General features: G+C 43.4%; 2 protein-coding genes across 3 annotated transcripts; both read left to right on the forward strand.

The window, feature by feature from the left end:
- The first annotated feature begins 36,532 nt into the window (after positions 1-36,532).
- On the forward strand, positions 36,533-253,848 carry PLCXD3 (phosphatidylinositol specific phospholipase C X domain containing 3). The gene is made up of 3 exons (XM_077462807.1): positions 36,533-36,818; positions 157,729-158,437; positions 236,638-253,848. The coding sequence occupies exons 1-3, from the start codon at positions 36,716-36,718 to the stop codon at positions 236,789-236,791; spliced, it is 966 nt and encodes a 321-aa protein (XP_077318933.1). The 5' UTR covers positions 36,533-36,715; the 3' UTR covers positions 236,792-253,848.
- On the forward strand, positions 253,394-467,933 carry C6 (complement C6). 2 transcript variants are annotated; one of them, XM_077462806.1, is made up of 18 exons: positions 253,394-253,530; positions 269,515-269,669; positions 273,508-273,664; positions 293,036-293,180; positions 328,355-328,487; positions 335,619-335,766; positions 340,767-340,967; positions 353,052-353,292; positions 380,729-380,851; positions 384,750-384,916; positions 390,121-390,346; positions 391,826-391,997; positions 425,451-425,562; positions 433,708-433,840; positions 436,794-436,985; positions 438,566-438,656; positions 459,409-459,647; positions 467,076-467,933. In XM_077462806.1, the coding sequence occupies exons 2-18, from the start codon at positions 269,527-269,529 to the stop codon at positions 467,249-467,251; spliced, it is 2,799 nt and encodes a 932-aa protein (XP_077318932.1). In that variant the 5' UTR covers positions 253,394-253,530; positions 269,515-269,526; the 3' UTR covers positions 467,252-467,933. The 2 variants fall into 2 exon arrangements, with proteins under 2 accessions (XP_077318932.1, XP_077318930.1); XM_077462804.1 differs by lacking the exon at positions 253,394-253,530 and adding an exon at positions 266,263-266,374.
- The last annotated feature ends 6,464 nt before the right edge of the window (positions 467,934-474,397 follow it).

A 474,397-nucleotide genomic window follows, 5' to 3' on the forward strand; every position in this document is an offset into this window, starting at 1 on the left:
GGGGCATCCTCAAATGGAATGTGGAGGAGCACAAGGTCTCTAACATCCACCAGCTCTGTGAAGTCGTCATGGAGGAGTGGAAGAGGACTCCAGTGGCAACCTGTGAAGCTCTGGTGAACTCCATGCCCAAGAGGGTTTAGGCAGTGCTGGAAAATAATGGTGGCCACACAAAATATTGACATTTGGGCCCAATTTGGACATTTTCACTTAAGGGTGTACTCATGTTTGTTGCCAGAGGTTTAGACATTAATGGCTGTGTTGAAATATTTTGAGGGGGCCGTGAATTTGCACTGTTATGCAAGCTGTACACTCACTACTTTACATTGTAGCAAGGTGTAATTTCTTCAGTGTTGTCACATGAAAAGATATAATAAAATATTTACAAAAATGTGAGTGGTGTACTCACTTTTGTGAGCTACTGTGTATATCTATATATCTATATATATATATAGTAGTTATATCGGTAAACACTTAAACACAAAGGGATGGTATGTCGACAAATGCTCTGAGTTGACATGCAACAGCTGAAGACTTGTCTACCTATGGACAACAGCAGTATGTTTGGATTGAGTTAATGAGTAGGGATGGGCGAATGAACTTATGCTCAGGCCGAACTTTCACTGTTCGGACTTTCCACAAACAGCCCCCCCCCGGACAAACCACAATGCAGTGCGGCCCTGAACAGTGAATTGCAAGCCCTGATTGGCTGAAGCAGTGAAAGTTGCAGCCAATCAGGGCACAGAGTACTGTCAGAGTCATGATTGGACACTGTCATCATGACTTTATCCTATCATGGCTCATTCCCGCCCCAATGTATAAAAGTATTCTTTCAATGGCAGCTATTTTCAGTGTGATTTCGGCATAGAGAGAGATAGAACAGGGTTCTGTTCAGTGCTATTAGTTAGTGTGCTATACTGTGCTATTTTGCTTCAATTGTCAGTGTAGAATATTAGTTCAGTGCCAGTTTAATGCCATTTACTTCTGTGTGCGTTACTGCCAGTTTAACACCATATAGTTTTGTGTGGGTTACTGCCAGTTTAACACCATATAGTTCTGTGTGCGTTACTCTCAGTTTAACTCCATAGAGTTTTGTGTGCACGTTACTGCCAGTTTAACGCCATATAGTTCTGTGTGTGTTACTGACAGTTTAACGCCATATAGTTTTGTGTGTTACTGACAGTTTAACGCCATATAGTTCTGTGTGCGTTACTGCCAGTTTAACGCCATATAGTTTTGTGCATTACTGACAGTTTAACGCCATATAGTTCTGTGTGCGTTACTGCCAGTTTAACGCCATATAGTTGCGTGTGTTACTGCCAGTTTAATGTCATATGGTTCTGTGCATCACTGTACGTTTGGCGCATTATATTGCAGTATATTATAGTGTATCCATGGAGTGTGTCTGTGTAGTGTGAGTATTCAAATTAAAGTGCACCAAACACCTCTTTATATTGAAAGTGCATCTACGTACAGATTTCAACTTCTTTTTTATATTGCTTATGAGCAAAACCCCCTCCCTCCCAATAATGTCTGGGAGGACAACAAGGAAAGGCAGACGTTCCCTTGGCACTGTAAGGCCGCGTACACACGCGGGGACTGTTCGCCCAACTTTGTCCGCTGAACAGTGTTTCGGCGGACAGTCCGCCCGTGTGTGGGCTTTCAGCGGACAGTTTCAGCGAACAGTTTGCTGAACAAGGTTTTTCGGAATTTCCGAAAAACTGTCCGCTGAAACTTGGTTTCAGCGAACAGTCCCCTCGTGTGTAGGCTTGTTCGTCAAACTAAGTTCCGCGCATGCTCAGAAAGGATTTACACACCGAAAGTTGTAATGCAGTGTATAGGACGTTGTATTTTCCGTCCCGTCGTACGTGCCGTTCACGTCATCGCGCACGGTTTCAGCAAACTGTTCGTTCGTCGTGTGTGGGCAAGTCCGTCCATGCTAATTTTGAGCGGACTGTTTGCTGAAACTGTTTGATGGACAAAGTTGAGCGAACAGTCCCCGCGTGTGTACGCGGCCTAAGGGGGCCAGCAACAAATGTGTCCACAGACAAAGGTGGACGTGGTGGTCAGTCCTCAGGCAGGGCATCATTTCCAGCCACAGCATGCAGAAGAGGGGGTAGACTGGCTTACTAAACCTTCCTCATCCTCCTCATCCTCCGTCATGCAAGCAGAGACAAGTGTGCAGTCCCTTGCAGTAGCCAGAGTGGATAAATCTGCTTCTGGGCACTTTTGCCCAGAGGCAAAAACCTGCCTCTGGGCACTTTAGATTTTTGACATTCGGGTCCCATTGACTTTAATGGGGTTCATTTTTCGGGTCTGAACTTTTGCTGTGTTCAGAAGTTCTGGTGTGAACCAAACGGGATCTGTTCGGCCCAACCCTATTAATGAGTAGACTACATGTCAGTCTGCTTGCAGTAAGTCAATTAATATTAGCAGTAATGTTTTGCAGTAACACTGGAGTGACTGCTGCAGTGCCAGTATAAAATGACTCACATGATGATCCATCATGACTGGAGTTACTGTCTAATTAACTGCAAAGAAAAAGAATATGGAGGGAAACCCCCAATAAGTGTAACACTGGAAACCTTTGCCACATCTCCCAATTTCAGAAGTAATTGCAAAGAGAGGTGCCCCAAGGATTGTAGGGGCAATGGACATAACATTGTGTAAAAAAGTACAACATTTATTGGGTAAAAATGATAATAAGGTTGATACACAGGTATGAACACCTAAAAACAATTAAATCAGACGTGAAGGACAATGCCAAGACCGTAGCGGCAATTGATGGGGTACACTGGCGTCAATTGATGGGGCACACTGGCAGAAATTGATGGAGCATACTGGCAGCATTTGATGGGGCACACTGGCAACAATTGATTGGGCATAGTGGTGGCAATTGATGGGCACAATGGTGGCAATTGATGGGCACAGTGGCGGCAATTGATGGGCACACTGGCAGCAATTAATGGGTACAGTAGCTGTATTTTATGGCACAGTGGTGGCAATTTATGGGTACAGTGGCTGTGTTTGAGTTACACTTGAAGGGGGGGGTTTCCGTTTGTTTGCGCCCCAAAAAAAATTTGAGCACCAGCTGCCACTGAATCACAATAATCCCAGCATGTTTCAGAATATAGGTGTAAATACTTAATTCCTTCTTCAGGGTCTGAATTGAAGCAAGCTGTTTTTTCTAATACCAATGTAGCACTGACCCCAGAAGGAGCTGCAGGTTTTAACGGGCTTACCGTTACCTTCTCTCGCTCGTTCCTTGAGACACTCCCACTGGGCTGGCTCCGAGAGAAAGTAACCTTAAAGCACCCAACCAGACTGTGTTACCATGCCTGCCAGAAGAGACAGCACCCCCTATGGTCAGGCTGAACACCCTATAGTCCAGTCAGGAGTCGGCGCTACACCAACAAAAACATAAAGAACAAAAATAATACATGATACACTGGTGAGTATATACGTATAAAAACACAGTAGTTGAAATAGCATGGCATATGATGACAGGCAATGGAATTAAATGGTACTCACAAAGTTTGTGTCTTTTCTAAAGTATAGTACACATAAGGGTTCACATGTAGGGGGGGCTTTCATCCCTGAACCTTCTCAATCGCACAATATGGGAGCTCTGGGGTCCACATGTGGGGCTATGTAGGAGAGCCTCACAACACTGATAGTGCATGGATCCTCATGACAGAGCAATCGAAGTACAATATGTGTATGGTTGAAGCATGCAATCTCAGGATCGACCAAACAAATTGGGAGACAGATCTGGCACAAAGAAATAATACAAAATTGGTAAGATGTAAAACTATGTGCATGAATCAACGTGTCATTCCGTAGCAGACATGTGGGTTCATCACTGAGGGCATAATACACATTGATACTTTAAAGTATCTAGTGCAAAAACATGCAGCAGAGCAATACCATAGTCACAGGAATAGTAAAGACAAGGGGGTGTGGGGTCCAAGGAGTTCTCACTTGAATTAAAATTTTTGTGTGGATCATTGGTATGGAGCACAATGTGGTCCTGGCTTTGCAACAGCCCAATGATAAGCTTACCAAGCTTATAAGTACAAACAGGGAGGAGAGAATCGTAAAGTAGCCGCCCATCAATCTGGGCTAGTGTCCAGTAGGTGGGACTGGTAGGTGTCAGGTGATCGGAGAGTCCATCAAGATTATAAGCCCAACTGATCACCTGTACACCAAGTGTGCCTAAAGAAGTGTCTCCCTGGCGATCCCCCGGCATACGCAACATCTGGTGTGACCGTATCAACCAGCATCAGATGTTGACAAGGCCGCCGAAAAAACAAAAACAAATGGGCGGCGTATGCAGGTCAGATGGAGAGAGACCAACTACACATGTGCAAATCGGCATATACGCCAACTTGCGATAATGCACATGTACTGCATCCCAAAAAAGGTTGGTCTTGAGATGCAAAAAGTACCAGGGGGCCCCCCGTGTCCCAGGGAGCTTCGATGTATCAGAGGCAAAGGAGATGCTGCAAAGGGGCCCTAATTGTAGGAGACTTGTGAAGAATGTACCTGTACATCTGGGAAAGGTTGACATAAAACAAAAGAAAGACAAAAAAATAATAAGGGTTAGAATGTTAACAATATATAACCTAAAAGGGACACTCCAGCATATCATTTGAAACATAGGCAATTGGAGCAAGTGCCCATGACTACTCCCTGCCCCTGGAGGAAATATTGTCCGTCAAATGAAAAATCATTGTGTTTAAGTATGTATTCAAGAAATATAAACGTATTGAAAGATTCCTCGTGATGACTGGTCTGGGATAACACTCTATGGATGCATGCAAGTCCCCTAGAGTGTGGAATCGAGCTATATCACAGTCACAGGCTGTGTCATGCCCCTCCAGCCTGTGTCTTAGAATAAAAGAATAAGAGGGAAGTGAAGCCTCCATCTATCCACATGTAATCTTCCAATTGTGTTTAGCTGGTTAGTGGGCATGGAGGAGGGTGGAGGGAGTTGGTTGTCATTTACCACTCTTTATACGCCCACATGTGTGACTCTATAGTCACATGGGCTGCTCAGATGTAATAGGGAGGAAATGCTCAGCATAGAAACTCACAGAAAATTGAGCACGTGCAGAGCTGCCAACACTGCTTTGATAAATCCCTAGCTGAATTGGGGACTTAGACAGAAGGGGGAGGTAAAGAGCAGAAGGATCAACCAGGTTTTTTGCAGAATACAGAAAACAAATCTCAAAATGCCTGCTCGAGTAGCATGTAAAGCACCATTTATTGATCGTTTTTTTTATCATGTTACTTTAGTGACACTTTAATATAGAGGGTTTTCTTCTTCACCTGTGGATGTATCTATTTCCCTAAGCACCCTGGTCTATAAAAATAAACAAAGACCAATCTCTTTTTCCAAAAATACAAATTTCTGATCAGCCTTTTTGCACAAAAATGGCTGGGTATGACTAAAATATTTTGCACATTGCTTCTGTGATTATATCATTTTCCTTGTCTCACTTATTTATGATTTTTTTCTATATTTCTGTACTTTTATGCATAATGTAAATCATGTAGTATTTTATATTGAGCTACATGCACATTAATTGTAGTATTGTATAATCATTTTGAATTGCCTTTTACAGTCCAACAAATTAGGAGAATCTATAAAATAACACGAGTATAGTACATTCATCTGATCCATGCAGTAATACCTTTTTAGCAAATGAAAAAGTACATTTTAATTGTAATTAAGGCACAGTGATGAAAATACCACATATATGATGATTTTCTTTGAAAAAAAATAAATACATTATATATATATATATATATATATATATATATATATATATATTCTTTATTTTTCCTTTTCCTCTTTTATACAAAAATTTAATACACTTTTTTGAGAGGGGTCTTCTTTCCCCACTTTTTACACATTACATTCCACTTAAGCAACCCTCTCATATCCTCCACCCTGGGGCAAAAAAAAAAAATTATATATATATATATATATATATATATATATATATATATATATATATATATATATATATATATATATTAGTTATATCTGTAAACACTTAAACACAAAGGGACAGTATGTCGATAAATGCTCTGCGTTGTCATGGAATAGCCTAAGACTTGTCTACCTATGGACAACAGCAGCATGTTTGGATTGAGTTAATGAGTAGACTACATGTCAGTCTGCTTGCAGTAAGTCAATTAATATTAGCGGTAATGTTTTGCAGTAACACTGAAGTGACTGCTGCGGTGCCAGTATTTATTAAAATGACTCACATGATGATCCGTCATGACTAGAGTTACTGTATAATTAACTGCAAAGAAGACAACACAAATAAAAATAAAAGCATATAATACTAGCCACAAAATATCAAATGTGTATCTTTTTTTTGTTTTATTCTACTTTTCAATCATATTTACAGATTGATTCTTTTATTGATTTAATTGTGTCACTTTAATCAAAATCAAGATTTATTTATTTTTATTAAACTTACTGTATGTAAACTCAATCACTAAAATATACACAGAAAACAACAAAGAAAGAAAAAAGATGAAAACAAGTATTTCTTTATTTCTTTTTTTATATTGTTTTTACATCTACTTGAAAGTGTAACTTCCCTCTAAAGGGGAGGTTCCACTTTTAATAATCCTCTCCCCCTCCTCTAACAGTATTGGAGGTTTAATTGTTTGGGGGGGGGGGTGTACCTATGTTTGAAAAATTCCCCGCTCCTACCTAGAAGATTCTACTGGAAGTCGACCCCGTCCACTTCCCCGCCAACAACCTCTTGGAACAAGTCACAGGTCCTAAAAGGCTGAGGACCATTCACAAAGCACAGAGAAAATCATGCGTGTGCGGTAGGAAGCCAATTTTGAAGCTGGAAAGGAGTCACAGCTAGCGTCCTACATAGACATGCTGGTACCGGGGACCTGAAGACTGGTGGAGAACCAGCTCAGGTGAAGACAGCGCTAGACCCCTGGACAGGTGAGAGTCCTTATACTAAAAATCTGCAGCCACAGTATTTGTAGCTGCTGACTTTTAATTTTTGTTTTCTATATATACTGAAGAACCACCTTAAAGTGTTACAAAACTCACAACTGTAAAATCAGTCTGTATATGCTTTAAGTATGCAGTGAATCATACTGGTTTAACTCAATGTGGAAAATAAGGTGTTTAAATCTCTGCATTGTGTAAAAATGGCCATGTCTTCTCTGATCCTCCCCTTCTTCCACTGTCCCTAATCCATATGCCGATAGGGCAGAGCCTTGGAGGCACTCTGCACATGTTCAGTTTGGTGTGTATTGCTAGAGAGTTTTTTTTTCTTTTATTGGGGAGAGTGCATGTGATCAGCACTGTCCAGACAGACAGTCGGGAGTCATGCAGCCTCATAGGACAGGCAGAGGAGAATGAAAACTTCTCCTACAAGCTTTAACCAGATAGTTACAGAAGTCACAAGACTGCTATATACTGTTGATGAGAAAAGGTATTTAGCAGGTTATATTTACTAAAATAATTGCATTTCCATGTTTTGTGTACGGCAGGAGACCAGATATAGTGAATGCAGGGTCCGGAGTTTAGTAACACTTTAACCACTTGCCGCCCGCCCTATAGGCAATTGACGGCGGCAAAGTGGTTTCATAATTCTGATCGGACGTCATATGACGTGATCAGGATTATGAGCCGCTGCGCGCCCACGGGGGCGCGCATAGCAGCGATCGTTGTTGCGGGGTGTCAGTCTGACACCCGGCGACTACGATCTCGGTAAAGAGTCTCCGACGGAGACTCTTTACCATGTGATCAGCCGTGTCCAATCACGGCTGATCACAGTGTAAATGGGAAGAGCCGGTGATCGGCTTTTCCTCACTCGCGTCTGTCAGACGCGAGTAGAGGAGAATCGATCGGCTGCTCCTCTGACAGGGGGGGTCTGTGCTGATTGATTATCAGCACAGCCCCCCCGAGGATGCCCACACTGGACCACCAGGGACGCCACCAGACCACCAGGGAAAAGGTAATCCTCCCTAGACCACCAGGGATGCCAGTCAGCACAATGGATGCCAATCAGTGCCCATAATGGATGCCAATCATTGCCCACAATGGGCATCACTGTTTGGCATGCATTATTGTTTGGCACTGATTGGCATCCATTAGTACAGTATAACACCAATGCCGCCTATGAGTGCCCATCTGTGCCGCCTATGAGTGGCCACCTGTGCCACCTATGAGTGCCCACCTGTGCCGCCTATCAGTGCCCACCCATGCCCATCTGTGCCGCCTATCCATGCCCATCTGTGCCACCTATCCATGCCCATCTGTGCCGCCCATCCATGCCAATCCGTGCCAGCTATCAGTGCCAATTTGTGCCACCTATCAGTGTCCATCCATGTCACCCATCCGTGTCGCCCATCCGTGTCACCCATCCGTGCCGCCCATCCGTGCCACATATCAGTGTCCATCAATGCCACCTCATCAGTGCCACATCATTGGTGCCCATCAGTGCCGCCTTATCAGTGCCCATCAGTGTAGCCCCATCAGTGCCCATCAGTGAAGGAGAAAACGTACTTATTTACAAAGTTTTGAAACTGAAACAAAAAAAAACATTTTTTTTTTCAACATTTTCGGTATTTTTTTATTTGTAGCGTAGAGGTGATCAAATACCACCAAAAGAAAGCTCTATTTGTGGGAAAAAAATGATAAAAATTTCATTTGGGTACAGTGTAGCATGACCGCGCAATTGTCATTCAAAGTGCGACAGCGCTGAAAGCTCAAAATTGGTCTGGGCAGGAAGGTGTTTAAGTGCCCAGTATTGAAGTGGTTAAAGTGTTTTATTAGATCAGATTTGCATTTTGCCTAAAAAAAAAAAAAAATGGATAAAAAAACTTTTTAAATATACCACATACATTATATCCATTTAAAAAAAAAAGAAAGAAAATTTTTGTCTGATCATTTGTTATTTGGTTTTTAAGGAAAAGTGCTTGTCAATATTCCCACATGTGCTTCCATTTATCCTAGACATGATTAGATTATTAAAGTAATTCATTATTAAACAATACATAAATTAATAAAACATAAGGGGGCACCTTACTTAACACAAACTACAAAGGCTAGAAATGTGCTTTCTTACTTTAGAGTCCTACAACACTATACTTGTAGCATTCCCTTACATCAGGTTGTTAGGCCAGTTCCTGCACCATGGCCTCATTCATTATTTCCAGCGACGAATCATCTGGACACAAACCTCAGTTTACACGCCATGTACAATTTCACTTTCTTATGAGGAGCCCCTCGGATTCCAGTGGTGACAATTGTTTATCTCATCCCATGTAACTGATACACCTGGAAGAGAGCTTGTTGTTTTTGAAAAACAACAGGCCTACTGGCTGGATCACCGGGTAAATAATAGAAAACCGAAAGCCTAAAAAAAGAAAAACACTGCAACCATCACATCTAAGATTTGGTAAGCTGCAATATAATAAATGTTTTCTTTTAGGTTTAATACTGCTTTAATATGTACAGTGGGGATGTAGTTTGCCTTCGTCCCTTCCTGCCAAAAAGGTGCACTGCAGAATGCACACGCCAACATTTTTATGAAAAAGTGAAAAATAAAACATTTATGACTGACTTGTTAAGCAAGACCTGCAGCATTGCAGGTCCCAATGAGCACAGAGGCCTCCATCATTCGGAAATGGTGAAACCATAAGGACTCTTCCTAGAGCAGACCGCCCAGCCAAACTGAGCGATTGGTGGAGAAGGACCTTAGGGAGGTGACCAAGAACCTGATGGTCACTCAGCCAAGAGTGGAAAGAGCTCCAGGGTTTCTCTGTGGTGAGAGGAGAACCAAAAGACACCTGAAGGACTCTCAGACCATGAGCAACTAAATTCTCTGGTTTGAACAAAGATTGAACTCTTTGGCCTGAATGGCAAGCATCATGTCTGGAGGAAACCAAGCACCGCTCATCACCTGGCCAATACCATCCCTACAGTGACGCATGGTGGTGGCAGTATTATGCTGTGGGAATGTTTTCCAGCGGCAGGAACTGGGAGACTAGTTAGGATCGAGGGAAAGAGGGAAAGATAAATGCAGCAATGTACAGAGACACCCTTGAGGAAACCCTGCTGCAGAACGCTCTGGACATCAGACTGGGTTCATCTTCCAACAGGACAACCACCCTAAGCACACAGCCAAGAAAAAAAGGAGTGGCTACAGGACAACTCTGTGAATGTCCTTGGGTGGCCCAGTCATAGCCCAGACTTCAACCCAATTGAACATCTCTGGAGAGATCTGAAAATTACACTCCCCATCCAACCTGGAGGTTCTGCAAAGAAGAATGGGAGAAACTGCTCAAAAATAGGTGTGCCACGCTTGTAGCATCATACTCAAAAAGACTTGAAACTGTTATTGGTGCCAAAGGTGCGACAAGAGCATTGAGCAAAGGCTGTGAAAACTTATGTACATGTGATTTTTTTTATTTTTAATTAATTTGCAGATTTCAAACAAACTTCTTTCACATTGTCATTATGGGGTATTGTTTGTAGTTTACGAAAATAAATAATTACAAATTTAATCAATTTTGGAATAAGGCTGTAATATAACAAAATGTGGAAAAAGTGAAGCGCTGCGAATACTTTCTGGATTCAAGCAGCATCTTGAGAAAAAAGCCGTATAACATGCTGTTGCAGCAAAAACATCAGTGCATATACAAATATTTATCACTGGAATCTGTATTACAATCTGTATTACAATCACCAGCTTGTTCGCGAACTTTTGTTCATGCACACAAATATCCACGCCTTCACAGTACAATACCCCTCCACATATGTTCACTAGGGCTATTTACAAGCTAAGGTTTTTACAGTCTCCACTGTGTGCTGTGTGCACATGTGATTTCATTATATTATGCACAGCTATAGTTATCTCCTTCAAGTCTCCCGACATTATTTTTTAGAAATCCGGTTATACATACCTTTTTTTCCTGCGGTCTTCAGGGCAGTCCGGTAACATCAAGGGTTCTTTCTCTTTCCCTCCAGCAGTGCTTACTCCTGGATAGAGTGCTATTTAATGACATGTCTATCCAGGAATCCTGTGAGCCATGCCTGGCAAGATGATGGCCTGGTAAAGTCGTTTGGATGGTGCTGGACATGCATTATTTAACCTAGAAGAGGGCTGGCATTGGTTCAAAATAGAGTTGAGCCTTCGGGGGTTAGCAATAGAGAGGAGATGTGAGGAGATGAGTAGTGCCGTGGGAGCGCTTTTTTTTATTTTGTAAGCCCCTTGACCACTGATTTTTCAAAAAAGGAAAGTCAAGTATTATCCCTTTTTTTTATATACATACATCAAAAAGAGAGCTTTATGAAACCAAAGGTATGACTGTGAGTTCTTTCTTTATTTATTTTTGTAATTTTTTTCAAAAAAGGAAAGTCAAGTATTATCCTTTTTTTTATATATACATCAAAAAGAGAGCTTTATGTAATCAACGGTATCACTGTGTGTTCTTTATTTATTTATTTATTTTGTAATTGTTTTTGTGTACAGTATGTATATTCTTATGGGGACAGTCGTGTTTGATGTTTACTTGCTTCTTTTACAGGACAGCACTATGGTTGTGCTTGCTGCTTCTTCTCAAAATGCAATTCAGTGGGGTTGATTTAGTAAAAAAATATGGAAGGGTCACTTTGCAAAAGAAATCATTTGCAGCTGTATTCACTTCAGTTAACCAATCATGTGCAAGCAAAAATCTTTAAAGGAAAAAAAAAATTCCCTGGCACATGATTTGGTATTCAAAGTGTACGCTGTATTCACTGAGCAAAGTGAACATTCTCTATTCCGCTACTAAATCAAACCCAGTAAGTTGGCGTACTCATTAATTAAAATGGTAATAAACTTAATAGCAAACATTTAAAATATTGCAGCTTGTCATATCTTAGATGTGATGGTTGCAGTCATTTTCTATTTTTTTAAGCTTTCTTTCCTTTATTGTCACCTGTTGATCCAGCCAGAATGTCTGTTGTTTTTTTAACCACTTAGAGACCGTCGCACGCTGATATACGTCCTATGTTTGAAGAGGAATATTAAACCTATTTTGCCATTTGTCTGCTCACTCCTTTATTTTATTCAGGTCATTCTGCAAAACTTCCATGTCCTGGTGAGAGTATCTTTGTGTTTGTGTCATCCCCAAATATTGAGACTGAACTATTCATCCCATCCTCTATGTCGTTTATGAATATGTTGAATAGAATTGGTCCCAAGACAGAACCTTGGGGTACCCCACTCACTACTCCAGACCACTACATGTTATTTATCACTACCCTTTGGACCCATCCATGTAACCAGTTTTTTACCCAAGCACAATCCCTATGGTCTAAGCCTGCAGACCTTAGCTTATAAATTAAGCATTTATGGGGGGCTGTATCAAATGATTTTGCAAAGTCTAGATACAGCAGAAGTGTTATGCATTGTTATATACAAGTATCAGGTGGAGTTTCTCTTCATTTGTTTCCATTTCCTGCTTATCACCTCTCATAAAAATTATTCGGAGCTGAAGTTTATAGGCAAGCGTCCTCCATCGAGCTCCATGCAAACCAGCCTTTCTCAAACTGTGTTCTGTGGAGCCCTAGGGTTCCTCCAGAGGTCTCTAGTTGTTCCTTGAACAATAAGCAATGAGTGTCTGACTTCCAGATACATTCCCACTGATATCAATTATATTGTTTTAGCTAACTGTAAGAAGGGGATTCTTCCCACTGAACATCATACCAATGTGCTGTGCCCTGTAGATCTGCAGGCATTGGATGGTGCCTAGAATTCAAGAAAAATCTTAATTTAAAGTGACATTAACCACTTGCCGACAGCTGCACTTCGATATACATCGGCACAATGGCAGCAGTGGGTAAATGGGTGTACTTGTACGTCCCCTTTAATAGCTGAGGATAGCAGGCGGGCCGCATACAGCGTGACCATGCCCACAGGACCGGCGGGCGTGTCATGGAGCCTCAGAATGGGGAAGTGCCTATGTAAACAAGGAACTTCCCAGTTCTGCCTAGTGTCATGACAGAGATCACCGCTCTCTGTCATCGGGAGTGGTGATCGCTGTGATGTGACTTGAAGCCCACCCCCTCACAGTTAGAATCTCTCCCTAGGACACACTTAACCCCTTGATGGATCCCTATTGTTTAACCCCTTCCTTGCCAGTGTCATTTACACAGTAATCAATGCATTTTTATAGCACTGATCACTTTGTGAATGACAATGGTCCCAAAATAGTGTCAAAATTGTCCGATGTGTTCACCATAATGTCGCAGTCTCGATAAAAATCACCGCCATTACTACAAGAAAAAAAAAATGCCATAAAACTATCCCCTATTTTGTAGACATGACAACGTTTGCTCAAACCAATCAATATATTCTTATTGTGATTTTTTTTACCAAAAATATGTAGAAGAATACATATCGGCCTAAACTGGGAAAAAAAAAATATTTTATATATATTTTTGGGGAATTTTTATTACAGCAAAAAGTTAAAAATAATGCTTTTAAAAAAAAAAAGAGAAGTGATTAAATACCACCAAAAGAAAGCTCTATTTGTGGGAAAAAGGGGACGTTAATTTTGTTTGTGTGCAATGTCGCACGACCGTGCAATTGTCAGTTAAAGCGACGCAGTGCCGAATCGCAAAAAGTGCTCCTGCCAGGAAGGGGGTTCAGTTAAAAAACAAAAAAAGCAAAAAAAAAAAAAAGTCATACTAAGCAGCTTGATCCTCCTCTTTTCAGGTCCCCTGCCAGTGCTCATGGCTCCTCCTCTTCAGCCAGCGCCCCCCAGTAGAAAGCTGTTTGCTTTGGGGGCATTGGTGCATGCTCACTCCCGAGCCCTGCTCGATGCGTCCATAAGACACGCAGCCGTGACTAGGCCCAGCCCCCAACTCTCTCCTCATTGGCTCACTGGGTGTGATTGACAGTAGCAGGACCCAGGAGAGGTTCAGCTCTCATGCACATTGATGGATTAATGGGGGGGCTGGGAGGGTGCTACACACAGAAGGTTTTTTACTTTCATGCATAAAATGCATGAAGGTAAAGGACCTTGAGCCTTTAAAACCACTTTAATGGCCTATGTGAACAGGCTTAGCGCGTGTATTGATGTCATCAGTTTGACTTCAGTTTAGGATGCATTGAGATGCATCTGAAATTATTCTGAATTCACTCACAGGTGCATTTGATTTGATCTTTAGTTGATCTCTTTCTAACCTGCACCAAATGGGACTTGCATTCCCATAGACTTATTTGAAGTAAACAAAATGCCATGAGCGAGCGCCCCCCCCCCCCTTTCCTGACTGGCCAGGCTGCCTGCTCAGATAAGGGTCTGCTATGGACTTTGGGGGGACTCCCACTCCGTTTTTTCGGCGTAGGGCTTCCCCTTTAAATCCATACCAGGTGACAGGCTAGCGAGGTGTCAATCTCGACGATGGAGGCGTTGACATTCACTTCCCTCGCTAGTTCTGTCTACCTGGAGTCACGTTCAAAATGAACAGACTTTTCTCCGTGTGAGGGTAAGTCCGTTCATTTCAAAAGTGAGTCAAAACTTCTTTCTAAGTCCGCCAAACTTTTGGGAAGAAAAAGTCCGCCGGAGCCCACACACGGGTGGATTGTCCGATCGCGTGTACGTGGCATTTCAGAAAGAGCTGCTTTTTATGTTTTAAGTAATGCTGGGCAGTGCATTAAAAATAAAAACAAGTTTTGGAGTTCAACGTTATCCTATTCTTGGTCAGAACAGGTACACTTTAAGATATGATTTTCTAATTAGATTCCTGCAGTCCCTTACCTGCTCATTAAAACATTTTCCAAGGTACTGTGAAAGCACTTTGATCACTTTATAAGAAAGAGTAGCAAAGTATTCCAGTCCATTGATTCTGTGCCATTTGTTAAAAAGTTTAAACAGTGTTGAGCTGAGATCTCTAAAGACTAGACGTAAACCATCTGGTCCATGTGCTTTACTCACATTGAGATTGTCTGTTCTTTTTTTCAGAACATATCGATATAAGCCGCTGTGGTTTGTTTGTATCTGTTTCCATATCATGATTCTAATTTTGTTTTCACCTTGCCATAGCTGCCACTTTTCTTATTTCCAGATGGACAGTTTGTGTTGGACAGTTCCAAGTACACAAGATGTGCCAGTGTCAATGTTGGTACGTGAAAAAGTCCTTGGTGTTCAGAACCAAGCAACTGCTCAAATCCCTTTTATCTACAGATTAAAATCAAGTCCATTTCCATTTTCTAAAATTTGAATGCAATATTTAAAGTATGCATGCAATATTTATAATATTTAAAAAAAGGCAAAGAATGCATTGATGTTTCAGGTTACCACTTGACCTCCAGAAGATTTACCCCCCTTCATGACCAGGCCATTTTTTTGCGATATGGCACTGCGTTACTTTAACTGACAATTGTGCTTTCATGCGACGCTGTACCTAAGTAAAATGTATGCCCTTTTTTTCCCCACAAATAGAGCTTTCTTTTGGTGGTATTTGATCACTTCTGTGTTTTTTATTTTTTTGAGCTATAAACAAACAACAAAAAAACACAATTTAAAAAAAAATATTTTTTTTTTACTTTCTGCTATAAAACCCATCTAATAATAAAATTGAAAATATAAATTCTGCTACATATTGTTGGTAAAAACTCAATACGCATATACTGTATTGATTGGTCTGCTCAGAATTTATAGCATCTACAAACTGTGGGATATTTTTATTTATTTATTTACTAGTAATGGCAGGGATCAGTGACTTATAATGGGACTACGATATTCCGTCTGACATTCTGACACGTTTGACAGTTTTTGGGGACCAGTGCCACTAATTCAGTGATCAGTGCTACAAATATTCACTGTCACTGTACTAATGACACAGGCTGGGGTAGGGATAACATCAGGGGCGATCAAAGGGTTAACTGTGTGCCTAACCAATGTTTAAATGTACTGTGGGAGGTGATTTTACTAGAGGAAGACAAGGATCCTAGTCCCTGCTTCACAGAGACACAGGATCCGTGCCTTCCCTCCTGTCATAACAGCGATCTGCCTTGTTTACAGACCACCGTTCTGCCTCTCTGCTGGAAGATCGGCAGGTGCCAGCGGACATGAAGTCAGCGGTACCCGCCGCTGGGTTTCCACTGTGAGGGATCACAGCAGGAGCGAGCAGCCGACAGGGCGCATTCGGGGGCCCTACCCCGAAGAACTGGATCACGTATACATACATATATATATGTGTGTGTGTGTGATCCAGCACAGAGGTGCCACCCTGTAGCAATAAAACTGCTGTAGGACAGACCTTAAGTCACATGGCACAACTGGGTGTATATAGCTTAGTGGCTTTCTGAAGAACGAAAAGTGTATATGGAAATCATATTTAACAGCCATTCCATCTAAAATTGATATTGCAGTTGTATGTGTAGGCTAAATCACACAAGCAATTTCAATCTCTTGTGACTGATAGGTGTGCACTGTGGTTCTAATCACCGCAATCATCATGTCTTTTGTGGCAAATTAACAAAAGCCACACAAACTGGTATACAGAATTAAGAGTTGTGTCTGTATACCAGTTTGTGTGGCTTTTGTTAATTTGCCACAAAAGACATGATGATTGCAGATTAGATGGTTGAGCAGGTGCAGAAGATTCAGCACATACCTCTGGCAAGAAGGAGGGATGAAACCCATAATTGGCAAAGAAGGGTGATTGTTTGGTTGCTGAATGAATGCAGTTATTATACGAGAATTCTGCAAATGGAAGAAGTGACAGCCAATCGTCTTGTGCGAAGGAAGAAAAGCACCATCAAGCTGATTTACCAGCTGACAAGCTGTCTTTTGTTCAGCTGAGCAACTTGAATCCCTTCCTGGTGAATCACGCTGGATTGCAGTGGCGATTGGTGAGTCAGTCTGTCCAACATTCAGCGCACCGCCCACCGCCGTTCATGTCCCCTCGTTCATTTCCGGATTCTGTCAGTGGAGTTTGTGCCTTCAGAAGCTCCAAGTGTCCCCGCAGAGGACTGTGTCTGCTTGCCCAGTTGACTCTGTTCATACGGGGGTCCAACCGATCCGGTAAGGACCCTCGGATACTACTATTGAAAGGATTTGTTTCCTGCTGATTACCGCTGCTGGGGGTTCACCTGCATATCTCTCCCATCTGCAGTGTTTCTATCAAGGACATTATAATCAATATTTTTTTGGGCTTATTGCACGTTAATCAGAAAGGACAATTTAACTGATGGGTTTATTTTGATTTTCTTTATTGTTATTTTTTTTTTTCACTGTGACTTTCATTTACACATTTAGTAGCGCAATTTTATTTTTATATTATTACACTACCAATTGTGGAAGGGAGTTCCACATCCTTACAGCCCTAACAGTAAAGAACGCCTTACACAGTTTAACATTAAACCATTTCTCATCCAACTTCATTGTGTGGCCACATTTTTTCTTTAGAGACCTAAGATTAAAAAGTGTCCTCATAATACTAGAGTCATCATTCAAAAATACCATTAAAAAATGTATATATCGCTCTCATATCCCCTCTTATGCAACTCTTCGTCAGGGAGAATAAGTTTAATGTTTGAAGTTGTTCCTCATATGTGAAGTTCTCCAACCCCTTTATTAGCTTTATTGTCATTCTCTGGACTCTGTCCAGTTCAGAACACATCCTTCCTGAGGTATGGGGACCAGAACTGGACAGCATGTTCAAGATGCAGCCGGACCAGAGTTTTGTAAAGTGGTAGAATAATCATTTTATATCTTGAGTAAATACCCTTTTGAATGCATGCTAGCAGTCTGCTGACCTTGCTTGCTGCAACTTGGCATTGCATGCTATCATCTGCTAGGCCAAGTAGATCCTTTCCCATCCTCCAATCCCCCACAGAATCTCCCCTTAGCATGTAACTTGCATTCATATTTTTAGCTTCCAAGCGCAGTACTTTACATTTTCCTTTATTGAACCTCATTTGCCATATAGCTGCCCACCCCTCTATTTTAAATAGGTCTTTTTGTACAGTTGATATTTCCCTGTTGTGAAATTATTGCCCTGCTTAGCTTTGTATCATCAGCAAACACAGAGATTGAACAATTTATTTCAACTTGTATATCACTTATAAACAAGTTAAACAGAATTGGTCAGAATTGCCTTTAACCACTTCAGTCCCGGACCAATTAACAGCCTAAGGACCAGAGGTCTTTTTACAATTTCGCACTGCACTTCTTTAACTGGTAATTGCACGGTCATGCAATGTTGTACCCAAACTAAATTTGCGTAATTTTCTTCCCACAAATAGAGCTTTCTTTTGGTGGTATTTGATTGCCTCTGCGATTTTTATTTTTTGCGATATAAATGGAAAAAGACCGAAAATTTTGAGAAAAAAATATATTTTCTACTTTTTGTTATAAGAAAAATCAAATAAACTAAATTTTAGTCATACATTTAGGGCAAAATGTATTCAGCCACATGTCTTTAGTAAAAAAAATGTCAATAAGCATATATTTTTTGGTTTGCGCAAAAGTTATAGCGTCTACAAACTAGAGTACATTTTCTGGAATTTACACAGCTTTTAATTTATGACTGCCTATCTCATTTCTTGAGGTGCTAAAATGGCAAGGCAGTACAACCCCCCCCCCAAATGACCCCATTTTGGAAAGTAGACACCCCAAGGAAATTTCTGAGAGGCATGTTGAGCCCATTGAATATTCTTTTTTGTCCCAAGTGATTAAATAATGACACAAAAAAAAAAAAAAGTATACAAAAAGTTGTCACTAAATGATATATTGCTCACACATGCCATAGTTATATGTGAAATTGCACCCCAAAATATATTCTGCTGCTTCTCCTGAGTACGGGGATACCACATATGTGGGACTTTTTGGGAGTCTAGCCGTGTACGGCACCCCGAAAACCAATCACTGCCTTCAGGATTTCTAAGGGTGCAAATTTTTGATTTCACTCCTCACTACCTATCACAGTTTCGAAGGCCATAAAATGCCAAAATAACACAAAACCCCCCCAAATGACCCCATTTCGGAAAGTAGACACCCCAAGCTATTTACTGAGAGGCATGTTGAGTCCATGAAATATTTTATATTTTGCCACAAGTTGCAGGAATATTAAAATTTATTTTTTTTTTGCACAAAGCTGTCACTAAATGATATATTGCTCACACATGCTATGGGCATAAGTCAAATTACACCCCAAAATAAATTCTGCTGCTTCTCCCGAGTACGGGGATACCACATGTGGGGGACTTTTTGGGAGCCTAGCCATGTACGGGACCCCGAAAACCAAGCACTGCCTTCCGGATTTAAATATAAAACGCTACCAAAAAAAACTATTAGAGATCGCAGGGATCAGGCCTGACTCTGCGATCGCTGTAGTTATGTGTTTAGTGTTTTGTAAGTGACAGTGATCGATCAATACTGCACTTGAGTGGGCTGGGCGGAGGGGCAAAACGCAGGTGCTAGCAGGTATCTGATCCCGCTAACAATGCGTTTTTTTGGAACCCTAAACTGCTGGGGACGCTAGTATAGATCTGACCAGATCAGATATTGATCTGTTCAGATTCTATACCACTACGGGAGGTTTATGCTTTGCACGTGGGTGTTAGCGGTACTGGCACTAACCTAGCGCTGCCTGGGACGATGCAGACCCTGACCCTAAAACCTAATTGATATCACCGCCGGGTGATCAGGGAGTTAAACCTTTATTGGGTAATAAATGGTGGGTGCCTTGATGCTATAAAAAGCAAACTAACCAGAGTCACCCGTAACACTTATACGGTGATCACTGGTGAAAGGGTTAACTAGGGGCAATCAGGGGGTTCAAATTTTTATTAGGTAGTATATGGGGGTCCCTGGCGCTATATAAAAACCTGACGGGGAACCTAAATAACTAACTGGCTAACCAGCGTCACCAGTGACACTTATACTGTGATCGCTGGTGAAAGGGTTAACTGGGGCAATCAGGGGGTTAAAACCATTATTGGGTAGTATATCGGGGTACCTAGCACTATAAAAACCTGGTGGTGAACCTAAAAAAATAACTAGCTACCTAGCGACACTAGCGACACTAATGCAGGAAAGGATCTTCCTAAATCCATGTTGGTTACTACTAATGATACTATTCTCATCGGCAAATGCCTAGATATTGTCCCTTATGATTCCTTCAAATAGTTTACATACTGATTTTGAATCAGTACATATTGATGTTAGGGTGACTGATCTGTAGTGACCAGGTATATATTTTGGTTAGTTCTGCTAACCATTCACTTTACTGCAGTGCATAACTACGGCCATAACAGCTCATGAAGATGCAATAGGACCCAGAGGCAGGAGGAGGACACTGTGTCTACGGTCCTCAATGCTGCCCCTTTCTTCAAAAGAGCTTGTACAGCACATCCCGAAACCAGTCTGCTTTGAAATCTTTTCTAGTGAGAGATCTTGATGATGCAATATAATACCTTGGGTCTTGTCGCTGTGCTGTCTTGCCATGGTGTATGACCTGTGATATGAAACTGTCTTCCACAACCTCACCCTAGTAGCAGAGTTTGGTTGTTCCTTACCCAGTTTTAAGCCTTCTACACAGCTGTTTCAGTTAATGACTGTGTTTCAACTCACATATGAAATTGATGATCATTTGTACCTGTTTGGCATAATTAGTTAATCAAACACCTAACTCTAATCCTACAAAATCCCTGACTTTGTGCAAGTGTACAAAGTGTAAGAATTTATGCTGGTTTGAAGCCAAGGGCCCAGAGAAGTCACACCAAACATTGATTTAATTTAGATCTTTCTTCTGTTCGTTCACGTTGTTTTTTTTTTAATTGAAAAAAATAAACAATATATATATAATCTATACACACACACACACACATTTTTTTAAGCATTTACAGCTTTTACACTTCCAGCATTTCTTTACACCTGCTTAAAACTTTTGCACAGTACTGTATTTTCCCCAGATATATTAAAAGGTTTGTAACCTTACATTTTGATTCTCTGTCAGTCCCCTTTTTTTTAGCTTCCATCCTGTGCTGTATAAGTGTTTATTAGAGACAAAGCCTCTAAATACCTTTTTCTGATGTATCTTTAGGCCGCAGCTCTGAAAGTCCGATCCAGGGCTACAGGAGAAGGAGCCAAGCTCTTCCTCTGAAGTAAGCTGGGAGTCACATGACCGCCGAGCTGCCTACTCGGCTCCTCCTACTGTAACCCTGGCTCGGAGGGCTCTGAGTATCAGAGAGTCCCATGACCATCCTGAAGATACATCAGAAAAAGGTATATAGAGGCTGTGTTTCTAATAAACACTTATACAGTGCAGGATGGAAGCTTAAAAGAGAGGGGCTGGCAGCGAAATTTTTGTATTTTACTAACAGCAGCAGGTGGGGGGGAGGGGTGAAGACAGATACACAGACTCCCAAGCTGACAGGCAGGGAGGGGAGGGGGGGGAGCACAGAGGAGCACAGAGCAGACACAGCGGGATGACGGAGGCATGTAATTTGACCATGTGTCAGAGCTCAGCAGCCATGATAAACCATTGCCAGTTTACAGAGGGGAGGGGAGAAACTAGCAGGATCAGCTAGGTTTTTTACAGCTTCCAGAGGGGCAGGTTAGACAGCACAAGCACTGTGCTGTTTAACCTGATAAAATGAAACAGGATCCTCACTTTTTTTTAAAGGTAACAACCACTTTAATATGTTAATGAAATTTTGTAAGCCATATTCAAAAAATTTACCTTTTTTTAGCTTTCATTAAAATGATACCTGGTGATCCTGCCATGAAAGTTCTTGTTTGGGCTCTTCCTTCCAGAGTGACAACACTCTGTGCCTGTCTTCCAATTTTGCTTCTGTGTTGTCACCTTGTCACACAAGCTTCCAGTGGAGTAGCAATTTTGCTACACATTAAACAGGCAAGATCCACCATTGTCACTATCAGGAAACCTACTGAGAGAAATGTCATACAGCCATTACTACAGTATATGTAGACAGGACTTGGTTGTAAGACATCAGCAATACTAAAGCTGGCTGTAGTAAATCTCCACAGATTTAGCAAGGAACTCAGAATATGTCCATGGTGGTATTGCAGTTGATCTATCGATCAAGTTCAGCACAACTAGCCTGTCAGATTTTTTTCATGTGATCACTGCTGACAGGTAACTCCTCCAGGAGTGATCATCTGAAGAACACAATAGTGAAGCAGAAGGGATCCCGCCATCAACACTGACCTATGGTGGAATGAAAGAAAATGACATAATCCACTGGCTGCTGAAGATAAAAAAAAAGGTGAAAACCATTATTCAATTGATTATAATACACAGTGCTTTAGCAGGCTAAATGCCATTTACTTAGGGTTTACATTTACTTTGTAGAACAATTAACTTTTTTTTTGTCCTGCACAAGCAGTAAATAGTTGGAAACACCCGTAACAGGTTGGCAGAGCTGGGAATTTCAGGGTACAGAAATCCTTCCCCCAATATCTGTACACAGCTGATATATAAATTGATGTCTATGAGGAAATAATATGTGTATTTACACCCGATAAGCTAAAAAATGGCAATCAGTAGCTTCTTACTGTTACAAGAACACTAGCTAAGTCTTCTCTGCTAACATTCACTTCCCGACAAATTAGTCAGCAATTCACTGCCTACTGTGCAAGTCATTGGAAGGGTTACAGAGAGTGTAATCCAGCTCCGGGCAATGGATTCACATTTAATTAATTCTACAGCCATATATCGTCCACTCGGCCTCGCACAAACACTTTCACTAGTGTGCTATGAAAACCAAGGCTTCTGTGTAGTCTATTTTTATATTATGCACCATGTGTTTTTTTTAGAACCAATGCTATTTGAAATCAATACCCCATGCCAAGGCTGGATTGATGTCTATTTACTGATCTGATGACTGACCTAGTACACAAACCCAAAGGCTATTTTTATTATCATTATTTGCAAGATGCCCCTTTCCTGAATAGCACGGTGCTGTATGAAACTTCAATTTACCAGCAGACTCGAGAAGAATGTTAATGATTCAGAGACAGTCTAAATGTGAAGGAAAAAAAAAACCTTACTAAAGAATACAAGAGCTTTAGAATGATTTATATCCTTTTCAGGATGCATGAAACTAACATCATAGCATTGGTTTGTATATTTTACCATGCTATAATGACATTCTTTACATTTAGTCTGCAAGGACACTTTAACGGAAAGGTCAACATTAACATTACCCAAAATCCAAAATTCCCATGAAAAGAGTTAACGTGACATCTAAGTGAACACAATTGCTAATTTATACCCAGCTACTGTGTGTAGATAGATAGATAGATAGATAGATAGATAGATAGATAGATAGATAGATAGATAGATAGATAGATAGATAGATAGATAGATAGATAGATAGATAGAGATGGATAGATATATAGATGGGTGATGGATAGATGGATAAATAGATAAATGGATAAATGGATAGATAGATAGATAGATAGATAGATAGATAGATAGATAGATAGATAGATAGATAGATAGATAGATAGATAGATAGAAAAAAAAGAAAGAGAGAGGGAGAAATAGCTTTTCATTTTGTTATAAATATTAAACCAATATTATAAAATTTTCATGACTGATTTATAAAATGAACTCCTCAAATCCTGTATGCACCTTGTTTTTTGGATGCATAAATTATACTACTTGTGTATATAGGGATGACTTCTACATATATGATAAATACACCATATTGCCAAAAGTATTTGCACGCCTGCCTTTACACAAACATGAACTTTAATGGCAGTCTTAGTCCGTAGGGTTCAATATTGAGTTGGCCCACTCATTGCAGCTATAACAGCTTCAACTTTTCTGGGAAGGCTGTCCACAAGATCTAGGAGGGTGTCTATGAGAATGTTTGACCATTCTTTCAGAAGCGCATTTGTGTGGTCAGGTACTGATGGCGACGAGAAAGCCTGGCTTGCAGTCTCCGCTCTAATTCATCCCAAAGGTGTTTTATTGGTTGAGGTCAGGACTCTGTGAAGGCCAGTCAAGTTCCTTCACCCCAAACTCGCTCATCCATGTCTTTATGGCCCTTTCTTTGTGCACTGGTGTGTAGTGATGTTGGAACAGGAAGGAGCCATCCCCAAACTGTTCCCACAAAGTTGGGAGCAAGAAATTGTCCAAAATGTCTTGGTATGCTGACGCCTTGAGAGTTCCCTTCACTGGAACTAAGGGGACAAGCCCAACCCCTCAAAAAATATCCCCTCACCATAATCGCCCCATCACCAAATCATTTGGACCTTTGCACAATGTAAAACCCATAAAGACATGGATAAATGAGTCTGGGGTGGAGAAACTTGACTGGCTGCACAGAGTCATGACCTCAACCTGATAGAACACCTTTGGGATGAATTTAAGCGGAGACTGCGAGCCAGGTGTTCACATCCAACATTAGTGCCTGACCTCACAAATGCAATTCTGGAAGAATGGTCAAACATTCCTATAGACACACTCCTAAACCTTGTGGACAGCCTTCCCAGAAGAGTTGAAGCTGTTATAGCTGCAAAGGGTGGGCCAACTCAATAAGGAACTCTACGGACTAAGACTGGGATGCCATTAAAGTTCGTGTGTGTGTAAAGGCCAGTGCCCCAATACTTTTGACAATATAGTGTGTGTATATATATATATATATAATATATATGAGAAAAAGGACAGAATAAACTGTCCTACGTCAGTCTCTCACACCAAGTAGAGTTGGGACTAGAGAAAGGATACTCAGACTCTGAAATTAAGGAGGCAGTAATTCAGGCTATCAGTCCCGGGTCTAGCGTCAGAGCTATGTTGGAAAGGAAAGCTGGATTGGCCCTGAATCAGTTGATGAGGGTTCTAAAGAGCTACTACGAGGAGGAAGATACTCCCGAGTTGTATTATAAACTGATGAACATTATGCAAGGTGATAACGGGACCTCTCAAAACTTTCTATTCCGAGCTATTGAACTCAAGGATCACCTGTTGGCAGCCACACAAGAGGAGGGACTCGGAGATCACTTTGGGGCTGAACTCATAAAACGTAAATTCCGGAGATCAGTGACCACTGGGTTAAAGAGTGACCATGTCAAGGTAGCTCTGAGACAGTACTTGGAGAACCCCTCCACTCCAGATGAAGTCCTTATAGAGAAGGTGAACGAAGCAGAGAAAGTAGAGCTTGAGAGAGACCAGAAACAGAGGAAACTCCATCCCCCTAGCCCTTCCTGTGTTGAGGTACGGCAAGTGGATGCTACCTCGGATGTACTGACAGCAAAGGCTGAACAAGGATCATGGCTCTGGCCCAATCATCACCTTTCAGCAAGTCAGACCGGACGGGAGAAGTTGCTCCAGACCCAGAGAGAGATTCTGGAAATGATGAAAATACTGATGACTCAACTGGAAAGTCCTCATTTGGAGAAAGTACTATTGAAAGAAACCCCAGAGACCTTTGACCATTTTAAATGTGGAGGGATAGGACATTTCAGGCGAATGTGCCCGGTCCCAGAGGCAGAAACTAAGTCCAAACAGCCGGAGGAAAACTTCAGAGGGCCCCAGTGAAGGAGTCAACTGGGTGTTCAGGCTATTGGAAAACCTCTCAGACCGACTCCAAAACTCTCCTCCTCTAAAAGACCCCCAAAGCCAAAGGCGAAGATACGGGCCACCAAACTGGCCAAAGGAACTACATTCAGTGGTATCCCTCCCAATCTAGTGGGACCCTCGCCAATTGTCCTCATCCAAGTCGAAGGGATCTACACAAAGGCATTGCTGGATACTGGAGCCCAGGTGACCCTATTATACCGGGACTTCTAGGACCGACATCTCAAGCACTTACCGCTACAGGAATTAGAGGAGCTGGAAATATGGGGGTTAGGTACTCAGAACTTCCCATACAATGGTTACCTACCGGTCAGACTCACGTTTGACCCCAGCACAGCAGGAAAGGCTGAGACGTTTGACACCTTAGTCGTGGTGTGCCCTTGCCCTCAGGGAGCTGATAAGAATTCCCTGATTATCGGGATGAACACCGACCTGGTGAGAAGGCTCCTGACTCCTTTGGTAACCCATCTGGGCCTTCCCCCACAAAAATACACAGATGCTGGTACAAACATACAGGAAACTCAAGCAAGAAGAAGAGACTCCTGAGGGGGCAGTGGGAAGGGTCTGGTTTGTGAGCAGAAGAGAGAAGTGTGTCCCAACTGGAGGAGTAGTCTGCCTAAAGGCCCTCGTCAAGCTGAGATAGAAAACACCGGGGCCTTTCATTCTCCTTGAATATGCAAATCAAGATAGACAGGAGGGGTTAGAACTCATGCCAGAGGTGCTGCCTACCAGAACACTGAAGAGAACTCATGGGAAGATTCCCGTCAGTATCCGCAACACGGGAATTACCCCAGTGAAGCTGCCACCCAGATTGTTGCTGGGACAGGTTAGCTCAGTCACCCCAGTCTTGGCGACTGATCAAGAGGAAGAAAGCTGGACAGAGATTCCGCCTTCATTACCCCAGTGGGGTTCTTCGAGTCTAACCGAATGCCTCAAGGGTTGTCTGGTGCTCCAGCAACTTTCAAAATGGAAAAGACAGTGGGCGACATGAACTTGATAGAAGTGCTGGTCTACCTACATGACATAATAGTCTTCGGGAGAACGCTGGAAGAGCATGAGGCACCTCTGGACAAGGTTCTGAAGAAACTCCACGAAGAGGGCTTGAAGCTTTCCATGGAAAAGTGCCAATTCTATCAACCCTCAGTGACTTACTTGGGACATGTTGTGTCCAAAGAGGGGGTAGCAACTGACCTGAAGAAGCTAGAGGCTGTCACTTCTTGGCCCAGGCCCTCCAACATGACTGGGGTTCTGCTCATAGCTCATACTACAGAAGGTTTGTGGAAGGGTTTGCAAAAATAGCCCGTCCTCTCACTGAGCTCTTGAAGAACCAGGAATAAGCTGGTGAAGACTCAGAATGGTCTGTGAAGCCGAAAGAGGGACCCAGGAAGAAGAGAGAGTCCATCCAGAGTCAGTGGACCTCAGAGTGTGAAGAGGCCTTTAGACGACTGAAGTGGAGCCTCACCACTGCTCCGGTGTTGGCGTATGCAGACCCTACCAGGCCCTACGAGCTCCATGTGGACGCCAATCGATACGGACTGGGGGGGGGGGTACTCTACCAAGAACATGAAGGGTCTTTGAGTCGAAGCCTGATTCCTGCAGAAAAGAACTATCCGACTCATAAGCTGGAGTTCCTGGCCCTGAAGTGGGCAGTGGTAGACAAGCTAAAAGACTACCTGTAGGGGCTGAGTTTGTGTTGAAGATGGACAACAACCCCCTCACCTATTTGCTCACTACTGCCAAGCTGGATGCCACTGGCCACAGGTGGCTCGTAGCCCTTTCAACTTTTACCTTAAGCCTGAAATACAGACCAGGAGTTGGTAACCGTGATGCGGATGCTCTATCCAGAAGGCCTTATGACCCCTGAGTCCCCCAGAAGACTGGACTCAACTCACTCCCGAATGAGTTAGGGCCCTATGTGAGGGGACAAGTCACTATGGAAAAGGTGGGGCCAGAGCCGAAGATGTAGGAGTATCTGCAGCAGGAGTCCCCAGATGTTACTGTGATGTCTCCCAAGTGGTGCAAGAAGGCCTCCCCAAGCTGTCCAGGAAGGATCTGAGGAAGGATCAGGAAAAAGACCCCTTTGTGCGGACTGGTGAAGAAGGCATTGGAATGCCAACAACCTAATGTGCTCCAGAAGAGTCCTTGTAAGGAAGCCAGGCTGTTGCTGAAAGTATGGAATCGGTTGCAGCTGCAACAGGGAGTGGTCTACCGAAGAGGCCCTTCCGACGAAAAGTGGCAGTTGCTTCTGCTGGAGAAGCACAGGGAGAGGGTACTCTACATGACCACCATGGTCACCTGGGAGCCGAAAGGACTTTACAGTTAGTAAAAGACAGATTTTACTGGCTCCACGTGATGAAAGAAGTGGAGAGTTACTGTCATTCCTGTCAGGCACAGAGGGCTGCCTCAATTGGCCATCTAGAAAGCCAGGGCCCAATGGACCTGGTCTGCATAGATTTTCTCTGTCTGGAAAACGACTTGAGTGGAGTAGGGGACATCTTAGTGGTGACTAGGGATGAGCCGAACACCCCCCGGTTCGGTTCGCACCAGAACTTGCGAACGACCCCCGCGTTCGGTACGAACGTTAGAACCCCATTGAAGTCTATGGGACTCGAACGTTCGAATTGGAAAGTGCTAATTTTAACGGCTAATATGCAAGATAGTGTGCTAAAAAGGGTTTGGCGACCTGCCTCCTGCCTCAGGGGACATGGGTCACTGCAAAAAAAAGTTTTAAAAACTACCGTTTTGGTGGGAGCAGTGATTTTAATGACGATTAAAGTGAAAAAAAAAAGTGAAATATTCCTTTAAATATGGTGCCTGGGGGGTGTCTATAGTATGCCTGTGAAGTGCCACGTGTTTCCCGTGTTTAGAACAGTCCCTGCACAAAATGACATTAAACGGAAATAACACCATTTAAAACTGCTTGCGGTTTTAATGTTATATCTGGTTCCTGCAATATGGTTGAAAATCATTCAGAAAAATGGCATGGGTAGCCCTCCCTGCCCATTACCAGCCTATTTGGGTCTTGTACACATATTAAGGGGAACCCCGTACCCATATTAAAAAAAGGAAATGCGTGTGGCCCCCAGGCCCTATATACTCAGAACAGCAGTATACAGGCGGTGCAAACAAGACAGGGACTGTGTAGGTTTGTTGTGTTAAGTTGAATCTGTTTGTCATTTTCAACCGGTACATTTTTAAAGTGTAGCTCCAGTCAAAAAAAATATCTTTAAGCTTTTTGGAAAACATAGGGAAGGGTTATCACCCCTGTATAATTTTGTTTTGTCGTCCATCTTTTTTCATCTCACTTGCTGCTGTCTCCTTGCGTTTGCAAGTAGGAGATGTTTGTAAGTTGGATGTTTGAAAGTAGGGGCCTGCCCTATATTATAGCGGTATGTACTGGGTACAGAGCACGCAGACAGCACGCACTTCTCCTAACACTACTGACTGCAAGCTCTATTATTAACCACTTGTTAGCCCAATGTTTGCATAAAGTGAAAGATGAAGTTATGCTGAGTAAAAAGATATCAAACATGTCACTCTTCAAAATTGCACATGCCCGTGGAATGGCGCCAAACGTCGCTACTTAAAAAATCCCCATAGGCGACGCTTTAAATATTTTTTTACTGGTTACATGTTTTGAGTTGCAGAGGAGGTCTAGGACTAGAATTATTGCTCTCGCTCTAACATTCTCGGCGATACCTCACATGTGTGGCACATGCGAGCACATGGGGACATGGGCGCTTTAATTTTTATTTTATTTTTTTATTGTTCATTTTACTTTATTTTAGTTTGACATTTTTTTTCCCAAAAATATATTTTTGATCACTTTTATTCCTATTACAAGAAATGTAAACATCCCTTGTAATAGGAATATGGGATGACAGGTCCTCTTTACAGTGAAATCTGGGGGGTCAATATGACCCCACATCTCACCTCTAGGCTGGGAAGCCTGAAATAAAAAATAAAAAAAAAGATTCTGGCTTTGATCGTACTGGCGAGTTGGTAGAAGCACCAGAGGGCGGTGAGGGGTGGGGGGCGTCTATGGCTGGGTACTTCAGGGTATCACCGAGTATGGCTGGGTATCTCTGAGTATGGCTGGGTATGGCAATTTATGGCAGGGTATTACAGAGTATTGGCGGGGTATTGGCGGGGTACTACAGAGTAATAGCAGGGTACTGCAGAGTATTGGGGGTACTGCAGAGTAATGGCGGGTACTGCAGAGTATTGGGGGGTACTGCAGAGTAATGGGGGTTACTGCAGAGTAATGGGGGGTACTGAAGAGTAATGGCAGGGTACTGCAGAGTAATGGCAGGGTACTGCACTGCAGAGTAATGGCAGGGTACTGCACTGCAGAGTAATGGCAGGGTACTGCACTGCAGAGTAATGGCGGGGTACTGCACTGCAGAGTAATGGCGGGGTACTGCACTGCAGAGTAATGGCGGGGTACTGCAGAGTAATGGCGGGGTACTGCAGAGTAATGGCAGGGTACTGCACTGCAGAGTAATGGCGGGGTACTGCACTGCAGAGTAATGGCGGGGTACTGCAGAGTAATGGCGGGGTACTGCAGAGTAATGGCAGGGTACTGCACTGCAGAGTAATGGCGGGGTACTGCACTGCAGAGTAATGGCGGGGTACTGCAGAGTAATGGCGGGGTACTGCAGAGTAATGGCAGGGTACTGCAGAGTATGCACTGGTATTGCAGAGTATTGGCAGGGAATTGAGGGGTTAAATTCGGTGAGCAGCGATGTGGGCACTGCAGATGCAGCCCACATCGCTGCTGACACCGATCTCTTTCCCCTCTGCTGTACCGATCGGTACAGAAAGGGGAGGGAGGAACAGGCGTCATAACATGACGCCGGTTTGTTTCCAAGTGATCACTCCGTCATTTGACGGAGCAATCACGTGGTAAACGGCCGCTATGAGCGGCCGTTTACCGTGATGCGCCGGGTCCTATGGACCCGGCGGTCACGGATGCTCTCGAGTGCGCACACCTCGGGGCACGCGAGAGCAGAATTCTGGGAGGCCGTTAATTAACGGCCTCTCTGAGTTAAACAACCGCCCTGAAGCCGTTAATCGGCAATGGGCAGTTGTTAAGTGGTTAAAGCTAGATCACTAGCTATATAGGTGAGGTGAATATAGTGGTGTATACTGCAGTCAGGGCACAGACAACAACCACTACACAGCAGCAAGATAGGAAATCAGCCAAAAACGATTGGTGTGTACTGTGTTGAAGGTACACAGAACACCCACTGCTTCAGATGCAAAGTAACACACTACAGGAGGCCGCCTTAAAGGCGGCCTTATATAGTGTGGGGCATGCACTACACAGTCTGAGCTATGATTGGCCACAGGCAGGATGCCTGTGGCCAATCATGGCTCTCCTCGCTGCCGGCGCTGCGATTGGCCAAGCATGCGGGGTCACAGTGCATGCTTGGCCAATCATCGGACAGCAATGCACTGCGCCAACGCAGTGCATTGTGGTCCGCGCGCGCGTCACTCGAATTTTGACGCGAACGACCAAAACGTTCGGAATTCGCCGAACGCACGAACAGCCAATGTTCGAGTCGAACGTACGTTCGACTCGAACACGAAGCTCATCCCTAGTGGTGACAGACCACTTCACCCGGTATGCCCAGGCTTTCCCCACTAGAGATCAGCAAGCAATCACGGTGGCAAAGACTCTTATCGAGAAGTTCTTTGTCCATTACGGATTACCCCAAGGGATACACTCAGACCAGGGAAGAGACTTTGAAAGTAGACTAATAAAAGAACTACTGGAGTTACTGGGCATACAGAAGTCGAGGACCACACAATATCACCCACAAGGAGATCCTCAGCCAGAAAGGTTCAACCGGACCCCCCTGAATATGCTGGGCACGTTGACCGCAGAACAGAAGCCCCACTGGAGTAGACACATCGCTGCATTGGTCCATGCCTATAATAGCACCAAATGTGATGCCATGGGTTATTCACCATATCGGTTAATGTACGGTCGAGAAGCCCGGCTACCAGTGGATCTGGCTTTTGGAACCTCTCTGGACCACACTTCAGAGCCTTCCCACAAAGGATACGTGAACAGACTGAGAAAGAACTTGCAGATTGCCTACGAGCAGGCCCAAGCCACCTCAAGGTCCAGGGAGAGCAGAAACAAAAAGAACTTTGATCTGAGAGTGAAGATTCAAGATCTTCAAATAGGCGACCGGGTACTGCTGAGAAACTTAGGCATCCCAGGGAAACATAAGCTGGCTGATCGCTGGAAGTCGCAGCCTTATGTTGTGTGTGGAAAACTTCCAGGTATCCCCGTATATGAAATCAAATGAGAAGGGAGCACTGGACCAGTGAAAACCTGGCACTGGAACCACCTGTTGCCCCTCACAGATTCAGCTAAGACAAGAGCTGAGAAGGAATTCCCATCCACATCCAGTGAAGTCAGTAGGTCGACAACCAGATCTCAGTTAAAGTCCTTGGAGGAAGAAGATGAAGAATTAGGGATGAGTTGGCTGTGGCCCACGGAAGCTACAGAAATTGATATGGAGGTCCTCCCTGAAGTAGAGGACGATCATACTGAAACTCTCAGAGCAGAGGCCCCAGAGTTTGTATCAGCAGTTGACTCTATTGAAGAACTGGATGCTCCTAGTTACTTTCCACCGGTTGAGACTGAAAAAGGGGTTGAAGATACCTGCAAGTTGGAAATGGAAACCCCAAGAGTTCCTAGAGAAAAGAGAGACATTCGCCCACCTCGCAGACTGACTTATGACACATTAGGCAAATGTTCTGAGTCATCACAGTACGTTAACAAAAGAAACTCTGAACTGCCTGGTCTCCCTACTACTGATTCAGTAGGGGACAACCACACCTCACCCCCTTGGCATATCTGTACCAAACATGGTAATATCAGCTGTGAGTGCACAGGACAGCTCTCCACCATGTGACTGGTGGGAGGCTCCTCTGTCCATTTTATATAGCCACATAGATGCTAAAGTGCAAAGCCTCTTTGGGGACCAAATAGATCAAGTAGGGTGAGTGTGTAGCGGGGACATAATTGTGTATTAATGTAGTTATGTTTATATCAATGTTAAATCTGTGGACATTGCGATGGCTCAGTGTTTGGAGCCATCTACTGACACATTCTGGTAATGCACAGATAGGATGATTTTAAAACACAAAAGACTTTCAAAGGAAGTGATGTTTGTTTTGATAAGAGGTTTGACCTTTGTTACCTAGGAGTCTGTGTGACCTACCCATGAACACTCTGATATGCAGTGCATGCTGGGTAGGGAATAAAAGGAGCTGTAGCGGCCATATTTGGCCTCTTGGGACCACGCTACCTGCCTGTGCGGAAATCTGTAGAAGGTTCTCGGACACATTGGCGGACAGTCACTGCGGAGTGCAAACCGGACCGTTTGTGAGGTGACTTGACGGAGCTTGAGAGCTGGTGATCAGTTTGACGAGGTTCGGAGATGCTTGTTGGAGTAGTGGAGGACTGGATCCAGTCAGCGGAGTGACACAGAGCATCTGGCCCAGCCTAAGCGGGAGCAAGCTGCAGTTATCGGACCAAGGTCATCACCCCGAACTCTGATCCAGTTGGTGAGCGGGTTAATACTATTGCACACAGTTAGACTTACTCACAGGCCTCGCTGGAACCTGTTGTTCCACGGAAGTGAAACTGAGCAACTGACATTTAGTAGGCTTGAGGCCCGGTTCACTTTAGCGCCCAAGTGTGATTACAAGTTCTTGGAGTTATACCTGGAATATTCTGAGTTAACCTTCTCCACTTACCCCTTTGGATTACAATTACTTGAGGAACCATTTAAGCTAGCGAAGAAGGAAGATAAAGGAGGAAATACTTTAAGTGGGGCCTCACATAGACTTTAAGTAAGGGGAGCTCCCAGGTCTAGATAATAACCTACTTGCATATTGTTTATTGTATCTGACTGTTGATTCATGCTGTACTGACGTTCTATGTTGGGACAACAGTGCAATATCTGTAATCACTTATTGTTATACTTTCAGTAAAATTATTTCTGGTTAAGAGTACAAGTGTGTGGTCTACTGTCTTTCCCCACCAGGTGGAGCCAGAGGATCCTGAGGGATCGATACAGGTACCTTATACTGTTTATATTGTACTGTACATCATCCAATATACCTGTACATGTCCATGGAGCAAAGTATCACCACCAAACAGGTAAGTACAACTGATCTTCTCTAACAAGTTGCTGTAGGTCAGCTTTTATTTTTTATAGTGACTTGGGTTTCTTTCACTCTCAGATAGCTACTAAAGACCAGAATATTTGTTCAAACTCTTTAAATCGCATCTAGGGTCAACATTTAAAATCATATATTCATTTCCACTTTTTATTTCAATTCCTTCTAGCCTACTACTAATACTCCTCTACTCTACACAAATTCACTATGTGAAGTAGCACTGCTGAGTCACCCATTTCACACAGCCTGCCTTCTGAACTACAGAGGTGCTGAGAGGAGGATTTTCAGGAGGTGGAGTCAGTACAGCAATCACTGTTTGCAGACAGCAATGTACCATGGGATATGTAGTCCTTAGAAATTTCAAGCAAAAAATAGAGGAAAAGCTGCAAAGCATTCAGGGAATCCAGGAAGTTGTGAAATGAGATGGTCAGCAGACAGGCAAAACTCACAACATAAAAAGGAGATTTTCAAATATACTTATTGTTTGTATTGCTATTACAATGCTGATATTATAAAATAAACATGTATGCTGTGACCACAGAAGTCCTTTAAACTTTTATCAGAAATGTCCTGTAATTTAAACTAAGCATTGCTGCATAAAGGTTGAATGCTTCTCTTAAAAATCCTTAAGGCAAATGACAAAAAATCTCTAAAGCATACATTGGTGTGTGCAGCCTATTGCATTAGGGTGTGCACCCCAGAGCACAAACACATATGCATGTATATCAGCAGATCAGTGAACGGTGTCAGTAGAGCAAAGATTGGTGTCAGCAGGGCAGTGGAAGGTGTCAGTTGTTTTTATTATTTTTATTATTTTTTACAATATTATTTTTTATTCATTTTTAAAAAAATGCTATGAGCCCCGTTATGGGGCTTTGATGAAGAGGGTCTAAACAGACCCCTTATATTTCATTTTTGAGACAGAGGAAGAAACTGAGGACAGAGTTTCCCCAGTTCCTTGTTCTGCAGCCTGCAGTAAACATAGTTTACTATGCTTCAGTTAAGAATGAAGACAGGAGAGAGTTGGTTAATGAATTATTTACCAGCTCCTTCTCCGCTTCTGAGAGGAGAAGAGGGAAGCTGACAGCACTACAGGGGGAAGACGGGAAGCAGGGGTAATCGGCAATGCACAGGGTGATTAGGGTGTGCCCAGGCACACCCGACACACCCTGTGTGCACACCCTTTGCAGCTTACCTTTCCTTTAGATGTGGTGGCCGAATTTGTTTTCTTTTTTTTTCCGAGATGTTTTTCTTCTATATCATTATTGGCTAATCCTGCCAATAACGCACTACCTGTCTTAGCCCTTGTACACACGGTCGGAAATTCAGACGGAAAATGTCCGATCGGACCGTGTTGTCTGATAATCCGACCGTGTGTGGGCTCCATCTGACTTTTTCTGTCGGAATGTCCGACCAACAAAGTTTGAGAGCTGGATATAAAATTTTCCGACAACATGATCCGATCGGACTTTGTCCGATCGTTTGTAGAGACAAAGTGCCACGCATGCTCAGATCAAATTACGAGACCAACGCTATTGGCTACTAGCCTGAACGTAGTCCAGTCAAAACATATGAACTTCATCACGTTCTTAACGATCGGATTTTCCGACAACTTTGTCTGATCGTGTGTATGCAACACCAGTTTCGGACAAAATCCGTCTGAGAAAATCAGACGGATTTTGTTGTCAGAATGTCCGACCGTGTGTACAAGGGCTTAGGGTGACAACCATACAGTATCTAGGAGGAGCTGCATTATCACCCTAGGAAGGGGGGGGGGGTGTAATTAAGGACTATATAACACCTCCCCCTCTATATAATTTTTGGAGAGCATTTACACAGTTATGGAAAATATTATTAACTGATAAGGAAGAGAACACTGGAAGTTATTAGCTTACAAATTTCTGTCTGGACGACAGCTATTTTTTTATTTTGCCTGTGTCGAAAAGATATAATGAAATGCTTTCAATGTTATATTTAAAGTGGAGTTCCACCCAAAAGTGGAACTTCTTTTTGTTGTACTCCTCCCCCCTCTGGTGCCACATTTGGCACCTTTCGGGGGAGAAGGGAAGACAGGATACCTTTCACAGGTATCCTGTCCCCACTTCCGGGAGCCTCAGTCGCCGGTATTTGCGTCGTCGCTGGGGCTTCCTCCTCCTTCCCGGGCCGCCGGGCCAGTAGGAGAGAGAAGCAGAGCCTTGTGCATGCGCAGTAGGGTTCCCGGTGTGAAGCCGTGAGGCTACACTGCCGGGTTCCCCTACTCGCAATGAAGGCATCCACCCGACAGCTGATGGAAACATCGGCTGCGGTGCCAACATCGCTGGACTCCAGGACAGGTAAGTGTACAGTTATTAAAAGTCAGCAGCTACAGTATGGACAGCTGCTGGCTTTTCATTTTTTGCAGCGGTGGGCGGACCTGCGCTTTAACAGACCAAAATGCAGCAAATAAGAGACATCTTTTGTTGGAATTTACATACATTTTAAGCTTTATGAGTAACCCAACCCATTAGCATTTAATATGAAATATATAATGTTTAGGTTTCTACAAGTTAAAATGAATATGAATGTTTCTGTTACGTGCAATGGGTAAGAGAATATAGAGACGGAAGGGTGCAAAGCTGATGTGAAATCACAAGCCCAGTGTAGGCTCTCTTGCAATAATCAGTGCTGTATTCCTGGCACACTGTATACTAGAGGAGCTCGCAAACACAGAGCGTCTCCTTCCAGCTACACAGCAGCCAGCTCCATTGAGGGAATAAAAGCTCCTGACTAATGATGGGGAATTAGCATGTGTCTGCGCCATCCTGTGGGTGTGGTGTACATTCATGTACTCTCTCCACCAGCACTGGAGCCCAGCACTGCAAGCAGAAGAGCCAGGCAGGCAGAGGAGGCAGGCAGCAGGCAAGCACAATGGCTGCATCTCAAGGGAAGAGTGATGTACAGTTTGCTGACTGGATGGCAACTCTACCACAAAGGATCCACAAAGTCCCTCTCACCAGTTTAGCTATCCCAGGTAGGTCCTTTTCCACTTCCCACCTTGACTGTGGAACTTTATTGTCAAGACAATGCATGTGTCTAATGCACTTTGAGGCTTAGCACATATAGGTCTTGTTTTTCTCACGTGTGCGGTGTGCTCATGCATGTTATGTCACGTGTTAATGTGTGTTGCATTAAGGCAGTCTATTAAAATCAATAGGCAAAAAAAAAATCATTGTCACAAATATTTTGCAGATGTGCATTACCTTGAACCGGGGTACTATTCTAAATAAATGGCATGCATTGCATTAAGGCATATGTTCCCGCAATGCATATTTGCAAATTGGCCTTTAATGTTAACACTCCCAGTCTCCTTAATACGGCAGTATACCAGCACTATCTTGTCCAAATATAAGACACGTGGCTATAGTATTCACTCTGATCTATGCTGAGATACTTGGATACTTTATCAGCAGCATGTGGGTTTACATTCGCTCCCACAGTCTTCTGCTTCCAAAAAAAAACTGAATCTGTGGTTATTGGCTCATTGTTCTCACATTGAAGGGCTTTGTACATTTACGTGATATATGATGAATAAAGTGCATGTGCAGGATGCAGTAACCCATTGCAATACTGACCAGTCTTGAGGTACCAAAATCATTGCTGCTTGTTACTGTGGGTTTGCTCTTTACCATATAAAATAAGACCGATACGTTGGTTCGAAGAATGTTACCAATGACAATTAATCCACATTCATCTTTTCTTAATCGTATTACTGCAAATGTGGTTGCCTTAGTGAAAAAAAATCCTTGTGGTTTGTATTGGCTGGCTAAATGTGTTTAGTAAAAATTGACTTTAGAGGGGATTTGTAAGAGGCTCAATGGTTTCTAAAACCTAAGAGAAAGAGATGTGCAGGTATTGACCATAGACACCATGCTTTGTGTATATATATATTTTTGTCTAAGATAAAGAATGATACCTCTATGGTCCCTCTACCTTATTGTCTGCTATGGGGAACAACCTTTTCATAAATCATTCCCATAATTGACTAATATTTATAACAGTGAATAGCTATTTATCAATATCTGTGTATGAATAGCTAAGTCATTAAATGTATATTCATTTAACTTTATAAATCTATTAGCCTAAAAAGATGGGTTTTAATATAGCTGTGTAGAAAATGGTAACAGTCGTAGATGGCAAGCAACATTTTTTTAGATCATAGAAAGTTAAGATCTGGGGTAATATTCATTTTGACCTTCCTGTCAAAATGTCCTTGCGAACTGAATATACAAAATGGAATATTGCAGTGTAGAATTTATATAGTAGTAGCTATGATGCTAGCTTTATACACCCTGCAAAAGGAAACAAATCATTTCCATTTTGTATTACATACTAAAGCCCTCGTATCCTGTAATGATTTTTTATTTTTTTTGCTTCACATTCAGACTGTCTCTGAATCATTAATATTCTTCTCGAGTCTCCTGGTAAATTGAAGTTTCATACAGCACCGTGCTATTCAGGAAAGGGGTGTCTTGCAAATAATGATAATAAAAAAAACCTTTGGGTTTGTGCACTAGGTCAGTCATCAGATCAATAGATAGACATGAATGTAGCTCCAGCATGGGATATTGATTTCAAATAGTATTGGCTTTAAAAAAAAACACATGGTGTACAATAAAAAATAGACTGTACACAGAAGCCGTGGTTTTCGTAGCATGCTAGTGAAAGTGTTTGTGTGAGGTTGGTTGGACGATGTATGGATGTAGAATTAATTAAATGTGAATCCATTGCCGTAGCTGGAGTACACTTTCTGTAACCCTTCCAATGACTTACACATTAGGCAGTGAATTGCTGACTAATTTGTTGGGAAGTGAAGGTTACTGAAGAAGACTTTGGGATTAGATAGTATTCTTTTAGAAGGATAGCTGGTAATAAGCTTGTTTTTTTATTTTTTTTGGTATTTTGAGAATATATTCTCACTCTCAGATGCAGACTGGTTGACTCATCTAGTGGTTTCAGGTCTGGAGAGATTTGTGCCCCTGAGTTCCCAGTTCCACCCATCTGCCACTGGTTTAATACCAAGAGATCTAACTCCCATTTCTTGTAGGGAGATAAAATAGGGAGCTTCACCACCAATTCCTTAAAAGGAAACCTCACACATGGTATTTTTTCACAGATATGGTACTTGTGGTTTCACAGATCAGGAGCTCAGTTTGAGGTTCAAGGATCGGTTTGAGGAACTACACATCTGTTTCAAGGATTGGTTCAAGGAACTACAAATCGGCACTACAGATAAAGCTCTTTTGTCCCTTTTAGTTATTTAAACATATGGGCTGGTCTAATCTCCTTGCTGCATAAGACTGGAAGCTCTAGATATCGCCACATCTTACCTGCTGTATTCAATCTACTGTTACATTTTCCCCATTTGATGCCTAAACAACAGGTTGTGTTCTTAGCTGCAGGCCCCTGGTTTAGTGCTCCGAGTGACCCTGAATTTAAGAGTCCTCGAGCATTCCTGTGACCCTAGCAACTCCAGCTATCCCTGTACCTTGGTGTCTCCAGTGACAATATTATTCCCTTACTACCAAATTCTCAGCACCCTAGTGCTGCAAGAGGTCTTTATCCATGGTTGCCTGCTAAACTAGCATCTTAGTGCTCCCTTAGAGTTCCCATGTTCCCGTCTCTTGGGTAATCGACCTTGGCCATCTATCTAACCATATTTGTATACTAATACTATAGCACTCCAAGCCTGTAGTATCAGCCTCCCAAGTTTACACTGGGACTGTATTCAGTAGCTGAAAGAGATAGAGCGCATCTCGCTCCAAAATATAATATGGCATGCAGGTACCACCACACACTATATTCCACTCCAGTGTAAGGTAAATGAAAGACAGGCTTTGGCTCAGATCCCAGCCCATCGTTTACACCCTTCTGACATTAAATTGGAGTTGAATACAGTGTACCTGCATGCTACATTTGTACACTGCCTTTGGCCTGTCCCCATTTCCAAGATTGCTCATCACTTTGGTACTTTGTTCTGGTTCTTTCCTGGATCAGCTGCTGTCTGCATGAGTATGTCCATGTGCTGCAACCTGGGAGCTGCTCTATAGCAAAGCCATAGTACGGGGTGCACTAGTGGCTAGTAGATGGCTCCTTAGACTCCATGCATTGTTCCATTTCAGGACTCACACCCTCACCCCATATTCAGTTGACCCAGAGGGTACACAATCCCATTAGCTTGTAACAGTACTTAAAAGTGCTGTGTCTGGGGCTAACTGGCTTCCTCATCCTGGTTTCTCTACCTAATGAGTCACAGTGTATGATGCCAGTGACTCATTAGCTCATGAAGCAAGGATCAGGATGACAGCTTCACAGCCTACATTAAAAAACGTAGTTAGTCTCAGGCTCCATTCACAAACGAGTGTAGAGTAGCGACAGCTGCGGAAACTCGTTTTTTAATAGCTTTTTTGTGGAGTATTTAAATGGGCTTCCCTCCACTCCAAAAAACGTTTCAAGAAGTCCAAATCTTGGCACAGAGCCAGGAGCATTTGGGCATTGCGATTTGTGCTGTGATTTTAGTGCGTTTTGTCGCTCGACAATCCCAGAAAATAAAGCACCACATCTGGGGTGCCATTAGGAAACAATGATATTGCAAACGGATCCTGCATTTTGCTGCAATTCTGGAATCACGGGCAGAATCGCAGTGAATCCACCTGCGAGTCAAATTGCCTAGGTGCTAATGGAGCCTTCAAGTGAACCTGTGCTTTGGCATTGCAGGGTAAAACACCAGATTCAATTTATTCCACTCCATCAAAACACACCCACCTTTCCTTACTTACATTCTCTTTGCTCTCCTTCCATTCTATTCAGCTAAGCGGAAAAGCACAGGATTTCTTTAAGGCCTAAGACCAGGCAATCAGAGCATAGACCATGATGCCTCTGCTACACCAAGGTTCCCTTCAGTCATAGAGTAATGAAGTATTGAATCAGAGAGAGGTGGTAATGTCAGCCCAGCTCTCTTCATCATCTGAGGACTGCACTGGGCCAGCAGATAGGCAAAGACGATGAAGACCCAAAACATCAAGTGACTGTAACAAAAATAACCCTCCCCCCAAGTGGCACATCCGGCACTTACCCGACAGCATGTAGCGGCTTGACTCGGCTCTGAGTCTACTCCTCCATGGCAGCAGGTGGCAGGCAGCATGTAGCAGCTTGGCTCAGTTCTGAGTCCTGTCCTCCATGGCTGCTTCCAGCTCCTCCCCTCCTCCTCCTAGGCATCCAATTTGATCCCCTGTCCTTTTGGCTCCTGATTGGCCGGTAGGAGGATCAATGTTACAACAGCAAATTTTCATTCGCTGTTGTAACACACCTGGGTGGGCTCAGAGCACACTCTCTGTGACCCAAGCCCACCCTATATTGAAGCCTATTAGAGCCTCTGGCTCTGATTGGTACTTCAAAAAAACTATCCGTCCGCACTGGAATCCATACACCGGTGTCCTGAAAGGGGTCCCCTATGCATGGATTGGGGATGTAGCGGATGGATGGGGGGGGGGAGTGAAACCCATGCGCACTTAATGGACAGGCCACCCCTGGTAAATTTCCTTCAGGTTTAGCAACAACTGTGTTGTGTGGGCACCTACCTGAGTAGATGTAAATTCATTGCTTAGGTAGGCCCTTGCATACATACACTATATTTTCAGTATTGGGACACCTGCCTTTACACACACATGAACTTTATGGCATCCCAGTCTTAGTCCGTAGGATTCAATATTGAGTTTCAACTCTTCCGGGAAGGTTGTCCACAATGTTTAGGAATGTGTCTATGGCAGGGGTCTCAAACTGGAGGCCCTCCAGCTGTTGTGAAACTACAAGTGCCATCATGCCTCTGCCTTTGGGAGTCATGCTTGTAACTGTCAGCCTTGCAATATCTCATGGGGCTTGTATTTTGCAACACCTGGAGGGCCGCCAGTTAGTTGAACTAGTCCTACTAATAGGAGTAAACCCTAAAAATGAACTTCTTTTATTTTCTCCATTTTGGTCTGTTCAGTATGCCATTGAAAGTGCTTTTTTATACTGTATCTATTTAACAAGTGCAAAAATACCTGTTCTTTTTGTCATAAAGCATGTGAACTGATAATTTCCTGTACTGTATGTCTGTGAACATAGTAAGATTATGGAGATAAGGGGGGGGGGGGAGATAAGAGGTCTGTGTTCTTTGTAATGTATCAGAAATAAAGTTGGCAGGGCTGACACCATGGAGTTGATTTACTAAAACTGTAAACTGTAAAATATGGTGCATGGTAGCCAGTCAGCTTCTAGCTTCAGCTTGTGCAATTAAGCTTTGACAAAAAAAAAACCTGGAAGCTGATTGGGTTTTATGCAGAGCTGCACCAGATTTTGCACTCTCCAGAATTAGTAAATCAACCCCCATGTGTTTTGGAATTCAGAACTGTGTTGTCATGTCAAAGAAGAAGGTAGGAGCACACTAAATTTCTGTTATCAACAGTCATTTTTCTATATTTGGGATAAAACATTAGGAAATGTATTCCCAAGAGGTACTAAGTATAGTTTTCTTTTTTTTGTTAATTTTGCTATGACGAATGAAATAAGTTTTCTTGATCATACATCACGGGACACAGGAGCTTCATTACATAGTGGGTTATATTGGACACTGGTTAACCCCCAATTAAGGAGAATTCCCCCCCTATATAACCCCTCCCATATGGGAGGCACCTCAGTTTTTTATCCAGTGTCTAAGGTGGTTGGTCACGTAAAAACATGTGCTATGAAGAAAGCTCTATGCAGGTCCCTGCAGGGGTCTAAGGGCTATGCTAACCGGATCCATATCTCGGGCCGATATTTTGACTCCCAAGATGATATGGTACCCGGGCCTCGTCTACCGAAGAAACTAGGTTTTGCCTGTAAGTCCTCTCCTTTGGAAGACTGGGCTCTGGGAAAACCAGATTTTGTGTACTATTTAAACAGTGGCACAAAAGTTTCTGGCAGAGTCTTTTACAAGGTCCAGGCAAGAGGTTCCTCTGAGAAGGAACCCAAAAAATCCTGAAGGTTGGCACAACTCTGCCCGCCGTGATGGGTGAAGGTTGAAATCTGTCCGTTTCAGCAGTTCCTGCGGCTGCCACAGGTAAGAGAAGTTAATCCTATATAAATCATATATTATGGATTTATTCATGTGAGTAGTTGGATGTCTTACCTGGTTCCCACCACTAGAGGGAGTAAAGAGCAGCCTGATGCATACTTACATGCCCTTTCAGGATACACACTCAAGGAAGCCAGTCGCCGGATGGCTCACATCCTCCGCTGCAGGCTCTGCCACAATAAAAGGGGTCCCACGTAGTCTGGGGGTCCCGCGCAGCTCAGCAGGTGGTCCTCTTCCTCCCCCTTGGACGCCAGCAGCCCTCGTGCGCAAGCACTGGGCATGCTCCTATAGTAAAATGAAGAGGGGGTGTGGTTGCGAGGCCGTGCACGCTGGCGTGCATGGCGCTTCACTGCGCAGGCGTCAAAGCAGCAATTTTAAAAAGCCCAGAATGCCAGGGATCTGTAAGCGGATGACACAGAGCTGTGGGCAGTAAGCATCCTAAGGGGTCGGATCCAGGCAAACCTAAGACACCTACTCAGCATCAGGTTGTGCAGTTTAAGCATATATGTTTATTGTGAAACTTGTAGCACAACAGTGATTGCACTTTTGTACTAGTACCTCTGCTTTGTAGCTTAGGACTATGTCTCCTCGTAAGAGGGTCTCAGGGGGAGGTAACAAGGGCACTGGTAAATCACCGCCTAGGTCTAGGGGTTCTAAAGATGCCTGTAGGTTACCACCCCCCCCTGCAAGACTGGAGCCAGCCTCATTGGATGAGTCAGTGCCCCTGTCAGGTTTTGCAGCCTCTCCTAATGTTTCAGCCCCAGCGTATGTCACTGAAGACTCCCTTAAGGCTACATTGGAGGGTTTTGAAGGGAGAATTATGAATTTTATTTCAGCTTCCCTGAAAAATAGCACAAAAAGGGGTAGACCCCCTCCCTCTGCTGAAATTCCTCTTTCAGATGACACCTCTGACAATGAGGAGAGATCCCTATCATGGGATAGGGATCAAGAGCAGTCGGATGAATCAGAGGAAGAGGAAAGAGTCCCCTCCTCCCAGGCACTCAGAAAGCAGGTTCAATATTACACTGAATTGGTGCGTACCACTTTCAGAATGCCCATTGCTGAGGCCACTACATCCTCTGTTTCTTCCCTGGGGGTCAGGAGAATTCCACAGACTGCCTTTCCTTTCCAAGGAAGAGGAAGATTAGGATTATGTGCCTAGCAACAGGCACTTCTGGTAAGTAAAAAAAAAATTGTAATTTTTTATATTTTTTTTTTTTCAGGGTGGCCCTCCACTTTAATGGATAACTTGTTGTATGAGGATTGGGGACATCCCGATAAACTGTTTTCTCCTCCTAAAAGGTTTTCGATGCTTTATCCTCTGGAGGAAAGTTTCACCAAGAAATGGGGGGGGGGGGGGGGTCCCATCTGTTGATGCGGCTGTTTCTTGTGTGAATAAAAACCTGACATGTCCTTTGGATAATGCTCAGGTATTTAAGGATCCAACTGATAAGAAAATGGAAATTTTATTGAAAGCCTCCTTTTCCATGGCTGGCGCTGTAGTGCAGCCTACAGTCGCAACTGTGGGGTTGTGTCAGTTCCTCAAGGAACAGGTTAAGCAGATGCTTGGCCTTCTTCCCAGCGAGGAAGTGGAGAATTATGCAGAAATTCCTCAAATGCTGTGTTTCATGATTGATGCGATTTTGGATTCTGTCCAACAAGTATCTTGTTTGTCTCTCTTGTTGGTACACATGCAAAGGGCCTTGTGGCTAAAAAATTGGGCAGCTGAGCTGTTGTGTAAAAAATATTTGACTGGGTTCCCGTTTAAAGGGGAACGCTTAATTGGCGAGGACTTGGATAAATTTGTCCAAAAGATTACAGGGGGTAAATCTACTCTCCTACCAATCAAAAAGAATTAACGTCCATCATTTAGGCGTTCTCTTTCTCCCAGAGCATCAAGCTCTAAGCAGTGGCGATGGCCTTCCCAACCTCCCTCTAAAGGAAAGGCCCAAGGTCACGCCCAGGGGCAGAAAAAGACTTGGGACGAAAGCCTGCCAAGCAGAGCCCAAAAGCTTCCTTGTAAAGGGGCGCCCCCACTCAGCCAAGTGGGGGGGAGGCTTCTGCAGTTTGCAGAAGCCTGGCGAGAAGAGATTCGGGATAAATGGGTAACCTTCTCAATATCTCTGGGCTACAAACTAGAGTTCCAGGAGATTCCACCATCTCGCTTCCTAAGGTCAAGGATCCAGTAAAGCAAAGACCGCTACTTCTGGCTTTAGATCACTTACTATCCCCGGGGGTGATAGTGGAAGTGGACCCAAAAGAACAGGGTTCAGGGTTTTACTCAAATCTCTTCACTGTTCCAAAGCCAAATGGAGATGTCAGATCTATCCTGGATCTAAAGGATTTGAACCGGTTTCTGCACATTCGGTCTTTCCGAATGCAGTCAATACGCTCTGTGGTATCTTCGCTACAAGGAGGAGAGTTTATGACATCAATAGATATCAAGGATGCATATCTTCATGTGCCAATATTTCCCGCACACCAAAAATATCTAAGGTTCACGGTAGATAGCGCCATTTTCAATTTGTGGCTCTGCCTTTTGGTCCTGCTACAGCTTCTTGAGTCTTCACAAAGATTCTAAACGTTCTCTTAGCAAACCTAAGAGCTCAGGGTATAGCCGGCATGGCTTATCTAGATGATTTGCTACTCATAGAGCAGACAGTAGCGCTCTTGAACCACAGTGTTATCAAAACATTAGAACACCTGAAAAGCCTAGGTTGGATTATAAACCTAGAAAAGTCGTCCCTGCAGCCTGCTACCAGGTTGGAGTATCTGGGCATGATTTTAGACACCACTCAGGGCAGGGTGTTTCTACCAAGGCCAAAGGCCATGGCTATAGGGGTTCTGGTTCGCCTAATACTGACCAGAAGGATTTCCCCCATTTGGCTGTGTATGAGACTGTTAAGGAAAATGGTCGCCTCCTTCGAGGCTGTTCCATTCGCCCAGTTTCACTCAAGGCCTTTGCAGAGATGCATCCTTGCGGCTTGGAACAAGAAGCCCCAGGCCTTGGATCTTCCTATGTGTTTATCCCCAGGGATACACAAAAGTCTCATTTGGTGGTTACAGACCAAGAATCTGCTGAAAGGCAAAACTTTTCTTCCCCTTCCATGGAATATTGTAACTACAGATGCCAGCCTGACAGGCTGGGGAGCAGTGTTGGAAGAGGTATGCACGCAGGGGAAATGGTCTGCGACCGAAAAGCTGCTGCCCATAAATATTCTGGAAATTCGTCAGTTTATATGGCCCTCATGGACTGGTCCTACAGACTACAGGGTCACCCTGTTCGAATACAGTCCAACAATGCCACAGATGTGGCTTATATCAATCACCAGGGTGGCACCAAGAGTCTGGATGCACAAAGAGAGGTGAATCGCATACTTGCTTGGGCGGAGAGGCATGTTCCATGCCTTTCTGCAGTCTTCAATCCAGGAGTGGAAAATTGTCCAGTGGACTTTTTAAGCCACCAACAGTTATGCCCAGGAGAATGGGCTCTACACCCTGACATATTTCAGACCATATGTCACAAATGGGGCACTCCAGACGTAGACCTGTTTGCATCCAGATTCAACAGGAGGCTGGACAAGTTTGTGTCAAGAACAAGAGACGTACTTGCTCAGGGGTCAGATGCTCTGACAATTCCCTGGGATCGGTACAATCTAATCTATGCCTTCCCGCCATACCCGCTTCTGTCACGGTTTCTGGGAAGAGTCAAGAGGGAAACAAAGTCGGTTCTATTGGTAGCCCTGGCTTGGCCCAGCGACCTTGGTACGCAGAGATCATTAAAATGGCAAGCCTTGGATCCTTCCTCTCTGGACAGATCTGCTCTGCTCTCGCAAAGTCCAATTTACCATCCAGACTGTGTAAAGCAGAATTTAACGGTTTGGCTGCTGAGACCCACATTCTGAAAGACCGTGGACTCTCGGAGTCAGTCCTTTCTACTCTGGTCAATGCCAGAAAGCCGGCCTCCAGGCTTATTTAGTACAAAATCTGGAAGGCATATGTTCTTGGTGTGAATCCAGGGGATGGCATCCTAGAAAGTATGCCATTAGCAGGATCTTGGCTTTCCTCCAGTCAGGCCTAGAAATGAATTTGGCTGTAAGCACTATCAAGGTTCAGATTTCAGCCTTGTCAGTGTTTTTCCAGAAGCCACTTGCATCACATTCTCTTGTCCGGGCTTTCATTCAGGGGGCCATGCGGTTAAGGCCGCCAGTCAAACCTCTGATGTGCCCATGGGATCTGAATTTGGTTCTCTCTGCATTGCAGGGACAACCATTTGAACCATTGCATCAGGCTTCGTTAGTTCTTTTGACTAAGAAATTAGTCTTCTTGATAGCCATATCCTCGGCTAGAAGAGTGTCAGAGCTGGCAGCTCTTTCAAGTAAGGAACCTTATCTAATTATTCATAAGGACCGAGTAGTGATGTGTCCTAATAGGTCCTTTCTACCTAAGGTGGTTTCGGGATTCCATTTGAATCAAGATGTAATCCTACCATCCTTTTTTCCAGATCCACAGTCCGTAGAAGAAGAGTCTTTGCACACTCTAGATGTGGTAAGGGCAATCAGTATCTATCTCCAGGCAACTGCTCAGATAAGAAAGACTGATTGTTTATTTATTTTGCCAGAAGGCCCTAAAAAGGGCCAGGCGGCATCAATAAATTCACTCTCTCAAGATGGATTAGACAAGTTATTCTTCAGGCCTATAGTGTAAAGGGGAAGAGTCCTCCTTTTCAAGTGAACTCAACTAGGGCTGTAAGTGCTTCTTGGGCAGTGCATCACCAGGCCTCTCTGGCACAGATCTGTAAGGCTGCGACATGGTCATCAGTGCATACATTCACCAGATGTTATCAGGTGGATGTCAGAGGGCAAGAGGATACCGCCTTTGGGCGCAGTGTACTGCAGGCTGCAGTTTAGTTCCTCTGGTCCATGGCGGTCCATAATTCTGATCTGTGTCTCCCTCCCCTCAAACTGAGCATTGCTTTGGGACATCCCACTATGTAATGAAGCTCCTGTGTCCCGTGATGTATGATCAAGAAAATAGGATTTTTATATACAGCTTACCTGTAAAATCCTTCTCTTGAGAGTACATCACGGGACAGCTCCCGCCCTTCTTGGGTTTTACGTGGTTTCTTATTGCTTTACTACAAAACTGAGGTGCCTCCCATATGGGAGGGGTTATATAGGGGAGGAATTCTCCTTAATTGGGGTTAGCCAGTGTCCAATCATCGAAGGTGCCTATATAACCCCCTATGTAATAAAGCTCCTGTGTCCTGTGATGTACTCTCGAGAAAAGGATTTTACAGGTAAGCTGTATATAAAAATCCTATTTTCATACCGCTTTTTAACAACATATGTGAAAGGAACAGTCAAGAATCTACTATGATGGAAAATACCCTAGTAAATTGAACGTTTGTTTTTTTAGCTGGTTCCTCATTCTTGTTAAATATGAGTGTCAAGTATTTTTGATGTATTTATATTCTTGAGAAAGCATCCAGCCGAAGGAATAAGGGAAGGAAGACCTATGAACAATAAATATGCTCTCTGTATTATTTTAGAGCAAAAAAAAAAAATCAACTCCCAATGCAACGGTCAATGCAGCTGCCATGGAATCAAGTTTCCATAGAAATGTGAGTGCTGGAGACCATCTTGGCACATGACCCCCCCCCCCCCCCCCCATCTACCTCATAGGATACAATTGATTCCCGTTGACCTGCAGATGAATAGAGAGAGAGACAGGAATGCGCTGAGTTGAAAAGGTGATCTCTGTCACTTGTGATTATTATTTATAGATAATTCTACATTTATTCTTTTTAGGGCAAATATTTGGAATGATTCTTTTATATGCACTTACATTTTTATTTTTACTTTACTAATGTATCATGTTGTTACAGGGATGCTTACAAATAATTACACTGGGGGGGTTATTTACTAAAGGAAAATCCACTTTGCACTGAAAGTGCACTTGGAAGTAAAGTCTCTGTAGATCCGAGGGGGACATGCAAGGAAAATAAAAAACAGAATTTTAGCTTCCACATCATTGGATTATAAAATCAGCAGAGCTTCCATTCATTTCAGATCTACCCCTTAGATTTAGAGCGACTGCACTTCCAAATGCACTTTTTTCTGCACTTTCAAGCGCGCTTGCAGCGCAAAGTGGATTTGCCTTTAGTAAATAACCTCCAGTGTCATTCGTTTATTTCTATAGAATACTTACAACATTTAACTTTCCTCAAACATTTTGTCCCTAATGTTCAACCTATGACATTTTTTTAGCATGACCTTTTGGTTGGTCTTTATACACATTCAGCAAGGAAGGAAACGGATTTTAAGGGGAAGTGGACAAAACTATGTAGGACAGTGAGGTTGGTGGGGGGGGGGGGGGGGGGTGAGCCCCCCTCTTCCCAAGCAGTGGGAGTAGCAATAATGTATTAAAAGATAGACAAGTAAAAATGCAACCTAGGGTATTGGTGGTTGACAAAGGTGCACACCTTTGCAAAAATATCTGTCTCTTCAGGACCTCTAGAGCTAAGAAGCCATGCAGTGTTTTATGGTCATATAAGATAACCTTTTAAAATCTCACCGATTTTTTGGAGAATATAAAAGTTGAAGGTTTTATAATATGGGTTATAGGAGTTTATGAACATTTATAGAGTATTGTAGCCTGGTTAACACTGGACTCTAAAATTGGTTGGTAGACTTTCATTAGGAGATTGTTATCTGCCTGACCGTCTTGTGACTCTAAACTTACAATGCTGTCTTGTATCATCCAGGCTTTGAACAAACCAGACACATTTGTTCCCAAGGAACACTGTATATCTCTATCTGGATCTCTGCCTGTAAGAATCAGAATCTGGCATAAATATCAATGAAACCACGCAAGTCAAGATTCTATTTCCTACAAGTAGAATCTAAGAAAGGATATGCCAAATGGAACATGAAAATGTTTTAATAGTCTTTAAAGCGTAAAAAAATACACTGTTAAGAAATTAATAATAGAGGTTGGAACATTATGACATTGCATAATTATATTGTATATTTTACATAATTAATACGTATAACAGTGGCTAACTACCAGGAGTTGCACTTGCGACCGGGCCCTGGCATTCTACCACTGCGGGGGGCCCCAGCGGGGTTGCTAGTCCCACAGCTCTGAGCAGAAAGCGGATCTCTCATACAGCTCAGAGCCGACAGTTCTCCCTGCCCCCTCCTCCATTCTCCCCCCCCTAATTCCTCTCTTGCACAGGATGATGCAGCCGATCTGCTCCTTCCCCCCCTCCCCTCTCCTGTGCGTGCTTTGTGGGAAGTCAAGTGTGAATCTAACAAGGTCACCCCCCCGCGGTACACATACGGGAGAGTGGTGAGGGGAGAAGGAGCAGATCTGCTGCATCATCCCGTGAGGGAGAGAGGACAGAGGGGGGAGCAGGGAGAACTGTTGGCTCTGAGCTGTATGAGAGACTCTCTCCGCTCACAGCCATGCTGAGGAGGCAGGCAGCATTCATGAGGACTGATCAGTTGCACTGAAAGGATGCATTGATGGGGACTGATAGGTGGCATTGATGAGCAATGATCTGTGGCACGGATAGGCGGCGTGACACTGATGGGCATTGATGAGCACTGATAGGCAGCATTGATGAGCACTGATAAGCAGCACTGATGGGTGGCATTGATGAGCAATGGCCTGTGGCACGCATAAGCGCTCAGCACTGATGGGCATTGATGAGCACTGATAGGCAGCATTGATGATGATGAATACTGATAGGCAGCATTGATGAGCAATGATAGGTGTCACTATAGGCAGCACTGATGGGCATTAATGAGCACTGATAGGCAGCACTCATAGGCTGCACTGATGGGCACTGATAGGCAGCATTGATGACCACTGATAGGCGGCACTGATGGGCACTGATAGGCGGCATTGATAAGCTCTGATAGGTGGCACTTATAGGCATCATTGATGAGCACTGATAGGCGGCACTGATAGGTGAAATTGATGGGCACTGATAGGCGGCACTGATAGGCATTGAGCACTGATAAACAGCACTGATAGGTGGCACTGATGGGCGCTGATAGGTGGCATTGATGGACACTGATAGGTGGCACTGAGCACTGGTAGGTAGCATTGATGGGCACTGATAGACAGTATTGATGGGCTGATAGGTGGTATTGATAGGCAGCATTGAAATGCATCACTGCGTTGGCACTGACAGGCAGCATTGATGGACATTAATAGGTGGCACTGATAGGCAGCATTGATTATCAGTGTAAACAATTTACTGACATTCTTGTCAGTTAACGCCTCTCCTTTCCTTACACAGACACAGCGTAGAAGGAAAGGGCTGCTGATACCCAGCAAGTCTGTTTACATGTGATCAGCTATGGTAGGGCCGCTGTGATTGCCCTGGATGCACATGTCAAGGGGGCATACGGGAGGCAGAGTTCTGGGAAGATATTCATGGACACCCTCCCAAAATTGGAAGCCCTGGGGGTCAGATGGAAGGGAGGGATCAGGGGGGCCAATCATGGTTTCTTGTCCCTGATTATAATAATAGTGCATGCTATAGGAAGGGTGGATATGTGAAACGTGCAACATGCACGGCACAATCCAAACCTACTTGACCATATAACCTTGTGCAATCATTTCTACCACGGCTGATGCAAAGTCACTCCAAAGCTCAACAAGCCTCTAGTTTGATGAGGCAGCTTATAGAAAAGGGGCAGGGGGATGTGAAAAAGGCACACCAGTTAGGGGTGTACTAAGGATACAGAATGCTCTTCCAGGATGAAAATCCTGTACGTGACTAACCATTATTAATTGACTACAAGTAAGTAGCAGGAGTACTCAGACACATATGCTTAAGCTTTACAATGACATGGTATCTGCTACAGTCTACTTATGTCTGCATAGAGAAGAGTTTGGCTGGGAGTTGTTCAAATTTTTGACAAAAATTTAAGCTGGCCACTTGCTAAGTCCTATAAATGCTCGTTATTGGCTATATCATATAAAACAGGTCAATACTAATGTGTTTCGGCTATTGCAGCCTTCCTCAATGCTATGAGGAAGGCTGCAATCGCTAAAATACTTTAGCATGTTTATAGGAGTGGCCAGCTTCACTTTTTGCCTTGAATTTATACCAGGAGAAGTGGACACCCCAGCCTGAGCACCAGATCTCAGCAAGCATTCTACTATTTTGGCGGCTGAGCTTGAGTATTTCTTTGCTTGTGCATGTTTACATTTTTGCCCCTGAAGCTGTATTCCATTGTTTCTTATACCTAGTTAATCCATTCAGCCTATAAGTGAACCTGACCCAGCATAACAGGTGCTGAAGTTCAGCTACCTTGTGGCACCAGCATTGGCCTCCAAAACAATCCCTCTTGGCACCCCAGATATTTTGGAACTACATTTCCCATGATGCCCAACTGCTCTGAGAAATGTAGTTCCAAAACATCTGGGGTGCCAAGGTTCGCCATCACTGATCTAGGATATACTTGGGGGCCTTGACTTTTGCTGAACTCTAGATTAAGCCTCGCCTCTTCTGGTGCTGAGCTCCTCCCTCCACCATTGAGTGCTTTGACTGTGCTTGGATACATCATTGGATCACCAGCAATGTGGAAAATGTAGAGCTAGCTAAACGCATTACAGTTATTCTTAGGAACGATTTTGAAGACCCGTCTCCCAGTGTCCCCATGCACAGAGTGTATGTTTATTGTCAATTAAATGTTATATTTTATGCAGCTGTATGCAGCATTGTACCCACCTTGATTGATGTATCATTAAGGCCAGTTTAACACCTTGTGTTCTGTAAAGCACAGTACACCCTGTGCAAATGTTAATTATTATTATTATACAGGATTTATATAGCGCCGACAGTTTACGCAGCGCTTTACAACATTAGGGTAGACATTACAATACAATACAATTCAAGACAGGGGGAATCAGAGGGACCATGTTAATGGTTTTCCATGCGGTGAGTTCCCAAAAAAAGGGTCATAGGTTGTTTCTTGTGGCTTAGGATACATTAGCAGCTCATTCAAAATGAAGGTAACTAAGGTAATGGCAGCTGCCTTCTTTTGGAAAGAACTTTTAGTTTTTACATAATAACAAGGCTCACAGGTCCCATTTAAGTGTTTACTGCAAAAGCTAAGGGGCATTTTTTTTTTTTTTTTAGGGTATTTTGTAGCACAAACGTAAAATAACTTTAAAGGATCTATATTTTTTTTTATATAAAGCTCCATGATATAGTGAACCTCCCCAAAAATGATCTTTCATATACTGTATAGGTATACTTTAGGCAGACTGGTCAATAAAGGTTTTTTTCTTTTTTTTTAATAATTCCTAACTCTGATACTGTGCGCCTCAAAGCCTTGGTCCTATTGATACATAGGTGTTCTTACACCTACAGCTGTATCCTCTATAATAAAAAAATACATATAAAATCCAACAGGAAGAGTAGGACTTCACTTTATTTGTTGATGCAGGCATGAAGGCTAAAGCCTCGTACACATGATTGGATTTTCTGATGGGAAATGTGTGATGACAGGCTGTTGGTGGAAAATCCAACCGTTTGTACGCTCCATTGGACAATTTATGTCAGATTTTCCACGGACAAATGTTGGCTAGCAGGTTTTAAAATTTTCCGCGGACAAATGTCTGTTGTCGTATTTTCTGAGCGTGTGTACACAAGCCTGTTGGACAAGAGTAAAAAGTACAAACACACATGCTCGGAAGCAAGGAGGAGCCAGAAGTGGTGGGTCTTGTAAATTAGCGTTCATAATGGAGAATTAACATTCATGATGTGGCAAATTATAAAATCTGGAAATGCAGCGCACATTCTCTTCTTCTTTAATGGGATAATAATGAATCTGCTTTGCTGGTGATACTGATGAAGTTATTGCAAACAAATTTTCAAAGGCTTTTTTTTTTCTAGTGATAGCAAGAATAATATTATTATGCTTTTTTTTTTTTATTTGGGCAAGTTACGACAACACCATTATCCCGTAGTTTTTAAGATCAAAGATAAAGCTATGTTGGTGTCTCTTGTCAATTTTACATTGTATTTTTTTAAATGTAACTGCCTACTTCCAAAATGTAATTTGAAGTAAAACACATAGCCAAGTATTGTACTGTGCATTAAAAAAAGTAAACAAATATAATAGACATACTATCTGCCAATAGAACTTAACCAAAAAGTGCATTCTATGCATCCAAAAATATAGAAAATATACCAAATCAAATCATTATTCAAACAAAAAAATAATGTCAAAGCAATAACTCCAAGGCCAATAATAAATAACATGTTATCTCCTCAAATTCCGCAACATGTCTGGTTGGCGAATGGCCATTCAGAAACGAGCTGAAAAGCACAAAATGAAAAGCGCAAACTGAAAATCGCTAAATGAAAAGCGTGAAAAGTGTAAATCAACACTCACCAAACTTTTACTAACACAAAATTAGCAGAAGGGGTCCAAATGGTGGCGCCAAAGAGCTGAAAAAACATGTAGTACGTCATTGCAGTCATGATCGTTGGCCAACAATTGTGTGACGTGTGTATGCAAAACAAGTTTGGGCCAACGCCCTTCGGACAAAAGTCCACGGTTTTGTTGGCTAACAATCCGATCACATGTATGAGGCTTAAGACATGAAACCCATAGATATTCTTACCAACAGAGTACCTAAACCAACTATTATCTGATTTTAGGTACACCTGTCATGTTAGAAATACAAACACTAACATTGAAGGCAGGCATACCCTGCCAATTAGTATTTTTCAGGAAATCAGCAATGGCAGCCTAAGTATTTTTTTTCATAACAAATTAGCTTTACCTTCTAATTGTAGAAAAAGAAACAAACACTCTTAAAATACTTTTCTTACACAAAAACAAAAAAGTTATATAAAACAGCCTACTGGTACTTAGCTGTAGTGGCTGCACTAGTTTCCACTTTTCAGGCTTTATTTTCTTTAGTTTCACCTGGTGATCCTGCCAGTAACACACTCTGTTATAGGGCAACAACACTCAATCATACTGCATCTATGAAGAAGCAGAGTTGCCACTCCCAATCTGCTTTCTTGACTTGGAACATAAACATCTCTCCCTCTCCTTATTGCCATTACAGAGGGGTAGCTGTTTTGTAGTTTGAAGATCATATCTGATAAGGCTGATAACATTGTAGCACACCCTGACCCCTGGAGGCATATGAGGGACCCCAGTGGAAGGTTGGCCTGACATTTACCCCACAGCTGAGTTCATGGCTAAAAATGTGGAATAATTTGGTTTAAGTCACTTTAATTGTCTTTTAGAGATTTCATTGCTCAACACACAAAGTGAGAGGGAAAGGGCTGCAGATACCCTGCAAATACCCTGTGCAACATTTACAGACTCCAGATCCATATCCAGCTTGTACAGTGTAAAGAACCTTTAAGCTGACAGTGGAAACACTAGAAATTACACCACCAGCTGGCTAGCAGACTCCCCCGTGTACTTTTTCCCATGCCTCTGTGCTTTCTTCAGGACCTCCATGCATCCTCCCAAGATAGTCACCAGGCCCCTGTGAGAAAACCAGCCTCTCCCTTGCTCCTTCCTTTAACAGGGTCCTCTTCATGTAGGAAAAAACAGGGAAGATTCCCAAAAGATATTCTTCAAAGAGGATAAACCGGCTTGAAAACGAGATTTCTTTATTGAATACATTTTAGAAAAAATATAATAATATACCCCCACCTCCAACACAGATAATTAAAATTAAGACAAAGAAAGTCTTAATGAGACACCAGTGGCCACCACAACCAGCCATACACAACTGTCATCCATCCCATACATATGAGTCTACTCAAAATGTTCTTATAGTGTAAACTTCATTTGATCAGAAAAATACTTGTTCAAAAAAGAGGAAAATTAATATACTAAATAATTCATATGTATTGAGAGTTCGTTGATTCCGTTTTGAAAAAAGTGCATATGCTTTATATAGTGTTGATGATTTCCACTTTAGCTTTGAAATAACCAGAGGATAAAAAAGTTAATTCCTTGAAAGCTTTGCAAGGATACATTGATTAGATGATTATCATGCAGGTGAATCTTGGATAACAGACTGATAAATATAAAGGTAACAGTAATCAAGGAAACAAACCGGTTTTAGTTCTGAATAAACATCCCCTTCATTTTAGGGGCAGATACAGCTCACCGTTTGACGTCTTGTTCTGTTTCCTTTATTTCTTTTATTTCAAGTCCATATGTGTATGCCCCAATCGTCTCAATGGTGAAGCATGGGAATAAATCATTGATATGGTTTCAGCAAGATTTCTGTTTCACAAAGCGCACATTGTGTTCCTCCGGATCAATTACCTTGTAGCAATGTTTCAAAGGTATCCACACACTATACAAGCAATACAGCACTGTCCAATCCAAAATTTCCCAAACTGGGTCCTCTTCATGTATCTCAATCTTGGTTCAACTTCCTCCTCGACCAGGCAGGACAGCTTCCAGGGGCCAGCTCTGGCCTAACTCCATCGCCCAGAGCACATGCAAGGCCCCACGTAAGTTATAGGCCTGGCAGATTAGACAATTCAGCAGCACCTCCTCAGCAGCCTGGGAGGCAGAGAGAGCTTGCAAAGTCCATCCCAAATATTTATGCTCTACCCTATCAAACACCAATGGAAACCTTCTACTGGTTGTTCAGGGGAGGTTGAGGCTCACTACTATTGTCAGATTTTCAATGAAAATATCTCTGCGTGATGGAATTTAGATATGTTGTATACCCTTGATTTATTGGATTGCAATATTTTACTATATGTCATAGCTTTTTATCTATATGAAATAAAGAAGATGGCTTCCTGATGATGTCATCTGACGAAAAACGTACGTCGAAGCATAATTTCTGGTCACATCACTTCTGAGTCCTGATCTTCTGGGTTCAAGCAATCGGCAAGTAGAACGCACACCGACTCCAGGGCTTGAGTGGAGCGGCGGTAATCCTTTTATTACAACCGGTGGACAATTCTAGTGCCGAGGCGGGCACTTTATTATGTAAGCAGCTTGTATATGTTTTTAAACATTTTTTAATAAACGGTAATACACTATTCAGTTATTTTTCTGATTTATGGTGGCATGGCGAACTGGAGGAGTGCTACTATGAATCTATGACAGGTGTGGGTTACATGTGAAGAGCTACAGTATAAGGAAACTCGGCATCTAAGCAATTTTTGACCTTCTTTTTAGTTTCAGTAGAGCACATTGGGTGAAAATGAAATTGGTGGTGATGGTTTATTGACACTTCACGCTGAAGAATCAAGAAGCTTTGTTTAAGAAGAGCACAAATTAACTTTATTTGAAGCACTATATATTTTTTGCACTTTATAAATTGTATGCACTTTTATTAGGAGCATATTGTATCTGTTTGTTTTAATATTATTATATTGTATATTTTTATTTACTATTGCAATATTTACTTGAGTATAGTGCCCCCTCACTTTATTCTTATTTTAATCTTTTACTATATGTCATAGCTCTTTCCCTATATTAACTAAAGAAAACAAGACACTTGGAGCGCTCTGTTTGAGAGCTGGGATTTTTTTAGGTGCCAACAACTTAAGTCATAATCACAAGTTTAAATTCAATCATTTATATGTATATTTCATTTTGAAAAGTATGGAAATACATTTTTATAGACACATTAAAAACATGGAAATAATTCCTGTTTGATATCCACATATTGGGTTCATTACAGTTGCTTGTCATGGTGTAGCAATCCCGGCATGTTTTGCCATTTGATAAGCTTCCTCAGGAGATATATGTACTACCACACGTGGACAAGTATATTGATTACAAAAACATATAAGTATATATACATAAAAATTGTACATCCAAATTACCAAATAGTGGTACATAACACTATAGGTATTCAATTTCTTTCCTTACTTTTTATATGAAATATACAAATAAAATGATTGAATTGAACTTGCGATTATGACTTAAGTTATTGGCAACTAAAAAATCCAAGTTCTCAAATAGAGCACTCCAAGTGTTTTGTTTTCATAATTTTGGGATACGGTGCCTATAAGATCTCCTCTGACCAATTTATCGTGTCCACAAAAAGACCAACATAACGGACTATTGCAGTACCAGTGAGGAGTTCATACATAATTCCATTTTAACAAATTTATTGCCAAAAATATATACATATAAACATTTTAAAATCATGAAAAAGTGTTCTCATCAGATTATAACAATTATGGTTACACTATATGCCAAGAACAGAGTGGTTAACGCGTTTCGCAGATAGCTTCACAGATAGCTTCTTCAGAACCACAGGTCTATTGACTTTAATCTGGAGAACCTTTAATTAAAAACGAGAGAAAGAAATGTCATTAGGCATATGCCCCATGCAGATATACAGATGTATACAGATTCCTCTATAATCGTAATAACAACAATTTTTTTGACTCACTGCATTTGTAGACCAATTACGGTCCTTCAATATACACTTACATGCTACCAGTTCCCAAACATCAGGAAAGGAGGTAGAACCCAGAGATCCAAAGTGATGTAGCTCCCACAAACACAGAATTTATTGTGTCCTATATTAAATAAATTATTATTTTTATTAAATTCTTATTGTTCTGGGTGCCTATACAAAGTCCCATTCCATGTTACTGTACATAATATTTCATTAGACATAAGGTACCTAGATATGTAATATGGTCAGATGAAAGAAATAAGATTATGTTAAGGGGGGAACATAAATATTCATAGCTTAGGACCACTGTGGTATCCCGCTGTATTGCCAGAGGTGCCAGCACCATCTACTGGCAGCAGAGAGGAACAACAGCACCACTGAGCTTAGGGGAAAACCAAATGAACAAACAGACTATAAATCAGCCTGGCTGACTACCACCAAACAAGACTAAGTTTAAATAGTCAACCTTGTCTAGGGCAGGGGGTTCAACAACATTGTTTGAGATTCCTTTTCACTTTACAAGGTCACTGAAGATCATCATGTAATTTTGTGTACTAGCAGAAAATGTACTTAGCTTGAAAAAAGAAAACAAATGCAGTCACCACTTATGCAAGGACTGGTAAGATTTATTTTTGCTCCTGGCTTTACATATGTTAAAAGCTACGCTACCATCAAGTATTGTTTCTGTGTAATTCAAATTTTAAATTATTATGTGGTATTTAGGTGTGTTGAAAATCTCAGCTAAAGGCGGCAGATGTGTTTGATAGGATACAACCAAGGCTGATAAGAACCATAATCTGTTCTTCTATCACCGTAGAAGGATAATTGCAGTTTAATAAATATATGGTAATAAGCTTGATAAGAGCGATGCCCTAAAATTACTGCATGCAGCTGGAAGGTGCAGCTGTTGATTTTGCGTTTGTAGACGAAGATGCTGATTTTTTTCTCTGCATTCACTGGAGATTAGGTTTAATTAAATAATTGTTTTAAAAATATTTACTCTTTCTTGGCATCTGCATGTGCCAGAGATTTTCTATAATATTTAGGATAAAATTTAGTATTAAGAATACTGAATTGGACTCAGCATCAGATACATTTTTTCCAGCTTAAGTGATATTAAACCCCCAGTTTTTAAACATATTCAGCTGCTGATTCAATTATTTACTGAGTATGCATTTCTTTAACCTTTTAGGCCCTTTCACACGGGCTGTCCAATCAGGTCTGCCTGTCAGTTTTTCCAGCAGACCTGATTGGACATTGCAGCCTCCCCTATGGAGCAGCAGATGTCAGCGGACACATGTCTGCTGACATCCGTTGCTATCCGATCCGGATGGATGGTGGTCCTATTTTTCATCCATTTTCATACATGCTGTCTGTTTCCATGGGATTTTCCCATAACGGAGAAAATTGAGTACTGTCCGTGATACTTTTTTTATTTGCACTAACATACAATTTTCAGGACAAGCTTTCGGGGTATGTCCCCTTCTTCAAGGTCCAAGCAGTACCCATAGCGGACATATGAAGCTTAAAGGCATCCCAATATTAGTCCATACGATTCAATATTGACTTGGCCCACCCTTTGTGGCTATAACAGCTCCAACTCAACTGGGAAGGCTGTCCACAAGATTTAGTAGTGTGTCTATGGAAATGTTTGACCATTCTTCCAGAGTGCATTTGTGAGGTCAGGCACTGATGGTAGATCAGAAGGCCTGGTTTGCAGTCTCTGCTCTAATTCATCCCAAAGGTGTTATATCAGGTTGAGGTCAGGACTCTGTGCAGGCCAGTCAAGTTCCTCCACCCTCAAACTCGCTCATTCATGTCTTTATGGACCTTGATTTCTGGAAGACCTGAAATTAGCAGGTACAATTTCAAAGAAAACAATAATCAATGCACTCAACTGCCATGGCCTTTATGCATGCTCACCACGCAAGTCTCCACTGCTGAAGAAAAAGCATGTTGAAGCTCATTTACAGTTTGCTGCTCAACATTTAGACAAGCCTGTGAAATACTGGGAGAATATAGTCTGGTCAGATGAGACCAAAATTGAGCTCTTTGGATGCCATAATACACACCATGTTTGGAGATCAAATGGCACTGCACATCACCCCAAAAACACCCCCATACCAACAGTGAGGTTTGGAGGTGGGAACATCATGGTGTGGGGCTGTTTTTCAGCATACGGCACTGGCAAACTTCATATTATTGAAGGAACTATGAGTGGAAAAATGTACCAAGACATTTTTGATAAAAATCTGCTGCCATCTACCAGGATGATGACGATGAAATGAGGGTGGACATTTCAGCAAGACAATGATCGCAAACACAAAGACAGTTGCTTTCAAAGAAAGAAAATAAAGCTGCTAGAATGGCCCAGCTAATTACTTGACTTGAATCCAATAGAAAATCTATGGAAAGAACTAAAGATCAGAGTTCATAGAGGAGGCCCACAGAACCTTCAAGATTTGAAGACTGTGTGGAAGAATGGGCCAAAGTCACACCTGAGCAATGCATGTGACTAGTTTCTCCATACAGGAGGCATCTTGAAGCCATCATTACCAACAAAGGATTTTGTACCAAGTATTAAACATATTTCAGTTGGTGTGTTCAATACTTTTTCCCTGTGTCATTCCATTTTATTTCACATAACTTAATTTATGATCTTATTTATTTTGTTTTCTTTGTATGTATGGAATGCATGGGCTGTTACCAACATGTGGTTAAAATGTCATGTCAAAAGCACCTTTAGAAGTACATTTACCCAAAAAAATGGTGATGTGTTCAGTACTTATTTTACCTGCTGTGTATATATTGTAACCTGGGGGACAGGTAGGCGGTACAAAGCTCCCTGGGATGAGCAGTCTTTTAGGCACAGATACCAAATCCAGTGAGATATTGACAAACAGTGCGGGGTCTATTGGTGATATATGCAAGTCTGTATATAGGTGCTGTACAGTGTTTCAGAAAAACAAACAGAACAAAAAAATAGCCAAACAAAAACCTAGCCGTGTCTCGCCACTATATGTGTATACAATATATACAGGCCCTAACTACTGGGCTGAGCAAGCCTACAGCTTGTCAGCTTCCACAGATACAGCTTTTTACCAACCTTTGGCTCTCACAGACCAGTGTAGTCTGTGTTTCCCAGGCAGAGAGCGAAGGCTGGAAAAATAGAGAAGAAACTGTGCTACGGTATACAAATATGCTCACACTGCAAATACAGCTAAGGGAAAAATAATTGATCCCTATGTAAACCTATTGGAAGCTGCAACCTTACTATAAAACATAATTATAGTGCAAAGATTAGAAAAAGAATAAAAAAGTTGCACTACACCAATAACACACCAATGTCCCAAATGTGTGTGTGATATTATCATTAGTCAGAAACACGCTGCCTGACTCAAAAGGAGCAGTGCGCATCTGATTGTATAAACCCAATGTGCTAATAATAAATTATCAAACATAAATAATATACCATGTATATACTAGTGATAGTATTAACATTAGATAAAATAAGAGTCTCCACAAAATTGATAGTATAGGACAAATTAATAAATAGCAAAATACCTAAAAATTTTAACCTAAAAATAAATACAAATACGTGAATAAAAACATAAAGCCTACATCCGTGCAAACTGTACACAATAAATTATATATCAAAGTCCATCAGTGAAGAAAAACAAATCCAATCTTGCAACTGTGAGACGTGTTCAATCCACCACCGATATGTGAAGATTCACTTCTTACTGGAACTGTAAACCCCCCGTTACAGAGTGTCACAGAAGGCATGTACCGATATATATCTCCTGGGCCCTCAAATGCTCCCACTGGCCTCCTTAATGAATGCCTCCCAAGCCTTAGATGGTATACACAGCACTCCTCATATAATCCCATATGGACCAAAACTCGTTGGCATTATAATTGGCATAAAAAAAGATAAATGCTCCAATAGTGTAAAAACCTCCAATTTATTCCACAAATAAAAGCAGCAATTGCACTTACAAAATTGAAGATGTTCGAAGCCCAAAGTCCAGTGCGCTGGCCGGCACACACTCGGACAACCCGCACTTCCTGGATTTCCAACCACATACACGAGGTGACGTCAGCGCGTCGCTCAGCCCTACGTGTTTCATAATAGAGTTACGTCGTCCAGGGGCAGCGAAGAGAGCGAAGGCTGTCTGTCACAGGTGAATTTAAATTGGCCTAGGGGAGAGGACCAAGATCTGAACAGGATCGTGGATCAAAGATCCCTGAATATGTATGAGAGGAGCCTGGGAGATGTATAAACCTCAAACAGGACCTTTCCCGTCTCTCTATGGGATGCTCTGCTACAATATATATATATATATATATATAAATGTAGGCAGCTGTTGTACAGGGCAGCCTAGCTGGCTGCAAGAGGAAGTAGGTTAGCAAGTATATATACTTACTTTTCAGCCGATTTGATATGTTTATGTGTACATATGTTCAGAGCTGTTTGGCCTCTATAATTGTCTCTCTACTGCTTAAATCAGAAGTGACTGTGCTGTGTATCTGTGCCTCCATGCTTGGAGTGAAACTACGTGCCTTACTGCTGTAAATACTCTTTCTACTACCGTCTCTCCGGTAATAAACGTTGCCTGGTTTATAAAGTCAGTATATATATATATATAAATACATACATACATATATATATATATATATATATATATATATATATACATATATATATATATATATATATATATATATATATATATATACACTTACTTGCCATATTTCCACCCTTTGTAACACAAAGACACACCATGATATATACATACTATACAGACATCCTTTGGTTTTCCATATGCTTATATAATTTTTCTTAAACCAGTTTTATTTTGTATTAGAAAAGCTACAGTGCACAGTGCGTTATTTGGATTTATTTTTTTTTTTTTGTCATAACTCTTAAATTCGGTGACATTTAAAAAAAATACCAGGAGACAAATCTGCATGCATCACTTAATTGCCATTCCCATGCTTGATTGGTTAAACATTATATATTCCTATGTGTAAGAAGATTACGGATGAGCTACAGACTGCCCCAGTGCTGATTGATGGCATGTTTCACCTTGTAGAATGTTATGTAGAATGCAGAGGGGAAAATCACCCAGCCTTGCAGCTCAAGGCTCTTTCACTCGGATGTTTTCAAAGCTGCGCATTTGTTTTCATTCCCTAGTGGATCCAAAAAGGAAGGAAGTGTTCTGCCTGTCAGACACCTAATGGTTAATCTGATGTTCACCAAAAATGCAGGTAAATCTTGCTGGTGCATGGATTTTAAATGACAACACTGCTGTTTTATAAACACCCCCTTAGTTTAAATCAAAACTCTAGACAAAAACAGCTTCACTAAATACAAAACTATACTATGTACTCAATCTTATGCTTTACTTGTGAAAGGATTTGTAATTGGGGGTTATTTATGAAAAGGCAAATCCACTTTGCACTGAAAGTGCACTTGGAAGTGCAGTCGCTCTAAATCTAAGGCCGCGCACACACGGGCGGATTGTCTGCCCAACTAAGTTCGTCAGACAATCCGACAGACAGTCCGTCCAACTTTTAAATGAACGGACTTGACCACACACGACGAACAGACAGTCCGCTGAAAGCTTGCGCGATGACGTGAACGGCACGTACGACGGGACTAGAAATACGACGTCCAATACACTGCAATGCAACCTTCGGCCGTGTAAATCCTTTCTGAGCATGCGCCATACTTAGTCCGTCCAACTTGCCTACTCACGAGCGGACTGTCCGTTGAAACCAAGTTTGGACGGACAAAATTACGGAAATTCCGAAAGACTTAGTCCGCCAGACTGTCCGCTGAAAAAGTCCGCTGAAGCCCACACACGAGCGGATTGTCTGCTGAAACACGTTTCAGCGGACTAAGTTGGGCAGACAATCCGCCCGTGTGTACGCGGCCTAAGGGATATATCTGAAATGAGGGGAAGCTCTGCTGATATTATCATCCAATCATGTGCAAGCTAAAAGGCTGTTTTTTATTTTCCTTGCATGTCTTTCTCGGATCTACAGCGACTTCACTTCCAAGTGCACTTTCAGTGCAAAATGGATTTTCCTTTAGTAAATAACCCCCAATGTGTTACATTTATTTAAATTATTTGAAAAAAAGGTGTGTATTAGTCACTAACTTATCGTCTTTATCATGTTGATGAAATTTCAAAAAATGTTTTCAGTATTTGCACATTTGTCAGTGTCAGTAAAAGCACCTGCCTCCACTTTAACCTCCCTGGCGGTATGATTATTTCGGATTTTAGGTGCTAAAAAAAGCGGTACAATTATTTTGCATTAAAATTTGGTGTTTTATATTGTAGTCCTGTAATTCTTAGCAATAACTCACTTAAATCTGTCCAAACCAGAGTCTAGCAGACATCCCGGGTATGATAAAGTTTGAAAAATGAAATTATAAATTATAATATAATAAATAATTATAAATAATTGTACCAAATAATAATATAACAATAATAAAAATGATTCAATAATGTAATCAAATCAAAAACACTGAGATTTCTCAGTTGCAGAATTGTCACTGTCATTACTTTTCAATATTTGATGACGGATCTCCCCACAAATCGCTATCCCTCAATTCTGCGAGTGATTATAATTTATTATCGCTGTTTTCTAGCTGTTTTAAAATAATTTTTGATGTAAAGGGACAGTTTTGGTTGCTATGGACAATCTCCAGTTTCCAGGCATAAAGAACAGTTTTTATAATATAAAACTGTATGCAGGACACTGGACAGACCACTAGGGACAAAGGGGATGTGGAATTATTATATACAGCAATGTAATCTGTAAGATCACATTATACTGTATGTAATGTGTGTGTTTCACTTTTTGAATTTGGCGCCGATCTCCGTCCCCGTGCCTTGCCACGCTCGCAGGGAACGGAGATCGACTCTGTGATGAATCAAGTGAAGGATGAGCCGCTCGTACAGCGTGGGGACATCGCTGGATCCAGGGGACAAGGTAAGTAAGCGTTCTCCTGCATTCAGCGATGCCGTCCCGAGTTTGGCTCGGGGTTACCGCTTTTGGTATAAAAATTCCACCCCGAGCCAGACTCGGGAATACCGTCAGGGGGGTTAAAGTGGAAGTCCATGCAAAAACAAAAATCCCTGCATCTATAGACAACATGGATCTAACACTAACCTCTCTATCCCTGTAAAGAAAAAAATAGTATGCATACCTTTTTGTCAATCTGACCCGCTCGAACCTAATATCGAGCGGCAGAATCTCTGCAGAGGACGTGGGAAGTGACGTCACCCATAGAGTTACTATGGGACTTCCGCTGTCATCTGTCTCCTCTGTATCAGCCTCCACAGAGAAGCTGTGGCTGACGGCTCAGCAACGGATTCGGTCGGAGCGGGTCAGATCGGCTTCCAAAAAGGTATGCTCATTTTTTCTTTATATGGATTGAGATGTTAGTGTTAGATCCATGGTGTCTATAGATGCAGGGATTTTAGTTTTTGCATGGAGTTCCACTTTAACCACTTCAGCCCCGGAAGATTTGGCCGCTCAATGACCAGAGCACTTTTTGCAGTAAGCAATGCGTCGCTTTAACAATTGCGCAGTCGTTGTGTACCCAGACAAAATTGACAACCTTTTTTCTCACAAATAGAACTTTCTTTTGGTGGTATTTGATCACCTCTGCGGTTTTTATTTTTTGCACTATAAACAAAAAAAGAGCGACAATTTTGAAAAAAAAAGACAATAATTTTTACATCTTGCTATAATAAATATCCCAATTTTTTTTTTTAAAAAAAGCTAATTTTTTTTCTCAGTTTAGGCTGATATGTATTCTTCTACATATTTTTGGTAATAAAAATCACAATAAGTGTATATTGATTGTTTTGCGCAAAAGTTATAGCATCTACAAAATAAGGGACAGATTTATGGCATTTTTATTATTATTATTTTTATTTTACTAGTAATGGCAGCGATCTGCGATTTTTATCATGACCGCGACATTATGGCGGACACATCAAACACTTTTGACACATTTTTGGGGCGAATGACAATTATACAGTGATCATTGAAATACAAATCCACTGATTACTGTATAAATATCACTGGCAGGGAAGCAGGGAAGGGATAAACACTAGAGGGCTGTCAAGGGGTTAACTGTGTTCCCTGACTGTGTTTTCTAACTGTAGGGGGAGGGGACTGACTATAGGAGATGATAGAGCTTGGTTCCTAGCTATTAGGAACTCACGATCTGCATCTCCTCTCAGAACAGAACAGGGATTTGTGTGTTTACATACACACGTCCCTGTTCTGTCTCTCATGCCCATGATCGCTCATGGTTGAGCATCGGCACCCCCGCAGTGCAGTGGGTGCATGTGCATGCCTGCTATCCTGCTTATGGGAGCCAACGTATAGTAATAAGTTATAGTTATAAGTTATAGTTATAAGTAAAAGCACCCTGTCCCCATTCTAAGTAAAAGCACCCTGTCCCCACTTTATGTAAAAGCACCCTGTCCCTTCTTTATGTAAAAGCACGTTGTTCCTAAGGTGGCAAAGCACTTTGCCTCATGTTAACGAGGATAAGGGCCTCTTCCCCACAACCCTGGCCTGGTGCATGTGGGGGGTTATCAGAATCTGGTTAACAATAAAGTGACCTTAAGATACTGCTCCCCTATGAAAAATATAAACAGGTAAAAAAAAAACACACAATTTTTTACAAAAAGAAAAAGCAAAGCCCCCAAAAAAAGCATCCATCGTCAATCACATTGTCCAGCAATGTACATCCACATCAATCTTGATGCTCGATGCCCGCCCAAAATAAAAAAAAAAGAGGCACCGCCTGCCAACACATCACCCACCATATTTGGTCAATGACATCGTTGGATGATATCATTAAAGTGGTTCTGCACCTAAAAAAAAAAATATTAAAAGCCAGCAGCTACTAATATTGCAGCTGCTGACTTTTAATAAAATCACACTTACCTGTCCCAGGGTCCAGCGATGTCGGCGGCAGATGACGAGCGATCGCTCGTCTCGCTGCTGCCCCCGCTGCCATCTTCTGTCAGGGAATCGGGAAGTGAAGCATTACAGCTTCACTGCCCGGTTCCCTACTGCGCATGCGCGAGTCGCGCTGCGAGTCTCTTGTGTGTTTCCCAGAACACAACAGGGGGGGGGGGCGTCTGTGGGGGTCTGCGGCGGTCTGCCCGGAAGTGGGTGCAGATATCTGGATTATCCAGGTAACTGCACCCCCCCCCCCCCCCTGAAAGGTGCCGATTGTGGCACCGGAGGGGGGGAGGGTTCAGATTAGCGGAACTTTCCCCTTTAGGGTGAAGAACCGCTTTAATAATGGATGTACATCGTGAGACTTAGTAAAGTACTTGTTCAAAATTGTGTGTGTTTTTTTACTGTTTGCATTTTTTTGTGAATGAATAGGAGTACCTCTACTCCTTCACATGGGAGGCGGTACCTGGGGGCCCCCTTATTATTAAAGAAAAAATCCAGATTCTGATTAGCTCCCCAACCTGTGGACACCCCCAACCACCAGGCCAGGGGTGTTGGAAGGAGTCTCTCATCCTCATCAACATGGGCCACACTATGTTGAGGGCATGTGGCCTGATATGGTTAAAGAGGGGGTATCACATTTGTCCCTCTTTCTGGGCAGCCAGGCTGCCTGCTCAGATAGAGATCTGCCATGGGTTTTGTTTGGGGTGGGGGCACCCTTTTTTTTGTATTTGCATGGGGTTCCCCCAAATCCATATCAGCAATGAACGGTCTGGTATTGAATTTGTGGGGACCCCACAATGCTTTTTTTGGGCATGCAGTCCCCCTAAAATTCATACTAGACCCGGGGAATCACTGTGCTGCTATTTTTGGGTGTGAGTCTCCCCCATTAACATCTATAGCAGATCCACATCTAGAAAAGGGGTCTGGTATAGATGAATGGAATCCTTAGCTGCTTACAAACAGAACAAAGCAGCCAGGAGCTGTCATTTTTCTGTAAATGTAATGTATTTATTCTTTATAAATGTCAGTGTTACTGTAGTAGTTTGTATGTCACACAGATGTCCCACTTAACAGGGTCAGGGCATCCCCCAGGCATGGTGTTCAGTTGAATTTGACATATTTAATGTTTTACTTTAGGCATTAAAATCATTGTTTTCCTTTGGGCCATGTCCACCAGAGCAGTGCCCAGCCCCCCGTGCCATTTGTTTGACAACCCCTTGTCTATTAGTCTGAAACAGGGTCTCCAAACTTTATAAACAAAGGGCTACTTTACTGACGTTCAGATTTTAGGGGGGCCGGACTATGGACACTGGGAGTGGACAATGCCTAAGCCTTGGTGGTCTGTGGGAGTAAAAAAATGACATGGCAGCACTGTGGTTAGGAGGGGAAGGAATAGTGTCCAATCACTGGTATTAGCGGAAAGAATAGTGCTCCATTGCTGGTGTCTGTGGATGGAATAGTGCCCCGTTGTTGATGGCAGTGGGAGAAATAGTGCTCTATCTTTGGTGTCTGTGGGAGAAATAGTGTCCCATCGTCGGTGTCAGTGGGAGAAAGGGTGCCTATCTTTGGTGTCAGTGGAAGGAATAGTGCCCCATCTTTAGTGTCAGTAGCAGAAATAGTGCCCCATTGTTGGTGTCAGTGGGAGGAATAGTGCCCTGTTGTTGATGGCAGTGGGAGAAATAATGCTCTATCTTTGGTGTCAGTGGGGGAAATAGTGCTCTATCTTTGGTGTCAGTGGGAGAAAGGTTGCCTATCTTTGGTGTCAGTGGAAGGAATAGTGCCCCATTGTTGGTGTCAGTGGGAGGAATAGTGTCTCATTATTGGTGTCAGTGGGAGGAATAGTGCCCCATTGTTGGTGTCAGCAGGAAGAATAGTGTCAGGGTGTTGTCCGTGGGAAAAATAATGCTCTATCTTTGCTGTCAGTGGGAGAAATAGTGCCCCATCATTGGCATCGGTGGGACGAATGAATGCTCCATCATTGGTGTTAGTGGGAGGAATAATACTCAATTTTTTGACAGAGGGAGGAATAGTGTCTCAACGGGCTGGATAAAAGCAAGCAAAAGGCCACTTCTGGCCCAAGGGCCATGGTTTGGAGATGACTGGTCTAGAAAATGGCCAGATAATGTTTTTTAACATTCAGTTAACATTCAGCTCTGATTTATTTCAATAGTGTTTGGACTTGGCACTTGAACTTTACCCATGTTTGTTTGCCAAACCTGCTTCGAACTGAATCCAGGTGTGTTTGGCTCATAACTTCTGCACTGGTAATATTTTTCGGTTTTGTTCTTAGGTTTGCATACGCTTTAATATTGATGGTCTGTGTGGGCCTTTTCTAACCTTAGAAGGGATTATGCTGATGGATAGAGTAGAATGATTGAAAGATAAAGATAATTATAACAAATAGGTTACTAGTTATTCATTGTAAATGTCTTGCCAGCTAGATTTTCCATACAACATATACACACCAGAAAAAATGTATAAATTTGAACTTTCTCCATACATAGATAGAGCTTTGACTTCCATAGACACAGCTGTGCTAACAGTGCCCCAGTGGGAGGACGCAACACTTGTCATCTCCCAAAGAAGCAATGGCTCTGTGCAAACTTCTCATATGGTGAAGAAATTTCTCTCTTAATATAAACCCTCATTTCTATTCATTGCTATTTTGTATGCATAGATTAATAGTGTCTCGGTGGGGAGCGGATGTTTTGTGATGGCTGCAATAACAATCTAATTTTCATTAAAAACCATTGTTATGCTTATTTTTATTCATTAGTATATTTATCGCAACATTTGCATTTGAAATGGCTTTTTCTCTCATTACAAACCCTGCAAGGATTCGCTCCGTAACTCAGACAATCAATAATTCATCTTGAAATAAACAAATATAACACAATGTTATACAATGTTTTGATTTCATTTTAGGCTAAGAATAGACCATCAATAAATTGTTCTGTGCGCACGTGTTCCTGGCATAGTCGGAGCTCTCCTTGGATGTATATTTTGGAGATGTATTGATCTGTACACACAAGTGATCTGTAAATTGTTTGCTATGCATGACAATAAGGGTTATTTACTAAAGGCAAATCCACTTTTCACTACAAGTGCACGTGGAAGTAAAGTCAATGTAGATCCGAGGGGGACATGCAAGGAAAATAAAATAACAGCATTTTAGTTTGTACATGATTGGATGATAAAATCAGCAGAGCTTCCCCTCATTTCAGATCTTCCCCTCGGATCTACAGAGACTGTACTTCCAAGTGCACTTGCAGTGCACTTGCAGTGCAAATTGGATTTTCCTTTAGTAGATCAACCCCAATGCACACAGTCTGCAGTTTTTTTGCTGCCATGTATTTATTGTTCTGTAGTGTCACGTCCTGCACTCATGGGCATAGCCTCACATGTAATAGATAGCGGTCTTAAAGTGGTTGTAAACCCTTACAAACCACTTTGACCTACAGGTAAGCCTAGATTAAGGCTTACCTGTAGGTCCAAGCAATATCTCCTAAACCTATATGGTTTAGGAGATATTTGCCCGAAAACGGGCACCACTGTCTACGGCGCATGCACCGTAGACAGCGGTGTGCAGGCGCACTGAGCGCGGCATTCTCAGTGACGGAGCTGCCGCGCGTGTCGGCTCCCGTGCGCATTGCGCGGGAGTGATGTCATCGCGGCTTCGCTGAATGACAGCGGCGGAGCTGCGAGACCCCACCAACAAGATGGATGCGTCGGACTACAGGGGACAGCGGCGACTTCGCTGGCTCCTGTGTCAGGTAAGTGACACATAATGGACTACTATGCGATGCATAGTAGTCCATTATGCTTTGCCTTTGCAGGGAATGAAAGAGGAAGTAAACTCATCAGGGTTTACTTCCTCTTTAAGCCATGAGGAGCAATAATATCATTTTTAAAAGGGAACCCCACTCACATTTAATAAGACAGACTCAGGCATTGATTGATTGGACAAACTACTCCCTGCAAAATATACCAGTCCCCAAAAGTCCCTCACAAGGTGGGAATGTCCCTCCGTTCCTCTTTCCTCTTCCATTATATAGACCAGTGATTCTCAACCAGGTTTCCGTGTAACCATAGGGTTCCTCCAGAGGTTGCTAGGGGTTCCTTCAGCAAAGGGAAATTTCTGCCTATCAGATAAGTTCCCACTGACACCATTGATCTTTTTAGCTATCTGTAAGGAGGTAATTTTTCCCAATGACCACAAGTGTGAGGACCCTTCTTCCCACTGACCATCACACTAATGTATCATGAGTTGTAGATTTCTAATTTTTAGCAGGGGGTTCACTGAGACCGGAGAACTATTTCAAGTGTTCCTCTGTGTTGAAAAGGTTGAGAAAGGCTGGTATAGACCCTAAAATAAGAAAAAAAAAAGAAAAAAAAACATTTTACCTACACAAACTTTTATGAACAAACAAGCAGGCCACACTCCAATGACATTAGTCTTTCCAAAGCTTTATTGCTCCAGAACAAAATCCTAAAAGACGACGATTATCCCCATTTTTTGGGGGTGAAACGTGTCTGAATGAGGCTTGGTCTCCTTGGTATTCTTCTCCCAGAACAATAAAGTTGTGTGTGGCTGGCTTGTTTTTTCATGTCATGTTTGAATGTAGCTGGAACACTTACATGAAAGGGGTTCCAGCTACATTAAAACTTTTTTATTATAAACTGAATTACGCTATGTGGCCCTTTCTGTTCTCCTCTCATTAAATTACCCTCCCCACATCTATGGATATCTGACTACCATCCCTCACGAAACAATCTTGCAAGGATATCCCCATCCTGTGGATAGTCAGGTAATTCAAAGTGTCCATCCATACCAGTTGACCATACAACACAAGCCCGTTTGACCCATAGAATTCTTTTGGGTTCAAACGCTTTGGTAAGCCTTCTATTTATCGGCGGTGGTTCACTCCAGCCATACATTTATGTTCACCGTTTGGATGTCAGGATGAAGTCTTTGAACTTTTAGTTTATTTTCTTTTGAAACAGTGTCATTCTGTTTTTGGCACTCTATGGGCATTTCATTGCCTGTATGCAGGGACCGTCACATTTGTTTATGGTTTTATTATTATTTTAGTATTAAAAGTATTTGATATTTGGGCTCACTACCCATATTTACTTGCATCACGTTAAAACGATTCACTTAGTCTTAATTTTTCACACTATTTGTTTCTTTATTATTTTTGCTATTATCTAATTGCTGTGTTAGCTGCTACTCCTAAGGGCAGCGTAGAATTATTTTTTACACTATTTTATTGCATCAATAAAGAACCTATACAGCAGCCTAAATGAGCAGGGCTGCACTACGTAACTGTGACGCCCTATTCCCACTGACCATTACTTTAATGTACAGTGAGCTGTAGACATAGTCATTTTTAGCAGGAGTTCTCGGAGACCGGAAAGCTATTTCAAGAGTTCCTCCACTATTTACAGTACTTGTAAACAGTACAGTACAGTACCTGAATAATAATAATAATAATAATAATAATAATAATACACTTTAATCATAATTCTGATCTAATTCACCAAACAAATACTACATGTTAAAAAAGAACGTAATGAAACAGAACATAACAAATTACCCTCTAACCTACCTTTCTGACATTATTGCAGTCAAGAACCTGACCCTATTAAAAATGTTTTGCTATTGATTGCTCCAGGGGCGGACTGACAACTCATGGGGCCCCCAGGCAATAGGAGATTATGGGGCCCCCAGGCAATCACAGATTATGGGGCCACACAGTAGACACAAACACACACACACAGTATACAATCACACAGTGTACACAGACATGTTTCTATTGGCTGAGAAGGTACTGGAGAGGTGGGGCAGCTATAATCTCGGGATTTTTAGACCAAAAGGATGTCTGTAAGGGACATTTCAGAGACAGATGTAAAAAAAAACACTAATTTTTACATACTGTCCCTGTTTTTACGGAGGCTGGCAACCCTGATGGGGCCCCCTAGTGGTATGGGGCCCTCGGGCAGTGCCTGAGTGGCCCAATGGTCAGTCCGCCCCTGGATTGCTCCATCTTATTCAGTTTAGAGTGGAGCACCGAGCATACAGAGGAAATATACAATTGAATATGCAAAAGATTTTTACTTTTAGCCAGCTTTCATTATGATACTACATACTGTACACACCTCTGCTACTTCTTGGTTCAGCTTTTACTAAGTCCGTTGTCAGCTCCCTGCTAATTGGACAAAGGTGATGACTCGGATTCAGTGTTCATTGAGAGGTCTGGAGACAGAAGTGATCTTTTCCATTTTAATTCTAGAATTTTACTTAAAGCACCCTTACAACTAATAATGCAGGCTATTGGTATAATGGGCCCAGCAGACATCTCTGACCTGCTGTGCATCTTGCTGTTGTTAAAACAGGGACTACTGAGCACCTAATAGCACAACCATTCTATGTTAATAGCTTATATTGATTTTTTTTTTTAGAAACGGCTGGCAATTTTGTGTTTTGTTTACCGTTTTGTTTGCCGTATCTGCTAAAACTTACGACTATTATCCAGAGAGTGAGTCATTACAGATTCAGCTGGTGTTCTAGGATTTTAAGCAAGGTCTCCTACTAATGGGCTTTTTACCATTTACAGGTTTCAGATAATATGTTCCCGATTATAGTCACTAAGATTATGAATATTTTAAAAGAGCGCCGGAACTGTACTTTTCACTTCAATTTATTTTTTATTTCACAGTCTGGGCTACTAGGGGAAGGATATGTGTGTGTATGTGTGTGTGTATATATATATATATATATATATATATATATATATATATATATATATATATATATATAATATATATATATATATACACACACTATATTGTCAAAAGTATTGGGATGCCTGCCTTTACACGAATTGAATTGGGTTGGCACACCCTTTGCAGCTATAACAGCTTCAACTCTTCTGGGAAGGCCGTCCCCAAGGTTGAAGTGAGTGTCTATGGGAATGTTTGACCATTTTTCCAGAAGCGCATTTGTAAGGTCAGGCACTGATGTTGCATGAGAAGTCCTGGTTCGCAGTCTCCACTCCAATTCATCCCAAAGGTGTTCTATCGGGTTGAGGTCAGGACTCTGTGCAGGCCAATCAACTTCCTCCACCCCCAAACTCGCTCATCCATGTCTTTATGGCCCTTGCTTTGGGCACTGGTGTGCAGTCATGTTGGAACAGGAAGGGACCATCCCCAAACTGTTCCCACAAAGTTGGGAGCATGAAAATGTCTAAAATGTCTTGGTATGCTAATGCCTTAATAGTTCCCTTCACTGAAACTAAGGAGCCAAGCCCAACCTCTGAAAAACAGCCCCACACCATGATCCCCCCTACACCAAGTGATTTGGACCAGTGCACAAAGCAAGGTCCATAAAGACATGGATGAGCGAGTTTGGGGTAGAGGCACTTGACTGGTCTGCACAGTCCGGACCTCAACCTGATAGAACACCTTTGGGATGAATTAGTGCAGAGACTTCTCATCTACAGTAACATCAGTGCCTGACCTCACAAATGCGCTTCTTGAATAATGGTCAAACATTCCCATAGACACACTCCTAAACCTTGTGGACAGCCTTCCCAGAAGAGTTGAAGTTGTCATAGCTGCAAAGGGTGGGCCAACTCAATACTAAACCCTACGGACTAAGACTGAGATGACAATAAAGTTCATGTGTGTGTAAAGGCAGGCATCCCAATACTTTTGGTAATATATATACATGTATATATATATATATATATATATATATATATATATATATATATATATATATATATATATATATATATATATATATATAACTTATTTATATGGTATTGCATATCTCTTTACATATTTATGTATATATTGTATTTCATATTGTATTTCATATTCAGAATAAAAAATTCCCCTACCAGTCATCTTTATCCAGTTGAATGTCATTAACATCCTTGTTTGAACTATATCTAAACCCAAGATCAAAAATGTAATACATTGAAGCTTAATAATCTTTAGATGAGGTCGCTGCCTTAATAACTATACTACCTGTCCTAGGGTGACATCACTCGCTCATCGTTCTTTATCTATGGAGGTATGGAGGTGCATAGATACTCTCTCTAACACAGGCTTAAAGGTGTTCTTTAGTTCACAGACAGAACTTGAACAATGTAACTGATAACAGCAGAGGCAGAAAGCACAGGAAGTTATTGGCTCCCAAGATTTATGGCAGGATCAGCAGGCATTTTGTTGCACTTATCAAACAGATATAACAAAACATTTCCAATGATACATTTAAAAAGAGCAAAATGGAGTAAATAATGTCATTTTATTGTAAGGCCGCGTACACACGGGCGGACTGTATGGCCTACTTAGTCCGTCGAAACACATTTCAGCGGACAGTCCGCTCGTGTGTGGGCTTCAGCGGACTTTTTCAGCGTGCAGTCTGGCGGACTAAGTATTTCGGAATTTCCGTAATATTGTCCGTCATACTTTGGTTTCAGCGGACAATCCGCTCGTGAGTAGGCTAGTTCGACGGACTAAGAATGGCGCATGCCCAGAAAGGATTTACACGGCGGAAGGGTGCTTTGCTGTGTCTTGGACTTCCTATTTCTAGTCCCGTCGTACGTGCTGTACACGTCATCGTGCAAGCTTTCGACGGACTGTTTGTGCATCCGTGTGTGGTCAAGTCCGTTCATTCGAAAGTAGGACGGACTGTCCGTCGGATTGTATGACGGACTAAGTAGGCCATACAATCCGCCCGTGTGTACGCGGCTTAAGGCCTCTTTTAAGCTTGTGTTTGAGGGACAGGAAATATGCAACGCTGAGCTATGTTTTTTAAACTCGGGGTTATAGAGACTGTTTTAAAGTGGTTGTAAACCCTTACAGACCACTTTGACCTACAGGTAAGCCTAGATTAAGGCTTACCTGTAGGTGCAAGAAATATCTCCGTAACCTACACGATTAAGGACATATTTGCAAGAAAGACGGCACAGATATCTATGGCGCATGACAATGACGCAGGCGCACTGAGCGTGCCGTTTAATGAATGGGATCGTGTTGTAACTGACGGCTCCTGCGCGCATGTGTGGGAGTGACGTCATCGTGGCTCCGGCCAGTCACAGTGCTGGAGTCACGATACACGAAAGTCACTCCGGGTATCATGGTGGCGATGGAGGAGATGACCGAGGACCGCTGCCGGGGCTTCAATCTCAGGTAAGTAATTCATAATGAACTAGTATGCTATGCATACTAGCTCATTATGCCTTGCAGGGTGTTTTTTTTTTTTTTTTTTTTAGAGAGGGTTTACTTCCTCTTTAAGTTGGAGGCGGAGCAAACAGACTTAGACACATTTTAGAATAGTAATGGATAGTTATATAGTGAAATGTAATGAATGCAATATACAATATTATTGTGCAAGCTTTACAAGAACAGTAAGTGAGGGAAAATGGTCTATATGTGATATAATAATTTTTCAAAAAATACACAAATGAAAGAAAATAAAGAACAGTAATTGTTGTGACCACCCTAGTACAGCTTACAAATAGGCAGTACAGTACAGTCTGAAAATCATAGCTGCAGAAGTCTAATCATCAGTCACCATGCTGTATAAATACAAACACAGATAAGAAGCAGTGTGAGAAGATGGAGGGATTGTCTAATCTACACACAGGACAGGAGAACACACCAATTATTAGACTCCTGCACTACCAGTGAGTGTGTGACATGATCACACCGTCTTCATTCTCAGGTATGTCGGATCCTCTGCATCCCGTCCTGCTCTGGTCACTAGCATCTGCTGATCAAATGTGGCGGGCTTGGCAATCTGATTGGCTAAGGGTTTGGTGGGAGGCGGAGCAACTTAGCAGTCACTCCCTCCTACTCAGTAGATCAGCGCTATTGGCTGCCTGACACACTGGTCTGTCCCTCTCTCTCCAGCATGTGAAAGCCGTGGGAGGGAGAAGGGGAAGCTACATGCTCTGCAATTATTAACACCCGCCCGACGCACTGGGCTCCTTGCTGTCCGGGGCCCTTCTATCAACGGCCCTGCCGGGAGCCTGGGGAACCACAAAGAGGAGGAAGAGGCGAGGCAAGGGTCAGCAGCGCCCCTAAGTGGCAGTGCGCCCTAGGCAGCTGCCTAATCCACCTAGTGGTAGCAGCGCCCTGTGTATGAGGAGGGTGACACCACTTTTTCTGCTAGAGTTAACAAAGAATATAATGTCACCTTTCTAGGTGATTAAAGTGTCATTAAACCTAAATCACTATACACTCACCGGCCGCTATATTAGGTACACCTGTTCAATTGCTTGGTAACACAAATTGGTCATCAGCAAATCACATGGCAGCAATAACATTTTGTAAATAAGAACGTTTTCTCCTTCACTGATGGCCACTGATGAGGCTGCATTTAGGTATCTGGATGTGGTGAAGACGATTTTCTGAAGTTCAAACTGAGCATTAGAATGGGGAAGAAAGGGGATTTAACACCTTAAATATCAGACACTTTCCCCCTCTTCCTGCCCAGGCCAATTTTCAGCTTTCAGCACTGTCACAATTTGAATGATAGTTGTGCAGTCATGCTACACTGTATCCAAACAAATTTTTTAGCATTTTGTTTACACAAATAGAGCTTTCTTTTGGTGGTATTTGATCACTGCTGTGGAATAAATAAAAAAAAAGACCGAAAAGTTTGGAAAAAATCGTTTTTTCTTTGTTTCTGTTATAAAATTTTGTACACAAGTAAGTTTTCTCCTTCACTGATGGGCACTGATGAGGCTACACTGACGGGCACTGATAAGGTGGCACTGATGGGCACTGATGAGGTGGCACCAATGAGGTTGCACTGATGAGGTGGCACTGATGGGCACTGATAATGGGCACTAATATGCAGCACTGATGGGCACTGATAGGCGGCACTGATGAGCATTGATAGGTGGCACTGATAAGCAGCATGATGGGCACTGAAAGGCTGCACTGATGGGAACCTATGGTTGGCACTGATAGGTGACACTGATGGGCACTGATAGGTGGGCAGTTATGGGCATGGATGGGCACTGATGGGTGGCACTGATGGACACTGATAGATGGCAATGATGGGCATCACTGATAAGGAGGCACTGGCAGGCATGAGTGACATTGATTTTGGGCACAGATTGGCATCCCTGGTGGCCATGGGTGGCATACCTGGTGGTCATCAGTGGTGACAATCCCTGGTGACATCCCTGGCATCCCTGGTGGTCTGAAGTGGGCATCATTGGAGGGGCTGTGCTGATAAACATTCAGCGCAGACCCCCCCCGACAGGTGAGCAGCCGATCGTCTCTCCTCTACTCGCGTCTGACAGATAAAAGACAGGATTTCAAGTCTTTTTCCAGTGTGCGGCTAGCCAAAATTTTGTTCTGTCTACCTGCCCACAGTGTGTGTAACAGCCAGCACCTGGGGCTCATCAATAGGAAGAAGAGCTTTTGCCCTGGAGGGCTACTTCATAATCATAATCTCTGGATTTGTCCATCAGCTCACTGTCCCTACTGGAGTTGGGATTACAGCTATAAATCGGTATCTCCTAAATTTTTTGACTTTGGAGCCAAAGACGTCCTTTTTACAGGATCATGGATCACACCACCTCTATAATATCCACAGCAGAGGGTGGGTACAGCAGACCCCCTACGTCATTATGCCATAATCCTTTAAGGCAGTCTTCACAAATACACACAATACAATCACCGGATGAAGATGGGATTGTACTCATACGTTTATTCAGGAAACTAGAACATTTGATGGCATGATGGCAAGAGAAATCAGAGCCTATTGGGACATTCATTTTTTATCTGAGTATATATCTCTGACACATATACCGCGGGTTTTACGAATCAAGAAAGCTATAAGTAAGCACTGATTCCAGTGCGAAACGTGTCAGTATTTTTGTACCCTGTTATCTTTTTGCTGTGGATTATTTGATTTGATGTGACCTACAATGTTTCAATAAAAGACAGGATTTCAAGTATTTTTCCAGTGTGCGGCTATCCAGAGTTTTGTTTACTGTCTACCTGCCCACAGTGTGTATAACAGCCAGTACCTGGGGCTCATCAATAGGAGGAAGAGCTTTTGCCCTGGAGGGCTACTTTGGAGCGGTGGTTTTTCTTCTCTATCAAAAGGGGGTCCAACTCAGTACTAGCAAGGTGTACCTAATAAAGTGTAAATTCTCCATACATGCTATATTACATTGTGTTCATGCTCACTTTGCCACTAAAGCATTCATTTTCTGTAGAATGCTAAAAAGCTAGTTGACCCTGCTGTTCACTGTCGCTCCCTCCTTGTCTGTGTCCCCACTGCAGCCTGAGATTGTGTAGACCAGCCATGGTTACATCTACTGAGCTTGCTACAGTTTGGGTTACATTCATAACAGTTGTGATTACTAGTGATCTGTGATAGGTTACCAGTAATCTGGTGGTACAGGGTGCTGTGATTGTCCAGGGTACCATGTGATAGCTGTGGGCCAATCACAGCGTCACTGTATAGGAAGCAAAGCTGTTATGAATGTACATTTTTACTGAGGTTTGCGTAGCAGCTAAGATGTGGACCTGTTAATGAAGGCTTTATCCTATCCACAGATCTATAAAACCTCCAAGCTCCATGACCCAGAAAATAACTTTTTAAGATTTTGGAAAACTAAACTTTGTCATATCTTGGAGCTCCTCACCATGTGTATGTGAGATACCTAGGTGAGGCATACACAGCTTCCACAGTCCTGCCAGCCAATGGATCAAAACCAAAGAAGTACAATCTGGCAGAATATTGTCATCAGTCTGTCTCCCCTCCCCCAGTCATTACTCATTTTGTAACAAGTATGAAAGCTAGAGCAGAGGGATAAACTTGTTGAGACATCCGGGAACTAAATGCTGACCTAAGTGCTTTCTGGAGCAGAGGAAGAAAATATTGTCGGCAGAAATTTCTCTGATGCCTGCAAGTGTTACACATTGCAGGTGCATCTCAAAATAATGGAATATCATCAATAAGTTATTTTATTTTAGTAATTCATTAAAAAAGTGAAACTCATATATTATTATATAGATTCATTACACGCAGAGTGATATATTCCAAGCATTTATTTCTTCTATTTTTGGTGATTATGGCTTACAGCTAGTGAAAACCCAAAATTCTATATCTTAGAAAACTAGAACATTGTGTAAAAGTTCAATATTGTACATTCTTAGTGTCATACTCTAATCAGCTAATTAAATCAAAACAACTGTAAATGTTTCCTGAGCCTTTAGATGGTCTCTCAGCCTGGTTCAGTAGTTTACACAATCATGGGAAGACTGCTGACTTTACAGTTTTCCAGAAGACAGTCATTGACACCCTCCACAAGGAGGGTAAGTCACAAAAGGCCATTGCTAAAGAAGCTGGCTTATCACAGAGTGCTGTATCCAAGCATATTAATGGAAAGTTGAGTGGAAGGAAAAAGTGTGGTAGAAAAACATGCACAAGCAACAGTGATAACCGCAGCCTTGGGAGGATTGTAAAGCAAAGGCCATTTAAGAATTTGGAGGAGATTCACAGAGTGGACTATGGCTGGTGTCAGTGCTTCAAGAGCCACCAAACACAGACGTATCTAGGACATGGACGACAACAGTCGCATTCCGTGTGTCAAGCCACTCCTAAACTAGAGAAAACATCAGAAGCATCTTACCTGGGCTAAGGAGTAAAGGACTGGACTATTGCTCAGTGGTCCAAAGTCCTCTTCTCGTATGAAAGTAATTTTTTCATTTCATTTGAAAATCAAGGTCCCAGAGTCTGGAGGAAGTGTAGAGAGGCACAGAATCCAAGTTTCATGAGGTCCAGTGTGTAGTTTCCATAGTGAGTAATGATTTGGGGAGCCATGTCATCTTCTGGTGTTATCCACTATGTTTTATCAAGTCCAAAGTCAGCGCAGCCCTCTACCAGGAAATTCTAGAGCACTTAATTCTTTCCTCTGCTGACTAGTTTTATGGAGATGCTGATTTCATTTTCCAGCGGGACTTGGCACCTGCCCACACTGTCAAAAGTTCCAATACCCGGTTTAATGATCATGATATCATTGTGCATGATTGGTTAACAAACTTGTCTGACCTAAACGCCATAGAGAATCTGTGGGGTATTGCCAAGACTAAGATGAGAGACACCAGACCCAACAATGTAGATGAGCTGAAGACCACTACGAAAGCAACCTGGGCTTCTATAACTATAACACCTTGGCAGTGTCACAGGCTGATCGCCTCTATGCCACGCCGCATTGATACAATAATTCATGCAAAAGGAGCCTCAACCAAGTATTGAGTGCATGCTATACTGTAAATGGACATACTTTTCATTCAGTAAGCCAACATTTCTGTATTATTATTTTTTTTATTGGTCTTATGTAATATTCTAATTTGCTGAGATACTGAATTTTGGGTCTTCACTAGTTGAAAACCTTAGTTGTCTAAATTACAAGAAAGAAGCTACGCCTAGCCCTTTCCACCCTTCAACTGCCCCTATACAGGGTGAGTTATCCTTACCGAAATTCCATGAATAGTTTTGGACAGCTATTTTGGTTACAGTAAGGTGGTGGTTCTCTCAACCTTATGACAAACTTGCAGTTACACTCGAGGATGCCATTGTGTGTTTCTATTCCATACTTGGTAATCTAGTGTTCTGAGGGGTGAGATTGTATACTGGGATTACTATTTTGATGTGTACTACCATCCTGGTATGGCATAGGGCCAAGGCTTGTTATCTCTCCATATCCCCCTATGGGGTAATCCAGCTCTTCGGCATTTGAGAACCATTCCGGATCCTCAGGTCTGGCCAGAAAGGTAATGGAATTAAAACATTATTTCAGATGGCAAGTTATGTCCTGTTTCTGATCTTAAAGCTGCTTTTAATTTACCAAATTGGATATTATTCTGATATTTACAACTACATTATGCTTTCGGGCAACAATTCCCTGCTCCTCTCAGCTTCGATTCTGATCCTGTGGAATTATCATTCCATATATTTCTGTCTGTTCATAGTATCCACCGCTAAACTAGCTAGAACCCTTACCAAGTGGCAGGAAGATCTTCCTGACCTGACAGAAGAGGAGTGGGCAGATTGCTTATACTCATATGTGACCACAATGATCTCTACCAGAGACCGTTTCCTCCAACCTAAATTTTTACACAGGGCTTATTTCACTCTGAAGAGATTGAGGGCTATCTTCCTCTCTAATCCAGTGCCCTAGATTATTATTATTATTATTATTATTATACAGGATTTATATAGCATCAACAGTTTGCACAGCACTTAATAAAATGAAGGCAGACATTACAGGCACATTACAATTTGGTACAAGAAGAACCAGAGCTCCCTGCTCATCATCGTGTAAAGATGGCTAGATTAGAGGACAGATGTAAAGATTGGGGTAGGGAGTTTCAAAGGAAGGGAGAAGCTCAGGAGAAATCATGTAGGCAAGCATGGGAAGAGGTGACAAGGGAGCTACAGAGCAGGAGGTCTTGGGAGGACCCAAGAGAGCGGCTTTGTTAGTATTTTGAGACTAGGTTAGTGATGTTAAAAAAAAGGTATGAATACGACAGCGCAGAGAGCCTGAATAAATATAATAAAGTGCAACTGTAGAACTGTAGTTCAAAATTATTCCAACAATACAAAAAATAAATCAAGCATGTAGCCAGCCAAAACTTAAAAAACATGTGCAAATAAGCATAAACTTCTAGTTGGAAAGTTCCTTTCATAGGTGCCTTTCACGGGTGCTGCTGTGCTATAAAAAAATGTAGGTTAGTGATGTAGCTAGGAGCAGAGTTATGGATGGCTTTGTAAATTATTGCTAGAACTAATTATTGTTAGTACTTTGAATTGTATTCGTTGGGTGAATGGAAACCAGTGGAGGGATTGGCAGAGAGGGGTGGAGGACACTGAACGGTTGGTAAGGTGGATGAGTCTGGCAACAGCATGCATTATGGATTGAAGGGGGATAGTCAATGTAAAGGTAATCCAATGAAGAGGGAGTTGCAGTAGTCAAGGCAAGAGATAACCAGGGAGTGAATTAGAAGCTTGGTGGTGTCATTGGTTAAAAAGGGGCGTATTCTAGAAATGTTGCAGAGGTTGAGGAGGCATGATTTGGACAGGGATTGGATGTGGGCCTGAAAGGACAGTTCAGAGTCTAGGGTTACCCCTAGCACCCTGGCATGTGGGGACAGACTGATAGTTGTGCCATTGATCTTGACAAAGAAGTCAGGGGTAGGGGCAGATGTGATCTGCCTGGGTCATCCCTTCCACATATGGTCTGGTTCTGTCCATCCCTCCTCTCCTTTTGGGCGGCAGCGCTCGCTGATATTAATCAGGTTGCTAACTTAACCCGAGGAACCCAAACTGCTGCTGTTAAATGTCTTTGCTGCCCAGACTATGTGCCGTTACACCAAATTGTTTGCTATGCCACAGTTAATGCACAACAGGAAATATTTCTCCATTGGAAGACTACTACCCCACCGTTGGTCTCCACCTGCCGCACAGTGTTGAATTCTGTTCTTTCACTATATAAGCTCATAGATGGGATAATGAGCCATGAATTAATTTTTCTTGTTGACTGTGCTCTTTATAGCCAACTTTCTGGGCTTTGTTGAGTTTCTCCTCCTTCTTCCTTGCCCTTGCTATCTCCTCCGCTTGCTTACCCCCCCCCCACCCCCCCACCCCTTTCCTCCCTTCTTGCCCTTTCCCTTGCCTTCCTTATCCCCTGGCACCCCCCCCCCCCCCCCGCTCCCCCTTTGCCCTCTCTTCCTTATTTTCCTTTCCTTTCAATAAGAACAGTGTGTTTCATTTAGTTATATATCCAGTCTATAATTTGTTGAGCTGAGTAATCATCAGACTTCTTGGCGTGTTTTGTACTGTGTTATTAACCTATATTTTTCATTGTATGAATCTAAAGTCTTTGTGTTATGCACACTGCTTGACCTTTTCTATTCTGAATAAACTCTTCATGTTAAAAAGAGAAAAAGGCTTGAAATATATCACTCTTTGTGTAATGAATCTATATAATATATGAGTTTCACTTTTTGAATTGAATTACTGAAATAAATTAACTTTTTGATGATATTCAATTTTATTAAGATGCACCTTTTATGTAGTATGCATTCATTAAAAAAATATATCAGAGCTTCCAGACAGGTGTGCCAACCTACTAGACTGTAATTTACTTACACAAACCCCAGAATTTACTGGCACAGCCAAGTCTTTTCTGGCATTTCCTAAAGTTACAAAATTACAGTTTTAAGTGCAAACTTCAGTATTTAGTCTGGTCCCCCGCATGCTCCTCTGGTCCCCCGTATGCTGCTCTGGTCCCCCGCATGCTCCTCTGGTCCCCCGCATGCTGCTCTGGTCCCCCACATGCTCCTCTGGTCGCCCCCATGCTCCTCTGGTCCCCTGCATGCTCTTCTGGTCCCCCCCATGCTGCTCTGATCCCCCCCATGCTGCTCTGATCCCCCCATGCTCCTCTGGTCCTCCCATGCTCCTCTGGTCCTCCATGTGCTCCGCGTGCTCCTCTATCCCCCCCATGCTGCTCTGGTCCCCCATGTGCTCATCCCCCCCCCCCCCCCAAGCTGCTCTAGTCCCCCATATGCTCCCCTCTTTCCTACCCCCCCATGCTGCTCTAGTCCCCCATATGCTCATATCCCCCCCATACTGTTCTGGTTCCCAATATGCTCCTCTCTCTCCTACCCCCCCATGCTGCTCTGATCCCACATATGCTCCTCTTTCCTACCCCCTCCTCATGCTACTATGGTCCCCCATGTGCTCCGCTGGCCCCGCATGCTCCTCTGGTTCCCCACATGGTCCTCTCCCCCTCCTTATGCTGCTCTGGTCCCCCATATGCTCATCTCCCCACCATGCTGCTCTAGTCCCCCATATGCTCCCCTCTTTCCTACCCCCCCATGCTGCTCTAGTCACCCATATGCTCATCTCCCCCCCCCCCCCATGCTGCTCTGGTCCCCAATATGCTCCTCTCTCTCCTACCCTCCATGCTGCTCTGGTCTCCCATATGCTCCTCTTTCCTACCCCCCCTGTTCATGCTGCTCTGGTCCCCCATATGCTCTTCTCTTTTCTACCTCTCCCCCATGCTGCTCTGGTCCCCCATATGCTCCTCTCTTTAATACCCCCCTCCTCATGCTGCTCTGATCCCCCATTTGCTCCCCCCATGCTGCTCTGGTCTTCCATATGCTCCTCTTGTCCACCCCCCCCCACAGAGTTCACCTCCCCTCTCTGGCTAGTTATGAAGCATGCCTGAATACAGACATCGTGCTCAGGAGTCGACACTGAGAAGCTCGTCATATGATCCGGAATGAGGGTGGCCACACACAGCGCTCATTTCCCTGCTCTTTCCTTCCTCTGCTCTCCATCCTGTTTGTGGAGAATCTAGATGGAAAGTGGGGGAAGAAAAGAGCAGGAGAACGATCGCTGAGGAAGGGTATGTTACAGCTGAGTGTGGCCGCCCTCCTTCCGGATCGTATGATGAGCTTCTCAGTGTCCACTCCATCCTGATCGTCATGTCTGTATTTAGGCGCGTTGCATAACTAGCCAGGGAGGGAAGGTGAGAACACTGAGCCATCGGCCCACCGGGAAACTCCAATGGCCAGTACATGCCTGCTTGAGAGGCAGCATTGACACACATGAGGCTCCAGCCACTCTGCTCAGCTCCCTTGCACCATGACATCACACGACATGGTCAGGCACCTCCTCCACCACCTCCCAAACACACTGTAGCAGGCATTCGGATGGTCGAGGGCAACACAGCCATATTTTTTACTGGCAACCTTTTACTGTTACTGGCATTTACTGAAAAATGCCCATTGGCTGCCAGCAAAAATACTAAGGGTTCCAGGGCTTTGCTTCCTTCAGCTCCACTAGCCCAAGTTGCCTTAACATGATGATTCCCTTGGCACTTTCACCTGGAACTTGTATCATTACTGGCTGCCCAGTGACTGAAGAAGGGTAACTCTGGGTAAATTGATTGAGAGCATAGAAATGGCATGCTCGAAGAGAACAATGTATACTTGCGCAAGTCTTTCTGCGGCCACCGCCCTCACATCTTTTATAAGCTATTCCAAACCAGGGTTGCCACCGCTTTTGCTGGATATCTTGGTTGGCAGGTAAATGTAAAGACAATTATAGTGGAAGGTTTGATTAGGACAAAAAGTAACATTATTTACTAAATCCTAGCACAACACTGTATATAGAAGTTGATTTCCTAAAACTGGAGAGTGCAAAATCTGGTGCAGCTGTGCACAGTAGCCAATCAGCTTATAACTTCAACTTGTTCAATTAAGTGTTGACAATAAAACCTGGAAGCTGATTGGTTCCTCTGAAGAGCTGCACCTGATTTTGTACTCTCCAGTTTTAGTAAATCAACCTCATAGTCTCTTCATATTAGCTGTGTACAAATCTTTTGCAGTAGTCGTCCTATAATATTGCACGGAATTGTCCTTACAAAGGAGAATTGACAGCCAGCTTTCTGTTGCGACTTTCTTGGTAAATGAATAGTCAGCTGATAACGTTAAAATTAAATGAATCAGGTATTAGAAGTCTGTAGATAGTCACAGTGCTGCTCGGTATGTAATTAGTTTTCTTTATCATTTTTGAAAGAGAAAAGTAGAGTAAAAAAAATTCAGTTAGAAGTTTAAATAGACACTGATTGATTAAAATAAATAGCATTTTATGTGTTTCAAACTGGTAAATTGTTCAATTTTATTTTCTTCATTTTTAACTACTGACAGTTTTCAGTTCTTTAAAGAGAACACTGAATCATTCACCTTGTCCGCTGCCATCAAACAAAATCACAATTTTATTTTACTACAACAGACATACTACGACCAATTTTAGTAAAAGAGGGGCGTGCAGGGCTGTGGGCGAGCCAGTGCTGAGATTTTGGTGATGTAGGTTCTTGGTGCAGGGATTCAGCATGGGCACATACCGTGTGAGTATTCTGATTACTTATAATTATAATATAGACATTACTATATACGGTGCCAACAGTTTGCACAGCATTTTACAATATAAAGGGGGGCAATACAATTCAATACAAAATGGTTAGGGAGGTCCTACTCATGAGGGCTTAAAGTGGAAGTAAACCCATTGATTTAAACAGTTTTAAAAAAAGGGATGCCGGGAATGCTTACTGCACATTGGCTGTGCTCTCAGCCACACTATTAAACCATCCAATGGCTGGTGTCATAACGAATCACATGTGCAGCACCATAGCAGTTGAAGATTAAACAGAGGCAAAGATGGCAGCTTCCTTGGCTGAAAACGATAGGGGAGTTTACTTCCACTTTAAAATCTAATAAAGAAGTGGCACAAAGGATATTGACTGTAACAGGTGAGCTGATGGAGTAATTCAAATTTCAGTTTTTAGGTAGAAGTTGGATAGGCTTTGCTGAGGAGATGAGTTTTCAGGGTTCAGCTAAAGGTGGGAGATATAGATGGTTAAGGGGGTTAGGTTTATAATAGGTTAAGCTTACAAAGGCTCATGGATACATTGTTAATTCAAGTCACAACTGTCCATCTTTCTTTTAGTTTTGGATGGTGTTGGCATGAATAACATCTGCCAAGTTTTCATGGTGGTCTGTGACTCCATTTAACAAACTTCGGGTCCCTTCCTGTCCCTTGGGACTAGAAATGAGGGGAGCGGTTGTCAGAGGGACACAAGAATCCAGCCATCAATGATAAGGCAGGATAATGCAGAAGGATTGGTAAAACCAGCAAAAAGTCTGATAAAGCCCGAACATAGCATCAAACATCATTGAAGACTATGGTTGCAGAATCTTTAATCAATTTAGTTTTCTGGCCCTTTTCAAGGCAAATTAGCTGGGCATTACAATGGGGGGCAAGTATCAATGCAAAAAAAAAGTTCATTGGGGAGAGGGTCTTTTAATGCAGCTTAAAGGGCTACATTAAAAATACACAAATCCTTTAACCACTTGCTGACCGACTCATGCCGATATACTTCCACAAAGTGGTTCGTTCCTGCAAATCGCCATATGGGTACGGCAGGGAACCCGATGCGTGTGGCCGGTGGGCGCGATCCCTGCTGGCCACGCACGATTGCATGCATGAGAGCAGGAACGGGGATTTGTGTGTGTAAACACACAAATCCCTGTTCTGTCAGGAGAGAAGAGACATATCGTGTGTTCCTACTAAATAATAAAAACGAGATGTCTCTTTCTCTAGTCAGTTCTATCCCCTCAGAGTTAGAACACACCCAGAGAACACACATTTAACCCTTTGATCGCCCCCTAATGTTAACCCTTTCCCTGCCAGTGACATTTACACAGTAATCAGTGCATTTTTATAGCCCTGATCTCTGTATAAATGTCAATGGTCACAAAAATGTGTCAAAAGGGTCCGATCTGTCCTCTGCAATGTCGCAGTGCCGCTAAAAATCGCAGATCACCGCCATTACTAGTAAAAAAATAAAATAATAAAAATGCCATAAATCTTTCCCATAGTTTGTAGACACTATAACTTTTGCGCAAACCAATCATTGGGTTTTTTACCAAAAATATGTAGAAGAATATATATTGGCCTAAACTGTGGAAGAAATTTGTTTTTTAAAAACATTTTTGGGGATATTTATTATAGCAAAAAGTAAAAAAAATATTTTTTTTTTCAAATTTTTTTTGTTTATAGCTCAAAAAATAAAAACCACAGAGATGATCAAATGTGGGAAAAAAGGACATCAATTTTGTTTGGGTAAAGCATCGCATGACCGTGCAATTGTCAGTTAAATTGGCTCAACGGCCTATTGAAAAAAATTGGCCCTGTCATTAAGCAGCCAAATCTTCCAGTCTGTAAGTGGTTAAATTACATGTTTTTGGGGATGTCTTAAACCTGCACGTGAAGTTGCTGCTGCACAGTGTGATGTAATCCTTTCAGGATTATATTATTTATTCCTTTCACTGAATATGTTCAACATAAGTGTGTGTCTGTCAGCAATATTATTGTTACTTTATGCCCATTTGAATATTATTAAAACCTCTTCTGGATTAAAAAAGAGGAGCAACAGCACACAACTGTGTAGCACTGCAAGGTAAGAGGGAGACCTGGAGTATATAGCGAGAAAATATGGGTCCCTCTTTGCACATATATAAATATAAAGAATACATAATGACAAGTTTATTGAAAGATTAATGGTACTTTATAAGCTTCACAAAAAATGGCACCCAGTGCATGATTACAGTAATGTGCAATATACCAGTGTATTTAAAAAAATAGTCATTAATGTCTTTTGGGCCGTTTCTGTGCATTGGCGTCTACTGCATCAGTGTGTTTCTATTTTTTATTTTATTTTTATATTATCTCAATGCTTATCACATATAATATGCCAAAGCAGAGCATACACAAGTCATAAGTCATAGAGCCAATGATAAAGTTGCAGTAAGCCATCATTTCCAGTATAGCGGAAAAAAATGATTAGAAGAACTCTGCAAAACCAAAAGTGCGAGGCGCTCAATTTAAAATAGGCTTGTCGGAATTCTAGTAGTTACCATAACCTGAAAACATGAAAGAGACCAAGTTTGTCCCAGAGTAAGCATACATAATCCAAAGGGAATATAAATGAAAATAAACTTCAGCTGCAGAGAGAAAATTTGTATTTTGTTGCACTGACAGTACCCAATTATTAGAAATTTAACATTGAACTTGAAATACCTTTAAGAAAGTGTTAGCCATATTTAATATTGGAATACCTCAAGAGAGTGGGATTTTAAAGGCAATGTTATTGGAAGTTATATAAAACAATATATTTATTGATACAAAACAAACCATTTTTTCAAAATACATACAAAAATTATACATAAATATTTAACACAATACACCATACATTATGTACAAAAATAGAGCAACAAAGAGAGGCTTTTTCCAACGTGTTTCGATTGACACAAAAAATAATCTTCTTCAGGGAAGCCACTCTCTGGAAATAAAAAATATCCAATCAAAAAAATATCATTAATTTAAATTAATTAATTAAAAAACCTTTCAAAAGGACTTTATTGGTGTCAGCGTCCAAAGCTGTTGGGTACCAACCCTGGGAACCCCTAGATGTGGAAGAACAAGCCAAGTGTAGGTAACCAGTAAGCCCAAAAAGTTAAGGCCGCCCTGCCAAGGGTTATGGCCGCTACAAGTGTAATGTCACAATAATAATGAAATATGTATGTGTAGTGCCCATCAACATTAGGTGGGTCCTAACAGGTTAGAGTCAGGACAAATTTCCAGTGCCTTACTGTTTTTTGTTTAGACCTGGTGGGTTTGATCTGGGTTTAGGAGGAGCAGTAGAATAGAGGGGGGTGTAACCACCTGTTCTTCAACCTGGAAGACCTCCCTTGCTTCTCCAGGGTGATGTTCTGGAAAGAAGACCGGGCAGGGGATGAAGAACAGGCCGTGTATGTGGCCCTGGCACAATTACTAATTTGTATGGGAAAGGGGCGGGACAGACATATATATGGAGGTCCTATGCTTCCTGGGAGAGATGGGAAGAGACGAGGTCTAGAGAGGCTGCACAATGTGACCATCAGGAGCAGGCTCAAAGGCCTGGAGTGTCAGAGGCCCCAGGCTGGAGAGCAGGAACTCAACTGGAAGGCCTGAGGGTTCAGAGACTTCAGAGCTGGATGGTACAATTCTACTGGCTGGGATGGATCACAGGAACCAGGAAGTAGCTGCCAAGTGGACAGAGTAGACCTGGGGTGTCTGGACTTTCTTGAACTGACCTGGGGAGGACTCGCAGGAGGCGAGAGAGGCAGATGAGGCCTGGGAATTCCAGCATTCCTATACACCAAGATGTCTTTCAGAGGGGCATTGGCCAGTTCGCCGAGGGAAAGGGTTCTAACTACTCACATGGAACAAGAAGAAGAGGCAGCTCATACTTCCTTGCATCACCAATATACAACATGCTGCAGCAAACTAAATAAATGCTCCTTGTTCAACTGTTGAACTGTGTCTGTTGTTACTCGAGTGTGGTGGAAGAAACGGGGGTTAAACCAGCAGTACTGTAATGAACTATACCAGCAGCTCCCAAGGGAGTAGTGCGCTACATGGAGGTCCCACCGAGATATTTTATGGTACTGCTGACCCGTTATCCCTAAAAACAGCAAAAAGACTGTCTTGCTTAACAGATGGAAATGCGCTGGGAGTTACACAAGTCGCTGTAGTCCATAGTCCAAGGGAGGTGCGGCCGGGAACCAGGGAGCTGTTGTTTTCTTACAGTGAGGCATTGCAAAGTGACATTTTCAAATGTGTTTTTCAGTGACTGCTGCTTAACGTGTAATTCCACAGTGCTTGCCACCAGGGGTCGCTGGCCGCATTGTTGAAATGTACTGTTACAGTTCCTCACATGCCGAACCAGGGGTGGGACCGTGCCTAGGAGGAAAGGCTTCACTCCAGCATCAAGCATGCCATGTGCTGCTTACACAGAGGAGGAAGATGGCAGGGAGTGTTCAGAGCACACCCTGCTGGCTGATGATTGGCCAAGCATGCACTATGACCCGCATGCTTGGCCAATCGCAGCGCCGTCAGCGAAGAGAGCCATAATAGGCCACAGGCAGGATGCCTGTGGGCAATTATGGCTCAGGGGGTTTAGTACACGCCCCACACTATATAAGACCGCCTGTGTGGCGGCCTTGCGTAGTGTGTTGCGTCGGCTAAGAGAGAGAGAGATAAACGAAGAGACAGTGTCTGAATTTCCTTTGAAGCTGTTTCAATTAGTCAGTGTATTGTGCCACCTGCACAGTGTACACCTAAGGCTAACCCAATTGCTGGTGTTCTTCTGATCCTATACCACAGGCAGCTGCTGCATCAATTACAGTGGGTGTATTGTGCCACCTGCACAGTGTACACCTAAAGCTACCGTAATTGCTGGTGTTCTTCTGGTCCTATACCACTTTGCAGCAGGGTGCATTCCTGCACTCCAACTAGTGTATCTGTGAGGGGTTACAGTGTCGTGACACCAGCACCAGTGCCTAAGGCCCAATTTTTCAGCCCCTGTTTAACAGGGGTGTGTAATTACAATTTTTGATGCAATACTTTGCAACAGGGCTCATTGCTGCTCTCCAATTAGAGTTTCTGTGAGGGGTTGCAGTGTTGTGGCTCCAGTGCCTAAGGCCAAATTTTTCTGCTCCTGTTCAAAAGGTGCATGTAATTACAATTCTTGATATAATAGTTCACAGCAGGGCATTCCAGCGCCCACCAAGAGTCACTTTGAGGGCTTACAGTGTTGTGGCAACAACAACACCTTAGGCCCAAATTTCTGCAGAGCATATAGGGCAGACCCCTACTTTCAAACATCCAACTTACAAACGTCTCCTACTTGTAAACGGAAGGAGACAACAGGAAGTGAGATGAAATCTACCCCTAGAAAGGGAAATATACTTATATTACTAAAAACCCCAAATTTTCAAAAAACATTTGCCATTGAGACAGAACATGAGGTGAAATCTTCTGAAGAGGTGCACAGACGGGAAAAAAAATGTTACAGGGGTGATAACCCTTCCCTATATTTTCCAAAAAACTTAAAAATAGATTTTTTGACTGGAGCTATACTTTAAAAATTTACCAGTTCAAAATTACAAACAGATTCTACTTAACAACAAACCTACACAGTCCCTGTCTTGTTTGCACCGCCTGTATACTGCTGTTCTCAGTATATAGGGCCTGGGGCCCCCACACCTTTCCTTTTTTTAATTTGGGTACGGGGTTCTCCTTAATATCCATACAAGAGCCAAAGGGGCATTTTTCTCAATGATTTTCTTCCATATTGCCGGGACCAGACATTACATTAAAACCGCAAGCAGTTTTAAATGACTTTTTTTCCATGAGAAATGTCATTTTGTGCAGGGACTGTTCTAAACACGGGAAACACGTGCCACTTCACAGGTATACTATAGACACTCCCCAGGCACGATATTTAAAGGAATATTTCACCTTTTTTTTTACTTTAACCACTTAAACCCCGGACCAATTTTCAGCCAAAAGACCAGGCCCCTTTTTGCGATTCGGCACTGCGTCACTTTAACTAACAATTGCGCGGTCGTGCGACATGGCTCCCAAACAAAATTGGCGTCCTTTTTTCCCACAAATAGAGCTTTCTTTTGGTGGTATTTGATCACCTCTGCGGTTTTTATTTTTTGCGCTATAAACAAAAATAGAACTAAAATAAATATCCCCAAAAAATATATTAAAACATTTTTTTCCCTCAGTTTAGGCCGATGCGTATTCTTTTACATATTTTTGGTAAAAAAAATTGCAATTAGTGATTATTGATTGGTTTGCACAAAAGTTATAGCATTTACAAAATAGGGGATAGTTTTATATTAAATTTTTTTACTAGTAATGGCGGCAATCAGTGATTTTTATTGTGACTGCAACATTATGGTGGACACATTGGACATTTTTGGAACAATTGTTTCATAGTTAGTAAGGTTGAATAAAGATACCAGTCCATCCTGAGTGAGTATCTACAATTGTCCCTATCCCTGTACATTGCACACTCACATTGGTCCCCACCCTCATGGAGCCCACAATCCAAGGTCCCCATTTATATACTAGGGTCAATTTTGGACAGAAACCAATTAACCTACCTGCATGTCTTTGGATTGTGGGAGGAAACCCACGCAGGCACAGGGAGAACATGCAAACTCCAGGTAGGTGGTGTCGTGGTTGGGATTCGAACCAGCGACCCTTCTTACTGCTAGGTGAGTGTGCTAACCACTACACCACTGTGCTGCTATTTAAATGCACTGATTCCTGTGAAAATAACACTGGCAGTGAAGGAGTTAACCACAAGGGGGTGAAGGGGGGGGGGGGGGGGGTTATGTGTGACGTTGTGTGTTTTTTTTTACTGTAGGGGGAGTGGCTCGTGGCTTGGCATGTGACATCACTGATCGTCTTTTCCTATAACAGGGAACAGACGATCGGTGACAGCCACAGTAGGAAGCACGGGGAGAGGTTTGTTTACACAGACCTCTCCTCGTTCTTCAGCTCTGTGACCCGATCACAGGACACCAGTGGCGTTCGGGTCCGCGGGTCCCGCTGCCACGGTCACGGAGCTCAGGACCGGGTCGTGAGTGCGCCGCCGGCGGTGTGCGAGCGACCCACGGTTGGGCACTTAAAGAGCAACATACCGGTACATGCTTGTGCCCAGCCATGCCATTCTGCCGACATAAATGTGCAGGAGGCGGTCCTTAAGCGGTTAAGCATCATTAAAATCAGTGCTCCTGAAAAAATGTCAGTTTCTAAAACTTTTTTTTACATTGACCCATGTCCCCTGGGGCAGGAGCCGGGTCCCCAAACCCTTTTTAGGACAATAACTTGCATATTAGCCTTTAAAATGAGCACTTTTGATTTTGAACGTTCGAGTCCCATAGACTTTAATGGGCTTCTAAAGTTTGCATGAATTTTCGGTCCGTTCACAGGTTCTTGGGCGAACGGACCGGGGGGTGTTCGGCTCATCCCTACTACAGGTAAGCCTATAATAAAGTTTACCTGTAGCTACCCTGGATATCTCCTAAACCTGAACGGTTTAAGAGATATCCCCTGTATTTGCATGTGTCGACGTCATCGGCACAAGCGCACTGAAGCATACTGCAGCAACGGCACGTACTTCAGTTAGACTGTGCTGTTACCAGTGGCACCTGCGTGCATGCATTGGAGTGACGTCATTGCGGCTCTGGCCAATCACAGCACCAGAGCCCATGATAGCTGGAAGTATGTTTTTTTTTTTTTGGGGGGGGGGGTGGGGTTTACAACCACTTTAAAGAAAATTTTTACTATCAGAATGTTCCTGTTGCAGACACTCCCAACATGACCATCTCCATATGGAACTAAATATTGTCCACTATACCTTTGCAATTACAGAGATTATTTTAACAAGCTTAAAGTGCCAAAAAAATTCCTCCTATAGAAAGTAAATACTTACCTTCCCTGTCACCCACACTGACCAACGGCACTCATTTAAAGAAGACTTCCCTGCTGAAATTTCTTCTTTTTTTTATTTTTTTCAATTCTTTATTTATTTTTTTCTTATGAGAAGGGTATATAAAAAAAAAATACATTCAGTCACAAACTTAATCTTTTCTTAATATCTTTTACAACCAAACATACTTAACCTTTCATATCCCTCCTCCAACCCCCCCCCCCCCCCTTCCTTGCAGTAGGTCCAGAATTGTATCCACCCTTGCTAACAATATGTATGTCTTTCCCAACTTTATTTTACAATTTCCTCTATATATCTCCATGAGTTTTTAAATTCTATCCATGATACCCATTTGCCCATATACCCCTCTCCGGTTACAAATTCTTCCTCCTCTTCCTCAGGACACTCCATGTTCTGTATTTCATTTACCCAGAATTTCCAGTCCCGTATTTTGGGGCTATCCGGCTCCCTCCATTTTTTTGGAATTAGACTTTTAGCGGCACTGAGCAGTATGGGAATTATAGAAGACTTATATTGCCTCACAGGACCTTCGGTCCCGTGAAACAAAATGGTCCAAGGATCCTCTACTATGTGTTTATTTGTTACAACCTTTATTAAATCCAAAACCTCCTTCCAATATTTTTTTAAAATTGGGCAATCCCACCAGATGTGAGCCATTGTTCCTATTGTCTTACACCCCCGCCAACACTCTGGGGATTGCGCGATTACAAATCTACCCACTTTGTCTGGGGTCGCATACCACCTTGCGAGGCACTTATAATTCAACTCTATCATCTTATTGTCTACCATCGCACTATGAGTTAATTTCATTATTTTCTCCATAGTCTGTGTGCTACATTGAATCCCCAGCTCCCTTTCCCATTTTTTAATATAGGGCGGGCCCTCCAGTCCTTCCCCCTCTGATAGAATTTTATAGATTCGAGCTATATTATTTTTTGATTTATCTCTTAGACAAAGCCGCTCAAAAGGCCTATAATCTTCGTCACTTCAAATTGGATGGGGCAATTTTGTAATAAAGTGACTTAACTGAAGGTACCGCCAGGCATCAATCCTCATAAGTTCCGTGTCCATCCTCAGTACTTGAAACATGCTTATTTTACCTCTATAAATAATATCTTTTACTTGTGCATTACTTTTTATTATCCAATTACCCCCCACCTCCTGTTTCCCAGGTGTAAAATAGTCGTTGTCTTTTAAAAAAATCAAAGGTGAATTATAACTCCATTTATTATGTGCGTGTATTCGATCCCATAATTTAAGTGCGTTACGTGTTATTTCATGCGTGTTTAAGCCTACAGACCTATACTGAGGGGGGTTCCAAATTATTCGTCCTAACTGTGCTTGCATTTTCCACGCTTACCCACCTTTTATTATTTGCCTCTTTCCCCCATTCCACCACTCGTGTAAGTACCACCGCATTGTGATATTTTTTTAAATCTGGGACTGCAAGGCCCCCCTTTTTTTTCCCTGCTCAGTACCGCATAAGCAATTCTTGTTTTTTTATATTGCCAGATAAACCTTGAGATTAGCCCTTTTAGTGTCTTGAAGAAAACTAGGGGGAGAGAAATAGGCAACATTTGGAACTTATATAGAATCTTTGGGGCCAAAACCATTTTGACCGCATTGATCCGCCCTAACCAGGAGAGGTGGCATATTGAGATTTTTTTTATTTCTCTCTTAATTTCATCTAATAATGGAATATAGTTGTTAACATAAATTTTCTTAATAGTATCGGAGAGGCAGACTCCTAGATATTTGATCTCCTTTCGCCAAGGGAACCAAAATTCCTCGAGGAGTCTTACCTTTTCCTGTCCCTTGATATTAATATTTAAGACTTCGGACATATTGAGGTTTATTTTTAAATTCGAGATTTCACCATATTTTTCCAACAACCTCAGCAAGTTCGGAATCGTGATCCTTGGGTTGGTGATGTAGAACAACACATCATCCGCATATGCTGCGAGTTTGTGCTCTTCTTCTCCCACCTTAATCCCTTCTATGTCTGGGTTATCTCGGATGGAGGCCAGTAACTGTTCCAGGGACAATACAAACAGAAGGGGTGACAAAGGGCCCCTCTGTCTGGTTCCATTCTCCATTTGAAATTGGGAGGAAGACATCCCGTTCACTTTTACCGACGCCTTGAGTCCAAGGCCCAGCACTTCCAGTGTTTCAAACATGAGTCCCCAGTCTACCCTGTCAAATGCTTTCTCCACATCTATCGACAGGAATAGTCCTGGCGATCCATTCGTTTTTAAGGCCTGTAGCAGGAGCAACGAACGCATGCTGAAATTTCTTCTTAAACTGACACTACCAGGAGTGTCAATCTCCTAGTTTCCTCTTACACTCAATGGTTTCTCTCTCCAATCACATCTACATCACTTCTGAACATAGTAGTGACATGGTGGTCAGTGAAAGGAGGTTTCACTTAGAACTTCAGGAGACCATGTTTGTTTGTGTTTTGCCATGCATTACCATTTACCACTCTTAGTAATGCACAACATTTTGTGCGTTGCGTTTTGGTGCCATTCACACAAGTTTAGTTTTTCATACATTGCCATGCGCTGCCTGCCTATTTAAAATGAATAGTCTCCTTTAACTTATTGCACATTTACATGCAACATGTGTTACTGTGTGTGAGCAGTAAAGCACTGAAATGGACGGGAGTGCTGTAAAGTCATCCTTAAAGCCTAATGTTCGTGTTTGAGTATCATTCCTGCAGCTCGAATAACTAGCCTTATAATCTATGCAATCAGACTAAATGTTCCACTCGTTATATTAGAAGAGATTCCATTATTTTTGCGGCTGTGAGTATAACAAAGAATTGTAACTTGGAATTTGATCTATCACAGGCATTTATGTGTGCCTACATACTAATTATCCATTTGTGCTCATACATGGAAATTCTAGTAGTATATATTTATTAGACACAGCTAGAGTAGCTATGGCCCCTGTAATATAAACCCCTGCCTGTCAGTTTCTTTTTATGTCCTGTATGAGGCCCCAGTAGGGTGGAGGCATCATAGGAGTTAAATCCAACCATCTTTTCATGTTCGGAATTGTGTGTTTCCCTAGCAAGAACAAAGGATCAAGGCAAGAGGCTTCTTCCTATGATAGCGCAGAGCATTCTCTATTCACAGATAGACCCCGGGAAAGAATGCAAATATATAATAAGTTTTAGGTTGCTGTGGAAACAGTCAAATCTCAAATAAAAGTAACAAATGGCTGGTAAAGCAAGCATATGTGTGTGTGCGTAATGCGGTCAGGTCCTAAGCTAAAATGTTCCAGTTAGGTTATTTACCATAATTTTTTGCACATTTTTCGTTGGCTTTCATATTATTTCTTTTTACAGGTTTGTTTAAACTTTAGTTAAAAAGAAGGGATATCAGTAAGGGATGTAGTGCATCGATTACCCATAAATCCAGCAAATTTGTGTCTTAAATTTTAGTTAAAGAGAACCTATGGTAATGTTTATGGATGGCAAGGTGGCTTCTTTTCTGGGTAACAAGCAATGCTTGAATGCATTTTGAACTTATTTGAAATAAGCAAGGATCCTAAAGACAAATCTAGGTAAAAAAAAGAAAATAATGGTACCCTACCCTAGCAACCTGTAAAACAAAAAACAAATCTGTCTGCAGTACTCACCTCCTCTTTGGCACTGTCCTTTGCAGTAATTCTTTTCAGCCACTAGATGTCCTCAGTCTTGTGGGTTGAATAAGGCAGAATAAAGAAGACTGAGGACATGCGGTGGGTGCAGGACATCATGGATCTGCCCACTGTGGTGTGTCCTCATGGCACCCTAAACTCACAGTAACCCACAATAAATGCTTAGGGGCCCCTGTACAGACTGGCAGAGTCCAATGAGTTGGATGCCACTGACTAATGAGGGTGTAGGCTGAGGAAAGGTCCATTGAGACCCAAAGTATACTGCACAAATAGGAAGAGATACCCCGGCCCTCGCACAACTTAACAGGCCTGTGTGGTTATAAGGTAAAAGCAGCCTCAGCTTGATTCATCCAGACCACAAATCCAATATGTTTTCCCCCGGCTACGGGGCTTAATCACCTAAACTCGCAGTGTAATAATGCTTAGAGCTGTGCTAACATGATGCATTGTTGATTACTGCAAACTGCCAGAAAAGATCCAGAGAAAATGGACCTTGCAGGTCCTGTGACCAGCCTCTAAATATCGTAAAAAAATAACTATATAAAATAAAGCATAAACTACAGCTAGGAGAACCTCCATGTGTGGTGGTAAGGTGAGTACTGAGGGCCAGGAGGAGGCTCAGTGTTTAGGATATAAAGGCTAATATATACCCATATTTTGCATTAGTTTGTGCACCTTAGACTGGCCATACATGGTCGAATTTCGAAAGAATTTTCTTTTGAAAATCCCAAATATTGTGCATTTTGTGATCCCATAGTGCCACCATTGATTTTGAAATTCACCCAACCAAGCCTTCAATTTCACCTCCTGTTGCTACAGAAAAGAACTTGTGTGGCTGGGAATCTTCTTTTCTTTTGGGGAATTTTCTTTTCTTGCACATACACATTTTTTTTTTTCGATTACATTTCTCGCAAGATTCTCCCATCATTGATTAGAAAATCGTATGTTTTTCAATAAATTTCCAACATGTCCGATTACTCAAATTCTATGGCCACACAAAAAAATTGTCTGTTGCTGCAGTCCACTAAAAAGTGGAAAATTTGAATGAAAATTCTTAGATAAGATTTTCAAAAGAAAATTCTTTTGAAATTTGGCCCATGCATGGACTGCCTTAAGGAAAAATTCCCTTCACTTCCTGTCCAAGAGAAGCAACAAGAAGTTACCCAAAGCATGGGTATGCTCCATCGGACATTTGCTGTCAGAATTTCCGACAACAAATGTTTGAGAGCTGGTTCTCAAATTTTCTGAAAAACAAAACTTGTTGACGGAAGTTCCGAGTGTGTGTACACAATTCTGACACACAAAAGTCCATGCATGCTCCGAATCAAGCAGAAGAGCCACACTGGCTATTGAACTTCATTTTTCTCATTTGTGTGACCGTATGTATGCGGAAAAAATCCACGGTTTTGTTGTCGGAATGTCTGATCGTCTGTACGCGGCATTCGTTTTTGGGATTTCTCAGTAACAATGGTCATCAGGACAAACAGAGGGGTGCATCAACCCAGTGGGGACATAGATAACAGTAAAATGTACCAAAGAGCCTAAGGCCGCGTACACACGGGCGGATTGTCTGCCCAACTTAGTCCGCTGAACCGTGTTTCAGCGGACAATCCGCTCGTGTGTGGGCTTCAGCGGACTTTTTCAGCGGACAGTCTGACGGACTAAGTCTTTCGGAATTTCCGTAATTTTGTCCGTCCAAACTTGGTTTCAGCGGACAGTCCGCTCGTGTGTAGGCAAGTTGGACGGACTAAGTATGGCGCATGCTCAGAAAGGATTTACACGCCGAAGGTTGCATTGCAGTGTATTGGACGTCGTATTTCTAGTCCCGTCGTACGTGCTGTACACGTCATCGCGCAAGCTTTCAGAGGACTGTCTGTTCATCGTGTGTGGTCAAGTCCGTTCATTCAAAAGTTGAACGGACTGTCTGTCGGATTGTCTGACGAACTTAGTTGGGCAGACAATCCGCCCGTGTGTACGCGGCCTAACTCTTCCTTATTCCATCCAAAACTGGAATAAAAAAGTTTTGTCTTCAGATACATTGTAATAATTAATGCCAGATGAAACTTGTGCTCTCCTGGCCTCCTGGCTTTAGTTTTATTTATTTTCAGGCATTTTTATTATATTTTGCAGAAGAAAATGTTAACTTTTAGAAAAAATAGAACCTGACATTTCACATTTTATACTTGCTTTAACTCGGTGTGATCTTTTCTAAGGCCGCGTACACACGGGCGGACTGTTTGCCCAACTTTGTTCGTCAAACAATCCGACAAACAGTCCGCTCAAAATTTGCATGAACGGACTTGACCACACACGATGAACGAACAGTCCGCTGAAAGCGTGCGCTATGACGTGAACGGCACGTATGACGGGACTAGAAAAACGACGTCCTATACACTGCAATGCAACCTTCGGCCGTGTAAACCCTTTCTGAGTATGCGCGATACTTAGTCCGTCCAACTTGCCTACACACGAGCGGACTGTCCGCTGAAACCAAGTTTGGACGGACAAAACCAAGTTTCAGCGGACTGTCTTACGGAAATTCCGAAAAACTTTGTTCGTCAGACTGTCCGCTGAAGCCCACACACGAGCGGACTGTCCGCTGAAACACTGTTCAGCGGACAAAGTTGGGCGAACAGTCCGCCCGTGTGTACGTGGCCTTAGTGTTAGATCTCCTAGTTATCATCTTAAATGGCAGGCAAACGGTGATGCAGAAATGAACACTTAATATGAAACCTATAAAATATGACATACCAAAATGTCTAGGAGCCCTCGATGGCAATTTTTCTCCAAGAAGCTAAAAGGATATCAGTAATGTGGGTCCAGTGCCTGGGTTACTAGCTACATTAAAGACATCACAGACAGGATAAAAATAGAGATATTTACTGCTTTTGCTTTGTCATGTAAACTCTATGTGCAGGGCCACCATTAGAAATTATTTGGCCTTGTACTGTCTACCTGACACCATATCTTCACCTCTCCCCTAGTCCCCTCATGTTTCCATTTCCCCCTTAGCTGCCTCCAGTTAGCACTGTGTTTGTGCCTACCTTGCCCCATTATTGCCTACTTCGCTATCTGTTTGTCCCCTTGTCCTCCTTCTGGGCTCCATCTTGACCAATCATGGAAATTCTTGCGTGTGCGGAAGTTATTTCATACATTCACCCCGGGGCTGCCATAAGAAACCATGGGGCCCTGTAAAGCCTCCCTGCTTGACCCAATGGGGCCTGGTATGGTGGGAAACTGCCTGTGCCCCTGTTGATGGCCCTGTCCATATGCACTGTTTCCTAACATCTTTCACCTGCTGCAATAGCCAGTTATTTTTTAAAGGGCTAACAGCACACCTCAAATACAGATATTTACCATCTTTTACAATACAGTGCGCTGCATGACACCGATAGCCCATATTTTTGTGTTTCTAAAGTGCTGAAAACCAAGTTTGTTGAGGTGTGCTGTTGAGAAATCAACAGTGGCAGCCCCCCTGTTTTTAGGTAATTTTACATTGCTTACTCTATAACTCTTTTCTGACGGCAAAGGACAATAAATCACAAATGATAAATGTACTTGTACCACGACATTGTCTCAATCAATTTTCACAGTACAGGCAGTACTTTGGTGGTCTGAGAAATGAACTGGTATAAATTGAATCTTCCTTGAACAACAGTCCATTTTCTTTTGTAATGTATTGTTTCAGAACGAGTTAGGAGTTCTTGGAAAACATCCTCAAGCATTTTCTTTTTGTTAAATTATGTTTTTGCTATTACAATATTATTCAGCTGCTTAGAAACAAAATGCAAAAAATTGAAGAAATCGCTGGGATATGTTTATTTTATTTTAGCCTGTAAATTATCTTAAGTTAAAATGATAATAATAATGAGATTTCAGGCCACACCCATCTGCAATGAACTTCCCCAGGTACAAAGATAATTAGATAAATACACAAAACAATTTATTTGGCAAAAAAATTGGCCACAACACCTTGATTGGTTTTAAACAAATAATTTACCAAAACTCCTTTATTATAACTCATAACTTCATATATATCAAATAAACAGATTTCGTCAGATGACGTCACTCCCGCGCATGCGCACGGGAGCCGCCACTCCCGGCATATCGCTGTTGACCGCGGCGCACTCAGTGCGCCTGCGCGCCGCTGTCTACGGCGCATGCGCCGTAGACAGTGGTGCCTGTCTTTCGGCAAATATCTCCTAAACCGTGTAGGCTTAGGAGATATTTCTTGGACCTACAGGTAAGCCTTAATCTAGGATTACCTGTAGGCCAAAGTTGGTTGTAAGGGTTTACAACCACTTTAAATGTAAATCAGCCCTAACTGAGATGGGGAGTCCGCAATCTCAGGAAAGTGGACCCATATTGTGCCTCCTTTTTTCATTATATTGTTGTTTTTTTGTATTATTTACAAAGATTATAAAAAGATATACAGCAAGCAACATGAAAGTTTCACACACATGGACATTCATAAGCATCTTCTATGGCATTTGCTGCATGCAAATCTTCAGCTAGTAGAAAAAGCCATTTCGACTTGAGTTTGGCAGCACTCCATAAATCAGTAGGTTCCCCCAAGACGTGTGGATCACCCAAACTGAGAATCCAAGCGTAGTTAAGCCAAAATGAGCAAACAATTGTCTTTGGGGTTCAAAGTTTCTTTTTTATTATTATTATTATTTCTACAAGTGGCAAAAAGAAAACAAAACACATTTCTGGGGGCAAAAATACCCCTTTATTAAGGCTACAAAAAACAGAAAATTGTCTGACATGGCCCCTGCTTAGGGGAAGGGAAAGGGATCACCGTTCCTGGTGGAAATATGGATATGGAACTCTCCTCGGAACTGGAACACCAGGTGCCGGCTAAGCATATAGCAACATGAGGCAAAAAGGAAGTTCTGGACAGCCGCACTCTGGAATATAGCCTTTTTAGTAAAAATAGGCTTTATTAGGCTTGTATCTATTGGAATTTTTACTAATAAAGGTTACATTCCAGAGTGCGGCTGTCCAGAACTTCTTTTTTGCCTCATGGCCCCTGCTTAGTTAGAGCCAAGGGCCTCTAATCAGTGGGGAGCATGAGCTTTGCTGATTGCAGAGCTATTCGTCTGTCTCAGCGCATGGTGTGTTGGATCTCTTAAGTTAGATCTCTGTTGCTACACTGAGGGCAAAGGTTCCACTCTGCAGCCGCTGGCAGGGAACAGTCTTTTTTATGCAGGCTGTATCTACTTTTTAAAGAAAATGAATTTTAAAAACCCATACACACTATCAGATTTTCTGCTGATTTTTTCCTTCAGATTTACCAAAACCATATAATATAAGGTCAAATCTTAGGAGTTTCAATTTGTATGCAATCAGGTAGCCCCTTGCACTACATGGTTTTGGTAAATCTGAAGGAAAAAATAAGCAGAAAATCTGATAGTGTGTATGGGGTTCTAGAGATTGAACACCTTTTCTTTTGATGCACTTTGAATGTATTTTGGTGATTTAAAATCAAAGTTAACCCCTTTGATTTGGTGAGAACTAAGTTGTCGTGTGTCATGACCAATGAACGCCTTTCAGCAATATTACTCGATAAGCAGCCCGTCTTCAATAGAGTCTGGGAACCTTGGATAAAATATTTGTTCAGAGGCTTATGAGGCATCCGTACAGCTATGCCTGGAATGACAGGGGTGCACACCCCCACTTCTTCTCTTCCCTTTCTTCCTTCTTTTTTCAGGCTTTTCTTTTCTTCCCGTGCATTCTATTTGAGGGACCAGTAAGCTAAATGGTATATTGATGTACGTGAAATATGGTGGGGATTCTACTAGACTCAAATTACAACAAGGATTCATGGTTTAGCCTCCTCTCCCCAAATCATGTAACATCAAATGCCGACATGGACATTGGCCACATGGTCACATGGTTATGGATCCCTCCTCTTCATCCTCATGAAGTCTAAAAAGAATTACAGGGATCCAAGAATGTGCTAACCCTTTCTTTCTTTTTATGTTGTAGTATATAGAGATAAGAACTACGAGTACATTTGTTGGAATATATCATTTTGCCCATATCTCCAGTACCTTAAGACATCAATTTGTATACAGAAATACCTATCTCATGTAAACAATCTTTTGCCTTGGAATTTGATATGTACAATTTTCAATAAAAAATTTTTGCAAAGAAAATCAAAGTTCAGTTGGACTTTCAGTACTTCCCGTATTACTAACTAGCACAAACATGCAAATAAGCATTTCTGATTTCTCATTGGCTTTTCTGCATGTACGTTGCAGGTAGGGTACTTAGAAAGTACTGGAGTCAGAAGATCAACAAGACTACTAGGCAGCTAGCTTTTTCAGAAGAAGAAATCTAACTAAACCTAACTACCTTCCCCTTGCCCGGCTAATACATGATCTAAACAACCGGGAGTTGCATAGAGGTGGAGCCTAGGGTCGGGGTATCCATTCTAAGAGAGATCACACACACAGTTCTTGATGTAAATTGACTGTATATTGTATTTGGGTAAACAGTAATGCAATGAGACAGTTTCTATAGTCTTTGGCATTCACGCACATCAACAATGAAATTAGTCTTCCACTGAAGGGGTGGCCATAGTCAGAAGACAGGGGTGGCACTCTGTTCCTGTTGGGAGAGTCCCACCCCACTAATCCAGTAGGCACAAATTTTGACCCTGTATTGACCCTACTCCACAGGAACTATACACTCTCTGTAATCGGCAGGGTCTCTGCCTTTGACATACCACAAGCTCCAGGCAAGCCCGAATGGTGAGGGCACACTACTTTATAAGGTCCCACATCAAGATGGCTGCCAGAGGTAAAATTTTGGGTGTTGGAAATTCCGATGGAAAAAGTCATATGGAGCCCACACACGATCAGAATTTCTGACAACACAGTCTGATCATACATTTTCTGTCGGAAAGTCTGCCCGTGTGTACAGGGCATAAGAGCGGCAAGGATGTGGAATTCCCTTCCACAGGCAGTGGCCTCAGCGGGGGGCATGGATAGTTTAAAAAAACTATTAGATAAGTACCTGAATGACCACAACATACAGGGATATACAATGTAACACTGACATATAATCACACACATAGGTTGGATTTGATGGACTTGTGTCTTTTTTTAACCTCACCTACTATGTAACTATGTGAGTAGACTGCAGCTCCTCTTTAAAGCAAACCTGTGGCTTTGCCATGCTTTGGTTTGAAACTTAACTCCAGGCAGATATAAAAGGCATAAAGTATGCAACTCTGCATTCAATAAAGAATATATTACCCCAATTTAATATTCCTAATATGCGTCTATTGTACCCTGTACTTGTGTTAAAAAAGTATCCAGTTCTCTTTGGTGTATCCTGTTCTCTTGTGCCTCGTTGATTCCTATAGTGCTGTATTTAGACAAAAACTACAGTGGTGTGAAAAAGTGTTTGCCCCCTTCCTCATTTCCTGTTCCTTTGCATGTTTGTCACACTTAAGTGTTTCGGAACATCAAACCAATTTAAACAATAGTCAAGGACAACACAAGTAAACACAAAATGCAATTTGTAAATGAAGGTGTTTATTATTAAAGGTGAAAAAAAATCCAAACCATCATGGCCCTGTGTGAAAAAGTGATTGCCCCCCTTGTTAAAACATACTATAACTGTGGTTGTCCACACCTGAGTTCAATTTCTCTAGCCACACCCAGGCCTGATTATTGCCACACCTGTTCACAATCAAGGCATCACTTAAATAGGAGCTGCTTGACACAGTAAGGTCCACCAGAAGATCCTTAAAAGCTACACATCATGCCGAGACCCAAAGAAATTCAGGAACAATTGAGAAAGAAAGTAATTGAGATCTATCAGTCTGCAAAGGGTTATAAAGCCATTTCCAAAGCTTTGGGAATCCAGCGAACCACAGTGAGAGCCATTATCCACAAATGGCGAAGACATGGAACAGTGGTGAACCTTCCCAGGAGTGGCCGGCCGCCCAAAATTACCCCAAGAGCGCAGCGACGACTCATCCAAGAGGTCACAAAAGACCCCACAACAACGTCCAAGGAACTGCAGGCCTCACTTGCCTCAGTTAAGGTCAGCGTTCAGGCCTCCACCATCAGGAAAAGACTGGGCAAAAATGGCCTGCATGGCAGAGTTCCAAGAAGAAAACCACTGCTGAGCAAAAAGAACATCAAAGCTCGTCTCAATTTCTCCACAACACATCTTGATGATCCCCAAGACTTTTGGGACTACATTCTGTGGACCGATGAGACAAAAGTGGAACTCTTTGGAAGGTGTGTGTCCAAGTATATCTGGCGTAGAAGGAACACTGCATTTCATAAAAAGAACATTATACCAACAGTAAAATATGGTGGTGGTAGTGTGATGGTCTGGGACTGTTTTGCTGCTTCAGGACCTGGAAGACTTGCCGTGATAAAAGGAACTATGAATTCTGCTGTCTACCAAGAGATCCTGAAGGAGAATGTCCGACCATCTGTTCGTGTACTCAAGCTGAAACGAACTTGGGTTCTGCAGCAGGACAATGATCCTAAACACACCAGCAAGTCCACCACCGAATGGCTGAAGAAAAACAAAATGAAGACTTTGGAGTGGCCTAGCCAAAGTCCTGACCTGAATCCTATTGAGATGTTGTGGTATGACCTTAAAAAGGCCGTTCATGCTCGAAAACCCTCTAATGTAACTGAATTAGGACAATTCTGCAAAGATGAGTGGGCCAAACTTCCTCCAGGACGCTGTAAAAGCCTCATTGCACGTTATCGCAAACGCTTGGTTGCAGTTGTTGCTGCTAAGGGTGGCCCAACCAGTTATTAGGTTTAGGGGGCAATCACTTTTTCACACAGGGCCATGATGGTTTGGATTTTTTTTCACCTTTAATAATAAACACCTTCATTTACAAATTGCATTTTGTGTTTACTTGTGTTGTCCTTGACTATTGTTTAAATTGGTTTGATGTTCCGAAACACTTAAGTGTGACAAACATGCAAAGGAACAGGAAATGAGGAAGAGGGCAAACACTTTTTCACACCACTGTATACACTATACAAAACTATACGCTGTGCCATCTAAATGCGGCATTTTAAATGCCTATGTATATGAGCCCAAAAGGTCATCATTATGCTGCTTCTCCTTCAATGTCCTATCACAGGCTGGAGGCAGGTCCATGCCAGCCTTGGCTCGGAGGAAGTGGGCTGAATGATGCTCTCTGTATTTCAATGTTGAACACATAGTACATCTAGTGGTGGAAAAAAGTACTGCTTGAGACAGCTCCAGAACAATAGTAAGTATTGAAGTGCAAGGTTCTTTTATTTTATCTTTTTTCATAGGCGTTCTGCTTTAGGCTAATAGGGGAATGTGATTTTCCTGGAAATATCTTTTCTAAAGCACAACATTTTTGTCACATTTGTATAAGAACTTACTAAAATGAAAATACTTAATTTGGACAAAAAAACAGCCCTGCCATCCAGCTTGCAGAGCAGCTGGAGACCCCTGCAGTTCAGGCGTTGCTCATCCTTACCAGACTGACAACTGGGGGGGATGTTTGAAAGTCAACGTAGGCCACCAAATTGCTCACAACTGAGCTGATTGGAAGGCAGCCTTTGCTTGTCCATCAACTTATCTACAGGGGGCTACAAAACACAGCTTAGACATATGCGTTGGGACTAGAGGGGTTGTGTACAAATACAGGGTTTTGCCGGAGGACCCCTTTAATTAACGTGAAATCCTCTGTTTGTGTTTTTTTTCTTTAATTTGTAATAAGTTATTTTCTGTTGACTTATCTTCTCCCCTTTTCAGAATATTTGGGTTTAAATACTGTATTTAGAGTTTCAGTGACTGTGTGGGTGGACAGCATGTATGCCACTTATTATAGGCTTGAAGTAACTATGATTGAGTGGTACTTGTGGATGAAAGCATTTACGAGCCAGCTGGGTTTTCCAAATTATTACTGTCTAAGTTTTGATGTTCCAGGCAGGCCTTTCCAAACACAGTTTTTACAGTGTTATGTTGATACAAAGAGCGAAAGTAATGCTGAACTGTTTGGAGCAAATATAAAACCATAAAACATGTGTGACATTTGAAGAAAGGAAGTACGAATGGAAGGGTGTTTTTTGATTTATGGGTGATGGAGATACACATGAAATTGATACTTTATTCAATACTAATAACTATACCAATAGGTGTGGAGGCACTTGCTGGAGTGCTGGAGCTTTGTGTGTTTAGGCCTAGTTTATGGTAAAAACAGGCAGTTGAGTCATGTTTTTACTGCCACCCCAAGGCCCCTCCCAAACTGAAAAGACATATACACATGCAAAATGTATACTACTTGTCATGCTGGGTGGGCAGTGCCGCCTTGCTAAACGAAAACCCATTCGGTAAATGGTTTCATGCGAAAACCAATCCCCTGCAATGCATGTGCTTGCAGTGCTGTGGTCTGGGCCTTTACGGGTTAAAATAGCTAGTGAGAAGGTGACATCACGCTTCAGAGGGCTAACACAATTATATACGAGCCGTTAGCATTGCCCAGGTATTTGGGCATAGATGGGGGACTGCAGACTGCTGTATGGACCTCTGTGTGCCTTTACGTAGGGCTCATGCACATACACATATTTGCAGGTATATGGGCGTACAATATAAAATACCCCAGTATTTGTGGCAACCTGGAGCCATGCTTTGTAATTCTGCCCATAGTAATGAATTACAAATTATGCTGTACACAAGACTATGCGTGTAAACACTGATACTCGCAGGCGCACATGCATGGTGTATTTTCCTGAACACGAGGTTTGTGCATTCTGGAAAATACGCGTGCAACTGTAAGTATTTTGCATTTCAGTGTTGCTGATCTTAAAGCGGTGTTCCGGCGAAAGAAAAATATTTTTTTGGATACTAGCGTTATTGCTAATGAAATTTCAAAAAAACTATGCAATGATCAAGATTGCTTGTTAAAAAATACAAATTTCTTAGGCCCCTTTCATACTGGGGCGCTTTGCAGGCGCTACAGCACTAAAAATAGTGCCTGCAAAGTGCCCTGAAACAGCCGCTGCCCCCGAGGGCTTTCACACTGGAAAAAAGTCCTGCAGGCCGCATCTTTGGAGCGCTGTAGGAGCGGTGTATTTACTGTTCCTAAAGCGCCCCTTTCCATAGAAAACAATGGGACAGCACTGCAAACCCGCCTGCTTTGCGGGCGGTTTTAACCCTTTTTTGGCCGCTAGCGGGGGTTAAAACTGCCCCGCTAGTGGCTGAATAGCGCTACTAAAACAATGGTAAAGCTCCGCTAAATATAGCGCTGCTTTACTGCCAGCGCCCGCAAAACACCCTAGTGTGAAAGTAGCCTTACTGTTATCTTTTATGCCTCCGTTTGTGGCCATTTCCATCCTAAATGTGGGCATGGGAAGCCCAATCGAGATCGCTTCCTGGAATAGCTTGGGAGAGGTGCATGCTGGGTAATAAGCATGCACCTCTCGATCTCGCACATGCTCCCAGGAGCACAGACAAGGGAGGAAGTCTCAAGGAGCTCCACGGACCAGGAAGTGACAGATTACGAGGACTACATAGCAACAGGGCGTTTAGAGTAAGTGTAAAAAAAAAAAAAAATCCTCCAAATGTTTGTTTATAGGTTAAAAGGAGTCTTTTAAAGGAGATTTTTTTTTAGGTTGGACCTCAGCTTTAAGCCTCTTTCATCTACCTGCTGTCTATATGCACTTTCCAGCTTTAGCAGCACATCATTTCTGTACATGATGTGCTGCTAATAATATGGTGGACTATGCCTGTGCAATGTGTATCAGCACAACGTTACCAGCAGCGCATGAGATAACATGTCGCAACTTGACAATGTGGGATCACAGTTGTTACCCGTTAAAAAAACAAATGTCCAAACAATATCCTAAATGAATGGATCAATTTTTTAAATGAAAGTTGCATACATATTTGAAAAGATAAAAAGCAACTTTTAATACAATTTATCACTTTCCTATATATCTACAGAAGGACAGATCTGACTTGGCAGTTCAAACTATGTTCAAAAACAGGTGCATGCTGGATGCTGCTCTGCGGGGGGCATCTCTATAATAAACAAATTGTTTATCAATCCTACTGCTAGATTATCCTACCAGGTGGCATGGGAAAGGGATCTGACCATAGCCCCTGAGGTGGAGGACTGGCGTAAATTAAGTTCACGATTCCATAAAGTTATCCTTAATGTTTCCTTGATTGAAGCAGGCTATAAAGTTTACTCCAGATGGTATCTAGTGCCGGCATAGGTGTGCGCAGCCTATTGCATTAGGGTGTGTACCCCAAAGCTCAAACACACACGCGTGTATGTGTATATATATTTTTAAATATATGTATATATATATATATATATATATATATATATATATATGCACACACACATATACACACGCACTCTTATAAATAAATGTGAAAAAACATATTAAAACATTGTTTAACACTTATCAATGTTAAAAAAATAAAACACTTTATTTTTTTTAACTTATTAAAACATTTAATTGTTTACACTAGTGGTTGGGAGTCAGGAAAATTCTGCAGCTGAGCCATTCTTTTACCGCCTCTTAACCGTTACCACCTTTTAGCTGTAGAGGCAGCGGCTGGGCATGTTCACATGCCGCAGCTGCAATTATACCCCTTTTTGCTTTCAGCAGGTGTAGCACCTGCTGACTGTGACCCATTCAAGTGAATGACGGCACTCTGCAAGTGCCCCGCAACTGTGTGCAGGGTGGAGTTAAAGCAGGTGGTGTGGAGGCAATACAATGCCTCTTCGTCTCTAAAATGCTCTATGAATAGTGATTTGTATCGCTCTTCAGAAATCAAAGCATTTGTGAATGTCCCCCTACACATGCCACAGTGCTCCCCTCAAATCTGAGTCCTCCTTTACATCAGAGTCCACAGCATTCCCCCTTAAACCAGGGTCAACAGTGTTATATCATATATCACAGTTCCCCCCTTACATCAGAATCCCCAGAGTTCCCTCTGATGTTAGGGGGTCTCTGGTTACCACTGAGATCCCACTTACATCAGAGTACCCCTTTACCCCAGAGTCTTCATAGTTCCCCTTTAATCCAGACAATAATTATTTCTAGAAGGGCGTCAGGCCAGGCCGGACTCTCATTTCTCAGCTGCTCCCTGGTGCCCCACATACAGTGTGACTTGCACTGCAGGAGAGGACACCATCTCCCCCTGTCTGCTGTAGTGCCGCACACATACTGCCAGAGTCACTGCTCCCATCTCCTGAGTTCCAAGTCCCGGTGGGTTTCCTTCAACTCAGTTTATTACATTGTCAGCACTCACTGCATGGCGGAAGTTGTGATGCGGTGCACTCGGAGGTGGAGCAGGGAGGAGAAAGTTATATCCTCCTCCTCTTGTATCCCAGCTGTTACTGTTTGTATTTTTACAATATTCCCCATATAAGTCTAGCTACAAGTTTATCTTACCACCTACTGCAAACCCATGTTATCTGGTGGACCGCACTATATCATGCTCCACCAACTCTGTTTACGCCTGATTGTGTTGATTTAACTCTGATCTCTGTTATCCTTTGTAAACCTAATAAAACCTCTTTAACAAGGATGTTAGTATCATGTTATATTATGTACATTAAGGAAAGAATCCATACCTTTTTTAAAGCAATCTACTGAGCTGGACAGAACCAGTTCTTGAGGGAGTGTGTTCCACATTTTCACAGCTCTTACTGTGAAGAATCCTTTCCATATTTGGAGATTAAATCTCTTTTCCTCCAGATGTAAAGAGTGCTCCCTAGTCCTCTGTGATGACCTTAATAACTCAACACCAAGTTCACTATATGGACTACTTATATACTTATACATGTTGATCATATTCCCCCTCAATCTACTCTTCTCAAGGGAGAATAAATTCAGTTCCTCTAATCTTTCCTCATAGCTGAGCTCCTCCATGCCTCTTATCAGTTTGGTTGCTCTTCTCTGCACTTTATCCAGTTCCCCGATATCCTTTTCTTGAACTGATGCCCAAAACTGAACTGCATATTCCAAATGAGGTCTTACTAATGATTTGTACAGGGGTAAAATGATATCTCTCTCTCTCTGGCGTCTATACCTTTCTTAATACAAGAAAGGATTTTGATCGCTTTGGAAAACGCAGCTTGGTATTTCATGCCATTATTAAGCTTATGATCTAACAAAACAATACACCTTGAGCCCAATTTAGATATTTTCACTTAGGGGTGTACTCACTTTTGGTGCCAATGGTTTAGACAATAATGTCTGTGTGTTGAGCTATTTTGAGGGGACAGCAAATGTACACTGTTATTCAAGCTGTACACTCACTACTTTACATTGTGGCAAAGTGTCATTTCTTTAGTGTTGTCACATGAATAGGTATAATAAAATATTTACAAAAATGTGAGCGGTGTACTCGCTTTTGTGAGATACTGTAAATCTAGTTTTTGGCTCGGCTGTACCCAGCTGGCCAGCAATTTATTTTCTAGGTCTGGTCAGGTTTCCCTAAGCCTGGTGTTTTATTGCTCCTGCTGGTTTCTGGGCGAAGCGTCCATAAATAGAGTAGGAGGGTTAGCCATTGGGTTATGAGTATTTAATGACTTCAGTAAATCCCTGGGAGTTAGGCCCAGGTGGTGCAGCTGAGGAGATTATAAATGTTTGGGAGGGTCCAATCAGAGCTCTCTCTCCTGGGGCCTCTGCTCCTGGAAAGCAGTCTGTGTTATTGAAGGGTAGGGATGAGCCGAACACCCCCCGGTTCGGTTCGCACCAGAACTTTCGAACGACCCCCGCGTTCGTTACGAACGTTCGAACCCCATTGAAGTCTATGGGACTCAAACGTTCGAAATGGAAAGTGCTAATTTTAACGGCTAATATGCAAGATAGTGTCCTAAAAAGGGTTTGGGGACCTGCCTCCTGCCTCAGGGGACATGGGTCACTGCAAAAAAAAGTTTTAAAAACTGGCGTTTTGGCGGGAGCACTGATTTTAATGATGATTAAAGTGAAAAAAAAAAGGTGAAATATTCCTTTAAATATGGTGCCTGGGGGGTGTCTGTAGTATGCCTGTGAAGTGCCACGTGTTTCCCGTGTTTAGAACAGTCCCTGCACAAAATGACATTAAACGGAAATAACACCATTTAAAACTGCTTGCGGTTTTAATGTTATATCTGCTTCCTGCAATATGGTTGAAAATCATTGAGAAAAATGGCATGGGTAGCCCTCCCTGCCCATTACCAGCCTATTTGGGTCTTGTACGCATATTAAGGGGAACCCCGTACCCATATTAAAAAAAGGAAATGCGTGTGGCCCCCAGGCCCTATATACTCAGAACAGCAGTATACAGGCGGTGCAAACAAGACAGGGACTGTGTAGGTTTGTTGTGTTAAGTTGAATCTGTTTGTAATTTTCAACCGGTACATTTTTAAAGTGTAGCTCCAGTCAAAAAAATGATTTTTAAGCTTTTTGGAAAACATAGGGAAGGGTTATCACCCCTGTATAATTTGTTTTGTCGTCCATCTTTTTTCATCTCACTTGCTGCTGTCTCCTTCCGTTTGCAAGTAGGAGATGTTTGTAAGTTGGATGTTTGAAAGTAGGGGCCTGCCCTATATTATAGCGGTATGTACTGGGTACAGAGCACGCAGACAGCACGCACTATCTCCTAACACTACTGACTGCAAGCTCTATTATTAACCACTTGACCACTGGGCAATTAAACACCCTTAATAACCAGACCAATTTTCAGCTTTCGGTTCCCTCACATTTTGAATGACAATTACTCAGTCATGCAACACTGGACCTATAGGAAATGTTTGTCCTTTTTTCACACAAATAGAGCTTTCTTTTGGTGGTATTTAATCACCTCTCAGTTTTTTATTTTTTGTGCTATAAAAGAAAAAAGACCGAAAATTCTGCGAAAAAATGAATTTTTCTTCGTTTCTGTTATAAAATTTAGCAGATTAGTAATTTTTTCTTCATAAATTTTGGCCAAAATTCATACTACTACATATCTTTGGTAAAAATAAGTACAAATTGGTGTATATTATTTGGTCTTTGTGAAAGTTATAGAGTCCACAAGCTATGGTGCCAATATCTGAAAATTGATCACACCTGAAGTACTGACGGCCTATTTCCTTTTTTTTTTTTTTTTTCCACAAAATTGTCATATTATCAGGTTATTTCACACACACAGCATATGCATACCAAAAGACCCTGGAGAATACAATGGTGGTCGTTGCAAATTTTTATCTCACACGGTATTTGCACAGCAATTTTTCAAACGCGTTTTTTGGGGGGAAAAAACAGTTTTGTGCTTAAAAAACAAACAAAAAAAACAGTAAAGTTAGCCCAATGTTTGCATAAAGTGAAAGATGAAGTTATGCTGAGTAAATAGATATCAAACATGTCACTCTTCAAAATTGCACATGCCCGTGGAATGGCGCCAAACGTCGCTACTTAAAAAATCCCCATAGGCGACGCTTTAAATTTTTTTTTACTGGTTACATGTTTTGAGTTGCAGAGGAGGTCTAGGACTAGAATTATTGCTCTCACTCTAACGTTCTCGGCGATACCTCACATGTGTGGTTTGAACACCGTTTTCATATGTGGGCGGGGCTTACGCATGCGTTCGCTTCTGCATGCGAGCACATGGGGACATGGGCGCTTTAAAAAAAAACATTTTTTTTTTATTGTTCATTTTACTTTATTTATTTTAGTTTGACATTTTTTTCCACAAAAATATATTTTTGATCACTTTTATTCCTATTACAAGGAATGTAAACATCCCTTGTAATAGGAATATGGGGTGACAGGTCCTCTTTACAGTGAAATCTGGGGGTCAATATGACCCCACATCTCACCTCTAGGCTGGGAAGCCTGAAATAAAAAATAAAAAAAAGATTCTGGCTTTGATCGTACTGGCGAGTTGGTAGAAGCACCGGAGGGCGGTGAGGGGTGGGGGGCGTCTATGGCTGGGTATTTCAGGGTATCACCGAGTATGGCTGGGTATCTCCGAGTATGACTGGGTATGGCAATTTATGGCAGGGTATTGCAGAGTATTGGCGGGGTATTGGCTGTGTACTACAGAGTAATAGCAGGGTACTGCAGAGTATTGGGGGGTACTCCAGAGTAATGGCAGGGTACTGCAGAGTAATGGGGGTTACTGCAGAGTAATGGGGGGTACTGCAGAGTAATGGCAGGGTACTGCAGAGTAATGGCAGGGTACTGCACTGCAGAGTAATGGCGGGGTACTGCAGAGTAATGGCGGGGTACTGCAGAGTAATGGCGGGTACTGCAGAGTATTGGGGGGTACTGCAGAGTATTGGGGGGCACTGCAGAGTAATGGGGGGTACTGCAGAGTAATGGCAGGGTACTGCAGAGTAATGGGGGGTACTGCAGAGTAATGGCAGGGCACTGCAGAGTAATGGCAGGGTACTGCACAGCAGAGTAATGGCGGGGTACTGCAGAGTAATGGCGGGGTACTGCAGAGTAATGGCAGGGTACTGCAGAGTATGCACTGGTATTGCAGAGTATTGGCAGGGAATTGAGGGGTTAAATTCGGTGAGCAGCGATGTGGGCACTGCAGATGCAGCCCACATCACTGCTGACACCGATCTCTTTCCCCTCCGCTGTACCGATCAGTACAGAGAGGGGAGGGAGGAACCGGCGTCATAACATGACGCCGGTTTGTTTACAAGTGATCACTCCGTCATTTGACGGAGTGATCACGTGGTAAACGGCCGCGACGAGCGGCCGTTTACCGTGATCCGTGATGCGCCGGGTCCTGTGGACCCGGCGGACACGGATGCTCTCGAGTGCGCGCCCCAGGGGGCGCGCGTGAGCAGAATTCTGGGAGGCCATTAATTAACGGCCTCTCAGAGTTAAACAACCGCCCTGAAGCCGTTAATCGGCAATGGGCAGTTGTTAAGTGGTTAAAGCTAGATCACTAGCTATATAGGTGAGGTGAATATAGTGGTGTATACTGCGGTCAGGGCACAGACAACAACCACTACACAGCAGCAAGATAGGAAATCAGCCAAAAACGATCGGTGTGTACTGTGTTGAAGGTACACAGAACACCCACTGCTTCAGATGCTAACACACTACACGAGGCCGCCTCAAAGGCGGCCTTATATAGTGTGGGGCGTGCACTACACAGCCTGAGCTATGATTGGCCACAGGCAGGATGCCTGTGGCCAATCATGGCTCTCCTCGCTGCTGGCGCTACGATTGGCCAAGCATGCGGGGTCACAGTGCATGCTTGGCCAATCATGAGCCAGCAATGCACTGCGCCACCGCAGTGCATTGTGGTCCGCGCGCGCCACTCGAAATTTGGCGCGAACGGCCCAAACGTTCGGAATTCGCCGAACGGCCGAACGGCCAATGTTCGAGTCGAACGTACGTTTGACTCGAACACGAAGCTCAACCCTATTGAAGGGCTGTTGCTGTTAGGCCTCAGCATGTGTTTGGAGGAGAGCCTGAAGTGTGGGTTAAAGAGAATTTGCTGGAGGACACTACCTTAGAAAGCTGGGATGGAGAAGAACCCCTTTCACTGAAGAGTGTTGCATGTAAGCTGGTTGGGAACCATCTCTGGATATTGTTATTAGGACCTTTGCCTGGAGCTCGAGGTGTGACTGTGGCTTCAGGGTTAGATGTCAGAGGCTGCTACAAGGACTGTGACTGTTCTTACAGAGTCTCAGACTGCTGGCTGTCTCTCCAGAAATATTTAAGGCTGCTAATGGATGTATTTGCTTGAGAATCTGTCCTCTAATGCCTGCATGTGTTTTGAAGTACCCTGCACCTTCATCTCTCTACCTGCCTCTTTCAAATACTAAACTAAATCTTAAAAACACCCCTAGACTGAGCCTTTGTTTGACGATGTACTCTGGAACTGGTCTCTGGGCCTGGCCTCTGAAGAGGTAAGGGAGACCTGGTCTATTTCCAGCAGCCCTTCTAGGGGAGGTAAATAGTGATGGCCGAACGGTTCGCCCGGCGGTCGTTTCGCGGCGAATTTCCGACTTTCGCCGTCCGCGGGTTCGAACGCCTTTTTCCGTCGTTCGCCCCGGCGGACTTACGTGTTTAATGTATACAAGAACTTTAACCTTTCGTGACACGTTTATCATGTGTTACAGGACAACCAATTGAGACATGACAGCTCATGGACACTTGGACATTCCCCCTAACCTATAAATACACCCGATCCGGTGGCCATTTTACATTCTTTCTTCTGTCACTGTAGGGAAAGGATCCTGTGTGGAGTAGGGACAGAGAAAACGCTAGCTATTTGGTACACAAAAGTTCTTTTCAGGACTGGTATAGGTGTTAGGTCAGCAGCCTGAGTTTCTTTTGTCAGTTTAGATAAAGGGACAGAGCGCTGTATGCTGCTATTTTAGGGACAGCTCAGCCAGATTAGTCTTTCTTCATCATCATCATCATCATCATCATTAGCTGTTACTATCAGGTCCACAAAAGAGCTGTTCCAGCTAATCGTTCCAGCCTACTCTTTTTTGCCAATTTGTATAGGGACAGGCAGGAAGCAGTGTTGTCAGGCAGTGAGGATAATTTTAAAGACTTGCTGTTACTATTAGTTCCACAAAGGTTCTTTTCAGGACTGGTATCAGTGGTACGGTAATAGGCTTGTACACGTATAATATTCTTTCTTCCAAATATAGAAAGAATATTATACTTGACTGCTGCCCTTCTGCTGCAGTCTGCTAATCATTCACAACTCACTTGTTCCACAAAGCTCTTTATCAGGACTGGTAACTTGGTCTGTCTAGGGTGCTACGGTACATAGGCTTGGGTGCGGTACAGTCTGCTGTTCTGTAAGGACCGCTATCGGTCCACAATACATAGGGTTGCCGTGCACTACTGCTGACCGCTGCCCTATACTGCAGCAGTCCTTCATTGGTATAGGGACTGACGTACAGTCTGCTAATCACTAACACACAACCTGCTTGGTCCACAAAAGTTCTTATAAGGACTGGTAACTTGGTATAGGGTGCTACGGTACATAGGCCTGAGTGCAGTACAGTCTGCTGTTCTGTAAGGACCGCTATCGGTCCACAATACATAGGGTTGCCGTGCACTACTGCTGACCGCTGCCCTATACTGCAGCAGTCCTTCAGCGGTATAGGGACTGACGCACAGTCTGCTAAACACTAACACACAACCTGCTTGGTCCACAAAAGTTCTTATAAGGACTGGTAACTTGGTATAGGGTGCTACGGTACATAGGCCTGAGTGCAGTACAGTCTGCTGTTCTGTAAGGACCGCTATCGGTCCACAATACATAGGGTTGACGTGCACTACTGCTGACCGCTGCCCTATACTGCAGCAGTCCTTCAGCGGTATAGGGACTGACGCACAGTCTGCTAAACACTAACACACAACCTGCTTGGTCCACAAAAGTTCTTATAAGGACTGGTAACTTGGTATAGGGTGCTACGGTACATAGGCCTGAGTGCAGTACAGTCTGCTGTTCTGTAAGGACCGCTATCGGTCCACAATACATAGGGTTGCCGTGCACTACTGCTGACCGCTGCCCTATACTGCAGCAGTCCTTCATTGGTATAGGGACTGACGTACAGTCTGCTAATCACTAACACACAACCTGCTTGGTCCACAAAAGTTCTTATAAGGACTGGTAACTTGGTATAGGGTGCTACGGTACATAGGCCTGAGTGCGTTACAGTCTGCTGTTCTGTAAGGACCGCTATCGGTCCACAATACATAGGGTTGCCGTGCACTACTGCTGACCGCTGCCCTATACTGCAGCAGTCCTTCATTGGTATAGGGACTGACGTACAGTCTGCTAATCACTAACACACAACCTGCTTGGTCCACAAAAGTTCTTATAAGGACTGGTAACTTGGTATAGGGTGCTACGGTACATAGGCCTGAGTGCGTTACAGTCTGCTGTTCTGTAAGGACCGCTATCGGTCCACAATACATAGGGTTGCCGTGCACTACTGCTGACCGCTGCCCTATACTGCAGCAGTCCTTCATTGGTATAGGGACTGACGTACAGTCTGCTAATCACTAACACACAACCTGCTTGGTCCACAAAAGTTCTTATAAGGACTGGTAACTTGGTATAGGGTGCTACGGTACATAGGCCTGAGTGCAGTACAGTCTGCTGTTCTGTAAGGACCGCTATCGGTCCACAATACATAGGGTTGCCGTGCACTACTGCTGACCGCTGCCCTATACTGCAGCAGTCCTTCAGCGGTATAGGGACTGACGCACAGTCTGCTAAACACTAACACACAACCTGCTTGGTCCACAAAAGTTCTTATAAGGACTGGTAACTTGGTATAGGGTGCTACGGTACATAGGCCTGAGTGCAGTACAGTCTGCTGTTCTGTAAGGACCGCTATCGGTCCACAATACATAGGGTTGACGTGCACTACTGCTGACCGCTGCCCTATACTGCAGCAGTCCTTCAGCGGTATAGGGACTGACGCACAGTCTGCTAAACACTAACACACAACCTGCTTGGTCCACAAAAGTTCTTATAAGGACTGGTAACTTGGTATAGGGTGCTACGGTACATAGGCCTGAGTGCAGTACAGTCTGCTGTTCTGTAAGGACCGCTATCGGTCCACAATACATAGGGTTGCCGTGCACTACTGCTGACCGCTGCCCTATACTGCAGCAGTCCTTCATTGGTATAGGGACTGACGTACAGTCTGCTAATCACTAACACACAACCTGCTTGGTCCACAAAAGTTCTTATAAGGACTGGTAACTTGGTATAGGGTGCTACGGTACATAGGCCTGAGTGCGTTACAGTCTGCTGTTCTGTAAGGACCGCTATCGGTCCACAATACATAGGGTTGCCGTGCACTACTGCTGACCGCTGCCCTATACTGCAGCAGTCCTTCATTGGTATAGGGACTGACGTACAGTCTGCTAATCACTAACACACAACCTGCTTGGTCCACAAAAGTTCTTATAAGGACTGGTAACTTGGTATAGGGTGCTACGGTACATAGGCCTGAGTGCGTTACAGTCTGCTGTTCTGTAAGGACCGCTATCGGTCCACAATACATAGGGTTGCCGTGCACTACTGCTGACCGCTGCCCTATACTGCAGCAGTCCTTCATTGGTATAGGGACTGACGTACAGTCTGCTAATCACTAACACACAACCTGCTTGGTCCACAAAAGTTCTTATAAGGACTGGTAACTTGGTATAGGGTGCTACGGTACATAGGCCTGAGTGCAGTACAGTCTGCTGTTCTGTAAGGACCGCTATCGGTCCACAATACATAGGGTTGCCGTGCACTACTGCTGACCGCTGCCCTATACTGCAGCAGTCCTTCAGCGGTATAGGGACTGACGCACAGTCTGCTAAACACTAACACACAACCTGCTTGGTCCACAAAAGTTCTTATAAGGACTGGTAACTTGGTATAGGGTGCTACGGTACATAGGCCTGAGTGCAGTACAGTCTGCTGTTCTGTAAGGACCGCTATCGGTCCACAATACATAGGGTTGCCGTGCACTACTGCTGACCGCTGCCCTATACTGCAGCAGTCCTTCATTGGTATAGGGACTGACGTACAGTCTGCTAATCACTAACACACAACCTGCTTGGTCCACAAAAGTTCTTATAAGGACTGGTAACTTGGTATAGGGTGCTACGGTACATAGGCCTGAGTGCGTTACAGTCTGCTGTTCTGTAAGGACCGCTATCGGTCCACAATACATAGGGTTGCCGTGCACTACTGCTGACCGCTGCCCTATACTGCAGCAGTCCTTCATTGGTATAGGGACTGACGTACAGTCTGCTAATCACTAACACACAACCTGCTTGGTCCACAAAAGTTCTTATAAGGACTGGTAACTTGGTATAGGGTGCTACGGTACATAGGCCTGAGTGCGTTACAGTCTGCTGTTCTGTAAGGACCGCTATCGGTCCACAATACATAGGGTTGCCGTGCACTACTGCTGACCGCTGCCCTATACTGCAGCAGTCCTTCATTGGTATAGGGACTGACGTACAGTCTGCTAATCACTAACACACAACCTGCTTGGTCCACAAAAGTTCTTATAAGGACTGGTAACTTGGTATAGGGTGCTACGGTACATAGGCCTGAGTGCAGTACAGTCTGCTGTTCTGTAAGGACCGCTATCGGTCCACAATACATAGGGTTGCCGTGCACTACTGCTGACCGCTGCCCTATACTGCAGCAGTCCTTCAGCGGTATAGGGACTGACGCACAGTCTGCTAAACACTAACACACAACCTGCTTGGTCCACAAAAGTTCTTATAAGGACTGGTAACTTGGTATAGGGTGCTACGGTACATAGGCCTGAGTGCAGTACAGTCTGCTGTTCTGTAAGGACCGCTATCGGTCCACAATACATAGGGTTGCCGTGCACTACTGCTGACCGCTGCCCTATACTGCAGCAGTCCTTCATTGGTATAGGGACTGACGTACAGTCTGCTAATCACTAACACACAACCTGCTTGGTCCACAAAAGTTCTTATAAGGACTGGTAACTTGGTATAGGGTGCTACGGTACATAGGCCTGAGTGCGTTACAGTCTGCTGTTCTGTAAGGACCGCTATCGGTCCACAATACATAGGGTTGCCGTGCACTACTGCTGACCGCTGCCCTATACTGCAGCAGTCCTTCATTGGTATAGGGACTGACGTACAGTCTGCTAATCACTAACACACAACCTGCTTGGTCCACAAAAGTTCTTATAAGGACTGGTAACTTGGTATAGGGTGCTACGGTACATAGGCCTGAGTGCAGTACAGTCTGCTGTTCTGTAAGGACCGCTATCGGTCCACAATACATAGGGTTGCCGTGCACTACTGCTGACCGCTGCCCTATACTGCAGCAGTCCTTCAGCGGTATAGGGACTGACGCACAGTCTGCTAAACACTAACACACAACCTGCTTGGTCCACAAAAGTTCTTATAAGGACTGGTAACTTGGTATAGGGTGCTACGGTACATAGGCCTGAGTGCAGTACAGTCTGCTGTTCTGTAAGGACCGCTATCGGTCCACAATACATAGGGTTGCCGTGCACTACTGCTGACCGCTGCCCTATACTGCAGCAGTCCTTCAGCGGTATAGGGACTGACGCACAGTCTGCTAAACACTAACACACAACCTGCTTGGTCCACAAAAGTTCTTATAAGGACTGGTAACTTGGTATAGGGTGCTACGGTACATAGGCCTGAGTGCAGTACAGTCTGCTGTTCTGTAAGGACCGCTATCGGTCCACAATACATAGGGTTGCCGTGCACTACTGCTGACCGCTGCCCTATACTGCAGCAGTCCTTCATTGGTATAGGGACTGACGTACAGTCTGCTAATCACTAACACACAACCTGCTTGGTCCACAAAAGTTCTTATAAGGACTGGTAACTTGGTATAGGGTGCTACGGTACATAGGCCTGAGTGCGTTACAGTCTGCTGTTCTGTAAGGACCGCTATCGGTCCACAATACATAGGGTTGCCGTGCACTACTGCTGACCGCTGCCCTATACTGCAGCAGTCCTTCATTGGTATAGGGACTGACGTACAGTCTGCTAATCACTAACACACAACCTGCTTGGTCCACAAAAGTTCTTATAAGGACTGGTAACTTGGTATAGGGTGCTACGGTACATAGGCCTGAGTGCGTTACAGTCTGCTGTTCTGTAAGGACCGCTATCGGTCCACAATACATAGGGTTGCCGTGCACTACTGCTGACCGCTGCCCTATACTGCAGCAGTCCTTCATTGGTATAGGGACTGACGTACAGTCTGCTAATCACTAACACACAACCTGCTTGGTCCACAAAAGTTCTTATAAGGACTGGTAACTTGGTATAGGGTGCTACGGTACATAGGCCTGAGTGCAGTACAGTCTGCTGTTCTGTAAGGACCGCTATCGGTCCACAATACATAGGGTTGCCGTGCACTACTGCTGACCGCTGCCCTATACTGCAGCAGTCCTTCAGCGGTATAGGGACTGACGCACAGTCTGCTAAACACTAACACACAACCTGCTTGGTCCACAAAAGTTCTTATAAGGACTGGTAACTTGGTATAGGGTGCTACGGTACATAGGCCTGAGTGCAGTACAGTCTGCTGTTCTGTAAGGACCGCTATCGGTCCACAATACATAGGGTTGCCGTGCACTACTGCTGACCGCTGCCCTATACTGCAGCAGTCCTTCAGCGGTATAGGGACTGACGCACAGTCTGCTAAACACTAACACACAACCTGCTTGGTCCACAAAAGTTCTTATAAGGACTGGTAACTTGGTATAGGGTGCTACGGTACATAGGCCTGAGTGCAGTACAGTCTGCTGTTCTGTAAGGACCGCTATCGGTCCACAATACATAGGGTTGCCGTGCACTACTGCTGACCGCTGCCCTATACTGCAGCAGTCCTTCATTGGTATAGGGACTGACGTACAGTCTGCTAATCACTAACACACAACCTGCTTGGTCCACAAAAGTTCTTATAAGGACTGGTAACTTGGTATAGGGTGCTACGGTACATAGGCCTGAGTGCGTTACAGTCTGCTGTTCTGTAAGGACCGCTATCGGTCCACAATACATAGGGTTGCCGTGCACTACTGCTGACCGCTGCCCTATACTGCAGCAGTCCTTCATTGGTATAGGGACTGACGTACAGTCTGCTAATCACTAACACACAACCTGCTTGGTCCACAAAAGTTTTTATAAGGACTGGTAACTTGGTATAGGGTGCTACGGTACATAGGCCTGAGTGCAGTACAGTCTGCTGTTCTGTAAGGACCGCTATCGGTCCACAATACATAGGGTTGCCGTGCACTACTGCTGACCGCTGCCCTATACTGCAGCAGTCCTTCATTGGTATAGGGACTGACGTACAGTCTGCTAATCACTAACACACAACCTGCTTGGTCCACAAAAGTTTTTATAAGGACTGGTAACTTGGTATAGGGTGCTACGGTACATAGGCCTGAGTGCAGTACAGTCTGCTGTTCTGTAAGGACCGCTATCGGTCCACAATACATAGGGTTGCCGTGCACTACTGCTGACCGCTGCCCTATACTGCAGCAGTCCTTCATTGGTATAGGGACTGACGTACAGTCTGCTAATCACTAACACACAACCTGCTTGGTCCACAAAAGTTTTTATAAGGACTGGTAACTTGGTATAGGGTGCTACGGTACATAGGCCTGAGTGCAGTACAGTCTGCTGTTCTGTAAGGACCGCTATCGGTCCACAATACATAGGGTTGCCGTGCACTACTGCTGACCGCTGCCCTATACTGCAGCAGTCCTTCATTGGTATAGGGACTGACGTACAGTCTGCTAATCACTAACACACAACCTGCTTGGTCCACAAAAGTTTTTATAAGGACTGGTAACTTGGTATAGGGTGCTACGGTACATAGGCCTGAGTGCAGTACAGTCTGCTGTTCTGTAAGGACCGCTATCGGTCCACAATACATAGGGTTGACGTGCACTACTGCTGACCGCTGCCCTATACTGCAGCAGTCCTTCAGCGGTATAGGGACTAAGAGTTTTGTCACAGGGTGATTTAAAAAATGACAGGCAGAGGAAGAGGCAGGCCCTTCCGCAGGGGTGGTAGGGGTAGGGCAGGAGCAACAGCCTTGAGCCAAAGTGGGAAGTTGCAGAAGGTGCGTTCAATTACTTTAAAGGACGCACCAGACTTGGTTGAGTGGCTCACTCAGCCTTATTCTTCTGCACCCTCCTCATCCTCTCGATCTGCACCCTCTTCTTCACTCTCTGCTATGTGCACCCCCAAAGACACTACCACCAACAACACGACCACCACCACCACCACCACATACCTTCCGCTTGAGTCACTGGAATTATTTTCCGATCCATATCAAGAGGACATTTCTGATGCGCAGCCACTCTTGGTATTGGATCAGGAAGAGGAGGTAGCAACAAGCGCTACTCAGCAGTCTGACGCCAGTACCCAGATCAGCCCAAGGAGGAGGTTGGTCCCCGGTGTTGCTGCCTACTCTACTTATAGCGGTGGGGAAGGTGACGTTGATGATGACGTGTCTAGTGATGTCACGTGGGTGCCCACAAGAGAGGAAGAGGAGGGGAGTTCAGAGGGAGATATGGACCAGCAGATAGGGAGGAGAAGCAGCAATGACTTACATTGCACAGCAGGGACAAAGCAGACTGCAAATGTATCAGGAGCGAGTCATCGACCATGTACGGTCACATCTGGCGCTCCCAGGACACCGGCACATGGCTCCGCAGTGTGGGCTTTTTTTAACGTGTCCGCTGCTGACAATAGCGTTGCCATCTGCAATCTTTGCAGTCAACGCGTTAGTCGCGGTAAGCCCAATACTCACCTAGGGACGACCGCCTTAAGAAGGCACATGAGCAGCCATCACCGAGCCCAGTGGGAGCAACGGAACACACAAAGCCACACTGCAGGCTCTCACCGTCCAGCCTCGTCTTCTACTTCTCCTTCTCCTCTCTCCTCACAATTGTCCTCCACTCCACCTTCCATCACGCCAAGCTCACATTTTTCTGCAAAAAGGCAGGCTTCCGTGGGCCTAATGTTTGAGCGTAAAAAAATGATGACGCCGGATAACCCTCTTGCCCAACGGTTGGCGGCTGGCTTGTCAGAACTCATAGCCCGCCAACTACTGCCATATAAACTGGTGGACTCGGAGGCCTTTCGCAAATTTGTGGCCATTGGAACACCACAATGGAAGGTCCCAGGAAGGAAGTATTTCTCAGAGAAGGGCATCCCAGAGCTATATGGCCATGTTCAGCGGCAAGTGAATGTATCTCTGGCACACAGTGTCGGTGCCAAGATACATCTGACCACAGACACGTGGTCTAGCAAACACGGGCAGGGAAGGTATATCAGTTTTACTGCCCACTGGGTGAACCTTCTGACGGCCGTCAAGCATGTAACCCGTGGCACCCGTGTAGATTTGGTTTTACCGCCACGGATTGCATGCAGGCCTGACTCTTCTTCTCCTCCTCCTACTCCATCCTCCTCCCTCTCCTCCTCAGCTGCCTCCTCCTTTTCCGCTGCTAGCGTCTCTTCCACTGCACCGCCCAAGCTCCCCAGAACCTATTCCACATGCCAGGTGAGACGTTGCCATGCCGTGCTGCGTCTGTTGTGCCTGGAAGCAAAGAGCCACACTGGCCCGGCACTCCTTTCAGCTTTGCGTTCACAGGCAGATGAGTGGCTAACACCGCTCAATTTGACAGTTGGTAAAGTGGTGTGTGACAACGGTGCCAATCTGCTTAGCGCATTGAAACAGGGCAAAATCACGCACGTGCCGTGCATGGCACACGTCTTAAACTTGGTCGTGCAGCGATTCCTTGTCAAATACCCTGGGGTCCAGGACATCTTGCGGCAGGCAAGGAAAATCTCGGCCCATTTCAGAAGATCTTACACGGCCATGGCTCGCCTTGCTGACATTCAGCGGCGACACCATCTGCCGGTCAGACGTCTTATTTGCGATTGCCCGACGCGATGGAACTCAACCTTCTATATGCTTGATAGGCTGCTCCAGCAGAAACGTGCAGTTAACGTCTACCTGTATGAACTCTGCGAAAGAAACGGTTCTGGGGAGCTGGGTTTTTTTTCACCGCGCCAGTGGCTGCTCATGCGCGACACATGCAGACTTCTGCGGCCATTTGAGGAGATCACCAAACTGGTCAGTCGCAGCCATGGCGCCATCAGTGACATGGTACCTTATGCCTTCTTTCTGGAGCGTGCATTGCGTCGTGTCATTGATCAGGCTGTGGAGGAGCAGGAGCGGGAAGATGAGGAAGTCGCAATGCTGGATGAATTCCCAGGGGGGGCTACTCTATCTGAGACAAGTCAACAACAGGAGTCTGATGAGGAGTCAGAGGAGGATGGTGCCGGGGCGGATGAGCAGGAGCAAGAAGAGCATGCTTTAAACCTTTCTGGGATCCCTGTTGTGCGAGGATGGGGAGAGGAGAATGAAGAGGACGACATTATCCTGGATGATGAGCAGGAGCCAGGCCACCACACCGCTTCCACTTTAGTGCAAATGGGGGCCTTCATGCTCCAGTGTTTTAATAGGGACCCCCGTATAAAAAGCATGAGGGTCAAGGACCAGTACTGGGTGGCAACGTACTTAGACCCCCGGTACAAACACAAAATGGCGGAAATGTTACCGCCGTCGCAGAGGGCTGTCAGAATGCAGCACTTCCAGGCCTTGCTTCGAGAAATGCTGCATTCTGCTTTTGCGTGCGCTGGCAGAGGAGCAATTCCCACTCCCAGAGAAGGATTTGCGGGTACCAATCCAACAGCGCCTGCAAGAAGAGGCCGGTTTGAAGATGTGTTGGTGACTTCGGATATGAGGTCATTCTTTCAGCCGACCCATCGACAGGTGTCATCCGGATCCAGCATCAGGGAACGCCTAGACCGTCAGGTGTCCGACTACATTGGGTTAACGGCCGATGTGGACGCTCTGAGGAGTGATGAACCCCTAGACTACTGGGTGGGCAGGCTTGACCTCTGGCCAGAGCTTGCCCAATTTGCAATCGAACTGTTGGCTTGCCCCTCATCCAGTGTCCTGTCCGAAAGGACGTTCAGCGCAGCAGGGGGGATTGTGACCGATAAGCGTACTCGCCTAGCTCACCACAGTGTTAACTACCTCACATTTCTAAAAATGAATGAGGCATGGATCTCGGAGGAATTCAACACATGTGATCAGTAGACCATGTATATGTCTATAAACAATTTTTGGAATCAAGCACACAGACCTTCTTAATTCATTTGGCTCACTTCCCTGACCCAAAAAAGCACACCGTACTATATGCCCCTACCCTCCTCTTTGAAGAGGTTGAGCGGTGTCATATTTCTACTGGGGCTGCTTATTATGAGGGGTTCCCACCATCCCTGTGCTGTGCTGACTTCCTCCTGGGTGTTCTTATTATGAGGGGCTCCCACCATCCCTGTGCTGTGCTGACTTCCTCCTGGGGGTTCTTATTATGAGGGGATCACACCATCCCTGTGCTGTGCTGACTTCCTCCTGGGGGTTCTTATTATGAGGGGATCACACCATCCCTGTGCTGTGCTGACTTCCTCCTGGGGGTTCTTATTATGAGGGGATCACACCATCCCTGTGCTGTGCTGACTTCCTCCTGGGGCTGCTTACGGTGCTGCTGTCAGCGCTGTATGTCACGGAGCTGCTGTCAGCGCTGTATGTCACGGAGCTGCTGTCAGCGCTGTATGTCACGGAGCTGCTGTCAGCGCTGTATGTCACGGAGCTGCTGTCAGCGCTGTATGTCACGGAGCTGCTGTCAGCGCTGTATGTCACGGAGCTGCTGTCAGCGCTGTATGTCACGGTGCTGCTGTCAGCGCTGTATGTCACGGAGCTGCTGTCAGCGCTGTATGTCACGGAGCTGCTGTCAGCGCTGTATGTCACGGAGCTGCTGTCAGCGCTGTATGTCACGGAGCTGCTGTCAGCGCTGTATGTCACGGAGCTGCTGTCAGCGCTGTATGTCACGGTGCTGCTGTCAGCGCTGTATGTCACGGAGCTGCTGTCAGCGCTGTATGTCACGGAGCTGCTGTCAGCGCTGTATGTCACGGTGCTGCTGTCAGCGCTGTATGTCACGGAGCTGCTGTCAGCGCTGTATGTCACGGTGCTGCTGTCAGCGCTGTATGTCACGGAGCTGCTGTCAGCGCTGTATGTCACGGAGCTGCTGTCAGTGCTGTATGTCACGGAGCTGCTGTCAGCGCTGTATGTCACGGAGCTGCTGTCAGCGCTGTATGTCACGGAGCTGCTGTCAGCGCTGTATGTCACGGTGCTGCTGTCAGCGCTGTATGTCACGGAGCTGCTGTCAGCGCTGTATGTCACGGAGCTGCTGTCAGTGCTGTATGTCACGGAGCTGCTGTCAGCGCTGTATGTCACGGAGCTGCTGTCAGCGCTGTATGTCACGGAGCTGCTGTCAGCGCTGTATGTCACGGTGCTGCTGTCAGCGCTGTATGTCACGGAGCTGCTGTCAGCGCTGTATGTCACGGAGCTGCTGTCAGCGCTGTATGTCACGGAGCTGCTGTCAGCGCTGTATGTCACGGAGCTGCTGTCAGCGCTGTATGTCACGGAGCTGCTGTCAGCGCTGTATGTCACGGTGCTGATGTCAGTGCTCTGTATTACGGTGCTGCTGTCAGTGCTCTGTATCTCCTGCACCCTCTTGTTTGCCTACCCTGGTCCCTGACCTTCCCTCTCCTCCATTGCCTTCATTAGCTCCATAGTCCTGAATTGTCAGAACAATTTCCCAAATAAAAAAAAAATGCTTGTAGTTATCGATCCCAAATTCACCTCATACATGTATTATGCTATTGTCCAGGTGGTGGGACTACGTGCTACCCCCTAATAATTACCCCGTGGCCGCAAATTCGACCTAAAGGTTTGCGAAATTCGCCTCCCATTGAAGTCAATGGAGCCCGCGGCGAACGGTCGTTTTCGCGAACGTTTGTGCCCGTTCGCGTTTCGCGTTCGCGAAACGTCCCGTCGGAAGTTCGTCCATCACTAGAGGTAAACACACAGAACACCTGGAGCAATGCAAGTCTAGGGGCCAAGGAAAGTAATTCTGATGAGAGGTAGCCAAATGAATGGATCAGACTCAGTGCAGCCAGCACAGCATGGAAGAAATGCAACAGTCAAAGAAAAAAACACAGTGCATTGCTCTGTAAGAATGATCAAATAATTTCCAAAGTGGTGCTGTATGCATAAATGATGCTTGCTACCGTTAAGATGAACAGTACTATTTATTCCATAAAGTTAATTAAAAATAAAAATTGACAAAGTTTAAACTTGATATTGGTGAACGTAACCAGTGACCTCGGAGTGAATAGTAGGGGAAACAATCATCTGGGAGGCTTGCTTAGAGATGGTTTGAACACCAATCACCATCCAAAGGAGTGGATGGGGAATCCACTTCCCCAAGGAGGAGCGTACTGGCTGCTGGCCGGAACAGTTAGTTAGCTCCAAGGTGGATGCCGGGGTTAGATGGTAACCAGCAGGGGGGATGGAAAGGCAGCCTGAGAGGGGCTTTCTGTGTGTATATGCAAGTGTGCAGGACAGATGCCAAACTAGGGTACACACACACACTACAGCAGGCGCACAGTGGTAGATCCTGGCTGAATAATTGATCCTCTGGGATCCTTAGGATATCATCGTTGAGTTGAGACTGGGAGTATCAACTCTGCTTGGCTTGTTTGTTCCCTCTGGAGCCATTACCATCATACAGGCTGCCTTTCCATCCCTCCTGCTGGTTAACATCTAGCCACGGCATCCACCTTGGAGCTAGTTGTTTCCAGCCAGCAGCCAGTAAGCTTTGAGAACTGGATTCCTTCTCCACTCCTTTGGATGGTGATTGGTGTTCAAACCATCTCTAAGCAAGCCTCCCGGATGATTGTTTCCCCTACTATTCACTTAGAGGTCACCGGCAATGTTCACCAATATCAAGTTTAAACTTTTTCCATTTTTATTTCTTATTAACTTCATGGCATAAACAGCACTGTTCATCTTAACAGTAGCAAGTGTCGTTTATGCATACAGCACCACTTTGGAAATTATTTGATCATTCTTACAAAGCGCTGCACTGTGTTTTTTTCTTTGAGGTGCTATTGCTATACCCATTGCACAGAATAATAAAGGGTTGAGACAGTATATTCATAACTTTATGCAACATACCTAAACAAAACAACAGTCATTCAAAGCAATGACAGTACAGCAAAGTGGTGTTGCCACCAAAAAATAAAAAGTTGTTTAAAATTCTTTAAAAAAAAAAAAAAAATAATAATTGGTAAAAAAAAAATTTTTATTCACCTCTAAATACTGGTTGCTAGGGGGTCCCTCGTAGTCTGCCTTCTTCCTTGCCCGGGCTAGTGACATCACTTCCCCTCGCACTGCACAGTCACCTGGGACCTGTCACGTGTCCCAGGTGACTGTATGGCGTATCACGGCGCCCTGTGCCACTCGCACATGCGCAGTGGGTGCCCGGGTGTGAAACCACAGCCGGGTGCCCACAGTACATATGACGGCGCCGCGAGCGGAGTGGGGAACGAGGGGGGGCTTTGTTCCCCCGTATCGCTGGACCCTGGGACAGGTAAGTGTCCGATTATTAAAAGTCAGCAGTGGCAGTATTTGTAGCTGCTGACTTTAAATTTTTTTTTTTAGGGGGTACGCCACTTTAACAAGACAAATATATACAGCTCTTCAGAGGAAGAGAGACTTGCACCATTACCAAAAAACAGAAAGTATCACAGTCCTGCTCTCAAATGAAAGCTTGCATGGAGATTGTCTTACCTCCCAATCGGGAGCAGTCCCTATGTTAACCCCAGGGAAGAATGCCTGCTTATGGCTACCCAAGCCTAAATGTCAGTCCACTGCAAGTCTTGCAGCAGAAGGGAAGTGGTCCTGTCCTGTGGAGGATTTCTGTCAACCAACCATGCTCTACTATTCTTATGCCTCATACACACGACCGGACTTTTCGAGGGATTAGGTCCGACGGTCTTTCCGACGGAGTTTCGATGGACTTTCCGAATGAACGGACTTAGCCACACACAATCGCACCAAAGTCCGACGGATTCAAAGGTAATGACGTACGACCGGACTAGAATAAGGAAGTTCATAGCCAGTAGCCAATAGCTGCCCTAGCTTCGGTTTTTGTCCGTCGGACTAGCATACACATGAACGGATTTCTCGGTCTGGCGGAGTTCCGGTGGGAAAATTTAAAACATGTTCTATTTCTAAAGTCCCCTGGATTTTTGGCAAAGCAAAGCTGTCAAAAAAGTCAGGTTGTGTGTGGCATAATATATTTCCAGCAGGCGATCTAGATTATGAGCAGCTGTACCAAAGCTGTACCAAAGCATGTTGCACAGGCCTGATTCACTGTTGCCACCATCTAAAAATCTGTAATGAGAAATGACACCCTGCAGTTGCTGGAGTTCATGCCGAAATAATGTGGCTTCAATGAGCATGCAAGAGATTAGCAGTGCTGATATGATACAAAGAATTTAAAAAGGTGAAAACAGCAGTTTAAAAAAATAAATAAAATACATGGAAGTTGTTTGACACACAGTGCTTTAGCAAGCTAAATTGTTGTTTAGTAAGGTTTTACATTTGCTTTAAGCACTCGCAGTAAGCCTGGGTACTTGAAGATATTCAAATGAAAGTTCTATGAAAAGCGTGCCAGACTCCTATAACATTTTCTAGGCATTCAGCAGTATTTCATATGCTTTCTCAGAACATTCATAAATCTTTGCAGACACCCCTGAATGCTCAATAAATATGCAAATTGATACCCATTACAGTTCTTCTGGCTGAGGGTGAAGGACTCGGGGGTAGTCAGAAGTAGTTTACTTTATGTTTTATGGGTTACTGAGAATGCTGAGAAAAAAATACTGGTACTCCTAAAAGCATTACAAATGTTCCCATCGGTACCAGTGAGGGTATTTTTATTTATAGGAGGACTACTGCTTGGTCTGAAGATAGAAAGGGATTCATTCATGTGTATCATAACAACAAAAATAAATTACAAATGGGGGAGAGACCCTTCTACTTAAAGTGGTTGTAAAAAAAAAAAAAATCCCCGCAAGGCAATGTTATAATGGGAAACTAACCCCTCCAGCACCGCAATGTCACCTCTGAGACAGCTGACCTCTTCCCCCGGTCTTCTTTTTGGGTTTGTGGCCTCCGGCTGCATGAGTGGCCGGGGGCACAATGACGTCACTCCCATGCATGCACACAGTTGCCGTCGTTTCAGACACTGGCACTGAAGGTTCGGCACTGGTGATGTCATTGGCTGCATGCACTCTGAACATCTCCTAAACTGTGCAAGTTTAGGAGGTATTCACAGAACCTACAGGTTTAGCCTTATTATATGCTTGCCTGTAGGTACAAGTGGTCATACAGAGTTTACAACCACTTTAAAGATATGGTACAAGTATCCCATGCACGGCAGTTAACCCTTATGGGAGGTGTGGCCGCTGCTGGAGAATCAAGTACAAATCAAGTGTCAAATAAAGATAGCAGCCAGCCTTCCAAAAAAGTGACTGGCGGAGGTGATGGCGGACCCTGGTAGCGAAGGATGCTTGTAGCTCAATATTGGGTCTGAATGCGGTATAGGACGTTTCGGGCATCTGGCCTGAGAGTCACAGACAAGTAAGAGAGGCCTTGGGGATAAAAGCACAGTGTTGGCTTGCTGGAGTATATAACAGTGTAATGTTAAAGTGGGGAATACACAAGTGCCTAAAACTGTCCAAAAACTTAGCAAATTGATAGAATGATAAAACTTTAGATACATTTTTTTGTGGAAATCACAAAGCTATAGAAGTCATAAAAAAGTGACTGCAAGTATCAAATTCAAAATTGCTCTATTCTATTCGAAAAATCTGATCGCTTACGACAACGTCTTTCCACTTCCTGTCAATTTCAATTTCATATTTCAATAAACTGTATGGAACCTATTTCTTTTTTGGGTAGTTTCAACTTAGTAATCAACCAAATTGTGGCGGTTGGCCAAGCTCACAGTAGTAAACCCCAACATTTAGATTTTTACCTACAGGTAAGCTTTTAATAAAGCTTACTTGTAGGTAAAATTAATATATCCTAAACGTGCACCATTTAAGAGATATTCTAGTAAGCAGCAGCCAGTGATGCCACTGGAGCATGCATTCTGAAAGAACCCATACCAATGCTGTTACTTCAGAGTTGTATGCCGTGGCCAAGACTGGAGTGACGTCATCACGGCTCAGCCATTCAGGTGGCCACAGCCCACAAACCCGGAAAGAAAGACTAGGTGAAGGTGGAAGCTTCTGCAGCGTTGAGAGCATGTCACTGGAGGGCTTTGTTTCAAGGTAAGTATTTTATAATGTGCTAGTATGCGGTGCATACTAGCACATTATGATATTGCCTTGCAGGAGGAAACTTTTTCTATTTTTTTCCAAGAGTTTACTACCGTTTTAATGGGTTTTGATCATTTATCATCACGTGAATGCTGACAGAAGTGGCACCATGGAGTAGGCAATGTGAAGCACAAACCATACCTGCATACTAGCTCATTAGGACAGGGGGAAAGTTTTTCTTTTTTTTTGTGACACTTAACCATCACTTTAAAATGGAACTAAAGTCCACGAATACCCAGCTCCATTTTAGTGAAGCTTCCTCACTGGTGCCAACATCTTCTCCCAGCTTCTTGTAGGTGCTGATTCTTTGACTGTTTTGATTGGCTGGCACAGGTTGACTATGTCCTGCCCATGCACAAGAGTTGTTACATCTAAGTAAAGCTCAGCCCTGTGTACATTCTAAAGAAGATTGTGAGCAGGCAGCTATGTTTGTTTTAGTGCAGAGGAGACATAGCATGTGTCTTCAACAATAAATAGCCTGCCTGCTCACAGTAGGCTTTGTAATCTAGTGAAGTTAGTCTAGCATCATCATCATCCATATCTGGATACTAAGGAGTCATAGACATAACACATGGAAACCTTTTATCTAATTGAATTGAACTTCATGTATTATTTCATTAGTAGTGCAGTAGTACCATTACATTGACAGACATGATGTAAGCACCATGTTCTAAACAGCATGTACATCCAGACACGCCTGGTCTTATTAAGAATGGCAGTGATTGTATGCTGTCTGTATTTTTATTAAATCACACTAGACTGCATTAAATAACTTGGCATGGTAATATCATGTGATATTTAGATCACCAGCCAAAACTTTATTATAATCAGAGCATGATTTCTCGCAACACTTTTCTGCAAAAAAATAAAAAATATGAAGAGATTTATTGCTATTTTATGTGCCCCCATTAAAGAAGTCTCCGATCACCTCCTCTTCTGTCATTGAAACTCTAAGCCCTTATACACACAGTCGGAGATTCCGATGGAATGTGTCCGATCGGACCGTTTTGTCGGTTATTCCAACTGTGTGTGGTCTCCATCGGACTGTTTCCATCGGAGTATCCGACGGACCAAGTTTTCCAACTTGTTGGTAAAATTTTACGACAAAATGCTCCGATCGGACATACTCCGATCATGTGTAGAGAATTCCGATCGGACAAAGTGCCACACATGCTCAGATCAAATTCCTACACCAAAGCTATTGGCTACTAGCGTGAACGTAGTCCCGTTGTAACGAAATAGTCATCACGTTCTGTTTCCGACAACTTTGTCCGACCGTGTGTATGCAACAGTTTCGGACAAAATCCGACAGATTTGGTTGTCAGAATGTCCGACCGTGTGTACAAGGGCTAAGACAGGCAGCAGTAGTAACAGTTGACTGTAAAGCTGAAAGAAAGGGAAGATTAAAAAAAATGCATGTGGAGTTACCTGTCACTCAAGTCACCTAGACCAGTTTATGAAGGCGGAACTATACCTTCCCTTCAGCAATGCAATGTCCACAAACTCTCTTGTTGGCTTTGACATCTTTTGTTCCAGTCTTCTTTAGGGTCCGAGAATTTTGGCCATTTGTATTGGTGGTGTCAGGATGGTGTAACTCTGGTTCCCCCTTTTTAAGTTTTATTTAGGACTCTACTTAAAGATCTGTAAGTTGGTAGGGGAGTATAATGTTAATGATGGAGTAGTCACATTGTTCACTCAGGGCAAAATGACTCCCACACACTGATAGCTCTCAAGTTATCCACGGCCACTCCTTCTTCATCGCAGTCTGAGCATAATAGCCAATTCTGTTGGAATGGGGGAGCAGGGGATGGGGGCCTCGCTGCCAATTGATGGACCCAAACATTGTCACATGACTGAGGTGGTGACAACATTGCTCCCTCTAGACTCCCACATCGGGTGTTTTAGTAATGGCTTACCTCTTTGGATCACCAAGGAGGTATTATTGGGTTGGGAGTCAGCAGATTACACAGACACTGTCTCTTAGCTCTGAATGGCTAAAGGGACAGTGTCTTTATAAAGCAGCCCTGCCATGAAGAATATAGGTGGGCTACCAATGCTGATTCTCTTCAGAAAATGCTGGATGTGACTTACTGACCTGTAACAAGGAATCAGCAAGTGAAGTTAAGTCCAGATCAATAGTCAGCAGTGGCAGCCTTTGTATTTATGAGGACAGCTTTCTTTTAAGGGTAAACTATAATGTTTTTTGATCGATTCTAATGTAAAAATTTTTTTTAAGTGTATAGGTTTGTATGCTTGTGTATTTTTGCATCACGGAACAAACACATACGGTAACTGACATAGCAAAAGCTGTTTGCCTTTATACTCTCACTTGCTCTGAGTGAAGCTCAATGCCCTCCTCTGAACAGAGTATGGCGGTAGGGCTAGCTGCTCTGACTCATACAAGTATGTCTGTAAATTGAGGCTTGAATTACTGAGCTCTGTGAACAGATACTGTATGTGAATATAAACCTAGAGCTCCCTCTATTTATTAAATATCTCAATGCAATACTTAGACATTTAGCTTACTAAAAAATTAAACATAATTTGGTATTTTGTCTATAAATTATACATTTCCTTTAAAGCGGGAGTCCGCCGTTTTTTTTTTTAAAAAAGCCAGCAGCTACAAATACTGCAGCTGCTGACTTTTAAAATAATGACACTTACCCGCCCAGCGCGCCCGCGATGTCGGCACCCGAAGCCGATCTCTCGATCGTCTCTCGGGTGCTGCCGCCGCCATCTTGGGTATGGGAATCAGGAAGTGGAGCCTTGCAGCTTCATTTCCCGGTTCCCTACTGCGCATGCGCGCGTCGCGCTGCGCAATAAGGATGGTCCCCGCTGTCTCTGTGATCTGTGTGTTTCCCAGCAGACTGCAGGGGACCTTCGGAAAGGGGCGTAGATTCTGCGGAAAGGGGCGTAGCTTCTGCAGAATCTACGCCGGAAGTGGGTGCAGATACCTGTACTGTACAGGTACCTGCACCCCCCTGCCCCCTGAAACGTGCCAATTGTGGCGCCGGAGGGGGGGAGGGTTCCAATGAGCGGAAGCTCCACTTTAGGGTGGACCTCCGCTTTAACTAAGTTAATTGAGCTACCTCTACACCTCAAGCTTATATGATATAAGTACATTAGAAGGTGTTAAATTGATTAAATTTTGCTCATCAAGCTGTAAAGGTTTGAATATTTTTTGTAATAAAAATAACAAACATGTTATACTTACCTGCTCTATGCAAAGGTTTTGCACAGAGCAGCCCCGATCCTCCTCTTTTGGGGTGCCCTGCCGGTGCTCCCCCCCCTTCATCGGATGCCCCTGCTGCGTTCATTGACACAGACAGCAGGACTCGTCCCCGCCCTCCGCTCCCGTGTCACTGGACTGATGGCTCCCGCTGCTATCAATCTATCCAATCTATCCAATGAGGACAGAGACGGCAGCTGGAGCCGCTGGGCTCGGGTAGCTGCAGCAAAGTTGTTTTTTCACCATAATACATAGAATGCATTAAGGTGAAAAAACATAAGTCTTTACAATCCCTTTAAATTAGATTAAAATTGCTTGACAAAAATAGTTTTATTTGTTTGAATGGGGTTTATAGTAATTTTTCATTTCTATTTATGGTGATTATCTTATTTTATTTAGTGTGTTTGTATTACTGTTTTTTTTTTTCGGTTTGTAATAAATTGCAACTTACCAAGAAAATGGAAACAAATTAAATTTACCAGATGTGGTGGTTGCAGCGGATTCTTTTATTAGGCTTGTTACCTTTAGTTTCAGCTTTTAGTCTAGATCGTAAATTAAGTCTGTTATTTTTAACTTCCATTATTGGACTAAACTGTCCAGAAAAAGTGGAAGTTACTGGGTTGAGACAAACCATTTAACATTGGCAAGGGTGCTTACAATGGTCAGCTTTTATTAATTTATGTAAACCTTTAGCCCCCCCAAAAAAAAAACTGTTACTGTAACTGTAACTGGAGTTCAGCTTTAATCTGTTAGTCAAATGGATCCAACACTACCCTTCCCCAAGATTGGGGGTGGGATAAAGATACTCCAATTAAAGGGGTATTAAACCCAGAAGCAAACCTTATTTCTTTCAGTTTTCAAAGATTTTTTGAACTATTCTTTTTTATGATACACTTAGTTTCATATAAAAATCTAACATCTGGAATTTTCATTTGGCTTCATCAACAAACACAAAAACTCAATTTGAGCCTGTTTGTCATTCAATTATATATTTGTACATAGACCTTTGCATCTACATGTCATCAACCATTAAAAAAAATAGCAAAACAAAACAAAAAAAAAAATAGAAAGGATAAATAATAAAATAAAAAAATAGAGCGGGGCGGGATGGGGGGCAGACCCCTTCCCTACAGGCTTCCTTCACCGTTCCCTATATTCATATGTGGTGAGAAGCTAGGAGGCTCCAGGAACAGTCTCAAAATATGGGAAGTGCTGAAATCTTTCCAAGTCCCTCATTTAGCTATGAATTTTGGATATTTCTCCTGTAGGCTTGCTGTCAATTGCTCCATATGCATAATAGAATTTAGTTCAGACACCCTTTTTTTAAGCCCTTGTACACACGGTCGGAGATTCCGACAACCAAATCCGTCGGATTTTGTCCGAAACTGTTGTATACACATGGTCGGACAAAGTTGTCGGAAAATCCGACATGATGGAGTTATTTCGTTACGACGGGACTACGTTCACGCTAGTAGCCAATAGCTTTGGTGTAGGAATTTGATCTGAGCATGCGTGGCACTTTGTCCGATCGGAATTCTCTACACATGATCGGAGTATGTCCGATCGGAGCATTTTGTCGGAAAATATTTCCGGCAAGTTGGAAAAGTTGGTCCGACGGATATTCCGACGGAAACAGTCCGATGCAGACCACACACAGTCTTAATATCTGGCAAAATGCTCCGATCGGACACATTCCGACGGAATCTCCGACCGTGTGTACAAGGGCTTATACTGGGAAAGACACTAGCATTCCAATGTCTGGGTATAATAGTCCTGGATGCAGGCAAAGATAAAGCATGTTAGATCCTTCTTGGCCCTCTGTGGTGATCCTGGAAAGATAAGGTGGTATCTTTCATTGTTGTTTTTAAAAATATAAATTAATAGGGCAATTAAGGGGCAGTTTTGACACAAGAACAGGTTCAGGATAGTTCAAATAAAAGTTTGCAATCCTCATAAACCATTAACGATAATTTATTCCCCAAATACATTTTTTTTAAATGATTGACATCATGCTTCATTGTATACAGTTTTATTTTTTATTTTTGCACAAATAATTTTTTTTTAATCAGTTTTAAAATCTCTTTTTTAGGAAATCCTGCCAGTAACAGCACTTATGCCCTGTACACACCGTTGGACTTTCCGACGGAAAATGTGCGATCAGACTGTGTTGGAAATTCGTTCGTGTGTGGGCTCCATCTGACTTTTTCCGCCTGAATTTCTAACACACAAAGTTTGAGATTTTCCGACAACAAAATCTGATCGTTTAAATTCCAATCGAGTGTAGACAATTCCGACACACAAAGTGCCACGCATGCTCAGAATAAATTATGAGACGAAAGCTATTGGCTACTGGCCTCTTTATAGTCCCGTCGTATGTCTTGTACGTCACCTCGTTCTGAATGATCAGATTTTCCGACAACTTTGTGCGGCCGTGTGTATGCAAGACAAAATCCGTCGGAAAAAATCAGACGGATTTTGTCGTCGGAATGTCCGACCGTGTGTACAGGGCATTGCTGTTGCAAGGTGACAATGCTAAGCCACTGCCTTGTAAGTAGCAGCAGTGCTGTCAATCTGTATACTCCCTCAGATGGCCAAAGGGCTGCCTTTCAGGTCTATAGGAAGCATGCAAATACCTGATATGCAGCCGATTGGCCAACTGAAGGAGTGTGTCTGGCAGGTTGAAAAGGCTGCTGCTAATTACAAGGTTACAGTTTAGAATTATCATCTTGCCATGATTTGCTGTTTACAGAAAACTGATTACAGGGAAGCATGAAGCCAAGCAAAATGAGAAACAGATTTAGGGTCTTCCAGGTTTTACCCTAAAAAAAATAAAAAAATAAACACCTTTAAAGTTGTTCTGGGTTTTTTACTCTGTCAATCAAGGTTTATGGAGACACAGAGCCCGGCTTGGGAACAAGCTTACATAATTGCCCCTGTAGCAAGTGCTTGGAGCAGACACAGAAGAGGAGGGGCCAAGAGCACCGACAGGGGACCCCAGAAGAGGAGGTTTGGGAGCCGCTGTGTGCAGTACCATTGCACAGAGCAGGTGTGTACATGTTTATTATTTTATTTTTATTTTTTTATTGCCTTTAGTAACGCTTTAATCACACAAAAGGTTCTGTGCTTATTTTAGTTAGAAATAATGTGACAAGCTCTAGCATTATATTATAACTCAGGCTCACTGTTAGTCTTGGACTGGTACTTACCTTTCTACTGCTTGTATAGCTTTAATTTTTTATTATTTCCTGAACTAGATTAATCTCCTCAGTATTTTTATCTGTGCTCCGAATCCTCTAAATAGAAAATGTTTTCAGCTTGCTGTTGGTCATAATCCTGAATAATACTGACTGGAAATAGATTTTAGTGAAGAATACGTCTGTGGACCTTGCATGGCTGTCATTCAGTGCTGCGTGAGAGTTTTCATTACAGATTTCATGTTATTCCAGCAAACATTTAAAGGACCATTAAACCGGCAAATAAATTTAGATATCCTGGGTGGCTGGGGGCTATGAACCACATTGCTTTGTCTTCCTTTAAATGTCAAGATTGGCCAGTTAAATATGACTAGCAGAAGACGATACTGGTTGTAAAATGTCACCTTACTATGCAGCTACACTCAACCTGTCTACAGTTTTAACTTTACTGAACATATCAATTACCCCATTAACTGTAAATAGAGGTGGTTTCAGGGCAAATGGTTGTCTTCATTTAAATTTTACATCTCCAAGAAGATGGCAGTTTTCCTGTAATATTATAAAAACAGAAAAGGTGTACAGTGACGGCCTATTGACACCACTCAGCGCCAAAAGAAAAACTCTTCAAAGGGATGATATTAACTACATAGCACTAAATCTTAGCCACTATGTTAAATAAGATAAATAACAAAATATCTCATATTAGTTGTATCAGCAGCTACTATAAATAAAAATATATAAAAAAACGAATAACATTTAAAAAGTCCAATACATCTTATGTCCTTAAAATGCCAAAGCAGCGCTCAGGTCATGTGACAAACTTTTATATGATTCAACATATAAGAAAGAGGTAAAATGATTTCTTTAGTTGGGTGAAGCTTTCATTACGGTAATACTAGTTGTTATCACTCGTGCACCACATACCCAGAATGCCACCATGTGAGTCACACTCCCCTTCGAGTATACACTCACCAGATGTTAATATTTCATACGCCTTAAGGTAATCCTTTGCTGTCACTTTAACTGGTTGTCGACCGCCGGCTGTCAAATGATGGCCAGGAAGCGCGGCTCTTTTGGCAGGAGGCCGTCATATGACGGCCTCTCATTTAAACAGGGAATGCGTGTGATCATGTGCGCGCATCCCTGTTCCTTCAGTGGCGGCGTGTCACGGATACACCGCTCACCGCCGAGGGGGGTCGAACAGCCATTGGGTATGGCTGCTTACCACGTGATTGATTAAGTCATGGCCAATCACAGATGGTTCCACCCCCACTGTGCACGGCGCATGCGTGCGATCGCGCTGCACGTGCAGGTCGGTGGTGGCATGTTTCCCAGGAACACTGCTTGTCACCAAAGCTGGTAAACAGCCATTGGCTGGCTGTTTACCCACGTGATCGGAAGTGATCATTTAATAGCCGATCACTAAATCTAAACAAACCGCAGTAACGAGATGTTACCGGGTTCTCCTCCTTACACACCGATCGTGTGTGAGGAGGAGATTACGGTAACATCCTGTTACTGCTTACAGTGTACACCAATCACACTGATTGCCCCCTCCCAATAAAGAGGACCTGTCACCACCCATCATAGTACCTGTCACAGTCCATCAAAGTACCTGTCACAGTCCATCAGAGTACCCGAGTACCTGTCACAGTCCATCAGGGTACCCAAGTACCTGTCAAAGCCCATCTGAGTACCCGAGTACCTGTCACAGCCCATCTGAGTACCAGAGTACCTGTCATCAGCCCATCAGAGTACCCAAGTACCTGTCACCAGCCCATAAGAGTACCTGAGTACCTATCTGCAGCCATCAGAGTACCCAAATACCCATTTGCAGCCCATGCATCATAGAATATACGTTGGGGTGTTTGCTTTCCAAAATGGGGTCATTTTGTGGGTAATTCCACTGTCTTGGTGCTCAAGGACCTTCAAAAGTGTGATAGGTAGGAATGAAATGAGATGTGTAATTTATGCTCCTAGAATGCCTGAAGGTACTACTTCAATGTTGGACCTGGGCCAGGCTGTGTAAAAGTCTCACACATGTGGTATCACCATACTCAGGAGAAGTAGCAAAATGTATTTTGAGGTGTAATTTTTGGTATATACATGCTATGTGTTAGAAATATCTTATAAATTGACAACTTTGTGTAAAAAAAAAATGCGTTCTTATTTTTTTCCACATTTTCCAAAAACTTTTGGAAAAAAATGAACCATTCAAAAGACTCATTCTGCATCATAGATTATACGTTGGGGTGTTTGCTTTCCAAAATTGGGTCATTATGTGGGCAATTCCATTGTCCTGGTGCTCCAGGGCCTTCAAAAGTGTAATAGGTGGTTGTGAAATGACATGTGTAATGTTTGCACGTAGAACGCCTGAAGGTACTACTTCAATGTTGGTGCTCTGTATGTGGCCAAGCTATGTAAAAGTCTCACACATGTAGTATTGCCGTACTCAGGAAGAGTAGCAGAATGTATTTTGGGGTGTAATTTGTTGTATGCATATGCTGTGTGTGAGAAATAACCTGATAATATGACAATTTTGTAAAAAATAAATAAAAAAATCTTAATTTTTCAAAGAATTGTGGGAAAAAAATTACAACTTAAAAAAACTCACCATGCTACTTACTTAATACCTTGGAATGTCTACTTTCAAAAAAGGGGTCAATTGGGGGGTATTTGTACTTTCCTGACTTGTTAGTGTCTCAAGAAATGAGATACACCTGATGTACTGAAGGCCTGATCAAATGTGATAAATTTTCAGCGATTAGCGCCATAGTTTGTATACTCTATAACTTTCACAAAGACCAAATAATATACACTAATTTGGGTTATTTTTACCAAAGTTATGTAGCAGTATACATTTTGGTCAAAATGTATGAAGAAAAATTACTAATTAGCTAAATTTTATGACAGAAACAAAGAAAAAGGCATTTTTTTCACAAAATTTAAGTTTTTTTTAATTTATAGCACAAAAAAAAACAAAAACACTAGACATTAAATACCACTAAAAGAAAGCTCTATTTGTGTGGAAAAAAGGACACGAGTTTCATATGGGTACAGTGTTGCATGACTGAGTAATTGTCATTCAAACTGTGAGAGTGCTGAAAGCTGAAAATTGGTCTGGACAGGAAGGGGGTGTAAGAAGGGGCGGACTGACCATTGGGCCACTCGGGCACTGCCCGAGGGCCCCATGCCACATGGGGGCCCCATCAGGGTTGCCAGCCTCAATAAAACCAGGGACAGTATGTAAAAATGTGTGTTTTTTTTACATCTGTCTCTGAAATGTCCCTTACCGACATCCTTTTGGTCTAAAAATCCTGAGATTATAGCTGCCCCCTCCAGTACCTCCAGTTCTCAGCCAATAGAAACATATCTGTGTATACTGTGTGATTGTATACTGTGTGTGTGTTTGTGTATACTGTGTGGCCCTATAATCTCTGATTGTCTGGGGGGCCCCATAATCTCCTATTGCCCGGGGGCCCCCCAGAGTGGTCAGTCCGCCCCTGGGTATAAGTGCACTGTATTGAGGTGGTTAAAGGCAAGTCATCCACTAATTCTGTTGGGGTGGAGGTATTGATGGCTCCAATGTAGTAGGATCCTGATAATTCGGCAGCCGAGTAATATTGACTGACCTTTAATATAATAGCTACAGTATCTCAAAAAGGTGAGTACATCCCTCACATTTTTTGTAAATATTTTATTATACCTTTTCATGTGACAAGTCAACACTGAAGAAATTACACTTTGCTACAATGTAAAGTAGTGAGTTTACAGCTTGTATAACAGTGTAAATTTACTGTCCCCTCAAAATAACTCAACACAGCCATTAATGTCTAAACTGCCGGCAGCAAAAGTGAGTACACCCCTAAGTGAAAATGTCCAAATTGAGTCCAAAGTGTCAATATTTAGTGTGGCCACCAATTATTTTCAAGCACTGCCTTAACCCTCTTGGACATAGAGTTCACCAGAGCTTCACAGGTTGCCACTGGAGTCCTCTTCCACTCCTCCATGACAAAATCACAGAGCTGGTGGATGTTAGAGAACTTTCGCTTCTCCACCTTTCGCTTGAGAATGCCCCACAGATGCTCAATAGGGTTTAGGTCTGGAGACATGCTTGGCCAGTCCATCAGCTTTACCCTCACCTTCTTTAGCAAGGCAGTGGTTGTCTTGGAGGTGTTTTTGGGGTCGTTATCATGTTGAAATAGAAGGGAGGGGTTCATGCTCTGCCTCAGTATGTCACAGTACCTGTTGGTAATTATGGTTCCCACAATAAACTGTAGCTCCCCAGTGCTGGCAGCACTCATGCAGCCCCAGACCATGACACTCCCACCACCATGCTTGACTGTAGGCAAGACACACTTGTCTTTGTACTCCTCACCTGGTTGCCATCACACACGCTTGACACCATCTGAATCAAATAAGTTTATCTTGGTCTCATTAGACCACAGGACATGGTTCCAGTAATCCATTTCCTTAGTCTGCTTGTCTTCAGCAAACTGTTTGCGAGCTTTCTTGTGCATCATCTTTGGAAGAGGCTTCCTTCTGGGACAACAGCCATTTAGACCAATTTGACGCAGTGTGCGGTGTATGGTGTGAGCACCGACAGGCTGGCCCCCACCCCTTCAACCTCTGCAGCAATGCTGGCAGCACTCATGTGTCTATTTCCTAAAGGCAACCTGTGGATATGACACTGTGCAAGTGCACTCAACTTCTTTGGTCGACCATGGCGAGGCCTGTTCTGGGTGGAACCTGTCCTGTTAAACCGCTGTATGGTCTTGACCACTGTGCTGCAGCTCAGTTTCAGGATCTTGGCAGTCTTTTTATAGCCTAGGCCAATGATGGCGAACCTTGGCACCCCAGATATTTTTGAACTACATTTCCCATGATGCTCATGCACTCTGCACTGTACTTGAGCATCATGGGAAATGTAGTTCCAAAACATCTGGAGTGCCAAGGTTTGCCATTACTGGCCTAGGCCATCTTTATATAGGGCAGCAATATTTTTTTTCAGATCCTCAGAGAGTTCTTTGCCATGAGGTGCCAGGTTGAACTTCCAGTGACCAGTATATGAGAGTGAGAGCGATAACACCAAATTTAACACACCTGCTCCCCATTCACACCTAAGACCTTGTAACACTAACAAGTCACATGACATCGGGGAGGGAAAATGGCTATTTGGGCCCAATTAGCAATGTGTGAAGCTCTGGTGAACTACATGCCCAAGAGGGTTAATACAGTGCTGGAAAATAATGGTGGCCACACAAAATATTGACACCTTGGGCCCAATTTGGACATTTTCACTTAGGGGTGTACTCACATTTGTTTCTAGCCGTTTAGACATTATTGGCTGTTTGTTGAATTATTTTGAGAGGACAGCAAATTTAGACTGTTATACAAGCTGTATACTCACTACTCACTACTTTACATTGTAGCAAAGCGTCAAATGTTGTCACATGAAAAGATATAATAAAATATTTACAAAAAAGTGAGGGGTGTACTCACTTTTGTGAGATACTGTATATTATTACTGTATACGTATGTTAGCATTTCTGTTTTGTGGGTAAGTTTGTAACATGTCTGGAGATCTTGAATCACTGTTGATAGCAATTGAGAATTACACAGGAAGTGGAATAACCTATTGCTTTTTTGCATGGATATGATCAGGCACCTGTGAAATGAATTATGTACTACATGAAATTAGTACATTTAGAACTCTAGAAACTTTAGAAATTGTCTTTTTGTCACACACTGTTTGCATATGTTCTCTAGTTCGATTATTTCCTTTTTTTCCCCCAATCTTCCTTCTGTCCTCTCCAACTTATTCAAATTATCTTTCTTTCTCATACCTTGGCTTCCCAGTTTCTTCCCTTCCCACTATCCTTAAATCACCCTTCCTCCAACCTTCTTTACCCTACTACCTTTTCCATCCTTCTCTTCACTTCCCCCCACCCTTCCTTACTATCCATATTTGTTTCTACTCTACCTTTCATTTGTCTTTCTTCCTTTTCCTTCCCTATGTTCTGCAGTCTTCTTACACCTTCACCATTATTTTCTTACCTTTCATCCCCACATTATTCTTTCCTTCCTTTCAGGCAGTCCTCTCATTTCTCTTCCCTTCTGTCCATCTTTCTCTTTCCTTTGATTCTTTTTTCTTTCCTTAACGTCTCTGCCCTTTAACCACTTTCAGACCGGACCATTTTGCTGGTAAATGACCAGAGGTCTTTTTACACTTTGGCACTGCGCTGCTTTAACTGGTAATTGCGCGGTCATGCAATGTTGTACCCAAACAAAATTTGCGTCCTTTTCTTCCCACAAATAGAGCTTTCTTTTGATGGTATTTGATTGCCTCTGCGATTTTTATTTTTTGCGATATAAACGTAAAAAGACCGCAAATTTTGAAAAAAAATGATATTTTCTACTTTTTGTTATTAGAAAAATCCAATAAACTCAATTTTAGTCATACATTTAGGCCAAAATGTATTCAGCCACATGTCTTTGGTAAAAAAAAAGTCAATAATTGTATATTTATTGGTTTGCGCAAAAGTTGTCACATCTACAAACTAAGGTACGTTTTCTGGAATTTACGCAGCTTTTAGTTTACGACTGCCTATCTCATTTCTTGAGGTGCTAAAATGGCAGGGCAGTACAAAACCCCCCCAAATGACCCCATTTTGGAAAGTAGACCCCCTAAGGAAATTGATAAGAGGCATGTTGAGCCCATTGAATATTTTATTTTTTTGCCTCAAGCGATTGAATAATGACAAAAAAAATTTATTTTATTTTTTTTTACACAAAGTTGTCACTAAATGATATATTGCTCACACATGCTATGGGCGTATGTGAAATGACACCCCAAAATAAATTCTGCTGCTTCTCCTGAGTACGGGGATACCACATATGTGGGACTTTTTGGGAGCCTAGCCGCGTACGGGGCCCCGAAAACCAAGCACCGCCTTCAGGCTTTCTAAGGGCGTAAATTTTTGAGTTCACTTCTCACTACCTATTACAGTTTTGAAGGCCATAAAATGCCAAGATGGCACAAAACCCCCACAAATGACCCCATTTTAGAAAGTAGACACCCCAAGCTATTTGCTGAGAGGCATGTTGAGTTCATGGAATATTTTATATTTTGCCACAAGTTGCGGGAAAATTACAAACTTTTTTTTTTTTTTTTTTTTTTTCACAAAGTTGTCACTAAATGATATATTGCTCACACATGCCATGGGCATATGTGAAATGACACCCCAAAATAAATTCTGCTGCTTCTCCTGAGTACGGGGATACCACATATGTGGGACTTTTTGGGAGCCTAGCCGCGTACGGGGCCCCGAAAACCAAGCACCGCCTTCAGGCTTTCTAAGGGCGTAAATTTTTGAGTTCACTTCTCACTACCTATTACAGTTTTGAAGGCCATAAAATGCCAAGATGGCACAAAACCCCCACAAATGACCCCATTTTAGAAAGTAGACACCCCAAGCTATTTGCTGAGAGGCATGTTGAGTCCATGGAATATTTTATATTTTGCCACAAGTTGCGGGAAAATGACAAACTTTTTTTTTTTTTTTTCACAAAGTTGTCACTAAATGATATATTGCTCACGCATGCCATGGGCATATGTGAAATGACACCCCAAAATAAATTCTGCTGCTTCTCCTGAGTACGGGGATACCACATATGTGGGACTTTTTGGGAGCCTAGCCGCGTACGGGGCCCCGAAAACCAAGCACCGCCTTCAGGCTTTCTAAGGGCGTTACAGTTTTGAAGGCCATAAAATGCCAAGATGGCACAAACCCCCCCCCCCCAAATGACCCCATTTTGGAAAGTAGACACCCCTAAATTTAGGGGTACACTAGTGAGACTAGGTAATAAATGGCGGGTGCCCTGAAACTATAAAAAAATAACTAACCAACCAGCGTCACCTGTAACAGTTATATGGTGATCACTGGTGAAAGGGTTAACTAGGGGGCAATCAGGGGGCTTTATGCGGTAGTATATGGGGGTCCCTGGCGCTATAAAAAGCTGCGGCGAACCTAAATACCTACCTGCCTAACTAGCGTCACCTGTGACACTAATACAGCGATCAGAAAAACGATCGCTTATTAGGCTGGGTTCACACTGGAGCGATGCGGGAACGCCACGAATGCGCGGCGGGTTCCCGCATCGCATGCCTCCGGCGGCAGTTCACACTGCCCTATGCGAACTGCTGGGAGTGTCAGTGAAATGTTACTGACACCCCCAGATCAGTTCGCATATCGCAGTGCGATCTGCAAACTCGGATCGCATGGTGTGAACACCCATGCGATCCGATTCTGCTGCGGGCCAAAAAAAGGGTCCCGTGCGAATTTGCGGCGGGTGCGGCGGGTGTGGCGGGTGCGGCGGGTGCGGCGAATGGCTGAACTCGAATCGCACAGAGATCGGATGTGATTTGCACTGCAGTGCGGTGCGAATCACATCCGTTCTCAAACCGCTGCAATGTGAACCCAGCCTTAGTGACACTGGCGACGGGGGGTGATCACGGGGTTAAACCTTTATTGGGGGGGTTAGGGGGGTACCTTAGAACTAAAGGGGGCTAACCCTAACTGCCCTAACAGTTATTAGTCACAAATGACACCCGCCGGGTGATCAGGGGGTTAAACCTTTATTAGGTAATAAATGGCGGGTGCCCTGAAACTATAAAAAAAGAACTAACCAACCAGCGTCACCTGTAACAGTTATATGGTGATCACAGGTGAAAGGGTTAACTAGGGGGCAATCAGGGGGCTTTATGCGGTAGTATATGGGGGTCCCTGGCGCTATAAAAAGCTGCGGCGAACCTAAATACCTACCTGCCTAACTAGCGTCACCTGTGACACTAATACGGCGATCAGAAAAATGATCGCTTATTAGTGACACTGGCGACGGGGGGTGATCACGGGGTTAAACCTTTATTGGGGGGGTTAGGGGGGTACATTAGAACTAAAGGGGGCTAACTCTAACTGCCCTAACAGTTATTACAGTCACAAATGACACCAATGCAAAAAAAAAATAAAAAAATGACATTGGTGTCACTGTGACTGGGGGGCAGGGGTAATTGGGGGGGTGATCGGGGGGTAAAGGGGGGGTGTGAGTGTGCCTGGCATGTTCTACTGTGTGTGTAGAGTGTTGGTGCAACTCACCGATCCGCTCTCCTCCGTGTCGGAACGAAAAATACCGACACGGAGGAGAGAATACATCACTTCCTCTCCTGTGTTTACATTACAGGAGAGGAAGTGATGTCACGGGGGATTTCCATTCGTCGAGAGCGATCGCGAGGGGGTGGCCATGAATGAATGGCCGCCCCCTCATCCCGGATCGCTCTCGAAGGAATGCCGACCGCCGCAGGCACCGGGGGGGGGCCCGATCGGGCCCCCCACCCGCGGGCAGGCAGGGACTTATATATACGCCCATATGCCTGCCCGTGCCATTCTGCCGACGTATATCGTCGTGCGGCGGTCGGCAAGTGGTTAATCTATTATTCTCTATTTCATTCCCTTCATCATTCTGTCTTCCTGTTATACTATTCTACTCTCTTCTTTTCCCCTCCCTCCAGCCTTCTGTTTTTTACCTTCCCTCCATTCCCTTCTCTTCCTTTTCTGCCCTTCATTCTTCACTCCCTCCCCCACATTCTCTCTTCCCTTCCACCATTCCTGTCTCTTATCTTGCCTTCCTTCCCCTTCACCCTTTTCTCTTCCCTACTGTTCATCTGACTTTCCCTCTATCCTTCTCTATTCCTTTCCCTTCATCCTTCTTCCTTCCCTTTCCATGATTCTTCTCTCTTCTCTTCCATGATTCTCTATCTTCACCAAATCCTTATCGCTTTCCCTTCCTTCCTTCCTTCCTTCCTTCCTTCCTTCCTTCCTTCCTTCCTTCCTTCCTCCATCCTTCCTTCTTTCCTTAACTTCCATTCATCACTCCATTCCTGCCCTCCAGTCTTCTCTCTTTCCTCCCCCCATTTACTATTCCTTCTCTGCCCTTACTTCTATCCTTCTCTTTTCCCTTTGTCCTTCACTCTTTTGCTTTTTCTTCCCCTTCTCCTGTCCTTATTTCTTTCCTCTCCTTTGCTCCCTGCTTCATCATCATTTTCCATATGGACCTCTTCCTTTTTCAGTCTTCTTCCTTCTAGTTGGTAGAACTGAATAAATATTATCATACCATTTTTGTTTCCTACTCTTGTTCTCATCTCTAATGCGACAGTTCTAACCACTCTCTTTTACTCCTCTATTTAGCTTACCATCTCCTAGTCTCACTCTTTGATAAATGCTTATTATCTCGACAATAGCCTTGTTGCTGCACTGGATTGCTGTCACTTCGTACAGTGGGAGAGAAAATAGGCAGTAATAAGCAGGATTTTGCTGATAGTTTGCAAAGCATAATTTGAAGTGTTATGCTCAGAGCTAAATGTAGCTGTGATTCAAAGATGTCCAGCTTTCCTTTTTCTCTTAATCAGTGCTTCTCAAATTGTGAGGCGGGGTGAGGAATGCCTTCAATAAAACAGTAACTCAGTGATTGAAGATGATGGAGGGGTGCTATTTGGAAACTTGGAAAGACAAGAGCTTAGGGATTTTGCATAGAATATACGGCCTAATATGTTCTTAGAAAGGTGTTAGTATCCCAATTGGTAGGTCAGAGTTCAACAGTAGCAAAACAGCAGAAACAGATAAATGATGCCGCGTACACACGACCGGACTTTACAGCAGAAAAGGTCAGATGGAATAATTTCATCGGATATATTCCAATCGTGTGTGGGCTTCAGCGGACTTTCTTTATTTCAAAAAGTCTGACAGACCTAGAAATAGAATGTTTTAAATCTTTCTGACGGAATCAATTCCTATCGGGAAAACTGTTCGTCTGTATGCTAGTCCAACGGACCAAATATGACGCACGGGCATCTATTGGCTGTTGGCTATTGAACTTCCTTTTCTAGTCTCGTTGTATGTCATCACATTCAAAATGAACAGACTTTGGTGTGATCGTGTGTAGGCAAGTCCGTTCGATCGGAACTCCATTGGAAACTCGGAAAGACCGTCAGAGTTTATTCTGACAGAAAGTCTGCTCGTGTGTACGCGGCATTAGGCTTCCATCTGGCAGCAATACTCTGTGTTTTCAGCACCAAAAAAAGAAGGATGAGCCCAGCTCTGGGCTTAATGTTCTTTTGAAAAGTTCCCTCTGTAGGTGTAGATGATAATTAAATAAGACTGGATGCAATACTCATGTCCTTTCCAGTAATATCCTTCTCCCACTAGATGCCCTCAGTCTTGCAGGGTGAATGACACAGAACTATTTCAAGCGGCCCTACACTCTTATTCTCCATATTTCCCAATATTACTTTTTGCCTCCTCCTGTAACAGAGTTGCATATGTTTTTCTAAATATCTTTTTACAGATTAGGCTCTTGGTATACTCATGTTACGCAACCTAGAAAACTTAGAGTCTTGGGGAAAATAAATTCTGTCAATATACTCATGAATGAGTTTAGGCTGCATAAATGGTACCTGGAAAGATATAAATCTATGTGTATGGCTGAATTGTCTTCAACCATTTCATTATGGAATTACTTATTGTTCTATGTGATTTTATCATGCAATTGTAATTTTACACTGGACATTAGCATATATATCAGTACTTAAAAAGGCCCGTTTACTAGCAGCCTTTTTATAGTGAGATTACAACAGGACAATACTGGATTTGCTGGGTGCGTGATTTTTATAACCAGATAAAAAAGATAAGCTGGGAATGAAAAAAAAATACAAAAGGGGGTAAAGTTCCTCTTTAACCTGGTAGGCTGTGGACATGTCATAATAGCAGGGCGCAATGAACATCACAGCACCCTTAATTCACACGGTGCAGAAAGCAGTACTGACCACACACTGCTGGAGAAGACTATATACTTCACAAGACTGGACCAATAAAGTTGCTGAAAATCTAATGCCGCTTACACACGACATTACTTTCTGGCAGACTAGGTCCAACGGAATCAGTTCGTCAGACAATCCGATTATGTGTGGGCTAATTTTCCGTTATAAAAATCTGATGGACCTAGAAACAGAACACGTTTCAAATCTGTCCAACGGACTCAATTCCTATCGGGAAAACCGTTCGTCTGTAAGCTGGTCGGACGGACCAAATATGACGCAAGGGAAGCTATTGGCTACTGGCTATTGAATTTACTTTTTTAGTCCCCTCTTACGTCATCACGTTCAAAACGAACGGACTTTCGAACTGACTTAGTCCATTTGTGTGTGGGCAAGTCCGTTCATTTGGAAAGTCCGTCGGAACTCCACCAAAAGTCAGTCGGGAAGACCGTTGGATCTAGTCTGCCAGAAAGTCTGTTCATGTGTACGCGGCATAAGAATTTAAAAAAGCAAAGAACAAAAAAGACACCCTCAGGTTGGGCAGAAGCACTCCACTAGGAAGGAACTAGGGAACAGAGGAAGGAATTCAGAATTGAGCTTTAAATTCTTTACCCATGAGGGTTGCTAGGGTTCTTACATTGTTTAGACAGAGAATGAATGCAATAGCTTTAAAAAAATGTTATTGAAAAGTCTATATCAGTCATTCTCAACCAGGGCTCTGTGAAACCCTAGGAATCCTTCAAAGCAGTCATTCACAGCCCGGGTTCTGTGGAACCCTAGGATTACTCCAGTGGTGTCTGTTTAATAGTGTCCAGGGCAACTTGGCAGAGCCTTCCGAATGAGACCAATGATTATTTTAGCTGTCTGTAAATGGGGCTTTCTTCTCACTGGCCACCAATGTAAGGGGCACTTTTCCACTGATCCCCAATGAGTTGATTTAAGCAGGATTTCCCAAGACCTAAAAATGATTTCAAGAGTTCCTCTGTTACAAAAGGTTGAAAAATTCTGCTCTAGATAGATACATGGAAAGATAGAATACAGAGGTGTAAATAAAAAGATTTTTTTTCTAAGTCGCTGTCTGCGAGAGTTGTGTTTGTGCACTGAGAACATCTCAGTTTCAGTCACAGTGGGCTGCCTGTCTCTATAGCTTAGTATGTCCTCTGTATCTATTATGGCAGGTGAATCTGGAATGTCATTGTCAGCCTGTGCTGATTACCGAGGTGGGATATGCAACATACCCACTTTGTCTTCATGCCCTGACAGATCATTAGTCACCGGCAAGATAACTGATGCCCGGCAATTACTGATCGAAACTCCCGCCGGCTATACTGCAGCGATGAACACAGAAATAAAACCACTTATTGTAAAATTCACTGTTCAAGAATCATTTTCACATTCAGCTTTTAAAGATTGAAAGTTTTATCTCTCCTGGAGTTTCACAGATAAATGTATAAGCACTTTAGATGAGTTCAGTAGGTGCTTGTTTTGTTATATTAAATTCAGAATAAATGTTCAAAGGTTTTTCATTTGGCAACCTTAATACAAAGGCAGCTAAGCCTTATGAACATTAGGAAAAAATACAGATACATAAAAAAAATACTAAGTTAGTTGCATTTGCTTAGAAAAACATATACAGCAAAAATAAAATGCCAACTGCATCCAAAACTTTTTATCTGGTTTAGGATACAGTAATAAAGGGTTGGAGCCTCAGTTTAGTTTATATTGCTGTCTGTGTCTCTGTTGGGGCAATTTCACTTCAAATATCTCCATAGGGACACAGACAAAACCAGTAGAGTCAGGATAGGTTAAATGTTTTGAACAATACACCTGCACCAATAAACAAATTATTCAAATCAGTTAAATAAATAGATTGCAATTGCTGTTTAAACCCTCAAAGTGAATGCAAAAAAATGGTGCACAAAGAACACTATGTGCAAACAGCGCTTGCCAACATCAAAATAACAGAATTAATAATGTGAAAATATGTAACTTCATAACCTAATGCAAAACAAATAATGTGCAAACAATGTTGCAATTGAGCTGTGGGGGTGGGGGGTTATCTTAACAAACAGACCCCTTGCTCAACACATGTGTGTGAAAACAAATCAGTGCCAAAAAACAAAACCACAAATAAAAATGTGTGTAAACAGACATGTACATAAAGTGAATAAATAATAAATAACAATTGTGACTGAAAAAAGTCCCGAAATTAGTGTTCTTTAAGTCATCCAATGAAAAGGCTTCCTCCTACGTGGATCATGCGATAAGTTATAAAGTGTAGATGCACACTCACCAGACATTATAACAGGAAAGATCATAAAGGGCTTTTGGGGTCTCCCCGACCTCCTTGGGTCTTTCAGACAAATCCTTTGAGATCATCTTCCCAAAGTTGGATATTACTCCAAACAGGATGTTACCAGTGGTATTAAATGAAAGGAGAGAGGATGAACTCGTCATGATGTAAAATTGTAGAGGTCGTTTTTTAAAAGCCTCAATGGACTACAACCTCAATGGGTTCCACCCTTACATGTTTCATCATCAAGCATGACGTCATCAGAAGCTGGAGATCATGCCGCGCTAACTCAATATATATCTCCTCCCCACCATATTGACCCTCCCCTCCCTTACATACATAGAGATGGATTTATGCAAATCATATGGCAAACCGGATATGAACCGTGCACATAAATTCCATTCAAAATATTCAATTAACTTAAAATTACATAAATTATTTAATTACAGGACCATAATCATTTAATCCAATTTTCCAATAGGATATTATTTTGCTCCAAAAGACATAATTTAATCATGAATAGGCCTAAATGCCCTACATTAGATTCCATTGACCACTAGGTGTCCATCTAATGTGGGGCATTTGGGCCTACTTATGATTACATTATGTCTTTTGGAGACAAATAATATTCTAAGTCATTAAGCCAAACTTGGTTTCCTCCTTCTATGTACTAATCTTGAAAGTTGAACTCTCAAATGGAGAAAATGTTACCCTTATATGTTGTCTACACAAGGGCAGCTTTTGGCTACTGGCTATTGAAATTCCTTTTCTAGTCCCGTCGTATGTCATCACGTTTGAAACAAATGGACTTTGGTGTGATCGTGTGTAGCCAAGTCCGTTCAGTCAGAACTCCATCGGAAACTCCATCGGAAAGATCATCAGAGTTTATTCTGATGGAAAGTCCGGTCGTGTGCATCAGACCAGCCTCCAAAGCTGTCCCTCTTCCCTGCCTGACTGGTTGCAGTTCTGTAACCTCCTGCACTGTATGTGAGAATACAGAGGACCCAGCCAAATCCTGGAAGTGCTGGAGAGCACAAGAGAGCTCCAGCTGCTGGGAAAATGAGGAATAAATTAAATATTGCACTTATTCCTATCTCCCTAGACAAAATTAGCATTTAACCTTTGCAGTATGTAGGGGGCCCACTAAGAGGGTAACTTTTTCTTCAGCCCAGAGTTCAGCTTGAATGCATTTAAATGCCTGCATTCTTTGTGCAGTTCCTATTTATGCCTCCAGAGGGTGCATTTTGCTGGAAACTACACAAAAGATACAGCTGGCAGGATTCTTTTTAGTCACTGCCTCAAAGCATGCAATCCTACAGGAAAAGCCCTAATTTGGAAAATAATCTCCACTGCCTGTTCCAGGTAGCCCCTGCTTATGAATTATTTTACCATATGATGTTTTGGCACAAAACTAGTACTTAAAATAAACTTGTACAGAGACAAATACAAGGCTGCAGTTTCTTAGGCTATTAATTTCTTAGAATATTTTATTCCTAGAATATAATTTCTTAGAATAGTTACTGTATTTCTTAGAATAATAATATTAATATTAGAATAAGCAGCTTCAGTATCTTTGTATCACTTACCATGTAAAGAGATCTGACCCCGTGCATAGCACACTTGTCCACAGATCATGAGCTTGGCAGCCAGGAAACAAAATGCGGCGTCAATGGCAGTAATGGCATCCTCATTGTTTTTCTCTCAGTACAAATGTCTTACTATCTATTTCATAGTTGGCTTGCCAGTAACATTTCTAAAATGTTGGTACAGTTGATATTCCAGGCAGCTGTTGGTCTTGAATTGGCCCATGGGCTGCTTCAGTTGTCACTTGTGAAATGGTTAATTTACCAACCAGTAACTAGAGTATAAAGTCATCCTGGTGGTGCCTCTTGTGAAGAAGTGTACAGCAGAATTTTAGGGGGCAGGCCTGCATATGCTAAAGCTATTGGTCCCCTTACATGAGTCTTGTGAACATATGACAGTTCAGCGTCTCGAGGGGAAAGTGAGGGTCTGTGTAAAAGAGCAGAGTGAGAACTGCAAAAATAAATGCTCTCTGGGGCTGAGCAAAACAAAACCAAACAAAAGGCAAAACAAGAAATATGGCTGTTGTCCATAGCATACAGTCAAATAGTAGCTTTCAAATTTGAACCTGCACTTGTAAATTTTAGTGGGAGGTTTATGGTTGCCACCTGCAAACATTCAAGGTATCTTTTTACTCTTTTCTTTTGACTATGAATTACAGATTTTCTTTGTATTTCAGGATCACATGACTCCTTCAGCTTCTACATTGATGAGGCATCTCCAGTTGGACCAGAACAGCCAGACTCTGTCCAGAACTTTGTGTCTGTGTTTGGAACAGTTGCCAAAAAGCTCATGAGAAAGTGGTTGGCCACCCAAACAATGAACTTTACCAGCCAAATGGAAGCTGGAATAAGATATTTTGACTTTCGGATTTCAACGAAACCTAGAGACCCCGATAATGAGTTATATTTCGCTCATGGATTATTTAGTGCCAAAGTTAACGAAGGCCTTGAACAAATCAATGCTTTTTTGAACACTCACCCGAAGGAAGTGGTATTTTTGGACTTTAACCATTTTTATGGGATGCAAAAGTACCATCATGAAAATCTAGTCCAGATGCTGAAGGACATATTTGGGAACAAAACATGCCCAGCTATTTTTGCCCAGGAAGTAAGTCTTCATTATCTTTGGGAACGGAACTACCAAATTTTGGTGTTCTACCACAGTCCAGTGGCACTTGAAGTTCCATTTCTTTGGCCTGGGCAGATGATGCCAGCCCCATGGGCTAATACCACGGACACAGAAAAACTGATTCAGTTTCTACAGTCATCTATTACTGAACGGAGGAAGAAAGGCACCTTTTTTATTTCTCAGGTGGTATTAACACCAAAAGCTAGTACTGTTGTCAAAGGGGTTACCAGTGGACTAAGGGAAACTATAACAGAACGGTAAGAAAAAGTTCAAAAAGTTTGATTTCTTGTTTAAAGATGATCGAAAAATTCACCATTGAAATGCTTTAAGCACTCCTTGCCCCCTACCTTCTTTTTAGTGGGACTTCCTGTCCCAATTCCTCCTTTCTCTTATTGGCCGCCTAGGTGGCTCCTCCTTGCCAGTGTCACAGGTCCCAGAAGATTGCCTGGCAAATAGCAGAGTGCAGCATGACTCGCACATGAGCAGTGCGCTCCTGGCCGTGAAGCCATAAGCTATCGCGGCCGGGTGCCCACAGTTTCATTATTATTATTCAGGTTTTATATAGCGCCAACAGTTTCCGCAGCGCTTTACAACATAAGGGCAGACATTACAGCTACATTACAATTTGGAACAAGAGGAATCAGAGGGCCCTGCTTTAGATTTACAATCTAAAAAGGAAAAAAGGGAGGGTCAATTGATACAAAAGGTAATAGCTGTGGGGAGATGAGCAGATGGGGGAAGTAAAACAGTGTTAGTTAGAAGCAGGATAGGCTTCCTTGAAGAGAAGTTGCTATGACAGCGACACAGAGAGGAGGGGGAGAGGAGTGAGACTCCAGGCGCCCGCATTGCTGGACCGTAGGACAGGTAAGTGTCTGTTTATTAAAAGTCAGCAGCTATACTTTTTGTAGCTGCTCTCTTTTAATAAATGAAAAAAAAAAAAGGGTGGAACTCAGCTTTGAGTAGAGCAGTGTTATCCAACACCAGTTCATGTTTTGCTGATAGTAATAAAGATAGCTAAATAGCATTTATGGGACTCTAACTCCATCTTGAATCATTAAAAAGATAATTCCAGAGGCTTACATGTATAATCGAACACATGAGCCTTGTGACAGTGTTTGGGCCTTAATGGCCAGTCTCCAGGCCGCAACACAGTCACATGTCTATGACAACACCCTCTATCTCGGGTGGCACAGTGGTGTTAGCACTCTCACCTAGCAGTAAAAAGTGTTGCTGGTTTGAACCCCAACCACGACACTACCTGCCTGGAGTTTGCATGTTCTCCGTGTGTCTGCGTGGGTTTCCTCCAGGCACTCTGGTTTCCTCTCACACTCCAAAGACATGCAGGTAGGGTAATTGGCTTCTGTCCAAAATTGGCCCTAGTATATGAATGGGGACCTTGGATTGTGGGCTCCTTGAGGGTAGGGACCAATGTGAGTGTGCAATGTGCAGGGATAGGGACAATTGTAGACACTCGCTCAGGCTGGACTGGTGTCTTTATTCAACCTTACTAACTATGTAACTAATTTCCAACACCATTTGACAATAAAACTTACATAGGTGGGAATGCTATATTTGGTAGGCAAAAAGCTGGGTAAGCATGCATGCTCATAGGAGTGAGCTATGTGCAGACACTGTTGCTGTTAAAATGACAGTGTCTGCCTAAGATTTCTAAAAATCATGCATTACTATTGAGGCATGTTTGAGAAACAAGACAAAAAATGCTGCACTATCTACCCCATTAAGGATTATAGAAATGAAATATTTGCCATGGTCTGTCATGGTTGTGCTTGGATCCTGCAATGTGCATTGAAGTTTTCCCCATTATACCCAGTATAGTGATTTTTTGGGCGCAGTTGATTTTTAACTGCTGTTAAGTTCTATAAAAGCTCCATGTTGATCACTTCTGACATGTGTTCTGTCTGAACCTGCAATGGGACAATAAGTCCTCTTTGTCAATCAGCTTCTTACTTCATCTTGTTTAATTAAACTTTGACAAAAAAAATGGAATCTGATTGGTTTCTATGCTGAGTTGCACCAGATTTTGCACTCTCCAGTTTAAATAAATCAACCCCACCAATATCTGAGGCTGTTGGGAAAGATGTTAGGTAGGAACTAAAAGGAATCAGTGTGGGTATTTCAGGAGGAACACATCCAGTCAGTTTGAATAATGAATATAAAAATGAGAGTCTTATTTTTAATCCAAATCCCAACCATAAAAATCTGTTCAGTGGACTTCCCTCTAAGGAGTGTTACCTAATACCTAAACTACATAAATCTCTTAATCCAGTTCATATTTACGAATAAATATATATGGATTTCAAGAAGTTTTCAGAACAGAAGACTGGTAAAAACCAATGACACATACATCAAGCAGTATTTTGCTGTACAGAGCGGGCATCCAGAACAGTTATTCCATAGAGGAAACCTATCACTGCTCATTGTGTAGCATGCCTTTAAAGATTTGGTGTCAAACCAGAATATGCTATGCTAAACGTTTTCTTAAAGTGGATTTAAACTCGCATACACACGATCGGAATTCCGGCCAGAAAAGGACAGATGAGAGCTTTTCATTGGAAAATGCGACCGTATGTATGCTCCATCGGAATTTAGCTTTAGTCCGAATTCCTGCCAGCAAAAAATTGATAGCATGTTCACAATTTTCCCAATGGAAAAAAACTTTCTATCGGTAATTTCGATCATGTGTATGCAATTCTGACACGCCAAAAATCACGCATGCTCAGATTCAACTACGAGACAGAAGCTATTGGCTACTGGCTATTGAACTTCCTTTTTCTAGTCCCGTCATACGTGTTGTACGTCACTGCGTTTTAAACGTTTGGAATTTGGTGTGACCGTGTGTAGGCAAGACAGCTTGAGCCGAATTCCATCAGAATTCCGTCGGGAAAACCATCAGAGCTTTTTCCGACGAGAATTACAATTGTGTATACGTGGCATAAGGATAGGTAGATCCCAAGGTATTTTGGCTCTGGGATACATAACTTAATCTAAGCATGTTAGTTCACATGACCTACAACAGTTCTACTTTATTGACTCTGGTGTTAGCTGTGTTTTTCTGTCTAAAGACCGCTGCATCAATATGGTGTAATCAAAGGCAGACAGTCAACAAAGGGACCAATTTCAAGCCCCCAGCTATTTACCAGTGGCTGGGGGCTCATAAATTGTCAAGTAAAAACACTTATTTCTTTGAAATTATTTGTATTGACTGACTTATGATCGTGTATTCATTGTATACTTATGATTTATATTGTAATATATTGAGTTTCTTGAATGTCCACGCTAACATTGATACTGATATGGTTGGGTGGTCTAGTTTGGTGTGAGTTTTTGATATAGAGTGTGCAAGAAGGAATGAACTTCCCTTGCTTGCTCTATATGTCTCCACTGTTTATTAAATACAGGTGTGATCCAATGTCTAAATTGGTCCAATATCACTGCTGTATGGTAGTCTTTCATGTCTGGAAAGCCCATGCCACCCGCATGTTTGTGTTGGATAAGTATGGCGTATTTGCAGCGTGGTTTCTTGTTAAGCCAAACATATGTGCTTAGAACTTTCTTAAGAGTGTTAAAAAAGGATGGTGGAATCTTAATCGGTAAAGCTCTGAATAAGTAATGAAGTTTAGGGAGTGTGATTATTTTAAATTTCGCCATTCTGCCTTTCCAGGAAAGGAAGTGCTTGCTAATGTTTTGAAGTTCTTGTTTACATGTATTTAACCAAGGAAACATGATTGTGTGTGAACTTTTTAGGAAGTGGAGGTCAGGGAGATGCCCAGATATGGCATAGAGGGTGATACCCATTGGAAGGGGAATTTGGATTGCAGGAGAAGTTTGGGAGAGTTTTGAACTCTTACGTTGAGAATGTTTGACTTAGAATCATTGACTTTATAATATTAACAAGAATTAAACATATCCAGTATATCACAAACTGCTGGTAGGGAAGAATCTGGTTCCATTAGAGTCAAAATGATAAAATCTGCAAATAACGTAATTTTTTTTTCATTGCCTGCTTTGGGAATACCTGAAATTGAGTATTTTTTACGTATTTTTTGTGCCAATGGTTCCATTAATAGGGTGAAGATTAAGGGGGAGAGAAGGCACCCTTGTCCCATCCCATTGGAAATTTTGAAGGCGTCTGAGAGAACCCCATCTGAAAAAACACTAGCTGTGAGTGTGGTGTATAAGGCTGTGATAGGGGAAAGAATGTTACTTTGAAAACCAAACTTTGTGAGAGTGTGTCACAGATATCCCCAGTGGATTCTATCAAATGCCTTTTCTGCATCTATTGTTAGGAACAAGGCTGGGGTGTTCTTTGATTCAGTGTAATGTAGCAGATTAATGATCTTACGAGTAGCATCAGGTGCTTGTCTTCCTAGTGTGAAACCAACTTGATCAGGATATATCAATTGGGGCATAATGGGAGCCAGTCTCTGTGCCACTGTTTTCGCATATCATTTAAGATTGGTATTTAGTAGTGAGATTGGGTGGAAATTTTGTGTGGTTACCGGCTTCTTCCCTGGTTTAGGAAGGATGATGATGTTATCAGTAAGCATCTCATTTGGAAATTTGCCCAAGGACACAGCAGCATTGAACGTCTGGTGTGCATGTGGGGCTAAAATATTAGAGAATTTTTTGTAGTATTTGGCCAAAAAGCCACCTGGCCCCGGGGTTTTTCCATTTGGAAGTGATATGATAGCTTTTTCAATTTCCTGAACTGTGAAGGGAGCATTGAGGTTTTCTAGATGGTGTTTGGTCAGTTCAGGTAAGTGTAGGGACTCTAGAAAGTTTGCGATGGCCGAATCTGTGGGTCATTGCAGGATCATCTTTGAGATTGTATAATCCACTATAATAAGATTGGAAAGTGTTTGTGATGTCTTTAGGGTGGTACATTTTGCCATCATGTGAAGGGTGATGGATATATCTCTGTAAAGGGTCGTGGCCGCGGCTCTTTAACCATGTAATCGGCTATGTCCAATCACAGCCGGTGACATGTAAATACAGAAGTGCTGTGAATCGTCTCTCCTCACCCCACACTGACAGAGTGTGTGGCAAGGAGTGGCATCTTCTCCCAGGGGAGACCTGGGCAAGGTAATCATTTTCATGTCCTGATTACAGGAAAGCCCCAGCAGTGCCCATAAGTGCCATCATTTAGTGCCTATTCGTGACATCAAACAGTGCCCATCAGTGCCACCAATCAGTGCCCATAAGTGCCACTAATCAATGCCCATAAGTAACGTCATTCAGTGCAGCCTTTCAGTGCCCAGCAGTGCCTGCTAATCAGTGCCGCCCATCAATGCCCATCAGTGCCTCCCATCAGTGCCCATCAGTACTGTCCATCAGTGCCCATTAGTGCTGTCTATTCATACCGCCTATCAGTGCCCACCAGTGCTGCCCATCAGTGCCCACCAGTGTTGTCTATCAGTGCTCACCAGTGCCACCCATCAGTGCCTATCAGTGCCGCCTATCAGTGGCCACCATTGCCGCATATCAGTGCCACCTAGCAGTGCCCATCAGTGTGGCATATTGGTGTCTCATCATCAGTGCCACCTAATCAGTGCCCATAAGTGCTGCCTCATCAGTTCCCATCCGTGCAGCCTATCAGTTCCCATCAGTGAAGCCCCATCAGCGCATGACAGTGAAGGAGAAGAATTACTCATTTACAAAATTTACTGATAGAAACTTAGAAATAAAAAAAAAATTCAAAATTTTAGTTTTTTTTCTTTTTTTTTGTAAAAAATAAAAAAAACAGCAGTGATTAAATACCACATCAAAGAAACCTCTATTTGTGTGAAGAAAAAGATAAAAAAAATTGGGTACAATTTTGCATGACCACGCAATTGTCATTCAAATTGCAACCACGCTGAAAGCTGCTAAATGGCCTGGGCAGGAAGGGGGTAAAAGTTCCCTGTAGGCAAATGGTTAATCAATTATTTTTCATCTAAATTCTTAGCGGTCCGCATAACTGAGGACGTGGCAGGGATGTTTTCTTTACTATATTCTTTGTACTAAAAAGCTGCTCTCAGTAGTTTGGATTGTATGATACCCTGAATTTATATTTTGTAATTGTTACTCGCAAAAATACTTCTCCTGGTTCCAGTCCATGGTTTACCTTGTATAGGTAGGCTTTTTTTTTATAAATGCTTGTGAAGACTTTTTTACCCTATATATGTGTCTGTTTCCTAAGAAGTGAGTTAAAGTGTTACTAAACCCACAACAGTCATATCAGTCTATATATGCGCTTAAGCATGCTTGTTATACTCACTGTGAAACCTAAGGGGTTAATACTTTGCATTGTGTATAAAGGCTGTTTGATCCTGTGAGGTTGATTTACTAGGCAAATAGATGGTGCACTTTGCAAGCGCAGTTGCTCCAGATCTTAGTAAATGAGCAGAAGCTCTGGTGACTAATCATGTGCAAGCACAAATGCTGTTTTTTTTCTGCCACATAAATGGGTATTCTTTGCAAAGTGAAGCTTTACATCATTTACTAAATTCTGGATCAACTGCACTTTCAATTGCACATTGCAAAGTCTATTTTGCTTTAGTAAATCCACCCATCTATCTGATCCTCCTCTTCTTCTGCTGTCCCCAAAAAATAACCTGATATTTACAGTGCCAGGGGACGGGCTGCACATGCTCAGTTTGGTGTGTATTTCTAGAGAGTTTTTTTTTCTTTCTTTGAAGGGTGCATGTGATCAGCACAGGGCCAATCAGCACTGTCCAGACATGTCCAGACAGAGGATGAGGGGAGAATGAAAACTCCTCCTACAAGCTTTACTAGGAACTGATAGAAGTCACAAGGCTGCTATATACAGCTGATGAGAAATGGCTCCAGAGCTTAGTAAATGAGCAGAAGCTCTGGTGACTTCCATCATCCAATCATGTGGAAGCACAAATGCTGTTTTTTTTCTGGCACATGATTGGGTATTCTTTGCAAAGTGAAGCTTTACATCATTTACTAAATTCTGGATCAACCGCACTCGCAGAGTTCAATTGCACATTGCAAAGTGCACAGTCTATTTGGCTTTAGTAAATCAAACCATCTCTCTGATCCTCCTCTTCTTCCGCTGTCTCCAAAAAATAACCTGATATTTACAGTGCCAGGGGACGGGCTGCACATGCTCAGTTTGGTGTGTATTTCTAGAGAGTTTTTTTTTCTTTCTTTGAAGGGTGCATGTGATCAGCACAGGGCCAATCAGCACTGTCCAGACATGTTCAGACAGAGGATGAGGGGAGAATGAAAACTCCTCCTACAAGCTTTACTAGGAACTGATAGAAGTCACAAGGACTGCTGATGAGAAAAAGTATTAAGCAGTTTATATTTACTAAAATAATTGCATTTCCATGTTCTGTGTAATGTGGGAGATCAGATATAGTGAATTCAGGTTCTGGGTTTAGTAACGCTTAAAGAAAGCTTTGCATATAGAATGCTCACAGCTGTGTGGAGGTCTTAGTGACCTTGTTACCTTCTGTTCACTGCGAAGATGATGTCCTCAGGGCAGTGAGAACTATTGCTGTGTCTCTAGATTTTTACTCTCTTTATACTGACTGCTGTATATATTCTAGTCAACTGTTATCAACAGTAGGGGGTTGATTGGGTAATTATTGCAGGATTTTACTGTATAGAGCAGGTGAATATGTGATCAGTAGCCTTCTAAAATAAGGGAAGCAGCTGTAATGCATAGCTCCCAACTGCCCCTGATTTGGAGCAATGTCCCTCCGTCCCTCATCCCTCCGCATTTGTCTCTCATTTTGGTCTGATCTATATAAAATGCACTTTTTATCTATCAAAAAGTGTTTTTGAGCGCTAAACCTTTCATCTGATTTCTAAATTGTTGCTGCATTTGTAATATAAAGGAATAGCAGTGGTAAAAAAAGCATTTGTGGGTTTAACCAATCTTGTTTTTTTGTACAATTCTCCTTTAAATACTTCAGCCCCGGAAGAATTTACCCCCTTCCTGACCAGAGCACTTTTTGCTATTCAGCATTGCACCGCTTTAACTGACAATTATGCGATCGTGCGACGTTGTAACCAAACAAAATTGATGTCCTTTTTTTCCCACAAATAGAACTTTCTTTTGATGGTATTTTATTGCCTCTTTGGTTTTTATTATTTGCACTATAAACAAAAAAATAGCACCAATTTTCAAAAAACATTTTTTTTTCTCAGTTTAGGCCGATATGTATTCTTCTACATATTTTTAGTTAAAAAAAATTGCAATAAGCGTATATTGATTGGTTTGTGCAAAAGTTATAGCGTTTACAAAATAGGGGATAGATTTATAGCATTTTTAATATAATTTTTTTTTTTTACTTGTAATGGCGGTGATCTGTGATTTTTATCATGATGAGACATTATGGCGGACACAGCGGACAATTTTGACACATTTTTGGGACCATTGGCATTAATACAGCGATCAATGCTATAAAATTGCATTGATTACTGTAAAAATGTCACTGGCAGTGAAGAGGTTAACACTAGGGGGCGCTCAAGGGTTTAAATGTGTTCCCTGGGAGGTGATTCTAACTGAACGGGGTGGGGACTGACTAGAGGAAGTGATGGATCGTTGTTTATAGCAGCTAATAGGAACACACGATCTGTGCCTCCTGTCAGAACAGAACAGGGAAATGTGTGTTTACACACACTTGTCCCTGTTCTGTCTCTCCTGCTCATGATCGCTCGTGGCCGGCGGTCATCGCGATCATCAGCCACGAGCACTGGCACCCCCACTGTGCAACGGCACGCACACATCCGGGGGCGCGCACCTACTATCCTGATCCCGCGAGCCGATGAATAGCTATGACGGCTCGCGCAGGGGAGCCAACCTGCGGCAGTATAACAGCGGCGGTTGGTCGGGAAGTGGTTAAGGGGGTGTGGCAAGGGGTGAGTCCTAAGCCTGCATACTTTTGCTGATAGGTTTCCCTCATTCCTATTTCAAAAAGTTGGGAGGTATGGTAATACATCCTTTGCATCTATCTTCCAGATCTGTTCAGTAATCCATCTCAATACAACTTCAGGGCTTTGCCTCTGTGCATGTGTTTACTGTAATATATACACTCACCCGCCACTTTATTAGGTACACTTGTTTAATTGTTTGGTAACACAAATTGCTAATCAGCCAATCACATGGCAGAAACTCAATCGAGCATCAGAATGGGTGATCTATGTACATTGCGGGGATTTTAACAAACTTTTTTGAAAATTCCTACCTTTTGTTATTCTGAAGAAATCCCTGTGTGTTTGTCTGTTCTCATTTGCTGAGTGAGTCTAATGGGAGTGGTTTCATAATCAACCAGCTGTTGCACCTGCAGGGCTCTAATGAGGAAAGTTGCTGGGCCTGCATCCCTTTAGATGTGATTTCCTTCTAGGAGTATTTCACCAAAAATAAAATTTTTGTTGCAGGGGATGCCTGAAATCTGACTTGTACCTTAGTGCAGATTTCTGGGAAGATCAGTGAGCCAATCACACAGGCGGGAATTTATGTTTCTGTGGGGCAAACTGTACACATTCTGTGTACAGAACACCTCCAGGTAGCCATATTGCATTTTATAAAAAATGACAGAGCTGCAGATTCAAAAGGAAAGGTCATTTTTAATAACATTCAATAACAATATGTCACAATTGTATACGCTATAATATTATTATTTTTTTGCTAATTTTTTTCCCCATGAAAGTGGAGTTACCTTTTAAGTGACTTTGAACATGGCATGGTTGTTGGTGCCAGACAGGCTGGTCTGAGTTTTTTAAAAACTGCTGATCTACTGAGAGTTTCATGCACAACTATCTCTCAGGTTTACAGAGAATGGTCAGAAAAAGAGAAAATATCCAGTGAGTGGAGGTTGTGTGGGGGAAAATTCTTTGTTGATTTCAGAGGTCAGAGGAGAATGGGCAGACTGGTTTGAGATGATAGAAAGGCAACAGTAACTCAAATAACCACTCGTTAGATGGGCTACAGCAGCAGAAGACCACACCGGATGCCTCTCCTGTCAGCTAAACACAGGAAACTGAGGCTACAATTCGCACAGGTTTACTAAAATTGGACAATAAAAGATTGGAAAAATGTTGCCTGGTCTGATGAGTCTCGATTTTAGCTGCGATATTCAGATGGTGGGTTCAGGATTTGGAGTAAACAACATAAAAGCATGGATTCTTCCTGCCTTGTACCAACAGTTCAGGCTGGTGGTGTGTTATGATGTGGGGGATATTTTCTTGGCACACTTTGGGCCCCTTAGTACAAACTGAGCATTATTTAAACGCCATGGCCTACCTGAGTATTGTTGCTGACCATGTACATCCCTTTATGACTACAGTGTACCCATCTTCTGATGGCTACTTCCAGCAGGATAATGCTCCATGTCACAAAGATCAAACCATCTCACCGCTGGTTTCTTGAACATGATAATGAGGTCTCTGTACTCCAATGGCCACCACAGTCACCAGATCTCATCCAATAGAGCACCTTTGGGATGTGGTGGAAAGGGGAATTAGCATCATGGATGTGCGACCGACAAATCTGAAGCAACTGCGTGATGCCATCATGTCAATATAGGCCAAAATCTCTGAGGGATGTTTCCAATACCTTGTTGAATCTATGCCACAAAGAATTAGGCAGTTCTAAAGGCAAAAGGGGGTCCGACCCAGTACTAGCAAGGTATACCTAATAAGGTTTCCGGTGAATGTATATTACAAATAGTGCCAGTAGAGAAAAAGAAGAAACACCACCAGTGCCAGGACATGGTCACCCAGCACCCAGATCGAACATGCCAAACTGCAGCCACCCCCTCCCCCCATGTTGTGCATGACCAATCATCTTACCCACACTCCAATGTATAGAGTGCAAAGGTCAGAACTGAATAATTTAGAAAGTGCAAGAGTCAGGTGCACAAATAATGTACAGAGTACAGGAAGCAGCAACGGATAACATACAGAGTACAGGGATAAGGAATATGTTATATACAAACTACAAGACATTGGCAGTGCCCACAATGCCCCCTATGCGGCATTTCAGACCTACAGATACACAGACCCATACATACAAACACGTATATATACATAAAACCACCCATTTATGAACCTGCCTGACCCAAGTGTCTTCCATGATGTTCCTTTTCTTAATAAAGGTTTAAAACCAAATTCCCAGGAAAAATAAAAATCCACCCTTCAAGTGGGGCCTCCTGTACTGCATTGGGTCAAATGCTCATTTAAAACGTAACTCCACTTTTGTTGAAAAAAAAACATTCCCCTCTAAATGATCTATGTAAATTACAAGGATTTTACCAAACTTTACAGGTTTTGGCAAAGTCAAGTCTATGGTGGTTGGAGTTCCCGCCCGTGGCGATACACTCCCTGAATTCAGGGTCAACCAGTCAGAAATACTACAAATTGCGGCGACATCATCCGCGTTGGCCCATAGCATCTCCTGGGACATGGTCTCAAAAAGATCATCGTCCCCTGCATCAGAGAGAGAATGTAGTTCTGAATCTCTCAACTCCTCTGCTGGCAGATAATTTGTCACAGTCCCTCCCAACACAATGGCCCCAGATTTCTCACCAGTAGTGTTGGCAGACTTCTCCGAAACAATCTCCCTCCTCCGATCTGGTTCAGGTAAACTCCGAGATGGCCCTCTACTGTGGCTGCAGGAAACCTTGACATGGCCCACTTTCTCCAAAGCAGGCACGGTAGCCGTGGTGGCAGTGGATGAAGCGGTGTCCATAAAATCCAGAGTAGTTCCTCTGGCAATGACAGTAGTAGTATCTCCCTCCGGGATGCTGGCAGCAGCAGACATCGTAGAGATAGTAGACCTCACCAAAGGAGTGTAGATAACAGACTCCTCAGTGGCCATGCCCATGGCCCAGTCCATGCGGTAGGCCCTCGGTGGCACAATGGGTTGTTCCACCTTGAAAAGATACTCTCCACACCGGAGACAGCGAACAAATAGCAGGGGGCTTGTGACCAGTTCCTCACAAAGCATCCCAAGGGCCTCAATGTCTCCCGACGTATACAGGATAAAATGCCCCTGAGCTGCCAGGTGAATCCCCGTATCAGTTAACACAGTCCCGGGGAGTCTCACACTCGTGGGGGTTCCCACAGAAGGCATCCTGGGTCCCACAGTGGATGGCGTTCCCGGAACGCGAAACATTTTTTCTTCTTTTACTTCCGCGATAAGACACAACCTCCCTCCTCTCTCTCTCTCCTATGACACTCTCACCCGGTGCCTCGTGTAGGGAAAGGAAACAGGCAAAGCTCCTCCCACTGGCTCCTCTGGTCACGCAACTCGCGGGCTTTCTCCAACTCCGCCCACAGTTTACGCGCCAACAGTGGATGTCAATAATTTTTCACAGAAATGTCGCAGTCCAAAAATTGAACCCTCTACCATGTAGTTACCATGTGTACAGTTCTCCTTTTCCTTTTGTTGCGAGGGGTAACGGTAAATCCCGGACGACGAGCCCACACATGTAGCACTCACCCCTGACAGCCCGTTCACACCTGAACGTTTTGTAGCCCTACGCCTGAAGCTACAAAACGCTGGAGGGGAAAAAATCCATTATTCTCAATGGAGATGGTTCACATCTCCACTCCATGTCGCCTGAAGCCCTACGCCTGAAGCTCAAACAAGTTCCGGACCCTTTTTTGTCGCGCGAATTGGGCTGATTTGGGCGTTTTCATTCCCATAGAAACTAATGGAAACGCTCGATTCGAGCGTTTAGCGCGACAACGAGCGTTTCTACGGGCGTTTTGACGCTGTATCTGCTCAAGAAAAAATAAGCAGATGAAAAATATTTTTCCTATTGGCTGAAAAAAAACGCCGAAGTTAAAAAACGCTCGTTGTCGCGCGTTGTAGTGTGACAAAACGCTCGTTGTCACGCGTTGTAGTGTGACAAAACGCTCGTTGTCGCGCGTTGTAGTGTGACAAAACGCTCATTGTCGCGCGACAAAAATGCCGGTAAAAACGTTCAAACACGCTACGCTCAGGTGTGAATGCAGCCTGAAGGAGCGGCTGGTTTTTATTGGACTTACCATTACCTTCCTGACCTCGTGTGTGTCTAGGGGTTTCCCGAGGTAGATGGCCCAAAGAATTGCAGAAACTGACACTGGATCCACTTTTTGGGATATTTATTTGAAAACAAGTGGACAAAATAGTCTCTGAAAGAAGGGTAGAGGGTTGGGTAGGAAGTTCAGGTACTTTTGGAACTGCAGAAAATAGGAAGTCTCTCACTATAGAAATCCAACGAATTACCGCTCACAACTGGATTCTACAGCTACTGGATAGACGTCCTCTCACTAGGCCTAGCAGCCGATAGAGTGTTTAAATAAAGCAAAGTCTTTGCCACAGACTTGAATGTAGAACACTTGTGAATAAAGTCTCTGCCACAGACTTTGATGTAGAACACTTGAACAAAAGTCTCTGCCACAGACTTGGATGTAACTGAGGAACGTAGATAAATTTAGAGAGCTATCATACAGTACCAGTATCAAGCAGCCGGTCCAGCGATACCGTATGAGTGTAGATTCACTTAGTGTCCTTCAACTGAGCCTCCAGGCTCCTTATGAGAAGCCAGCCTTATGCGTAGCCTTCTCCTGAAGAGTCCTCCCCTGGTTGCCTCTCCAGCCGCTGGGCCTCTCCACAGATGAGACGGGACCGGACCACTTTTGAATCCTCCTCTGAGTTACTTTGCCTTGGGCTAGCCAGCCCCGAGACTTTAAATTGGATGGATCCGCATCCCAGTTCATGAGGGCCATGGGGGCTGGTCAGCAGGAACAGGCCCAAGCAGACAGAAAGATCTTCTGGACCGGAACCCAGAAGCACGTGATCCCAGTACCTTAAGTACCCTCTCCCAGAATGCACAGCAAGATGACACTCCCACTGGGCTGGCTCCAAGAAATAATGGCACTGAATACGCCCAGCTAGACTGCGTTCTCACACCTGCCAGTGGTGACAGCTACACCTGTGGCCAAACAGAACCCAGTGCAATCCAGCTAGACTGGTACTGAAATCATAATTTGGTATAATTAACCCTAAAACCCAACTATGGAAATCCACGTTTGTTACTCTGTGCCCATGTGCTTAGTGAGTCTAATGGGAGTGGTTTCATAATTATCAACCAGCTGCTGCAGCATCACGGCTCTAATGAGGAAAGCTGCTAGGTCTGCATTCCTAGACGTTATTTCCTATTGAGTGTATCTTACCAAAAACAACATTTTTGTTGCGGGGATGACAAAAATCTGACTTGTATCTTAGGGCAGACTTGTGAAAAAATCAGTTTTGCTAATAGGTGTTCCTTATTCCCGCTTCAGAAAGTTGGGAGGTATGGAAAGGGATGTGCTGCTACCATAGAGAGGAAGCCAGCAATACATATGGGCGCATCCTTGGCTCTGCTTCTGGGCAGACTTCATCAACAGAGACTGGGGCATAGCGTGAAGTAGCGGTCTGTGGATTTTGTGCTCAGATTCTTCAGCATGCTTGTAACCTGCCACTTTTCTATTCTATTCCAATTCAAATTTATTCTTTTCGAAATTTGAATTTTGGAAGATGGCCATATTTTTATATTCTTTCTATTCTATTCTGTTGTTTTTTTTCTATTCTATTCTATTCTTTTCTATTATTTAATTTTCTATTCTATTCAAAATTCAGTTTTCCGAAGGAAGTTATATTCTTTCTATTCTATTATTTTTTTTCCTTTTCTATTCTATTTTGTTCTGTTTTACTCTTTTCTATTTTATTCTTTTATTTTCTATTCTATTCCTTTAATTTTTAATTCTATCCCTATATTTTTTATTCAATTTTTTCTATTCTTTTATTCTCTATTCTGTACTGTTCTACACTATTATATTCTATTTATGTATTTTCTATTCAATTATTTTCTACTCTATTATATTCTTTTCTATTCTATTCAAAATTCTAATTTCAGAAGAAATATTCCTTCTATTTTTTCTATTGTATTGTTTTTTTATATTCTATTATTTTCTATTGTATTCTATTCTGTTATATTCTTTTCTTTTCTATTTGAATTCAAATGTATTCTATTTGAAATTTTAATTTGAGATGGTTATATTCTTTTTATTTTATTGTAGTCTATTTTTGTATTCCTTTGTTTTCTATTCTATTGTATTCTGTTCTTTTATTTTCTATTCTATTTTGTTCTGTTTTACGCTTTTCTTTTCTTTTCTATTTTATTCCTTTATTTTCTATTCTATCCATTTATTTTTTATTCACTTTTTTGCTATTCTTTTATTTTGTGTTCTGTTCTGTTTTACTCTATTATATTATATTCTTTTATTTTATATTCTATTATATTCTTTTCTATTATATTCCTTTATTTTATATTCTATTTTAATCTCTTCTAAAATTCGAATTCTACTTGAAAACTATTCGATTCTAAAACGATTCGACTTTGATTAAAAAAATATTCAAATTTCGTCCGAAAATTTTGTTTTATTATTTCGGATTTGTTTAAATTCGTTACTGTTGTAATTCGGAAATTTGGATACATCCAGATTTCCGAATAATTAAAAATTTGTCTGAACGAAATGAACCGCACATGTCTATGGTGAACCTAAAGTTGATTAATATCATTTTATGGTTATAAAGGAATATATTTAAATACAGTATTTGTGGGCATAATTTATCTTTAACCACTTGCTTACTGGGCACTTAAACCCCCCTCAGTCCCAGACCAATTTTCAGCTTTCAGCGCTGATGCACTTTGAATGACAATTGCGCGGGCATACAACACTGTACCCAAATGAAATTTTTATCATTTTTTTCCCACAAATAGAGCTTTCTTTTGGTGGTATTTAGTTACAGCTCGGAGTTTTATTTTTTGCTAAACAAACAAAAAAAGATGCAAAAAAAAAAAAATCATGTTTTAATAGTTTGTTATAAAATTTTGCAAACGGGTCATTTTTCTCCTTCATTGAAGTGCGCTGATAAGGCGGCACTGATAGGCTGCATTGGTGGGCACTGATGGGCTGCATTGGTGGGCACTGATAGGCTGCATTGGTGGGCACTGATAGGCTGCACTTGTGGGCACTGATAGGCATAGTTAAGGCGGCACTAATAGGCACAGATAAGGCGGCACCGATGGGCACAGATAAGGCGGCACTGATGGGCAAAGATGGGCACAGATAAGATGGCACGGATGGGTGGCACGGATAAGTGGCACGGATGGGTGGCACGGATGGGCACTGATAGGTACCACAGATAGATGGGACTGATGGGCACTGATAGGTGGCACTGATAGGTGGCACTGATAGGTGGCTCTGATAGGTGGCACTGCTGGGCACTGATGGGCGGCACTGCTGGGCACTGATGGGCGGCACTGCTGGGCACTGATGGGCGGCACTGGGGTGCAGCACCTTTGAGGCAGATTGGGTGGCACTGTGGGTGGCACTGTGGGTGGCACTGTGGGTGGCACTGTGGGGTGGCACTGTGGGGTGGCACTGTGGGTGGCACTGTGGGGTGGCACTGTGGGCATTATGGGCACAGACGGGGGGCACTTACTTTTACTTTGTTATATTTCAGGATGGCACTGCGGGAGGCAGGTGGGCACTGGCAGGTGGCATGTGGTGCCTTTCATTGCTGGCCGTGATCGGGACTGATGTCCCGATCACGGCCGCCGGTGATCGGCTTTTTTTTTTCTCCTCGCGCTGTCAGCGCGAGGAGGAATAATAGCCGATTACCGGCTCCGTTCTATCACATGATCAGCTGTCATTGGCTGACAGCTGATCACGTGATAAGGGGTCGGGATCGACCCCTTACACGGATCGGTGATCAGGCGAGTCTCACGGACTCGCCGATCACAGAGCGCGCCGCGCGCGCCCCTCAGGGGGCGCGCAGGCCGCTCGTAACCAGGACGACGTCAATAGACGTAGTCCTGGAAATCTAGGTCCGCGCTAATGCCGTCATTCGGCAATAGCGCGGTACCCAAGTGGTTAAAGTGCAGTTCCAGGAAAGTAATGGTATACAGCAATCACAGCAACTGAGCCCAAACTAAACCTGGTGTGGAAATGAAATATCCAACCAGCCTGTGCTAGGTGAGCTGCAGTACTTAAAGGATAATTTCACCTTTAAAAAAAAAAAAAAATGCAAATTTTTTTTTTGCAAGTCATGTGCTCTCTTAAACCTGCAAGCCTTGCTCTATTAGCAAGGGCCCTGGCTGTGTGGATAGGTGGTATGGAAGCATGGTTATGTTAGTATACTGTACATATCTAGGGGGTGCCCTATCTGTAGACACCCCAAATACAGCTCTTCTTCTTGACCCACATCCTTCATGGGACTAACACTTCTTATTGCTGGGTTTTCATTGTTGCCTGGATTTCATCGGTATAAAAGACTTAAGAGAGGATGATTTGTGTAACAATGTAAGGCTGAAAATCTATTTAATAAAATTCTTCCCCGCGTTTTAGAAAAGTTATTATGTGGTCATGTTTCACTCCAGTTGTCGGTTTCAGAGCTTTGGCTATATTGCTTTTTTGTTTCTTGTGCTGCTGTTATATTAAGTTCTAAAAAAGCTACTAAACATCACTGTGGAAAAATATCTCTGTTATTTCCTTTTTCTGTTTTTTTTTTTTTTTTAGTCCTTTGTAGATAAATCAGCAAGCCCTGCAAGCTTTATGCTCAGTCACCCACATCCATAGTAACCGGCTTCATAAAACGAGATTGGATCCCTCCTATTTACATTACAAAAGACCTTTTACTGCCCACAGCGCCCAGCTAAAATATGTTCTGTTTATGAACATCAGTGATATTCTGCATAACTGGAGGAACATAAAGGAAAAGTCTTGTCCATAGCAGATGGTCAGATCAGTGCTGTCATCTTTGAAGAGCAAAATGAACAAGAAAAAAACACGGCTTCTGTGGGTGACAGCTCTTAATTTCTTACTATATTAGATATTTACCGTGTAGAAGGTACTTGGCTGATGTCAGGCAAGTGCAACTCCTTCATTTATGAATATCAATGTCCATTGTGGAGCAGTTTAATGATACACAGAAGCAAAGCATTGGGTCATGTGATCTCCCCACAGCTGTCATTTGTAATAGGTCATGTGATCTCCCCTCAGCTGTCATTTGTAATAGGTCATGTGATCTCCTCACAGCTGTCATTTGTAATAGGTCATGTGATCTCCCTTCAGCTGTCATTTGTAATAGGCCATGTGATCTCCTCACAGCTGCCATTTGTAATAGGCCATGCAATCTCCTCACAGCTGTCATTTTGTAATAAGCCATGCAATCTCCACACAGATGTCATTTGTAATAGGTCATGTGAGCTCCTCACAGCTGTCATTTGTAATAGGTCATGTGATCTCACCTCAGCTGTCATTTGTAATAGGCCATTCAATCTCCTCACAGCTGTCATTTGTAATGGGTCATGGGATCTCCCCACAGCTGTCATTTGTAATAGGCCATGTGATCTCAGAATCCAGAAACGTCAGTGCAGCACTGGATGAAAGATGCAAGGGTCTGTCAGAAGTCCAGAAACGTATTGACCTTTTATACACACACATTAATTACAAGCAAACAGATCACAGGTGAGGATGGTTACCTTTAATAGCCAGTAAAACCCCTTTGCTTCAACTTGTGTGCATGTTATCAGGCCAAAATCACTGACTCCCACCGCCCTATATGTCTTACCACCTGAGCGCCCAAACACCATCTGGCCGCCTCCCACATGAAAGGAATGAATATTGAACTGGGAAACCCCTCTGCCCGCCCCAGACAAACAACGACGGAAAACAGACAAAAACTGAAAGCGCAACAAGGACGATCCATCCGCGTGCAGCAAAAAGGAACCAAGTGACAACCCCCTCACCTCGAGAAACCGTTGAACAGAAGAAACTGTGCAAAACCGAGTCCTGCAGCACCAAACACAGTAACCACATTTCCCAACTGGTCAGTTTTCGTTTTCCCAATATGAATTCGGACAGAATCGCCAGCCACTGTCACATACGAGCACTGTATTTCACACACACCACACCGGTTGTTGCTTACCAACTTCCTAATTCACAAGGCCCCAAAAAAAGCCAGAGCAAAAGCCACAGTGAACAGCCACACTTCATAAGCAGAGGTGCAAACCCAGGCAGCTTCTCCACTAGATCCCGAAGAAAATCAAATGAGACCGGACGGCTAATATCTGGCTGCATCCGCCCGCGCCAAAATCCCTTCATAGCCTGTCGCACCATAAAGTCTTTGGTCACATCACTCAGGCAATGCATTCATAAGAGAAAAGCTAAAGCGGCCAAACCCCTGTTCCTTTTTTAAACTAATGGGCCCCGGGTAAATTACATCCCAATGAAATACAACAACAAAGCCAAGCGATCCTGAGTAGAAAAAACAACCCCCAACCAAACTTACCAATGCGGACCACTCACCCCAAACTGACAAGTATGCAGCCCAGGTACCCACACTCACAGAGCGATGTAACAGCTCCCCTTGCTACTCCAACTCCAGTCTCCACAGCCGCTCGGGATAAGGAACCCCTCGCTGCTCTGCCTCCGGTGCCAGCCCCCGGAACCTCTCCCACTGAAAACGAGACAATGGAATGCAGAACACCTGGGACATGAACAGTTTGCACAAAACAATTCAAACTTAAACACAGCAAGACAGGGTGATGCAGTAAATGCACCACTGGCAGTGAAGAAGCAGACAGACTGGGCACAACCTCCACCACCCCCATATTGTCGCAATGAAAACAAATTTAACAATCCCCAAACTTGGAGCCCCAGATATCGACAGCTACCAAAATTGGAAACAGCTCCAATAACACTAAGTTATGCAAGAACCCAGGTCCTCGCCATTCCTTGGGCCACGCCGCAGCACACCATGCCCCCTGACAAAAAGCCCCAAACCCAGAACTGCTCGCAGCATCAGTGTAAAGGTCAAGGTTGGAAGCTGACACGACCGGAACCATCCATAAACATCTGCCATTATAGGAGGTCAGAAACTCACCCCAAACCCCCAGATCGGCATTATGCTGGCGTGAGAGCCTGATGAAGTGATTCAGCAGTAGAACCCCCTGAAGTGGTGATACAGAGGCGACTACTAAAGATGCATCCCATAAGCATGATGCGGCAGGCAAAATTAAGCTTACCCGGTAAAGACTGCAATTGTTTAAGCCTAACTTTCTTCACCGCCTTGACCTCGGCAACCCTCAGACGCAGATCTTCCAGTTTGTCAATCGGCAAGTGACATTCCATGAGACGCATGTCAATGACAATACCCAAGAATTGTATGACCATGGCAGGACCTTCTGTTTTATCGGGCACCAGAGGAATCCCAAATCGTGTCTCAATAGATTCCAAAGCGTATAACAGTACAGAACAAACTGAGGAATTCGGGGGGGCCAATGCTAAGGAAATTGTCAAGATAGTGTAGCACCGATCTCAACTGGGTCTCCATCTGTACCACCGATGCCACGAAGGTGCAAAAGACTTCAAAATATGCACAGAAAATGGAACAGCCCATCGGGAGACAGCAGTCAAGAAAAAACTGCCCATCCCAAAAACAACCCAGCAAATGTCCAGATGAACCGGCAGCAGGCGGAAGGCAGATTGGATATTTGTATTCGCCAACAACAAACCCTGGCCATAACATTGCACCCAACCGACTGTGGCATCAAAGGAGGTATAAGACACCGAAGCCAGGTCTGGAGAAATGGCATCATTCATCAAAGCACCAAAGCACCCCTCGGATACAACAAATGATGTATTAACTGAACTTTGTTGGGTTCCTTTTTGGGGACAACCCCCAAGGGAAACAAATGCAAAGACGGAATGGGTGGATGGTTGAATGATCCAGCCATTCTCCCAAGTTCCATCTCTTTAGCCAACTTGTTGTAAACAAACTTGTGAAATTGCAGAGTTGTTTTCAGATTTTGAGACCGTGGAGATGGGGCCACCGGATCAGAACATGGAATACGAAAACCATGTGCAAAACCATCAGCCACCTCGGCGTCTCCCTCCGTGGATATCTACCTAGATACGGCACCATCGCCGGAAGGCTTATCAGTGTCCTCCTTTTTGAAGCAGACTCACCAGGTTGGGACTTCCCTTTCTTTGGCGTAACTGTGGGAGCCCCTGAAACTGGAGCACTCATGGCGGAAACAACAGGCCATGCCAAAACAGCATGACTTCTCATTGAACTGCCAACAAACTCCTTTTTTATGGGTGGCCAACTGTCCAATGGCATCTGAACCACCGCCCACCCCCACCCCCCAAGAAAGGGCTGACCCAGAGCCCTCGTCTGAGTCATGAGCTTCATCCAAAGCCCAATGTCCTTATGATCCCAGCGCAAGCAAGGCCACAAGGCCTTGTGCTGGCGGAACTGCTCGTCATATCGTAGCCAAGCAGTACTCCCGTAAACTCTATACGCTTATCAAATGGTGTCAAGATAAGCGGAGAGCTATTCTCCGGTGCTTTTTCGCCAATTACTCATGCCAAGATGGCAGACACCTGAAGCCAATTAGAAAAAGTGTGGGGGAAATATTACATTTCTCCAATGGCAAAAGGTAGAATATTTCAACATTTTCCCCTTCCAGATCTTTTCCCTGACATCCTGCTTAAGATAGACCCCCAGCGGGCCCCATGCACACGTAAATCTCGCACATTGCCGTGTCCGCCAACCTCACCCTATCCTCAGTGGACTCCTTTGCCTTGTGAGGTTCTGACCCCCCAGCCATCTCCATCTGCAACACGGACGCCATGCTGGCAACGGAGGATGCGACTGCCCCAGGGGCTGCCTGTGAATCGGGATCAACTGTGGATGACCCTCCCGCCGAAATTGGCCCTTCTGAGGGAGGCAGAGATGGAACCACTAAGCTCACACTACCCAATGGAGAAGCAGCAGGGGCCCATGCCCCCGTGGGCCCCTGGGATGGTGAAGAAGACCCAGCTGGGTCACAACGGGCAAATAACTCCCGAAAACCTGCAAAAAATGTGGCCAAACTGGCGCGGCACCCAGGGGCCCCAACCTTAGATCCCGAAGCAAGCTGCAAATCTGTGGGCTTCTGAACCCCCCACTGTCCTGGCAGCCACGAAAGAACCCTCTGTGAAATCCCTAAACTAACTGCCCCACCCTGACAATTAGACATAGATAAAGAAAGTGACTTACTAGGCTGCTGCCGCGCTGAAACATGACCAGTCGCTCTTCCGGATCCCAGCTTGCTCTGCAAAGCAGGGTGCCTCCCGGCAGACCAATCATCATCATCTGAGCTGGTGACCTCACCAGATTCGGCTGAAGAGACCTGCTGACTTATACTAGCTGCATTTACAAATAGGATTCAGATACTTATGGTAGCTGGGTTTACAAATGTGATTTACATTCTTGCTTTGTGCACTGGTGTGCAGTCATGTTGGAACAGGAAGGGGCCATCCCAGTGCACAATTCAAGGTCCATAAAGACATGGATGAGTGAGTTTGGGGTGGAGGAACTTGACTGGCCTGACCTTGAGTCCTGACCTCAACCCGAATGAACACTGTTGGGATGAATTAGAGTGGAGACTGCAAGCCAGGTCTTCTCGTCCATATCAGTGCCTGACCTCACAAATGTTCTGCTGGAAAAATGGTCAATCATTCCCATAGACACGTGCCTAAACCTTGTGGACAGCCTTCCCAGAAGAGTTGAAGCTGTTATAGCTGCAAAGGGTGGGCCAATTCAGTATTGAACCCTATGGACTAAGACTGGGATGCCATTAAAGTTCATGTACCTGTAAAGGCAGGTGTCCCAATACTTTTGACAATGTAGTGTACATTTAATGTTTTTTCTATGAATATGTAGGTGGACTAAAAGGTATTTTTATGTTTCCTTAAAGGTCTGTTTTATTATAAGTCCTACAGACGACAAACACATTATACCACTACAAGGGAAAGCTCCGCAGGACCTGCAGACAGTCAGTACAATAAGAGATGTAATCAGACAACAATGATTGCGCAGACATGTAACACATACATAGAGGTGGGGCACGGGGGAATTATTCAGTGAAACAAACCATCAAATAATTGTTCATCAGTCACTTAATTCATCTACCCCATCTAGACATCTACAATTCTTGTTTTAATAGGGGGCAGTGACTCGAGATGTTCAACGTTTCAGACAGTGGCTCTTCGTTCCTTTGTGCGCAGAGACGAAGACGGGGTTAATTCAAACACATTAACAGCAGAAATTGCATTGCATTCGCTCTGAAGGAAACAAAAGATTCCGCATAGATTTTTTTTCATTAAGCGTTATTTTTTATGACATACTAATCTGGGCTGCTTAAGGACCTAATATCAAATAAAAGTCCAGTGTGCTTTGTAAGTTAGATAGCAAAAAAATATATATTTCTCTAGATTTTTCCGAAAGTAATTGCTATGCTGTTATTTTTACATTTCTTGCGCTAATAGCTCATTAGCTGCTTTGTAAGGAAATCACATTTTGAAATTAAAGCGAAGATGTAGCAAATTTTCAGTGAGTACCCGTTTTTAGCTACTGGGGTTGATTTACTAAAGGCACATAGGCTGTTCACTATGCAAGTGAAGTTGCACTTTTGAAGGGAATTTTCCTCAGGGCTTAGTGAATGTAGTGAAATTTCACTTTGTAAAGAATACCCAATCTCATGCCAGGAAAAATAAAATATCAGCCTTTTTTTCTTGCACATTATTGAACGATATAAGTCAGTAGAGCTTCACCACATTCACCAGGCAAGGGAAAATGTACTTTCAAAGTGCACAGTCTATTTGCTTTTAGTAAATCAACCCCACTGTGTCCTTACAAGTCATTTACTTGCATTCTATTACATATTTTTGTATTAATATACTATTTTTTTTATACTTTTTACTCTCCCTTAATGGCTAAACCTGAACATGTGACCTTATCCCTTCCCTCTCTATGCAGTGCCTAAGTAGCCAATAGCTAGGCGGAAGGCATGCCAAGTTCATCACTATGTGTAAGCTCTGACACAGAGCTTACGCAGGGTATTATATTCAATAGGACAGAGGATGGGGGGGGGACGAGATTCTTTTAAAAAACATTTTTACACCATGGAAGCTTCTTGTTCGCTTTGCATTTTTTGCCAGTTTGAGAATACCGTGAAGCTGTGTACCACTGAGAAGAAGATGTCCACTGCGTCTGTCATGATGCATATGACCTACTCCATCTGAGAGCTCATACATGCTCCAGTTTTAGGAGCTTATTCTATTTTTTGAAAAGGAATTATTTGATACAAAAGTTTTTATTTGGAAGGCTAAAGAAATATTTCAGTACAGTGAGCAGAATATCATTTAGGCCTCTTTCACACAGATGGACCATTCAGGTCCGCCTGTCAGTTTGTTAGGCGGAACTGAACAGACGCTCCATAGACCTCTATGGAGCAACGGATGTTAGCGGGGACATGTCCACTGACATCCAACCCGCTCCGATCCGAAGAAGTGTGACAGAGGAAAACTCAATTTTTCCATCCGTCATTGGATCGTATGAAAATGGACTCTACGGTCCGTCTTCATCCGATCCCCCATAGAAGAGAGCGGTGCTCTGAGAGGTCCATCCCTGCACAGTGTGCAGATATGGACCTGTCATCTACCTGCTCAGAGGGGGATCGACGGAGCGATCCCCCGCTGAGCAAAGCGGAGCCAATACACGGACACGTCCGTGTGAAAGGGCCCTTAGAGATACAGTGTTGTACATTTGTTATACAGTATATGGTATTGGGTTTATCATTTTCAAATCATGCTCCAGATATAATAGTATGAAAATCAGACATTGTAGTGTTGAATGAAATTCTGTAATATACAATTAGATGAAAGCTGGATAAATGGGTATAACTGCATAGAATTCTATAATGGAAATGCAATATGTCATAATAAGTGCTTACGGCAAATTCCAATATATCAATTTGTTTATTGAAAATGTGCATGCTGTCGTATAAGGTATGGTGGATTCTTTCAGATAGTCTGAGCATTTCCATCCTGGATAAAACCTGACACCAAAGCAAGTTATTAGATCTCCAATTAAAAGCAATCATCCATTGAATAGAGCTGAATAATGAGTGGAGCAGTCTATTGCAGGATGAGGGTATATTTGGTATTGTGGCATATACCGTATATACTCGAGTATAGGCCGACCCGAATATAAGCCGAGGCCCCCAATTTACCCCCAAAAAAACTGGCAAACTTATTGACTCGTGTATAAGCCGAGGGTGAGACATGCCTGTCCATCCCTGTGTGTGTGTCCGTCCATCCCTGTGTGTCCGTCCATCCCTGTGTGTCCGTCCATCCCTGTGTGTCCGTCCATCCATCCCTGTGTGTCCGTGTGTCCATCCATCCATCCATCCCTGTGTGTGTGTGTCTCCATCCATCCATCCATCCATCCCTGTGTGTGTGTGTCTCCATCCATCCATCCCTGTGTGTGTGTGTCTCCATCCATCCATCCATCCCTTTGTGTGTGTGTGTGTGTCTCCATCCATCCATCCATCCCTGTGTGTGTGTGTGTCTCCATCGTCCGTAGTACGAGGATGAGACGATGCCCGTGATAGGCGGAACACAGGCTGCTGGGAAATTCAGTGTTCCGCCTATCACAGGCGAAGGCGGAGCCGGAGGCGCGGCTTTTGAATTATAGAATGGCCGCTGTCTGTCTGCTCGACACGCTGATCGAGCGGGCAGACAGCGATGACTCGAGTATAAGCCGAGGGGGGCACTTTCAGCCTCAAAAAAGAGGCTGAAAATCTCGGCTTATACTCGAGTATATACGGTAGTAGGCATATTTGTGGTGAAAGGGTAATATTTTGGTTTGATGCCAACTCCATTCTACTGGCAGCAGCCTGCCATATTGGTTCTAGGTGTTTACAGCTCTAGAAAACGTGTAAGTAAGCTCTTTGTTCAGGAAATCCCTTGAAACAGGTAGGAGAGGCTGCAGGGTATAAGGAATGCATTTTGAAGGGAGTCATATATCATCTGGAAAATAGCTTCACTGGGGTTTCCCTGAATGAGACTGCTTGGTAACTCTTAAGGAGGTTATCAGTCATGGGGGTTAATTTACGAAAGGCAAATCCACTTTTCACTACAAGTGCACTTGGAAGTGCAGTTGCTGTAGATCTGAGGGGAAGATCTTAAATAAGGGGAAGCTCTGCTGATTTTATCATATAATCGTGTGCAAGCAAAAATACTATTTTTCATTTTCTTTGCATGTGCCCCTCAGATCTGCAGCGACTGCACTTCCAAGTGCACTTGCAGTGCAAAGTGGATTTTCCTTTAGTAAATAACCTCCATAGCATTCCATGTCTCCATGGAGAAAGAGCATTCTAAATCAGATTCCCAGTGCAGCATTGGTCCAGATTTTTCAGGCATAGTACAATTATTGAGGTATCCATAGAATGTGCATTTATGTGCATTATTATGTGCATTTAAGAAAGTGATATATTTTATTGCAATATAGAGAACTTTGCCACTGTAATATTTAAGAGGTCATGGGGGGTCATCAATTTTTTTTTGGGTTTGACTCATTATAGTTTAGGTATTAAGAATGATCAAAGCTTTATACTGTATATTGAATATTCATTTAAAGAGAGTCTGTTTTTGTAGCGCAGCCCTAGTAACACATAAATATTGGAAGTTGGACACCTCAGAAAATAAAGGAGAAATTTGAGAAATCGAGCTATAAAGAGAAACTTTTACTTTGCAATGAGCAGTCAATGTGACCGGTTCACTTGACCTGCTGCTGAGAAAAGAGAATAAGACCTCATTCACTCTGATACTCTCATACCTGTGTTTATAAGGCCCCTTTCACACAGAGCAGTCTGTTTTTACTCATCCGCTTGCTCAGTGGGGATCGCTCCGCTGATCCCCGCTGAGCCGGCGAGTGACAAGTCCATCTCTGCTAACTTTGCAGAGAGGGACCTGTCAGGTCTCCACTTTCCTTTATGGGGGATCGGATGAAAAAGGACCGCTTGTCCAGCAGACAGATGGAAAATAGGGTTTCCATCCATCTGAATTTAACGGATCAGAGCGCTGACATCTGTCGCTCCATAGAGGTGTATCGAGCACCTATTCAGGTCCGCCTGAAAAACCGGGCGGATCTGAATGGTCCGCCCATGTGAACGGGGCCTAATGCCCTGTACACATGAGCGGATTTTCCATTGGAAAAAACTTGGATGGTTTTTGCGATTGAATTCTGCTCAAGCTTGGCTTGCATACACATGGTCACACAAAAGTTCTCTGAACTTTCGACCGTCAAGAACGCGGTGACGTGCAACACTAGGACAAGCCAAGAAAATGAAGATAAATGCTTCAGAGCATGTGTCAAAATGTTTTTCAGCATGCATAGGAATTTTACGTGTCGGAATTGGTACAGATGATCGGAATTTCCGATCTGAACTTTTTCCGACTGCAAAATTGAGAACCTGCACTCAATCTTTTGCTGGCGGGAATCCCGCCAGAAAAAGTCTGATGGAGCATACACATGGTTGGAATTTCTGACCAAAAGCCCACATCGGAATTTTGCTGGTGGAATTCCAATCTTGTGTATGGGGCATGCGTGTTTAGGACATTTCTAAACACATATACAGTAAATGCAGGTAATAATTTTGCAATGGTGCTAGTCACGCTGTCTGTTTACCTGCTTTTAGGTGAGGTCAGTATATCTGCTTTCTAGAGAAGATAGATGTAGTGGAAAAAAGGGGGGAAGGGGAATGGTGGGACTTTATATGAAGCACAACACCAAAACCAGATGAATCAATTGGTAGATACTATTTAATATTTAATGGTGCACATGGATGCATGTGGGACCGTAGATAACATGTAGCAAATAACATAATAATATAGTATTATAATAAATACATAAAAATGTACACACACATATAAGTGTTGGAAATGCATACATATACATAAATGTTCCTACATAGTAAATAATAGACATGTGTATTCGTTTTCGTCCGAATTTCAGGTATTTTCGTTATCGTTAAACAACGAAAGATCCGACATAAACAAATGCTTTATTTTCATTTTCGTTGTGACAACAGTTTGATATAGATAGGAGATTCGACATGACGCTGACAATAACAATCTGTGTCTGTCGAACCTGTGGTCGAATGTGCCTGACCTTAACGCTATTAGTCCAAGATTATTCTACATAGAGAGAAAAGATTCAACAGAGTGAATAGATTCGACATAGAGAGAAAAGATTCAACAGAGAGAGAAAAGATTTGACAGAGAGAATAGATTTGACATAGAGAGAAAAGATCGCTGCTGGAATTGGGTGGGGGAAGTAAAATAAAAATAATGAAGATGATGAATGTTATTGGCTGATTGTAACCAAAGAGGAGGAGCAGTAAAATAGCTAGAACTAAGTACACACGTACAGCCAACTTACTTACACTTACGATTGCTATCAGAGAGAGACACAGAAAAATTACAGAAAACAGTCAATCTTAGCTGATTTATTCTATTTATTCTAAATTCTAGATTCTAGATTGAGACTCTATATACCCTATCTTGTTACCTGTCTGAACAGTGATCACCAGTCCATTTTCTGTTTGAACAATATACATTCAACATGAATGACAGATTCGACAAAGCAGCGAAAAACATACAAACGTCGAATCTTTGGCTTATGGTGTCTGTGGAAAGTTCTAAGATGATTTGATGGAGCATCTAAACTATATGAGGTCATACAGTTTCCCTGCTCTGTCGAATCTTCTTTGAACATTCGACAGAAACCATAAGCCTTCAATGACAGATTCGACCTTAATTTGGATTTTCGGACTAATGCAATTTTTTACGAAAAAAACAAAATAAATAAAAACGAATTTCGGGAGTAACTAAATAAATGTATTTTTTGGACGAAAACGGAATTCCAAAACGAAATATTTCAGTGTGCACATGTCTAGTAAATAGTAAACATTTTTAAATGTATTAAATGTAGCCCAAACTTGCATATAAACATGATTAATTGCACACATGATAATATAAAATCGATTCATGATTCTTCAAGGTAGTCGCATGGTAAACACATGGTAGCTGTGACAATACATCAGTATATATCGTGAATAAATTCCGATCTGGTATCTGTTTCTCTTGCCTTCGGTGTTGGTTCTCTTATCTTCCCCAATCATTTATTGTGTAGTCACTTTGCTGATACACTTTATTTACAATTTTTCCACAGAAGCCCTATGGGCCCCTATTCAACACTTTTATTACAACCACAGTCATTTATTGGGGACGATATCTCTATTGATGCTTACTTCTTGTTTTTAGCTCACCACTGACGTGGTCACCGCCACCTCAGTTTCCGGGGATGATGTTTCCTATAGTACCTCCAGCTATTTACACTACCTGTGCTTTTTAATATTGTAGCCTACTTATAGGTAAGAGTGCTGGGATTAAGTTGTGGTTCCCTCTCTTCCTGTTACTTTAGTTTACTATAATATTTGGTATTTATATTTTATTACAGACATCCCTTGATTGCATTTACTCCTGAGGAGTGGAATTTATCCACGAAACGTGCGTAGAGCTATCTACTGACATTGTCACAGCTACCATGTGTTTACCATGCGACTACCTTGAAAAACCTTGAATCAATTTTATATTATCATGTGTGCAATTAATCATGTTTATATGCAAGTTTGGGCTACATTTAATACAATTCAAAATATTTACTATTTATGTATTTGTATGCATTTCCAACACTTATATGTGTGTGTACATTTCTATGTATTTATTATATTACTATATTATTATGTTCTTTGCTACATGTTATCATTATCATCCATGTGCACCATTAAATATTAAATTGTATCTGCCAATTGATTCATCTGGTTTTGGTGTTGTGCTTCATATAAAGTTCCACCATCCCCCCCCCCTTTTTTTTTCTATGATTCAGGGATGGAGACATACAAACTCTGTAGTAGTCGTTGTCTCATAGAAAGTCCCAACAATTTTATTTATTAATGAAAGATAGATGTAGTGCTCACACTTGAAGAAGACATTGTTTTCTGGGTCCCCTGTTCTTAGCCCCCTGGTCCGCAAGTGACACCGCACTCTCTGACACATCTGGACTGAAGGGGAAGTATTTATTTCAAATATATACAGTACCCCAATAGCTCAAAGAAACAAGAACAGCCATACACAACAATGGCAAATAAAGTATATGTTTGATAACAGACAAGTGGAACAGAGAGTAACCCCTAAACCTTATACTAGGGGTAATCCTGCCTAAAGGGGGTGATGTGACAATACAGACCCGTTCACGTGTGTTGATTATGAAGAACGGAGAAATGCTCATCATGCTATAGTATTCATGACATGATATTGACATATTTTTGTTGTGTTTTAAAGCATTGAAAAAGCTTCAGGAATGCTTGATAAATGTCCATGGAAGTGTTGGGGAGGGGAAATGATGTAGAGGAAATTATATACTTTGAGGTGGAAAGCAGATGTTTTTGTGAATTCTCTGATTAATGTATTTATAATATAAAACTTCAAATAACCCATGCATGTCATAGTTACATAGTAGGTGAGGTTGAAAAAAGACACAAGTCCATCAAGTCCAACCTCTGTGTGTAATTTTATGTCAGTATTACATTGTATATCCCTGTATGTTGCGGTTGTTCAGGTGCTTATCTAATAGTTTTTTGAAACTATCGTTGCTCCCCGCTGAGACCACCACCTGTGGAAGGGAATTCCACATCTTTACCACTCTTACATTAAGACTCCTTTCACACTGAGGCACTTTTCAGGTATTTTCTTGCTTAACCCCCCTGACGGTATTCCCGAGTCTGACTCGGGGTGGATTTTTTATACCAAGAGCGGTATCCCCGAGTCAGACTCGGGACTGCATCGCTGGATCCAGGAGGAGGTTTACTTACCTTCTCCCTCGGATCCAGCGTTGTCCCACCGCTGTACGAGCGAGCCGTGTCTCGCTCGATGCATTACATCGCCGATCTCCGTGCCCTGCGAGCGTTGCGACGCACGGGCACGGAGATCGGCGCCAAATTCAAAAAGTGAAACACACAGTATACATACAGTATAATGTAATCTTACAGATTACATTGCTGTATGTAAATATTTCACATCCCCGTTGTCCCTAGTGGTCTGCCCAGTGTCCTGCGTGCACTTTTATATAATAAAAACTGTTCTTTATGCCTGGGAACTGGAGATTGCCCATAGCAACCAAAACTGTCACTGTACATCAAAAATGATTTTAGACCAGCTAGAAAACAGCAATAATAAATTAGAATCACTCGCAGAATTGAGCGATAGCGATTTGTGGGGAGATCCGTCATCAAATACTGAAAAGTAATGACAGTGACAATTCTGCAACTGAGCAAATTTCAGTGTTTTTGATTTGATTACATTATTGAATAATTTTTATTATTGTTATATTATTATTTGGTACAATTATTTATAATTATTTATTATATTATAATTTATGATTTCATTTTTCAAACTTTATCATACCCGGGATGTCTGCTAGACTCTGGTTTGGACAGATTTAAGAGTTATTCCTAAGAATTGCAGGACTACAATATAAAACGCCAAATTTTCATGCAAAATAATGGTACTGCTTTTAGCACCTAAAATCCGAAATAATCGTACCGCCAGGGAGGTTAAACAAAACGCACCTGAAAAGCTCATGAAAGCCTATTTCTATTAAAATCAATGAATGCTTTCATACTGGGGCATTGTGCTGGAAGGGTGGTGAAAAAAACACCCCTCTCCATTTAAATTATTGGAAAGCTCTTCAAAAGCGATTTAAAAGCTCTTTAAAAGCGCCTGAAAAGCTCTTCAAAAATGCTTATTGTTTACTGGCAGTTTAGAAGCGTGTGTGAAGGGGCCTAAAGAACCCTCTATGTAGTTTAATGTTAAACCTCTTTTCTTCTAACTGTAATGAGTGGCCACGTGTCTTGTTAAACTCCCTTCCACGATAAAGTTTTATCCCTATTGTGGGGTCACCGGTACGGTATTTATAAATTTAAATCATATACCCTCTCAAGCGTCTCTTCTCCAGAGAGAATAAGTTCAGTGCTCACAGCCTTTCCTTATAACTAATATCTTCCAGACCCATTATTAGCTTAGTTGCCCTTCTCCACTAGATGGACTTGTGTCTTTTTTCAACCTGACTAACTATGTAACTATGTAAATATCTCTAGCATGGTCGATAATGCTTGTAGGGCAGTCCCCTGGTTGGTCCTTACTATTTTTATTCCAGCAGTTCTTATACACTGTACCCGACAGTAGCACTCAAAAGGAAGGATGGCAGGGAGAGAGGCTCATAGCGTAAAATCATTTTAATAGGTTTATCATTTAAATGAGGTATACGAAAATGCACTCACTTGCTGCAGTGCCCTATAACCTGGCACCTGGTGTATACAGCGTTGTGTGTGCAAGGGGGTGCCACTGTTTCCGATACCAGAAGTTGGTTTTGGGTCACTGCCTGGAAATTATGTCAGCAGAATTTGCGTCACACTCACATAACCAAAGCCTCTACATGTTTCAACCTGATTGGTCATCTTCAGAAAGCTCCATGCAGGAGCTTCCTGAAAATCCATCAGGTAGAGGCTTCCTGAAGACCTATCAAAGGCCATCAGGCAGGACTTCAACAGGGGAGCTACATATGCTATACGCTAATTACAGGAATTGTCTTGGGACAATTGGTTGTATTTTTCACAAATCAGCTGCTTTATAATGGTTTTGTTTTTTTTCTTTTATAAAGGCTTTCATCAACGCACCATAAATTCTTTAGGTGTTGTTAACCACTTGACCTCCGGACTCATGATCAGCTCATTTTTTGCTTTTTCACACTGTGTTACTTTAACTTTTATCATTGAAAGCAGTGGAGGCAGCTGACAACCGTCAATGCCAAAAGCTTCAGCTTATATAGGGCTTCATGTACACTTGGTCATGATGTACCATGGCCATGGGAACCTGCAAAATTGCGGTTTTGATCTTGTCAAGGTTTTTCTGTGTTTTGCAGTTTCCTGCTGCCAGTGGGCAAAACGTTTCTATTCTTCCAGGTTCAGAAGAGGGAAGTTGAGGGAGGTGGAACCACCCCTAACCACAGCAGCTGCTAAACAATCCTAAAAGCCTATATGTACATTGACACATAGGCCTTTATAGAGTTGAGTTTAGGAGCTTTGGCAAAACTGAATTTAGGAGCTGTGATATACATGAAGCCTAAGAGCAGCGTAAACAGCAAGCTTTTACAAAGCATTTTCAGAGCTTTCAGAAAGCTTTGTTGAAGTTTACACAGATAGACAACAATGGCAACACTCCTATTCTTCTTATGACATTAAGTAACCTGTAGCAACCAATCAGAATCAACCAAGTTAAAATGAAACAAGTGCATGGTTGGTTTCTAAATGGCATTTAAAGAGGCGCACCAGTCTGTGCAAAAATGAAAAGTCAGCAGCTACAAAAACTGTACTGACTTTTAATAAACGGCCATTCCCCTGTCCCACGATCCAGCAAAGTGCTCACCCCAGCCATTTTCACCTCTCATCTTCTGTCTTCGGAGCCAGCATCTTAACTGTGGGCACTCGGCTGTGACAGCTTGCGGCTTCACAGCTGGGTACCCACTGTGCATATGAATGGTCCCTCAGTCTTTTGGGATCTCTCACGTGTCCCGGAAGACTTCACGGAGGGAAGGGGGAGGAGGACTTTCACTTTGGATCTCCTTGGACAGTTGGACCAGAAGAGGGAGTGGGTACCTGTCAAAATCAGATACCCGCTCCCCCCCATCCCCAAATCTCTCCCCAGTGCAGAGATTTACCCAGCCCTGCCAGACATCAGAACAAGGCTGGTGACCCAACTTTTCTAAGCAATACAGTCTGGTAACCTCCCTGCCCCTAGCCTGTGACTGGAGGAAAAATTAGGAGCAGCAGGCTGACAAACTTACCCCACAGCTCACTCGGCTCTTTCCTGCAACCTTGTCATTGATGCTGCCCTTCCCATTGCCCACTTTGAGCTCTATTGTACAGGGAGTTGCAAGAGGCTGATTCTTAAAAGGCAATGAATAATAGAACATTGATGCAGCATTACTGAAATTGTTCCCAGCATTGCCACCTATCCCTCTGCAAATCTTTGAACTACTAGTATGCATAGTCAATGTCAACACATAATTCTAAAGATAACTTTTCCAAGTGTAGCGTAGGTTGCTCTCTGCACATCACAGTACAGTGAGTCCTACTGCCACCTGCCCTGCTTGACAGGAAATACCTCAGAAAAGTGGAGTGCGCTCCAGGTGGGCAATAGTAAATCTAGGGTTCATTGAGATAAATAAAAGCAAATTTTCAGTGTATAACCATGGTGGCTACACAAAAATGACTACCAATCAGCTGGAAAATAAAATGACGGCTGTGCAGTCTCCGAAGCTGTAGACACAAGAAATCTCCCATGTATTATTAGTTATACCGAGCCTTTAACAGACATAAATGTTGGAAGGATGAGTAAACAAGGCGGGAAGATCATATGCAGGCATACTTCAGCAAATCCATTTTTCCAGTGCAAGTGACATCCTTTGTGTGGCTGTTTAAACTTTCCTCTCCAGCTTGAGAAGTGTCACCCGGTGATGCGTGCCTCCACATTTCCCTCTTTTGAAGACATTTTCTTATGTTCTTCACCTCCCATCCTGGAGATCAGTCTGTATTTCATGTATATTATGCTATTTTAAATGTGACTGCACCTAAAAATAAATGTCAGGATAATGTCAGCAGTAAAAGCAGTATAAAAAAGCTGTGGCAGAAACAGATGATTATTTTATACTTGGCCTTTTTACACAACAATTGTCTGCCTTTTGTTGAAGTGCTGCCAAAGAGCTCCAAACTCAGAATGCACAGGATGCATGTCGTCTGATCACACTTCAGCTCAGATGCTATTGGCTGGCCTTTCAGGACTTTCTCCTTCTTTGATTGAGTTTCATCTTATTGCTGCAAATTTCAAGGCTAGAAGGATGTATAACCCAATGCTTGACGTGTGCAAAGCTGCAAAAACAGCAAAAGAAAGAGCATTAGTAAGGGAAAAAGGAAAAAAAAAAAACGAATTAGGACGTACCAGTCTTGTGATCTAATTTTCACAGTTAGTGTAGTTGGCATTAAATCTTAACACATGTAAAAAACACACCAAATAATGCAGTTATGTGTTAATAAACCTCTTGGTAAATGCATGGCATAATGTGTAGCAGCAAAGATGGTGAGTTTTAATGCCCACATGGTGAACATATGTGTTCATGAATGGGCAAGGTTTCTGTGCTACTTACTGCATGCTTCCAACACAGTGACTGCGCTGTCAAAGACAGTAATAACCAATGCACAATCACATCCAATTGACGTCAATGCAAAAATTGCATCCCATTGACTTTAATGCAAAAACACCAGCCACATTCATTAAATAAAAATAAAAAAAATAAAAACTGTTCATTTGGGTTTCAGTTTTCAGCTAAGTGCATCCTGAATTTTCGACTTCAGTTCAGAAATTTAGTTTTGGCGCACCACTAATTTTACTAAGACCGGAGCAGACAGAATCTGGCAACCAATCAACTGGACTTTAAACAGGGGCTCTGCACACTCCACCAGCTCCCACGTAACAGCTCTAGGGCCTATCAATTGGCCACTCGGGCATTAAGCCTTGCATTGTAGTGGGGCATGGGGAGTGTCGGGTGTTTCCCCACACAATATTTGAATGTAGCACTTCTTGTGGTGGGATAGATCTGAGTGAAAAGTAAGTAAATACTCTTTACCAGTGGGGGCCCATTCATAGAGGGCGCTTGGGTGCCGCCTCCCCTATCCATGTGTCCGGCCCCCTGATCTACACATCAGTGGTGCCGAACCATGGATTACTATGCGGCGGGGGTGTTTTTTTAAGCACCTGATTAGAGCCAGAGGCTCTAATAGGCTTCAAGAAAGGGATGGCTCGGAGCGCAGAGCATTGCGCTCGAAGCCCACCCAGTTGTGTGACGATAAGCAAATGAATTGTCGATATTACCACACTAAAGTTCCTCCCCTTCAATCAGGAGGCAGGTCTGTGAGACTTGTTTCCCGACTGGCCAAAGCGACAGGCGATCCTATTGGATGCCTAGCGCTTTGGCAGAAGAGGAGACACACGGTGGAAGAAGCTGAAGGAGCGGACACCGGAGCCGCTGCCTGCACTCCAGGAGAGGACACCACAGCCCCACCACACAAGCGGGTAAGTGCTGGACCACCCGAGGGGGTTCTATTTCATTGCTGCCATGCTGTTGGGGGGGGGGGTGTTGTTTGCTGCCCCATCAAAAGAAGAAGCCAGCCGCCACTGCTCTTTATGCTCCGCAGAGTGGATGGGAAGACCCCCCAGTAGACAGGAGTAGAATCTGGTATGCCACGAACATCCTAATGTTGGGGTATCCATGAGTTTAAGCCCACCAGGCACACGTCTAAAATGTCTTTTTGGGTGGATTGACCTCTGATGCACACAGTACATTCCTGGATTTAGAACTTAAGTCACCAAGCCTATTCTGCTTATACCGACAAGAAAAAGAATTGTTTTCACGCACTGTCTGCTCCGCCAGTTCTAATACCATTATTGCACAAAAGTGTGCCTCTGAACAAGTTTCAGAACTGCTTTAAGGTTATTTATAGGACTTTCTATGAAATGTATTCAGAGACATCTGGATGCGTCCTGCCAGCTTTGCTCATGTTTTGTTCCAAAAGTACCAATACAGCGAAACAAAAAAGCTTTTCATTTCACGGCGTGATTAGTTGGCAGAGTTTATGCCAAGTCAGAGTTTGGCAGGAGGAATCTCTAGAGCACAAGTGTAGACAGAAATTGCAAAAGGCTGTTATAAATACATTGTAAAAGCAAGTGCATCGAATAGGTTGAATCTTTCTAGATAGCATTCTATGAAGCATAGCAATCCCATCTTAAAAGAAAAGGGAATTGGCATTATAAAAGTTCAAAAAAAACAAGGGTATTACTCATAATTTACCCACTTCAGCTTCCACACCTGTACACCATTTATGTGGACTAGATATATTTCAGCTAAAAACCTATTGATTAATTATTGCTTATGATATTTAATATGTAACACATGCTTGGTTTTATTTTGCTTGGGGGGGGGGACAAGGTTTTATTTTGCCAGTATTCTCTTAGAAATTTTGTGTATTCTAATGAAAGCTTAAAACAAAAACAAAAAACACACAAAAAAACCCTAGTTTGACCAGTATTCATTTAACCAGTTAAAAGACCGGAAGATTTTCTCCCTTAATGACCAGGCCCTTTTGTGCGATATGGCACTGTGTTGCTTTAACTGACAATGGCGCGGTCGTGCAATTCTGTACCCAAGCAAAATTTACGCCCTTTCTTTCCCACAAATAGAGCTTTCTTTTGGTGGTATTTTATCACCTCTGCGGTTTTTATTTTTAGGTGATAAGCGAAAAAAAGAGTAAAAATGTTTAATTTTTTTACAATTGTTTTACTTTCTGCTATAAGACATTTCTCCACCCCCCCCCCCCCCCCCCCAAAAAAAAGAATGTCTTCATCAGCTTAGGCCAATATGTATTCTTCTACATATTTTTGGTATAAAAATCTCAATAAGCATATATTGATTGGCTTCTGCTAAAGTTATAGCGTCTACAAAATAGGGGATTGATTTATAGCATTTTTATTATAATTTTTTACTAATAATGGCGGCGATCAGTGATTTTTAGTGGGACTGTGACATTGTAGCGGACATATCGGACACTTTTGACACTTTTTTGGGACCAGTGACATTTATACAGCGATTAGTGTCATAAAAATCCACTGACTACTTTGTAATACCCCTTTTACACTGCAAGCATTTTTCAGGCGCTACAGTGCTAAACATAGCGCCTAAAAAAGCGGCTCCTCTCACTCCAGTGTGACAGCCCTCTAGCTTTCACACTGGAGCGGTGCCCTGGCAGGGCGACAGAAAAAGTCCTACCAGCAGCTTCTTTGGAGCGGTGAACTCACCACTCTTCCACCGCTCCTCCACCGCTGCTCCACATTGAAATCAATGGGGCAGCGCTGCGATACCGCCGGCAAAACGCCACTCCAGCAGCGTTTTGCGGGGGGTTAAAACCACCCCCCAGCGGCCAAATAGAGACGCTAAAACGACGGTAAAGCAGCGGCTCGGTGTGAAAGCTGTGTAAATGTGACTGGCAGGGGGTTAACACTAGTGGTGATCAAGAGGTTAAATGTGTACACTGGGAGGTGTTTCTGAATAGGGGGGAGGGGGGACTGACTGGGAGTAGAGAGAGATTGCTGTTCCTATCACTAGGAACAGACAAGCACTCTGTACTTCCCAGTCAGAACGGGGATCTGTTTGTTTACATTGACATATCCCCATTCTGGCTCTTTGTGGAATCATCGTGGGTGGGCGCGCCTGCTATAGCTGTAAAACAGACCGACATACAGCTATGCCGATTCGCGGGAACCAACCGACCAGCAAGTGGTTAAAAAAAAACTAGTCTAACTAAAAGTAAAATTTGTAAAATTTGCTAGATTTATTGTGTGATTTGCCCTATTTAAATATCCATAAAATTAAGTTTCTGGTACAAAAAAAAAGCAACACTAATAAAACATTTTATAAGGTGTTCTTTTTTGTGTATTCGTAATGACTCGCTAAAAAAAAAAAAGAATAAAAAAATTAAGAAAAGTTTAAAAAAGCTTAAAATGCATGGTAACCTTTTTTTTTTAATCAGCAAAAACTAATAGCTAAAGGGAGAAAGAATTAAAAAAGGTATTAAACCCAAAACCAAAAATGGAATATATTTCAGCTGTGTAAATGCCTCTTCTGAGATGTGGAACCTGCATTTTTTTTTTTTTTTTAGGTTTATTTCCTTCTGTTTTCCCCTTGGCGATCTGGCCAGTAACACACCTCCTGTATTAGGCTGCTTTCACACTGCAGCGGGAGCGGCGTCGGCGGTAAAGTGCCGCTATTTTTAGCGGCGCTTTACCGTCGTTTTAGCGGCGGTCAGCGGGCGCTAGCGGGGTGGTTTTAACCCCCGCTAGCGGCCGAAAAAGGGTTAAACCCGCCCGCAAAGCGCCGCTGCAGCGGTGCTTTGCCGGCGCTTTGCCGGCAGTATTGCCGCGGTGTCCCATTGATTTCAATGGGTAGGAGCGGTTTAGGAGCGGTGAATACACCGCTCCTTCACCGCTCCAAAGATGCGGCTAGCAGGACTTTTTTCACCGTCCTGCCAGCGCATCGCTCCAGTGTGAAAGCCCTCCGGCTTTCACACTGGAGAGAAAGGGGCCGGTTTTTTTCAGGCGCTACACAGGTGCTATTTTTAGCGCTGTAACGCCTGAATACCGCCCCAGTGTGAAAGCAGCCTTAGAGTGCCTCCACTCTGGAGGGAGAAGCACAGGGAGCACCTTTGGACAGCAGCATTGTCAGTCTGGGGGAGGGGAGTGTTAGATATACCAGCAGATTTAAATACACTAACAAATATAGTCCAAATTGCAACTAAAACTGCAGTTACACAAGCAGTTACAGCAACAGTTTTTTTCCTTTTGGACTAAAGGTTTTATATGAATGACTAACAGCCGATGATTGTAAGCAATGGTATGTTGCAACACTCTGGAATATAATAAATGTTAGCTTTTGCGTTTAATACTGCTTTAATTGGGGCTGATTGAGGTTACCTAAAAGTTAAAAAGAGGCCAAACAGTTGGTATTATGTGCATTTGCAAGGTGAATGAGATTATGTGCAGACAAAATTCCACATACACATTAAAGAACTAAGTAAAATAGATTGCAACAATAATATTGCTACAATGTCTTTGTGAATGATGCTGGAAAACACTGTTTGTAAGGCTTCATTCATACAAGAAAGTCAATGGGGGTTATTTACTAAAGTAAAATCCAGTTTGCACTGAAAGTTCACTTGGAAGTAAAGTCACTGTAGATCCGGGGGGGGCATGCAAGGAAAATAAAAAAACAGCATTTTAACTTGCATATGATTGGATGATAAAATCAGCAGAGCTTCCCCTCATTTCAGATCTACCCCTTAGATTTAGAGCGACTGCACTTCCAAGTGCACTTTCAGTGCAAAGTGGATTTGCCTTTCGTAAATAACCCCCAATGACCCAGCTGCTACCGCCTTTTCATCTGCCTATGGCCAGCTTTATTGCACAGCCTGCAAAGGAGATTTATGACAATGTTTCTCTCTTGACACCAGCTCTTCTCGACTGGAAATGTCACAGAGGTACAAGGTCATGGTTGACATCAACCTTTGCCTGCAATCCTTAATAATACATTGATGGGGATTGTGTTATCTTCACATGCACACAGATTTTCTCATAATGGGGCTGCTATGGTTGTTTTTAAGCCACTAGCCACTGTCATTTTTTTAGGGGTGTACCTTTAGTTTTGTTACGCTCATGACCACCTGCATTGTATAACAGATATAATGTTAAAATGGTGGGACATATTTTGTTACCTGGCATGACGTGTTAAGTCTTCTTCCAGTTGATAGTGTAAGATATGGATGCTATAGATTATGGCTTACAAATCAGCAAGGCCTTATCATCTTATTTTTATTGTCCCTAGGCAGACAGTGCAGATAAATGAATATAGAAGTAGTAATCGCAAAAAAAAAAAAAAAAAAAAAGAAGAAGAAGAAGAAAAGGACAAATAGGAAAATTGGATATTTTTGCTTTGAAATAAATAGGGGGAAGTTGGGCAGTATTGCTTTATTCTTTCCACAGGAGCAAGTGTAATTTTTCCAGTAAACGTGTTTTTTAACCTAATACAAATAAATCCCACTGTTCATTTTCAGGCCACTGATTTTATATAGGTATGGATGTGGCGCAGGCTCCATATCTTAGCTAATCATCTTTTGAGTTGGTACCTCACCTGGTGTAAGAAGAGCTCTTGCCTCTTGAAGTGGTCGTAGGTTATACAGACTAGCTGGCTTGAATGGCTGGGTTGTAGTTAAGATTTATGACATCATCACATCATTCCCAGAGGCGCAGCTTGAAGTTTGTGAGCCCCGGTGCAAAAGTTGACCTGGGCCCCACCACTACCACCCACCTCTTCCACCGTGTGTGTGCAGATACACCCACCACACGCCAAGATAAACAAAGTGGCTTAAGAGTTTAGAGTTCCCAGAGTTCCTCCTTACATTAGAGGACAGGGATCACTGCTGGAGAATCAGAGGACAGGGATTACGGCTGGAGAATCAGAGGACAGGGATTACCGCTGGAGAATCAGAGGACAGGGACCCCGGCAAGTCATTTGGCAGAGCTCCTTTTCCATTCCAGCACTGTATACAGCTCCTCCCCCCCACAATACACAGGGCGTATCAGCCTCCACAGGGTGTATCTGGCTTTTATGTTACCATTTTGACCTGTGAAATTCTCTGGTTGGAACGGCAGTGTAGTTGCAGTAGGCAGATACACCCTGTGCAGATCATGGCTGACTGGCTGTGTTGTAAAGGAATGTAATTTCAGCCCTGTGGTGGAGCAGCAGTATAGAGTGCTGTACTGGGAAAGAAGCTCAGCAACGGGCATAGCATTCAGGGTAGAGGGGGGTTGATCAGGGGACTAGGGGGGTGCAATTTAGATCTGGAAGGGCACAATCTTGAGCCTACAGCCCCTCAGGAGGTGTTATAAGGGATTTGTTTTTGCAATTTCTGAAGGTTTCTCTGTCAGTGTTGGCAGTATTGGGGGAAGGTCACCTTCCGGGTTGTGTGTCTTTTCCCCAGTTGTCAGGGAAGTGGGATAAGTGGACATCCCCGGGTGGAGGGTACAAAGAATCCCAGCTAGTGACTAGAAGACACTGAGCAGTGTCTTACCTCACCAGTGACATCGGTCCCATCGTGGCTACAGGATGGCACTCTCCTCCTTAACTCCCTGAGCTTGGTTACCATTCTATGTTGACAGCACACAGCACAGACACTTCCCCATCCTGGACTGTTCTCACCCCAGGCTCCTCTCCATTCAGGAAATGGCTCACAGCTTCTCCCCAGCCAATGAGAACAGAGGGATGTGGACTGTGGAAGGCAAAGTGGAAGCCCAGTACTGGAGCATGGCTGTGGGGCTCTAGGGCAGATCGGAGCTGGACTTTGTGGAGGACATGATCATATGCAAATGAGGCTTCAGGGCCCCCTGGAGCTAGGGGCAGGGTTGCGATTGTGACCCCTGCAACCCCTTATGCTACGCCCATGATCATTCCTATTGCAGTGGTCCCAAATACTACAAAGCTGACATGAGCAAGGCACAAAGGTGGTTCTGTAAGGTTGGAAAACACTGCTTTGCATCCACATGCTGCTCATAGTGCGCACTATCAGAAGGATTAACTCTCATATCCTTGCGACTAAAATTTTGAATTTTATGAGAGATTAAACAAATTCCCTCTGATGTCAGAAAATGAGGGGTAGCAACAGACAGTGTGATGCCTTCAATATGGGATGACTCGCTGATTTTACAGTCACCAGGTCTGGACGATTCTTTTGATGGCTTGTGAGGTTATAGTTGTCCACACTTATCCGCAATCACAAACCTACAGGATCCTGTCAGAGATTTATTAGTGGTGTAGTGTTAACTCCTCAAATGTCCAGGTTATTCTGAATTGTGACTATTTGTTCACACTACTGATCACTGAATTTAGAAGATATCTATAATACACTGTGGGGTTTATTTACTAAAGTGCAAAGTGCATTAATTGTTATGTAGTTCATTATAATTTATGATTTTGTGTTCCAAATTTTATCATACCCGGAATGTTTACTAGACTCTTGTTTGGACAGATTTAAGTGTGTTATTTCTAATAATTACAGGCCTACAATATAAAATGCCAAATTTCCATGCAAGACAATGTATCACTTTGAGATTCAAAAATCTGACATAATCATACCGACAGGGAGGTTAATTAATATCCATCATATCAGGGAGAGCGAGGAAACAAAGAAAGAAAAGAAGGGGAGACAAAGAGGAAGGAGAGAGAGAGGGGCTCTGGGAGAGGGCAAGTACCACAAATGTGGAACCTGTACAAACAAGGTTTATAGTTGAACATAGCTAGTCAGGGGTAGAAACAGAAAGCACTAATTTATCTACGGTTCCCAGACTTTCAAACATTCTGCATGCGAATCCCTCAATATACTGGACATCTGCTCATTAACCATCAGAGCAGCCATTCTGGTTTTCACTCACTGGAAAGCAACAGATGGAGTCTTCCAGGCATGGACAATGATTCACTTGGCAGAAATAAAAAGGTATGAGGCCAGTTTCTGCTGTAGTGTGAAAAGGCCTGGTATATGTAATGTAAAAGAGCCAGCCGGGCATCTTTATGGACCGTCAAATGAAATAATGTCTGCAGTAGGCCAAAGATCCTAGACCAGAAGCTGATCAGATGTAGGCATGACTACCATGTACAGTATGTAGGACTTCACCATGCTGACAACAATTCTGAAAATATCTGCTACAGATGCCAGCGTAAGCATGGGCAAGCCTAGCCGGGACCCAGTACCACTGCAGGAGCACTTTGTAAGCAGCCTTGAGAGTGGTAGTGTTGAATGAGCATTTTGCTATAGTCGTCCAGGCATTGCTCTGGACCCCCCCCCCCCCAAGATCTCCCTCCCACTGTGTCACATAGAAAAGGGTAAACAAAAATCACCAACCATCAAGAGAGTTGTAAAGCAAAGAATTCGGCCAGGGGACCCCAGGAATTATAGACAAGTATGCTCAAAAGACATCTTGTGAAAAGAACAGATGGAAGCACCACGGACGGACAAAATCTAGCGCTGCAATTGCAAATTATGGAAGTGTTCCTTATGTGGGATCTTGTGCCTGGAGGACCTCCCACATCAGATATACAGTGCCTTGCGAAAGTATTCGGCCCCCTTGAACTTTTCAACCTTTTACCACATTTCAGGCTTCAAACATAAAGATATAAAATTTAAATTTTTTGTGAAGAATCACCAACAAGTGGGACACAATTGTGAAGTGGAACGAAATCTATTGGATATTTTAAACTTTTTTTAGCAAATAAAAAACTGAAAAGTGGTGCGTGCAAAATTATTCGGCCCCTTTACTTTCAGTGCAGCAAACTCACTCCAGAAGTTCAGCGAGGATCTCTGAATGATCCAATGTTGTCCTAAATGACTGATGGTGATAAATAGAATCCACCTGTGTATAATCAAGTCTCTGTATAAATGCACCTGCTCTGTGATAGTCTCAGGGTTCTGTTGAAAGCGCAGAGAGCATCATGAAGACCAAGGAACACACCAGGCAGGTCCGTAATACTGTTGTGGAGAAGTTTAAAGCCGGATTTGGATACAAAAAGATTTCCCAAGCTTTAAACATCCCAAGGAGCACTGTGCAAGCGATCATTTTGAAATGGAAGGAGTATCAGACCACTGCAAATCTACCAAGACCTGGCCGTCCCTCTAAACTTTCAGCTCAGACAAAGAGAAGAACGATCAGAGATGCAGCCAAGAGGCCCATGATCACTCTGGATGAACTGCAGAGAACTACAGCTGAGGTGGGAGAATCTGTCCATAGGACAACAATCAGTCATACACTGCACAAATCTGGCCTTTATGGAAGAGTGGCAAGAAGAAAGCCATTTCTCAAAGATATCCATAAAAAGTCTCCTCTAAAGTTTGCCACAAGCCACCTGGGAGACACACCAAACAAGAAGGTGCTCTGGTCAGATGAAACCAAAATCAAACTTTTTGCCCACAATGCAAAATGATATGTTTGGCGTAAAAGCAACACAGCTCATCACCCTCAACACACCATTCCCACTGTCAAACATGGTGGTGGCAGCATCATGGTTTGGGCCTGCTTTTCTTCAGCAGGGAGAGGGAAGATGGTTAAAATTGAGGGGAAGATGGATGCAGCCAAATACAGGACCATTCTGGATGAAAACCTGTTGGAGTCTGCAAAAGACCTGAAACTGGGACGGAGATTTATCTTCCAACAAGACAATGATCCCAAACATACAGCAAAATCTACAAAGGAATGGTTCACAAATAAACGTATCCAGAATGGCCAAGTCAAAGTCCAGACCTGAATCCAATCGAGAATCTGTGGAAAGAGCTGAAAACTGCTGTTTACAAACGCTCTCCATCCAACCTCACTGAGCTGGAGCTGTTTTGTAAGGAAGAATGGGCAAGAATTTCAGTCTCTTGGTGTGCAAAACTGATAGAGACATACCCCAAGCGACTTGCAGCTGTAATCACAGCAAAAGGTGGCTCTACAAAGTATTAACGCAAGGGGGCCGAATAATTTTGCACGCCCCACTTTTCATTTTTTTATTAGTTAAAAAAGTTTCAAAAATCCAATAGATTTCGTTCCACTTCAAAATTGTGTCCCAATTGTTGGTGATTCTTCACAAAAAATAAAAATGTTATATCTTTATGTTTGAAGCCTGAAATGTGGCAAAAGGTTGAAAAGTTCAAGGGGGCCGAATACTTTCGCAAGGCACTGTAGATTCATATGAATGATTTTGTGTTCTCTTTGGAGCTCTGTGAAGTATCAAGTCTATATAATGTATATTTTGTATTATTGTATTATTAAAAATAATTAAATAAATAATAATAACATAAACATAATAATTAAAAACATAAAACATTAAAACATAAAATTAACAATTTATTAAAAAGAGATACATAGACACGGTAGACAGTGGAATGAATGAATGAACGAGGATAGACTGGGTGACACGTTGTAAGTGCAGTTTCACTAATTTTCCCCAGAGCTTATTGAATGTGGTGAAGCTTGACTTTTTATAGAATATCCAGGCAGGTGCACGGAAAATAAAGAAGAGCATTTTTTTTTTTGCTTGCACATTATTGGATGATGGAAATCAGCATAGTTTCACTACAATTACAAAGTTTTGGGCGAAAATAGTGCAGCTGCACTTGCAAAGTGCACAGTCTATTTGTAAATCAACCCAGAAGGTCCATGTCAATATATAGTTAAGAAAGCTGTTAGTAGAATATGTTACATGAACTTATGTATATGCATATATCCATTTGTTACATCCATGTAAGAACAATACACGGTGACAGAAAATCTTATTATATTTGTCTTTTCAAATTAGGTTGTGTTGTTTCTTTTTAATTGTGTGCCTTGTGTTGTGACATTCTTACTGCACATGACATGTCTGATGTCAGCAAATTCTGGTCATGAATTATGGAATTCTGAACAAAAAAAAAACTGTTTCCATGACCACCATAAGGGCTCAGAAATCGGAATCCAGCAGTCATAATGACGGCTGAACAGAGAAACAGAAACAGCTTTTTATATCTTGTTCAGTATTTCCATATATATCTATATATTATAGAATAGCTCACATATGAAAATTGTACACACTCAGCAAAAGCCGGACAACTCTCAAGAGTAGGGATGGGCGAACAGTTCGGCCCAAGCATAAGTTCAGGCCGAACTTTGGTTGTTTGGTTGTGACGTTTGGCGAACATTATGCGGTGTTCACGGCAAATTCGAAAGCTGCGGAACCCTGTTAACCACTTGCCGACCAGCGCACGACGATGTACGTCGACAGAATGGCACGGGCAGGCAAATGGGCGTACATGTACGTCCCTTTAAATTTGCCGCCCTGCCATCGGGAGCGCGCCGCTGGCGGCGCGCTCCCGCGCTGGTCGGGACCCCCATGAGTCCGGTCGCGGGGCCCGCGGACTCGATCGCCGTGGGCATCCCCGCGATCGTCTCACGGAGCGGCCGAATGGAGAAGTGCCGTTGTAAACAACATTTCTCCATTCTGCCTAGCAACTAGTGACGTTGATCTCTGCTCCATGTGATTGGAGCAGAGATCAGTGTTCACTAAATGAAAGCCCAACCCCCCACAGTTAGTAACACGCCCCTAGGAACATTTAACCCCTACACTGCCACCCACTGGTTAACCCCTTCACAGCCAGTGTCATTTACACAGGAATCACTGCATTTATATAGCAGTGATTACTGTATAAATGACAATGGTCCCAAAAATGTGTCAAAAATGTCCAATGGGTCCCCCACAATGTCGCAGTCACAATAAAAATCGCTGATCGCCGCCATTACTAGTAAAAAAAAAAAAAAAAAAATGATTAATAAAAATGCTATAAAACTATCCCTATTTTGTAAACGCTATAACTTTTGCGCAAACCAATCAATAATCGCTTATTGCGATTTTTTTTACCAAAAATATGTAGAAGAATACGTATTGGCCTAAACTGGGGGCAAAAATTTTTTTTTATATATTTTTGGGGGGTATTTATTATAACAAAAAGTAAAAAATAATGCGTTTTTTTCAAAATTGTCGCTCTATTTTTGTTTATAGCGCAAAAAATAAAAACTGCAGGGGTGATCAAATACCACCAAAAGAAAGCTCTATTTGTGGGAAAAAAAGGACGTCAATTTTGTTTGGGAGCCACGTCGCACGACTGCGCAATTGTCAATTAAAGCGACGCAGTGCCGAATTGCAAAAAGTGGTCTGGTCTTTGACCAGCAAATTGGTCCGGTCTGAAAGTGGTTAAAGTCTATGGGACACTAACATGAAAAGCCAAAAGTGCTTATTTTAAAGGCTTATATGTAAGTTATTGTCATAAAAAGTGTTTGGGGACCCGGGTCCTGCCCCAGGGGACATGTATCAATGCAAAAAAGTTTTAAAAACCACAGGTTTTTCAGGAGCAGTGATTTTAATAATACTTAACCACTTCCCTACCTGCCCATAGACATATGACGTCCACAGATGGGATCTCCCATCCTGGGTGGGATTCATATGACATCCTCGGCTTCTCTGCAGTATTGGGGGCACGCACGCAGCACGTCACCGGGAAGACGATGCACGTGCCCGGCGGCCGCGATGACTGAGGAGCCGATGCATGTGCCTGGTGGCCGTGATGACCGACAGGCACTCACGGTCACTCGTTACAGAGCAAGACCGTGGATCTATGTGTGTAAACACACAGATCGATGTCCTGTTAAGGCAGAGGAGACAGATCGTGTGTTCATACCAAGTACTAACACCAACCGGTCAGTCCCCTTGCCCACAGTTAGAATCACTCCCTAGGTAACACATTTAACCCCTTGCTTGCCCCCTAGTGTTAACTCCTTCCCTGCCAGTGAAATTTATATAGTAATCAGTGTATTTTTATAGCACTGATCGCTGTGTAAATGTGAATGGTCCCAAAATAGTGCCAAAAGTGTCCGATATGTCCGCAATGTCAAAGTCACAAAAAAATCAGATCACCACCATTACTAGTAAAAAAAAAAAAAAAAAAATGCCATAAATCTATCCCCTATTTTGTAGGCGCTATAACTTTTGCACAATTAATATACACTTACTGCAATTTTTTTTACCAAAAATATGTAAAAGAATACATATCAGCCTAAACTGAAAAAAAAAAAAATATATATATATATATATATATATATATATATATATATATATATATATATATATATATATATATATATATATATATATATATATATATATATATATATATGTAGCACTAACCCCCGAAGGAGCTGCTGGTTATTTTTGGGCTTACTGTTACCTTCCGTTCTCCTTGTTTTACATCTAGGGGATGTCCCGTGGTAGATGGTAACTTGCGACTGACAATAGATCCACTTGAATGGATTTTATTTGCAAAACTCAGACAATTGAACAGCTTGGGATCAGAGGGTTGGAAAGGAAAGTTCAGGTACTCTTGGTGTCAAAGTCAAATAAAACATTGAAGAACTTGCTTACTTTGACTGCATCCAGAGAATAGCCATTCGCAACTGGATGATCACTCAGGTTGGACAGTCCCTCTCTCACAAGGCCTAGCAGCCAACAGGGTATTTATTTACTCAAGAACAAGTCTCTGCCACAGACATTGTTGTAGAACATACAAGATAATGTCTCTGCCACAGACGTTGTTGTAGAACACATAGGGAATCTAAGCTTGAAGGCACTTGTGGGATATCTGGATCTCTCAGCCTGCTTGGCGATATCCACAAGACCGGATTCTCTTGGTTACTTCAGCCCTTCCAGGTTCTTGCTAAGAAAACCAACCCGTACGTGGTGTTCTTCTGAAGAGTCCTCCCCTGGAATGCTTGAAGTACACTGGGTCTCTCCTGAACCGGAGACGGCACCCAACCACCTTAGAATCCTTCCTTTAGTTTCCTTGCCTTACCCGAGACATTAAAGTCAGGTGGATCCGCACCCCAGGCCATAGCCTTCCTGGGGGTTGGTCAGGAGGACCAGGGCCACAAAGTCAGCACATCATTCTGGACTGGAACCCCGAAACACGTGACGTCCGCATCTTAAATACCCTCTCCCAGAAAGCACAGCAAGAGCGCCACTCCCAATGGGCGGGCTCCGAGAGAGAGTAACTTAAGCACCTGACCAGACTATAGTTCCATGCCTGCCAGAGGAGACAGTGCCCTCTGTGGCCAGGCCGAACATCTCACAGTCCAGTCAGACTGATGCTGAAGCCAATTTAAATACTTGCACCCAAACCAAACTGCAGTTTAGGCAACTATAACTTTAGAAAAACGCATAGTGCATGCTCATCAAGAGACGCTGCTACATATATTGTTTGTTTTAAATGGTATATTTATTATAGCAAAAAGTAAAAAATATTGTGTTTTTTTCAAACTTGTTGCTCTTCTTTTGTTTATAGCGCAAAAAATAAAGACCGCAATTGTTATTCAAAATGTTACAGCGCTGAATACTGAAAATTGGCCTGGGCAGAAAGGGGGTGAAAATTCCCTGTATTGAAGTGGTTAAAGTGAAACAATAAAAATGAAATATTCCTTTAAATATTGTGCCTGGGGGGTGTCTATAGTATGCCTGTAAAATAGCGTAGTTTTCCAATGTTTAGAACAACACCACAGCAAATTTAAATTTCTAAAGGAAAAACGTCATTCAAAACTGATCACGGCTGTAATGAATTGTCGGGTCTCGGTAATATAAAAAAAAACAGCATGGGTTCTCCCCCCAGTCCATTATCAGGCCCTTTGGGTCTGGTATGAATATTAAGGGGAATCCCGAACCAAAAATTTGAAAAAAAATGGGGTGGGGGACCCCCATAAAATCAATACCAGCCACTTCATGTCTGGTAAGGATATTAAGGGGAACCCTGTGCCAATTTTTTTTTTTAAAAGGCGTAGGGGTCCCCCCAAAATCCATACCAGACTCTTCAGGTTTGTCATGGATTTTAAGGGGAACCGTGTGCCCAAATTTTTAAATAAAATGGTGTTAAGGGTCCCCCCAAAATCCATACCAGACCCTTATCCGAGCACGCAACCTGGCAGGCCACAGGAAAAGAGGGGAGATGAGAGAGCAGCCCCCCCAAACAGTACCAGGCCACATGCCCTCAACATGGGGAGGGTGCTTTGGATTAGCCCCCCAAAGCACCTTGTCCCCATGTTGATAGGAACAAGGGCCTCATTCCCACAACCCTTGCCCAGTGATTGAAGGGGTCTGCGGGCGGGGGGGCTTATTGGAATCTGGAAGATTCCCTAGATCCAGGCATCCCATGTGAATTAGTAACAGGTACATTGTACCCCTACCATTTCACAAAAAAGTGTCAAAAATAGTAAAAAAAAGACAGGAGACACTTTGGGACCAGTCCTTTATTAAAAAATAAAAATAAAAAAAATGTCCCGCCATATAGATCCATCTCATGCCACCCGATGAGCCAAAAAATAAAGCTGCTGCAACAGCTCCGCCTCCATGGGAGGCTCCCGCCAAGTAACGCTTTTTCTCAATGACAGCTGTTATATAGCTGAGGATGGGGCCACTCAGTGACGTAAATGGGCGACCCTGCCTTTAGGTCTGGTAAGGCTATTAAGGGGAACCCTGTGCCAATTTTTTTTATAAAAAAGGAGTAGGGTCCCCCCAAAATTCATACCAGACTCTTCAGGTCTGAAATGGATTTTAAAGGGAACCCTGTGCCAAAATTTTTAAATAAAATAGTGTTAGGGGTCCCCCCAAAATCCATACCAGACTCTTATCCAAGCATGCAACCTGGCAGGCCACAGGAAAAGAGGGGGGGGTGAGAGAGCAGCCCTCCTCTGAACCGTACCAGGCCACATGCCCTCAACATGGAGGAGGGTGCTTTGGAGTAGCCCCCAAAGCACCTTGTCCCTATGTTGATGGGAACAAGGGCCCTTCTTTTAAACATCTCTCCAGACCCCAAATCAGTTCTACTTAACTATCAGATCCCCTTAACACAAAAAAAACACAAATCATACCCCCTTAGTTTTCAGACTCCACCCAGATCTTCTCCCTTTAACACTTAGCCCTTGTACACACGGTCGGACAATCCGACGAAAAATAGTCCGAGCGTACTGTGTTGTCGGATAATCCGACCATGTGTGGTCTCCATCTGACTTTTTCAGTCGGAATGTCCAACCAACAAAGTTTGAGAGCTGGATATTAAATTTTCTGACAACATGATCCGATCAGACTTTGTCCTATTGTTTGTAGAGAATTCCAATCGGACAAAGTGCCACGCATGCTCAGATCAAATTACGAGACCAAAGCTATTGGCTACTAGCCTGAACGTAGTCCCGTCGTAACGAACGAATGTCAACACGTTCCGAACGATCAGATTTTCCGACAAATTTGTCCGAGCATGTGTATGCAACACCAGTTTCGGACAAAATCCGTCTGAAAAAATCAGACAGATTTTGTGGTCGGAATTTCTGACCATGTGTACAAGGGCTTAGGCCTCAAATTGCTCCACTCTTTTCATGCTTCTTTAGATCCTAGATCAGACCCCCCCCCTTCATTTTTAATCGCATGATCAGAAACAGGAAGTATGGATAGATTTCCCAACTCCCTTGTACAGGTGCTGTGCAGTTTGGAGGCTGATACCAGCAAGATTTTGTTCAAATTTGGAGACTGCAACACTGAAATTGAGGTGGTTTGGACGTATGACAGAAAGCAAGATTTGCTTATTACACCAAAGGCCCCCACCCCTTTATAAATCGCAGTATGATGTATATACAAAAATGAATCTTTGGGGAGAAACTTTGAACAAACATATTTTCCCCTACTTAGCACTGCAAAGGGTCCTTCTGACGAGTTCTTGGGAACAGCTGAGTACCCCAGATCCCATAAGTCATATTTCCAGCACAGTGCAGGAGTGTCTTCTACAGAGATCTCAGATTCTCATTATTCCTAGGATGTCACCAGAAGGATAGTGACTATACACTTATCTAGGTATTATGGGTGTCATTTTCTGACTTTTTCCTGTCAAATTCATTTTTGTGCATATACACTGATCAGCAATAACATTAAGATCATTCACAAGTTAAGTAAATAACATTGATTCTTTTTTTACAATGGCGTCTGAAAGTTGGTGGGATATAGTTGGCAGCAAATAAACATGTTCCTGACATTGTGTTGAAAGCAGAGAAAAAGTGGCATCGCAGTTTGTCATGTATGAAGCCATAGACCGGTCAGGGTGCCCATGCTGTCCCGTGTCAACAGCCAAAAGCACCTACAATGGGCACATGAGCATCAGACCTGGACCACGGAACAATGGAAGAAGGTGGCCAGGTCTGACAAATCATGTTTTCTTTTACATCATGTGGATGGCTTCCCTAGGGAAACTATGACACCAGGATGCAGTATGGGAAGAAGACAAGCCGGTGCAGGCAGTTTCACTCTTTGGGCAATGTTCTGCTGGGTCCTGACATCATGTGGCTTCTACTTGACATGTACCACCTACCTAAACATTGTTGCTGACCAGGTACACCCCTTTATAGAAACAATATTCCCTTATGGAAGTGACCACTTTCATCAGCATAATGCACCCTGCCACACTGCAAAAATGGTTCAAGATAGGTTTGAGGAACACAACAATGAGTTTGAGATGTTGACCTGGCCTCCAAATTCTCCAAATCTCAAGCATCTGTGAGATGTGCTGGAAAAACATGTCTGACCCATGGAGGCCCTACCTCACAACTTACAGGACTTAAAGGATCTGCTACTTGTGCCAGATACCACAGCATACCTTCAGCGGTTTAGTGAAGTCCATGCCTCAACGGGTCAGAGCTGGTTTGGTGGCAAAAGGGGACCTACTCAATATTAGGTGGGGGGTCAAAATGTTATGGCTGATTGATGTATAATATTGAGGTCTATAAAAGAGGAGAGGGCCTTGCTGTAATAAGCACAGGTGTGCGCAGCCTATTGTATTAGGGTGTGCACCCCAAAGCTCAAATACACATGCGCGTGTATGAATGTATGTATGTGTATATGTATATCACACACACACACTCTTATGGCAGAGCCGATGCCGTGAAAGAGATATAGTAGCACTTTATTAATGGCAGAACTGGTCAGAGGGAGATATTTCCCATCACAGAGTAATAATGCTAATACGCTTGGGGTGATTGGTGTGTGCCCAGGGACACCTGGCACACCCCCTGCACACACCTATGGTAATAAGCCAGCCTTGCTTCATAGTACATATGCTCTAAATTCATGAGACAAAATGATAAATGGCTGCAAAGTCATCATTTTTCGAGACTGAAGTAGACTTTAAACTATTGAAAGTCTTCTATTTCAGATTACCTTTTAATTTTATTTCCATATTTGTGGCTCCTTTTTTCTTTTAATTGATTCCCAATTGTAAGTTCTGCCAGAATATAGAGGAATTGTAGAAGTATTGCTTTCTACATGCATAACACCACGTCATAAATCAATAAAATAATTATAACATGCTTTGTGAATTGAGGCTGTGTAGGGAAATCGAAATCAGAGACTATAGAAATTTGGTGTTTTGTTGGGCCAACATTGCAGCTTCTGTGAATACTCCCTCTAGTGGTCACATGCAGAACTACATCATTGTAATATGTCCCTTTATTACCAAAATCAGATATATGCCTGCTTGGAAAGAATAATGTCACAATTAAATATAATGATGCATTTATTAAAAATCTATGCTGAGAATGACTTAGATGGCTGCTCAGGCATAAGACACAGAATTCTGAGAATCAGAAGATATCTTGCGTAGGCCATAATAAATGAGGTCCACTGTAATTCACCCTTAGCTGTCAGTTTCAGGCAATAAAGCCTTATTTTTTTACTGTGGCTTTTAATACATCCTGCATTAGTCAATAATGGCACATAGGATTTATGCTCTAACACAGGCACCAGCATTTGGAAATAATGAGCTGATATTAATTATAGATTACCCAGCAGCGGGTACGCTGAGGCTCACATTGGATATCATTGCCTTTGCCAGCGATAGAAAACATTCTCATCTTTTTTTTTTTTTTTCTATTAGCCAAAATGATATCTTTTGGCTAATACTTTCACACAAAGAATGGTCTATTGTTAGTGTTTGCAGTATATGATTTTAGCAGGTTGGAACGTAGACAGTGATAGAAATATAAAGAAACAATATTCCGTGTTATAACAGCGAAATCCTAAAAGCCGCTATATTATTATATTATATTATTACCACTTTGAAATCTCACGATTTCAAAGCTGCGTGTCAGTGCAACTTCAGGTGCGACTTGGCTGACATCTGTGCAACTTCATACTTCTATGCAAGTCGCACCTGAAATCGGTAAACATAGTATAGGAACCACTGTTTCATATCGGTACGGTCCTGTAAAGTTGGAGCCGATTTGAACAGTTCCATGGCCGACAATAGGGTGCAATTTGTCATGCGATTTGACCTGTCTGGACGCATGACAAGTCACAGCCGTGTGAACAGGGGCTTTCTGTCACTACTCTTGTTCCTCATTGCAGTATAACTGATTGACTCCTTTGGCTGTTTCTCCTTCTGCCAGTCTGAGCTTTACTATTCACTGACATAAATTCAGGTACTTACATTGTTTGTATTAAACAAATACATTTCAGGATTTGTGTCTTTTATATCTCTATTTAGTCTCTTTTTTAGGTAATAATATGTTATATCTATTCCCAGTCTTAGTACGTAGGGTTCAATATTGAGTTGGCCCACCCTTTGCAGCTATAACAGCTTCAACTCTTCTGGGAAGGCTGTTTACAAGGTTTAGAAGTGTGTCTATGGGAATGTTTGACCATTATTCCAGAAGCGCATTTGTGAGGTCAGACACTGATTTGGATGAGAAGACCTGCCTCTCAGTCTCCACTCTAATTCATCCCAAAGGTGTTCTATCGGGTTGAGATCAGGACTCTGTGTAGGCCAGTCAAGTTCCTTCACCCCAAACTCGCTCATCTATGTCTTTATGGACCTTGCTTTATGAACTGGTGTGCAGTCATGTTGGAGGAACTGTTCCCACAAAGTTGGGAGCATGAAATTTTCCAAAATGTCTTGGTATGCTGACGCCTTAAGAGTTCCCTTCACTGGAACTAAGGAGCCAAGCCCAACCCCTGAAAAACAACCCCAAACCATAATCCCCCCTCCACCAAATGATTTGGACCAGTGCATAAAGCAAGATCCATAAAGACATGGATGAATGAGTTTGCAAACTGAAAAAAGGCCTTCTTATGGCTTTCTTCTTGCCACTCTTCCATAAAGGCCAGATTTGTTTAGTGCGTGACTAATAGTTGTCCGGTGGACAGATTCTCCCACCTGAACTGTGGATCTCTGCAGCTCCTCCAGAGTTACCATGGACCTCTTGGCTGCTTCTCTGATTAATGCTCTCCTTGCCCAGCCTGTCAGTTTAGGTGGGCGGCCATGTCTTGGTAGGTTTGCAGTTGTGCTATACTCTTTCCATTTTCGGATGATGGATTGAACAGTGCTCTGTGAGGTGTTCAAAGCTTGGGATATTTTTTTATAACCTAACCCTGCTTTAAACTTCTCTACAACTTTATTCCTGGCCTGTCTGGTGTGTGCCTTGGCTGCCATGATGCTGTTTGTTCACTAAGGCTCTCTAACAAACCTCTGAGGGCTTCACGAAACAGCTGTATTTATACTGAGATGACACAGGTGAACTCTATTTAGTAATTTGGTGACTTCTGAAGGCAATTGGTTCCACTAGATTTTAGTTAGGGGTATCAGAGCAAAGGGGGCTGAATACAAATGCACTCCACACTTTTTAGATGTATATTTGTAAACAATTTTGAAAAACATTTATCGTTTTCTTTCTACTTCACAATTAGGTGCCACTTTGTGTTGTTCTATCACATAAAATCCCAATAAAATACATTTACGTTTTTGGTTGTAACATGACAAAATGTGGAAAATTTCAAGGGGTGTGAATACTTTTTCAAGGCACTGTAAATAAAAAACCTTTTGGCAGGTAAAACCACTATTATATGTATATATTTAATCTCCACATTAAAGTGGTAGTAAGCTCTATACTGATAACAAAACAATAATGGTGCTGCACCGTTACTATGAAATGATTCTTATGTGCTCGGTAAATATACAAAAAAAAGAAAAGAAAATAACTGAAAGTAACAAACGATTGCCAAGGTGACCATACAACATAAATAACGTAATCCATCCAATCAAATAATACTGTTTGGTAAAGTTCAAGATGAATGTTACAGTGTGTCCAATATATGTGAAAAACACTAATTAACCACTTCAGCCCAGAAAGATTTACCCCCTTAATGACCAGGCCATTTTTTAGAGCTTAGAGCTTTCTTTTGGTGGTATTTGATCATCTCTGCGGTTTTTATATTTTTGCACTATAAACAAAAAAAGAGTGACAATTTAAAAAAAAAAAACTATATATATTTTACTTTTGCTATAATAAATATCCCCCTCCCCAAAAATTTTCCTCATCAGTTTAGGTAAATTTTTATTCTTCTACATAATTTTGGTAAACGTATATTGATTGGTTTGCACAAAATGTATACCGTCTACAAAATAGGGGATATATTTATGGCATTTTTATTACATTTTTTTTTTTACTAGTAATGGCAGTGATCAGCAGTGTTTAGCAGGACTGTGACATTGCGGCAGACAGATCAGACACTTTTGACACATTTTTGGGACCATTGACATTTATACAGCGATCAGAGCTAAAAATAGCCACTGATTACTGTATAAATGTCACTGGTAGGGAAGGGGTTAACACTAGGGGGCGATCAAGGGGTTAAGTGTTCTCTGGGAGGTGTTTCTAACTGTGGGGGATGGGACTGAGGGTAGTATTGAGAGAGATTGCTGTTCCTGATTACTAGGAACAGCAGACCTCTCCCTACTTCCCTGACAGAACGGGGATCTGTTTGTTTACATTTACAGATCCCCATTCTGGCTCTCTGAGGAGCGACCGTGGGTCACCGGTGGACATCACGACTGCCAGCCACATGCATCGGCTCTGGCGTCGTGCCTCCTATCGCTCCTAAAGCAGCCGCTACACACCTAGGATGATTCGCATACCTGTTCCAACCTTCTGCAGTATAATGACGGCGGCTGGTCGGCAAGAAGTTATGTAAACTTAAAGTGGAATTAAACCCTCCTATCATTTTCAGCCAAGGAAGCTGCCATCTTGGCCTCTGTTTGATCTACAACTGCCATGATGCTGCACATGTGATCAGCTATGACACCAGCCATTGGATGGTTTGACAGTTTGGTTGAGAGCCCAACCAATGGAAGTTTACATTCCCGGCATGTGCTGGAAATGTAACAGTTTTTTAAACTGTTAAATGGATGGGTTTACGTCCACTTTAAATAAAGGTGCAAATACAAATGGTGACTAATAAAATGCAAACGCATGAAGGTAAAAAGTCCATATTTTCTCAATGCAAATTGAGAAAAAGAATAAGTGAGTGTATCCCTTCACTAATGGAAAATGTCTGTGGTGTCTCTTCCTCCTAGTGCTATGACACCTATATGCTCATGTGCCTCTCACCTTACTGCAGTAAGGTAACAGCATAGAATGATATCCTATTCCTTGGTGTAACTCGTCCTGCCTCTAGGGGTCCTCCTGTAGTCCATCAGTGTGATGTATCCCTATGGTAGTAGATGTTTCCTCTATGTTGTTCTTAGGGGTCCCTCTCGGTGTAGTCCAAGTTATTTGGCAATAGAAAAGAAACTCCCCATGGAGTTTAATGAGTTTTAAAAAACAGCGTGATTACTCACTTTTGTACAACTAATGTAGCAGCAAACAGTCTTGGGAAACCAGTAATGGACTCCGGACACAGACTTCAGGAAAACAAATCTTTTTTTTCTCTAGCTTGTATAGAGGGTGGTCACAGCATACATACCAACAATTTCATCACAATATACGTTTCCCCTACACTTATGTTTCCTTATACAAATCGACTCTAAGCCAATTAGTAAGTAGTATTTGCAGTTTTACTATATATGGATAGCATCTCTTACGTATCTGACTCATCTTGATACAAACTGCCATTACACACACTGTTTACAAGGAGGTAAGTGGGGATTGGTGACCTGGTTATGTGTAGGTGGTGAAATTCTAGGGACTTTATAACAAGAGCCATTTTGTCAAACGTAGCCATTTTGGCTGCTGCCACAATGAAACGTGTATTTGCTTCACGAGCAGCGAGCCCGCACTGATGCGTCACTTCCAGTATGCCTCCGCTCTGTCTACACCCAAACTCTGTACTACCATTTGTACATACAGCTAAGCCTATAATACGACTTACCAGTTACTGTGAATATCTCCAAACGTGCACATTTTAGGAAATATTCAGATTGCATGCAACCGATGACATCATTGGTACTTGCGCTCTGAAGGTCCGGCTTACAGTGCGCATGTGTGGGAGTGACGTCATTGCGCTCCTGGCCACGCATGCAGCCAAAGGCCACAAACTCGGAAGGAAGACCAGGGGAAGATGTCAGCCATCTCAGTGTTGACATTGCGGTGAGGGAGGGCTTCATTCTACAGTAAGTGCCTCATAATGTGCTAGTATGCGACGCATACTAGCACATTATGACATTGCCTTGCAGGGATATATATATTTTTTTTTTTACAACCGCTTTAAGCTGCTTTTCTGGAGTTCAACTTTCATATTCAAATTCTGGTTTATGTTAGTGGATTGTGCAACTTTTTATGAACAGACTTACAAAAATGTTTGACGGGGAATAAGCTGCGAAACGACATGTTACTTTTCATAATACTAAGTTGCGTCTGACTGATTTGAATGATGCATTGATTTTTTTTTTTTATTCCATCATAACATTTTCAATCAAAAGTCTAGCAGATTACAAAGGTGTGTCATGCAGAGACAAGAATCAGTCAGCTTCCATTGAGGTTGTGCAATGTCAGATTGAATGTATTTAGCGATACTCTAGTGGGGTTCTGTGGTTTTAGGATTCAGTAATTTGATTCTCCGCAGGATTTTATGCTTTCAGAATTGGCTTGAAATAACCTCCTTTTGGCATAGGGTTCCATCTCTGCTTTCAACTGCTCTGTAGCGCTGAGAGTAAAGTGGTTTTCTAATCTGTTTACAAAAGCCGCAAACCACGTCATTTTATCTGCATCACAAAAAAAGTTGTTTTGGATAATAAATATTAGAGGAGACTCCTTTGTATTGTGAGAGCTGGTAATGCAAATGTAATTAAAGCGGGTTCCTATCCATAACCCCGGAGTTTAATTTGTTTCTAAGACATTCTTATATTTTAAAATAGATTGTTAAGAATTAGGCTGCAAAATCGTACAATGCACAAAAAACATGCACGCCGTTTGCACGCACGCAGTGGTGTCATTGATAATTAATGGCTGGTGGTAAATTTTTTGGGGGGGGCAAACAATGCACCTACAGTCACCCTCCCTCGGTCGGTCAGGTCACCCGCACACACACCACCCCCCCTCGGTCGGTTGGGTCACCCACCCTCCACTTACTTACCCCATCTAGGTTGCAGGCAGCCCTTCCCCTGGGCAACAGGACATGACTTCCCCTGCGCCTCCTCCTTGGCATCACGGCGGCTTCCGCCGTGCGTCTCCTCCCTCCTCCTCCTAGGCCAATAGGATCACTTCTCCTTTTCGGCCAATCCAGGAGGAGAATCAGGAAGACAATAGCATATAACCAGGAGGAGGATCAGGAAGACAATAGCATATTGTCACATAACTGGGTGAGCACCCGAGCACACCCTTTTTTTGAAGGGTTGGCGCATGCTCTCTGAAGGTCCGGCTTACAGTGTGCATGTGTGGGAGTGATGACATTGCGCTCCTGGCCTTGCATGCAGCCTAAGGCCGCAAACTCAGTAGGAAGACCAGGGGAAGTCGTTAGCCATCTCAGTGTTGACATTGCGGAGAGGGAGGGCTTCATTCTAAATTATGGTAGATTAGGGAACCAGATGCATGGATAGGGGGGCAGGGTTTCTGCGCCCTGCATTATGGACCACCACTGATGGCACCCCAATGCACCTTGCTAACATGCACCAAAATCATAGTGACAAATTCTGCTATTTGGCACTGTGTGATTTAAAAAAAAAGATCATGCTCTTCTTTTGTGCAAATTTCGTACACAGGACAGGCCGTTAAAATAAATAGGCTGTCCTAAACTTAACATGCAAAAAACATGCACGCACTGTCGCACCTGCATGTGAATAAAGGCTAAGGGATGAGGAAAACTGATAGTTTTCACTTTCCAGAAGTTTCAGAAAAATTTTAAATATTTCAGCACTATTTGCCGTTTTGTTGAAAAGCACTGTAGCCAATGGTAAAGGAGAAGTTAAAGTCTTACTAAACCCAGAACCCTGCATTCACTATAACTGGTCTCCCACAATACACATAACAGATGCTCATTTAAATCTACTCTGGACCTGTTCTTGTTCCAGCATAGCTCCTTATTAGCCCCGTTATTTAAACTTTTTTTTTTTTGCAGAAAAAAAAAAACTGAAATGAAAACAAGTTAAAAAAAATAAAATCAAAGAGGCAACGCACAAGTAAAGATCAAATACACAAAAAAGGTAGAAAAAAGTCAAATACAAAGATCACAAAATGAATTAAATGAAACTACTCATTTTACCTTCCTTAGCCCTTGTACACACGGTCGGAGAATCTGTCGGAATGAGGCCGCGTACACACGGGCGGACTGTTCGCCCAACCTTGTCCGCTGAACAGTGTTTGGGCGGACAGTCCGCCCGTGTGTGGGCTTTCAGCGGACAGTTTCAGCGGACAGTTGGACGGACAAAGTCTTTCGGAAATTCCGAAAAACTGTCCGCTGAAACTGTGTTTGAGCGAACAGTCCGCCCGTGTGTAGGCTACTTTCGAAATGAGCAAACTGTTCCCGCTCGGAAAGTCCGCCCATTTCGAGTGCGTGTACAGGTAGGCGGGGCCCGCGAAGGAGACGTCGCGGGCTCCGCCGCCTGGAATGGGCTTAAAGGGGAACCCCAACGCCGAAAAAAATCGGCGTGGGGGTTCCCCCAAAGTCCACACCAGACCCTTGTCCGAGCACGCTACCCGGCCGGCCAGGAAAGGGGGGCGAGCGAGCGTGCCCCCCCCTCCTGAGCCGTACCAGGCCGCGTGCCCTCAACATGGGGGGGTGCCTTGGGGAAGGGGGGGCCGCGCGGCCCCCCCACCCCAAAGCACCTTGTCCCCATGTTGATGAGGACAAGGGCCTCTTCCCGACAACCCTGGCCGTTGGTTGTCGGGGTCTGCGGGCGGGGGGCTTATCGGAATCCGGGAGCCCCCTTTAAGAAGGGGGCCCCCGGATACCGGCCCCCCACCCTATGTGAATGAGTATGGGGTACAATGTACCCCTACCCATTCACCTGTGAAATAAAGTACAAAAAAAAACACAACACAGGGAAAAAATATTTTATTGCACAGCTCCGGGGGTCTTCCGTCTTCGGGGGTCTTCTCGCCGGACTCCTCCGCTATCTGTGTGTAGCTCTTTTACTAGCGGAGGAGCCCGGCTTTCTTCCTCCCCGCCGCCGGCCTCTTCTCCCGACTTCGGGGGTCTTGTCCCCCTCTTCGGTTCTTCTGCCGGGCCACCGCGCCTTCTTGTAGCTCTTTTACAGGCGGTGGCCCGGTCTTCTGTCGCCGCTGTCGTCGCCGCTGTCGTCGCCGCCGCCGCCGCCTTCCGTTCTTGTTCTTCTTCTTGTTCTTCTTCTTCTTCTCCTGGAGATGTTGACTCGACGAGCTCTCCGGCCGGAATGCCAGAGCCGCGCTGTGCGGTCACTTATATAGTGACAATGGGGCGGTGTCACATGGTATATGTCACATGGGTTGGTCACATGGTGACCCCGCCCCCTTACGATGTCATAGTCCCCATGTGACATCAACCCATGTGACCAACCCATGTGACATATACCATGTGACACCGCCCCATTGTCACTATATAAGTGACCGCACAGCGCGGCTCTGGCATTCCGGCCGGAGAGCTCGTCGAGTCAACATCTCCAGGAGAAGAAGAAGAAGAACAAGAAGAAGAACAAGAACGGAAGGCGGCGGCGGCGGCGACGACAGCGGCGACAGAAGACCGGGCCACCGCCTGTAAAAGAGCTACAAGAAGGCGCGGTGGCCCGGCAGAAGAACCGAAGGCGGCGACAGAAGAACGGAAGGCAGCGGCGACAGAAGACCGGGCCACCGCCTGCAAAAGAGCTACAAGAAGGCGCGGTGGCCCGGCAGAAGAACCGAAGAGGGGGACAAGACCCCCGAAGTCGGGAGAAGAGGCCGGCGGCGGGGAGGAAGAAAGCCGGGCTCCTCCGCTAGTAAAAGAGCTACACACAGATAGCGGAGGAGTCCGGCGAGAAGACCCCCGAAGACGGAAGACCCCCGGAGCTGTGCAATAAAATATTTTTTCCCTGTGTTGTGTTTTTTTTTGTACTTTATTTCACAGGTGAATGGGTAGGGGTACATTGTACCCCATACTCATTCACATAGGGTGGGGGGCCGGTATCCGGGGGCCCCCTTATTAAAGGGGGCTCCCGGATTCCGATAAGCCCCCCGCCCGCAGACCCCGACAACCAACGGCCAGGGTTGTCGGGAAGAGGCCCTTGTCCTCATCAACATGGGGACAAGGTGCTTTGGGGTGGGGGGGCCGCGCGGCCCCCCCTTCCCCAAGGCACCCCCCCATGTTGAGGGCACGCGGCCTGGTACGGCTCAGGAGGGGGGGGCACGCTCGCTCGCCCCCCTTTCCTGGCCGGCCGGGTAGCGTGCTCGGACAAGGGTCTGGTGTGGACTTTGGGGGAACCCCCACGCCGATTTTTTTCGGCGTTGGGATTCCCCTTTAAGCCCATTCCAGGCGGCGGAGCCCGCGATGTCTCCTTCGCGGGCCCCGCCTACCTGTACACGCGCTCGAAATGGGCGGATTTGCCTCCTCCTTACGTGGGCGAGTCCGTTCATTTCAAAAGTTGAGCGAACTGTTTGGCAAACAGTTCGCTGAAACAGTGCGCTCGTGTGTGGGCAAGTCCGCTCATGCAAATTTTGAGCGGACTGTTTGCCGAAACTGTTTGACGAACAAGGTTGGGCAAACAGTCCGCGCGTGTGTACGCGGCCTCAGTCTTATCGGACCGTGTCGTCAGATAATCCGACTGTGTGTGGTATGCATCGGACTGATTCCGTCCGAATCTCCGTCCGACCCAATTTTCCAACATGTTGGAAATATTTCCCGACCAACTGGGCCGGACGGACCTAGTCCGATCATGTGTAGAGCATTTTCATCGGACCAAGTGCCACGCATGCTCAGATCAAATTCCTACATCAAAGCTATTGGCTACTAGCCTGAATGTAGTCCCATCGTAACGAAATTACGTCATCACGTTCTGAAAGATCGGATTTTTCGCCAACTTGGCCCTACCGTGTGTATGCAACAGTTTCGGACACAATCCGTCGGACTAAATCCGACGGGCAAAATCCGACGGATTTGGTTGGCAAAATCTCCGACCGTGTGTACGTGGGCTTAGAAAAAAACCTCATCTAAGTAGCTAAATGAGAGAAACAAAAAGGTTTCTGCTTTAGCAAAATTTCAAGGAGAGCAAAATCATTATTTTAGGTATCTGTTTCTGTCTGTGTTAGTAGGGTGTGTGTGTCTGTATGATACCGATTACGTCTCTGTGGACTTGAGTCAGAGAGTTTCTACATTCTGCTGGTAAAATTCTACAAAACCTGTAATTTTTTAAGTTTTTTCGAAACCACACTGCTCTTCTACTATTAAAAATAACCTTTTAAACACATATATCATAAAATGTCAATAGCGTTGCATAGATACTGATACCGGTGCCGATACCAAGCATTTACACAAGTACTTGTACTCATGCAAATGCTCCGATACAATTCCGATACCTTCAGACTTGGTTCAACCGACTTAGGCCGGTTTGCGGTTTCATTCAGTGGTTCAGGTGCGATTCCAATTCGAATTGTAGTGTATGGGATTAGAAATCGCATCTGAACTGGACTGAAATTGCACAGGACTCCCACTACGGCTGGTCCACTCATACAGTAAGTGAACAGGCTGTAAAAAGTCACTGAAAGCCGCATTAAAACTGACGTGAAACTGATTTCTCTGCAAATGAAATCTCTGTGGTTCTCCCATCAGTTTTCATGCGTGTATGGTGTGAACGAGCCTTAAAAAAAACTGTCACATGACATAGAGCTGCACGATTCTGGCCAAAATGAGAATCACAATTTTTTTGCTTTGAATTAAAAGATCATGATTCTCTCACAATTCTTGCAACGTAAAATCTTTCACATTATACAAAAAAAATGGGCTAACTTTACTTTTTTATTTATTTGTTTCATTAAGTAATTAAAAATAAATAAAAAATGCATTTGAAAGACTGCTGCGCAAATACAGTGTGACATAAAATATTGCAACAACCACCATTTTATTATCTAGGGTGTCTGCTAGAAAAATATATATAATGTTCGGGGGTTCTAAGTAATTTTCTAGCAAAAAAAAATAATTTTAACTTGAAACCAACAAATGTCAGAAAAAGGTTTAGTGTTTAAGTGATTAAGCTTTTTTCACTTACACACAAAGTCTATTCCATTGACAAATTGTTACAATGTTTATACTTAAGTTCAACTGATAAAGAATGTTTGGATTCTTGGCAGACTGCCCAGTTTTTCTCTTCTTTTCTTTTGAAGGCTGTGGCTTCAGAAGAGCAGAGAGAATTCTTTGCATCGAATAACGATTCTTGATGATTAATTGTGCAGCTCTAACATGACACAAAAAATAGGTATTGGTATCGGTGAGTACTTGAAGAAAAGTATCGGTACTCGTACTCGGTCTTAAAAAACTGGTATTGGTGCATCAATAAATGTCAATATTGTACAATCAGCCCAGAAGACCAATATAGTCAGCTGGTGCTTTCCCTTTCAATTGAAGTTCCTAGTTCCCCAGTCCAAGTAAATTCTCTATGACATGTATGATTAGGGCATTTTGTTGTCACCATCCATGTAGCAGATTGTACACAGGAATATATGGAAAGGTGGTACACAGGTGGTGGGAGATCTTTCAAAGGGCTGGATTTCTTACTAAGCCACATAACCATGGTCTAGGGTGCCAAGACCACAGCTCACTTGCAAATTGTGGTGCCCATTTGTAATTTTAGGCTTAAAGAGCCTAATGCCCATCCCTACCATGGCACTTTAGCTTTTTTCAGTGCCACTAGCTCTCCTGGAAAGTCTCTGAGCTCAGAGCCCACCCTTCCCCCCAGAGTTTGCCTGTGATATCAATCCCTGCACTGTGCTACAAAATGCCTATAAATGAAAAGTACACTTATAGGCATTTTGCTGAAACAACCAATATTACTGATACATTTGCATTTTTCTTTTTTGATTGGAATACTATTTTTGTAGTTGGTCCTTTAATGCCTCCTGTGGCTTCCTGCAGTCCGGTGTTTGGTCATATGGTGCCTGTCTGACTCCCTGAACCACCATCAATTGCAAACACTATATTTTGGGGGTAAGTCGGGATTCTTTGTGATATACATGCACACATGTGGTAATACTAGGGCTGTTACTGATTAAAATTTTTGTTTTCGATTAATCAATTTTTTTAAATCGATTAATCGACTAATTCCGATTAATTATAACACATATACAGATCCAACTACTTTTAGCTGATCTCCTTGCATTACAACTCTGCATTAGTCAGTGGTAAATGTGGTATACATTATATACAATCACCGGACACTAGTTAGTTTCCACAATCCATGACTTAACTTCACAGTTCACACAAATACGTTTTAAATTCAAACTGTAACACTGACATAAGTATTTTTTTTTTAAACTTTAAGAAAAACGTAGAACGTTAGTTTAAATTTAATTATAAAACGTATCTAATATATTGACTGTCAGTCACTTTATAGTAGGCAAGTAGGCATCACTCTACAGTCTATTTAAATAGCAACATTGTTTTTGCAACGGGCGAAGCCGGACATAGCGGGGCATGGCTAGGACGTCATACGTCAATCAAAAGCAAGCGCCGCCATCATGACAACAGCAGAAGCTGATCCACATGGCAAAAATATCACAGCCTATCAGCCTCTAAGGACAAAAATGTTAAAAATGGAGGTTATCAAAAATTTTGCCTACACTTAGCTCACTGAATGATCCCAGTTAACCACATCCATATTTACCATCACTGTCCAGGCTATCCGGAGATGTCATGAACATCAACATCACCGGAATCCTCCCCCCTTCCCTTTGTTAGCAGACAGAGGCACTTGGGGAAGGGGGGAGGAGTCCAGTGAGGTTGATGTCCGTGACCTCACCGGATCTCCGATGGAACTCCCTGAAGACCCAGAAGCCAGGGGAGAGGTGAGTACCAATCAAAAGAATTTTGATTGATCCAAAAAATTTACGATTAATCGAGGAATTAATCGTTAATTCATGCAGCCCTAGGTAATACCAATGTTGATGTTAAAATATGTAAATATAATTTGATTATTAAATTATGTACTATGCTCTTTTTGTTAGAAGAATCTGTTACTCAATAGGACAGAAATTCCTGAGGAAGCCTCAGCTATAGGGCAAAACATGTTGGTAACGATATCATCATGCTTTACCTACAAGGACTGTATTGTATGAGTCTTTTGTAATGCATTTGCGTTGTTTTTATGAAACACTTACCTTTTAATGTACATTAATAAAATTTATATCATTTAATAGTATTTTCATGATTTATTGAACATGCACCTAAAAAATCCCATAACCTCCAAATACACAAAACATAAATGAACTTTGAAAAAAGCAATCGCTGACTTCTATAGCTTTAGGCACTTTAAAGTAATACATCCTCAAAGTTCACAAAGAAAGCACTGGAGTCGTTCAAGTTGGGTCTCAGCACTCTGTTTTCCCACCTGTCTTCCAGTGTACCAGCTACATTAGAGCTTAGAAGGCTGACGGGCTGCCAAGTCACTGCTGAGAACATATTGCTTGCATACAGGGTATGCTGGGTATGCCTGGGCACATCCTAATCACCCAGTGTGATGCTGATTCCCCCTGCTTCCTGGTGTCCCCTGTCTCTGCCCTGCAGTGCTGCCAGCGTCCCCCCTCTCCTCTCCCGCTGGCTCCTGTGGGGGATGATTCAAGATGGATGGATGAATGAACACAGTCAGTGATCTATACTAATCGCTCCTGTGTTCATTCTTACCTGAAATCTGTGAATGTGTGAATGAACAGGAAGCCACTCAGCAAAGAGCAATTCCTATTTGTTCACTGTGCAGTGCAGCAGAGGCTGCAGAGAAAGGGACTGGGAAAGCTCTGTCCTCAGTCCCTTTCTCTATTTTAGACCCTTGTTATTTCACTAAAACTCCCCAACGAGGATCCTAAAATAAGTTGTAAAAAAAAATTGTAAATAATAATAAAAAAACTAAAATTGGAAAAAAATAATAAAAATAAAAACTACTCACATCGTCCTGTGCCCTACTGACACCAGTCTCTGCTCTACTGGTGCCGTCCACTGCTCTGCTAATATACACACGTGTGTCTATGCACACCCTAATGCACCCAAGGTCTTTTTACGACCTCACCTACTATGTAACTATGTAGCTATGTAATAGGCTGGGGATGGCTGAGAATAATGAAAAGAATTAGCTGAGATGCTGAAAGTAGTGAATGTGCTTTTGTTGTAGACTTTGAGGATGAATTGCTTCACACTACCCACAGCTACAGAGGTCAGTGAGGGCTTGTTTTAAATCCCATTTAATACTTGATAAGGGTATGCAAATATTTGAATGTCAAATCTGACCATTTATTGCACTTTAAAGCGGTGGTTATGCTTTGACATTGATGTTTTTATATAAAAAGGCTTACTTGTCTTAGTTTTCTGACTGCTGCATGTCCGTTTTTGTGCAAAATGTTCATTTATATTCACACTGTTCGGCCGTTGTCATTTTTGTTGTGGGCAAGTGAAGCCCACAAGCAAAACTTCCTCCTTATTTCCTGGGTTTCTAACCAGCATGCTTTGCCAGTTCTCGCACATGCTCTGTAGCTACAGAGCAGAGCTGTGTCATGTTTACCTGTTTGTCCTGGAGAACAATGGGGAAATTCAAATTGCCCTCCAAACGTGGCCGGCGTGATGACGTCACGTTCTCGAAATCTCGCGAGATTTCAGCTATATTAGCCGAAATCTTGCGAGATTTTGGCTGTATTAGCCACAATGTCTCCAGGGATTACTTGGACGTGATCCCAGGAGACAGTGCGGGGTCCAGCAGGAAGTGATGCTGATCCCCGCAAGAGACCGCCCATCGCCGCAGGGGATGAAAATCAAAGACTACTAATTACAAAAGGTAGATTAATAAAAAAAAAAAAACTGTGGCATTATCAAATGTACGGTCTGGAGGGAACAGAATGGGAAAATGTTATTAATATGTGTGCAGAACCGCTTTAATGCTATGGTTAAAGGGAACCTTCTGGGATATAAATAAGGGAGCTGCAAATGAAGATTGAATTTAAAACATACAGTATTTGGCTGTCATCCTTATTATCCCTATACTACAGGGTGATTTATTGACTTAAAGCAATGCTCTGTGTTTGTATCTCACTAGTATCTCACAAGTATTGAATAAATTATAATGATGAACTCTGGTGTCTCCACCTTAAGAAACAAGGCAGAAATGAAAAATTCCATATTTAAGGCTGAACTCCAGACAGTTATAAATTAAACAAATAGGCGCAGCTCTATATAGGGCTTATATTGCATCTATCACCGACAATCATGCTAGGTCTTATTTTTGGGGAAACAGGGTAGTTAAGATTAGGCTACAGTAAAAAGGTCTGGTCCCCTTCTCTGTTAAATAAGGCCGTACTGTGGAGTTGTGTCAATCTCAGAACTGGAGTCACAGAAATACAAATCCTTTGTCAGGTGAAACAGGTCTGATAGAGGTCATTAATTTGAATATTTAGCTGATTACATGAGATTCAACTTGAAAACTATGATTAGGCTTAGTTTTAGGGTGCAGTTAGGGACGTGGTTGGGATAGGACTACGTTTAAGACTACTGGTAAAAGTAGTGTATGGAAACTGCCTTGACACAAAATTAAGACTGCTTGACATTTACATTTCTTTTTTACTTTAATAAGGCATGAAATCAAACATCATGTCAAGATTTATTCGGATATCATTAGGAGTTTGACAGATATTAACACATGAATAGACAGTATGAAAACCATGGAAATTAGTCTTGGAAATGATAGCGTATTTTCAATCAGTATACATTCTGAGCTACTGTAACATCTACTTCAACAAAATCTTCACATTATAACACATTGGGGGTTATTTACTAAAAGCAAATCCACTTTGCACTGCAAGTGCACTTGAAAGTAAAGTCACTGTAGTTCAGAGGGGGATATGTAAGGAAAATAAAAAACATAATTTTAGCTTGCACATGATTGGATGATAAAATCAGCAGAGCTTCCACTCATTTCAGATCCACCCCTTAGATTTAGAGCGACTGCACTTTCAAGTGCGCTTGCAGTGCAAAGTGGATTTGCCTTTTGTAAATAACCCCCACTGTAAATGCTATTTATTACAGAGTTTCTCTGTAATTAAGGTGTTATTTAAAGAAATAGTATTGTTCAACCCCCACCTTAGACAGGCACATTGACAGCAGTTCCTATGTAAAATGAAGCCTACAAACTGGTGTGCCTCCTATAGTGGAGCCTATAAGCATGTATGGTATACATTCAGTATTTGAAAATTGATCAAGCCTGATATACTGATGGCCTATATCAATTCATGAGGCCCAAAAATGCTGTACAAACAGTACAAATACCCCCAAATGAACCCATTTTGGAAATTAGACAGTCCATGGTATTTAGTAAAAGGCATGGTGAGTTTTTGAAAGTTTACATTTTTCCAATAATTTTCTGAAATTGATGAAATTGTTGTTTTTTTTCACAAAAATTTAAATTTTTAGCAAGTTATTTCTCACACACAGCATAGGCAACTTAGAATGAGGGGGCATTTAGGATGAACACTAGCCTTGAGCAAGTGACATTCCTCACTGTCCCAGAGAATAACCACTATCGGAACCAATGAGGCCAAGTAACACCATCCCTTGGAATCATTCAGAATCCATGGATGGCATGTTCTTCCACGACAAATGTACGTGCTGTTGCCCAAGGCCAGTGGCTGTCTGCTCAAGGACCCATTTGGCACCTTCAGAGAATCCTGCAAGGGCAAGCTCTGAGAGTAGCTCAGCCATCTCAGTATGGGGGTCAGAGGTATGCATGAAGTGTGATTTAGGGAATGAGCTAAGGTGTCAAACACTGTGGAGTTCCTGTAGACTCTGAATACACATCCCCTCTATGTCCAATGAGTGTGTTATTAGTGGTGTTATCGGGTGGGCCACATATAACCTTAAGGCTCCCCCCAGAACACAGAGGCTGGTAGATGACATGTGAACCAATACATATATATTACAGTGCCTACGCCAGAATCCCTTCAAACAGTATATACACTGCAACAATCCCAATATTCCCCCTGACCCTCCCACAGACCACCTTCTAAACATGCAAAAACAACAAACATGTAATCTCAGCTGTATAGCAATTGTCCATGGAATGCAAAAGGTAGGCAGGGGCATGACAGTTCATAGAAACAAGTGGGAGGAACGTGACAGCCTTTAGGCCAAATAAAAATAGTCCCAAAGAAAAGCTCAAAAAGAAAAGTCTCTTGGATGGCTTCTGAATGTGCATTAAATTTGTAAAAAAGGAAGTAAAAAGAAATGTCCACATTATAACTTTCATTCTGCTCAACTTTTCCCAAAACCTTTTGGTTCAATTCTCTGATCACTCATATGTACAGACATGAGTTCTCTACCTCAAAACACTGCTTTTTCGTAAGGACAGAACTTGATATCCACAGACAGACTGGAACTGATGCGTTGGGTGAGACTGGGGACTTTGGGCTGGCACATCTGGATCTCTCTCATGTGGTGCTCACGGGAATTTTGTACCCTGAGTTTGCATCAATTGGCTCCCCTTCAAGGTGTCATTCGTAGGAACATTTTCCAGCAGGAGTCCGCCTTTAGTCATCTGAGCACCTCCTATGGTATCTGAACAACAAAGATGAACAACGGAGATTTCCATGTAAAAGCTGTAGTCATCACTTCTTCCGGGTAGGGTATAGGGCAGGGTATGAATGGGGTGTAGGGTATGACTGGGGTGGGCATTTCTTCATGTGCATAGGGCTGTGGGTGAATGCAGGCTGGCTGGGGCAGATACTCCTCATCCGACATGAGTAAGACAACATTTCATCATCAACACTTCATGACTGACACCCTTGGAATTCTGAAGTTAAATATCCAGAATAGTCATTCTGATTGCTTATTTCAAATAAATCCTTCCCATCACATTTTAGTACCCCATGGACTCAATATATGCAGCAATGTATCTTGATCCCAGTTATTTAATTTCAGGAACTTCTTCAAAAGTTTTTTTCACATTTCACCCTTTCGTTACCAAAATCCCTTTATCAATTCTTTTAATTTAATTCAACACCAAACTTTTAGGGAAAATATAACATGGCCTAAACACAATATGAGGCAACCTGTTGTGTACATTCCAGACACACACTTAAAATACTTTACTAATAGAAATGATACCCTGTGTGTTCGTTAAACACAATACAACTGCTCTCTCATTCCACATTCATTTGGCCATTCCATTCATCCTTCATTTGTCCACAACACCTTCAAACCTTAATATTTTTCTCTCTAGTGTCCGGAATTACACAACACAGGTACTTCTCTTTTTTTTTTACTAACCACAATTACTCTGGTGTAGCGACTGGAATATACCGTACAACTTCCCTTTGTTTACTTTCGAATTCTGGACTCCTAATTATAGTATTCTTAAATTTGTTAAAATCAACATTTTAAAATCCCCAATCATTGTTAATACAGCTTAAACACTATTAAACAATTTGCACAACTATAGCACATTTACTGTTATCAGAAAAAACACATTTTAACTTCAATAATGTAAGGATAGGCAACTACAACCAAAACAGTTCTTAAAGTCAGATTCTAACCGAAATAATCAAAATATCCTATTACATAAAATTAAATACTACTTTAAAAAATTTGTATCTGATCAGATTCCTCAAAAAAAAAAATTTGGTAGCAGCGCATACATATAATTTCATCAGTGACATGTCACATTCCCCTTTTAATGTTCCCAATTTACTATGGAGTGGGCATGGGCTTAATATGTGCCCCAACACATTTCATGAATAGACTGACACTAGTTGCAACATTTTAACAATAAACATGTACCTTTATAGATAAAGTTTCTGAATCAAATCCTTCTTTAACATTCATTCTCCACCTCAGCAAGTCTCTCTGACTCGCTGACTATGGAATGCAAATATAGCAGTATGCCCCCCACAAAAGCGGTGGTGAAGGCATGGTTGGTGGTTTGTTCCCCTCTTCCACCCGAAACAAAATAGCAGATCTCTGCGAGCAGATATGTACCTCCGTGCATTGTGCTAAACAGTGGGGATCACTCAAATAGTAATCTGTCTTTGTCCAAATCCGCGATTCAGTCCTCTTAAAGCACCACACACAGATGAGTACCCTACTCTGTCCCTCTCACCTGGCCACTTTAGCAACGCTCTCTGTCTTGGCAGGATCATAGGATATATATCAAATACCCAACAATTTATCTGCATTCAGAAGACAAAAACAATCTTATACTCTAAATTGAAATTCCAAGACAAGACAAAAATTCACATACACATAAAATTAAACATTTCTCTCTATTTTCCTCTACCAACAACTTTCCTCTACCTAGGTGTCCGTCTTATGAAACTGCGAACAGCAGCTACCCCAAGGACTGCCACTGATCACAGTCCACAAACAGTCCATGAAACAGAGACAGTCGTGGGAGAAGTGTTTAAACATGTTCTCCCTCCGATGATCGCTGCACTCTAAGAATCCTCACTGATCGACACAAAAACGGTCAGTCCATGAAGCTGCAACCCTAGCACCTCACTGGAGATCCACGTCAGAATTCACACCCCCAAACCCACCAGCTCAGAGGTGGAGAATCGAGGAGCGATGAAGGAATCTGAAGGAATCTGAGGGGGAAGGAGGAAGATTCATAATCTCCCTCTACCTTATTCAGACCCCCCAAAACAGTAACCATGTCCCCCTGTCAGTACATCCAGTAGAAATTTAATCACTGCCCAATAAACCAGCATCTTGGTGTCTCTATGAATCCCTGGTACCGTAATCCCACAAAAGTCTCACGAGACCCCAGCATCAGAGGCTGCTCATTGCACAGGGTGGGTGCTTTCAACAAGGGTTGTAGCCTCCCCACCAACTCTCTCTCTTTTTACCCTTGGTTGAACCTTTTCCCATGCCTGTTGCCAAACAGTGATCTGCACTGATCTGCACATTCTACCAACCCACCTGTACTGACTTATAACTTCAGCAAACAACAATAAACAAATAATCAACAAACAAACAAACAGGGCAACAGGGTAAGTCTACACAAAAAATCCTAATTTTAACAACACCTTTTATCTGATAATTCAAATTAAACTAGCTGTGACACTTTAAAAATCCTTATTCTAAACAAAACTCTCTCTGTGTTAATTTCCTTAACTGCCCAAAACCTCCTATCTCGAATGTCCTTTAAAATCATTTCCTCAAAGAGACTTCATAATCAATAAATGCATGACCATGAATATCTCCACATTGCTACAGCAAACATGAGAAAAAATCCCTCAAGCTCGGTATGCAATGCCGGTAAAATGTCCCCTTTAAATCTCAAACAAATCTGACTTCTAACTTCCCATTTTTAAAAGTACTTTCCTTCACTTTTTTTTTTTCAGTTTCAAAACAGCCTTGAAATCGGCTTGTCCAAAAAGAACGATGCATTGAAAAACCTTGCAAAATGCAAACTTTCTTTTAATAAATAACTAAAACCTCTCTTTTACCTTCTTACCTAACTTACCTTACCCTCAACAATGTGTTCTTATTAACACCTTTACTAATCACTTACTAATCTCATCACTATTTTAGGGCACCCACTTACCTTACAACAACTCCCTCCCAGCTAAACACATTCCTTTTTAAAACTTCAAAAAATACCATTCAAAAGTTACCAAAACACATGTTAAACATACCCAAACAAATTATGCACTTTTCAAGCAGAATCAAGCACCTATCACTTTAAAGCTCTATAACCAACATACTAGCAAAGGGGAGAAGTCACATTATTCATATACTATACCATTCTCTCTTCAAATAATACCTTAGCAAACTTATATGAACAGGCATATAACAGTACTCACCCTTTCCACGATACCTGAATATAACAAGGGAAATTTACTTCACTCTAATCTAATTTGCCCCTTTTGGGACATCATATAATAGTGAAAACAGGGGGCTGCCTTACCCCATACAGCCCTGTCTCCCACACAACAGATATCTTATTACTTTTATGCAAATGCGATAGACAAGAAAAGCCAGATAGAGCAAAAGTTTTGTGGGTCCAGATAGTAATTGGTAATTGCCATGCTACACTTTTCTTATTCTTTTTCCCAAAAAGAGCGTAATATTACGTTTTAAACTTCTCATCAGTCCCAAAGGACACAGTGTTCCCAAGAGCCACTTCTTAACAGCATGGTCCATCTCACACTTCTCTTCTTAATTAACATTGAACCAACCAAGGTTGTGTCAAAGCTAAGGCAATAAACAATTATTTGTTTACTTCACCAAAGTCAAAGTTTGACCACCCACCCCGTCAAATCCTAAATCCATATCTCAGCAGTGCCTCCAAACTGTAGTGATTGAAATGGTATTTCTATATACCTGACAAAGACCAGCTAGGTATAATTACGGCAATTACCTTACTTACGAAACCTGCTCAGCACTGCAGTACTGAGGAGACAGCTTCTTTCTGAACACAAGAAGAGATGAGTCAAAGTTGATGTTCAAAGCTTATCTGGTTTAATTCTGGGCGGGTATACAACTTATATATGCTATTATTAGCCAATCATTGTATAGAACATGGGTGTGGTTAATACAGAGGTGTACATTACATATTATTACATATCATTAATTATGCCATCTGCTTTCATGACTCACAGTCATGAGTCCTTTTTCCCTATGTCCCTATGTCGTGTCTGGGGTGGCCCAGACATATTGAGACACAATTTCTTTATTTAGACAGTACAGGATAAAACTGCTTGTGCAAGCTATATTTTCTTATATGTATGCTTTATAGAAAACTGATACAATCTATAAATACAGAACTTAAACTAACTAGCAGATTAATCCAAGTTAATCTTATATGAACTGATAAAGATGGAGTCACTCCGGTTCATCCATATCACTATATTGCTTGGGCACGCTTTGAAATGTAGATTTTCACCACATTTACTAAGCTATGGGAAAATGCCCTTGCAAAGTGAAAATTCACTTTGTAATTTGAACATGCTCCATTACTTTAGTAACTAAGGGTCTATGTACCGTATAAACTCATGGGAGTTGATTTTCTAATGATAAATAGGCTGTTCACTTTGCAAAGGAATTTACTTGTACTTTCAATTGCAGAGTATACCCAATTATGTGCAAACAAAATAAACAAAAATGCATTTTTACTTGCTCATAATGATATCATAATGAATGATAGAAGTCAACAGAGCTTCACTAAGCTCTGGGGTGAGTTCCTTTGCAAAGAGCAACTTCCCTTGCAAGGCGAAGAGTCTATTTGCCTTTTGTAAACCAGTCCACATACTTCCCAGTGCATGGGAAAAGCTTTAGGAAAAAGAGCATTAAAGAGTATCTAAAACTATAAACAAGAATTTATTCCATTACAACCGGTTCCTAGTTGTGGTGGCTGCACTGCTCTTTTTATTCTCGCTTTTTTCCTTTATTTTCACCTGCTAATGCTGCCAGCTACACAATTCCTATCCTAGGATGGATGAAGGAGCAACATTGTCACTCTAGCACAGCCATTTTTTTTAAGACTACAAAACACCTACCTTTCCTAATCTCTAAACCATAGAGGGTAGGTGCTCTGTTAGCAACAGAGGTAAACTAAGCAGGGCATGCATTACTGCTTAGGATTCAGTGCAGTTGAGTGTACAGATAGTTTGGAGCTCATTAGACTTCTGGCAGAATCAACAGGGATTTTTCTGCACTGGTAGCATTTTCATGTATTAGCCTCATACACATGAACAATTGCTATCCTAAAATTACCGTCACTTTTCTGTGCCCAGGAAGTGTCAGCTGGTGCATACAGTGAATGGTTGTACATGAACAGAATAGTGTAAACCTTAAATCCCCAGCGCATCAGTATTTACCCATGCATGTGCAATATATTTCCAAAATGCAAAACTTTTGTGTTCAGAAAATACATCATGTGCATATGATGTATTTCCTGATCACAAAAGTTTTGCATTTTGAAAATATGTTACGCATTTTGGAAATATGTTACACGGTTAAACACCGAAACATCAGAATTTACATGACTACAGCTGCATACAGCCATTCACTTGTATGACAGGCTGTACATGCCTGCTGCGGTGCAGGAAAACACTTGGAATATTTTTCTAGGCGTATAAATTGCCTGCAAACATCTGTGTGCATTAGACCTAGATGTACTGAATATGGTTTTTGGTTTTTATTGACTTAATATACATTTTAAAGCCAAACTTCAGCCTTACCTTCAGTAAGTTGCTGAAACGACTTACTCTCATTCCATTACACACTGAGCTTTAGGTCAGATAGAGTCCGCCTAATTTCCTGGCTGGAGGACATCCAGCATCGTATAGCCCTTTCCTTCCCAGCCTTATTCTCCCTAGTTAGCCCATTTCACTTAATGGATTTCAGTTTGTTTCAATCATGGAGACTCAGCATCACACGTGGAAATGCAGTCTACGTCTCTGGGTCATCACTGTGTTTTCTCTTTTAGACCCAGTGACATCACTGTGTCTAAAATAAGATATGTAATAAAAATGGAAAGGATTTATTTAAAAATGTCTTTGCATGATGATGATGAGGGGGAAGGATGGGAGGGAGAAACTAGGAAAGACAGACTAAATTTAAAATCCAATCCTTCTCCCATTGCAATACCATATATATATAGGATTTAATAACTATTGAATATTACTCATAGCCCCTCTGGTGTTACCAGTGGCAAGGCCCCAGGCATAAAGTCACTCGGTCATAGCTGGTGAGATTTGGAGCTAAAATTAACAATAAATTCACTAACAAATTTAATGTCTGCACTAATAAGTGCTATGGGCTTGCATCTTCCCAAGTTCAGCAAACCTTTGCCTCTGGAGGATCTGGACTATAGGGCTATCAGGATGTATCTGAAGGTCCTATAATACAGATAAGTTAACCTGCTAGGCCTTATGATTATCCATTGGACGCACCAGCTCTTAACCTCAAAAGCCCAAAGGGAAGGTTAGGGACATTAGGAATCTCTGGTTTTCCCAGAATCTTCCCGGAAAGTTAGGGACACCAAGAATCTCAGAATGTCTTGGCAAGACAGGAACACTAAAAATATTTAGGTTAATCAGAGTCTTTTTGGAAAGCCAGGAATACTAGGAATCTTGGGGTTTCCCAGAATCTTCCTGGAAAGTTAGGGACACCATGAATCTCAGAATGTCTTTGCAAGACAGGGACACTAAAAATATTTAGGTTAATCAGAGTCTTTTCGGAAAGTCAGGGATACTAGGAATCTTGGGGTTTCCCAGAATCTTCCTGGAAAGTTAGGGACACCATGAATCTCAGAATGTCTTTGCAAGACAGGGACACTAAAAATATTTAGGTTAATCAGAGTCTTTTTCGGAAAGTCAGGGATACTAGGAATCTTGGGGTTGATCAGAATCTTTTCAGGAAGTCAAGGACACTAGGATTTTTTTTAAGACAATTTAAAATTTAAATTTAAATTAAAAAAACATTATGAAAAATTATAACTCCTCTGCTGAATCAGAGGCTAACCCTTTTTATAATATAAGCACTTATTGTGCCCATACGGCCAGACAGGTCGCAAAAATGCAGCCTCTTCTTTCATTTCTCTGCCTATAGCCTGCTTCTTTGACAGTGAAACACCACGATTACCTCTGTTTAGTGAGCTGCAAGATGACCCAAGAGTTTGATTGGAAACAGCAGAATTAAAAAAAAAACTGTTTGTATTAGCCAGAATTTTTATCTGAGTCTTGTATTTTATTCTGTAATTAAATATTCCTTTTTTTCTTTTTTTCTTTGTAGGGCCCTTCCCTCCATGATGCAATGGGTTCGGACGCAAAAGCCCGGTGAAAGTGGGATCAATATAATTACAGCGGACTTCGTAGAGTTAGGTGACTTTATCAGCACAGTCATCAAGCTGAACTATCTCTTGGATGAAGAGGACAGCACTACTTGATGATGCAATACATATTCCGCTATACACACATGAAATGCTGCAGTGTATTTGTCTTTGAAATGTTTTATTGCAAAACACAGAACTCTTCCAATCGCATTCTAAGATTCCAAGCTGTTTGGGTCTTGTAGATAGAAAACATTTGGAATAGTCATTTCAGTCTGCTATGAGTTTTGAGAAAAGAAATGTGGTTATATGTACCACTGAAATAAGAATGGAAAAAATAACTTCAAAGCAAAAGGGCATTTCTTTCATTCCTGTTCATTTTTGTTTGGTGGAATTTTGTCTTTAAACCAAAGTATACAAAAAACAGTATACGATAGTTACTAGTATGAGTCACAGTTTGATCATAATTGAGTCATGTATACATAAATAAATTTTAAAATAGAAACTCTACAATCCTAATTCATGGATAAAGCGAGTGTTTTTGTCATATATTTTTGTTTTACTTTTTATGTAATGATTATGTAAATAATGTTAATACCCATTCCTAAAGGCTACTTGGTTTACCATCCATAAATCTAAAAAATGAACCAATTGGATGCTATTTAGCTGTTTTTCCTTCATTAAAATGATGTTCTCCTCTGTGTGTTTTCTAGAGGTTTAGTTGGCCATCAGGTCTTTTCTGCTGCTTCTGGCCAGGATGATCCCATGCCAAAGCAAATTTGTAATAGGTTCAAACTATTTTTTTCAGCTAAGCTACCACTGTCACCTTTGAAAGTGATATCACATAATACACAATTTCATTGCTCTGTGACATATTATTTTCCCAGTGTTTAAGGACCTTACCAAAACAGTGACTATGGAAGCTAATGGAATGTACAAACAGTAACTCCTCCACCTAAATCCACTCTTGCCCACCACATCTACTGCAGTACCCAATCCAGCTCCTTACTGCTAAGTATACAACAATCCATGAAGATAATAGCATATACCAGCAGGATATGCATTTAAATATATTTATTGATGCTTCAGCATAGTTACATTACAGTGCGTTTGTTGAAGTATCAGTAAATGGTTTTACATATATTTCCTTACTTGACTGTGGTAGTTGAGCTGAAATCCATACTTTTACAGCCATGGTAGTGAAGTAGAAGCTCACCTCACTGAAGTTCTAATGTGCTATCATCTTCCTAGACTGTGGTAGTTGACATGAACATCCAGGATTTTTTTACAGTCAAGGTGGTGGGCTACAAGCAGGTCTTCTCACTGAGGTCCTAGTGTGCTGTCATCTTTCTTGACTGTGGTAGTTGAACTGAAAATCCAGACATTTTACAGCCAAGGCAGTGGTGTAAGAGCAGGTCTCCTCACTGAGATTCTAAAGTACTATCACCTTCCTAGACTATGGTAGCTGACATGAAAATTCAAATTTTTAACAGTCAAGGTAGTGGGGTAGACGCAGCTGCCTTTACTGGGTCTTAAAGAGTAGTAAAGGCAAAGTTGAGGATTAAACTCAGTCTCACTACTCAAAAATGGAGAAAACTCTATTGTTTGGAATTACTCTTTGTCGCTGAAAAAAAAACTCCAGGTCCCTGCAAAAGAAAATCCCTCCTACTTACCTGTCCTGGCACCCATGTATAGAGTCTTTGCTCTGTTGCTGAGCAAAGCCGCCTCAAAAGAACTACACACCTCACAAATTTTCAGATGTGTTAGATGCCCGCATTCTCCACCATTTTCCGTGGTTCCTGCTGCTGGCCCTTACATCACTTTTCATGAAAAAATGTTAAGGCATTTTTTAGTCAACCCTCAAAATGAATCCATTCAATGGCAAAATTTGCATGTCTGCTCTTTTAATTCAGGTACAACTGAAGCTACTCTGATGTGAACTTCAAAGGGGATTCGGAAACATGTCAACTACCCCTAAATTTAAAGAGCAGCAGCTGTGCTCTTATGTACTAAACAGGGAATAGGCAGGTGGAGAATTTATATCTGCCCCTTGTATTTTTTTGTTTTTGCACATATCTCATGTTTATGTGAAAAGGTTAATCTAAGAATGACCGATAATGCACAATCTATGTCACATTACCCACCATTAACCAGCCAGTTGATTGCAGAACTAAAGCTGTTAACACAATTAACTTCTGTATTTTAAACATATTTATATGTGTAATAAAAAAAATGTTGCACATCTTTTTTTATCCAAATTTTGTGGGGAAAAGGCACTCCAAGAAAATACTTGTATCAGTGACTGACCTTTTCTATGTAACATTTTAGGTTTATGGCAGTACTTACTGTAGTTTAATGTGTAGTTGTCCAGATAATTGCTAGTTTTTATGTTTTTAATTGCTTACTTGGTTTGGTAGGTTTTTGCATTATGTCTGATGTTTAATTGATGTATAATAAAATCTGTAGTGGTATTCTAAGTCCCAAGTGGCTTAATCGCTCATTTATGATGTCACTGATCTCGGTTTTTAGCAGTGAAGTTTGCTGATAATGTTTTTTTTTTATAGTGATCGTAAATATAGGTAGGATATAGGTATCCTGTACACGTACCCTAGGAAGATAAATTCAAAAGCTTTTGGGGGATAAGTGTAATGTGTCTAAATACACCATTGCAATTACCTGTCCCAAAATGTAGAATGGATCTTCTTGGAGTTCTTTTTAAGACTGAAGCACAGCTATCCTTTTTGAAGGGGACATGTTTGGTTTTTTTAGTGGTCATCATTCCTTAGAGTAAGCACCTCTAGGTCCCTGCTCATTGGTTATATCTTGTTAACTGTGGACCAGGATTCCTAAAACCATGCAGATACTGGTCACATGTCTGGCCTACTATTCTTCTACACTTTGCTTCTTCTTATTTGTCAGTGAAGCCAAGCCATTGTGTTTGGTAGCTGGCAGGAGGAGGGTGGACCAGAAGCATGACCACAAAAACTGTGACTGCTACTTGCACCCTTGTTTTTGGGGCACAGTCAATATATACCGGATTTCTGTTTTGAGAGGTAAGAACCCCCACATGTTCTCTTTAGGGGTGTTTCCACTTATACCATTAGAAAAGCAGACTTCTTCTTTACATCCCACATAAACAAAGAGGTTCCATGAAAGTTATCCTTTGAAAAAGTTAAAAAACAGGTTCTATAATCATTCATCTCTTCTTTTTACATGTATACAATAATAAGCACTAATGTATTAAGCCTCATGATATCGTAGTGAGTTTTTATTTTTTTAGGATAGCATTCATTACTGGACTCAAAGCTGAACTCTGGGGGATAAAAAAGGTTTACCCTTGCACTGAGTTTTCCTTCAGATGATGAAGAAGGTGATGTACTTACCTAATTTCATGCTGCCCTGGCCTCCTCCACTTTGGAATGTAGGCAGGCCCGTTGGTCCAGCCTTGTGCAGGATGATGTCAGAGACCTGTGTTGGGTCAGTCAGCAAAGAGAAGAGGGTTCGGGGGACCAGTCCTTTGAAGAGGGGAAGAATGTGGGAGCAAGGAATAAGGTAAGTACATCACCTAATTTATCATCAAAACAAGCAGTCAACCCTTGCAGTGGGGAGGGAGACCCATGGCAAAAGTGAAATTGTTTTCCCCCAAAGTCCAGCTTCAACGAAGAAAGGCAGATGGCATATTACTAAAAACGTATGCAGTGTATATATTTTTCAAGCCTACAACTTGGCTGTCTTTTAGTGTTAAAGGTAGCTATTATTTGTGATTTTATTTCTGTACTACAATAATGTAATCTTTAGTTCTATTTTGCCCCGTTATCATAACTGTGAAAAATATTTCAGGCAAGCACATTGTTCAAACTTGCTGAGGGGAAGGAGTGAACATGGATATTCAGGGCTGCCACTAGAAATTTCAGGGCCCTGTACAGCCTACCTGACAGCCCCCACCCTCTCCTGAGTTACAAAAATGAAAAAAATAATAATAATAATAATGTTTTCCAATTAAAAAAAAAAAACATTTCAAATTAAAAAATTATTACTATTTAATTTTGACATTTTTACTTTTTTTTTTTACAACCCTGCTGTGGGGGAGGGCTTTAGATGAAATATCAGGGGTCTAACAGACCCCTGACATCTTACCTTTGAGACAGAGAAAGGAATTGAAGACACAGATTCTTCAATTCCTTTTTTATGTAGCCTCTGAAGATGAATGAACAGGACACAGAGGCTTCTGTTCATTCATAAACTGAAGCATAGGAAATGTAGTATACTAGGCTCAGTTATGAATGGACACAGGAGCGATCGGTACTGATCACTCACTGTGTTCAAATTCAGAAAAGGAAGGGGTCCATTAATGACATATTTAATGGCTCCCTTCCCCACTCTCCATGCGCCTGTGCACCCGCAGCAGCCGGCAGGACAGGAAACCTGGCAGCACTGCAGGGGAACGAGGAGGGGCCCTGGCACACAGCTGCAAATTAGATCTGGCCAGCCCACAGGAGGGGGATCGTTGCGAGATGGGAGGACAATTACAGAACAATGCACTGTGTCTGTATCTCTCACTCCAGCAGCTGAAAGCCGGTGGCAGGAAGAGGGGGAGAAACTGGCATTCAGCTGCTGGATATGTCAGAAAATGTATAAAAATTACATATTCATTGTTCACAATACAGAAAGACATTATTTTATTTGCCTTGCAGTAACAGTTTCTGATTTTTACATTGTTAAAAACACAGACATATATTATGGGAACAGGGAATTGAATTTCAATTAAATATTGTTTTATCATAAAATTAAATGACATAATTTTACTTTTAATATTTAAAATTATAATGTTATTAAATGTAATATCTGCAATATGCATAATTTAGTTAATTGAACATATATAATATATAAATTTCTATTTTTATAATTTTTTACATGATTGCTTTTTATTTTTCATCTAAAATTCTAGCTCTAATATTTGATGAGCAATTAAATTGTGATTATGGATTAGCACATGCAGAATAATGGGTAGAAGAATGTGAAATGAGTAATACTTAAACATAGACTGCATATATGGCTTGGATCATTAAAACACATAGAATAGCCACAAATACACCAGGTGCTAAATATGATTACTATGCACATTTCTGCACATTCTTTTTAGCAAAGGTTAAAAAAAAAAACTATTTGGTTAACCGCAGTACAATGCCCTTTTTATTCATATGACAACCATTCCCTGATGGCTACATAGACTATATATATGAAAAATCTGTTTAATAAGTTAATGTATTTAAATTATATTTTAGTACAGTTAGCATCAACACATTACATCAACAAAACTGAAAACATCAAAAATCTATATATCACTGCATTACTTTATGTGAAGTTGAGAACTGTCACAAACTTAGAATCAGATCTTTGGAAAAACAAAGGGAAATAAATAGACTGATGGAATCAAAGGAACAAACTTTGTGTGAATGATCATACCTTGTTCTGATGTTAAATATGCTACCAAAAAAAAAAAAAAAAATTGAATTAACATACTAACCGCTTACATGTAAATACATAATAAGTTAAACATTAGGAGCAAAGTTCCATGACAGCTGTAAAACAGAAAATCTTGATGGTTGTGACAGCTTAATTTATTTTCATTATTATTTTCATGTACTTTTTATCTGTAAGTCAAAAAGTTTTGTCAACAAAAACAAGAACTGGCTGTTTAGTTTCCTCTAGTTATATTTTTGCATTGATTTCATTCAGAATTACATTCTGCTACAGTAGTGTATATACAATTATTTACTTGTTAATGCAGCTTTAAACATATTCAAAAGACCCAGAAAAACAAATATTGAAACTTTGTTCATATTTTTAATGGTATTAAATTATGTAGGAGCATTTGATTTTAAATAACGAAAGTGCTACACAGAAATTTGCTTTAAAAAATGGTAAACACTAAATTTTTTAGATGCCTTAAGCAAAATTCTGAAAGGAATGTGATAATTCGCAAAACTATACAACTGTTTTTTTTTTATTTTGTAATTAATCATTTCCTTTATTTAGCTTTTTTTTTTTTACAGTGCATTGTATTGTACACATTGTTTACATTACAATGTTTTGCATTACTTACTTTATATTTTAGTTAATGGGAATGTACATTTTTTGATGTTTTTTTTCTAAGTTGAATATATAATTCCTTTTTATGTAAAATAATTTGACTTTCAATTTTATTTTTATACGTAAAATAAGTTTGGTATTGCTACATATATTTGAAGATCTTACTTAAATTGTCTTGTAATAGTATTTAGAATAATGCTGTTCAGCTTTTGTGTGCTATGAATATTTTATTATTCTTTCAAAAGAAAGAAGAAAACTTAGTATTTTCATGATAAACATGTAGTTTTTGAATGTTTTTAAATTTAGAAATGTATATAGGAAATATAAATAATAAACTTCAACGTATACTTAAAGTGGTTGTAACCCTAAAAAAAAACAAAAAAAAACATGCTCCTGTCCCCTTTAGGCATGAGATATAGCATAGTGCATTTGCCAAGTCAATTGTCCCTTTCTATGTTGTACAATACCTAGCTGATCTTGTCGGTTCCTGTCTTCTCCTCTGTAAACTGACCACGTTTATCATGGCTGCTGATCTCTGATAGCGTGGTCAGTTTACATGCCTTCATCATCCAGCTATCTCCTCAGCGTCTCTCTCTGTCAGTTCCGTAGTCTGCGTGAGAGACAATTTCCTCACTGTCCCTCTCCTCCGCTCTCATGCCTGTATAACTATATACCCTGCAGATGCTGTAGTGCTTGTAAAGTAAAGAAACATATATTAATTACTTTGATCTTCTCTGTTTCAGGTCCCAGTTCAGTACAGTGTGTGTGCTTTCCTAAAATTCTAATGCTAAATACATTCGTTGCAGAGCCCTGCTGTGCAGCCATGTGACCTCCCTTTGCCAGCTTGCATTCATCAGAAGGAAATCTCAGCTCCTCCCACTGCACTCATTCACATCGGGAAGGAAAGCAGAGGGAGGTCACATGACTGCACAGCAGGGCTCTGCAAAGAAGGTATTTAGCATTATAATTTTAGGAAAATACACACTGTACTGAACAGGCACCTAAAACAGAGAGAATCAAATTAATTAATACATGTGACTTTACAACCACTTTAAATTAACAAAATTGGTGATTTAGCATATGTTCACTTGTCCCAAAAATTAACACTAAATTTAAAAAAAATATATATTTTTTAATAATAAGGATTAAAAACAAGGTATTAAAACATTAATTTACCTGATTTACATCTTAATATCTTGAAAAATGTAGACATCTCAGACTGTATAATTCTTTCTAATTAATAAAACATGTTGCATAAGTAAAAGCCAAACAAAAAAATATCTTTGTTGTAAATCTGTGCCCAGGTTCACTACTGAGTAAGCAGTATAGACACACAATAAAACACCCTCTTGTTCATCTCTGAATCTATAAGCATTGTACACAATATCATTCTGAGGCTGGGTTCACATATGTGCAAATTGGATGTGGTTTTCCCTGCATCCAATTTGCATGACATGCTTGTGTGCCAAGGTCTCAATGGAGCCGGTTCACACATGTCCAGGATGGCCGCGGGCCGCATTCCAAAAGGGTCCTGTGTGGGTTTGGGTCCGGTTTGGGTGCGAATTCAAGTAAAAATTCAGACCTGATTCGCACCTAAACCGGTGAACAGACACGCACCGGACCCCATGCTGGAAACCGCAACCGCACGTATGTGAACCCAGCCTAAAAGATTTTAACACAGGAAAGGAAATCTTAGATTTTTTTCTACAAGATGAGATCTTGGAAGCCTGACTTTTGGATCTTTTTACTGATCTTTGAAAAGGAATAATTTCACAATATTAGTGGGTGGATGAGTGAGTGAGTGTTTGACTTAAAGCGGAGGTCCACCCTAAAATAAAAAATGACATTAAAATTCTCCAAAAAATATATAAAAATAATTTGAAAAAATTTTTTTTTTACTTACCAGAAACCTCTGTTGCTAGGCAGTTTTCCTAATCTGCCTCTTTCTATTCCGCGGCTCTGTTCTGTCACTTCCTCCTCTTCGGCGAGCTGCCCTGTTGTCTTCTGGGACATGTGTGTGTCCCAGAAAACAACAGGGCCATTCACAAAGCACCACGCGACTCGCACATGCACAGTAGGAAACGGGCAGTGAAGCCACAAGGCTCCACTGCCTGTTTCCCTTAGTTAGGATGGGGCGCTGTCACCCAATCGCTGGACAGGTAAGTGCCCTTATTAAAAGTCAGCAGCTACAGTGTTTGTAGTTGCTGACTTTAAAAAAAAAAAAGCCTGGAACACTGCTTTAAAGCTCTTTTACTTTTTTGAATATGTAAATTGTTTTTGTCCATAGTCTGGGCATAGGTACACTTTAAAGCGGGACTAAAGCCCAACACAGGAAAAAATTTTTGCTTCTCAGTGTACCCCCCTATACTGCAAGGTTTAGATGATCGATTTGTCTAGGGGGATATTAATGAGCAATCATAATACATATCTTATTCCTTTGTAATATGGTAATATAGTAATGTTTTAGACTAACCCAGAGTTCCGCTTTATAGTTTCTATCCAGGCATTACTTAATTGTATTCAAACTGAAAGTGTTGCGCTGTCCATAAAAAGTGCAAAAATCCATAACAGTACATCCAATCAAGTGAAAAATCAATATACACAATCCATGTGCGCAAAATGAATCAATTACTTAAATTAGAGAGAGTTCATATAAAATCCAAAAAAGTCCATCAAAGATATGAAGTGCTCTTGTGTAGAAAAGTTCAGGAATACACTTCTGTATTTAGCAGGATTCAATACTCCAGCGTGAGTGAGAAACCTCTTCACACCCAGAAAGCGCATACCCCACTCACAAGCGGATTACTAGCTAATTTGACTTCAGGACGGGAGTCTGGCTTTACCTTATCCCAATAACCTCGAAGTGATGGATGGATAGCACGAGCCAAGATTCCAGGGTGGGTTTCACATACCAAAACTATCATCAGTGGCCTCAATCAGAGGGAAAGACAAAGAGTAACCCATAGGGGGTTATTTAACAAAAGGCAAATCCACTTTGCACTACAAGTGCAAACTACCTGTGCAAAGTGCACTTGAAATTGCACTGAAAGTGCACTTGGAAGTGCAGTCGCTGTAGATCTGAGGGGAATATCTGAAACGAAGGCAAGCTCTGCTGATTTTATCATCCAATCATGTGCAAACTAAAATGCTGTTTTTTATTTTCCTTGCATGTCCCCCTCGGATCTACAACGACTGCACTTCCAAGTGCACTTTCAGTGCAATTTCAAGTGCACTTTGCACTTGTATTTTGCACTTGTAGTGCAAAATGACCTTGCCTTTTGTAAATAACCCCCATATCATAGTAAAATTCAAAGCTTTTTAATAAAGGTTAAAACTACTTACAAACAGGCAGGGATAAAATCACATATAGTGCAGTAAATCACATGCTTCATGTAGCTCCCGACGTGCGTTTCATTCATTCAGCAATATTTTTTCTTTTAATTTGATCCTGTAGTGACAAACAGTGTTTATTTCTTCCTGCAACATCATCACCGGACTTGTAAGATTCTTATAGGGGCACCTTATATGTGCTCATTTCCTACTGACAGAACACACCCCCCAGAACTACATCTTCCAAAAGCTCATTTTTCTAGACACACTCGGTGGGTAGGCCTTTGAAAGTCAAAGCAGCAGCATTGCTTTGCTGGAAAAGAAATTCATGTATACACATGGAGTGGAGCACAGAGGGTGGGGGATAGGCAGAGGTCTTTAGTTCAGCAGTATGGTTTTGTGGTTTAGGTTTAACACCTCCTTTAACCTTTTAAAAGTGTTGTATGAATATGAAATGATAAAAGAGGAAGGCTTATATTAAAGCAGAGAACAGTTTTTAATTTGTGGACCAGTGTACCTTTGGTAAATCATCCCTTTGAGAGGACACAAGTTGTAAACATAACTAAGATAGTCATTTTAAGGGTAGCCAATGCCATAGTGCTTTCTCACATTAGTACACGTTTTTGTGATCATTATATGTTTTACCTGAATGTAAGTAAAAAGTATAAATTTTTTACTTGCTGTTTTATATTTTGAATATTTTATTTCATATAAAGATCTGTTAATTTGAAGATCAGCTGCATATCAGAGAATGCGATTAGCATTGGCAGTCACGTTTGACCTGACCATTAACGGTAGTACAGCACAATGATGAGGGAGCAGGAAGCAGCACCTGCCTGTGTAATTAGCAACATGTTATTAACTTTACGTGTTATTTACATTGTAAAAAGATGATAGCTAAAGCACAGTTTACCTACATCTCCCATTCCTCATTATTCTGTATTCATTTACAAAAAAAAGGTATAATAGAAACTGATTTGCTTTTATTAAATTTTGTAACTTTTGATTTTATTTTTCTATGCATATGATGATGTTGCAGTATTTATGTGTTGATGTTGCTGACTGTATTAATAGAAACTTCACCTCTGCTATGCCATCTGGGTGAACTACTCTTTATTCCGTACAAATGTTCAAGTTTTGTAAATTTAGTTGGCTGTCTTGCTTGTAAATACTATTGATATCCTTTTCCTCGGTATTGAAAATAAAATGTAACATAACTTAAAAGAAAAGGTTAGTCTTGTTCAACCTGCCTTAAATTATGGAAATGGACCTATAATGAATGGTGTGAACTGTTATATGTAAACTTTCATTTTAGATTTTGTTTTTTTAATGAACAGTGGATAAAAGATGTCTTTAATTCTGATACAGTGAAAGATGCGAACAATGAAAGCTAAATTGCGCTCTTATTTAAAGTTGTAAACATTCTGTCTAGGAGCAAACACCACATGATGCCTATTATTTTATTTTTTGGTCCAGAAAGGTATTTCTGTGCTCTTATCTGATTTAGCTTTCAGCCAACTGCCATTTTATTGTCCAGTGAAACTCCCCCAAAGGCCATAAATGGTGGCACAATGGATGGCAGTTGCTGGAGCTATGGTTGCGATTATGGGAAAAAAATATTAAATCTATGATCTACTTATTCATGGAGATGTACAGTGGGGAGAACAAGTATTTAATACACTGCCGATTTTGCAGGTTTTCCTACTTACAAAGCACGTAGAAGTCTGTATTTTTTATCATACGTACTCTTCAACTGTGAGAGACGGAATCTAAAACAAAAATCCAGAAAATCACATTGCATGATTTTTAAGTAATTAATTTGCATTTTATTGCATGACATAAGTATTTGATGCATCAGAAAAGCAGAACTTAATATTTGGTACAGAAACTTTTGTTTGCAATTACAGAGATCATACATTTCCTGTAGTTCTTGACCAGGTTTGCACACATTGCATCAGGGATTTTGGTCCACTCCTCCATACAGACCTTCTCCAGATCCTTCAAGTTTCAGGTCTGTTGCTGGGCAATACGGACTTTCAGCTCCCTCCAAAGATTTTCTATTGGGTTCAGGGCTGGAGACTGGCTAGGCCACTCTAGGACCTTGAGATGCTTCTTACGGAGCCACTGTTTAGTTGCCCTGGCTGTGTGTTTCAGGTTTTTGTCATGCTGGAAGACCCAGCCAAGACCCATCGTCAATGCTCTTACTGAGGGAAGGAGGTTGTTGGCCAAGATCTTGCGATACATGGCCCCATCCATCCTCCCCTCAATATGGTGCAGTCATCCTGTCCCCTTTGCAGAAAAGCAGCCCCAAAGAATGATTCTTACACCTCCATGCTTCACGGTTGGGATGATGTTCTTGGGGTTGTACTTATCCTTCTTCTTTCTCCAAACACAGCAGTGGAGTTTAGACCAAAAAGCTCACATTTTTTCACATCAGACCACATGACCTTCTCCCATTCCTCCTCTGGATCATCCAGATGGTCATTGGCAAACTTCAGATGGGCCCTGGACATGCGCTGGCTTGAGCAGGGGGACCTTGCATGTGCTGCAGGATTTTAATCCATGACAGCGTAGTGTGTTACTAATGGTTTTCTTTGAGACTGTGGTCCCAGCTCTCTTCAGGTCATTGACCAGGTCCTGCCATGTAGTTCTGGGCTGATCCCTCACCTTCCTCATGATCATTGATGCCCCACAAGGTGAGATCTTGCATGGAACCCCAGACCGAGGGAGATTAATGGTCATCCTGTAACTTCTTTCATTTTATAATAATTGCGCCAACAGTTGTTGCCTTCTTACTAAGCTGCTTGCCTATTGTCCTGAAGCCCACCCCAGCCTTGTGCAGGTCTGCAATTTTATCCTTGATGTCCTTACACAGCTCTCTGGTGTTAGCCATTGTGGAGAGGTTGGAGTCTGTTTGATTGAGTGTGTGGACAGTAATATACAAGTAACGAGATCAAACAGGTGCAGTTATTACAGGTAACAAGTGGAGAACAGGAGGGCTTCTTAAAGAAAAAATAACAAATCTGTGAGAGCCGGAATTCTTACTGGTTGGTAGGTGATCAAATACTTATGTCATGCAATAAAATGCCAATTAATTATATAAAAATCATACAATGTGATTTTATGGATTTTTGTTTTAGATTCTGTCTCTCACAGTTAAAGAGTGCCTATGATAAAAATGACAGACCTCTACATGCTTTGTAAGTAGGAAAACCTGCAAAATCGGCAGTGTATCAAATACTTGTTCTCCCCACTATATTTATTTGAAAAAATTGCATAGATATTACTTCAGGGATGGCAAAATTCATAAAACTTGGGCTATTTTCTCTTTGTGTTGAGTAGTCTTTAAATATTATGGGCTGTAGTACAGATATGTTTATTCATAATGAACATAGAATAGATCAAGGAAAACACTACATTATGGCCACTAGATCACTAGAGCAGAGGATCATAAGAAATAAATATATCTTAGTAAGAAGAGATACGATGTAATAATTAAAGTGGTTGTAAACCCCAAGAGCCGGGTTCACACTGGGACGACTTGTCAGGTGACTTAGCCGCCTGACAAGTCACGTCCCGTTCTATACAATGGAACCGTTCTAATAGGAGTGACTCAAGTCGCTCCGACTTAGAAAAAGGTTCCTGTACTACTTTGGGGACGACTTGAGGCAACTTGCATTGACTTCAATATATAAGTCGCGCTGCAAGTCGTGCTGCCTCAGTGTGAACCGGCTCTTACATATACCTAATTAAGTGACTGGCCTCAAGTGAGATGAAACAAATCTCCCTACATAAGTTGTACCTGTCTATCTGCAGTATTCGCTTCTGTACATCCATTCAAAATTCTGAATATTTAAAGCTTGTCTGAGGGTTCAGAAAAAAAGAGGAGGAGAGCTGATTGGAGGGAAGGGACCCCCCGCCCCCTTTTCACACAGCACACAGGAACAGAGCTGAGGCTTTTAAGAGAATAGTGGAGGCAAATGCCTAATAAATGTAGCCATTGCAACTATGTGATCCCCATTTTTTTTCTAATTGCCTTATTCTTTAGAATTGCAGAGATTGTATCTCGTTACTAAGGTGTATTTATTTTGTGTGATCCTGAGCTCCATCATGCAACCATAATGTGGTATTTTCCTTAGTTTACTATGAATGGACTTATCTTTAGTATTGGCAATAATATTCAAAGAATGTTCAACCAGAAGAGAATAGCTTAAGAACATTCCGTTTTTGCCCCATTCTCACAGCTGCTGGTTAGTTTGCACAGAACTAATGTACATCAGTTTCACTGATCGTAAAGCTATGCAATTTTTAAAAATAAATGATGACATGTTGATCCTGCCCAACTCCAGCTAACACTTTTTAAGCAGTTACTGTGCTTCACATTATGCCAGGAATATGGTGTGAAATAGTTTTCTATGTGCCCTAAGTGGTGGTCTGTGTTTATCCACTGTGGAAAAACACAGGTCACTGCACACAGTATGAATGACCCCTAATGGTTACTAACTTTGTGGTGTTGAAGATTTTTCTTAAGAGGTAACTCTTCAGCAGGTGTACTAAATTCAAGGTATCTCACTGCACACTGTGGTTCCACTTGCCAGCCCCTACCTACTGTGGTCTGTATTGACATAGGGACTGGTGGACCTTGAGAATCTAGCTTAAGAACATTCAATTTTGCCCCATTTTCACAACAACTAGTTAGTTTGCACAGAACGAATGTACATGCAGTTTTGCTGGAGGAATAGCTATGCAATCTTTTTAATCAATACTCCCCTATGAATTATTACTTGTTGATCCTGCCAGTTGATCCACTATTTTCCACTCCCTGTAACAAACAGCTGTAGGTGCAAGATGTATGTCATTCTGTGCTGGCCAACATTGGATCGGTGAAGTAAGGGCGGTAACGCAGAGTTTAGCTCCACATTAAAGTTCATTCTAACAGACATATCAATGGATGTCACACCACTTCATTAAACTCAATCTATCCAAGCCCATAATATTTCCTCCCCCACATGCCTCTTCCCCTGACTTGGCACAACCATCAACCCATCCATGCATGCCCAGGTGTTAGGTGTAATCTTGGACTCTAAACTCTCCTTTTGGCCCCACATGCAATCACTTTCCAAAGCCTGCCAGCTCAACCTCCGCAATATCTCCAAAATACACCCCTTCCTAACCAATAACACCACAAAGCTCCTGATTCACTCCCTGGTTATCTCTTTGATTGATTACTGCAACTCCCTCCTCATTGGATTATGTTTACATAGGCTATCCCCCTTTCAGTCCATCATGATTGCTGCTGCCAGACTCACCCCCCCTTACTAACCATTCAGTATCTGTTACCCTTCTCTGCCAATCCCTCCACTGGCTTCCGCTCACCCAAAAAATGTACTTCAAAATACTAACAACAACTTGCAAATCCATCCACAACACTGCAAAGCCATTCCCAGCTTCATCACCCTTCCCAAGACCTCCTGCTCTCTAGCTTCATTGTCAGCTTCTCCCATGCCCACCTCCAGGACTTTTCCTGAGCCTCTCGCATCCTATGGAACTCCCTAACCCAATATGTCCAACTATCTTCTACTCTATCCACTTTTTTGCGATCCTTTAAAACTCTTCTCTTCAGAGAAGCCTATCCTGCCTCCACCTAACAACTGTATTTTATTTTTTCCATAAGTTCATCCCCCCACAGTTATTACCTTTTATATCACTTGACCCTCCCTTTTAGATTGTAAGCTCTATCAGGTCCTGTATTGAATGATATTGTAACCGTATTGTTCACCCTGTTATAGAAACTGGAGAAATAATTGCTGGCAGGAACAACAGATGATTATATTTTGTCCATCAAGAAGCTTAAGCAACAGGGACATAATGAAAATAGATATAGTGGAGTCATGAATATGTAGTCAAGACCCACCCATATAGTTTAAACAATGTCATGGAGTACCAACCCTAGTTATATAGTAGAGGAGGAAGAGAACGAATTGTGGGTGTTAAACGGTCAACTCCAGACATATATATTACACAAAGGTATAAAAAATATGAACTTTATTATAGATAGAAAAGACATACAAAAAATAATAATACACACATATATATATATATATATATACATACATACATATATATATATATATATATATATATATGTAGAGGAAAAGGGGAAAAACTGGCAAAAGACAATAATACATATACAAAGTACATAAAAGCAAGCGATAGCCGACATGTTTTGCGGTTCATATATATATATATATATATATATATATATATATATATATATATATATATATATATATATATATATACATTTCTTCAAGGCTTGATTGCTGTGTAATTTAATCAAATTCGAATGGCCGGCTGAGGTGTCCGGACTAAAGGGAGACCAAACAGATAGGACATGCCATGGGAAGCATCCACCCAGTATTAACGATGCCTCCAAAATGTAAGACTATTGAGGTCATCCCTTGAGAAAAAAGTAGGTGTCAAAAATGACATTGCTATAAATGGTGGAATCTAATTCAACGAGGTATCTGAGGGATTCAACAACCTCCATGCACAGATAAATCCTGCTATCTTTAGCAGACAATAGTGGTATACGAATTCCCACATGTATGACTATCCAGACGTAGTAAAGTCATAGGAGATACTCCCCCAAAGACTCGACCCAGACATGCCATGAGTCTGGGTCTCCTGAGGATCCCGCACCCCAGCATGAAATAATGACATAATGAAAGAAAACCAGAAAGGGGCACAGAAGTGGCTTTTCTAGGCCATAAAAAACATTTACTTTAAATATTTAAAAATGGAGTACAAGTTCACTTCACCCGGTTTACATATACACTACTTTAATAAAACAACTTATACAGAGTGTGCCTTGTGTGGATTTTGAATCGTTTTGCTGCTATAACACATCAGATGAATGCAGTATTTATCAGCAGATAGGAGGAAATAAATGTTACTTGTATTTGCCAAAAAAACAATACAATACATTATAAGGTTAGGTGAAAAAAATAATTGAACCCCAAGCAGATATAAACTAACACAAATTTTGTAGGAATGTACTTATTCCTTAATGTATATGTAAATTGATCAGACATAGGGGCTGGGGGAACTAGAAAACACGTTCTTTATTATGACCTTGTCATCTGATTAGATTACCAAATCTTGATACTTGTAAATTTGCCAAGTTTAAAAAAGCTTCTTCAAGACTATGAGATATCTTTAGTAGTCATACCTGTTCCACCAGCTCACGCACAATGCATGGTAGGGAATAAAGCTCATGTTGGCACAGTCCATTGGCCATAACATGTAAATTCCCAAAGAACAATGTGTCCCTTTGTTTGGTACACTAAGAACAATTTGAAAGTTCTCCAAGGCACAACTACTGTACAGTTCCTCCAAGACAAAATGTGCTACATAGAAAGCGTTACGTTTGGGTAAGTTTCCCTATTCATAATATGGCCTTCTATCAATAGTAACTTGGATTGCTGTGTTATCATTTTGTGTTCTTGTGTGGCGTGACCGTTTTGCTTGGCCTCAGTTACAAGTGGTCCTTGAGTGTGTGCATCTCTGGTAAACAAGGCTGTGCTTTTTCTTTAGGAAAATGTATGTGAAACTTCAAACAAGATGTATACTGTATGTAAAAATTGCCACTGTTATTGATCGTACATGTGAATTTCTATGAGAAGAATGTGCATTCATGTAAAAATTTGTATTCAGTGAAGAATCAAAATAAAATTGGTACTTGTATCTTTTTGGTGACTGATGCCTTTTATATTGCTGATTAAAACCCATACAATTTTTTTTTTTTCTGTGCCAGTTGGGAGGTTTTCCTTCATATGTTGTCTTGACACAACCGGAAGAAATATCTCTTCAAAGACAGTCGTCACTGGAATAGACAGTTGTCACTGGATGTGTCTCTAAAGGAAGATTATTCCAAAAAAAAATTCACACAAATACAGCTTTCTTTTGGGGGTATTTAATCACCATTGTGTTTTTCTTTTTTTGCTAAATAAACGAAAAAAAAACGGAAAAAAGCCCTGAAAGCATACACTGATGGGCACTGATAGGCTGCACTGATGGCCACTGATGAGGAGGGACTGATGAGGCTGCACTGATAGGCAGCACTGATGGCCACTGATGAGGAGGGACTGAGGAGGCTGCACTCATAGGCAGCACTGATGGGCACTGATAGGTGGCACTGATGGGCACTAATGGGTGGCACTGATGGAGACAAATAGGCAGCACTGATAGGTGGCACTGATGAGGAGGCACTGATTGGCTGCTCTGATAATCAGGGCACTGATAATCAGTGCCCTGGTTATCAGTGTAGATGTCCCTTAAACACAAGCCGGTTATTGGCTCTCCTCTCTTCACGCATGAGGAAAGGAATGCCAATAACTGGCTTCTGTGTACATCATGATCAGCTGTGATTGAACACAGCTGATCACATGGTAAAGGGCTGCTGTGATTGTCTCTGTGGAAGAAAAGCATTTCTACAACATGATTTGGCCACTTGCCACTCTTCCATAAAGGGTAGATTTGTGGAGAGCACGACTAATAGTTGTTATGTGGACAGATTCTCCCATCTGAGCTGTGCATCTCTGCAGCTCCTCCAGAGTTACCATGGGCCTCTTGGCTGCTTCTCTGATTAATGCTCTCCTTGCCTGGTCTGTCAGTTTGGGTGGACGGCCATGTCTTGGTAGGTTTGCAGTTGTGCCATACGCTTTCCATTTTCAGAGGATGGATTGAACAGTGCTCCATGAGATGTTAAAAGCTTTAGACATTTTTTTGTAACCTAACCCTGCTTTAAACTTCTCCACAACCTTATCCCTGACCTGTCTGTTGTGTTTCTTGGCCTTCATGATGCTGTTTGTTTACTAAGGTTCTCTAACAAACCTCTGAGGGCTTCACAGAACAGCTGTATTTATACTGAGATTAAATTACACACAGGTGGATTCTATTTACTAATTAGGTGACTTCTGAAGGCAATTGGTTCCATTAGATTTTAGTTAGGGGTATCAGAGTAAAGGGGGCTGAATACAAATGTACACCACACTTTTCACTTATTTACTTGTAAAAAAAATGTGAATTTATCATTTTCCTTCCACTTCACAATTATGTGCCAATTTGTGTTGGTCTATCACATAAAATCCCAATAAAATACACTTATGTTTTTGGTTGTAACATGACAAAAATGTGGAAAATCCCAAGGGGTATGAATAGTTTTTCAAGACACTGTACATACAGTGGTGTGAAAAAGTGTTTGCCCTCTTCCTCATTTCCTGTTCCTTTGCATGTTTGTCACACTTAAGTGTTTCAGAACATCAAACCAATTTAAACAATAGTCAAGGACAACACAAGTAAACACAAAATGCAATTTGTAAATGAAGGTGTTTATTATTAAAGGTGAAAAAAAATCCAAACCATCATGGCCCTGTGTGAAAAAGTGATTGCCCCCCTTGTTAAAACATACTATAACTGTGGTTGTCCACACCTGAGTTTAATTTCTCTAGCCACACCCAGGCCTGATTATTGCCACACCTGTTCACAATCAAGGCATCACTTAAATAGGAGCTGCTTGACACAGTAAGGTCCACCAGAAGATCCTTAAAAGCTACACATCATGCCGAGACCCAAAGAAATTCCCAAACAATTGAGAAAGAAAGTAATTGAGATCTATCAGTCTGGAAAGGGTTATAAAGCCATTTCCAAAGCTTTGGGAATCCAGCGAACCACAGTGAGAGCCATTATCCACAAATGGCGAAGACATGGAACAGTGGTGAACCTTCCCAGGAGTGGCCGCCCAAAATTACCCCAAGAGCGCAGCGACGACTCATCCAAGAGGTCACAAAAGACCCCACAACAACGTCCAAGGAACTGCAGGCCTCACTTGCCTCAGTTAAGGTCAGCGTTCATGCCTCCACCATCAGGAAAAGACTGGGCAAAAATGGCCTGCATGGCAGAGTTCCAAGGAGAAAACCACTGCTGAGCAAAAAGAACATCAAAGCTCGTCTCAATTTCTCCACAACACATCTTGATGATCCCCAAGACTTTTGGGACAACATTCTGTGGACCGATGAGACAAAAGTGGAACTCTTTGGAAGGTGTGTGTCCAAGTATATCTGGCGTAGAAGGAACACTGCATTTCATAAAAAGAATATTATACCAGCAGTAAAATATGGTGGTGGTAGTGTGATGGTCTGGGGCTGTTTTGCTGCTTCAGGACCTGGAAGACTTGCCGTGATAAAAGGAACTATGAATTCTGCTGTCTACCAAGAGATCCTGAAGGAGAATGTCCGACCATCTGTTCGTGTACTCAAGCTGAAACGAACTTGGGTTCTGCAGCAGGACAATGATCCTAAACACACCAGCAAGTCCACCACCGAATGGCTGAAGAAAAACAAAATGAAGACTTTGGAGTGGCCTAGCCAAAGACCTGACCTGAATCCTATTGAGATGTTGTGGTATGACCTTAAAAAGGCCGTTCATGCTCGAAAACCCTCTAATGTAACTGAATTAGGACAATTCTGCAAAGATGAGTGGGCCAAAATTCCTCCAGGACGCTGTAAAAGCCTCATAGCACGTTATCGCAAACGCTTGGTTGCAGTTGTTGCTGCTAAGGGTGGCCCAACCAGTTATTAGGTTTAGGGGGCAATCACTTTTTCACACAGGGCCATGATGGTTTGGATTTTTTTTCACCTTTAATAATAAACACCTTCATTTACAAATTGCATTTTGTGTTTACTTGTGTTGTCCTTGACTATTGTTTAAATTGGTTTGATGTTCCGAAACACTTAAGTGTGACAAACATGCATAGGAACAGGAAATGAGGAAGGGGGCAAACACTTTTTCACACCACTGTATACCCAGTAAAGTGACTGGCCTCAGGTGATACACAGAGATAAAACAAATCTTCCTACATGAGTTGTACCTGTTTGTCTGCAGTCTTCTCTATAGGCATTCAAATTGCTGAACTTACACAGCTTTTCCGAGCTGTCAGAAAAAAAGGGTGCAGAGAGCTGAAGTTACACTCTGCAGAGGTCGGTCAGTAAGGACAGCTCTGAGAGCTTATTGGAGGGAAGGGACACCTCCCCCCCCCCCCACACACACACACACACACACACATACACATACACACACACCGCACACAGCAAAAGAGCTGAGGCTGTCAATCACAGACTGTGCCCTCCCCTGTCACCTTATTTCTTTTGGTGTCAGAAAAACTCACCAAAGTGATTCCTGCTGACAGCAAAAGTGAAAACTGACACTTTGTGCTCTTACTTGAGACAAGTACACACTATAGAAGGGTATGCTTTGCTTATATTTCAAGTCTGAAGTTTACAACCACTCACTAAGAGAATAATGAAGGCAAATGCCCAATAAATGTAGCCAATGCAACTATATGATCCCCATTTTTTTCTTGAAATCACTTCCCATCCCTACAGGAGGTGATAAATAAAATCTCTTTAACCAGCTGTACTCATAAGTTTGGCATCATTTTTTTTCAGCTGGTGATTGGCTATTTAACAAAAGTGATATGAAAGTGCGAAGGAAGTCCCCTTCTCTCCATCTCCATCCGTGGTGGTTCCTGGGCTCTCCCGTTCCTTCAGGACCACAGTAAACCTACTGTCAGGAACTGTGTCATTTCTGGTTTCACCTGCTGGTGGCACTATTACGTTCTGGACCAAAAGGTGTAATTCCAGCGCCCACCAGCGGGTGTCTCCCTGCTTGGACTTCAGACGTGCCATCAAGCACAGCTGTCATGGGTCTGCTGGACTATATAGACCCGCCCTGAACTATGCTCAGTGCTTCAGAATTCCTCTGCTAGCCCTTGTTCCTGCCAGTATCTGCTCTTGTTCCAGTTTGTTCCAGCACCCCATTTGTTATCCTGTCATCCAGTCCTGTTCCCTGTTCCCTTCTCCTTGGTCTGCTTCCTTATCCCTGGTTTCTGTCCCCGTGTTGCTTTTGTCCCTGCTTTATTATTTCTTGTTTCCTTGCTTGTGTATTATATTAGTTAGATAGTTTGGTGGTTTTGAGGTTTGTCTTGTATTTTCTTTGCTTGCTTATGGTTGCTGTTTATTGGTGGTGCACGTGTGTCCTTATCTTTAATAAATAAATATATATATTTTTCCTTTTACTTGTTGTCCCTATTCCTTGGTGCAGCCCAGCGATCTGACTACCTGCTTGGATGTTTATGTATAACATCTGTGACACCTACTCAATACTTGGATCCAGAGGAGATTGAGGAATATTTATTCCCCAATCTCTTCTGTCACTAATAAACCCAGAAGAGACAAGGATTCCTTCACTTCCAGGTTGAGAGTTGTCACTCCCTAAGTACTCTAGTTTGGAAAGCAGCTAATAAGGCATTATCTGTGCTTGATTAGCTGAGATCAGTGGAGATTGGCAATCTAATAGGCCCTTCATATCTCCATAAAGATGACTTCTTACCTGACAAAAGCTATCACAAAGGGACTTGTTAGGGCCATAATTCACAACTCTCATTAACTCTAAATTGATAACCTGTAAAGGATTTTAACCACTTGCTTACTGGGTACTTAAACCCCCCTCAGTCCCAGACCAATTTTCAGCTTTCAGCGCTGATGCACTTTGAATGACAATTGCGCGGGCATACAACACTGTACCCAAATGAAATTTTTATCATTTTTTTCCCACAAATAGAGCTTTCTTTTGGTGGTATTTAATTACAGCTGGGAGTTTTATTTTTTGCTAAACAAACAAAAAAAGATGCAAAAAAAAAAAACATGTTTAATAGTTTGTTATAAAATTTTGCAAACAGGTCATTTTTCTCCTTCATTGAAGTGCGCTGATGAGGCGGCACTGATAGGCTGCATTGGTGGGCACTGATAGGCATAGTTAAGGCGGCACTAATAGGCACAGATAAGGCGGCATCGATGGGCACAGATAAGGTGGCACTGATGGGCAAAGATGGGCACAGATAAGATGGCACGGATGGGTGGCACAGATGGGTGGCACAGATGGGTGGCACTAAGGGGCACTGATAGGTACCACTGATAGGTGGCACTGCTGGGCACTGATGGGCGGCACTGCTGGGCACTGGTTGATGACACTGATGGGCACGGATATGTGGCACTGGGGTGCAGCACCTTTGTTGAGGCAGATTGTGGGCACTGCTGGGTGGCACTGTGGGCACTGCTGGGTGGCACTGCTGGGTGGCACTGTGGGCACTGCTGGGTGGCACTGTGGGCACTGCTGGGTGGCACTGACAGGGGGGCACCTATTTTTTTATCATCTTTATTGATGAGGGGGCAGGTGGGCACTGGCAGGGGGCAGGTGGGCACTGGCAGGGCTGGCCGTGATCGGGACTGATGTTCCGATCACGGCCGCCGGTGATCGGCTTTTTTTAATAATAGCCGATTTAATAATAGCCGATTACCGGCTCCGTTATATCACATGATCAGCTGTCATTGGCTGACAGCTGATCACGTGATAAAGGGTCGGGATCGACCCCTTGCTCTGATCAGTGATCAGGCGAGTCTCATAGGCCTCGCGTGCACGGGACTACGTTAATAGACGTAGTCCCGGAAAAGGAGATCCGCGCTGTAGCCGTCATTCAGCTATAGCGCGGGTCCCAAGTGGTTAAACATCAATGAAAATTTGCAGGTACCCTAGATTTTGCATTTGAAAAGAACAACTGCGCAAATATCGAGCAGCATAAAAAATTGCAACGCCCACTATTTTATTCTCCAGGGCCTCTGGTTTAATGTTTGTGGCTTCTAAGTAATTTCTACCAAAAAATTCTGATTATATAATTAATGTGAAAAATTAAAAAGTTGCCCTAGATGTAAAGTGGTTAAAGAGGATACAGACCAAAAAAAAAAAAAAAAAAACTTACAGGGTTTCTAACTTTTCACTACTCTATCCATTTAAAGAAAAGTCAGTTTTAGCAGAAGTTGGGCCATTTCTAATTTTCTATTATTTCCTAAATCTCATTCATAACCTATTTTGTTCATTTTTATTTATCTAAATTGTACTGAAAAAAAATCTCAGTGAAGTTGAAACAAAATCTCCATCAGGTCACAGAGAAACACATGAATATTATAGAATGGAGAAAGTTCAAATGGTCTATAAAACAATGAGATTTCACAAGTAATTACCAGTCTGGCACCCCCGCCTACTGCGAAACATTACCGCGATCTAATGTATTCATTAATTATACTTAGGAACACCTTTTCATTTCTTAGACATTCCTGAAATATGAATCTGAAAAGGTTAACAGCTCATGAGGACAATTAAGTCTTTTCACTCCATCATGTCAAAGTAGCAGTGTGGTCCCCTCATGTCGTTCACTGTTATTCCCAAGTTGCCTAGCAACCACATCGCTCCGTCTGCTCGCACACCAGGCAAGGACATGATCTGACACTGCGATATGCAACAATTTTAAGGCATTTTAAAAGCTTAGCTAATTCACTGTTTACCTGGAACAAATGTAGGCATGCATACAATATGTTTGCAACAGTCAAAGTCTTTATAACAAAGAGGCAAGGCCAGGGGCAAGGGTACCTTGGAAGCTGGAATTCCACTTTTCTGTAAAGTGTCAGCATAAGAAAATGGCGTTCTCATCGCAACTGTTTTCCTTCTAGTTATTTGCACATCCACATAGCTGTCAAATATCATCTTGCTTTATTATTATTTCTAATTTATTTTATTTTTTTATTTTTTTGTTAAAGCCAAACTACAGACAAATGGCTAAATACACAAACAAAGGATTTTTATTTCTGACCATCCCATCCTGAGATTTACACAGCCCTGCCAGAAAGCATAGCCAGCCTGGTGGCCTTACTTTGTTCTACTGAAGTTATGCAATACAAGTGGATCACCTCCCCTGCATGTGGTTGGACAGTGAAAGAGCAGCAGACTGAACAGTTTTTCTCTCTACTCATACTGCTCTCTTATGCTGTCAGCAAAAATGCATGCAACATACTGTATATGATTAGCTGCTAGTGCTTCTCCTTCTTCTCGCTTTCTGAGCTCTGCTGCTCAGAGGGTTAGATGAGACTGATTCCAAGCCAGATTCACAGATCGGGGTAAAGGGCCAATCAAAGCGGCCGTTTACCATGTGATTAGTTGTGTCCAATCGCAGCTGATCACATGTAATTGGACTTGCCCGATTATCAGCATTCCTTTCCTTTAGTGATGTGTCTGTGGGAGTAAAGGAGAGCAATTAACTGGCAAGGCTGTCAGGACATCATTTACACTGATAATCAGGGCTCTGACCATCAGTGCCCTAATTATTACTTCAGCTTCATCAATACAGCCTATCAGTGCCCATCAGACTTGCCTATTAGTGCCTCCTTATCAGTGCCCATCAGTGTCACTTACCAGTGCCCATAAGTGCTGCCTATCAGTGCCCATCACTGCCACCTATTAGCGCCTCCTTATCAGTGCCCATCAATGTCACCTACAAGTGCCCATCAGTGCTGCCTATCAGTGTCCATCGGTGCCGCCTATTAGTGCCTCCTTATCAGTACCCAAAAGTGTCGCCTATCAGTGCCCATCAGTGCTGCCTATCAGTGCCCATCAGTGCCACCTATTAGTGCCTCCTAATCAGTGCCCATCAGTGTCACGTACCAGGGCCCATCAGTGCTGCCTATCAGTGTCCATCAGTGCCGCCTATTAGTGCCTCCTTATCAGTACCCAAAAGTGTCGCCTATCAGTGCACATCAGTGCTGCCTATCAGTGCGCATCAGTGCTGCTTATCACAGTGCCCATCAGTGCCACCTCATCAGTGCCAATCAGTGTAGCCTATCAGTGCCCATCAGTGCCGCCTATCAGAGCCTCCTTATCAGTGCCCATCAGTGCCACCTATAAGTACCCATCAGTGCTGCCTATCAGTGCCTATCAGTGCTGCCTCATTAGTGGCAACCAGTGCAGCCTATTAGTGCCCATCAGTGAAGAAGAAAATTTACTTATTTGCAGAAACTAAGAAATACTCAAAATTATTGTTTTTTAAAGTGGGGTTCCACCCTAAAGTGGAACTTTCCGCTGATCGGAACCCCCCCCCCCCCCTCCGGTGTCACAATTGGCACCTTTCAGGGGGGAGGGGGGTGCAGATACCTGTCAAAGACAGGTATTTACACCCACTTCCGGGCATAGACTCCCACGGGAGTCTATGCCTCTTCCTGTCCCTGCGGACACGGGTCCCAGAGACAGCGCGGACAATTCCTATTGTGCTACGCGACTCGCGCATGCGCAGTAGGGAACCGGGAAGTGAAGCCACAGCACTTCACTTCCTGATTCCCTCACCTAGAATGGTGGCGGCAGCAGCCGAGAGCCAAGCGATCGATCGGCCTCGGCTGCCTGCATCGCTGGACCCCGGGACAGGTGAGTGTCCATTTATTAAAAGTCAGCAGCTGCAGTATTTGTAGCTGCTGGCTTTTAATATTTTTTTCCACAGTGCAATCCCGCTTTAAGTTTGTTTAGCAAAAAAATAAAAACCCAATGGTGGTTAAATACCACCAAATGAAAGCTCTATTTGGTAAAAAAAAATGATAAAATATGTATTTGGGTACATGTTGTATGATCTTGCAATTGTCGGTCAAAATGTGACAGCGCCGAAAGCTGAAAATTTGCCTGGTCAGGAAGGAGGTGAAAGTGCCCAGTAGGCAAGTGGTTAAATATAAAGTTGAACTAAAATGTAATAAATGAAGAACAGTATGAAGAAGTGAGTTTGCCTGATAGGTGTAATTTCCACAAACTCTCAAGTGAGGGCCCCATTAAACAGATGATCAGGGCCAGAAAACATAGGAAACGGCTTGCCTGATAAATGCCTGGCAAGCCGCAAATATTTACTGGAACTGTTAGGAAATACTGCTGACCAGTGACGGAATACAGGAATTCACAGGACGGGAGGTTTAGGACAGTTCAAGTAAACAAGACAGATAAGGGGAAGATAAATCTATGAGGTTTGTATGGGACAATGTCAGCAACATTTTAGAAAGGCAGGATGTGTATCTCTGTGTGCGCCCCAAGCTATTAGTATTATTATATGTATGACATTGTAACACTCTCCTCTGTAGACAGAAATGGTAAAATGTTGTAGACAGTGGTAATATATACAGATACAGGCAGTCCCTGGGTTACAAACAAGATAGTAAGAAGACATAACTGCAAAAATAAAAATCTCCCTGCAAATAAATGTCATAATGTGCTAGTATGCATCGCACGCTAGCATATTATGAAAGGCTTACCTGAAAATTAAGCCCTCCAGCCGAGTGCTGTTACCCCTGACAGGTCTTCCATCTTCACCCGGTCTTCCTTCCAGGTTCGCAGGCTGCCACCATTTGTCTGGCTGAGCAGCAATGACGTCACTCCTGCCCCCCCACCCATGCACGGGAGTCACATCTGCGTCTTTCTTTATGGACGACACGCCATCTGTTGGGAGTGCAGTGCGCATGCACCAGTGACATAGTAAATATCTCCTAAACAGTGCACGTTTTGGAGATATTTACTGTACCTACAGGTGAGCCTTATTAAAGGCCTACCTGTGGGTATAAATTTAAAAAAGCCTTTACTATCCCTTTAAGTTGAATTTGAATTTGTATGTAAGTCGGAACAGGTACATTTTGTAAGTGTAACTCCAGCCAAAAAAAATATTTTGGATTTTTTGGATAGCATAGGGAAGGGTTAACACCCCGGTAATGTTTGTTTTGCTGCCTGTGCCCCTGTTCAGAAGATATCACCTCACTTTCTGTCCCTATGACAATTGTATTTTGAACATTTTTGGGTTGTAGTGGAGACAAGGATTGTGATAAAGCTTGAGTGGGGACACGTTTTTTTCCCATAATAACTCTTACAGAAGTGAATTTCCCTTCCTAGGGGTAGATTTCCTCTGACTTCCTGTTGTCTCCCTCCGTTTGTATGTATGAATCATATGTACGTCAGATGTTTGGAACTCAGGGACTGCCTGTGCATAAACATTTAGAATTAAAGTAGATTTAATTTAATACAAGTGGTAGCTTTGATCACACAAAGGAAATAGATGCTGGCCAGCAATCCACGTCTGTCTTGTGCATGATAAAGACCATTGTTTATAATTGAAGGTCCCCTTTTTTTAATGTGACAATGCAAGACTTGTCCCCAAAACATTGGTCTTCACAACAGAAATACAGAGTGGAATCAAGATGTAAGGGACCAAGTAAAATGACACATAGACGATGGCAAGTGATTTTGATTGGGTTGAGCAACAAGATCCTTGTCTTTGCAAGGCTTGAACCCTCCCAACAGTTACTCCTTTAGGGTAACAGATTCAATAAGAGTATAACCTTGATCATAAAGCCACAGCAGGGCAAAGTCCAAACTCGTGAAGTCTGTATTCAATAAAAAAGGTAGATACATCCCATAAAAAATATATTTTTCTGATCCAATGAATAGACCAAGAGGACCGGAGTCGTAGAGTCTCTCCTTCTAGAGGCTTCAGAGGGAGGATTCCGGTGAAGTCGTGTTGGCCTGTTCATTGGATAACAAAGATATTTTGTATGCTGAGATTACCTTGTGTCCACCATCCGTGTTTTGATAGCGTTATATTTTTAATTCATGTGGTGGAGGTGTTTTTTACTTGAATAATTTTTGGTGGAATTTTTTCAGTAAAATCAATTATTTTTGTTATTACCAGCTGTTCCTTTTTGAAGAATCCTTTCTGGACTCTCTCCCTTTTCTATATTCAGTATAAACTAACCTGTGCCTTTTGGGATAGTAGATAATGGATAGAATGCGGGAGAGAAATGTGTCACAGTTCTGACCCAATCAGGTCGATTTTGGCAAGGGACTACCAATGTCGAACATGATCACTTTTTGAAAACGACCACCACAGATCACTTTTCAAAAGAGGGGCTATATGTGTGAATGAGCCCTAAGCCATTGTACACACGGTCGGAGATTCCGACTGAATGTGTCCTATCGGACCATTTTGTCCGATATTCCGACTGTGTGTGGTCTCCATCGGACTGTTTCCGTCGGAATATCCGACGGACCAAGTTTTCCAACTTGCCAGTAAAATTTTCTGACAAAATGCTCCTATTGGACATACTCCGATCATGTGTAGCCTACTCCGATGGACAAAGTGCCACGCATGCTCAGATCAAATTCCTAGACCAAAGCTATTGGCTACTAGCCTGAATGTAGTTCCGTCATAACGAAATAACATCATCACGTTATGTGCAATCGGATTTTTCATCACGTTATTTAAAATTGGATTTTCTGACAATTTAGTCCGACCGTGTGTATGCAACATCACTTCCGGACCTCTTCTGGAATTAATCCGTCGGAAATTCCTCTGACGGATTTGGTTGTCGGAATCTCCGACCGTGTGTACAAGGGCTTAGACAGCTTTCACTAGGACAATTTCACCTCTCCTCCTGTCCCTTGATTTCCTATAGCTTTCTTTACTGGAGACAATGATCACCAGGACCAATAGTGAAGCAAATCTCTCCAGCGGGGGAGGGCACAGACATTAATAAAAACCTGATAGAGGTGCTAACCCTTTACCGTTCCATCCAAAACTAGAAAGAAAATTTTGAGTTTTAAATACATTGTTGATTTTTAGTCTAGTGAAGCTGCCTTTCTCCTGCTAGGAGAAAAGTGTTTAGAGGAGCCCCAGTGTGCACGGGGCCTAAGCAGAATATGACTACAGAAAATCAAAATTCAACATGTTTGCAGGGTTGAAATATGAATGTGATCATTACATGCCAAATATCTAGACTAGTCATGTCACTTGTGACATAATGTATTTGTATGGTACATTATGAGTTGAGTTGAGTTGAGAGGAATCTTAACATAGCGCCGTCTTACCTCGAAGGGTATGGTAGGCAATGCAAAAGCATGCTACTTTAATGAGATGCATCATGGCAAACATTTGTCAGAAAAGCCTGTATGTCCATGCAAGCCTAGAAATTTACTTTATATCCTTAAAGAAGTAGATATCTAAAGTTGGAAAGACTATGGAAGCCACAAATATCATTTTTACCTGATTTATTGAGGACTGTCCCATCTGCGGTTGGCAGCAGACACCACCACCCCCCACCCGGTCATCTATAGTCTATAACCAGCTTGGATTTCACACACAGGCTCCTGATTTAAAAGATAATGGAACCAAACAATGGTTTTCAAAATACTCGATTTGCTTTTCAATGGATGAGGGGAGTGGAGGTTGGTATAAAATTAACCAAAGTAAATAAAACCCTGGACTTTTACTTTAAGGGAATCTACTCCACAGATAGCAGAGTCACAGGAGCCAAGGTAAGGGATGCCAACACAAAAATAACCTAAACACCTTTAAAAAACAATGAAAGTATTCATATATTAGTAGGCAGTAATATTATTGCTTAAATGTATGATGTATTACCAGTTCTCTAAACTGCCTTAAAGTATGTCTAACCTCTTCTGGATGACAGTTTGCTAAAACACTGTGTATCATAACCCGATGCTGTATGCTTTATGTCTTTCCATTACTAAGGACCATATTCACCCTTAGTTTATTGTTTTATGCATCTAAGCAAGGCTGATTTCCTCCAGCCTTTTTCAACCACTTCCTGTCTATTCACGCGCTCATCTGCATATGATTGCATTGTAGCAGATTCCTGATAGTGACAATGGTACAAGATGCTTCAGCAATATGTATTGGCAGGATCGATGGGGCTTCTTTTATACAAAAGATGAACAGAATGAAAGCAACCTTTCAAATTACATGAAGATTTAAAACTTATATGAGATGTAATGATTGTGATTGATTGTGATTGATGTAATGATGTGAATGATTTGATTTAATTAGGGTTTTCCACCAATTATGAAGCATGGTCAGGACTACAGCGAGTTTTTCTTTAAACCGCAAGTGCTCAACTTAAACACATTCTGTTCAGCCATTGTGTACGGTTTGTTGTTTATGAACATATAACAACATTTCTTTGGTGTCATACATGGATTGATACACTTTCTGATTAGAAGCATGTGCTGGAATGACAAGAAGAGTAGTGGATATTGATACATTTCCTTGATCAAGAAAAACTAAAAATCAGGGGTCTCAAACTGGCTGCCTTCCAGCTGTTGCAAAACTACAAGTCCCATGAGGCATTGCAAGACTGACAGTTACAAGCATGACTTCCACTGGCAGAGGCATGATGGGACTTTTATTTTTGCAACAGCCGGAGGGCCGCCAGTTTGAGACCCCTGTTCTAAATGCTTTGTATTTCAGGACTCTAAAAATACAGACAGCAGAATGTGAAACTATTGTTAAGTGTCTTTTGCTCAGGATTCTGAGGCATGGAATTTGTATTACTATTATTTTTTGTTATCACTCTTAATAACATGCATATCTTCTGTTAAATGCCTTGGGATTTTTTTTTCTAAATGTGTAGAGAGAAGGCAAATCATAATAAGCTTTATTGCAATTAACGTTTTTGCTCATAGTACATCCCGCACAGACTGTTCCTTCTGATGTGTTTTACTTTAAAGGGCTTAATTGCAGGACGTTAGTTTTTTCAGGGTGAAACACACTAGAACACTGGTGCCCCTTAATGGCTTTTGGCACTTTTTTGTGTATACCTTATATTACAATGTATAAACAGTGATCTCTATAGTCTTATATAATGTGTCTCAAGTCAAAGCTCCCAACTGTCCCTGATTTGGAGCAATGCCCCTTTGTCCCTCTTTCCTCCTCATTTGTCAGTCATTTTAGTCTGATCCATATAGTTGTATATAAAATTCACTTTTTATCTTTCAAAATGTGTTTCCCAGTGCTAAACCTTTCATCCAAATTCTAAATTGCTGCATTTGTAAATTTTAAAAGCCAATATAGGGGCGTGGCAGGGGGCATGTCTTATGCCTACACACATATGCTAGTAGGTGTCCCTCATTCCCATCTCAAAATGTTGAGAGGTGTGCTTAAAGTGGTGGGCCAGTGAAAAAAAGCAGCCCTTTGTGAATGGGGTGTGCTGTGTTGTGGGACACACACAGTTCCCACAACACACTGCGCCCCATTCACCAGAAGACAACACGAGGCGGAAAAGACCGAAGATCACCGCAAAATAGGACAATCTGCCTAGCAACAGCCATTTCTGGCAAGTGAAAAAAAATGTTTTGTTTTTTTTGGAGCCTTTTTATGCATTTTTTTTTTTTTTTAGGGTGGACCTCCCCTTTAAGTCTATGTTTCCTGAGGCATATTCCCAGTCTTCAACAACTCCTACAGCATGTTCACCCTCTCTGACAACTCCTAGAGCATATATACAGTCTCCAATCATCTCTTGTTGCATATTTGCAGTCTCCATGGCCGTAGATTTTTTTTTTCCTGTGAAAGTGGGAGTTAGCTATCTCAAATTGCAAGAGTGATGCAAGATAGTGCCCTTTGCCCTTTGATGTCACACGGTGACCCAGCTCCTTATGACGTCACAGTCCCAGCATGCCCCGGGACTTGACGTCATAAGGGGCGGAGCTGAGAAGTGTGGAGCGGAGAAGTCGGAAGAAGACCCCCGGAGCTGATTAATAAATTACTTTAAAAACCTGTGTTTTTTTTTATTATTGACATTTTTTTCCCCAGGTGAATGGGTAGGGGTACGATGTACCCCATACTCATTTACATAGGGTGGGGAGCCAGGATCTGGGGGCCCCCTTATTAAAGGGGGCTCCCGGATTCCGATAAGCCCCCTACCCGCAGACCCCCGGACAACCAATGGCCAGGGCTGTCGGGAAGAGGCCCTTGTCCTCATCAACATGGGGACAAGGTGCTTTGGGGTGGGGGGGCTGCAGGGCACCCCCCTTCCCCAAAGCACCCACCCCCCATGTTGAGGGCATGTGGCCTGGTGCGGCGCAGGAGGGGGGGTGCTCGCTCGTCCCCACCCCCTTTCCTGACCGCTCGGGCTGCGTGCTCGGATAAGGGTCTGGTATGGATTTGGGGGGGACCCCCACGCCGTTTTTACGGCTGATAGGTGTCCCTCATTCAGCTGATAGGTGTCCCTGATTTTGCCGATAGGTGTCCCTCATTCCCATCTCAAAAAGTTGGGAGGTATGATAAAGTGCAGGGGTTCAGTAGTAAGTTAGGCAGATTTCAGGGGTCAGTAGTAAGTGGAGCAGAGTTCAGGGGTCAGCAGCAGGTGATGCAGAGGACAGGTTTTTCCTAACAGTAGGAGGGGCTTGAAGGGAGATGATTAAACAGAATCTGTGCCTAGTCACTCAGTACACTGCACACATATGCCACAGTATTTGTACCCACACAAAATACTCCTACTTGCTAATTCATAAATAAAAGTCTCACAGATACACATAAACCTCAGAACAAAGGATCAAATTTAAAAGTAAACTTGAAACAATACTGAAGTATGAATTATAATGCTGAATAAGCTAAAGAAAATGCTGTAATTTATGTATTGCATATCTCTCATTTTCAGTGTTAATCGTTGATGGCGTCCAGGATCTGCCTCTTGAGTTTGCTTATAAGTTGCCTTGTAGCAGAGGCCTCTTCTTGCTTTTGTGAACATTACCCATGGGGCTCTTGGTCAGCATGTACCAGAACATGTGCTTATGGAACACAGAGGCGGTCTCGGTAAGTTCCGAATGGTTCATGTAACTGAAATCTACAGTCACTTACTAACCACCATAGCAATCAAGAGTAAAGCAAGTAATAAAGAGTTAGCTCTGTGCTATAAAATGTTACCTACTGTAAACGGCATAAACAGATTTTTAAAAGTTCCGACATTTTTGGCTAGATATGTAGGTCACAGCAGATGACTTCCAGGTGACATTAAAGGCCACAATGAGATGTCTCAATTCTCTTACATAGCTGTAATGATCTAGGCATATCCACCTGGGCTAGTTCTTTTTCTAGGGCACTAAGGAAAATTACTTGGGTGCCAATCACTTTTTTAGAACAAATCTAAACTTATTTATTGCTGACTGCAGAAGAGTTGTAAAGGCAGAAGGTTTTTGTATCCTATTACATTCTATGCATTAAGATAAAAAAAAAAACTTTCTGTGTGTAGCACCCCCCAATTACCTACCTGAGCTCCTTCTCTCTCCAGTGATGTCCACAATCCCCTCAGTCATCCAGTACATTCTTCCTGATTGGCTGAGACAGAGCAGGGGCGCCATTGGCTCCCTTGGCTGTCAATCAAAGTCACTCAGCCAATCAGGGGGGAGAGGGGAGGGGCAGGCCAGGGCTCCATGTCTGAATGGATACACAGAGCTCTGACTCGGCTTGGGTTCACCCTGTAGCAAGCTGCTGGCTGAGGGGCACTCAAAGGAGGGAGGGGCTAGGAGCAGCAATGAGGGACCCGAGAAGAAGAGGATCCGGGCTGCTCTGTGCAAAACCGACTGCACAGAGGAGGTAAGTATAAGCCCTTGTACACACGGTCGGAGATTCCGACGGAATGTGTCATATCGGACCGTTTTGTCGGATATTCTGACGGTGTGTGGTCTGCACTGGACTGTTTCCGTCGGAATATCCGACGGACCAAGTTTTCCAACTTGCGGGTAAAATTTTCAGACAAAATGCTCCTATCGGACGATCATGTGTAGCCTACTCCGACGGACAAAGTGCCACGCATGCTCAGATCAAATTCCTAGACCAAAGCTATTGGCTACTAGCCTGAACGTAGTCCCGTCTAACGAAATAACGTCATCACGTTATGTACAATCGGATTTTCCGACAACTTAGTCCGACCGTGTGTATGCAACATCACTTCCGGACCTCTTCCGGAATTAATCCGTTGGAATTACTCCAACAGATTTGGTAGTCGGAATCTCCGACCGTGTGTACAAGGGCTTACATGTTTGTTATTTAAAAAATAAAACAAGCCTTTACAATTACTATAAGCTACTAGGGGTCAAAGGTTCTTGGGGTATCTTGGTAGCAGTTTCCTAAAGCAAGACAGCTGAGAATAAACCCATGTTCAACTTCTCCCTCTGCTGGTCACTCATCACCTCTCTTCAACTGGAGAAAAGGCACAAGTGCTTCCTCTATGGTGAAGCACTTTTCATCATTTAGTAGGCCAGCATCCTGCACCAGAAAAAGGCATATGGGAGGAGGGCCTCAGTGGAAAGCCCTCAAATAATGCACAGCGAATGTCCGGTAACTCATCCTGGAAATTAAACTACACAAAAAACCCTAGCATACTAAAATGGAAAGACTCTGATTGTACCAATGGTTGTACAGGTAAAAATTTCTAAGACATGGAAATACGCATATATATCACAAACAAAAGGAAAAAATACAAAAAGCAAAATAATGCTTCTCTAAGTGTTGGTTCTCATCAACCCCACTGCAGTAGGGAATAAGAAACTTGCTGGAGCTTTGACGCAGTTTACGTTTCATGGGGCAGGGGATGCCATTGGGTCAGGAGAAGACAGTGATTTATGCTAGCGGCTATAGCAGCCGCTTACGATAATTGCAAGCGAATCTGGCAGGCTGGTTGTACCCAGGTCAATCGATCGATCAACTTGGTACATTAAGCCTGTCCATTAATGGTTTGAATCTTGGCCGGTTCCTGCTGAACCAGTCAAGATTCGAACCATGTATGGCCAGCCAGAGCAAGGGATACAGAACTCAGTACTCTGTCCCTATAGTCAGGAGCCCAGATAACTAAGAACCAGTGGTGGCTGGTGCTCAATATTTTGGGGAGGGGGTGCAGCAAACTGCTCATCCTCATCATTCAGGCTACTGCAATCTGCTGCTCTGGGCTGTGATGGTGCCCAGTGCAAGCTCTATGGAGCTGAGAAGGCGACGATCAGTCTTAGGGGGCCAATGCTGCTCCTGCTCCAGCTTGATGAGGTGCTGTTGCTTCTCCTCACAGCCGAAAAAGAAGTGAGTTCTGAGACCTGATTGGCTGGGTGTCCTAAGACAAGATTCCCTGGCCAATAGGGTATCAGGACCTGCTTCCTGATTGTCCAGGATTAGAAGCAGGAAGACATTAGGGAATATTTATTTTGCTAATGTCACACAACTGGGTGGGCTCAGGGCACAGTGCTCTGCGCCCCAAGCACCACCCTTTTTTGAAGCCAATTAGAGCCTCAGACTCTAATCATGTACTTAAAAAAAAATTGAAATCCATGCGTCCGGCGCCCCGCTTGAAGATTATGGGCACTAGGTCAAGCTTATAGCAGCGATTGGCTGGGCTAATAAGTAGGGATGGTCCGGTTCACACTAGAACATACCGAACAGCCAAAAAATTTGGCAGAACACATGACCATGTTAAAGTCTATGGGACACTAACATGAATAATCAAAAGTGCTAATTTTAAAGGCTTATATGCAAGTTATTGTCATAAAAAGTGTTTGGGGAGCCGGGTCCTGTCCCAGGAGACATGTATCAATGCAAAAAAAAAGTTTTAAAAAAGGCCGCTTTTCCGGGACCAGTGATTTTAATAATGATTAAAGTGAAACAATAAAAGTGAAATATTCCTTTAAATTTCATACCTGGGAGTGTCTATAGTATGCCTGTAAAGTGGCACCTTTTTCCCATGTGTAGAACAGTCCCTATACAAAATGAAATTTCTAAAGGAAAAAAAGTAATTTAAAACTACTCGCAGCTATAATGAATTGTCTATGGGAGAAATCAAAAGTGCTAATTTTAAAAGCTTATATGCAAGTTATTGTCATAAAAAGTGTTTGGGGAGCCGGGCCCTGTCCCAGGAGACATGTATCAATGCAAAAAAAAAAGGATGTTTTTTCGGGGGCAGTTATTTTAATAATGCTTTAAGTGAAACAATAAAAGTGAAACATTCCTTTAAATTTCGTACCTAGGGTGTCTATAGTATGCCTGTAAAGTGGAGTGTTTTTCCCATGTTTAGAACAGTCCTGCAGTCCAGGCTCCCTACTCCCGAAAAATGTGAATCCAGCCTTAGTCAATCTTTTGACTAAAATGCCATTTTAGGTTTAGTCATATTTTATTCATCTGAATTGTTTTAGTTTTAGTCATATTTTAGTAGACGAAAATATTTTTGTAGACAAAATGAACACCACTGAGAAAGGCCTTTTTTCCCCTTTAGTAGCTCTGCACACATCCATAGCAAGATCAGGGATACCCAACAATTGTGTATGCTCAAATTATCATGTGTGGGTTTGTCTATAAACGCATTCCAGGAAATTCTAGCTCTGTTTGTGTTACAATTGATAAATTTAATTAGTTTACTGCTTCCGCCTTATATTATTAGTGCTATGCTTTTCCCATTGAAACAATTTAGTTCCTACTGACCTCCCCTGGCCCCACCACAATAACTTCAGATTCACCTCCTCTGTCCCACTACACAACAACAGTACCCACCACCCCCTAAAATAGTATTTATATACCAAAAATAATAAAATATTCTTATATCATATATGGTTATAAAAAATTACATATGTGTTTGCAACAAAGCAATTTATTAATAAGATGCTTTTGGTTACAGAAATATAGTCTATGATGAGCACTACAGGAACAATAATTGCGATCAAATTTGCACAAAACATGAAAGCCGATCTTGTAACGAAGAACCGTGTGCCATCAATTGTCGACTTGGTGACTTTGGACCTTGGTCTGATTGTGACCCATGTCTCAAAAAGCAGGTATGGCCCGTGCAAAGATCTACATCTTAAAAGAGAAGCATGGCTTTCCTTTTTTTTGTATATTCATACCTTTCTAGGTGGATGCAGCATCAGACCGATACTGCAGCTGTCTCCCGCCCACCATGCACTATACATACAGTTCTGCCGCCCCCTCCCATATACCATCCATCCATATAGTTCTCTCTCTCCTTCTCATACACCATCCATATATACAGTCCCCCCCATATATACAGTCCCCCCATATATGCAGTTCTCCTCCCATATATACCGTTTCCCCCATGCACCATTTATATATACAGTCCCCCATATATACAGCCCCCCGTATATACATTTCTCCTCCCATATATACAGTTCTCCCCCATACACCCTCCATATATACAGTCCCCCCATATATACAGTTCCCCCCATGCACCATCCATAGATACATTCCCCCCATACACCATCCATATATACAGTTCCCCCCATACACCATCCATATATACAGCCCCACATACACCATCCATATATACAGTCCCCCCCATATATACAGTTCTCCCCCCATATATACAGTCCCCCCATGCAGCATCCATAGATACAGATACAGACACAGATACATATATACAGCCCCCCTATACACCATCCATATATTAAATCCCCCATATATACAGTCCCCCCATACACCATCCATATATACAGTTCCTCCTCCATACACCATCCATATATACAGTCCCCCCATATATACAGTTCTCCCCCCATACACCATGTATACAGTCCCACCATATATACAGTCCCCCATATATACAGTTCTCCTCCCATATATACAGTCCCCCCATGCACCAGCCATATATACAGCCCCCCCCATATATACAGCCCCCCCATATATATATACAGTTCTCCTCCCATATATACAGTTCCCCCATACACCATCCATACAGTGGTGTGAAAAAGTGTTTGCCCCCTTCCTCATTTCCTGTTCCTTTGCATGTTTGTCACACTTAAGTGTTTCGGAACATCAAACCAATTTAAACAATAGTCAAGGACAACACAAGTAAACACAAAATGCAATTTGTAAATGAAGGTGTTTATTATTAAAGGTGAAAAAAAATCCAAACCATCATGGCCCTGTGTGAAAAAGTGATTGCCCCCTAAACCTAATAACTGGTTGGGCCACCCTTAGCAGCAACAACTGCAACCAAGCGTTTGCGATAACGTGCAATGAGGCTTTTACAGCGTCCTGGAGGAATTTTGGCCCACTCATCTTTGCAGAATTGTCCTAATTCAGTTACATTAGAGGGTTTTCGAGCATGAACGGCCTTTTTAAGGTCATACCACAACATCTCAATAGGATTCAGGTCAGGACTTTGGCTAGGCCACTCCAAAGTCTTCATTTTGTTTTTCTTCAGCCATTCGGTGGTGGACTTGCTGGTGTGTTTAGGATCATTGTCCTGCTGCAGAACCCAAGTTCGTTTCAGCTTGAGTACACGAACAGATGGTCGGACATTCTCCTTCAGGATCTCTTGGTAGACAGCAGAATTCATAGTTCCTTTTATCACGGCAAGTCTTCCAGGTCCTGAAGCAGCAAAACAGCCCCAGACCATCACACTACCACCACCATATTTTACTGTTGGTATAATGTTCTTTTTATGAAATGCAGTGTTCCTTCTACGCCAGATATACTTGGACACACACCTTCCAAAGAGTTCCACTTTTGTCTCATCGGTCCACAGAATGTTGTCCCAAAAGTCTTGGGGATCATCAAGATGTGTTGTGGAGAAATTGAGACGAGCTTTGATGTTCTTTTTGCTCAGCAGTGGTTTTCTCCTTGGAACTCTGCCATGCAGGCCATTTTTGCCCAGTCTTTTCCTGATGGTGGAGGCATGAACGCTGACCTTAACTGAGGCAAGTGAGGCCTGCAGTTCCTTGGACGTTGTTGTGGGGTATTTTGTGACCTCTTGGATGAGTCGTCGCTGCGCTCTTGGGGTAATTTTGGGCGGCCGGCCACTCCTGGGAAGGTTCACCACTGTTCCATGTCTTCGCCATTTGTGGATAATGGCTCTCACTGTGGTTCGCTGGATTCCCAAAGCTTTGGAAATGGCTTTATAACCCTTTCCAGACTGATAGATCTCAATTACTTTCTTTCTCAATTGTTCCTGAATTTCTTTGGGTCTCGGCATGATGTGTAGCTTTTAAGGATCTTCTGGTGGACCTTACTGTGTCAAGCAGCTCCTATTTAAGTGATGCCTTGATTGTGAACAGGTGTGGCAATAATCAGGCCTGGGTGTGGCTATAGAAATTGAACTCAGGTGTGGACAACCACGGTTATAGTATGTTTTAACAAGGGGGGCAATCACTTTTTCACACAGGGCCATGATGGTTTGGATTTTTTTTCACCTTTATTAATAAACACCTTTATTTACAAATTGCATTTTGTGTTTACTTGTGTTGTCCTTGACTATTGTTTAAATTGGTTTGATGTTCCGAAACACTTAAGTGTGACAAACATGCAAAGGAACAGGAAATGAGGAAGGGGGCAAAAACTTTTTCACACCACTGTATATACAGTCCTCCCCCATTTATACAGTCCCCCCATGTATACAGCTCTCCCCACATATATACAGTCCTCCCCCATATATACAGTCCCCCCATATATACAGTTCTCCCCACATATACACAGTCCCCCCCATACACCATCCATATATACAGTCATCCCCGTGGACCATCCATATATACAGCCCCCCTATACCCCATCCATATATTAAATCCCCCATATATACAGTCACCCCCATACACCATCCATATATACAGTTCCCCCCATACACCATCCATATATACAGTCCCCCCCATATATTCAGTTCACCCCCATACACCATATATACTGTACGGTCCCCCCCATATGTACAGTGCTCCCCCCATACACCATCCATATTTACAGCCCCCCCCACATATACAGTTCTCCCCCCCATACACCATCCATATATACAGTCCCCCCATATATACAGTCCCCCCATACTCCCTCCATATATACAGTTTTCCACCCCCCATACACCATTCATATATACAGTTTTCACACTCCCGTATACCCTCCATATATACAGTTCTCCAACCCCCCACCCCCATACACCATCCATATATACAGTTCTCCACCCCCCATATACCATCCATATATACTGTTCTCCACCCCCCATTCACTGTCCATATATACAGTTCTCACCCCCCATACACCCTCCATATATGCAGTTCTCCACCCCCCATACACCATCCATATATACAGTTCTCACCAGGTGACACCGTCCACTGCCTTTCTGACACCATCCTCTGCCCTACTGACACCATCCTCTGCCCTACTGACACCGTCCTCTGCCCTACTGACACCGTCCACTGCCTTACTGACACCATCCTCTGCTCTACTGACACCGTCCACTGCCTTACTGACACCATGCTCTGCCCTACTGACACCGTCCACTGCTCTACTGACACCATCCACTGCTCTGCTGACACCATCCACTGCTCTACTGACACCATCCACTGCCCTACTGACACCGTCCACTGGTCTACTTTCATAATCCACTGCCCTACTTACACCGTCCACTGCCCTAATGATGCCATCCACTGCTCTACTTTCACCATCCACTGATCTTCTGACACCGACCACTGCTCTACTGGCTGACAGTGTCCGCTTAAGGTAGGCTATGTTCATATTTTAACTGACATTTCTTTTATTAATTGAATCAGATTTTATGGGTACCCCCCCCCCCCCCCACTGTTAATGCAGTTTGGCCACAGCCACTGTTCACCGTAGCACACCTCATTACTACTCTCTTTGGGTAACCCAAGGTATTTTACAATCCTATAGTACTACCTAAAAATTGCCATGTGCCGTGAAAGTGTTCGGGTATGGCTTGAAGAAAAGGTGACAACCCTAGATGAGCTGTGAAGGGGCGGGGATCGGCCGTCTCAGCAACTCGCTGAGACTGCCATCAGTCAAGGCAGCTGTCGGATCCAGACTTAGGAAGTCGGAATGACGTGCTGCCTCAACTGATTGCAGTGAGGTCAGTGGAGAGCGGACTTCAGACCGCTCTGCTCTGAAAACGGGTCACAGGAGTGCAAAACGAATAGCACTCCTGTTACCCAGAGGAGAAGTCCAGCCTAAAAAGCTAACTGAATCTTTCCCTAAAATGTAGCTTTACTTTTACTCCTCAAATGATGACAAAAAAATCATAAATGTCTCACACATTGCTGTTGTTTTTCATTGCCATGCATGTTAGTTTACAATGAATTCTATCAATCCTATTTTAATCATCATTACCTGTTTTTAAGCTTTATGCTACAAGCCCTACGAAATAGATAGAAAGGTATATTACATTTACTTGTTTTAAACATTTTATTTACATTTCTTCAGTTGTTTCCTGCTTTCTGGCCTAAACCAAAAGGATGTCATACTTCCTAGGAGTCTTCATTTGCATTTCTTCCTTTACTTGGGGGGGGGGGGGGGTCTTTCTCAGCTAAGCTCACCCTCCTGCCTTCTTGAGTGAGCTAAGGGCAGATGGATTCCAGGAAATAAATCCCACATAAATCATTTACCCTTACTCAAGATGGCTGCAACTAGAAAAGCTAGAGGTGTGTTTTTCAAAGAGATTTCACAACAACATAAAGCAAGAAGACATGGATGAATTAGTTTGCTCTGAATATTAAACATGTATTAAATAGCGTTTTGAAATTGTGGTGGGCAGATACAGTTATGTTCCACTTGATGATAACAATAATGTCTAATAGGTGTGTTTTCTGGTTGCCTGCTGCACCCAGTATATTTATTACAAAGTGAGCAAACCAAGCCAGAAAAAACTGTGAAAAGTTATACATTAAAAAAAACCATGATTGTCCAATAGATATGTTAAATCGGTAGACAATACCATATTTGTGGACCTGTTCTTTAAATGATAATAGACAGGTCATTGGCTAAGCACCTTTTAATGATCTTGGTCCAGTTTCTCCCAGTATTACCCATCCTAAATTGTGCAGGAACTGAAACCTGGGGTGCGAAAGTTCTCTTAAAATATTTAGGAGCTCTATAGACCAGGGTAAAGCAAGCCACAGGCTGTTTATTTTGTGGGACTATCTGATTTTTTATTTATTTTTTGGGGTTTGTAGACTATGTCATCTCCAGGATAAGCGCCCTTTTTTCCTCAACAGCACTGGAAATATCTGCTTTGCTTATCCCCAACTTTAGCACCTTCTCAGCCCTTGTACACACGGTCGGAGATTCTGTCGGAATGTGTCCTAACTCCTATCGGACCGTTTTTTCGGATATTCCGACTGTGTGTGGTATGCATCAGACTGTGTCCGTCGGAATATCCGTCGGACCAAATTTTCCAACTTGCTGGAAATATTTTCCGACAAACTGCTCCGATCGGACATACTCCGATCATGTGTACAGAATTCCGATCGGACAAAGTGCCACGCATGCTCAGATCAAATTCCTACATCAAAGCTATTGGCTACTAGCCTGAACGTAGTTCCATCGTAACGAAATTACGTCATCGCGTTCTGAAAGATCGGATTTTCCGACAACTTTGTCCGACCGTGTGTATGCAACAGTTTCGCACAAGATCCGTCGGACAAAATCCGACGGATTTGGTTGTCGAAATCTCCGACCGTGTGTACAAGGGCTCAGACTATACTAAGAAACCTATTTATAAAGGATGAAATGGCTATTTAACTGTTTCTTTTATCGAAAATATCTTTATAGCAGTTCTACACATTTACAAAGCAATTACGGGCAATTCTTCCTCAAAGTTGCATGTTTTCCCACAAAATACATTTTGCAGATAACTTTGCTAGAATATACAAACCCTCCAGCATTTTTCCCAGTGCATTATATGGCCAAACTTTGGGGATACCTTACCATCACACCTACTGTATATATACACTTTTTTTGGGGGGGGGGGGGCTTTACAAAACATTTTGGAGAGTGTTTATGGGAAGATGTGACCATTTAGCCAAACAAAGCATTTATGAGGTCAAGGGTTGGATGAGAAAGCCTGGCTCACAGTTGGCGTTCCAGAATTGTGTTCAACGGGGTAGAGGACATTGCTCTAGGAAGGCCACTCAAGTATATTCTCAGCACACTCATCAAACCAAATATTTATGGACCTGGCTTGGTGCACAGGGGTGGTCATGATGGAACAGGAAGAAAAGTGCACAATTGTCTAAAATGTTCTTGTGTGGAATAAAGTGTATGTCCAGCCGAAAAAATGGATTAAGTGGGGGGGGGGGACCCCTTTTGGAGTTTTACTGCTATCTGGGACTCTGTAAGAGATTTCCACACACATCCACTTACGGTGAAAATGGTTTTACCAGTCAAGTGGTGAAGGGAAATTTTAATAAAAAGCTAACAATACCATACCTTAACCTCTTCATGCCACCTCCTGGCGGCTCTTTAATTGGTCTTTAATCCTCTGAGGCACAGCTTAGCTTTCACTGCAGTCACGTGATTGGGAGCCTATCCCGCTGCTTCCCACTCATAATCTATGACCGAGAGCTGTCAAAGACGGCCAACAATGAAATGTCATTTGCCAGCAATTTAGACTGCATAATTTTTTGGACCCTTGGAGTCTGGTATGGATTTTTAGGAGACACCTCACAAAAAGCCAAAAACAAGATGCCTGAAGTCCCCCAGAAAACCCATACCAACCTTTAATAAATATATGAGATTTTTTTAAATATACTACACTATGGCAGTCCTTCTCTTTCTCTTGAGTAATATATGAAAGTATACAGACATCCGGACGGACGTACTGTATAACTGTACCTGGTTCCCAGTTGACAGGGCCGCTGATAGAAATCATGGGGCCCCGTACAGCCGATCTGAAGGGGCCTCCTTCAGCCCCACCCTGGTCCCGCCCCTGGCCCCTCCTTAAGTCCCACCCTGGCCCCGCCCCTGGTCCCTCCTTCAGCCCCACCCAGGACCTGCCCCAGATGGTCAGAGACTGCAGACATAGTACAGCAGGAGATGATCAGAGACTGCAGATATAATACAGGAGATGGTCAGAGACTGCAGACATACCACAGGAGATGGTCAGAGACTGCAGACATAGCACAGGAGATAGTCAGAGAATGCAGACATAGTGCAAGAGATAGTCAGGGAATGCAGACACAGTACAACAGATAATCACAGGCTGATTGTCCTGTTCACTGACACAGATATCTGAAAGACACTGCAGCCGACTAGCTTTATGTTACTGTGGTCCCGACTATCCTGTTTCCATTCAGCCACAGCTGCGTGTCCTTGCAGAATTCGTATTGCTATTTCATACCTCGTATGTCTCCCTCCTTGCTCTCACATTCAGCCCCACTCCAGCACTGTTTAGAGTGAAATGTGAGCGGGCTGGAAAAGGGGAGGGAAACACTTTTTTTTACTTTGCATTCTTTCATTCCCTTTTTACAGTATATTGCCGGGCCCCCCTGCTGGCCAGGCCCGATACTACAGGGCCAGTTGTACTGGCTTATCAGCGGCCCTGCCAGTTGAGGTGTGGACATCTGCAAGCTTAAAGACCCTAGGCTGGGTTTAGCCAACTCTCTTTAATGCTTGCCATCTGGTAAGCACAATTTACATCTACGGTGATTGGGCACTTTTTGGAGTTCATGCATGTGCACTGTGGTGTTCAACAACCAGTGGCTTCAGTAATCCTTTTTTCCCTGTGATCATTTGAGCAATGTTTTTTCTGGGACTTTATGAGATTATGGACTTCAACATATTAATTTTATAGCGCAGCTTTTTTGATCTTATATGTTTGGGTTAACCCTGCCTCCACTCCTCCCTTATAGGACCCCTCTCCCATAAATATTTGCTCCAAGCCAGCTGCCGTGTTCAGTAACTAGCCTACTCCAGACATTTGGAAGGGAACTCCTGCTGCCATGGAGTCTATCAGGAAAGGAAAATTATGGTAAGTATTTGATAGTAAATTTGTCGTTTTCCTGACAGACTCCATGGCAGCCTACGTATGGGAAATAACTCACCATACACACCCGGGTGGGAAAAATGTTGAGCAAGCAATATTTAACACCGTCAACCGACAGTACTTGCAAACCAAAATTAACTGAAGATAGGGCAGCTGGTTCAACACAGTAATAGTACACAAACGTGTTCATAGATGACCAGGAAGCCACACTGCAAATAACTTTGGGAGCTTTATGACACAAAGCTGACCGAGATGTAGACCCAGGACGGATCCTGGGCATGTGAGCAGACACTACCTCCAAAGGAGCCAAGCCCTTGGCTCTGTGAGCCTGTTGGGTGACCTAGTCAAGTCGTGTTTGATGTGATATAAGTAAAGACAGCACAAGCCATTACTGTACAGAGGCCATGTTCAGCACAAGCCATTATTGAACAAAAGTCATGTTCAGCACAAACCATTACTGTACAGAAGCCATGTTCATTGAATAATAACCAGCAGGGACAGAAAACACCACACAGGAATTGAGTACAACAGAGAAGCACCATAGAGTTGCATTTAAAGAAACACAACATCCATGACAATCCGTGCCACATTCGCCCTAGATGAGGCACGTTTCTCTGTCCTTTTTTGGCAAAAGAATGAACAGGCATTCTAAAGGAAGCTGTATATTGTAGACATGACTGGGGGATTCCTAAAACTGAAGGAAGGCACTGCTAGAAGTCAAATCAGGATTCCCTGTTTACTAGAAATGCGCTTTAACCAACTAAGCCATAGCGTGCCTTCTCCCACATAAGTTGGAACTCTAAGGTTTGCAGAACAAATTCTTGGCTCCCACGAAGACTGATGCACCCTTCGGAATTGAGTCAAGCATAGGTAACAGCACCGCTCGACTAGAAAGAACGTAAGAAAGTTCTCCATGAACAGTGAACCAAGGCTTTTTATGCCAACGTGATAACCGGGAAAAGGCAAACTTGACAGAGGGGCTTCTAACGGACAGACCTAGAATACTCTGCTCCAATTCCCAAAGGGGAAGTTGAGAACAAGAGGGAGAATCCAGTGGAAAATCTCTGCTTACTCCGAAGTCTGAGCATAGCTGCTTCCTTGAAGAATTGTTAGACAGGAAAGATGCCTAGACCGGAAAACACCTGTAAAGGCAGATAAAGCTGACACTTGAACTCTTAGGTAGCTGACCGATAGAGCCAGAACTAAATCCAACTGGAGGAAGCCTAGAATATCTAAAACTTCTAGATCACCACATGATCTGTCAGCAGCAGATATGTATTGAACAACTTTGACCAGATAGTCCCATCAACTTTGTCTACGTTCATTCTTCTAGTATTCAAAAGAGCGGAGATGACTCTGGAAGAGCAGCCGAGGACCTCCAATCTCGAGAACCAGACCGTCAGACACAACTGTGCTAGACATGGATGTAGAATTGTACTCAGCGACAGAAGGCCTGACCTGACGAGAAGGTGAACTGGGTTCAGGAAGCTGAACTGTGCTAGCAAGGGGAACAATGACCTAATTGGCCAATAAGGCATCACTGCCACTAACACTACAACCACTGTTCAGAGTCTTCATAGAAAACCCGAGGTTGCCCATGACTGGAAGAAATGCATAGGTCCTATGCATTTCCAATGATTCATAGGGGCATCTTCACCTGAAAACCTCCACATGTAGAGACCATTTGTTGTGGACTCTGGTAAGAAAATCTGGTTAGAAAATTTTGGACTCTGGGAACATACACAGCTGAGCTGTAGGCTTGATTCTTCTGAGCCCAAGACATAATTGTCTCCATTTCCTGTAATAGAGAACAGGCTGTGAGTCCCCAGGCACTATACAATTTCCTTACAGGTGTCTTTTTTTTTTTTTTTTACTGCCGTGGTTTACTACCACTTTAATAATTTCAAGACAGTAACAGATTTAAAAGATGCTCAATGATACATTTAACAATCTCATACCACCAAAGAATTCTTACGGGGATGTATATTACAATAGCAATAACGGTTACAAAACATAAGACACTCTAAGGCCGCGTACACACGTGGGGACTGTCTGCCGAAACTAAGTTCGTCAAACAGTCCGCTCAAACTTTTGAATGAACGAACACGCCCACACACGGCACTTTTTGAGCGGACAAATACGGCAAACTTTGTTCGTCGTACTAAGTCCGCGCAACTTTTGAAATGAACGGACTCGCCCACACACGAGGCAACAGTCCGCTCATTTCGAGCGCGTGTGCAGGTAGGCGGGGCCCGCGACGGAGACGTCGCGGGCTCCGCCGCCTGGAATGTACTTAAAGGGGAACCCCAACGCCGAAAAAAAACGGCGTGGGGGTCCCCCCAAAGTCCACAACAGACCCTTGTCCGAGCACGCTACCTGGCCGGCCAGGAAAGGGGGGCGAGCGAGCGCGCCCCCCCTCCCGAGCCGTACCAGGCCGGGTGCCCTCAACATGGGGGGTGCCTTGGGGAAGGGGGGGGCCGCGCGGCCCCCCCACCCCAAAGCACCTTGTCCCCATGTTGATGAGGACAAGGGCCTCTTCCCGACAACCCTGGCCGTTGGTTGTCGGGGTCTGCGGGCGGGGGGCTTATCGGAATCCGGGAGCCCCCTTTAATAAGGGGGCCCCCGGATACCGGCCCCCCACCCTATGTGAATGAGTATGGGGTACAATGTACCCCTACCCATTCACCTGTAAAATAAAAGTACCCAAAAAAAAAACACAACACACGAGATAAAATATTTTATTGCACAGCTCCGGGGTCTTCCGTCTTCGGGGGTCTTCTCGCCGGACTCCTCCGCTATCTTCTTGTAGCTCTTTTGCTAGCGGAGGAGTCCGGCTTTCTTCCTCCCCGCCGCCAGCCTCTTCTCCCGACTTTGGGGGTCTTGTCCCCCTCTTCGGTTCTTCTGCCGGGCCACCGCACCTTCTTATAGCTCTTTTGCAGGCGGTGGCCCGGTCTTCTGTCGCCGCCGCCTTCCGTTCTTCTGCCGGGCCACCGCGCCTTCTTATAGCTCTTTTAGAGGCGGTGGCCCGGTCTTCTGTCGCCGCTGTCGCCTTCCGGTCGCCTTCGGTTCTTCTTCTTGTTCTTCTTCTTCTTCTCCAGGAGATGTTGACACGTCGCTCTCTCCGGCCGGAATGCCAGAGCCGCGCTGTGCGGCCACTTATATAGTGACAATGGGGCGGTGTCACATGGTATATGTCACATGGGTTGGTCACTTTGTGACCCCGCCCCCTTACGATGTCATAGTCCCCATGTGACATCAACCCATGTGACCAACCCATGTGACATATACCATGTGACACTGCCCCATTGTCACTATATAAGTGGCCGCGCAGCGCGGCTTTGGCATTCCGGCCGGAGAGAGCGACGTGTCAACATCTCCTGGAGAAGAAGAAGAAGAACAAGAAGAAGAACGGAAGGCGACCGGAAGGCGACAGCGGCGACAGAAGACCGGGCCACCGCCTCTAAAAGAGCTATAAGAAGGCGCGGTGGCCCGGCAGAAGAACGGAAGGCGGCGGCGACAGAAGACCGGGCCACCGCCTGCAAAAGAGCTATAAGAAGGCGCGGTGGCCCGGCAGAAGAACCGAAGAGGGGGACAAGACCCCCGAAGTCGGGAGAAGAGGCTGGCGGCGGGGAGGAAGAAAGCCGGACTCCTCCGCTAGCAAAAGAGCTACAAGAAGATAGCGGAGGAGTCCGGCGAGAAGACCCCCGAAGACGGAAGACCCCCGGAGCTGTGCAATAAAATATTTTATCTCGTGTGTTGTGTTTTTTTTTTGGGTACTTTTATTTTACAGGTGAATGGGTAGGGGTACATTGTACCCCATACTCATTCACATAGGGTGGGGGGCCGGTATCCGGGGGCCCCCTTATTAAAGGGGGCTCCCGGATTCCGATAAGCCCCCCGCCCGCAGACCCCGACAACCAACGGCCAGGGTTGTCGGGAAGAGGCCCTTGTCCTCATCAACATGGGGACAAGGTGCTTTGGGGTGGGGGGGCCGCGCGGCCCCCCCTTCCCCAAGGCACCCCCCATGTTGAGGGCACGCGGCCTGGTACGGCTCGGGAGGGGGGTGCGCTCGCTCGCCCCCCTTTCCTGGCCGGCCGGGTAGCGTGCTCGGACAAGGGTCTGTTGTGGACTTTGGGGGGACCCCCACGCCGATTTTTTTCGGCGTTGGGGTTCCCCTTTAAGTCCATACCAGGCGGCGGGGCCCGCGACGTTTCCCTCGCGGGCCCCGCCTACCTGGAGACGCGCTCGAAATGAGCAGACTTTCCTCCGAGCGGGAACAGTTTGCTCATTTCGAAAGTGGCCTACACACGGGCGGACTGTCCGCTCAAACCAAGTTTCAGCGGACAGTTTTTCGGAATTTCCGAAAAACTTTGTTCGTCAAACTGTCCGCTGAAACTGTCCGCTGAAGCCCCACACACGAGCGGACTGTCCGCTGAAACACTGTTCAGCGGACAAAGTTGAGCGAACAGTCCGCCCGTGTGTACGGGGCCTAAGATGTCCATTAACAAATTAAAATAAATACTTAAAAATGAAACATTACAAACAAAAATGCAGTTGTGTTGTCTTTGTAGTCAAGTCTTAAAAAAATCGGCAAAGATTTATTATGCCACACTCACTGCACCAAGTTGAAACAAGGAGGTCACCTAAAGGTTTATGGCTAGCACTCAACGAGAATATAAACCATAGGAACGTATAGTAAAACAGCAGGACCTGAACTCCGATATGTTCCCAAACTTCTGCTTCAAGAAGCCTGAGGGTGTTCCATCACTGCCTGCCTGCATTATTTCCTGCTGTGTCTTCTCCAATATATATCACCCTGCTGATTTAGTAAAATCACAAGCTTATTTGGTGAAAGCTACAAAACTACTTCATTGTCTCCTGAATATTGCTTACAGAGAGCTTGCAGGTTTGCCTTTACCAAAGTTAGTTATGGTGGACATATAGATTTAAAATTATATGGTAGCACCCACTATACCAACATTGTACTGTGGTGTTCCATGTCATCAAACCTATATGGAAAAACACAATTATATACATTGTACATGCCTTTCAACAATTCCATTTATAATGGATAGCATTGCACAAACAGACTTGTTTCAGCAGTTACTGTAACCAACACCAAAAGTGCATTTACGCAACATCTGTAAACATCAGATATCACTAGAGGTCTGTATAGATGGGCTGTTGCAGGTTGCTCTCAGGGCCATTTCGCTTCTATTTGCACTGACATGCTTTAGAGGGGAGAAATAGGTTTGGATCTAAATTTTGGTCTGGACATATCCTTCAAGGCTGGGTTCATACTTATGCGAATTGGATGTGGGTTTCCCCCGCATCCACTTTGCATCACAGGAGATTGTGACCATCTCTCAATGGAGCTGGTTCACACAGCTCTGGGGCGGCCACAGTCAACACATAAAAAGGGTGCTGTGCATCTTCAGCTCCGAATCAGATGCAAATTTATGTAAAAATTTGGACCTGATTCGCACCTGAATCGGTGTACAGGGATGCACCAGACCCCCTGCTGCGAGCCGTGGCCGCAGCTAGTGTAAACCCAGCCTCGAGCAAATCTTCACTGCATCTGAGCACCACAAACCAAAAGCACAATTTAATTCATTTTTAATATTCAAAGCATCCCCTCTTCCCTTCCATCCATGCCTCTGTGCTTTATTTTGCTGGAAAATCACTTAGAAAAACACCCAGCATTTTTCAGGTCATAGCCATCTTGAGTGAGGGCAGATTATTCAGGTAGCATTTACTTCCTGGAATCCATCCATTAGCTCATGCATGCAGGCAGGAAGGTGTGCTTAGCTGCGAAAACCCCTCCTCCCCTCCTGAAGACTCCTGGGATGTGTGGCATCATTTGCCTAGGCAAGAAACCAGGAAGTACAGTGCCTTAAAAAAGTATTAAAACCCCTTGAAATTGTACACATTTTGTCATGTTATAATCAAAAACATAAATGTGTTTTATTGAGATTTTATGTGACAGACCAACACAAAGTGCCACATAATTGTGGGGTGGAAGGAAAATGATAAATGGTTTTCAAAATGTTTTATAAATAAATATCTGAAAAGAGTGCATTTGTATTCAGCCCCTTTACTCTGATACCACTAACTAAAATTCTGTGCAACCAATTGCCTTCAGAAGTCATCTAATTAGAAAATAGAGTCCATATGTGTGTAATTTATACAGTTGTTCTCTGAAGCCCTCAGAAGTTTGTTAGAGAACCTTAGTGAACAAACAGCATCATGAAGGCCAAGGAACACACCAGAAAGGCCAGGGATATAGTTGTGGAGAAGTTTAAAGCAGGGTTAAGTTATAAAAAAATATCCCAAGCTTTGAACATCTCACAGAGCACTGTTCAATCCATCATCCAAAAATGGAAAGAGTATGGCACAACTGCAAACCTACCAAGACATGGCCGTCCACCTAAACTGACAGGTCGGGCAAGGAGAACATTATTCAGAGAAGCAGCCAAGAGGCCCATGGGAACTCTGGAGGAGCTGCAGAGATCTACAGCTCAGGTGGGAGAATCTGTCCACAGGACAACTATTAGTCGTACATAGGGATGAGTCGAACACCCCCCGGTTCGGTTCGCACCAGAACTTGCGAACGACCCCCGCGTTCGGTACGAACGTTAGAACCCCATTGAAGTCTATGGGACTCGAACGTTCGAATTGGAAAGTGCTAATTGTAACGGCTAATATGCAAGATAGTGTCCTAAAAAGGGTTTGGGGACCTGCCTCCTGCCTCAGGGGACATGGGTCACTGCAAAAAAAAGTTTTAAAAACTGCCGTTTTGGCGGGAGCACTGATTTTAATGACGATTAAAGTGAAAAAAAAAAGTGAAATATTCCTTTAAATATGGTGCCTGGGGGGTGTCTGTAGTATGCCTGTGAAGTGCCACGTGTTTCCCGTGTTTAGAACAGTCCCTGCACAAAATGACATTAAACGGAAATAACACCATTTAAAACTGCTTGCGGTTTTAATGTTATATCTGGTTCCTGCAATATGGTTGAAAATCATTGAGAAAAATGGCATGGGTAGCCCCCCCTGCCCATTACCAGCCCCTTTAGGTCTTGTACGCATATTAAGGGGAACCCCGTACCCATATTAAAAAAAGGAAATGCGTGTGGCCCCCAGGCCCTATATACTCAGAACAGCAGTATACAGGCGGTGCAAACAAGACAGGGACTGTGTAGGTTTGTTGTGTTAAGTTGAATCTGTTTGTCATTTTCAACCGGTACATTTTTAAAGTGTAGCTCCAGTCAAAAAAACTATCTTTAAGCTTTTTGGAAAACATAGGGAAGGGTTATCACCCCTGTATAATTTGTTTTGTCGTCCATCTTTTTTCATCTCACTTGCTGCTGTCTCCTTGCGTTTGCAAGTAGGAGATGTTTGTAAGTTGGATGTTTGAAAGTAGGGGCCTGCCCTATATTATAGCGGTATGTACTGGGTACAGAGCACGCAGACAGCACGCACTAACACTACTGACTGCAAGCTCTATTATTAACCACTTGTTAGCCCAATGTTTGCATAAAGTGAAAGATGACGTTATGCTGAGTAAATAGATATCAAACATGTCACTCTTTAAAATTGCACATGCCCGTGGAATGGCGCCAAACGTCGCTACTTAAAAAATCCCCATAGGCGACGCTTTAATTTTTTTTTTACTGGTTACATGTTTTGAGTTGCAGAGGAGGTCTAGGACTAGAATTATTGCTCTCGCTCTAACATTCTCGGCGATACCTCACATGTGTGGCACATGCGAGCACATGGGGACATGGGCGCTTTAATTTTTATTTTATTTTTTTATTGTTCATTTTACTTTATTTATTTTAGTTTGACATTTTTTTTCCCCAAAAATATATTTTTGATCACTTTTATTCCTATTACAAGAAATGTAAACATCCCTTGTAATAGGAATATGGGGTGACAGGTCCTCTTTACAGTGAAATCTGGGGGGTCAATATGACCCCACATCTCACCTCTAGGCTGGGAAGCCTGAAATAAAAATTAAAAAAAAGATTCTGGCTTTGATCGTACTGGCGAGTTGGTAGAAGCACCGGAGGGCGGTGAGGGGTGGGGGGCGTCTATGGCTGGGTATTTCAGGGTATCACCGAGTATGGCTGGGTATCTCTGAGTATGGCTGGGTATGGCAATTTATGGCAGGGTATTACAGAGTATTGGCGGGGTATTGGCGGGGTACTACAGAGTAATAGCAGGGTACTGCAGAGTATTGGGGGTACTACAGAGTAATGGCAGGGTACTGCAGAGTATTGGGGGTACTGCAGAGTAATGGCGGGTACTGCAGAGTAATGGCGGGTACTGCAGAGTAATGGGGGTTACTGCAGAGTAATGGGGGGTACTGCAGAGTAATGGCAGGGTACTGCACTGCAGAGTAATGGCGGGGTACTGCAGAGTAATGGCAGGGTACTGCAGAGTATGCACTGGTATTGCAGAGTATTGGCAGGGAATTGAGGGGTTAAATTCGGTGAGCAGCGATGTGGGCACTGCAGATGCAGCCCACATCGCTGCTGACACCGATCTCTTTCCCCTCCGCTGTACCGATCGGTACAGAGAGGGGAGGGAGGAACAGGCGTCATAACATGACGCCGGTTTGTTTCCAAGTGATCACTCCGTCATTTGACGGAGCAATCACGTGGTAAACGGCCGCTATGAGCGGCCGTTTACCGTGATCCGTGATGCGACCCGGCAGTCACGGATGCTCTCGAGTGCGCACACCTCGGGGCACGCGAGAGCAGAATTCTGGGAGGCCGTTAATTAACGGCCTCTCAGAGTTAAACAACCGCCCTGAAGCCGTTAATCGGCAATGGGCAGTTGTTAAGTGGTTAAAGCTAGATCACTAGCTATATAGGTGAGGTGAATATAGTGGTGTATACTGCAGTCAGGGCACAGACAACAACCACTACACAGCAGCAAGATAGGAAATCAGCCAAAAACGATTGGTGTGTACTGTGTTGAAGGTACACAGAACACCCACTGCTTCAGATGCTAAGTAACACACTACACGAGGCCGCCTCAAAGGCGGCCTTATATAGTGTGGGGCGTGCACTACACAGCCTGAGCTATGATTGGCCACAGGCAGGATGCCTGTGGCCAATCATGGCTCTCCCCGCTGCCGGCGCTGCGATTGGCCAAGCATGCGGGGTCACAGTGCATGCTTGGCCAATCATGGGGCAGCAATGCACTGCGCCACCGCAGTGCATTGTGGTCCGCGCGCGTCACTCGAATTTTGACGCGAACGGCCCAAACGTTCGGAATTCGCCGAACGGCCGAACAGCCAATGTTCGAGTCAAACGTACGTTCGACTCGAACACGAAGCTCATCCCTAGTCGTACACTCCACAAATTTGGCCTTTGTGGAAGAGTGGCAAGAAGAAAGCCAATGAAGTCCCATTTGCAGTTTGCGAGAGGCCATGTGGAGGACACAGCAAACATGTGAAAGAAGTTGCTCTGGTCAGATGAGACCAAAATTTTACTTTTGGCCTAAAAGCAAAAGGCTATGTGTGGCGGAAAACCAACACTGCACATCACCCTGCTGTGAAACATGGTGGTGGCAGCATCATGTTGTGGTGATGCTTTTCTTCAGCAGGGACAGTGAATCTGATCACAGTTGATGGGAAGATGGATGGAGCCAAATACAGAGCAATCTTAGAAGAAAACCTGTTAGAGTCTGCAAAAGACTTGAGACTGGGGTGGAGGTTCACCTTCCAGCAGGATAACGACCTTAAACAGACAGCCAGAGCTACAATGGAATGGCTTAGAGATAAAAGCATATTCATGTGTTACAGTGATCCAGACCTAAATCCAATTGAGAATCTGTGGCAAAACTTGAAAATTGCTGTTCACAGACGCTCTCCATCCAATCTAACAGAGCTTGAGATATTTTGCAAAGAAGAATGGGCAAAAATATCACTCTCTAGATGTGCAAAGCTGGTAGAGACATCCCCAAAAAGACTTTTAGCTGTAATTGCAGTGAAAGGTGGTTCTACAAAGTATTGACTGAGGGGGGCTGAATACTGTGTCACACTTTTCAGAAAGATATATTTGTAAAACATTTGAAAATCATTTATCGCTTTCCTTCCACTTCACAATTATGTGCCACTTTGTGATTTTCAAGAGTATGAATACTATTTCAAGGCAGTGTAACTGAAGTGGAGAAAAAAAGTTTAACATAAGTAAACACAATATACTTTCCTGTCTATTTACTAATGCTAGCAGCATGAGGATTTAAAGTAATCAATGTTGATTGGGAAAGTGAAATTCAGCGCCCCGGCCAATAGATAAATGAGAGCTGGGCAGTGGCTTTCTTATCATAATTGGATGTCATATCATGTCCTCTCATGAAGGAAGTGTCAATCGCACGGCCACAGCCAGTGACCAATCAGTGTGCCGGCTTACTGCCAGTACCATGTGACCGCCGTGAGGAATCACAGCAGGTCACATGACAGTTGTACACAATGGATGGCTTCCTTTCTCGCACAATTGTGTTGCTTCCTGTGATGGGTCAATTTGATTGCATGGTACAGACAGAGTCAATCACAGCCCATCTATACCATGTGATTAGCTTTGACCAATCACAGCTAATCAAAACAGATTGAATGAATCAATTGCATTCAGTAAAATGCTTGCTTATAGTTTATGTAATGCACTGCTGTAAGCAAACATAATGTGCAAAAAAAAATCCTGATCATTTCCCCAGAGCAGTGATATGTTGCTATGGTAACATTATATTGCCCTGGTCACGGTCTGATAAAAAAAAAAAAAAAAATTGTAAAAAAAAAAATGTCATAAAAAAATATATATATATATATATATATATATATATATATATATATATATATATATATATATATATATATATATATATATATATTATTTTTTTCATACTATCACTAGTCAATGTCCCTAATCCTTGCCACAACAGTTATATGATGACGCTGTACTGTTTTTTTTTATTTCTTCATTTTACAATTATGACAAAACATTACAGCTTCAAAAATCCTGTCATGCCTCTTACAAAATTGCTCTATTTGTGTGAACAAAATGATAAAAATGTGGTTTGGGTACAGTGTTACGTGACCACGCAATTTTCATTCAAAGTGTGACGGGAAGGAGTAAAAGTGCCCGCTACTGAAGTGGTTAAATAGCACTTACAATGGGCCGGCACAAGGATCCTTTTCTTAGGGGTAGCGAAACAAACATCCATTGTAATGACCTGCCTCCAACTCAAGCAACAGAGGAGAACCTACACAACGTATCAATCAAATATGAGTGTTACATCACACACTTGTATATAATCACAATAATATTACAGGTTTTTGATTAAATGTTTTATTGTACTCCTTATTTAGGAATTATACTAGGATCATTTGGCTAACTTGTACTCCACTACAAAAACTTTGCATTTTCAGTTTCGCGTTCGTTCCCTGGAACAGCCGTCCCAGTTTGGAGGACAGAGTTGTGAGGGACTGCTCTCGGATTCCCGTCCATGCTTCCCAACAAAACTTTGCCACCTTGAAGAAACAGGCTGCGCCAAAAAGTTCAAATGTGGCACAGGTAAGCCTGCATGTATTTTTATCATTTGTGAAAGTGTCATGGAGTAAACAGTAGGTGGGCAAATTTTAGTTCAGGATCTTAAATGGTTTCCCATTAAAAACAAATTTGGGGTTCCTAGATTATTACCCATTTTATGCAATTGATAGTAATCTAATGGGAAATGGCTTTGAGGGTTCCAGGTTGAGCATTTCTGGATTCTAGTTCTAAAGTTGAACAAAAATATAAATGGAAAAACCCTTCAGAAGTAATTATGCCCCTTTAGAATGTATGAAGGTAAAAAACCTTGAGCCTATAGAACTATGCACTTTTGCTCTTTGCAGGGAGACCATATATTCACAATTAGATTTTACGGATAGGGTCACATTAAAGTGGTATTAACCTCCCTGACGGTAATCCCGAGTGTGGCTCGGGGTTAATGTTCAGTACCAAAAATGGTAACCCCGAGCCATACTCGGGATCGCATCGCAGTATCCTGGTACTTACCTTGTCCCCAGGATCCTGTGATGTCCCCCCCGCTGTACCTCCGCCGGATCATCTGCTCGATCTATCAATGTTCCAGGCTCCATTCCCTTCGAGCGACGTGATACATGGGGGCGGAACCCAGCGGCAAATTCAAAAATGTACACAACACATAACATACATAACACACTGTAATCTGTAAGATTACATTACTGTATCAAATCATTTCACCTCCCTTTTGTCCCTAGTGCTTTGTCCAGTGCCCTGCATGCACTTTTATATTATAAATACTTTTCTTTCTGCCTGGAAACTGGAGATTGTCCATAGCAACCAAAAAGTGTCCCTTTATGTCAAAAGCGGTTTTAGACCAGCTAGAAAACAGCGATAATAAATTAGAATCACTTGCCGAATTGAGCGATAGCGATTTGTGGGGAAATCCGTCATCAGATACTGAAAGTGACAACAGCAACAATTCTGCTGAGTGTTTTTCAGTGTTTTGATTACATTATTTAATTAACTGTAGTATTATTATTATTATTATTATTATATTATTATTTTTATAATTATTTATAGTTTATTATTATATTATAATTTATGATTTAATGTTTCAAACTTTATCATACCCGGGATGTCTACATAGTTACATAGTTAGTCAGGTTGAAAAAAGACACAAGTCCATCCAGTTCAACCAAAAAAAAATATATATATATATACATATATACATACATACACACATATATACATATACACACACATACACACATACATATATATATATATATATATATATATATATATATATATATATATATATATATATACATATATACAGTGGTGTGAAAAAGTGTTTGCCCCCTTCCTCATTTCCTGTTCCTTTGCATGTTTGTCACACTTAAGTGTTTCGGAACATCAAACCAATTTAAACAATAGTCAAGGACAACACAAGTAAACACAAAATGCAATTTGTAAATGAAGGTGTTTATTATTAAAGGTGAAAAAAAATCCAAACCATCATGGCCCTGTGTGAAAAAGTGATTGCCCCCCTTGTTAAAACATACTATAACTGTGGTTGTCCACACCTGAGTTCAATTTCTCTAGCCACACCCAGGCCTGATTATTGCCACACCTGTTCACAATCAAGGCATCACTTAAATAGGAGCTGCTTGACACAGTAAGGTCCACCAGAAGATCCTGAAAAGCTACACATCATGCCGAGACCCAAAGAAATTCAGGAACAATTGAGAAAGAAAGTAATTGAGATCTATCAGTCTGGAAAGGGTTATAAAGCCATTTCCAAAGCTTTGGGAATCCAGCGAACCACAGTGAGAGCCATTATCCACAAATGGCGAAGACATGGAACAGTGGTGAACCTTCCCAGGAGTGGCCGGCCGCCCAAAATTACCCCAAGAGCGCAGAGACGACTCATCCAAGAGGTCACAAAAGACCCCACAACAACGTCCAAGGAACTGCAGGCCTCACTTGCCTCAGTTAAGGTCAGCGTTCATGCCTCCACCATCAGGAAAAGACTGGGCAAAAATGGCCTGCATGGCAGAGTTCCAAGGAGAAAACCACTGCTGAGCAAAAAGAACATCAAAGCTCGTCTCAATTTCTCCACAACACATCTTGATGATCCCCAAGACTTTTGGGACAACATTCTGTGGACCGATGAGACAAAAGTGGAACTCTTTGGAAGGTGTGTGTCCAAGTATATCTGGCGTAGAAGGAACACTGCATTTCATAAAAAGAACATTATACCAACAGTAAAATATGGTGGTGGTAGTGTGATGGTCTGGGGCTGTTTTGCTGCTTCAGGACCTGGAAGACTTGCCGTGATAAAAGGAACTATGAATTCTGCTGTCTACCAAGAGATCCTGAAGGAGAATGTCCGACCATCTGTTCGTGTACTCAAGCTGAAACGAACTTGGGTTCTGCAGCAGGACAATGATCCTAAACACACCAGCAAGTCCACCACCGAATGGCTGAAGAAAAACAAAATGAAGACTTTGGAGTGGCCTAGCCAAAGTCCTGACCTGAATCCTATTGAGATGCTGTGGTGTGACCTTAAAAAGGCAGTTCATGCTCGAAAACCCTCTAATGTAACTGAATTAGGACAATTCTGCAAAGATGAGTGGGCCAAAATTCCTCCAGGACGCTGTAAAAGCCTCATTGCACGTTATCGCAAACGCTTGGTTGCAGTTGTTGCTGCTAAGGGTGGCCCAACCAGTTATTAGGTTTAGGGGGCAATCACTTTTTCACACAGGGCCATGATGGTTTGGATTTTTTTTCACCTTTAATAATAAACACCTTCATTTACAAATTGCATTTTGTGTTTACTTGTGTTGTCCTTGACTATTGTTTAAATTGGTTTGATGTTCCGAAACACTTAAGTGTGACAAACATGCAAAGGAACAGGAAATGAGGACGGGGGCAAACACTTTTTCACACCACTGTACATATATACATATACACACATATATACATACACATATACATACATATACACACATACATACACACATATATACATATACATAATATACCAGCCCATATACCCAATTCTATACCCACAGTTGATCCAGAGGAAGGCAAAAAACCCCAGCAGAGCATGATCCAATTTGCTAAAGCAGGGGAAAAAATTCCTTCCTGATCCCCCGAGAGGCAATCGGATTTTCCCCGGATCAACTTTACCTATAAATTTTAGTACCCAGTTATATTACGTACACTTAGGAAATAATCCAGGCCTGTCTACTAGACTCTTGTTTGGACAGATTTAAGTGTGTTATTACTAAGAATTACAGGCCTACAACATAAAACATCAAATTTCCATGCAAAACATTGTACCACTTTGAGATTCAAAAATCTGACATAATCATACCGCCAGGGAGGTTAAACCCAAAAACAAACATTTTATATATTGCAGTTTACCAATCCTTAAACGTGGTGGCTGCCTTATGCCCTGTACACATGGTCGGACAAAGTTGTCGGAAAATCTGATCATTCGGAATGTGGTGACGTTCGTTGCGTACGACGGGACTACGTAGAGGCTAGTAGCCAATAGCTTTGGTCTGATAATTTGATCTGAGCATGCATGGCACTTTGCCCATCGAAATTCTCTACAAACGATCGGAAAAAGTCCGATCTGATTTTTTTGTGGAAAAATTGTAGATCCTGCTCTCCGACGGAAAAAGTCTGATAGAGCCCACATTCGATCGGATTTTCCGACAATATAATCCGATTGGACCTTTTCCGTCGGAATTTCCGACCGTGTGTACAGTGCATTCGATTTATTTTTTAGGCATATTTTATCTTTATTTTCACCTCGTTATCCAGCCAATGACACACTTTCTGTCTCTCCACTTCTCTGGAGGAGCAATGGAAACACCTTTGGATAGCAGCATTTTCAGTCTGAGGAGCGGGTAGTGTTGGATGCACTTTCAGATTTAGATGGACTTGACTAACATACTAAGACCAAGCTCCTGTTAAGACTTTTTAAGCAGGAACATTTTTTTTTTGGAGGGGGGGTAAAGAAATAAAAGCTGGTCATTGTAAGTACCCCTGTCAGTGGTAAATGATTTGTGTCGACCCTCAACTGACACTTTAGCTGGACTTACTGGTTGATCACCAGGTCAAAAATAAAGGAAAAAATAAGTGCAATCATCACATTTGAAAGCTGTAATGTATAATATTTTTGTTGTGTGGTTTAATGTCTCTGTCAGGAAGATCCTTCTCACAGGCGTCCGAGCGGCGTAAGTCGCAGAAGACCTTCTGTGCAGTTTCAAGAGCGTTACCGTGATCGGCGGTGCGCACGTGCGGATCGCAATTGGCGCCAATAGCGCTATTTAAAGTGAATCCTTGCTTCACTGCCTTGCTGCCTGATCAACAGCGTTCCCGTGTATCCTGATATCCTGTATCTGAACCTGAACCTGCATCCGTATCCTGATCCGTATTGAACCCGGCTTGTTCCCGACTCTGCTGTTTGCTGCCTGTCCCCCGACTTTGGCTTTGTACCCGACTACTCTTCTGGATTCCGTTTCTGTACCTGATCTGCTCGCCTGTGCCTGACCTGGACTGTTACACCATCCGTTATCTGTAAGTTGCCTGTTCACCGCTGCTGTACTACAGGACACCTCCCAGTCTACCACCATACCCGGCTGTTACTCCCTCTGCGCTTGTTGTCTTCTACCTCTTGCTGCAGACTACTGGACTCTTCCCACTTCCCGCTGTATCCCGTTTGCACCTGCATCCGCTGTCGGACTACAGAACCCCTCCCGTTGTTGGCTGTACCCTGCCATTACTTGCATCCCGTTGCCGGACTACAGGAATCCTTCTGCTGTCTGCTGAACCTTACCTTTGCCTGCATCCCACTGCTGGACTACAATACACCTCCACCATCAACGGTCTGCTGCTTCTTACATCTACCATCCAGTCAGGCACTTGTGCCCCCTGTGCTCCCGAGCCCCTGTCATCACTACCAGGGTCTCTCGAGTCAGAAGTCTACGAGAAGCCACTCCCTGCACTCCGGGTTCTGCCTTAAGGTACGTGACAGTATCAGGCAGCCATGTCAGAGCCCACGCAGGGAGATTCTGCTATGGATGATTTATGCCGTCATCTTGCTGGACTTACCCAGGCTGTTAAATCTCTACAAGAAGGCTATTCCCGGTTGGAAGAGCGTGTCCAGGTCTTATCTACCACAGGCCCTACCGTGCCGGGAACTTCTTCTGCGCCATCAGTGGTTATGATGCCCCCTATGGTCCCAACTCCGGAGAGGTTTTCAGGAAATCGCAGCAAGTATAGAGCTTTCCGCAATGCCTGTGAACTATTTTTTGCACTTCAACCCAGAACTTTCTCTCTTGAATCCACTAAGGTGGGTTTTGTCATTTCCCTCCTACTGGGTGAGCCCCAGGCATGGGCCCACCGCCTTTTGGAGCAAAAGGATACATGCCTTAACAACCTGAATACCTTTTTCCAAGCAATGGGTTTGCTCTATGAGGATCCTCAACAAGCAGCCACTGCGGAAGCAGCGTTATATTCTCTTCAGCAAGGCCGTAGAGCGGCAGAGGACTATGCGTCCGAATTCCGGCGCTGGAGTTCCGATACTACCTGGAACGATGCCGCTCTATGTTACCAGTTTCGCATGGGACTCTCTGAACCTTTAAAAGATGAACTGGCCCGGGTTGGTATTCCAGCAACACTTGAAGCCCTTATTAATCTCTCCATCCAAATTGACAGACGCCTGAGAGAACGGAGAGCAGAACGCACTGCCGGGCCGTCCCGACCAGTCTGGATGTTACCCCGTGTTCCAAACCCCCCTGCACATCCCGCTGCTGACACTCCTGAACCCATGCAACTGGGCTTACTTAGACCAACTCTCACTACCGAGGAACGACAACGCCGGCAGCTCAACAATCTATGTCTTTACTGTGGGGAGCCAGGACACTACGTGAGATCCTGTCCTGCCAAATTCCGTAAGCACTCTTCTTTGTCTACTCCTGTTTTACCTGCTGTGCCTAGTAATGCTACTCACCTGGCTGTTCCCGTTTCTCTTCAGCTTCCCGGAGGGAAAATTCATGTCGCCGCGATAGTTGATTCTGGAGCGTGCAGTGGGTTTATGGACTTGTCGTTTGCCCGAAAATTCCAAGTGCCCTTACGGCCTAGGGTGAAGGGATTAACTGTACACCTTGCCGATGGATCAGCTATCAAATCTGGGCTGGTGACACAAGAGACGCTTCCTTTGACTGCCACTATTTCCGGTAACCATCAGGAACAACTCTGCCTGGACATTATAGAATCTCCCCTTTTCCCTATCATACTGGGTATGCCCTGGCTTCGGGCACACAACCCGCAAATTGACTGGTCCACCGGAAACATTAACTTTTTCTCTCCCTATTGTCGTCAGCACTGCCTCCAAGAAGCAATTAAGGTCTCACCCCATTTAATGTGTATGGAGATCGATGTTGAGACTCGCCAGTGTGTTCCTGAGGCCTACCATAGCTTCTTGGACGTTTTCAGCAAGAAGGGGGCGGAAACACTTCCCCCTCATAGACCCTATGATTGCCCGATTGAGGTCCTCCCCGGAGCTGAAATCCCTTTCGGGAGGATATTCCCCTTAACGGAAGTGGAACTGGAGACTCTCAGGACTTACATTGATGACAATCTGAAAAAGGGGTTCAAACGTCCTTCTACTTCCCCAGCAGGGGCAGGAATCTTCTTTGTAGAAAAAAAGGACCATTCTCTGCGCCCTTGTGTTGACTATCGGGACTTAAATAAAGTTACAGTCAAAAACCGGTACCCATTGCCTTTGGTGCCCGAATTATTTCAGCGCCTCGGATCAGCCGTTATCTTCACAAAACTGGATCTTCGCGGAGCCTATAATTTGGTCCGTATCCGAAGCGGGGATGAATGGAAGACTGCCTTCCGCACCCGCTTCGGACACTTTGAATATCTCGTAATGCCCTTTGGGCTATGCAACGCTCCTGCGACTTTCCAGCATTTTGTGAATGATATTTTTAGAGATTATCTCGACCTGTGTGTCATAGTATACCTGGACGACATTTTGATCTTCTCCCCCTCTCTGCCCGCTCACAGGGAACACGTTAAAAAAGTTCTTACTCGGCTTCGTCAACACGGCTTGTACGCGAAACCTGAGAAGTGCGAGTTCGAACGTCGCAGCATTCAGTTTCTGGGGCTGATTATTTCGGTGGATGGAATCAAGATGGATCCGCAAAAAGTTTCGCCCATCCTGGACTGGCCAGCCCCTACTGATAAGAGAGGAATTCAACGTTTTGTGGGGTTTGCGAATTTTTATCGTAAGTTCATCAAGGGTTTTTCTACGATCATTGCCCGATCACAAGATTAACCAGACAGGGTATCAAGTTCCAGTGGACTCCGGAGGCTCAGGCTGCATTCTCCTCTCTTAAAGAGCAGTTTGTGTCAGCATCTGTCCTGAAGCACCCTAATTCTGCGCTACCCTACATCCTCGAGGTGGATGCATCCGAAATTGCAGTGGGGGCAGTTCTCTCTCAGAGACAGGGCCCCAAGGCCTTATTGCATCCAGTGGCATTCTTCTCACGTAAGTTGTCTGAAGCGGAGAGAAATTATGATGTCGGGGACAGGGAGCTACTCGCTATCAAAGCTGCACTTGAGGAATGGCGCTATCTCCTGGAGGGAGCAGCTCATCCCATTCTGGTATACACTGACCACAAGAACTTAGAGTATTTGAAGACTGCTAAGAGGCTGAAGCCGCGTCAGGCCAGATGGGCACTTTTCTTTACAAGATTTTCCTTCCACATTACCTATAGGCCCGGATCAAAAAACACCAAACCCGACGCGCTGTCTCGGATGTTCAGTGAACCCGAAGTTCTTCAATCTACAGATACCATCCTTGCACCCGGAAATTTCCTTATGCTCCAGGAAGATCTTTTATCCCAACTCAAGCAAGCTTCATCTTCGGATTCGCACCCATCAAACACCACCCTACACTCCAGCAATGATTTGTTATGGCATGAAAATAAAATCTACGTGCCCCAACAACTACGGGTTGCTGTTCTCAAATCTTGCCACAACCACAAACTGGCCGGCCACTTTGGGGTACGCAAGTCCGCCAAACTTCTCCAACGCACCTTCTGGTGGCCTCAGCTGCTAAGAGACTGTAAGCTTTATGTAGAATCATGCATCACCTGTACCCAGAACAAGGGTAGCAAGACCAAAGCCTGGGGGTTGCTGAAACCACTTCCCATTCCGGAAAGACCTTGGAGAATGATTTCCATAGACTTTATTGTAAAATTACCACCGTCAGAAGGCTATACCACTATCTTTGTGGCGGTTGACAGATTCTCCAAAATGGCTCACTTTCTGCCCATGAAGGGTACACCTTCTGCTCCTGAGACCGCAAGGATCTTCATTAAGGAGATAGTAAGGCTCCACGGTATACCTGCAAACATTGTTTCCGATCGTGGGGTGCAATTTACATCAAAATTTTGGAGAGCTTTGTGTAAGTCCCTGAAAATTGACCTTTCGTTCTCTTCTGCCTACCATCCCCAGACCAATGGCCAGACCGAACGAACAAACCAGACCCTTGAGCAATATTTGCGTTGTTATTCTTCTTTTTCGCAAGACAATTGGGTATCCCTTTTACCACTTACCACTACAATAACTCTGTTCATTCTGCAACAAATCAATCTCCCTTTTTCGCGAACTATGGTTTTCACCCTCTGTTCTTATCAACCAACATTCCAGAATGTACGGTTCCGGCGGCTCAAGAAACTCTGAACTTTTTCTGCACCAATAACAAGCTGCTTCAAGAGACGATGGCAAGGACCCAAGAACGCAACAAGGCGGTTTTTGGCAAAAAGAGGAGAGGGGAGCTCGATCTAAAACCCGGGGATTTAGTTTGGCTGTCTACCCTGAATTTGAAATTGGCATGTCCATCCAGAAAACTGGGCCCAAGATTTGTGGGTCCCTTCCCAGTAACCAGGAAAAATTTATAATGTGGCTTATGAACTGAAATTACCGGAATCACTTCGTATCCACCCAGTGTTCCATGTGGCCCTTCTAAAACCTTCAATCCAGGATCCCTTCATTGATCGGAACATCGGTCCCCCTGAACCTGTGCTTATTAATGGTGAGGAGGAATTTGAAGTTGAAGCGATTTTAGATTGCAGAAAAAGACGCAACCAGGTCCAATATCTGGTGAAGTGGAAGGGGTATGGGCCAGAAGAAAACTCCTGGGAGCCAGAGACTGGTATCCACGCCAAGAGGTTGGTTCTGGCATTCAAAAGATCTCACCCAGGTAAGATGTCCCAGTTGGGCATCCAGGGGCTGCCCATTGGAGGGGGGCAATGTCAGGAAGATCCTTCTCACAGGCGTCCGAGCGGCTTCAGTCGCAGAAGATGTTCTGTGCAGTTTCAAGAGCGTTACCGCGATCGGCGGTGCGCGCGCGGGGGCGCGCACGCGGGTGCGCGCGGCCGTTTGACGCAATTGGCGCCAATAGCGCTATTTAAAGTGGATCCTTGCTTCACTGCCTTGCTGCCTGATCAACAGCGTTCCCGTGTATCCTGATATCCTGTATCTGAACCTGAACCTGCATCCGTATCCTGATCCGTATTGAACCCGGCTTGTTCCCGACTCTGCTGTTTGCTGCCTGCCCCCCGACTTTGGCTTTGTACCCGACTATTCTTCTGGATTCCGTTTCTCTACCTGATCTGCTCGCCTGTGCCTGACCTGGACTGTTACACCATCCGTTATCTGTAAGTTGCCTGTTCACCGCTGCTGTACTACAGGACACCTCCCAGTCTACCACCATACCCGGCTGTTACTCCCTCTGCGCTTGTTGTCTTCTACCTCTTGCTGCAGACTACTGGACTCTTCCCACTTCCCACTGTATCCCGTTTGCACCTGCATCCGCTGTCGGACTACAGAACCCCTCCTGTTGTTCGCTGTACCCTGCGATTACTTGCATCCCGTTGCCGGACTACAGGAAGCGGGTGACTGGTTACTAGACAGAGGGGCAGCCCCAGCAATCAATCACCTGCCTTTCACTTGAAAAGTCTGAACCTGTCAAGCTTCTCGTCTTGTGTGAATAAGTTAGCAGAGGGGAGGGATGAGTGATGCGCAAAGTGTCTCATGGAAAGGGCGGCAGTGTAATATCGATGGGGGAATCTGTGATGGGGGCATCTATGATGGGGGCATCTATGATGGGGGAATCTGTGATGGAGGGCATCTATGATGGAGGGGATCTGTGATGGGAGGAGCTGTGATGAGGGGCTGTGTGATGCGGGGGAATCTGTGATGGGGTAGTCTGTGATGAGGGGATCTGTGATGGAGAGACTATGGTGGGGGGAAGTCTGTGATGGGGGAGGATTTGTAATGGGGGGATCTGTGATGGGGGAACTGTAATGGGGGGATCTCTAATGGAGGGCTCTGTGAAAGAGAGGAGTCTGTGATGGAGAGAAGTATGTGATGGGGGCTCTGTGAGGGAGAGGAGTCTGTGATGGAGAGAAGTCTGTGATGGGGGGCTCTGTGATGGAGTGGAGTCTGTGATGGAGAGCAGCACAGTGCTGTAGTGGTTAGCACTCTCAGCTAGCAGTAAGAAGGGTCACTGGTTTGAATCCCAACCACGACACTACCTGCCTGGAGTTTGCATGTTCTCCCTGTGCCTGCGTGGGTTTCCTCCGGGTACTCCGGTTTCCTCCCACACTCCAAAGACATGCAGGTAGGTTAATTGGCTTCTGTCCAAAATTGGCCCTAGTATATGAATGGGGACCTTGGAATGTGGGCTCCCTGAGGGTAGGGGACAATGTGAATGTGCAATGCACAGGGATAGGGACAATTGTAGACACTCACTCAGGTTGAACTGGATGGACTGGTGTCTTTATTCAACCTTACAAACTATGAAACTATGAAACTATGAGAGGAATCTGTGATAGAGCAGAGTTTGTGATGGAGAGGAATCTGTGATGGAGAAGAGTCTGTGATTGGGGGCATCTTTGATGGAGAGGAGTCTGTGATGGGGGATCTGTGATGGAGAGTATTCTGTGATGGTGGGCTCTGTGATGCAGAGGAATCAGTGATGGGGGCTCTGTGATGGAGAGGAGTCTGTGATGGGGGGCTCTGTGATGGAGAGACGTCTGTGATGGGGGGCTTTGTGACAGAGAGGCATCTGTGATGGGGGGGCTCTTTGATGGATAGGAGTCTGTGATGGGGCTCTATGATGGAGAGGCGTCTGTGATGGGGGACTCTGTGAGGGAGGGGATTCTGTGAGGGAGAGGAGTCTGTGATGGGGACTCTGTGAGGGAGAGGAGTCTGTGATGGGGACTCTGTGAGGGAGAGGAGTCTGTGATGGGGACTCTGTGAGGGAGAGGAGTCTGTGATGGGGACTCTGTGAGGGAGAGGAGTCTGTGATGGGGACTCTGTGAGGGAGAGGAGTCTGTGATGGGGGGGCTCTGTGATGGAGAGGAGTCTGTGATGGAGAGGAGTCTAAGATGTGATGGAGAGGGATCTGTGAAAGGGGGGACTCTGTGATGGAAAGGAGTCTGTGATGGGGGGCTCTGTGATGGAAAGGAGTCTGTGGGGGGGGGGGGGGGGATCTGTGATATGGGGATTCTGTCAAATACTAAAAAGTTTATGTTGATTAAAATTGTTCTTTATTTTAAATATTGTATTTTTTTTGCCTGTTTTTTGCACTACAAATAAGATATGTGCAGTGTGCATAGGAATTCATTCATATTTTTTTCAAACTATAACCCGGCCTACCAATAGTATGCGGGACCGTGAACTCGCCCTCGCTTAAAACGTTTGAGGACCCCTGATCTAAGACATTCCATTGTAGCTCTGGCTGTATGTTTTGGGTTGTTGTCCTGTTGTAAGGTGAACTTTCACCCCGGTCTCAAATCTTTTGCAGACCCTTAACAGATTGCCCTGTATTTGGCTCCATCCATCTTCCCATCAACTCTGACCAGCTTCCCTGTTCCTGCTGAAGAAAAGCATCCCCATAACATGATGCTGCCACCACCATGTTTCACGGTGGGGATGGTGTGTTCAGGGTGATGTGCAGTGTTAGTTTTCTGCCACACGTAGTGTTTTGCTTTTAGGGCAAAATATTTTATTTTTGTCTCATCTGACCAGTGCACCTTCTACCACATGTTTGCTGTGTCCCCCACATGGCTTCTCACAAACTGCAAACGGGACTTCTGAAGGATTTCTTTTAACAATGTCTTTCTTCTTTCCACACTTCCATAAAGACCAGATTTGCGGGGGGCACAACTAATAGTTGTCCTGTGGGCAAATTCTCCCACCTGACCTGTGAATCTCTGCAGCTCCTCCAGAGTTACCATGGGCCTCTTAGCTGTTTCTTCAAGCAATGCTCTCCTTTCCCAGCTTGTCAGTTTAGGTGGACGGCCATGTCTTGGGAGGTTTGCAGTTGTGCCATACTCTTTCCATTTTCGGATGATGGATTGAACAGTGTTCCGTGAAATGTTCAAAGCTTGGGATATTTTTTTATAACTTAACCCTGCTTTAAACATCTCTCCAACTTTATCCCTGACCTGTCTGGTGTGTCCCTTGGCCTTCATGATGCTGTTTGTTCACTAAGGTTCTCTAACAAACCTCTGAAGGCCTCAAAGAACAGCTGAAGCTATACTGAGATTAAATGACACACAGATGGACTATATTTAAAAATTAGGTGACTTCTGAAGACAATTGATTTCACTAGATTTTAGTTAGGGGTAAAGGGGGGTGAATATAAATGCACACCACACTTTTCAGATATTTTTTTTTTTTAAATTGAAAACCATTTATCATTTTCCTTTCACTTCACAATTATGTGCCACTTTATGTTGGTCTATCACATAAAATCCTAATAAAATACATTTACGTTTTTGGCTGTAACATGGAAAAATGTGGAAAACTGTCAAGGGGTATGAATTCTTTTTTTCAAGGTACTGTATTTCTTCCCTCTCTGTCTACTGCTGAAACATATCAGTATTAGCAGGCATAAGCAACCAACACACCAATCTTAGGAAAAACCTGCAGAGCTCGGAAAAGTTAAACAAAGCTCAGGCTGACTACAACTACTAAGGAAAAAACAGAATTTAGTAGGGACATGCAAGCTAAAGCAGGTTTTCTACATACACTATATTACCAAAAGTATTGGGACGTCTGCCTTTATACATACATAAATTTTAATGGCATCCCTGTCATAGTCCATAGGGTTCAATATTGAGTTGGCCCACCCTTTGCAGCTATAAAAGCTTATAACTCTTCTGGGAAGGCTGTCCACAAGGTTTAGGAGTGGGTCTATGGGAATGTTTGATCATTCATCCAGAAACGCATTTGTGAGGTCAGTCACTGATCTGGACGAGAAGGCCTGGCTCGCAGTCTTCGCTGTAATTCATTCAAAACATGTTCTATCAGGTTGAGGTCAGGGCTCTGTGCAGGCCAGTCAAGTTCCTCCACCCCAAACTCGCACATTCATGTCTTTATGGACCTTAGTCCGTAGAGTTCAATATTGAGTTGGCCCACCCTTTGCAGCTATAACAACGTCAACCCTTCTGGGAATGCTGTCCACAAGGTTTAGGAGTTTGCTTTGTGCACTGATCCAAATAATTTGGTGGGGGGGGGGGGGGATTATGGTGTGGGGTTGTTTTTGAGGGGTTGGGCTTGGCCCCTTATTTCCAGTGAAGGGAACTCTTCTACCAAGACATTTTGGACAATTTCATGCTCCCATTGGGGCCCCTTCCTGTTCCAACATAACTACGCACCAGTGCACAAACCAAGGTTCATAGAGACATGGATGAGCGAGTTTGGGGTGGAGGGACTTGACTGGCCTGCACAGAGTCCTGACCTCAACCCGATAGAACGTCTTTGGAATAAATTAGAGTGGAGACTGCAAGCCAGGCCTTTTCATTCTTCATCTGACCTCACAAATGCACTTATTGCTGCAAAGGGGGGGCCAACTCAATATTGAACACTACGGGTTAAGACGGGGATGCCTTTAAAATACATGTGCGTTTAAAGACAGGCTTTCCAATACTTTTGGGAATATAGTGTAAGTGCTGCAGCAGAGATTTTTTTTTTTAATGGGAGCCATAATTCTACTTTTAAATAGATAATCTTTTTTTATTCTTTAAGAAATCATTAACTAATTAAAACAACACATTTTCTTAATTACTTACAGGTGTAGAGAACAAGCTTGAAACATTCTCTAATTAAACTATCATCACATTTCAACAGTGTACATCGTTTGTACAACAATTATGTCCTGTACTTGATTGATAAATGACATCTTTCTCATCAGAAATAAGCAGATTATTCTTTCATGTATTAGTTGTCAGTTATCAGCAACTTCAGTCTAAGCAAGTCTTATTTCATTGTCTTTGAGTAAAAAAGGGGCAAGAAAAGGGCCTTAAATATCTTATCTGTGTTTTAAAGGGCTATTAAAGTGGTTGTAAACCCTTACAAACCACTTTGACCTACAGGTAAACCTAGATCAAGGCTTGCCTGTAGGTCCAAGAAATATCTCCCAAACCTATAGGGTTTAGGAGATATTTGCCCGAAGACGGCCACCGCTGTCTACGGCGCATGCGCCGTAGACAGCGGCGCGCAGGCGCACTGAGCGTGGCATCCTCGATAACAAAGATGCCACGCGATGCCACATGGCTCGGCTCCCGTGTGCATGAGCGGGAGTGACATCATCGCGGCTTCGCCGAATGACAGCGGCGGAGCTGCGAGACCCACCGAGAAGATGGATGCGGCAGACTACAGGGGACAGCGGTGACTTCGCTGGCTCCTGTGTCAGGTAAGTGACACATAATGGGCTACTATGCAATGCATAGCAGTCCATTATGCTTTGCCTTTGCAGGGAATGAAAACGGAAAATTCCTATCAAAATACTTACCGTAATTTTCCTTTCCTGATGGACTCCATGGCAGCAACGTGTGGGTTAAGTCCCGCCTCCACTACCCTATAGGACACTACTCCCATAAATCTTTGCTCCCTGCCCATGGCCGTGTTCGATAACTAGCCTACTCCAGCCATTTTGGGAGGGAACTCCTGCTGCCATGGAGTCCATCAGGAAAGGAAAATTACGGTAAGTATTTTGATAGGAATTTTCCGTTTTCCTGACAGACTCCATGGCAGCAACGTGTGGGAAATAACTCGCCAAACACACTCGGGTGGGCAAAAAATGCTGAACAAAAAATTTATTTAACACTGTCCACCGACAGCACCTTTAAACCAAAATCAACAGAAGATAAACTGGCAGGTTCAACACAATAGTGAGCCATAAATGTATGAATGGATGACCAAGAGGCAGCCTTGCAGATAACCTCAGGAGCCACATGACGTGAAGCTGCCCAAGAAGTAGAGAGACTTCTCGTGGAATGTGCCGTAACCGCCTCAGGAGGAGCCAAGCCCTTCTCATTATAAGCCCACTGGATCGCCTGAACCACCCACGTGGAGATGGATCTGACCGAAGCCCTAAGGCCTTTGCTTTTACCATGAAAAAGAACAAAAAGATAATCTGATTGCCGGAAAGAAGCTGTCGCCTCCAGGTATCGTTTCAAGATAACTCCCATGTCGAGAGGATGAAGATCCTGATTCCCAGCCGAATGAAAGGTAGGAAGGGTAATGTCCTGATTTTCGTGAAAGACTGAGGTAACCTTTGGGTTCGAACCCAGCATTGGCACTAGGACCACTCTGTCAGGGAAGAATGTGAGGAAAGGTTCCTTTGATTCTAAAGACTGAATCTCAGAGACTCTTTTTGCTGAGGATATGGCCACCAAAAAAGATGTCATTAGGGACAATTCTTTGACTGAAAGTGTTCTGTCCAGATGAGAGAAGAAGTCGAGAACTAGCGGTAAATCCCACTTGGGGAACCTAGGTTTCCTCTGTGGTCTAAGTCTAATCGCTCCTTTAAAAAATTGCTGAACCAAGGGATGTTTAGCCCAGGATACTCCAGAAAAGGCCGAGATTGCCGAGACTTGCACACGAAGAGCGCTGACAGATAGCGGAATGTCTAGTCCGGACTGTAAGAAACCGAGAACATCCTGAACCGTCAAATTACCACTGGAGCAAGACCTGGAAGACAAGTGACTTGTGAATCTAGACCAAATCCTCTCATACACCTGGTTGGTACTTTTCCTCCTTGCACTCATGAGAGTAGGAATGGCCTCCTTTGGACAACCCAGAGCCTCTAACCTTCCCCTCTCAAAAACCAGACCCTCAGACATAGATGGGCCGGACAGGGATGGAGCTTCGAGCCCTGGGATAGAAGATCGGGTCTGAGAGGTAAGGGAATCGGATCTCTGACACTGAGGAGCATTAGAAGCGGAAACCATGGCCTGTTGGGCCAATAAGGTATTACAGCTATCACCTCTACTGCTTCTGTTTTGAGTCTCCGCAGGAACTGTAGAATAATAGGAGTTGGAGGAAAGGCGTAAGCTTTGTTGAACCACCATCGATCCGTCAGCGCATCCACTCCGTAGGCCTGAGGATCCCGAAACCTGGAATAATACCTCGCCAGTTTCTTGTTGCAAGGGGAAGCAAATAGGTCGACCTCTGGGGAGAACCACAACGTTAGAATCCACCTGAAAACTTCTTCGTGAAGGGACCATTCGTTGTTGTCCAGACTGACCCGAGACAGAAAATCCGCTTGGACGTTCTGCGTTCCTGGAACATAAGTTGCTGTAATGTTGACCAGGTTCTTCTGAGCCCAAGACATGATTGGCTCTACCTCCTGAAGAAGGGACAGACTCCGAGTACCTCCTTGTCTCCTTATTAGGGATGAGCCGAACACCCCCCGGTTCGGTTCGCACCAGAACTTGCGAACGACCCCCGCGTTCGGTACGAACGTTAGAACCCCATTGAAGTCTATGGGACTCGAACGTTCGAATTGGAATGTGCTAATTTTAACGGCTAATATGCAAGATACTGTCCTAAAAAGGGTTTGGCGACCTGCCTCCTGCCTCAGGGGACATGGGTCACTGCAAAAAAAAGTTTTAAAAACTACCGTTTTGGCGGGAGCACTGATTTTAATGACGATTAAAGTGAAAAAAAAAAAGTGAAATATTCCTTTAAATATGGTGCCTGGGGGGTGTCTGTAGTATGCCTGTGAAGTGCCACGTGTTTCCCGTGTTTAGAACAGTCCCTGCACAAAATGACATTAAACGGAAATAACACCATTTAAAACTGCTTGCGGTTTTAATGTTATATCTGGTTCCTGCAATATGGTTGAAAATCATTCAGAAAAATGGCATGGGTAGCCCTCCCTGCCCATTACCAGCCCCTTTGGGTTTCGTACGCATATTAAGGGGAACCCCGTACCCATATTAAAAAAAAGGAAATGCGTGTGGCCCCCAGGCCCTATATACTCAGAACAGCAGTATACAGGCGGTGCAAACAAGACAGGGACTGTGAAGGTTTGTTGTGTTAAGTTGAATCTGTTTGTAATTTTCAACTGGTACATTTTTAAAGTGTAGCTCCAGTCAAAAAAACTATTTTTAAGCTTTTTGGAAAACATAGGGAAGGGTTATCACCCCTGTATAATTTGTTTTGTCGTCCATCTTTTTTCATCTCACTTGCTGTTGTCTCCTTCCGTATGCTCTGCAGAAATGGCGGAACAAGGTGTTGGTTTTGCAACAACATTGTAAGCCCTCAAAGTGACTCTTGGTGGGCGCTGGAGCGCCCTGCTGTGAACGATTATATCAAGAATTGTAATAACATGCCATTGTTGAACAGTGGTAGAAAAATTGACCTTTGGTGGTTGTGGTGCTGGTGCCACAACACTATAAGTCCTCACCGTTACTCTGGGTGGGCACAGGAAGGGGCCCTCCTGTGAAATATTATATCAAGAATTGTAATTACATGTCCCTGTTAAACAGGGGCAGAAAAATTGGGCCTTAGGCACTGGTGCCATCACACTGCAACCTCTGCCATATACTCTAGTTTTATTGCAGGAATTAGCCCTGCTGCAAAGCATTGCATCAAAAATTGTACTTAAACGCCCCTGTTAAACAGGGGCAGAAAAATTGGGCTGCTGGCATCACCCAGAACCAAAAATGTTCTTCCAACATATCAGCGGAGGAGGAAAAGGATAGACAATCAACATAACAGGACAGTCACTCAGCATCAGCATAGGCAGTCTTGAAGGGATGTGGTATTTCAAAAAAAATTATTCGGTTACATCAGCTTCAGGTGCTTGGTAGCTGTGGGTGATCCAAGACTGATTCATCTTGATGAAGGTCAGTCGATCAACTGATTCGGTGGACAGGCGCACCCTGTGATCGGTAACGAAGCCACCAGCAGCACTGAAGGTGCGTTCCGAAAGAACGCTGGATGCAGGACAGGCCAGTAGCTCAATTGCATACTGTGCAAGCTCTGGCCAGTGATCCATCCTCAAGACCCAGTAAGCCAGAGGATTTTCAGTGGGAAAGGTGTCCAAGTCTGACCTTGCCCCTAGGTATTCCTGCACCATGTAAATTAGACGCTGGCGATGGGTGCTGGAACCAATCATACCTTGGGGCTGCGGACTAAAAAATTGTCTGAAAGCATCAGTCAGAAGGCCACCTTCTCCACCGCTCCTTCTGACTGATGCCTCAGCAACACGTTGTCCAGGACCAGGAGTTTGTGACCTCCCAGTCTCTGGGAACGCGTTGCACAGAGCTTTCTGCAAGGCCTCCCGGAGATGTCTCATCCTCTGCTCCCTCTGCGATGGCAAGATAAGGTCGGCAACCTTACCCTTGTACCGTGGATCAAGGAGAGTGGCCAGCCAGTAATGGTCCCTCTCCTTGATCCGAAGAATACGAGGATCCTTCCGCAGGCTTTGCAGGATCAGGGAGGCCATGCAGCGTAGGTTAGCTGAGGCATTCGGTCCGGAGTCCTCTGGGTCACTAAGGACAACATGATCCGCAGCTACCTCCTCCCAGCCACGTACAAGTCCACGTGTTTCTTGGGACTGTAAATCATCCCTATAAGACTGCTGATGCTGATGCTGAGTGCCAGCCTCCACCTCCATGCTGACACAATCATCCTCCTCCTCCTCTTCCTCCTCCTCACCCTCTTCCTGTGTGATGGGTGGCACAGCAGGAACACTGTCTGGATAAAGGGGGCCTTGAGAGGCAAGGAAGTCCTCCTCTTCCTGCCTCTGTTCTGCCTCAAGTGCCCTGTCCATTATTCCACGCAGCGTATGCTCCAAGAGGTGGACAAGAGGTACAGTGTCACTGATGCATGCACTGTCACTGCTCACCATCCTTGTGGCCTCCTCAAACGGTGACAGGACAGTGCATGCATCCCTGATCATGCCCCACTGGCGTGGTGAGAAAAAACCAAGCTCCCCTGACCCTGTCCTGGTGTCGTAGTCGCACAGGTACTCATTGATGGCCCTCTGCTGCGTGTGCAGCCGCTGCAGCATGGCCAATGTTGAGTTCCATCTGGTGGGCATGTCACATATAAGGCGGTTCTTGGGCAGGTTCAACTCCTTTTGGAGCTCAGCCAGCCGAGCACAGGCATTAAATGATCGGCGGAAATGCACACAGACTCTCCTGGCCTGTTTCAGGACATCCTGTAAGCCGGGGTACCTGCCCAAGAACCGCTGCACCACCAGGTTAAGGACGTGAGCTACACAGGGCACATGGGTCAGTTGTCCCTGTCGGAGGGCGGAGAGGAGGTTGGTGCCATTGTCGCAAACCACCATTCCTGGCTTAAGCTGGCGTGGCGTCAACCACCTCTCGGCCTGCCCCTGCAGAGCTGACAAAACATCCGCCCTAGTGTGGCTCCTGTCCCCCAAACAAACCAGCGCAAGCACGGCATGGCATCGTTTTGCCTGCGTACTTGCGTAGCCCCTGCAACGCCTACGGAGCACCGCTGGTTCTGAGGACAGAGCACTGGAAGAGGCCATGGAGGAAGAAGAAGAGGAGGGGGTGGAGGAGAGAGGTGTGTCACAACCAATAGTAGCATTTTGGAGGCGTGGTGGCGGAACAACCACCAACACTACTGCACCTTGTCCTGCATCCTTCCCAGCAGCCAGGAGAGTGACCCAATGGGCCGTGAAAGACAGGTAACGTCCCTGTCCATGCCTGCTGGACCATGAGTCAGCGGTAATATGCACCTTACCGCTGACCGCCCTGTCCAGCGAGGCAAGGACATTGCCTTCCACATGCCGGTAGAGAGCCGGAATCGCCTTCCGTGAGAAAAAGTGGCGTTTGGGGACCTGCCACTGAGGAACCGCACATTGTACAAACTCACGGAAGGGGGCCGAGTCTACCAACTGAAAAGGCAGCAGTTGAAGTGCTAGCAATTTAGCCAAGCTAGCATTCAACCGCTGGGCATGTGGATGGCTGGGAGTAAACTTCTTCCGCCGGTCCAGCAGCTGGGGCAGGGACATTTGCCTGCTATAATCGGATGTGGATGTACCACTAGCAGAGTTCCCGGAAGCACTTGGCTGTGACACACCTAATTCTACACCTTCATTCCTCTCAGAGCAGGTTTCAGAGAGGACTGAAGGTCTAGTGGGGTTAGAGATGCCAGCTGATGAGGAGCAAGGAGAGGTCCGCTTTGTTCTTTGGTGTGGGTCTTTCAGGTACGCTTGCCAACGAGCTGCATGGTAGGTCAACATATGTCTGGTCAAGCATGTGGTGCCCAAGCGGCTGATGTTTTGGCCACGTGAGATACGCTTGAGACATATGTTGCAAATAGCAGCGGTGCGATCTGATGCACTCGTCTCAAAAAAGGCCCACACCAAAGAACTTTTAGAATAACGCGCAGAGGAAGCGCTCTGCGCAGGCGGAGCTCTGCGGTGTGATTCCGTCGGTGTGCTGCCCCTAAGCTGGCCCCCGGAGGGCATCCTGCCTCGTTGGACATGTGCCTCCTCCTCCTCCTCCTCCTCCCTCCTTCCAGGCACCCACGTGGAGTCAGTGCCCTCATCATCCCCTCCCTCTTCATCGCTGTAGCAAACCTGGCAGTATGCTGCAGCTTGTGGAACATGACTGCCAGATTGCTGTGCTTCTTGAGCATCCTCTCTCTCTGCGCTCACGCTACTGCCTTCCTCTAGCTGAGTGTCATCATCAGAGCCCACCAAACACTGGGCATCCTCCTGGAGCATGTACCCAACACTGTGCTCAAAGAGTTCAGGAGACTCCTCAGGAGGACGTGGTGGGTCTAGGGAAGGGGTCACTGATGATGACATTGAGAGGAGGGACGACGATGTGTTGGCAGCTGCTTTTCTACTACCCTGAGACTGGGTGAGAGAGGATGAGGAGGATGAAGAGGGCTTGGTCATCCACTCTACCAAGTCGTTGGCATGTTGCGGTTCAACATGTCCAGCTGCAGAAAAGAAGGACAAGCATGTCCCATGGCCACGTGCTGATGACAATGCTCCGCGTCCACGACCAGCACTGTTGTCTCTAGACACAGAGCCTGCTTGCCCTCTTTTATCGGCTCGCGCCTGTCTGCCTCTCCTTGCTGGCCTTCCAGACATGGTAATGGCCTGAAGGGAGTTGGGTAAAACAGTGGTTGGGTAGTTTATATTGTGCTGGAGGCACACAACACCCACTAACTCCTGCAGATGCCTTTTTTATAGAACAGCAGAGTTAAAGGGGTATATACAGATGTATACTGTGCTGTGCTGGAGGCACACACAACTTCCAATAACTCCCGCAGATGACAATCGGGCCCAAATAGAGAACAGCTATGTAGGTGGATAATAGCGGTATGTACTGGGTACAGAGCACGCACACAGCACGCACTATCTCCTGAGTGACACTACTGACTGCAAGCTCTATTGTTAAAGATGGACCACTAGCTATATAGGTGAGGTGAATATCACGGTGTATACTGCGGTCAGGGCACGCAGACAATAACCAGAAAACAGCAGAGTTAAAGGGGTATATACAGATGTATACTGTGCTGTGCTGGAGGCACACACAACTTCCAATAACTCCCGCAGATGACAATCGGGCCCAAATAGAGAACAGCTATGTAGGTGGATAATAGCGGTATGTACTGGGTACAGAGCACGCACACAGCACGCACTAACACTACTGACTGCAAGCTCTATTATTAAAGCTAGATCACTAGCTATATAGGTGAGGTGAATATAGTGGTGTATACTGCGGTCAGGGCACAGACAGTAACCACTACACAAGAGCAAAATAGTAAATCAGCCAAAAACGATTGGTGTGTAACTGTGTTGAAGGTACACAGAACACCCACTGCTTCAGATGCTAACAAACACTACACGAGGCCGCCTGAAAGGCGGCTTTATATAGTGTGGGGCGTGCACTACACAGGCTGAGCTATGATTGGCCACAGGCAGGAGGCCTGTGTCCAACCATTGCTCTCCTCGCTGCTGGCGCTGCGATTGGCCAAGCATGCGGGGTCACAGTGTATGCTTGGCCAATCGTGAGACAGCAATGCATTGCGCCATCGCAGTGCATTGTGGGCCACACGAATTTTGCCGCGAACGGCCCAAACGTTCGGAATTCGGCGAACGCACGAACGACCGATGTTCGAGTCGAACATGCGTTCGACTCGAACACGAAGCTCATCCCTACTCCTTATATATGCCACTGCTGTAGTGTTGTCTAGTCTGAGTAGGACCGAGGTTCCTAAGACCAGATGACGAAAGGCTAGGAGCGCCTGGAAGGCTGCCCTCAATTCTAGAATATTCGACACCATCCTCCTGGAAGGAAAGTCCCAGGTGCCCTGTGCTACTTCCGTCAAACAGTGGGCGCCCCAGCCCCTGTTGCTGGCATCCGAAGTTATTGTTAGCCATGAGATGGGGAGAATGGAATGGCAATTAAATAGGTTCTCCTTCCGAAGCCACCAGAGCAGAGAGATTCTCATTGAAGATGTGATCCGGATAGGTTGCATCTTGTTGCCCAGCCATTGGTGAAGAAACCCTTTTTGGAACGGTCTCATCTTCCATTGGGCCCACTTCACCATTGGAATCGTGGCCACCATGGTGCCAATAATTCTCAGGCACTGAAGAGCCGGAAGATGGGAGGCTGAGAGGGCCGGACGAATTCTGTCTCGAATTACCACTACTTTCTCTTCGGGTAAAGAGATGGTACCCCTCACTGTGTTGAAGAGTGCGCCTAGGAACACAAGAGACTGGGAGGGAATTAACTGACTCTTTTCTAGATTCAGGATCCAACCGAACTCTTGAAGAGTGGAGATAACCTGACCCTTGTGCAGTAACAGACGGTCTCTGTCCTGGGCTAGCAGCAGAAGATCGTCCAAATAGTGGTGAAGACGAATTCCCTTGGTTCTCAATAGAGCCACTACGGCCAACAACACCTTTGAGAACACTCGGGGGGACGTTGAAAGTCCGAACGGGAGACATACGAACTGGAGATGTAGTTTTCCTACTGAAAATCGCAGAAACTGCTGAAAATCTTCTGCCACAGGGACATGAAAGTAAGCGTCCTTTAGGTCTATTGAAATCATCCAGTCTCCTGACTGGACTGACTGTTGTATTGTAGACAAGGTTTCCATCTTGAACCTTTCCTTCTTGATAAAACGATTCAGATGTGTAAGGTCTATGACTGGTCTCCAAGAACCGTTTTTCTTCTGGACCATAAAAAGAGGGGAATAAATTCCTCTCCCTCGTTGATCGTCTGGCACGGGTACGGCAGCGCCTTGAGCCAATAAAGATTTCACGTAGGCCAACAAGATCTGCCTTTTTTCTTCTGTGGCTGGAAATGAAGTGGGAACATACTTTAGTCTTGGGGACCTGCAGAAGGTCCAAGAATGGCCTGAAGAGACCGTTCTGACGGTCCAGAGGTCCTGGATTGAGGCCGCCCAGACATGCCGAAAATGTAGAAGACGAGCCCCCACCTGGCCTATCTGAGCGGGCCCAATCTCAAAAAGATTTGGTTGGTTCCCTCTCTCCTGACGCACTGCTCTTGGCGGATTTCTTGAAGGATGACTGCCTTGATTTCCATGATCTGGAATATTCCCGACCCGGTTTATAGCTACGGGCCTCCCTGGCCTGCTCTTGATACTGCTTTTTAGGAAAAAAACTCCTCTGGCTTTTTAAACGTCTATCCTGGGGAAGAAACCCCGACTTACCACCAGTGGCCCGGGTTATGGCATTATCCAATTTATTCCCAAAAAGGGAAGAACCCTCGAAGGGGACACGGCACCACACCTGTTTAGATGCTGGATCAGCCAGCCAGGGACGGAGCCAAAGGGCCCGTTTGGCGGTTACAGCTGAAAGCATGACCCGGGACACTAGGCGGATGATGTCAATCGAAGCCTCCCCCAGAAAAGCCGAAGCAAGCCGCAACTCCTGGATAGGAGAGTTTTTAGCGACTTCATCCGAAATGTTTCTGAGAGTATCATCCACACCGTCCGTCCAGACTTCCATGGCTTTGGACATTGCCGCTAAAGCCAATGCTGGCTTGCATGCCATACCAGCAGTGAGGTAGACTCTCTTTAAATCGGAATCAATCCGCCTATCTAAGGCATCCTTGAATGAAACTGTATCCTCCAATGGAAGGGTCACATGTTTTACTAGTCTCATCACCGCTGCATCCACGAGTGGAGCTGATTCCAGATACTTGACCTCATCCTCCTTAAAGGGATATAACCTTAGGACTTTTGAGAGCATACTATTCTTTTTCTCAACTTTACTCCATTCATCCGTGATGACCTCACCAAGTTCAGACAGGAATGGAAAGTTAAGACGCTCCCTTTTAAGTTGCTTGAAATACTTCCTTTGTTTGGAAGGATTAGCCACCTCATCTTCCCAGTTCAAAGCCTCTCTGATGGCCTTCACCAAGGGGGAAAGTAAGGCAAAGTCAAACCCCACACAGGGGCTATCTTCCTCAGATTCACTATCTGAAGCAGCAGCTGAATGGTGGCTTGTTAAAGAGGACTCCCAGAGCTCTTGAGCATGCGAATCCCTGACTGGTAACTGAGGTGATTCTGACTGAGGCACAGGGGTCTGATTGGCCCCGATCCCCTTGAGGGATTCTTTCACCACTTTTTCCACAAGGGATCTTAGTTGCTGGTCCATACCCCCTCTCTCACTAGAGGCTTTGGAAAAGCAGAGGTCACACAGGGATTTCCCAATAGGAACTTGCGATCTGCATCCCCAGCAAGTATTAATAACAGAGTGGCTGGAATGAGCTCTGGAGGAGCGAGATCGATCCTCGCTACGGCGCCCAGATCTTGAGGGTGAGCCGTGATGTTTAGACTTAGAATATGAGTGCCGGTGGTAAGACTTAGAAGAATCGCTTCCTCTGTGCGTTGAGCTGCATTGCTGTTCTGATCTAGATGGGCTAAGACAGAGATAGAAGAGACATACAGATAAGGAAAGATAACACACTGACTAATACCGGACCCCTCCCCCCCCTTACTTCCTCCCCAGACAGTACCTATTATGAGAGGGCTGGCCACATACAGGCGGAGGTGAGTCCATATCTCTAGGGGTTTCCATAAATGCTGCAAAGACATATAAGTAAGGCTGAGGGCATCAAACACACACACGCCCACCCCCTTCTTCCCAGAAGGCCACCTACCTCCACAGCAGAAAACCTGGACAAGGGGAAGTCACGAAATAACCTGCAAGCATTCCCAAAGCCTGCAGGCTATTTTCTAAGTTTAAATAAGGCGCCTTAATGACGTCATCACCGCGTCCTGTGTACCGCTACTGCGCATGCGCGAATAGCGTCATTTTGCCGCCACTGCGCATGCGCGAACCAAGCCTCGATCCTGTGCCGTACGCGCGCATGCGCAGAACGAACGTACCAACGAAGACCCGGAAGTGAGCGGCGGCTGGAACGCAGGCTAATCCGACCGTCACGCCTATACCCACATACACAGACACAGAAAACGAACGGAAAATGAAGGAGAAACGGCAAGAAACAAACACAAACTGCTGCCATGGAAAAGAGGAACAATCTTACCGCTCCCACACGATCGTCTCCAGGCCGAAGGTAAGCACAATACATACCGGACTTCTCAGGGCAAAATAGGTCGCCTGCTATTTAGCTGGGCTATCCGACCGAATGCGCAGCCTGCCTGCCAGTGGCTAGGCTCCTGGCTTTCCTCCAGCGCTTGTATCCAAATGCCCACTCCATACCCTGCTAGTAGCTAGGGCTTAGCGGAGTCATGCGACAATTCCATCCACAGTCGCTCTTCGGCCAAACCAACAACGGAGTCATGTGGGAGCAATCTTCAGGTAGAAAGACCGTAATGGGTCCTACGGAGGAGGACAAAAAAAGAACACGGCCATGGGCAGGGAGCAAAGATTTATGGGAGTAGTGTCCTATAGGGTAGTGGAGGCGGGACTTAACCCACACGTTGCTGCCATGGAGTCTGTCAGGAAAGAGGGTTTACTCTCATCAGGGTTTACTTCCTCTTTAAAGGATAAGTTCACTTTCTAGAAAAAAATAATATATTAAATATCTAATACATTTTTGCAGGTAAAAAAGTGCATCTTTTTTTTTTTTTGAGCCTGTAAAGCATTGCATCAGCGATCAGAAGATTGCTGGTGCCATGCAGGTCTCTAGCAGATCTGCCAGTGTATCTGTGTGCCCATACATCCTATACATCCCATACATCCTGTACAGGCAAACAGATACAAGAATCAATGTACTAGCGCTGTGGTAGTTCATTGAGAAACCGACAGTCGCAAAGACAGAGCTGTGTGAAGGAAAGACGTGGCCGTGTGGGCGGTGCCCACGTACTATCGCAGTCTCATTATAACTCCCTGTTTAATAATATATATATATATATATATATATATATATATATATATATATATATATATAAAACAAAATAAAACAAAATTCCAAAATACTGTGATATGGCTTTCACACAAACCGATCAATATACAGTATCTCACAAAAGTGAGTACACCCCTCACATTTTTTTAAATATTTTACTATACAGCTTGTATAACAGTGTAAATTTTCTGTCCCCTCAAAATAACTCAACACACAGCCGTGCAGGTTCAAATTGGGCCCAAAGTGTCAATATTGTGTGACCACCATTATTTTCCAGAACTGTCTTAAGCCTCTTGGGCATAGAGTTCACCAGAGCTTCACAGGTTGCCCACTGGATTCCTCTTCCTCTCCTCCATGATGACATCACAGAGCTGGTGGATATTAGAGACCCTGTATTCCTCCACCTTCCGTTTGAGGATGCCCCACAGATGCTCAATAGGGTTTAGGTCTGGAGACATGCTTGGCCAGTCCATCACCTTTACCCTCAGCTTCTTTAGCAAGGCAGTGTAGTCCAAGGGCGGATCCAGAGTCAAGTCTCGGGAGGGGCACTGCCAGAAACGAAGGTGTTGCTTACAGAACTCTAACGTATCGTACAGTCCTAAACTTGTTTAAATCGCAAAAAATAAAAAAAAACGCAGAGATGATCAAATGCCACCAAAGAAAGCTCTATTTGTGGGAAAAAAAGGACATCAATTTAATTTCGGTACAGCATTGATTGCACAAACGCGCAATTATCAGCCAGTCAAAGTAACGCAGCGCAGGATCACAAGAAATAATCATACATAATGGCACACATGTATTTTGCGATTTGTCACATAACATTCATTCATACTTTTACTCACGTTTAGGCAATTCTTTTGGTAGTCTGGTGAGGGGATGGGTACCGTTCCCATGCAGGAGCAATGGAGTGGAGATGGATGGGATGGATGGATCCAGCAGTAATCTTCTCAATATTCTATGTAGAATTCACTCTGTAGACTGCACTGCACAAACCGGTGGAGAAGATGGAGGAGGTGGGTGGAGCTAAAACTAACTCAGGGGTGGCAGAGCGGAGGCCTGTAGCGTGGACAAGATGGAGGGGGAGCTGGGTGGGTGGGACCAACAACGTCAGGGGCGGACTCCAGAACTAAGATTGTGCCACTCTGCAGGAAGACTTCGTTTTTTAGCTGAACAGCTCAAATACAGTGACTGTGATTGATTATCACAGTCACTCACTCACTGGCATAACATTGACAGACTCAGTCAGTCTGCTCTGAGCTCTCCCGGCCTGGCTGCTGCTGCCTGATCTGTTCTCCAGGCTCCAGCAGCTCTGCTCCGCTGAGTCTGTGTCTGACTCTGTCTCCCTCCCACGTGACCGGCGTGACCGTGACGTCACTCGTTGCTAGACGCCAGGCGCCCAGGCGTTAGCAACGAGTGCAGGAGAGAGGCTCCACCCACCGCTGTTCCTCCTCCTCCTATCTGTCTGCTGGGCGTAATTACAAGTCTCTCTCTCTCTCTGCGCCGCTGCCCGCTGATCGGGTTATGTGAGAGAGAGAGACTCGGGCAGAGGAGGCAGCGGCACCGCACAGTCACACGCGAACGAACAGAGCATTGAGAGCAAGTGAGAATGTGACAATGACATGTCACTGTCTCACTCTCACTGCTACTATCTCGGGGGGGGGGGGCAATTGACCCGTTGCCCCCCCCCTGGATCCGCCCCTGGTGTAGTCTTCTTGGAGGTGTGTTTGGGGTTGTTATCATGTTGTAATACTGCCCTGCGACCCAGTCTCCGAAGGGAGGGGATCATGCTCTGCTTCAGTAGGTCACTGTACATGTTGGCATTCATGGTTTCCTCAATGAACTGTAGCTCCCCAATGCCGGCAGCACTCATGCAGCCCCAGACCATGACACTCCCACCACCATGCTTGACTGTAGGCAAGACACACTTGTCTTTGTACTCCTCACCTGGTTGCCACCACACACACTTGACACCATCTGTACCAACTACGTTTATCTTGGTCTCATCAGGCCTCAGGACATGGTTCCAGTAATCCATGTCCTTAGTCTAATTGTCTTCAGCAAACTGTTTGCGGGCTTTCTTGTGCATCATCTTTAGAAGAGGCTTCCTTCTGGGACGACAGCCATGCAGACCAATTTGATGCAGTGTTTGGCAAATGGTCTGAGCACCGACAGGCTGACCCCCCTACCCCTTCAACCTCTGTACCAATGCTGGCAGCACTCATACGTCTATTTCCCAAAGACAACCTCTGGATATGCTGCTGAGCACGTGCACTCAACTTCTTCAGTTGACCATTGCAAGGCCTGTTCTGAGTGGAAAACCGCTGTATGGTATTGGCCACCATGCTGCAGCTCAGTTTCAAGGTTTTATAGCCTAGGCCAGTGATGGCGAACCTTGGCACTCCAGATGTTTTGGAACTACATTTCCCATGATGCTCAAGCACTCTGCAGTGTAGTGGAGCATCATGGGAAATGTAGTTCCAAAACATCTGGGGTGCCAAGGTTCGCCATCACTGGCCTAGGCCATCTTCATGTAGTGCAACAATTTTTTTTTTCAGATCCTCAGAGAGTTCTTTGCCATGAGGTGCCATGTTGAATTTCCACTGACCATTATGAGAGAGAGAAAACCAAATGTAACACACCTGCTCCCCATTCACACCTGAGACCTTGTAACACTAATGAGTCACATGACACATGAGTCACATGACACTGGCGAGGGAAAATGGGAAAATGGCTAATTGGGCCCAATTTGAACACTTTCAATTAGGAGTGTACTCCCTTACTCCCTTATGTTGCCAGCCGTTTAGACATTAATGGCTGTGTGTTGAATTATTTTGAGGGGACAGAAAATTTACACTGTTATACATGCTGTACAGTCACTACTTTACATTGTAGCAAAGTGTTATTTCTTCAGTGTTGTCACATGAAAAGATATAATAAAATGTTTATAAAATTTTGAGGGGTGTACTCACTTATTGAAGTTTTTTTCTATCAAAGCAAAAACCATTTTGGCCTAAAATGTTTTTATTGGATACGTTTTATAGCAAAAAGTAAAAAGTATTTGTTTCAAAATTATCAGTTTTTTTTTGTTTATATCGCAAAAAAGAAAAAACCCATTGATGATCAAATATCTCCAAAAGAAAGCTCTATTTGTATGATTTTTTTTTTTTAAATTGAGTACAGCCTCACATGACTGCGCAATTACCAGTTAACATAACACAGTGCTAAATAGCAAAAAATGGCCTGTTTATAAAGGGGGTAAAACCTTCCAAGGCTTAAGTGGTTAAAAAATGTGAGCTGGAGTTAAGCTTTAATTTGTCAGTTAAGTCCAACTAAATCTGCTAATCTAACACGACCATCTCCACAGATTGCCAGTGCTGTCCAGGGGTGTCTCCTTTGTTCTCCCACTGGAGACACCTTAAGACAGGAAGTGAATTAGGCTGGCCATACATTATACAATTTTCTTATTCAATTTCCTTTAGATTTACCTTCAGCCATGTAATGCAAACCATATGATTGCATATCAATTGAAAGTGTTTAGGTCTAAACTATTATTATATGGTTTTGCTAATTCTAAAGGAAAATTGTACCAGAAAATTGTATAATGTATGGCCGGCCATACTGGTTGGATCACCAGGTGTAAATAGAGGGAAAAAAGACAAGTAATGCAGCCTCCACATTTAAGGATTAGAAAGCTGCAGAGTATAAAATATTTGTTTATGGGTTTAATACTACTATCATTAACCTCCCTGGCGGTATGATTAGTTCTGGTTTCAGGTGCTGAAAGCGGTACAATTATTTTGCATGGAAATTTGGCGTTTTATATTTTAGTCCTGTAATTCTTAGGAATAACTCTCTTTAATCTGTTCAAACCAGAGTCTAGCAGACATCCTGGGTATGATAAAGTTTATAATATAATAAAGAATAATAAAAATTATTCAATAATGTAATCAAATCCTAAAACACTGAAAAAGGGACACGTTTTGGTTGCTATGGACAATCTCCAAATTTCAGGCAGAAAAAACTGTATTTATAATATAAAAGTGCATGCAGGGTACTGCACAGACCACAAGGGACAAAGGGGGTGTGTAATTTTTTTATACAGTACTGTAATCTGTAAGATTACAGTACTGTGTGTGTTTTGTGTCTTTTTACTTTTTTGAATTTGCCGCCGTTCTCCGCTCCCGTGCGCCGTAACGTCGCAGGGAACGGAGCTCGGCGGCATTTGGGCACTGTGTGAATCGAGCGGAGGACAGCTCGATCACACAGCGCGGAGGACATCGCTGGATCCAGGGGACAAGGTAAGTAACCCTGTGTCCTCCCCTGCATCCAGCGATGCAATCCCGAGTCTGGCTCGTGGAACTAAAATCCCAACCCGAGCCAGACTCGGGATCACCACTAGGGAGGTTAAAATCTAATTGTGAATAAAAGGTCTTCCTGCAAAGAGCATAGTTAATACATTCCTGCTGCCCATTGTCACTGTAAAGCCCCATACACACTATCAGATTTTCTGCTGAATTTTGTCTTCAGATTTACCAAAACCATGTAGTGCAAGGGCCTGCCTGATTGCATAAACATTGAAACTCCTAAGGTTTGACCTCATGTTATATGGTTCTGGTAAATCTGAAGGAAAAAATCTGCAAAAAATTAGTACATATGGGGCTTAATGAAAAGTAGTTTCCAGTTGACTATTTATAAACCAACACTTTCAAGAGTGCTGATCTCCTGGATCCCCCCACAGTGCCTTGGGATTAGTCCTGCTGGCCTCTACATAACCCAACACATCTTGTAGTGACATAGGGGTTGGCATGAGGAACCACAAGCATTGGTTCCTTCAGCTGGCAAGTTTGGGACTTACCCTACCACACATACCTCCTGCAACCCCTACCTACAAAGTAGTTATGTAGGGGCTGCAGGAGGAGTTGGTGTAGGAGCAGGAGGACAGTCGGGGGAGTCAATCTCCTGGTCTCCCACAAATCACTGTGGGGGACCAGGAGACCCGCACTCTTGGAAGAGGTGTGTATTCTTCACTATGTTCTTTACACAGAGAACTTTTATACACAATTTTATATTAGCTAAAATATGTGGCTTTAGAAAACAAATTGCTTACTTGGAGCAATTACAAAGTGATAACCCTCAGAGACTGGTGCCAACATCTGGTCAGCGCAAGGAAGGCACATTCTCATCTGTTTCTTTTGCGATAATTACTACAATCACCTCTGATGTTTCTTGGAAAGGATGCTGAACAGACAGATCCTTCAGAGATAGTATAGCCTTGGATAATCAGGTTTCCTTAGTAGACTAATAGGATTTAACAAATCCCAACCAAATAATTACAAGTTTGTTCAGTTGACTTTATATAGATAAGTAGTTTTTGTGACAAAAATAACATTTTCTAAATGGTGTAAAGTTAATATAATTTCACTGTGATTTCAAAATAAAATATAATAATTCCTGCAAATTAAACATTTATTATAAAAATTCTCTCAGAATTTTATTCCTTTTATGTTATAAGGCTATGCCCCCTTTTACTACCCTTTACTGGCCATTCCCCCCCCCCCCTTTTCTTTCCTTTGCGCTCTCTTCTTTCCTCCTCTTCTTTCTCTTACATATTTTGCTATTCTTCTCTCCTCAGGTTGTCTCATTTTGGGGTGCACAATGTAGGGATATTTTTCAAAAAGCTGTGCTAAAATGATCCAAAAATACTTGTGAAAAGTAAATAAATAAAATAAATGAATATATCAAACAATATTTAAACAAAAAATAATCCAAAAAGTGTATATGTTCAAATATTAGTCCATATCCCCATCAACAAAATTTTCTGATTGTAGTCTCCACTGTGTAACACACCACACCAGTAAAGGAAAAAGTGTCCTCAAAGTTGCACAGACAGGCTTCCACCACCAACACTACTGCCGCTTACCAGCTAGACTGGTCCCATCACAGAGACCAGATATCGCCACAAAAGAAACGCTCCTTCTGCAAATGGACCGCAAGGGGGATATATCTCTATTTGGCACTCAGTTCGAATGGTTGAAAAGATCCTACGGCCACACCACTCATTGCCCGGCACATATAGAAACGAAAAGGGTCGCCATAGTGTAATAAATTCTTAGGTTTAATAAATAAAATAAAAGGTTGCACTTACATCAAACTGAAAAACAATTCACTGTATTAAAAACAAGTTTGCCGGCCGGCTTCGTGAACGCTGCCCGTCGCTTCCGGGTTCAGCGTGGAACGCGGTGACGTCAATACGCCACTCCTCCCTACGCCGTTTTCGTTAAAAGTAACGTCTTCCAGGGGCACGGCCCCTGGAAGACGTTACTTTTAACGAAACGGCGTAGGGAGGAGTGGCGTATTGACGTCACCGCGTTCCACGCTGAACCCGTCAATACGCCACTCCTCCCTACGCCGTTTCGTTAAAAGTAACGTCTTCCAGGGGCCGTGCCCCTGGAAGACGTTACTTTTAACGAAACGGCGTAGGGAGGAGTGGCGTATTGACGTCACCGCGTTCCACGCTGAACCCGTCAATACGCCACTCCTCCCTACGCCGTTTCGTTAAAAGTAATGTCTTCCAGGGGCCGAAACGGTGTAGGGAGGAGTGGCGTATTGACGTCACCGCGTTCCACGCTGAAGCGACGGGCAGCGTTCACGAAGCCGGCCGGCAAACTTGTTTTTAATACAGCGAATTGTTTTTCAGTTTGATGTAAGTGCAACCTTTTATTTTATTTATTAAACCTAAGAATTTATTACACTATGGCGACCCTTTTCGTTTCTATATGTGCCGGGCAATGAGTGGTGTGGCCGTAGGATCTTTCCAACCATCCAAACTCAGTGCCAAATAGAGATATATCCCCCTTGCGGTCCATTTGCAAAAGGAGCGTTTCTTTTGTGGCGATATCTGGTCTCTGTGATGGGACCAGTCTAGCTGGTAAGCAGCAGTAGTGTTGGTGGTGGAAGCCTGTCTCTGCAACTTTGAGGACACTTTTTCCTTTACTGGTGTGGTGTGTTACACAGTGGAGACTACAATCAGAAAATTTTGTTGATGGGGATATGGACTAATATTTGAACATATACACTTTTTGGATTATTTTTTGTTTAAATATTGTTTGATATATTCATTTATTTTATTTATTTACTTTTCACAAGTATTTATGGATCATTTTAGCGCAGCTTTTTGGAAAATAACTAGGATTTGATTTGTGGGTATCTCACTTATAAAGTTGCTGCTGCACTCACGGTATAAGTTTCACACAATTTATCTGTTAATGTTTTTTATTTAATCACATTTAAGAATAGCGCTGTATTTTTTGGGTTACAATATAGGGATATCATGTCGGACATAGAGGTAGTTTAACTACTGGACATTCACATATGCAGTCTCTGCCTCCTTTATATTATATATGGGAAATACATTGATTTCTGTTTGATTAGCTTTTATTATCTTACCCAGTATGCATTTTGATTATTTCCAAAATGAGGACTGCTGTCTGTCCTCTTTCTTTCCTTTATGTTCTAACTGAAAAATTATGGATAGAAACATTGAAGCATAGAAAAGTGACGGTAGATAAAGACTGAGTAGTCCATCGAGTCTGCCCATTTTTTATTTACGTATTTATTAATTTTATGGTTGTTTCTGGCTTTAATGTATATGACATGTATAAAATGAGAATGGCTGGTGCCATGGAAGTCGGCTAAAACATTGTTTTATTATTGCATGTGAACAACAGTCAGAAAGAAACTCAACGCTTTTTGGCCTGTCAGGCCTTAAACATGGCTCAAAAACGGCTGAAACACATTGGTTTCTTTTTGACTGTTGTTCACATACAATAATAAAACAATGTTTTAGCTGACTTTCCATGACACCAGCCTTTCTCCTTTTTTGCATGGGCTATACTGAGGTTTACAGAGACTTCACAAGCTGAGTGCTGTGTTCTTGAGGCTCACCGGGAATTGCAGAGGAGGTACTAGCTCGGATGCACCAGTTCCATGTGACATGTATGTCCGGGGTATGCATATGTTTCCCCTCTTTGGAAATGTTTGTACCTTTTGGTCCGTCATGGATATTGTTTTGTACCTCAAGCTTTTCAACAAAATGTTATTCCTTGCCTTTAAGGGAAATAACTGTTGAGCACTCTGTAGCACTTCTGCCTAGCAGCACTAGGGTTGTCAGTTTGAATCTCAACCATAGCACTACCTGCCTGAACTTAGCATGTTCTCCCTGTGCATGTATGGGTTTATTCCCACACTCAAAAGACATGCTTTGGATTGAAAATTGGCCCTAGTATGTTTATGTATGAATGTGAGTTAGGGACCTTAGATTGTAAGCTCCTTGAGGGCATGGACTGATTTGAATGTATATTAAAAATATGTAAATCGCTGTGTAAATTGATGGCGCTATATATATGTACCTGTAATAAATAATATGCATAGATGAAAATTATTCAGAAACCAATCCTGTCTTAATGTCGGACATTCTTGTGTCTAAAACAGGGCGCTGCATTGACTCAAAACTGAAATGTAATGGCGATAATGACTGTGGAGATAATTCAGATGAAAGGGGATGTGCAAAAAAAACAGGAAGGACCTTTGAACCCGTACCTGGAGCTCAGCTTATGGGAAATGGGTAATACAGCATATACAACCAATGATATCTTAAGTGGATTTAGCAAAGAGTGCCTGCTGTAAACTATGAAAGATTCATTCACTTTATAGGCTTTTAAATTGAAAGTGGTATAAAGATGATACACCAGTTTTAAAACATATTACAAATCAGTTTGATGCAAGCCAAACTGTTTTCCGTTCTAGCAATTTTGTGTGTACATTACTTGTAAGATGTCAAGAGTAGAGCCATAATGTAACTCCAGTGTGCAAAAAAAGTTGTCAAATGCAGAAGACGAGGCAGAGAAGATATCAGCAATGAAGCAGCACCGAAGAAGGCAAAGTTGTCATTGCTAGTGGGGGCAAATGTTTTGTGAATATTCTGGCAAGGGCTTCAGCATCTCCTCACCTTAAGTTCCATTAGAACATGTTCACACTGCGTACCTCTGAAGTCATCCTTCTACCCTCAGTTGTTACTTCAAAAAAGTCAACATCTCTCATAAGTTTTTAGGAGGGCCATTACCCGTGGCAGTTGAGGCATCTATCCAGTCTCAGAAGTTCAAACTGCTGATTCCAATAAGCAGTTTCAGTGCATACACGTCTCTGCAAAAAAAAAGCTTAGGTCTACAGTGTGCTGGAACTAGTAGTTTCATCCAATTGACCAACCAGCACTGAAGAGAGCCTGGACTGTTTTAGATGTACTGAAGAGCTACCCCTTGTTGTATACATAACCTTTTATGTTTTTTCCAGGGGTGGACTGACCATTTGGCCACTCGGGCACTGCCCGAGGGCCCCATGCCACTAGGGGGCCCCATCAGGGTTGCCAGCCTCAGTAAAACCAGGGACCGTGTGTAAAAATTTATGTTTTTTTCTCTTTTACATCTGTCTCTGAAAGGTCCCTTACCGACATCCTTTTGGTCTAAAAATCCTGAGATTATAGCTGCCCCACCTCTCCAGTACCTTCTCAGCCAATAGAAACATGTCTGTGTATACTGTTTGATTGTATACTGTGTGTGTTTGTGTCTACTGTGTGGCCCCATAATCTCTGATTGCCTGGGGGCCCCATAATCTCCTATTGCCCGGGGGCCCCATGATCTCCTATTGCCCGGGGGCCCCATGAGTTGTCAGTCCGCCCCTGTTTTTTTCAGATTTCAAAAGATATAGGCTTGTGAACGGCACTTAAAGTGCCCTAGTGGGGTCACTGTGGAACATCGCTTGCTAATGCCTGCACGGCAGGCAGGAGCCGCAGTCATGTGAATTCAGCATTAAGGAGGCACTCCAAACTTAGAAGAATGCTGGACAAATTGCATAGGTACCACTTTGTAATCCATGGCAATACTTCTTACACTGTTGACACTACTGCACTATGGATACAACTTATGTATGTATCACCTCTCCTGTGCAGCATTTCTGAGTTGGTAGAGCAGAGCATGTACTGGTCTCCACCAACTCAGCAGTCTGGTCACCTCATTCCCAGTGACAATGTTCTGCATGTTACTACTGGATACAGGAAACCTACTTCCCCATAGCTCCATGCTTGTTCTCTTACCGGGCCTCACTACTGTACTGTATATCTTCCAACATGAATCCAGGCTAGCTCCCTAGGTACTCTGTGCCACAAGATTAGTCCCAACAGGAAGGAAAGCAGTCACTAGTGAACGGACCAAGCATAACACCCCTTCACTACCAGAGTATTCCGTCACCCTGGCCATGTCACCCATTTCCTAGATGTTGGCTGCATTGGCATATGGCACAAATATTGTGGTCATTATGAATGTCAATATAGCCTTCTTAGGACAGCTTCTCTGCATGCTAGACATTTGTACTGTATCTTCTCTAACCTCCCAGTCCCCTGTTGTAAGCCCTGTTCTTTTGATACTCCATATATGCACCCCTTTAGAGACCTCAGACCAGGCTAAATAGATGAGCAACAAAAATATGTACTAAAGAAGTTAGATGAGACATTTGAGCAGTACTTGATAGCATCTTCAACACATTCTTACAGCAGTTGTATGCCAAAAAAAAAACAAATAACAAAACAAAAACCTGTAAGAGCTATACTAGCTCATTATGAAATACTTACCTGAGAACGAAGCTCCCACAGGGTTGCCTGGTCACCGCTGTGGGAGTTGACATGTTCCTTCAGTGTTTCTTCCGGGTTTGTGGCTCCGGCCACATATACACTCTGGAGCCCTCCATTCCTGCAAGTTCCCGCACGATACCCTGGACCTTCGCCCGACCTTCACTGCGAATGCGCTGCTGACGTCAGCGGCTGCATGCAAGGTGAATATCTCCTAAACCATATAGGTTTAGGAGATATTAATTTTACCTACAGGTAAGCCTTATTGTAGGATTACCTGTAGGTAAAAATGATCAAGCGGACAATACAACCACTTTAACAAAGTTCTCTAGTGCCCCATGAGATCGTTGTACATTGTTTAGGTAATAAGTCTATAAAAGAGTCCTTTTCAATGCAAGAGTACAAAATTGGCTGTGATAATCATGAGTTAGTAATAATCCATAAGAAGGGTCCTGTATAAGATAACAAAAGTCCATATAAGTCTATAGGCTTCTCCGGGATCCACGACTGGCCCCAAAGGAGCGGTACATCCAGACAGCATAGTGGCAACATTTTGGCAATCTTTCCCCTATCCAATTTCCTCAGGACACTAATAGCCACATATATATATAATATGACCTGTAGGGAGCAGTAACCTTCCTGAAAATAGCTGGAAAACCTGGGCAAGAGTGTTAAATCTTGCTACTCAGGAACCACCAACTCACAGGTCAATTAAGGACTCTGTGTACTAGGCTTACACTCTAGCACATTAAAGGTTATTGGCGCTACCTCCACCCAATTAATTTCAGTAACACTCTTTGCTTCCTCAAACCTTTTATGTCTATCTATCACCTTAACGTGTCCCCAGGGACTATGTGAATTAAACCCGTGTTCCGTATTTTATCTCAACAACACCCCATTTATCCAACACCTTAAACTCAAGGCAAAAATTGATTGCACCCCACTTTGTATCACCTAAGTGAGCTAGTGCCACTTATTTTACATATAGTTTCATTAATATTTAAGAATCTCAGATCAAAAGATATAAATATAAATACGAAAAATAAAATAAAAAGTGATTGGTAGAGGCCTCTGCCGTAGAAAAACCTAACCACAAACAAAAATCCAAAAAACACAGAAAAAAACACAGAAAAAAAAGGGGAGAAAAGAACCCCCAGAAATTTTAGTGTTTACCAGTGCCAAACCTCTTCCTAATTGGGGAAGAAAACTATCTCCAATTTTCATACAAATTCTTTGTGCTAGTTATTAAATATTAAATACACCAGATCTCCCTATATTAATAAGTGTAAAAGGAGGAAGCACAAGATTTCCTCATGCAGTAATATCCAAAAAAATATACAATAAACAAAAAATCAAAAAAGACAAAATATGTGAAAAGTCCAATTACATCCAGTGGTCTATACACCAATCCACGAACATGTGAGAATGTGAAAGGGTCAAATGAGACCAATATATGTAAGAAATAAACAATATAAATATCATAAAAATATTTCAGTCCACATTGAGTCTTCTATAACCGTATCAATGCAATTACGCCTCTTCAGAATACAGGAAAGGTGACTTTCGTGAGATTGCCTGCGCTTTATTAGTGACTTTCGTGCTTGTTCCCCCTCAAGGATCCCCACTCACCAGATCCATTCACCCCCTAGGGGGTTATACGCCTGTAATCTGTATCCTATTTGTCCGAGGATTCCACCATCCAGTTATATCTTCAATGGGTCCTTCTCAAGGTCTTTTAAAGAGATGCAGGTAAGTCCTTATATCCAATAGTGATTCCTCAAATAAAAGAAAATTCCCTCATGGTGTAGTATTTTTGATTATAATTGGGAAAGAGGGGAGAACAGTCTGATATTCTTCTTTAAAAGCAGGTATTTTTAGTTGTGTAGAAATAGTAGGAGGCTAGTTTCCACTTAAAAATACTTTATTACAAAAAAAGCTTTATACAACACTCTGTGCAGAAAAAAGGGTTTTTTTTTATGCAAGATGCAGTCTAACAAACCATGCATCAGCATACACCGTGTATAAGTTGTGTTATACGGCTCAAAAAGATGTAATGTAACAACCCTTTTTCAGCAAAAAAAGAGACAATATAAAATATAAAAAATAAATAAAAAGTAAAAAGAACAAATGCAAGATAAGGAAATATAAAGCACTGATTCCGGAGTGCAAAAAAATTTTTTTTATATATGTACCAAAAATCCACCAGTTATGGAAAAAATAAAAATAAAAATAAAAATGAAAAACAGAATCACCTACGGCCCTTTACATAAGTCTGCAGAGTAACTGCACTTAATCCCAAAAAGCCCTATTCTCCCAGTGCTACAGTCCCCTTGCTACAGTGGGGTTAAATGGTGGTCTCCTCTGGGGGCCGTTTGTCAGGCTTAGTTTAGGTTAGGAATGGAGCTACGTAGGTAAAAAAGCCGAAAAAGAAAAAACATTAATGTTAAAAGAATTTTAAAAAGTTATCGGGCTTGTTCCCACTAACTTCAGCCCAAGTTCTCAACTCGCCGATCCGCCGTAGAGACAATTCCCCTGAACGCGCGGCGTGCGTTCCAGGCTGCGTTCCAGCGGGTCCAGGCGCACCGGAAGTGACGTGTGTGCGTAATGACGCTGTACACGTTTCAGACGTCCTCAGCAGCGACGAAACACGTACAGCGTCATTACGCACACACGTCACTTCCGGTGCGCCTGGACCCGCTGGAACGCAGCCTGGAACGCACGCCGCGTGTTCAGGGGAATTGTCTCTACGGCGGATCGGCGAGTTGAGAACTTGGGCTGAAGTTAGTGGGAACAAGCCCGATAACTTTTTAAAATTCTTTTAACATTAATGTTTTTTCTTTTTCGGCTTTTTTACCTACGTAGCTCCATTCCTAACCTAAACTAAGCCTGACAAACGGCCCCCAGAGGAGACCACCATTTAACCCCACTGTAGCAAGGGGACTGTAGCACTGGGAGAATAGGGCTTTTTGGGATTAAGTGCAGTTACTCTGCAGACTTATGTAAAGGGCCGTAGGTGATTCTGTTTTTCATTTTGATTTTTATTTTGATTTTTTCCATAACTGGTGGATTTTTGGTACATATATAAAAAAATTTTTTTTGCACTCCGGAATCAGTGCTTTATATTTCCTTATCTTGCATTTGTTCTTTTTACTTTTTATTTATTTTTTATATTTTATATTGTCTCTTTTTTTGCTGAAAAAGGGTTGTTACATTACATCTTTTTGAGCCGTATAACACAACTTATACACGGTGTATGCTGATGCATGGTTTGTTAGACTGCATCTTGCATAAAAAAACCCCCTTTTTTCTGCACAGAGTGTTGTATAAAGCTTTTTTTGTAATAAAGTATTTTTAAGTGGAAACTAGCCTCCTACTATTTCTACACAACTAAAAATACCTGCTTTTAAAGAAGAATATCAGACTGTTCTCCCCTCTTTCCCAATTATAATCAAAAATACTACACCATGAGGGAATTTTCTTTTATTTGAGGAATCACTATTGGATATAAGGACTTGCCTGCATCTCTTTAAAAGACCTTGAGAAGGACCCATTGAAGATATAACTGGATGGTGGAATCCTCGGACAAATAGGATACAGATTACAGGCGTATAACCCCCTAGGGGGTGAATGGATCTGGTGAGTGGGGATCCTTGAGGGGGAACAAGCACGAAAGTCACTAATAAAGCGCAGGCAATCTCACGAAAGTCACCTTTCCTGTATTCTGAAGAGGCGTAATTGCATTGATACGGTTATAGAAGACTCAATGTGGACTGAAATATTTTTATGATATTTATATTGTTTATTTCTTACATATATTGGTCTCATTTGACCCTTTCACATTCTCACATGTTCGTGGATTGGTGTATAGACCACTGGATGTAATTGGACTTTTCACATATTTTGTCTTTTTTGATTTTTTGTTTATTGTATATTTTTTTGGATATTACTGCATGAGGAAATCTTGTGCTTCCTCCTTTTACACTTATTAATATAGGGAGATCTGGTGTATTTAATATTTAATAACTAGCACAAAGAATTTGTATGAAAATTGGAGATAGTTTTCTTCCCCAATTAGGAAGAGGTTTGGCACTGGTAAACACTAAAATTTCTGGGGGTTCTTTTCTCCCCTTTTTTTCTGTGTTTTTTTCTGTGTTTTTTGGATTTTTGTTTGTGGTTAGGTTTTTCTACGGCAGAGGCCTCTACCAATCACTTTTTATTTTATTTTTCGTACTTATATTTATATCTTTTGATCTGAGATTCTTAAATATTAATGAAACTATATGTAAAATAAGTGGCACTAGCTCACTTAGGTGATACAAAGTGGGGTGCAATCAATTTTTGCCTTGAGTTTAAGGTGTTGGATAAATGGGGTGTTGTTGAGATAAAATACGGAACACGGGTTTAATTCACATAGTCCCTGGGGACACGTTAAGGTGATAGATAGACATAAAAGGTTTGAGGAAGCAAAGAGTGTTACTGAAATTAATTGGGTGGAGGTAGCGCCAATAACCTTTAATCAAGAATCATTCCATTAATGCAGGTTGTTTAGTGCAGCCTTTGCATATCAGGGTGGCAGCAACCTCATAAAACAAAGAAAGCTTATACTTAATCTTTTAAACTAATAAGATAAAAATTAGATAGAAGAATTGTAACCAATAAAAAATTATATAGAACACAAGGTTACAGGTATAAACTAACACCTATACATACTCCTGCTGATCAAGACCTATTCCATAGGCGCGGCTTTACTTGTATAATTACACTCTAGCACATGGCTTTTATACGCCAATACGGGTAAAATATCCAATCCAAAACATAGCAAAAGGAAAAACCTTTACCACACAGAACATTGTAGAAGCACCTGCTTTGTTGGTTTATTTCTAGAGGTGAGAAGAATAAGATTATGTCACTGACCATTACATATGGAATATGTTGTATGTATAGGTTCAAACACAAGTTACCATAATCATCTTCCAACAAGCATTAAATTCATTGTTTACATTTTTTTTTTTTTTATAAGCTCATTTATATTCAGCATTGAACTTGTACTAATTTTCTTTCATTTTTTTTCTATAGATATAATTACCTCTCCAGTGAGAGTGCAGGGGAAATTTTCGACAACTCATTCTATGGTGGACAGCGTAACATAGTTTATGGAAATGGCACAGGGCCAAACCGGAAAGGCTATAGACTCGCATTCAACCTGGAAAGTTTCAAATTCCAGGTAAAATGTGCATTTTCTCAAATAGTCAGTCAAAGATTCGATTTTCCAGCTTTGACAATCCTCTGCCATGGAGTACCACTCTATCTTAAGAATGCATTAAGGTTTCAAAACCTTTAAATGAATGCCACATGTAGGCAAACCTCAAATGCACTTATCTATATATAAATATGTGTGTGTGTGTGTGTGTGTGTGTGTGTGTGTGTGTGTTGTGTGTGTGTGTGTAATATGGCTATTAGAGGCAGTATGTGGTCTACATATGAATTGTACAGACCACGGACATGAGAAAGTAGGGTTGGTTTCATGCTTCATATGTTACAAAAAGGGAAAGGAAATGTAGCGCTAATTAATGTGAAATAAATCAATGATATATCAAAATAAATAAGTCCACTGGAAGTCCATCTAGAGGGATAATAAGGTCACCATGGATCCGAAATCGGCAACCAACAAGGGGAAACGACAGCAAACTATACTCCAGGGAGTAATGGCATCCACGGAGGTAAGTATAATTAAATACTCTTACCAGAGTTGGTGGACCTGTGTGTCAACGACGCCAGGTCAAACAGGCATGGAACGAGAAGCCACTCGGAGAACAGGTCCCAGGAAATCCTCTACCATCATCGATCGATATATGTAATCTGAAAACTCTTGTAGGCCAGAACCGAGGTGACGGAGAGGTCCAATATTGATATGTCTCTCAAAATAATTGATACATTCATGGAGCGGATGTCATGAAAAACATAAAAAATTAGCTCCCAATGGTGTAGGTCAAACAAATATTATGGCTTTTTATTTACATAAAATACCAGCAATTTAACAAAATTGCAGCAACAAAAGGTAATAAAAAATATATAAAAATAGTGATCACAAAATTCTAAAAGCAATATAGAGAGCGGAGAAACCGCCCCTAAGTGTTTCGTCCAAGATGGACTTCTACCAGGGCATCAAATGGCCTCCAAGAGTTTTCAGACGACATATATCGATCGATGATGGTAGAGGATTTCCTGTGACCTGTTCTCTGAGTAGCTTCTCGTTCCATGCCTGTTTGACCTGGCGTCGTTGACATACAGGTCCACCAACTCTGGTAAGAGAAGGTGGCTAAAATATGTGATTTGCGCTCTACTGCAAAAGAATGTTTATTGATGCTAGTGACATTCTGCGTCAAAGTTCTGTCAGTATGTCAAATGTGATATGTCATGGAAGAAATGTGAGATTGCAGTAAAGTGCTGAAAATGTTTGTAGACATTTCAAGTGTTAGGATTTAGGCCTCTGGCTGGAAGAAATGTGTCCAAGATGGTGGCTACAAAGACAGGTATGTGGATGCTCTATCCAAGAAGAACCAGGACTGGACATGCACAATTTGGTGCCAACACATGCCCAATCTAGGTCCACTACACATGGGTCTTCTCATGGGTCCCTTGGGTCATGGGTTTTTTGACTTGCTTGGTGGTGCCCTCTCTAACCCTGCTACCTTAGGCAATGGGCCACAAATACAATAATGGTAAATACAGTCTGGGTGACAATAGCCAATTAAAAATATTAAGCATCCCTTTACCTGCATCTGCCTCATCGCCACAACTCTGGGCTATGGTTGTGGGTGTATGCTTGCAGGGGGCTTATCGAATCGGGAAGCCTGCTTTAACAAGGGGATACCGGGGAAACAGTTTTTTTTGTTTTTAATATAATTGTCAAAAACCGTCCGTGTTTTTATTACTTTTTGACACTTTTTTGGTGAATGGGTAGAGATACTATGTACCCCATACTCATTCACCTGGGGGGGCCGGGATCTGACTGCCTTGTTAACCACTTAAGCCCCGGACCAATTTGCAGCCAAAGGACCAAGCCCCTTTTTGCAATTCGGCACTGCGTAGATTTAACTGACAATTGTGCGGTCGTGCGACGTGGCTCCCAAACAAAATTGGCATCCTTTTTTTCCCACAAATAGAGCTTTCTTTTAGTGGTATTTGATCACCTCTGAGGTTTTTATTTTTTGCGCTATAAACAAAAATAGAGCGCCAATTTTGAAAAAAATGCAACATCTTTTACTTTTTGCTATAATAAATATCCCCAAAAAATATATAAAAAAAATTATTTTTTTTCCTCAGTTTAGGCCGATACGTATTCTTCTACATATTTTTGGTAAAAAAATTTCAATTAGGGATTATTAATTGGTTTGCGCAAAAGTTATAGCGTTTATAAAATAGGGGATAGTTTTATAGCATTTTTATTAATATTTTTTTTTACTAGTAATGGTGGCAATCAGCGATTTTTATTGTGACTGTGACATTATGGTGGACACATCGGACATTTTTGGCACATTTTTGGAACCATTGTCATTTATACAGCAATCAGTGCTATTTAAATGCACTGATTCCTGTGTAAATGACACTGGCAGTGAAGGAGTTAACCACTAGGGGGAAGTGTAGGTGTTATGTATGAGGTTATGTGTTTTTTTTTATTGTAGGGGGTGTGGCCTGGCATGTGATGTCCCTGATCGTCCTTCCCTATAAAAGGGAAGAGACGATCGGTGACAGCCACACAGGGAAGCACGGGGAGAGGTTTGTTTACACAGATGTCTCTTTATTCTTCAGCTCTGTGACTCGATCTTGGGACACCAGCGGCGATCAGGTCCGCTGGTCCTACGGCCACGGTCATGAAGCACAGGACCGGGTCGGGAGGCCGGCGGCGCTCTCCCGACCCACGGCTGGGCACTTAAAAAAGCAACGTACAGGTACGTGCTTGTGCCCAGCTGTGCCATTCTGCTGACGTACATCGGCGTGAGGCGGTCCTTAAGTGGTTAAAGGGGGCTTCCAGATTCCAATAAGTCCCCCGCCTGCAGACCCCCATAACCACCAGCTGAGCCCCCACCCCGAAGCACCCAGCACCCCATGTTGAGAGTATGTTGTCTGATATGGCTCGGGGGGGGGGGGGGGGCTCAGAATTTACTGAGCAATTAGGGCTCAGAATTCACCATGCAGTGCACAGTGCATTGCAGGGCAATGTTTGCAGCAAACTTTTGCTCAGCCCAAATAGTTTGCCCAACTCTAATGCTGAGATGACCTGATGTGTCAGTTTGATCCCACATCTAGCCAAGGCTAAGCTAGTTACAAAGTATTAAATATTTACATGCAGATTTTGTAGTGTACTTTAATTATTCATATGGAAGTACAGTATATTATTGGGGGAGTGGATCTTGGGTGGGAGTTCCCACACTTTTTTCCCCAGGACTTGACCCCTGCATATAGCGTAGATGTGATGATCAGTCATCCACTTGCTTTTGGCAACATAGTGACATGTCTGCCCTTTAGAAAATATGAGTAAAACAATTGTCTTTAACCCCCCTGGCAGTGTTCCCGAGTCTGGCTCGGGGTGGAAGTTTTGTACCAAAAGCGGTAACCCTGAGCCAGACTCGGGACCGCATCGCTGTATGCAGGAGAAGGTTTACTTACCTTCTCCCCTGGATCCAGCGATGTCCCCACGCTGTACGAGTGGCTCGTCCTCCGCTCGATCTATCACGGAGCCGATCTCCGTTCCCCGAGAGCGTTGTGAAGCAAGGGGACAGAGATCGGCGCCAAATTCAAAAAGTGAAACACGCAGTATACATACAGTATAATGTAATCGTACAGATTACATTGCTGTATGTAATAATTTCACATCCCCTTTGTCCCTAGTGGTCTGTCCAGTGTCCTGCATCCAGTTTTATATTATAAAAACTGTTCTTTATGCCTGGAAACTGGAGATTGTCCATAGCAACCAAAACTGTCCCTTTACATCAAAAATGATTTTAGACCAGCTAAAAAAACAGCGATAATAAATTGTAATCACTCGCAGAATTGAGGGATAGCGATTTGCGTCATCAAATATTGAAAAGTAATGACAGTGACAATTCTGCAACTGAGCAAATTTTTGTGTTTTTGATTTGATTACATTATTGAATAATTTTTATTATTATTATATTATTATTTGTTATAATTATTTATAGTTATTTATTATATTATAATTTATGATTTCATTTTTCAAACTTTATCATACCCGGGATGTCTGCTAGACTTTGGTTTGGACAGATTTAAGTGAGTTATTCCTAAGAATTACAGGCCTACAATATAAAACGCCAAATTTTTCATGCAAAATAATTGTACCGCTTTTAGCACCTAAAATCCAAAATAATCATACCGCCAGTGAGGTTAATACTGAGGGTTTACAGTGATAAAGTGTCAACTTGGTGCACTTCACCAACTTTCACTTTGTAGCATACATTAAAAGAATTCCTGGAGAGATTTCATTGAAGGTTCTTGTTCAGGCACCTCCTGTAACGGGGTGAAAACTATCCCTAATTGTACATCAGTTGGTTACTTCTTCACATGCACCCCAGTTGGTGACTAAAAGCAGCTGTATGGGTGCACATTACAGAGGCATGGGTCTCCATTCCCTCTGTCAGAAATTTGGTCTTGGGTAAGGATGAGCTAAGGTTCCTGAACCTGCAGAAAACTCTCACATGACAACAAGCAGCTGGCTTTCAATGCCCACACAGGTGCATTTTACAAAACTTGGGAGATGCTGATGACATAATTGATCTAATATGGACATGTGGCCATCTTAGGTCAATGATGTCACTGGCTTCCCCACCCATTTGTTACATGTGGCTACAGCTGATTAGGCCTGAAGCTTGCTGTCATTTGATAGTTTTTCACAAAACTTAGCTCTGTGGTATATGCATGTAGACTGGAAGTGGCTGAAAGAGGATGCAGGCCATGGGCAGCACTGAGATTTAAAAAGGTTGAAGAAAAGGTAGAAACAGTATTTTATGAAGAATTGTCTATAATACATAGTGCTTTGGCAAACTAAATTATAGGTTTAATTATGCTTATAATAACATGGTAATTAAAACGAACATCTGCCTTCAGTTGAAATATGGGGTGGTGGGACCTTCAGTGCAGCTATAGTGGGAATGAGATAAACATTTCTTAAATGATAGTAAATATGCTGTACTATTTTCCCCACAGGAGAAAAATGAGGAAGATGATGTTGTATCTGATTTCTACAACAGTTTGAATGATTTTAACAAAGACATCAGTACTCAAGACCATAGACAGTCGTCTGACGGTAGCACTTTTAGAATTCCAATCCTGTTTAGTAGAAAACGTAACTCAAGGAGGACCTCAAGTTCATCCTTTAAGGAAGCTATAACGTCATCTTACAAAAAGGTATACAACATTTAAATGGTACACGACAATATGGACATCAGTATATGGCTAGGCATATTAGAAATGATAGTGCTATATCCTAAAATGATATTAAGACAAGCTTCTTTCCAGTGGAGGTGTGCTATTCTATCAAACCCGGGATGGTCAGAATTCTCAGAGACATTAAAGGAAAGAAGGGTGATATAGTTGATTTAAAGTGTAAATTGAATTTGCTCACCCAGATACTAATCAAATTGCTCCTATACAAAAAAAAGCCCATCAACTCAGCCTAACAACAGCAAAAACTTTTAATTTTGTTTCCGATAAAGCAGGGTAATGTTTGAACCTCTGTTGGCTTTTATTGCTATCTGTCTCTATTAGGAGTTTTCTCACTTCCCAGTACAGGAAATAATTAGAAATCTTGTCAATGGGGACACAGACAAAACCAAAAATACAAAAAAATTGCATAATGAGGAAAGTTTTGATTTTTACTGCAGTCCGTGTCTTTCTGTCCTGGTGACGACTTCCACCCAGACACATCCCCCCCCCCCCCTTTTATTTATTATACTGTATGAACAAATGCAGAATTTTGCCCATTGGGACTTTAGATGAAGCGCCACACAGCCAGTAATTAAAACATAGTACAGGTTTATTGAGTATATGCCAGCAATAGAACTGAGAATACTGTATGAGTGCTGCAGGGACAGAAAGTGAGACAGTAGGGTTGGGCATACTAAAGACAAATAGGCTGTTCACTTTGCAAGGGAATTTTATCTTAACTTTCTGAATAAATGAAAAAAAAAGCATTTGCGGAAAATGTTTAACCACTTTCAGACCGGACCATTTTGCTGGTAAATGACCAGAGGTCTTTTTACACTTTGGCACTGCGCTGCTTTAACTGGTAATTGCGCGGTCATGCAATGTTGTACCCAAACAAAATTTGCGTCCTTTTCTTCCCACAAATAGAGCTTTCTTTTGATGGTATTTGATTGCCTCTGCGATTTTTATTTTTTGCGATATAAACGTAAAAAGACCGCAAATTTTGAAAAAAAATGATATTTTCTACTTTTTGTTATTAGAAAAATCCAATAAACTCAATTTTAGTCATACATTTAGGCCAAAATGTATTCAGCCACATGTCTTTGGTAAAAAAAAAGTCAATAATTGTATATTTATTGGTTTGCGCAAAAGTTGTCACATCTACAAACTAAGGTACGTTTTCTGGAATTTACGCAGCTTTTAGTTTACGACTGCCTATCTCATTTCTTGAGGTGCTAAAATGGCAGGGCAGTACAAAACCCCCCCAAATGACCCCATTTTGGAAAGTAGACCCCCTAAGGAAATTGATAAGAGGCATGTTGAGCCCATTGAATATTTTATTTTTTTGCCTCAAGCGATTGAATAATGACAAAAAAAAAATTTTTTTTTTTTTTTTACACAAAGTTGTCACTAAATGATATATTGCTCACACATGCTATGGGCGTATGTGAAATGACACCCCAAAATAAATTCTGCTGCTTCTCCTGAGTATGGGGATACCACATATGTGGGACTTTTTGGGAGCCTAGCCGTGTACGGGGCCCCGAAAACCAAGCACCGCCTTCAGGCTTTCTAAGGGCGTAAATTTTTGAGTTCACTTCTCACTACCTATTACAGTTTTGAAGGCCATAAAATGCCAAGATGGCACAAAACCCCCACAAATGACCCCATTTTAGAAAGTAGACACCCCAAGCTATTTGCTGAGAGGCATGTTGAGTTCATGGAATATTTTATATTTTGCCACAAGTTGCGGGAAAATTACAAACTTTTTTTTTTTTTTTAACAAAGTTGTCACTAAATGATATATTGCTCATGCATGCCATGGGCATATGTGAAATGACACCCCAAAATAAATTCTGCTGCTTCTCCTGAGTACGGGGATACCACATATGTGGGACTTTTTGGGAGCCTAGCCGCGTACGGGGCCCCGAAAACCAAGCACCGCCTTCAGGCTTTCTAAGGGCGTAATTTTTTGATTTCACTCCTCACTACCTATTACAGTTTTGAAGGCCATAAAATGCCAAGATGGCACAAAACCCCCACAAATGACCCCATTTTAGAAAGTAGACACCCCAAGCTATTTGCTGAGAGGCATGTTGAGTCCATGGAATATTTTATATTTTGCCACAAGTTGCGGGAAAATTACAAACTTTTTTTTTTTTTTTTTTTTTTCACAAAGTTGTCACTAAATGATATATTGCTCACGCATGCCATGGGCATATGTGAAATGACACCCCAAAATAAATTCTGCTGCTTCTCCTGAGTATGGGGATACCACATATGTGGGACTTTTTGGGAGCCTAGCCGCGTACGGGGCCCCGAAAACCAAGCACCGCCTTCAGGCTTTCTAAGGGCGTTACAGTTTTGAAGGCCATAAAATGCCAAGATGGCACAAACCCCCCCCAAATGACCCCATTTTGGAAAGTAGACACCCCTAAATTTAGGGGTACACTAGTGAGACTAGGTAATAAATGGCGGGTGCCCTGAAACTATAAAAAAATAACTAACCAACCAGCGTCACCTGTAACAGTTATATGGTGATCACTGGTGAAAGGGTTAACTAGGGGGCAATTAGGGGGCTTTATGCGGTAGTATATGGGGGTCCCTGGCGCTATAAAAAGCTGCAGCGAACCTAAATACCTACCTGCCTAACTAGCGTCACCTGTGACACTAATACGGCGATCAGAAAAACGATCGCTTATTAGGCTGGGTTCACACTGGAGCGATGCGGGAACGCCACGAATGCGCGGCGGGTTCCCGCATCGCATGCCTCCCGGCGGCAGTTCACACTGCCCTATGCGAACTGCTGGGAGTGTCAGTGAAATGTTACTGACACCCCCAGATCAGTTCACATATCGCAGTGCGATCTGCAAACTCGGATCGCATGGTGTGAACACCCATGCGATCCGATTCTGCTGCGGGCCAAAAAAAGGGTCCCGTGCGAATTTGCGGCGGGTGCGGCGGGTGCGGCGAATGGCTGAACTCGAATCGCACAGAGATCGGATGTGATTTGCACTGCAGTGCGGTGCGAATCACATCCGTTCTCATAAACCGCTGCAATGTGAACCCAGCCTTAGTGACACTGGCGACGGGGGGTGATCACGGGGTTAAACCTTTATTGGGGGGGTTAGGGGGGTACCTTAGAACTAAAGGGGGCTAACCCTAACTGCCCTAACAGTTATTAGTCACAAATGACACCCGCCGGGTGATCAGGGGGTTAAACCTTTATTAGGTAATAAATGGCGGGTGCCCTGAAACTATAAAAAAATAACTAACCAACCAGCGTCACCTGTAACAGTTATATGGTGATCACTGGTGAAAGGGTTAACTAGGGGGCAATCAGGGGGCTTTATGCGGTAGTATATGGGGGTCCCTGGCGCTATAAAAAGCTGCGGCGAACCTAAATACCTACCTGCCTAACTAGCGTCACCTGTGACACTAATACGGCGATCAGAAAAATGATCGCTTATTAGGCTGGGTTCACACTGGAGCGATGCGGAAACGCCGCGAATCCGCGGCGGGTTCCCGCATCGCATGCCTCCCGGCGGCAGTTCACACTGCCCTATGCGAACTGCTGGGAGTGTCAGTGAAATGTTACTGACACCCCCAGATCAGTTCGCATATCGCAGTGCGATCTGCAAACTCGGATCGCATGGTGTGAACACCCATGCGATCCGATTCTGCTGCGGGCCAAAAAAAGGGTCCCGTGCGAATTTGCGGCGGGTGCGGCGGGTGTGGCGGGTGCGGCGGGTGCGGCGAATGGCTGAACTCGAATCGCACAGAGATCGGATGTGATTTGCACTGCAGTGCGGTGCGAATCACATTCGTTCTCATAAACCGCTGCAATGTGAACCCAGCCTTAGTGACACTGGCGACGGGGGGTGATCACGGGGTTAAACCTTTATTGGGGGGGTTAGGGGGGTACATTAGAACTAAAGGGGGCTAACTCTAACTGCCCTAACAGTTATTACAGTCACAAATGACACCAATGCAAAAAAAAAAAAAAAAAAAAAAAATGACATTGGTGTCACTGTGACTGGGGGGCAGGGGTAATTGGGGGGGTGATCGGGGGGTAAAGGGGGGGTGTGAGTGTGCCTGGCATGTTCTACTGTGTGTGTGAGTGTTGGTGCAACTTACTGATCCGCTCTCCTCCGTGTCGGAACGAAAAATACCGACACGGAGGAGAGAATACATCACTTCCTCTCCTGTGTTTACATTACAGGAGAGGAAGTGATGTCACCGGGGATTTCTATTCGTCGGGAGCGATCGCGAGGGGGTGGCCATGAATGAATGGCCGTCCCCTCGTCCGGGATCGCTCCCGTACGAATACCGACCGCCGCAGGCACCGGGCGGGGGCCCGATCGGGCCCCCGACCCGCGGGAGGCAAGGGACGTACATGTATGTCCTTATGCCTGCCCGTGCCATTGTACCGACGTACATCGGCGTGCGGCGGTCGGCAACTGGTTAATCACTTTAAAGGAAAATTTTTAAAAACTATTTTTGCATACACATGACTGGATGATGGAAATCATCAAAACTTCTCCTCATTTATCCAGCTAAGGTAACATTTCCTATCAATCCCAATATTTCCACAATTGAAGCACAGAAAACCAATACAAGCTTGACAAAAAAAAGCTTTGATTAGATTTGGGCTTTAAACATCATTATCACCATAGAGCCAACAAAATGGGAACCAAACGTGAACTGCAATACTTATCATTCCTATGATACGGGTGGCTGCTCAGACAATTATCTCCGCATCTAGTTCCCACCTCAATTGAATGCCTTTATACACATTTTAAAGCCTATCATTGCTAATAAAATAAGCTGATGGGAAGTTGAGAAGAACTGAAGTCCGAAATTAACTTTATGTGGGACTTACCACTGTGTCTGCATTACTGCATTACTGCATGATGGAGGAAATGAAATGGGGGCTGAAAAGCCCTGTTAAAGTTTGATGAGCATGGATCAAACCTCTTTATGTATCATGCTGTTTGATACTAAACCCTCCCAGCATATAGCTGCCACTGTCTGCTGTCTCCAAAAGACCCATCTGTGCCCAAGTGGCATACCCAAGGCTGGATTTCTGGATTGCCAAAATAAGCCATGGCCAAAGGTGGCACCCACACATCCCACTGCTAGCTGTCAGTAGTGCTTTCCAGAATATAATAAAATGTTTTGGACCACTTGCTAGAGCATTTTAGCTGGATCCTAATTATTGCTGCCCCTGCACATTTTGTGAATGTTTGTTCATGGAATAGTGTGCAGTGTCAATACACCTAGAATAAAAATATTGGCACAAAAGGGCAAATATTTATTATACTTTTCTAAATGTTGCATCTTGGCATTGTAGCGGTAGTGCAGCAGGCAATGCTTTGCAAGTTAACTCTACACATTAGGTAATATAACTGGCACATTGACAAATGGTTGCCATATGGTATCTTATTGCATCGCAGCCTGACATACTGTACTTCATGTAGTTATTATGTCTTAAATTGCGATACTAATAAGGATGACTATTGATAGAGGCAGCAGCTCTGTATTGTGGCACCAGGCCAATTGAGTCTTTAATAATTCTGGATAAAGATTTAGGTGATGTTAATTCTCCAACTGTGGTGGCATTAGTTCATGTAACCTAGAACCAGAGTGTCTCCAGATATCCTTGTTTTAGACATGCAGGTACATTTATGCATAGCGCCCAACTGACCCCTAATTTTGGGGGCCTGTTCCTGATTTGGAACAAAGTACCACTGTCCCTCTTTCCTCCTCGTTTGTCCCTCTTTTTGGTCTGATCACAGTGTTACCCTTTCATCCAGTTTCTTAATGTCTACATTTGTAAATTTCAAAAGCCAGTATAAAGGAAAAGTAGAGGAAAAAAGAACACTTGTGGATTATTCTCCTTTAAGGGGGCATGAAAGGGGGTGTGCCTCATGCCAACATCATTTTGCTAATAGGCATCCCTTGTTCCCGTCTCAAAAAGTTGGAAGGTATGCATACAGTATATGATCATTCTAATACCTTTATCATGTGTCCCAAATTGCTCACTAACTGTTTTAACCACTTGCCGACCAGCCGCCGCAGTTGTACTGCGTCAGAATGGCACGGCTGGGCGAACCAACGTTATGTTACATCGCTATGTTGCATAAACACACAGTTTCCAGTTCTCTGAGGGGAGAAGAGGCAGATCGTCTGTCCATACAGAGTATGAACAGAGTTTTGTCATCTCACCTACACAGTCCCCTCCCCCCTTCAGTTAGAACACACACTAGGGAAAACAATTAACCCCTTCCATGCCAGTGACATTTTTATAGAACTGATCGCTTTATTAATGCCAATGGTCCCAAAAAGTGTAAAAAGTGTCCGATGTGTCCGCCATAATGTCGCAGCCCTGATAAAATCGCCACCATTACTAGTAAAAAAAAAATAATAATAATAAAAATGTCATAAAACTATCCCCTATTTTGTAGATGCTACAACTTTTGCGCAAACCAATCAACATACACTTATTGTGAATTTTTTTTATCAAAAATATGTAGAATACATATCGGCCTAAACTGAGGAAAAAAAACTTTTTTTAGATATTTTTTGGGGGATATTTATTATAGCAAAAAGGAAAAAATATTGCATTTTTTTCAAAGTTGTCGCTCTTTTTTTGTTTATAGCGCAAAAAATAAAATCACAGAGGTGATCAAATACCATCAAAAGAAAGCTTTATTTGTGTGAAAAAAAGAATGTCAATTTTGTTTGGGTGCAATGTCGCACGACCGTGCAATTGTCAGTTAAAGCGACGCAGTGCCGAACCGCAAAAAGTGCTCTGGTCAGGAGCGGGCTGAAGCGGTTAAACATACCCAAAATTCTGACTTAATTCTTAACTAAAGGCAAAACTTTTCTTTTAGTTTTAGAGTAGTGATTGATAAAAACCCCTCTTAGGTTTTTTATTCAATCTGCATTTATTGAAATTTTAGACAATACAATAAGAACAGTACAGAACAAAACAGTATAGCATGTAGGTATACATTGAGATTATATGTTGTATCATTCAGGCTGTATGTTTAATATAGAACTGATGAGTTGGATAAGTAAATAGAATTTGAGAAGAAAATAAAAATATTCATAATACTGTGGAATAGACACAATGGCAAGATGTGGTTTTCCAAGTACAGACCAGTCTGGTTAAACGTTTGCCTGCAAATGGCATCTCTGTAATTCTGAGGCATTATAGAGGCAGTTTGCAAGGCTGGAAAGGGGCATGAAGCATCACTATATTACCTCAAGAGGGGAGATAAAGCAAAGTACAAGTAGATAAGAGGAGAAAAATAGGGAAAGGTGGGTATTCAACCAAGGCTCTATCATGACACGAGAGTATCATTCCGCATACCAGTCTTGGAACCTGTGGCGGCTGGTGCTCCATTTTTTGGGGAGGGCGCAGTGCTCTGCTCCCCAAGCCCACCCTTTTTGAAGCCAACTAGAACCTCCGGCTGTAATCATGTGCTTCAGAAAAAAAAAACCTCTTATGCCGCGTACACGCGATCGGAATTTCGGACAGCAAAAGACCAATGAGAGCTTTTCATCAGAAAATGTGACCGTGTGAATTTAGCTGGCCGAATTCCCACCAGCAAAAATTTGAGAACATGTTCTCAATTTTTCTGATGGAAAAACTTTCTATCGGAAATTCCGATCGTGTGTATGCAATTACGACATGCAAAAACTCAGGCATGCTCAGATTCAACTACGAGATGGAAGCTATTGGCTACTGGCTATTGAACTTCCTCTTGCTAGTCCCATCGTACGTGTTGTACGTCACCGCGTTCTTGACGGTCGGAATTTGGTGTGATCGTGTGTATGCAAGACAGCTTGAGTGAAATACCATCGGAATTCCATCAGGAAAACCATCAGAGCTTTTTCCGACCAAAATTCGTGTGTACGCGGCATTAGAACTCTATGTGTCCGGGAACCCTGCATAGAGATTAGGGGGGCTGGCGCATAGAGATTAGGGTGGCGGCACCCCTGTGCCACTTATGGACAGGTTCCGCTGCTTTCATAGACCAAGGAGCCCATAAATAGTTCTGATCTATCGTTATCCTCTGACAGCAGGTGTTCCAAATCCCAGATAATACCTAATTTTGAGACCCATTCCATAAGGCAGGGTATGGCTGTTGAGTTCTAGTATCTGGGAATAATGGTTCCGCAGCAGTAAGAAAAAGACTGAGAACATCTTCCTAGGCTTGTAAGATTGAGCCCAGAATCATGGAGAGCAAGGCTATTCTAGGTGAGAAAGGTGTTTGTGTCATTATACTCTTACAATAAATATTGAAGATTTTAGCCCAGAAAGCCTAAATTGGGGGACATTCCCACAATAGGAGCGTCATGTTCCCTTTAGAGTTGGGACAATGGCAACAGGTATCAGAATAGGGTGGAAATGTATATTTGAGGATGTCGGGCATCTATACCATCTAGTGCAGTTTGAACTCTTTTTTCAGAACCGCTGTTAGTTTTCAATTGCTGTCTGTATCCCTGAAGGGAGATTCACTCTATTTAGTTGTCCTGTTTACCATTATCACTAAGGGTGGAAGTAAAAAGAAAATCGCAAATTTTGGGTCGTCTCCAGAACAGCACTAGAGGGACCTTCAATGTGGACACTAGTTCTGGTTACAACCAGGTGTTCCTCTCACTTCCTGTTGTGGCTGTCGGACAGGATGGGAAAGGAAATCTACTCAATGAGGCACAGATGGCAAAAGAAATAAATAAAAATTGACAGGGGTTATATCTATATCCAAAAAAAGAAAAAAAATCAATACCAAGTAAACCTATAGCAGTGAAGGCGAACCTTGGCACCCCAGATGTTTTGGAACTACATTTCCCATGATGCTCATGCACTCTGCAGTGTAGGTGAGGATCATGGGAAATGTAGTTCTAAAACATCTGGGGTGCCAAGGTTCACCATCACTGACCTATAGCAAGTGTGCCACTTTAAAGTGCTAATCCAGATACATTTATAAAACTGCATTTAGCTCACAAATGTATTCGTTGAAATGTCATGAAATAATTGTCCAATTCAAGCATTGTACTTTCCTGAAATGAGTCTTCGTATTGAGTTTCCACACACAGCTGATAATCTTACATCTCGACTGTACTGATCATATAAACTTGTAAAGTGTAAAGAGCTTTGACTCCTAAGGGAGAAAAAGTGCTTTATAAATCTTAGCTGTATTGTATTATGTCTGTGGTGTCCAATCTCTTTAAGTAGATTGAAACTGAAGTCGAAGGTGGCCTTCACTGACTGTAAGCCTCTTATCTATTCCCAACAAGAGTGCAGAGCACACAACCACTACTTATAAAACTTTTAAGCAGGCCTGTAGTCCTAGGAACATTAGTGGATAAGAGGCTTCTTTTCCTTACACAATTTTCATATTAAAAAGGAACCCTGAACAAATATGAGAAATATCTTCAAGTTCAACTGTATATTGCTTGGAGATTGAAAAAAAAAACATTCATTAATTCATCTAAGACGTCTTTTTATTAAAAGCGGAGAAAATAAAATAACTTTTTGTGCTAAGCTGATGCTCATTCTCATGGGTAAGTGGAGAATGTGGGCTCTCAAGAGAGCAAAACCCCTCATTGGTGTATTTAGTATTTCTCTAGAGAGGCCAGGAGGTGGGGCAGTGGCACACAGCCAGAAGTTTTGCAGGCAATGGCACCTATGCAGTCATGACTAGGGTAGCTCAGAGGTCACCACGTAAACTCTTAAACAACCCTCCAAAACTCCACCACCCCTTAACCCCAATAAAACACTTAACATAAAGTGGAGTTAAAGTGGTTGTTAAGCCACTGAGCCTGTATGCTACAAGTTATAGTAACTGATGTGCCCCAGTGTATGTTTCTTTTTTGTAAAAATACACCACTAGGTTCCTTATTTCAGAGCGCCACTCAGCGCTCACGTGACTGGCCACCTCTCCAGATCTGACAGCTACAGCAGGCAGGGCTGAGAAACCCCCGCTGACGTCAGCTAGGAGGAGGAGAGGAAAGAAAGAGAGAGAGAGATGGCAGGTCATGTGAGCGCTGAGCCACGCTATAAAATTAGGTATACAGTGGCGTATTTAAAAAAAAAAAAACATACAATGGGGCACATCAGTTACTATAACAGAGAGGATTGTAGTATACACGCTCAGTTATTTTACCAGCTGGAGGGGAGGGCTGAGGAGTGATGGGAGCTGACAGGGAGGGAGGGGGAGAGGAGGACAGAGGGGAACTGCGGATGATGGAGGCACGTAAACTGACCATGGTGTCAGGGCTCAGCAGCTATGATAAACTGTTGTCAGTTTAGAGGGGGGAGGGCAGAACCAGAAAGGATCAGCCAGGTATCTCAGGTAACACAAGGGGCCAAATTACACAGCACAAACATGATTTAAAGGAACAGGATCCTTTTTTTTTCTTTTTTTTTTAGGGTTACAAAGGCTTTAAATGTCAGTCAGGCCTTTTATTAATAAAAAATAACAATAAATAACAAATAAATATGTAGCGCCCAACACCTTTAGGTGGGTTCTAGTAGGTATGTGTTAAGTAAATTGCCAGTGCCTTACCCATTTTGTTTAGGCCTGGTTGTTTAATTTGGTTTGGGAGGAGTAATAGAATAGAGGGGGGTGTGACCACCTGTACTCTGCCCTGGAAAAACCTCCCTTGCTTTCCCTAAGAAATGTTCTGGAAAGAAGACGGGCTGGGGACTGGAGTGCAGGCAGTTTGTATAGATGGCCCTGGTCCAATCATTACTTTGTATGGGCAGGGGCGGGACTGATATATAAACTGAGGTCACATGCTTCCTGGGGAGGATGGGAAGAAACTGAGTGGAGAGAAGCAGCCAAAATGTGACTCTAAGGAGCAGGCTTGAAGGCCTGAAGGTTCAGGGACCCCAGTGCTGGAGAGCAGGAACCAAAACCTGAAGGCCTGAGGGTTCAGAGACCTCAGTGCTGGATGCTTCAACACCACCATTACACCCAAAAAGAAAAAAAAGGGAGAAGTGAACCAGGCATCCTGGCTGGGATTGTTCTATCTACAAGAAGCGAGAAGTAGCTGCAAAGAGGATGGAGTAGACAGGGATGTCATCCAGACTTTCCTGAACTGACCTTGGATGATCGCAGGAGGCAAGATAAGCAGGTGAGGCCTGGGACTTCCAGCATCTATTTACCAAGGTGCGTTTCAGAGGGGTACCGGTCAGTTCATTAAGGGAGAGGGACTTAACTACTCTAAGGAACCAGAAGGAGGAGGCAGCTCATATTTCCCTTTAATACAATTGTAACAGACTGCAACCAAGAGAATAAAGTAATCTGTTCAACCTTACAGACTGTTTCTGATGTGACTTGTGCAGGGGTGGAAGAACGGAGGTATGTTATCAGTAAAGTATGAACAACCCAGTAGCTTCCAAGGAAGTAGTGCGCTACCAATAATTTAACTTTACAGGAAAATATACATGCCCCCATCTGTAAAACACCACCTTTGGGTCATTATTACTTGCCCACAGACCTTACAGGTCTACCACTACCTGGTCCCTATTATTGGACCAAACCCAACCAGAGGACACTATAGCAACCGTTCCCCACTTGTATCCCACAAACAAATTTTAAAACTCCATTCAAGGGTTCTCAACTGCCACCATAATAACTACACACATCCTGCCATCATACCCAATACCAGGGAGGGGAAGATGTCCATCAAATAGTGTCCAAACTCTGACTGTTACAGTCCAACCCCTCCCTGCAGTCTAATCTCCTACACTCCTCCCCATCACCAACCACGTAAGTAAACCTCTTACATCCCTTTTGAACATGTTAACTCGGTTCTGTCTGGTTCCCCTTCCGCCCTGTCATGCCAGCCCTATACTTTATTTGTTCCTCACACCCTTCCTTGCATCACACAATTATGAAAAGCATATATAGTAATCTTTTGGCAGAGTTTTCTTTTTAACTGTTGGCTGGTGTTGCTTATTAATGTAAAATTCTTTGTCCATATGATATAAAATTTACAGTTCATTTTAAGAAGATATGTTTATTGTTGGTCTGCTTTTGTTTATAGAATTCCAAATTTATTAGGATTCATAAAGTAATCTCAGTATCAGAATTTGCTCTGAAGAAAGACAATCTCTGGCTATCGGATGTCTTCTTGGAGGCTCTCGATCACCTGCCCTTGGAATACAACTATCCTCTCTACAGCAGGATCTTTGATAATTTTGGCACCCATTACATCAGCAAGGGCTCAATGGGCGGATTGTATGACCTTCTTTTCCAGTACAACGCAGAGGAACTGAAAAACTCAGGTAATCAAATTACAGGGCAGCTGGGAGATGGAAGTTCTTACCTTGATGTAACACTGTACAAAAACACTTTTTTTGTGATACAAATATAAGTATATTGATTTTCATAAGACTGCTCATGAATGAGTTATTGCTTGTTGTGAAATTGTTTTCTGCTGACAATTCAACTGTTTTAAGCAATAGCATAAGCAAAGGGCACAGACTATTGTGTATTCCTAGGCAAACAAACAGTTTTGGTCTTTGTTGATGCTCACTATTGTTACTTTACTCATGCCTACATTGTCTTGTGATTGTGCCATGTGGCCAACCCATTTGTTCTTTGCAGAACTTGTAAATGGGTATTTCTCTTCTACCCAATTGCCTTCTATTGTTTGGATGAAAGGATGTGCCCATGATGAAGGTGTGAATGGAATATGTTGGGGTCATGGGGAAGGAGGACTTCGCTGATCCGAGACTCCATGTCACGCTGTATTTCATATGCATTTAAGTGAAATACTGACAAAATTAGGTTTCTTACCAAGGACAGTTTATTGAAAGATGAATTGCCCAGTCAATTAATACATTAAGGCAATTATTTTTAACACTCATGCAAAGATGCCTATTTTCTCCTAACATTCACTGCCTCATTCTTCTACCTGCTCCTTTACTCTTGCCATCTGCACTACTATAACAATCAACACTAATAGAACCATTCCTATCCTTACTAGGGTCTAATTCCCCTACAGATGTTCCTGGATGATCAGCCATGGATTGAAGAGTCCTTCTTAATTCTGATGCCATATGGTTCCCTCCTTTACATTCTTAATGGGTGTCTGTCTTGGGGCTCCTTCTTTGCAAGGGTGCTAATGTTGGGGTTAACAATAAATAACTTTAGAAAGACACAAGGCACTGTTGCTTAGTGGCATGGCCCAAGACAGGAAAAGCATGGTTCATCTATGGTTTCCAAGGTCACTGGAGAAGTGATCCAATAAGATCCTACCACCCCATGTGACTCTAGCAGCCATCTTGGGTCAGGCAGAGACTATTTAAAGCCCTGGTAAACTCACTTGGTGTGCTTTTTGTGTGTGGCTAGTGTAGGGACGTGTCGACCGTCTGACAGGGACAGAGATTAGAGGCAGGGAGAGGTTCCTAAAGAGTTGGGAATGGTTAGGGGTACTCCATCCTACCTGGAGACCTCCCCATTTGGGTCTGGGCCAGCCAGGCCGCATTCTGAGACCTGCCATGAGTATTCCTGGCTGGGAGTCCTCCTGCTGGGTCTGTTGTAAATTACTGGATTCTGAATTAATACAAGTTCTGTTCTCTGAAACAGGAGTCTATGTATTTACTGCTGCCCCACCACACTGCACCTCCCCACACTTGGCGGCAGTCATCAGGATATGTAATATCTTGCAGTGGGTGCAGAAGGGAAGGAGGTGCAGGCACCATCATGGCACCGCTAGGATTGGCTCTGGCCCTGGTGCCCAAGTTTAATAGCTCCAACATTCCCCTGGCTGAGTGGGAGGAGAGACTTGTAAGCTCTGCACGCGTGGATCAGGTTCATGCCCGGCTAGTCGCAGAGCTTGCCATTAATGCTTTTGGAGGATGACGCTCACTGTACGATGATGGCACTCCCAAAAGAGGATCGGGCCCCCCTGAATAGATCGTGACACGCCTAGAGGGCCTGTCCAGACAGAATGTGATGAACCCAGAGTTGAGGCACAGATTATTTGTTTAGAAACAACAGGAAGATGAGAGCCCCACTGATTTAGCAATGGCACTACAAAACCTGGAAAAGCCTGGAAAAGAGGTATTCATGTGGCTGTGCCAATATCACTGACTCGGATCACCTGTTGAGGGAACAGTTTTCTGTAGAATTGAAATCTGGCCTAGTTAGAATGGCCCTACAAGAGAGCAACCCACCATCTCTTTCCATGATGTGGTGGTAGAAGCGGTTGCATGGGAGCAAGAAGATGCAGAAGAAACTGTGGCAGTGACAAAAAGGTATTACTTAGCACACATGAAAGAGGAGGCCCTAGCACCATCACCGCTGTCAGCCATACACACAGCACTAAGGGAGCTCGCCCTGCACATGGCCTCCCTGAAACAAGAACTGTCCTAGCTCAAACAAGATTTTGTTCCTTCCCCAAGGGTGAGAACCTGTTACGGAGGGTCCCAAAGGAGGGCTGCAAGTGCTGCAAGTGCTGCCCATGAGGCCGTTTGGGACATGCAAACAAGAACTGTGGTTGGCATGAGTTCAAAAGCTCATGCATGCCACAAGTTGAACTAGTGGCTCCCAAGGCAGAGGGACAGTCAACATAAGGTCCCAGCAAACCAGAGTCTATGGTCACACCAAGTCCAGTGGTGGCTGCCCTTGTTAATGAACAAGAGGTCCCATGCCTGATTGACACAGGTAACAAGAGGTCACTGTCATGGCATATCATTTCTTCGCCCAGTGGTTCGGAACACAAGACCAACTGGACCCCTCCTGGCTATATCCCAAGGTGGCCAACAATTTGCCAATCCCGGTCAACTGAGTCACCTGGGTGAGGATCCAGATTGACGATCAAGTGGTGGAAACACCCGAACAAGTGGGAGTCGTCTGCACACTTTCCCGGCAAAAGCTACTCCTGGCACTCCACCAAGAGGTAGTCTGGTCTCTTCCCATTGAGGTTCACAAAAAAATTCCAAGGAGTCACAGCAAGGGGGTGGCGGTGCCAGAGAAGTGGCTAGTGGCACCCATCTTGACTAGCGTTCACAAAGCAAAGTACCTGGTGTCGTTTATCAACATTGGGACAACTCCGGTTGAACTTCCCAACCATGCCACCCTAGCAGACCTGTACGGAGTACCCCGACCATTTGTGCTCAACTACAAGCAGCCATGTCCTCAATGAATAAGTCATAATACAAGTTGCTGCTGGAACACCTGGACATTCCTTTTTGGCTCTATCCTCTACCACAGCAGAGACTTCTTCACCACCTACTTGAAAAGCATCTACTGGTTTTTGCTGCCAGCCTGGCCAGCCAGGCCGCATTCTGAGACCTGCCATGAGTATTCCTGGCTGGGAGTCCTCCTGCTGGGTCTGTTGTGAATTACTGGATTCTGAATTAATACAAGTTCTGTTCTCTGAAACAGGAGTCTATGTATTTACTGCTGCCCCACCACACTGCACCTCCCCACACTTGGCGGCAGTCATCAGGATATGTAATATCTTGCAGTGGGTGCAGAAGGGAAGGAGGTGCAGGCACCATCATGGCACCGCTAGAATTGGCTCTGGCCCTGGTGCCCAAGTTTAATAGCTCCAACATTCCCCTGGCTGAGTGGGAGGAGAGACTTGTAAGCTCTGCACGCGTGGATTGGGTTCCTGCCCGGCTAGTCGCAGAGCTTGCCATTAACGCTTTTGGAGGATGACGCTCACTGTACGATGATGGCACTCCCAAAAGAGGATCGGGTCCCCCTGAATAGATCGTGACACTCCTAGAGGGCCTGTCCAAACAGAATGTGATGAACCCAGAGTTGAGGCACAGATTATTTGTTTATAAACAGGAAGATCAGAGCCCCACTGATTTAGCAATGGCACTACAAAACCTGGAAAAAAGGGATTCATGTGGCTGTGCCAATATCACCAATTAGGATCACCTGTTGAGGGACCAGTTTTCTGTAGAATTGAAATCTGGCCTAGTTAGAAGGGCCCTACAAGAGAGCAACCCACCATCTCTTTCCATGATGTGGTGGTAGAAGCGGTTGCATGGGAGCAAGAAGATGCAGAAGAAACTGTGGCAGTTACAAAAAAGTATGACTTAGCACACATGAAAGAGGAGGCCCTAGCACCATCACCACTGTCAGCCATACACACAGCACTAAGGGAACTCGCCCTGCACATGGCCTCCCTGAAACAAGAACTGTCCTAACTCAAATGAGATTTTGTTCCTTCCCCAAGGGTGAGAACCTGTTACGGAGGGTCCCAGAGGAGGGCTGCAAGTGCTGCCCATGAGGCCGTTTGGGACATGTAAGCAAGATCTGTGGTTGGCCTGAGTTCAAAAGCTCATGCATACCACCAGTTGAACTAGTGGCTCCCAAGGCAGAGGGACAGTCAACATAAGGTCCCAGCAAACCAGAGTCTATGGTCACACCAAGTCCAATGGTGGCTGCCCTTGCTAAAGAACAAGAGGTCCCATGCCTGATTGACACAGGTAACAAGAGGTCACTGTCATGGCATATGATTTCTTCGCCCAGTGGTTCGGAACACAAGACCAACTGGACCCCTCCTGGCTATATCCCAAGGTGGCCAATAATTTGCCAATCCTGGTCAAAGGAGTCACCTGGGTGAGGATCCAGATTGACGATCAAGTGGTGGAAACAGCCGAACAAGTGGGAGTCGTCTGCACACTTTCCAGGCAAAAGCTACTCCTGGCACCCCACCAAGAGGTAGTCTGGTCTCTTCCCATTGAGGCTCACAAAAAAATTCCAAGGAGTCACAGCAAGGGGGTGGCGGTGCCAGAGAAGTGGCTAGTGGCACCCATCTTGACTAGCGTTCACAAAGCAAAGGACCTGGTGTTGTTTATCAACATTGGGACAACTCCGGTTGAACTTCCCAACCATGCCACCCTAGCAGACCTGTACGGAGTGCCCCGACCATTTGTGCTCAACTACAAGCAGCCATGTCCTCAATGAATAAGTCATAATACAAAAATACAAATACAAAAATACAAGAACACCTGGACATTCCTTTTTGGCTCTATCCTCTACCACAGCAGAGACTTCTTCACCACCTACTTGAAAAGCATCTAATGGTTTTTGCTGCCAGCCTGGAAGACTATGGCTAAACCGAAGCCTTTGATCACTCAATTCATGCAGGGATGCTCCCACCATCTGGAAGCAATACCATCATATTCCACCAGTGCTGTGTCTGGAGGTCAAAGACTTGTTTTCCGCAACATGCTACAGAGTGGGATTATTTGAACGAGTCGTAGTCCGTGGGTTGCTCCAGGGGTTCTGGTGCAAAAGAAAGATAAAAGCCTTCAGTTTTGCATGGGCTACTGCAAATGAAATGCACTCATCGAAATGTTTACCCATTACCAAGCGTAGAGGAGTCACTTATAACATTGGGTCAAGCCAAGTACTGCTTCACCCTTGACCTGGCAAGTGGCTACTCCCAACAAGTCCCAGTGCGAGATCAAGATCGTTAAAAGACTTTTCACACCCCTGGGACTGTTTCAATTTAACCGTATGCCCTTTGGCCTGAGCATTGCTCCCGTCACGTTTCTCCTAAATGCACGGGGGACTTCAACTTTGAAACGGTTCTAGTCTACTTGAACAATATCATTATCTTCTCCAAGACCGGGTACTGGTGAAAAATATAGATTCAAGATAATTTGGCGCTGTGGTTAAGGTAAACATTTGGAAAAAACTAAAATATTTGGATAAAAGAGCCCACACACAATTTGTAATACCAAATAAACAATCAAAATGCATAAAAAGTTTGTCACTAAATCAATTAAAATAAACGAAACAATTTATTCATAGTGTATAGTAAAAATATATACTGTAGTGTATACAGTATCTCACAAAATTGAGTACACTCCTCATATTTTTGTAAAAATTTTATTATATCTTTTCATGGGACAACATTGAAGACATTATACTGTAAAGTAGTGAGTGTACAGCCTGTATAACAGTTGTAAGGGATCTTCCCGGGGTAGGGTGTGTTTGGACACAGTTCACAGCAGACTTGGAATTTATAAAGCAGATCTTGGCGTTTATTCGTGGTACAAACAGTCCAGCAAACAAAAATATACAGCAACACCGTGCTTTCTAAGTACAACAAAAATAAAAGACCTAGCCCGGCTGGGCGCTTACTAACAGGTTCTTCTCACCTATCTGACACTTACAAACACAGCGTCTTTCGCCTGGATATCGCAGGGTGAGTTTTAGCTCCAGCAGTGGCTGTGCTTGCAGCTTCCTCCAACACACAGACTGTTTATTCCCTGGCTGAGAGCGATCACCTGCAGGCCCAGCAGAGCCTTTACCTTCCTAGGCTAATTAGGATCAAAGCTCACCTGATCCAAAACCCAGAACTGGATCGGGGGGGTGTGGAATGACAGGTCCCTCTACCAAACCTACCTGCCATTCCATATAAACCCAGGCCCGGCAAAATTAAATAACAACTCAGCAGCATATCGCTGCTGAGAAACTGATCCATCCTGGATTTACCATCTCACACTGTGTAGCAACCTAGGTGAGATGTACACCCCCTCGATCACTTCTCCAGTGACATGTCTACATATCCCCCCCCTCTTTTTCAGACCGGAGGGCTGAGCCTTTTGTCCCCACAGACAACTTACCCTCGACAATGCGTCAGCATTTGCCTGTAATTTCCCTGGCCTGTGTTCCACAGTGAAATTAAAGTTTTGTAGGGAGAGAAACCATCTAGTCACTCTTGCATTTCTCTCCTTGTTTAACTTCATCCATGTTAGGGGGGCATGGTCTGTCACCAACTTGAATTTCCTGCCTAGCAAGTAATACTTTAAAGATTCTAGGGCCCACTTTACTGCCAAACATTCTCGCTCCACAATGGCATAATTTTTTTCGGCCGGGGTTAGTTTTCTACTCAAGTACGTCACCGGATGCTCCTCACCATTCACTACTTGTGAGAGTACTGCACCTAAGCCTGTGTTAGAGGCATCTGTCTGGACCAGAAATTCTCGCCTGAAATCGGGGGTAACTAAGACAGGTGGTTGGCACAAGGCAGACTTAAGGCTTTGGAAAGCCTTCTCGGCCTCTGGGGTCCACGTGACCATTGCTGTCTTTCCGCCCTTTGTCAAGTCAGTTAGTGGAGCAGCAACTGAGGCAAAGTTCGGCACAAATCTACGGTAATACCCCGTAATACCCAGGAAAGCTCTAACCTGTTTCCTTGTCAGGGGTCTAGGCCAACTCTGTATTGCCTCAATTTTATTTAGCTGTGGCTTAATCAACCCTCTCCCAATAATGTAGCCCAGATATTTGGCCTCTTCTAGGGCTAGAGCACACTTCTCGGCATTTATGGTCAACCCCGCATCACTTATGGCATCCAACACGGCATGTACCTTACAGAGGTGACTTTCCCAATCAGGGCTAAAAATGACCACATCATCGAGGTAGGCAGCTGAGTAATCACGATGTGGTCGCAGAATCAAGTCCATCAACCTCTGGAAAGTTGCAGGCGCTCCATGTAACCCGAATGGCATCACTACATACTGGAATAGCCCATCAGGGGTGGAGAATGCAGTTTTCTCTTTAGCCTCGCCAGAAAGTGGAATCTGCCAGTAGCCCTTTGTGAGATCGAGGGTGGTTATGTACCTGGCGTTACCCAACTTCTCAATCAACTCATCTACCCTGGGCATAGGATACGCATCGAACTTGGAGATCTCATTCAACTTTCTGAAATCGTTACAGAACCTCCAAGTTCCATTGGGCTTTGGGATTAGCACAATCGGGCTGGACCATTCACTCTGTGACACCTCAATTACCCCCAGATCAAGCATACGTTTTACCTCGGCAGACACGGCTTTCCTACGTGCCTCCGGTATCCTATAGGGCTTAAGGTTTACTCTGCTTCTAGGCTCAGTTTCAATGTGATGATGGATGAGGTGTGTACGCCCTGGGAGGTCAGAGAACTTGTTTTTGTTTTTCTGTAAAAATTCCTGAGCCTCCTGTTTCTGTGACACTGATAGAGTATCACCTACCTTGACTGGAGGGATTGGTTGTGACAAATTATTAACAGTATTTGTCGCCACCAAGGATTCCCTGTCTTTCCAGGGCTTGATCAAGTTTATGTGATAAACTTGGAAAGGCTTCCTTCTACCTGGTTGGTGCACCTTGTAGTTCACCTCACTGATCTTTTCAACAATTTCATAGGGACCTTGCCACTTCGCTAAGAATTTACTCTCAACAGTGGGGACTAGTATAAGGACCCTATCGCCTGGGTTGAATGTCCTGATTCTTGCGGACCGGTTGTAAATTCTACTTTGGGCCTCTTGAGCCCTCTGGAGGTGTTCCCTTACCAGGGGCATTACAGTGGCTATACGGTCCTGCATTTGTGCTACATGCTCAATAACACTCTTGTATGGGGTGGACTCACTCTCCCATGTCTCTTTTGCAATGTCCAGTAGACCCCTAGGGTGACGACCATAGACCAACTCGAATGGTGAGAACCCTGTGGACGCTTGGGGCACCTCCCTAATAGCAAACATGAGGTAGGGTAATAAATGATCCCAGTCACGACCATCTTTTGCCACCACTTTCTTTAACATATGTTTCAAAGTTTTATTAAATCTCTCCACCAATCCGTCCGTCTGGGGGTGGTATACAGAGGTACGGATGTGTGAGATTTTAAATAGTTTGCATAACTCCTTCATTACTTTCGACATAAATGGCGTACCTTGGTCAGTTAGGATTTCTTTGGGGATCCCAGTCCTAGAGAACATATAAAACAACTCACGTGCAATTGTTTTAGATGCAGTGTTTCTTAAGGGTACAGCCTCAGGATAGCGGGTCGCATAATCCATGACTACCAAAATATACTGGTGTCCTCTAGCTGACTTTACAATGGGACCCACTAAATCCATGGCAATACGCTCAAAAGGCACCTCTATAATAGGGAGTGAAACCAAAGGACTGCGAAAATGTGACACTGGGGCACTAACCTGACATGTGGGGCACGACTCACAGTATTTTTTAATGTCATCATATATGGCCGGCCAAAAAAACCTCTGGAGAACCCTCTCTCGCGTTTTGTCAGTCCCCAAGTGTCCCCCAAGAACATGGTTATGTGCCATGTCAAGCACCTGACGCCGGTACGGCTTAGGTACCAGAAGCTGTTCCACAATCTCATCTTTAACCTTATTGACTCTATAGAAAAGATCATTAGTCACCGAAAAATGTGGAAATCTTTTTTCAGCATCTGGTTCCTGAGGTACCCCGTTCTTAACAGCAACCTGCTCTCTCGCATTTTTGAGAGTGGGGTCCTGTAATTGTGCAGCCCCAAAATTATCGCTAGACACCTCTAAGTCTAGTATATTTTGCTCAGTGGGAGGAGCCTCCTCCTCCCCAGCCAGGACCTGCAAAGGAAAATAATCATTTTCATCCTGCACACTTTTATCATTCACAGTGGACAAGGCAACCACCTTAGAGGTATCCTCACTCCTTTTGGGGATTTTTCTTTTTTCCCAGAGAGCCCAGAATAATGGAAAATCGCGCCCCAATATTACATTATGCATGAGGTTTTTAACCACACCCACTTCATATTGTATGGTGCCTTGTTCAGTCCCGACTTTAGCCAGCACTATAGGGTACACTTTTGTATCACCATGTATGCACACAACACTCATATGCTTTTTAGACTCTAAGTCCCCAGCCACCAGGCTAGCATGCACCAAGGTTACGAGGCTTCCTGAGTCCATTAATGCTTTAACAGGAAAGTCATTGATTGTGATGTTGCAGATTTGCGGTTCAGTCTCTAGTCCAGGAACTGCAGCACAAGATGGTTCCGCAAATAGCGACTGACGCCGGCTAGCGTCACACTCCATGGGTTCAGTGGTAAGGGGGCAATGGGCAGACACGTGTCCCGCCTCATGGCATCTCCAACACTGGATAGGGCCTGGTCCCCTTGGCAAGGAGTCCTTTTTAGAGCCCCTTAGCCACCCGGGACCATCACCAGCCTTTTGTCCCTGAGACACCACTTGAGCCCTTTTCCCTCCATCAGCACCCCTCCACACTCCCCCAATAGATGGAAGTCTCTTACCAGCTGACGGTACCGATCTGGCGCTCCGGAGAGGTGAAGATGCTGCAGGAACATCACGGAGGTAGTCCTCAGTCGCCTGGAACCTCTCCACAAGGTTGACAAGTTCGTTTGCATTCTTAGGATCACCTTGTCCTACCCAGCGTTGCAGGTCAGTAGGAAGCGCTCGGAGGTAGCGATCCATCACGACCTTCTCTAGGATTTGTGCAGGAGTAGAAGTGTCTGGCTCCAACCACTTTCTTGCCAAATGGATTAGGTCGTACATCTGGGACCTCGCTGATTTGTCCAGACTGTAGCTCCAGTTGCGTACCCTCCGGGCACGGACTGCAGTAGTAACTCCTAGTCGGGCAAGTATCTCCTCTTTTAGCCGAGTATAGTCCTTAACCTCTTGCTCACTGAGGTCATAGTAGGCCTTTTGAGGTTCACCTGTTAAATAGGGCGCAATTACCTCTGCCCACTCAGCGGCTGGTAACTTCTCTCGCTCAGCCACGCGCTCAAATACTGTTAGATAGGCTTCAACATCGTCCTCAGCAGTCATCTTTTGCAGCGCTTTCTGCACAGTCCTTCTCCCAAAAAAAATCTCTGGAGCGGCTCCCATCACTGTGGGTGGATTAGCAACCACAGGCGCCTCTCGAATTGCTATCAGGTGCTCGATAAGTTGTTGTTGTGCAGCCATGGACTGTTCATGTCGTCTATTGGCCTCTGTCTGAGCCTGCTGTTGTTGCAAACTCACTTGCATAAACTGCTTCAGCATCTCCTCCATGTTGCTGGACTGTTCTTGGAGTGTAGTTGCAGCTTTCACCCAAGACATCAGCAGCTGTAGCCAAGTCTGTCCACACCGTTGCCCCTAGCAACCGTGTTGCCCGCTACCTCCACCAATTGTAAGGGATCTTCCCGGGGTAGGGTGTGTTTGGACACAGTTCACAGCAGACTTGGAATTTATAAAGCAGATCTTGGCGTTTATTCGTGGTACAAACAGTCCAGCAAACAAAAATATACAGCAACACCGTGCTTTCTAAGTACAACAAAAATAAAAGACCTAGCCCGGCTGGGCGCTTACTAACAGGTTCTTCTCACCTATCTGACACTTACAAACACAGCGTCTTTCGCCTGGATATCGCAGGGTGAGTTTTAGCTCCAGCAGTGGCTGTGCTTGCAGCTTCCTCCAACACACAGACTGTTCATTCCCTGGCTGAGAGCGATCACCTGCAGGCCCAGCAGAGCCTTTACCTTCCTAGGCTAATTAGGATCAAAGCTCACCTGATCCAAAACCCAGAACTGGATCGGGGGGGGTGTGGAATGACAGGTCCCTCTACCCAGGGGCGGATCCAGAGTCTAATCTCGGGAGGGGCACTGCTATAAAATATGTTTTTTGGGGGGCAATTTATATGGGAAATGGCTGGTATTGGCGCTTCAATCATTACGGCACCATGGTTGTTATGGTGTCAGGATGATTGAAGCGCATTATTTCTATTAATACATTGTAATATAAAATTAAATGGTTCAACTCACCATAATGCAGAATCAGTGGGAGCCCTGAGAATGTCACTTGCCATGTCGCCTGCCACCAAATGTGGATTGTCACTTGTCACCAAATGCGGATTGTTACTTGCCACGTCACCTGCCACACATTGCGGATTGTCACTTGCCACGTAGCCTGCCACACATTGCAGATTGCCACTTGCCACGTCACCTGCCACACATTGCGGATTGTCACTTGCCACGTCACCTGCCACACATTGCGGATTGTCACTTGCCACGTCGCCTGCCACCAGATGCGGATTGCCACGTAGCCTGCCACACATTGCGGATTGCCACTTGCCACGTCACCTGCCACACATTGCGGATTGTCACTTGCCAAGTTGCCTGACCCACATTGCGGATTGCCACTTGCCACGTCACCTGCCACACATTGGGGATTGTCACTTGCCACGTCACCTGCCACACATTGCGGATTGTCACTTGCCACGTTGCCTGCCACACATTGCGGATTGCCACGTCACCTGCCACACATTGCGGATTGTCACTTGCCACGTTGCCTGCCACACATTGCGGATTGCCACTTGCCACATAGCCTGCCACACATTGCGGATTGTCACTTGCCACGTCACCTACCACACATTGCGGATTGCCACTTGCCACGTAGTCTGCCACACATTGTGGATTGCCACTTGCCACGTAGTCTGCCACACATTGCGGATTGTCACTTGCCACGTCACCTGCCACACATTGCGGATTGTCACTTGCCACGTTGCCTGCCACACATTGCGGATTGCCACTTGCCACGTAGCCTGCCACACATTGCTGATTGTCACTTGCCACGTCACCTACCACACATTGCGGATTGCCACTTGCCACGTAGTCTGCCACACTTTGTGGATTGCCACGTAGTCTGCCACACATTGCGGATTGTCACTTGCCACGTCACCTGCCACACATTGCGGATTGTCACTTGCCACGTCACCTGCCACACATTGCGGATTGTCACTTGCCACACATTGCGGATTGCCACTTGCCACGTAGTCTGCCACACATTGCGGATTGCCACATGCCACGTAGCCTGCCACACATTGCGGATTGTCACCTACTGGTGGTCTTTTGTTGGGTCCCAGAGTGAAGATAGGCAGCAGAGAGATGATGCAATCTCTCTGCTGCACACAGCTTCCTACAAAGTGAGGGCGGAACTGGAGGGATGCAGGGCAGTGAGAGATGATGTCATCTCCCTGCTCCCCTGCCTGCTGGCTTCCCGATTGGCCAGCAGCCCTCCTAAGCCGCCAGGCTGCCCCCCCCCTCACCCGTCCACTCAGCGCGGGTACCCGCGGAACCGGCCGCGCGGGTACCCGCGGAACCAGCCGCGATTGGACCCGCGGAACCGGCCGCGGGTACCCGCGGAACCGGCCACGATTGGACCCGCGGAACCGGCCCGCGGGTACCCGCGGAACCGGCCGCGATTGGACCCGCGGAACCGGCCCGCGGGTACCCGCGGAACCGGCCCGCGGGTACCCGCGGAACCGGCCGCGATTGGACCAGCTGCCGGTATTCTCGGAGGGGGCAATTGACCCGTTGCCCCCCCCCTGGATCCGCCCCTGCCTCTACCAAACCTACCTGCCATTCCATATAAACCCAGGCCCGGCAAAATTAAATAACAACTCAGCAGCATATCGCTGCTGAGAAACTGATCCATCCTGGATTTACCATCTCACACTGTGTAGCAACCTAGGTGAGATGTACACCCCCTCGATCACTTCTCCAGTGACATGTCTACACAGTATAAATTTGCTGTCCCCTCAAAATAACACAACACAAAAATAAGTACACCCCTAAGTGAAAATGTCTAAATTGGACCCAAAGTGTCAATATTTTGTGTGGCCACCATTATTTTCCAGCACTGCCTTTACCCTCTTTGGCATGGAGTTCAACAGAACTTCACAGGTTGCTACTGGAGTCCTCTTCCACTCATTCATGATGACATCACAGAGCTGGTGGTTGTTAGAGACCTTGCACTCCTCCACCTATCATTTGAGGATGGCCCACAGATGCTTAATAGGGTTTAGCCTCAGCTTCTTTAGCAAGGCAATGGTCGTCTTGGAGGTATGTTTGGAGTCATTATCATGTTGGAATACTGCCCTGCGGCCCAGTCTCCAAAGGGAGGGACCAGGCTCTGCTTCATGTCACAGTACATGCTGACATTCATGGTTCCCGCAATGAACTGTAGCTCCCCAGTGTCGGCAGCACTCATGCAGCCCCAGACCATAACACTTCCACCACCATGCTTGACTGTAGGCAAGACACACTTGTCTTTGTACTCCTCAACTGGTTACCAACACACATGCTTGACACCATCTGAACCAAATAAATTTATCTTCGTCTCATGAGACCACAGGACATAGTTCCAGTAAGCTACATCCTTAGTCAGCAAACTGTTTGTGACTTTCTTGTGCATCAACTTTAGAAGAGGCTTCCTTCTGCGATGACAGCTATGCAGACCAATTTGATGCAGTGTGCGGCGTATGGTCTGAGCACTGACAGGCTGGCAGGCTGATCCCCCACCCCTTCAACCTCTGCATCAATGCTGTCAGCACTCATATGTCTATTTCTCCATGAATACCTCTGGATATGACGCTGAGCAAGTGCACTCAACTTCTTTGGTCTACCATAGCGAGGCCTGTTCTGAGTGGAACCTGTCCTGTTAAACAGCTCTATGGTCTTGGTCACCGTGCTGCAGATTAGTTTCAGAGTCTTGGCACTCTTCTTATAACTTAGGCCATCTTTATGTCGAGCAACAATTCTTTTTTTCAGATCTTCAGAGAGTTCTTTGCCATGATATGCCTTGTTGTACTTCCAATGACCAGTATGAGAGAGTGAGAGTGATAACACCAAATTTAACACACCTGCTCCCCATTCACACCGTAGACCTTGTAACACTAACACTAATGAGTCACATGACACTAGGAAGGGAAAATGGCTAATTGGGCCCAATTTGGACATTTTCACATAGGGGTGTACTTACTTTTGTTGCCAGCGGTTTAGACATTAATGGCTGTGTGTTGAGTTATCATGAGGGGGAAGAAAATTGACACTGTTATACAAGCTATATACTCACTACTTTACATTGTAGAAAAGTATAATTTCTTTAGTTTTGTCACATGAAAAGATAAAATATTTAAAAAAATGTAAGGAGTGAACTCACTTTTATGAGATACTGTATATAATGATCTATATATATATATATATATATATATATATATATATATATATATATATATATTGTAATGTTCGGGGGACCAGGTAGATCGCAGGACACAGGCTTTTCATACAACAAAAGGGTTTATTAACTTAAATAGCTTTACAGCAGCCAAAAACAAAAGGAAAAAGGTTTGTAGTCTCACCGACTTGCAAAGTCCAGAACAGCTGTCTTTATCAAAACAGAGCTTGATCTTGATGGCAGGTAACTTCCCCTGCCAGGAGCCTTCCAAACAGGACACTGCTGTCCACTTCAGTTGCTGCAACCCAAAAACAAACACCAAACACCAGCCACCATGTGTTCTCCACTCCTCCACACCCACCTACCACTTCCTGTCTTGTTTTTTAAAGGCACTCCCTTCACAGGTGGGTTAATCAATTTTATTCATTTAAAAAGACCACAACCCAAACAGAGGGGAAATATAGCATCCTTCCAGGACCCAGCCACGGCGTCCTGTACATATCCCCCCCCCCCTGTGCCCCAACGCCAAGAGGTGGAGGCAATAGTGGAGCTCAAACAATGGACTCGGGAGAGGGCATCTGCATTTTGATGCAGTCTCCCGGGCCTATGCTCCAATACAAATTTAAATTCCTGGAGTGCCAGGAACCACCGGGTAACCCTGGCATTAGTCCCTTTTCCCTGTCTCAGCCATGTTAAAGGGGCATGGTCAGAAATCAACCTAAACTTCCTTCCCAAAAGGTAATATCTGAGGGATTCCAGAGCCCATTTAATGGCCAGACACTCTCGTTCAATTATGGCATAGTTTTTCTCCGCTGGTGTTAACTTCCTGCTGAGGAAGACTATCGGGTGTTCCTCGCCATGAATAACCTGTGACAACACTGCTCCCAATCCTACATCGGAAGCATCAGTCTGGACAACAAATTCTTTTGAAAAATTGGGTGCTACAAGGACAGGGTGTTGGCACAGCGCCGACTTGAGCTCCAAAAAAGCCTTCTCAGCGTCTGCATTCCACTCCACCATGACCGATTTCCGACCCTTAGTCAGATCGGTCAACGGAGCCGCCAACGTGGCAAAGTTGGGTACAAACCTCCTGTAGTATCCCACCATGCCCAGGAATGCACGTACCTGCTTTTTTGTGAGGGGGCGGGGCCAATTCTGTATAGCCTCTATCTTGTTGACCTGAGGTTTCACTACCCCTCTACCCACGATATAACCCAGGTATTTCACCTCCTCCATTCCCAAAGCACATTTTTCAGGGTTTATTGTAAACCCCTCCTTCCAAAGAGAGTCCAGCACTGCCTGCACTTTGGGCAAATGCGATTCCCAGTCTTTGCTAAAAATGACTATATCGTCCAAGTATACTGAGGCATACTTCCGGTGAGGTCGTAAAATCCTATCCATTGCTCTCTGGAACGTGGCTGGAGCAGTTTGCAATCCAAAAGGCATCCTTTTGTACTGAAAACTCCCCTCTGGGGTAGAAAAAGCTGTTTTCTCTCTAGCGGCCTTAGTCAACTGTATTTGCCAATACCCCTTGGTAAGGTCTAACGTAGTTATATACCTGGCTGGACCTAGTCTCTCGATAAGCTCATCTACCCGGGGCATGGGGTAGGCATCAAACCGGGAAACTTCATTAAGTTTCCGGAAATCATTGCAAAATTGCAGAGTCCGGTTGGGCTTCGGTACCAACACAATCGGGCTCGACCACTCACTCTGCGATTCCTCAATAATCCCTAGGTCTAACATCTTTTTTACTTCCTCTAAAACGGCCTTCCTTTGAGCCTCTGGGATGCGGTAGGCCCGGACAAAAACTTTGACTCCTGTTTCTGTGACAATATCATGCTCTATGACACTAGTGAGCCCTGGCAAGTCTGAAAATTTTTATTTCTCTGCAAGAACTCCTTTGCCTGCTGACTTTGGGTTTTAGACAGGGTATTTGCTACTTGGACACTCTCCACCCCAACCCGAGGCTCAAGTTTTGTACTAGCCAGGGAGGTCGCTGGTTCCCTGTCTGTCCAGGGCTTTAACAAGTTTACATGATATATCTGGAAGGGTTTCCTCTTGCCTGGCTGGTGGACTCTATAATTTACCTCTCCCACTTTTTCTACAACCTCGAAAGGGCCTTGCCATCTGGCCAAGAATTTACTTTCCACAGTGGGAATCAACACTGCTACTCGATCCCCCACTTGGAAGTTCCTAATTTTGGCTGCCCTATTATAGACCCGTCGTTGAGCCTCCTGGGCTTTTTGCAAGTGTTCCTTAACTAGCGGCATCACAGTTCGGATCCTCTCCTGCATTTGAGAGACATATTCAAGAACACTTTTATGCTGAATTGGTTCACTTTCCCATTCTTCTTTAACAAAGTCCAGTAATCCCCGAGGTCTCCGCCCATATACCAATTCAAAGGGCAAAAACCCAGTGGAGGCCTGGGGCACTTCTCGGATAGCAAACAGGAGAGCTGGTAACAGGCAGACCCAGTCTTTCCCATCCCTTTGTACCACTCTCTTGAGCATAGACTTAAGGGTCTTATTAAAACGTTCTACCAATCCATCTGTTTGGGGATGGTAGACCGATGTGCGCAGCTGTTTAATCCGGAACAGTTTGCATACATCAGCCATAACCTTCGACATAAACGGGGTGCCCTGGTCTGTGAGTATTTCCTTGGGAAAACCTGTCCGTGTAAACAACTGGAATAACTCCCGTGCAATAGCCTTAGAGGAGGTATTCCGCAGGGGTAGCGCCTCAGGATATCGAGTGGCATAGTCGAGGATCACTAGTATGTAAGAATGACCTCGAGCCGACTTTACCAAGAGACCCACTATATCCATGGCTATCCTCTCGAATGGGACCTCAATTATGGGCAGAGGGACCAACGGGCTCCGGAAATGGGTCGCCGGAGCGGTCAACTGACAGGTGGGACAAGAGGTACAGTATCTCCTTACCTCTGCTTTCAAGCCTGGCCAGTAAAACCGGTCGGCGATCCGTGCCTCCGTCTTTTCAACTCCCAGGTGTCCCCCTAAAACATCATCATGGGCCAGGTCCAGGACCTTGCGTCTATATTGTTGGGGTACCAATAATTGTTCTACCACATTTTTTCTCACTTTAGTAACCCAATAAAGCAATTCATTACATATTGAAAAATGTGGCCACCGCTCATTAGCACCTGGCTCTTGGGGCTCCCCATTTATTACTACAACCTGTTCCTGTGCCCTGGCCAAAGTGGGGTCCTGCATCTGGGCAGTACCAAATGCCCCCTGGGGAACACCCAAATCTGGCAAGTCAGGGGTAGAGGCCATTTCCTCATCGTCTTCCCCCAGCATTACCTGAAGCGGGGAAGGTTCCCCCCCCTCAGTGTTCAGGTAGGTCTAAGAACCTCACATATTGACATCTTTAACAGTATCAGCACTATTTTCATCATTATTAACCAAAGTCTTGGCGTTTTTATCAACTGGGTCCATATTACGAATATGTGGCATCTCAGGGTTATTACCCTCAACAACAGGAACAGAGGGACTAGTTTCTTCCCAGTCTCTGGACCTTTCAGATAGTTCTCCTTGTCTCCAAAGTTTTGCAAATAATGTACAGTCTCGTCCTATGATAACGTCATGTACCAAGTTTTTTACCACCCCCACCTCTTGAGTACCAGTGCCACATGCTGTGGAGATGGACACCGAGATGAGAGGGTACTCTCTAGTGTCCCCATGAATGCACACAACCCGCAAAATTTGCTTACCGGACCGATCTTCCCAATTACTCTAGGGTGAACCAGAGTTACCATGCTTCCAGAGTCCAGCAAGGCCCGTGCAGGGTGGTGGTTCACTTGGACTTCACACTCAAAATTCCTCTCTCCAAGGTCAAGATGTGTTGTACACGATTTATGGGCATAAAAAGACCCCCTCCGAAGAACCCCGCATTCCATGGGTTCTTCCTGCAATGGGCAGTGGGCCCGGGTATGGCCCCAGGCATGACATCGCAAACATTGTACATCCCCTCCTCTCCGATCAGGAACAGGTCGCTGAGGGGGTAACGGGTGTGACTCTTGGCCTTCCGGGGTGTTGGTTCCAGGGCTCCTGGGGACATCCTTTCGAAGGGCGGCAGTTGGTCGGAAAAGCCTTGGCAGACTGGGCCCTTGACGCTTGGCGGGGCCAAGCAGATCCTCCACCACTGTATATCGTTCCACCATCTCAACAAGGTGGTTCACGGTTTTGGGGTCTCCATGGCTGACCCACCGTTGAAGGTCATCTGGCAGTGACCTTAAGTATCGGTCCAGCACGACCCGCTCCACAATTTGGGGGCCAGACAACACTTCGGGCTGCAGCCATTTTTTTACAAGTTGCACCAGGTCATGCATTTGAGATCGCGGTGGCCGGTTTGAACGATACTTCCATTGGTGCACTCGTTGGGCCCGAACAGCCGTAGTCACTCCCAACCGAGCCAGTATTTCTGCCTTTAGTTTTTGATAATCTTTAGCATGTTCTGGTGGTAGGTCAAAATAGGCTTTTTGGGGATCTCCGGTGAGGAAAGGAGCAATTAAGCTGGCCCACTGGTCCTGGGGCCACCCTTCTCTCTCTGCCGTCCTCTCAAATGTTGCCAGAAACGCCTCTACATCATCACTCAGGGACAACTTCTGCAAGAAATGGCTTGCCCTTATGGTCACCTGGTTGCCAGGGGCAACGGCCACTTGTTCACGGCCCTGAGAAAGCTGCTGCACTGCTTCTTTTAAGGCAGTTATCTGAGCCTGCATCACCCCTTGTTGGGTCGCTTGCTGGGCTGCTAACTGGGCCACCAACAGGCGAGTATTTTCTTGCTGCAGAGCCAGCGCCTCATTGTGGTGCGTTTTTTGTACCTCCAGCTGGGTTGCTAAGCGCTGATTAGCTTCCTCATGGCGAGTCTGCACTTGTATATTAGCTAAGGACAGCTGTTTAATTAGCTCCTCCATTGTTTCAGCTTTCAACAGTTGTGCAGCTTTAACCCAGGACATAAATTCACTGTACTGTCCCTTTAAATGTCAGTTCAAATCCAATGCAAAAAAAAATAAAAAAATAGCAAGAAAAACGCCTGTTACTTTGTCCTGCCCGCATTCGAGCACCACTTGTAATGTTCGGGGGACCAGGTAGACCGCAGGACACAGGCTTTTCATACAACAAAAGGGTTTATTAACTTAAATAGTTTTACAGCAGCCAAAAACAAAAGGAAAAAGGTTTGTAGTCTCACCGACTTGCAAAGTCCAGAACAGCTGTCTTTATCAAAACAGAGCTTGATCTTGATGGCAGGTAGCTTCCCCTGCCAGGAGCCTTCCAAACAGGACACTGCTGTCCACTTTAGTTGCTGCAACCCAAAAACAAACACCAAACACCAGCCACCATGTGTTCTCCACTCCTCCACACCCACCTACCACTTCCTGTCTTGTTTTTTAAAGGCACTCCCTTCACAGGTGGGTTAATCAATTTTATTCATTTAAAAAGACCACAACCCAAACAGAGGGGAAATATAGCGTCCTTCCAGGACCCAGCCACGGCGTCCTGTACAATATATATATATATATATATATATATATATATATATATATATATATATATATATAATGAACTGTGTAATAATTCATTAAAGTCCTTAAAGTTTATCCAGAAAGTCCCATTTCATCAAATATAAAAAGGTGAAAGCAAAAAGAAAGAGTTCATTAAAATCTTCAGTGATGTGCAGATCCGATCCCCATACAGTGCAAATGAAAGTGAAATTCAGTGCTGACATAAGGTGAAATTATAACCTCTTACCCTATAACATGGACCAAGCTAATTAAATAATGGTCAGCAAAGCTTGTTTAACCACTTACCCTCCGGAAGGTTTACCCCCCTTCATGACCAGGCTATTTTTTGCTGTACGGCACTGCGCTATTTTAACTGACAATTGCGAGGTCGTGCAATGCTGTACCCAAATAAAATTGATGTGCTTTTTTTCCCACGAATAGTCCTTTCCTTTGGTGGTATTTGATCACCTCTGTGGTTTTTATTTTATTTTGGGGACCAGTGACACCAGTACAGTGATCAGTGCTAAGAAATATGCACTGTCACTGTACTAACGATATGGGCAGGGAAGGGGTTAACATCAGGGGCGATGAAAGAGTTAAAGGTGTTTCTAGGGAGTGCTTTATAACTGCGGAAAGACAGAGATCCATGTTCCTGCTTATCAGAAACACAGGAGCGCTGTCTTTCCTTGTCACAGAACGGTGATCTGCCTTTTTTACATAGGCAGACCACCGCTCTGTCTCTGTCAGGAACGATCGGTGGGACCTGGCAGACATCGGGTCCACCGGATCCACTGATTGGCTCCCGCTGTGTCCAATCACAGAGGAAGAGGGTCGCCGGCAGCACGTGCGTGCCGCAGACCCAGAAGTGCAACATTATGTACTTGTGTGTGATGAGGAGCCGCAGTCTCTCAGTAAATGTACATGGGGCAGTCGCCAAGAAGTTAATATAAGTCACATATAAGATTTCTCTAGTGTCTGTCACCAGCGTGTCATCACTCCATGCCAAGTAAAAAATTACAGCCTCTTACCCTATGTGGGCCATTCAAAGTAAAAAGGTCCAAAAGGACTTTGAGATGCGTCAGGGTCTCCCCATGCCACAGTTCATCCGATCATCCCAGCAGCAATCACCTCAGAATGAGAAAGCAACAAACACACATCATAATGCAATAAGTTCCAATCAAGCCTCCTTAATACCGAAAGTCGCACTTACAAAAAAGGCATTTCAATGCCGCTACACATCCTAATGCCGCGTACACACGGTCGAACTGTTTGACGTACTTAGTCCGTCATACAATCCGACGGACAATCCGGCGTACTTTCCACTGAACGGACTTGACCACACACAGATACACAAACAGTCCGACGAAAGCTTGCGCGATGACGTACAGCACGTACGACGGGACTAGAAATAGGAAGTCCAAGACACAGCAAAGCCCTGTAAATCCTTTCTGGGCATGCGCCATTCTTAGTCCGTCGGACTAGCATACTGACGACCGTATTGTCCGCTGAAACCAAAGTACGACGGACAGATTTTTGGAAAAACCGAAATTCTTAGTACTCCGGACTGCATGCTGAAAAAGTCCGCTGAAGCCCACACACGAGCGGATTGTCCGCTGAAATGTGTTTCAACGGACTAAGTACATCAAACAGTTCGACCGTGTGTACGCGGCATTAGAAGCAATGCGGTCTCTGAAAGCCGAATGCCAGACAGCAGATAGCATCTGTCATGGTTATGCAATAGAGTTTGTCTGCTTACCTGTTCCATGTGTTCATCTCTAGAGACCAGCCGACCCTCACCTGACTGCTTTTGTAATCCATCCTCTGGCATGACTCCACCCTAGCTCCTATCAGAGAACTCTATATTAACCTATGCACTGCAGGCCAACCCTGCTGATCAACCATTGTGTATTCCTTTGTGTGTTTAGCTTACATGTCACCTTCTAACCAACCTGACCTCAGGGATCCACCTCTGCCCAGTCTGGTGGTCCTGTTCTTGATGCCCAGCTCATCTTTAAGGGTCTGGGGGACCCTGCTCAGGCTCCTGATCTTCTCATGCCCTTACCTATTCCTAAAAAGCCTTTAGTCCTCAAGTCCTCTCGCCCTCTCCCTACCTCAGTTCCAGTCTCTGAGGATAATCTAAAATACGAGGTTAGTCAAGTTTTGGATTCCCAGCTCCGTAAAGGCATTCTTCAGTACCTCGTACATTGGAAAGGGTTTGGCCCTGAGGAGAGGTCTTGGATCACTGCATCTGAGGTCTTTGCTCCTAGTCTGTTTAGGAGGTTCCATCTGGAGTTTCTCTTTAAGCCTGGACCCAGGCGGGGGAGGGGGAGGCCTCGTAAGAGGGAGGGTACTGTCATGGTTATGCAATAGAGTTTGTCTGCTTACCTGTTCCATGTGTTCATCTCTAGAGACCAGCCAACCCTCACCTGACTGCTTTTGTAATCCATCCTCTGGCATTTATCCCTCACTATCCCTATCCTCCTGTTGCCTACTGTGGGTGCGAGCTGGGGGACCCTGGGGGTCGTGACCTGGAGCCAGTTGCAGCCAAGTCCATCCTCACCACTAGAGGCTCTGGTGAACACCTGCTGGCTCTTAGACTCCGCGCCCCAGGGAATCTTACGCTCTAATCTTGGTGGGATCTGTCTCCATCCGCAGCAGTCAGCCTTAGGGTCCACAACCTTGCGGTGCACTCCTGATCCCTACGGTGTGCATCTGTCACCTTGCCTCAAAGTGACCTGACAGCATCATTATGTCTCTTATATGCCACACCCAACGCGTTTCATCAAGAGATAACATCTTCAGGGTGATTGGCCAAAGAAAAGTGAGGCAGTAACCTGGGGCCCAGGTGAGCACGTACTTCATATTGGGTTGAACAACAACCTTTCCTTCTGACTCCATCTCAGAGGGACCTAATCTTGACAAGTGACGTCCTCATCGCAGCAGGAGTTTGGGAGATGAGATGATTGATCCTGTGGATGTCACACCTATACAGGGAGTCCCTGTAGAATGGTACCTTCCTCTTCTTTTGCGCAAGCCTCTGGCCTCTCCTGATCTGGAAGCGGGAAGCCCCACTACAGCGACTGCAGATAATCCAGCCACCCCTACGAGTTCCACAGACTGTCCAGAATAATCAGAGGATTCGGATTTAGGCCCAGGTGATAAGGGTATGGAAGGCCTGATTTACTTCCATCCACCTGTGGCCTCGGAGTCACAGCCAGAACAGGATCACCTGCAACCTGTTTCCCAAGAGCACACTGTTGCCCATTGGCCTTTGCAGTCTAACAGCAGACAGGTTCCTGCAAGATATTCTGATTATGTTGTTTGAGCCTGTACCTGTTATGCTTTAATTATGTTCACTGGATTTTTTTTGTTGCTCCTTACTGTTTTGCAAAGTCAAGGACGGCATCTGTCAAAGAGAGGGGAGTGTAGGCAGGTGCAGACTACTTTCTCCACTGCAAATTGCACTCATCAACAGCACCATTGCAGGGGCAGAGGAAGTCAAGAGGAACATGGTTCCTCTATGGTTTCCACGGTCACTGGGTAGCTATATAATTGGATGCTGCCACCCCATGTGATTCCAGCAGCCAGCTTTGGGCTGGCAGAGCCTATTTAAATAAGAAATAAGTTATTTATATTGCACAATTCATCTAATTGTAGTGTTGGCAGCTCGTCATTTTTCTCTAAAGTGTAACTTACACTTTAAGGATTTTTGACCCCCTGACCTGCCACATTTGGCATTTCATTTTTTTAGGGGGGGGTAGGTACCTAGTTTTGACAGGTACCCATCTCCCACTTCTGCTTGGGCTGCCTAGGTGGCTCGAGCGGAAGTTCTCCTCTCCCCCTCCCTTCCTGCAATCTTCTGAGACATGTCACAGGTCCCAGAAGATTTCCCAGCCATTAAGGACACGCACCATGACTCGCACCCGACTGTAAAGCCGAAAGCTGGCACAGCTGGGTGCCCACATTAGTGATGCTAACACCAGGCAGAGGCGGGGGAGAGAACAGAGGTTTCGGGCGGCCACATTGCTGGATCATGGGACAGGTGAGTGCGTGTTTATTAAAAGTCAGCAGCTACACTTTTTGTAGCTGTTGACTTTTAATAAACACGTAAATGGCTGGAACTCCTCTTTAAGACCCTGGCTCCTAGACCTTTGAGTTTGGATAGTGTAGGGACAGGTCATCCGTCTAACAGAGACAATGATTAGTGGCAGGGAAAGGTTCCTGATGATTAAGGAAACGATAGGGAAATTCCATGCTACCTGGAGACCTTCTCATTTGGGCTACATTACGCCCCTCAAGACAGACGCTGTTGGGACATTTGAGACCTACTCTGCTGCTGTTACATGCCATGAGTGTGCCCACCCGGGTGCCCTTCTGCCTGGCCTGCTGTGAATTACTGGATTCTACATTAATACAAGTTCTGTGCTCTGCAACTGGAGTCTGTGTAATTACTGCCGTCGCACCACTCTGCACATTCCCACATGCATACACAAAAGGAATGAGGCCAACAGCCAAGCCCAAGTAACACTTTTATTTTATCTTTAAAAGGATTCTGCTATTCATGAAGAAATTTCTCAGAATAGTTTTACCTGTTGCAGACAAATGCAATGCTTTGTGCATCCCACATCAAACTATTTTTGAAGAAAACTTTCCGCCAATTTAAAAGTTGTGCTTTGGCCTGTTCCATCCACTGGTGTAGCTAGGTTCACTTGTCCTATCATCATTTGAGCCTAAACTGAAGAATCAGTAATGTTACATACACTGATAGGAACTTTCTCATAGGTTCTTCATAGAGCCCTCGTCAAAATAACTTCTGGGATCAGTTCCAAACCCAAATATTTCCTCTGTGGATCAACTTCAAGAATAACGTAAAGACTGGGTTGATCCCAATTCAATTAGTCTAAAGTCTGGAGACACTGGGGGTCATTTACTAAGATTCCCGACAGGTATGGGCGCTCTGCATTTAATAGCACTTAGTTAAAGTAAATTTAGACTTTAACTGGGCGGATTTGCAAATGTAAAGCACACTATTGTCAGTGAACATGCTTGTCACATTGGCATATGTGGGAATTGTTGAAGTCAAAGGGGCTTTAACTTGCAAAATTAAAAGTTCTCATTAAAGGCTTGTATGCAAATTATTGGCCATAAAAAGTGTACCTGGGTACTGCCCTGGGAGACATGTATCAATGCAAAAAAGTTTTTAAAACAATCGTTTTTATAGGAGCAGTGATTTTAATGATGCTAAAAGTGAAACAATAAACATTTAATATTTCTTTAATTACCTTGCCTGGGGGGTCCCCTTAGTCTAACTGTAAAGTGGCACATATGCGCAATGTGTAGAACATGCCGCAGCAATAATTACATTTCTAAAGGTAAAAATTTAATTTAAACTTGCTCGCGGCTGCAATGTATTGACGGCTTCCGGCAATATAGATGTAAAAAAAATGGTGTGGGATCGACCCCAGTACATACTAGGCCCTTCAGGTCTGGTATGGATTTTAAGGGGAACCCCACCCCCAAATTCCCCCCCAAAAAATTGGTGTGGAGTCTCCCAAAATCCACACCAGACCCTTATCCGAGCATTCAGCTTGGAGGTCAGGAAAGGGGGGAAGCAAGCACCCCCCGAGCCGTACCAGGCCGCATGCCCTCAACATAGGGAGGGTGCTTTGGGGTCCCCCCCAAAGCACCTTGTTCCCATATTGATGAGGACAAAGGCCTCTTCCCAACAACCCTGGCCGGTGGTTGCCAGGGTCAATTTGAGAAGGGGGCCCCCAGATCCCATCCCCCTATGTGAATGGGTATTGGGTACCCCTACCCATTCACCCCAAAAAAGCACTGTAATGTAAAAAGAAAACAAGTGCCAGTTTTTGACAAGTCCTTTATTGTAAAATAGCTTTGAGCCCCGCCCCCCCCCCAAGCCGTCTTCTCCTGCCGCTGTCTCTCCCGGTGCCCTCTTGACCCTGTACAGCCTGGCTTGTCTATTTTGAAGTTTCTAAAAATGTCAGAAGCAGGAGTTCTCAGAGTGAGTGACTTACCAAGAACTTTTACAGAATAGATTTACTAACCTTTCCATATTGTGAAAAATAAGGTGGGGGGAACCCTAAAGATGGGGTTAGAGCAGTAGCTGATACTCCTAATTCTGACACTAAGGAGTTGGAACATTTTGGTTGTCTGTTTGGCAAACTTGGTGGGGAAAGCTAAACTTTAAGATCCCCCTGTAGCTTTAAGCTATCCCCTTGAAAGCTCATTGGGATTCCTCTCCCCATTCTAAAAAAAAAGTGCAACAGGCTGCCTAATCAACTTTCATATCCACCACAATCTTTTTTCCGGTCAGGTCCCAAGGCCGAGACCACTTGCTGGATCTGTTTGTCTGTCCAGGTGACACCAGTGAGGCCCCAAACTACACATAGCCCTAGCCTGTTATTCTTCACACCAATTGGCAGCAGTGACTGGATCCATCATGATCAAGACAACAACAATACTCTGACAACTATGGTAAACACCTACAGTATTCTGACTACCTGTTATTAACAGAACTGAATTGCTTTTACTTAGCAACACTATATAAAGACAGCCCTAACTTGCTATATCCCCATTTTATCCCACTGCCCAGCAAATGACAAAAAAAAATCATTGGCTGGCAAAGTTGGGGCCCTGGAAGAAAACATAGCAGGTGTCAGCAGACAACAGATTAACTTGTGCAATGTTGGTCCCCTACCAAACCCAGGACACACTCTTCTGGTTGTACAGATATGGGCTCTGACTTAGTCCAAGTCCTCAGACATGGATAGGAGTGGCTGTGATGTCTCTCTTTTAATTTTGCCGAGACCCTCTTTTCCTTCCTTACAAATGGTACAAGTCTCACCAGGCATCTGATCTCACTAGGCATCCACTTCACACACTCCCATGGAGAAGATTCCTGGTCTCTGAGGCAAGGACCTGTGTGATGAGCACTCATAACACACTTCTCCTTGCTTTGTTGCATCAGCCAATCACCATCCTCCAGGATTGATACAGACTCATCCAAGATGGCTGCCCCCTGCACCAGAGACACTCTATAGATGAGCATTGCAAAGTGGTCTCTTTAATGATGGCTGCTGCATGTCTGCCATAATAAATATTCAGTTTAACCCTGCCCACACTGCAGAAGGATAATACAGCAGCAACTAAGAAATACATTTTGCAGCAGTTATCAGCTACAGTCCAGTTTACAATCACAACTTTGTATTCTTATGTTCACATAGGCACTAAGTTGTTTTACGTGGATATAAATGTGATAGGTTCATGTTCATGTACACATATATATTTATTGTTGGATTTACTTATTTATAATATTTGTCAGTGCATGACATTTTCTATTTATATATTTCAATTTTTTTTCATATTTGGTGCTTGTAGATTAAACTCAAGAGCAAGGTTTGTGCAATATATTATTTGTTTCCATTTTTCTTCTAGGTATGACAGATGAAGAATCAAAGGAGTGTTTGCGAACTGAAATAACTAGACGGATCTTGTTTTGGAAAAGAAAGACGGTGAGGGAGAGCTGCACTACAAACAAGATGTCAGTGCGCTATGGAGGTAAATGAAGTCTTAGAAAAATATTTTAGGTCTATTTTTCATATGAACCAGTTGATTTAGGTTTTTCTTTTTATTCAAAAAAGGATTGCAGGCAAATATCACAGGACAGTGTCTGAATCATAAAAGAAAGGAATCTGAAAAGGGGAGACAGAAACGTGAGGGGTGTAGTCAGGGTTGGTGCTAGACTGTTTTGCGCCCTAGGCAAGACCAGCTACTTGCGCCCCCCCACCACCACCACAAAAAAAAAAAAAGCTTCTATACTTCTATACCTCTGAAATATACTTTCTTTACGGTATAGAAAAAAATAGTCTGGCACTATCTATACCCTCCTTTGATGTGCGTTGCCCCCTCATTGAACTGGCCTGAGCTGCCTTGCCGGATTGGAGTACCTGGTCTGTCCATTCCTATTCAGTCCCGCCTCTCGGCTCAGTACTTCCACAGTTCCATCTGGCAGTTCAGTTTGTCCATCTGCTCCTGCATCGCCCAGTTCTCGCACTGCAGGTCGGTGATGGACCAGGAGAGGGGCCCCGCCAGGTACAGCAAATCCTCCAGTTGCCTCTCCACTCCACGCCTGAAGTCCTCCATCTCGGCTTGCAGTTCCTGCATGGTCATCCGTCGCCATCGGCAAGCCAGCGCGGTGCCCCCAACTGATGTGCACTCTAAGCCGGCGCCCACCTTGCCTATAGGTCACGTCGGCTGTGGGTGTAGGGGCTGAAGACGTAACCAAGATCACTGTTTGTGCTAGGTGTATAACTACCACTTTACACCAAATAGTATGTTTGTTAAGATATCAAGCAATTTTGTAATACCTGGAAGGATCTAAAAATGGCCCATCCCAACTAAGTGTTGCGGGTCCAATCGGAATCACCTGTTGTTGGGCTCTATATGCATGAGGTCATTCATTATTGCAGCCCAGGCAGACAACAGTGGTATGATGGCCATTTTCCGGTGTCTGGATATTGTGGTGCATGCTGTTACTAGTGTCAAGGGATCTCCTTTTATGGATCATAGACTCCGGGAGCACGGAGTGTGCCTTTTAAATGTGTTAATTGCATTTCATTATATATCTGGAATATTGAATGCAATTTTTTTTTTGTGCAGCTCCACCAGACATGGAGCTAGCTCATGCAATTTTAGGTGGCATCTTCAGCAGGTATCGCAAGATGACAGAACATCTTTTACAAGGTGGCCATCTATCTGTGCCATCTAAAAAAATAATTATTCTAAGTCCCTGGCTGTGCTAAGGACAGACAGAGATATCCTTAAATTAGATGGGAACCCCATTGACCATGAAGATGGGCAAGTTCTTCAAGAATTACGGTCTCTTGCATGTTGGCATGGCTAAAGTGCTGTTTGTATACAGCCATGCATCCTGTCCCCGGAGTTGTCCCTATGAAGAAGGGAAACTGCTGGGCAAAGTTATTGCTGTGTTGCTGCACTTCCAGTGGGAAGATTGATGGACTTGGGGCACCAAGGACACTGGGGGTGTTTAATTAGTTAGGTAGGATATAATGTGGCAAAAAGGGCAAGTTCTCACCTTGAAACGTGGATTACTGAATTAAATTCACACAAGGACTGTTCTTTGATACTGACCACTAGGTGGCTTGAGAGTGCAAACCTGAGTGAGTCTTGATTGCAGCTTTGCTAATATTTCAATGTAGATTGCTAATAAAAGTTATTTTCCAGTATTATTATGGAAAAGGGGTGGCACCCTTGAGGGGGTGGGGCCCATTTTCAACTGTACATACGTTTAGGTGTAGTCATTGCTAAAGTAGAAAAATGTATATTGAGCTATTTTACTGTGTTCATTTTTGCACCACTTTATTGATCTCGGCTGAGAGTGAACAAACTCTACTTATGTACATATTGTACTGTATTGCTGTAGGAATAGGATGTGTTTCTCGGTTTTCTTCTCTTTTAGGTGTTTCAGCACCTGTCGTGTCTTCCTTGGCTAAGGAGAGACAATGACTGCAGCTTGTATAACAATGCTAAACTTTCTGTTCTTTACAGGTGTATATAGTAGATAGATAATTAGGATATAAGGCTACTGTTATTGTACTGTATTTTTCCCTCACTTGTTTGGGTGTTACACCACACGTAAAACTGTATATACTGTCTTCTATTTATCTGCCCTTGTGTGAACTGCCACTTGCCTATGCACATACTGTATGTTATGTATACCTACTTCATGTGGTATGCCACACGTATTGTTACTTTGCTTGTCCTTCTCTGTTACCCCACCTATCCCAGTGTTTGCCTGGACATCCACTTTCAGGCTTGAGATTATTTTTGTTTTGTTTTTTCTGCAAACTCCGAGGCATAGTTTTCCTTGGCACAGGGAGGATGTAGCACCCTGGTATTAGGTAGGGTTGCTAACAAATTTAGTTATGCTAGGCGGTAATTAGCCTGGCTAATTGGTAGTTGTATCCACATTTTTGCCCTAATCTTGAATCTGATGCATTTCTCTCTTCTGTCAATAGGTGGCACTGCTGCCTTTGGCATTAGAATGACAAGACCACAGTGAGTTCAGTTGCAAATAGACATAATTTCTGAGTCAATCATATTTGTGGCTAAACATGCTGGGAGAGTCTACTTAAGGGGAATGAGTCAGGTGATCAGTGTTCTTAGAGTCCTGTGGTCTCTATGTGAAGCAGCAGCTGAAGGTTAGGCCTAAACCTGAGGCATAGCCACATGTGCAGAGGCTCAGCCCAAGGGGAGCCGGATCGTTGCAGAGGTTCAGCTGGACAGTGAACTGAGTGTTGCCAGAGGTGAAGGAGAAGCAATTGCCACATGGGACAACCACTCCTTTTACCAGCAGCAAGTGAGAACCAGAGGTCAGATATAAAGGGGGCACCGTCACCAGTAAGGGACAACTACTCCTGTTATCAGAGGCTAGGTATGTGAAGTCTAAAGAAGTACCAGAGCAACCTTTTTCATTAGCCTGGGACGGTGAACAAGTTGGGAAAGCTTCAGCATTCAAGTCAGGGACCCAGCGGGTGAGCGTAGGTGACACTAGAGAGGATTCACTGGGTTAGCTGAGAGCCAAGCCAGGGACCTAGTGGGTTAGTGTGGGTGATCCTTGGAGTGTACAGCGGGTTAGCTGTAGAAGAGCTAAGGGGATCCAGCGGGCGGCTGGGATCTGAAGGTCTGGTGAGAAGACTGGGAGCTCAGTGAGAAAAGCTAAAGCGGGAGGCTGTGAGATGGAGGCCAGGTCCTACACAGCAGGGATACCAAGTCTGGTATGTGTACAGATCTGTGTTGAAGTCAACCTACAAGTTCAGTTGCCATAGGAGACAGTTCTACAAATACAGTGCTGCAACCAGCTTAAAGGCCCTCAAGCTGTATAGCTGTCTGACTATTTTGTCTCTGAGTCTGCCTGTTCAGGCCCTAACCCTCTCTCCGCCAGACAATAAATCTCTTTTGTTCGCATTCAAAAAGTGACTGGCGCCCAATCATTCTATCTTGCATTACACCCACTATGCCTAGTAACCCATTCTACAAAGAAGGATGTCAGCTCTCCCCTACTCTGGAGGTTTCCATTAGGCTTCTGGAGGCCAGGGACTTTGCTATATATGTTTTTCTCCTGATAATGATTTCACAGGAATTGAGAGTGAATTAAAATATATGCCTTACAAAATGAGTCCATTCATCTTCCAATAGCTGCCTTCCCAGAGTTTGTTCTCAAGCCTGTTCAAGGGGAAGGGGGGTGGGGGGCTTTCTCTGTAGGTCATCTCTCTTAGGGATTTAAGGTCCCTCTTTTGATGTGGATAGTCAGATAGTTGTCATGTATGGTAGCAATTCTTCATGGTGGATTGAGTCAGGTCGGAGGACATATATGTATTTTTTCTAATATTATAAACCTGTTAATTTAATCTGCAAATCTATTTACCATTTTTAGGATCAGTCCTGCAGTCATCCGAGAAATCTATCTCCTTTGTCAAAGGCGGCAAAGCTAAATTTTCAGCTAAGCTGGGTTATGAGAAACAAGGTTCCTACCCTGAGAATCAAAGCTATGAAGAGTGGAAAGCATCTGTAGCCGACAACCCAATTGTAGTGGATTTTGAGGTGAGAGTCTGAAGGGTTTCTACTATAGCAATGTGCTTTCAAACTTCCTAACAGTGAAAAAATATTGATAGTTGTTTGTGCAGTATTCATGCTTCAAGGTATTACACACCACAAATTTTTGGTGTTGGAACATTCCTCAGAGATTTTGGTCCATATTCACATGATAGCATCACACAGTTGCTGTAGATTTGTTAGCTGCTCATCAATGATGCAAATCTCCTGTTCTACCACATCCTAAAAGTGCTCTATTGGATGAGATCTGGTGACTATAGAGGCCATTGAAGTACAGTGACCTCATTGTCATGTTCAAGAAACCAGTGGTGAGATGATTTGATCTGTGTGACATGGTGCATTATCCTGCTGGAAGGAGCCATCAGAAGATGGGTACACTGTGGTCATAAAGGTCCTACCAATACCCAGGTAGGATCATTTAAATGATGCTCAATTGGAACTAAGGGGCCCAACGTTTGCCAAGAAAATATCACCCACAACATTACACCACCAGCAGCCTGAACCGTTGATACAAGGCAGGATGGATCCATGCTTTCATGTTGTTTATGCCAAATTCTAACCCTGCCATCTGACTGTCACAGCTGAAATCGAGACTCAATAGACCAGGCAACATTTTTACAATCGTCTATTGTCCAATTTTGGTGAGCCTTTGCGAATTGTAGCCTCAGTTTCCATTTTCTTGGCTGACAGGATTGGTACCGGGTGTGGTCTTCTGCTGCTGTAGCCAATCTGCTTCAAGGTTCAAAGTGTTCTGCATTCAGAGATGGTATTCTGTATACCTTGGTTGTAACAAGTGGTTATTTGAGTTACTGTTGCCTTTCTATCATTACACACAAGTCTGCTCATTCTCCTCTGACCTCTGACATCAACAAGGCATTTTCATTCACACAACTACCGCTCACTGGATATTTTCTCTTTTTCAGGCCATTCTCTGTAAACCTTAGGCCGCGTACACACGCGGGGACTGTTCGCTCAACTTTGTCCGTCAAACAGTTTCAGCGGACAGTCCGCTCAAAATTAGCATGGACGGACTTGCCCACACACGACGAACGAACAGTCCGCTGAAACCGTGCGCGATGACGTGAACGGCACGTACGACGGGACGAAAAATACGACGTCCTATACACTGCAATGCAAACTTCGGCGTGTAAATCCTTTCTGAGCATGCGCGGAACTTAGTTTGACGAACAAGCCTACACACGAGGGGACTGTTCGCTGAAACAGAGTTTCAGCGGACAGTTTTTCGGAATTTCCGAAAAACTTTGTTCAGCAGACTGTCCGCTGAAACTGTCCGCTGAAAGCCCACACACGAGCGGACTGTCCGCCGAAACACTGTTCAGCGGACAAAGTTGGGCGAACAGTCCCCGCGTGTGTACGCGGCCTTAGAGATGGTTGTGCGTGAAAATCCCAGTAGATCAGCAGTTTTTGAAATACTCAGACCAGCCCATCTATCACCAACAACCATGACACGTTCAAAGTCACTTAAATACCCTTTCTTCCCCATCCGTATGAGCGGTTTGAACTTAAGCAAGTCGTCTTCACTGCGTCTGGATGCCTAAATACATTGAGTTGCTGCCATGTGATTGGCTGATTAGAAATTTGTGTTACCAAGCAATTGAACAGGTGTACCTAATAAAGTGGTCAGTGGGTGTGTATATATGCATTATCTAACAAAAGTGAGTACATCCCTCACATTTTTTGTAAATCTTTTATGATATCTTTTCATGTGACAACTGAAGAAATGTCACTTTGCTACAATGTAAAGTAGTGAGTGTACAGCTTGTATAACAGTGTGAATTTGCTGTCCACTCAAAATAACTCAACACACAGCATTTAATGTCTAAACCGCTGGCAACAAAAGTGAGTACACCCCTAAGTGAAAATGCCCAAATTGGGCACAATTTTCCCTCCCGGGAGAGTGCAACCTGCAGCGGAGAAAGTAGACTGCACCTGCCTACAAGTTTATCTACTTATAAAAATAATTATTTTTTTTAATCACTTATTAAGCAATATAGATACATTTTATTTTTTATTTTAGTGATATCATCTTATTTATAAAATTACAACTTTGACTGTTCAATTTAGAAGCTATGACTGCTCATGAGAGTAATCTCTTTTATGGAGGATTGAGTTTTGCATCATGAATATTTAAGGCAGATTTATATTTTGTTCCTTCTATGAAAAATAGCAACCTTAAAGTGTAGTAAAGGCTAACTCTAGTTATTAATAAAGAAAGGTTCCCTCCCCTCTCCTTCTGCCTATCTGGCTTGTCCTGTAAAAAAAAAAATCTGTGTACTTACCTTTTTTTTTTTTAATCCAGTCTTTCCACTCAATCCCCCAACTCCCTGTGTAAGGCACTCGACAATGGCTGTGAATTCTTGGAGCCCTGAGATCACCCATAGGCTCCCATGGCCCATTCCTCCCCTCCCCTGCAGCAGCTGCTCAGCAACAGGGGAATCAAAGCTGCTGTATCACGTGACCACATCGGAGCAGATTAAAAATAGTTAAGTAATGCCCTGTTGCATCAATACAAAAGATGTGCAAGTCTTAGCCCTTGTACACACGGTCGGAGATTGCGACAATCAAATCCGTCGGATTTTATCCGTCGGATTTTGTCCGACGGATTTTGTCCGAAACTGTTGTATACACACGGTCGGACAAAGTTGTCAGAAAATCCGACATGATGACGTTATTTCGTTACGACGGGACTACGTTCAGGCTAGTAGCCAATAGCTTTGGTGTAGGAATTTGATCTGAGCATGCGTGGCACTTTGTCCGATCGGAATTCTCTACACATGATTGGAGTATGTCCGATCGAAGCATTTTGTCAGAAAATTTTACCAACAAGTTGGAAAACTTGGTCCGTCGGATATTCCGACGGAAACAGTCCTATGTAGACCACACACAGTCGGAATATCGATCGGACACATTCTGTCGGAATCTCCGACCGTGTGTACAAGGGCTAACAGTTCATCTTCTTTAACCGCTTCAGCTCCGGAAGATTTTACCCCCTTCCTGACCAGAGCACTTTTTGCGATTCGGCACTGCTTCGCTTTAACTGACAATTGCGCGGTCGTGCGACATTGCACCCAAACAAAATTGACGTCCTTTTTTTCCCACAAATAGAGCTTTCTTCTTTTGGTGGTATTTGATCACCTCTGCAGTTTTTATTTTTTGCACTATAAACCAAAAAAGAGCGTAAATTTTGAAAAAAAAAATCAATATTTTTTAACTTTTTACTGTAATAAATATCCCCAAAAAATATATTAAAAAAAATATTTTTTTCCTCAGTTTAGGCTGATATGTATTCTTCTACATATTTTTGGTATAAAAAAAAAAATCACAATAAGCGTATATTGATTGGTTTGCTCAAAAGTTATAGCGTCTATAAAATAGGGGATAGTTTTATGCCATTTTTATATTTTTAATATTAGTAATGGCGACGATCTGCGACTGCGACATTATGGTGGACACACTTTTGACACTATTTTGGGCAATGAAGGGGTTAAGTGTGTCCTAGGGAGTGATTCCAACTGTGGAGGGGATGGGCTACAACTCACATGACAGAGATCACTGCTCCCGATGACAGGGAGTAGTAGATCTCTGTCATGTCAAAGCAGAATGGACAAATGCCTTGTTTACATAGGCATCTCCCTGTTCTGTGGCTCCGTGACAGCATCGCGGGGAGACTTCAAGTCCAAGGGTTCCGCGGGCATGGTCATGCTGTACACGGCAGGTGCACGCTAGCCCCGCCAATTAAAGGGGACATACAGGTATGCCCATTTTCCCACCGCTGCCATTGTGCCAACGTATATCGGCATGCAGCAGTCGGCAAGTGGTTAAAGAATTCTGCCCCCCTGCCAGCATGGAAAAAGATACTTTATCTCTGTGTAGAAGCAGTAGTCTATCAGCAGAGGTACAACACCTCACACCTATAGAATTGAAATCAGCAAATTTCTTACTCCCTGCTGATTGGAGAGTTATGGTACTTACAGAGCAGAGGGCATGTCAGACCTCTGCAGAGAGACTATCAGTATTTACCCACACGTATGCACATAGCACTTCTCCCTGAAGGTGAAAGTGGGCATTCAGAGAGAAGCACTGTCTGCGAAAGCACATGCATAAATCATCGGCCTTTACCCAAACATGGCCGTGCTCAGACATTCCCTTGTAGAGGAAGCTGTTTTCGGCACATTCAGCTCCCTGGGTTCCCTTGGAGCTTACAGATCAGCACACAGCAGCTGCTAAGCATCCTTGTGCATGAGGCCAAAGACTATTAGTATTGTGCTTTTACTGTTTTCTTTCAAGTTTATTCAAATCTAGACATGTGCAATTCGTTCTGTTCCGAATTCGTTTTTTTAACGAATTTCAACAAATTAATTAATTCGGAAGCATCCAAATTAACGAAAACCCGTTTAATAAATGTTTCCAAATATTTGTAAATTCGAATATTCAAAAATTCATAAATTCATCATTTCAAAATTCATAAATTCAAAAATTTGTAAATTCGTAATTTCAATAATCTGAAAACCCAAAAATCTGAATAAATAACTAACTATTAAATTATAGGTATTGGAATTTCCTTTCAAATTTAGCTGTTAGTGAAAGTAACAATTACAAATTTATTTGAAGTTACGAATTATCCGAAATAACGAATTCCGTCTCTAATCAAATGGAACATAATGCATTAATAATAATTAATAACAATAATAATAAAAATAAAAAGGTTTTATTATTATTATTTATTAATAATTTGTTCCATTCCATTTGTTTAGATGTGGCATTCGTTTTTTTTTTCGGATACTTCATAACTTTGTATAAATTCATATTTGTTACGTTCATTGACAGTCAAATTTGAAAGGAAATTCCAACACCTATCATTTCATTTTCAGATTTCATTCTTTTTAATTTTCGGATTTTCTTTCTTATTTTTGAATTTTCGAATTTCCGAGTTTTCAAATTTACAAAATTACAAATTTACGAATTTTCAAATTTATGAATTTACGAATTGTGATCATAACAAATGACCCAAAAAACAAAAAAAAAAACAAATGAAACGAAAATGAATTCATTTTTTGGCAGTGCACATGTCTATAATTGTATTTAATAATGTTTCCATTTGTTTCCTTTGTATAGATGTTACTATTTGTTAACAAATTTGGTAATTCACAAAATTTTAATGATTCTTACAGCTGATGCCCATTGTGGATTTAATTGCTGGATTCCCCTGTGCAGTGACGAAACGTCGCAATCTGCTGAAGGCTTTTAATGAGTATCTGGAAAGGTTTGATCCATGCAAGTGTATCCCGTGCCCTAATAATGCCAGAACGGTGTTGGTGGATACAGAGTGTCTGTGTGTTTGTCAGCCTGGTACATACGGTGAGAGCTGTGAGAAAAAGGCACCGGATTACAATTCAGGTAGGTGGTGGTAAATACTCTGCAATATTTATGGTCTATAGAAGCTAATCAGATGAAAGGCTATTTTATCATTTATACATGTGAAATGACAGCGCTGTGAAAAACGTGCTCCTATACAGTGCCTTGCAAAAGTATTCCCCCCCCCCCCCCCCGGCTTTTTACCTATTTTGTTATATTACAGCTTTTAGTTCAATGTTTTTTTTAATCTGAATTATATGTGATGGATCAGAACACAATAGTCTAAGCTGGTGAAGTAAAATTAGACAAATATATACTGTATTTATTGGTGTATAACACTCACTTTTTCACAATACAAATCGGTGCAAATAACAGGTGCCTGTTATATGCCAATACTTAAATTTTAGCTGCCTCCGAGGGGACAGGGGCGGGACGAGCGCTGCCAGATTACATACAGTGAGAATCTCCTGTTTGCTTGGCGGCCACTGTAATAGGAACTTCCATCTCCTGTTCTATCATAGGTGATTCTCACTGAATGTAATCTGTCAGTGCTCATCCTGCCCCTCTCTCTGCCCCCTCTAGGCTGCAGATGGGCATCAATCAGGCTGTACTGATGGCAATGGTGAGGCTGCTGCATTGATGGCAATGGTGAGGGTTCTACATTGATGGCAATGGTGAGGCTGCATTTATTATAAATAAAAAGTCTTAATTTTGCAAAGAATTGTGGGAAAAAAATGACAACATCAAAAACCTCACTATGCCTCTTACTAAATACCTTGGAATGTCTACTTTCCAAAAAGGGGTCATTTGGGGGGTATTTGTACTTTCCTGACTTGTTCGGGTCGCAAGAAATGAGCCACCAGTACATCAGATGTGATCAATTTTGTATGATTCGCACCACAGCTTGTAGACTCTCTAACTTTCACAAAGACCAAATAATATCCAATAATTTGGGTTATTTTTACCAAAGATATGTAGCAGTATAAATTGTGGCCAAAATTTATGAAGAAAAATTAATAATTTGCATAATTTTGTCACAGAAACAAAGAAATATGCGTTTTTTTTTTCAAAATTTTCGGTCTTTTTTCATTTATAGCGCAAAAAATAAAAACCCCAGAGGTGATCAAATACCACCAAAAGAAATCTCTATTTGTGGGAAAAAAAAGGACAAAAAATTCATTTCGGTACAGTGTTGCATGACTGAGTAATTGTTATTCAAAATGTGAGAGCACCGAAAGCTGAAAATTGGTCTGGGCAGGAAGGGTCTTTAAGTGCCCAGTAAGCAAGTGGTTAATTCCAGGTTGGGAGGCACCAAAACACAGAAAATGCCAAGGGGGTGAATACTTTCGCAAGACACTGTATGTACTTACCTCCACTGTGCAGCTCGTTTTGTACAGAGTGGAAATAGGATGCATTAAGGTGAAAAAACACAAAGGTTTACAGCCCCATGATGTGGTATTCATGCATTAAACCTGTGATATTGACCATCAGTGATTCATTGTGATCTTTTAATTCTTACAGTTGCACTTGATGGTTCATGGAACTGCTGGTCATCTTGGAGTGCATGTGGTGCTTCACGAGTTAGAAGAAGAAGCAGGCAATGTAACAATCCTGTTCCCAGGAATGGAGGAAAACCATGTGAGGGCCCACAGACTGGAGAAGATCCATGCACTATTTCTTTATTTGAAGACCAGTAAGTCAATAAGTGCACTACAGAACTAAAATCCAATTTTTCCATTGCATTGTAAAATTGTCATCCATCACTACAGAAAGCACTAAACCTCCATAAAATACACACAAAGATTTATGCATATCAGTCTAGGTTTCTGGCCTCCAAGTAGTCTTATCTTCTTGCTTTTTTAAAGCACAATACTTTAACTGGTTGCCGACCGCCGGCCGTCAAATGACGGCCAGGCGGCGCACCTATTGTGGCGGGTGGACGTCATATGACGTCCTCCCGTTTAAACAGGGAATGCGTCCGATCGTGCGCGCGCATCCCTGTTTCTTCGGTGGCGGCGTGTCACGGAGACACCGCTCGCCACCGAAGGGGGTGAACAGCCATTCATTATGGCTGTTTACCACGTGATCGGCCGTGATGAAGTCACGGCCGATCACAGATGGTCACACCCCGAACGTGCACGGCGCATGCGCGCGATCGCGAGCGCGCTGCGCGTGCACGTCGGTGGCGGCGTATTCCCACGGGAACACTGCTCGTCACCGACGCTGGTAAACAGCCATTGGCCGGCTGTTTACCCACGTGATCGGCTGTGATCCTTTCACAGCCGATCACTAAAATGTAAACAAACCGCGGTAACGGGATGTTACCGGGTTCTCCTCCTCACACACCGATCGTGTGTGAGGAGGAGATTGCGGTAACATCTCGTTACCGCATACAGTGTACACCAATCACACTGATTGCCCCCCCCCAATAAAGAGGACCTGTCACCACCCCTCATAGTACCTGTCAATCACAGTCCATCAGAGTACCTGTCACAGTCCATCAGAGTATTTGAGTACCTGTCCCAGCCCATCAGAGTACCCGAGTACCTGTCCCAGCCCATCAGAGTACCCAAGTACCTGTCCCAGCCCATCTGAGTACCCGAGTACCTGTCCCGGCCCATCTGAGTACCTGAGTACCTGTCCCGGCCCATCTGAGTACCCGAGTACCTGTCCCGGCCCATCTGAGTACCCGAGTACCTGCCCCGGCCCATCTGAGTACCCGAGTACCGGTCCCGGCCCATCTGAGTACCCGAGTACCTGTCCCGGCCCATCTGAGTACCCGAGTACCTGTCACGGCAGATCAGAGTACCCGAGTACCTGTCACGGCATATCAGGGTACCCGAGTACCTGTCACGGCACATCAGGGTACCCGAGTACCTGCCACGGCACATCAGGGTACCCGAGTACCTGCCACGGCCCATCAGGGTACCCGAGTACCTGTCACGGCCCATCAGGGTACCCGAGTACCTGTCACGGCCCATCAGGGTACCCGAGTACCTGTCACGGCCCATCTGAGTACCCGAGTACCTGTCACAGTCCATCTGAGTACCCGAGTACCTGTCACAGTCCATATGAGTACCTGTCACCGTCCTTCAGAGTACCCAAATACCAGTCACCAAACCATCAGATTACCTGTCACCAGGCCATCAGAGTACCTGAGTACCTGTCACAGTCCATTAGAGTACCGAGTACCTGTCACAGTCCATTAGAGTACCGAGTACCTGTCACAGTCCATCAGGGTACCCGAGTACCTGTCACAGTCCATCAGGGTACCTGTCACAGTCCATCAGGGTACCCGAGTACCTGTCACAGTCCATTAGAGTACCGAGTACCTGTCACAGTCCATTAGAGTACCGAGTACCTGTCACAGTCCATCAGGGTACCCGAGTACCTGTCACAGTCCATCAGGGTACCAGAGTACCTGTCACAGTCCATCTGTGTACCCGAGTACCTGTCACAGTCCATCTGTGTACCCGAGTACCTGTCACAGTCCATCTGAGTACCCGAGTACCTGTCACAGTTCATCTGAGTACCCGAGTACCTGTCAAAGTCCATATGAGTACCTGTCACTGCCCTTCAGAGTATCCAAATACCAGTCACCAAACCATCTGAGTACCTGTCACCAGGCCATCAGAGTACCCGAGTACCTGTCACCAGGCCATCAGAGTACCCAAGTACCTGTCACCAGGCCATCAGAGTGCCCGAGTACCTGTCACCAGGCCATCAGAGTACCCGAGTACCTGTCACCAGGCCATCAGAGTACCCGAGTACCTGTCACCAGGCCATCAGAGTACCCGAGTACCTGTCACCAGGCCATCAGAGTACCCGAGTACCTGTCACCAGGCCATCAGAGTACCCGAGTACCTGTCACCAGGCCATCAGAGTACCCGAGTACCTATCTCCAGCCCATCAGAGTACCCGAGTACCTATTTGCAGCCCATGTCTCATAGAATATACGTTGGGGTGTTTGCTTTCCAAAATGGGGTCATTTTGTGGGTAATTTCACTGTCCTGGTGGTCCAGAACCTTCAAAAGTGTGATGGGTAGGAATGAAATGAGATGTGTAATTTATGCTCCTAGAACGCCTGAACGTACTACTTCAATGTTCGGCCTCTCAGGGTACCCGAGTACCTGTCACAGTCCATCAGGGTACCAGAGTACCTGTCACAGTCCATCAGGGTACCCGAGTACCTGTCACAGTCCATCTGTGTACCCGAGTACCTGTCACAGTCCATCTGAGTACCCGAGTACCTGTCACAGTTCATCTGAGTACCCGAGTACCTGTCAAAGTCCATATGAGTACCTGTCACTGCCCTTCAGAGTATCCAAATACCAGTCACCAAACCATCAGAGTACCTGTCACCAGGCCATCAGAGTACCTGAGTACTTGTCACCAGGCCATCAGAGTACCTGAGTACCTGTCACCAGGCCATCAGAGTACCCGAGTACCTGTCACCAGGCCATCAGAGTACCCAAGTACCTGTCACCAGGCCATCAGAGTGCCCGAGTACCTGTCACCAGGCCATCAGAGTACCCGAGTACCTGTCACCAGGCCATCAGAGTACCCGAGTACCTGTCACCAGGCCATCAGAGTACCCGAGTACCTGTCACCAGGCCATCAGAGTACCCGAGTACCTGTCACCAGGCCATCAGAGTACCCGAGTACCTGTCACCAGGCCATCAGAGTACCCGAGTACCTGTCACCAGGCCATCAGAGTACCCGAGTACCTATCTCCAGCCCATCAGAGTACCCGAGTACCTATTTGCAGCCCATGTCTCATAGAATATACGTTGGGGTGTTTGCTTTCCAAAATGGGGTCATTTTGTGGGTAATTTCACTGTCCTGGTGGTCCAGAACCTTCAAAAGTGTGATGGGTAGGAATGAAATGAGATGTGTAATTTATGCTCCAAGAACGCCTGAACGTACTACTTCAATGTTCGGCCTCTCTATGTGGCCAGGCTGTGTAAAAGTCCTACACATGTGGTATCGCCATACTCGGGAGGAGTAGCAGAATGTATTTTGGGGTGTAATTTTTGCTATATACATGCTATGTGTTAGAAATATCTTATAAATTGACAATTTTGTGTAAAAAAAAATGCGTTTTAATTTTTTTCCACATATTCCAAAAACTTCTGGAAAAAAATGAACCGTTCAAAAGACTCATTATGCCTCACAGATTATATGTTGGGGTGTTTGCTTTCCAAAATGGGGTCATTTTATGGGAAATTCCATTGTCCTGGTACTCCAGGGCCTTCAAAAGTGTAATAGGTGGTTGAGAAACGAGATGCGTAATTTTTGCTCGTAGAACGTCTGAAGGTACTACATCAATGTTGGTGCTCTGTATGTGGCCAGGCTGTGTAAAAGTCTCACACATGTGGTATCGCCGTACTCGGGAAGAGTAGCAGAATGTATTTTGGGGTGTAATTTGTTGTATGCATATGCTGTGTGTGAGAAATAACCTGATAATATGACAATTTAGTAAAAAAAAATAAAAAAATAAAAAAATCTTCATTTTGCAAAGAATTGTGGGAAAAATTGACAACTTAAAAAAAACTCACCATGCTACTTACTTAATACTTTGGGATGTCTACTTTGTAAAAAGGGGTCATTTGGGGGGTATTTGTACTTTCCTGACTTGTTAGTGTCTCAAGAAATGAGATACACCTGATGTACTGAAGGCCTGATCAGAAGTGATCAATTTTCAGTGATTGGCACCATAGTTTGTAGACTCTATAACTTTCACAAAGACCAAATAATATATACTAATGTGGGTTATTTTTACCAAAGATATGTAGCAGTATAAATTTTAGCCAAAATTTATGAAGAAAAATTACTAATTAGCAAAAATTTATGACAGAAACCAAGAAAAATGCATTTTTTTCACAAAATTTAAGTTTTATTTTATTTATAGCACAAAAAATAAAAAACCCACTAGTGATTAAATACCACTAAAAGAAAGCTCTATTTGTGTGGAAAAAAGGACGCAAGTTTCATATGGATACAGTGTTGGATGACTGAGTAATTGTCATTCAAACTGTGAGAGCGCTGAAAGCTGAAAATTGGTCTGGTCAGGAAGGGGGTGTAACTGCACTGTATTGAGGTGGTTAATAGAGAAGAGGGTGCCTTTTCAGTTGTAATTCATGCAATCATTTTTTTATTGACGTTAAGGTGTTAAATTGAAGGTAGAATATGGGCTGGGTCTGAAATGATATATATAATCTGCAGTGAACAGCCTTAATAGAATTCCCTAATGCAATGCAATAAGGCTTTCCCACAGACGTTTTATATAGAAGAAATAGTCCAGGATTGCTGCACTTTAAATATTTATTTAAATAGCCATAACAAAACAAAAAATCAAGCAAGTTCTATAACTGCTACAGTTCCTGGCTAGACATATTAGTGCCCTTCCTCAGGCTGGAATAAGTCAAATTTATTACAAAAAATCTTGAATATGTATAACCACTTGCTGACCAGGCCTTTTCTGGAACCTTTTGTTTACAATTTTAAAGCAGAACCCTGGGCAATTTTTTTTCCATGTCCTTGTTGTTGATCTCCTACCTTCACCAAGTATGTCACCCATGTTCTTCTGAGCTCTGTAGTTCCTCTGCAATAGCCTGCTGAACTTGCTGAAAAACCGTTATTGCCTGATTTCCTGTTTTTAAGACCGTTGGCTGCTAGTCCTCCTGTAACCTCAGCCAGCGGTCTGACACTCCCCCTTGTAGTCCTCTGAAAGCGAGCAAAGGGAGGAAGCAGACATGTAGTGGGCAGAGGTCTGTGATGCCCATGGAGGAGGTGTCCTCCTTCTCCTCTCTACTCCCTCCTCCTCTGCTCCTGCCAGTCACCACCCTTCTGTGGAACAGACATGCGGCACTGGTGGGACAGACATGCGACACTGGTGGGACAGACATGGGGCACTGTTGGTACCTGACATGCGGCACTGGTGGGACAGACATGCGGCACTGGTGGGACAGACATGGGGCACTGGTGGTCCCTGACATGTGGCACTGGTGGTCCATGACATTCGGTACTGGTGGTCCCTACTGGTGGTTAAATGCATTTAATTTATATGATATTATATATAAGGCTGTAACCTATCATACCGTGTGTTAGTGAGTAGAATGCTTGATTGCTGCAGAATAATGGGTGTGATTTATGTTGAAGTGAGCGAGTTCACATTTACATGTACAAGCCTAGTGTACCTCTCAAATTCATTGCAATCCCAAGGATTCTTCATGTGAAATGCAGGCTGATTACAGTTTAGAGCGAGAGAAGAGGATATGATGCAGTCACTGTTTTAAGAGATCCTCCTTGCCAGAAAAGATGATGCATTTTTGGAATCACAGAGCTGACTTCCTGAAAATTCAATCAGACATTTCTCTTGAACGGTAAGAAGTTTGACAAATGTAATAACTGTTTAGTTGGAAAGATAAATAGAATATTCCCACGCTGCCCAAATCAAGAGAGGTCGAGGTGCTATGTGCTGCTTGTTTGTTATTTGCAGTTTCATAACTACGGTTATAGTGACATTTACCATGGCAGGCGGGGAGTGTGCTGCCCCAACGGGGCATAGAATTTATATAGATTGTTCCTTAACCATTTTCCATGGACTTTTATATTTAGTTCACATGCTGCCATCTAATGACCTTTTGTGGTCATGCACTTGTTTCCTATGTTCTTTTTCCCTTATGTTATGACACACTTCCTTTTGTATGTAATGCTCCACCCTTCTTCCTATGATTGTACTTCCTGTGTCATGGATGCAGCTACAAGCCACATGTAGCAAGACACATGTATTCTGCATTGTAAGCTACAGAGAATATCATCTTTCGACCACATGAATACTACAACCTATTCATCTGTTTGTACCCTGTCCTCTGCTGTAACCTGATATTCAGAACAAAAGCATCTTGTGGATGGAATCAGTATCTGGTGAGTTCAAGCTATCTGATAAGGATTGTCCTCAGTGATTATATCTTATACAGGCCAGGCATAGAGGTCTCACAAGGGATAAATCACTTCACAACAATCGGAGTCAGAATAGTCAAAAGATGTATAGAATTTCCACAGCCTGCTGTGTATATTTGTGCACCTGATCTGCAATCAAGCTCAGTGCCATCAGCCATCTTGTGAAGAACATGGTCGCACAAGCTTACTGCACCTCATGTGAATGTTACAAACTGTTTCTCTACGTTGAACTGTATTACCCCACCTGCCTAAGCTGTTGTTTGACTTCTTAAAGAGACAGTCCCATTTCTTGCAAAAATGTGATAAATGTCTAGACAAGACTCTGAGTACCCCTTTGTGGCTGAACCAATGCAGATTCATCATGCCTCTGAACCTGCAGCTGTACAGGGAGCAGATTCTGCATATATTTCCGAACAGAGAGTAAGACCCAAACATACAATAAAACCCAAAAAGACACAGAAACTCAGAGAAAACTATGAAGCCACTAGAGATGAGTTCTCCAGCAATCTGTCAGACTCATGGGACAGAACTTCATGCTGCATGTCAGTTTTGTCACACTTGAATGATCAACCAGCTGAACTAAGAGACTATAAAGCTCACCAAGCAGAGATGGAAGCTCAGAACAAAGCTCACCAAGCAGAGCTGGATGCGCAAAGCAAAACTCTTGAAGCAGAGATGGCAGCTCAACAAGCAGAGGCAGATTCCCAAATAAAGATTCTGCAAATAGAAAGGGAGGAAGCATCTGCCCTAGCAAGGCTGAGAGTCCTTGAACAAGCGATGGGAGAAAGTGCTAACTCAGATTGATCCATCCCAGCGGAACTGCGAGACACAGTTAAATGCACCAGTGAATACGTACTAAAGCATAATGCTTGCAATGATACAGAGTTATCGCCTGTACATCTTACTAACAACACAGAGACCTTTCAGCTCCAAATGTCTGAGCCTCTTCAAGTCTACAACACAAGTGCACCTATGCAACAAACTGCATCACCTCTTGCTGACAACAAGGTGACTTCCTGTGACAAGCCGCAGCTCAAGCCACAGCTAGCACAAGCCTTAGGGACTACACCACAGTTAAAAGCTCCTGCAACATCATTTCATCATGGTAAACATCATCCTACTTCACCAGAGAACTTTCACACCCGAGGGGTTCCACAAGTTACTTTGGCACCGAAGAGTGAGAGATCAGACTTGAATGACTTTGCCAGATATATGGCACACCGTGAGCTCATTAACACTACGCTCTGAAGGTTTGATGACTGTCCGGAGAGATACAGGGCCCTGAGATCAACCTTCAAAGCTGACATTGCTGATCTGAACCTTACTACCAAGGAGGAACTTGATTTGCTCATAAAGTGGCTGGGGCCAGAATCTGCACATCGTGTTAAAAGACTGAGAACAGTGCACGTTGACCACCCAGATGCAGGTCTTGTTGCTGCATGGGCAAGTCTTGAACAAGCCTATGGTACCTCTGAAGCCATAGAAAGCTCTCTATTCAAGAGACTGAAAAACTTCCCAAAAATAGGGAACAAAGACCAAGGCAAGCTCCATGATCTGAGTGACCTTCTCATGGAGTTGGAGTTGGCAAAGACAGACCCACTTCTACCTGGACTAAGCTTCCTGGACATTGCTCATGGTGTCAATCCAGTGGTGTCTAAACTGCCATACTGCCTACAAGAGAAATGGGCACAACAGGGCTCAAGATACAAAAGAGACTATAACGTAACTTTTCCTCCATTTGCATATTTGTGCAGGTTCATCAGTGATCTAGCCTGAACGAGAAACAATCCCAGCTTCAACTTCATTAAACCCAACTTGCCTGCTTCGTCATCATCATCAAGGTATGCTAACATAGCAGCTAAACCTAGAGACTCTAATAGAGCAATATCTGTTAAAAGGACAGACATCTCAACACCCGTATCCTCTCCTGCTCACCAGAGCGATTCGGATGACAGAGATAAAGACCCTAACTGTCAGTGCCATATTGACAAGAAGCCTCACCCCCTAAAGAAATGTCATGTGCTTAGGGCAAAGGCGTTAGAAGAGCGCAGGGAGATTCTTCAGAAACGTGGAATATGCTACAGGTGCTGTGCTTGTTATGGACATTTTGCTTAAGACTGTAAAGTTGTCATCAAGTGCACAGACTGTATTAGAGACAGACATGTTACAGCTATGCATCCAGATCCATCCTCAGACAATTCACAGCAGCCTCCTACCTCCAGCCCTGTCTCAAGTAATGGCGGGGAGAAAAAAGGTAATGCTCCAGCCATAGCTAACGTTTCTTCTTCATGCACAGGAGTCTGTGGAGAAGGCTTAGATTACAAATTCAGCGCTAACATATGCTTAGTCAAGATATTTCCAAAGGACCAACCCGAGGAAGCTATTAGGATGTATGCCATAATAGATGAACAGAGCAACAGATCCCTGGTTAAGCCTAAATTCTTTGAGATCTTTGGGATAGAGGGCCATACATCACTGTATACTCTCAGAACCTGTTCTGGTCATGAAGAGACCTTTGGTAGAAGGGCCGATGGGTTCATGGTCTCTCATATCAATAAGAGAGAGGGCATACCCCTACCAACATTAGTTGAGTGTGACCAGATACCAGACGAAAGGGAAGAAATTCCTACTCCAGAGGCTGCATATCACCATCCTCACTTGAGGCACCTTGTAAAATGACAGCCTTTACAAACACACCAACAGAACTTGTCATCTTCAAAAGATATATTTATGACTATCAGATGAAAATTTTGTTATTGCAAAATTAGTCAGATCTAACCAAGCGGTTATATAAAGACCTTCCTTTCCTATATATATATATATATATATTCCGCATCTGACCAATTTTGTCCTATTGTACCCTCCACCACCTTTTTTTGGGAACTATCCCTGTTTGAGCAGCATACACTGCAATTCTACGATAAAAGGAAAACATTTTACACATCCACATAGAGGTATGAATATAGAAATTAAGGTTTATTACACTTGCCAGTCTTCGTTTGTTGTTTATATCATCAAATGACAAAAAATTAAGCATAGGATTGAAAGACATAAGTATTCAATTCAAGACAAACTGGTCCAATTACCTATACCTAGGCATTTTTTATACAAGTGGCATACTGTGGCCCAATGTAAAAGTATGGTAATTGATGATTTTCCCTGCAATAGATGAGGAGGAGATAGAAAATTACATTTAATAAAACGAAAGGTGCATTGGATAAATCATTTTGGTACTTTACAGCCAGGCAGACTAAATTAAGAGTTTGATTTTCTATGTATAGGAAGGTTTTTTATAAGATAATATCTCTCTTATATATTTATATATTTATTTATTTATTTTATATTATGTATCCTTTTATATATAAATGATTTTTATTGTATTTTTTAATAGGTGACCTTTTGTCATCTACTAATGGGGAAGGAATATAACTCATTAGCTTTCACTCTGAGAATCAAGATTATTTTTGTTTAAGAAATTCTATTTTTATTTAAAGTGCAACAACACAGCAATTACAACCATGGGCAGTAGCGAAAGACAACGCCTACAAATATAAAACCCTGAGACTCATGATTTGACATATGATAGTATTGATTCATGTAATTATGTGTTAATGATTTAATTGGTTCCTTCTGAGTATGTTTCTATAGATTTAAGATTTTTTGTAATGAATTTGACTTGTTCCAGCCTGAGGAAGGGTGTTAATATGCCTAGCCAGGTGCCATGGTTATGCAATAGAGTTTGTCTGCTTACCTGTTTCCATGTGTTCATCTCTAGAGACCAGCCGACCCTCACCTGACTGCTTTTGTAATCCATCCTCTGGCATGACTCCATCCTAGCTCCTATCAGAGAACTCTATATTAACCCGTGCACTGCAGGCCAACCCTGCTGATCAACCATTGTGTATTCCTTTGTGTGTTTAGCTTCCTGTTACCTGCTGTGTGCTTTTCTGTTGTTCCGTTATTGACTTTGGCGTGTCCTTGACTATCCCTGTTTGCCTGTGATCCTGACCTATTGGCGTGTCCCTGACTATTCCTGTCTGCTTGTGGCCCCGACCTTGGCTTTATTCCTCACTATCCCTGTCCTCCTGTTGCCTACTGTGGGTGCGAGCTGGGGGACCCTGGGGGTCGCGACCTGGAGCCAGTTGCAGCCAAGTCCATCCTCACCACTAGAGGCTCTGGTGAACACCTGCTGGCTCTTAGACTCCGCGCTCCAGGGAATCTTATGCTCTAACCTCGGTGGGATCTTTCTCCCGTCCGCAGCAGTCAGCCTTAGGGTCCACAACCTTGCGGTGCACTCCTGATCCCTTCGGTGTGCATCTGTCACCTTGCCTCAAGGTGACCTGACACCAGGAACTGTAGCAGTTATGGAACTTGCTTGATTTTTTGTTCTGTTAGGTGTTTATTTACTAAAGCTAAAGAGGGCAAAATTAGTCGCATTTCTCGCATAGAAACCAATCAGCTTCTAACCTCAGCTTGTTTAATTAACCACCTACCCACCGGGCGCATTCCAGCACTCCTCACCTACATGTAAAAATCATAATATTTTTTTAGAAAATTACTCTGAACCCCCAACCATTATATATATATATATTTTTTAGCAGAGACTCTAGGGAATAAAATGGCTGTAACTTTATTTGTCACAGTTTTTGCACAGCAATTTTTCAAACGCAATTTTTTTGAAAAAAAAAAACACTTTCATGGATAAAAAAAAAACAGTAAAGTTAGCCCATTTTTTTTGTCTAATGTGAAAGATGATAAATATTATATAAAAGTGTAGCGCTTCAAGGATATGGTGTATTTTATGCCACCCTTACAGAAATATATATATATTCAGTAAATATTGCCAATGTGAAATAGTGCACACAACATACAAAGTCACATGTAAATGTTACTTGCTATACATGAATATATAGCTATGGATTGATTCCTTAAAGAAAAAAGACACAAAAGAATGAATCAAAAAAAAAGAGAGAATCCAAACATGGAAATGCCAAAGTCTCTTATATGTAGTATCCGTGTATAATCCACAAACGTGTAAAGAAAGTCATACACCTCCTTCCTAAAAAATCGTGTAGTCACCACGTGATATTCCCTTCACCAAGCGAAATGGACGCTTACCGGATTCAGTGGATCCACTCAAATTTATATTTGGAGGATCACATAGGCTCATATATATATGCAGGCTCCTTCAACAGTGCGTTTTCCAGAGGGATTTCAGATATAATTACTCCATTCATGTATTAAGAGGGGACTTATCTCCAACCATACAAATCCACAGGGGTGATTGAGCACATATAAGGAAAAGCAGGGACCAAAATAGTGTAATTCCGTTTCATATAAAAGAATTTAATAAAAAGTATTGAACTCACATGTGTACAGAAGATTAAGCGCTTTTCAGTAAAAAACAAGGCTGCAGTGAAGTCCCGACGCGTTTCGTCATAGAAGACGTCATCTGGGGTACTACTCCACCGCAGCCCACTTGTTTATATAGCTGGACCCCCAATTAGACACAGACTCAGTCCATCCGTGTCACTGCATCTTACTTCCGGTATCACAACATGGCCGCCGGCGTGCGTTCCACACCTCGTTATAGTTAATTTAAATAAAGGAGGGGCTAATCCAGCTAATGATGTAATATATATTGGTCGCTGATAAATAATGTTACTGGACCACCTCTAAAAATGTTACCGTTCTGCCTAATCAGGCATGAATCATATCGAAAGGCTACACGCACCCACGTTCTATCCGGAAGATAAGACAACTACTTCCGGGTTATGTCCTTAGACACAACCAATCCCAATGGGGGAGAGGGGGCTGGTGCGAACATTATTAAGCCAGATCCTACAGACGTCAAGCCAATCAGTGCCTAGATACGGCGCCGATCAGCGAAAGGGCCGTCTTCCACCGACGGAAGTGAGGCAGATGTCTTTACGTCACTTCCGTATGTCGTGGAGCGCAAATACAGAGGATGGAGCGCAAATATACATATAATGAAGCGCACCACCTGCAAAGGGTATCAATCAAATGTAATAACTTTATTTAAACGCGGGAGTGACACGAATGCACTCGCGTCACCTCAAAGGATCAACGGAGCACACTCAGCTACTGAGTAAACCGCATCTATAACCACAAGCATCACCATGGATGAATGCATATATTAAAAGAGTGCCTTTATGAACAAATAATCTAGTCTAAATCCTCCAAAAAGGGAAAATAAACATTGTTAAAAAACATCGCAAGAATTACATTACTTTTGAACAAAATGTATCACTACCAATCATTATACCAGGAATCTCATATATTTCACTTATACGTATTGTGCTAAAAAATATTTTTTCCTTTTTCTTTCTTTATTGTTTATTACACATATATATCTATATGGATCATGGCAGGGGCGGCTCAAATAGAGCCAGTCCTTCATGGATGTAATGTTATAAATTCAACAACCACCTCATATTAATTCAGAACTAATTTACAAACGGACATAGTTAGGCCCCCAAAAAAGTAATACTATATCCCACTCTCAGAAATGGCCATAAACAGGAAATAAACGGATGCGTTGACACACAAGATGGGTTGACACACAAGAATCATAGTCATAAAAGGTCATAACACAATAACAATGACAGATACCAAACAGAGTATAGTAATGACCATAAACATAGGAAAAAAGGTGTAATGGACCCACCCTACCCGTCATTAATAAACGCGTTAATATCCCACTCCACATTTAAAGCAAACGGGGAGTGGGATTTGATTGTGTATATCCAATAGGTCTCTAACCTGGAAACGCCCCTAGTCATGGCACCCCCCTCCATGGTGGTGTATATTTATCAATGACCAGAAACTGCATTCTGGTGGGATCACTATTATGACACTCTTTATAGTGTCTTGGGACCGTATGTTTTGAGTCCCTGCCTTTTATAAGGGCTATATGTTCGCCTACTCTGATTGTAAATGTTCTAATTGTCCTCCCTACATACTGCTTACCACATGGGCAGGTAATCAAATATACCACGTGTTTAGTATCACAAGTACAAAAGGACTTGATAGTATGTGTCTTATTGGTAGTTGTAGATGTAAATTCAGTTGTTTTACGTCTCCCCAATATATTATATCTACATACAATGCATTTCTTACAAGGGTAAAACCCCGTCATATTGTGAAAAAAGGATGGACGACTGGGTGGATCTAAGACATTGGGGGCAATACGGCTCTGTAGAGATGGAGCTCCCCTGAAGAGCACTTTAGCCCGTTCAGGCAGTCTAGGGCCTAGAATGGAATCACTTTTTAATATCCCCCAGTGCTTGTTTATAATGGTCTTAATCTGTTTGTGTTGTAGTGAAAATGATGTCAACATAGACCACCTATAAGTGTCATCAGGTTCACGTTGTGGTCTTTCTATAACGAGGTTTTCCCTATTGGTATCAATGACCTTCTGTAATTCACTGTCCAGGATTTTGACATCATACCCTTTATCTTGGAATTTCTGTTTAAGCATTCCTACTTGTATTTTAAATGTGTCTAAATCCGTACAGTTCCTCCGTAGACGTAAAAATTGGCTACGTGGGACCGAATTTAACCAAGATTTCTGGTGGCAACTATCAAGGGGGATAAAACTATTCCGATCTGTCGCTTTAAAATGCGTTTTAAACATATATTTGTTATTCACTATCTCTATCTCCAGATCCAAAAAGTTAATCTTAGAGGCACTCATCTCAAAAGACAACGAGATGCCTCTATCATTATGGTTCAAAATTTCAAAGAATTCCCTTAAGGAGTCTGATGTACCACTCCACAGGAGGAGGATGTCATCTATATACCTTGCCCACAGGACCAATGAAGGGCTCTGATGGGCATAGACGACATCCTCCTCCCACTTGGCCATAAACAAATTAGCGAGGCTGGGGGCAAATTTAGCCCCCATTGCCACGCCTCTTTCTTGTAAGTAATAATTCTCGTTAAACCAGAAGTAATTATGCTCCGTGGCAAATTCGAGCAGTTCAATAAGGTAATCCTGTTGGAATGGTGCCAAAGAGTCCTCAAGATTTAAAAAATGTCGGACAGCTTCTATGCCTCTTCCATGTGGAATGCAGGTGTAAAGAGAAGCCCCGTCCGCTGTGGCAATGATACATTGTTCATGGAGTGTTATATTTTCAAGTCTCCTAATCGTGGCACTAGTGTCCTTAAGGTATGAGGGTTTTTTTTTTTACACAAATTGTTAATGTGAAAGATGATGTTATGCTGAGTAAATAGATACCTCACATGTCACGCTTAAAAATTATGCACACTTGTGGTATGGTGCCAAACTGCAGTACTTAAAAATCTGCATAGGCGACACTTTAAAATGTTTTACAGGTTACATTTTTAGAGTTACCAAGGAAGTCTAGTGCTAGAATTGTTGCTCTCGCTCTAACGTTCACGTTGATACCTCAAATATGGGGCCACACACACTTAACACCATCTAAGTTTATCTTGGTCTCATCAGACCACAGGACATGGTTCCAGTAATCCATGTCCTTAGTCTGCTTGTCTTCAGCAAACTGTTTGTGGGCTTTAATGTGCATAATGTGCATAATACAATACTTGAGATGTGATAGTAAGTAGGCCCTATGCCAGCCTAGTGTCAGTTGCTATACTCCTCCTCCGTGGGACTATGAATCCCAAGGAAGCCTGTATATAAGTCTGACTAGGTGCAAAGTTTAGTAAACTGTGAGCCGCAACCCGCTTACCAACTGGATCAACTGCTCGCTATGGTAACTTTGGTCTGCAGCTTGCTTCTATGTCAGCTGGCTCCGTCACTCCATTCCGTTCCGATAGGTGGACCTGGTCTTCCGATGCTCAAACAAATATCTCTGGATCTTCACAATCCGATCACTGTGTCTCTGGCACTTAAGGTCACTCACACAACTGAGCAGGGTTGCGCTCCGCAGGGGCAATAGGCACTTCCTCTGGGAGGCCTCCTCACAAGTCCTCACAGACAGGCCATGCAATCCCAAGAGACCTAAGATGGCCGATTGGGCTCCTTTTATGTCCTACCCAGAATGCCCTGTCAGAGAGGGTGTCCATGGGTAGGTCATCTGGCATCCGGGGTAAAAAGGTCAACTCTCCAGTGTAAATAAAAGTCACTTCCTGTAAATAGTTCAATGCTTGTGAAAGCAAAAAATCATTTAAGTCTACTATCAGTGTTTGGCCGCTAGATGGCGCAAAACATTAAGCCATAGAAGCATCCATAGACTTTCATTATAAATGTTAATATAATTTAGTAGGCAAGGATACCCGCGCTACATGTCCATTTCCCAAAGAAAACCTCTGGATATGACACTGAGCACGTGCACTCAACTTCTTCAGTTGACCAACGCGAGGCCTGTTCTGAGTGGAACCTGTCCTGTTAAACCACTATATGAACTTGGCCACTGTGCTGCAGCTCAGTTTCAGGGTCTTGGCAATCTTTTTATAGCCTAGACCATCTTTATGTAGAGCAACAATTCTTTCTTTCAGATCCTCAGAGAATTCTTTGCCATGAGGTGGCATGTTGAACTTCCAGTGACCAGTATGAGAGAGTGAGAGTGATAACACCAAATTTAATACACCTGCTCCTCATTCACACCTGAGACCTTGTAACGTTAACGAGTCACATGACACCAGGGAGGGAAAATTGCTAATAGGGCCCAATTTGGACATTTTCACTTAGGGGTGCACTCACTTTTGTTTCCAGTGGTTTAGACATTAATGGCTGTGTGTTGAGTTATTTTGAGGGGACAGCAAATTTACACTGTTATAAAAGCTGTACACTCACTACTTTACATTGTAGCAAAGTGTAATTTCTTCAGTGTTGTCACATGAAAAGATATAATAAAATATTTACAAAAATGTGAGGAGTGTACTCACTTTATCACTTTTGTGAGATACTGTATATATATATATATATATATATATATATATATATATATATATATATATATATAGATATAGATATATATATATATATAGAGAGAGAGAGAGAGAGCGGTTGGTTACCACTAGTTACTAACATCCACCAAATCCCCCTGCTGCCAGACCTCCATTTATCACCTCTGAGACAATGAGCCATTTGCTTAGTGGTGGTGCGTTTATTGCGGGATACAACTTGGTTGAGGTAAAGGAAGATATGGGATGCCCATAGCACTTATTGTGTTGTCTCATCACATTTGTAGAATATTGATTAGCAGCTTTAGCACTGAAAATGATGCACTTCTAACACTCACAGTCTATTTCCTCTGCATATCTCCACTGCAGACTATTGCTCCTCTTCTTCTGCACTCACTCCTGTAGATTCTTCTCTTCTTCTTCTCCAGTAATACAAAAAGGGATTATTCTGAATATCCCCAATTCGCTAACTGTACCTGAATGGTGTTGCTTTAGCAAATCAGTAAGCCAGAGGCATTAGATACCTCTCCCTGGCAGCTCAGTGAATTGGTAGCTACACAGTCTCTTGGAAGGTATTACCAGAGTGCTTTACCAGGTCAGAGATACTCGGTACCTCTCCCCGATAGCTCAGTACATGGTAATAGGCAGACTACTGTTTCCAGCCAGTCAATAACTGCAAACGCTGCGTTCCCCGGCCATAGCATTCTGCGCTACTCTCAACAAGTCTTCTTTTTCTTCTTCTTTCATACTGACCTTCTCCAAAGGACAAGTTCTGAAGTTCTGAGTTCCCCGGTCACAGAACCTTGGTCTATTCTACTCCGTCCTACTGTTGCCTCTCCTTCACCGATCTTCTCCTGTGTACAAGTCCTATGTTCCCCGGTCACAGCAGCTTGACACCAACTCCATGATGAGGATCTTTCTGGTAGAGGGTGCTATATATATATATATATATATATATATATATATATATTGTCACCTGGTGATTCTGTCAGTAACACACTACCTGTCCTAGGGTGACAATGCTCATTCGCCCTACTACCTACTGCATCTATGGAGGAGCAGCATTAACGGGACTAAATAACTCTTCCAGCTCTCCATCTTTCCCACAAGGGAGGGATTTCTGTGATCCACAGAAAAAGCTGAGAACACTCAGTGCAATCTCAGCCAGTTGCAAGCTGTATGAGAGGGTGCAGCTTGCCCAGTGGCACTCTTCTTCCCACATAAGAACACAGTGCCCGGGGAATCTTTCCCTCCTGCCCCCTCCTTGTCCCAGCCCTGTGCACAGTTTACAAACTGACTTTGCCTGGTTTGGCTCTTTAACAGATAAAGTAAACACATCATGCAGCTAGACAGTACATTTTGTCTTATTTTAAATTTTGTAGCTTCTTTTAATCTTGTGTTCTCCTCTGTATTAAGCAGGGTTTAACGTAACTCGCTCATCGCACATTTTCAAATCATCTTAGATTATCTAGATCTACAATACAATATGACAGCAGCTGAACTTGGTAGTTCTATGGGTTTTAAATGCCCAGGGGGCCAACATAAGGCAGTATTCATATTGAAATACATAAATAAATAAAATCCATACACTGAAGTCTGCACCCTCCAGCCTGTTCTGGAAAGTATCGGACCAACATCAGCTAGAGATCATGAATAAAGATTAAACTTATTACATCTGGTTCCTCTGCTTCCTTTTTGCTTGGCTTCTTGCCCGCTCAGTGTTTGGAAAGACGAGTGCATGTACTGGTTAGAATCAGCAGTGTTTGGGTAATTTAAAGCAGTATGTTAGTTTTCCATCCCTGGAAGCACAATTTTGTTTTTCACTGGAAATAAATGAAAGCCTAACACCTGCTAAAACATTATATTGAAGTTTTAACACAGTTGCAAACTGTCCATGATAATTTTTTTAATTTGACACAATTTTAAAGGACAAGTTCACCTTTCATAAAATGTTACACCCATTTTCAAGGTGTAACATGTAACATTTTGCGAACGAACCAGCCCCCGCGCCTCCCCGGTCCCTGCTGTGACAGCAAGCAGGGTTCTTCTCCCTCCTCGCTAGCTGTCACAATTTAGAAAAAAAAAACGTGTCCAAGCATCACTGATTGACAGGGCTCTGAGCATGGAAAACTACAAGGTGCATCTGACGGCTTGTAGTTTTCAATGAACTACCATGGTGCTGTGGAGCGCTGTGGAGCTCCTTAGTAGTTCATTCATGCTTCCTGCTAGATTGTATCTGCTTACCCGCTAAAGCAATGCTTTACAGGCTACAGGTGGGGAAGAGTTAGAACAGAGGCGTAACTAGAACCCCTGACAACCCCCCCCCCCCCCCCATTGGTTCCATAGCCATTTAGTCTTGGTCCAGAGCCCTTTATACAGTTTTGCAGCAGGACCCTTTCACAAGTTTTGTAGTGGGCCACCTTCTTACCATCTTGGGGGCCCCCCACAGTGGCAAAAAGCAAAAGATAAGTCACCAGCACACCAGAGAACTCCATATAAGTGTCCAATGCAGTGGCAAAACTACCAGGGTTGCAAAGGTTGCACTTGTGACGAGGCCATGGTGCTCCACCACGATAGGGGTCCTCAGCTTCCTCTTGCTCTCCTGCCCCTGCTATTGACAGCACTGGTCTGGCGTCTCTGTCTCTCTGGCAGCAGTGGCAGTCTATTAGGACCCCATGCTACATTATGGGCTGATGGGTGCATGCGGGGGTGGGCCAGCACTATTAGTTGTAGACAGCTGAGCCCCCCTGCTGGTCAGCAAGCAGCTGTAATGGTGCATAGCCTTCTCTGTTGACATGCCGATGGGGATGTGATCCAGGTGATAATCCCAGTCGGATCTAATAAACACAGTATTTATTAGAATCAAGAGTACAATCATATTTATATCAACCATATGTTCAGCAGCCATGTGAGCTCCTTGCCAGTAAGGTGGGGGCTCTGATCAGTAAAACCACTATCATATTTATTATTAGATAGGACTGGGAGCATCACCTGAATTGCATCCTTATTGGCAAGTCAACAGAGAAGGTTATGTAGCGTTACCACTGCTAGGCAATCTGCAGGAGGCTCAGCGGTGTACAACCAGTGTTTTAAGCAGACCAGATCAGATGCCAGTGGGTGTCAGCAGACACATAATGATCAATGGGTGGTCCGATCAGGTCTGCCTGAAAAACAGACAGGTGGACCCAATTGGTCCATTGGTGTGAAAGGAGCCTAATGGTTGACCAAAGAAAAGTGATTCATATATGGGGTGCCTAAGTGCTGCTGTAACTGGAAGTGAGGTTTGAGAAGGGGGGGGGGGGGGGCAGATGGGGGAAAGAAGGGCGGGAGATAAGGACAATTAAGTTATACGTAGTTACATACCGGTAGTTGGTGAGGTTGAAAAAAGACACAAGTCCATCAAGTCCAACCTATGTGTGTGTTTTATGTCAGTATTACATTGTATATCCCTGTATGTTTTGGTCATTCAGGTGACTATCTAATAGTTTTTTGAAATTAGCTTTGGTCCCTGCTGAAACCACTGTCTGTGGAAGAGAATTCCACATCCTTACCGATCTTACAGTAAAGAACCCTCTACGCAGTTTAAGGTTAAACCTCTTTAATTCTAATTTTAGTGAATGGCCGCATATCTTTTTAAATTCCCTTTCGCGGAAGAGTTTTATGCCTATTGTGGGGTCACCAGTATGGTATTTGTATGTTGAAACCATATCCCCTCTCAATCGTCTCATCTCCAGAGAGAATAAGTTCAGTGCTTGCAGTCTTTCCCTGTAGCTGAGATCCTCCAGTCCCCTTATTACAGGGGTGCCCAAACTTTTTTCAAAGAGGGCCAGATTTTATGAAGTAAACATTAAAATTTGGTCTAAGTGGGTTCGTCCGAGCACCAATACACTGCCCAACAAGAATTGTTTTGCCTTTGTGGCTGTGTGTGGTGAAGAGATGAGCTTGGGAGTGTTATTTGGATATACCGTATTTATCGGCTTATAACACGCACCTTCACTTTAAAAAGGAAGTTTCAGGAAAAAATCTTAAATTTTAAATAAAGAACTGTGAAGCAAAATAAGGGTCAGTGCTCATCAATGCAGCATAATCAGTGCCATGAATGCAGCCCCACAAGTGCCATGAATGCAGCCCCACCATTGTCATGAATGCAGCACCCATATTGCAATGAATGCAGCCACCCCTGTTGCCATGAATGCAGTACCCACATTGCCATAAATGGAGCACCCCAGTTGGCATAAATGCAGCACCCCAGTTGCCATGAATGCAGCACCCCCATTGCTATGAATGCAACACCCCTATTGCCATAAATGCAGCACCCCCATTGTCATGAATGTAGCACCCCATTTTCATAAATGCAGCACCCCCATTAAAATGAATGCAGACTCACCATTGCCATCAGTGCAGCCTTATTCATGTCTATCTACAGCCATGGAGGAGACAGGGAGGGGATGGGACAAGCACCAACAAACATATAGGAGAAACTCCTGTTTTCTCTGCGCCCTCTTTAATAGAAAGTCCCACTTCCTATGATGGACAGAACAGTTGTCCAATGGCAGCGCAGGAGACGGGACTTCCTTTTACAGAGGCCAACAACAGGAAATACTCTTGTATGTACAGCACTCATCCTGGCCCCTCCCCTTCAAGGAAACCAGCATATATATCTTTTGTGCCCCCCCCCCCCCCCGGTGCTTGAGGATTCGTTGGGGGCCACAAAACATATACATGTTAAAATTACCAGGTGGCCTGTCCGAAACCAGAACGCAGGCCACGATTAGCTGCAGGCCGGACTTTGGACATGCCTGCCTTATTAGTTTTGTTGCCCTTCTCTGGACTCTCTCCAGTTCCAGTACATCCTTCCTGAGAACTAGTGCCCAGAACTGGACAGCATACTCCAGGTGCGGCCAGACCAGGGTCTTGTATAGTGGGAGAATTATTGTTTTATCTCTGGAGTTAATCCCCTTTTTAATGCATGCTAAAATTCTGTTTGCTATGCTAGCAGCAGCTTGGCATTGTATGCCATTGCTGAGCCTATCATTTACTAGGACCCCAGATCCTTTTTTGTCCTAGATTTCCCCAGAGGTTCACCCCCAGTGAGTAGATTGCATTCATTTTTTTGCTACCCATATGCATTATTTTACATTTTCTACATTGAGCCTCATTTGCCATGTAGTTGCCCACCCCATTAAATTGTTCAGATCTTCTTGCAAGGTTTCCACATCCTGTGCAGAAATTATTGCCCTGCTTTAGCTTAGTATCATCCGCAAATACTGAGTTTGAGCTGCTTATCCCATCCTCCAGGTCGTTCATAAATAAATTCAAAAAGGATTGGACCCATGACAGAACCCTGGGAGTCCCCACTTTTAACACCAGACCATTCTGAGTACTCCCCATTTATCAACACCCTCTGAACTCGAGTGAGAATCACAGCATACTACAGTGCTCAATCACCCGAGGGCCGAGGCTGGTAAATAGTGACTCAGGCATCATTGATACAGCTGGGAATGGGTAGCCGGCTGCTGTCTTTCTGGCCCACACATCCTTCCTCTCTTTGGCACAGCTGCACGCCAGGGATAGGAGAGTGGGCGGGCCAGGCAGACACAGAAGGAACAGGAGCAGGAGGAGGAGGAGGTTGTATTTCTTTCTGCTCTCCTGTCCGTGCAGGGAGGGGGAGTGTGCTCGCTGGGTTTTGATAGATACTCGGCTCAGCTGCGGCCACTGGTCTCTACATTTACAGGCTGGATCTCCTGTCCTACAGATGAGAGAAATTAGCTGTTTTTTCAGACTGTCACTAAGATAATGGGAGGTTGGCAACACTGCCTTATGCCGACCCCCACGGTGGTAGAACTCCAGGGCCTGGTCATAAGTGCGGTTTCTGCTACCCTGCTAGTTTGGCCACTGGGTTAAAACCAGGTTTTTATTTCTATTGACTGTACAATTAAACAGATAACAATGTAATCCTTAACCACTTGGGCTCCGAAAGGTATTACCCCCTTCATGACCAGGCCTGTTTTCTTGCTAATCAGCACTGTTCTACTTTAAATGGCAATAGCGTGGTTATGCAGCACTGTACCCAAATTACCATTTTTTTTTTCATACAAATAGAGCTTTCTTTTGGTTGTATTTGATCACCACTGTGTTTTTGGTTTTTTTTTTTGGCAAAATAAACTAAAAAAGACTGAAAATGTAAAAAAAATATACAATAAAATTATCAAATTATGTCGCAAATTTAAGCCAACATGTATTTTGCTACATGTCTTTGGTAAAAAAAAACTTCAATAAGTGTATATTAATTGGTTTGCATGAAAGTTATAGTCTACAAACTATGGTATACAGTGCCTTGAAAACGTATTCATACCCCTTGAAATTTTCCACATTTTGTTATGTTACAACCAAAAATTGAAATGTAATTTATTGGAACTTTATGTGATAGACCACACAAAGTAAATGTGAAGTGGAAGGAAAATGATAAATGGTTTTCCAAATGTTTTATAAATAAATATGTGAAAAGAGTGGCATGCATTTGTATTCAGCCCCCCTGAGCCAATACTTTGTAGAACCTCCTTTCGCTGCAATTACAGCCACAAGTTTTTTAGGGTCTCTACCAGCTTTGCACATCTAGAAAATGAATTTTTTTCCCATTCTTCTTTGCAAAATAGCTCAAGCACTGTCAGATTGGATGGAGAGCGTCTTGCCACAGATTCTCAATTGGATTTAGGTCTGGACTTTGACTGGACCATTCTAACACATAAATATGCTTTGATCGAAACCATTCCATTGTAGCTCTGGCTGTATGTTTAGGGTTGTGCTGGAAGGTGAACCTCTGACCTGGTCTCAAGTCTTTTGCAGGCTCTAACTGGTTTTCTTCTAAAGCCTCGTACACACAATCTGATTGTTGGACGACCGAGCATCTGATTTTTGTCAAAAGGGCATGTGCAGGATTTTGTCTAGCATACTAACAATCCGCAAATTGTCATTTGACAAACACTAATTTAGTGACGTAATATGAGAGTATAAAGAGGAAGTTCATTTCTCAAGAGCCACCCTTTGCGCCCCTTCTGCTACTTTCATGCTAGTAGAAGTTTAGTGAATGTTGATTCGCGATTTTCAGATCGTACAAAACAAATGCCTTTTAAAATACGTTTGGTATAACTACATGCAAAGCAGCTTCATTATTATCCCATTAAAGAATATGAGAATTTTGACATTTTTCAATTGCCGCATCACGAATGTTAATTCTAGATTATGAACAGTAGTTTACAAGACCAAACTCTTCCCAGTCTTTCCTTGATTCCGAGCATGCGTGTTTGTACTTTCGACTTTTGTGTGATGGATTTCTGTACTGATCTTCTGAAAATCAGATGTTGAGTTCACATCAGATTAAAACTTTATAGCCTGCACATCCAGCTTTTGTCTGATGAAAAAGTAAAAGCGTCTGTCGAATGCACTGTACTAACGATCCGAAAATCTGTAGACCGCTTGTCTTCAGACTTTTCTTTGTGATTTTCGGACCGTGTGTACGAGGCCTAAGAGTGACCTGTATTTGACTTAATCCATCTTCCCATCAACTCTGACCAGCTTTCCTGTCCCTGCTGAAGAAAAGCATCCCCACAACATAATGCTATCATCACTATGTTTCACAGTGGGGATGGTGTGTTCAGGGTGATGTGCAGTGTTAGTTTTCTGCCACACATAGCGTTTTGCTTTTAGGCCAAAAAGTTAAATTTTGGTCTCATCTGACCAGAGCACCTTCTTCCACATATTTACAGGGTCCCCCACATGGCTTCTTGCAAACTGCAAACAGGACTTCTTTTGGCTTTCTTTTAACAATGGCTTTCTTCTTGCCACTCTCCAGATTTGTGGAGTGCACGACTTATAGTTATCCTGTGGACAGATTCTCTCACTTGAGCTGTGGATCTATGCAGCTCCCCTGCTTATTCATCAAAAAAGTGTCAAAAATATATAAAAACACAGAGACAGGTTTCGACAATTTCTCTATTAAAAGAAAAAGAAAAACAATGACCCCCCCAAAGTAAATCCAGCATCAATCACAATGAACACCGCCACTGTGGCCACGACAGACAGAAAAAATAGGCCCATCCTGATGAAGGCTCCTGCCGTCTGACAGTTCTTAAAGTGGAATTAAACCCATTGATTTAAACAGTTAAAAAAAAAGGCATGCCGGGAATGCTAACTGCACATTGGCTGTGCTCTCAGCCAAACTATCAAACCATCCAATGGCTGGTGTCATAACGAATCACATGTGCAGCACCATAGCAGTTGAAGATTAGGGATGAGCCGAACACCCCCCGGTTCGGTTCGCACCAGAACTTTCGAACGGATCCCAAATTCGTACAAACTTTAGAACCCCATTGAAGTCTATGGGACTCGAACGTTCGAAATTAAAAGTGCTAATTTTAACGGCTAATATGCAAGATACTGTCCTAAAAAGGGTTTGGGGACCTGGCTCCTGCCCCAGGGGACATGGGTCAATGCAAAAAAAAGTTTTAAAAACGGCCGTTTTGGCGGGAGCACTGATTTTAATGACGATTAAAGTGAAAAAGAAAGTGAAATATTCCTTTAAATATGGTGCCTGGGGGGTGTCTGTAGTATGCCTGTGAAGTGCCACGTGTTTCCCGTGTTTAGAACAGTCCCTGCACAAAATGACATTAAACGGAAATAACACCATTTAAAACTGCTTGCGGTTTTAATGTTATATCTGGTTCCTGCAATATGGTTGAAAATCATTGAGAAAAATGGCATGGGTAGCCCTCCCTGCCCATTACCAGCCTATTTGGGTCTTGTACGCATATTAAGGGGAACCCTGTACCCATATTAAAAAAAGGAAATGCGTGTGGCCCCCAGGCCCTATATACTCAGAACAGCAGTATACAGGCGGTGCAAACAAGACAGGGACTGTGTAGGTTTGTTGTGTTAAGTTGAATCTGTTTGTCATTTTCAACTGGTACATTTTTAAAGTGTAGCTCCAGTCAAAAAAAATATTTTTAAGCTTTTTGGAAAACATAGGGAAGGGTTATCACCCCTGTATAATTTGTTTTGTCGTCCATCTTTTTTCATCTCACTTTCTGTTGTCTCCTTCCGTTTGCAAGTAGGAGATGTTTGTAAGTTGGATGTTTGAAAGTAGGGGCCTGCCCTATATGCTCTGCAGAAATGGCGGAACAAGGTGTTGGTTTTGCCACAACATTGTAAGCCCTCACAGTGACTCTTGGTGGGCGCTGGAGCGCCCTGCTGTGAACGATTATATCAAGAATTGTAATTACATGCCATTGTTGAACAGTGGTAGAAAAATTGACCTTTGGTGGTTGTGGTGCTGGTGCCACAACACTATAAGTCCTCACCGTTACTCTGGGTGGGCACAGGAAGGGGCCCTCCTGTGAAATATTATATCAAGAATTGTAATTACATGTCCCTGTTAAACAGGGGCAGAAAAATTTGGCCTTAGGCACTGGTGCTGGTGCCACCACACTGCAACCTCTTCCATATACTCTAGTTTTATTGCAGGAATTAGCCCTGCTGCAAAGCATTGCATCAAAAATTGTACTTAAACGCCCCTGGTAAACAGGGGCAGAAAAATTGGGCCTTAGGCACTGGTGCTGGTGCCACCACACTGCAACCTCTTCCATATACTCTAGTTTTATTGCAGGAATTAGCCCTGCTGCAAAGCATTGCATCAAAAATTGTAATTAAACGCCCCTGTTAAACAGGGGCAGAAAAATTGGGCCTTAGGCACTGGTGCTGGTGCCACCACACTGCAACCTCTGCCATATACTCTTGTTTTATTGCAGGAATTAGCCCTGCTGCAAAGCATTGCATCAAAAATTGTAATTAAACGCCCCTGTTAAACAGGGGCAGAAAAATTGGGCCTTGGGCACTGGTGCTGGTGCCACCACACTGCAACCTCTGCCATATACTCTTGTTTTATTGCAGGAATTAGCCCTGCTGCAAAGCATTGCATCAAAAATTTTAATTAAACGCCCCTGTTAAACAGGGGCAGAAAAATTGGGCCTTAGGCACTGGTGCTGGTGCCACCACACTGCAACCTCTCCTATATACTCTTGTTTGATTGCAGGAATTAGCCCTGCTGCAAAGCATTGCATCAAAAATTGTACTTAAACGCCCCTGTTAAACAGGGGCAGAAAAATTGGGCCTTAGGCATCACCCAGAACCAGAAATGTTCTTCCAACATATCAGCGGAGGAGGAAGAGGATAGACAATCAACATAACAGGACAGTCACTCAGCATCAGCATAGGCAGTCTTGAAGGGATGTGATATTTAACAAAAAATTATTCTGTTACATCAGCTTCAGGTGCTTGGTAGCTGTGGGTGATCCAAGACTGATTCATCTTGATGAAGGTCAGTCGATCAACTGATTCGGTGGACAGGCGCAACCTGTGATCGGTAAGAAAGCCACCAGCAGCACTGAAGGTGCGTTGCGAAAGAACGCTGGATGCAGGACAGGCCAGTAGCTCAATTGCATACTGTGCAAGCTCTGGCCAGTGATCCATCCTCAAGACCCAGTAAGCCAGAGGATTTTCGGTGGGAAAGGTGTCCAAGTCTGACCTTGCCCCTAGGTATTCCTGCACCATGTAAATCAGACGCTGGCGATGGGTGCTGGAACCGATCATACCTTGGGGCTGCAGACTAAAAAATTGTCTGAAAGCATCAGTCAGACGGCCACCTTCTCCACCGCTCCTTCTGACCGATGCCTCAGCAACACGTTGTCCAGGACCAGGAGTTTGTAACCTCCCAGTCTCTGGGAACGCGTTGCACAGACCTTTCTGCAAGGCCTCCCGGAGATGTCTCATCCTCTGCTCCCTCTGCGATGGCAAGATAAGGTCGGCAACCTTACCCTTGTACCGTGGATCAAGGAGAGTGGCCAGCCAGTAATGGTCCCTCTCCTTGATCCGAAGAATACGAGGATCCTTCCGCAGGCTTTGCAGGATCAGGGAGGCCATGCAGCGTAGGTTAGCTGAGGCATTCGGTCCGGAGTCCTCTGGGTCACTAAGGACAACATGATCCGCAGCTACCTCCTCCCAGCCACGTACAAGTCCACGTGTTACTTGGGACTGTAAATCATCCCTACAAGACTGCTGCTGCTGCTGCTGCTGCTGCTGCTGCTGCTGATGCTGAGTGCCAACCTCCACCTCCATGCTGACACAATCATCCTCCTCCTCCTCTTCCTCCTCCTCATCCTCTTCCTGTGTGATGGGTGGCACAGCAGGAACACTGTCTGGATAAAGGGGGCCTTGAGAGGCAAGGAAGTCCTCCTCTTCCTGCCTCTGTTCTGCCTCAAGTGCCCTGTCCATTATTCCACGCAGCGTATGCTCCAAGAGGTGGACAAGAGGTACAGTGTCACTGATGCATGCACTGTCACTGCTCACCATCCTTGTGGCCTCCTCAAACGGTGACAGGACAGTGCATGCATCCCTGATCATGCCCCATTGACGTGGTGAGAAAAAACCGAGCTCCCCTGACCCTGTCCTGGTGCCGTAGTCGCACAGGTACTCATTGATGGCCCTCTGCTGCGTGTGCAGCCGCTGCAGCATGGCCAACGTTGAGTTCCACCTGGTGGGCATGTCACATATAAGGCGGTTCTTGGGCAGGTTCAACTCCTTTTGGAGCTCAGCCAGCCAAGCACAGGCATTAAATGATCGGCGGAAGGGAAATACAGACTTTCCTGGCCTGCTTCAGGACATCCTGTAAGCCGGGGTACCTGCCCAAGAACCGCTGCACCACCAGGTTAAGGACGTGAGCTACACAGGGCACATGGGTCAGTTGTCCCTGTCGGAGGGCGGAGAGGAGGTTGGTGCCATTGTCACAAACCACCATTCCTGGCTTAAGCTGGCGTGGCGTCAACCACCTCTCGGCCTGCCCCTGCAGAGCTGACAAAACATCCACCCCAGTGTGGCTCCTGTCCCCCAAACAAACCAGCGCAAGCACGGCATGGCATCGTTTTGCCTGCGTACTTGCGTAGCCCCTGGAACGCCTACGAAGCAACGCTGGTTCTGAGGACAGAGCACTGGAAGAGGCCATGGAGGAAGAAGAAGAGGAGGGGGTGGAGAAGAGAGGTGTGTCACAACCAATAGTAGCATTTTGGAGGCGTGGTGGCGGAACAACCTCCAACACTACTGCACCTTGTCCTGGATCCTTCCCAGCTGCCAGAAGAGTGACCCAATGGGCCGTGAAAGACAGGTAACGTCCCTGTCCATGCCTGCTGGACCATGAGTCAGCGGTAATATGCACCTTACCGCTGACCGCCCTGTCCAGCGAGGCAAGGACATTGCCTTCCACATGCCGGTAAAGAGCCGGAATCGCCTTCCGTGATAAAAAGTGGCGTTTGGGGACCTGCCACTGAGGAACCGCACATTGTACAAACTCACGGAAGGGGGCCGAGTCTACCAACTGAAAAGGCAGCAGTTGAAGTGCTAGCAATTTAGCCAAGCTAGCATTCAACCGCTGGGCATGTGGATGGCTGGGAGTGAACTTCTTTCGCCGGTCCAGCAGCTGGGGCAGGGACATTTGCCTGCTATAATCGGACGTGGGTGTACCGCTAGCAGAGTTCCCGGAAGCACTTGGCTGTGACACACCTAATTCTACACCTTCATTCCTCTCAGAGCAGGTTTCAGAGAGGACTGAAAGTCTAGTGGGGTTGGAGATGCCAGCTGATGAGGAGCAAGGAGAGGTCCGCTTTGTTCTTTGGTGTGGGTCTTTGAGGTACGCTTGCCAACGAGCTGCATGGCAGGTCAACATATGTCTGGTCAAGCATGTGGTGCCCAAGCGGCTGATGTTTTGGCCACGCGAGATACGCTTGAGACATATGTTGCAAATAGCAGCGGTGCGATCTGATGCACTCGTCTCAAAAAAGGCCCACACCAAAGAACTTTTAGAATAACGCGCAGAGGCAGCGCCCTGCACAGGCGGAGCTCTGCGGTGTGATTCAGTCGGTGTGCTGCCCCTAAGCTGGCCCCCGGAGGGCATCCTGCCTCGTTGGACATGTGCCGCCTCCTCCTCCTCCTCCTCCTCCTCCTCCTCCTCCTCTCTCCTTCCAGGCACCCACGTGGAGTCAGTGCCCTCATCATCCCCTCCCTCTTCATCGCTGTAGCAAACCTGGCAGTATGCTGCAGCTTGTGGAACATGACTGCCAGATTGCTGTCCTTCTTGAGCATCCCCTCTCTCTGCGCTCACGCTACTGCCTTCCTCTAGCTGAGTGTCATTATCAGAGCCCACAAAACACTGGGCATCCTCCTGGAGCATGTACCCAACACTGTGCTCAAAGAGTTCAGGAGACTCCTCAGGAGGACGTGGTGGGTCTAGGGAAGGAGTCACTGATGATGACATTGAGAGGAGGGAAGACGATGCGTTGGCAGCTGCTTTGCTAGTACCCTGAGACTGGGTGAGAGAGGATGAGGAGGATGAAGAGGGCTTGGTCATCCACTCTACCAAGTCGTTGGCATGTTGCGGTTCAACATGTCCAGCTGCCGAAAAGAAGGACAAGCGTGTCCCATGGCCACGTGCTGATGACAATGCACCGGGTCCACGACCAGCACTGTTGTCTCTAGACACAGAGCCTGCTTGCCCTCTTTTATCGGCTCGCGCCTGTCTGCCTCTCCTTGCTGGCCTTCCAGACATGGTAATGGCCTGAAGGGAGTTGGGTAAAACAGCAGTGTAATGGAGTCACACAACACCCACTAAGCCCTGCAGATGGCTCTATTAGAGAACAGCAATAAACGGTAGATACAGGTGTATATTGTGCTGGAGTCACACAACACCCACTAACTCCTGCAGATGCCTTTATTATAGAACACCAGAGATAAAGGGGTATACTGTAATTGAGTCACACAACACCCACTAAGCCCTGCAGATGGCTCTATTAGAGAACAGCAATAAAGGGTAGATACAGGTGTATATTGTGCTGGAGGCACAAAAAACCTACTAACTCCTGCAGATGCCTTTTTTATAGAACACCAGAGATAAAGGGGTATATACAGATGTATACTGTGCTGTGCTGGAGGCACACACAACTTCCAATAACTCCTGCAGATGGCAAGTGGGCTCAAATAGAGAAGAGCTATGTAGGTGGATATAGCGGTGTGTACTGGGTACAGAGCACGCAGACAGCACGCACAAGCTCCTAACACTACTGACTGCAAGCTCTATTATAAAAGATAGATCACTAGCTATATAGGTGAGGTGAATATAGCGGTGTATACTGCGGTCAGGGCACACAGACAACAACCACTACACAATAGCAAGATCGAAAATCGGCCGAAAACGATCGGTGTGTACTGTGTTGAAGGTACACAGAACACCCACTAACTGCTTCAGACGCCAACACACTACACTAGGCCGCCGCGCTGGCGGCCTTATATAGTGTGGGGTGTGTACTACACAGCCTGAGCTATGATTGGCCACAGGCATCCTGCCTGTGGCCAATCATGGCTCTCCTCGCTGCTGGCGCTGTGATTGGCCAAGCATGCGGGGTCACAGTGCATGCTTGGCCAATCATGAGCCAGCAATGCACTGCGATGACGCAGTGCATTGTGGGCCGTGAGCGCCACACGAATTTGGCGCGAACGGCCCATAACGTTCGGAATTCGCCGAACAGGCGAACAGCCGATGTTCGAGTCGAACGTATGTTCGACTCGAACACGAAGCTCATCCCTATTGAAGATTAAACAGAGGCAAAGATGGCAGCTTCCTTGGCTGAAAACGATAGCGGAATTTACTTCCACTTTAACTAACTAAGGGGTTGGACCATCCGATGACGCAGCCTGCATGCCCCACTTATTTATCTGTTTGATGGACCTTCATGTTGCACATTTATTTTAGATTTTTACTGTATTGCATTTAACATTGGTTGTTATATATTGTGAACTACATATCATTTATGATATATTTATTACACTGGTGTTGTATTAATACTAACGACACTGGAGAAAATCTGTATTGTGTTTGCTGCACTGATTACATGAGTATTGTGATAGAGATTGTTTATGTTTGAATTTATGAGTTATGTTTATTTATGAGTATTTTCATGAATATATATTGAGTTTTATTTATAGACACAAATATTTTTAGGATGATTTAGTTTGAGCAGATAAAACCTTGTTTTTATTTGCTTCCATCTAGGTTTATGTGGGAACATATTTTGGTAGCTGCAGCAGCTCATGATTAAAGCGATAGTAAACCACTGGAGGTCTTCTTTTTTTTTGTACCCTGCAAAGCAATGTCATAATGATTATGTTAAACTTACCTTAAAACAATACGCCAAGATATCAGAGCTGCAGGCGATTCCATCTTCATCTGTCTTTCTTCCGGGTTCGCGGACTCCGGCTGTGTGACTGACAGAAGCCACGATGACGTTACCCCCTTGCATGTGCGCAGGGGGCGCAGTTTCACGTTCCTTTAGAGCGCATTTGCCAGTGATGTCACTGGCTGCATGTACAGTAAATATCTCCTAAACGGTGCATGTTTAGGAGATGTTAATACTATCTAATAGCGTACCTCCCAACTTTTTGAGATGGGAATGAGGGACACCTATCAGCAAAAGTATGCAGGCACAGGACACACCCCTTGCCACACCCCCTTAAAGGAGAATTTTACAGAAAATTAAGATTGGTTATACCCACAACTGCTTTTTTTACCATTACTATTCCTTTATATTGGCTTTTGGAATTTACAAATGCAGCAATTTAGAAATCAGATGAAAAGTTTAGCACTTTCGATAGAATAATTTCCACACTGGGAGAAGAGTTCTCCTCTATTATATTATTTGGAATATATACCATCTGATATATTCCCATCTGAACAACTAGCTCTCTAGAGTTTTCTTGTAAGGTTCCATTTTTCTGGAAGCGCAGCACCACCATTTTTTCTTTTAGCACCGGGAAACACTTTTTGATAGATAAAAAGTGCATGTTATATACATCTATATAGATCAGACCAAAATGAGGGACAAATGAGAAATGAGGGACAGAGGGACATTGCTCCAAATCAGGGACAGTCCCTCAAAATCAGGGACAGTTTGGAGCTATGTAATAGGTAAGCCTTATTATAGGCTTACCTATAGGTAGATATCAACCAAGGGTGTTTACTCCCACTTTAACCACTTTCAGACCGGACCAATTTGCTGGTCAAAGACCAGACCACTTTTTGCAATTCGGCACTGCGTCGCTTTAACTGACAATTGCGCGGTCGTGCGACGTGGCTCCCAAACAAAATTTACGTCCTTTTTTTCCCACAAATAGAGCTTTCTTTTGGTGGTGTTTGATCACCCCTGCGGTTTTTATTTTTTGCGCTATAAACAAAAATAGAGCGACAATTTTGAAAAAAACGCATTATTTTTTACTTTTTGTTATAATAAATATCCCCCAAAAATATATAAAAAAACTTTTTTTTCCCTCAGTTTAGGCCGATACGTATTCTTCTACATATTTTTGGTAAAAAAAATCGCAATAAGCGATTATTGATTGGTTTGCGCAAAAGTTATAGCGTTTACAAAATAGGGATAGTTTTATAGCATTTTTATTAATAATTTTTTATTATTTTTTTTTTTACTAGTAATGACGGCGATCTGCGATTTTTATTGTGACTGCGACATTGTGGGGGACCCATCGGACATTTTTGACACATTTTTGGGACCATTGTCATTTATACAGTAATCACTGCTATATAAATGCAGTGATTCCTGTGTAAATGACACTGGCAGTGAAAGGGTTAACCAGTGGGTGGCAGTGTAGGGGTTAAGTGTTCCTAGGGGTGTGTTACTAACTGTGGGGGGGTTGGGCTTTCATTTAGTGTACACTGATCTCTGCTCCAATCACATGGAGCAGAGATCAGCGTCACTAGTTGCTAGGCAGAATGGAAAAATGTTGTTCACACAGCATTTCCTCCATTCGGCCGCTCCGTGAGACGATCGCGGGGATGCCCGCGGCAATCGAGTCCGCGGGTCCCGGGACCGGACTCACGGGGGTCCCGACCAGCGTGGGAGCGCGCCGCCGGTGGCGCGCTCCCGATGGCAGGGCGGCATTGAATATTGGACATACCTGTACGCCAATATGCCTGCCCGTGCCATTCTGTCGACGTACATCGTCGTGCGCTGGTCGGGAAGTGGTTAAGGGGTTGTTAGTGGAATAAGTACAGTTGTAGGGGCAATAGTGGTTTTTATAGCAAAATCTAGAGCTAAAAAATTTTTTTTCTATAGATACACTTTACGGTTAATATTTAATATGATGTGTTTTATTATTTATCTAGAGGAGCTCTGTGCATTAACGATGATGAGGACAAAAAGGAAGTGGACCAAACTCACCCAGATCCAGACAGTGGATGCCCCAAGCCAGAGCCACCAGAGAATGGACTATTTGTGGTAAGATAATATATCCATACAAGAAAATCACATTTTTAAAATTTAAAATTAATGATTTGTAAAATAAATGAAAGTTTTATAATCCATCCTTAAGTGGACAATACCTTAACACAGCAAGCATACCTACCAACGTTGTACGCTGAGAAGTAGGGGGGCAAAGAACACACTGCTGCCATGCCCCCATTTACACCATGAAAAATGAAAGTGTATGTCAAGGCAAAACTGAAGAAAACATATGCTGTACATCTGTCCAATACATGCACATTGTACCATTTTTTTGTTATTCCTTTAAAAACCCTGCATTACAGAAAAATACCTGTTGATCTGCCAGAAATGTACTCAGCTCCTAATTTCCTGTTGTGTACTGGCAACACAGAGCCTTTTCTGGATTAAAATTGCAAGGTTTTTTTTTTTGCACTGGTCAAACAGATATAACAAAATGCTTTCAATTATATATTTAACTGCTTCCCGACCACCTCACGCAGATATACTGTGGCAGAAGGGTACGTACAGGCAGATTAACATACCTGTACATGGCCCTGAAAGAGGTGGCATTCGCACCCCCCCGGGAGCTTCGTAAGCGCGATCGTGGGTCCCACGGACTCGATGTCTGTGGGGATACCCACGATCAAAAAGAAAAAATGGTGGTGCTGCGCTTCCAAAAAAGTGGGACCTTACACGAAAATGTTATAGAGCTAATTATTCAGATGGAGATATGTCAGATGGTATATATTCAAACTAGTATGGTAAAGTAGTAAGGGAGAACTCTTATCCTAATGTAGAAATACTTCTATCAATAGTGCCTGCAACAGTGTGTACACAATAATAACTGTCACAATCCCAAGTGCAACTTACATCTCTATGATATAAAAATAGTGCTAAGTGCAAAAACACATACAGTGGTCTAACTATAAATCAGACTTCTATGACAGAAAGTGCTGAGTGCATCATAGCAAAACCAAAGTGACTGAAATATAAACAGTTACTGGCTACGTAAGCGCAAACTAGTGACAATAATAAAGTGCAAAAAATGCAAGCAACCAAAAATAAAGTGCAAAAAAATGCAAACAAAGTGCTTAGTGTAACACAAAATATTAATAAAAAACATATAATAATCGAGCTATAGAACAAAACTCCATAAACAGAAAGTGCTGAGTGCAAGAAATTGGACTATATCCAGCTGTTAATGACGTGAACACAGTCTCGTGATGATGTCACACAAACATCTAAAGTGATTCTGTGCTGGGAAATGTCTCAGAGGTTCTTCCTCCACATAAGTGATTCCACGCATAAGTGTGCACACTGGGTAATTACCTTCCCGCTATATAAAATATAGCGTATATGCAGCCTCCTCTTGGATATACCAGGAGTCCCAGGAAAGGGGTGGAAGGGGGGGGGGGCCTCAGGGGGTCACTCTCAGATCTCCGTCACAATATACTCCAGCAAGATGTTCCAATATAGCTCAGAGAATAAGTATAAGAGCAACCATAGTGTAGTATGTTTTTTAAAATCACTACTTTATTAAAAGGTTAAAATTACTCACAAACTAAATGGGGTAAATAGGCAGCATTAGCAGCAAAACAGTTCAAATCGACCGCTCTGGTGCGAGCGTCACTTCCGGTCTCCGTATCCTGCGTAACAAGCATTTCCCCGTTCTGCCTAGTGACACTGTCACTGATCAGCTCTCCCTGTAATTGGGAGCGGTGATCAGTGACATGTCACACACAGCCCCCCCCCCCCCACAGTTAGAATCACTCCCTAGGATGCATTTAACCCCTACAGCGTCACTTAGTGGTTAACCCCTTCACTGCCAGTCAAATTTAAACAGTAATCAATGCATTTTTAATTGCATTGATCGCTGTATAAATGTGAATGGTCCCAAAAAGTGTCTGATCTGTCCGCTCTAATATCGCAGTCACGATAAAAATCGCTGATCGCCACCATTACTAATAACAAAAAATATTAATAAAAATGCCATAAAACTATCCCCTATTTTGTAAACGCTATAACTTTTGCGCAAACCAATCAATGAACGATTATTGCATTTTTATTTATTTATTATTTTTGATTTATTCCAAAAATATGAAGAAGAATATGTATCGGCCTAAACTGAGGAAAAAAACATTTTATATATTTTTTGGGGATATTTATTATAGCAAAAAGTAAAAAATAATGTTTTTTTTTTCAAAATGTACGCTATTTTTTTGTTTATAACGCAAAAAATAAAAACCACAGAGGTGATCAAATACCACCAAAAGAAAGCTCTAATTGTGGGGAAAAAAGGACGTCAATTTTGTTTGGGTGCAACGTCAGTTAAATACGATGCAGTGTTGAATCACAAAAAAACAAAAACGCACTGGTCTTTGGCCAGCCAAATGGCACGGCGCGTAAGTGGTTAAGAGAATAGGAGGGTGCAAAACATTTTTTGTAATGCAGTGTGCTGAGGTGTATGTTGTATTGCAATTATTTTTTAATTGCACGTCAATGCATCAGGGCAAAACAGATCCAACACACATGGGGGAGATTTACTAAAACTGGTGCACACAGAATCTTGTACAGCTGCGCATTGTAAGAAATCAGCTTCTAACTTCAACTTGTTCAGTTAAAGCGTTTGTAAACTCTTGTTTTTTTAAAAATAACAAACATGTCATACTTACCTCCCCTGTGCAGTTCATTTTGCGTAGTGTGGCCCCGATCATCGTCTTCTGGGGTCCCCCAGCGGCTCTCATGTCTCCTCCCCGCATCGTATAACCTCGTAGGAGAAGCGCTCTCCTGGGGGGTTACCTTGCGGGCATGCTCCTGAGTCCAGCATTTACGTCTATAGACACAGAATGCAGGACTTGGCCCCGCCACCCCAGAACCCGCATAATTGGATTTGATTGACAGCAATGGGAGCCAATGGCTGCGATGCTATCAATCTATCCAATCAAGAGCTGTAGAACCCCAGGCAGAGGGGAAGAGCCCCTCTCTGCCTAGGGAACGAAGGGGCTCAGGTGTGTAAAACAGGGGGGGCTGGTCACTGTCAGAAGTTTTTTCACCTTAATGCATAGGATGTACAGCCCCTTTAAGCTTTGACAATAAAACCCAGAAGCTGATTGATTACTATGCACAGCTGCACCAGTTTAGTTTATTTCCACCACATGTGTTTTAGCACACCACAACACATAGGGTTTGATTTACTAAAATTACAAGTGCAAAATCTGGTGCGCGTGATAGCCAATCGGCTTTGAGCTTGTTCAATTAAAGGGTAATTACACTTTCGTGGGAAAAATGTAGCAAATGGAAAAGAAAATAATATAGTGTATACAATTGTGACACAAGTCATAATATAATTGACTGTTATTAAAAATTCTCTTTCCTTTTTACCCACTTCAGCCCCAGAAGGTTTTACCCACTTCCTGACCAGGCCATTTTTTGCGATACAGCACTTTGTCGCTCTAACTGACAATTGTGTTGTCGTGTAAAGCTTTACTCAAATAAAATGAATGTCCTTTTTTTTCCCCACAAATAGAGCTTTTTTTTGGTGGTATTTGATCACCTCTGTGGTTTTTATTTTTTGTGCTATAAACAAAAAATTACAATTTTGAAAAAAATAATATATATTTTTTTTCTTTCTGCTATAATACATAACAAAAAAATTGTAAAAAATCCAATTTCTTCATCAATTTAGGCCGATAAGTATTCTACTATATGTGTTTAGTAAAAAAAATCCCAATAAGCGTATATTGATTGATTTGTATAGCATCTACAAACTACAGGATAGATTTAGGAACTTTTATTTATTTATTTTACTAGTGATGACAGCGATCTGAGATTTTTAGTGGGACTACGACAATGCAGTGGACAAATCTGCCCCTAAGTGACACTTTTTGGTGACCAGTGACACCAATACAATGATCAGTGTTATAAAAATGCACTGGTCACTGCATGAATGGTACTGGCAGGGAAGGGGTTAACACTAGGGGGTGATCAAGGGGTTAAATGTGTTCCCTGGGAAGTGTTTCTAACTGTAGCGGGAAGTGTTACACTGGAGGAAAGGAGAGATCGTGATTCAGCTTAGCTGAAACAAGATCTATCACTTTTCCTCACTGACAGATCAGCGGTGTGCTTTGTTTACATCGGCACACCACCGATCCGTCTTTCCTGTGAACGATCGGCGAGTCATGGCGGCCATTGGTTCCCGCTGTGTACAGGTACGTGATTTTGCACCCGGTCTCCGATGCTGCAGTAAATGTACATGGGGCGGTCGGGAAGCGGGTTCTTCAGTAGTGCTGTGATTTTCTGTAAAATGGAATATGGCTACTTGGAGGTGTTCTGTACACAGATGGTATACAGGACGACCCCCAGATATGTCATTTCCTGCTTGTGTGCACCAGATTTTGTACACTCCAGTTTTAGTAAATCAACTCTATATTAATGCATTACAATGTGTTGTTGTGCACTGCTTCAAAAAGATGCTGCATTCGTTTTTTTGGGTTCATTCTTGCATGTTGAAAGTCCATTCAAAATGAATAGTTCGCCTCAACGAATGACGGCTTTGGTGCAGCGGCTCTTTACCACGTGATCAGCTGTGTCCAATCACAGCTGATCACAAATTTAAACACAATTTGCCAGTTATCTGCAATCCTCCGCTCACACTGACAGCGCGAGGAGAGGAGATCTGGCAAATCCACACAAGGGACGTGCATTGACAATCAGGGTACTGATCATCAGTGTCCTGATCATCAGTGCAACCCCAACAGTGCCCACCAGTGCTGCCAATCTGTTCCCACCAGTTCTGCTAATCAGTGCCCATCATTGATGCCTGTCAGTGCCAAACAGTGCCGCCTTTCAGTGATGCCTATTAGTGCCACCTATCGGTGGCCATCAGTGCCACCTATCAGTGCCGCCTATCAGTGCCGCTTATCTGTGCCCATCAGTGCTGCCTCAGTGCCCATCAATGCCACCTATAAGTGCCCATCACTGCAGTATATCAGTGCAGACTCATCAGCACACATCAATGAAGGAGAAAAATTACTTATTAACAAAATTTTATAACAGAAACTAATAAAAACGTTTTTTTTTTCAAAATGTCAATCTTTTTCCGTTTGGTTAGCAAAAAATAAAAAATAAAGTGGTGATTAAATACCACCAAAAGGAAGCTCTATCTATCTAAAAAAAAAAGATAAAAATTTAGTCTGGGTACAGTTTTTGCGCTGAAAACTGAAAATTGGCCTGGGCAGGAAGGGGGTGAAAGTGCCCAGTAAGCAAGTGGATAACATATGATGCAATGCACATTAACATAATGCACAAGAATGGCAAAAAATAAATTCCCCCTTAAGATTTCTATACCTTTTAATGTGCAAAAAAATTTTAAAGACACAAATGCTTTTTCACGGTTTCTTACTTGTATATGACCAGCATTAGGCTGCACATTAGAAATATTGGAAATGTTACCCATTTTCCTAGGACAACAATTCAAAGTTATTCTCACAATTAAAGTGGCCATGTTGCTTTACTAAACATACCAAAGTAAGGCATCTATATAAAAGAAGCAAAAAATACTTATCCCTCCTGCTGAACAACGCTCTGATCCCGAGAAATCTTCTTGTGAAGTCCACAGAAAACCCACCACTTTCTGGAGTCCTGGGTCCTCTGCGGCTCTCATTGGTTTCTCCTGCTGACCTCTGCCCATTATAGGATGCAGTAAAGATGTGAAAGTCAGCAGGGGAACCAGTTGGAGCTGCTGGAAACCCAGAACTCCTGGAAGTGGACTTCTGGGGCCCATTTTTCAGGATCAGAGCGGAGTTCAGCAGGGTGTTTCTTTAAAACTAATATAATTTTTGTATCATTTTCTTAGAAAATAATAAATGTTAAATAGTTGTATGGTTAGTCTGGTTGAAAAAAAGACACAAGTCCATCAAGTTAAACCAATAGAAGGGGAAAAAAGTTATACAATTCTATACCCACAGTTGATCCAGAGGAAGGCAAAAAAAAACAGCAAAGCATGATCCAATTTACTCCAGCAGGGGAAAAAAATCCTTCCTGATCCCCAAAGAGGCAATCAGATATTCTCTGGATCAACTTTACCTATTAATGTTAGTACCCAGTTATATTATGTACGTTTAGGAAAGAATCCAGGCCTTCTTAAAACAATCTACTGAGCTGTATGTTGTTGCGCCTAGTGCATCAGGTTGTTGTTCTGCTGGAAGGTGAACCTCCATCCCAGTCTCAAGTCTTTTGTAGACTCTAGCAGGTTTTCTACTAAGATTGCCCTGTATTTGGCTCCATCCATCTTTTCATCAACTCTGACCAGTTTCCCTGTCCCTGCCGAAGAAAAGCATCTCCACAACATGATGCTGTCACCACCATGTTTCACGGTAGGGATGGAGTGTTCAGGCTGATGTGCAGTGTTAGTTTTCCGCTACACATAGCTTTTTGCTTTTAGGCAGAAAAGTTAAATTTTAGTCACATCTGATCAAAGCACCTTCTAACACATGTTTGCTGTGTCCCCCACATGGCTTCTCGCAAATTGCAAATGGGACTTCTTATGGCTTTTTCTCAACAATGGCTTTCTTCTTGTCACTCTTCCATTTGTGGAGTTCACGACCAATAGTTGTCCTGTGGACAGATTCTCCCACCTGAGCTGTGGATCTCTGCAGCTCCTCCAGAGTTACCATGGGCCTCTTGGCTGCTTCTATGATTAATGCTCTCTTTGGCCGGCCTGTCAGTTTAGATGGATGGCCATGTCTTGGTAGGTTTGCAGTTGTGCCATACTCTTCAACTTCAGATGATGGATTGAACAGTGCTCCGTGAGATGTTCAAAGCTTGGGATATTTTTTTAAAACCTAACCCTGCTTTAAACTTCTCCACAACTGTATCCCTGACCTGCCTTGTGTGTTCATTGGCCTTTATGATGCTGTTTGTTCACTAAGGTTCTCTAACAAACCTCAGAAGGCTTCACAGAACAGCTGAATTTACTGTATACTGAGATTAAATTACACACAGGTGGACTCTATTTATTAATTATGTGACTTCTGAAGGCAATTGGTTCCACTAGATTTTAGTTATGGGTATCAGAGTAAAGGGGGCTGAATACAAATGCACGCCAGTTTTCAGATATTTATTTGTAAAAAAATATTTGAAAAACAATTATGTGCAACTTTGTGTTGGTCTATCACTTATAATCCGAATAAAATACATTTACATTTTTGGTTGTAACATGACAAAATGTGGAAAATGCCAAGGGGTATAAATACTTTTTCAAGGCACTGTATCTAGGAACCAGTGTTTGATTTTATAAAAATCGATATTTACATATGATCCACTTATATTTGTGTATTCACCAATACTATTCACCAAATATACTAAGGAGGAAGGTTTAAGACTCTGCACTTGCGCTTGGTAATATTATTGACTCACTTATGAATTGCATATATATGTTGCACTTTTAAGGACTTTTTCAGTTTATGCGGCTATATTGCGATATTGTGATTTTGTTATTACGTCATTTTCTTGTGTTTTTTTCACAGTACACATTGTGTTTCACATTTTAATCACTGTATTAGATTATATGTGGGATCTAGTGTTTGATTTTATGATATTGATATTTATATATTATCGACTTATATTTGTATATTCATCAATACTATTCACCAAGGACACTAAGGAGGAAGGGTTTAGATTTTGTTTGCACTTTATAAATGAACACAATTCTTTTTACTGACACTACTAAGGGCACTAGACACAACAACATATATTCTCATTTTTTGATTCACATTGTGGGAACACAATTAGGTTGAATGTAGCCATCCATCACAAGACAAGCCACATATCATTACCTATAAGGTAGCGTGGGATATCCCACACTTTTTGTTAAACTACTGAGCTTGGCAGAACCAGCTCTTGAGGGAGTCTAATCCACATTTTCACAGCTCTTAATGTGAAAAAGCCTTTCCATATTTGGAGATTAATTCTCTTTTCCTCCAGATGTAAAGAGTGCCCCCTTGTCCTCCGTAATGACCTTAAATGTTACCTTAATGTTAGTAATAAAATAATAATATTTAATAAAATAATAAATGTTAGTAATAAAATATGATATAATAATTAAGTAACAAATGTAGAAAATAATACATGCATTGAATTTAAATATTTTTTTCTGGACAGAATGAAAAGAGGTGGTACAAAGTTGCCGAGGAGATTCAAATAACGTGCTTCTCTGGCTATGAACTATCGGGGTATGAATTTGTGAGATGTCTTCCAGATGGAACTTGGAAGCAGGAACATGTCAAGTGTACTAGTAAGTGCTTCATTCTCTTGTCCAGGATTTATTGTATTAATTTATATGGAAATTTAGACCAGGGTAGAAAGACTTACATTGTACATGTTTTACTGCCTCTTCATTAATCCATGACTTACAATTTATAGCTAAGTAGAATGCAAGGACTTGTATAAGAGTGAATGACTATCACCATATAGGAAAAATTGCAATTCTAAAGATAACATACTTGTTACAAAAATATTATCTTAAACTATTAAAGCATGTGTGGTGGCAACTAGGTGAGGAGTACAAAGACAAGTGTGTCTTACCTACAGTCAAGCACGGTGATGGGAGTGTCATAGTCTGGGGCTGCATGAGTGCTGCTGGCACTGGGGAGCTACAGTCCATTAAGAGAACCATGAATGCCAACATGTACTGTGATGTACTGAAGCAGAGCATGATCCCCTCCCTTTTGAGACATGTTTGGTATCTATTTACTCGGCGTAACATCATCTTTCACATTATACAAAAAAATTGGACTAATTTTACTGTTTCGTTTTTTTTAAATTCATGAAAGTGTCCCTTTTCCCAAAAAGTTGCGTTTAAAACACCGCTGCACAAATACCGTGTGACATAAAATATTGCAACAATTGCTATTTTATTCTCTAGATTCTCTGCTAAAAATATATATATAATGATTGGGGGTTCTAAGTAATTTTCCAGCAAAAAATACGGATTTTAACTTGTAAACACCAAATATCAAAATAGGCTGGGTGTTGAGGGGGCAGCAAATTTACACTGTTATACAAGCTGTAGACTCACTACTTTACATTGTAGCAAAGTGTTATTTCTTCAGTGTTGTCACATGAAAAGATATAATAAAATAGTTACAAAAATTTGAGGGGTGTGCTCACTTTTGTGAGATACTGTATATATATATATAGGCTTCCCCATGAGTAATGGCAATAGAGTTCCACGTTTCAGATCTGTTGTTCTTTGCTAGCTAGTTGGAGCTTGTTAACTGTAATCCATTTGGTTGTAGATGAAGCAATAGGTTCCTAGTGATGAAGGCCTAAGGTGTCTGAGCACAGTGTACCAGCAATGCAGTAAAGTGTTCTTGGGTAAAGATGTGTGTGCACAGTGTTCTGTAATGGTTGCAGTGAATAGATAAAAGATTGACGAGCTAGCCCTCTCACCAATGACCCAAATCGATCCAAGGTCTTCTGGACAGAAACATTTGTAGCGACACTCGGCAGCGGGTCCTCCTTCTCGGTCTTCCATAGTGATTTGCCCCACGCACCCACACCGAAGGGCGGGTGATCCAAATTATGTTAGTAACAGGATGTCCAACAGCAGATAACAGAACTAGGCCTCGAGGTGCAAGTAGTGTTTCGCGTGGTAGGCCGCGTTCTCTCTCTTGGTTACATAAAGAGGTCCGCCTTGAGTAAGGTCCAGGAGGAAGAGAGCTCTGTGCAGGCTTCTCGCTCCTTTTATTATCACTTCCAGCAATCTTCATACCCCCATAAGCAGGGCTGGACTGGGACAGAAATTTGGCCCTGGACTTCATCCAGACCGGCCCACTTACATTTTGAGTGTCCCATCAGCAGCCCCTTACATCAGAGTCCCATCACCAGCACCCTTACATCAGAGTCCCATCACCAGCCCCACTTACATCAGTGTACTCACAGTTCTGAAGGCAGCTTCTATTCTTCCTCTCTCCAGTCATGTGACAAGTGATAAGGGGAGAGAGGAAGGAAAGTCTGCCGGCCGTCTATCTCCCCCTGCAGGCTGGAGGGAGCAGGAAGCCTAATGCTCTCTCCAGCATATGATGGGAGCTGCTCCTCCTGACAGGAGTGAAATCGCCATCAATCACTGACAGAGAGAAGCGGCTCCAGGACTGCACCTGACTGGCCCACTGAGCTATCGGCCGACCGGGAAACTCCTGCTAGTCCCAATGGCCAGTACAGGCCTGACTGTAAGAATCCCTGGGATGTGTCGTTTTAGGGCACCTGGATACATAACAGTAGGCTCAAAGAGAACTATGCGCCCCATAATTCACTTCGTTGGGCACACAAATATGAAGTCACTGGCTACATGAATAACCAAAGGGACAAATAATGACCTGAAAATACTGAAAGGTACGATGCTTTCTGTGTGTTTCTACAGTCCATATCTCTACAAAAGCAATGCCTCATTCATTCAAGGGACTTGTGGAACCAGGTCAACTTATACCCTGTCTAGTGTTGCAGTTGCTGGTGGGATGTCAGTGTAAAAAAGTACCCAGTTATACAAGTCCATCTTTATTTTTCCCAATACGCATCAGATTCTACATTAAACACATGTCTCAATTCCCCTCTTTTTTAAAGTGGGAGTAACCTTCATGTATGATTTTTACCTATAGGTAAGCCTATAATAAGCTTTACCTATAGGCACTGTAAATATCTCCCAAATGTGCACCATTTAGAGGATATTGAATTTTAGAAGCAGCCACGGACGTCACTGGCGCATGTGCTCTGAAGGAACGGCATATCCATACCATTCCTTCAGAGCCGAGCCGTAAACAGCGTCTTCTGCACGAATGTGCAGGAGTGACATCATCGCTGGTTCAGCCAATCAGATAGCTGAAGAGACCATGAACCCAGAAAGAAGATCAGGTAGAGATGGAAGTGCCATCAGCAGTGGAAGCGCACCGCTGGGGGGGCTTCGTTTTCAGATAAGTCTGTTATAATGTGCTAGTATGCGCTGCAAACATTATAACTTAAACTACTCAGGGCCCAATATTTTTATTTATTTTTTGGATGCGGTTTACTACCACTTTAACATATAAAGTTAGAATGTTTTTCTCTTCTACATTGATAAAGGTGAAAACTTGTCTGGTATGTCCCCCATGAGTGTCTCTCCCCTTCATGTAAAACTCCAAGCTGACTCATCATTTACACCAAGAGGCACCCTTTCGTCAGTTATTAATAATTTTCAAAACTTGCTCTTTTAGGAACAACATGTCCTAGACCAGCAGCCACTCTTGATGTTTCAATATCCCGATTTAAGTCAGATTATAAAGTTGGTGAAGTGATTCATTTAAGCTGCCCTTCTGGCTTTACTGTCAGTGGGGAAACTCGCTACACATGTGGAAGCAACTACGAGTGGAGTCCACCTATTCAGGGGGAACTCGACTGCGAAAAAGGTAAAAAGGAAAAATAATATGTTTTGTATATTTTCATTATTTACGTATTTTAGTCAAGAAATATAATAATAAAAAAAAATTTCTAGTTAAGCAGATAGGAAATATTGCATATGAAAATTTGCCATTTTCAGCTAGTAGGCACAAACTGTAGGCTACAAATATAGGTTTTTCTAAAGCTTGATTTACTGCAATTCTGAGAATTGCCTCTATAGCCTATGCTATATATATAAATGGCAGAAAATCAGCAAAACTACACAGAGTTTAGCAGTAAATTTACAAAATTAGAATGTAAAGCAGTCATAAACCTGGAAAATTCAAACTGAACATTTATGGAAAATGCATAAGCAGAGATTCCCTTCAATGATAACCTCATGTCAAAATGATTAGTGGTCCAAAGATACAGGCTGGTAAAATAATTAAAATGCAAATCGTCACCTTTCTAGTAAAAGTTGAGTTTTGTCACATCCTTGCTTCTATCAACTTTTTATTGGTCCTATTCTTATAGACAGCATCCTTGACCAGGATACTTGGGAGGTATGAGAAGCAAGACTTTTAGAGGAAAAGTGCCTTTATTGCTGGGTCTTTTCTTTTGGTAGCACCCTCGACAAAGGTTGCTAGATTGGTTAGGTACATTTAGTTTTTTTCCTTTTTCTCCTGTTCTCAGTGGAGCATTGTGTGATTGCTCTTATCTGCTCTGGGTTTCACTGGTTGTGGGTGTGACTGCTTGCCCTGTTCTTGTCCAGGAGAAGAAGTTCCCAGCCTGAAGGGCTGCTGCCCCCCTGGGCGGCCCAGCTACAAATTCTACCTGCTTTCATCAAGGTTCCAGCTGTGACAAAGCTGGGGGGGGGGGGTATACTGCTAGAATCCTTTGAAGCTAGGAAGGGGAGTTCACCAGGGATCTGGTCTGGAAATTCCACTAAGGATATGTCTTCCTGAAACTGGAGGGAGGGATCCAAGTTGTCAAGGACTTGTGAGCACAGACCTGAGTGCAGGATCTGGGTGACTGTGACCACTCTTAGCTTCTGGTGTGCTAATACTAAGGCTTGCCTGTCCTGGGACACTGCTTATGGTGTCCCTGAGCTGTCTTTTCACATATCAATTGCTGAAGTGGCTAGCTAACTGCAGAGAGAAGAATGTCCAATCACTGTGCTTCAGCATTCTGGAGTATCCCACAGCTCCCTGTGCCCTATCGAAGTTATCCAGAAATAAACTTTTAAAAAGGCAAGTCCTAGACTATTCACTGAGCCAGAAGTGTGGATAGTGCTGAGTGCCTGGCTGCTGTTGTACATATTGGGAAAAGAATCTGGGACAAATCATCGGCCCTATCGGGGGTCAGCACTACATGTACATTTAATATTATTTCATTATTTGATCATATTTAATTTATTCAAACTAATTCATAATTTGAATTGTCTAGATTTGTGACCAGTTTACTTTAGCAAAGCACATGCTACAAAATCACAGTTCAGGCACGTTTCTGGTGTTGTAAAATGGTGAAATAGAATTCCCCTTTTAGGACAACCTTAACCATGTTATGTGTCAGCCTTACTAACAACGTTAATGTGTATTGTTTTATTCAGCACTGCCAAAGGTGAATCAAGACAACTGTAAACCAGGTCAAAAGCAAGTTGGCTCTGAATGTGTCTGCATGTCCCCAGAAGAGGATTGTGGGTAATGTGTACAATCTCTGCTATATCTTACAGCATATACATATATGTAGCGGCGCCCCGTGGGGTCACTGCATACAGTAGTTCGACAGGTCACCCTGCTTGGCCAGGCAGTTACTTCAGACACACTTTGCCAGTCAATGAACAGTCCTTTAGCTTGTTTTTGTTATTTTATTTAGGGGGTTAAACTTGGATGGGGAAAATGGACATGGGATGCCCAAATAATGAATTTTGCTTGTTTGAACAAAGATGGTTGAATCTATATTGAAAGTCTCTAAAGCTCCACACTCCTGGAGCACACTACTTGAGATTAGACATGTGCATTCGTTTTCGTCTGAATGCATTTTCGTCCGAATTTCAGCTATTTTCGTTTTCGTTTTGACAAACGATAACGAAAGCACAGAATCCGAAAAACGAAAGATCCGACATAAATAAATGCTTTATTTTCGCTTTCATTGTTACAACAGTTCGATATAGAATAGGAGATTCGACGTGACTCTGACAATAACAAGCTGTCTATAGAACCTGTGGTCGAATGTGCCTAACCTTACCTCTATTAGTCCAAGATTGTGTAGCGGGGTCTCTTTAAGAACTATAAAACTACTGTTCCCAGAACCCCGCTGGTTCCCAGGATGCTTTGAGTTATGCCCCAGAGACTTATGGGGGAGGAAATATAAGGAGGGGGAGAGGCCTAGTTCGCTCTCTTTGGACACCCCCCTCTCTCCTAGCAAGAGGAGATCTGTGCTGGACTGCTGGAGGCATAAGGCCTGAAGCCTGGGCCTTGTGCTCTTTTCCAAAGAGCTCTCTGCCAGCTTAGCTGCACCTGAGAGACATTTTCTCATTCCTTGCTGCAGTACACCAGAAGGATTGAAGACTTGGAGGTCGGTGGATTCCTGTTCCTAGACGAAAAGGCAGAGAAACCGGACTTGGACTTGTCCGGGTGGTGAGAGCTGTTTAAAGACAGATGCTTTATATTTATTATTCGTTTGGATTACAAAGTTGTTCTTCAAGTGCACCACCGAAAGATTGCTAGCGAATATTGTTTTACTGGACTTCCATCTAGATCAGTCAGGCCTGACTGCATAGGTAGATAGTGCTGGATGTTAGTTTACCCATGCGGGGAAGTAGCTGAAAAAGGGCAGCGTTAGAGTTGCATAGCAATACTTTATTATGCTGATTACTCTGTTTATCTTTATTACTGGTTACTGCAGGGACCTGCTTATGTGTTGCAATCCAAATGTTTGACTCATGTTATTCCTTTTATAAAACACACCAAGTAAAGTCAGTTATATACTTTCAAAGATTGTCTATGAGCTTGAGTTATCCACTCACGCACACACACATATTTAGAGTATAAGTGATTTAATGTGTATTGCTAGATACTAACTGTGCCAAAGTGGGTGGAGCAGATTGCCGGGGGGTTGGCGGAGCTGTGCTCAGGACCCAAACCAAACTTGCGGCCCTCTTAAGTGAGGGTATCGCTATACGTGGGGGCTCGTAAATCCGGGATTCTGAGACAGCGGTGAACACGCCAGAGGTACCGGCATGGACCCACAGGGAGTCAGAGCGTGGTGTAAAGTGGCTAAGGCCGACCCAAGTCAGTCAGTGGTCATTAGCCTCCCAGGGGAGGAGCCATCACCAACGGGATCACCGCAGGCTGCAGCCCGTACCTCACCCGAGAGTCTCAGATCAGCACCGGCCACCCTTAGCGCAGAACTGTGTGCTGTCCTGGGGGAGATTGTGGCCCAGTTCCAGAAGGATCCCACAGATTACCCGATGTCGGGGTACAGGAAACTCCAGATGTTTTCAGGGAGGAAACCTGTACCTTCGGAAGAAGAGGGATTTGAAGATTGGTTAGATAGCGCAACTCAGGCACTAGAGGAATGGGAAGTTCCAGAGCGCAGAAAGAAGCAGAGGATTGTGGAAAGTCTAAAGGGGCCTGCTCTACAGGCCGTACGCAACCTGAAGATGAGTAGGACAGACTGTAATGCGCAGGAGTACCTAGATGTACTACAGACTGTGTTTGGTGGGACAGAGAAAATCTCTGAGCTTGCTTATCAGTTAGAGCATTGCTACCAGAAGAAAGGTGAAAAACTATCAGACTACATGGGACGTTTAGATAAAATCCTGCATAGGATGATCCTAAAGAAGGGGATCAGCCCAGGAAAAGTAGATGAGGCCCGTGCTCAACAGGTACTGAGGGGAGCTCAACCCATGGATCCTATTGCATGGAAACTGCGTGCCCGACTGGATGGGAAGAATTTGGAGTACACTGACCTCATCCGAATGATCAGAGAGGAAGAGGCCCTACTGGAAGAGAAAAGGGAAGAACATCTCACCGAGCCAGTCAAACAACCAGAAGCAATAGTTACACCGGCCATGACTCCCGCTAGAGATAAGGAGGTGGACACTTTGAAGTTACAGATGTCCCAGGTGATGGAGATGTTGACTGCTATGATGGCGAAAGGTCAAGGGGGAGCCGAGAAACCAAGTCCTAGGAGGGAGTTGTTTCCAGATACACCAACACCAAGCCCCACTCGAGACCGAGAAGAGATGCTATGCTACAACTGCGGGGGCAGTGGCCACTTCGCCAGTAGATGTTCCAGTCCCAAGAAGAAGAAGATAGATAACCGCCAGCCGGCGGGAAACTTCAGAGGGCCCCGGTGAGGGAGTCAACCGGGTGCCCATGCCTTTCAGTGAACTCCAAACTGAATAGAAGGAAGAAAGAGAGAGAAAACCAGACCCCTCAGAAGGAATGTCTACAAATAAGAGACAATAACATCCCTCACCGGGTTTGTACTCCCATTACTGTGGGGAGGGTCAATGCATACCAGGCTCGAAAAAGAGTAAAGTCAAAAACCAACTGGATGAAGACGGGTCCCCAGAAGAGGGTGGCCTCAACCCGGCCCTACCCAGAAGAATTGGTCGGCCCGTCCCCCACTGTCTCCATCCAGGTGGAAGGAGTCTACACGAAGGCCCTCCTGGACACTGGAGCTCAAGTGACTTTGTTGTACAGAGACTTCTATGATAGGCACTTGAGCCATTTGCCTATACAGAAGATAGAAGAGCTGGAGATATGGGGCCTGGGAGCTCAGAGTTTCCCCTACGATGGTTACCTGCCCATAAAGCTGACCTTCGATCCCTCTGTGGCGGGGAAAACAGAGGTGTTTGACACCCTGGCAGTTGTGTGTCCTAGACCGCCCGGGGCCAGCAAGATGTCCCTCATAATAGGGACCAATACGGATCTGGTGCGAAGACTTCTGACCCCTCTAGTGGAGACGAGTAACCATCAAGATCCCAATATCCATCCCATGCTGAAGACAGCCTACCAACGGTTGGTCCTAGAGCAGAAGACCCCAGGAGAGGGGATAGGGAAGGTGTGGAGACTTGGGAGAGAGGGAGTGGTGCTGCAGCCCGGAGAGGTAGCCTGCCTCAGGGCCACGGTGAAGCTTACCTGGGAGCAGCCTGGCCCCTTTGTCATGCTGGAATCCGATCCAAGGGAGGACCACTCAGGCCTGGAAGTGATACCGGAAGTGATTTCAATCAAGGCCCTGAAGAAGGCTCGAGGAAGAGTCCCAGTGAGTGTGAGAAACCCTACGGAGAGACCCATAGAGATCCCTGCCAGGATGCTGTTGGGGCAGGTGAGTCCTGCGGCCCCAGTCAGCTGGTCAGAAGTAAAAGGAACGGGTGAAGGAGGAGATGTTTGGGAAAAACTTTCCATGGAGAACCCAGACCTACCTGGAGCCTGGAAGGAGAGAGCCAAGGCCCAGCTGACTAGATGGGAGAGGATTTTCTCAAAGGATGAGTTTGATGTGGGATGTGCCAGGAGTGCCACCCACCGAATCCGCCTCCAAGAAGACAAACCCTTCAGGGAAAGGGCTAGGCGGGTCCCTCTAGCTGACCTGGAGGATCTGAGGGAGCAGCTTGCAGAGTTGAAGAAGACTGGTGTGATTCGGGAGTCTAGAAGTCCCTATGCCTCCCCCATAGTGGTGGTCAGGAAAAAGAATGGGTCGTTGAGGCTTTGTATTGACTACAGGACTCTCAACAGGAGGACCATCCCTGACCAGTATACCACACCGAGAATAGAGGATGCCCTACAGAGTTTGGCTGGTGCCAAGTGGTTCAGTGTAATGGACCTCAAGAGTGGGTACTACCAAATCCCCATGCACCAGGAAGACCGAGAGAAGACAGCTTTCATAACCCCAGTGGGATTCTTTGAATTCAACAGAATGCCTCAGGGCCTGTCTGGAGCCCCTGCTACCTTTCAACGCCTCATGGAGAAGACCGTTGGAGACATGAACCTCATAGAAGTCCTTGTGTACTTGGACGATGTCATTGTCTTCGGGAAGACTTTGGAAGAACATGAGGCCAGGTTGGAGAAGGTGTTGAGAAGACTCAGCGAAGAGGGACTCAAGCTTTCTCCCGAGAAGTGCCGGTTTTACCAATCCTCTGTGAACTATCTGGGACACATAGTGTCTGAAAAGGGAGTGGCTACAGACCCTGAGAAGTTGGAGGCAGTTACCTCTTGGCCAAGACCGACAACAGTCACAGAGCTCAGATCTTTCCTGGGGTTCTGCTCCTATTATAGAAGATTTGTGGATGGGTTTGCCCGGATTGCCAAGCCACTGAACGAATTGCTCAAGACTGAAGGAGAAGAGGATGGCTTGGGACCCAGGAGGGCTGGTGAGTCGGTTCAAGATCAGTGGAGCCCAAGGTGTGAAGAGGCTTTCCGAACCTTGAAGAGGAGCCTTACCACGGCCCCAGTCCTGGCCTATGCCGACCCCACCAGACCATATGAGCTACATGTCGATGCCAGTCATGAGGGCTTAGGCGGAGTGCTCTATCAAGAGCATGAAGAGCAGCTGCGACCAGTGGCCTATGTGAGCCGGAGCCTGACTCCCTCGGAGAAGAACTACCCCACTCATAAATTGGAGTTCTTGGCCCTCAAATGGGCAGTAGTAGACAAACTGAAGGACTATCTCTATGGGGCGGAGTTTACCGTAAAGACAGATAACAATCCTCTGACCTACCTCTTCACTACTGCAAAGTTAGATGCAACCGGACACAGATGGTTGGCTGCATTATCCGGATTCAACTTCAGTCTAAAGTACAGACCAGGGGCTGGAAATAGGGATGCAGATGCCCTGTCCCGAAGATCTCATGTCATGGTCAATGACTGGGAAGACTGGACCCAGGTAGCACCGGAAGGAGTGCGAGCACTCTGTCAGGGTGCTGAGTTTCAAGCAAGAGGGGGCCCCAGAGCAGAGGAGATAGGAGTCACCGCAGTGGGAGTCCCTCGACCTTACTGTGGGGTAACTCAACTAGCAGAGGAACTCCTACCAAAGCTGTCCAGAAAGGAGCTGAGCTATGACCAATTGGAAGACCCCATGGGGAGATTGGTCCTTGAAGCTTTGGAGAACGAGAATCCAGAGGGACTTCGACATCACCCTTCCAAGGAGGCTCGCCTGCTGAGGAAAGATTTGGATAAGCTACAAGTACATCAGGGAGTGGTATACCGAAGGGGCCCCTCTGATAACTCAGAAGATAAGTGGCAGTTGTTTCTCCCAGAGAAGCACCGAGAGACGGTACTAATTGCCTTACATGACCAGCATGGCCATCTAGGGGCGGAGAGAACTTTCCAGCTTGTCAGAAGCCGGTTCTATTGGCCCTGTATGAGGGCAGAAGTGGAGGAATATTGCCGTTCTTGTGCACGATGCATCCAGAGGAAGACTCTACCCCAGTGATGGGCAACCTTTTTGGCGTGGTGTGTCAAAAATCGGCAAAAAATCGAGCATAACTCGCGCGGTGTGTCACTCCGACAAAAAAACATAATTTTGCGCAATTTATAGTTTAAACTACAAAAATGTATAATTGCAATATATAATTGTATTTAATAAACCAAAAACAAATTATTTAACATACCTGCTTAGTAACTTCTTTGTTCATCAGTCGATTTCGTATGTTGCCCTTGATATTATTGAACTTGTTTGGGGTGCCGTGAACCAGGGCTGTGGAGTCGGCTGCTTCCAGCTCCACGTCCTCATCAACATGCCGCTCCAGCCCGCCCCTGCTATGAATATTCCTAGTGACGCGAGGGCGAAGATTATGAATATTCATAGCGGGGGCGGGCCGGAGCGGCATGTTGATGAGGACGTGGAGCTGGAAGCAGCAGACTCCACAGCCCTGCCGTGAACTGAGATAAGTGAGGGGGAGGGCGAATTCTTTAACTAACCTGCCTATTAGTGACTTTTTTGTTGCTGAATTTCATTGGCTAAATCTTCAATTGAAGGTTGGTATTTTGTACACTTCAGGCCCAAGAAAGCACTACTAACCTCATCTGTCAATCTGTTTCTTTTGTTGGTTTTGATATTATTTAATGCTGAGAATAAGGTCTCACAAAAGTACGTAGAAGGAAAAATTGTGAGTAAAGCTGTTGCTATATTTGTCAGGGTGCTAAAAGTGTCTGGTAGTCTGTTCCAGGCACTCCAAATTTCCTGTTCGTAGTGGCACTCATCTTTATTCTCCAAGCGGCCCCTTTCCAGATTCTCAAGCTTTGACCTCAAGTCTACAAACACCTGAGCCCAGATGCTGTCTTGAAATTCTGCAAGCTGCATCTCCAAATCATCTATTTGCATCCATTGGAAACCATTTAATTCCAAACTATTGTAGACTACTACATCAGGATACTTAATTATTTTCATGGTCTGTTCTAGGCTTCTAAATTGACTAAATCTATCAGTAAACTGGTCAAGTAACGAGTCTAAAACATGCTGGTACTTCATATGCAAGAGTTCCACTTCATTTCGTACAGCTGCACTGGCCTTCTCAAAATGCTTTTGTACTCGAGGAAAATACTTATACGTTTTAGTTTCTACATCTCGCTTGAAAATTTTTACTTTACTTTCAAAAGCTTTTATGTATCCAAACATAACATCAATACTTTTGCCAAAACCTTGTAACTTTAAGTTCAGTTCATTAACATGAACAGAGAGATCTGTAAAAAACATCAGGGTGTTGACCCACTTATCATCATTGAGCTGAGGAAAGTTTCCCAGATCCTTCTCTTCAAGAAATACCTTAATTTCTTCAAAGCACTCCACAAAGCGCTCAAGAACCTTGCCTCGGCTCAACCATCTTACATTATTGTACATCAGCAGTCCACTGTAGGTGGAATCAACCTCCTGTAAAAGTGCTGAAAATTCTCGCTTGTGAAGGGGGCGAGCAGCTATTAAATTAACTATTTTTGTTAGAACTGACATTAAGTCATTTAAGTCAGTGAATCCTGCCTTGGCACATAAAGCCTCCTGATGGATAATACAATGAAAAGGCACAATCGCATGTCCAATAGCTTCTGTAAACAATTTCACAAATCCAACGTTTTTCCCCACCATGTTTGGGGCACCATCTGTCGTCACGGACACAACTTTAGATATATCAATGCTTAGGTCGCAGAATGTTTGCATAACAACCTTACATATTTCGCTTCCTGATGTACTTGTTGGCACTGATACTAACTTTATCAACTCTTCTCTCATTGTGTGACCATCAGAATATCGACCAATAATGGCCAACTGAGCATGTGATGTGACATCAGTAGTTTCATCAAGAGAGATGGAAAAATATTTACAATTCCTTATGTCTCTCTTTAATTGCTGTTGTACGTTTGTGTTCAGTCTCATTATTCGGTCTTTTATGATATTTCTACTGAGTGGTAACTCAGATATTCTCTTAATAATTGCATCTTTATTCTGCATATCGTGAAATAGAACTGGCGCACATCTTAGGAGAGTTTCTTTAATAAATTCTCCCTCATTAAGTGCTTTTGCATGCTGAGCTATGGAGTGAGCAATGCTCAAACTTGCAGAGTTTAAATTTGTAGAGCCTTTTATAAATTTAAGGATGGAGTTAGATTGGCTTTTATAAAGGTGTAGCTTCCTGGAAATGTATTCCCTCCTATCATCCTCACTTTTTTCCAAGAGCTGGGAATGATTCGTTTCAAAATGTCTATTTATATTCCACGTTCTGCTTACTACCGTTTCAGTACATAGAACGCAAAATGATCTGCCATTTTTTTCTATAATGCCATACATCTCGCTCCATGTCTCTTGAAAGGGTCGGCCACTGCTACTACCACTCCCTTTACTTAACCTTTGTTTTTTATTTTTTGGGTGCTCCATCAGTGGGCCAGTGACAGCAGATTTATAGATAGCTTGTTAGGCTAGTTAACCCCTAATTGGCTAACACAAACTCCCCCTCACTTATCTCAGTTATTGTGGGCAATCAGTCCATGGCACCCCAATAGTTGCTGATGGCGCTCACAGTTCCCCTTGGCACTCCGCTGTTCCCTGCTGTGGTGTGGTCGTAACCGGCAGTCCCAGGAGTCTGTGCCGGCCTGACTGGAGAGAGGCGCGCACTGTTCCCGCGCTCCTCTCCTGCGGGTCCTCCCTCGCCGTGCTGATGACGTGTGTGCGCACGGCACGCACGCCTTACCAGCAGCCCCTGCGCTCAGAAAGGGGTGGTGATTGAGTGAGTGAGTGTGGGCGGGGAAAATCGCACGTCCCGCCCCCGTTCCTCCAGCAGAGGTTCTTTCATCCTCGGCGGCCGTGCAGGAGCCGAGGATGAATCGCTTTGCGTGTCACCCCAAATGGCTACGCGTGTCAGCACTGACACGCGTGTCATAGGTTCGCCATCACTGCTCTACCCCATCAAGCTGCCCCAATGGGCCACCTACAGAGTCAGGGTCCAATGGATCTGGTGTGCATTGACTTTCTCTGCCTCTAACCCGATTTGAGTGGATTGGGAAATGTTCTGGTGGTAACCGATCATTTCACCCGTTATGCCCAGGCTTTCCCCACCAAAGACCAAAAGGCCTCCACTGTGGCCAAGGTGCTCATGGAAAAATACTTTGTCCACTATGGATTACCACAGAGAATCCACTCAGACCAAGGAAGGGACTTTGAGAGTCGTCTGATCCGGAACCTACTGGACTCATTGGGAGTAGAGAAGACCAGGACTACACCTTATCATCCACAAGGAGATGCCCAACCTGAGAGGTTTAATCGGACCTTACTAAACATGCTTGGAACTCTAGAGACAGAGAAGAAGCAACACTGGAGCCAACACATATCAGCTTTGGTGCACGCTTACAACTGCACCACAAGTGATGTGACGGGTTACTCCCCCTACCGGCTCATGTTTGGGAGAGAAGCAAGATTGCCGGTGGATCTGGCCTTTGGCATTTCCCTAGACCATGCCTCTGCTACCTCCCACAAGGGATATGTGGACCGACTTAGACACAATTTGAAAGTGGCCCTTGAAAGTGGCCCATGAACGAGCTCAGGCGGCCTCGGACCAAAGGGGAGCCCGCAACAAGAGAAATTTCGATCTGAAGGTTCGAGTGCAAGACCTGCAGCCTGGGGACCGTGTACTGCTATGCAACCTGGGGATCCCTGGGAAGCACAAGCTTGCTGATAGATGGAGATCGGAGCCCTATGTCATTTGCAGAAAGCTACCTGGATTGCCTGTGTATAAGTTAAAACCAGAGGGGAAAGTGGGGCCCTTGAAGACTTGGCACAGGAATCATTTGCTCCCGCTTACTGAAGCAGTCAGAATACCTCCAGTGAGAAATCCACCAGAATCTGTTTCCATTCTGGATACCCCGGGACCTAGCACTCGGTCTCAGACCTCCCGGGTTAGAGATGGACAAGATTCCCAACGAGGTGAAGGTGGAAGAGGAGAGCTTGAGTGGCTGTGGCCTTCATCAACTCCAGGAAATTCTGCCATAGATCTCCCACCTACTGAGGATACACAGGATGGGACACTGAACCCAGAAGCTACAGAGTTCATTCCATCTAGTGGTGTGCCTGAAGGCTGGGAAGATATCCCTAGCATTTACTCAGAAGAGGAAGGAACCGATGTTCCAGAACCAGTGATGCTGTCAGAATGTGTTCCTGAAGTAGAGCCTGTGGCACCAGAGCCTGAAGTCCCAAGAGAACAGAGAGCTCGCCGAGTTGTGAGACCCCCAAGAAGCTAACCTACTCTCAAATGGGGGAGAGCTCTGAGGACTCTGTTGTGACTGCTAGAAGTGCTGAACGCTCTAATCCTTCCACTGACCATTTGGTGGAGGGCAACCCCAGCTCACTCTCTGGCACAGTTAGGCAGGCCACTCATGTCAGTGTGACCTGTGGGACAGGGAATCCCACCTCTGAGTTCTGGTGGAAATTCCCTGTACCAACATCATACTCAGCACTTTCAAAATTGGTACAGGATATGTGTTAAAAGTTTATCTTTGGGGACCAAAGAGTTTAAGTGGGGGGAGTGTGTAGCGGGGTCTCTTTAAGAACTATAAAATTACTGTTCCCAGAACCCCGCTGGTTCCCAGGATGCTTTGAGTTATGCCCCAGAGACTTATGGGGGAGGAAATATAAGGAGGGGGAGAGGCCTTGTTCGCTCTCTTTGGACACCCCCCTCTCTCCTAGCAAGAGGAGATCTGTGCTGGACTGCTGGAGGCATAAGGCCTGAAGCCTGGGCCTTGTGCTCTTTTCCAAAGAGCTCTCTGCCAGCTAAGCTGCACCTGAGAGACATTTTCTCATTCCTTGCTGCAGTACACCAGAAGGATTGAAGACTCGGAGGTCGGTGGATTCCTGTTCCTAGACGAAAAGGCAGAGAAACCGGACTTGGACTTGTCCGGGTGGTGAGAGCTGTTTAACCACTTCAGCTCCGGACCAATAAACACCTTAAGGACCAGAGGTCTTTTTGCAATTTCGCACTGCGCTGCTTTAACTGGTAATTGCGCGGTCATGCAATATTGCACCCAAACGAAATTTGCGTCCTTTTCTTCCCACAAATAGAGCTTTCTTTTGATGGTATTTGATTGCCTCTGCGATTTTATTTTTTTGCGATATAAATGGAAAAAGAGCGAAAATTTTGAAAAAAAAAGATATTTTCTTCTTTTTGTTATAAGAAAAATCGAATAAACTAAATTTAATCATACATTGAGGGTAAAATTTATTCAGCCACATGTCTTTAGTAAAAAAAATGTCAATAAGCGTATATTTTTTGGTTTGCGCAAAAGTTATAGCGTCTACAAACTAGAGTACATTTTCTGGAATTTACACAGCTTTTAATTTATGACTGCCGATCTCATTTCTTGAGGTGCTAAAATGGCAGGGCAGTACAAATCCCCCCCAAATGACCCCATTTTGGAAAGTAGACACCCCAAGGAAATTGCTGATGGGTATGTTGAGCCCATTGAATATTTATTTTTTTTGTCCTAAGGGATTGAATAATGACAAAAAAAAAAAAAAAAAAAATTTTTTTACAAAAAGTTGTCACTAAATGATATATTGCTCACACATGCCATGGTTATATGTGGAATTGCACCCCAAAATATATTCCGCTACTTCTCCCGAGTATGGGGATACCACATGTGTGGGACTTTTTGGGAGTCTAGTCGCGCACGGCACCCCGAAACCCAATCACCACCTTCAGGATTTCTAAGGGTGCAAATTTTTGATTTAACTCCTCACTACCTATCACAGTTTCGAAGGCCATAAAATGCCAAAATAGCACAAAACCCCCCAAAATGACCCCATTTTGGAAAGTAGACACCCCAAGCTATTTACTGAGAGGCATGTTGAGTCCATGGAATATTTTATATTTTGCCACAAGTTGCGGGAATATTACAAACTTTTTTTTTTTTGCACCAAGTTGTCACTAAATGATATATTGCTCACACATGCTATGGGCAGAAGTCAAATTACACCCCAAAATAAATTCTGCTGCTTCTCCCGAGTACGGGGATACCACATGTGGGGGACTTTTTGGGAGCCTAGCCACGTACGGGACCCCGAAAACCAATCACCACCTTCAGGATTTCTAAGGGTGCAAATTTTTGATTTAACTCCTCACTACCTATCACAGTTTCGAAGGCCATAAAATGCCAAAATAGCACAAAACCCCCCCAAATGACCCCATTTTGGAAAGTAGACACCCCAAGCTATTTACTGAGAGGCATGTTGAGTCCATGGAATATTTTATATTTTGCCAAAAGTTGCGGGAATATTACAAACTTTTTTTTTTTTTGCACAAAGTTGTCACTAAATGATATATTGCTCACACATGCTATGGGCAGAAGTCAAATTACACCCCAAAATAAATTCTGCTGCTTCTCCCGAGTACGGGGATACCACATGTGGGGGACTTTTTGGGAGCCTAGCCACGTACGGGACCCCGAAAACCAAGCACTGCCTTCCGGATTATATATAAAAAACAAACTAACCAGAGTCACCCGTAACACTTATACGGTGATCAGTGGTGAAAGGGTTAACTAGGGGCAATCAGGGGGTTCAAATTTTTATTAGGTAGTATATGGGGGTCCCTGGCGCTATATAAAAACCTGACGGGGAACCTAAATAACTAACTGGCTAACCAGCATCACCAGTGACACTTATACTGTGATCGCTGGTGAAAGGGGGTGAAAGGGTTAACTAGCAGCAATCAGGGGGTTAAAACCATTATTGGGTAGTATATCGGGGTACCTAGCGCTATAAAAACCTGGCGGTGAACCTAAAAAAATAACTAGCTACCTAGCGACACTAGCGACACTGATGCAGCGTTCAGAAAAATTATCGCTTAGTGACACTGGCAAAAGGGGGTGAAAGGGTTAACTAGCGGAAATCAGGGGGTTAAAACCATTATTGGGTAGTATATCGGGGTACCTAGCGCTATAAAAACCTGGCGGTGAACCTAAAAAAATAACTAGCTACCTAGCGACTGTAGCGACACTAATGCAGCGATCAGAAAAACGATCGCTTAGTGACACTGGCAAAAGGGGGTGAAAGGGTTAACTAGCGGCAATCAGGGGGTTAAAACCATTATTGGGTAGTATATCGGGGTACCTAGCGATATAAAAACCTGGCGGTGAACCTAAAAAAATAACTAGCTACCTAGCGACACATGCAGCGATCAGAAAAATGATCGCTTAGTGACACTGGCAAAAGGGGGTGAAAGGGTTAACTAGCGGCAATCAGGGGGTTAAAACCATTATTGGGTAGTATATCGGGGTACCTAGCGCTATAAAAACCTGGCGGTGAACCTAAAAAAATAACTAGCTACCTAGCGACTGTAGCGACACTAATGCAGCGATCAGAAAAATGATCGCTTAGTGACACTGGCAAAAGGGGGTGAAAGGGTTAACTAGTGGCAATCAGGGGGTTAAAACCATTATTGGGTAGTATATCGGGGTACCTAGCGATATAAAAACCTGGCGGTGAACCTAAAAAAATAACTAGCTACCTAGCGACACATGCAGCGATCAGAAAAATGATCGCTTAGTGACACTGGCAAAAGGGGGTGAAAGGGTTAACTCTAGGGGCAATCAGGGGGTTCAATCTTTATTGGGGGGTGATAGGGGGCTACCCTGGACCTAACACTAACTGTCCTGACAGTTTTTACTGTCACAACTGACACTGAATGCATTGATCAGTAAAGAAATGATCAATGCAATCAGTGACACTGTGACTGGGGGGGGAGGGGGGGCGGGGGGGATCGGGGGGCGATCGGGGGGGGGGATCGGGGGGGGTTTGTGTGCCTGTGTGTACCTACATGTCAGTGTAGTGTTGGTGCACACTTACTATTAGTCTTCTCCTCGTAGTCCGGTCAAAAAGACCGCCCCGAGGAGAATGACATCACTTCCTCCTTCCTGTGTAAACAATACACAGGGGAGGAAGCTTCTCATTGGCCAGGAGCGATCCAGAGGGGGTGGCCGAAAACCAACGGCCATCCCCTCATCACGGAGCGCTCCTGGACCGAATCGGACCGCCGTAAACAGCGGGAGGGGGTCCGATCGGACCCCCCACCCGCTGGAAGGCAATCACATAAATCTACGTGATTGTGCCTGCCTGTGCCATTGTGCTGACGTACAATGGCAATACGGCGGTCCTGAAGTGGTTAAAGACAGATGCTTTATCTTTATTATTCGTTTGGATTACAAAGTTGTTCTTCAAGTGCACCACCGAAAGATTGCTAGCGAATATTGTTTTACTGGACTTCCATCTAGATCAGTCAGGCCTGACTGCATAAGTAGATAGTGCTGGATGTTAGTTTACCCATGCGGGGAAGTAGCTGAAAAAGGGCAGCGTTAGAGTTGCATAGCAATACTTTATTATGCTGATTACTCTGTTTATCTTTATTACTGGTTACTGCATGGACCTGCTTATGTGTTGCAATCCAAATGTTTGATTCATGTTATTCCTTTTATAAAACACACCAAGTAAAGTCAGTTATATACTTTCAAAGATTGTCTATGAGCTTGAGTTTTCCACTCACGCACACACACATATTTAGAGTATAAGTGATTTAATGTGTATTGCTAGATACTAACTGTGCCAAAGTGGGTGGAGCAGATTGCCGGGGGGTTGGCGGAGCTGTGCTCAGGACCCAAACCCAACTTGCGGCCCTCTTAAGTGAGGGTATCGCTATAATTATATAGAGAAAATATTCGACAGAGAAAAAAGATTTGACAGAGAGAAAAGATTCTGCAAGTTACTGTCCTAAAAAGTGTTTGGGGACCCGGGTCCTGCCCCAGGGGACATGTATCAATGCAAAAAAAAGTTTTAAAAACTGCCGTTTTTTCGGGAGCAGTGATTTTAATAATGATTAAAGTTAAACAATAAAAGTGTAATATTCCTTTAAATTTCGTAGGGGGGGTTGTCTATAGTATGCCTGTGAAGGGGCTCATGTTTCTGGTGCTTAGAACTGTCCCTGCACAAAGTGTCATTTATGCAGGAAAAAAAAGTCCTTTAAAATCACTTGCAGCTATTATGAATTGTCGGCTCCGTAATACAGAGAACACTCATTGAAAGTCATTGATAAAAAAAAAAAAAAATACATTTAAAAAAAAGCGTGGGGGTCCCCCAAATTCAATTACCAGGCCCTTCAGGTCTGGTATGGATATTAAGGGGAACCCTGCCTCAAATTTAAGAAAAAAATTGACGTGGGGTTCCCCCTAAATATCCATAACCAGACCCTTCAGGTCTGGTATGAATATTAAGGGGAACCCCACGTCAAATGTAAAAAAAATTGACGTGGGGGTCCCCCTAAAAATCCATACCAGACCCTTTATCCTAGCACGCAACCTTGCAGGCCGCAGGAAAAGAGGGGGGGACGAGAGAGCGGCCCCCCTCCCTCCTGAACCGTACCAGGCCACATGCCCTCAACATTGGGAGGATGCTTTGGGGGTCTGTGACCCCTCAAAGCACCTTGTCCCCATGTTGATGAGGACAAGGGCCTCATCCTCACAACCCTGGCCGGTGGTTGTGAGGGTCTGCGGGCGGGGGGCTTATCAGAATCTGGAAGCCCCCTTTAACAAGAGGACCCCCAGATCCCGGCCCCCCCCTGTTTGAAATGGTAAGGGGGTACAAAAGTACCCCTACCATTTCACAAAGAAAGTGTAAAAAATAGTTAAATAAGACAAACACACTTTTGAAAAATTCCATTATTAAAAATCAAAAAAAATAAAAAAAAGATTCCAGCGGTGGTAATCCACTCTTGCTATCCAGCAACGGACGGTCATCTCTCCAGCGATGGCTCATCTCATCCAGCGCAGCGTATCCATCCTTCTTCTGTCTCCGCGGTGGAGACACTGCAAGGATTCCTGCGGCCTGACGTTTCTTATATATGGAGGGCGGGGCCACCTGTCACCTGACCTCGCCCCCCCTCTGACGCAAGGGGAAACCCGGGGTTCCCTGTGACGTATGGGTGATCCCGCACCCCTCTGATGTAACACAGGCAGGTTTCCGTTACATCAGAGCTCCCGAAAAAACGTCCGTTTTTAAAACTTTTTTTTGCAGTAAGTATTTTCAGTAACTTGCAAATTAGTCTTTACATTTAGCACTTTAGATTTTGAATGTTGGCGGCCCATAGACTTTAATAGGGTTCTAAAGTATGCTGTATACTAGCTCCATCGAATCTTCTTTATACATTCGACAGACGCCATAAGCCTTCAAAGACAGATTCGATCGTAATTCATGTGGATTTTCGGACGAATGCAATTTTTGAATGAAAAACAAAATAAATAAAAACGAATTTCGGGAGTAACTAAATAAATTAAGTTTGTGGACGAAAACGAAATTACGAAACAAAATATTTTACTCTGCACATGTCTACTTGAGATCTTTCTCTACTTTCTCTACTGAGCAATCCTAGATTCCTGTCAACATTAGCAAATGGTTATACCTCACTCATAAGTCCCAACAGTTAGACATTTTCTGCCAGGGGTCTGCAGTCCCCTTTGGTGTAGCAACCAATAGCGATGAAAAAGGACATTTGTGATAACTGAAAATTGGTGAACTACTGATCCCAGAAAGTCTGTTGCAAATCCTGCCAACCCTCTTGGCTGCAGCAACTTGACTTCAATGACATCACAGTCTCTCCCTCTGGCTTCACATCCAATCCTGGCATGTCCCTCCCATAGCTTCTCACTCACCGACCCTGGAATGGATTCCTCCTGAATGACTAGCCTGGCAGTGCTCCCACTGTCCTCCTCCTGCTCCTGTTCGGGACAAATCTCAATGACCATGTAAAGAGAGGCTCCAGTCCGTCCCAGCTCATAAGCTCCAGGCCCGACCCCCCCCCCAGAAAGGGGATTCCCTCAAGGGCCACGACAGTGTAATGCATAGAAGTGGGGATCTGGCAATCTCCTCCTTCCATCCCCTTCCTCTTGATAGAGACCGAATGGTTCCTGGCAGGCCGACCCGCCTTTACAACCAGGATTCAATCTCTGTAGATGGCACACCCCAATTTCCACTCCTCAGTAACGTCCACAAATCGGGCCCAAACTTCACTTTCTGGCACTCACAGGGGTTTGGGGGCGTGCAGCAAATCCAAGACAAGGTCATCCTCCCACTCTCCCTGGGAGTTCTCCACAATGTCCATTATCCGAGAGGGGACATATGGGTAGTCCAGACCCGACTCCAGAGCGACGCTTCTCTGTACCTCCTTCTGGAAGCGAGAGAACGGGGGTAATTCCTTAGGTCTCCCCTTCCCAGGCAAGACACAAACATCCTGGGATCTCACCACCCACTGCCTATAGGTGGGCGCTCTGGTTTGGGTAGTGGAGGGTCTGTATATGAAGAGTTTGCTGCATGGGACAGGAGTCAATACTGTAGGCTGAGAATCTTTTCCTGCTTCTGACCGGCTCTCTGGGGGATGGGAACCTCCTGTCTCCCACTCCTCCTCTTCGGAACTTTCCTCAGGGGATGACCACTCTATTAGCCTCTCCAAACATCCAAAGTTTTCCAGTATTCTGGGAGAACCCCAATCTATGACCCGGTCTTCGCTTTCCTCATCCAGCTCACCTGGAGGCGCACCTCCCTCTGACAAAGGCTCCCTACGGATAATTACAGCAAGGGACTTAGAGCTGGCCAGGTTTTCAGGGATGTCATTCTGCTCCTGCACACTAGCACAGTCACCTCTGCTGTCGGAATCCGACACTCTGGACAGTGCAAACAGAGTCGCTCCACTCCATCTAATACCCCCAAGGTGAGCCATCCACATAGCTCCAACCGAACGCCAGTATCCACCAGCACCCGCTCCTGCACATCAGGTAACCACTGCAATGTGAGCATCAGCCGATTGCCCTCCACCATCTTCAGCTGCCTCGTGATGTCTGCTACTAGCGAGAACTTGTTTGTTTCCTCCAGGGCATGGCTCCGCCCTCATACTCTTTGTCTGCCCGGCGCCTGAGGAACTGATAAGCAGGTTATTTTCTGCAAGCGCAACTTTAACCCCTCGCTGGACAAACTGGAGTTAGCAGACATGCTGATGCTAGCAGGATTTGCCCAGACATGTTGCTTAGAGCGGATGCGCCAAAGTAACTAGAAACTGATAGCAGGTATATTGTCCAGTGGTAGCCTATGGCAACAATAAAGTCAATAGCCAATGCCTCCCTGTAAAGAACTGACTTGACATAGTCCCGTCCGCAGGCACCCCCAGGCAGCTTCCCATCACCCGGGGCAACAGTAGACATTCTCAGGCACACTTTACTGTCTTTAAGCAGAAGTTTGGAGCAAAGTTCAAGTTAGCTGTATTCCAATTTCCCACGCCGTACAGAGCGCTGGACATATTTGTAATCCATGGGCGCGATTGCCAGCCGTGGTTGCCATGGGTGACGGCACATATTTTACAGTCACTGAATTGCAGGATTGGTATAAGTGTCCACCCCAGCACTGGTTTGGGGTAACTGGGTAGCAGGAATAGCAATATTGACAATCCCGGATGGTTTCTATTGACAACGACACTTGTTAAAAGCTGAATTGCAGGCAAACACACAAGTTCTTTCCCTAAGTTGGGGTAAAGGAGAAGCAGTTGCCAGAGGGATGATCACTCCCATTGCCAGAGGCAAGTGTAAAGGGATGGTGTTCTGAAGGAGTACCAGAGCAGATGCTTCACTAGCCAGGGACAGTGAAGTACATGGGAAAGCTTCAGTAGAGACTCTTCCAGGAATACAGCAGGTAACTGTGAGCAAAGCCTAAAGGGGTACAGCGGGTAGCTGTAAGTAAAGCTTGGACATAAGTACAGCGGGTAGCTGTGAGTCAAGTCTGAGGGATCCAGTGGATAGCTGTGATTTCAGGAGCCCAGCGGGTAGCGTGAGTGAAGCTTGAAGAATACAGTGGGTAGCTGTGAGTTGAGTTCAAGGGATCCAGCAGGTAGCTGAGAGTCCAAGATATTGTGAGTCAAGTTGTTGCTATAGGAGACAGCCGTTACAAATACAGATCGCTGCAATCAGCTTAAAGTCCCTTTTTCTGTATTGCTTTCTGCCTAGTTATATTTTTGTCTGCAGAGTCTGCCAAGTTGCTATTGCATTTGCCTAAGGGTGTCCTGTGCCCTAACCCTCTCTCCCCTGTTCCTGTTAAGAGAAATAAAAACTTTCTTTGTTCATTTTTAAAGTGACTGGTGCCCATTTTTCCATGTTGCACTACACCCACCATGCTTAATAACCTGCACCCTGAGCAGGAATGTCAACTCTCCCTGACTCTGGAGGCTACCATCAGGCCCTTAGAGATCGGGGAGACTGCTACATTATTGTTTTTAACATTGACAAAATAACAAGCACCATAGTATAGCAGAAGAGTATTGGGACACAGCCCCGCGTACCAACAAAGGTTTAGATAAAATATTGCAAATATACAGCAGAGAAATTGTTAAACCCGAGCATGGGTGTATACAGGTTGACGATGTACCATAATGGCATTGAAAACTTATAATGGTCAATAAAGTGGTGTCAGCTTGAAGCCAGCCAGAGGTCAATATCAGAGAGAAGGAAAAGGAAAGAAAGCAAAGAGGGAATGAGGAACAAAGAACCAAGAAGAAGGAAAGGGTGAGCACAAGCAGCAGGATTCAGGGGGAAACAGGCCATCACAAGGGTTCCTAATTGGTAAGCAGGTATTATGTCAAGAGGGGCAATCAGGGATTTTTCTTTATGTCCTTGTTGTATGTGTCACATAATTCATTTTCTACTTTAGTCTTTGGAAGGTTATCAGAAATAGTGTTGGGCGGGGGGGTCATAATACTATGACATTTCAGGTATTAATCATTTAATAATAAAAAATAGTAGGGATGTTTTATTGCTAAATGAATTGCCCTACATCAGTAAATCATTTTTGGTTCATACTTCTCAAAAGTACCAATCTGAGGTAAAGCCAAACTCCTAGGTCTGTTAAAAAAAAAATCCCTTAATTTTTTATAATTAATAAAAAAAATGTAATTAAACAAGAATGCATATAACATTAAGGGTGGCTACAACATTTGGCCAAGTAAGCAGTATTGTTTAACAATTACTTTAGCAGTACAGCATTTGATTAAAGGGTTTGTAAACCCTCGTTTTTTTTTTTTTGTTTTTTTTGTTATTTTAAATAACAAACACAGAGTGGCCCTGATCCTTGTCTTCTGGGGTCCCCCGGCAGCTCTCATGGCACCTCCTAGCATTGGTAAACCTCCTAGGAGAAGCGCTCTCCTGGGGGGGTTACCTTGCGGGCACGCTCCCGAGTCCAGCATTTGCGTCTATAGACACAGAATGGCAGACTCTGCCTCGCCCCGGCAACCGCGTCCTTGAATTTGATTGACAGCAGTGGGAGCCAATGGCTGCACTGCTATCAATCTATCCAATCAAGAGAGGAAGAGCACTTCTCGACCGAGGGAACGAAGGGCTCAGGTGAATAAAACGGGGGGGGGGGAGGGCAGTCAGTGTCAGAAGTTTTTTCACCTTACTGCATATGATGCAATAAGGTGAAATACCATGAGGGTAACCTCTTTAAGCTAATAACACAGGGTTCAGGACTTAGTATTAAACACTGAGCATAGGTGGTGGTCATTTTTATGTCTGTCAATTTAAAAAGAGGGGGGGGGGGCTCTTTCAACAAGCCACAAGGTATAAGTAAAGGTGGGAGTTGGATGTCAGTTGGAGGGTCTTTAGCTGTTAATCTAGTTTGATAACACTGGGTATTTCAGAAGTGTGCTATTCATTGTGCTATTGATTGTTAGGTGTCAATTGGTAAGGTTTGAAAAAATGACTCCCAAATGTCAAAGAATTTATGTTGGACAAGATATTTAAAAAAGTAACAAAAAAAACAAAAAAATGTCCAACATTTGATACCCATTTTATTTTTTTTAATGGGAAAGAAGGAAATAACACGTATCTTGTAGGTTAGGATGTAAGCGTGCACAAAGCCTTATAAACCCAAATTTCCTTTGTCTAGACACTACACAGAAGATCTCTGCCTTTACGATCAAGATAGTGATAGTGATGTCACTATGCCACGTTGCCGCTTCCTGGCTGAGAAGTGTCTGGGGAGAAAAAGGCTTCACTTTCTAGATAATGGACCATGCAATGATGTCAACCTAAACTGGATGCGAGACAGGATATCATTGTCTAGCCGCAGCATAAAGAGGGAGGCTTGTGGATACGACTTCTGTTATGACTGGGAGCGATGTACAGGTACAGTTCAATGTGATATATCAGTCCACACTGTAAAGCACAATTCCAGACAATTTTTTATTTATTTTTTTGGACAGAGTGGGGAAAGGTGAAAACTCATGACAGGTTTGTTGTTGTTTCTGTAGCCAGGGAATTTGTCTTTACCTCTGGTATGGTCACTGAGACAGGAAGTTGAAATCTCCTCTACAGAACCATGGATTCCATAGAAACCTCAATATGCTTATACCCCTTCCCCGCTTTATTCAAAATAAGAAAAAAGTTTTGGCTACACTTGGGCTTTATAGAAAATGATCAAACATCATTTTTCTAAAATTTACATTATGAAAGTCTTCTGTGGACAACCATTCAAACTGAGTTCAGATATTTTCAGTGAAGGATACTGTTAATGTTATAACATACAAAGACATTTTAGACAATTGTGAGCTTCCATCCTTGGGATAACAGTTTGGAGAAGGCCCTTTTCTTCTCCAGCATGTGTACAAAACCATTTCCCTAAAGACATGGTTTGACGAGCCAGGTATAGAGGAACTTCAATGGCCTGCATGCAGACTTGACCTTAACCCTACTGAACACCTTCAGGATGAATTTTAACACCGTTTGTGAGCCAGGTCTTTTATCCAGATGACCTCACAAATGTTCCTAGGTCTGAATAGGCATCACTTCCCACAGACACACTGCAGAATCTTGTGGAAAGCTTTCCCAAAGGAGGGGAGGCCATATTACCTTCAAAGTGGACACAACTCCATATCACAGTGGAACATAACAGTTATTTAGCAAACATTGCTAACATCTTACCTGCCTCCGAGCAATGTTTTTTTTTTAAATGTACACTGTGCATGTAGAAGTTAGTATACAATCCTAGAATGTGCAAGGGGCTGAGATGATTACATATATACAGCATGTAAAGTGCTGCATAAAACTGATGGTGTTATATAAGTGCCTGTAATTTAAAAAAATAAAATAATATTAACACTGTTGCATGTACACAGTATATACCAGTGGCGGTATGTCCATAACGGCGCACGGGAGCCAATCCCTCGCTCCAGCCACCCCCTCTATGACCAATGGATAGATTCATGCATTGTTTAAAAGGGAAAAATCTGCGCTAACCAGTGATAATTGATTAACCACTTGCTTACTGGGCACTTAAACCCCCCTCAGTCCCAGACCAATTTTCAGCTTTCAGCGCTGATGCACTTTGAGTGACAATTACGCGGTCATACAACACTGTACCCAAATGAAATTTTTATCATTTTTTTCCCACAAATAGAGCTTTCTTTTGGTGGTATTTAGTTACAGCTCGGAGTTTTATTTTTTGCTAAACAAACAAAAAAAGATGCAAAAAAAAAAAAAAAAAAAATCATGTTTTAATAGTTTGTTATAAAATTTTGCAAACGGGTCATTTTTCTCCTTCATTGAAGTGCGCTGATTAGGCGGCACTGATAGGCTGCATTGGTGGGCACTGATGGGCTGCATTGGTGGGCACTGATGGGCTGCATTGGTGGGCACTGATGGGCTGCACTGGTGGGCACTGATAGGCATAGTTAAGGCGGCACTAATAGGCACAGATAAGGCGGCACCGATGGGCACAGATAAGGCGGCACTGATGGGCAAAGATGGGCACAGATAAGATGGCACGGATGGGTGGCACGGATAAGTGGCACGGATGGGTGGCACGGATGGGCACTGATAGGTACCACAGATAGATGGGACTGATGGGCACTGATAGGTGGCCCTGATAGGTGGCTCTGATAGGTGGCACTGCTGGGCACTGATGGGCGGCACTGCTGGGCACTGATGGGCGGCACTGCTGGGCACTGATGGGCGGCACTGGGGTGCAGCACCTTTGAGGCAGATTGGGTGGCACTGTGGGGTGGCACTGTGGGTGGCACTGTGGGTGGCACTGTGGGTGGCACTGTGGGCACTATGGGCACTGACAGGGGGCACTGACGGGGGGCACTTACTTTTTCTTTTATTTTACTTCAGGATGGCACTGCGGGAGGCAGGTGGGCACAGGCAGGTGGCAGGTGGTCCCTTGTATTGATGGCCGTGATCGGCTTTTTTTTTCTCTCCTCGCGCTGTCAGCGCGAGGAGGAATAATAGCCGATTACCGGCTCCGTTCTGTCACATGATCAGCTGTCATTGGCTGACAGCTGATCACGTGATAAGGGGTCGGGATCGACCCCTTACACGGATCGGTGATCAGGCGAGTCTCACGGACTCGCCGATCACAGAGCGCGCCGCGCGCGCCCCTCAGGGGGCGCGCAGGCCGCCCGTAACCAGGACGACGTCAATAGACGTAGTCCTGAAAATGTAGGTCCGCGCTAATGCCGTCATTTGGCAATAGCGCGGATCTGAAGTGGTTAATGAGGTACAAATGACCTCAAATAAACACAATGTGCAACAATGTACAAAGGTATGTGGAAAAAATAAATACATTTTGGAGTAAATAAACGCCACCTAAAGCAACACTCAAAGGTGATAAAACATTGCTGCCACTAAAAAAAACTAAATATAGGGTTAAGTGTAAGTGAAAAAGAGCTTCAATTGCACAACCTAGGTGAGATTTAGTCAGATAATATAAATAAATAAATCATCAAATTTTATCAACAAATCAATAAATAATATAAGTGACATAGTGTCGTTCATCCCCTAAGGGGGGGGGGGGGGGGGAGTAATTCTTTTTCCTTTTTTCCTTTCTTCTTTTTTTTTTAATTACCCAATGACCGAATCCATAAAATAAATAAACAAACAGTGTTAGGCCTCATGCACACGAGACGCAGATGAAACCTCTGTTAAAAAAAAGCTGAAACGCGCGTTTAGAAACGCGCGTTTTGCCGCGTTTGCATGTCGCGTTTAGACGCGTTTAGACGCGTTTGCGTTTAGACGCGTTTATAAAGATAACATCATGTAGACCCTCCCCAAGCTCTCAAAGCATTTTTTTAAACTATTTCTGCTATTTTGATCAGAGTGAGCAGCAGCAGCATAGAGAGCAGTTGTACACTTGCATTTGCCGTGTCACTTGCCACGGCACCTGCCACAAGTTGTGGATTGTCCACTTGCCACGTCACTTGCCACAAGTTGGGGATTGTCCACTTGCCACATCACCTGCCACGTCACCTGCCACAAATTGTGGATTGTCCACTTGCCACGTCACTTGCCACATCACCTGCCACGTCACTTGCCACGAGATGTGGATTGTCCACTTTCCACGTCATCTGCCATGCCACCTGCCACAAGCTGTGGATTGTCCACTTGCCACGTCACCAGCCACATCACCTGCCACAAGTTGTGGATTGTCTACTTGCCGCGTCACTTGCCACATCACCTGCCACGTCACCTGCCACAAGTTGTGGATTGTTCACTTGCCACGTCACCTGCCACGTCACCTGCCACGTCACCTGCCACAAGTTGTGGATTGTCCACTTGCCACGTCACTTGCCACAAGCTGTGGATTGTCCACTTGCCACATCACTTGCCACGTCACCTGCCACATCACTTGCCACGTCACCTGCCACAAGTTTTGGATTGTCCACTTGCCACGTCAGCTGCCACGTCACTTGCCACGAGATGTGGATTGTCCACTTTCCACGTCATCTGCCATGCCACCTGCCACAAGCTGTGGATTGTCCACTTGACACGTCACCAGCCACATCACCTGCCACAAGTTGTGGATTGTCCACTTGCCACGTGACTTGCCACATCACCTGCCACGTCACTTGCCACATCACCTGCCACAAGTTGTGGATTGTCTACTTGCCGCGTCACTTGCCACTTCACCTGCCACGTCACTTGCCACGTCACCTGCCACAAGTTGTGGATTGTTCACTTGCCACGTCACCTGCCACGTCACCTGCCACAAGTTGTGGATTGTCCACTTGCCACGTCACTTGCCACATGCTGTGGATTGTCCACTTGCCACATTACTTGCCACGTCACCTGCCACAAGTTTTGGATTGTCCACTTGCCACGTCAGCTGCCACGTCACTTGCCACATCACCTGCCACGTCACCTGCCACAAGTTGTGGATTGTCCACTTACCACGTCACCAGCCACATCACCTGCCACAAGTTGTGGATTGTCCACTTGCCACACCACTTTCCACGTCACCTGCCACGTCACCTGCCACAAGATGTGGATTGTCCACTTGCCACGTCACCAGCCACATCACCTGCCACAAGTTGTGGATTGTCCACTTGCCACGTCCCTTGCCACGTCCCCTGCCACGTCACCTGCCACAAGTGGATTGTCCACTTGCCACATCACTTGCCACATCACCTGCCACAAGTTGTGGATTGTCCACTTGCCACGTCACCTGACACAAGTTGTGGATTGTCCACTCGCCACGTCACTTGCCACATCCCCTGCCACAAGTGGATTGTCCACTTGCCACATCACTTGCCCCATCACCTGCCACAAGTTGTGGATTGTCCACTTGCCACGTCAGCTGACACAAGTTGTGGATTGTCCACTCGCCACGTCACTTGCCACATCACCTTCCACAAGTGGATTGTCCACTTGCCACGTCACTTGCCACGTCCCCTGCCACAAGTGGATTGTCCACTTGCCACGTCACTTGCCACGTCACCTGCCACAAGTTGTCTATTGTCCACTTGCCACGTCAGATGCCAGTCACCTGCCACAAGTTGTTGATTTTCCACTTGCCACGTCACCTGCCAAGTCACTTGCCGCGTCACCTGCCAGGTCACTTGCCACGTCACCTGCCACAAGTTGTCTATTGTCCACTTTCCACGTCACTTGCCACTTCACCTGCCACGTCACTTGCCACAAGTTGTGGATTGTCCACTTGCCACATCACTTGCCACCTGCCATGTCACTTGCCACAAGTTGTGGATTGTCCACTTGCCACGTCACTTGCCACAAGTTGTGGATTGTCCACTTGCAATTGCAATTGTTTAAAATATTTTTCTAATGGTTTTTCATCATTTGCAATCATTTTTGAGATTTTTAATGTAAAAAAAAAGGTCACCTTTAAAAACGCATATAAACGCAAACGCGGCTAAACGCGGTAGCGGCGTTTTGCCGCGTTTTGCCGCGTTTTGCGTCTGAAACGCAGAAATTTTTGTTTCTGAACGCATTTTTTTGCTTCTGGAAAAACGAGATTAAACGCAACTGCATATAAACGGAAAAAAACGAGACTGTGTGCATGGACACATAGGATAACATTGAATGAGTTCAGGTGCAGTTGAAAAAACTGTCCAACTGCATCTGAACGCGCGTTTAACTGCGTCTCGTGTGCATGAGGCTTTATGTGAAGAAATTAAACAAATGTCCACAGCGTATGAACACACAATTATATGAATTAATGGTGGCTATGGTTATAAGTCCATATGTTCTGCAGGGTCAAAGCAAACCTCCATAGGTTTTAACACATCAAAGATTCTTTATCAAAAAAGCTTTGATGTGTTAAAACCCATTGCGGTTTATACGTTTTTTTTTTGCCCTATATGGTGGACGGAGGAAGTTTTTTCACAGCCAGTGAAGCAAGGAGAGTAGTGTGGAAGGAAAACAGCTGAGCATGAAGCAGGAGAGCGATCACCTTTGATTGGAGAGCAGATCGTCCTTGCTGAGGAAGCGAGTGGGATATCGCTCGGTGTGGAGGGTTCATTCTGATAAATGCCTATTTGATCCTTGGATCTGGTAAGCGTGCCATTTGGGCATTTTCACATATCGCTTGCGGGATTACATGTGGAGGCTGTATTAGAAGAAATAGAGCAAAGAAAAACTGTTGCCCTTCAGTTAAAGTTTGCTTATTTTCCACCATTTGGGAAGAAATTATTTGAAGTTTTTTGCTTTGACTCTGCAGAACCCATGGACTTAAGGAAAAAAGGAAAAATAATTACTTTTTTTTTCCCGTTAGGGGATTAACGACACTATTTGTCATTTATATTATTTATTGATTTGTTAATAATATTTGATGATTTATTTATTTATATTATCTCACTAAACCTCACCTAGGTTGCACAATTGCTCTTTTTCATAGATTCATGCATAGCACAGTGGCAGCGTTTGATGGTCACAGTGGCAGCCTTTGATGGACACAGTGGCAGCCTTGGACACAGTGGCAGCGTTTGATGGTCACAGTGGCAGCCTTTGATGGACACAGTGGCAGCCTTTGATGGACACAGTGGCAGCGTTTGATGGACACAGTGGCAGCGTTTGATGGTCACAGTGGCAGCCTTTGATGGGCACAGTGGCAGCGTTTGATGGGCACAGTGACGGTGTTTGATGGCGCAGTGGCTGCATTTGATGGCACAGTGGCTGCAATTGATGGGCAAAGTGGCTGCGTTTGTTGGTCACAGTGAGGCTGCAATTGATGAGTTTTTTTCAGAATTTTTCAGTTTGTTTGCGCCCCCCAAAAAAATTTTGAGCACCAGCCGCCACTGGTCTATACACGGTGGTTACATCATTTTGGGCTACCCAGTCAAGATGATTGAAAAGGCCAAACCCAGAAGAATATTGGGTAAAGATGTTAATGCTGGTGGAAGAGTAATGAGAGACATGGCTAGCATTGCAGTGCTGTAAAGGGATGCTTTGGCAGGGAAGTTTGTCACAATGTACAAGTATGCGCAGCTTGGCAAAAACCTTGGACTCTGGTAGTGGAGTTTAATCTCGCTTTAATGCTCATTGGTATGTCTATGGGGTTGGATGGGATGGATGACCAACAAGCTCATATAGGCGCGATGGTCAGGTGTCCATGACTTTTACATAACATTATGAATCAATATATCACAAATTATATTCTATTGCTATAGATAATGAAGTCATACACATTAGCTTTTCATTGAGCAGGTATCACAATGCTGTTATTTTTTGATTTACGAAAAGTTGAGTATCTAGGTGTCCAGTTCTTAATGGCCAGTTAATGAAATTATATACATTTATTGACATCTGATAGTGGAATTTTGTATATGCTTCTACATATATTATTTTATACTCTGTTGAAGTGGTCTCCTCCATTTATCATGTCATTAGCAACATTTCAACCTGAAAGGCAGTGGTGAGCTACACTAAATGTAAAAACACAGCCCTCAAAACATTGAAGTTATTAATACTGTTAAGTCTTTAATTAAATTAACTTCTGCTTAAATTCATGCCTATGGAAAGTTTATAATCCAATGCAGCAGATGCCATGGAGCAGATGCTGAGAGCAAATGGGATCAGAATTAAAGGAAGCTGAAGGATGCATGTGACTCCCAAGCCACTGGCTGAGGACCACCGCTTTATGTAATCTCATCTTAATATTTTATTATTCAGACAGATGCATTTAATTTCTCATGAGGTGTACATTTCTGGAATATTCCCAGTTTGTTAAGACAGATATTTAAACATGACTTATTGCAGTGCTTCATCGTTCTTCTGCTACTGTTGAACAAATTTCTAATCAATCTCATTTTTTCTTGGCAGACTCACAGTGCTTTTGCCTGTTCCCGTATCAGTGCCCTGAAAATAATGAACAGCTGTTCTGCATCAAGACTGGTTCTTCTGGGAGGAAGAAAACCGTCAACCTATGTGGACTGGGAGCCATTAAGTGCTCAAAGCTGAAAGTTGATGTAGCTCACGATGGAGCCTGTGCTCTGTAACCAGTAAATACTTGTATATGTATTGTATGTGTGTGGCCTAAGACAACATCTTATGAGTAATGATATTAAAGAAAAATTTTACAAAGCTCTATTTGTACCTAAGATGACCAACAAACATTATTCCAGAACAGTTACAGAAAACCTGTGATCCTTTCTGAGAAACAATACTTTCAATGGGATTCTAATTCTTTTAATGGTGGCCATTCACGCTTCCATAAATGATTGATTTCTTTTCAGATTCATCTCTGTCAATAGGAATAATCGTTCTATAGTTTACAACGCCTTTGACTGATATGCTACCTATAGGGAAGTGGATTTTGATCAATAGTTAAGATATAATCGTAACTTACAAATGTACGTTATTGATCACATCTCTTTTTCAACCATGCAATCTCATAATCAGATTGATCAAAATATGATCATATTTATGAGCAAGGTATCTCAGAGCTTCCGATCGATAAAAAAAAGGTAATTTTCCATCCTGACCAATCAACTTGGTTGATCTAACGATATTGAGTCTGAATCCATTAGAAGTGATGTTATGGCTTTTCGATTGTTTGCAGATTCGATCATTTTGATCACACATTGGTCGGATGAAAATGTTGAAGTGAGTATCGCCACCATAAGCAAATATCAAATAACAAATATTGCTGTGCTAGCCAATAAACCACTACTTATACTATTCCAAATGTGTGATGTACCTTATTTTGTGTCATACCTGTATATAACACAACCAATCAATATGTGCAAATAAATCAAAAGAAAATTAAATAAACACTAAAAACAGTCCTTATTGTACACGTGTCTAGTCTCCGTGTTGCCTTTCGTTACAACTTATAATAACCGTGTGTTCCAAATATTAAATAAATCAAGTGCAAATGTGCCCTTCATATTCTACGCCAGACATGCAAAGATTTGCTCTCACTTTCTGTTTGGAAATCTCTTCAATGGGACACAGATGGTGAAAAAAAAGTTGACACTGGTTATAGCCCTCCCTTGCTCTATCCAAAATCAAAAAAAAATGTGGCTATAGCTCACTATTAACTCCCTTTTACCTTTTGGTCATGCTAGAATTCCAGTGAGCGGAAAACTTTCTGTGCTTTCTGCCAGTGCTTCACCATAGCCAGTTATCGTTTTCCTCAATTCTAATCCCAACCCCCCAGTTGGGCAGCCAGTCCTTTACCCCACTTTCTGTCCATGCCCCCTGCCAAATTAGATATCTTTGCCAGAGTAATTTTAAGTAGGAATAAGGAAAACATCTCATGGGTGGGCACTGAAATCTTTTACCATGCTTCTCATCCCTCACTTGGCATATTACGTATCTGAGCCAGGGTTAGTTTAAATTGGCCTAAGGCAAATTTTTAATGGATGGGTCCCCAGTCTTTTACCCCACCTCTATCAGTGTAAGCAATCAGTGCCCATTATTGCCACCCATCAGTGCCCATCACTGCCACCTATCGGTGCCCATCATTGCCGCCTAATCAGTGTACATCAATGAAGGAGAAAAATTACCCGTTTGCAAAATTTTATGACAAAATATTAAAAAATATATATATTTTTTTTTATTTGGTCTTTTTCTATTTTTTTAACAAAAAATAAAAACTGCAGAGGTGATCAAATACCACCAAAAGAAAGCTCTATTTGTGGGAGAAAAAATAAATTTAGGTACAGTGTTGTATGACCCTGCAATTGTCATTCAAAATACATCAGCACTGAAAGCTGAAAATTGGTCTGGACAGGAGGGGGGTTTAAGTGCCCAGTAAGCAAGTGGTTAAAGAGGCCCAAGGCAAAAATCTCATGAGCAGGGCACTCAATCCTTTGCCCTATTCTTTGCATAGTCCTGACTATGCAAAATAAGATAGGGACTGCTCCTGAAGATTGGTTTTCTAAGAGACTATCAGAAGCCACAGGGATGTTACAAGGGATTGTCAGGAACTACCAATATATATATATATATATATATATATATATATATATATATATATATATATATATATGCTCCCCATTCACACCTTAGACCTTGTAACACTAATAAGTCACATGACACCGGGGAGGGAAAATGGCTAATTGGGCCCAATTTGGGCATTTCCACTTAGGGGTGTATTCACTTGTTGTCAGCAGTTTAGACATTAATGGCTGTGTGTTGAGTTATTTTGAGGGCACAGCAAATTTACACTACAAGCTACAAGCTGTACACTCACTACTTTACATTATAGCAAAGTGTCATTTCTTCAATGTTGTCACAATGTGAGGGGTCTCACTTTTGTGAGATACTGTATATATCTATCTATCTATCTATCTATCTATCTATCTATCTATCTATATATATATATATATATATATATATTATATAAAATTATACTAATTACTGGTATACACCAATGTTAATAGTGACCTACAATAAGTCCAAAATCAATACTGTATACAAAAGTAAAACAAATAAAGCAATGGCAATTAAGCAGAACTACAGTGCCTTGCCAGATATCTAAATAATGCGTCTAGTTTATAGCAGCTGCAAGAGAGGAAGGCGCAGCAGCACAATGCTCTGCAGGCTAAGGCTAAGTGGACTGGGGAATGGGCTTTAAAGAGACCCTGTTGGTTTGCCCTGAATAGGCAATGTAACAGGGTCTCCTTAAATTATTATTGCAGTCTTTTCCTTATCGAAAATTAATTTTTCTAACTTAAATGGCAGAAAATGGATGTATTTATGCTGATAACCAACAATGATAACATTCAGACTTTTCCACCTTAACACAAGCTGTCTTTTCACTGAAAGTACCAAATCAAATAGTTTTATCTGATTTGTAACTGTGTTTTTTAATGCAGACAAGCTCGGGAACATTATTTAAAAAAAAAAAGCCTTGTGGAAACTGATAAAAATGTTCTATATTGAGATTAATAATACACATTAGCTGCTTTTTTAGCTTGAAACAGCTTGTGTTAAGCCGGTCGCACTTTATAACTATTTTTTATTCAATAGAAGTAATAAGCGTGCATTATCTATGCCATCTGTTGATACAATCTAGCTTCTCACTTGAAAGATCAGTAAATATTACTTATTTAATATATTATTTTTTTGTTCTGCTTTTTAGTCCTAGGATACAGTAAATCTAACTTTCCATAATTACAGTATCTTAGAAAATATGTATGCTAATCCTGTCATTTGCAATATGCTATTACACTCTGCAATGCTATATTAGTGAAAGTAACTGATATCAATGTAACAAGTATAATGACATAGAAATTCAGTTTTTACTGTGGATATTAAAAGTCCAACTGTTTAGTAAGGTATCTGTGTTCCCTTTTGGGATAATTTTTTTTACTTTATTTCACAAAGATCAGGAAGTGAGAAAAAAATCAGATGACACTGGTTGCTTTAACCACTTCAGCTCCGGAAGGTTTACCCCCCTTCCTAACCAGGCCATTTTTTGCAATACGGCACTGCGTTTCTTTAACTGACAATTGCGCGGTTGTGCGACACCATACCAAAATAAAATGTATGTACTTTTTTCCCACAAATAGAGCTTTCTTTTTGTGGTATTTGATCACCTCTGTGGTTTTTATTTTTTTGTGCTGCAAGACCGACAGTTTTGACAGAAAACTAAATTTTTTGCTTTCTGCTATAAAACACACCCAATAAAATTTTTATTAAAAATGTAATTTCTTCACCAGTGCTAAATATGCAATGTCACTGTACTAATGACCAGTGCTGTGTTTTAGCCTAGGCCGATAAGGCCCAGGCCTAAGGTGGCACTTTGCAGGGGCGTGGCAAAAAAGCCATTTGCCAGAGAACTCGGCAGCGGCACTGTGATAGGGTAGAGGAGAGCTGCAGGCTGTCTGTGTATTTCCCCCACTCGCCCCTTCCCTTTCTCCTCTCAGGTGAAGAGAGAGCAGCTCTAATCTGGGACACCGCCCACTCAGAGAAGAGTGCACGCTCTGACCTCCCTCCACTTTCCTGTTTCTGCTGGTCATATTTGTGTCAGCGGAGACACCATGTCCTAGTAGAGGTGAGTGATCTACGGACACAGCCAAGTAAACACCCTGTGCTCAGACACCCAACACCATTGTCACCCTCCTCCTCAGACTGGGCTCTCCTCTACACCTCCCCTCACTTGAACAGTTAACTGTCATCTCTGCCTGCCCCATCCAGAATGTGTCAGCTACCTGTGTTTGTGTGGAGTGCCCCCACTCCCCTCCACTCACCTATGTGCTTACTTCTCCAACCCAAACCCCGCACAGCCACCAGGGACCCCCGCACAGCCACCAGCGCCCCGGTACAACCAGCAGGGACAGGGACACCGCACAGGACAGGGACACCGCACAACCCCCAGGGATCCCGCACAGCCACCAGAGACCCTGCACAGGGACCCCGCACAGCCACCAGGAACCCGGGACCCCTCACAGCAACCAGGGATCCCGCACAGCCACCAGAAATCCTGCACAGCCACCAGGGACCCTGCACAGGTACCAGGGAACCCACACAGCCACCAGAGACCCCACACAGGAACCACGCACAGCCACCAGGGACCCCGCACAGCCACCAGAGACCCCGCACAGGGACCAGGGACCCTGCACAGCCACCAGAGACCCGGCACAGGGACCAGGCACCCCACACGGGGACCCCACACAGCCACCAGAGACCCCACAAAGCCACCAGAGACCCTGCACAGCCACCAGGGACCCCGCACAGCCACTAGAGACCCCGAACACGGACCTTGGACTCCACACAGCTACCAGGGGCCCTGCACAGGGACCAGGGACCCCCGCACAGCCACCAGAGACCCCACACAGCCACCAGGGACCCCCCACAGCCAGGGATCACACACAGCCACCAGGGACCCCAGGCAGCCATCAGGGACCCCACACAGCCACCAGAGACCCCAAACACGGACCTTGGACTCCACACAGCCACCAGGGACCCTTCACAGGGACCAGGGACCCCCGCACAGCCACCAGGGACCCCCCACAGCCAGGGATCGTGCACGGCCACCAGGGACCCCAGGCAGCCATCAGGGGCCCTGCACAGCCACCAGGAACCTCGCAAAGCCACCAGGGACCCCGAATAGCCACTTGAGAAGGAGGGGGTGGGACAAATTTAGATGGGGGCGCCTGATTTTAGTCTTGCCTAGGGCAGCACAAAATCAAAATACACCACTGCTAATGACACTGGCAGGGAAGGGGTTAACATCAGGGACGATCAAAGGGTTAAATGTGTTTCTAAGGAGTGCCTGCTAACTGTGTGGGGGATATGCTTGTACTGTGAGAAAGCAGAGATCTGTGTTCCAGCATAGCATAAACACTGGATCTCTACCTTCCCTACTCAAAGAACAGTGATTTGCCTTGTTTACATAGACAGACTGCTCATCTCTGGAACAATCGGCGGGTCCTGGCAGACATCGAGGCCCGCTGGACCCGCTGATTGGCTCCCGCTGTGTCCAATCACAGTGGGGGCATGCGGTGGACATGTGCCCTAGACCTGGAAGTGTCAGATCACATATTAGTTACGTGGTCTGGCACAGAGCGGTCACCCGTCACTAAGTGGTTAAAGTCCTTCTCTGGGAAAATATTCCTCCCCATCACCCTGTTCCCACCGATTAACATTTTTTTTTCTCACACACTCTTCTTGATCTCTATGCACAGTGATTGCACAGAGAGGCACAGTGACAGCTGTAATTAGGAAAAAAATAATTAATTAATTAATTGAACCGCGCTCTCTAAGGTAAGTACTACATGCTATACCATAATGTGATCTGTGATATTAACAAAACATACGAAGTCACCAAAAAGTAACAATAATCAAACTAATTCATACAATAAAGTGCAAATGCAATACATAAATCAAATATTATATCCATCAAAAAATGTCCCAAAAAATTTAGATAATCTACAAAAGATAATCTACAATTGTAGATAAATAGTGCAACGTCCAAGCAATAAAGTGATGACTTTTTAAAAGTGGTGAAAGTGAATCTTCGTGATCCTGGTGCAAAATCAATTTAGGAGTGACTGTATAATTTCCTCCACCAACGCCTGTCACATATCCTACTCACCAGATCACCATGACACCTATTACAGGTAGTCAATGTGTGCAGAAGAGTCAGCCAAATAGGGAAGTCTTTCCGGACTTGTGATCGCGTTGTCAAATCTCCAAACATCCGTGGGGGGGAAAAAAGGAAGAAACAGGCTCCCATAGCGAAGTTCGTCATGATACGTCTTGTTTAATTAATTTAAATCAATCTTTACGGAATTCCAATCATAAAGTCAATCTTTAGAAGGTTCCAAGGTGGAGGGGCAAAAGGATGAACATGAATTACCAGTTCATACAACATCGATCGTACAACCTAACTGCAATTGTGAGAGAACCTATTAACGGACTGGTAATTGATGTTCATCCGTTTGCCCTCCACCTTGGAACCCTGTAAATATTTTATGATTGGAACTCTGTAAAGATTTATTTTAACGACTTAAAAAGACATACTTTACTATGTGGGCTCTTTCTCCATATGTTTGTGCCTGAAAACACCCCAGGAAGGAACTCACCCATGAGTTGGCGTTTTCAACACCCCACTCACCATACTAAGCCTCCTTGACCTGCAACGCAGTACTGCTTGGGGGTCCATTGGATCTGGTGAGTTCAACCAAAAGGGTTGATCAAATCCCCACAATTATTTTTAGCTCTTCTTTTCCAAGCTATTCATATTTAAAGTAAAATCAAGCTACTGACGTCTTTTGAAGTTATAATGGTACACAATAGAGTTAAAGCAGAACTATAGGCAAAACTTTATTTTTCATATTGTATAGAGTAAGGGAGGGTTATAACCCCTGCCAGATTTTTTCGCCATCTGTGTTCCATTGCAAAGATTTCCCTTGAAAGGAAATCCCTGGTATTAAGGGAATTCCTTGGAGACATCCAGGTCACCAGAACTAGTGTCCCTATTGGAAGATTTCCCCTCTATTATGTCTCTGGGAACAACCCAAAATTGGGATTTTCTTTTACTTTCAATGAGAATTTTAAATGGGACAAATAGAGAGAGTGAATCTCCCTAACTGGAAAACAGACAGCAGTAAAATCTGACAGGTGTTCTAATACCTCTCACCTCAATCCAAAACTAAACAAAAGAAGTTTTGCCTTTAGTTACACTTTAA

This window comes from Lithobates pipiens, unplaced genomic scaffold (genome assembly GCF_037356315.1).
Source record: "Lithobates pipiens isolate NorthernLeopardFrog02 unplaced genomic scaffold, aLitPip1_a1.2 Scaffold_3, whole genome shotgun sequence".
NCBI lineage: Eukaryota > Metazoa > Chordata > Amphibia > Anura > Ranidae > Lithobates > Lithobates pipiens.

Excerpts from the sequence above, each read along its gene's own strand:
- C6 (XM_077462806.1), top strand. The coding sequence starts at position 269,527 with ATGGCGTCCAGGATCTGCCTCTTGAGTTTGCTTATAAGTTGCCTTGTA. Across the intron at positions 269,670-273,507 it reads GGAACACAGAGGCGGTCTCG|AAATATAGTCTATGATGAGC; the intron begins GTAAGTTCCGAA and ends TTTTGGTTACAG. Across the intron at positions 433,841-436,793 it reads GGAACATGTCAAGTGTACTA|GAACAACATGTCCTAGACCA; the intron begins GTAAGTGCTTCA and ends TTGCTCTTTTAG.
- PLCXD3 (XM_077462807.1), top strand. The coding sequence starts at position 36,716 with ATGGCTGCATCTCAAGGGAAGAGTGATGTACAGTTTGCTGACTGGATG. Across the intron at positions 36,819-157,728 it reads CACCAGTTTAGCTATCCCAG|GATCACATGACTCCTTCAGC; the intron begins GTAGGTCCTTTT and ends TTTGTATTTCAG. Across the intron at positions 158,438-236,637 it reads AGGGAAACTATAACAGAACG|GGCCCTTCCCTCCATGATGC; the intron begins GTAAGAAAAAGT and ends TTTTCTTTGTAG.